The 576,716-nt window shown below is 37.5% G+C and overlaps 9 protein-coding genes and 2 long non-coding RNA genes across 16 annotated transcripts; 4 read left to right on the top strand and 7 right to left on the bottom strand.

Annotated features, from left to right (window-relative positions):
- The first annotated feature begins 200,128 nt into the window (after window positions 1–200,128).
- Window positions 200,129–431,534, top strand: CngA (Cyclic nucleotide-gated ion channel subunit A). 4 transcript variants are annotated; one of them, XM_067776120.1, is made up of 8 exons: window positions 200,129–201,004; window positions 203,550–204,384; window positions 405,529–405,849; window positions 405,912–406,074; window positions 406,146–406,685; window positions 422,579–423,244; window positions 423,371–423,521; window positions 427,470–431,534. In XM_067776120.1, exons 1-8 carry the CDS (start codon window positions 200,901–200,903, stop codon window positions 427,633–427,635), a joined length of 2,946 nt encoding a protein of 981 aa, XP_067632221.1. In that variant the 5' UTR covers window positions 200,129–200,900; the 3' UTR covers window positions 427,636–431,534. The 4 variants fall into 4 exon arrangements, with proteins under 4 accessions (XP_067632221.1, XP_067632224.1, XP_067632223.1 ...); XM_067776123.1 differs by lacking the exons at window positions 200,129–201,004; window positions 203,550–204,384 and adding exons at window positions 385,464–385,702; window positions 390,296–390,554; XM_067776122.1 differs by lacking the exons at window positions 200,129–201,004; window positions 203,550–204,384 and adding exons at window positions 387,417–388,439; window positions 390,251–390,554.
- LOC137245450 (probable salivary secreted peptide) lies at window positions 358,956–359,693 on the bottom strand. Its single transcript, XM_067776124.1, has 2 exons — window positions 359,410–359,693; window positions 358,956–359,352 (listed from the first exon to the last, which is right to left on the bottom strand). Exons 1-2 carry the CDS (start codon window positions 359,608–359,610, stop codon window positions 359,170–359,172), a joined length of 384 nt encoding a protein of 127 aa, XP_067632225.1. The 5' UTR covers window positions 359,611–359,693; the 3' UTR covers window positions 358,956–359,169.
- A 44,952-nt stretch (window positions 431,535–476,486) lies between the features above and the next one.
- LOC137245448 (uncharacterized) lies at window positions 476,487–483,770 on the top strand. The gene is made up of 6 exons (XR_010951328.1): window positions 476,487–476,530; window positions 478,617–478,856; window positions 478,944–478,985; window positions 481,109–481,348; window positions 481,436–481,477; window positions 483,604–483,770. It is a non-coding gene; the product is annotated as an uncharacterized lncRNA (long non-coding RNA).
- A 2,337-nt stretch (window positions 483,771–486,107) lies between these two features.
- On the top strand, window positions 486,108–493,955 carry LOC137247119 (uncharacterized). Its single transcript, XR_010951780.1, has 8 exons — window positions 486,108–486,337; window positions 486,425–486,466; window positions 488,583–488,822; window positions 488,910–488,951; window positions 491,075–491,314; window positions 491,402–491,443; window positions 493,567–493,806; window positions 493,894–493,955. It is a non-coding gene; the product is annotated as an uncharacterized lncRNA (long non-coding RNA).
- Window positions 493,956–507,154: 13,199 nt separating this feature from the next.
- LOC137247118 (uncharacterized) lies at window positions 507,155–508,652 on the top strand. Its single transcript, XM_067778192.1, has 2 exons — window positions 507,155–507,977; window positions 508,055–508,652. The coding sequence occupies exons 1-2, from the start codon at window positions 507,476–507,478 to the stop codon at window positions 508,558–508,560; spliced, it is 1,008 nt and encodes a 335-aa protein (XP_067634293.1). The 5' UTR covers window positions 507,155–507,475; the 3' UTR covers window positions 508,561–508,652.
- Window positions 508,653–521,061: 12,409 nt separating this feature from the next.
- On the bottom strand, window positions 521,062–521,978 carry LOC137247117 (uncharacterized). The gene is made up of 2 exons (XM_067778191.1): window positions 521,580–521,978; window positions 521,062–521,511 (listed from the first exon to the last, which is right to left on the bottom strand). The coding sequence occupies exons 1-2, from the start codon at window positions 521,780–521,782 to the stop codon at window positions 521,226–521,228; spliced, it is 489 nt and encodes a 162-aa protein (XP_067634292.1). The 5' UTR covers window positions 521,783–521,978; the 3' UTR covers window positions 521,062–521,225.
- Window positions 521,979–538,572: 16,594 nt separating this feature from the next.
- On the bottom strand, window positions 538,573–545,755 carry LOC137245447 (uncharacterized). Of its 3 annotated transcripts, none has more exons than XM_067776119.1 (2): window positions 545,616–545,755; window positions 538,573–539,084 (listed from the first exon to the last, which is right to left on the bottom strand). In XM_067776119.1, the coding sequence occupies exon 2, from the start codon at window positions 539,055–539,057 to the stop codon at window positions 538,851–538,853; it is 207 nt and encodes a 68-aa protein (XP_067632220.1). In that variant the 5' UTR covers window positions 539,058–539,084; window positions 545,616–545,755; the 3' UTR covers window positions 538,573–538,850. The 3 variants fall into 3 exon arrangements, with proteins under 3 accessions (XP_067632220.1, XP_067632219.1, XP_067632217.1); XM_067776118.1 differs by lacking the exon at window positions 545,616–545,755 and adding an exon at window positions 539,203–539,445; XM_067776116.1 differs by lacking the exon at window positions 545,616–545,755 and adding an exon at window positions 539,203–539,441 and having other exon boundaries at window positions 538,573–539,103.
- Window positions 540,852–546,064, bottom strand: LOC137245446 (uncharacterized). Its single transcript, XM_067776115.1, has 2 exons — window positions 545,616–546,064; window positions 540,852–541,592 (listed from the first exon to the last, which is right to left on the bottom strand). The coding sequence occupies exons 1-2, from the start codon at window positions 545,900–545,902 to the stop codon at window positions 541,448–541,450; spliced, it is 432 nt and encodes a 143-aa protein (XP_067632216.1). The 5' UTR covers window positions 545,903–546,064; the 3' UTR covers window positions 540,852–541,447.
- Window positions 546,065–546,376: 312 nt separating this feature from the next.
- On the bottom strand, window positions 546,377–550,760 carry LOC137245443 (uncharacterized). Its single transcript, XM_067776113.1, has 2 exons — window positions 550,045–550,760; window positions 546,377–546,647 (listed from the first exon to the last, which is right to left on the bottom strand). Exons 1-2 carry the CDS (start codon window positions 550,389–550,391, stop codon window positions 546,521–546,523), a joined length of 474 nt encoding a protein of 157 aa, XP_067632214.1. The 5' UTR covers window positions 550,392–550,760; the 3' UTR covers window positions 546,377–546,520.
- Window positions 550,761–550,888: 128 nt separating this feature from the next.
- LOC137245445 (uncharacterized) lies at window positions 550,889–555,636 on the bottom strand. Its single transcript, XM_067776114.1, has 2 exons — window positions 555,054–555,636; window positions 550,889–551,237 (listed from the first exon to the last, which is right to left on the bottom strand). The coding sequence occupies exons 1-2, from the start codon at window positions 555,272–555,274 to the stop codon at window positions 551,000–551,002; spliced, it is 459 nt and encodes a 152-aa protein (XP_067632215.1). The 5' UTR covers window positions 555,275–555,636; the 3' UTR covers window positions 550,889–550,999.
- A 14,817-nt stretch (window positions 555,637–570,453) lies between these two features.
- LOC137247116 (uncharacterized) lies at window positions 570,454–571,380 on the bottom strand. Its single transcript, XM_067778190.1, has 2 exons — window positions 570,860–571,380; window positions 570,454–570,660 (listed from the first exon to the last, which is right to left on the bottom strand). Exons 1-2 carry the CDS (start codon window positions 571,213–571,215, stop codon window positions 570,540–570,542), a joined length of 477 nt encoding a protein of 158 aa, XP_067634291.1. The 5' UTR covers window positions 571,216–571,380; the 3' UTR covers window positions 570,454–570,539.
- Between the last annotated feature and the right edge of the window lie 5,336 nt (window positions 571,381–576,716).

Raw genomic sequence — 576,716 nt, 5'->3', positions numbered from 1 at the left:
TTTTTCCTACATGGCAGTTTTGTTGAAAATCCTTTAACTGCACTACAGTTCCAAAGTTTTTCCGTTCGACAGGCGGATATTTTGACTATATATTAGGCTAGCACGCTAATGCATTACATTGTGACTTTCAGATTTCGCTGTGGCAAGTGAATTCCTTTTGAGTTCTCGTTTTTAAGTACCGTTGCCGCTTCGGCTGATGGATTTTGCCGTCTGTGATTACCCAGCTCTCGTCCACTTTGAATTAGAATGCGAGTTGAGTAACTATAGTATTTGATGGTAAGCAAAAAACCACCCTCTTAGATACAAACTTATATACATGCAATAAATTTACTTTGCTGTTGTTGTTGTAGCGATAAGGACACTCCCCTTGGGTAGTGTTATCGATGTTGATGGTCCTTTGCCGCATACAGATCCGGTACGTTCTAGTATCAAGCACCATTAAGTAAGTTACTAGCCCGACCATCTCGGGAACGACTTAGAATTATCATATAAAACTCTCTAGGCCATCCCGTTCTCCCAACCTTTAGATCCATGAGGAGCTTGGGGTCGCCAGAGCCTCGGCTGTTAAAGAAACAGGATTCGCCACGGGAGGTGAGGTTGCAAATTGGGTTGGAGAAGCTATAAGTTGCGCTGGCAGCCTCTTGAACGGGTTGCGCTACACAATCCCTTGAATCAATTTGGTATTTAACCCGCTGGAGGAACAATAAATTGACTCATTTTGTTTTGTTGATTTTCCAGCAGGGTGGATAATTGATGCTCATATATTGGAACGATTTTGGTTTCGTTCCTAGAGAACGCAATTTGACGGTGCTGATGGCACAACGCCGAAACCAGTTCATTTCTAAACCAAATTTGACAAGGAATCACCGAAAATCGTTCCAGTATACAACAATAAATTAAAATATAAATTTGTTTATATAGAGTGTCAACTTTTATAAAAGTTAGGGAGTGATTTGGGTAGATTAGCCTCTTTTTATATCGACCTGTTCAACCCTTGAAGGACTTCGGTATTCGGCATTCCTCGCCCCTCCGAAAGTAATACCTCGTCCCGAACAACCACCTCAGACTTTGTGGGTTCTGAAGGCCAAAGTGCAAAATGTGCTTTGTGAGCACGGTACCTTACTTTTGATGAGGTATTCATGGTCCTTAATGCTTAAATGTTTCCCTTTAGCTTTAGGTTAGTTTTAAATAGCCACTCCGTCAGGACTTCACTTAGACTGAATATGTACATAGTGTTAGCAAAATAATGGCTATTTTGGTATAAAAGCTGCTTCATTCGATATCCACTGGGGATTGAAAAGACTAAGCTCAACTGAAAAAGATTCAGTAAAGCCTCGAAGTATGGCATCGCTTAGATTTGGGCATTTGCAGACTAGATTGAGCTTACTTAATAAGTACGAAGTCCAAACTCAACGAACTGATTGGACCTTATCCTTTTAGCTTCAGACCTTTTATTTGTTTCGCGTACCACCCTCTTACAGTTTTCGACCGCTCTTGAGAACGTCTATGATGCATCTAATGCTTTGAGCGCTACTTAGCTGTTCGAGTATATGCTTACCTCACAGTCAACATGCAGATTACCTAGCAAAGCAGGGTGCTACATCAGCATTCTATGGTCCAGAGCCCTTTTGTGGACTCACACACCAGGGAAACTATAAGTAACTACGAAACTAAACAATTCAGACGTCACTGGATTGATTGCCCAGGGCAAAGGTAGGCCAAACTGTTTATACTCCCAGCAACGAAAGTATCAGCCAAACTCATTAACCTAAGCAGGGAGGACCTAAGAACTCTTACTGGGTACTACATGGGACACTGCGGTCTACGATATCACCTAAGTAAATGAAATCTATCTGATACCCAAATTTGTCGTTTCTGTTAGCTGGATGATGAAACGCCGGTTCACATTCTCTACGAATGCGTCGCTCTAGCTAGGCAGAGACTATCCCATCTAGGTGGTGGGACTCTTAATCCCTATGTGATATGGAGTAAAAAGTTGAAGAGGTACTTAGATACACAAGAGCCTCCAGATACAAAATTAGGCTGAAAAGTCTCGCACAATAGATCTGCACAAAGGTCGCAATGCTTCCAGACCAATTAATAATAATAATAATAATACCTCACAGTCGTTTACCTGATTCTTTAACACAAGACCATTTTAGACCCGTCAGTGTTTCGTGAGATTACGCCTTCTTTGAAAAATTTGTAGGCTGACCAATCCAATATTGAGAGCAACTTTACCTTGAAAGTTTTGTCGAAGTTAAATGTGGAATAAAGGTAATCTGTTGTCGCATCCACGTTGGGGGGTATTCTTAGGATATCGCTGTGCCTATACAGCTTCCCGTTCCAGCTAATAGCAGCAGATTAGGGCACAAAATTTGTGCTGCTTAGATCATACAATGTAAATGGATTAGGATGCTCTGGCCCATGAAGTACTCCTATCGACACCCCTTTTGGAAGCAGACCAAGAGGAAAATCTCAATTGAGCGGTAAGTGGCAGGGGGAGAAAGATTTGAACTCTTTTGGTGCCCCAATTGGAGTCAATAAGCAGGTGAGCTAGTTAAAGGGTGTAAACTAGTTTTAGGGGAAACATCTCACCTTCTACTGTTCCGAAAATGTTCCTAAATCAATATTCTTCTAGCTTTCCGATAATCTCAGTTTAGGTCCAATATTTCGTGGATTAGTCTATAATTGTGTTCTTTTAGCTAGCAGTGGTTCTTAGGAACATCAGACAATTAATTGTCCCCGAAATTGCCAAGGACCTGGAGACAAATATTTACATCCGCTTAGAATATATCCCGCCAATTATTAGAGGTCCGCTGGAGATCGAACTTGTAGATTATGTTACTCTATATTTTTAATCATATTTCATTAAACGAAGATCCAAAAAGATAAGGATTAAGACTGTAATCGCTGAACATTGCCGGCGTTTTACAAAAGCCGTACATCTACAAAAAAGTCTTCTGAACATGAAGGTGGAGATATAGTAAATAATATACATACATCCAAAATATCTTACAGCAAATATGGTCGGAAGAGGGCATATATCTCGGTAAGCGTTAAAAGTGATGTGATTAAGTCGCACGAATGAAGATTCCGCTGGTATCGTCCTTTCAAAGTTCAAGATAAAGCGGGGTTCCAGAGAAGGTGACTCCATATAGCAGTTTTTTTTAAACCTGAAGCCAAATAAATACAAGGCAACTGTGAAATATGTATGCTAGAAAGAAAGAAAGGGGGTTGTATAAGAGAGATAGGTAAGGGTGTGGGAATCGAATTAAGGGGTGGCGGGGGGAGATAGAGGAGCGGGGTAGGTAAGAAAAAGGAGGTAAAGAAGCTAGTGAGAAACGGGAATAGATTTTAGGATTTTAGGGAGAACCATTTTAAAAATATAGGCAAGCTATTTTCCCACCAGGAAGGAGGCTGCTGGGCATGCTGGTTGGAAATATATTTGAAATAGGTATGAACAAGTAAGAAAGTGTAAGTTCGGGTGAAACCGAACATTACATACCTAGCTGTACACTTGAAATGCTGTGTTGTTTTTTGTTTTTTTTTTTTTTCTCGGACGTTGTGGCAGCGCACTGCCCTCAAGTGGCCCGATGAAACCAGGCTAATCCGGTTTTTTTTTTTTTTTTTTTTTTTTTTTAATTCATACATATTTTTTTTTTTTTGTGTCCTAATTCTTATTTATGGGTTACTTATAATTTTTTTTGTTACCGAGTCTTTGAGAGGCAGTGGCTTCTTAAGCGCCGAGATCTAAAACCCCTCAGCTACAGAGAAACTCATCAGCTGAGAAATATAGATTCACAAAATACAATAGACTAAAAGTATAAATATAATTTTTTAATTATTAAGAGAAGATAGAACCGTCTTTTTTATGGCAAAGAGCGAGTCCGAAACATCAATTATCCTCGAGTGAGAGTTATAATCTTCACACAAACATAGAAAAGGTTCGTGTAGTTGGAAATTGCTTCTGCATTGTTTAAGAATTATAGGTTTATAATGCCTTGAAACTCGGCATGGAACATTCAAGTTTACTTCGTTCAATAGTAATGGGCTTGAAATCGATCCATTTAAAAGTCTAGCCATAAATGGTACACCTAGCATTTCTGTACGACTTGCAAGGGTAGGAGGATTTATTAGTTTTAATCGATTAGTTTAAGGAGGAAGATTATACGGAGAGTCCCATTGAAGATTTCTAAAGGCGAAAAGTAACTGTTTTTGAATTGATTCTAGTCTATCCACATGAACTTGATAACGCGGATTCAAAATTATCGATCCATATTCTAATATCGGCCTCACCAATGATGTAAAAAGGGTTTTTATAACGTAAGTATCACTAAACTCCTTTGCCCATCTTTTCACAAATGCTAAAACTCCTCTCGCTTTATTGACTGTGGCATTAATATGAGGGTTGAAACTAAGTTTGCAATTCATTGTAACTCCCAAGTCAAGAAAAACATCAACGCTTTCCAGAGTTTGGCCATTAATTTTGTAGGAAGCTGGCTGTATGTTCCCACGTGAAAAACACATGGATTTACATTTTTCTATGTTGAGAGGCATAAAATTCGCATTACACCAAGTAACTAAACGATTGAAATTCGCCTGGAGTACAGAACGTTCTTCAACCGACGCGTATGACTTAAAAAGTTTTACGTCGTCGGCATACATTAAAATTTTAGAATATTTTATAGTTGTGGAAACATCGTTTATAAAGATCAAAAACAGAATAGGACCGAGATGGCTGCCCTGAGGCACACCAGAGGGAACATCGATGACATTCGAACAAATTTTTTTAAAAATGACTCTTTGAGTTCTACCGCAAAGATAGGAGGAGATCCAGCGAGTTAGGCCAGGTTGAAAACCAAGCAATTCGAGTTTATAAACAAGTAATGAGTGGCGTACTTTGTCGAATGCTTTGCTGAAATCAGTGTATATAACGTCGGTATGATGATTGTTTCTAAACCCATTAAAGACGTGAGTTGTAAATTCAAGCAAATTGGTTGTGGTTGATTTGCTCTACAAAAGCCATGCTGAGAACTATCTATCAATGTAGAAATCGAAAATGTAAGGTGATTACTAACGATTGCTTCGAAAAGCTTAGGGATAGCGGAGAGCTTTGCTATTCCACGATAGTTTTCAATAGACGACTTGCTTCCTTTTTTATGGAGTGGAATAAGAAAAGAATCCTTCCAAGCCGTCGGGAAAATGCCATTTTTTAAAGAGAGGTTAAACAGATCAATCAGTAAGGGGCTGGTAAATGTATTCCGCACATTTTTTTAAGAAAACATGTTGGGATAATACATATACATATTAGGGCGGGTCGATTTAAAAATCGCTTATTGCTCTAAGAAAATCGTATTCTAGGGATCAAAATAGGAACATTTGCCGAAGGAACCATACCTCTAAAACGAATTTTGATGTCCCCCCTTTGGGTCGAACTTTTGGGTACGGGCAATTTCAATTCTACCTACTGTGTCTTGTGTGGCTTAAAAAAAAACACAAGCAATTTTACGATCTGCAATTGTGGCACAGTGATACCTTCATTTTTTAAAACGGTTGAATAAAAAACCCACACAACTACGTTTACGACATGCAAATGCATCACAGGGATGCCTTGGTTTTAAAAGGGGGTTGTAAAAACGCTAATTTCTAATAATTTTTTTTAATTTCTTTTCTATTACTAACTTAAATTCATTTTTTCATTTACATATGTTCTGACTAAAAAAATTTCTAAAGAGAAAACTAAGCTCCAAAAAGAAAAACATAGGCATTTCAAAGTGGGATTTTTCAAAATTTGCCCCTACGACCCAAAGGGGGAGACATCAGAATTCGTTTTAGAGGTATGTTTCCTTCGGCAAAGTTTCTTATTTTGATCCCTAGAATATGATTTTCATAGAGCAATGGGCGATTTTTTTGCCTCCCCACAAATCGACCCGGCCTAATACATATGGTTCTATTTTGAACTAAATTTTCTTCGAGTTATGGCTCCCGAAACATTGAAAATTGCTTAGTCATAAAAGGGGCGGTGCTATGCCCATTTTCTAAAATTTGAAGTTTTTCCTATTTATTGTTATAAATCCACTTGGGAAATGAAATACCATTGATATAAAGCTCTTTTTTTTGCACAGATATAGCTTATTTTATTCGTTCACGACCCCTTTTTTTCCTCATAGTAAAAGCAACTTCTCTGCCGAATTTTGTTACGATAGGTTTAACGACTTTTGATTTATGATTAATAATATTTGTAAAATTGATTTTATCAAGAGTGTCAATATCAGTCCACACGTCAAATTTCAACATTCTAGGTGTATTATTTACTAAATAATCAGGTTTTTTGTCTTTTCCAAATTGTTATATATATAAAAAGTGGGCGTGGTTATCATCCGATTTCACTCATTTTCAATACCAATTTATTCTGGGTCCAGATAAGCTCTTGCATTAAATTTGGTGAAGATATCGCAATATTTACTCAGATTATCGGACATGGCTGATTACATTTTTTTTGATACTGATGATTTTGATATATGGAAATCTATGTCTATCTCGATTCCTTTATACCTGTACAACCAACTGTTACCCAATCAAAGTTATAATACCCTGTGTACAAGTACAGCTGGGCACCTTATTGCTACTGATTTACATATCTTAATCACCACGCTGTACACGCACCTGACACATGGTGTTAAGTGGCAAATGATTTAGTAATGCAGTTTGTATAATGTCTGCATATTCAGATAACTTCTATTTATTAATACCACAATCGTTATCAGGCGTAAATATAACGAATAAACAAATCCATTGAAACATTTCACAATTAATATGTGAAGTTTGTGTCAGAGACCGTAACAGTTGTATATTCTATCATAAAAAACGATCAACAGTTTTGAAAAAATCGAAACAAACGCTCAAGCTCACACTGAAAGAAAAAGACTGGTAAAATCAACCGAAATATGGGTCAATTCAACCGAAATTTCTGTCAATTTTTATCCTTCGCAACAAGATATTGAATCAACTGTGCACAAATCGTTGATTCGTAATTGACCGTTTTAGTAGTCAAATGAACAAAAAAAGTTGTTGCGACAGCTTTGTTCGAAAGTACCTATGTTGCGGCATTTGCAAGGCAGATGAGTTTTCACTGAGATCTTTTCATGGCAGAAATACACTCGGAGTGCTTGCCGAACAGTGCCGATGGGCGACCCCGCTTAGGAAAATTTTCTTCTAATTGAAAAACCTTATTTCTAAAATTTTTATGTTGCTTTGCCCGGGGTGTGAACCCAGCGTCTTCGGTGTGGTAGGTGAAGCACACTACCATCACACCACTGCAGCCGCCATTTGCATACGTATATATGTGCATACATATAGTACACAGCATATATAAGTACAAAGTAGAGAGCGCAGTGAGCGTGAAATTCTCTTTGAAATTTGCTCATGTATTGACTGTTCATCGCTGTTGAAATGACCAGTGAGATCAGTTGTGTTAACAAAAAAATCAGTTCGATTGATTAGGAATCTGTCAATTTTATAGAATTTTGTTAACTTAAGAGCGACAATTTCTCTTCTGTTGAAATGACTAAACTAATTTGTTCGCTTGACAAAGAACTCGGTCGAATTAACATTAATTCGATCAATTTCACCGAATCTCCTTTAAGTCAAGAACAACAGAATCCATTTGTTGATTTTACTAGAACCATTTCTTTTAGTGCACGTGACTTTGTCAGTTCATATTTAAATTTGAAGTCCGATTACCGAAAAAATGTCTAATGATAAACTGTATGAGTTTTATCAGATAGTTATCGAATCAAACTCATCACACTCAAGCATGTATCCCCCTACAAACGATGTTTCAGAAAATATGTCTTTTTGTAATATCTTCATCGATTTATTATCTTTGCACTAATTTTGCCTGTTTTTTCATATATTTCTTAATGGATATTTGTGGTTAGATGCATTTTTGCTTTTTTCTCGATGGAAAATTTATGCCAACCCTTACGGTTTTCAATATATTCATTTGCATATTTACTTAACTTTTGATTTTAGTTGGTTTTATTACATTGACATTGTTGCTACTAATGGCAAAAATAGTTAATAAAGTTTTACATAGTTTGAATATATTGGAACTTTTGTTTTACTTTAGCGAACTCAATTTTATTATAACGTAAAATCTCTGCGATGAACGTACAACAGCGGACGGAAAAATTGCAGTAGCAATTTTTATCAAACGTTGTCAACTACACCAAAACTTTAGAGATATTAATTGATGTGTAGATTAAGACAAACATGAATATGGACATTCTGGACATCGTCGGCACTTTGAACAATGTTTCGAGGCGAGCAATCATGAACAGTCTCAACTCGATTGAAGTAAATCCGGTCTCAAAAAATTCAATTGGATTCATGTTAAGCTGCAGAATATCACATTGCAATGGGGCCTATGCGAGGTAATAAAATCTGTAAGCAGAGGACGCTGGAGGCTGGAGTGTCATCAACAATCAATGCTAAGCATAACGGAAGCAATAACTACCACAACAGCAGCATTGCATGCCGTTCTACCCATCTCGAATGCAGACCTAATAGCCAAAAATATAGTGTTAGCATCCGCAACGAGGCTAAAAAGCCTCAGGCCAGCTTGTGTGCAGACCTTACAGCCATAGCAGCATAGCGTCATCTAATATAGGGCGAACGGACTATATGGTCCCACACCTTGTGGACCTTGGTGTCACAATAGAGCCGAAAGCTTTGCGCAAGGGTGCGGAAATGGAGGAACACACCATGTACTAGCATACTGATGATTCCAAATTAAAGGAAGGTGTTGAACTTTGAGGAAACTGCAACTTTAACTTTCTTGGACAAGAATTGATTGGCCTACAAAAATGCATACTCCGAAAATTTAAGAGAACTCGAAAATAAAAATCATAAATTTTTATAAAATTTAATCGTCTTTTTTCGAAAACGTTTTATTGAAGCTTTTTCCACTTGTTATTTTTCTGTTCGCCGCTGTACATGGCAGAAAGTGGTATGAGCGCTATTATATAACGGATAAAAAAAAAACTGATAGAGCTGTTGAAAAGACCAGTGACATCAGGATAAAACTAAATGTATTAGATATGAAAATAGGGATATCAGATCATAAAATTAGGTTCAGAGCGAACAGTCTGTTCAGAATGCTAATGGCAGAATTTTCTTGTTTACCCCAAGAACCAGTTTTTCAACTCCTTATGCGTGCCAGATAACGCGAAAAGTACATCTTCCGAAGGGTTTAGTTCTGCTACCTTGACTATCTTCTTTACCATCAATTTAAATAGATCACTTTAAAGAACGACATATTGTCTGAAGCTTCGTTTAATTGCTTACCGTGAGTTCCTTCCAAAAGTTATTTGGCAGAAACCTATAATCTTCGCATTAATCTTAAATTTAGACATGGCTGCATACTGGAATATGCTTTCCGTGCCTTTCAAATCTGCAAAGAGATGGTGCTAGGACATGACAATCTGCCCGCTATTTGACTATCATGATCTGAAACCACACTGTTATGGTCTAATTAGACGGGCAACAATAACTTTGAGTGTTTTGCACAGTATACCCAGATACTGTTTTCACGTACACAGTGTTCTTCTGTACACAGTGTTTTTGGGAAGAGCCTTCCATTACTAATTTAGTTCCTCTAATTCGCAAAGACTGTTGGACTGCTGCAAGTGAAATGGCGCGATTGATACATGCCGGAAAGGAGCTCAGAGAAATGCGCATGCGAAGCAGTGACGACTAAACGCCTTTTCTGTGGCTACAGGAACAGGATTAGCCTGGTTAATTGAGCCACTTGAGGGCAGTGCGATGCTCAAGAAAAAAAGTTTTTTCAGATAGAAATGTATGTAATATTAAGCAAACAACCAAATAAAATATCTCAAACCATTATAAATCGATTATATGCCGAGAGCTCGTCTGTAAGAAACAAGTAAAACTCCGATAATAAATCAATACTTTTTTAAAGTCAAATCTATAGCTATTCGATACAAAACCCATAACTCATCAATAAAAAACCGATTACTCAACTATGGCATTTGTTATAGATAACAATTTTATAACACTTTGAAAGAAAATCGATAGCTCGTGCATACCTTGTCGATAGTTGTCGATTATAAACCGATAACTCGTCGAAAACAATACGACCAGAATCATCGTTAAGAATAAGTCATAAATAACAAACCGTTAACATTTCGATAACAAATCGATAACCCGCCTCAAGTTCCGTGGCTCATGATTACTTTCCTCTTCCTTTTTTCTTTTTCCTAGCTTTTACTTCTCTTTTATTTCCTTTCTTTCTGGTGATTACCACTCCACACATTATGCCTACACATTCCTTCATACAGCATACCATTTCAACACATTACGCCTGCACTTGCATTCCCTATACACCCACGCATTACGTATTCGATAACCAATACATAGCTTTTCACAGGCAGAGCGAAAACTTTTTGATAACATATCGAAGACTTTTCGATATATGATCGATAAATTTTCAATAATATATCAACAAATTTTCAATTATATGGCGATATATATTTGTTAAGAAATATATAACTTTTTGACAGCAAATGCATACATTTTCGATAACGAATCGATAACTTTTCTATAACAAATCGATACTTTTTCGAGACAAAACCTAGTTATTACTCGTCTATGAAAAATTGAGAAAAAAAATGTGTTATCGATAGCAGATCTATAACGCTTCAAAAACAAATCGATAATTCGTCTATATCTTGTCGATAACATATCTATTAACCTTTTCTTTCTTCTTCTTTTCTCGTCTGGCCATAATTTGCTGTCTGGTTTCGCTCATATCAACTCTATCACGTACATTGTTCCCGCTTTATGCTACACTGTAGTGACGACACTTACGCTCACATTGTGCATGGCCTCATACCGTAAGCAGAGATGTTCAGACATCAAAAAGCCGGGTTAGTTAGAATAAAAAAAAACTAAAAAATGAAAAAATATGACTTTAAATGAGAAGTTCCTAGAAAAATGCAAAAAAGATGTAAATCTCTGTAAATAATGCGTGCGAGAAAGTTTTCTTTCCATTTTTGTTATTGATTTGTCTGGGTATGCACGTCAAGTATGACGAAACTTTATAAAGCAGTGAAAACACAATCAAGCGGTTTTGTGGGAAAACAATTCAAACAAGCAAAATCTGCTAACAAAAGACATTCCAACTCAATCTGAACAAAGCGCTACAAGGAGGGGAAGAAGTGATTGAGTTATACTAAAAAAGTAAAAGTAAATAAATATAGAGAGTTTGCTCTAGAAGTAAGAGCAGCTGTTAAGGCAGCCACAGGCATCGAGTACCACCACGTATGCTTTCAACGTCATCGTCAAATGCAGATGCTTTGGAGCAGACTGACATGTACGTATATTCGTAGGTGTGTGAGTAAATGCACTTTTGGATGAAGGAGAAGTATAATAGAGGAGTGGAACATAGGTATTAGGCACGGGTTTTCAGTACAAGTTCAGCTCAGTATGTCAGTTAAATTACGCTTAAACTTATTCTGCAGTTGTTCAAACTATTTTAACTGAAATTTAAGCTGACCTTAAGCGGCCGATCTGGCAGGATTAAACTATAGTTAACCTATCAGTTATTTGCGTTCGTTGGCAATGGCGTCGTAGATACCCAACAAGCATTTGGGATTGAGTACCGTTAGTGCTCATGTAGATAACATGGCATACTTCTAAAATCACAAAAGTTGTTTCGAAACAGTGACTCAACTTGAAAATCATAACGTTTTCAGTAAAAAGGGAAATTTATTGTAAAGCAAATGCTGCTATTTAAGTTGAAAAAAGATAGATCCCATCTTGTACTTATGTGTGGTTCTCTAACTGAACTCAAATGTAAAATTCCAATGCTATAGTATTTTCACGAAAATAAAATAAAACACGCATAATAATCGCTATATTAATAGCCCTTCTTTACGGCTATCAACCAGGTGTTTATTTCTCACAATAAACAGGTGTTGGCTTTGGTGGTACCACCTCGAGGAAAATTTTTTTCAACCCACCTCAACTCGATATCCAATGTAGGATATACACTGGAGACATGTGTTGGATATGCATTTGAGGGCGGTACATTTCTCAAAATCACTCAGAGGTCGGAAAATCATTTGAGAATGACGTTAGAGACAAAATCGAGAACTATACATTTTACAAAATTCCTTAAAGGTTGGATGTTGATTGGGGAATGAAGTTTGATATCAACTTGATAACTATCTGGTTTAAGAATAACTAAAGCATGATATTGGATATCAGCTTCGAAACTAGATAGATATTTCTCTAAAGCTGGATAAATATTTTTTCCAGGTTTGTTGGTGCAGCTGTTGCCGTATCTACAAATTATATAGATAATAAATAAAATAATTAAAAAAAAATTTTCAAGTTAAACGGTTTTATTGAAAATAATATTTACATGAATTAATAATAAGACTAAAAGCTAGAAATAATTAGGTAGGTCCTAGGTACTAGTCACCACACTCCTCATTAATCCAGGGCGTTGATCAGACAATTAAATAAAAGCGTTGCGCACGTAAAATTTCTAAAAATGTGAGGCGTAGCATAACCTTATTAAGGTTCAGTTGGCCATACTTATGACTATCAATAGAAATTTGACGCGTACAATACTTTTATTTTATTGTCTGATCAACGCCCTAGATTGGTGAGGAGTGTAATGACTAGTACCTACTAGACCTACCTAATTATTTTCTAGCTTTTAGTATTATTATTACTTCATGTAAATGTTATTTTCAATAAAACCGTTTAACTTAAACAATGTTTTTAAACTATCATATTACTCATTTAATTTTACTCATTTAATTTAATTTAATTTAATTTAATTTATTTGGATTAAAGTCGACACAGACACAATGCGGTCGACTACTAAGATATATAAAACATAAAATTAATGTTATAATTAAAAATATTTAAATTCAACCATACATAGGAAAGAAAGTACAAAATATCAGGGCAGATGTGACAGTATTGAATTATGCAACTCGGAAAACGAACATTCAAAACTGATGCAGTTATACAAGTTGTTGTAGTGCGAACACCAACTTCGCAGTGGATTATTTTTGGCAAAATTTTGCCGGCAAAGTGGTAAATAAAAAGGCACAAAGTGCCTGGACGTTCTACCAGGAACAGCAAAATTTAGTCGACTAACAAGATCAGATGAGTCGATCTCGCCCATAATGAGCTTGTGAATGAACATTACCCCGAGTAAAGTTCTTCGATTTTCTAAAGTCGGCAGATTTATAAGGAGAAGCCTATTTCTATATGGTGGCAAATGCACACTAGAATCCCAGTTAAGACCACGTAGTGCAAATATAATGAATTGCTTCTGTACTGACTCAATACGCTTTATAAAGTTAGGATTCATAGGATTCTTTTGAATATCTCGATACCTGCGCCACCTAGCAACGATTTTTTCCTAAGTCGCTTTCCATTGATATATGTATTATGTGTTCCAAATAAGAATCAAATCCGACCGCAAATACGATTTTTTAAATATCTCGCTCCTTGCGCCACCTAGCGGCGACTTTTTTCATAAGTCGCTTTCTATTCATGTATGTATTATGTGTTCCAAATATGAATCAAATCGAGCCACAAATACGATTTTTTGAAGTATTTCGACCCATGTGCCACCTATTGCAGTTTGTTTTCTTATTATTGTATTGTAATTCGGTTCGGAACTATATTCCAAGTTTCAAGCATGTAGCTTACCGGGAAGTTACTTAAATTTCAATTACAAAATTCGTGCCAGCCAGCATGCCAAGTCGAGCTAAATAAAACAGTTTAAAAAACAATGTTGCCGTACAAAAAAGCCTAACCCAAAGGCAGCCTTAAACGGTGACTGAAAAACTACTCAGTGCTTTAACTAAAGTTTAAGCAAATCTAGTTTATGCTTACCTTAACCAACTACTGAAAAACCGGGCCTTAGTGTTTATTTTGACACGTGAAACTTCTGCAGTTCATATAAAATAGGAATATGAAACTTTTCTTGTTTGTGTTTTATTGGCTGCGCGCCTTTGAAATGAAAATATGTCAACTTATTGCTTGCACTTTTGTACGTGATGTAACTGTCATTTAATAAAATTCCGATAGGTGGCGCCGTAGTCGTACTATTGAAAAATTCTATACTTATAAGAATAGAGAAAATACAAATTTTAATCGATAAAAATTATATATTTTTCTTCCTTTTTTTAAAATAATATTCACACAGTAGAACAAGTCCCCTCGACAAAGATAGGTAAATAGCTTGCTTATATGAACTTCGTTTTTGTCCTTCCCTTCATATTTGATGTCTTCATAGGGGAAAATGTTTAGGAACGTTCATTTTTTATATAGGACTTAAATCGATAGTAGGATAATGCGTCCAGGGCCGCTCCCAAGGATCTATGTAGTATATCCTCTGCTGGCAAGACTAACGTAATGATCAACACCTTATTGTTTTTGTTATTCTAGCTATAAAGACCCTCCCCATAGCTTTTGGAGAGTGTTGTCGATGTTGATGGCCCTATGCCGGATATAGATCAGGTACGTTCCGGAAACAAACAGCATTAAGGTATCAGCCCGACCTCTCGGAAACGAATTGATGTGACCGCATTGAACCTTCTAGGCAACATAATGTGGTGTCTAAAACTCGGTGTAGGTAACATTGAGTATAAGAGTGCCTTGAGCGATTTCACATTTGGATGTGCTAGTATTCACGAGACAGTGATTTGAAGAACAAAAATCACCCCCTATGAGTCTCTAACCATACTTATTCAGAGTACTGGACTGGAATTGAGTAACAAGTTCTCCAGAAGATATATATGTAGTCCTTTCAGTGGGGATTTACTCCGATATAAACATAAAGCAAAGATAAAAAAAATGATGGATTCGCTGGCTTAATCCAGTTTCGGTACAGAAAATATGCCAATCGACAACTGTATTTGGCAGCAGAGGTAGAAAGACAAGCAGTTCTTGCTGTGCAGAATAGTAATCGTGTGCGTCGGCCTCAGGGGTCACACCAGTAACCCAAGGAAGTATGCCGTCGACTGCCGTAAAACGAATACCACTGGTTAGAAAGATTTAAAATTTTCGTTATAACTAAAGTCTGATTTCTCACCTATAAAGCTAAACAAGATTTTCACCCTAATCCACATGCATGAAGTACCGAAAAGCGGTAGTAAGAGCCAAACCAAGTAACTTGTTGATCGTAACAATCTCTCCAAGTCCACTTGTGCACATAGTAAACGCATGAATGATTTCGCTCGCTTCTGGTTTATAAAGCATTGAGTCGACAAGGGTGCATATTTCTGAGGGCTTCTAAGATAAACTTACATAACATATGAAAATATTCGACACACCTCATTTAATATTAGGATGCATCCAAATGGATTAATGCCTTAACCTTACAATTGTATGTCTGGATTGCTGCGAACATTGTAGTAGGAAAAATTTAAAATGGTGTGACTTTATACTTCACTAAAGCTTAAACTATTAAACGGATTTGGTTTTCCAATAAAGTGCGCCAAACCGATTCTGTATTTATCCATATGACGACAGTTGCAAATACATACCAATGCGACTTGTCGTTAATTAAGTCTTTTCAAGGGAGTAGTGGAGTCGCTCCATAGGTGAGTGATGCAGCCAACGCATAGGTCTGCGTAATCTTTTCTTTGCAATACACCCGGTACCATATAATCTGTATTGTGGAGTAAGACGTTCGATTGTCGAAAGAGGACTGTACTAGTCCATTGCTCAGACTAAGGGCTGAGTTAAAATTCGTATAATATTATCGCGTTCATTCAATTTGATGAGTGACAGTAAACCTGAATGCTTCCGTAAATAAATTGGTTGTTGTTGTTGTAGCGATAAGGACACTCCCCGAAGGCCTTGAAGAGTGCTATCGAGATTGATGGTCTTTAGCCGAATGCAGATCCGGTACATTCCGGTACCAAGCCCGACCATCTCGGGAACGATTTGTTATGACCACATGGGACCTTCTAGGTAATACCGCCCTCCCACCCCTTACATCCATGAGGAGTTCGGGATCACCAGAGCCTCGGCTGTTAATAAAACAGAATTCCCCACGAATAGGTGAGGTTGACAATTGTGTTGGAGAAGCTATATATTGCGCTGGCAACCTCTTGAAAGGGTTGCGCTCCACAACCCCTTGTACCTATTTGGTATTTAAGTCGCCTCTTACGGCAGGCATACCTACCGCGGGTATATTCTAACCCCCTAACTCGCTGGGGTAAAATCCTAAATAAATTGGTATTTTTTAATGGTGAAACTGCAATGCAGGTCATCAATGCATCATAAAATTTGGCGCTTAATTAGAATTTGTTGGCAAGAGTAATTTACTGCAAATATTTTGTTGCTTTATTATAAAAGCATAATATTTCAAACACATAGCTATGTCTTAATAGATTAAATTTCGCTAGAAGAGCTGGTGGTTTATTGAGTTTTCAATTTCCAAACCCTTTTAGTAATTATGACTTCAAATTTAGCGCCAAGATATATATTACATACACAAACAATGCATATCCATATGTGCGCTGATACTTTGTTGTATGTATGTATGTAACTACATGCTCTTGTGTGAAAACCTTATTGACTTACATAACACATTCCTACACTGTTTGTATTTGGTTATTTGATATTTTGACCACGATTGAGGTTAATTGGTATCTTCGTTCTTTACTTTTCTTCTCAAGTCATAATAAATTGATTGTTTTTGCTTTTTGTTGAAAGAGTTAAATAACATATTTCTATTTTTCATGTCCCTCCTTTATGTATTTACCATTTTAAGTCCATGTCGCTTGCTTAGTGATTTTACAAAACCAAACAACATATAATTTACATACAGTCTATGATGCCTTTGCAAAACCATCTATGGACCATGTGACAAATTTGAGATTTCTTAGCCCCGAACTCAGTGCATCCAGCTCCATCCAAAAAAATCATAACTTTCATATTTGAATATGAATTTAGTAAAATAGCGGTTGAATTTGGACTCCGAAATTGAATTTAAGCTCTTTCTATAAAGCTCTAACGGGAGAAAAACAGGAGACTTTTTGAATATAAACATACCTTCGTCCGTCTGCCCGTTAATACGATACCTCGAGTACATTTGGAGATATCTTAATGAAATTTGGTATTTGAGTTCCTCATCTCAGATCGCTCTTTAAAATGAACGAAATCGCAATATAACCACGCGCACTTTTCCGACATCGAAATTTTCGAAAAACCGAAAAAGTGCTATAATTCATTACCAAAGACGGATAAAGCGATGAAAATTGGTAGGTGGGTTGACCTTAAGACGAAGAACAGAAAACTAGTAAAATTATGGACAATGGGAGTGGCACCGCCCACTTTTAAAAGAAGGTAATTTAAAAGTTTTCTAAGCTGCAATTTGGCAGTCGTTGAAGATATCATGATGAAATTTGGCAGGAACACGTTACTCCCATTACAGTATGTGTTCTAAATAAAAATTAGCAAAATGCGATGACGAACACGCCGACTTAAAAAAAAATGTTTAAAATGGGCGTGGCTCCGCCCTTTTTCATTTAATTTGTCTAGAATACTTTTAATGCCATAAGTCGAACAAAAATTTACCAATCCTTTTGAAATTTGGTAAGGGCATAGACTCTATGACGATAACTGTTTTCTGTGAAAATGAGCGAAACTGGTTGAAGCCACTACCAGGTTTTATACACAGTCGACCATCTGTCCTTCCGCTCGGGCGTTAACACGGTAACTTGAGCAACAATCGATACATATTTACTAAACTTAGTTGACGTACTTATCTGAACTCACTTTATATTGGTATTAAAAATGGGCGAAATCTGACTATGGCCACGCCCACTTTTTCGATATCGAAAATTTCGAAAAAGGAAAAGAATGCCTGGTCGAGCTTTATGGCGATATCATGAAAGGGCGTCCACCTATAGAACTAAGGCCTACTCCCTTTTAAAATACTCATTAACACCTTTCATTTGATACCCATATCGTACAAACAAATTCTAGAGTCAACCCTGGTCCACCTTTATGGCGATATCCCTAAATGGCGTCCACCCATAGAACTATGGCCTACTCCCTCTTAAAATACACTTTAACACCTTCCATTTGATACAAATGTCATACAAACATATTCCAGGGTTACCCTAGGTTCATTTTCCTACATGGTAATTTTCCCTTATTGGACAAGGATGAAGGAAAATCGTTTCAAAAAACACAACCCTTGGTCCACAATTTGGTCGATATTTCCCAAACATACGTGATATGGAATTAAAAATCCCTTGTAAACCATCTACGAAACCCTACGAAACCACCGCAGCTATAATTATTTTGTATCCATGAAAAAGACAATTTTGTCTCCAAAGCTCTCAGCTGAGTATGTAATGTTCAGTTACACCCTTACTTGTTATTTTATTCATTTCATTACTGTTTGTTTTTCTCAATTGGATACATGAATTTCAACCTTACTGATGCCAAATATACCTAAAAGGGACTAGAGGGGATCAATTATATCCCAATGTGCACAAAAGAGATCAATCGTAGACCGCTCTCGTTAGGGATTAATCCCACGATTTTTTGCTGGGTAAGAGCAGACGTTATTACTCACACATATACATGCATATAACCAGAAGACAAAAGTGAATACCAGCTTCAAAAAGAGAAATAAATAAGCAAAATTCTAGACCTTAGGAGAAATGGGCGAGCAAGGCAACCTAAAATATATAAGCAACGCAAGCTGAGGAAAAAGGAAGCACACTTTTATTGAAGTACACGAATATTGTAATTGTGTAATACTACTACTACAGTAGAGTTGTAAATAAAGGAGATATTGCTATTCTAAATATATGTCTTATTTATTCGACAGTTCAGAGATAGCAGAAGGTGCAAAATATATAGAACTTCCCAAATTCGTTACAATATTTATAAATAAAGATGACTTTAATGTAGTATGCAAACAAATTTTAAAGAAGAAACTGTATAAAATAACTTTTGCTGCTCTCTTTTAAAATTCAAATGACGTCAAAAAGATGGTCAGATGTGCTTTTGCTTGCTCTGCGTTTTTTATTCTATCCGCTGTTATTTTTGACTGCTATTTAAAAATAGATGCAGAATGATAGCACTTCTCCAAAAAAGATAGTTTGATTGTGCCGTGCAGTCATTTCATCTCAACTGCTATGAAGGCATTGTATCGGAGTATGACGTGGGCTTTGAATCTATTTTGATTGCATTCGAGTTGAGATTCAAGAATTTGTCTGTTCAAAATAATGGTTTAAAAGCAGAAATAAGTAAAACCAATAATAATATTATATATGCTGAGATGGAGTTAATACACTGAATAATGTTGATAGCGCGTTTAATGTCGCAAATGCATTTAGCAAATATAAATATATGTAAATGAAACATTCCACTATTTTTCCCGACGTATCGCTAAAACTTTTTTAGCATCTTCAGGGGCATTTCCATTTTATTTTCTGGTGAAAAAAAGAAATTACAAATGTAAGTTTTAATTTAAGAGGCCATTGCAAACACATCTTCTTGGTAATCCAAAACTTTCGCGTAGATACATACATAGATACATATAACATAGTAAATAGACTCACAATATATAATTCACATTTAAAATTGCACAATTTTACATTAAAAAATTACACTTATTAAAACATGAAAAACATAAAAAAATAAAAATAAAAATATCGGTACCACCTCTTGTGGTAATGTTGTCAATACTAAAGTCTAAATTCTTTTTGTTTATCATGTAAACATAAAACATATGACGAAGCTATTTGATCCGTATCTTCCTTCTTATTTATTGTTTTCTCTCTTTTTTGCAGTATCCTAATACTGTTTTCACACAGACGGCTTATTGAATAATAAAGGCAGTTTTCTACATTAAGACGCTTATTGAGCTCAATCTTCGCTACAAAATTCGAATCTATTATTATTTCATTAGTAGCTAATCGAATGCCTAATGAAGTCAAAAGCACAATGCAACTCTGTTGGCAGCCTTCCGCTTCTTAGTTTTTGGTGTGTTCAATGCTTAAAAATGTCATTTGTCAAAGTAAATGTCATTGTCTGCATGCCGTAACGATACAAGGTGGCCGCATCGAACAGCTGATTATAACCTTTTTTATTTGATTTGTAACATCAACTACCGGCGCAGTACGATTTTGACATTTGTCCATCGAATTTACAAGTACATGGAATTTTTTTATGTTTGTAGATATGTCACCATGCTGTCATATAGCATTGTCATTTTATTCGCTTGACATTTCATCCTTCATACTAATCGAGCAGTTACTTCTGTGTGAAAGCAAAAAATTTACGATTTCATTAGAAGGTGAAATGAGATCATTAAGTATCTGTGTGAAAACAGTATAAGATTTTCCAGTGTGTATCTAGTTTTTTCCCTCTTTTCTTTGTCTAAAATTCTTGTGTTGGCAAAATCAGCTGTGTGTCCAGTGTCTGTTATATGTTGCGATAGGGCGGTGCTGTTTTTTTTTTTGTTTTTTGATGTCCGCTTTATGTTCTGCTAACCTGGTACCCAAGGCTCGCTTTGTCCTTCCGATGTACACTTTGTCGCAGCTTTCGTTTTCACGTACTCTACATACATACAAACATACAGGTGGAGCCAATATAAGGGTGTTCAAAAATAATAAAAGGCCCGCCACATAAGCAATTTGTTATATATATGCATTTAACTCAATCTTATGCATTATGAGTAGACTGCACGTATTTTTATGGAGAACGGAATTCGAGCGACACTAGCACGAAAAAATTACCAAATTCCAACCTTTGTTGCAAGCAAAGCATAAAAGGAAGAATTCGACATTTGCCTTGGCTAAGGGTGCTTTCACACTGTGAAATTATTTTTCAAAGTCGTTGGTGACTGAAATTTAACAAATGAATAAGACACAAAATATTACACTTTCTACTAACGTTCGTATCGCTAAACTATTGAATAAATAACTCTAATATTCAATAATGCAACATGGCCGTTATGAAAGTACTTCACAATAACACTGATACTTCACAACCAATAGCTTGCTTAAATCAAACTGATTACTGATTACTCAGCTTTAGCTCCTTTTTAACTCTGTGATGTCTCGTTCGCATACTTCTAGGCTTTCTATCTTCTAGAATTTACTACTTGTTTACCAGCTATAAACTCATCAGCTATAACTACAGATGCACAATTATAGCTTCTCGCATAGCCATATGCACGCGTATATGTGAGTGATACTTCCACCGATGATTGCCTACTTTTGGGAGTATCTCATATATCAGGTGTATGCATATGAAACCGGTATTGGCATCTAGCGATCGATAGGCAAAATTGTTGGAACAGTCAACACTTACCATTGGCGCTATTTGGCGTCTTATACTGTTTTCACACAGAAACTTAATGATCTCATTTCACCTGATAATGAAATCGTAAATTTTTTGCTTTCACACAGAAGTAACTGCTCGATTAGTATAAAGGTTGAGACAGACAATCATGGCGGAACGATACAAGGTGGGAGCATGGTGACATACCTACAAACAAAAAAAATTCCATGTACTTGTAAATTCGATGGACAAATGTCAAAATCGTACTGCGCCGGTAGTTGATGTATCAAATCAAATAGAAAAGGTTATCATCAGCTGTTCGATGCGGCCACCTTGTATCGTTCCGCCATGCAGTCAATGACATTTGCTTTGACAAATGACATTTTTAAGCACTGAACACACCTAAAACTACGAAACGGAAACGGAAGCGAACGCTGCCAACAGAGTTGCATTGTGCTTTTGACTTCATTAGGCATTCGATTAGCTACTAATGAAATAATTATAGATTCGAATTTTGTAGGGAAGATTGAGCTCAATAAGCGTATTAATGTAGAAAACTGCCTTTATTATTCAATAAGCCGTCTGTGTGAAAACAGTATTATGATCTGTCAACAATATCCAATACCAAACATTTCAAGTTTCATACAATATCGTGTTTTTTTCGCTCTTGAAAATATCGAAATACGTGCCTTCAAACAACGATTTGCGGAGAGCATTCATTTTCTGCTTCCATTTGAGTAAATCGGCAGAAGAATCTCATCGAATGCTTGTCGAAGCTTACGAAGAGCACGCTCTTGGTCTTACGCAGTATAACGAGTGGTTCAACAAGTTTAAAAGTGGTAATTTTGATGTGAGAAGCGCTGACAGCGGCAAACCAACGAAATTGTTCGAGGGCGTCGAATTGCAGGCTTTCCTGGATAAAGACGATAGTCAGACGCAAAGACAGCTCGCAGAACAACTAAATGTGTCCCAGACAACAATTTGCACACGTTTGAAATCCATGGGAAAGATCATGAAAGCGGAAGATGGGTGCCACATGAGCTGAGCGACAGACAGCAGGAAAATCGGAAAACAACATGTGAAATGCTGCTCGCCAGACAAAAAATAAAGTTGTTTTTGAATCAGATCGTTACTGGCTATGAAAAGTGGATTTATTTCGTGAATTCTAAACGCAAGAGATCGTATATGGACCCTGGCCAACCAGCACAATCGTCCCCAAGGACAAATCGCTTCGGAAAAAGACTATGCTCTGTGTTTTCTGGGATCAGCGAAACTGTTAATGGTCAACGCTACCAACAACAATTGGTCAATTTGAACCGTACTCTGCGCCAAAAACGCACAGAATATGAAATTAGGTATGACAAAGTGATTTTTCTCGATGACAATGCACCATCACACCAAACAAAACAGACTCGGGAATTGGTTGAGTCGTACAGCTGGCAACCGCTACACCACCCCGCTTACTCAACAGACTTGGTTCCATCCGACTTTCACTTATTTGCATTTCGGCGAGGTATCCATAAATTGCCGGAGAGGTGGTCAAAATGTGTACCTACCGAGGGCACTTACTTTGAATAAAATATTCGTTACCATTCTCTTGAAATAAATGTGTTTTTTTAATAAAAATACCGGTTTCATATTCATACACCTGATATATGCATAAGTTTGTGCTTTTCTCTCCGCTGCTTGTATGGACATATGTGAAGACATAATGATTAATTTGTTTACGTACATACAAGTGTGGCAGCTTGCTTTATTGTTGTTGTGGCTTTATTTACTTAGTATCAAAACACTACGGACTTAATCAGTCTATGTGAGGTCCTCATGGACCGGCCAGTTCAACCTACTTAGTATCAGATTATTGATGTGAGTATCACTTAGTGTCACTAATATTCGTCCCAATATGTTAGCAAGTATATTTCTTGTATAGTGAGAATATTTATAATAATGATTTGCAAAATTTTGTATGTGAATGGGCAAGGCGAAATAAATTTTAATTGCCAAGTCTGAAGTTCCTTCATATTTACAAACGCAATATCTTGCTGATTTTGGCGATGTTACTGGCATGCATAAGATTGCGCTGAACGCGTCTATATGAAAAACTCTATGTATCTCGGCCATAAATTACGGTCATTATTATTCCCAATTTTGTTAATTGTCAAAGTTTCGCATCGAGTAGTTCTGGTTACGGTGTCAGATCACGTTTTGGTTTCGTATTAGTTTTTGGTACCGCGTTCGAATAAGGCTTCGAAAATGGTATAACTCAGGGTTAAAGTATGCGAGCTGAATTCAGTCTTTGACGTAAGCAGCCATCTTAACAATTTGACTTTAGCTGGAATGATGACATTTCATGTTACCAGAGTGAATATTGTAACGAATTTACTGAAATTCCGCTTATTCCAAATCTTCTGCTAACGTTCGAGTCACTAAACTGTTGAATAAATAACTCCAATATTAAATATTGCAAAAATGGTCTTTATTAGACTACTTGAAAATAACACTTATACTTCGCAACTGATAGCTTACTTAAATCAAACTGATTGTCGTGCCTCAACTGTTGCTGCTTTTATACTGTTTCGTTTCCTCGTTGACATATTTCTAGGCGCTTCTATTTATAGAATTTACTAGTTAGTTATCAGCTATAAAATTACCAGCTATAACTACGTTTATAGCTTCTCATATGCGCGTTTATATGTGAGTGATACTTGCACAAATTATTTCCTACTTTTGGGAGTATCTCAGATATATGCATGTGTTTGTGCGTTGCTCTCCGCTGCTTGTATGGACATATGTATAGACATAATGATTGATTTATTGATGTGCCTACAACTGCTTAGTATTGGCTTAGAGATAATAGTATCCCTTAGTGTTGCTAATATTCGCCACAATATCAACACATTAAAATTGGTACGTAAATTGCCGTTGACAAAACAATAATTATTAAAACAAATTCATTCAAAAATATATTGTTAAAATGGTAGATTTGAGGCCCAGTGCATTTTCAAATAGAGGCACATCTGATTGGAAGCAAGCAAAGCAACAACAGAACTAAATATTTTCTTGAGTAACACGAAACATAATGAATGAGTTGACTTGAAATTCAGACTAATTGAACACCACGCTCAGCAGGAACGAAACAGTTATGCCAATAAAAACCATTATACACGCATTAAACAAGGCGCACGGAACGATACAAACAACAGTGGACGAAAGCAAACGACACGACAGATGACAAGCGATAACAACTTAGCCCAAAAAAAAAAACAAGTCAAACAAAAAGACTAACAACGAATCACAGCAAAGTGTCAAACAATTGCATACAATGCAATCTATATCCCATAGCTTGTGTGTGTTTGTGTGTCTCTTTGCAAATAGTGCCTAGTGGGTGTACAAGGCATATTAAGTACTTTCACATATTGGCAGCTGAATGAGTGAATATGAATAGTTTTGCTGTGAGCATACAAATTGTCGCACTTGTGACTTTGCCATTCAATGCTTAAATGCCACAACAGCAAAAAAAAAGCAGCCAACTCGAATGTACGACAATTAAAAGTGTCCTCTGGCTGTTTTGGTAGTGTGTGTGCATGTGTGCTAGGTCATAATAATTAAGCAATATGTACTCTGTGTGCGCCAACATTTCAAAATACATATGTACAACAACGTCATTCAAACGGTGCTACAAATTGCCCGCTTGAAATGCAATTAGTCAAAGCGTAGAAAAGAAAGCGTTTTGCTGGTGCTGCTCCATGGCGTATGAGTGACGGTCGTACTAATGCAGCATTTTATACGTGCTTACATTTATATTTGTGCATGCCTGTGTGCAGAGAGCGTAACGATTATGAATTTTATAATAGAAGTCAAAATTTAATAGTTTTTTATACTCAGTTGAGCAGAGCTCACAGAGTATATTAACTTTGATTGGATAACGGTTGGTTGTACAGGTATAAAGGAATCGAGATAGATATAGACTTCCATATATCAAAATCATCAGTATCGAAAAAAAATTCGATTGAGCCATGTCCGTCCGTCTGTCCGTTAACACCATAACTTGAGTAAATTTTGAGGTATCTTGATGAAATTTGGTATGTAGGTTCCTGGGCACTCATCTCAGATCGCTATTTAAAATGAATGATATCGGACAATAACCTCGCCCATCGATATCGAAAAATCGAAAAAGTGCGATAATTCATTACCAAATACGGATTAAGCGATGAAACTTGGTAGGTGAGTTGAACTTATGACGCAGAATAGAAAACTAGTAAAATTTTGGACAATGGGCGTGGCGCCGCTTACTTTTAAAAGAAGGTAATTTAGAAGTTTTGCAAGCTGTAATTTGGCAGTCGTTGAAGATATCATGACGAAATTTGGCAGGAACATTACCCTTATTACTACATGTCTGCATAATAAAAATTAGCAAAATCGGAGAACGACCACGCCCACTTTTTAAAAAAAAATTTTTTTAAATTCAAATTTTAAAAGAAAAGTTAATATCTTTACAGTATATAAGTAAATTATGTCAACATTCAACCCCAGTAATGATATGTTGCAACAAAATGCAATAATAAAAGAAAATTTCAAAATGGGGGTGGCTCCGCCCTTTTTCATTTAATTTGTCTAGAATACTTTTAATGCCATAAGTCGAACAAAAATTTACCAATCCTTGTGAAATTTGGTAGAGGCTTATATTCTAGAAGGATAACTGCTTTCTGTGAAAAAGGGCAAAATCGGTTGAAGCCACGCCCAGTTTTTATATACAGTCGACCGTCTGTCCTTCCGCTTGGCCGTTACCACAATAACTTGAGCAAAAATCGATATATCTTTACTAAACTCAGTTCACGTACTTATCTGAACTTACTTTGTATTGGTGTAAAAAATGGCCGAAATCCGATTATGACCACGCCCGCTTTTTCGATATCGAAAATTACGAAAAATGAAAAAAATGTCATAATTCTATACCAAATACGAAAAAAGGGATGAAACATGGTAATTGTATTGGTCTATTGACGCAAAATATAATTTTAGAAAAAAACTTGGTAAATGGGTGTGACACCTACCATATTAAGTAGAAGAAAATGAAAAAGTTTTGCAGGGCGAAATCAAAAGCCCTTGGAATCTTGGAAGGAATACTGTTCGTGGTATTACATATATAAATAAATTAGCCGTACCCGACAGAAGATGTTCTGGGTCACCCTGGCCCACATTTTGGTCCATATCTCGAAAACGCCTTCACATATACTACTAAGGGCCACTCCATTTTAAAACCCTCATTAATACTATTAACTTGATACCCATATCGTACAAACATATTCTAGAGTCACTCCAGGTCCACCCTTATTACGATATCTCGAAAAGGCGTCCATCTATAGAACTTAGGCCCACACCCTTTTAAAATACTCATTAATACCTTTCATTTGATACCCATATCGTACAAAATAAATTCTAGAGTCACCCCTGGTCCACCTTTATGGCGATATCCCGAAAAGGCATCCACCTATAGAACTAAGGCCCACTCCCTTTTAAAATACTCATTAAAACCTTTCATTTGATACCCATATCGTACAAACAAATTCTAAAGTCACCCCTGGTCCACCTTTATGGCGATATCTTGAAAAGGCGTCCACCTATAGAACTAAGGCCCACGTCCTTTTAAAATACTCATTAACACCTTTCATTTGATACCCATATCGTACAAACAAATTCTGGAGACACCCCTGGTCCACCTTTATGGCGATATCTCGAAAAGGCGTCCATCTATAGAACTAAGGTCCACACCCTTTTAAAATACTCATTAATACCTTTCATTTGATACCCATATCGTACAAAATAAATTCTAGAGTCACCCCTGGTCCACCTTTATGGCGATATCTTGAAAAGGCGTCCACCTATAGAACTAAGGCCCACGCCCTTTTAAAATACTCATTAACACCTTTCATTTGATACCCATATCGTACAAACAAATTCTAGAGTCAGCCCTGGTCCATCTTTATGGCGATATCTCGAATAGGCGTCCATCTATAGAACTTAGGCCCACACCATTTTAAAATACGCATTAATACCTTTCATTTGATACCCATATCGTACAAACAAATTCTAGAGTCAGGCCTGGTCCACCTTTATGGCGATATCGCTAAATGGCGTCCATCTATAGAACTATGGCCTACTTCCTGTTAAAATACTCTTTAATACCTTCCATTTGATACACATGTCATACAAACACATTCCAGGGTTACCCTAGGTTCTTTTTACAACATGGTGATTTTCCCTTACTTTGTCTCCACAGCTCTCAACTGAGTATGTAATGTTCGGTTACACCCGTACTTAGCTTTCCTTACTTTTTTTTTTTAACTTTTGTAGTAACAGTTGAAAATTAAAATGAAAATTTCACATTTCTTATAATCTCAGAAATAACATTTAAAATTTGGCTTCTATCATAAACTAGCAGACCCGGCAGACGTTGTTCTGCCCCCTCTCTGCATTTTTCTTAATCCTTTTATTCACCACACCCTCCGTCTTTTTCGATTCATCTATCTCTACCTTCGTCTCACTCTATCTCTTTCTCAGTATTCTTCTCCTTCATTTTTTTCTCTTCTCTCAAGTTCTTCTCATTCTTCTTCATCCCTTATTGCCAGTCCCAGAGGGTGGTATGTTATTTGTTCCAGTCCCATTCTGAGTGCCAGTCCCACTCCGAGTCTCAGCCCCAGTCCTAGTCCTAATACCAATCCCAGTCCGTCTCCGGTCGACTTCCCGGAAAATAGGATGGAAATACTAATATAGGTAAATTTATATACCAAATTTCAGGAAAATCGAATAGGACGTATGTAAATAGGTATGTAGGTAAAATAAAAATAATTCATGTTTTTATTTCGGCTTCGCATGCATAGTTATCAGTTTTGCCAGCTAGATGCGACTAAACCGAATATCACAATGAAAATTACTTTAAAGCTCTCAGTAACAGCTTTCATTTGAAATCCATATTACACACACATTCTAGGGGTATCCAGGTCCACGTTTTAGCATAAATCTTGAGAACCTAGTAACCCAGCGGTATAAAAAATACTCTGTACTAAAGCACACATCAGCAGCTCCAATTTGTTACCCATAATGTAAAAACACATCCTAGTGTTACCCTGATTCACCTTTTGGCCTATATTTCGAGACCTTAGTCACAAATAGGTATGAAAATTACCCTGTACTAAAGTACATATCAACAGCTTCAATTTAATACCCATAATGTGAAAACACATCTTACATTGAAAGAAAAAGACTGGTAAAATCAACCGAAATACGGGTCAATTCAACCGAAATTTCTGTAGATTGTTATCCATCGAAACAAGATGATGAATCAACTGCGCACAAATCGTTGATTCGTAATTGACCGTTTTAGTAGTCAAATGAAAAAAAAAAGGTTGTTGCGACAGCTTTGTACGAAAGTACCTATGCTGCGGCATTTGCAAGGCAGATGAGTTTTCACTGCGGTCTTCTCATGGCAGAAATACACTCGGAGTGCTTGCCGAACAGTGCCGAGGCGCGACCCCGCTTAGGAAAAATGTCTTTTAATTGTAAAACCTTTTTTCTAAAAATTTGTTGCCGCTTTGCCCGGGGCGTGGACCCAGGGTCTTCCGTGTGGTAGGCGGAGCACGCTACCATCACACCACGGCGGCCGCCATATACATACGTAAATATGTGCATACATATAGTACACAGCATACATAAGTACAAAGTAGAGAGCGCAGTGAGCGTAAAATTCTCTTTAAAATTTGCTCATGTATTGACTGTTGATCGCTGTTGAAATGACCAGTGAGATCAGTTGTGTTAACAAAAAAATCAGCTGGATTGATTAGGAATCTGTCAATTTAACAGAATTTTGTTAACTTAAGAGCGGCAATTTCTCTTCCGTTGAAATTACTAAATTAATTTGTTCGCTTGACAAAGAACTCGGTCGAATTAACAATAATTCCATCAATTTCACCGAATCTCCGTTAAGTCAAGAACAACGGAACCGAATTGTTGATTTTACTAGCACCATTTCTTTTAGCGTAGTGTTACCCTGATCGAGGTTTTGGCCTATATCTCGAGACCCTAGTCACAAAGAGGTATGGAAATTACCCTGTACTTAAGCACACATCAACAGCTTCAATTTGATACCCATAATGGAAAAGCACATCCTAGTGTTACCTTGATCGAGGTTTGACAAATACGTATGAAAGGTACCATGTACTAAAGCAGTTGTTGTTGTTGTTGTTGTAGCGATTAGGTTACTCCCCGAAGGCTTTGGGGAGTGTTATCGATGTGATGGTCCTTTGTCGGATACAGATCCGATACGCTCCGGTAGCACAGCAGTCATCAAGAACCTCATATAGAGCCTGTGTACAATACTTACTACATTATTTTGTTAAACCTCGTTGGGTTCAGCCTACGTTTGCAATGTAAGCGGAAAAAATGTAATTATTTACGACACCACATTAGAAACTTCAAAAATAACAGTATTACTCCACTATTTAATGGATACAGGAAACAGAATTTGACGTGTTTTATAAAAGTTAAAAATAACATTTAAAACTTCACTTTTATTTCAAAAGTCAAAAATGGTAGTTAAAATTTGATGTTCAACATAAGAATCAAAAATAAAATTTAATAATTCACTATTATTTTTTTTGGCGCTTATCATAAAAGTTAAAAAAAACTTACTATAGAAGTCAAAACTAACTATTGAAATTTGAAGTTTATCATAAAAGGTAAAAATAACAGTTAAAATTTCACTTAAAATTATTTGTCTCGTTATTGGCCCTTAGTAGTGTGAAAAATAAAGCTAAAATAAAATACACATCCAAATGTTTTATTTAAGGAAACCCGGCGTTGAGCTCAACCAAAAATTTTAATTATTTCACTCAAAAAAAAAGAAAAAAATTTATTAAAAATTAAAATTTTTTTACTTCGAAATTTTAATTTTCTTATAAATGTGAAAATTTTAAAATTTATTTATAGTCTGAAAAGTAAAAAATTTACTTTAAGTATAAAAGTACAAAATAAATGGTGAAATTTGACTGTTACCTTAAAAGTTTTAATTCAATTTTTTTTTTGTTTAATTTTTGAAAAGGTCAGACTGTTGTTATTGTAGTAAAAAAATAACTTAAAGTGGTTTTTACTAAAGTAGACAAAAATACTCTTTAATTACATTTTTTTGAAAATTCAAAAATATAAGTAACGAGAAATAATTCCATATGGGTATTTGTTAGCTCAGATCGTAACGTTTGTTATGTTTAAATACCAAATCGATAATTTCTTTGAATTTAACGTTTTGAAATTCGCTCATTGTTTGTGTATGTGTGCGTACACAATATAATCATATTCGCAGAAATATGTAAGTAAAAGTTAAAATATTATGTGTGTGTGATTAAAATATTAGTGACACTAAGTGATACTCACATCACTAGTCTGATGCTAAGTAAACGAAGCCATTACAATAATAAAGCAGGCAGTCACTTGTATCTACATAAACGAATTAATGATTATGTTTACACATATGTACGTACACGCAGCGGAGAGAGATGCACAAACACATGCATATATCTTATCTGGGATGCTCCCAAAAGTAGGCAATTATCTGTGGAAGTATCACTCACATATACACGCGCATATGAGAAGCTATAACGTGCATCTGTAGTTATGTTATAGCTGGTAGCAAATTCTAGAAACAGAAGCGCCTAAAAATATGTCAAAGAGCAAACCAAAAAAGTATAAAAGTAGCAGCAGCTGAGGCACGACGAATTCAGTGTGATTTAAGCACGCTATCTGTTGAGCATTAGAAGTGTTATTGTGAACTTTTTATTGTGAAGTACTTTAATAAAGGCCGTTTTGCATTACTGAATAGTGGAGTTATTTATTCAACACTTTAGTGATTCGACCGTTAGTAGAAGGTTGCAAATAAGCGGAATTTCCAAAAATTCGTTACAATATTACCAAGAGAGTTTAGTTTTTATGCATGATATGGATATGAAATTTCTAAATCTACCAAAGCGTTTACGAAGATTTCGGAAAAAGTTATTATTCTGAGGTTATATGATACATATTTGCATTTTTTCGGGTTAAATGCATAAATGTAAAACGAAAATATACACATAAACGTTGATTTTCGCCAGTGATATTGATTTAAATAAAGAGATGGTAAACAAATTTTAAGAACTTCCTTTATATAAATGGACCAAAAAATAGAAGGCAATTTTTCCTTTAATACAGACATAGTCTTGTTGAATTTTGACCAAAAAACTTTAACAATAGCTCTTGTAAAAAAATTTGGGGTTTAAAACTATAAAGGTGGAGCGCAGTCTTTCATTTTAAGGCAAACCATGTACTTGGAATTAACTAATTGATTATTTAAAATTTAAACACGCGCTCTTCCTTTATAATTTTAAATCCCAAAATTCTTTTACATGAGCTATTGTAAAATTCAACAAGACTATGTCTGTATTAAAGGAAAAATTGTCTTCTATTTTTTGTTACATTTATATAAAGGTAGTCCTTAAAATTTTTTTATCATCTTTTTATATTCAATTTTTCAGTACTGCCTACAAAAAGGCAATTGAAACTTTGATTAGTAATTTAAGTAATTCCTAAGTGAAAATTCTTTTCTTTATTTATTTGTTCAAAATAGCAAGATTTAATAGAATTAATGGCGAAAACAATATAATTCCACCTCGCACCATAACAAGAGAATTCCACCTCGTTTGTCAACTACTTAATTTACACAGCTGAAAATCGTGGTGAAGTTCGCATACGCCTGTAAGTCCAAAAGAATCGTGGTGAAAGTCGCGTACGCTTAAAAGTATGCAAGGACGTGCATTGAGCTGGGCCTTCAACGAGGTCGAATTCTACACACCTGCAATACTCAGGAGGCTAGCCATGAAGGTATGGCCTAATCTTCTAAATAGTTCGACTTGTGCGTTACGTAGCTCAAATTTTTTGATCAAACATTGCACTGTCGCCGAGTTTTAAATTATATTTCAGGTTTCAAGTCTCTAGATAGCAGGGAAGTTAGTTAAAAATCGATTGCAAGATTCCCAATTTAAAACTAGTTTTCTCAATATCTCGATCCATGCGCCACCTAGTGGAATTTTTTTGATAAAATATTGTATTGTCACCGGGTTTTGACTTACGGCCCAAGTTTCATGTCTCCATTTTTAAAGGATTTGCAGTTATCTTGACTAGCGCGCCACCTAGCGGAAGTTTGTTTTCTATAAGTTGTATTGTCACCAGGCCTCTAACTAAGTGCCAAGTTTCAAGTCTCTAGGTAACCGGGAAGTTAGTTAAAAATGGATTGAAAGATTCCCAAATTAAAATTTTTTTTCTTACTATATCGATCCGCGTGCCACCTAACGAATTTTTTTTGATCAAATGTTGCATTTTCACCGGGTTCTGTCCCACGGCCCAAGTTTCAAGTCTCTTGCTCACCGGCAAGTTACTCAAAAATCGATCGCAAGATTCCCCTCGTTTTTCAGGGATTTGTAGTTATCTCACTTAGTGCGGAATTTAGCTTTGTGTAAATTGTATTGTTTTCTGTGAATTGTATTGCCACCGGGTCTCGAACTACGTGCTAAGTTACAAGCATCTAGGTAACCGAGAAGTTAGTCAAAAATTGATTGAAATATTCCCAAATTAAAATTAATTTTCCTAATTTTTTTGATAAAATATGGCATTGTCACCGGGTGCTGACTTACGGCCCAAGTTTCAAGTCTCTAGCTCAGCGGCAAGTTACTCAAAAATTGATCGCAAGATTCCCCCCGTTTTTCAGGGATTTGTAGTTATCTCAATTAGCACGCCACCTAGCGGAATTTTGTTTTCTGTAAATTGTGTTTTCACCAAGCCTCGAACTGTGTGCCAAGTTTCAAGTCTCTAGGTCAGCGGGAAGTTAGGTAAAAATGCATTGAAATATTCCCAAATAAAAACTAATTTTCTTAATATCTCGATCCATGCGCCACCTAGCGAATTTTTTTGATCAAATATTGCATTGTCGCCAAGTTCTGACTCACGGCTCAAGTTTCAAGTCTCTGGCTCACCGGGAAGTTACTTAAAAATCGATCGCAAGGTTCCCTGCGTTTTTTCAGGGATTTTCGTTTATCTCAATTCGTCTGCCACCTGGCGGTATTTTGTTTTCCACGAATTGTAGTGCCATCGACTCGCAAACTATGTGCTAAGTTTCAAGTCTCTGGATCACCGAGAAGTTAGCTAAAAGTCGATCGCAAAATTTTCATTTTAATATTAGTTTTCTCTATATCTCGATCCGTGCGCCACCTAGCGAATTTTTTTCCCTTGAGTTGTAATGTCTCCCAGATCTGAACTATGTTCTAAGTATAAAGTGTCTAGCTCAGCGGGAAGTAACCAAAAAAGACTTTTCCGTGGGTCAAAAATTCGTATGGAAATGAGGGGACAAACATGAAAGCGACTTAATATAAAGGTAAAAAAAATACTGAAATTTTAATGCTATGTAATTTCCTTTCCATACTCGCACAAGTTCAAGGAGTACCTTGTATGAAGTACACTGCGTATTAGTAACAAAATATTTTCGAAGCGTTGAGAAATGAAAGAAGAAATGAAGCAGTACATTCTCTTTTATAGTACGACCAAACAGAAAACATGATTTCCGTGAGTTCCTTCGTTTAAAGTAATGAGAGATTAAATTGTCTAGAGAGGTTAAAGTAAAGCAATGCTAGACCCTTCTATTGTTCTTCACATGGTTCTCAACGCATTGCAAGAATGGAACTTTTAGTTTAACTGCTACCTTCCATCAACACTGTAACAGTGAGTATTGCATGTTTGTGTCGAACGTGCGTGATCCAATTTCAGCAAAATTAAGTTTGCTTATCCAAGTTGATATATATGTGTAAACCTTTCATAAGTTACAAATTTTATTTCATTGTTTTTTCACAAAAATCTTATTTTAAAGCAGTACAAATTTACCGCCGCAGCCGCCACGGTTTGGTGTTAGCGTGTTCTGCATAACTTACCGAAGATCCTGCTTTCACGCCCCGGGCAAAGTACTGTCAAAATTTAATAAAAAAATATTTTCAATTAGAAGACAATTTTTATAAGCGGTGTTGGCCCTCGGCAGTGATTGGGTACGCACTCCGAGTGTATTTTTGTCATGAAAAGCCTCTACGTGAAAAGTCATATCTCGCAAATGCCGTTCGGAGTCGGCATAAAATATTTAGGGTCCCGTCCCGCCAATTTGTAGGAAAAGCAAGTAAGGAAGTCTATGTATCATTACATACCCAGCTGTACACTTGAAATGCTGTCGTTGTTTGTTTTGTGTGCTTAACAGTGTTACAAGGCTGCGCAATAATACATATGCAAACATATGGTTCTATTCTGAACTAATTTTTGTTTTAAAGAAGCAAAAAGGATACAGAGGCTAACACCAATGACCTTGAGCGGGTAATAATGCAGTTTTCCTCCAGATATGGGGATTTATCTACTGTTTACAAGTAAGTATATACAAAAAAAAAGTAAAAAAAGGGCAGGGTTATCGAAAACGTGAGCGTGGTCATAGTCGGATTTCGGCCACTTTTATACCAATGCAAAGTGAGTTCAGATAAGTACGTGAACTGAGTTTAGTAAAGATATATCGATTTTTGCTCGAGCTATCGTATTAACGGCCGAGCGGAAGGACAGACGGCCGACTGTGTATAAAAACTGGGCGTGGCTTCAACCGATTTCTCCCTTTTTCACAGAAATAATTTATCGTCCTAGAATCTAAGCCCCTACCAAATTTCACAAGGATTGGTAAGTTTTTGTTCGACTTATGGCATTAAAAGTATCCTAGACAAATTAAATGAAAAATGGCGGAGCCACGCCCATTTTGAAATTTTCGTTTATTTTTGTATCATTACTAGAGTTGAATGTTGACATAATTTACTTATATACTGTAAAGGTATTGAATTTTTTGTTAAAGTTTGACTTTAAAAAAATATTTTTTTTTAAAGTGGGCGTGGTCGTTCTCCGATTTTGCTAATTTTTATTAAGCATACATATAGTAATAGGAGTAACGTTCCTGCCAAATTTCATTATGATATCTTCAACGACTGCCAAATTACAGCTTGCAAATATTTTAAATTACCTTCTTTTAAAAGTGGGCGGTGTTACGCCCACTATCCAAAATTTTACTAATTTTCTAATCTGCGTCATAAGTTCAACTCACCTACCAAGTTTCATCGCTTTATCCGTCTTTGGTAATGAATTATCGCACTTTTTCTGTTTTTCGAAATTTTCGATATCGAAAAAGTGGGCGTGGTTATAGTCCCATATCGTTCATTTTAAATAGCGATCTGAGATGAGTGCTCAGAATCCTACATACCAAATTCCATCAAGATAACCCAAAATTTACTCAAGTTATCGTGTTAACGGACGGACATTGCTCAATCAAATTTTTTTTGTGAACAGGAAAAGCACCGGTCTGTTCCACATATCAAATATTCAAACAAAAAAGAGAAATTTAACTTTGACTGATGAGTTCAAATAGATCTTAAGCCCGTTTTTTGCCCACAGAGCTTTTGGAGCGTCAAGCGAAACAAGCATTTGATATAGAAGTATTTAACACATCACGCCCTTGTTTATAAAAGTCGAAAAGTTCATTGTAAATTAGTTCTTAAACTTGTCAGTGGAAGCTGAAGTTGTCAGCAGTCGGCAACTTTTTATTTGGGTGTCCAGTCTGGCGTTGTCGTCAACCTGTGGAATATTATTAGGAAATAAAATATTAGGTAATAAAATAGTAATTACTTATTTATAATTATAACAACAACAACGCATTACAACGCAAATACTCACTAAACACGTGCTCTTCAAATTGTATTAGCTTTAATATGTATATAAAACAAGCAAGCATACACACATTTATCATTTCATCTATTAGGTAAATTGTTTATTAAGAATTTAAGTGCACACCAAATATAATTTAAGTTGATGGTATATAAATTAATAAAATTGCAAATATTAAAATTAATAGGATTTTGTTTGGGTATTTTAATTAAGCCACAATACAAATTAATTTACTACAAGTGTGTTTATTTAGTAACAGTGATGACGTCAGTGCAAGCAGGCGTGATGAGGCAGACATATATACATATTAGAGTGGTTCAAAAAATCTACTTCTTTGAAATTCGCAAACGCTACCCCCCTTTATCATTCCTTGTGAAAAAAGAAGGGACGCGTTTTTTTATTTTGTAAAAAAGTTATTTAAGAGATCGCGCTCGTTGTTTTTAGAAACAAATCGAGGTTTTTTTAATTTTTTTCTTTGTCTTCCAATGTCAATGCACAGGCAAACAATTTTTTTTGCATGTTGAAATTCGTGTTTCAGTGCAAAATATTTTAACTAACTCACCCACAGCTGTCTTGGATGCTTAGAATGACCGTAGCGCCTAAAAGTATGTTGCAAAGTTGAAATCGGTGAAACTATAACGTTATTTCTGATCATATAGCGTATTGGTTTGGACTCAAATTCATCATTAGGGGTCTTGATATCGCTGATTTCACTTCCGAAGCCAGATTCTTTTAAAATTCAAAATGACGCACCCAAGATGGCTGCAAATTTTTTTCAAAGTGTTTTGAGTTTTCCTTGAAATTCTGTATTCAGGTGTTTGTGAGGTTGCTGATTTCAAATCCAATGTCAGTTTCTTAACATTCAAAATGACGGACTTTATATGGCTGTCATTAAAAAAATTTTATTTTTTGGAAAGTAGTATGTTAAGGCTCTGTGTCCATTGCTTTTAATATGATAACGGCAGTTTTCTCAAGTGAACTTTAAAATTTATTTGTCCTATAAATAGATAAATCTTAAACTTTACTTGAGAAAACGTCCTTAAGATTTCTTAATTTGGTAGATTTAAGTATATGCAATCAATTACACATTGAAAGAGGTAATGATTGAAGTTTTTTTATTTCTAAAAGTCCGGACAAAAAATTTAGCAACAAGTTATACAATATGAAAAAAGTTTAAAAAGGAATATGAGTCAAATCAATACATATAAAATATTATAAACTAGTCATGTTTGTGGAAGCTATGTTGGTACAATTGGAGCGTAGATCAGTAGATATTAAAAAAATATATATATATATTGTTACTGAAATTTTTCTTTATTCCTATGCCCATGACTTGAAAATGTTATCAAAGAAAAAATTTGAATTTTGAAAAACTGATATCGAATTAAAAATCAGCAACTTCATAAACCTTCAAATACAGAGTTTCAAAATAACGCAATCGATTTTAAAAATAATGACGGCTCTACCAGGTTCACCGTTTTGTGTTTTGAAAAAATGTCATCGGATTCAAAATCAGCTACTTAATAAAACCCAGACTACAAAGTTTCAAAAGAATCCAATTTTGAAAAGATCACATTGAATTCGTCATCAGCGATATTATGTACACCGTAATGGTGATTTTGGGCCGCCCAAAACAATACGCAAAATATAATCAGAATTACTTTTTTAGTTTCACCGATTTCAAATTAGCAACATATTTGTAGGCGCAAAACATATTTTTAAATGCAAAAACAAAATTAGTTTATTTACGCACTGACATTTAAAGAAAATATGAAAACTAAGAGCATCTTGATTTTTTTTTTCAGAAAAATGACGAGCGCGACCTCTAAAATCACTTTTTTTTACAAAACGAAAATTGCATGACAAGTTTACCGCATGTAGGTGGTATCGATTTTTTCTACTTTATTAACTTTCCACAATTTTTTTAATATTCAAATGTTTTTAAATGTTTAAATGTTTTAGTGAAAATTGTGTTTTTCATTAATTTTCCATCATTTGTTACGCTCCTGAAGATGCCAAAGAAAATCGGCGAAACGTCGAGCTGAAAGGTGGAATAATCTTTGTTTTTATTTGCACCCAACAAAATAGAACTGCGTAGCTTAAAATATACATAAAGAAATTTTTTTTGAACCACCCTAATATATATATATATATAAATGCATGCAAAGTAAGTACGCATAATAAATATGAAATTCAAAAATTTGTTGAATTGCTTATAATGTATTCAACTTATTGCGCAATAAATCTGAGATGAAACGAAAATATTCAAGAGAAAGCTGTTAGCACACGATCTGTATGGTCTACTGGCTCAATGAATGCTTGAATGCATGAATCAAGAAAGTAAAGAGTTGTTGTTTATGCACTCAAAATGAAACACCAATTAAAGTTTGCTCATAAAGGAAACAAAAGGAAATAGTTTGCATGCAAATGCAAAACTCAGCTGATATGAGAAATAAATGCAAACACAAGAGAGACAGTTACAGTTTAGTTGTACTTGAAAAATATATACCATATAGCAGGATGTCCTATGCTACGAGGCATTAAAATTACGATTCGATATGATAAGTTATAACGGTATGACAGGCACTTAGTCAGGAAGTTGCTAAGAGGCATACAGACGGGGCATGAAATTTGTAAGATAGGTGGGAGAGAAATAAATAATTTAAGAAGAAAAAGTTAGAGCCCAAATGCCGCCGACGACCATCAGTTGTCGGATGAATTAGTGTAACGATCCTATAAGAAGAGAATTTTGAAGTCCACATGAATCTAGCGGCAGAAATGATTCTGCCTGTCACTTCCCTGCAGCGAATTCCACTAGGTCTGCAGAGCTATCGCATTAAGAGACAAAAGTAGTTCGAATTCTGCCTATTTGAAATGTTTTTAATTACCACTTTTACCATTATGTTGTCCTACGAAATGGAAAATGTCCACCTTTGTGTACCTTTTGAATGCGTTCTTAACAGGTTCAGTCGTAGGTGGTTCCAAGAAAATCGCAACCTTTTATTGATTATTTTAAATACATAAATGTCGTATCCGTAAATTGGTACGAAAATTTGGTTAGTCAACAATCCTTTCTCAAGAGGCAGAATGAGTTTGTTTGAATCAACTTGAATGATTGCTGAGTGATAGATTGACCACGCAGCATTCTTCTTTTCTACAGATCTCCACACTTATATAGATCTCTGAACATAAGAATGGCTGAGATCTATTAGCGTCAAAGTCATGTGCTGACTGCTTCGTTACTTCGTTCGTCATCTCGAATTAGGCAGAGTAGTAGCATTAGCTCTGTCTAGAATCTCTGGGTAAACTGGACTATCGTTGTTACCATATGTACAAGACCGTCATTTGACTAACGTATGTGGCTCTTGTCTGGAAAAAGCGCAAGACAAAGGGCAATCAATAGATTATTGGGAAGGAGCAAAACTTAGCATGCCTGCAAATATCATGCGCAGTTAGCAGTGCACCTTAGGTAGGGTTATATGTACATTTTCATTTGATGCCGCGAAAAGGGCTCTACTTACTTACTTACTTACTTAATTGGCGCTTAACCGTCTAAACGGTTATGGCCGTCCAACAAGGCGCGCCAGTCGCTCCTTCGCTCCGCCAACCGGCGCCAATTGGTCACACCAAGGGAGTTTAAATCGGTTTCCACCTGGTCCTTCCAACGGAGTGGGGGCCGCCCTCTACCTCTGCTTCCATAGGCGGGTTCCGATAGAAACACTTTCTTGGCCGGAGCATCATCTTTCAAAAGCTCTAAGGCTTAGATAATCCAGCAAGAGGAAATGTATCGAATACAGGCCTGCCAGTGTATAGATGACCTAAGAAGAGGACGAATAAACGGGATCACAATTGACGTACGTCCGTAACCAACCATATCTCGGTGGTTGTTGACTTCCAGAGGCAGAAAGTTTGATATCCTTCAGCCAAGAAATGTGAGGAAGGTCTACACAGTGACGGATATTACAATTTACATATGCCTGCAGGCAAAAAAGAGAATATTAGAAAATTAACTGGATGCGGACTGCACTCAAAGGCATTATAATCCAACGTGATAAAGCCTTATATAGGGCGGAGGTATTGAGCTTTGCTAGCTTTTATAAGTCCGTTAAATATCTCCTTTTATTGGAAAAGAGACAATCTGGGAAATTCTCATGCACGCCCATTTAACCTAACCTAACGTTTCTTCATGAACTCCCCTTAGCTTATAAACCATTTAATTTTTTTTTGCTATTTTATCACTATTTCTGTTTTCCAGATTTCGTGGCACTTGGTTTCTCGCTAATGTGGGTTCCTCCTTCGCTCTGCGAAGATTTAAAGATGTAGGTACTTTTTCGAGGTTAGCTTGTCTGACGTTTCTGTTATTACGGTGTTTCCTTTCCATCCTTCTACCTCTTTAAAACAGGTTTACCGCCTTCAGCAGATCACTCCATTTCTCAAGCCTGGGATACCTTCTTCTCAAATTCGATAGCGGAATCGAGACTTGCTAGCAGCCTAGAACTCGTTCTTCCATTGAGTGAGATAGACTCAGCTTCCTGGGATCTGGATAGTTTTTAACGCTGCCCTCAGGTGTGAGAGAGCTTTTTGTCACTCTCCGAGCTTATAATTCCAATATTACACGGCTCAACACAAAATTTGACTTTGATTTCAAAGCATTAAAATTCAATACTTTAGGTCGTAATATATGGCATGAAAAAGTTTGCTGTCCTAATTGGAAACCGCTTGAACGAAATTTTTCAAAATCTGTAGTTTTAATTTTTACTTGAAAATGCAACAATTCAAACAAATATTTCTATTAAGTTTTAATATAGAAATAACTTACAAAAAATGGAAAATTATTTAAAAGTGTACACTTTTATTTTTTCTTTTATGTTCATAGGTATTATCCCTCAATAAACCCCAAATAAAGTCTCCCATCATGTTTTCATTTTATTGGCCTTGATAACGTTGTTCGAAGTAGGCCCTAAATCTCTGCTTTACTTTTTGGTAAAAAGTCTCTAATCAAATCACTTAAATCTTCAGTAGTAATGTTTCGGCCAAGAAAGTGTTTCTATCGGAACCCGCCTATGGAAGCAGAGGTAGAGGGCGGGCCCCACTCCGTTGGAAGGACCAGGTGGAAAACCATTTAAACTCCCTTGGTGTGATCAATTGGCGCCGGTTGGCGGAGCGAAGGAGCGACTGGCGCGCCTTGTTGGACGGCCATAACCGTTTAGACGGTTAAGCGCCAATTAAGTAAGTAAGTAATGTTTTCGATGTTCTAGTGTCGGTAAAAACTCCTTTACGGCATTGCTTTTATAAGAACTAAGCTATGAGCAATTTTTCTTACGATACTTTTTTCGGTGGCCCTGGTACTTGTCGCGTCAGATCGTGCACGGCTGGTGCAGATAGCAGATTCAAGATCGGGATATTCGAAAGGTTTTGCAGTTTTACCTCTACGTCTTTTACACGGATTGTTGTTGTTGTTGTAGCGATAAGGTTGCTCCCCGAAGGCTTTGGGGAGTGTTATCGATGTGATGGTCCTTTGCCGGATACAGATCCGGTACGCTCCGGTACCACAGCACCATTAAGGTGCTGGCCCGACCATCTCGGGAACGATTTATGTGGCCACATTAAACCTTCAGGCCATCCCCTCCCTCCCCAACCCCAAGTTCCATAAGGAGCTTAGGGTCGCCAGAGCCTCGTCTGTTAGTGAAACAGGATTCGCCGCGGATAGGTGAGGTTGATAATTGGGTTTGGAGAAGCTATATGTTGCGCTGGCAACCTGCAGGGTTGCGCTACACAGCCCCTTGAATCTGGTATTTTAGTCGCCTCTTACGACAGGCATACCTACCGCGGGTATATTCTGACCCCCCCTAACCCGCTGGGGGATTTTACACGGATTCACAATGCAAAGTAGCAGTCTTTAACGTGGTTTTTGGTTCTCGCCAGATTTTTGGTCTTGCAAATTTCATAGATATTTTCTCACCTCGATATGAACCTAAAATGCAGAAAGAAAAATCAATATGTCTACTTGATTTAATTTACTATTTAAATAAAATTTGCTTACCTTCCAAACATATTGTCACGAATATTAGTGACACTAAGTGATACTCACATCACTAATCTGAAACTAAGTAAATAAAGCCACAACAACAATAAAGCAAGCTGCCACACTTGTGTATATGTGTATGTCTACACATATGTCCATACAAGCAGCGGAGAGAAACGCGCAAACACATGCATATATTTGAGATACACCCAAAAGTAGGCAATCATCGGTGGAAGTATCACTCACATATACACGCGCATATGGCTATGCGAGAAGCTATCATAGTGCATCTGTAGTTATAGCTGGTGAGTTTATAGCTGGTAAACAAATAGTAAATTATAGAAATGCCTAGAAATATGCAAACGAGGAAACCGAAGAGTATAAAAGCAACACCAGCTGAGGCATGGAATCAGTTTTGATTTAAGCAAGCTATTGGTTGTGAAGTATCAGTGTTATTGTGAAGTACTTTAATAAAGGCCATTTTGCATTATCGAATATTGGAGTTATTTATTCAACAGTTTAGTGATTCGAAGGTTAGTCGAAGGATGCAAATAAGCGGAATTTCCCGAAATTCGTTACAATATTTTACGGCGGCCACCGTGGTGTGATGGTAGCGTGCTCCGCCTACCACACCGTATGTCCTGGGTTCACAGCCCGGATAAAGCAACAACAAAATTTTAGAAATAAGGTTTCTCTATTAGAAGAAAATTTTTCTAAGCGGGGTCGCCCCTCGGCAGTGTTTGGCAAGCTTTCCGGGTGTATTTCTGCCATAAAATGCTCTGAGTGAAAACCCATCTGCCTTGCAGATGCCGTTCGGAGTCAGCATAAAACATGTAGGTACCGTCCGGCAAATCAAGAGGAGCACGACGCAAATTGGAAGACAAGCTCGGCCTTAGATCTCTTCGGAGGTTATCGCGACTTACATTTATTTTATTTAAAAGCAACATGTTGAGCCCATGTCTTGTCTTGATTCCAAACAGGACAGCGATCTGAGATGAACACAATTTTTTTTTGTAGAGTCATGTTATAAGAGCTGTGCTGGAAACAAGAGGCTTTAAGGCACTCGACAGTCCTCAGTGCTTATGATTAAGACTTCCGTTTATAAAACTATTTATAAATCCTCCTTTATCAGCTCAAGTATACGTTCACAGTCATCTCACTTATATATGTCATATTCACATTTTGGGGTATGAAAATCTTTTTTTGCGCCAAACTTCTGAACAATTTATGCTCTTCCATGCTATCACAAGTTTTCAAACAATTTGATTGCTGATTCTGTATAATAATTCAATGTCTTCAACAAAGTAACTAATTAAGCGTACTATAAATGATGGGAGCTGCTTGACGGAGGAGTAAAGTGTGAACCAACTCTGTGATCACGCTACATTTAGTCTTCCACCGAGTGACAGACTCTTTTGTGAAGTCAAAATGTAAACTTGTAATACCAAAATACAGCTTTGTATAATCATAAATTTTTGTTTGTATGTATTTGTGTAAATGTGGGTGCGTAAGAGCATCTTTTCGCCATAGAATTTTGTCGCAACTGAAAAAGGAAGGGCTCACTTTCATAATGCCATCACTTTAGAGGCTTTTGGTTTTGTGCCATCTTTTGTGTTTGTATTCGGTACAATTTGAAAGCGTATTAATTGGGTTGGAAACCATGCAACTTGCATACGTAATGAATGTGTGTTTATGTGCGGCTGAATACGTTGACATTAAAATATCCTTTTGTACAGCTATTTTGGTATGAGATGGTGTTTGAAAATGGCAAATGTGTTGACATTGGAGTGGTGGATCATTAGGGTATTTGTTTATTTTAAAATTATTCGCATATTCAAGCTGGTAGGATTTTAAACTTTATGTCAGCCTACAACCCTTTTTGGTATCTTTTATTAAAGGTTTAGATCAACTGTTATTACTTTGTATTTATTTTTAAATTATTGGTAATGATTCATGTCTTAGTATGACGAAGTTTAAAATAAATATCAATACACAACCCTCTTATGATATCCCTTAAAAGAGGCAAAATTCGACTGTCACCACTTAGTGAAATGTGGAAAATTCATAACTGCGAATATTCACGATTTTCAGTTAGTAGATGGTATAATGGCTGTGACCCAGATCGCTAATGAAGAGCCGTTTGGTGCCATACAACTCATTTGATCCTGCTGAGTGTTAAATTGCATATGTACTAGAAGTTGTAGTCTACAAGAATGTTTGAAAGGCCGCTTTCCGATAATCTACCCAGGTTTTCCAGAAAGGGACTACAGAAGGGTGCTCGTAGTACTCTCCCACTTTTTCTGAGCTTTGTACATACCGAAATTTCCCCACGTAAGTAAGGTAAGTTGCAGTAAGTTGAAAATTTTCATCTAAAACACCTTACAGAATGACAGCAGTTTGAATGTCGTAGATATATCTAGAGAATGCGAATAGATTCGAGCCTACACACCAGAGTTCATCTTGCAGTCCTCGGTGTAAATTTGCATACCATTATTAGCTGGAACCACATAGTATTATTTCTACTTGGAATAACAGTGAAATTTGCAAGGATTGTAATCCACTTCAGAAATGAATGCTGCGATAGGAAGTTAAGTAAGGATGTTGTTTTGCCTTGTCTCAGTATCCTTCCAGCACCCAGATTCCTTGAGTCTCAGTGCAGTTTATGCCGACGTACATGGTATGTGCATGTCTATTGGAGGTACGTTTACTACTAGGTCTAAAGCCGCCGTGAGGCAGATGTGACAGGCCCTGGTCGCAAAAACACACGCAATGCGCTTTACTTTCAGTAAGTTTGTGATATTGTAGTTTTTACTAAGAGCTTCCCACCAAACTATAAGGCCATACGTTAGCACTCAACTCAACACTACCTCATATAGCCATTACATTATTTTTAGTCTTAGATACCATTTTTTACCGAATGTCGATTTAAAGGCGTAGAAATCTGTGTTGGCTTTTCGTACCCTTTCCCTGATGCACGTTTTTCAAATGAGTTTACAATCGACTGCTAGTCCTAGATTTTTGTTAGTATTTGACAGGGCTGACTGTTGGCCGCTTAGCTTTAGTAGTTCAACCGTTGGCGGTTTCGGTTAGTTAATTGCTTTAAAATATTTTGGAAAATATTCAAATAATGCGACATCTACGCGGACAAGGCGATATTCATTTCGATAATACCTTGTTAGTCTCTACAAAGCTTTTTTAAAATATATGCCTCATAAGATAAATGGGAAGAAGTTGAACAAGATGGGACCAGGGTCGAAGTCTGTTTGTCCACAGTTCGATAATCACAGGAGTGCTGCTGCCCACTCCCAGTTGAAAAGGCTTTGAAGAGATTTACAAAGTATATCGAAACAGCTGTCGCCTTGTCCGTTCTGATGTCGCGTAGCTTCTTCGCGTAGAATCTCTTTCTTAAAACATCAAACAATAATATTCTTATCAAATGGTTATATGGCTTTTTTGGAGCCTAAATAGATTGATACTGAAAATAGATAAAATCGAACGACAACCATGCCCCCCTTTTTCGGTATTTACCAAAGGCCGATAAAAATATGCAATTTGATGTGTGAATTGATCTTAATACAAAAAATTGATATTTGGCCAAAATGGGCGTGCCACCGCCCACAGTAGGAAGAAGAAAATTTAAAAGCTTTGCAAGCCGAAAATTAGAAAGCATTAAGTATGTTATGTTTAAATTTGGTATGGAAGATCTGCTTGCTATTACATATAGTTATAAGAAATATGAAATATGAAATATACTGTAAAAATCAACAAAGTCAGTTGGCGACCACGCCCAATTATAAAAAATTTAACAAAAAACTCAACATCCTGAACTTAGAGGTGTTAATTGTTCAATTTTATATTTAGCTTTTAGCTACTTGAATAAGTGCAAAGCGTTAAATATGCAGTGAAATCAACTACAGCTGAGGAGCATTCGATTTACGACTCGCACAATCACACGTATTATCGCTATACTAATAAGTTTACATTCAATTTAAGTAATGCTGTGCGTAGTGTAAGCAGATTCAAAATATATGAATTTATTGATGAAATAATATATTTAATAACGGCGTAACCTTGAACTTGAATTTAGGCTTAACCTTTTGTTATTTAAAGCATTAGTCTTCAAAAACATATATATACAACAAACTTCAAGTGTGATTGGTAACCAGGGATTTTCTCCTTATAATAATAGTAAACGCAGATAAATCCAGCAATAAATCTCTGTAGACAACAAATGTTACTAATAAAGCAGAAAGAACAAAATTAATCGCCTTCCAATAATTATACCTTTCATGAACATGAAATGGTATATTAACTTTGGTCCGATGTTTGTAACGTTAAGACATATAGAAGATAGACTCACCATTAACTATACCGAATTGATCAGGGCAACGAACTGAGTTGATATAGTCATGTCCGTCTGTCCGACTGTCTGTTTGAACGCAAACTAGTCCCTCATATTTTGAGATATCTCAATGAAATTTGGCACAAGGATGTATTTTTGTATTATATAAGACACTTGTCGGATCTGGTAGGATCGGACCACTATAACATATATCTCCCATACAACCGATCGTTCAGATAAGACGATTTTTGTCATTTTTTATTTTGTATTTATCTTAAAAATCGTTTAGGTATGTACATTTGTTCACTATATATTTCTTATCTTATGCATCCGATTATTTGGAGATTGCGAACGGGATAAAATTATTGTTCAGCCCCATTCATGAAAGGTATGAAGTCTTCGGCACAGCCGAAGGCAGTCCCGTCCTTACTTGTTTAATTTGAATTTATTTGAGAACGTTGTAACTGGGCTCTTGAGGCCAATTTAGCTGGAAATCAAAGATGAACTTGATTTCGAAATTTTCTGCAAACATGGCTAATTTTCACGAAAAGCTTAAGTTTTTCCTTCGAAGCAAAATAAAGAAAGCAAAAAAAAAAAAACAAATTGCAAATCAAATAAAAATAAAATTAACAACATCAAATATGCCCTAAAGTATAGAAGAAATACATTCAGACGTGTATGTCTACAAGAAATGCCTGCTGGCATTCCTACACACATACTTAGTATGGCAAAACAAATCTGTCAGCATTTCATCATAGATATGTTCTCAAATTACCCAGTATTTCCATAGAGTTATATACTTACATATATACGTATATATTGTTGTTAATGATTATATGGAGCATGGAGGGATCGAGTGGAACGAATCAAATTCGAGCCAACGAGAAGGTAGACAAATACTAGGAAAATTCAGCTAAAATTCGTGTTTCGCATACTAAATGCCAACAAAATGGTGTTGTTATATCTGCTTTGTATCTTTTAAGTAAATTTGTATGGCTATGCATAAAAATGTTTGTATTAGTGTGAGCTATGTCCATGTGGGCGTTTGTATATTGCAGAGTATTGAGAAAGCAAATGTTTGCCGTATAAGGCACAAAATAAAGTGAAAAAGTTTTGTAAAAGGTAACTTCTAAATATTCGTAAAGTTTTCGCCATATTTTTGTAGTGCAATACTGAAAACAATTTGTTAGGTAGATGTAATCTAGGATTTTGGATCAAAAAGTTATCAATTTGCTATCGAAAGGTTTTTGATTTATTCTCACTGGGTAAATTAAATCAATCCGATACACAAGTCTGTCACTTTTAATGAGATGAGAAAAGACTTTCCCATCTTGGTGGTGTAGCTCATAATCCCTGCGTTATGTGGAGTATGCTGACGACATAGATATCATCGGCTTGAACACCCATGCCGTAATCTCTGCTTACTCCAAACTGAAAAAAAAAAGAAAAATATGGGTTTGATGTTAAATGAGAACAAAACAAAGTACCTACTGCCATCAAGCAGAGTCAGCGCATTTGTGTCTTGGCAGCCATGTCCCTGTTAGCCGTCATAACTTCGAAATAGTAAAAGACTTCGTTTATTTGGGAAAAAGCGTTAACACATATAACATCATCAGCTCTTAAATCCAGAGCTAGGTGAGCAATTGAAGAGTAAGTACTCCCTCGGAAAACGAAAATCATGCCTTGACAAGTCATGTAACCTTTGACGGAAATATATGCGAGAATGTGATTGATTTATTATTATTGGTAAACAGCATTAACAGCAAAAATAATGTGAGCTTAGAAATCCAATCAGGAGCGGATCTGCGAGGGGGGGGGGGAATAGGGGACATTTACATTTTTTAGTAGCCTCTTACGACAGGCATACCTACCGCGGGTATATTCTGACCCCCTAACCCGATGGGGTAGGTGAAGGCTTGATCTCCGTTGGTGCTCCGAATTGGCGTTAGTTATCGCGAACAAGTGATAGCTGGCTTGAGCAATTATGAAACGACCAAAATTGCTTAGGCCGTTCCATCAATGATGATGATGTGTAATTTAGTCGCCTCTAAACAAACGGAAACTCCAAGCCCTTCTCCAGCTTTTTTTTTCTAACTAAGTGGGTGCAACCTGATAACGTATTCGGAATAGGTTTGTATATCAAAAATATATACATACTGTGACGAATATTAGTAACGCTAAGCGATACTCACATCACTACTCTGATACTAAAGGCTTGGTTTCCCCGAAAGCGGTACCGCTATTTAGCGGCCGTTACATAGCAGCAGAGTATGTTGTAAAAATTGTTCCAGTATAAAAGTAATTATGTGTAAACCAAGAAGGCGGTGAAGTTCACCGTAACGTAATATAGCGGCAGGGCATAAAGTATTACGGCCGTCATGACGGTAGAAACTCGTTCATTACCGTGTTTTGCCACCGCTATTGTCAAAGCGGTGAACGTTTGCCAAATATTTATAAAATAAACAACATTTTTGAATTAAAATTTTTTTGAACATGTTTTATTTTTGTATGTGCAGTTGAAAAAATAAGAGGAAAATCTAAAAAAAAAAGGAAAAATGTAAAATAATATTTTGTGGATCGTCTGCCGTAAGTGTTCGCAGTTTCCACCAAAGCGGTGCCGCTGAAAACGGTGAGTATACCGGGCATTCTTTAGCGGTCGTAATAAAGCGGCACCGCTTTCCGAGGAAACCAGGCCTTAAGTAATTAAAGCCACAACAACAATAAAGCAAGCTGCCACACTTGTATGTATGTAAACAAATTATTCATCATGTACACATATACATACAATCAGCAGAGAGATACTCACAAACGCATGCCATCATCAGCTACAATTTCGCTCACATATACACACGCATATGGTTACAACCTACAAATACACGCGCGTATGGTTGATGACCAGCTAGAGGATTCAAGAAGAAGGAACGTCTAGACATTTGGGCAGAGAGTATAAAAGCAGCAGAAGCTGAGTAGTCCGTCAAAGTAGTCTAATAAAGACCAACGTAAGCAGAAGGTTGCAAATAAGCGGAATTTCCCTAAATTCATTACAATACTAAAGTCCTTCTGTGTACACCATGGCGTATGCGTTACATTTTTAGAAAACAAATTATCTGCATATCAAATAAATATATCTTAAGCCCGGTTGAGAGTTATACTTAACAGGAGCCTAAGAAAGGAACATTTTCTGTTCCAGAGCGCTTATCTACGACATAAAAAAGGCCTGAGAACGAAGCACTCATGAAGTTCGATGTAAAAAACATGAGGTAAACTTTTAGAAATTGATTGCTTTTAAACTAAATAACTAAAGCTCGCCCAAGGCCAAAGAGTTTTTATTCATAAGAGCCGTCACTCGATACTTTGGCAACAACAAGACAATCGAAATTTTTCGCTTAAAACCCGATAGCGAATCTATAAGTTTTCTATAAAAAATCGATAGCTTTAAACACTTTTTGATAATAAATCGATGGATTTTCGAAAACTGGTCGATATCTTTACTACAGCAAACCCATAAATGCTCGATCGTCAATCGATAACTCTTCGATACCATATCGATAAATTTTTGATAACAACTCGATATCTTTTCAATAAAAAATCCATAAGTCTTCTATAATAAATCGATGTTTTCTCAATAACTTCACCTTGCCACTTTGTTCGATAACATAAAATTTTGCTGCTCATATCAGCTTTTTTGTTTTTATTTTTTAATGAAAATTGAGTTTAAAGGTCGGTAGGTATTGAAATTTGAGTTAGCTTAATGTTGATCCAGGCGATGTGAAAAAACCTTTAAATAAAAGCAAAAGCTCCTGCAAGTTAACTCCCCCGAAGGGAAGCCAATAACTGATGATACAAGTTTCTGGTTCGTAACTAGACCTAAAGTAGCAATATGTACTAGTTCATTAGTAATTCGATTTTCTCCAGTTATAAAATCGATAGTAGAAATTTTTATATTTCAGAATTAACCTATATTTGAGAAATAGGCCAACAGCAAAAAAAAAATTGTTACGAGCTTAAAGAGCTTCGACTATGAGTATGCATTTTTCCCACACTTTCCTACCGGTTCGGAAGTATAGAAAAAGAGGATAAAATACTACCGGCTAGAAGCCAACGAAATATTACCAGATCTTAACTGCCAAATTTTTGCACTACTTAACAACTAATGAAAAAGTGCCAATGAAGCAACTAGTTCTAAAGTGGAAATTATTATCTACTTCGGAGGTAGACAAAAAGTAATGTAGTGGGGACAATTTCCACAGTCTAGGACAGCGCCATATTAAATGCGCCAGTTGAAAGCATGTGGAAGAGATAGATGGCAAAGTAGTAGTGGTTCCGAATGCACTCGAAGCGTTCCAGTATTGAACTAGAGATTTTTCCTAAGGGACCCTAACTAATGCTTATTTAAGTGTTAAGGTGCCCGAAATACCCAAAACAATTTATTTACACACGCAAACAATCACAATTGATATCAGCTTGATATTTTCCTAGAAATCCACAAGAAAATAAGGTAGCTCCCTACCACTTAGGGAATTTGCAAAATTTTCCAAGTAAAAGCAGACTTAAATAAACTCATTTGAACTGAATTTTAGATAAAGCTAAAAGTTTTAATTGTAAGTTATATACACGCGGTGATTTAGCAAATCCTTCATTGCTAATGCTGTTGAAGCTACGGAAACTGTTGAAGCTTAACGCCACAACATCAGCTGTTGAAGTTCATAGCGCGTGGTTGCTTGATGGTAGTCGAGTTTAGTTGCAGCAGACAATGCTCAGATTAAATGTCGAGGTCAACGAATTTCGGCGCATCTACGGATTTAAGAGATATAATTAATGAAACAAAGTAGATACTTAAAACCTAAAACACTTAACACAAAAAATATGCAAAAATTTATGCATATAAATTAAATTGAACAGCTAAATAAAATGTAAAAATTAATGGAGTGGAAAACGTACGAGGTAGTGATAAGCGTGTGAGTTTATACATTATTTATTTTAAAACTTTAGTATTATACCAAATCGCAATAGAATTTTCAATCTACCAATACAAAGGCATATTCTTGATGACTCTTATTTTAAGAGTTACCAGAAAATTATTTTACCATGGGTAATCAAAAGATAATTGTACCCCCAGCGGGTTAGGAGGCTTAGAATATATCCGCGGCAAGTATGCATGTCGTAAGAGGTGTCTTAAATACCCATTGTATTGAGGCGGTTGTGTAGCGCAACACTATTAAAGGGTTGCCAACGCAATTTATAGCCTCTCAAACTCAATTTTCAACTTCAACTACCCGCAACGAATCCTGTTTCTCGACAGCCGAGGCTCTGGCGACCCCAAGTCCTTCACGCAATTAGGGCATGGGCTGTGGGATGGCCTACAAGGTTGAATGTGGTCATATTTTAACGTTCCTGAAATGGTCCGGCTTGTACTTTAATTGTGCTTCTTACCGGAAGGTACATGATCTTTATCCGGAAAAGGACCATCAACATCGAATACAGTGTTCTTATCGCTACAACAACAACAACAAGAAAGGATAACTATATGTCCCAGTACAAACATATTTGGGCTCAAGTTTTGGTTGCAGGAAAATCATGGTTGATACAAGAAACTAGGAGACCTTCTTTTTGTATCTTTCTTGAAAATGAATTACTCACTTTGCTTCTTCTTTGAGTTAACTAGCGCCAACTAGTCACACCAAAGGAGTTTACATCGTTTTCCACCTGGTTCTTACAGCGGGGCTGGAGCCACCCTCTTTCTCTGCTTCCGTGTGTCGGTTCCGATAGAAGTACTTTCTAAGCCGCAGCATTATCTTTCATTTGTATAACATGGCCTAGCCAGCGTAGGCGCTGCGTTTTAGTTAGCTGGGCTATGTTGACGTCTGCGTATAGCTCGTACAGCTCATCGTTAGCAGATATTCAGCTACTAGGAAATTGTAAGTACAAGAAGAAGATCAAAAAGTATAAAGTACTTGGAAATGATCGAGATGACCAGCTATCCAATGTTACCTGACCGAACATCTGATTGTTTGCAAACAAGTATCTTAATTTGGGATTTATGCATAAATTAGGCAAGCGGATGAATCTTACTACCATCGAACTAAGCCAATTTCTTTTGTGCCCGCCTAAGCTAAAGCTTTGAAAATAAGAATGAAGGTAAGGCTAGGTTAGGTTCACCTAGCCTCACAAAGGCTGAATGTCATATTGTTACCAGTATTTGTTTGACGATGAAAAAGGAAGAACCCAAATCAGATACCACTACTGCAATAAGGCCATCAATACTTCCCGAGGTGAACCGGTATCAGGAAGGTTCCATTCGAAACAGCCGAATATATCCCTTGGCTGCAAATAAGAGGGTTGGCAGTTCTTGGTTCCCGACATCCCGCCGCTCTTCTATGAGGCGTAACGGCGTAGCTGCCAGCCCCAAACCGGTCGGCTCATAGTCGAGTTAGAGTTCGGCTAAGCCCTTATGCCAATGATCCCTAGTGAGGGGTTGTTATTAGTTACTGGAAATAAATTTGTAATACTTCCATATCAAATCGATAACTAATCATACTTTGAAGACAACATACGGATAAAAAACGGGTAACTCGTTGATGATAAATAGATAGCCAGTCAGTTAGAAAACTCATAACTCATCGATAATAAACGTTAACACTTAGAAAATGAACTGATCTTCCTCTTTTCTCCCTCTCCTCTCCTCTCCTCTCCTCCTCCTCTCCGCTCCTCTCCTCTCCTCTCCTCTCCTCTCCTCTCCTCTCTCCTCTCCTTCCTCTCCTCCTCCATCTCCTCTCCTCTCCTCTCCTCTCCTCTCCTCTCCTCTCCTCTCCTCTCCTCTCCTCTCCTCTCCTCTCTCCTCTCCTCTCCTCTCCTCTCCTCTCCTCTCCTCCTCCTCCTCTCCTCTCCTCTCCTCTCCTCTCCTCTCCTCTCCTCTCCTCTCCTCTCCTCTCCTCTCCTCTCCTCTCCTTCCTCTCCTCTCCTCTCCTCTCCTCTCCTCTCCTCTCCTCTCCTCTCCTCTCCTCTCCTCTCCTCTCCTCTCCCTCCTCTCCTCTCCTTCTCCTCTCCGTCCTTCCTCTCCTCTCCTCTCCTCTCTCTCCTCTCCTCTCCTCTCCTCTCCTCTCCTCTCCTCTCCCTCTCCTCTCCTCTCCTCTCCTCTCCTCTCCTCTCCTCTCCTCTCCTCTCCTCTCCTCTCCTCTCCTCTCCTCTCCCCTCCTCTCCTCTCCTCTCCTCTCCTCTCCTCTCCTCTCCACCCCTCTCCTCTCCTCTCCGTCAGGTTATTGTTATTATAATGTTCCCTTTCTTCCTCCTCTTATATTTCATCATCTTTACGTTTACTTATGTCCCTTTGTCATTTTACTTTTCCCCTTATATATGATCTATTTGTCATGGGAATTTTGTTTGAACTAAAAAAACTCAAATTAAAAGATGTTACATAAATGGTTGAAAAAAAGTTTTTTTAGTAGGTATGTTATGTATATGTACTTATGTATATAATTATAAGCTATGTTAATACGATTTAAGCTGATTCTTTTTTAAATGTCCATATAGACTGATCCCCTGTTGGCTTTGGGCATCTTTATACTATGAAATTGTAAAATAATTAGTGTTAGACTTGAACATAAAATCACTGTTAACTTAACAACTTAAAGTACTCTGCAACATAAATTTATTGCTAGATTACTTAGTAACTGTGTTTGACCCTCACCATCACGAAGATTAATTTCCTCAATCAAAAATCATGTTCATGCGTAAATTATTTGATAAACAAAATAAAAACGACTATAAAAGCTTAAAATTCTTAGCAGGAATATTAAGAAAGCTAAGCACCTAATTTAGGCAAGTTGAATACTTATACTAAGAAAAAAAAAATAAAAAAAAAAAAATTCAAGAAAGTTGAGAAAATCAAAGAATTGTTGGCAGTAAAGCAAATTTGCGTTTCAGCGCTCTCTATGTATTGTTACATTTTTAAGATTGGCTCATTGGTACTTACATAAAAATTACATTTTATAAAAAAAGTGTCTGGATATTTCACACAAAGAAAAAGAAAAGAAGAAATAAATTACTTTTAAGCTTGTGTGCGTTCACTGTGTGAACTTTTCTTCTTTTCTTACGCTCTTATGACTGTGAAATAAATAAATGAGCGCTCATAAATACAGTTGTGAACTTGAAACGACATTTTTCCATAATTCGCACAAATATACCAAGTATATAACAGATTATATAAGAAATATATTTATCCATATATAAATATTGTAGATATCCTCATTTATTTATAACGATACCAATTTTGAGCGGAAACCATTCAGTAGGTTAAGTAGTCTATGTCCTGACAGCATTTGATTAGTTGTTATTTATGTATGGCCATGAGGCCGCTGCTGAACGTGCAATGAGGCGTAAGACGCGTGCATGGGTGCTGAATAGAAATGCAAAGAAAAAATTAAAAACAAATTTTTTCACGTATAAGATCTTAGCCAATGTTATTTACATACGGCTTGTGTGCGTTATTTGGTTTTTGAAATTCTATAGGAGCAATTCTCTATTATGAAATATCCTGGAGGAAAAACGGTCAAAAGCGTGTGCAGAAAGCAACGGGGGCACTGTACAGCTCTTTTGAATGAGCTAAGAAACTGAATCAAACCTACAAGTATTCCAGAAGGTACAAATAAGTGTCTTGTCTGCGCGGGGGTGCTCTGCGTACCACCCATGCGGAAGTGCTGGACACTATTTTTAATGTCTTACCAATAGATCTGATGGGCCAAGGAATATTCGGCTTTTTCTTCTCTTCAGCTGCGAGATCTGTCCGGCTTGAGAGAGAATGTGGATTGCCATGCAGCGATTTTTAAGAATCTGTATTCGCCTTCGTCGGTGTATTGCACTCCGACTGTCTTTTTCATTGAGGATTCAAGAGGTTGATAAGCGCAATGCAAAGCTTTATAACTTCAAAACTTCCGCAACCCAATTGTCAACCTCATTTACGCGAGAGGAATGCTGTTGTAAATATGAATGTATCATACATATTAGACTGGGTCGATTTATAACCAATATCGCGCCATCGATAGGATTTGGGCTCAGAAAAAAAGTTCCACTACGCATACCCAAAATAATAATTTTCGAGCCTGCAAAAAAAAAAAAAACTGGCGAAAGAGTAAATTTTTCGACCAAAACACTTCCCAAAACTCAAAAAATTTTTTGTTTTTCAAAAAACTGTTATCGCCAACGTTTTTACAACATTTTTTGAAAAAAAAAAAATATTTTTTTGGGTTTTGGGGAGTGTTTTGGTCGAAAAATTTAACCTTTCGCAATTTTTTTTTTCGCGGGCTCAAAACTATTTTTTTGGGTATACGTAGTGGAACTTTTTTCCTGAGCCCAAATCCTATCGAAAAATCAATGACGCGATATCGTTTAACTTTCATCCATACAAATCGACCTAGGTTAATACATATGTTTAGCTGGCGAGGCTCTGACGACCACAAGTTCCTCATGGCACTAGGGGGTGGGGGAGCTCTATGGCCAGAAGGTTTAATGTGGTCATATTAATCGTTCCCCAGATGGTCGGGCTAGTACCTTTATGGTGCTTTGTTTCAGGAACGTACCGGATCTGTATCCGGCAAAGCACGACCAACATCAATAACACTCCACAATACCTTTGGGGAGTGTTTTTATCGTTAATACAACAACTACTGTCTCTTTCCATATGAAGTACGATGTTTTCATCCTATTTGTTGAAGGAGCCGCCGAACCTGGACGAAGGGCATCAGATAAATAATGACGTCTCCAAACTGCATAAAAGGATAGGAAGCGGTATATTTGCACCTTAAGTGGGTGGAATCTGTTCTTTAGCTTCCCGATCATTGCATTGGGAGGTTGAAATAACTTAAAAAAATGTTTCGCAGCTGAAATAGTCTTGCAATTGCAATTGTTGACTATTTATATAGTTCGTGCTTCACAACCAACGAGGTAGTTTAGCCAGATCTGATCAGTACACTTAACTACCTTATAATTCGGAAAAGGCTCTCGTGGGAGTGAAACCCTAGGAAAATACCTGTCGGGAGTCTTGAAAGTGCCGCGTGGCAAGCTTGAAGAAACTGAATCGGCTGTTTGCGTCTACAATGGTCACATTCAGGTGATCGCAGGTAATATTACTCGTTTTGGGGGTTGTATGCTCTGCGTCCGCCAGTTTGATTTTTTGCCTCAGTGTTGCTGTTATCTTCTTAACCCGATCTGGTATTCGTAAGAAAGACGTCAGAGAGTCTGCTGCTTTTGCTAGGCTTTTGTAGCGCGTGCAGGTACTTTCTTTATAATTATTAACTGTTGTATTGTATTCGTCGTGAATGAGGTCGCATCACTACCAATTGAAAAGTAGAAAATGCTTTTGTATTGATTCGAGTCTGTCTACATGAATTTGATGTTTTGGATTCCAGACTATTGATCCGTATTCTAGTATCGGTTTAACTAAAGTGATGAAAAGGACTCTAAAGGGTCACTAAATTCTATGGACTACCTTTTCACGAATGAAAGAACATCTTTAGCCTTATTGACAGTAGTATTAATAAGAAGGGTGAAACCGAGTTTAGCATCTATCGTGACTTCCAAGTCCACAAAAAACTGACAGAAGCCAAAATTATTAATTACGTAAGAGGCTGCTCGCAAAGATCTTCGAGAGAATCGCATGAATTTGCATTTATTGAGTTTCAGCGGCATTAAAAAATATAAAAAAATATACAGCCTCCCTGAGGAAGATGGAAAATAGCCATGGAAACGCGTAGGAGAAAAAAGGACTTGTGTTTTCTCTTGAAATTATCGGCCGAAAAGCTCCAATAACCACAAAATTGAATTTATGTTGCACCAAGTAACTAAGCAGTTTAAATCCGCTTAAACCAAGGGACGTTCTTCCGTAGACGCATAAGACCTAAAAAGTGTTACATCATCGTCATACAAAAAGATTTCGGAATATTTTATTGTGGTACAGATGTCACTAATAAATAACAACAACAGAATTGGACCAAGATGACTGCCCTCTGGGATGCCAGAAGGAACATCGATGACATTTGAAAGAGTATTTTAAAAAATAACTTTTTGCTTTCGACCGCAAAGATACGACGAGATCCACTAAAATCAGTATAAATAATATCAGTGTGAAAATTTTCTTTAAATCCATTAGAAATATGAATGGTGAATTCGAGTAGATTTGTGATGGTAGATTTGCCTTTGCAGAGTCCGTGTTATGTTAGCTGATTGGTAACGACAGCTTCAAACAGCTTTGAATGGCATTAAAAAATAAAAGTCCGAATTTTAAAATTTCTTTTAGACTACAAAAATTAAAAGTTCAAACTAATATTTTCTGAAGGATTTTTGTCATAAAATGAATATCATTTTGGGTCCCTGATTTATCTGCTTTAAAAAAATTGAAAATGTACAAAAGTTAAGTCGTTTTGACTGGCATAGCGCCATAAAAGCGCCTACTTAAATATCGATTGCTGTTAAAATTCAACTACTTAGACAAACTAAAACGTTTGTGGCAAGAAGTTTGCCAATGACAATCACACTTCAAGCAGTGCCTGAACGATTTTAGTTTTTTATTCTTCCTTCTCGCTCTCGTCTCAGTGTCAATACCAACTTTTGTACTACATTAATTTTAGTCAAAATTTAATTTTGTATGTGGTGGAACTTTTAAATATTTTTTTAAAACAGGCTGTGTGCATGTCTGGGTGTACTTAGGTTTATTAAAATATTAGTTTTGTGTTAAAAAATAAATTCTTTATGGTTTGATGGAGTGCCTGTTTGGCAGTTATATATATATTTTTATACTATGTACTCTTTGACGAATGTTCTATTTACTCAAAATTGAGGCAGGGCCAAATATGTTCGGGTGATGTAAAAGCGAAGACTTGGCTTTTAATCTTATTTTGTTTTACAAACTTGGCTAATATATACCAAGATAAAATTAAAGCAGCGATATGATTTGCATAAGAGGAAGAGATCTATGCATAATCGAGGAGTTACGCAGGACTATTAGCTCAATATTCTACAATACTATTCTTCAAGACTGTAGCAACTGGGTAAAAAAAGATTTGCAGAGACTTGGTTTACTTACAAACTTACTTTATATTCACTTAATCGTTTAAATGGTTACGGTCGTCAAACAAGGCGCGCCAGTTGCTTCTTCCTTGGGCTAACAGGCGCCAATTGCTAGCACGAAGGAAATTAAATAGTTTCAATCTGCTTCTTCCAGCGGATTGGATCCGCCCTCTTCCTATGCTTACATATTCAAGCTCCGATAAGAATACTTTTTTGGCAGGAGCACCGTCTTTCAATTGCATAACATAAACGTTCTAGCGTAACCGCTGTGTTTTAATTCGCTGACTATGTTGGTGTCTGCATAGAAGTCGAACAGATCATCACTTAATTCTTCGATACTTGCCGTCGCAGACGCGTAGAGACTCACTAATATTTTAAATAACTTTTCTCTCGAATGCTCCCAGTGCCAACTCATTTGATGTTGCCATGGTTCATGCTCCTGCATGTCGTCATTCATCAACAAACCCATCTCTTCCGCTTCATTTTCCAGTTTGGAGCAAGCAAAACTTATTGCGCGGGTATTCAGGCTGATGATGCCAATGTCGTCAGCATAGGCAAGTAATTTCATGCCCTCATATAACATTGTTCCAGAGCGTTTAAGTCTTGCAGCTTGTATAATTTTCTTCAGCACAAAATTATAGAAATCGCATGAAAGGGATTGACCCTGGCTAGATGCCTAACAGTTTCAGGTTCTTCTTCGTTGCCGCAGCTTCTACAATAATCATTAAATGGAGCGCCAATCCTTTCCGCATGCGGTCCAATACAAACATGACCCGTAAGAAGACCTAAAACTAAGGAAATATCCCTCTTACGGAGGGTTAGAAGCTCTCGCGATCTCTTCTCATTCCATTCCGGCCATGTGAGTTTTGCCGTGTGGCATCTATCATGATGCTTCCACCTTGCTCCCCATTCCATCAGTAGAGCCTCCTTTATCTTGAGCTTGCAAGTGGAGAGCGGCATGCCCAACCTCTTCCAGGATGGCGAAAGTGGAAGGGATGTACCCTTTCTTGCAAGCTCATCTGCCATCTCATTACCTGGTATGCCCCTATGTCCCGGAACCCATACCAGATGCAGAGTAAACTGTTCAGCCATCACGTTATGTGATCTGCGATAGCCTACTACAGTTTCAGAATTAGCTGTGACAGAGTCAAGGGCTTTCAGTGCTGCCTGACTGTCTGAGAAAATATAAATGTGTTTCTGAGAGACTGCATTCTCCCTAAGGCAGTCCACAGCGTCTTGTATGGCCGCAAGCTCGGCCTGAAATACGCTACAGTGATCCGGAAGGCGAAACGATCTTTGTATCCCCAATCGTTCCGAATAGACACCCCCTCCGACCCCGTTATCCAGTTTCGATCCATCTGTGTAGATTTGAATGCTGTTAGTGGGCCAATCAGAGTCATTCACCCACTGTTCCCTCTCAGGGATTAATATCTCGTATCCCTTGTTAAAGTTGGTATGTGGTTTGCAGAAATCTGTCCATTCTGGTATGCAGAATCTGCCGAGAATTTCAATATGTTTGTAGTGCGACCATGTGGTCAGTTTCCTCATCCTGATAGCTGCACATGCTGCATATTTAATGTCTACTATATCTATGGGTAGTAGGTTCAGTATTACATTCATAGCCTCCGTTGGCGTTGTGCGGATGGCTCCGCTTATGCATAGTAGTGCAGATCTTTGCACCTTTTGAAGAGCAAGAACCGTCGAGGATTTATTCAGGGCGGGCCACCATACCGCCACCCCGTAAAGCAATATTGGCCTAACTATGGCCGTGTATATCCAATGTACTATCATAGAGGACATACCCCATTTCCTTCCAATTGCTTCTTTATATGTATAGAGGGCAACCGTGGCCTTACGGACACGTTCCGTGGTGTTTTGTGTCCAGTTCAATCTCTTATCAAGTGTGAGCCCTAGATAGTTGGCGGACTCACTTAACTTAAGCACTGTGTTTGCCAGCACTGGAGTTGAAAGTCGCAGTATCTTATACCTCCTCGTAAAGAGCACCAGCTCCATTTTAATTGGGTTCACACCCAGGCCATTATCAACGGCCCATGCTTCGACCCTTCTTAATTCCACCTGCATCATATCGCAGAGTGTTTGTCGAAATTTCCCACTTATCACCAAAGCAAGGTCGTCAGCATATGCTATAGCTTTACAGCCCCTCCCCTCCTCCATGTCCCTTAGCAGCTGATTCACCGCCAAGACCCACAGCAGAGGGGATAGGACTCCACCTTGGGGAGTTCCCCTACCGACGAACCTGCTCACCGATACCCCTGCAAGTTCTGCCTGTACTACCCTGCATAGCAGCAATTGGTGCACAAGACCCACCAGCTGAGAATCGATGTCCAGATCAGTCAGTACCTTAATGATTGAGTCAGGTTTAATGTTATTGAACGCTCCTTCTATGTCTAGGAAGGCTGCCAGGCATTATTCCTTGAAGAAGACCGATCTCTCTATGCACGATGTAATTTCGTGCAATGCCGTTTCGGTTGATTTACCCTTCATATAGGCGTGTTGTGCTTCAGAGAGTTGGTCATTCACTGCCTCCCTGATATGTGTTTCCATCAGCCTCTCCATCACCTTTAGTTGAAACGAAGTTAGACTGATGGGTCTGAAGTCCTTAGGCTTCGTAGGCATGCCTTGCCTGCCTTGGGAATAAATACCACTTTAGATATTTTCCATATACTTGGGATGTGGTTTAGTGCCACGACACCTCCTATTATAGCATATAGCCAGCTAGTGCTGCATTCCAGTGACTGTTGCAGTTGTATAGGTGTAACTCCGTCTGGCCCTGGAGTTTTGAATGGTCCAAAATATTGGATGGCCCGAGATATCTTATCTCTTGTAATTAGGTTGTGCAGTATAGGTTGCACTGTTGCTTGTGTCAAGCTTTGTGTATCCCCTGGTTCGTTCCTAGCTGCACCTGGAAAGTGTATATCCAGCAGTAGATCCAGCGTTTCCTCCCCAGTTTCGGTCCACGAACCATCAGGCCTTTGCAAGCATCCTGGGGCCGTATTAGCCGATCTGGAAAGTACTTTCCTGAGTCTACTCCCTTCAGACACTGTTTCCATGTTGCTACAGAAATCTCGCCAGGAGGATGTAATGGTGTTACTCAATGTCATTTTGTACAGCCGTATACGTTTTTTAGGCAAACCAAATTCAGATATAGCAACATATAGGCAGCTCCATTTCATACTGTCTCAGGCGGTTTTAAAATCGACATATGGATGTGCAAATTCTTTTTTCGATGTTTTTTTTTTCAAGAACTTGCGCATACTGAAAATATTTTACATTGTAGATTTACCAGTTCTGCAGCCGCAATGATAAGGTACAATAAGCCGATTCACGATGGGCTTCAATCCTTCGCAGAATACGCTTGACAGAATCTTATATGTTATTCTAATAAGGCTGATTCCGCGATGGCGCAGTTTGCAGGAGCTCCCTTCTTGTGTACTGGACAAATAATACTTAGAACATATACATTCAGATAGGCTTGAGTCAATACAGAAGCAATTTTTACTTTTTTCTTTATGAAATTTCATTGGGATTCTGCGTATAATCTTCCACCTTATACTAGTCAGTTAAAGCTTATCAATCTTCTAATTCTCGCAAGTCGTAGAGAAATGCTAAGCGTATTATTTATGGCTAAAATACTGAATGTACTAATTTCTAGCCCCTTCCTGTTGAACGAAGTAAACTTCAATGTCCCATCAGGAGCGTCAAGACATTAGAAATCCCTTCCTTTGAGGCAGTGCAGAATTAATTTCGAATTAAATCAACCTTCTCGGTATTTGTGTTATGATCTTAACTCCCATTCGAATTAATTTGATATAACGGATTCACTTTTTACTATAAAGAAAACTGTCCTATCCTATCTTAACTCGTAACAAAATAAAAATAATAAATATGAAAAAATCTCTAAAAGCGTTAACTTATTTAACAATTTACTATATGTATAATTTTCAGCTGATGATCTTTATTATGTAGCTGAACAATTTTAGATCTCGACGCTTAACAAACCTCCGCCTATCAACAATTCGGCAAAGACAAAATCCGTGCGTCATGCGAATGCGCCCCTCGTGTCGGTTGGGCGGGATTTGGAGGGTATTAATCCGTTGGGTTTATTATTATTATTATTATTGTTATTATTATTATTATTATTATTATTATATCTGTGTGTAGTGTGATTCAAATGCTTTGAGTAGTACAAAAGCGAGTTCATTTGAACTCAACACTGAACCTACAAGTTTTCGCCATAGTTTAGGCTGACGGGAGAGTGCTCGATATAAGCTTTGCTAGACGAAAAACAATTTTTATTTTAAAATATTTTAATAGCTTGTAACGTTTCTAGTACTGCGAAACAATTTTCCCTAAAGCCATTTTCGTAGCGTTCAATTCTTATATTAGAACAACGCTTCAGCCTTACGTTTAAAAAATTTCACCATACATATTGTAACGAATTTAATGCAATTCCTCTTATTTGCAACCTTCTGCTAACGTTCTAATCACTAAACTTTTGAATAAATAACTCTAATATTCAATAATGCAAAATGGTCTTTATTAGACTACTTTCACAATAACACTTCTACTTCTCAACAGATAGTGTTCTTAAATAAACTGACTCGTCGTGCCTCAGCTGGTGCTGCTTTTATACTCTTCGGTTTCCTCCTCGGCATATTTCTAGGCGTTTCTATTTCTAGAATTTACTACCAGCTATAAACTTATCAGCTATAACACAGATGCATGATTATAGCTTCTCGCATAGCCATAGGCGCGTGTATATGTGAGTGATACTTCCACCGATGAATGCCTACTTTTGGGAGTATCTAAAATATATTCATGTGTTTGTGCTTTTCTCTCCGCTGCTTGTATGGACATATGTGAAGACATAATGATTGATTTGTTTATGTGCATACAAGTGTAGCAGCTTGCTTTATTGTTGTTGTGGATTTATTTACTTAATATCAGATTAGCGATGTGAGTATCACTTAGTGTCACTGATATTCGTCACAATATGTTATTGCCCCAATTCGCCCTTTCATTCATTTTGCTATTTAGCTTGAGCAGTGGTAAGCCGCTCAATGTTTGGTAAAATCAAAGGCTTACATGATTAAACAAATAAACTAAGGATATTTGATTTAGGACTCACACAACCACACCTCTTAGCGCTACAGTACTGTAGTTGCATTCGTTCGTAGCGATGATATATCATATTTCAGAAATGGATGGGCTAGTTTTGTTTTTAACAGCTGTCTTTGTAGACCTAATGTAAGATTTTTTTTTATTGTAGTTGTAGTCTAATATATTTAGGAGTGTGACAGATTATATTTTTTCAAAAATTTAAGACTCAGATTTATAATAGTTAATTTTTTTGTAGTAAGTCTGTAGAAACTCTTGCTTTGCAAAATATTTTTTTTTTAATTTTTCCTCAAATTTCTTTTATTTAGCCATTCCATTTATCTTCATTACTGTCATTTTTCATGTTAAAATTTGTATTGAACTAACCACAAAGTTAACCAATATACGAGCTACTTGTTTAGTTCTTTAGTTGTTTATAAAAAATATTTCCGACAACTTGATATTTGAAATAAATAAGTTTTTTGACACAATTAAACCTTGCAATATCAATCATGCCAGCTCGCAGAGTTAATATAAATCAATGCCAATATATCCGCCCATCATTGTCTATAAAAACAGAAGTTTTTCTATATTAATTGTATTCATATCAAATTTCGTTGTATTTGTTTTGGTCAAAAACATAGTTTGCGTAATTTTTTTTACAATAATAGTTCACCTTGAATGATGGCTTTGTGAGGGAAAACAACTGTATGGCCTGGTAACCTATAAAAGTGAAACAAAACAAGTAAGGATGGCTAAGTTCGGGTGTAACCGAAATTATATACTCAGCTGAGAGCTATGGAGACAAAATAAGGGAAAATCACCATTTAGCAAAATGAGTCTAGGGTAACCCTGGAATGTGTTTGTATGAAATGTGTATCAAATGGAAGGTATTAAAGATTATTTTAAGAGGGAATAGGCCATAGTTCTATGGGTGGAAGTCATTTAGGGATATCGCCATAAAGGTGGACCAGGGCTGACTCTAGAATTAGTTTGTAATGTTAATGAGCATTTTAAAAGGCGTGGGCCTTAGTTCTATAGGTGGACGACTTTTCCAGATATGGCCATAAAGGTGGACCAGGGGTGACTCTAGAATGTGTTTGCACGATATGAGTATCAAATTAAAGGTATTAATGAGGCTTTTAAAAGGGAGTGGGTGGTAGTTGTATATGTGAAGGCGTTTTCGAGATATCGACCAAAATGTGGACCAGGGTGACCCAGAACATCATCTGTCGGGTACCGGCTATTTTTTTATATATTTAATACCACGTACAGTATTTCTGCAAAGATTCCAAGGGCTTTTGATTTCACCCTGCAGAACTTTTTCATTTTCTTCTACTTAATACACACACCCATTTTACAAAGTTTTTTTCTAAAGTTATATTTTGCGTCAATAAACCAATTCAATTACCATGTTTCATCCCTTTTTTCGTATTTGGTATAGAATTATGGCATTTTTCGTAATTTTCGAAAACAAAAAAGTGGGCGTGGCCATACACGGATTTCGCTCATTTTTAACACAAAGATAAAGTGAGTGCAGAATAAGTACGTGAACTAAGTTTAGTAAAGATATATCGATTTTTGCTCAAGTTATCGTGTTGTTTTAACGGCCGAGTGGAAGGACAAACGGTCGACTGTGTATAAAAACTGGGCGTGGCTTCTACCGATTCCGCCCTTTTTCACAGAAAACAGTTATCGTCGTAGAATCTAAGGCCCTACCAAATTTCACAAGGATTGGTCCATTTTTGTTCGACTTATGGCATTAAAAGTATCCTAGACAAATGAAATGAAAAAGGGCGGACCAAAACCATTTTGAAATTTTATTTTTGTATTTTGCTGCACCGTATCATTACTGGAGTTAAATGTTGACATAATTTACTTATATACTTTAAAGATATTAAATTTTTTGTTAAAATTGACTTTAAAAAATTTTTTTTTAAATTGGGCGTGGTCGTTCTCCGATTTTGCTAATTTTTATTAAGCATATGTATAGTAATAAGAGTAACGTTCCTGCCAAATTTCATCACGATATCTTAAACAACTGCCAAATTAAAGCTTGCAAAACTTTTAAATTATCTTCTTTTAAAAGTGGGCGGTGCCACTTCCATTGTGTAAAATTTTACTAGTTCTCTATTCCGCGTCATAAGTTCAACTCACCTACCAAGTTTCATCGCTTTATCCGTCTTTGGTAATGAATTACCGCACTTTTTCTGTTTTTCGAAATTTTCGATATCGAAAAAGTGGGCGTGGTTATAGTCCGATATTATTTCGTTTTATATAGCGATCTGAGATGAGTACCCGGGAACCTACATAGAAAGTTTCATCAAGATACCTCAAAATGTACTCAAGTTATCGTGTTAACGGACGGACGGACATGGCTCAATCAAATTTTTTTCAACCCTGATGATTTTGATATATGGAAGTCTATATCTATCTCGATTCCTCTATACCTGTACAACCACCCGTTATCCAATCAACGTTAATATACCCTGTGAGCTCTGCTCAACTGAGTATAAAAACATACATATAAATATATCTATTTAAGCTTATTTATTTCATATGAATTTTTATCCTTTTTTTATACCCAGTTTTTTATACCCGGATGTACTCGTACACAGGGTATTATAACTTTGATTGGATAACGGTTGGTTGTACAGGTATAAAGGAATCGATATAGATATAGACTTCCATATATTAAAATCATCAGTATCGAAAAAAAATTTGATTAAGCCATATGCGTTCGTCGGTTCGGAAAAAATGAGATAATTCAAAAACGAATTCCGCTAAGCTAATGAATGAAATTTGGTAGGTGGATTAGTTTTATGACGAAAAACCTAAATTCCAAAATATTATGGAATATGGGCGTGGCAACACCCACATTTGAAAAAGATAAATAAATGTAAGGCGCGATAACCTCCGAAGAGATTTTTGTCCGAGCTTCTCTTACGATTTGCGTCGTGTTCCTGTTTTAATTTTTCTTACAAATTGGCGGAACTGGACCTACTTGTATTATGCCGATTCGGAATGGCATCTGCCTTGCACTGAGAAGCTTTTCATGGCAGATATACACTCGGAGTTCTTGCCGGACGCTGCCGACTAGCGATTCCGCTTAGACATATTTTCTTCCAATTGCAAAAAACTTGTCCATAAAATTTTGCTGTTGCTTTGACCGGGGCGTGAACTTAGGGTCTTAGGTGTGATATGCGGAGCACGTTACTATCAGAAACCACAGCGGCCGCCACCCACATTTAGAAGAAGGAAATTTGGAAGTTTAGCAAGCCGTGAATCAAAAGCCGTTAGAGATATTACTTTGAAATTTGGCAGAGACACTATCCTTTGCAAATTATATAGACTGATTGAAGATAATCAAAAAAGGTTAAAGACCATGCCCACTTTTCCTAAAGGTTTAATCTTAATAAAGTTTGCAATAACTCTATGATATTTAACTACATTTGACTGATATTCTTCCTCAGTAGTGGTATGGTTGAGGTAAGAAAAAAACTTAAACAACACACCCCTTTTTTAAACGGTTTTATTTAGCTTGAATCTGTGTAGCGAGTGTTGTTGACGAATTTTTTAATTGAAATTTAAGTAACTTCCTGACTAGCTACAAGCGTGAAACTTGGAATGTAGTTCAGAACCTGATGACAATGCAATAAAAAGAAGAAAAAACTCCGCTAGGTGGCGACTGGATCTATATATTTAAAAAAATCGCATTTTTGGTCCAATTCCTCATACATATTTGGAACACAAGCACAAATAAAACTCGCCTTATTAAAAAAAGTTCCCGATCGAGGTATTCAAAAAAATTCGTATTTCTGGTCCGATTTTGCTTGCACGTATTTGGAACAAATATTACTTACAGTCCAGTAGAACTCACATCAAAATACTTTGGAGTTTGAGAAGGGATAAGCATACGTGGCGCTGAGTCGAGTAAAATCTTTGGAAGTATTATGTATTGAGGAGTCAGATTGTAACAAATTGTCAGGAAAGAAAATAAAACAATTGAAAAATATTTTTAAGTTAAACGGTTTTATTGAAAAGAATAATTACATTAAGTAATAATAATACTAAAAGCTAGAAAATAATTAGGTAGGTTTCAAAATACCTTAAATGCTTAAGTCGAACAAAAATCTCCCAGTGCGAACGAAATTTGGTATAAACATCTTTTTTCATAGCTACAACTATTTGTTTTGAAAATGCACGACATCGCCTGAAAGCTTTATGCAGCCTTATGCAGCCTTATAACACTATTAACCACACAAAGCAAACAACAACAGCGTTTCGAGTACACAGCTGGGTATGCAATGCTCGGTCTCACCCGAACTAAGACTTTCTTACTTGTTTTCTTTTTTGATCGACTACAAGGATAATACAAATTGAAGTTTTTGTACGAGAATGCCATTCAAAGTCAATAGACTGGAACCATTTTGTTGTTGCAAAAAAGTTTTGTATGAAAGCGGATCTTGTGGGAACTTCTAAATCCAGTTCATAATTATTTTGTTACAAAAAAGAGATAATTTTTTTTTCCACACCGTAGCAAATACCGTTGTCAATCATTTTATATCACCCACTGAATTGTCGTTTTCATGGACACCATGATGCAATATTTTTAGTCCTAACATGTCAATCAACAAATTGTGGTTTCATATTTATTTTACTTATATACCTTTCATGAACATGAAATGGTATATTAACTTTGGTCCGATGTTAGTAACGTTAAGAAATATAGACGATAGACTCACCATTAAGTATACCGAATTGATCAGGGCGACGAACTGAGTTGATATAGCCATGTCCGTCTGTCCGTCCGTCTGACTGTTTGAACGCAAAATAGTTCCTCAAATTTTGAGATATCTCAATGAAATTTGGCACAAAGATGTATTTTTGTATTATATTAGACATTTGTCAGATCCGGTAGGATCGGACCACTATTACATATATCTCCCATACAACCGATCGTTCAGATAAGACGATGTTCGTCATTCCTGCCGCAATTAAAAAGTATAAACGTGGAACTCGGTGACGTATATTCTAATATATCATAGAAAATATCCTTTAAAAATCATTTCAATCGGAGCTATATATAATATATATCCCATACAACCGATATCAGATAAGGGGGCTTTTTGCCATTTTCTTCTATTTACCTTAAAATCGTTTAGGTATGTACATCTGTGCGATATATATTTCTTACCTTATACAGAGAATTATTTGTAGATCACGAATGGGATAAGATTATTGTTCAGCCCCATTCATGGAAGGTATGAAGTCTTCGGCACAGCCGAAGACAGTCCCGTCCTTAATTGTTATCTTTAATCGACTCAGTTAGTTTTCTGTGTTCACTTAAAGCATTTGCTAAAATAAAATAAAATGTGAAATACCGTTGATGATATTGTGTGCGATGGTCGTCAGTACTGCCCTGTACCTAAAAAAAATGAGGAGCAAAAAAAAAAAAAGCATGAAGCATGAAAAGAGCATCAGAGGCATAGACCAATGCAATGGATTGCTAGGGTAACCACGTTCTTAAAGACAAATATACTAAACTCACATTTAAGGAAAACAACCTCTTGATCGAGATACGGTAACAGGTTAAACTCTTACTTATCCAGTATCAACCCCGACATACCCAATACATGTCCCGCTTGTAACGTGTCCCCACATAATACCAACCATCTTTCCAATTGCAATGTAGAGCCAACGCCTCTAAAACCCTTAACGCTTTGGTCCAACTCCGTTGAAACTGGAAGTTTTCTTGATCTCCCGTTAGAGGATATTGATGGTAATATTGGATATGGTGAAACACTGCAAACACAAGAACAACAACAAGTCAGCCACATATTAGGCCTCCCAGTCATTTATCAAGTATACAAATTTTACATTGAACCCCACAGAAACATAATACAGTATACTTTTCACAATATCATACTTCTATGAGCTACCCAATTAGAAAGGTTATTTGGCGGTCATAGTGGTATAGGTGTAGTGTGCTGAACTAACCTACCATAGACCTCTGACTGCACTAACATAAAACTACTTAAAACAATTTTCGGTAGCCGGTGTCACCGCACGGCAGTGGTTAGGTAAGCCATCCAAGCAAAGCTGTCAGCAAAAACTTAGTCTGCCTTGGCGTATACCGTTCGGAGTCGGCATAAAATATGTAGGACAGAAAAATTGTAGGAAAAATTAAAAAGCAGCACATCAAAATAGGAAAGGAAACTCGAAATATGGCGTGTCAAGTTATTTTTAAAACTAAAGGAACCTTGCAACATTCTCCATGTCAAAAAAAATTTAATTAATCGTTAGCTTGTTAAACAATTAATTAAATTGCATATAGCCTGTTCCCAGGATTTCAATACGACATGCCCAATACTGCCATCGTCATGCTAAACCTTGCACATACTCCCACGGTTTGAGCCTAATTATGACACTCAGAATTTTTTCGTTCAGCCCATGAAAGCTAATAATTCCAGACCAATGAAAGAGAAAGTTAAAAATAAATTTTACGATTAACAAAAATAGAAGTAGAAATAGAACGAAAATTAATCTCACGCATATAAAATTATCTAAATGATTCTGGAACGCCTAAAAGCATGCTACGAATTCCCAGCGTGCAAATGAATAGTGATGTTAAATCATGTGAAATATGCCCAGGGTTTAGCTGAAAGTACAGAAAAAAACACGTAAATGGAAAAAGTGCTTACTAACCTTACTTTGTATACGAATACCCGAAAACACCACATGAAAAACAATAAACAAATGCAGGACGAATATTAAAGGATACTTTCGTTTATGATTGTTTTAATGTGAGCCTAAGCCATTTGCTACTCCCTTCAAGTTTGTATGTCTACATTGCTTGAGGGAAACCGCAACAAAACGAAATGGACAGTGGGCGTTCTCAGACAGCCATGTGCTTTTCAATAAGTGTATAGCCGACTGGCGCCTGTAAGTAGGCAACAATTTTCTCTCGACGTCATTCTGTGTTGCTATAGTTACACTGCAAAGCAATAATAATTTGTAAAGCATTGAATGCATAGGGTAAAAAAAATATATATGCGACCGACTTTTTTTGCAAATGAAATAGACGTTTGGACGAAAATTCATTTGCTTGTGTCGCCATAAAATTCCGGTTGTCATGTGCACTAGCACACTAACACATAGCTATTTGCTACAAAAAATGTCTGAGACTTATGTAAATGTGACGTTGGTCAGAAGCAACACGAAAAGGATGAAAATGATAAAATTAATGATTGAGTCGCATTTAATAGGGTTTAGTTATACCCAACTGCATCCTTATGTATAGATGTATGTATTTGAATTATACTGGGTCGATTTATTAACCGATATCGCGCCATCGATTTTTCGATAGGATTTGGGCTCAGGAAAAAGGTTCCACTACGCATACCCAAAAAAATGATTTGCGAGCCTGCGAATTTTATTTTTTTTTTACTTTTTTTCGACTTGCAATTCTTGTTTGTTTGTATAGCCGAACGATCTCGGGAACGGCTCAAACCGATTTAAATGAAATTTTGCACACAAGATGTATCACTTTCTAAGACTTTCTACCAAGGTGTTGCCACTCAGAATGTCTCACAAGGTTGCCACCTATTCGAAATTAAAAAAAATTGCATGAGATATGTCGATATGGGTATCAAAGGAAAGGTATTTGACCCCGCATTACAATAGTGACATTTTTGATAAGGGTTGCCATTTAGGGTTGCCACCTTTTCGAAATTAAAAAAAATTGAATGAGATATGCCGATATGGGTATCAAACGAAAGGTATTTCCCTCCGCATTGCAATAGGGACATTTTTGATCAGGGTTGCCATTTAGGGTTGCCACCTTTTCGAAAAAAAATTGCATGCGGTATGCCGATATGGGTATCAAACGAAAGGTATTTCATCCCGCATTACAATAGGGACATTTTTGAGTAGGGTTGCCATTTAGGGTTGGGGTAGTTAGACGAAATAGTACTCTACTTACTCATATTCTATTAAAGCTTTAAAGGAGAACATTAAAGTTAAAAATCTTCGTAAAAAATCTTATACATGATTCGAATGAATTTTAAATAATTTTCTTTCAAATGAATAATTACAATTTCTCACAGATTACTATTAGAACGGTTTCTCAGCACAACGAAACGTTGCCGAGCAAAGCTCGGTCGTCCAGGTACTATATATGTAAGAGAATGAGCATAATGAGAGTGTGTAGAAACGCATTCGAAGTTAGATCTCTTAAAGAGTGGCAAGAGAGTTTGAAACAAGTGATGCCATTGGTTCACATATTGACTGGCGTAAGAAAGCTTAAAATATTCTCGTGGTAAGATATGCCTGCCATAAAAAGCGACTAAAATCCACAGATCTGAAGGTGCGAATTTTCAAAAAATCGTTCACGCTCCAGGCGAGCTACTACCAAAAAAGCTAGTACTGGATACTAGGGCAATAATGGAAGGCAGGATCGGGATTGTAGAACTCCGTTGAGAAATGGCCACTTCAGATGCTCTTTGGGCAACTGAGGAGAAAAAAAAGTAAGGGCTACAGTACTGTGAAGAAAGTAATAGTCTGAGAACTACTTCTGTAAAATCAGTTGATATTTGATATCAAGTTAAGAAAAAATTTCTTTCTGAGACTCCATCGGAAGTTCAAGTGCGCACTTTGAATACACAGCTTAAAATAGGATGGTAAGAAACTCACTTGGTCTTTAAGGCTGCATCACATAACTTTCCCTGTTAGATCGATGAGAACCTATCAAAATAGAGAAATAGTAGAGGAATAGTAAAGCGGGACATCCAAGGAATAACTGGAAATACATGAGCAGTGTGAAAATAGGTTGATATTTGTTATAAGAGATGCCAAGCTTGAACATTTTCCAGCATCAGTACCACCAATGAATAAACTGAGAAAATCAGCGGTAGCAATTATATCAATACGAGCTCATCTGTGCAGATTAGTTGTAGTGAAAACTGCCCTAAGAAAACTTATGGCTGCGTGGGTTTGGCGCTTGAATTGCTAACACAAGGATAGGAAATCGATAACTTTTCGATATCAAGTCGATAACTTTTACGTTAAAAATCGATAATTTTTTTGGTTACAAATTTATAACTTTTTGATAACAAATAGAAAACTTGCTGGTAAAAGATTTATAATATGCCCATAGCAAGTTGGTTATACTCCGATAAATTTTCCATCAAGATCGATAACTTATCGATACCTTTTTGATATTAGACGATAGCTTCCTGATAACATATATTTAATTTTATTTAAGAAAATCCATAATTTTTTAAATAAGCTTATGAAAAAATTCGACAAGCCTTCGATATCATGTCGATAAGAAATTTTCAACACTCTGATAACGAATAAATAACTTTTGTGTAAGAAAACGATAATTTTTCGAGAACCTATAGCTTGTTTTGATAACAAAGTGAACATTTTTTTGATAACACAACGATAAATTTTCGATTAATAATTCATAACTTTGCGATAAATAGTCGATAACAAATCGATATCTTTTTGCTAACTATCGACATCTTTTCAATAAAAAATTGATTATTCGTCTATAATTGATAACTTATCCATAACTAACTAAGTAAACCGATAACTCATCCATATAAACCGTTAACATTTCGATACCAAGTTGACAACACTCCGTCCGGCTCCTGGTTTAACTTCGGTTTTAACTTGTTAACCCTTGTTGTTGTTGTTGTAGCAGTGCTTCGCCCCATCTAATAGGTGCGACCAATCACAAATTGGCAGCAATGTTCTCTAACGGGAGTCCAATGAAACTTGCTGTTTCAACAGGGGTGGACTAGAGTAAGAGGAGTTTTAGAGGCGTTGGTTACACAAAAACAGTTAAAAAGATGGTTGGTGTCATGTGCAGACACATTGCAAGCAAAACATATGTTTCGAATGTCGGGGTTGATTCTGGATAGGTAAGAGTTTAATCTGTTACAGTACCCAAATCGAAGTTGAGCTAGAGTGACGCATGTTTCCCTAGGTAAAGTGCGTTCCTCCTCTGCTAGTTTTAGGTATTGTTCTTTGAGTACAGGATTCACCGGGCAATTCCTGGCATAGAGGTCCGACGCCTGCTTGTGGATTTTACTGAGGACCTACTTGTGTTTATTAGCTTCATATGGCTGTGTTGTCAGGTGCCGTATTTCCTCATAATGTTTACGGATGTTAGACGGTTAAGCGCCAATTAAGTAAGTAAGTAAGTTTACGGATATCACTTCTAAAGCCCCTGAGCGGACCATATCGGGGACGCGTAGCATGCAATCGGCCGGCCAATTGCTTTGTAAGTGGTAATAAGCGTTTCTTTATCTTTACCCCAAGTACTGCCAACAAGAGATGTACAGATTTTATTGCAGCTCTGCTTGTTAACCCCTTAAGGAGGTTAACCCTGCTTCCCTCTCTTCTTTCTTCTTTTCGTTCCTTGACTTGGCTTTCCGTAATTCGCTATCGGATTTCACTCGCATTAAGTCTACATTGTTCCCATATTATAACTAAACTTCCTCTTGCATTCTCTATTCCCTTATACAGCGTACAAATAACACTCAACATGCGTGCACTTACATTACATAGTTCGCCGTATGGCATACCGCATTCAAAGTGTACTTTTACGCTTACATTCTGGATTGCCTTATACTTTGATCTTGTTATATAAAGGAAGTCTTATGCAATTGTTTTATCATATTTGTATAGTTTTTTGCTTGAACGCACAATCAAATGACCAAACTTGTTTACATTTGTAAAAAACGTACTCATGCTCGTTCGAATATACTCATACATCAATTTAATCAATTGTGAATATGTAACGGGCGGCCGCCGTGGTGTGATGGTAGCGTGCTCCGCCTACCACACCGTATGCCATGGGTTCGCACCCCTGACAAAGCAACATCAAAATTTTAGAAATAAGGTTTTTCAATTATAAGACATTTTTTCTAAGCGGGGTCGCCCCTCGGCAGTGTTGGCAAGCGCTCCGGGTATATTTCTGCCATGAAAAGCTCTCAGTGAAAACTCATCTGCCTTGCAGATGCCGTTCGGAATCGGCATAAAACATGTAGGTCCCGTCCGGCCAATTTGTAGGGAAAATCAAGAGGAGCACGACGCAAATTGGAAGAGAAGCTCGGCCTTAGATCTCTTCGGAGGTTATCGCGCCTTACATTTATTTATTTATTTATGAATATGTGAATGTGTATGCTGGTTGAATACTCAAAGGACTTTATTTGCAAATAGCTGTGATGTTTGGGAGTGTTGGTGTGATTGATCACGTGTCTTTATTTGCTTTTATATTCATGTATTTATCTAAATTGTTGAAGCGTGTCTTTGCGACAATACGTACGCGATTTTATCTTGTTGATAAACGGGAAAACAGCACATGACATAAATATGTATGTCACAATATTAGCATGGCTTACACTGATTCTATCATAACGATGGCAGCTTGATTGTCGGCTTTAGTCAGAGAAATTTGACATTATGAAATGAAGTATCACATAAGCATATAACAAGTGAGAAGAGCAGCTAAACTCTGTTTTTTTCGATTTGCAACTTAGTCCATTAAATAAGTCCAACAGATTTAAGAAAAATTTATATCACATGATGGAGTAAGTTCTTATGCCTAGATGTTACTTTTTATTTTGAAGTGTAATATATATAAAAACAAGTGGACTAATAATCATAAATATTCCTGGTGCTATCATAATGGCAAACACTGTATATTTGTGTTAAAAGTTATGTTGAGGTTTTTCCCAAAGATCAATAAGAAAAACACGAGTGTACTGTTCAACGTTTAATAAGAGACTCAAAGTGTCAAATACAATTAAAGAGTGAGATTATCTGACATACGCATTGTTACAAATTTAGGGTTGCTATTTTATGTATCATATTTCAACACCCCTCCTCAATGCGAATGTTATTCTTCTAAACTTAACAATTTCATTAAACCTGTACGTTTCTTCTTCGACAAATTTTTTGTTAAAATATCAGCTATCATGTTATTAGTTGATACATATTCTAACTTTATTTCACCTTTCTCAACAATCTCTCTAATAAAATGATATCTGATATCAATGTGCTTCGATCTAGCATGATGCACTGGATTCTTTGCCAAATGTTGAGCACTAATGTTATCCCCGTACAATATCGTTGGAGTTTGACCGTTACCACATCCAATCTCAATTATAATACGTCTTAAATGTAGTGCTTCTTTTGCTGCCGATGACATGGCCATGTATTCGGCCTCGGTACTGCTTAAGGCTACACAATCCTGTTTTTCTGAATTCCAGGAAATCGCCCCTCCTGCAAGGAAGAACACGTAGCCGATGTATGATCTTCTATCAATTCTGTTGGCGCCCCAGTCGGAATCTGCGTAACCCTTCAACCCTTGACCGCATGCCCTATATCGCAACTTCATAGTTTTGGTTGATGCTAGTTATCTTAAAATGTGCTTTATGCCCGCCAAATGTTCGCTATGTGGATCTTTGTTTCGCTGTGCCAACTTGGCTACCGAATGGAATATATCCGGTCTTGTCGAAAGCGCCAGCCACATCAGCGCCCCAATCGTAGATTGGTATGATGTCTGATCAACCCTAGTACAACGTTCATCATCACACGCTACTTGGTAACCAGCATCTAATGGTGTCGATGCTGACCTACATACTTCCACACCATGCTGCGTCAATAAATCTTTGATATATTGGGATTGAACAATGGTGATATCACCTAGTTTACCTTCACGCTCAATCTGCATACCCGAAAACATATGAAGGGGACCCTTGTCAATGCATTCAAATATATCACATATATTCGCCTTGACCCTAGTCATGATTTCCTTCGATTGGCATGCTAGAAGCAGATCATCAACATAAACAAGGATTAAGCAAAGGATACCTTCTATATCTTGTTTATACAAACAGCGTTCGCTCTCGCACTGACTGAAACCTAAACTTCTCAACCCTTCATCTAACTTGAAATTCCAAGCTCTTCCAAAATGCTTCAAACCGTATAAGGCCTTGTTCAACCTTAAGACTTTTGTTGGTTGACTTTCATAACGGTAACCTTGTGGTTGTTTCATGTATACGACATCATCTAGTTTGCTGTTTAAATATGCTGTGTATACATCCATCTGATGTACATGTAGTTTCATCTCTGCTGCTAATGCCAATACCAACCGTATGGTCTCAAGCCGACATACTGGAGAAAAAGTGTCCGAGTAATTCACTCCATACTTCTGTGAACACCCCTTTGCCACCAACCGTGCCTTATACCGCTCAATGTCACCATGTTCGTTGCGCTTTAGGGTATATACCCACTTGCACTCTACTATTGACTGGCCCTTTGGTAAGTCTACCAAAGACCATGTATTATTTCCAATCAACGAATCGTGTTCTTTTTTCATGGCGGCCTTCCATAAATCAACTTCATCGATACTAATTGCCTCCTCGTATGTTTGAAGAACAAGCACCTCCTTAGTGCTCATAGCATTTAAAACATTAAATACTTTTCGTGGACGACCTCGTTTACCATTACGCACGAGCTTAGGTCTACCACGCCTAATGTGCTCAACTTCTTCTTCAGCACTCGCATACATATCGCTTGCATTATCATCGATACAGATTTCTTCATTATCATCGCTACAGATTTCTTTATTATCATCGCTACAGATTTCTTTATCAGAATCTACATCACCAGCAGTACCAGTGTCAGCTTGAACCTGATTGTTATCAAAAAAATCGAATGTTATTTGTTCGTCGTTACACGCTTCCACGCTATGGCATTCATCAAATAATACGTCGCGTTTTTCAACCACCTGTCTAACATCAGGATCGTATAGTCTATACGCTTTTGAAACCATTGAGTAACCAACCATTTTGTATTGTTTACCCTTCACTTTAAATTTGCTACGCTGCGTTTTATCTAATGCCACTGCCGTAGAGCCAAATACTCGCAAATGTTTTATTGTAGGATTCTTACCACATCATGCTTCATATGGTGTCATATTATTTAATGCCTTAGTTGGCAATCGACTCCGCAAATACACGGCAGTTGCCACTGCCTCTGCCCATAGCGCCGCACACATACCCGAATGTGCCAATAAACACCTGGCCATTTCAACCAACGTGCGGTTTGCCCTCTCAGCCACCCCATTTTGCTGAGGAGTGTAGGGAACTGTTAATTGCCGCACTATGCCATGCTTATCAAAATATTCATTAAATGATTTGTTGACGTAATCACGTCCATTGTCACTACGAATTGCTTTCACTTTTCTGCCAGTTTGTCGCGCTACCATTGAGCAAAACGATACAAATTTATCAAAAACTTCATCTTTTGATTTTAAGAAGCAAACAGAAACTCGCCTTGACATGTCGTCAATAAATAGTAAAACCAAGTGAAGTTGTTTCAAATGGCCCACATACATCCGTGTGTATCAATTCTAACAAATTCTTTGATTTATTTTCTGCTGCACTTGGAAATGGTTGTGTGTTTTGCTAAGCATACATATGGACAAATCTATTATGCCACATTACTGCGTCACTTTGAATAGCACCAAAACAACCACTTTTCTCATTACTCAGCATAAACAAATGCTTTGTTCTTTTTACACGCAAAATATTGGCGCCGTTTTTCTTAATTGTTGCAAATTCGCTGCCAAAAACTACTGCGCAGCCTATCTCGACTGCACGACCGACTGATATAAAATTGCCTCTCATACCAGGCACGAACAAAACGTCTTTTAGTGTCACAACATACATGTCCGTTTGTATTTTGACATCGCCTTTACCTTCTGCAGAATGCTGTTGTCACCGGCCAATGCGATCCACTCTGTATGATTCACAAAGGTCGAGAACAATTTTCGGTCGCAACACATATGCGCTGTCGCGCCGCTATCTAAACACCACTTTCCTCTGTCGAATGTTTCGCAATCTGTTGCACCCAAAGCAGTGAAGGAGCTTTGTTGTTGCTGTTTAGCTGAATCGTTTTCTTTCGTAGATTTGTTTAATTTCGCCGAACAATTGCTTTTTATATGGCCCTTTTTTCACAATGATAGCAAGTAACATTGTTGTAATTACCTTTTTTCTTCTCTCTGTTGCCGCTAGACGTCGACTTCGCTGCAAACGCTTGCTGTCCGCTAAATTTGTTAGCTGTATGTTCATGCATGCTACCACGATGCTCGCCTTCTTCTAGAAGCTTCAATTTTAGCACGTCAACCGCTGGAAGATTGTCCCTCGTTTCCATCGCAATGACAAAATTCTTGAATTCTTTTGACAAACTAGATAATAATATAATGGCAACCAGCTCTTGATTTAGCTCTATGCCCACTTAAGCTAGTTTGTCCATAATTGTGGTGAACACATTCAAATACGCCGCAACGTTTTCACCCTCTGACATTTTTAGGCTCAATAACTTTTTATAAAGTGAAACTTTTCTTACCGGACCACTTGGCTGATAAATCTTTAAGTTTTTTCCACGCTTCTTCCGACGTTTTGCAATGCCGCAAATAATTCAGTTGCGTTAGCTTCACGCTTAATGTGACCATGGCCAAAGCCTTCTCGTCGCGAGCAATCCACTTTGCCACTTCGTCAGCATCACCTGTGTCGTCTCTTTTGCACTCCCCTGAAGTTATTTTCCATAGCTCAGAATGCACCAACACACTGCGCATCTGAACGGACCAAGAATCATAATTCTTATCGTCCAGCTTCTCGATCTGGTACATCGAACTCATTTTACGAAAAAATATACTTTTTAACTTTCAATTGAACATGCGCTTACTAGGCCCATAACCTGTTAAAAGTTATGTTGAGGTTTTTCCCAAAGATCAATAAGAAAAACACGAGTGTACTGTTCAACGTTTAATAAGAGACTCAAAGTGTCAAATACAATAAAAGAGTGAGATTATCTGACATACGCATTGTTACAAATTTAGGGCTGCTATTTTATGTATCATATTTCAACAATTTGCAAATTCTCTTTCCACCCTGACAGCAAAGTTTGAACTAAGGAAAAAGGGTTTGTTTTTTTTTGGGTTAGACTATCGGTTTTTTTCCAGGAACGCTCAGAAGCGTCATATTCCATTAAAGTAGAGTGTTTTTTGAAATTAAATTTATATAAGTTAATCATTTTGAGGCAAACTAGTCTCAGTGCTACTTAACTTAGGTGGCTTATGAGGAAAATAGTCAGTTATTTCCAGAAAGCATTACATTTTTGGAAATGAAAAAAAAGAAACATAAGAAAAGTAAAATCTTTTCCCAGTGGTCATCGTAAAAAGGTTGTTGACACAACGAAATAGGATGCATTCAAATTTGATTGCACTCAGGCGTTTTTGTTTGAATTTCCAGTAAACCTTACAAGAATATGTTTTAATAGAAATTCGGTTTTTGGATAGGTTATTGCCTAGAGAGTGAGAGAAGCGAGTTAGAGAGGCAGACAGTAGAGTAGTGAACGATACAGCAATTGGGTAAGTTGAGAGACAAACAAAGTCGTGAGTACCATGTACTCATGATATTTGATGTGTAAACACGCAAGTGCCCGTCTAGAAAACTAATGTTATTAATATCATAAGGGGTTTCTCAGGCGCTAAGGCTTATCCACAATATCGATAACTTTACAAAAAATACATAATTTCGAGTTATTTGAGAAGAGCTTTTTATCGATAACAACTCATACCGAGAAGTTATTATCATATTAGTATCGTAAGCGAACTTATCGCCGAGCTCTCGATTTGTAATCGGTTTTTTATTTCCGAGTCATCGGCTTTTTATTGGTTTCTTATCGGCTAGTTCTCGGCGGGTTACAGATGTTCAATCGATTTCATATTGACATTCTATCTGTATCTATAACATAATAACCGCTGAGTCGTCGATAACAAACCGATAATACGCCCATAAAAAACTGAAGACACTCCGAAATTGATCGAAAAAGCTTCGATAGCAAAACAATAAGTCTTCGCCGGCTTTACCACGCTCATAATCAACTGGTGATACTCCGATAAGAAACGGATAACATTTTTATAAGAAGGCGATGGCTTCTTAATAATATATCCGTAACTTCTAAACTAATTACTATTATTTTTTCGAAAATAAATTGATAAATTTTCAATAACAATTCAATAATTTTTGATAACAAATCAACATCTGTTCGATAGAATATCGAAAACTTTTTAACCGATAACTTTTGTATGAAAAAACGAATACATTTCGATAAAAAATTGATAGCAAACCGACACCACGTCAATAAAAATCGATAACGCATCCATAATATTTTTAATCGATAGCATATTCGATAAAAAATCGATAACTCGTCTATCATCGTCACCATTGATTGCCACCTAACCGCCTAAGTGATATTTGCCGTTTCGCAACAAGTCACGCCAGCTTCCCTGTTTTGTGATAACTAACGCCCCATTGGAGATCATCTCTTCCTCTGTTTCTAAACTGGGGTGACAATTGATATAGCTTGAAGCCTTCGAAATTTTTTTCGCTGCACTGTCCTCAAAAGAAGTAGTTTCAAATGGCTTATAGTGATCCTTTAAAATCCTTACGGAGCTGGCGGTGTTAGGTTAGGTTTGGTTGAACCGGCCGGTGCACGAGGACCTCAGATAGACTGAATAAGTCCGTAGTGTTACCAGAAGTTGGTTTTAATGACCAAACTGAAAAACCTATGTTATAAAATAACTCCGTCCTCTTATCAAATACTAGAAGCTTTCTAGGACTGAATCCACTTGCTGCTTCCATATCTGACAGCTGTATCACTCCTAATAGCTGGAGTCTTAGCCTGGTAAGAGCAGGGCACGAGCACAGAACGTGATCGGTCGTTTCCTCCTCCAGCGCGCATTTCGTACATCTGCTATCACAGACCAAACCGATTTTAAAGGCATGTGATGCCAGAAGGCAGTGTCCAGTCAGAATACCCGTCGAGTCTACAGTCCCCTCTGTTTAATTATAGAAACAACTTTGTTAGTCTAAGGTCGTATGACCTACACATAATTTTCGACACTTTACAGCCCCGCGCTTGAACTCACGCCTTTTCTACTTGGTCGATCATGTGCACCTCTCGCCTTCGCTTAATCTCGCGCAGTCTTATTGCTCCGTCTACGGAGCAAGCTTCAAGGAATGCACCATTTCTAGCTAATTCATCCGCTTTTTCATTCCCATCTATTTCCATATCCCCTGGGACCCAATATAGATGTATGCTTCTCCCTGTCCCGATTCTCTCCAGAGACTGCGTACACTCTAACACGTATTTAAATGCTGTGCTATACGAGATTTTTGCCTTAATTGCTGCTTGACTGCCAATATAAAAGCTAACACGATTGCAGCAGGTGGTGTTACTGAATGCCATTTTGCAGAGACATAGCAGCATACAAGCACTTTCAAAGGCGGAAAGAAGTTGGTGGGTGTCGATTGTCTTATCATGAATATCTGGCATATAGTAGTAGATTTATCAGGTCCGAAGCCGCACTGATAATCTGCAATCAAATCAGTTTGTTAACCTTGGGCTTCAGTCTTTGGCACAGGTTAGATAGAATCTTTTACGCGACATTAAGCAGGCTGATACCACGGTAATCAACGCCTTTTTTGGGATCGCCTTTCTTGTGGACTGTGTACAGCACACTTAAATTCCAGTTGAAAGGCATGCGGTCTTCCGGTCATATTTTGCATAAGAGTTGATAGATGCTGCTTAACATGTGTTTGCCTCCATGTATGAACAGCTCGTTACCCGGCACCGTGTGCCGGAATATACTTTCCGCCAACGGGGATTAGGGTATTGGGTTCGTTTTCTCCCTCGCTAGCCGCAATGAGGAGAACTGCGCCTTCCACAATTTAAGCACACTCTATACATAAGTCACTTGCACTATACATAAGCCAGAACTAAGCCATTTTTGGTTTATGGGACATTTTACAATAACACTACTCAGTTCTGCCAAAGAAGCTTGAATTGTGAATGAAGCTAGTCATGGCCAGTCTCATTTCCAATTTAACTAGGATTGTGAAAGTCTGACATTTTGGAATGTTTAAAGTTATTATCATTTTGCTATGAAATATGAGAAAGCCCCTTTAATAATTTCTATGGGCCTTAGATATGAAGAAAAGTATGTAAAGACTCACAAATACCGGATTATACACTTTGTAATAGAAAATCATCAAAATAGATTACTTTTTCGAAAGTGTAGCGCAAAACACGTATGTAGTGCTGACGTGATAAAAACAGCGCACCACACACATTTACAAGTTCAACATATAACTGTGAAACCACATGAACTTTATAAACACTATATGTATGTGAAAGTATGTGCAAATCCTAAGCAATTGAAACTTTGTCATGCACACAACACATACTTACATTACTATCACATATACATACGTATTAGAGCTTTTGATACTCAACAAATCGTATAGTCGAATTATGCAAATACTCGCTGATATTCGATTTCCAGAATTTGACTAGTTAAAATCGAATAATCGTATATCGTCGATTATTCGAATAACTGATCGTTGTCGATTATTCGTCGAATACTCACTGCTGAACCATTACTCGAATGTTGAAAAATACTAATTAAGGTAAACTTCAAGCATAAATAGTCAACACTTTTCATTTCAAACCAATGTTTGTCGTTGCTACTCTAGAGCAGCAGTAGCAACAAAAAATTATCTCTGCTACTGCTCCGGTAATGAATATGAATAAATACTAAAGTAAAAGCCATTGCATGAAAAGTAACAGTAATCTCTGGCGGTACTGTGAGTTACATTGTGTTTTAGAATGCACCACCGGCGTTACTCCGTGGTTATTTCGAGTTCAATGGTAATTGTTCTGATGATTTAGGGGACTAATGCAGTGGGTTTCGGGATGGTTTTGTAGACATTTTCGAGGTGAATTTGGGATCAGTTTAGTGGTGTTGTGTTTTCTTTTGAGGACTCTTTTCGAGTTATTTTGAGAAAACTTTGGGGTAATTGTGGGATGGTTTCGGATAAAACTGCCAGTTCCCGGCACATATTACTTATCTTGTCACTCGAATATATATTTGTAAAAATCGTCTGTATTTTTATACACAGTTGAGCAGAGCTCACAGAGTATAATAACTTTGATTGGATAACGGATGGTTGTACAGGTATAAAGGAATCGAGATAGATATAGACTTCCATATATCAAAATCATCAGAATCGAAAAAAAATTTGATTGACCCATGTCCGTCCATCCGTCCGTTAACACGATAACTTGAGGAAATTTTGAGGTATCTTGATGAAAGTTGGTATGTAGGTTCCTGGGCACTCATCTCAGATCGCTATTTAAAATGAACGATATCGGACTATTACCACGCCCACTTTATAGATATCGAAAATTTCGAAAAATCCAAAAAGTGTGATAATTCATTACCAAAGACGGATAAAGCGATAAAACTTGGTAGGTGAGTTCAACTTATGACGCAGAATAGAAAATTGGTAAAATTTTGGACAATGGGCGTGGCACCGCCCACTTGTAAAAGAAGGTAATTTAGAAGTTTTGCAAGCTGTAATTTGGCAGTCGTTGAAGATATCATGATGAAATTTGGTAGGAACGTTACTCTTATTACTATATGTATGCTTAATAAAAATTTGCAAAATCGGAGAGCGACCACGCTCAAATTTTAAAAGAAAAGTTAATATCTTTATAGTATATAAGCAGTTTATGTCAACATTCAACTCCAGAAATGATATGGTGCAACAAAATGCAAAAATAAAAGAAAATTTCAAAATGGGCGTGGCTCCGCCCTTTTTCATTTAATTTGTCTAGGATACTTTTAATGCCATAAGTCGAACAAAAATTTTCCTATCCTTGTGAAATTTGGTAGGGACATAGATTCTATGACGGTAACTGTTTTCCGTGAAAATGGGCGAAATCGGTTGAAGCCACGCCCAGTTTTTATACACAGTCGACCGTCTGTCCTTCCGCTCGGCCGATAACACGATAACTTGCGCAAAAAACGATATATCTTAACTAAACTTAGTTCACATACTTATCTGAAGTCACTTCATCTTGGTATAAAATATGGCCGAAATCCGACTAAGACCACGCCCACTTTTCCGATATCGAAAATTACGAAAAATGAAAAAATGCCATAATTCTGTACAAAATATGGGAAAAGAGATGAAACATGGTAATTGGATTGGTTTATTTTGTAAAATGGGTGTGACACCTACCATAGTAAGTAGAAGAAAATGAAAAAGTTTTGCAGGGCGAAATCAAAAGCCCTTGGAATCTTGGCAGGAATATTGTTCGTGGTATGACATATATAACTAAATTAGCGGTACCCGACAGAAGATGTTCTGGGTCACCCTGGTCCACCTTTTGGTCGATATCTCGAAAACGCCTTCACATATACAACTAAGGGCTACTCCCTTTTAAAACCCTCATGAATACTTTTAATTTGATACCCATATCGTACAAACATATTCTAAAGTCACCCCTGGTCCACCCTTATTGCGATATCTCGAAAAGGCGTCCACCTATAGATCTAAGGCCCACTACGTTTTAAATAATCATTAACACCTTTCATTTGATACCCATATCGTACAAACTCATTCTAGAGTCAACCCTGATCCACCTTTATGGCTATATCCCTAAATGGCGTCCACCTGTAGAACTATGGCCCACTCCCTCATAAAATACTCTTTAATGCCTTTCATTTGATACACATGTCATACAAACACATTCCAGGGATACCCTAGGTTCAGTTTCCTACATTGTGATTTTCCCTTAGCTCTCAACTGAGTATGTAATGTTCGGTTACACCCGAACTTAGACTTCCTTGCTGGTTCCGATTAATTACGTGGATTTAAATTTAATTAAATTTGCAGGATGACGACCGCCAGAAGTTTTTCCCTCTCATATACAGGGTATATTTCGCTCACGTGTTTCTGGAGCCAAGATGGACAAAAATATGAGACACATTTCTTTGAGTTTCATAGAATTCTTTAGAGAAATCAGTGTTTAAACCACTCATGTCAGCCGACAGAAATTTCAAAGACGACACATTGGAAAAGGACGGATTTCAACTTTATTTTTAAAGCTTAAAATATTTGAAAAGAAAACAAATAAGTTCCCACAAATTAAAAAAAAAATGTCGATTTTTTACTTTTTCACAAAAATATTGATTTTTTCCGAAAGTTTTGTATGCTAATGTATTTTTTCTCATCGTAATCGGAAAGTTGGTAAAATTGTTTTTGTTGACACAATTTTTAAGACAATCATTCGAAGATTTCGATAACTATTTACTAATCGATCTCCAAATAGTCTTTCCTTCGTACTCAAGACCCCAGAGAGGATAACTAGCAATTTTCTCACTACCACTATTGATAACAAGTTCACATCGGGCTATCAACATGCATGTAGAGGAGGTAAATCTGCAGAGACTGCGCTACACAGCCTGGTCTCTACCATCGAAACATCCCTACTGCAAATTTATTATTATGTTGTGGCCTTCATGTACATTGAAAGAGCATGGAACAATATTAGTCTAGATGCCGCTAACATTAGTTTGACGAATCTGGTTGTTAATAGGCCCCTAGTGGGCATGATTGATCAACTACTCAACGGAAGGAAAGTACTTTCTTCACTGGATAAGGTTGATATAAGAAGCAGTGCCGCAAGGGGCACATACTAGGGTGACATCCCTTCCCTTTCTTTATGGAAACTAATGATTAAACTTATTATTAATAGATACTAGTTGGGGGAGTGGGAAGATTGTAACCTAGCGATTGCTTACAGAGGCAAGTTATCTCACACTCAATGTGACTGATCTGTGAACTTTTCCAAAAAAGTTTAGATTTTACGCTTTGCTCAAGGCTGGCCACCATACGACTATCCCGTACAGTAGTATGGGTCGGATAAGTATACCAGCTTAGTATACTAAACAAATATAGTTTTCTTCCTTCTAGAAACAATCGCTGTGCGACTGCAACAGTTACGCAAAGCAACTTTAGTATGAACATTCCCAGTAGGGATGATCCGGTGGAGCCGGATAGCTACCATGCAATTGGCGGCAGCATTTTCATATACACAGACGGCACGTAGCTAAACGGTAGAGTTCGAGGTGGAGTCCACTCAAGGGACCTAGACCTCTTACTCTCCTTCCAACCACCCGATCACTGTAGGGTGAAGTTTCAGCCATAATGGAAGCCACAGTTAAAATATTGACACAGAATATTGACAAAGGAATCTTTATTTTCAGCGACAGCCAGGCTGCCATCAAATATCTTGGCTCCTACTCGTTCAATTCTGAACTGGCATTAAACTATTGCCATTCTCTTCAAGAGATGACCCACCAGAAGAGACATCTAGGCAAACTGCATTGCAGACCAACTCGCTAGGCAGAGTAGGTCCAGGTAGATTTTTCCCGACCAAAAACACTTAGGTACGCTCCTTGCCACATGCAAGCTAATGCTAAATGAGCACATCCACTGTAAAGCCGAAAAAAGATGGCAACGAACATCAGCGTGTCGGACATCAACGGAAACCTGGCCAAAATGGGACCCTTAAATGTTGTGTAAAAGCTAAGTAGGGATACGATTTCCAGACTTGTAGGGGCATAATGCCCACTGTGCCTTATAGGTAGGCATGCAGAAATGTTAGAAGCACCTTATGGTCGATTCTGCAGGAGCTGTAAAGAGGGTGAAGAGGAGAAAATGGTCGATCACCTCATCTGCAACTGCCCGGCGGAAAGTGGCGCAAGTCAGCGCTTTATGGGTACTCCATTTCTAGATAATTTTAGCCAGGCTGTGTAGCATGACGTCAAGGAATTGGTAGCCTTTATTAGGTAATCAAAGTGGTTCGAAGAGAAAGGGTGTCCTTTCATAACGGGCCTAATATCACTGGCCTATGTTCTACATGGCGTATACGCAATTTATTTGTATGGACACTTCATACAAAATCGAAGCTCGATTTTGAAATTCGAATAATCGTTGAATATGCAAAGTTAAAGTATGTACCAACTATTCTTGTGTGTACTAAAATTGGGTTTGGCAATTTTCTGTTTACAAGAGTTTGAAATAATATATGATACGAAAATGAATTGAAGTATTAAAACGGATTAAGGTGCGTCCAATTTGTGAGAAATATAAAAAGTTGATATATGTACAGTCATAATGTATATACACATGGAAATAAGTTTTTATGTATCTAATCATGTGGTAAGGTTTTGCCATAAAACTAATTGAAAGTCTTCTTCAACACATATTTGCCTTTAGGACACAATCACTCTTCCAACCTTAATTTGCGTTGTCAACAATTTCATCAAGGATAAAGAGAAATTTCCAATTACTCTGGGTAGCTTCATGAGCTAGCTAGATAAACAAGCTTGTGTAAATGTTTACATATTACCCATGTCGAGCCCACATAATCATTGTGGGTAAGTACATAGCTGTGACATGGTATTTGGCTACCCAAATTAGGTTCATATTAATATTTTTTAAAAACATAGGCCCTTTGAAGTATGGAAGACGTTTAAAATATACAAACTATATGCATACATAACTGCCTATGTCAATATGCTTAAGAGCCATCCAAAAATATTATTGTAGAGCGGAGTTTTTTACATAGGCTCAAAAATTTGAAAAAATTTAAAATGCGGAAATGAGCCCATACTTTTTATGCTCAGCTGAGCAGAGTTCACGGAGCATATTAATTTGGTTCGCATAACGGTACCCCATAAGGACATAAACTAATCGAGATAGATATATACTTCTATGTATCAAAATCATATGGGCGAAAAAAGAAATTCATTTAGCCATGTCCGTCCGTCCGTCTGTCCGTAAACACGATAAATTTTAAGGTATCTTAAGGAAATTTGGTATGTAAGTTCCTGGACACTCATCTCAGATTGCTATTTAAAATGAACGAAATCCGACTATAACCACGCCCACTTTTTCGATATTGAAAATTTCGAAAAACCGAAAAACTGCGATAATTCATTAACAAAGACGGACAAAGCGATGAAACTTGGTAGGTGGGTTGACCTTATGACAGAGAATAGAAAATTAGTAAAATTTTTGAAAATGTGCGTGGCAACGTCTACTTTTAAAAGAAGATAATTTAAAAGTTTTGCAAGCTGTAATTTGGCAGCTGAGTATGTACTGTTTGGTTACACCCGAACTTAGCCTTCCTTACTTGTTAATTCTGTTTTTTAAAGCATTTGAAAATAGAGTTCAGTAGTCTTTCAAATTTTTACTAGCTTTAGGGATATGCGTGCTTAAACGAAGGTAAAACACGCTTTTGATCTGCATTAATTGATTAGTTTCACCACGAAGACTCCTTTTCATTGAAAAACTCCATGAACCAACTAAAAGCCCGATCACTTATGAAGCGGGTTTTGGTGTATTTATTGCAGCAGTGCGACTACTCATAAATTGTCATCAATATCCTCTAATAGGAGTCCAAGGAGGATTACAGTTTCTACAGGGGTGGACCAGAGAGAAAGGGGCGATGGTTCCATCTTGCAATTGAAAAGATAGTTGGTATCATGTAGGGACACGTTACGAGTATGAAGAGCATTTTATATGTTGGGGTTGATTCTGGACAGGTAAGAGTTTAGCTTATTACATTTCCAGACCGACGTTTAGATAGAGTGACGCGTGTCTCCCTAGGGAGGTTGCTTTCCTCTACTACCAGTTAAGGGTATTTGACTCCAAGAGCTGGGTTCGCCGGACAATTCCTGGTATTGAGGTCCGGAGTGTTTTGGTGGATATCCTGTTTACGTTTTTGCTCTTTTTTACGACTATGTTCTCAGGTGCCGGATTTTATTACGGCTCTGGATTTTAGGTACCATTGCGGATACATGCTCGTCAAAATGTAGATCCTGACCGAAGGTCAAACACAGTTTTCTTTGGATGTAAGACAGTCCAAGTTGTAAATAAGTTCGCAAAATTTGGCCCGTGACAATGTCCGGTTTCGCGAGGCGAAAAAACGGGAGAGATTAGGAAGTTAGTCCTTTATTTTATTACGTAGATCATCAATGTTTCGCTCGGGACTTATAGCAATTCTTATACAGTTATTGGCGTAAAATGCAACGGTAACTCCTTCTGGTGGCGAACTGAGCTTCGATATATAGAAGTTTAACAAAAGCGGGGATATGGCACCACCCTGTGGCATCCCTTGTTCAATTCTTCGGGGTGTAGAAGTTAGGTTCCCGAATTCCACCGATGCCTGAAGATCAGAAAGATAATTTGCAGTCCACCTTTTCAAACTAGGGGGAAGGGGGGGGGGGGGGCTTTCCGAGTCTTATAGTAACGTGCAATGGTTTACTGTATTAAAAGCTTTGATAAGTGGAATTTGAAGAAGGTTGAAGTAACACTATGTCTATCCAAGGACAAACAGAATACCTACAAATCTCCAATAAATAAATTCCAGTAATAGGGCTTAGGTCTTAAGGTGTCCGAAAGGCAGCAGCTTTCCGTAGGTAGAGCGTTGTGAACGAGAGAGAGAAGTGAATTAGTTTATCAGTAAGTAACAGAAATACTTATTGGGGATTGACCGATATTAAAATGATGGTCATTATTAACTGGCAACGGTGTGGTCACCCAATCGCAGGATTGGCCAACAAAATGGAGAGACCAAAGACCGTAGTAAGAGGCGTGGATTATGGGAACGCATACAGCTGGGTGGCGATTCTGCAGTAGCAACCGTAGTTACCTCAGAGGTTGGTTATTTACAAAGAGAACTGTGAAGACTCAGGGTAATGTTAGCTCCCACTCTGGATAATATCGCCTCTATATGTGCACACTAGTTAGCCATGAAAGCAAAACAAGCCTCGGATAAAAAGAACACTTTCTATTGATGACGACCATGGCAAACGTTTGAAGGACTAGCAACAACATCAGCTCTGAAATAACGCGAAGGATCACTCTTGCCAATAAATGCTACTTTGGTTTAGGTATGCAATTGCCGAGTCCTCTCTCGGCAAACGAAAATCATATCCTACAAGTCATTTATCGTATCCGTCCTGCTATATGGGGCAGAAGCATGGATCATGACAACAGCAGATGAAGCTGCTCTGGGAGTGTTCGAGAGAAAACTTTTTCCAAAGATTTATGGACGTCTACGCGTTGGCGATGGCGAGTACCGAAGAAGATTTAACGATGAGATGTACGAGCTATATGCGACATCAACACAGTCCAGCGAATTAAACGCAGCGGCTGCGCTGGCTAGGCCATGTTATACCTCTTGGAGGAACTGTTTCTTTCTTGGCTTGAGTTATTTGTTTGTATCCAGGGAAAAGATCGGCATTCTGTTGCAATAATGACTCACGCAATATATTATATTTATCCTTCGATAACCCAATATCTATAAACAGCGCCAAAGACTCTTCAGTGGAGGTATCTCCTAGGTAGCGCATTTGGGGGTGTGAGAATGCTGTTTTTGATCCCTCTGAGTCGCACTGGACTTGCTAACGCAACTGCTCCTATTATATGAGACTTGATGTTTTCTTCGTCCTTTTTATATTTAATAGCCAATGCTTCTAAAGTATGAGTCGTGGCGATAGTTCTAGTATAATCTGACAGCTTCCTTTTCCTTGTGTAGGTCGAACATTCTTCTATGGGTTTTGTTCTTCCTCTAGTTTGATTGGTTGATGTGCTAGGCATTTCTTCGTCCAAAAACTGTTACCTGCTGGGCAGCTTTCATGCTTACTTTTAAACCTTGAAGTAGAACGACCGACTGCTTGCCATTTTCTTTGTATTGGAATATAGAGGAAGTCAATTTTTTCGTTCAACTCTTCGTCTTCTTTGTTGCATGCTTCATTTGCTAATTCTGTTATGATATCCATCGAGTATATCTTACTAAAAAAATATGTGAGCTTTATTTATGTTTATTTAAATAAACAGAATACTTTATTTTATAGACTCCAAAAATGACGGATTTTGGGCGTTGTATTAAACATTGATACAACAATATGACGCTCCGGCCAAGAAGGTGTTTCTATCGGAACCCGCCTATGGTAGCAGAGGTAGAGGGCGGCTCCCACTCCGTTGGAAGGACCAGGTGGAAAACAAACTCCCTTGGTGTGACCAATTGGCGCCGGTTGGCAGAGAGGAGGAGCGATTGACGCACCTTGTTGGACGGCCATAACCGTTTAGACGGTTAAGCGCCAATTAAGTAAGTAAGTAAGTTAGCCATGGAGGGGGTCACACGAGCTGGGACTACAAAATCGATTCGTGGGCTTAGAGGAAGTGCAACCTAAACACTCAACAACTTCCTCTGCTGCTCACGCATTGACCTACGGCTGAAGCCAAGACTCATAAAAAAGAGTCTTACAGTCATAAAAACAACGACATCTTACCGTCTACACGCAGGAGCGGGAGAATAAATATTTCAGGGGAATTCACCCGGCCGTCCAAGCAAGAGAAAGTGACTCGCGCGATGACGGCGGTATGAATATCATATGGCAATGTACATGCATAACTGATATAACAAGGGATATATGAGTCGTAGTGATATCAATCAATTACCCAGAGCGTTTGTATCCAACCACAAGGATACGCATGCCATAATCAATTTGAAGTCTTTATAGAAACATACTAGGAATTGTTAAATCTAGTTCGCAAGTACATATTCCATATAAACAGCAGTGCTAGCCATGTTCCAGCAGACAAGCATCGCACAGAAGTGTAGTGGCTTGATAATTGTTGCATGAAGTCGGTGTGTGACAATTGGCGATGACCCATGTTCTGACTTATTTTACGACGGTGGGACCTCATCATGTCATCTGCGCAAGAGAAAGTGACTCGTGCGATAGCGACCATTTGGATTTCATTGGATGACATATATACATAAATCCAATAACAAGAGATACATGTGCCCTAGTGATCACAACCAATTATGCAAAGCTTTGTATTTCAATGTCAGATTCGAGATGAGATGTTTACAGCAACAGACTCCGAGTTGCTAATAGTCTGTCAAGTCTAGTTCAGATACCCAGCCATTGCAAGTCGTGCTCCACTAGAAAAGCACCTCATAGAAGAGTATTGGCTTGACTATTGTCGCATAAAGTCATCGATAATGTGACCATGTTCTGACTGGTGGTACCTTTACATCTATATAAAAAGATCGAGATCTTTGGATTGCTAACTTTCTCATCAAATTATCAGTAGATATTCGTAGCGCTATCCTTCTGTTTAAATTTAAAATATATGTTATTTTCTGGAATAAATAAATAAATGTAAGGCGCGATAACCTCCGAAGAGATCTAAGGCCGAGCTTCTCTTCCAATTTGCATCGTGCTCCTCTTGATTTTTTCCTACAAATTGGCCGGATGGGACCTACATGTTTTATGCCGACTCCGAGCGGCATCTGCAAGGCAGATGAGTTTTCACTGAGAGCTTTTCATGGCAGAAATACACTCGGAGCGCTTGCCAGACACTGCCGAGGGGCGACCCCGCTTAGAAAAATTGTCTTCTAATTGAAAAATCTTATTTCTAAAATTTTGGTGTTGCTTTTTGCCCGGGAGTTGAACCCAGGGCTACGGTGTGATAGGCGGAGCACGCTACCATCACACCACGGTGGCCGCCGGAAAAGTCCCGTAATATTTAACTCTGTCGAAAGATCATTTGCATAGAAAAATACACTGTAGCCCTTAGCTTCGGTGTCGACCTCTCAAAAAGTATATAATATTCGCTTAAAAGTATGTAATATTCTGAAATATGTTTGCCTTTTTGCCATATTTACAAGACGCAGATACTGGAAGGAAAATGTGAACGTAGAATTACGCCAACTTAAAACTAAACAAGAATGTGACAGAATGAAAGAGGATACTGAATGTGGCACATAGCCAAAATTCGTTTGTTTTCAAACAAATACTAAGAAGAAATCACTAAAACCGTGCAAACCCTCACGCTGTTGAAAACAACAAAATGAAAATGGATGTAAGCCATCGAAATATAATAATTTCTTGCCCAAACTTGGAGAGATACTGTGCACGGTATAAAGAAATGTAAACGCACACACACATGTAAAGATTCGAACTGAAACGTTTAAGGACAAAAATCAACCGTAAAATGTGGTGTACGGAAACCATCGATTATATTTTAGCATACTTTTGGGTATTGAAGTGTTTGCAGTTATCAAATCAACTCTCAATGCTACCAAAGGTAATTTAAATGCTTACGAGAAAATTAGGCCATATATACAAACACATGTGGTAGGCATAAGCATATACATTAACCTGGGTCGATTTGTATGGACGCAAGTTAACCGATATCGCGCCATCGATTTTTCGATAGGATTTGGACTTAGGAAGAAAAAGTTCTACTACGCATACCCAAATAAATAATTTTCGAGCGCGCGAAATTCATTTTTTTTACTTTTTTCAACTTAGATTTTTAAGGTTTTTTTCATGACCTACTAAAAAATATTTTTTTTTTTTTCAAAAAACTGTTATCGACAACGTTTCTAGCGGATATTTTTTTGGGTCAGAGAGGGCATACATGAAAATTTTACAATCAAATAAACATTTTTTTAGTAGGTCATGAAAAAAACCTTAAAAATCAAGGTCGAAAAAAAAACTCAAAAAAAAAAAAAAAAATTAAATTTCGCAGGCTCGAAAATTATTTTTATGCGTAGTGGAACTTTTTTTCCTGAGCCCAAATCCTATTGAAAAATCGATGGCGCGATATCGGTTAATAAATCGACTCAGTCTAGTATATATACATACGTATGTTTATCCTGCAAATTTTACTGGCTTCATGCAAATTGCTTAAGCTTTCTTGCTGTGTGCGGAAGTCATCAACTGACACACTTTCTAGTACATGCTACTTTGGTGTGTTTGTATTTGACATGCGTGTAGGTGGTGACCAGATAATGTTGACTATAAAATGAAATTGAAATGTGAAAAGGTGTTATATCACTCCATTAGGGACCGCTGCCTGAAAGTTGTTTACATCGCCTAAAAGTAAACACACATAACATGTGTATGTGCGCGTATCTTAGTATGCGATGTTTTAATACAAATTGACTTTTTTACATCACACTTTTCGGCGTTTGAATTTATTTTATTTAATTATTAAATTTTCAGATTCATTTATTATTTTTTTGTGAAACTGCACTGTAGACGGGTCGAAAAAAAAAGTTGCTAATATCCGCCCCTAAATTTGAAGATTATGTTGAGAGGGTTTTGGAAACATTTTTTTAAATTTTTTTTTGATCCTTCGAAATACAGCCGAAAATGTTTTTTCGTTGTAACTTGGTTATTTGACGTCCGATTTTTACATTTTGATATGTCATTATTTTGGCCTTGAGAAGCTTCACATTTCCGTTTAATGTCCTTTTAAGCTATGAAGTCGTTTTCACATGATTAGGTCAGCTAACAAAATTTTAAGTTCGAAATTCTAGATTTCGAAATCTTATTTTTTTGTTAACGCGTTCAGCAAATTGAAAAAGTAAAGGTGAAAATTCAGAAGTTAGAGTCTGACTATATTCAGAAGTCAGAGTATGACTTTTCACCTCGTATAACAGCTGTTATACTAAATTTCTCAAAAAAATATTTCAGCCCTTCAAAAAAAGAGTGGACCACGCCCACAGTTTTAATCTTTCAATTTGCTGAACACGTTAACAAAAGAATAAAATTTCGAAATCTAGAATTTCGAACTTAAAATTTTGTTAGCTGACCTAATCATGTGAAAATGACTTCATAGCTTAAAAGGACATTAAACGGAAATGTGAAGCTTCTCAAGGCCAAAATAATGACATATCAAAATGTAAAAATCGGACGTCAAATAACCAAGTTACAACGAATGTATTTCGAAGCATCGAAAAAAATTAAAAAATTTTTTCCGAAACCCTCTCAACATAAGCTTCAAATTTAGAGGCGGACATTCGCAATTTTTTTTTGTATGGAGACCAACCCAGTCTACTTCACTGCATTCAAACTATCATTAATTACTAAGCGTTGTGGATGTAAAAATTTCAATTATCCAAAGCACTTTTGGGCGCTAAATGAAATTTAAGTAAATTATTGATGGATTTTGTAGAAAGAATTTAATTTTTCTGACGCTTCGTTAGGTCGAAATTTAAAAATCAATGAATGATATCATTTCACCAGGATGTAAATTATTTTTCCCTGAAATGTATAGGCGGTAAATTAAACATTACAAAAATTTCATTAACCGGCCGATTCAGCTCAGCTTCGAAATATGCAAGAAGCTCATTTACGATCAAAGTAACATTCATTAATGAAGACATCATGCCAACCAGTTATTTGCCCTTTTCCTTCCCGGTACTTTTTGTTTGCTTAATCTAAAAAAAACATTTAATATGTGTCTGTATTACAGAAATTGAGTTTTCTATGCTTTTAAAAAATTCTTTCAACTTGAACTTCCTACTGCAATGCCAGAAGGTAGGGGCATATGTTGGCCAATATTCGGTAGCAATGCTTGTCTGGAGAAATTTCTGCAAAAATTTAGGAACGTTTTACAAGAGTACTGAATTTCGTGACCAAATGGTTTGATTCGTCTGAATTAGCTGTTAACCCCAGAAAATCGCAGCTGGCCAACTAACCAAGCAACCTTCATATTATTGAAAGGGATGCCCTTTAAAATTGTTTCAAGAACTCACTGTCTACTGAGTATTTTTGATATCATCCTACTATGGAAGAATAACGGGAGGACGGTAAATGGAAGCTTGTTGTTACTGTAGTATCGATAAAGACACTCCCCAAAAGTTTTGTGAAGTGTTATCGATGTTGATTTTCCGATGCCACGTACACTCAGAGAAAAAAGCCGTTCTAAAATCCAGCACCACCGGACTTAATTCAAGGTTTTCATGTTCTTACTTTTTTGTTCTTGAAAAACGAACGACCTGTTCTTAAACAACAACCTTTTTCTTGAACTGACACCATTTTCTTGAAAAGAGAACGGCTGGTCTTAAAATATGAACAAATGTTCTATTAATGAGAACGATGCTCTTAAATTAAGCCCAAGAAAAAAAAAAACGGTACAATTCGTGTGCACTACAATGTTAAATACAACATTTGGCACCAGCTACCAAGCAGTTGTAGTGGCCCAGCGGTTATGATGTTGCGCTTGCGATCGTGTGGCGCGAGTTCGATCTCCGTCAAACTCTGAATTTTTTTAAAACAATTTTTTTACGTTCTATTTTTTTTTTAACTCTTATTTTTCATTCAGTTCCATTCACATGTGCACAGGTAATTCTCAAACTTGTTATGAAATGTTTTAAGTATATATGCAGATTACATCTTCAAATAAGAATAATTTCTCAATAAGAGAAATGTATGGGAAAATGCTTATTATGCATTTTTTCTTAAACTTTTGAATTTTAATAACAATTTTTTTGCTATAAATATTTTTTATTTATAACAAAAAAAATATTATAAAAAAAAAATAAATAAATATATTTAAAAAAATACTCTCCCCTCCCACCAAAGATCAAGCACGAACCGTTCTTAAAATGAGACCGAAAAATGTTAAATCGACCCCAAATCGTTCTCGAAGCGTGAGAACGAAAAATCCTAAATCAAGCCCAAGTAGTGCTTGAAATGAGCACAGACGTTTCACACATCAATACCAAACTGGTCATAAAATACGAACGGTGTGCTTGGAAAAACTGTTCTTAAAGCAACCCCATCGGTTAAGAGTTAAGAAAAAACGTACTTAACAGACTTTTGTCAACGAATGTTCTTAATTTTGAACTTGTTTCGTTCGTTTTAGAACGATTTTTTCTCTCAGTGTATACATTCGGCACATTCCGGTACAAGCCCGACCATCTTGGAAATGATTTATATGACCATATTTAAACTTATAGGTCATCCCGCCTCCTACCCCTTGTTCCATGAGGAACTTGGGGTCGCCAGAGTCTCGGCTGCTTAAGACACAGGATTCGCAAGGGGTAGATGAGGTTGTCAATTGGGTTGGAGAACGTAAAAGCTTGCGCTGGCAACCCCTTCCTTGCCCCCTGGCTTGCGCTATACAACTCCTTGAATCATTTGAGTATTTTAATCACTTCTTACAACAGGCTCGGCTGCTAAAGAAACAGGTTTCGCCGAAACAAGAAACAGGTTTTCGCCCCTCGACAATTGTGTTGGAGAAGCTTTAAATTGCGCTGGCCTTTAATCATTTGGGTATTGTGGTCGCCTCCCTAATACACTGGGGTGGCAATCGAAGACTTTGGCTGCTCTGTACTTATATCAACGGGTAAATGGTAAATGCTAGCGGCTCGCACGAATGGTGGTACATTGAATTTCTTGAGGTTTTGGTGTAGTGGACAGCAGTAAGAGCTGCCTCCTTTGTGAAAAGGTTGGAAGCAGTGCAACCATTAGTGCTCGCTGCGGGAGGTAAGTGGGGTTCTACAAATAAAGCTAAGACTAATGTGCCCTGTTGATATAGTGATAAAATTGGCTGCAGATTGGATATCGCAATATACGTTTGTAGATTTTATATACACTCCAGCATCATGACCATCTTTGAACTGGCAGGAAATACTATTGTGCGCCAATTTTCGAACTTGTTACTAAGAGGAATGAGATGAACAGTCGAGATCGATTAGAATACTCGTAAAATTGCTTACGGGTGGCTCCAGACTGGACGACCTATGGCGAGTTTTTTTCTAGTTGCTCCATGCCAGATATAACTTTAGGCTGTCCCAGCACTAAAGACGAAGGTCTTTAGTATTTACAATGCGGTGGATGGGATCTTACCAGGAACTAAAAATTTGCTAATGGAGTCAAGCGGCCATTTAACCGTGTTGCATTCGTGAACTTGAGAACTGTTAGGGACTGCTGGACCTCACTCGCAGTGACATCGAACTAATTTTTGATATCTTTCGCAACTGACACTACAATCTTTTGACAGCGCTTGCTGATGTTTTGTATTTCTGACCACCTCTGAGCGCTGACTATAACTTTAAGTGCTTATGAGATGGGCCTCAATATTTATGACAGCCATAACTATAAAGGAGTGCGACTACTTGAAATCATCCAGCTTTAATAATGTAGCTCTATTTTTAAGAAAGTTCCCTTTGCAATTTCAAATAATGTTCTTGAAACTGTATTAGTTTTGCAATATTCATCTTTATTTTCTTTGTACTTGTATACACATCTGTTTTTACGACTAAAAAAATGGTCGCCGACAATTTTACAGTGTAGTAGCGTATGACGAAATAGTGGAGATACAAACCTGTTCGGTCATACAAAAATCGGAAGTGGACAGTAGAGGTGATACACACTTTTTAGTACTGTAGTACAAAACATTTAAATGTGAAGAAAACTATCAGGGACGCTTTCTGCTGCACAACTCCGAAATCAGTAAAAGAACACCTGCATGAATGTGTGCTACATGCAGTGAGTGCAGTCTAACTGCAGATGAATTACGTGACTCTATGTAAGAATATTTGGAACACTAGAGCCAAATTTAAAAATCTGACTCGTTATTCAGATTAAAGAAAACAAGTAAGGAAGGCTAAGTTCGGGTGTAACCGAACATTGCATACTCAGCTGAGAGCTTTGGGGACACAATAAGGGAAAAATCATCATTTAGCAAAACTAACCTAGGGTAACCCTGGAATGTGTTTGTATGATATGGGTTTCAAATGAAAGGTATTAAAGAGTATTGTAAAAGGCCCACTCTATAGTTTTATAGGTGGACGCCATTTCAGGATATCGCCATAAAGGTGGATCAGAGGTGACACTAGAATGTGTTCGTACGATATGGATATCAAATTAAAGGTATTAATAAGGGTTTTCAAAGGGAGTGGCCCTTAGTTGTATATGTGGAGGCGTTTACGAGATATCGACCAAAATGTGGACCAGGGTGACCCAGAACATCATCTGTCGGGTACCGCTAATTTATTTATATATGTAATATCACGAACAGTATTCCTGCCAAGATTCCAAGGGCGTTTGATTTCGCCCTGCAGCACTTTTTCATTTTCTTCTACTTAATATACACCCATTTTACAAATTCTTTTCTAAGTTATATTTTGCGCCAATAACCCAATCCAATTACCATGTTTCATCTCTTTTTTCATATTTGGTATAGAATTATGGAATTTTTTTCATTTTTCGTAATTTTTGATATCGAAAAAGTGGGCGTGGTCACAGTCGGATTTCTGTCATTTTTAATACCAAGATAAAGGTTGTTCAGGTAAGTACGTGAACTAAGTTTAGTAAAGATATATCATTTTTGCTCAAGTTATCGTGTTAGCGGCCGAGCTGAAGGACAGACGGACGACTGCGTATAAAAACTGGGCGTGGCTTCAACCGATTTCGCCCATTTTCACAGAAAACAGTTACCGTCATAGAATCTATGTCCGTACCAAATTTCACAAGGATGGGTAAATTTTTGTTCGACTTATGGCATTAAAATTATCCTAGACGAATTAAATGAAAAAGGGCGGAGCCAAGACCATTTTGAAATTTTATTTTATTTTTGTATTCTGTTGCACCATATCATTACTGGATTTGAATGTTGACATAATTTACTTATATACTGTAAATATATTAAATTTTTTGTTAAAATTTGAATTTTAAAAAATTTTTTTTAAAAGTGGGCGTGTTCGTAATCCGATTTTGCTAATTTTTACTTAGCACACATACAGTAATAGGAGTAGCGTTTCTGCCAAATTTCATCATGACATCTTCAACGACTGCCATATTACAGCTTGCAAAACTTTAAAATTACCTTCTTTTAAAAGTGGGCGGTGCCATGTCAATTATCCAATACTTTACTAATTTTCTATTCTGCGTCATAAGTTCAACCCACCTACCAAGTTTCATCGCTTTAGGCGTCTTTGGTAATGAATTATCGCATATTTTCGGTTTTTCGAAATCGAAAAAGTGGGCGTGGTTATAGTCCGATTTCGTTCATTTTTAATAGCGATTTGTGCCCAGGAACCTACATACCCAATTTTATCAAGATACCTCAAAATTTACTCAAGTTATCGTGCTTACGGGCGGACGGACGGACGGACCTGGCTAAATGATTTTCTTTTTTCGCCCAGATCATTTTGATATATAGAAGTCTATATCTAGCTCGATTAGTTTATGCCGTTACGGATTACCGTTATGCGAACAAAATTAATATACTCTGTGAGCTCTGCTCAGCTGAGTATAAAACCTTTCAAAAAGTATTTGCTTCAACTAGCTGTTCTCAATATCGCATTTAAGGTCCTGTCAAATGTATTGTGCGAAAGATTGAAGCCCATCATATGTCGACTGATTGGGCCTTATCAGTCAGGCTTCAGACCTGGTAAATTAACCATCGAGCAGATTGTCACAATGCGCCAAATCTTGGAAGAAACCCGTGAAAAATTGACACACATCACCTCTTCGTCGATTTTGAAGCCGCCTTCTACAGCATGAAAAGGAGCGGCCTATATGCCGCTATGTCTGAATTTAGTTTCCTCTCAAAACTTATATATCTGTGCAAAACGACGTTGAGCACCACGGTCAGCTCAGCCAGAATGAAAAGACCTATCCCAGACGTTCGAAACTAAAAGAGGTTTCAAATAGGGAGAGTGTTTGCGTGCGACTTCTTAAATTTGATGCTGGAGAAAATTATACTAGCTGCAGAATTTAAACACTCTGGAACAATATTCTATAAGAGCTTGCAATTACTGGCGTATGCCTGTGGCGTTGATATCTTCGGCCTGAAAACCCGCGCCGTAAGTTGTGCTTACTCTGAACTGGAAAAAGAAGCGGAAAAAATGGGTCTGATGGTGAATGAGGACAAAACGAAGTACATGCTGTCATCGAGCAAAAGAGTCAGCGCTTTTGCGCCTTGCATTTGCGCTACTATTGGCAGCCATAATTTCGAACAAATATTAAAAGACTTCGTTTATTTGCAATAAAAACAACAAAATCAGCTCTGAAATCCAGCGAAGCACAGTAAACTCTTATATCGGCAAACGAAAATTATGCTCACTTATCTTACCCGTCCTACTTTATAGTTCAGAAGCATGAACCACGACAACATCAGACAAAGTGGCTCTGAGAGTGTTCGGGGGAAAAGTTCTTCGAAAGATTCATGGAACGCTTTGGCGACGGCGATCGCCGAAGAAGATTTAATGGGAAGTACGAGCTCTATGCACACATCAACATAGTCCAGAGAAACGCAGCGGATACGCTGGTTAGGCCAAATTTTGCGAATGAAAGATCTGGCTAAGAAAGCATTTTGATCGGTACCCGTCTATGGAAGCAGTGGAACATGTCGGCCTCCACTTCGGTGGAAGGTCCAGGTGAAAAACGATTTGAATTCCCTTGATGTGACCAATGGGCGCCAGTTAACCCAACAAAGAAGCGAAGGTGTGCCTTGTTGGAGCGTTAACACCATTTAAACGGTTAAGTAGGCTGTTCCGCCACCAATTCCATTATTATACTTCCGCCACATTACATTACAAAGTAGCACTTTACTTAAAGTTTCACAATCAATATTAATATATCCTGCCGCCTAAGAAGTTTAACTGCAAAAGTGTTCGTATGGCTGTACAAGTAGGTCGTTTAGGACAGTTCACGCACAAATGGTTTTATTGAAAAAAATACTTACATTAAGTAATAATAATACTAAAAGCTAGAAAATAATTAGGTAAGTCCTCGGTACTAGTCATCACACTCCTCCAGGACTTAGATTGTAACAAATTGTCAGGAAAGGGTCCTTGTAATAATGAGCCACTAAAAGAACTAAATAGGTTGAGAAATAATAGGCAATTAAATAAAGATTAAAAACTTGAAAATAAAATAATTAAGAAAAAAATATTAATTTAAACGGTTTTATTGAAAACAATAGTATTGTTTTCAAAAAAACTGTTTAAATTAATATTTTTTTTTTAATTATTTTATTTAAGTATTGTTTTCAATAAAACCGTTTAAATTACATTTTGTTTCAATTATTTTATTTTCTATTTTTAGTTTTTCTTTAATTGCCTATTATTTCTTATTTTATTTAGTTCATTTAGTGCCTCATTACTACAAGGTCTCTTTCCTAACAATTTGTTACAATCTAACTTCTCAATACATAAACCTTCCAAAGACTTTATTCGACTCAGTGCCACGTCTAGTTGTCCCTCCTCGAACTCCAAAGTATTTTGATGTTACTTTTACAGGACCATATTTTTGTATGTAATATATGTTCCAAATATGAGCCAAAGCGGACCAAAAATACGATTTTTCGAAACATATCGATCCATTCGCCATCCAGCGTGGTTTCTTCGTCTTTGTATTGCATTGTCATCCAGTTTTGCACTATATTCCAAGTTTCAAGCTTGTAGCTTATCGGGAAGTTACTTAAATTTCAATTACAAAATTCGTTAGCAATGCTCGCTACACAGAGTCAAGCTAAATAAAACCGTTTAAAAATACTCTCACTGTGCATATTTCCAAGGCATATGACAGTCTTAACTTTCTTTACTAATGTTTACAGCTCAACTTCCAACGGGAATGGGAGTTATCCAGCAACAAACAATTAATTTTAATTTCGTAAATATTTTTTAAACATGCTTTCTAAAGTTCCTTCTCAAAAAAAAAAAAAAAAAAAAAAAAACTAATAATAATAAAAGTCAAATTAATCCTCAAAATACTCAAAGCATCTGACCAGATTCACTCAACAGCTCACCACTTATTTGTTAGACTTCAATTCATAAAAAGTGTTGCCTTAAATTTAGGTCAGTGTTAAAAGATGAAAGAGAAAACATATTTAATATCGAACGTGGTTTTTGTTGCAATGTTCATATTTGCCCTACTGAGGATTCAACTAGATATTTGGACATCTTAAAATATATTGAATTTACGAAACTCGATGTTAACTGTAAATGAGTGCAAATGCCAAAAATAGAAAGAGCTGTCAAGTAAAGAATAAGAGAGAAAAATAAAACGCACAAAGTAAGGAAAATTCGTAGTATGAGAAGTGAAAATGTAGCTTTCGCTTTTCCATTTTATTCTTATTTGTGTTTTGTTATTATTATTTCGATTACATTTCTATTCCCATTTTTTTTATTTCTTTATTGCGGGTCTTTTGTAGGGCTGTAAGCTCGGCAAGCACAACTTTTGCTTCTTCGCTTCCACTGGACTGAAGTGATTGGCCAAAGTGGTGAAGAACAAAGTGAGCTCTGAAGAGAGAAGGGTTGAAAAGAGTTGGTGAGCAAAGAGTAAAAGAATAAATTGGATAAAATTTTCTACATAGATAAAAAGAAAAGGAACAATTTAAGGACGTATATAAGCAATTAAGTTAGCGCTTTTACTTTGTTTGAGTGTGTGTGTGGCAATAGAAGTTTATTTGAAATCTTTTGGTCAACTTAATTTAGATGCTTAAGTTGACTATTTTTGCACATAAAACTATTCTACAAAGTAGTTTGAACTTGGTGAACTACACATAGACATTATTATTATTATTATTTTTATACTCATTATTATTATTTATTTATTACGGGCAGAAGCCTAATTCGTAAATTTGAATATATTAAAGTTTTTTATCTTATAGCTAAGGTTTTACAATATTCATATAATTTTGTTTTAAATACTGTTATTTGGTTGCAACTTTTTATATCCATAGGCAGATCATTGTAACTTTTGAAACCCTTGTAGAAAATGTTATGTTGATAAATTTCAGTTCTAAAAAAACGGCAATTTGAAATTATGTTTGTTCCTCGTATTTATGTTGTGAGTTTGCTCAACTAATGCTACATTTTTATTTGAATACTCAGGCACATTTCCATGTTTGATATTAAATATGAATTTCATGGGATGGAAAAAAATCTTTTGTTTCACACTTAACCATTCTAAAGTCTTCAACATGTCAGCCGTTCGTGTATCTCTAGGTTTCTGAAGAATAAATCTCATGCATCTATTTTGAAGCTTTTGGAGCTTGTCTACTTCTTTATCCGATATTATGAATATAATGGACGGGCAGTACAAAAAGTGCGGTTCTATAATTGATTTATATAAAATTATTTTGTAATTTTTTTGAATGAATTTAGTTGTTTTCTGCATGACTGCTATTTTATTAGCACCTTTTTTAATTGTATAATTTATATGATCTTCAAATTTGAGTTTATTATCAAATATTATTCCTAAGTATTTTTTACTGTTAACTCTTTGTATGATTTCATAATTTATTTTTAGCTCGGCTATACCATCCTCATTGATATTCCTCCTTGTTATTTTCATATATTTAGTTTTATTAATATTTAATTTCAGTCTGTTACCACACAACCATTTATACAAGTTATTTATATATTATATATCAAAGTCTTTAATTTTGGAAAGTAGTAACAACTTTCTTTTAGAAGTTTGTATACTTAGCTCCACGAAAACAGCTACATAAAATAAAAACTAGTCTATACAGTTCTGAAATATTTAAGAATTAAGTTATACAATATTTTACCTGATGCTTAAAATTGCTACAAACGAACACTTTTCCAGTGCTGTATCGGCAAGTAGTGTAATTGTGTGAGTCGTAAATCAAATTTAAATTCATACAAAATTGCTATACACTAACGGTGTTTTAGTACTGTAGCGGCAAAAAGTGTGATTGTGTGTGAGTTGTAAGTCAACTGCCGCCTGTTTGTTCGGCTAACATTGAATCGGCATCGGTGAAGTGGTTTGTCGTGTAGGTTGCTTTTTTTCATCATACACTGAACGTCTTATAGCTAAATAGCCAAATGAAGAAGAAAGCGCCAAATGGTAGGCGGCGGTTAGATCCAGAAGCAGCAAGTGGCATACTAACTAGTAAGCTTATAGTATTTGTCAAGTATACGGTGTTATTTTATAACATAGGTGATGGTTTTTAGTAGGGTTTTTTAATTTCTTCGTAAAACAAATTTTTGGTAACACTACGAACTCTTTCAGTCTATGTAAGGTTCTCATAGATTGGCCATTACAAACTTAGTTTACCTACCAGTATTCAATTATTTTTTTATTCGGTGTCGCTCATTGGCAGTGGTTTAGCTAACATTTCCAATGCTTTTCTGCCACAAAATGCTTCTCAGTGCAAATCCGACAAACTTGTAGAAAAAATTAAAAAGAAGCACGATGAAAATTGGAAGAAAAGCTCGGCCTTAATCTCCACAGAGGTAAATGGCACCAAAAACTTATTTTCATCTGCAAGAAGTGAAGTGGCCTCTTTTCAAGGTAGCTTCAAGCTCTAATCTTATACCACTTCATATAGATATTGGTTTTGTGGAATTTAAAAACTCAAAATTACCCAAACATAATGCCTCACACTATTTATCATCTGAGCTCAGCAAAAAAGTACATTTACGTAAATCCGTAATCTGGTATATTTTTACATCTCCATTAAACTTTTACTTTACGTACTTACTGTATAATTTGCTGTCAAAACTATTTGCCTAATTCATAAATTTTTATATTTACACACACATACATATAGACGTATACGTTTCTACTCTTGTGTGTTTTATCATCCTTTGACGGTATTTCGTTTGTAACGTTGTCGGTTTTATTTTTTGGCTGGTCATTTTGGTTGGTTGTTGGCTTACTTAATATACAAAAACTTGGTCGAATTTTGTACAATATTCAAAATTAGTCATAAAATCAAATTTAGTTATAAATGGAATTCATATTCATCTGTTGCTTGATATTGGAAAATTGTTATTAAAGTTTTCTCTTGTTACTTTCTTTACAAAATTTAAAATGATTTAATTTAACTTTCGCAACTAAAATTATTTAAATTAAATATTTTGCTTGCAAATTTTACAGAGATCTTGATTTGACAACAAAGGTAATTTTTGTGGATAGGTAAAGTTAGCTTCAGCTAGCCGGCCAATGAAGACTGCACACTGCTTTATTGTGCCATTGTGTTGCCAAATTTCACTACCAAACAAAAAATCTCCCGTGCCTGAGCTTCAAAAGAGCATTTGGAGTCACAGTTAAATTGGATGGTTGGCGCTATAGTGTGGAAATGGCAGAACATACACGTGTACCGATGGTTCTAAACTAACGGAAGGGGTCGGGTCTGCTGTTTACTGTGTCGATCCAGAAATAAACAGATCCTACAGGCTGCCAGGTTACTGCAGCGTCTTTCAGGCAGAAATTATAGCCGTGAAGAAAGCAGAAGCTTAGGCGGGATTATTTTATTTATTGGGTTCCCGGTCATAAAGGGACAGAAGGTAACGCAAAGGCCGTTGAGTTGGCAAAAGAGGCTGCAACACTCGTCGAATCGACAGTAGAAGTCCCAAACGTTTTGGGAGAAATCAAAAGTAGTCAAGAGGTGCATAAGGTCCATTAAGCAGGAAAGGGGTGTACAAAATCGTCTGGCTCCAAAATTTCTACGAGCATGTGCAAATCCTACTCTATAAGATTCATAAAATGGAACATATCTCTGAACAGAGAAAACTTAAGTTCACGAAGGAAATACTAACTGAACACTGCCTTCTGACGTCACATGCTTATAAGTAAAGCTTAGTATGTAACAGCAGATATAGGGTGTGAGCTGCGGGAAGACAAGGGTGAGCACGTTCTGTGTTCGTGTCCTGCGTGCACCTGGGGAAGACTCCAGCTATAAGGGCAGGTCTCGACGCAGCAATAAATATAAAACTTCGAGTATTTTCCAAGAGGAGGTGTTATTCTATAACATAAGTCCTGGCAGCTGATTGTGGTTCTTGCGTTTAGTCATCAAACAAATTCTGGTAGCACTCTGGACACATTCAGTCTATGTGAGGTCTTTATTGGCAGGCCAATATATTATTACCTTAACCACAAATAGAATTAAATACCAAGGCTTTTTTTTTTAATTACTAGAGTACCCGGCAGCTTTTTTTGTCCAAAAACTAGTTTGCCAACATGTCAAAAGGAAGCAGCGCTTCCCTTCTTCACTGTCTATCCCATTTCTCGCTACCTTATCTTACCTTTTCCTTACAATTGTTGTCTTGTTGCTGTTATTGTTGTTTGATTAACGATAAAGACACTCCCGATTTTTTTGGGATATAGATCGGGTACGTTCCGGTAACAAGCACCATTGAGGTACTAGCCCAACCATTTCGTGAACGATTGATATGACCACATTAACAGCTTCTACAACCCAATTGTCAACCTCACCTACCCGATGCGAATCCTGTTTCTTTAACAGCCGAGACTCTGGCGACCGCAACTTCCTCATGGATCCAAGGGGTTGGAGGGCGGGATGGCCTAGGAAGTTTCATGTGTGTACCGGATCTATATCCGCCAAAGGACCATCAATATTGATAACACTCCCCACGGCCTTGGCTACAACAACAACAACAAAAGGGGGTCAAATCTTCCTCCAGCTGTCTTCCCCAACTAAGCGGGGCTCTCTTTCTTCCTCCGCTTTTAAGCTGAGAAGTCGACTGAAATATTTTCTTGACCGGATCATTTTCGTCCATCGGGTTGGGTTTTTATTCGCTGCACTGTCGCCATACCTGCGAAATGCTCATACAGCCCAACGGACAGGACCATAATTTTTCCGGAGTTCTTTCCCTTGAACACACCAAGAACTATCTCATCTTCTCTCGACACCGTCTATTATTCCGAGTCATACATCAACGATGAGCAATTTGTAGAGCGTAATTTTTGTTCGTCGTAATAGGACTTCACTTTTCAATTGCCTTCTTATTCCTTGTTGGCCAATGTTATTCACCGATTGATTGTAAGTTTACATTGTTTTTGCATTTAATGCTAGATCCCAAATAGACAAGTCCTTCACAGTCTTAAACTTACATCCCTCAACAGTGGCGTGGCTACCAAGGCGCCAATGCGCCCAATCTTTCTTGAATGACAGCAAGTACTTCGTCTTGTCCTCATTTACCGCAAGACTCACTCTTTTCTTCTTTACAAAGCGCATTCGTTAAGGCCAATAATATCAATATCGTCAGCATAGGCCAGTTTTAGTACGCCCATGTAAGAGATTGTGCTTTCACGTTTTAGTTCTGATGCTAGAATCGTCTGCTCCAGCATTATGTTAAAGAAATCGCATGAAAGGGAGTCGCCTTGTCTGAAGCCTGGTTAGTTTTAAAATGGCTTGGAGAGCGGAGCCTGATGAACTTTACATGTAACTTAATTTCATGCATAGAAGAATATAAGCAACTTCTTTTCCCGCTCTAAAAAAAAGATGGTGAGTGTCGATTTTCTTATCGTGAATCTTTTCCAGGTACTGACATATCATGAAGATTTGGTCGCTAGTAGATTTACCTGGTATTGTTGACTATGGGCTTCAGTCTTTCACACAGTACGCTAGATAGAACCTTGTTTCCGATATTAAGCAGGCTGATTTCGCTGTAATTTGTGCGATTTGCTGGATCGCCTCACTTATTTGGCATAGGAGTTGATGCATGCCAAGAGCCAACTGTTCGCCTCCGTTTATGAGCATCTCGGCAGTTATGAATGTCGTTACCTGACACCTTGTAATTCTTTTGCCGGGGTATTACTATTCTCACTTAGTTATATTCGGGTGCAGGAACAGGTTTTCCATCATCGGCGATGAGAAAAAGGTTTCCCCTTACAATTTAAGCACATTCTGTACGTCAGCTAACAGATGGCCATTATCATTCCTGCAAAAGTCTGCTCCGGTCGTGAAACCTTCCGTCATCCGCTGACTTTTTCAATAGAATTTTCGGGCATTATTTGTATCAGCTAGCATCTGAAGCTCCTCACTCTCGCTATGAGCTTCCTTAAAAGAACAATTAAACGGACCAAGTTACAAAAAAAAAACGTTCAAACGGAAGCACCCGAGTATAAAAATTATGACAGTCATAGTAATTTTAACGTCCACATGTTAAACATTCCAATTTTTACGACAATCTCACCATACGAGTTTGTAGAATGGGCTTACGTGCACGAGCATTTCATATTGGCGGGTATGACAGTTTTTGTACAGTGTATTTTTGTATTATGTAAATTAGCTATAAGTTTGAATACATCATAATGTATCCAATTAAATATTTTTATACACACATACATATATACATATACATGTATATACATAGTTGAAAAAACTTTACATATTTTAATTGCTTATGGCATAAATTTAATTTCGCTGCAAAAAATCGCGCCAGATATCTCTAAAGAGATTGGTCTCCGATTGATCTATTTCGTCTACGTTTGGTCATAATTGATCCCCTTTAGTCCCTTTCGGGTACAGTTGGGATTAGTCAGTTTGGAATCAATTTATTTCTATTTTAAGAAATATTCAAAAAAAAAAAAAAAACAAGTAAGGAAGGCTAAGTTCGGGTGTAACCGAACATAACATACTCAGTTGAGAGCTATGGAGACAAAATAAGGAAAATCAATCTGGGGTAACCCTGGAATGTGGTTGTATAACATGTGTATCAAATGAAAGGTATTAAAGAGTATTTTAAGAGAGAATAGGCCATAGTTCTATGGATGAACGCCATTTAGGGATATCGCCATAAAGGTAGACCAGGGCTGACTCTAGAATTTGTTTGTACGATATGGGTATCAAATGAAAGGTGTTACTGAGCATTTTAAGAGGGAGTGGGCCTTAGGTCTATCGGTGGACGCCTTTTCGAGATGTCCCCATTAAGGTGGACCAGGGGTGATTCTATAATGTGTTTGTACGATATGGGTATCAAATGAAAGCTGTTAATGAGTATTTTGAAAAGGAGTGATCCTTAGTTCCATAGGTGGACGCCGTTTCGAGATATCGCCATAAAGGTGGACCAGGGGTGTCTCTAGAATGTGTTTGTACGATATGGGAATCAAATGAAAGGTGTTACTGAGCATTTTAAGAGGGAGTGGGCAATAGGTCTATAGGTGGACGCCTTTTCGAGATATCGCCATTAGGGTGGGCCAGGGGTGACTCTAGAATGTTTGTACGGTATGGGTATCAAACGAAAGGTGTTACTGAGCATTTTAAGAGGGAGTGGGCATGAGGTCTATAGGTGGACGCCTTTTCGAGATATCGTCATTAGGGTGGGCCAGGGGTGACTCTAGAATGTGTTTGTACGATATGTGCATCAAACGAAAGGTGTTACTGAGCATTTTAAGAGGGAGTGGGCATTAGGTCTATAGGTGGACGCCCTTTCGAGATATCGCCATTAGGGTGGGCCAGGGGTGACTCTAGAATGTTTGTACGATATGGGTATCAAACGAAAGGTGTTACTGAGCATTTTAAGAGGGAGTGGGCATTAGGTCTATAGGTGGACGCCTTTTCGAGATATCGCCATTAGGGTGGGCCAGGGGTGACTCTAGAATGTGTTTGTACGATATGGGTATCAAATGAAAGGTGGTAAGGAGTATTTTAAAAGGGAGTAATCCTTAGTTCTATAGGTGGACGCCTTTTCGAGATATCGCCATAAAGGTGGACCAAGGGTGACTCTAGAATGTTTGTACGATATGGGTATCAAACGAAAGGTGTTACTGAGCATTTTAAGAGGGAGTGGGCATTAGGTCTATAGGTGGATGCCTTTTCGAGATATCGCCATTAGGGTGGGCCAGGGTGACTCTAGAATGTGTTTGTACGATATGGGTATCATATGAAAGGTGGTAATGAGTATTTTAAAAGGGAGTAATCCTTAGTTCTATAGGTGGACGCCTTTTCGAGATATCGCCATAAAGCTGGACCAAGGGTGACTCTAGAATGTTTGTACGGTATGGGTATCAAACGAAAGGTGTTACTGAGCATTTTAAGAGGGAGTGGGCATTAGGTCTATAGGTGGACGCCTTTTCGAGATATCGCCATTAGGGTGGGCCAGGGTGACTCTAGAATGTGTTTGTACGATATGGGTATCAAATGAAAGGTGGTAATGAGTATTTTAAAAGGGAGTAATCCTTAGTTCTATAGGTGGACGCCTTTTCGAGATATCGCCATTAGGGTGGGCCAGGTGTGACTCTAGAATGTTTGTACGATATGGGTATCAAACGAAAGGTGTTACTGAGCATTTTAAGAGGGAGTGGGCATTAGGTCTATAGGTGGACGCCTTTTCGAGATATCGCCATTAGGGTGGGACAGGGGTGACTCTAGAATGTTTGTATGATATGGGTATCAAACGAAAGGTGTTACTGAGCATTTTAAGAGGGAGTGTACGTTAGGTCTATAGGTGGACGCCTTTTCGAGATATCGCCATTAGGGTGGGCCAGGGGTGACTCTAGAATGTTTGTACGATATGGGTATCAAACGAAAGGTGTTACTGAGCATTTTAAGAGGGAGTGGACATTAGGTCTATAGGTGGACGCCTTTTCGAGATATCGCCATTAGGGTGGGCCAGGGTGACTCTAGAATGTGTTTGTACGATATGGGTATCAAATGAAAGGTGGTAATGAGTATTTTAAAAGGGAGTAATCCTTAGTTCTATAGGTGGACGCCTTTTCGAAATATCGCCATTAGGGTGGGCCAGGTGTGACTCTAGAATGTTTGTACGATATGGGTATCAAACGAAAGCTGTTACTGAGCATTTTAAGAGGGAGTGGGCATTAGGTCTATAGGTGGACGCCTTTTCGAGATATTGAAATTAGGGTGGGCCAGGGGTGACTCTAGAATGTTTGTACGATATGGGTATCAAACGAAAGGTGTTACTGAGCATTTTAAGAGGGAGTGGACACTAGGTCTATAGGTGGACGCCTTTTCGAGATATCGCCATTAGGGTGGGCCAGGGGTTACTCTAGAATGTTTGTACGATATGGGTATCAAACGAAAGGTGTTACTGAGCATTTTAAGAGAGAGGGGGCATTAGTTCTATAGGTGGACGCCTTTTCGAGATATCGCCATTAGGGTGGGACAGGGGTGACTCTGGTATGCTTTTGTACGATATGGATATCAAATTAAAGGTATTAATGAGGGTTTTAAAAGCGAGTGGCCCTTAGATGTATATGTGAAGGCGTTCTCGTGATATCCACCAAAATGTGGACCAGGTGATCCAGAACATCATCTGTCGGGTACTGCTAATTTATTTATAATGCAATACCACTAACAGTATTCCTGCCAAGATTCCAAGGGCTGTTGATTTCGCCTTGTAGAACTTTTTCATTTTCTTCTACTTAATATGGTAGGTGTCACACCCATTTTACAAAGATTTTTCCAAAGTTATATTTTGCGTCAACAAACCAATCCAGTTACCATGTTTCATCCCTTTTTTCGTATTTGGTATAGAATTATGGCATTTTTTTCATTTTTCGTAATTTTCGATATCGATAAAGTGGGCGTGGTTATGGTCAGATTTCGCCCATTTTTTATACCAAGAAAAAGTGAGCTCAGGTAAGTACGTGGGCTAAGTTTAGTAAAGATATATCGGATTTTGCTCAAGTTATTGTGTTAATGGCCGAGCGGAAGGACAGACGGTGGACTGTGTATAAAAACTGGGCGTGGCTTCCATCGATTTCGCCCATTTTCACAGAGAACAGTTACCGTCATAGAATCTATGCTCCTACCAAATTTGAGAAGGATTGGTAAATTTTTGTTCGACTTATGGCAATAAAAGTATTCTAGACAAACTAAATGAAAATGGGCGGAGCCACGCCCATTTTGAAATTTTCTTTTATTTTTGTATTTTGTTGCATCATATCATTACTGGAGTTGAATTTTGACTTAATTTACTTATATACAGTAAAGATATTAAATTTTTTGTTAAAATTTGAATTTAAAAAATTTTTTTTTTAAAAAGTGGGCGTGTTCTTAATCCAATTTTGCTAATTTTTATTTAGCACATATGGAGTAATAGTAGTAACGTTCCTGCCAAATTTCATCATGATATCTTCAACGACTGCCAAATTACAGCTTGCAAAACTTTTAAATTACCTTCTTGTAAAAGTGGGCGGGGCCACGCCCATTGTCCAAAATCTTACTAATTTTCTATTCTGCGTCATAACGTCAACCTATCTACCAAGTTTCGTCGCTTTATCTGTCTTTTATAATGAGTTATCGCACTTTTTCGGTTTTTCGAAATTTTCGATATCGAAAAAGTGGGCGTGGTTATAGTCCGATATCGTTCATTTTAAATAGCGATCTGAGATGAGTGCTCAGGAACCTACATACCAAATTTCATCAAGATAACTCAAAATTTACTCAAGTTATCGTGTTAACGGACGGACGGACGGACGGACGGACGGACGTACGGACGGACGGACGGACATGGCTCAATCAAATTTTTTTTCGATCCTGATTATTTTGATATATGGAAGTCTATATCTATCTCGATTCCTTTATATATGTACAACCAACCGTTATCCAATCAAACTTAATATACTCTGTGAGCTCTGCTCAACTGAGTATAACAAAAAAACCGCAGCGAAATGAGTAAAATAGAAAAGATGAGAGGAGATTGAATCGAGTGATTTAAGAATAAAACAATAAAAAAAAATGTTTAAGTTAAACGGTTTTATTGAAAACAATAATTACATGAAATAATAGTAATACTAAAAGCTAGAAAATAATTAGGTAGGTGCTAGGTACTAGTCATCACACTCCTCATCAATCTAGGGCGTTGATCAGACAATTAAATAAAATCGTTGGGCGCGTGAAATTTCTAAAACTGTGAGGCATAGCATAACCTGATTAAGGTTCAATTGGTCTTATATATGACTATCAATAAAAATTTCTGCGTCCAATGCGTTTATTTAATTGTCTGATCAACGCCCTAGATTGATGAGGAGAGTGATTACTAGTACCTAGGACCTTATTTTCTAGCTTTTAGTATTATTAATACTTCATGTAAGTATTGTTTTCAATAAAACCGTTTAACTTAACATTTTTTTTAATTATTTTATTTTCAAGTTTTTAGTCTTTATTTTATTGCCTATTATTTCTAATTCTATTTAGTTCATTTAAAGACTCATTATTACAAGGACTCTTTCCTGACAATTTGTTACAATCTAAGTCCTCAATACATAATCCTTGCAAAGGCTTTACTCGACTCTGCGTCACGTATGCTTGTCCCTCCTCCAACTCCAAAATATTATGATGTCACTTCTACCGGATTGTATGTAATATTTGTGTTGAGCCAAATCGGACCAAAAATACGAGTATTTTGAATACCTCAATCTTTGCGTCACCTAGCGGCGATTTTTTAAATAGATCGCTTTCTATTCTTGTATGTACTATGTGTTCCAAATATGAGCCAAATCCGACATCATAGGTCGCTTTCTATTCATGTATGTATTATGTGTTCCAAATAGGGACCAAATCGAACCACAAATACGATTTCTTTGAATATCTCGATCTTTGCGCCACCTAGCGGCGCTTTTTTAAATAGGTCGCTTTCCATTCTTGTATGTATTATGTGTTCCAAATATGAGCCAAATCGGGCCACACATACGATTTTTGTGAATATCTCGATCCTTGCGCCACCTAGTGGCGATTTTTTCTTATTATTGCATTGTCATCGGGTTCTGAACTATATATATTCCAAGTTTCAAGCTTGTAGCTTATCGGGGAGTTACTTAAATTTTAATTACAAAATTTGTTCACAACGGCCGCGCAGCCATGCAGCCTGTCAAGTCAACTTAAATAAAACCGTTTAAAAATGCGGAGCCTTATACCATGCGTGGTTCCAGGGGGGGGGGGGGGGGGGGGGGGGGCGACTTTTTTTTTGTATTGACTGTATTGAAGTATATAATACAAATCTACATAGTAGTTTCTTATCACACAACGGATTTTTACTCATTTTTAAGTTTTCTTGCTTTTTTACGTTATTATTATATATATTTAAAAAAAAAGTTCGGCCCCCTAGAACGTAAAAAAGAAAGAAAAATTAAAAATTAGTAAAAATCCGTTCTGTGATAAGAAACTACTATGTAGATTTGTATTATATACTTCATTACAGTCAATACAAAAAAAGTTCAACTCATACAAAATGATCAAAACTGGAATTGGTCACGTACTCCTTTGCGACTCATCCCGGATTCATCGTAGACTAATCACATTTTTTGCAGGGTTATTGTTGAATTCTGTTTATCTATGTGGTTGTGGATTCTCTTTCATACTCACTTCCTTTGGGCTTTGTGGTTTTCAATTCATTAAATTTATTGAAATAAAAATTAAAATTTAAAGCAATATTAAAGAAAAACATAAATAATATCTACGTATGCAAATTCGTATCCGTATGCGTGTGTGTGTGTATATATATATATATATGTACTTGAATGTTTTCTGATAATTTTTTTTTTGCAGCTTAAATGTGTCAATTGTTGCCACCGACAATAGGCGACGAATAAAAAATTGCGGTTATTCAATCTTCTACTGTTTTCACACAGATGGCTTATTGAATAATAAAGGCAGTTTCTACATTAAGACGCTTATTGAGCTCAATCTTCCCTACAAAATTCGAATCTATTATTATTTCATTAGTAGCTAATCGAATGCCTAATGAAGTCAAAAGCACAATGCAACTCTGTTGGCAGCGTTCCGCTTCCGTTTCCGCTTCTTAGTTTTTAGTGTGTTCAGTGCTTAAAAATGTAATTTGTCAAAGCAAATGTCATTGTCTGCATGGCGGAACGATACAAGGTGGCCGCATCGAACAGCTGATTATAACCTTTTTTATTTGATTTGATACATCAACTACCGGCGCAGTACGATTTTGACATTTGTCCATCGAATTTACAAGTACATGGCATTTTTTTTGTTTGTAGGTATGTCACCATGCTCCCACCTTGTATCGTTCCGCCATGATTGTCTGTCTCATCCTTCATACTAATCGATCAGTAACTTCTGTGTGAAAGCAAAAAATTTACGATTTCATTAGCAGGTGAAATGAGATCATTAAGTTTCTGTGTGAAAACAGTATTCTTTGGTTTGATAAAATAGTGTCATTTAAATTAATTTAATTCTGAAAGAAATTATGCATAAGCGTCAATCCTTGGCTTGCTTAAACACCGTATATAATAACAGATAATTAATGTGGCAAACTCTCAGCAGACTCTTCGGTTTCCATCATAATTACTCGCTCATGTAAACTTATCTCTTTACAGCCAACGCTATTTTGGTGAATGAATTAAAACCACGATAGACGAATTTTTGTTGCATCTACTCTGGCTTGATATGCTGGGAACTTTAACTTAGACACCCAGGCGTACAGGAGTGAAAATCCATTCCATGCATCGCATGTTGCTGTGCTTTTAAGAAACGTAGCATTAAAGGTAGCGGCTTGCTTTTCCATCGCCAGAGTGTTAACTCGAAAGCGCCCTCTATCTTTAATATATAATAGAACAAGGTACCATACGACTTGTCTACATATGCAGGCCTCATTACACTTCATATACACATTGTGGCAGCCACACATGCATATAAACAGCAAAGCTAAGAGCGAAAGAGAAAGAAAAACATTCATCAAAACACACATCATGTAATTATCAGCTAAAAGCAAAGATGATATTACTCACACCTATACACATGTATTAAGCCGAATAAGCAACTATGACATGCAACTCTTCGAGAAGGCTGTTCGTGAAAAGCCTAGGATAAATAGGCGTACGAAGCAGATGAGAGTAGAAAAGCAGCGCAAGCTGCGGAATAATCAATCAGTTTGCGTTAAGCATGCAATAAGTGAAGTTTGCGTGTAATTTAATTGTGAAGTACTACTGCTTTAGTAGCATTGTAAATAAAGAACATTTTGCTGTATAGAATACCTGAGTTATAAATACGACAGTTCAGCGATTTAAACTGTTACAGAATGTGGAAAACAATCAAGAATTCTCTAAATTTTGCTTCAATATTAAAGTATGTCACTCAGCGTGCAGCGCACGTGTAGGGCGTTCTATACAATAAGTGTCGATATCCAATTTCAGGCGCGAACTTTTTGTAAATTTATTCAACGAATTCAGTGATTACGTATTTGCTTTGCATTTTCTTGTATTTCCAAGTATTTTGTATCTTTTCTAGGAATCAGCACGGAAACCATTTTTGTCATTATCAGCAAACACTGAGCCTACCAGCACATTTCTCATTTCTTTTTTATTTATTTTATTTTTCTTATTTTTATGTATCTTATTAAGTTAACACCCACACCACACGAGTATTGATATTATGGTGTACGTTATTTCTGAAATTCGTTTTTTTTTCACAAGTCACTCGCTGAATATTCAGTTCACACGCAGAACTTATTATCAAATCAGTAAAAATAATAAACCAGATTTATTCAACAACTTTCTCTCATCCTCTAGAGGCTAAACAGTGTTGCTTGTACCTGTTTGATGAAGGCTTAGGTTTTCATGTTTTATGGCTTGCCTACTTGCCAGGTGACTTTAACGCTTTCTCCAGCAGAGACCATTTTTAATTCCGCAGTTTTTAATTTATGCATTTGCATACTTTGATGTCAAAGAGTTTTGTTTGATCTCATTGATATTATATGTTGTTCTGCTTTGATATCACACAGTCTTAGCATTCTCTGTTAGTGTCAAAGTTAACGCCGACGTACACGGTAGCCTGTGTCTTACGATTTCGTTTGATGCTATGAAATCAATTTTCATATCAGCGACTTTCGTTACACATTATCATTACCGTCTGGTGACACAGGGCTATCTGATTTGATACACCACGCTGTTTTTAATATCATATGGCATGTTGCCATATCAAAGGCTATTATTGTGTATCACACATTTCTTTGCTGTAAAATGATCTTGTTTAATATCGCGTTTTTTAATAAAAAAATGTTTTTTTAATATAAAATGTCCTCATTTGATGTCATATCATCATCTGCTTGTATCACTGGTTGACGTTTGATGTCACATAGTGATCTATTTCAACATCGTACGGACATTGTGATGCCATAAGTTCTGTTTTACATATCTAATTCCAACAGCTGAGTGAAATATAACCCTAACTCGGCTACCGTTTCGAAAAATTCCTACCTCAGAAAATCTTGTTTTTTTAGAAAACCTTAGACCGTTTCCTATTTCAGAATTTGATTCCTAAACCCCTATCGCAAACTTCGGTTGAAGAACGCATATATTGGAATTTGGTTTTAAAATGCCCTATCTGAGCTCAAGTGGCTTTGGCGTTGACGAAAAAATATTGGGATAGGGCGTTCTTCAGCCGAATTTTGAGATATGGTGTTTTTGAAACAAATTTTTTTCTGAGATAGCGAGTTTTCGAAATGGCAGCCTGGATGGGGGGATATTCCACTCAGCAGTCGATTTGATCTCTTTTGGTATCACGCAGTCTGTGCGAACAAAAGAAAAACTTCGCTTGATGTCATAGCCACATAGTTCCCTTCACTGTCAAATGAACTCGTTTGTTATCGCCGTTTCCTTATCACAGGTTCTCATTTGATATATGAGGATCTTATATATATCGGAACAATTTTCCGTCATCCATTGTCGAATTTGGTTTGGAGGCCAACCGGTTTCATCGTTGCGCCATCAGCAGTGCTGCTTTTCATCAAAAAAGAATGAAGGAAGATCGTTCCAATATACATTAACTACTCACCCTGTCGTAAAATCAACACAACAAAACGAATATGAAAATGTCTATGCCTATCATATGGTCTCCTACTTTTGATATCAAATGATCGCTTTTGATCTATCTGTCGAAAGCACAGGTTTCTAAATAATGCTACACGATGGTAGTCAGTGCTTTTTAATACCATAAGATCGACTATCATATCACAGACATTTAATCGCGATAACACATGGTCTCTTCTGTTATCGTATAATACTCTCTTGATGATGTCTGATGTCGTTTGGTAATTAATTAATTTTTGATATCGTACGATGCCTTTTGAACTCATTCAACTTTTTCATATCATATATTCTTATTTGATGTCGTGTGACCTGAATCAATAATCACATAGCTTCGTTTCAAGTCACACAACCGGTTTTCATATCACCGCTCCACAGGCAATACGACCATCCTCTTTTGATGTCACGGTTACCTCACAGCGTCCTATTTTACTTTCGCCTTTTTGGCTTCTAATGCCAAGAGGTCTATCGTCATATCACAGACTCTCATTTGATGACAAAAAGTTGCCTTGCCTTCAAAAGATTTCATTTGATATCGCATGTTTTTTTATCACAACATCTAATTTGATTTGAGAACGTTTTTTTACATGTCGCATGAATGCCTGTTTTAATATCACGTGATCTCTTTTTATGTCTTTTAATACTCTGCTGAGGTCACTGTTTACCGTGTGATGTCATTTATTGTTCTGTATTGATATCGCGCAGTGCCTTTTGTTGTCACAAGACTCTCAGTTAGTAACACAAAACTCCTTTAACTTTAAAAGGATCCCTTTGGATATAAGGTTTTTATATCCAGTACTCTTGACTTGACATCACAACAACTCTTTTTCTCTTGAATTATTTTTTTATCGCAAAGCCTCTATTAATAGCGAAATATATATTTTTTTAAGTCACAGCAATTGTTTTATTATCACGAAATATTTCACATAGAGTAGTACGGTGATTAAATAAAATAAAAAATAAATGTAAGGCGCGATAACCTCCGAAGAGATCTAAGGCCGAGCTTCTCTTCCAATTTGCGTCGTGCTCCTCTTGATTTTTCCCTACAAATTGGCCGGACGGGACCTACATGTTTTATGCCGACTCCGAACGGCATCTGCAAGGCAGATGAGTTTTCACTGAGAGCTTTTCATGGCAGAAATACAATCGGAGCGCTTGCCAAACACTGCCGAGGGGCGACCCCGCTTAGAAAAATTTTCTTCTAATTGAAAAATCTTATTTCTAAAATTTTGATGTTGCTTTGCCCGGGAGTTGAACCCAGGGCATACGGTGTGATAGGCGGAGCACGCTACCATCACACCACGGTGGCCGCCGTACGGTGATTATGCTTGTTAAATAACTATCCCTTAATAGCACTTGGCTTTCTTAGAATGAAATGAAAGAAGACGATATGCATATCCTTGCTATAAGATAACACAGTACTTAATTGCTATCACATTATGCAACATATCGGTGATATTCTACGCCAAGGGACTTTGTGGCAATGTTTCAATTGAATAAATATTACCTCTATTGGATTGACAATTCATATTGAGCCTTAAGTTCGTAGCTCAGAAATAACGGCCACCCTAACAAACATAATGATTTTAACACTTTCGCCATCTTCAAACCATATTCATAGTAGTGGAAAACATATTTAAAAAACCAAATATAGCAAGGATGAACAAATACATTCATGTAACTTACTAACTATATAAATACATATGTAGGTATTAGTTTATATCTTTCCGCCTTCATTTGGCTCGTTGATTTCTGGTGAGTTATTATAGTGATTCCACACAAGAGTCAGCAATGACAATGACAATAACTACAAAGTTGGAAATCACGGTAGCGCAGTCGGGAGACTGTGCCGTGCATAAAAGTCAAAAGTTACTAACAACCAAACAGCTAAGAGCCAGCAGCTATGAGTCAGTAGCCAACAGTTAACCGGCAATTGTAGCATTGAGACCAACCAACCGCAAATGTGCGATAACAATAAGACCAGCAGCTATTCTTGCTTGGTTGCCACCTTTTTTGCTTCTAGGAATAATTTCAACTACAATTACCGGTCGTTGGCTCTTGGTTGACACAGCTGCCTTCAATAGGCTTCATTTTGTAAATGTATATGTAAATATATGCTTGAGTGTGAGCGATTATATTTATTTGTCTGTATAACCTGTGATTATGGTATATAATGTTGTAATAGAAAATAATATTGTGAATATTTTTGGTTGTCGCTGTGCCAGCTTGTTTTTAAGATTTTCTTTGAATATAATTTTTTGTTGTTAGGTTTTTAATGATACTTGTTAAATATAACTGAGCAATTCACAAAAGTGTCGTGTGCATGTAAAAATTTAATGTTTGAGTAATTTCCATGGCTTCCAATAAAAGTTTTTATTCGAGATACCATTAACGGCGAATCTGAGACCTTGTGAATCGCCCATATCAATAGGGCGGCTATGATTTGCATAAACATATATTCTGCATGTAAATCTGCTAGTTTGCATAGTTCAACATACATACATTTACCTTTACATTGAAATTTCCTACTGTGCCACACACAAACATACACTTTAACTGTACGGAACGTAACACAGTTTGATATTTCAGTTTGATTTTACCTCAGAATCAACCCCCGTTTAAGTTTGAGTTCCAATTACATACGCTTAAAGTTATGCAGGAAGTGCAGGTTGCAGGAGAAAACGTTTTAACAAATTCTGTGTTCAGCTGTCAAATGTAGAAGCAGCACGAAGGATAGCTCCTAAAAAGCTTTTGCCGCAGAGCTTTTGTGTTGAAAGACGATCATCATTTGCTCTTAACCGCCTAAGCAATTTTGGCTGTTTTGTAACAAATCACACCAGCTATCCCTGTTTCGCGATAACTGACGCCAATTTAGAGCTCTAAGGTAGGTCAGGTCTTCCTCCATCTGCCTCTCTCAATTCAGTGAAGGTATACCTCTTCACTTGTTGCCAAACTGTGGTGTCGACGGAAGTTCTTTCTTGTCTGGAGAGTCTTCGTCAATTCGTATTACATGGGCTAGCCAGCGATACCGTTGGTTTTATGTTTGTTGCACTATTGTCTTACCTGTGCAAAGGTCGTGGAGCTCATCACTATACCTCGCTCGATACTCGCCATCGGCATCACAGACAGGACCATAAATATTCCGGAGAACTTTTCTCTCAAACACACCACCTCGTCTTTTCTCGACACCGTCCATGATTCCGAGCTATACATCAGCACAGGTATGGTGGACTCTCAGAGCATGATTTCTGTTGTTCGAGAGAGGACTTTACTTTTTAATTGCCTACTCAGTTCAAAGTAGCACTTGCTGGCAAGATTGAAATTCGATACTAGTTCTATATTTCTCCCGTCGCAATGCTTCCAACTGACACTATTAACATTGCGATGTCGTGCGATATGTCATTGCCTCCCTTCATAGATCCTTCGAAAGCGTTTTTAACCAGTTAAATCGTAGGCGGTTCTAAAATAGTCGCAGTCTTTGATTTACTAATTGAAATATGTACATATAGCCCGAACTTCAGCGCCGTTGGTGCAAGTGTGTCTAAATTTGTTGCGCTCTGCATCCGATTGGCACTAGTTCGGTAGTAGTCATTATACCTTTAGTGTAGGTTATGAACACATTCGATATGGGGTTCAATCCGATCAGCCGGTTCAACAAAATCTAACCTTTTGTTCGCTTCGCCGATTTTGTGGCCCTCAGTAGGTCTGTTTTTGGTTAATCATACCGGTTTCAGTTTTGACTTTATTGCCGTTAGCAATATCAGTGATAGGGTTGATTTCAGTTTTGACAAAGAAATCTACAACTTTTGCTTACAAGTATCAGCAGCCGGGTACTGGTTCTACTTTCAGATGAAGTCATGAGATTTGGTTTAAGTTCCGGTTTTGTTTTCGGCTCCCATTTCAGTTGAGGTCAGAGCACTAGTTATTTTTTCTGTTACGATTGAGGTCTTAAATACTAATTGCAAGTTCGGTTTCCCATTTTCAATTCGAATTTGCGTGCAATTTTCGATACTGGTTTCAGCTCCGAGGTTTAGATACTAAATCCGGTTTAAGTTGCGGTTTGGAGTCGGATTTCTATACCAAATTCGCCTTCGTTTCATTTACAATTTTGGTTCCGACTCCAATTACTAATTCTGTTTCGATTGATCTTCGGCTTCGGCTTGGATTTCCACACCAATTTCGATATTAGTTCTGATTCCCGGTTCGCTATCGGTTTCCATTCGAATTTCTGTCCCAAGTTCGATACCGGTTCCAGTTCCATTCCAGGGGCTACTAAACTAAATTCGCATCAGTGTTTACCTTTTTGCGGAAAGAACTTTGAGCCGCATGATGTGCATATAAATTAACAAATATCAATTTTTTATTACCTAAAATTTAATTTTCACACCACACATACTATACACTGAGTTGAATATCTTCCGTAGCGTGAAATAAAAAAGAGCATTGAAGAGCGCAATAAAATTTTGAATGCCTTACGCTGTGTTTGATAAAGAGTAGGTAGTAACTCGTCGAATTAGTATGCTACTCTGCTACCACAATCAAGGTTAGGTTACGGCATAAAAAGTTACAAAGATTTAAATATTTTATGAGCAGATAAGTATGTATGTGGCATATAATCTGTCATATAAGCTGTCAAATGTGTTAACATGGTTAGCAAAATGCGAATGTTCCTCATACGCCATGGACGACTGCGCGCGATTGCGAGTGTTGGATTGGCTTTGTAATGCAAGTTAAATCTGATTATGCATATTTGAAAGCAGTGATAATAAAAAGGTAATAGTTGCAATGGAGATGTCTGGTGTCATTGATGTGTGCGAGTTTGTTAACATGAAACTGGTAAGGAAGATGCAAGCATTAAGGCACTGTGAGTGTAAGCAATCTCTGGAGAGAATCGGGATAGGGAGAAGCATACATCTATATTGGGTCCCAGGGCATATGGGAATAGATGGGAGTGAACAAGCGGACGAACTAGCTAAAAAGGGCGCATCCCTTGAAGCTTGCTCCGTAGATGTCCCAATTAGATTGGACGAGATTAAGCGAAGGCGAGAGGTGCACATGATCGACCAAGCGGGAAAGGCGTGGGTTCAAGCGCGAAGATTATGTGTAGGTCTTACAACCTTAGACTAACACAGTTGCTCCTATCATTAAAAAGAGAGGACTGTAGACTCATGACGGGTATTCTGACTGGACACTGCCTTCTGGCGTTACATGCCTTTAAACTAGGCTTGGTCAGTGATAGCAGATGTAGGAAGTGCGGTTTGGAGGAGGAAACGATCGAGCACGTTCTGTGCTCGTGCCCTGCACTTGCCAGGCTAAGACTCCAGCTATTAGGAGTGATACAGCTGTCAGATCTAGAAGCAGCAAGTGGCTTAAGTCCTAGGAAGCTTCTAGTATTTGCCAAGAGGACGGAGTTATTGTATAACATAGGTCCTGGTTTTTGATAAGTTTTTTCAGTTTGGTTGTTAAAACAAACTTCTGGTAACACTACGGACTCAATCAGTCTATGTGAGGTCCTCATGGACCGGCCAGTTCAACCTACCTACCTAAGGCACTGTGAAACTGCATGATTGAGCGGATTTAAAGTAACAAATCGATGTAAGATTGGATTTAGTTGTGAAAAAGGGGGATATTGGATTTTTGAAATTGGGTTTAAATGTGGCTACGGTGACATTTATTCTTTTATTTTTTTTTATATTTGAAGTTCGTTTGCACCAAAGGCCCTCATTTCTTCTGAAACTCAGCAACATATATCGTACGACTGGTGCCTTCTTGGTCGCCTTCTATTAGAACCTTGTACCTGCCATGTGCAAAAACCGTGCCTACTTTACACGGGCCTAGAAAACTTGGCTTCAATTTTAGCCAAGCACCAGATTGCGTTCGCTTAATGGCAACTATATGGTTTATGCGGTGCGTGGTTTCCTCTTTCTTGTGTTTCTTAAACATTTTCCGATTCCTTTCTTGCATCTTGAAAACATTAACTCCGCTTCTTAACGTATCTTCTCATGGTCTTTGTCTCACTCCAGTTGAACTCCTTTTTCCAACAATTCATTCAGTGGAGATACAGTATTTACTCCCATGATCGACATGGTAGGTACCCAGAGATCAGGCATGCTTATCTATGGGTGTTAGGTGTCCTTCTGTCACCCTACTTCCTTTCTTTTGCCAGACATTCTAGAGAACTTCTTACCACACTGGTGATTATAGCGACCACCTGAGGAATAAAGTATTGTGGCGGTTTACTAACTAGCCTTTTTACAATAGTCAATGAGAGTCATTTTACTTCGCGACACGATTCACATGTCATTCAATGATAAATGTCAAAATGAGTTTTATACTCTTTCTTACTTTGTTCTTTGTTCGAGCGGCCGTGACAAGCGCACGCATTCATCATAAATTTGTAAAAACTAAATCGCAAACACTGTGGTTCATCCGCGAATAAAATCAAGAAATATTTATATAAAGTTATACAGTGTGTTTCCTTGATTCGGCAGCGATGAAGCGTTTCATTAGAAACCATCATTTGTTGGAATAATTCTGCCGACAAAGAAGCCCACATTGGTGACCCCGACATATAACAAATACAATACAGTGAACAAGGTGCAAATACATATTCGCATTGCCCTCATCGTTTATCGACTCGGGAATGGAATAAACTTACCAAAAACATTAAAGCATCGATATTTTCACAAAACCAAAAGTGAATTTAATCAGAAAAGTGCAATCAAAATCGTCTTTTTTGCAAAAGTCAAAAAATTAAAAACGCACAAATTTCACCACCTGATTCACACATTACGTCACTTGTGCGCAACAAAATTAAATTGTTTGCAACACAAAAACATTATTATCCAAAAAATTGATTTGGGAAACGTGCCCAACAGAAGCCGAAGTGGAAGATAACCAGTATCTTGACGATTTCAACCAGAGCTTTCGGATGATATTCAAGATGGACGAATCGAACAATTCAAATGGACAATCAGCATCAAACGTAAGTACCGCTAGCAATTTTCCTTTACCTGAAATTAGTAGAATTACAATAAGGGCACCGACGTTCGTAAAAAATGAACCGGATTTATTTTTTATTCAAATGGAAGCTCAATTTACCAACGGTGGAATCACTAGAGATAACGCTAAATATAATCATGTCATTGCTGCACTCGATCCTCAATATTTGTCAATGGTTTCTGATTTGATTCGTAATCCGCCGGACGACGGCACAAAATATGAAACATTAAAAGCGCATTTAATTAATGAATATACAGCATCTGATCAAAGGAAATTAAAAGTTTTGTTAACAGAAATCGAACTCGGTGATGACAAACCATCGCATTTATTGCGTAAAATGCGTGATTTAGCACGAAGTTCTATGAGTGATGAAGCATTAAAATCACTTTGGATCGATCGTCTGCGCGAAAATGTGAGAGCGGTTGTAGCCATTTCTAACGATAATTTGAACACATGCGCCACTCTGGCCGATAAAGTAGTGGAATTAACTTCTTCGAAACAAATCTCCGAAATCAAAACGGAAATAAACCCTTCTTTGTCACAATTAAAAGCACAAATTGATGAACTCACAAAATCGTTTAATGACTTTAGGGCAAGTCGAAGTAAAAGTCCCAACCGAAACAACAACAGTAACAGACGTTCTCGATCTAAATCAAATAGAAAACATCCATATTGCCGTTATCATTACAAATTCGGGGCACTTGCTCCCAAATGTGAACAACCTTGCCGGTTCAAAAAACCTGAAGGCAGTTCAAACGATAATTCGGAAAACTAAAAACCACTTCGCCACCGACGGTACACGAAGTGGAATCAAATCTCACTCGCCGTCTCTTCGTCACTGATCAATCAAATCATCGTAAATTTTTAGTCGACACTGGCGCAGACTTATCAATTTTGTCAAAAAATTTATTCAATAAATTAAATAAACCAAATTCCTATAAACTTTTCGCCGCAAACGGCACACCCATAGAAACTTTCGGTAGCATTACGTGCAATGTCAATTTAGGACTAAGACGTGATTTCATTTGGACATTTTTGATAGCAAATGTGTCCAAACCCATTCTTGGCGCTGATTTTCTTGATGAATACGGATTGCTGGTTGATATAAAAAACAAACAATTGATCGATGTTCATACAAATTTACGAACTAAATGCAATTCTCATCTTACACATTATCAAAGAGTCTCTTCGGTTCATTGCAAATCTGATTTCAGCGAAATAATAAATGAATTTGTAGATCTCACTCTGCCTCCAACCTTCAATAAACGTGATAATTTGAAACCTAGTACGGTAAAACATCAAATTATTACAACGGGTCGTCCCACTTTTTCACGAGCACGTCGTTTAAACCCTGAAAAACTTAAACTAGCTAAAGTTGAGTTCGAAGCAATGCTAAAAGCGGGAATTTGTCAACCAAGTAAAAGTCCTTGGGCAAGCCCATTGCACATAGTACCCAAAAAAGGCGGCACATGGCGTTTTTGCGGTGATTATCGTGCTTTAAATGCCGGTACAATTCCTGATCGATATCCCTTACCTCACATCCAAGATGTAACACACATATTTGCAAACAAACAAATTTTTTCAAAAATCGATCTCGTTAGCGCATACAATCAAATCCCAATAGCAGAAGAAGACAAAGAGAAAACTGCAATCATTACACCCTTCGGCTTATTTGAATTCAATGTGATGACTTTTGGTCTCAGAAACGCATCTCAAACTTTTCAACGTTTCATGAACAGTATTTTTCACGATCTTGATTTCGTCGTTGTCTACATCGATGACATTTGCATAGCTTCAAATGACATGAGCGAACATCGAAAACATTTGAAAATTGTCTTACAACGTCTTAAAGAAAAAAACATTAAAATCAACCTTGCCAAATGCGAATTTGGACAACAAAAAATCACTTTTCTCAGTCACATCGTCACAAAAGATGGCATTTTACCAAAAACTGAAAAAGTTGATGTCATTAAAAATTTCAAAAAACCTGAAAAAGCACACGAACTCCGTAGTTTTTTGGCAATCCTTAACTCATATCGTCGCTTTCTACCGAATGCTGCTCAAATCCAAGGCAAACTTCAGCTGCTAATAAAAGGCAACAAAAAAAAAGATAATTCGCAAATTGCTTGGAACGACGATGCATTTTTAGCATTTGAAAAATGTAAAGCTGATATCGCCAACGCTGTTCTGTTAGCTCACCCAATTCCCAATACAACTTTGGCATTACACGTGGATGCTAGTAATCACGCAATAGGGGCAGCCCTTCACCAAATCAACAATGGTCAACTTCAACCATTAAGTTTCTATTCCAAACGATTAACCGATACCCAAAAGCGTTATAGCACCTATGATCGTGAACTTTTGGCAATCTTTCAGGCAATCAAACACAACAAATTTATGATCGACGGACGCAATTGCATTGTGTATACTGACCATAAACCATTAACATTTGCCTTTCGACAAAATCCCGACAAAGCTTCACCCAGACAAGCACGTCAACTTGATTTCATTGGTCAATTCACAACGGACATTCGTCACATTTCCGGCAAAGATAACGTTGTGGCAGACTTATTGTCGCGCATTGAAGAAATCAAAGTTAACGATATCAGCTTAGAACTTCTAGCAAATTCTCAAATAAACGACAACGAACTAAATGACATTCTGGAAGGAAAAATCCCATGTTCTTTAAATTTGAACAAAATTTATCTTCCTGGTTCTAATCTGCACGTTTATTGCGACACATCTTCTAAGCAAATCAGACCCTTTATCGTCGGTAACATGCGAAAGAGAATTTTCAATCTGGTGCACAACATCTCGCATCCTGGTAAAAGGGCTTCTGTCAATTTATTAACCGAACGTTATGTATGGCCAAACATCAAATCGGATGTCTCTAAATGGTCAAGTGAATGTGTTAATTGCCAAAAAAGCAAAGTTCACAAACATAACAAAACTGCTTTAGCTAATTTCAATGCACCTGACGGTCGTTTCAAACACATAAATATTGATATCATTGGACCTTTGCCGTTATCCAAGGGATTCCGTTATTGCTTAACATGCATTGATCGTTTCTCACGCTGGCCAGTTACAATCCCCATCGAAAACATGACAGCTGAAACGGTAGCCAATGCACTCATTCGTGGATGGATTTCACACTATGGCGTACCATTATATGTCACAACCGATCAAGGTCGACAATTCGAATCGAATGTATTCAAAGAATTGAATCGTCTTCTTGGTTGTAAACACATCCGTACCACTCCCTATCATCCACAAGCCAACGGCTTGATTGAACGTTTCCATAGAACTCTGAAGGCATCAATCATGTGTCATCAAAACGAAACTTGGTATGACGTGTTACCTTTAATCATGCTCGCATTAAGAACGACAATTAAAAATGATTTACAAGCTTGCCCAGCTGAATTGTTATACGGCACAACTTTAAGATTGCCGGGCGATTTTCTCGATGACAAAACTACTGATCTCTCGACAGATTTTGTTAAAAATCTAAAAAACGTCATGAACCAAATCAAAACCATTGTCACTTCGAATCACTCTGTGAACCATTGTTTCATTCAAAAAGAACTTTCGAATTGCACACATGTATTCCTACGTGATGATTCCGTTAGAGCACCATTTAAACAGCCATATGATGGCCCACTTGAAGTTGTTAAACGAAAGGAAAAAAATTTCGACATTCGGGTAAATGGAAGATTGGTAACGGTATCATGTGACCGTTTAAAAGCAGCTGTATCATATAAGGATAATAATGAAACGAATACCAAAAATTTTATTGTAAAAAATAATGTTAAAGAAAACAATGAACCTCTTAGTCAAAAATTTGAACATGCCAAAAAATCCAATAACGTTAACTGTGTACCCACAGAAGTTAGAACACGATCAGGAAGACTGATTAGAAAACCCAATCGTTTTGTAACTTTTTCAACGTGATCGGTGGATCACTGGTGGGGGAGTATGTGGCGGTTTACTAACTAGCCTTTTTACAATAGTCAATGAGAGTCATTTTACTTCGCGACACGATTCACATGTCATTCAATGATAAATGTCAAAATGAGTTTTATACTCTTTCTTACTTTGTTCTTTGTTCGAGCGGCCGTGACAAGCGCACGCATTCATCATAAATTTGTAAAAACTAAATCGCAAACACTGTGGTTCATCCGCGAATAAAATCAAGAAATATTTAAATAAAGTTATACAGTGTGTTTCCTTGATTCGGCAGCGATAAAGCGTTTCATTAGAAACCATCATTTGTTGGAATAATTCTGCCGACAAAGAAGCCCACAGTATGTTTTCGCTAGTACGCCTCTTGTTTTATTGCTATATATATGATCCTGCTTATGTTCATCTAAATTAGTTTATCGGCCACAGTCGACAACATGACTATCACTTCTTTGACGGGATCTCTGTAGAGAATGCCATGCTTTTGATAAAAATCTTCATAACTATCCTTACCTTCAAGCAGCAAACACGAAAGTTTACTTAGTGCATCGACATGTTTCATTATCGATTTTCATTCTCATACGAGAGGTATCTATGAATAATTGTTTTGGGGTTAAAGAACTTTATAACGGGGCTTTCAGCAGCCTTCAGCTACTGAAAAGATGCTACCTTCCCATCCCTCCAGTTAGCTTTTGAATCTTTCCTAAGAAGGCCCGTAAGTGGTTTCGCTAACACCGCATAACTTTTTATGCACCTCCGAAAATACGACTGTTAACCGAGAAAACTGTGCAGGGAATTTTATCGTGAAGTATAGGATAATTCGTGTCGGCCGCCGTAGTGAGGGGACAGAATGCTGTGCCTTTTATACCAAAGATCCTGGATTCAAGCCCCTTACAAAGCAAAGTCGCAATTTTTCAATTAGAAAAAAGGGTTTCTGTGCGAAGTCACCCCTCGGTAATAATTTGGCAAACACTCCGAGTGTATTTCTGCCATGAAGCGAAGCCCGGCCTAAAATCTCCTCGGGAGGGTATCGCGCTTTGCATTTTTTTATACGAAAATTCGCAGTATAATAAAGGAAAACGAAACAGAGCACTTTGGAAATGTGTCACTATTAAGGATGTCTTTTTTTTCTGGACCAGTTTCGGACAGTACTCTATATATCTCGGCAGGACAGGAGCTATGTTATATATATACTATATGTGGTTTATTACGGCCGTAGAACGCAATATCTTTAGTGTAGTAGACGAGCACATTACCGCCATCATGTACTTGCATATGTTGATTGAATTTGCCTGCGGGTATCAGGGAGTGTCACATTAAAAAATCATATGAATATGATCCAAACGGGCAAGGACAGTGAAAGAGAAGAGGTATAGAGAAATTCTGGAAAGGTAATAAGAGCACAAGTGGAAGATGAAAGTAGCCTTTCAAATTATTTTGTACAAATAAGAAAATGCAAGTATATCTTAATATATAAAAAACACGTGTCACAACATTGTTGGCCGCGATGGACTCCTAAACTACTGAAGCGATTTTGAATTTGTTTTGCACCTCGTATGTATTTTGATCTAACTTGAAAGATAGGATAGGCTATGTCCCAGTTTATAGTCGCAATATTATTTTATTGCAATTTTTTTTATTTGTTTATACGTAATAATAAAATGTTACGTATACGAAGTGACACTCATATTTTCAGGTGGTGCGGATGTACTTCCGTGTAGACAGAACGTGCTTACGGGAGTCTCTGTCGTGAAGACTTACCTCCGGTGTAAAACACAGATCAATGTCCGTTGATCTTCGGCCCAACAAGTTGGTACCAAATCGGTGAGCTGGGGTATTCAAGTCAACCAGCCTTGGTTTGACCGAGGAGGACTATCCATCCTCCTCTTCCATTTTCGGGTAATGGCACCCGGTTGCACGGCAACTCCACCGCGAGTTCCGTGCTTGCCTCAGAATCCCTCTTTCATTGATTTTGATATCTCGATATCTGATTAACAAGTTAACCAGATTGAGATATTGTGTTTTTGTCGCAATTTAGGAATGTGACCAACCTTTTCTGTCCTGCAGTGTTACAACAATGTATAAATACATTGTTAACGACGGAGCTTGGTTTTGCTTAGATATTGCTTAAAGGGCCGCACTACGTTGACAAACAGAGTGAGCTTGGCATCCAATTATGCTCCGTCTTAAAACTCCATCACAATTAAAATCAAGGGATGTGACCAACCTTTTCCGCACACAGACCTGTGAGTGCCGAGTGCCCGCCTCAACAATGCCCCTCGACATCGCTTGAGGCCACACTACGTTGACAAACATTGTGTGCCATATTGTCTACTATTGGCTTCCATTTTTGCTACTAATTTCGCTCCAATTTCCACTCAATTACGCAACAATTATGCTCCGATATGCCTCCAAATAAACTCCTACCACAATTAAGGGATGTGTCCAACCTTTTCCGCTCACAGACCTGTAAGTGACCGAGTACCTGCCCCAGCAACATCCTTGCATTGCCGTCCGCCACACTGCAGTGATTTGACAACGTCAAATCTTGCCACATATAGGATGTGGCCGTCCACACAGCGAACGCCTCCTATTCGCTTACGCAGTCTAAAGCAGCCTCAAACATCTCAAAAGACGAGATGAGCACCGGCCCACTCGCACAATTATTGATTGTTTTTCGGCTGACGATAGACATGCGTTCCTTCGCCATCTTTCGTCAACTTTTTTGCAGCTTATTTAACCGGCATCTCCGGTTGTCGCAAATTAAGGGACGTGACCAACCTATCATCTGCCCTTCAGGGTCAGTTTCTCAATGAAATTGGGATTGCCGTGGCAAGCATGAGACCGAATTCCCTTGGGTCTTAGGTCCCCAAGGGAAAACAAGTCTACTCAGAGCGTGTGTCATAAGTGAACTCTATTTGAAACCACAGCCACCGCGATGCTCCCACAAGGGGGCCATCCCAGGACAGGAGGTGAGACCTGAGTACAAAGCATCGTTCGATGCAGTGCACCAGATCACACTGGCTTCTCCTGCTCCCGCGGTAGCAGTTTTTATAAAGACCTTGCCTAGGGTCCCACAGGGTGATACACCGCGTCCACCCTGCTACCTTTCGAGTAAAACACCTTACTCATGGATTGGGTACCCATGGTATTACGGTCGCCTTTTACGACCGGTATACCTACCGTGGGCATATTCTAACCCCTAACCCACAGGGGGAGTACTTCCGTGTAATTACTTGGTGTTTAATTAAACAACCTGCTTATCAATAAAAAATATTATAGCGAATGATATCAAGTATAGTACATCACCAGGCCCGCCGAGAGGGTGGGTCGGAGGTTTCTGAGGGGGGCCCGCGATTTAGAGGTACTATGACATTTTTTTTAATTCAGTAGAGTCTTTAGTTGTGTAGAGGGTAATTTTCACCTGGGTGACTACCACCCTCTGTGACAGGCAATAAGGAATGCAGAAAAATGAGAAGAAATTAAGAGAAGAGAAAAGAGAGAAGGAGATTGAGAAAGTGATAGAATGAGACGAAGATGGAGATAAGGAAGCGAAAAAGACGGAGGGAGGAGTGAGTAAAAGGATTAGGAAAAAGTGAAGAGGGGGGAGGGCAGAGTCAGACGGAAAAAGCTTATTAAAATGTATGCAGATAGGCCAAATTTAGGGCAGGACAAGGTCTGCCGGGTCTTCTAGTAAAATATAAAATCACTGATGGTATAATGTTTGCGTAGGTAACAATAAGGTTCGTGAGCTGGCATGACAAGGTGAAGCACTCGATGAATCGACGATAGATGCTCCACTCAATTCGAAACAAAACAAAAAAAACAGGTGTCGTACATGATGTATTAGACAAGAAAGACGTGGACAGAAGGGCGTAACTGCATAAGATCATGTGCAACTGCTACGCCGTTACGTTAGGTTAGGTAATAGCTGCCCAGATAGGGCAAGCTCACTTGGACAAGATGAAGTTAGACTGACAAATTTGTCTATATCTCTAAAAAGAGAAAACTTAATGCTCACGATGGGCATACAATCTGGACACTGCCTTCTGGCGTCACATGCTTAAAAGTTAGGCCCCGTCAGTAACAGTAGATGTGGGAACTGCGAGCTGCAGGAAGAAACGGTTGAGCGTGTCCTGCGCTCCCAAAGTCAAGGCTCCATTTACTAGGAGCGGCAGAGCTGCTAGATCTCTGGTCAACTTTTAAGCTAGGTCCTATAAAATATTTAGAGGACGAACTTTTTTTATAACATAAGTCCTGGTATATAGTTGAGGTTTTTAATGTTTGGCCGTCAAACAAATTTTGGAAGAACTATGGATACATACATTCAGTTCATGTGAGATCTTTATTAACCGGAAAATTCAACCTAAAATAACCATGGTCACATTCACTCCATATCAAGTCTTTATTGACCGGCCATGTTGAACTAAACTAACCTAAAATTGTCTCCGTGAATCGTCGTCCCTAATATGAACGAACTTCGTGTTATACATACAAAGTTGTTTAACAGTCATAGCTTGAACTTTGTTTTATTAGCCCTTCCTTTGTGGTCGTAAATGAAAGTTGAGAACAATATGTAAGAATTGAAAAAAAGTTGTTTGATTTTCAAAATAACTCTATTACAAATTCTCTATATTATTTTCATATAAGAGCCAATTAAGTGCTATGTAAATTGAAACCTTTTCGAAAAATTTTGCTGTCACAAAAGCCACATTTAAATTAAAAGCTGCAAACTATGTAATATCATTAAAAGTAATTAAACTAAAAGGTATGACATCGTACAAAAAACGGGTGGAAAAATAACAAAAAACAATTTCAGAACAACTAATTTTTATTCAAAGCACAGTCTACGCACCCACTTCTCCCCTCTAACAGGCGCAAGCGCAAACACAACAATTAAAACTTTCGCAAAAAGTGCTCAAAATCCATTGAAATGTATAATAAAATGGACTTAGTATCCTTAGTGAAAGTAAAACTAACGAAAGCTTAAGGACACACACATACATACATATAAGCATATGAAAGCAAAAACTATGCATGTGTGTATGTGTGGGTGAAGAGCTCGGTGACCAGGATTGTTTGCACATACATATATTTTGCAAAAATTTGTTGGGCGTTGAAAAACGTCTGTAATCATTTTTTTTTGCTGAAATATTCAACTTGGCAAAGCAACAACAAAATTCAGGAAATTTGGAAGCTGGCAAAGTTATTTGGACATAAAGCGACAAAATGTCGACAATTTACTACATAAGAGTTTTACGTACGTTCTCTAAGTACACTTAAGCTCATGTGTTTGGAGTATGCACGTGCATTTGTATGTGCGTTTGTATCTGAACATATGTATATAAGTGAAATGGAAGTGATTAGTAAAAGAGTCGGTTCCAATGGGAAACGGATATCTTAGTCGGTTGCGGTGTAAAGGAAATGTTAAAAAAGTCTTAGCATTATGATTTGTATAAATAATTAAAAAAAAATTTGCTATTATTATTTATTTGCTCACAGTATTGAGTGAATTTGAAAAACAAGTAAGGATATCTAAGTTCGGGTGTAACCGAACAGTATATACTCAGCGTGAGCTTCAATTGTACAGTTCATTTCAGATTAATTACCTCTCGCCTCTTAAAATTAGACTAGGTAAGTGAAATAACATTGATACAATACTATTTTCGCTAAGATATAGCTTATTATTCTAGTTTACGCCCCTATTAAACCTCTTTTATATAACGGTAGGCGTGGTCTTTAACCGATAACGTCCATTTTTTCTAGAAATATCTCCTGCTTTAAATAAAATATGTGCACCCAATATTGGTACGATCCGTTAATTTTCTTCGAGTTATGACTCCCGAAAATTGCTTGGTCATAACCACGCCCGTTTTCAAAACTTTGAAATTTTTTCTTTTTTGTTATAACTCCGCATGGGAAATGAAACACCATTGAGATAAAACTTTTTTTTGCAAAGATATAGCTTATTTTAATGATCAACGGCCCTTTAAAAAATCTTTGATATAAAAGCGGGCGTGGTCCTTAACCGATTTCATTAATTTTTCTTCAAAGCATTCTTTATAGCAACATCTCAGTCGAATTTAGTTATGATAGGTTTAACGATTTTTATAATTAATAATATTTATAAAATTGCTTTTATCACAAATGGGCGGTGATACGCGCATTTGCAACAAATTTTTCAAATTTTCATCAAGAGTCTCAATAGCAGTCCACACATCAAATTTCAACATTCAAGGTGCATTAATTATGCCCCTATTACGGTTAAGAACTCAACTTAGTTGGGTTGTAATTAAAACAACTCAACTTTTAGACAACTCAACTCCTGTTCGGTATTACGAATTACAACTTATTTCAGTTGAAGTTGAATTGGTGTTGCCAACCTAGGAAAGTGATGATTTGACAGATAAATGAACAGCTGAACAATTTGTGGCGGAAATTTAAGCATTTGCAAAAGTGATTTTGTCATTAAAAGCAAAAGGTATATTAGATGAAATCTATTTTATAATGGCGAAAATGTTGGTGATTGATATGTCTTGAATACGAGAAACATTCGCGTGATCATTCCAATCCCTTGGAACTACCAAGCACCAAGTAAGAAAATGTGCAAATGACAAATGCTGAGCTTCAAATGAAGTTATTTTGCAGATTTGAAAGGAAGCATTTGCTGATTACTAAAGACAATTAAGGACTATTTCCGCAAACGCGTTCGAGTGAAGGCTGTTTCTCTATTTTAAAAATAAGCGCCACGCTCAAATTCCTTGGTGATATGGCAGCTATCAAAAATGCTGTGGAAATGATTTTGGTGTTGGACTGGTTTTAGATATTATTAAGGAGCATATTTGTGCGAAGTGGATTAAAACCCAAACAGCAACAATTGTATTTTACTCTAAAACAGGATCCCCAGGAGTAGTGATTAGTATCAATGGGACTCACGTTCGCATAATTTGACCTATACTGGCTGCATCCGAACTGCGGCCAGCCTCGTCCAACTTCGGAATGTCGCTCCATAAAGTCAAAAACTTGTGTAATGTAATCCTTCGTTTAAACGTTGTTTTTTCTATAAATGTGTACAAAATTGTTGATTATTGTTTGATTAAAAATGGTTTACCTACCGGCTTTAAATTTTTAGTTTTTTTTTTTTTTTTTTTTTTTGGTAACGTTTTATGAGCCCGTGCACCATCTAACTCTTATCAAAGGTGATATCAAAACAAGCTTTCGATCTCCGTTTTTAGGATCCGATCTCCGTTTTTAGGATCCGAAAGCGGAAATTAAAATTTTTTTCTGTCGAAAAATATTTACAAAATCCCACAAAATGGCCCGAGAGGGTCCGAAATATGAGGTCTGGTCCACAGATTTTTTTTCACAGAGCATCTTTCTGCGTTGGCGGCCTTTGCTTGCAATTTGTAAAAATAGCCCTGGGTGGATCCAACGCATTTCTGCTTTAGTGTGTACAAAAAATCTGGCAAAATACAACAATATGAAAATTTTAGCCGAAATGATATAACCAAAATTAAATTTTTTTTTTAATTTTTAATTTTTGTTTTCGGATTCTTAAATTGGAAGTCGAAACGTGTCTTTTGATGCCAACTTTGAAATTTTTTGTTAAAAATTACGTGGTGAACCGTCTTCTAAAACGTAAAATTTTTTCAAAACAACTACAAATTGTATGAGACAACCGCTAGTAATCAGTTGTAAGATTTTGACGTCTTTTACAACTACACCAATACAAAGTTGTAACCGTTAATGCCACTAAAAATTGTTAGACTAGACAACTCAACCGACATTTTTTTTTGACAGGTTGAGTTGTAATCTGTAATAGCAAATTGCCAGAGTTGAGTTGTAAACGGTAATAGGGGCATTATTAAATGTTAAATATGTAAAATGTGGGCGTGGTTATCATCCCATTACGCTCAGTTTAAATAGCGATGGGGGACGAGTACCAGGGAGCCCATATACCAAATTTCAATAAGATATCTCAAATTTACTCAAGTTGTCGTGTGCTTAGACGGACGGATGGACGGACGGATATGGCTAAATAAATTATTTTTTTCATCCTAAGCATTTTGATATATGGAAGTCTATATTTATATCTATTCGTTTATGCCGATCTACCAAATTAACCAAAGCTAATATACTCCAAACGAGAAACGGGAAAATCAAACGGAGAATAATTTTTGCCTACAAGGCTCCTTTGGTCTGAGTAGGCAATTGAAAAGTGAAGACCTGTCTGACGAAAATCACGCTCTACAAGTCCCTCATCTTAACTGTGCTGATGTATGGTTCGAAATCATGGACGGTGTCGAGAGAAGATGAGATGGCTCCTAGATTGTTGGAGGAAAAGTTCTCGGGACGATTTATGGTTCTGTCCGCGGTGCCGACAGCGACTATCGAAGATTGTATTTTGATGAGCTGTATGAGCTTTACGCAGATATCAATATAGCGCACCTAGAGCGAATAAAAACCCAAAGTCTTCTCTAGATAGATCATTTTATGCGAATGAACAAAGCCGCTTCGGCAGAGAAATGTTTTCGATCGACACCGCAGTTTGGTAGCAGAAGGGGGAAATCACCACTGAGTTGGTAGAGGCAGGTGGAAGAATACTTGACTTTGGAGCTACCAATTGGCGCCAGTTAGCGCGAAACAGGGATAGCTGGCGTGACTTGTTACGAGAGGCCAAAACCTCTTAGGAGGTTATTTAGTGATAATGATGATGAATTAGTAAAACAGATTACCATTGATGTAACTTGAAAACAGCTAGAAACTTGTAGTTCTATCTACAAGTACCGTTTTTCCAAAATTTTCACGTAATGAAATCGTCCAGAACTGTAATCAACGTAGTCGCAGTAATAATGTAATAAGTGTAAAGGTAGGGAGCGATTGCCCAAGTCTGTTTGGCTGCTATTTAGGTTGAATAGTAGATATTTAGTATATCTAAGAGTTAAAAAAAAGAATGTATGCATGTGTTAGTGTGTATGGGAGCATTAGCATTTAAAAGCAGCAGACAACTAAATCTAAGCTAGCAATAATATATTTGCCTGAAGGAAAAACTAATCCGAAAGCATTTGTCAAGTGTACTTTGTAAGAGCTTTTAACATATATATATATATACTAGTGTGGGTCAAATTGTATGGGGAAAAAACACTTCAGGTGCAAGTCTAGTTTCTGAATCTATGGGTCATACTGAGTAAAATTGTCCATGGGACCATAGGTCGAAAATGAATTTTGAGCCTCCCTAATTTTGTTAGAAAATATTTTTTTTTTGAAATTTTGATTATTATTTTTGTTAAAAGATATTTAAGGCTATTTAAAAATTGAATTTGCAATATGAAAAAGTAAAATATTCGTTGATTTTTGCAAGAAATTCATCGATTTTTCCCAAAGAGAAGCGATAAAATGCGAAAAATTGTAGGATAGCGCCCAAAGCGACGAATATTTTACTTTTCCATTTTGCAAATTCAATTTTTAAATAGCCCAAAATATTTTCTAACAAAATAATAATAAAAATTTCCAAAAAAAATATTTTCTAAAAGAATTAGGGAGGCTCGAAATTCATTTCAGACGTATGGTCCCATGAGCAATATTACTCTGTTTGACCCAGAAACTGGATGTTGCTTTTCAACAATAAATTTGACCCACCCTAATATACATATATGGATATATATATACATATATATAAATGAATCTTTTGGTTATATTATTTCCTTTGTTTTGTTGAGTGGTTAAAATATTTTGAGTGAAAATGTTAATGTATCATATAGTTTGCAACTTTTTATGATGCTAGTAAAGTATCATAAGACCAGAAGAAAACTAGTTACAATTTTCAAAAAAAAAAAAAAAGAAATATATATATATTTAGTGCAACCGAATTAGTATCGTAATTTAACAATGCTTTACAAGGACGTATTTCTGTGAAATCTAAACATACAAACTTAATAGGCGCTTAATCGTTTAAACTGTTATGGCCGTCCAAATTGACGCACCATCTGCTAATTTGTGGGCTAACTGGCGCCAATTGTTAATACCAAGGGAACTAAAATCGTTTTCCAACTGGCTCCTATAGCGGATTGGGGGCCACCATCTTCCTCTACTTCCATAGACGGGTTCCGATAAAAAAAACCCTCTTAGACGGAGCATCATCTTTCATTCTCATAACATGACCTAGCCAGTGTAGCCGTTGCGTTTTAACTCGCTGGACTGTGTTATTGTATGCATAGAGCAAGTGGAGCTCATCATTGATTATTATTTGTTACTTGCCGCCAGTCCTTTCTCCAATTCCTAATCCTATCTCTTACTCTTATTTTTGGCAAGGCTGCCTAAATAGTACGTTACGTAAGAAGTGTTCTTCAAATAGTAAGCCTATAGTGGAAGAACCCTGCGGTATACTGTGCTGATCTAGAAATTAACAAATCCTACAAGCTGCCAGATTACTGTAGCGTTTTCCAGGCAGAAGTAGCAGCCGTAACCAAAGTTGTAGAAACACTGGAAGAAAATAGCTTCAACTGCAGACGCGTCAACTTTTATATTGACAGCCAAGCAGCAATTATGAGAATAATCTCGCATAGCACAGTATCTAAAAGCATGTTAGGTTAGGCTAGGTTGAACTGGCCGGTCCATGAGGACCTCACATAGAATGAATAAGTCCGTAGTGTTACCAGAAGTTTGCTTTAAACACCAAACTGAAAAACCCTATCAAAAACCAGGACCTATGTTATAAAATAACTCCGTCCTCTTGGCAAATACTGGAAGCTTCCTAGGATTCGAGCGACTTGTTGCTTCTAGATCTGACAGATGTATCACGCCTAATAGCTGGAGTCCCAGCCTGGCAAGCGCAGGGCAAGAGCACAGAACGTGCTCGATCATTTCCTCTTCCAGCCCGCACTTCCTACATCTGCTATCACTGACCAAGCCTAATTTAAAGGCATGTGACGCCATAAAGCAGTGTCGAGTCAGAATACCCGTCATGAGTCTACAGTCCTCTTTTTTTAATGATAGAAGCAACTTTGTTAGTCTAAGGTTGTAAGACCTGCACATAATCTTCGACAATTTACAGCCCCGAGCTTGCACCCAAGCCCTTCCTGCTTGGTCGATCATGTACACCTTCGCTTAATTTGGCCCAGTCTAATTGGGATGTCTACGGAGCAAGCTTCAAGGGATGCACCCTTTTTAGCTAGTTCATCCGCTTTTTCATACTCATCTATTCCCATATGCCCTGGAACTCAATACAGATGTATGCTTATCCCTGTCCCGATTCTCTCCAGGGTCTGCTTACACTCTAACACGCATTTAGATGCTGCGCTATGTGAGATTATTGCCTTAATTTCTGCTTGACTGTCAACATAAAAGTTAACACGATTGCAGCTTGGGCTATTTTCTTCCAGGGTTTTTACTGCTTTGGTTACGGCTACTATTTCCGCTTGGAAAACGTTACAGTAATCCGACAGCCTGCAGGATCTATTTATTTCCGGATCAGCACAGTATACCGCGGACCCTACTCCTTCCACTAATTTGGAACAATCTGTGTACACATGTATCGCCTTGTCCGCCATTTGAGTACCCTTGCGTCAACCATCCACCTCTATAGTGGCCTTAAAATCGCCCTCGAAGCGCCGGTAGGGAATTAGGTAGGCTGTTCGTCTTGTGAATGATGACGCTATACTACTAAGGCCGTATGGTCGGGGCTCAAGCTGCCCCGAGGTACCGAGCCTGGTCGCAGTTGTTAAAGCTATGTTCTTTGCTACCAGGTCTACATGTGGAATGTGCACAATGGCATACAGTGCAGCTACCGGGGTTGTTTTCAGGGCTCCCGTAATGCTAAGCATTGATAGTCTGGATAACCCCTTTAATTTTTTGAGGTAGGTTGCTTTTTGTGTGGCTTTCCACCAAACAAGAACTCCATAGTATAAGATAGGGCTTACAATCGCTGTAAAAACTCAATGACAAAGAGAGGACGATAAACCCCACGTACACCCCATCATTCTTTTACATGCACAAAGTGCCGTTGAAGCCTTCTTCACCCTCTCCTCCACGTTGAGCTCCCATGACAGCTTACTGTCTAGAATGATTCCTAGATACTTTGTGCAAGGTTTCTCCTGCAGGGTCACCCCTCCTAACTTAGGCCTGATCCAGTTTGGGACCTAGTACCACTTTGTAAACAAGACCGTATCCGTCTTCTCCGCATTGACTTTCAACCCGACATTAGATGCCCAGGTATGAGTATCCCGAAGCGCCCGATCCATCAAAGAACTAACCGTTGGAAGGCACTTTCCACTTATGACAATTGCAACGTCATCTGCGTAAGCCGTAAGTTTTACGGGTCCCTCATCGAATTGCCTGAGCAGTTGGTTGATGACCAGCGTCCACATCAGAGGTGATAGAACCCCTCCCTGCGGCGTGCTCCTGTCCACTGATTTCGTGGCCTCGTACAATCCTCATTGTGACGTAATCTTTCTGCAATTTAACATGCAGCCAATCCATCTGATTAAGGCAGGATGTACTTTAATGTAATTAAGACCATCCATAATCGGCCATTTTGCAACATTATTGAAAGCCCTTGCAATGTCCAAGAAGTCTCCTAGAGCATACTCCTTATATTCTCTATGCTTATTACGACCCTATGCAATGCGGTGTCTACGGACTTGCCTTTGGTGTACGCATGTTGTGTTGTCGAGAGCAGTTTTTCATCCACGTTGGACTTTATATACACACCTATCAGTCTCTCAAAGGATTTGAGCAGAAATGATGTTCAGATAATGGGTCTATAATCTTTGGGATACATGTGACCGAGCATGTTAGAGTATAAGCAATTCTTGGAAAGAGTTGGGATAGGGGGAAGCATACATTTATATTGGGTCCCAGTGAATAGGGAAATATATACAAATGAAATTGCGGATGAACTAGTTGAAAAAGGCGCATCTTTTGAAGCTTCCTCCTTAGACGTCAAGTTAGATTGGGCAAGATTAAGAGAAGACAAGAGGTGCAAATAATCGACCAAACGGAAAGGCGGAGACCCAAGCGCGTTACTGTAAAGTGTCGAAATCATGTGTAGGTCTTACAACCTTGGGCTAACAAAGTTACTCCTATAATAAAAGAGCGAGCACTGCAGACTTATGAAAAGTATTCTGGTGGACACTGCTTTCTGGCGGCACATTCATATAAATTAAGCTTGGTCGGAGATGGCAGATTTGGGAAGTGCGGGTTGGATGAGATCTAGAAGCAGCAAGTGGCATAGGTCCTAGAAAGCTTCTAGTATTTGTCAAGTGGACGGAGTTATTTTATAACATGGATCCTGGTTTTTCATAGGGTTTCTCAGTCTGGTTGTTAAGTAAACTTCGGGTCTCACTACGGACTCATTCAGTCTATGTGAGGTCCGACCAGTTAAATTTCAAGCAATTGCACCATAAATAGGATTTTTTGGAATAGGTTGGCCCGTGGTTCACTTGCCAAGAAGAAATGGTTCCAAACATTTAGCTTTTCGAAGAATAACCACTGTACTAAATTTCAACAAACCCCTCTGGTCCACTTCCTGGAAAGAAAAATTTCTCAAATATTTACTTGGTCAAAGAGGTACCTAGTTTCAAACAGTTCGAAATATAAATTAAATTTTTTGGAAGAAGTGGGATCCTAGTCAAAGAAGAATTGGTCACTTCCCGGAAAGATAAGGAGCAAAGCGCACCAAGCTGTGAATCTTAAGTATCCTCAAATCCCCCGGAATATACACACTTAATTTAATCAAAATCTGTGAAGGCGTTTAGGAGGAGCTAAGTCACAAATTCATACACGGAGGCAAACCAACTGCCCCCCTCCCCACCAAAAAAAAACTCGATTAGATTCTATTTTACTTACTTTTACTTAAATGTCTAACATTAATAAAAATAACTCGAAAATTTTTTAAAATTGTATGTAAAAGAGTGTATACATATGTATGTATGTTTGTGTAGCAACTTTGTACTTACATATATGTGAATATTTAAGCTTGAGGTGAAAATGTTGATGTCGAAAAATCACTAACTTCCCTAACACCTGCGCGAACGACAAATCGAAAAACTTTTCACATTCAATATGAATGGAAACCTGATGAAATAGGTAATATGAATTTTGCAGCTGCACTTACACCATTACATTTCTGCACATACCCATAATGGATTTTAGTTGTTGAATCCAAGTACGTTGTTGTGTGTAAAAGTTGTCGAGAGCAGCAGGTGAGATTGTGGTTTTATTTGATTCTGTACGATCAGAAATATTTTGTGACATTGACAAATGCAGACATCAACAAAAGTATTTCTAAGCGTTGTAAGAGTTAGATGAAACACATAGAGGAAGCGAACTAGAAGGAAGTTCAAATTATTGTGCATGTCCATTACGTGGTGGCGTTGTAAGTATATTTGCAATAGAATTGTTGGCATTTTTACAAATAGTTAATCAATGTAAATGAGCAAATATATATGCACATATTTCAAGTATTGAAGAAGGCGCACACAAACCTACATATATATATATATATAATGATGATAAATGCATTTGGTCTTATATGAAGCGGTCAACTGAATATTTTATTAAATAAATAAATAAAGTAGGGTGACAATAAAGAAAGATATAACTTTATCATTAGCATGCTCAATACAAATATGTATTGCTAATATACGAGTATGAAGCTTCAAAGTGAGAGATTTCTGTGAAATAGCACGTGTTTGGTGTTGACATCATGTTCATGATTGATGAGTTGCTGCTGACCACAGTATATCAATCCACGTCTTACGATAAGTATTTGGAACTCATTATACCGTTTATGAATATGAAATGGTATACTAACTTCGTCTCGCAACTCAAGATTGTAAGTACTTAAAGGAAAATAGATAGGCCCACCAATAAATATACCGAAATGATTAGGAAGAAGAGCTGAGTTGATTTAGCCATGTCCGTCTGTCTGTTTGTATGCAAACTAGTACCTTAATTTTTGAGATATCTTGATAAAATATGTTGAGGGGCAATATTTAAGTGTCCGATTAGACATTTGTCGGAACCGGCCGCATCAGAACACTATAGCATATATCCCCCATACAACCAGTTTTTCAAAAAAGAGTATTTTTCTCATATCTTCCTCAATTTATCAGATTCAAGCTTAAAACTTCAACACATATATTGCACAAATTGTTGTCTCAAAAAATGGTCGTACATATAACATGGGGCATATATCCCAAATCCGATTGCTCAGATCAGAAACTTTTCGTAATTTCTGCCCCATTTAACAGCTAGAAGCCTCAAATTTCAACGAATGCTTAAGTATATAGCGTATATTGTTGTCTGAGAAAATCGTAGAGATCGGTGGTATATAAATTATATTGTTGAGATAAGTGATTCAAAGTCATAACTATTTCATACAAACCACGAAAAAACGAGAAACTTAGCTTCCTCATACAAAGTACCTACCTATTTTTATACCCAGCTGTACTTGTAAACAGGGTATTATAACTATGATTGGATAACGGTTGCTTGTACAGATATAATGAAATCGAGTTAGATATACAGGCCTGTTATGAATTCCGACTCGTTTTGAAAAGTAAAACCAGGCTGATTCCGAGTCGATTTCTTTTTGGTGTTCTCAATTCCGATTGAAACAAATCGATTCGAAGCCGATTTCGAATCGTTTTGATTTCGAGTCGATAATCAAGCGAAACAGCTGCTTTTATTTATTTTGGTTTTGGTTAAATAAAAATTGTGCAAAAATTTGAACAAAATGCCAGAACCAAAGTTTTCGGAAATGCAGAGGCAATAAGACGTGCAATTGCGCATAAAAATCGCAAAAATCGATCGAGCGAAATTGAGAACACGTCGGTTTCCTTTCGATCAGAATCGCTTTGTTTAGCTGGGAAAATTTTTGATAGGAATTTTCAAATTAAAATTTGTCATGCTAAGTAAACAAATAGTCCAGCAAAAAGTTGTTATAAATCTTCTAAATAAAATTAATAATTTAACAAAACTTATTTGTGGGAAAAATAATGTAATGATCTGTGCTTAATAGACTAATTACTTTCGATTCCGACTGCTCAGAGGCAAAACTTTTCAAATCGACCAAGTCTGGTCGGAATCGATATTCAGAACACCAATCCATTTCGATTCCGAATAAATTGGTTGGAATCGAAATCCAGAACAGGTCCGATAGACTTCCATATACGAAAATCATCAGTATCGAAAAAAATTTGATTGAGCCATGTCCGTCCGTCCGTCCGTCTGCCCGTTAACACGATAACTTGAGTAAATATTAAGATATCTTCACCAAATTTGGTACACGAGCTTATCTGGACCCAGAATTAGTTGGTATTGAAAATGAGCGAAATCGGATATAACCACGCCCACTTTTTATATATATAACATTTTGAAAAACACAAAAAACCTGATTTTTTAGTAAATAATACGCCTAAAATATTAAAATTTGACGTGTGGACTGTTATTGAGACTCTTGACAAAAATTTGAAAAAATTTTTAAAAGGGGCGTGGCACCGCCTACTTGTGATAAAATCAATTTTACAAATATTATTAATCATAAATCAAAAATCGTTAAACCTATTGTAACAAAATTCGGCAGAGAGGTTGCCTTTATTATAAGGAATACTTTGAAGAAAAATTAACAAAATCGGTTAAGGACCACGCCCACTTTTATATATAAAAGATTTTTAAAAGGGTCGTGGACGAATAAAATAAGCTATATCTTTTTTTAAGTTTTTGGTAGGAGCTTTCATTTGGTATCCATACTGTACAAACACATTCTAGGGTTTATTGGGGCCTACACCCTAGTGACCTACCAGGTTATAATGTACCCTTAACTTTAAGTTAGAGCACTAGTTTTTCAAGGACAAAAGTCGCATCAAATTCTATGTAGTGGTTTTTTAGTGATGCCGGGTCAAACATACAGACAAACAGACAGACAGACAAATATTTGAAGAACTGTTGGGCGGCTTAGAATATACCCGCGACAGGTATGCTTGTCGTAAGAGGCGACCAAAATACCAAATTGATGCAAGGAGTGGTATAGCGCAACTCTTTCAAGCGGTTGCCAACGCAATATATATGTAGCTTCTCCAACCCAATTGTCAACCTCACCTCCCGTAGCAAATCCTGTTTCTTTAACAGTCGACGCTCTGGATACCCTAAGCTCCTTACGGATCAAGGGGTGAGAGGGCGGTATGGCCTAGAATGTTTCATGTGGTTATATCAAATCGTTCGCGAGATGGTGGGGCTAGTACATTAATGGTGCTTGTTACCGGAACGTATCGCATCTATATCCGGCAAAGGACCATCAACATCGATAAGACTCCCCAAGGCCTTCAGGTCATATCAGAAGTAAATTATAAGCGTAATAGTAGCCTGATTGGACTTTTACTTAATAGCCATCATCCTATCGCAAGTATCCTGAGCCAGATAAATACTTTTGCATGTAAATGCAACAACAAAGATTTCAGCCAGATAAATCCAGATAGAAGTCTGGTTCAATTTGAGAGACAGATAATTGGTTTTTATATTATCTTTAGTGTGGAAACGCTGGTTGGCCTTAAGCTATATGTGTTAAATGCAACACAACGGCGACATCTGCCTATCACAACTCATGTGAACAAAAATATTACGATCTCAGCTTCTCAAGTCTCTCAATAATCTAGACCATTCCTGTGAGAATTAAGCGTGATACGGAGCTAGAAAACTAACTGGACGACAGCTAATGCCCCAAATAAGGCTCATATAAGTACGACCATTTTATGAATGGACATGCACTTATATCGGACTCATAAATGATCTCATAATGAATGCAAGTGCTCCGATGTCTTTTATGACAATTTTTTTACTTCGAATATTTACTGTTGTACACACATATCAACGTTTTAACGTTACTAATGTCATTGATGATATGAATGTCAACATTGATTACTCAAAAATTCAAACATTACAAGATGTTTTGTCAGCAGTGTCAAATGGGAACAGCTGCACGAAAACACCGGCATGTAAAAATTACAAACATACGCACTTATGAAGACAGTACGAACCTAAACATGCATTGTCAACCTCAAAATCTTTTCTCCTGCACACACACACATATACATATACACTTGTAAGCAGTTTATTATCACAATTTTGCCGGGAATGTGCGCCACATTGCGATATTGAAATGCTGAACGACTCCCAATGGCAAAAGTTTTATTGAAATTATTAGTGCAAATTCACCAGCGAGCAAAAAGAAACTTCTAAAAGAATTAATAAGTGAATATAAATAAATATTTTCATAGTACAAACATACATAAAAACATGGTTAAGTGGGCAAATACATTTGCCCAAGTTGGAAGTAATGGAAGTGGAAACAGCAAACACGGCAAAAAGGATAAGAGTTCCTTTTCGATGTTGGTTGAGTATATGAAAGGACGATAAAATATGCTGTCAGTTGAGTAAATGTCGTCAACTTTCATTTGGAAGTAATTCACATAACTTAAAAGTTGTTACAGAAATCAAAGTTCAGTAAAATGTTCGTCCCTTTGGAAAACCGCTTAATTTTAAAATGTTTTGAAAACATTTACGCATACGTTTCACTTTGCAGGGAAAAGTTCAAATGAGGAAATTGTACTATGTAGCAAATATTAAGGTTGGTCGAGGTTAATAAATAATATAAACCATAATTAGATTTGAATTAGTCAAAGTTCAATAATAAAAGTGAACAGCGCTGCTGTAAATAAAAGTGAAGGTTTCGTGTATCTTGTGGGCATACATAGTACTAGTTATAGTGGTTACTAGTATATGAGTATCATCACAGATCATTGGTGCGATAGCGAATAGCGGTAGCGAATACCAACAAGCTCCCTCTATAGTAGCTGTCAGGATGAGGAGGAAGAGGAGTCGATCTACCACTTTCTCTGCCGATGTTTGGCGCTTCAAAGAAGAAGGCTCAGATTTCTGTGCTCACGGTTCTTCGACAGCATGGCAGAGGTTGGGACGGTGGACGTCTCGCTTCTTTTTGGGTTCATCAGGGAAAGCAAGTGGTTCGTTGAGGACCGTTAGGAGGTAATGGGGTTACACGAATGTTCCGCCACCCTGCACTTACTGAGGGCACTCACAATGTACAAAAATGTTTCCGAGTGGAAGCGTGGGTAATACCCACGCACATCCTCTTAACCTAACCTAACCTAGTATATGGGTATACATTTTCTTTTAAAAACCGAGTCTGAAATAGGCATTCAATAATTGGTAAAGAGATTTTATATATGAGGAAAATGTGGGAGTAGGAGTGGGAGTGAGAGTGCGGATGGGAGTGGAAGTAGATGGCGATATGAGATGGAAAACTATAGTGAGATAAAGAGGAAATAAGAGGTTGACGGGAAATAAAGGAGACAAAATGGAATTGGATAAGATAGTGTGTAATATTGATGGGAGGAAGAGCCACTTTTCAGACAAACCAACATCTGCCGGGTAAACTGGTGATTTACTAAATTAAAATAAAAAAGTTATATTAGATCTTAAACGGGCGTTCCGGCCTTGTATAAGGAAAAAGGCCCTGATATGGTATTTAGGTGCCCCCTTCATATTTAATGCATATGTCGAATCTTAGAAAAATCTTGAAAGGAAGAATTTTTTGTTACAATCTGTGTATTAAGTTGGTTGGTTTAGGTGGTAGGGGATGCTCACTTGAACAGCATAAAGATCCCTTCTAATAACATGTAAGATAATGAGACATAAGTTTTAGCTACTTAGGAAAACATTGCGTCGCAAAAGTTTAGTTTCAACTAAGACCGATTGGAAAATAGTGCACGGGAGCTGATACCAATATACGCTCGTCTTGTTTAAGCAATAGCTGGATAATCAAGTGATTCAAGATTACTTTTCATTATTCTCAATGCAACTGCAGCTATCCAGACAAAGGATTAACAGATTCCACATGCACTGACAGATAGTGATCTATTAGAGCCCAAAGACATTTGATAAATAGGCTTCGGCGAGCTGTATAATATCAGCATATCACCTTATATTCATTCCCGGCAAAAATGATCTCACCAACTTGCAAGTGGTAGTGCCTGCTCTAACTGTAGATCCAATCTTATACTGTTTTCACACAGAAACTTAATGATCTCTTTTTAACTTCTAATGAAATCGTGAATTTTTTGCTTTCACACGGAAGTAACTGCTCGATTAGTATGAAGGATGAAATGTCAAGCGAATAAAATGACAATGCTATGCGACAGACCATGACATTTACTTTGACAAATAACATTTTTAAGCACTGAGCACACCAAAAAATAAGAAACAGAACGCTCCCAATAGAGTTGCATTGTGCTTTTGACTTCATTAGGCATTCGATTAGTCACTAATGAAATAATTATAGATTCGAATTTTGTAGGGAAGATTGAGGCCAATAAGCCTCTTAATGTAGAAAAGTGCCTATATTATTCAATAAGCCGTCTGTGTGAAAACAGTATTAAAATAGTTCGATACAATCGCGGCCACACTCGATCACACGACAGTTGAGCTCCGGGCTTTAGAAGCTATTCGGCTATACGAGTGGATGCTCAAATCTTTACAAGTGGTTGCTCTTTCCTTTCCACCGCATCCTCAAACACTGTTACACTCGATTGAAGGACAGTGTCGTGATTGAGTTGCTTGAACTTGATGATTACTTTAAGCTCGCGAAAGACATTTCCTAACCAGTAATATTCGTCCACTACCCCAGATTAGAGACCAGCACAACATAGTGCAGCTCCTACCGATGATCCACCCGCAGCAGTGTAAGGCAACGGATGCATTGCTAGCCCTATCCTCCAGATAGCGCGTCGAGGAAAAGTTCTTGTGAGAAAAAAAACGCTAGCTATTTAGTTCTATCAGACAGTATCAGCATAATTCCCCCAATCATTCGGCAATCACAATGCAGTCGTTGTTTGCTAGCCCTAGGATTACTTCTGCACACCTTTGGTTCGATTTTGGTTAATTTATACCAAGGATTCAGCGAGTGCTTTTAAATTCAGGATTTTCGCTCTCCCCTGGTAACATACAAAACATCACTGGATACACACAATACCGCTTACAGGGCCGTTATCATTTCTGATAGACACACTATCCATAGAAAGCTTTTGTCTGTGACCATAGCATTAAGTGTGGTTGGTCAGTGTTAAAAGTGGGTCATGACTCTATCTAATAGAGTTTTTGTATGTGGATTCAAAGGCAAAGTAGCATACATAAAACGAGATAGGTGAGGGGAAAAGATCACTTGTATCAGCTCTTTGAATCGCAAGAGCGAAGGAGGTCCATTTCCCTGGCAATTAGGTGGCTGATGAAGCCATGCGGAAGCGTAAAAATGGTGGAAATGGGTGACCACATACTGACTAGCCAAACACTGAAATAGAATTAAGGTTTTTGAAAAACCCGTTGTTGATGTAATCCTAAAACTCAAGTATTGTGACAGGCTTTGCTTAGGAAAAATGCCGAGTCACTGCGGTACATAGAACCGGCTGCCTTTGGAAGCGGAACCTGCAGCTTGGAAAGCGGGGTTTACGCCTCGCGAAACCTCACATTGCCGCCGAAGAAATCAACGGCAAATGTCGACCATATTGCACATCTTCGTCGATGGCATTACGCTATCGACTGTCTTATACCCAAAAATACTGGGTGTGACCCAATTGTATCTTAAATCCAGAGCTGTAATAAAATCCTCAAATCTCTTGCTCGCCGCACTTGGGTAAAGACAGAGAAATGCTCATTATCACTTACAAAGCAATTGGCCGGTCGATTGCATGCTACGCGTCACCTTCATGGTTGCACATCATAAGAGTTACTCACTGGAAAAAATCCAGTCCTACAAAAACACTGCTCTCAGAACCGCTAAGCGTTGTCTTCTTCCCCAGAACATCACCTACACAATGAGGCGAGAGTACTCGAAATTATGGAGAGAAATGAAATGTGAAAAAACAGTTTCTGTTGAATATCCAGAAACCTGGGCATCCCAACAGACATCTAATTAAAAAGGCCACACCTCCCAGGGTCTTAAGTAGTCATCTCTAATAAGCATTATGTGGAAATACGACACCCGAGAACACTGCCGTATGAAGAAAAAAACACAAACATATTACTAGTGATATCCACAAGCAGGCGTCGGACCTCTATACCAGGAATTGCCCGGCGAATACAGTTCTTAAAGAAAAATACCCAGTACTCACAGCAGAAGAACACACACTCCCTAGGGAGACGCCCTTCACTCTAGCTCAACTTCCATTTGGATACTGTAACAGGTTCAACTCTTACCTATCCAGAATCAAGCCCGACAGTCGAAACATATGTCCTGCTTGCAATGTGTCCGCACATGACACCAACCATCTCTTTAATTGCAATGTGAAACCAAAGCCTCTAACACACCTCTCACTCTGGAGCACTCCTGTTGAAACTGCAAGTTTCCTTGGACTACCGTTAGAGGACATTGATGAGAATTTGTGATCGGACACGCCTATTGGATGGGAAGAAGAACTACTGCAACAACAACATCAAAACGGAACATTAGCCTTAATTGAACCCAATAAAAATTCCCCACCCTTACAAATTCACAAAGCAGCACTGCCAAGGCAACGAGTTGGATTTGTTAACACTGTGATGATATCGAGACAGTGCGACTAATGTGCATGTCCTAATGTAAGAATGCAGAAGTTGTTTATATCGTTTGAATGTAGAGCCGACTCATGGCGATCTCCAAAACTGCATACACTACTGTTTATATTTCTGGTATGTTTACTTACTAGTTTATCTGTGGTAAATGAGCTTGATCCCTAGTCCCCTTGGTATACATTATAAATTCTTAGGCCTCACCGAGGGAATTCGAATCGATATGAGGGCTCCAAGTAGATGTAAGGTTATTCCGCGCGCTCTCATCGTTTTCAACTCACCTTACTTATTTACTTAATTGGCGCTTAACCGTCTAAACGGTTATGGCCGTCCAACGAGGCGCGCCAGTCGCTCCTTCGCTCCGCCAACCGGCGCCAATTGGTCACACCAAGGGAGCTTAAATCGTTTTCCAACTGGTCCTTCCAACGGAGTGGTGGCCGCCCTCTACCGCTGCTTCCATAGGCGGGTTCCGATAGAAACAATTTCTTGGCCGGAGCATCATCTTTCATTCGCATAACATGGCCTAGCCAGCGCAGCCGCTGCGTTCTAATTCGCTGCACTATGTTGATGTCTGCGTATAGCTCGTACAGCTCATCATTAAATCTTCTTCGGTACTCGCCATCGCCAACGCCTAGAGGTCCATAAATCTTTCGAAGAACTTGTCTCTCGAACACTCCCAAAGCCGCTTCAACTGCTGTTGTCATGGTCCATGCTTCTGCCCCATATAGCAGGACGGGTACTATAAGTGACTCGTAGAGTATGATTTTCGTTCGCCGAGAGAGGACTTTACTTTTCAATTGCCTACCTAGTCCAAAGTAGCATTTATTGGCAAGATTGATTGATTCTTCGCTGGATTTCAGTGCTGATGTTGTTGCTAGTGTTGATGCTGGTTCCCAAATAAACGAAGTCTTTTACTATTTCGAAATTATGGCTGCAACAGTAGCGTGGTTGCCAAGGCGCATATGCGCTGACTCTTTGCTCGATGACAGCAGGTATTTCGTTTTGTCCTCATTCACCACCAAACTTATCTTTACCGCTTCTTTTTCCAGTTTGTAAGTAAGCAGAACTAACAGCGCGGGTGTTTAGGCCGATGATATCAATGTCATCAGCATATGCCAGTAATTGCACGCTTTTATAGTATATTGTTCCAGTGCGGTTAAGTTCTGCAGCTAGTATAATTTTCTCCAGTATCAAATTAAAGAAATCGCATGATAGGGGGTCACCCTGTCTGAAACCTCTTTTAGTTTCGAACGGCTCAGAGAGATCCTTCCCAATTCTGACTGAGCTGATGGTGTTGCTCAACGTCATTTTGCACAGCCGTATAAGTTTTGCGGGGAAACCAAATTCAGACATAGCGGCATATAGGCAGCTCCTTTTCGTGCTGCCGAAGGCGGCTTTAAAGTCGGCGAAGAGTTGATATGTGTCGATTCTTTTTCCACGGGTTTTTTCCAAGATTTGGCACAATACACTTGAAAGGACCTTATATGCGATATTAAGAAGGCTGATTCCACGATAGTTGGTGCATTTTGCAGTATCCCCCTTCTTGTGGACTGGGCAAAGAACACTTAGATTCCAACCGTCGGGCATGCACTCTTTCGCCCATATTTTGCTAAGAAGCTGCTGCATGCGCCTTACCAACTCCTCGCCGCCGTACATGAATAGCTCCGCAAGCAATCCATCAGCGCCTACGGCCTTGTTGTTTCTCAATCTGGTTATTGCTATTCTAACTTCGTCATAATCGGGCGGTGTGACATATATTCCATCATCATCGATTGTCGGATCGGGTTCTTCATCTCTGCGCGGTGAATTGCTGCCTCCATTTAGGAGAACAGAGAAGTGTTCCCTCCATAATCTAAGCACTCTCTGGACATCTGTTACAAGGTCGCCGTTTTCGTTCCTACAGGAGTTTGCCCCGGTTTAAAAACTTTCCGTCTGTCGCTGTATTTTTTGGTAAAATTTTCGGGCGTTATTCCTGGTGGCTAGCAGCTCAAGCTCCTTGCACTCACGCCTTTCTGCTTCTACTTTTTTCTTCCTGAAAAGGCGTCTCGCTTCTTTTTTCAACTCACGATAGCGTTCACACACTCTTCTTGTCGCGCTCGCTTTTAACGTAGCCCTGTAGGCAGCGTCTTTTCTTTCAGTTGCAACGCGACATTCTTCATCGTACCAGTTGTTCTCTCGTGGTCGCCGGTAAACAATTTTTTCCTCGGGGGCAATGCGAAGTGCTTTGGAAATATGCTCCCACTGCTCCTGTATTCCTTCAGGATGAGTTGTGCTCTCAGAGCACAGGTGTGAGAGTCGAGTTGCGAAATCATTGGCAGTCTGTAGTGATTGAAGCTTTTCGACGTCTAGCTTTCCTTGTGTTTTTTGTTCCTTGGTTTTAGCCGCGTTGAGAGGGGTGCGTATTTTGGCTGTAACGATATAATGGTGCGAGTCGATGTTAGGTCCTCGGATCGTGCTCACATCTAAAACACTGGAGGCATGCCGTCCGTCTATCACAACGATATCGATCTGATTGCGAGTATTTCGATCAGGAGACAGCCATGTAGCTTGATGTATCTTTTTATGCATAAACCTCGTGCTGGATATGACCATGTTTCGAGCACCGGAAAAGTCAATCAGCCTCAGTCCGTTAGGAGAAGTTTCATTGTGTAGGCTGAACTTTCGGACTGGAGGGCCAAAAACACCTACTTTGCCCACCCTGGCGTTAAAGTCACCAAGCACGACTTTTATATCGTGACGGGGGCAGCGCTCGTATGTGCGTTCTAATTACTCATAAAAAGTGTTTTTCACCTCATCGTCTTTTTCCTCTGTCGGCGCATGGGCGCAGATGAATGATATATTAAAAAATTTTGCTTTTATTCGGATAGCGGCGAAACGTTCATCCACAGGTGTGAACGCCAGCACTTGGCGACAAAGTCTCTCTCCCACCACGAATCCGACGCCGAAACTGCGCTTATTCGTATGGCCACTCCAATAGATGTCACAATTTTTGATCTTCTTTCTTCATTGCTTCGTCCAACGCATTTCTTGGATGGCGGTAATGTCAGATTTTGCTTTGACGAGGACATCAACCAGCCGGGCATCTGCACCAATGCCATTCAGGAAGCGGACGTTCCAGGTGCATGCCCTCAATTCATTGTCGTTCAAACGTTTGCAATGGTCGTCATCAATAGATAGTGTATTTATCCGAGGCTTGTTGTTATATTTCAACTCACCTACCCTATGCAAAAAAAAGCAGCTTTTTGGTCATAAAGAGTTTGTATTCATGAAAATTTAGAGGACGTGCCGAAAGAGCTTCTTTCGGATCGCCAGCCCGATGAATTCAAAAGTAAATTTATTGAGGGTACTTTTCAACTAGAGAAACTTATATTCAGGCTTCAGGAAAAACAAATTTAAACAACAAATTCTCTACACTTAAGCCATCTTAATGGGCAAAACACGCCTTTGCAAGTTTTCTCTTTGTTTGTTTTCAAGATTGTTGTCACTCCTGTGGCAGTGCAGTGTTTGGCTTCATTTTCCTTTCAATGTTGTTTCTATATCCGAAACAAAAACAAATGTTTTGCCAGAGCAATTACTTAACATTTTAAGATTGCTTTGCTTCTATTTTTTCTGCTCTTCTATGTGTTATTTAAGTACCATAAAATTGTGGAGAAGTTTTATCGTCGTCCTCGTAAGCTGTAAATGGGTAAGCGTAATATTTTATGCATTTTGTTTATGACTTATCTTTAATTATTTGCATTGCGCATACCAACCAAATGTGAACTTAATTAAAATTTAACAAGCTTTTAATTTGTAAGAAAGTTAAGGGGGGGGGGGGGGGGTGAGAAGGAATATATCTCTGCTGGATGTAGGAAATGAATTTTATTATTTTCCCTTTTACGCTTGTACTAAATTATGAAGCCGAAGGTTTTGAACTGTGCCATTGGGGTGATATAACTTAATTGATAGGTATACGGGTCATATCCGTTCTCAGGATTTATGAGTCATATTATTTGTATTTCAAATGTATCATCCTCTCTTGATATAGAAAAACGAGGAGATGCATGTCTTCCACAACACAAGTAAACCATAAAGGTCATTTAAAAGATCCGTTCTAATTTTGCAGAATGAAAGTAACTTAATTTAGTCCTTGAAATAATTTATTTTCTTTACCTTTATGTTAAGTCGCTTTCATGTTTGTTCCCTCATTTCCATACGAATTTTCGACCACGGAAAAGTCTTTTTCGGTAACTTCGGGTTGAGATAGACACTTGATACTTAGAACATAGTTGATATCTGAGAGACATTACAATGCAAGTGAAAAAAAATCCGTTAGGTGGTGCACGGATCGAGATATACAGAAAATTAATTTTAAAATGGAAATTTTGCGATCGACTTTTAACTAACTTCTCGGTGATCCAGAGACTTGAAATTTTAGCGCGTAGTTTGCGAGTTGATTGCAGTACTATTCGTGGAAAACAAAATGCCGCCAGGTGGCAGACGAATCGAGATAAACGAAAATCCCTGAAAAAACGCAGGGAATTTTGCAATAGATTTTTGAGTAACTTCCCGGTGAGCTATAGATATGAAACTTGAGCCGTAAGTCAGAACCCGTTGACAATGCAACATTTTATCAAAAAATTCTGCTAGGTGGCGCATGGATCGATATATTGAGAAAACTAGTTTTAAATTGGGAATCTTGCAATCGATTTTTAAACTAACTTCCTGGATACCTAGAGACTTGAAACCCGAAATATAGTTTAAAACTCGGTGACAGTGCAATATTTGATCAAAAAATTTGAGCTACGTAACGCACAAGTCGAACTATTTAGAAGCCATACCTTCACGGCTAGCCTCCTGTGTGTTGCAGGCGTTGTAGAATTCCACCTCGTTGAAGGCCCAACTCAATGCGCGTCCTTGAAAATTTTTGGGCGTACGCGAATTTCACCACGATTCTTTTAAACTTTCAGGCGTATGCGAATTTCACCACGATTTTCAGCTGTGCAAATTAAGTAGCTGACAAACGAGGTGGAATTATCTTGTTATGATGCGAGGTGGAATTTTGTTGTTTTCGCCAGTGTTGTCAGCGAAAATTGCACTAATTCTCTTAAAACTTGCTATTTTGAACAAATAAATAAAGATAAGAATTTTCACTTAGGAATTACTGAAATTACTAATCAAATTTGCAATTGCCTTTTTGTAGGCAGTACTAAAAAATTGAAAATAAAGAGATGATAATAAAATTTTAAGGACTACCTTTATATAAATGGACCAAAATATAGAAGACAATTTTCCTGTAATACAGACATAGGTTTGTTGAATTTTTTCTAAACACCTTTAACAATAGCTCTTGTAAAATAATTTTGCGATTTAAAGTTATAAAGGTTGAGTGCGTGTTTGAATTGTAAATAATCTATTAGTTAATCCCAAGTACATGGTTTGCCCTAAATTGAAAGATTTCGCTCCACCCTTATATGTTTAAATCCTAAAATTCTTTTACAAGAGCTATTGTTAAAGTTTTTTAGTCAAAATTCATCAAGACTATGTCTGTATTAAATGAAAAATTGTCTTCTATTTTTTGGTCCATTTATATAAAGGTAGCCCTTAAAATTTTTTTTTCTCATCTTTTTATTAAAGATATATTTCTTATATTCTTTTAGCCAGAACTTTAAGTTTTACCTTAACACGGCATTCGATATATCTTTGTCAGAGCTGTTGTGAAAATTACCGGATCTTGTCGTTGTGCCATCTTCAGGCATATTTCGTTATATGACACCAAAGATGGCACAACGCAAAACTGGTTTGCCTGCATATAATATAAGATACTGAATGTCAGGAAGTCGTTCTCATATGCATGAACTTCGCATCCCTTCTGAAAATCAGCCAAACTTTCTGCAAGGCCGTTGAAAAATATAGAGTACATGAACCTTGTTAAGTAGTGTCGCCCCATTGTTAAATACTTTCAGTTTTCTAGAGTCCGTCACCCTCAACTGCGTTCTTAGAATACCTTGGTATATACTTCAACAGCGCGGAAACTCTTTTTAATTAAAAATTACGCACTGGTATTTGCTACTTTTTTGCTAAAACCTTAAGAATTCTCAAATTTTTCTACAGTAGCATCTTCGTCAAGTTTCCCAAGTAGGCTCTCTATAAATTTATGAAAGTTTTGTTCAGTCCGTTAACTAAAGGGTTTTTATGAGCTTTCAGTATTCTCTGTGCTGAAACTAGAATCTTTCTTCAGTCAAGCAGCAATTAACGGAATAATCTCGCATAGCACAGCATCTAAATGCGTGTTAGAGTGTAAGCAGTCCCTGGAGAGAATCGGAACAGGAAGAAGCATACATCTATATTGGGTTCCAGGGCATATGGTAATAGATGGGAATGAAAAAGCGGTTGAACTAGCTAAAAAGGGCACATCCCTTGAAGCTTGCTCCATAGAGGTCCCAGTTGGACTGGGCGAGATTAGGTGAATGCGAGAAGTGCACATGATCGACCAAGCAGGAAAGGCGTGGGTTCAAGCGGTCTGTGCAGGTCTTACAACCTTAGACTAACAAAGTTGCTTCTATCATTAAAAAGAGAGGACTGCAGACTCATGGCGGGTATTCTGACTGGACACTGCCTTCTGGCGTCACATGCCTTTAAATTAGGCTTGGCCATTGATAGCAGATGTAGGAAGTGCGGGCTGAAGGAGGAAACGGTCGAGCACGTTCTGTGCCCTTGCCCTGCAACTGCCAGGCTAAGACTCCAGCTATTAGGAGTGATACAGCTGTCAGATCTAGAAGCAGCAAATGGCTTAAGTCCTAGGAAGCTTCTACTATTTGCCAAGAGGACGCAGTTATTTTATAACATAGGTACTCGTTTTTGATAGGGTTTTTCAGTTTGGTCGTTAAAACAAACTTCTGGTAACACTATGGACTTATTCAGTCTATGTGAGGTCCTCTTGGACCAGCCAGTTCAACCTAACCTCACCTAATAAGAGTATTATTGGGTTTTATTGATTTGCATTTGTTCCCATTATATTATAGATTTGTTACCTGAATGTTATCAATTTTTTATCGGGGTGTTATCGATTTGTTACACAAAATTTATTGATATGTTTTTGAGAAAGTATCGACTTATATCAAAAAGTTATTGATCACTAATCGAAAAGTTTTCTCAACGTTATCGAATTGTTACGGGGATGTTACCAATTTGTTGGCGGCGAGTTATCAAGTTGCTATCGGAAAGCTATCGATTTCTTTAGTATACTCAACAAATTTTTATGCTCATCGATAGCATGATTTTTTATCAACGAATTAACGGTATGTTATAAAACAAATACCAACAAAACTCCAACCTAAAATTGATGACAAATATGCAACCCGTCGCCAACACCAATAAGAAGTCGATGGCTCTGTGGTAACAAGCCGATAATAAGCCGATAACAAGCCGGTAGCATGAAATACTCGCTAGTGATTATTCAATAACATGTCGTTGTCGGTTGTTACCGATAACAAGCCAACTATGCTTTTCCCAAAAAGCCAAAAATTATTTGTTTCTGGTAAAGTTACCACCTTTTTGGTTTATTTCAACCCCTGTGTGAGCTCTAGTTAGTTAAAAAACTTTAGTTTCTAGACTTTGAATTGTTACTCACACTTTTTGTTTCATTTAAGAAGTACCTTCACGTGTCGAAATACTTTGCTACTGGGACTAAAATACACTCGGACCTTACCCCATCTACTGATGTGTTTGCAGAATAAGTTATCAAGGCTCCACTGAATTGCTCTTTCCTCTTGCAATAATCTGGTATGTTCATTATGAAATCTTGGGTAAGAGGCGCTCAAGATGTCCAAATTCACGAACAAAGACGTGAAAGTCAATGTTGAATATGGTCGCGCAACCAATACGATACCCTTAAACAAGTTATCTACTGCTATGAATAATTTAAAAATGTTTTGATATCTTCACACACAGACGTTTCGTTGAATTGGTACACTTGCTTGCATTCTAATAAATTTTTTATTTCAAGCAAAAGTTTCTGAATACGAATTATCTGCCCTAGAGGTTGCTGTTGCTGTGGTCATTTAAAATCCATTTGATTAACATCTGTTTATTTGGCTTTTAAGTTTAACAAACTTTTACCATGGGAGACATTAGGTAAGCGGGGAAAATGTCTTGCCATAAACAAAAATATATGAAAAGCAGCTTATTGGGGGAAAGACCCAAGGCACCGAATTGAAAAGAAGTAAACGATTATAGCAACAATACATACGCAAAAATATATAATACAACTAGCAGACCCGGCAGACGTTGTTCTGCCCTAAATTTGGCCTATCTGCATACATTTTAATAAGCTGTTTCCATCTAACTCTGCCCTCCCCCCTCTTCGCTTTTTCCTAATCCTTTTATTCACTCCTTCCTCCATCTTTTTCGTTTCATCACCTCCACCTTCGTCTCATTCTATCACTTTCTCAGTCTCCTTCTCTCTTTTCTCTTCTCCCAAGTTCTTCTCATTCTTCTTCATCCCTTACTGCCTTTCCCAAAGGGCGGTATGTATTTTATTCCAGTCCAAGTCTCAGTCCCACTCCGAGTTTCAGTCCCAAACCTAGTCCTAATCTCAGTCCCAGTCCGTGTCTGGTCCATTTCCCGGAAAAAAGGATCGCAAATACTAATATAGACAAATTTATATACCAAATTTCAGGCAAATCGGACGTATGTAAATAGCTGTGTGGGTGTTATTAACTCATGTCTTTATTTCGGCTTCGCATGCATATTTATAAGTTTTCCAGGTTGATGCGGCGAAATCGAATATCACAATGAAAATTACTTTAGAGCTCTCAGCAACAGATTTCATTTGATATCCATATTACACACACATTCTAGGGTATCCGGGTACACGTTTTGGCTTATATCTCGAAACCCTAGCCACCCAGCCGTATAATATATTTCTCTCTACTAAAGCACTCATCAACAAATTTAATTTGATAAACATATTGTATAAACACTGTCTAGGCATTCACGGGCTCACGTTTTGACCTATATATCGAGATTCTAGTCACCCAGGGGTATGCAAATTATACTCTACTAAAGCACTTATCAACAGCTTTCATTTGCATTCCATATTCTATAAACACATTCTAGGGGTAGCCGGGTCCACGTTTCGGCCCATATCTCGAGACCCTGTACGTCGATCGCAACCAAACATATGTAATAACCACCTAGTGAGGTGCTCGCAACTTTTGTGAAAGTTTGAACAAAATCGACCGACGCATTTCTTCAAACACCGGCGACCAACTAACACATTTTATCCTTTCTTTTTATATATATAGATTTTTATTTTTCACACCACTATAATATTAAAACGAAATGCAGATATTCGTTGCTTTTGAAATTCGGCTTAAAAATTGCACATGGAACAACTAAAGAATCTCTATTAATTAACAAAAAAAAAGGTTAGTACCTCCAAATCGCGGGCCCCCTCAGAAATCCCGGGCCCGGAGGTAATACCCTATCCCCCCCCCCCCCCCCCCCCCCCCTTCTCGTCGGTCCTGGTGACGCGCTATACTTGATATTGTTCGCTAAAATATTTTTAAGCTATTGCATAGAATTTATCGCGGGCTTGGCGACTAAATAAAAAAAACCGTAACGGATATTTGCCAAAAAAGGTTCGAAAAGATTCGAAAAAGGTTCGGTGTTAGCAACAGGCCAAATACATAAAATTGGATCTCTATTATAAAGTTAAAGTTAAAGTTAAAAATAAAGTTAAAGTTAAAGTTTTTTAATTAAACACCAACCAATTAGACGGAAGTATATCCCACCTGAAAATATGAGTGCCGGTACGTATATGTAACATTTTATTATTACGTATAAACATATAAAAAATTGCAATAAAATAATATTCGTATCCTATATTTCAAGTTAGATCAAACTACACACGTGGCGCGAAACAAATTCAAAATCTGTTCAGTAGTTTAGGAGTCCATCGCAGACAAACAGTGTGACGCGTGATTTGTATATATAAAGATATATGAAATTAAAGATCGTTTTTTCTTTGATGAAGTATTTACTTTGCAAACTGGTTTGGTGAATTTAATGACAAACAATAAATTTAAAAAAATTTGCATTATAATGTGCATTTTGTTTAAACAAATGTAAATAAATTTATATCCATGTTGTTTTATAAGGAACTCACAAAAGGATGTTAGCAAAATTTTGAAAATTTATATTATATAAATAAAAATATACATACAGCAGCGAGTAGAAATATAGCAGTGACAATTTATCAAATTTTATGAATCAAATTCTTATATTTTTCGATATTTCAAGAAAAAATTTTTTTTGTAGTTTGTACTCAAAACGATGCAAACCATTCATAAAAAAGTTTTCAAAAAGTTTTTCAAAGATTTATAGAAAATTTAACGATAATTTCGAACTTTTTATTCGGAGTTCTTTGGATTTTTTGGTTATGTAGGTCTACCAAAGTGCAAGTTATAGGTTTTATAAAATTCGCAGTTGTTTTTGATAATTTTTTCGCAGGAAAATCGAAAATACTTTTTTAGAAAAAAATTTTGAAAAATAAATGCGAAGTTTAATGCACGTATTACATGTACTTTGTTAGACTAGAATTTGTTGGGCCACAAAACTGCACCCTCAAAAAAAGGTAGAGCTTTAGAAAAAAGTTTTTGTAAGAATTTCTCGAAATTTCTTTTTTGTAATGGTTTGATATTGGTTTTGGTTACAAAAATAAGAAGAGTTTTCTTTGACGAATTTGATAAAAATTACCACTGCGTTTTTTCTGTTCGCTGCTGTACACACATGCAAACTTTATACAACTCACATTTACTTTTGTGGATACAGCATGGCTGTATTTATTGCTTTAAATAGGAAAATAAATACTGAAGCTGATAATGTGTTAAGTGTTTCTTAAGAATTGAAAAGGGTTCAATAAATATGACAGATTTGCAAAATTTTACTGAAGAAAAAATAAAAAGTTAAAAGGAACAAAAAACTCCTAGTCATAAATCTATTTGCTTTCAGAAGTTCTGAGAATGATTGAAAGTGTGTGAGCAAGCAAAATTTTTTTAAGAAAAAGAACAAAATAAAATAAGAAAATAACCCTACTCAAATTCTCATACATCCAGTGTATCAATTTGGTGAAGATAAGCCTTTGGTGCATTAAATTTGATTGACCCACAAAAAGTATTAAATATTTTTTGTTTTATGAAAGCTAGTGGATTTGTGGTTTATGAAGATAATTTTTTATGATTTATTTATATTTGTAAGTAAACATGAAACGTTTGTTTTCAAAATCGGCCATCTCCACTCAAGTAATTTTTGAGAAAAATGCAAAAAAAAACTGCTCTTAAGAAAGCAATTACTAAAACTATTTGTGTTTATTATTTTTATGTTTGTGATGATAACATAATTACATATTACTAATATAAAACGATCGGTTTCGTATATTATAACTAAAAGTTTAAGATTATTTAAGAATCAATGAGCTTAACACCGGTAAATAATAATTGTTATTCAATTATTATTTTGGTTTTATTGGTAAAAACTGAAAATAATTTTTACTGGCATATTGCTATGGTACCAATTCGAAAAGCGCCACATTATCATCGTCAGGCAATTTCGTAATGTTTTTATTTATTTCAACAGGTTTCACCGAAGATCGAACAACGTTCAAACTGCTGATATCACAGTCGCCTAACCACCTGGGCCATTGTGTTGTATTTGCTTTCTTTGCTTATTTCAATTTTATCCCATTTTCACGCTCTCGCACAATTTGTGACCTTCTGTCTTTAACATAATATTATTAAAATAAATCGGAGATGGCTAGTTTTAAAACCAAGCAATGGAGTTAGCCGGATTTGAAACCAAACTATATGGATATGGCCGGTTTTGAAATTGCCTGACGATGTCTTTGGCCTATATTAGAAATAAATAAATGTTAGACGCCATAAACTCCGAAGAGATTTTAGGCCGAGCTTCTCTTCCAATTTGCATCGTGCTCCTTTTCAGTTTTTCCCACAAATTGGTGGGACGGGATCTAGTTATTTTTATGCCGACTCCGAACAGAATATGCAAGGCTAATGGGTTTTCACTGAGAAGCTTTCATGCCAGAAATATACTCGGAGTGCTTGCCAATCACAGCCGAGGGGCGACGCCGTTAAGAAAAATGTTGGTGATAGTTTTTAATTCGGGCTTTTTTTGGCTGCAAATCAAATTCTGGACGCAATAAATATAGCTGAAATCGTTATTGACTGCGTAGTCTTGGGTCTCATCTGGAGCCCGATTCGAAGTTAAATAAAAAATTTAAGAAAAGTTGCTCGCTCGGTATTCCAGGGCTTTATTTGCCTTACTTTATAAGTGCTCTAATTTCTTTCCTATTAAGTATTTTGGATACAAATTACTGATGTCACTAGTTTAAAAGAAAAAAAATTTACTTTAAAACAATTTTTTCTAGGTATAAATAATATTGGTTACGCAATATCAATACAAATTATTTCTTTGTAAATGTGCGTTGTTGATGAGCGCTCATGTGAGTGAAATATTGAGGACACCAGCAACGCATCTGTAAGTACTTGGAAAATGAAGAAAAATTGCAAAATATGTTGCCGAAAAGTGGGTCAAACACATACACATACACATCGAAGGCAACGTTAATATTTTGCGAAATATTTATTATATACAAGTATGAATATATCAAAGTTTTTGGCGTGACTGAAATTGGCTTTGCTCCTTGTACATATATACCAATAAAATACATTTTAAAAACATACATATGTACATTTGGGTTTTCTGCTATTTATTTAAGAGGAAGCATCATCATTTATCTTGCTCGTCCATTTTTTTTTTGTATATCGTTAATGTGTCGTGAATATATTTTTTGCGTAATTTATTATATACTTATAATATTTGCAGTTACATAATTTAAATTGTTTGCAAATACAAATAACATTGTGTGTGAGAAAAAGAAGCATATGAGCGACAAATGGATAAAATGTATATGAAAATATATATATATGGATATATCTAGTTATAGTTAGAAGTTACATATATAGATAAGTACTTACTAGGGTGATCGAATCAGCTTTTCTAAACTTTGTTCGCGCCATATTTTCATAAATTTCGAAATTTGCTCTTTTATAAATACTAGTTTTTGAAGCTGTAGTGCTTTGAGCGCGTTATGAAAAAATTACGAAAGTGAAATTTTAAAAAAATTCGACAAAAAAGTAGCTTTGTAAACTCGGGCGCAGTTGTACATATTTATGTATGTTTGTTTAATGGTGTGTTCAGTTTATACTTATATTTAAGAATTCATGAGCTTAGCACCGGCTTATAATAATTGAATTTCAATTATTATGTTTTCTAAGATAAACTGAAAAGAAAGAAACATTTACTAGCATATTGCGATGGACCCATTTCGAAAACCGCCAACGTAATATCATCAGGCAATTTTGTAATGTTATCAAAGGTTTCACCGGGATTCGAACCGTGAATCACATGGTGAAACTGCAGTAGCCTTTAACCACTAGGCCATCCTGCTGGTATTTGTTTTCATGCTTAATTCAGTTTTTCTCATTTCTACACTAACAACACAATTGAGACATTTTGTCTCTATATTAATTTGTGTGCCATGTAGATTTGTAGTAGCAGGTTGAAAATGCAGTTCGTGTGTATGTTTTCTGTAAACTATAGCAGCAAACTTGCTTTGAGTGGGACTTTCACTACATCACATTATGCGTCACATATAAAACTTACTTGTTGAATTGAATCAGATGGAATGGTGAAAAAAACCAGCTAACGTTGTTTGACTTCAGTAGTGCATTCATATCTGTGTATGTATGTATTCACATCATATCAGTTTGACATACATACACATGTATGCGTGTTATTGTTGTTAATAGTTAAGAATGCATACATCTCTTGAAAATACACTTTCGTTAAAAATTTTATCTAAAATTCTTGAACAAAAGTTCTATTTTGGTTTTTATGTATGTAGAAATAAGCTAATTTTTATGTACTAATAGACTTTATCTATCTGTATATATACATATGTTTGTAGGAATCTTATGTACTCCGAAGCTACAAAACAAGTAGGTCATGTCCCGCCAATTTGTAGGCAAACCGAAAAGGAACACGACAGAGGTTATCGCGTCTTACATTTATAATAAATTTTTTCTATGTTTGTAAATTTCTGCCTCACAGATATAAATGAAATATATCTTTCACTACGAAGAAGTAAAAGGATTTAAGGAATCACCTGTTTTTAGCAATAAAAACAAGTTTTTCTGAACTTTTCTTCTTTTTGTTCACTGTTATTATACTCAGCTGAGCAGAGCTCACAGAGTATACTAACTTTGTTCGCACAACGGTAATCCGTAACGGCATAAACTAATCGAGATAGATATAGACTTCTATATATCAAAATGATCTGGGTGAAAAAAGAAATTCATTTAGCCATGTCCGTCCGTCCGTCTGTCTGTAAACACGATAACTTGAGTAATTTTTGAGGTATCTTGATGAAATTTGGTGCGTAGGTTCACGGGCGCTCATCTCAGATCGCTATTTAAAATGAACGAAATCGGACTACAACAACGCCCACTTTTTCGATATCGAAAATTTCGAAAAACCGAAAAAGTGCGATAATTAATTACCAAAGACGGGTAAAGCGATGAAACTTAGTAGGTGCATTGACCTTATGACGCAAAAACAGAAAATTAGTAAATTTTTGGACAATGGGCGTGGTACCGCCCACTTTTAAAATAAGGTAATTTAAAAGTTTTGCAAGCTGTAATTTCGCAGTCGTTGAAGATATCATGATGAAATTTGGCCGCCACGTTACTCCTATTACTATATATGCGCTAAATAAAAATAAGCAATATCGGATGACGAACACGCCCACTTTTAAAATTTTTTTTTTTTTAAGTCAAATTTTAACAAAAATTTAATATCTTTAAAGTATATAAGTAAATTATGCCAACATTCAACTCCAGTAATGATATGGTGCAACCAAATACAAAAATAAAACAAAATTTCAAAATAGGCGTGGCTCCGCGCTTTTTCATTTAATTCGTCTAGAATACTTTTAAGGCCATAAGTCGAACTAAATTTTACCAATCCTTGTGAAATTTGGTGTGTGCATAGATCCTATGACGATAACTGTTCTCTGTGAAAATGGGCGAAATCGGTTGAAGCCACGCCCAGTTTTTATACACAGTCGATCGTCTGTCCTTCCGCTCGGCCGTTAACGCGATAACTTGAGTAAAAATCGATATATCTTAACTAAACTTAGTTCGCGGACTTATCGGAACTCACTTTATCAAATATGGGCGAAATCCGACTATGACCACGCCCACTTTTGCGATATCGAAAATTACGAAAAATGAAAAAAATACTATAATTTGTACCAAATATGAAAAAAAGATGAAACATGGTAATTGGATCGGTTTATTGACGCAAAATGTAACTTTAGAAAAAACTTTGTAAAATGGGTGTGACACCTACCATATCAAGTAGAATAAAATGAAAAAGTTCTGCAGGGCGAAATCAAAAGTCCTTGGAATCTTGGCAGGAATACTGTTCGTGGTATGACGTATATAAATAAATTAACGGTACCCGACAAAAGATGTTCTGGGTTACCCTGGTCCACATTTTGGTCGATATCTCGAAAACGCCTTCACATATACAACTAAGGGCTACTCCCTTTTAAAACCCTCACTAATACCTTTAATTTGGCACCCATATCGTACAAACACTTTATAGAGTCACCCCTGGTCCACCTTTATGGCGTTATCTCGAAAAGTCTTCCACCTATAGAACTAAGGCCCACTGCCTTTTAAATAATCATTAGCGCCTTTCATTTGACACCCATATCGTCCAAACACATTCTGGAGTCACCCCTGTTCCACCCTTATTGCGATATCTCGCAAAGGTGTCCATCTATAGAACTATGGCGCACTCCCTTTTAAAATACTCTTTAATACCTTCCGATTGAAACCAATGTCATACAAACACATTCCAGGGTTACCCTAGGTTCATTTTGCTAAATGGTTATTTTCACTTATTTTGTCTCCAAAGCTCTCAGCTGAGTATGTAATGTTCGGTTACACCCGAACTTAGTCTTCCTTACTTGGCGAAAATAATCGAACACCCTGTTATTATGTACTTATTTTTGGAGGTATTGGAATTTGCTAATGTTACGTATACGCCGTGTTTATTTATATTATCCCTGTAAGGCTGGGTATTATAGTCCCATAGTAAGAGCTTTACACCAAATTCACAAGTAAACAAGTCTAAGTTTGGGCGAAGCTGAACAATATAAACACAGCTGTCTGCTCTCACATATATATATATATATCGAAAATTTAAAAACAAGTTTGAAATTTCATCGCCTTGCAGATGCCGTTCAGAGTCGGCATAAAACATGAAGGTGCCGTCCTGCCAATTTTTAGGAAAAATAATAAGTAATACGATGCAAATCGGAAGGGAAGCTGGCTTAAATCTCTTCGGAGGTATATCGCGAAATTATATTATATTTTTTTTTGTGCATAATTAAAGTTGGGGTTTTAGTATTATCTGTTGAACATGGGTGCCATTAGTATGTAACCAAGCCCTTAAGTATCAGACATTTTCTATGAACATAATTCATCATTATTTCAAGACAATGAAAATTTCAAGAAAAAATAATAATAAAATGAGTATGGTATTTAAAACGTGATATTCCGTGCCTTATAAAGCATGTACTGTATTATGTCTTCACACCGCAGGCTTCGGCGAACATGGCCAAGGAGGGCATCACGGGGCAGCTTTGTAGCCTTCCAATCTACTGATTCAGTTGAGGTGAAGAGAACAAGTTCCAGAAAAGTTTTATTGGGTTGTACAAACAACAAAAGGAGCGAAATTGACTTGAACTCATCACACCTCGTAGGAACTTACTGAGAAACCAATAATTTCGGACATTTTGAGCTTCGTAGAATTTTTTCGCTAGCTACCGATACGGAGAAAGATGTTATTTTATTATCGGCTTAATATACTTAGATAGTGAATTACTTAAGGTTTCTTACCTTTATAATTTTAAATCCCAAAATTCTTTTACAAGAGCTATTGTTAAAATTTTTTAGTCAAAATTCAACAACATTATGTCTGTATTAAAGGAAAAATTGCCTTCTATTTTTTGGTCCATTTATATAAAGGTAGTCCTTAAAATTTTTTTATCATCTTTTTATTTTAACTTTTTTAGTGCTGCCTACAAAAAGGCATTTGGAATTTTGGGTTCTGACTCACGGCCCAAGTTTAAAGTCTCTAGCCCACCGGGAAGTTACTTAAGAATCTCGCTTTTCAAGTATTTGCAGTTATCTTGGCTATCGCGCCACCTAGCGGAAAATTGTTTCCTATAAGTTGTATTGTCACTAGGCCTCTAAGTGCCAAGTTTCAAGTTTCTAGTTAACCGGGAAGTTAGTTAAAAATGGATTGAAAGATTTCCAAATCAAAACTAATTCTCTTAATATCTCGATCCATGCGCCACCTAGCAAATTTTTTACCAAATATTGTATTGCCACCTGGTTCTGACTCACGGCAAAAGTTTCAGGTCCCTAGATGACCGGGAAGTTACTTAAAAATCGATCGCAAGATTCTCTGCGTTTTTTAAGGGATTTTCAGGGATTTTCAGGGATTTCCGTTTATCTCGATTCGTCATCCACTTGGCGGCACTTTGTTTTCCACGGATTGTAGGGCCATCGACTCGCAAACTATGTGCTAAGTTTTAATTCTCTCGATCACCGAGAAGTTAGCTAAAAGTCGATCGCAAAAATTTCCATTTTAAAATCAATTTTCTGTATATCTCGATCCCTACACCACCTAGCGGATTTTTTTCACTTGCATTGTACTGTCTCCCAGATTTGAACTATGCTCTAAGTATCAAGTGTCTAGCTCAACGGGAAGTTACCGAAAAAAATTTTCCGTGGGTCAAAAATTAGTATGGAAATGAGGGGACAAACATGAAAGCGACTTAATATAAAGGTATAAAAATACGCTCGGAGTGTTTGCTAAATCGCTGTCGCGGGGCGACACCGCTTAGAAAAACTTTGGGTGGAGTGATAAAATAGTTCCTCTTCGTTGCATCTTTTCTTTTTCTTATTTCAAATTGCATTCGCTACGCAATTGTCTACTACATAAGTGTGGGTTACACACTCAGCAAAACAAACAAATTGAAGTCCTTCGTATTTGCTCCAAACTTTATGTGGCATTTGTCTTTTAGAGTCAACTAAATTGCACTATCAATATCGCCTTTCTGAACACACGCACGTACACTGGAAGAAATGGTGCTAGTAAAATCAACAAATCGGTTCTGTTGTTATTGACTTAACGGAGATTCGGTGAGATTGATCGAATTATGGTTAATTCGACCGAGTTCTTTGTCAAGCGAATAAATTAGTTTAGTCATTTCAACAAAAGAGAAATTGCCGCTCCTAAGTTAACAAAATTTTGTAAAATTGACAGATTCCTAATCAATCTAATTTATTTTTTTGTTAACACAACTGATCTCACTGGTCATTTCAACAGAGATCAACAGTCAATACATGAGCAAATTCCAAAGAGAATTTTACGCTAACTGGGCTATCTACTTTGTACTTATGTATGGTGTGTACTATATGTATGCACATATTTAGGTATGTATATGGCGGCTGCCGCGGTGTGATGGTAGCGTGCTCCGCGTACCACACCGAAGACCCTGGGTTCACACCCCGGGCAAAGCAACATAAAAATTTTAGAAATAAGGTTTTTCAATTATAAGAAGATTTTCCTAAGCGGGGTCTTACCTCGGCACTATTCGGCAAGCACTCCGAGTGTATTTATGCCATGAAAAGATCTCAGTAAAAACTCATCTGCCTTGCAAATGCCGCAACATAGGTACTTTCGTACAAAGCGGCCGTAACTACTTTTTTTGTTCATTTGATTACATAAACGGTCAATTACGAATCAACGATTTGTGCCCAGTTGATTCAGCATCTTGTTGCGATGCATAAAAATTGACAGAAATTTTGGTTGAATTGACCCGTATTTCGGTTGATTTTACCAGTCTTTTACTTTCAGTGTAAGTATTTCTTATCAATAAATGTATATGTTTAAACAGAAGTACATGCATATGTATATACAATATGTATTCCTATCTACAACTTCATCTATAACTGTCTCCTTATTTGATTGTCTTTCCCACCTTCTCCTTTTAACAGAGAACATCTAAACCTTATATTTTTCAAAATGTCTGATTTTCCCATTCTCCCATTTATCTCAATCACAATAAATTCTTTCATTTCTCATTTATGTTCTGTAACAATTTGAGCTGGAACTTTTAGCTGTTAGATACTTGTATGTATAGAATAAATAACAAAGTGGTTGGGTACAAAGAGCAAATGATTATTGCTGATAAAATAAGTTGCAGCAAGCGATTTAGCGACAAAGTAAGAGAGGTGAAAAGTACATTAGTGTGACGCTGATTGAGTGCAGGGTCAGACATTTTAAGAGAAACGCTTTTAATTGTAAGTTGTACGGAAAAAAAACCAATGAAAAACAAGTAAGGCTGGGACTGTCTTCGGCTGTGCCGAAGACTTCATACCTTTCATGAATGGGGCTGAACAATAATCTTATCCCGTTCGTTATCTCCAAATAATCGGATGTATAAGATAAGAAATATATAGTGAACAGATGTACATTCCTAAATGATTTTTAAGATAAATATAAAATAAAAAATGGCAAAAAACCCCCTTATCTGAAAGATCGGTTGTATGGGATATATACTATATATAGCTCCGATCGAAATAAGTTTTACAGGAAATCTTCTATGATATTGTTACGAATATTAGCAAAACTAAGGGGTGCTGCTATCTCTAAGCCGATGCTAAGCAGTGACGTGAATTCACACCAATAATTCAATCATTATGTATCTACATAAACGAAACAATAATTGCGTCTACACATAGGTACCATGTACGTTTACGAGCAGCGGAGAGTCAATGCACAAACACATGCATATATCTGAGATACTCCTATAAGTATGCAATGAGAAAAACTATAAAATTGTGCAATTGTAGTTACAGCTGAGAAGTTTGAGAGCTGCTGGACTAGTAGATTCTGGAAGCGCCTAGAAGATGCGAAGGTTGAAATCAAAGAGTATAAAAGGCAACAAGTGTGAGGCGCTGGAATTCAGTTTGATTTGAGTTGTCAAGCAGTTTCGACTAAGACGCTATCTAGCGAGCATGAGCAGTATTATTTTGAATAGTAGTGTTTCATTTGAGCTATCAATCAGTTTGGTTATTAAGCAAGCTATTCGTTGCACAGTTGAGTGTTATTGTGAAGTTCTTTAATAAAGGCCATTTTGCATTATTACAAATTGGAGTTATTTATTCAACAGTTTAGTCATTCGAACTTAGCAGAGGATTGCAAATAAGAGGATTTGCAAGTAAATTCGTTACAATATTTTAGAATATATATCACTAAGTTTCACGGTTTTATATTGGAAACTAAGGGAGAAATGGCCAAAAATCTTTCTATCTGAACGATCGGTCCTATGGGATAGGTATTTACTATATACATATAGCTCCGATCAAAGTGATTTTTTCAGGAAATCTTCTATGATATATGAAAATACATATCACTGAGTTTCACGTTTATACTTTCTAAATTAAGGGAGAAGTGGCCAAAAACCTTTTTATCTGAACGATCGGTTGTATTGGATATAGCTATATATAGCTCCGATCAAAGTGATTTTTTCAGAATATCTTCTATGATATATTAGAATATATATCACCGAGTTTCACGTTTATACTTTTTAGATTGCATCAGGAATGACCAAAATCGTCTTATCTGAACCATCGGTTGTATGGGAGATATATGTTATAGTGGTCCGATCCTACCGGATCCAACAAATGTCTAATATAATACAAAAATGCATCCTTGTGCCAGATTTCATTGGGATATCTCAAAATTTGAGGGACTAGTTTGCGTTAAAACAGACAGACGGACGGACGGACAGACGGACATAGCTATATCAACTCAGTTCGTCGCCCTGATAAATTCGGTATACTTAATGGTGAGTCACCTTCTATATTTCTCAACGCTACAAACATCGGACGAAAGTTAATATTCCATTTCATGTTCTTGAAAGGTATAATTAGATTAAACCTTTCTGTGAATGTAGTTGTGCTGTTCATTTGTGGTTGCAAGGAAAAGAAAAAGGCAACGCATTTACCAGAGTTTGAGGTACAGTTCAAGAACTGGAACAGAGATGCCAATAAGAGCTTCGGGAAACTTTTCGGAGTTCACCTGCATTTCGTGTGAGGGTAGCGATGGATAGAAAGTAGACGATCTGTTTTCGCTTTTACTACAAGCAATAAGTATGCCATGCAAGAATTTTCGCTCAATCATTCTCTTTTGAAGTCCTGTCAGCGTGATCAAAATTTGTAAAAAGCCGATAATACATTTCTATCGATAACTTTCTAAATCGATAACTTTAAGGTAAATATCCATACTTTTTCGAAAAATTATCTATAATCGCGGGTTTTAATCGAGCTCAAGTACTAACAATAAACAACAACAACAAAAATTGTTAATACATGCCAGAGAACGGGGAAAAAGTGTCAAAAAATATGACACTATGGCATCATTGCCATGAAAGAAGTCCAATTTTCACATCGTTTATGCTACTTGCATGAAAATGGATAGAAATAGAAATAATGAAGACAAACAAACAAAATAAATATTTGTTGTTGGGCCTTGAGCTCGATTCAAACCCGCTGAATTATGTTGATGTTGGCGTAAAGCTAGCAGTACGAGCTTTATCATTAAATCCTCTTCTGTACTCGCTATTGGTTTAATTTCATGGTCACTTCACACACTTCCTCAATATTACTTTAAAGCGCCAGTATATTTATGGATTTCTATATATCTTTGTTTTTAATTTCTTTTATATTTGCAATTAAAATAACTCAATACAAAGCCATTAAACACATTTAATCCTACAGAACACACAAACGCAGCTAACACGTACACACGCACACAAGCAAACAAAGAAAATTAAATTTTATTTAATTATAAAAGTGTCGACAAGTGACGGAAAACGCGGCTTAGTCTATAAACGTGTATTACTATATAAGTGCTTTTATGTATGTATGTGTGCATGCCTTTAATACCATATCAGGTACCAGGTGCACAAATCTGTGAAATTCTAAAACTATACACACCATGGCGTATACGTAATTTATATATGGGGTAAAGCAAAACCACTCAGTCGTAACAAAATCTGCATGTTGTTGTTGCCCTTTTATTGTTGTATTTTAAAAAACTTTAATGTTTGTCGAAGTGCAAAACTATGCGAAGCAATGATACGCTTGGATTACGTGACACAACATGGGGTATAGCACTTAAAGCAACAACAAATAAACTCATGTACTACATTCATACAACTGAAAACATATGCAAGTAGTGCTTTAACCATTGGCAAGCTTTTCATGCGGTTGAGAATGCCATACAAGCGAGCACTTACCTATACATATATAGGTACTTGCAAATACTAACGATACAATTGCACTTTGTTCTCGCTACTCTGTGATTGTTTGCGAGCGTCAATGTGGTGCAGCTGCATTTGTGTAAGTTCAATTCATGTTTTGAACCAAAAACAAATTTTTATGATAGCTTTTTTGTTGCAATATTCATAGAATACAAATTTAGCTATGAAAACATGTAAATCAGAAAATTGTATTGATAGCATTTGAATGTTGGGACATTGTTGAGACTTTATAAATTGGAGATTGTAACTGCTTTGGTCTGTATCCTTGAAGCAACTTGAATGTCTGCTAAAGCCTTCGAAAGAATAAGTTGGTATCAGAATCTTACTGCTCGGTTTGAGCAAGTTGAACTTGGTAAAGTTCCCTATATTTGTGTATTTATGTGGCTATACATCATTGAATATTTATCTATAGTTTTAGTTAAGAATGATCAGCCATCCCAAAGGCAAGATCAAATTTACTTTCACTCAGAATCTGTTTCTAGTATATAAATATAGTGTACCAAAAAAAAAACTTTTTTTGGTATAGTGAAAATATTGTTGCATACATCGAAAAAGCTTGAACAATTGCAGCTCTTTAATTTAATATTGTACTATACCTGCAAAGATGTTAAGGCCTCTGAAAAATTAAACCGTAAATTTTGCTAGTTTAATTTTGGGCATAGATACCCACAATTGAAATTCATATACATTTTTTATGGCACAATTATTTAGGGTTGAATAAATTTTTAGAATTATCGTACATAAAGTTAAGGAAAAGACCGTGTAGATTTAAATATAAAAATCAATAAATCTCAACAGCTAAAGCTTGAAAAGTGCGACAAAATTTGAGAGGGGCCTCATCGCAATTTTCGGTTTCCCATTAAATTTTTATAGGGGCTTTCTTATTTTTTTAATAGAAACGCAACCGAGCTTAACGATATTGACGAGATACCAGTTTGCTTTCTGCTTGTTATCGTTATATTATCTATTTTTTATCGATATTTTTTATCGGAAACAATCGGTATCTGTTTGCTATCGACGTGTTATCGGTTCATCATAGGCGTAGTGCCTATTTTAAACGAAAGCACATCGCTAAGAAAAAAGACGATAGCTCGTTGCCAACGGTTAATCCAGACTTAACACCGTTAGCACCTTAAAATTTGCAACATTCCAGAGATTCGTCGAAAACGGTTGATTTCGATATCAATCCGATAACGCTTCGATAAAAGGCTGTTAAAAATCCCAAACGTTGCTAACATGTAGTTGAATCTCTCCTCTAACAATTCCGAAATAGCACTAAATACACTCGAAACTAACCTGAAATCTTGTAAGTAACAAGAGTTTCTTCGCGTGCACACGACAATAGACAAAACATGGGGACTGTCACTCAAATTGGCATATGAACTTTTAATACTATTGTGAAGCTAAAAGCACATACGTTTCTTTGGTTTCATGGCCGAAGACCACACAAAAAACACCAGTAATAAAACTGAGTAAACTGCCTCGACTCGTTTGTATTGGAATAATAAGTGCAATAAGAATATCCCTTACTAATGCACTTAATGCCTCAAAGGGGAATACCTCCCTACCTATCCCAACAGAGAACCAGGCAACACCTGCTGCAGTAAGATTTCAAAATATCTCTGGGTCAATTGTGGACAGAACTCTGTGGGAAACAAGAAATCCCTATACTGACCCTGACTCAGAGGCCTGGTTCACGGATAGATCAAAATTCGAGCTGGCATATATGTGCCGAACTTCAAGAAATCGATACCACTGTGATGCTACCACACTATAAATATTTCAAGTAGAAATCTATACAATAGAAGTTTGCGGGGGAGAGTGTATACTGAGAGGCTTTCGTTCTTAGGGTATCCTCATTATGTCAGATATCCAGCAGCCTTGTGAGCCTTGCAGTCTTACACAACTAGTTATAACAGATGAATGCATTGTAGACCTAAATGATATTGTTGCTTAAAATATGCACCAACAGGTAAGGAACAGGCAGATTATCTAGCTAAGCAGCGTGCTTTAGCAGCATTTTATGGTCCAGAGCTCTTCTTTGAACTAATAAGGGCACATACTAAGGAAACCATAAGTAACTGGGGACCATAACAGTTCAGACCACACTGGATTAAATGTCTTGGGCAAAAACATGGTAACTTGTTTATACCCTAGCAACCTACGGACTTTGAGTGGAAACTATATAGGACACTGTAGTCCAAGATATTACTTAAATATGTTAAATTTATATAATACACAGATCTGTCCTTTTGTGAGCTGGACAATGAAACGGCAGTTTACATTCTCGGCAAAAGCATCGCTCTGACAAGGTGCAGACCTCCCATCAAGCTGGGGTGACTCCCCCTTGGTGATATGGAGTAAAAAGCCTAAGGAGATACTAAACTACATTCAGAGTTTTTACATGAAATAATACGCTGAAAGGTGCAGCACAAAATATTTAAATAAATGCAGTACATGGAGGCTTTGTAAAGTATCGTGAAACAGCCCTAAAGTTATCAAAAAATTGTTCCAAACTAGTCCTGAAATCATCCCGAAATTATTCGCGAAATAGTTCTTTAATAGTCCCAAAGTCACATCAAATTATTTCGAGACAAAACAGTCCTGGAATAATTTTAAAATGATCCATATAATATTTTCGAAATTATTTCGAGACAGTAACTAAAGTATTTCCGAAAAATTCTAAAATTATCCTGAATTAGTACCAAATATAATCCCAAAACTATGTGAATATGAATGATCAGAAAATTATTCCGAAGTAGTCTCGAAAGCCCCGCGAAACGATTTTGAGGTCACCAAACTTGTTCCTAAAGTTATACTGTAAAAGCTGCTAAATAGTCCTGCAAATACGGCCAAAAGCAGCCCTTTAATATTCATAAAGCTTTATAGAGAAATAGCAAAAAAATGTTCCAAAGTAGTCGCGAAATAATCACGAAATAATAGCGTTAATAGTCCTTAAACTATAGCAAAAAAGCTGCGGAATAATTAGAGCCTGATTTTAATATCGGCCAGAAATAGTAGCCAAATAATCTTGCAAATAATTTCAAAATCGCTAGTGTAACATTTTAAAATTATCACGAGGAACTAACTATAACAATTTCGAAATATGTATTAAGAAACTAATCCTTAAATTGTACCGAACATAATTGCGAAGATATCTCTAAATAGTCTTAATTGGTATCAAAGTAGTCCCGAAATTATTCCCAAAGAGCCCAAAAATGATCTCACAAATAGTCCCTGCATAGACCTATAAATAAACGATCGTGATGGAGATTAATGTTTTTGTTTAAAATTTTGAGCAATAATAATTATGTGTATACCTTCATAAAAGCGTCATATGAAGAGCTCCATATCAAATGTCCTAATGTTATCTATTGTCCTAATACAAATATTTTTAAGATACATTTTTAGCAAGTTATAACAATTATCTTTTAAATTTCGCTTGCTACCTTGAAGAGACTGGAAGGATGAATGTGACAATATCAAAATCCAAAAAAAAAAAAAAAAATGGAATTCCTCATATGAAGTTAATTTTATGCTTAGTTCAACAAAACAAACGAGAGATAAGTTATTTTCGAAACCAGTTTGCTTCGCAAAATACCAATTGATAATATGTCTTTGACAATAAACCACACTCAACAATATCAGTGAGCGTGAAAAAATTTCAACATAACAAGTAAGGAAGGTTAAGTTCGGGTGTAACCGAACATTACATACTCAGTTGAGAGCTACGGTGACAACATAAGGGAAAATAACCATGTAGGAAAATGAACCGAGGGAAACCCTGGAATGTGTTTGTATGACATGTGTATCAAATGAAAGGCATTAAAGAGTATTTTATGAGGGAGTGGGCCATAGTTCTACAGGTGGACGCCATTTAGGGATATAGCCATAAAGGTGGATCAGGGTTGACTCTAGAATGAGTTTGTACGATATGGGTATCAAATGAAAGGTGTTAATGATTATTTTAAAAGGGCGTGGGGCTTAGTTCTATAGGTGGACCCCTTTTCGAGATATCGCCATAAAGGTGGACCAGGGGTGACTCTAGAATTCGTTTGTGCAATATGGGTATCAAACGAAAGGAGTTAGTGAGTATTTTAAGAGGGAGTGGGGCTTAGTTCCATAGGTGGACGCCGTTTCGAGATATAGCCATAAAGGTGGGCCAGGGGTGACTCTAGAATTCGTTTGTGCAATATGGGTATCAAACGAAAGGAGTTAATGAGTATTTTAAGAGGGAGTGGGCCTTTCTGGACCAGGGGTGACTCTAGACTTTGTTTGTACGATATGGGTATCAAATGAAAGGTGTTAATGAGTATTTTTAAAAGGGAGTGGGCCTTCGTTCTATAGGTGTTCGCCTTTTCGAAATATCGCCATAAAGATGGACCAGGGGTGACTCTAGAATGAGTTTATACGATATGGGTATCAAATTAAAGGTATTAATGAGAGTTTTAAAAGGGAGTGGTGGTAGTTGTATATGTGAAGGCGTTTTCCAGATATCGACCAAAATGTGGACCAGGGTGACCCAGAACATCATCTGTTGGATACCGCTAATTTATTTATATATGTAATACCTGCCAAGATTTTAAGGGTTTTTTATTTCGCCCTGCAGAACTTTTTCATTTTCTTCTACTTAATATGGTAGGTGTCACAACCATTTTATAAAGTTTTTTCTAAAGTTATATTTCGCGTCAATAAAGCAATCCAATTTCCTTACCATATTTCATCCCTTTTTTTGTATTTGGTATATAATTATGGCATTTTTTTCATTTTTCGTAATTTTCGATATCGAAAAAGTGGGCGTGCTCATAGTCGGATTTCGTCCATTTTTCATGCCAAGATAAAGTGAGTTCAGATAAGTACGTGAACTGAGTTTAGTAAAGATATATCGATTTTTGCTCAAGTTATCGTGTTAACGGCCATGCGGAAGGACAGACGGACGACTGTGTATAAAAACTGGGCGTGGCATCAACCGATTTCGCCCATTTTCACAGAAAACAGTTAGCGCCATAAAATCTATGCCCCTACCAAATTTCAAAAGGATTGGTTAATTTTTGTTCGACTTATGGCGTTAAAAGTATCCTAGACAAATTAAATGAAAAAGGGCGGAGCCACGCCCATTTTTAACTTTTCTTTTATTTTTGTATTTTGTTGCATCATATCATTACTGGAGTTGAATCTTGACATAATTTACTTATATAATGTAAAGATATTAAATTTTTTGTTAAAATTTTACATTAAAAAAAATTTTTTTTAAAAGTGGGCGTGGTCCTTCTCCGATTTTGCTAGTTTTTATTAAGCGTACATATAGTAATAAGAGTAACGTTTCTGCCAAATTTCATCATGATATCTTCAACGACTGCCAAATTACAGCTTGCAAAAGTTTTAAATTACCTTCTTTTAAAAGTGGGCGGTGACACGGCCATTGTCCAAGATTTTCCTAATTTTCTATTTTGCGTCATAAGTTCAACTCATCTACCAAGTTTCGCCGCTTTATCGGTCTTTTGTAATGAATTATCGCACTTTTTCGGTTTTTCGAAATTTTCGATATCGAAAAAGTGGGCGTGGTTATAGTCCGATATCGTTCATTTTAAATAGCGATCTGAGATGAGTGCTCAGGAACCTACATACCAAATTTCATCAAGATACCTCAAAATTTACTCAAGTTATCGTGTTAACGGACGGACGGACGGACGGACGGACATGGCTTAATCAAATTTTTTTTCGATCCTGATTATTTTGATATATGGAAGTATATATCTATCTCGATTCCTTTATATATGTACAACCAACCGTTATCCAATCAAACTTAATATACTCTGTGAGCTCTGCTCAACTGAGTATAAAAATAAATCATGAATTAGTAACAAGCGGTTTGCTCTATTGTGGATAAAACAAGTGTGATATCTTATCCGTCAACAGCCTGACAGGATGTTGAGTGGTCAATATGGCTGCGCATAGGGCCTTTTTGATAGAATAAGCGAAATCAATAAAGAGATAAATGTAAGGCACGATAACCTCCGAAGATTTTAGGCCGAGGTTCTCTTCCAATTTGCATCCTGCTCCTTTTAATTTCCTCTACAAATTGGCGGAACGGGACCTACATGTTTTATGTAGACCCCGAACGGCAACTGCAAAGCAGATGACTTTTCACTGGAAAGCTTCTCATGGCAGAAATACACTCGGTGCGCTTGCCAAACACTGCCGAGGGTCGACTTCGCTTAGACAAATTTTCTTCTAATTGAAAAAAATTGTTTCTAATATTTTGATGTTGCTTTGCTCGGGGCATGAACCCAGGATCTTCGGTATAGTAGGCGGAGCACGCTACCATCGCACCTCGGCGGCCGCCAGTGAGAGCGAAATCAGTGATGCAAAATTCCTTAGTAGGCTTCAGGGGCTTAAATATTCCTTTGAAATGATTCTCAGCTCACACTTAAGTTGAAGATATAAGAACATATGAGAAGGGTTTGAAAAATCACTTTATTTGCTTAATTATAATAAGCGTCTGAAATGTTAATTTTGATTTTCACATTTCATCATTCAACACCCAAATCTCCCAGTTTCACATTTCCTAAAGTTAGCGGTCCTATCCAAATTTAGTTCCTTAGAGTGAATCACATTGGATATAGCCTATTAACCGTGTTTGAATATCAGCTACACGATACGGCTCCTGTTACAAATGTGAATACGTAGGCATATATTTTAAACAGGTTATTCTTTGTCCATCGCAAGAACACTCCAAGTGGTGAAGAGAAAGCTTTCACAAGACAGTCGAACGAATGACTGGGTTGTTGTTGCTGTTGTTGTAGCGATATGCTTTCTCCCCGAAGGCTTTGAGGAGTGTTATCGATGTGATGGTCCTTTGCCGGATACAGATCCGGTACGCTCCGGTAACACAGCATCATTTAGGTGCTAGCCCGACCATCTCGGGAACGATTTATATGGCCACATTAAACCTTCAGGTCATCCCTCCCTCCCCACACCCTAGTTCCATGAGGAGCTTGGAGTCACCAGAGCCTCGTCTGTTAGTGAAAGAGGATTCGCCACGGATAGGTGAGGTTGACAATTGGGTTTGGAGAAGCTATATATGAAAGGGTTGCGCTAAACAGCTCCTTGAATCTGGTATTTTAGTCGCCTATTACGACAGGCATACCTACCGTGGGTATATTTTGACCCCCTAACGCGCTGGGGGAAAATTATCGGGTGTTCTACTATCCTAAGGTAGGGGATAGTGTAACTAGTCTGAAAACTGAGGGCAGTCATCCTTAATGAGCTCTTATATCATAAGGCCGGAATCAAAGGCTATTGAAAACAATGTCTCGAACATAAACGTCCGCAAATTTTGGCCTACTGATTGGCGTAAACCTCTAATATGAGATGATAGACAAAAATTGTGGAGCTCAAATATTTTGATTAAGTTATGAGATTTTGGTATGAATTGTAAGTGACAAAATAATATTTGAAAAATAAAGCAAGGAATAATAAATTAGAGGGTGTAAAAAAAGAAGAGGGAGAAAGGGTAAGAATGAGAAAAATTGGGAGATACATTTTGAAGAAGATTAATAAAATCTTATATTCTGATTGCTTGATGGGAAGGAATGCGTTAAAATAAACCTTCTTTATTAGATTAGCATCTGCCCAACCCGAGCAACGCCGGGTACCCTGCTAGTTATTTATAAATTGCAAAAGCTTCTGACACTCAAATAGCATAACTTTAAATTTAATACGTTATATTTTATCATATTTAAAGTTTACTCCTTTTCAACCCACATATGCTTTATAATGAAAATAGAGCAAAAATCCACACTTGAAATATGAATTTTATTACTGCCAAAATGCGCTTCAATTCCATGAGAATATTAAAGGATTTAACGTTCTTCCACTAACAGTAAGACAAAAACAACAAAACCCACTAGCCGCTGATGCTAAAAGTCAAAGTAAAGCCTCTGACCTTTGGAAATGCGTGGGTGCCTTTGGCTTACTTACACATACACACACAATGACAACTACAATTGCAACAATAACATGGACCATGCATTATATTATTTTTCTGCATTAGGTATGTACTATATATGGATGCCTTACTCGCTTTACTTGCCCTTAAAACAACATGCATCTCAGTTGGTGGCATGCTTCTTCTTTACGCATCAACGAATTCCGCACAGCGGGGGTGGTAATATGGTTGATGTAGCCTTGACTGCGATTGTACGTAGCATCATTAAATGTGACGTATCGAGTGCACTTAAATTACGAAAATAACGCGCAGCATTTTCAAGTGATTGTCTCGGCATATTCGCGAATATATAGCATGTACAATAGACTTGGTCGATTTTTTAACCGATATCGCGGCATCGATTTTTCGATAGGATTTGGACTCAGGAAAAAAAAGTTCCACTACGCATACGCAATAAAATAATTTTGGGGCCTGCAAAAAAAAAAAAAAAAAAAATGGTGAAAGGGTAAATTTTTCGACCAAAACACTCCCCAAAACCCAAAAAATATTTTTTTTTTTCAAAAAATTGTTATCGCCAACATTTATATAAATATTTTTTTGATTTTGGGTAGAGCTTACGATTTCTTCTCGTACATAAGCGAGATTTTCATATATCTCGCGAGTTTCTCGACATAAACTTAATGACTGTATTTATGCACATGGTTTTTTTTAATTCTGAATTTTTTTTGATTGTATTGCTTTTCAATGTCATTTAACTTAAAACATATTTATTATACATATAATTTTGTTCAAAATATTGTGACGAATATTAGCAACACTAAGGTATACTACCATCTCTAAGCCAATACTAAGCAGTGACATGTATGCACATCAACAAATGAATCATAATGTCGTTACATATGTCCATACAAGCAGCGGAGAGCGACGCACAAACACATGCATATATCTGAGATACTCCCAAAAGTAGGATATCATCTGTGGAAGTATCGCTCACATATACACGCGCATGGGCTATGCGAGAAACTATAAAATCGTGCATCTGTAGTTATAGCTCAGAAATTTATAGCTGGAAAATGAGTAGTAAATTCTAGAAATAGAAACGCCTAGAAGTATGCGAACGAGAAAGCACAGAGTATAAAAGGAGGTAAAGCTGAGAATCAGTAATCAGTTTGATTTAAGCACGCTATCTGTCCAGCAGTAGAAGTGTTATTGCGAAGTACCTTAATAAAGGCCATTTTGCATTATTGAATAGTGGAGTTATTTATTCCCCAGTTTAGTGATTCGAACGTTAGTAGAAGGTTACAAATAAGAGGAGTTGCACTAAATTCGTTACAATATTTTATTTTTGCAACGAGACATCGAGAATACGGTTTCTCGCGAGATTCTCGAATCTCGAAATACTGGTAATAGCGTGTTTGCACACAGAGTATATTAACTTTGATTGAATAACGGTTGGTTGTACAGGTATAAAGGAATCGAGATAGATAAAAAGTTCCATATATTAAAATTATCAGTGTCGAAAAAAAATTTGATTGGGACATGTCCGTCCGTCCGTCTTTACGTTAACACGATAACTTGAGTAAATATGGAGATATCTTCACCAAATTTGGCACACGAGCTTACCTGGACTTGGAATAGATTGTTATTGAAAATGAGCGAAATCGGATGATAACCACGCCCACTTTTTATATATAAGGAAAACACAAAAAACTTGATTATTTAGTAAATAATACACTTAGAATGTTGAATATTGACGTGTGGACTGATATTGAGACTCTTGATAAAAATTTGAAAACATTTTTTAAAATGGGCGTGGCACCGCCCACTCTTGATAAAAGCAATTTTACAAATATTATTAATCATAAATAAAAAAATCGTTAAACCTATCATAACAAAATTCGGCAGAGAGGTTGCCTTTACTATAGGGAATGCTTTGAAGAAAAATTAACGAAATATAAGTAATATAATAAATATAACGTATAAGGACAACGCCGAATTTTATATAAAAGATTTTTAAAAGGGTCGTGTACGAACAAAATAAGCTATACACTGAAAAAAAGACTGGTAAAATCAAACGAAATACGGTTCAATTCAACCGAAATTTCTGTCAAATTTTATCCATCGCAACAAGATGTTGAATCAACTGCGCATAAATCGGTGATTCGTAATTAACCGTTTTAGTAGTCAAATGAACAAAAAAAAGTTGTTGCGACAGCTTTGTACGAAAGTACCTATGTTGCGGCATTTGCAAGGTAGATGAGTTTTTACTGAAATCTTTTCAGGGCAGAAATACACTCGGAGTGCTTGCCGAACAGTGCCGAGGGGCGACCCCGCTTAGGAAAATTTTCTTCTAATTGAAAAACCATATTTCTAAAATGTTTATGTTGCTTTGCCCGGGGTGTGAACCCAGGGTCTTCGGGGTGGTAGGCAGAGCACGCTACCATCACACCACGGTGGCCGCCATATGCATACATAAATATGTGCATACATATAGTATTCAGCATACATACGTACAAAGTAGAAAGCGCAGTGAGCGTAAAATTCTCTTTGAAATTTGTTCATGTATTGACTGTTGATCGCTGTTGAAATGAGCAGTGAGATCAGTTGTGTTAACAAAAAGATCAGTTAGGTTGCTTAGGAATCTGTCAATTTTACAGAAATTTGTTAACTTGAGAGCGACAATTTCTCTTCTGCTGAAATGACTAAACTAATTTGTTCGCTTGACAAGGAACTCGGTCGAAATTAACCATAATTTGATCAGTTTCACCGAATCTCCGTTAAGTCAAGAACAACTGAACGGATTTTTTGATTTTACTAGCACCATTTATTTCAGTGTATCTTTGCAAAAACGAGCTTTAATAACAAAAGGGCTAACAATAAATAAGAAAAACTTCAAATTTTAAAATATGGGCGTGGCTTTGCCCCTTTCATGATTAAGCAATCGGAAGCCATAACTCGAAGAAAAATTAACATATCGCAATGAAATTGTGTACACATTATTTTCCATATAGCAGAAAATATTTCTAGTAAAAATGGACGGGATTGGTTAAAGACCACGGCAACTTAAAACAAGCTTTAAAGGATCGTAGACTAGAATAATAAGCTATAACTTAACAAAAAATAGTTTTGAATCAATGACATTTCACTTATCAAGTTTTATTGTAAGAGGAAATGGGGAGACATTTTTTTAAACGGGCGGTGCCACGTGTTATGTAGTAATTTATCTGAAATGAGACGTGCAATTGAAGCTCACGCTGAGTATATAATGTACGGTTACACCCGAATTTAGACATCTTTGCTTGTTTAGTTGTGGTTTTGTGGAAATTTTCGCTTGTGCTCCAAAAGAAATCGTAAGCTCTATATAAAACAGCCAATGAATCGTTTAAACTGAATGTCGAGAAGCTCGCGAGCCTTACGAGTAATTCGAGATGCGAGAATCTCGCGAGAAGGCGAGACTAGTTTTGGGGAGTGTTTTGGTCGAAAAATTTAACCTTTCACCATTTTTTTTTCACATACTCGAAAATTATTTTTTTGGGTATGCGTAGTGGAAAATTTTTCCTGAGCCCAAATTCTATCGAAAAATCGATGGCACGTTATCGGTTAACTTTCATCCATACAGATCGACCCAGGTTAATTTACAAATATGCAAAGAAATAAATAATGTTTTGGTGGTGGTGTGTGTGTTTATGTATTTAGTAGGAATGAGAGCGGAAATTAAATTTAAAATTAAATGTACATGATAACACTCATGGGTATGAGGAGGCTAAGAATATGTATACCCACGGCAGGTATGCCGCTCGTGATAGGCGACGAAAATGCCCTATAACTCAGGGGGTTATACAGCGCCATCATTTCAAGGGGTTGCTAGCGCAACTTACAGCTTCTTGAACCCAATTGTCAACTCGCGGTAAGTCCTGTTTCATTAGCAGGCGAGGCTCTGGCAATAGCGAGTTCCTTATGAAAAGGTGGTGCTTGGGGGAGGGATGGCCAGAAGGTTTAATGTGTTCATATTAAATCGTTCCCAATATGAGCGAAAATGTATCCTAATGATGCTTGTTACCATTGGTGTGTGTCTTTATTGCTACAATAACAACAGTATTTCATGAAAGATGATGGAAGTCACTTCAAAAGAGAATTTTTAGAATCCTTACAGAATCCTACACATAATCAGAGTGTGCAATCAAACAAAACAAAACAATTCAGTCACTTTTCACGACAGCCAGTTCTGCGTACCAGAGCGAATCGAGATTTTTTTTGCCGACCAAGGCTATCATTTCAGTTTTACCCCTTTGGTTGGTCCAGACGGTTTAGCCCGAAGAACGTTTTCAACACGCCGTAAACACCCATATAATTTACGGACTAAACCATAAGATACGCCATCATAGGTGCTCGTGGCACTTGACCTGTCGAAAACAGCAGATTGCTCCTACACATAGAAGTTTCACCACCCCACCCCTGACCTCCCCACCCACCCCTTGTCCAAAAAGATGTCCCCTGTATTACTCTGAAAAGTTGGTTAAATTCGGGAACGAAACCACGACACCGAGGAAAATTAAACACGGGAGGGGGTGGAAGGGGGTATCAGGGGTAGTTTATCATCCATACTGCTGTTTAATTTTTACAAACCAGTGCTGCTTTCCTCACCAGAATGAGTTACTATTCTTTTCTATGCCTACGAATGTATGATATTGGCAACAAGACCTGGCTTTTCAGTAGACGAATAAGTTTCTAAAATAAAAAGTTATATTCCCAGTCTTTCTGGTTTCTTCGCCTCTCATGATCTGGTACTATCACAGTCAAAATCCATGCTCATTTTGTTTATGACGTGGAAAGAACAGATGACGTAAATATTGAACATTTACGTCGTTTGATTTACAATACCGTGTTAGTCATCCAAAGATCTTAGGCGTAACGTTCGATAAAACTCTCAAATTTAAGGCGCATGGCTCCGAAAATGTATCTAAAGTACAAAGCTGCAATAAAATCTGCTTGCCGGCAGCACTTAAGGAACAGATAAACTAACGCTGCTAACAACTTACTAAGCAATTGTCCGTTCGCTCATGTCCCACACTTTGCCGCCCGGTATAAAAACACATACTTGAAAAGGCTCCAGGCTGCCAAAATGCTGTACTCAGCACTTCCTCGGATTGTCTTCTTGTGGTCATTGAAAATCATCAACAAAGTGAGGCAAAACATCTCAACATAAAAGGGCATAACTTAATGCTGAACAGACAATTTTTACCAAATTGTCACAAGCCTGAACACCCCAGAAAACAACTTCTTGATCTCACCCCCTTTCCCCAAAGGGGATAAGGAATTATCTGCATAAGCACTTTGCGAAAATCCGGAGCTTCTTTACGCAATCGTTTCATCCAGATAAACATAAGGAGGCCCTAAGCGTAATGAACACAGGACGGGAAACAATTTTGCAAGCCTTGCCCGGTGAACCTCATTACCAATGTTTTATCTAACTCTTGCAGAGGAAGAAACAAGACTACTAAGGAAGACACGAGTCAATACTCTAGCGGGTTAGGGGGCTTAGAATATACCAGCGGCAGGTATGCCTGTCGTAAGAGGTGACTAAAATACCAAATTGATGCAAGGGCTTGCGTAGGGGTGGGAGGTCGGTATGGCCAGAAGGTGTCATGTGGTCATACCAAATCGTTTCCTAGATGGCCGGGCTAGTACCTTAATGGCGCTTGTTACCAGAAACTACCGGATCTGCATCCGGCAAAGGACCATCTACATCGATAACACTCCCCAAGGCCTTCGGAGAGTGTCCTTATCGCTACGGAGCCGTTTACTTAATTTGGCTTCAGCGAGAGAAAGCTCAAAGTTGCACTTTGACTTCGTATAGTGCTCCGATCCAGAAAACTGTTGACCTTGATTTCATTCATTAGACGACAAACCAGTGGCTCGGAGTATGTGTTTATACTGGAACTAAGTACTATTAATAGCCATGTTATGAGCTTTTCTGTGGTCGGTTACCCTTCAGCCAACCGTAAATGATTTGACATCCAAGTCTCGTTCTATCGCAATTCCAATACAATATCTGTTTCTTTGGAATTATTCCTGACATGTGGTGTATATCGCAATGCCCGTTCGCTCTCTCGCACATATTGTTTTCCGATTATGTCAGCCTTTATATTCACGGCAACATCAACCACTTGGTCTTCGGTAATTTATTTTACAAGTAACCGGATATTCTAGATACTCAGCCTCAAATCACAGTCCTATAAAAGCTTGTTATGGTCGTCATAAGCAAAAAGAGAGCCTTGGTAGTATTTTTATTGGACGAACGGAGAAACCAGTTCAATCCTTATTGGCCATGGTAGTTCGACTGGGAATACTTGAGCCAAAGAAAACCACGTTTGATTTCACTTCTGTCCTCCACTTGTATTTACACAAACTCTAAAATGCAACTCTTGAAAGCCACTAACGGTAAAAGCAAGATAAGAATGCATATTATCTGAGCTAACTGCAAAACGGAACAAATAATTCCTTTACAATTGAGTTGAAAATATTCGAAAATGAAACTAACAAAACTGAAATGAAGTATCTTCTTAAAAAAAAAATGCTGTAAAATATGTACTGGCAGCGCTACAAAGTCGCGACGTCTCACAGACACAGCCACACGCCGACAATGCACATTGAATCGATAAGCTGTAGCGCCAAAAGCTTTAATTTGAAGAGAAAAAGAAAATGAAGGAAAGAAAATTCAAAAAAACAAAAAATGAAAGGGCGGAAAGTGAAAAAGTTACCAACGTTAAGTCTGGAAAAAGCGACGGTGTGTGGCAATCGAGAAACCAGAAAAAGCAGCTGTTTTTTCTTTCATTTGATTCCTTCTTATATTGTTATACCTTTCATGAAGTGTGGTCGGAATCTTGGCATAGGTACTCCCAACAATAAGTATACCGAAATGATCATGATTTAGTCATGTGTATCTGTCTGTCTGTCTAATCCTAGCTAGTCCTTCATTGTTTGAGATGTCTTGATGAACTTTGGTGACCAGGTGTATGTTGATGCCCGCATTGAAAGAATCTGAACGAACCAATACCGATTTTATCACACTAACGATTTTTTAAATTTTTTCCTTCTCATTTTAATGGCCAGAAGCCACCCAGATGCTTAAGTTTAAATATGGCTCGCATTGTTGTCTGAAAGAATTGTCAAGATCGGGAATATATAATGTATATCCCATGCAACCGATTGTTTAGATAAGAGGTTCATCATCAAAGCTTTCTCCGTATAAATTTGTGTGAGAGTTATCAATCAACTATTTATTTTAGAGGAAAAGTTTAAGGATATTTTGGGAAGGAGACTTCACAAAGCATAAGCCAAAGAATAAATAGAGATACATCTATGAGACCTAAACCAGAAAAAAGGAAGAGCTAGTCCGGCTAGCAGCGTTTTTCCTTGATGTAAGTCCTACCGCATCAGACTTTCACTTGTCCAATCGCTTTTTTAGTGTATACAGTCAATGTGGAATCTTTTGAGAAGTGCAGATCTCCGGGTGTAGATGGCAATTATTCATCGCTAATACAGCAAGCGCATCTGCTCATCCCACACTTCGTCTTTGTTCTGCACGTTTCTTGACATCCAGGTTCGTTCGTTAATACGTCTCACAGCGTTAGTATAGCGCTGCAAAGGCGAAAAATTAAGAGGCTATCCAAAGATGGGTAGACATTTTCCTTTGAACGAGAATAGCAGAAATCCAGGGTAGCGAAAAGAGCAGTTCCGGTCAACACCACGAAAGGTTGTCCCCAACAAGGGATCCTCGCACACCTGTTGTGGAGGTGGAGCTCCGATATGGGGCTTAGCAGCAACCCCTTAAAGATGTCCATAGTCCCTTTCATTAACAGAATATTCCCTTTCACTAAGAGAAAAGTCATACCGGCCTTACAGCTATAACTTTAGATGGCGTGACACTGCATTTGGTACCGAAGTAAAGAACTTGGCCGTCATCTTTGGTGCCATACTTTTATGGAAGCAACACTTTGATTCCATGTCAAATACACAAGGACACAATGTTCACAATGGTGTGCAAATGTCTGACAGGCAAATCATGGGCTTCAGCCCACTTGTTCTGAGGTGGATGTATACCATAATAGTAATAGTCATTAAAACTTATGACCCGTTAACCTGGCCATCGAGAACAACTTGATTAACAACTTGACAGTCGCTAGCGAAACTATAACATTTAACGTGTGTATTATCAAACCCCTCTACATGCAGCCATAAAGCAGTTGGCGCAACGAACCCTACATAGTATGGTTGACCTAACCTAACTTAGTATGGCCAAGTAAATATCGTACAAAGAAAAGGTTATTTCATCCCGCGGAGGGTAATGAGCGGGAAGATAGTCGAGCGGGGGAAGCATTGACTGTGCAATCGATTGGGTTGGAGTGATATCTGCCAGTTGGCTGACTGGAAATTAAGGAGTATATTGTAACGAATTTACTGCAATTCCCCTTATTTGCAATCTTCTGCTAACGTTCGTATCGCTAAACTGTTGAATAAGTAACTCTAATATTGAATAATGGAAAAATGGCCTTTATTAAACAATAACACTTATACTTGGCAACTAGCTTGCTTAATAACCAAACTGACTGATAGCTTAAATGAAACTGATCTCTCGCCTCCACTGTTGTCGCCCTTTTATACTGTCCGACCTCCTCGTTTCATATTTCTAAGCTTTTCTAATTCCAGAACTTACTAGTTAGTTATAAATTTCTACAACTACATATGTATAATTTTTATAGCTTCTCTCATACCCCATGCGCTTGGATGCGTGAGCGACACTTCCACAATCACAATTGCATACCTTTAGGAGCATCTCAGATAAGATATCTGCATGTGTTTGTGCATCTCTTCTCCGCCGCGTGGACGTACATAGACAAAATGATTAAATTATTGATGTGCATTCACGTCACTGCTTAGCATCGGCATAGAGTTGGCAGTACCCCTTAGTGTTGCTAACATTCGTAACACTGCCCTCCACCTAAGTCTGATCGTCACGATCAGACAAATCTCTCAATCTAAACACTGCTAGCATCTCCAAATGAACCACCCTTCTATTTTGTGGTTTCCCAATTATTTTTATGCGGTAGATGACATCACTAATCCTCTTCACAACTCTGTACGGGCCTTCCCCACTGCACTGATATTTGGATGGAACACTTTTCCGCCGGTGAGGGTTTTATAGCAGTACCAAATCTGCCTCCCGGAAACCTTCCGAATTATTTTCCTTGTCGTACCTGTATTTCATCTTACTACTCATTATCCTGGTTCATTCCTTCACACTCTCTTGTTTGGCCAATGAACTACTTCGTAGAGCTTGCACTGGACGGATTTGCTTTGCATAATCAATATCGTTCCGACGCCTTGGCTTGAAATCACCCTTGCATTCTTTTTGCGAAATTCTTTTCTTCGTTTTAGTACGTCCGTTAGGGCTTTTCAATGCCACTGTTTCTCTCACAGGTACTTCGGTTTTGATTTCATTGACCCATTCGTTCCATCAACCCTTGCCCGATCTGCTACCTATGACCTTTGCGGTTTTTGTCGGATCTCTTTCACCAGCACTCGATTACTGCTGAACCCTTCTTCCAAACTGAAGTTAAGTGGCATATCCTTGTTCTCATAGCGCATAATATTTCTTGGCATATCGATCCTGATGTCATGGTCAACTAAGAAGTCCACTCCCAATATGACTTCATCAACGATCTCCGCCATAACGAATTTGTGTAGAACCATGACTTTCCCAATTAGGACTTCACATATCACTTCTCCCTGGACTTGGTTATACTCTCCTGTAACCGTACGCAACCTTGCTCCAGGTAACGGTTTTATTCTCCTGTTGACTAAATCAGATCGAATCAAGGAATGAGATGCGCCCGCATCTACAGTCAGTACATGCTCCTTGCCATCCACGTTCCCTTTGACGGTAAGACTGCTTGATTTCCTTCCAATTTGCGACACAGATATCACAGGACATTCAATAGCTGGAGCTAGCTCTCGATTTTTACATCTGGCACGCTCTTGCTCATCTCCTCCAGCTTTGCGTTTACGGCCACCCAAGTTGGAACTACCAGGACCAAGATCGCAATGACGTGCAATGTGACCGGGCTTCCGGCATTTGGAGCATTTGATAACTCTTTCACTCCACTTTTGCGATCCTTTCAGCGCCTCCAATATTGCGTCTACCCGCTCTGGCATTTCTACTTCCACACGGCGTGCTTTGAAAACTGGCTTACACAGAAGCGACTCTGTTTCCTGAATCAGAGCATGTGATACCGTTTCTGCGAATGTTAGTTTTGGATTCGCATATGTAGCCCGCTTCGTTTCCACATCTCGTATGCCATTTATGTAGCTCTGGATTTTTACCCTTTCAGTGTATTCCACGGGTGCGTCCGCATTTGCAAGATGAGCCAATCTTTCAATATCTGAAGCAAACTCCTGCAATGTCTCATTTGGTTTCTGGTAACGGTTTTGCAACTCAATTTGGAATATCTGTTTTCTCTGCTCGCTTCCATAACGTCGTTCTACAGCAGCCATCGATGCTTCATAATTGTTCCGCTCTCCTTCGGGAATCGTCTGTAGGTTTTCGGCTGCTGGCCCCTTCAATGCCACGAACAGTGCAGCAACTTTATCTTCCGAATTTCAGTTGTTCTCTGCTGCAGTCTTCTCAAATTGTAGCTTGAACACATGGAAAGGAACAGGACCGTCAAAAGATGGAGTTCTTACCTTTGGATTACTCGTTGAATCTGCTGGGCGATTTAGTTGCAACTGCTCGATACGTCCTCTCAAAGCATCCACCTCGGCTTCGATTTTTTTCTCAAACTGTAAAATTTTTGTATCCTGGGCCTCCAGCTTCGATGTTACCCTTATCTACTTTGCTTCCAGCTGCGATGATATGCGAGCCTCCTGTGCTTTCAACTGCTCAGCCAACTGAGATGCCATATATGTCTTTTGCTCTTCCAGTTGGGATGCCATATATGTTTTCTGTTCTTCCAGTTGAGATTCCATCTTGGATGTAATGCGTGTCTCTTGTGATTCCAGTTGAGATGACATTTATGACGACATTTCTGAACCGCGTGCCTCCTATGCCTCCAGTGGGGATCATATTGATGTTACTTTCGATGTTTGTGCAGATATTGCAGCCAATATCATGTTCAAGTCTGTGCTCGTAACTGTCTGCGGTGTTTCTTCCATTTTTGTTGTTTCCTCGCTATCAAGATGAAAGTCAAACTCTTCCACGTCATCAAAATCTTCTAACTCAATTGCCTGTCGTAATCGTTCTTGAAGTTCTAGTTTAATGCCAGTTGTATTCAATCTACGGCTTTCCAACTCCTTCTTCAGTTGCTGGATCTTCAATTCACTTAACTTTGGCATGTCCAAGTTGTATTCGAAGTCTTCGGAATTTATTCAACAATTCCTCTTCTGACACCAATTGTAACGAATTTACTGCAATTCCCCTTATTTGCAATCTTCTGCCAACGTTCGTATCGCTAACCCGTTGAATAAATAACTCCAATATTGAATAATGGAAAAATGGTCTTTATTAAAGTACATCACAATAACACTTATACTGTCCGACCTCCTCGTTGCATATTTCTAGGCTTTTCTAATTCCAGAACTTACTAGTTAGTTATAAATTTCTCAGCTACAACTACAGATGTATAATTTTTATAGCTTCTCCCATACCCCATGCGCTTGTATGTGTGAGCGACACTTCCACAATTACAATTGCATACCTTTAGGAGCATCTCAGATAACATATCTGCATGTGTGTGTGCATCCCTTCTCCGCTGCGTGTACGTACATAGGTGTAGACAAAATTATTAAATTATTGATGTGCATTCACGTCACTGCTTAGCATCGGCGTAGAGATGGCAGTACCCCTTAGTGTTGATAACATTCGTAACAATATGTTGCTGTAAGGGAGGAAAATGAGAGAAAAACACTGGTGCTTGGGAGCTGTTGGACAAATCGCTACGTAGCGAACAAAGGCCTCTCCATAAATAAACTAAGAATATTTACGGGTTTTCTTACAAAACTTTGCAGACTTAACAGCCAAAAGCGAAAATTGGGAATACAATGAGTGATGCTTGCCGTTTTAGTGATTGAGCAGCGGCCCGGCCGAACACATCCTCTTCAAATGCGAAGCAATTTGAAGACGTGGGGCTACGTTTTTGGGCTCGCCATGGCCAGAGTTTCTGCACATACAAAACCAAGGGAACAACTTGCATTCACTAAAGGAATCCGATCGGATTAGGTGCTGTGAAGAACATGACGTCACAATAGATCATTGGTCGCAGTGCAATCCCCAACAGTTATATATTGTAGCGAATATTAGCAGTTCTATACATGATTATGCTGCTACTAAATAAATGCACAACAACTATAAAGCAAGCAGCCACACATATGTACTTGTAAACATAAAATCTAACAGCAAAAATAACACAGCCCCACAGAAAAAAATTGTGATGTTCAACGAAGGAGACAGCTCAATTCTTATGGATTTTTGGTCGCTGGACACAAAGTCGTTGTCAGAATGCAAAAGTTGGCTCTTGTGTTTTTCTAACTTCAAAAAACTACCGTTTTTCGTCTCAAAAACACGAAAAACGGGAGTTTTCGAGGTTAGAAAAAAAAACAAGAGCTAACTTTTGAATTATTGCAACGGATTCATGTTCAGCGTCCAAAAATCCAATAGAATTGACCTGTCTCCTCCGTTGATCATTCCACTTTTTTCTATGGGGCTGTGTAATATTTTACATACACAAATGTAGGCAGCAGCTAAGACAGCAGAAGTTGTTACTCACGCATACACACGCATATAACTAGAAGAGAAACGTAAATATCAGACACATAAATGAGACATAAATAAGCACCTATTCGCGAAAATTCCAGACCTTAGGAGAAATAGGTTAACGAGGTGTTATGTGTTATGTGTTGAAGTTATCCGAGAGTATAAAATCAGCTTAAGCTGAGGAATAAGGAATCAGTTTGATATAAACACGTTATAAGTGAAGTATAATTGACATTTTGAAGTACTACTCCCAAAGTAGTCTACATAAAGATCATCAGTATTGCAAATATTGGAGTTATTTATTATTATGCATAATTATCAAGAAGTCCCCAAAATTTGTCACAACATATATCTATAAAGTTTGAGCAGATTATTGTTCTTCTTGATTCATGAATGGTATGAGGTCTATGGCACAGCTGCAAACAGTACTAACCTTAGTTGTTTTATCTTCTTTCATTGTACTGTTACTGCCAACAAACGTTGTGTGCCATACCTAAACTCGTGCCAGCAGCCACACAGATTCACACACAAATATAAATATTTTTATAATTCTACCAAATTTCCTGAATAAAACATTTTCTTTCTACATAATTTTGATTGTTGTTGTTGCTCTTAGTACACATTTAAGGTTTTTAGTTGATGCACATTTATACTGCATTTACACTGCTAATGTGCTGTCAACTAATGTTAAACCATGCGAAATGAAGACAAGAACCAACAAAGCGTTCTAAATTTTCAACATTCTTGGATTTTGTGTAGTCGCTCGCTTCAAAGGATGAAAAAACAAAAATGTAGTTGTTGTTGTAGTTTATGTTGTTGTTACAGCATCATACGACAGTAATATGCACTGCTTCTATTTAGATGTCGACTGCATTTATTATGATAAAAGTTAATATTTTCCAAAGGCCAGCTCAAGAACCTCAGAAGTCAAATTCAGCAGAGTGAGTTTTTGAGGCTCTAATAATATCACAGAAAGATAATTTCTGCTGTATTAATTTAGTTGACTGAACAAAGGTCTTGCTCTTCATTTCTTTTTTTTTATAGAAAACTGATGTACCAAAAAGAAATTTGAGTATATTAATTTTTTTAATATGAACTCTATACAAAATTTCGTTTGGTTAACACCTACTTGTTTTATTTTAGTGGAGGTCCCAGAATGTGTATAAGCTTGAGGGTGACCTCCCAAAATCAACTGATCACCAAATCAATCGATTTATACACATAAAAGTCGCACTCCTAGTGAAAGTTCTTCTCGGTCATCTTCGTTAGTTGACTAAAATTATCAAGAACGTAGACGTAAATGCTTTTCTTATCGTCTTCTATATTTTCGGAACACAGTCCATAAACAGGCTATCTCTATTGGGCTGAAAAGGCACTTACCGTGGCAGGAAGGGCAGCAGCTGTTATCATTCGAAACAAAAGCAATAGCGAAATTTATTGACTAAATAACATTGCTCTATCCCTGGTATGTAGCATAGTCAGAGCATATAGCCCAATTATGGCACCGCAATGGCTTTATTGTTTAACTCTTTTTCAAGCTACTACCATGCTTTCTCAATAAATGAACTTGGAAAGGTCGGTGCAAGATATTTATTAGTGATTGTGTCAGCGTGTGGTAAGAACTCTTTTTAGCGATTCAAACTGAAGCCGAAATTAGAACAAAACTAAAATCACAATACAACCTGAACTTGAAATCAAGACCAAACTCGGAACCCGTACCGAAACAAGAACTGAATAAACTGAAAACTGAACTAAAGACGTATTTCAAAGCATAAATAAAAATGAATTTGGAAGCGAATTTGAAACTGTAACCGTCACGGTAAATATATTTGAAACTAAAGCTAACAACGCATTTGCAAAGTGGAACCAAACCATGCAACAGAACTGTATAGTGAAACAAATCTGCAGCACAAATTGAATGCGGAACCGAAAATAGAACCAAAATGAGGTACAAGGAGAAACATGTTTCGAGTTTGGAGCTTAACCAGGAACCAGAATTGCATTTCTAAACGAAGTTGATTCCGACATAGAAATCCGACAATCAACTAAAACTATGTATATCTGGCGAAAGAAATGAAATTGGAACCGAAACTGGAACCAAAAATGTATATCAAAACAAAACGGAAAATGAGACTGAACCCGAAACTTGAACCGTGTCTTTTACCTAAACTGAAATCAAAGCTGTACCCAAAGCTAGATTCAAACTTGAGACGCAACTGGAATCTGACAGTCAACTGAAGATGAAAGGGTAACTGAAATTGATAATTGAACTGTGACGAAACTGGTATAGAAACTCTAAACCAAACTGGTACCGAAAATGAAATCAAGACTGTGACCGAAGCTGGATGTAAAATTGTAACGGGAACTAGAGTCTCAAATGCAACCGGAGCTAAAATGAAAAGTGGAACTAAAAGAAACTAGAACAGAAACACTAACCGTAACTTAAAACTTAAAAACCAGTACCGAAATCAAACCTGAACCGATAATGTAAACCAATCCGGGTTCGAATATGAAAACAATACTGAAATCTGAACTTGAGGCGAAATGTAGCCAGAACTTACTTTCTTTGTTTTGTACAGAACTGTAACTGTATCTCGAAGAGAAACTGAAAACAAAACTGGCACCAAAGCGAACACTGAATATGGTACCTAAATGAAAGTTTAACTGAAACTAGAAACGAAGTTGAAAACGATGCTCTATCTTAGAACCAATGCTGAAACCGAAATTAGATTAAAACCCGTAGCTGAAATTGGAAATGAAACAAGAACTGAAAGTGAAACCAAAAGTGGAACAAAAGCGGTACGAAAACTAGAAGTGAAACTAGAACTCTAATTGGAACTAAAATTCAAACGTGCCATAATAGGAACCGAAAGTTGAGCTAAAACTGGATAAGAAACTGGAGATGATACTGACTCGAACCGAATCTTTGAATCAAGCTGGAAATGAAACTGAAACAAAAATAGAACCGAACTGAACCGAAAATAAAAGCTGAAACCGAAACTTTATACGAAGCTGTAATCCGAAACATGACCGAAATAAAAACCAAAAGTTGTGCCAGAAGTTGTGATGAACCCTAATAAAAATCAAAAGTTGAATTTAAATTTGGAGACGCTTCCAAAATTTGAAATGAAAACCGATTTAAACGGAAACCAGATCTTACCTTAAAAAATTTTACTTTTTGACAGAGTGTTTCCTCCTTTAAATGTGCAAGAAAGTTAAGAGGGGTTAGGAGTTTCCTCTCTCCTCGTCGTCGCTGCAGCTGCTTAGGAGTCATAAATTGCGATTTCCAAGTATTCACCAAGTACTCAAATCAGACCGCATCTAATTCTTAGCCTAACTATTGCACAATGACCGAAATCGATTTGTTTTGGAAAATCCAACACTTGCGCCGATCGAGCTAGCCTAAACTTTGAATTAATGTAAAAAAAAACGCAATTTGCATTGGACTTGGAGTTGGGTTAGTAAGGGCAAAGCTGAACTGCCCGATCCGCTCAATGGACTGAATAGAAGACTGAATGAGTCCTAGTATAACCAAAATTTTCACAAACAAACCAACTGAAAACTCCTATCAAAAACCAGGACCTATGTTATAAAATATCTCTGTCCTTTTATAAAATTTTAGAAGTAATTCTTACATCTCCTATCACTGACGAAGCCTTATTTATAAACATGTGACCGTATAAGGCAATATTCAGTCGGAATACCTACATGAGCTTACATTCCTCTCTTGTTGGAACCTAGCGTACATTGATGAAAATAATTTGGAACTTGTTTCCACCTTCATTGGTGCCAGATTGAATATAGCTAGGGACTACGCATTCTGGTTTAAGCGTCCACCTCCAGTCAAAACCTACAGTCTGACCCAGAGTAAAACTTCCATGTGATAAGAGGCTGAGCCAATTTTCGCGGCTGGTTCATATCTATCTGACCGCTCATCCAGTAGTTTATTATCAAAATCAGAAGACTAAATAAGCAATTCGTCATACAGCTTACAAGAATCAAAAATTGTAACTGAGATTATTCAAACGAGTTTATCGTATCCTAAGATTTAAATAAGTGATTACACTACAACAACCTTGCGCATAATTAAGCGTTCAAAATACTACTAATTACACACATACTTGACTTGAGGCGCTAATCAACACATTTCCATTCAATTTATTTTCAGGGTTAATTACGGTAGTTGACATTCCATTGAACCACGGAAATGATTGATAAAAGCAGCAGTTTAGTGTCAGCGCCTATAAGTAGATAAGCGAAAATATTCCAGCCAGCAGCAACTACCTGAATATGGAAACGGAACTGCCGTATGTGTGGGAAATAAAGATAAGTATGCAAATAAAAATTAAAGTATGTAAATAAAAAGTTACCACACAAACGAAAACGTTAATCAAAAACAGTTTTAAATAAACCCTCAAACGAGCAAAGTTCAGAAGCGATAAACTTAAAAAACAAAATCAGCGAATAAAGTGAAGAAATATAAAATAAATTTAAAAGAAATTGCACACTAAAATAACAAAATTTTTTTAGCCAGATTTATGGTCAAACAAAGTAGGATGTGGATAACCAAAAGCGCAAAATAAAAAAATCGTTAGTCAAAATAAATGAGCATTTAGTTTGTGGTTTTTTAGGCTATCTTTGTTTGTAAATATTTGTGTTTGTGCAAGTCATCTACGCCCGCCCTGATGGCTAACAGCCATAGACGACAGTAGTTTGTGACCTTCGATAATCCATCAATTTGCTATTTCTAGCGGATTAGTTAGTGAGCGTTTATAAATTGAACAAGCTTGGGAGTCGTTGATGGGAACTAAAACAAAACTCTGATAAAACAGAAGCAACGAGCAGCAGCTGTAAATTTGTTTTTGGAAACAAACAAATATCCAAAAAAATAAGCGCATAAAAATATAAAAACAAGGAGTAGCAAATTCATTTCAGTCCCCCGCTTTCGAATGACATGATTCATCATCATGTGGACGTATATGATGGCAGCAAGCCGTGGAGAACGGTCGAATGCGATGATGTCCGCTTCGCGGCGTCGCAATGAGAGTGAATCACCAAAATATGGTTACAAGTAAGTGTTATTCATTTATGTATGTATATTAGGGTGGGCCTTATTTTCCAAAGTGTTCCGATTCTCGATATCACCGCCCTATAAACTTTGAAATAGCCTTAAAATTGGTATGTACAAAATTTTGGGCCATTCAAAAAAGATTAAAAGGATGCGCAGCTTGAAATCGTAAAAAAAAATTTATTTTATAATTTGGAAAAAATTTAAACAATGTGACATCAGGACGGGCAAGGCGACAGCTGTTTCGATTATACCTTCTAAATCTCTTCAAAGCCTTTTCTCCCGGGAGTGGGAGTTGAACCCGCAATCCTACGATAGTTGAAAATGGTTATAAACGCATTCAGCTACGTCATGCCTTAGTTGTTGTAAAGTTTTTCCCAATTGCCTTCTTATCGCATATATTATCTTCCACACATCACATAATTCGTATGTAGTTATGTGTTGAAGTTATGCATGTTTGTAAGGCGCTTTTCAGAATTTTTACATTTCTTTGGTCCACCCTAGCTCATTTACTGTGCGCGGAATTGTCTCTCGCTTGTTATCAATAATCTCTACAAAATTTGATTTCAAACGCATTGAAAATTACAAAAATTTAGCAAATAATAAAAAAGTTATAAAATAGAAGAAGTGATAAGATTTCAATTGCAAGGTCAAAACGTTACCGATATTTGTTTAATTTTGAGAATTTCTTTTCGTGAAGTCATTTAAAAAATGCAAGGAATTAAGGACATGAAAACTGCTTTGACAAGGAGTAAACATTTCTAGGATAAAATGTATGAATAAATAAAATGCTTGAAACTCGTCCTTTTTCAGGACTTCAAGTTTTTTGCGGAACCTCTTAATATTTATAGATTGGCACAAGACTTATATTTGTTTTTGCGCTATTCGGATTTTTCTAGGTGTGAGATCGAAATTAAAAACAATTTTGTTCTCTTCGAAGGGCCACCCTTATGTTCATGTGTAAATATGCTAGATGGCGCCATAAGTTTTGCTATAGTAAATGAAAATATTTGAAAAAAGCGATAAGTGCAATCCTAAAAAATTTCGCGGTATGTTGCACCTTTAGAGGGTTCAACCTGGCATTATTCCTTTTTGTAGAGGGTATCTTAAAATTATATATTTGCAAAGCCCATGGGCTCACTTCTTGATACGGGTTGATCTAGAATGGTATGTTGTTGGATTTATGAAACACCTTCTAGAAAATACGTCCACCAAGTAACGCCCGATTTAGCATAAATTACACTAAAATAGCCAGATTTAGGCATACTGAAATTTAGCCTTCGTGCATGCGGTTCTTTGTCCCATACAAGGTGAGGCTTAGTTATTCTACAAGTGGGCTCCTAGTAATCGTCCTAAACCAATGTTTACAAATAGTCAGAGGAAAGCATTGGACTTGCTTCGCTCGTACCATTCAAAATAAATTTTCTTCATTTCTGGCTAGTTTGTCTGTAGACAAGTTATCATAACCTCAATTTATTCAACAATTTCTATGCAATATATAATTAGGCTGTTCAAAACCTTTCTACTTAGACAAACCATCGTATGGGAGTTAAGTGTTCTCATCTCTTACCCTTCAGCGGGGCCTTGGCACCGAGGAGGCCATAGTTATTTTGGGACAAAGACTCTCACCTAGCTCGGCAGATGCTTTCAACATTTTAAGCTTTTTGAAATATATATTCATTTTCATTCAAAGGATTGTGCAGCGCAAACTTTTTAAAGGATTGCCGGTGCAATTTATAGCTTCCCCAACCTAATTGCCAACCTCACCTACCCGTAGCAAATCCTGTTTCTTTAACAGGTGAGTGTCTGGGGAATCGAAGTTATTTATGGACCTAGGGTTTCGGCCTAGAAAGTTCAAAGTGATCATATTAAAACATCACCACGATGGTCGGGCTTATATCTTAATGGTCCTTGTTACTAAAACGTTCCGGATGCATAACCGGCAAAGGGCCATCAACATCGATAACACTCTCCAAGACCGTGAAGATATCGCTATAACAACAATAAAAACGCCTTTCTGTCCTCTTAGTTAGTCCACAGCAAGTTCGTTGATCCAATAGGGATTTCTTTGACGTGTCTCAGGTCGAGTCAATATGCTCGAGTACAACCGAATATGTATTATCTTCACCAAATGTGTTACCTTCATACAGGGATTATCCCATGAATTGGTCTCTTGGAATATGCTGGCGGCAGAATTAAAAAAAAAAAAAAAATTTTAATTTTTTTATTTTCAAAATGCGGGCAAACCAGTTGAGTTTTAACAGTGTAAAATGAACATGAACTTTCATAAAGTGTAATTTCTTCCAAAAATAAAAAGCAAAAGGATGAGCTTTTAGGAGTATATATTGTAAACCATGGTAATAGCATAGTGTACCACCTTTAGATAATAATTCGGCATAACTAAAGCTTCCACTACTGGGTATATAATATTAGGTTGTACTCGAGCACAAAGTTATTTGTACTATATTAAGCTTATAAAAATATATTGTACCAGAATTTCTAATGCACCTTTCTCCTGCTCTATCTTACACTGACCATCTATTTACAGCGTCGGCCGCTCAATGCCATATCGCTCGACCGCCCGCCACAATGTGCTGCCATTGCACTCAACAACGAGTTCAACACATCCGCACTCGACATACGCCTACGCGTCCACTTCAACAACAGCACCCTACTATGAATCGCATCATCGTAGTAGCATCAATGCCAGCGAAATTTCAACTAACTTGCCAAGTGTCAGTACAAGCGCCGCATCAACAGCCAGTCCGCCACCATTTCACACACATGTTGCGACAGCTTCAGCTCTACATCGACTACCTTCATATAATAGCTACCACAACAACCAAACAAACCATCACAATCACCAAAATCATCATCATATAACACATGCAACCGCATCGATAGATGAAGATGGCACAAGCCTTTTTTCTCCACTCTCCCCATGCACACCTCTCACCGCTGGCGATGACAAGGACACACATATATTCGTTTATAAGGGCGCAAAAGCAAAAACGACACGTAAACGTCTAATTGCCAATCATGTAGGCGAAATAATGCGTGAAGAGGATGTTGGCGGTGGAGCAGAAGCGCATCGCATGTTCGTGGATGACAGTGGGGTGGACGATAATGATGAAACAGTTGGTTTAGCGAATGTGGCGGCAAAGCGTGGTCGACGTTATTTTCGTGGCACTAAGACACGTGATGTGGTCACAGAAGCGGAAATGGCGGCAAGCACGTGTGCAAGTGGTGGTGGTGCGGGTGGTGATGCGGGTGCGAGTGGAAGCAGAGAAAACGATGATCCAGGCGTGGGTAGTAGCGGCCCGGATGATGATAGCGTCGAAGAAGATTACCTGGAATTGGAAAGTGGGAAACGTATGTCACAGGTAGGATTTGTTTACATCATTCACTTGTTTGTATGCGCTTAAAAGATAAAGTAAAAATGTATGTTTATTTAAGTTGAAGCACTTTGAACAGACGTGAAAAGATAATTTCACTCTGAAAAACTTTAATTATGATAACTACGATTGTCGTACTTCTGTTCTTTAAAAAATCTGTTACGTAGAGAAAGGCTTGCCATATCGTTTTAAAATTAAAAATGTTTTCGTTTTTTATATTTTCGACCTCGTAAGATCTGCTATCCAAGCGAGTTAGTTACTTAATTCGAAGAAAAGTGAGATGTTTCTATATTCACTATTATTACGGTAAAATCTTAACCAAATCCGATGTAATTTTGGTACCTGAATGGTGTATTACGTGTATTACATTCCAAGAAGATCTGCTTATGAGTTGCCATTGAGGATGACTTTACAAAGTTGCAATCTTTTTGCAAAAAAAAAAAAAAAAAAAAAAAAAACAACAACAAAAGTGTAATAATAATAATACTATACTTAAATGGGTATCAAACGCGTGGGTTGACCACCTTACTTTCTTTATTGTATTTAGTTTTTTTTTCTAGATGTCTAGATGTTGATTGGGATGAAATCTTGCAAAACTCTTCTTTCTATGCTTTTTTACTTACGTGTTGTTTTATTATTTATTATTTATTTATTTATTGCAGCTTAATTAAGCCTACCTTATATCTAGTTAACTAGACGAACATATTCTAATGAAATTAGGGAAATCCTGGTTATTATTCACCTTCTACTAACGTTCTAATCGCTGAAACGTTGAATACATAACTCCAATATTCAGTATTTAAAAATGGTCTTTATTTAGACTACTTTGCGAGTAGTACAATTATACTTAACAACATAATTACTTGCGTGCTTCACTGAAAGCGTGTTAAAATCAAACTGATTACTGATTCCTCAACCTGCGCTGCCTTTATTCTCTCAGTTTTCTCGTTCACCCATTTTTTTCGAGGTCTAGTAATTTCGCGAACAGTTGTATCTAATGCTTGGTTACCAGCCATATATATGCATATTTGTAGTTTATGCTTTTCTACTAGCTATATGGGTTTGATGGTGAATGAGGACAAAACGAAGTACCTGCTGTCATCGAGCAAAGAGTCAACGCATATGCGCCTTGGCAACCACGCTAATGTTGGCAGCCATAATTTCGAAATAGTAAAAGACTTCGTTTATTTGGGAACCAGCATCAACACTAGCAACAACATCAGCACTGAAATCCAGCGAAGAATCAATCTTGCCAATAAATGCTACTTTGGACTAGGTAGGCAATTGAAAAGTAAAGTCCTCTCGCGGCGAACGAAAATCATACTCTACAAGTCACTTATCGTACCCGTCCTGCTATATGGGGCAGAAGCATGGACCATGACAACAGCAGATGAAGCGGCTTTGGGAGTGTTCGAGAGAAAAGTTCTTCGAAAGATTTATGGACCTCTACGCGTTGGCGATGGCGAGTACCGAATAAGATTTAATGATGAGCTGTACGAGCTATACGCAGACATCAACATAGTCCAGCGAATTAAAACGCAGCGGCTGCGCTGGCTAGGCCATGTTATGCGAATGAAAGATGATGCTCCGGCCAAGAAAGTGTTTCTATCGGAACCCGCCTATGGAAGCAGAGGTAGAGGGCGGCCCCCACTCCGTTGGAAGGACCAGGTGGAAAACGATTTAAACTCCCTTGGTGTGACCAATTGGCGCCGGTTGGCGGAGCGAAGGAGCGACTGGCGCGCCTTGTTGGACGGCCATAACCGTTTAGACGGTTAAGCGCCAATTAAGTAAGTAAGTAAGTAAGTAGTATATGCGAGTGTATGTGTGAGTAACTACTTCGGCTGATGACTACATGTGTGTGTGTGAGATATCTCTTCCTTGCCTTGTACATATTTAAGTGTCGCTGCTTGCTGTGTTTTATTGTTGCGATTATTTACTAACAGCATAGTGATGCCAACATTCGCCACAATATAATTCTAACCTAGTTATATCTACGACCTACCGTATAGTGCTGAACTGTGGAAGACCTCCGAATCATGCCAACATTATTTTGATGCCAGTTATCTCTGGTATGAAGGCCATTTACGAATAAGCACGAAGGCGACATCCTAACGGCGATGCACTGATATGATCAAGTGTTGCGTTGCAGTATGTGCTTCGGCGACTTTTATTGTATGCCAAGGAGAGCTTGAAAGAGAAAGAGCTTGGAAGGCGTTTTATATCAGAATACTTAGCAGGCATACATTTGTGTTGATGCTATTGAAACCTGCCTAAACAGTACTAAATTAGTAGTGTTTTACAATGAATATACAATTTTTTGTTTTAGTCTATTGGCATTACATGATTTGGTATAATTTGGTAGCTCGTTATAGCATTTTAATCCCTTATAATACAAGTTATATTTGTCTGCTTCAGTTATATAAGCAGGTAGGTTGAAGTTGATTGCCAGATAGTATGTTTTATCCAAGGTAAAAAGTGAAATTTTGAAACATCTATAAATTGTACTTTTTGGATTAAAATTGATTGGGGTACGAAACTACATACTCAAAAAAATTCTGAGAACTTAAAAAAAAAAGTTCGAAGTTTTCGTAAAATATTCTCAAACTTTCGACCTTTTTCGAAACCGTTTTTAACATTGGCTTACATAGCCCCAGTTACAATATTCAACACATGCTTGAGCATTTGTTTCACAGCGAACAAACACACACAAACTGTTTTGGTTTTAGAAAATGTCACTATTTTTTAACAAATTTCGTTATATTAGAGAGGTAGAAGATATTTTGAATGCAAAACGAAAGTAAATATTTTAGAGTTTAATTTCATGTAAGAAATATATCAATTGATTCATTCGTTGCTTATTTATAGCTATATTAACTACAATTTTATGATTTTTTACCACATTTTGGTAAACTTCTGCGCAACTTTTGTGGTCGTTACATTAAAAAGTCAAATTGAGGAGACTCTGACTTTTTTTTTAAATTTTCACGATACCTGTACCACCAAGCATAGTTTTTTTTCGCTCACGTTTAATTTGCAAGAGGTTCCGATTTGTTTTCCATGTTTAAAGACTCTATCTCTGCGGAAAGGTAATCAAAAATAAATTGTGGGAGTCTCCAATTTTGTATACAAGAGTCTCCAAAATGGGCGGAAAAAATCAAACGAAACTAGTATAAAGGAAGAAAAAAGGAATATTGATTCACCTTAGACGTCTTTACATTATATTTCAATGCATTGCTCATGTAATGTTTTGCGAAAAGACTTTTCGTTGAAAATTTCATATTTCCGTGCAAAAGCGAGGTAGATTTATTTAAGTACAGCGTTTCCAAGATATTTTTCGTCCTATTCTTAAAAGAATTCACTAAAACAATCATAGCATACAGCAATCTCCAACCACAGTTTTTTTGAAGAAAAATTCACCAACAACAAAAGAAGTAAAAAAAAAAATCACTTAACTCAGCGTTGAAAAGGACAAAGAAAAGTTGACGAACCAATGAACACATAAATACATACGTACCCTGCAGTTAAATTAACTCGTTGTATTCTAGAAGCATACTAGATTGACAAAAACATCAACTAGTTAGAGTTCTGTTTCTTCTTTCTTATTAGCAATTAGTATATTTAACACGGCGTTATCCTAAGAAATATCAAGTAAACTAGTGATTATATACACCAAAAACGTACCAGATGCCATACTAGTCAGTATATGCATCCGGGTCATACCAATTAACATGCTAGTCAGCCTCTGCACCAGCGTTTTACCAGATGGCATATTAGTTAGTTTATGCAATTGTATATTGATAACAGCGTTCGCCGGACAGGACCTGCCGATGGGATTTACCTTCTCAGTGTGTATTAGGCTTAGGGCCTTCTTATGTTTATATGTATAAACCGGCTGAGTTGGTAGGTGCCGTATCTCATCGTAGTGCTTGTGGAGATGTTTCCATATCCCTCTGAGAGGTAGGGATAGATCAAGCAGTTGTTTGCTGGGATTCCCCGCTCCCGCCATATGACAATTCAGCAAAGACTGTATGTACGGCATTTCATTATTATTAGTTAAGCTCATTTATCTCACTAATTAGATGGTGTTCAAGGTTTATAAGAAGAGGTCTGAGTGCAGTATTTGGCACGCCTGCAGCCTTTTCCATTGTATTATTCTTAAGTCAGGCCGACCACGCTTTGTGAAAGTTCAGCAAAAACTATCTGTATGGCATTTCTTTATGTTTCGTTAAGTTAAGCTCTTTTAACTTTGTTGGCATAACGGTACACCGTAATGGCATAAACTAATCGAGATAGATATAGACTTCTATATGTCAAAATGATCTGTGCGAAAAAAGAAATTCATTCAGCCATGTCCGTCCGTCCGCCTGCCCGTAAACACGATAACTTGAGTAAATTTTGAGGTATCTTAATGAAATTTGGTATGTAAGTTTCTGGGCACTCATCTCAGATCGCTATTTAAAATGAACGAAATATAGTCCGCCCACTTTTTCCATGTCGAAAATTTCGAAAAACCGAAAAAATGCGATTATTCATTGCCAAAGACGGATAAAGCGATGAAACTTGGTAGGTGGACAATGGGCGTGGCACCGCCCACTTTTAAAAGAAGGTAATTTAAAAGTTTTGCCAGCTTTAATTTGGCAGATGAGTATGTAATGTTCGGTTACACACGAACTTAGCCTTCCTTACTTGTTTTTAAGTCAGGCAGCCAAATCGATAATGCGTATCACATGAGCGATCGACCAATTGCTTTGTAAGTTGTGCTGCTGGCAAGTGACTTCAGGATTTTGTTGTATCTTAGATACGATTTCGGAGGCATGCGCCGTGAAAGTGGGAGTGTAATCGAACATCACCGCTAAGATCTTTGTTTGAATGCATGTCACCGTAACGCCATTGAGGTGAATTCCACGCCTTAAACAGAGTGACTGTGGACTTAAACGGCAATAGTTTCAGATCGCGGCAGGTGAAAAAACAGAAAGACTAGGTAGATAACTATTCATTTTTAAACTTATCCATCTATTGAGAGGCTAGAGACAGTTGCCATTATCGTGTAGACATCGCCATAAGATATGTTGGTAGCTCGTTCTGGTGGAGAAGGGAGATTTGATATCTACAAATTAAACATCAGCAGGGACTGGATGCTACTCTGCACCCCCTTATTTAATTCTTCTACGTTTTGAGGTTTCGCTCCTTTATTGAACCGATGCTTGCCAACTACTCAGGTAATTTGAGGTCCATCTTTTTAGACAAGAATGAAGTGGGAACCTTACGTGTGTTGGAGTAGTGTGCGATAGTTGACTGTTTAAAAAGCTTTTGTCAGTTCAAGTGCCACGAACAACGTTCTATAATGTAGTTTTGGGTGGTTTAGTTCGCCATTAGTCTGGTTGTTAATGACGTTAAGCGTGATCGTAGTGATATGCATTTTACCGAAGTCATGCTGATGGCTGGCTTAGCGGTGGCTTGCGTGTAAATCAGGGAAGGAAAACGGTTTCCAACGAGGTAGTAGGGTTATCCTTTCCATTCTCCGTTAATCTGGAATAACAAAAGCAAAGACGATGAGTAGAAAAGGGATTCAAGGGGTTGTGCAGCGCAATATATAGCTTCTCCTACCCAATTGTTAACCTTCGAGCGGCGAATCCCATTTCCCTAACAGATGAGCTCTGGCGACCCCAAGCTCCCCATGAAACTTGGGGGTGGGGAGGGAGGGATAGCCCGAAGGTTTAGTGTGGCCACATAAATCGTTCTCGAGTTGGTCGGGTGATGTGTTACCGGAGCGTACCGGATCTGTATCCGACAAAGGACCATCACATCGATAATACTCCCCAAAGCCTTCGGGGAGTAACGTTGTCGCTACAACAACAACAACAACGAGTATAAAACATGCGTTAGGTAGTTGATGCCCAAATTCTCAAGGTGTTTCAGCATCGCCATAGCTATTCCGTCTTGGCCTATTGATTTAGAAGGTTTCGCCATACATTCTGTAATCTGCAGAAGTAACGACGAGGTGTGAGGTGACATGCTTGTGTTTATGTGCCAGTTGGTTTGTATAACATCTAGATTTGTTAACTGAAGTATGCATTCAAAAACGCCGTCAGAAAGCGCTGCAGCATTTTCTCGATTCCGACAGACCAAATTCTTATCAACGAACCATTCAAATAGCTCAAACCATTCAATAGCCTCAAAAAATTCTAGTCAATTAATTATTCAAAAGCTGACTAGTTTGAATAGACCCACAAAGTTTTAGTCAATGAACTAGAATGTTTGCTGACTACTTTGGTTTTTGGCTGCAGGGTATATTCGTTAAGGAAGGAATTTCAGCACAAAGACAACATCAAACAATGCGGCATAGAAAAATAAAGAGCATAAAACAAAAAATAACAAAACATCAATGCGCATTTAAAAATTCTAAAAAAAAATAAGAAATCTGCCGTATTGTCTTGCACTTGGATATTATTCTTGAAATTTCTGCATTTCATTATTGTATTGCCATCTTCCACTTTATTTGGAATGCAATTTCCGGCACTTTCCTGTTTGTAATATTATTATAGCTGACTGACAGCCAAGTTCACTTCAAGAAGTTCGCTACCATTTCTAGACCAATTTAGGATTGTGTAAGCTGAACTCGGTATTAGCGTGTGTTTGTGTGTGTATGCATTTGTGGAATTTTGGCTTGCTGCCTTCTGCAGTTATTTCAATCAAATTGAAAATCGTAAAAGAAAGCAAGTAAGATATATTTTATGAAATGCTGCACTACTTGATGCAAGGCTTTGAGAATTCACTGTACAAAAAAATATAAAAGAATAAAAAGAAAATTAAAAAATGTTAAGCATTTCCTTTATATAAATGCACACTAATCAGCGAAAAATGTGTCCTTATATAAAGATATATTATTGCTGAACTTCGAGTTTTTAATTTTATCATAGGGATTGCAAAATATTATTATCTGTATTTAGTTAGCGAGACATGCGCAAATTGCTTAATACAATTGTTTTTATACCCAGCTGTACTTATACACAGGGTATTATAACATCGATTGGATAACGGTTGGTTGTACAGGTATAAAGGAATCGAGATAGCTATAGACTTCCATATTTGACTTTGAAATCATCAATATAGAAAAACAAGTAAGGAAGGCTAAGTTCGGGTGTAAACGAATATTACATACTCAGCTGAGAGTTTTGGAGACTTATGGCATCAAAAGTATTCTAGAACAATCAAATTAAAAAGGGCGGAGCCACGCCCATTTTGAAATTTTCTTTTATTTTTGTATTTTGTTGCACCATATAATTACTTGAGTTGAATGTTGGCATAATTTACTTATATACAAAGATTTAAAATTTTTTGTTAAAATTTGACTTAAAAAAAAAAAAATTAAAGTGGGCGTGTTTGTCATCCGATTTTGATAATTCTTATTTAGCACACATATAGTAATAGGAGTAACGTGCGTGCCAAATTTCATCATCATATCTTCAACGACTGGCAAATTACAGCTTGCAAAACTTTTAAATTACCTTCTTTAAAAAGTGGGCGGTGGCTCACCCATTGTCCAAATATTTACTAATTTTCTATTTTGCGTCATAAGGTCAACGCACCTACCAAGTTTCATCGCTTTATCCGTCTTTGGTAATGAATTATCGCACTTTTCGGTTTTTCGAAATTTTCGATATCGAAAAAGTGGGCGTGGTTGTAGTCCGATATCGTTAATTTTAAATAGCGATCTGAGATGAGCGCCCAGGAACATACATACTAAATTTCATCAAGATAACTCAAAATTTACTCATGTTATCGTGTTTACAGACGGACATGGCTAAATGAATTTCTTTTTTCACCCAGATCATTTTGATATATAGAAGTCTATATCTATCTCGATTAGTTTATGCCGTTACGGATTACTGTTATGCGAACAAAGTTAATATACTCTGTGAGCTCTGCTCAGCTGAGTATAAAAATTTGATTGAGCCATGCCCGTCCGTCGGTCTGCCCGTTAACACGATAACTTGAGTAAATATTGAGATATCTTGACCAAATTGGTACACGAGTTTATCGGAACGCGGAATAGATTTTTATTGAAAATTAGGGAAATCGGATGATAACCACGCTACTTTTTATATATATAACAATTTGGAAAACACAAAAAACCTGATTATTTCTAAATAATACTCCTAGAATGTGGCAATTTTACGTGTGGACTGATATGCAAAGACTCTTGACAAAAATTTGAAAAATTTCTTCAAAATGGGTGTGGCACCGCCTACATGTGATAAAATCAATTTTACAGATATTAAAAAAATAAATAAATGTAAGGCGCGATAACCTCCGAAGAGATCTAAGGCCGAGCTTCTCTTCCATGTTGCGTCGTGCTCCTCTTGATTTTCCCTACAAATTGGCCGGACGGGACCTACATGTTTTATGCCGACTCCGAACGGCATCTGCAAGACAGATGAGTTTTCACTGAAAGATTTTCATTGCAGAAATACACCCGGAGCGCTTGCCAGACACTGCGGAGGGGCGACACCGCTTAGAAAAATTTTCTTCTAATTGAAAAACCTTATTTCTAAAATTTTTATGTTACTTTGCCCGGGGTTTGAACCCAGGGCATAGGGTGTGGTAGGCGGAGCACGCTATCATCACACCACGATGGCCGCCTCCAAATTTACAAATATTATTAATCATAAATCAAAAATCGTTAAGGCTATCGTAACAAAATTCGGCAGAGTGTTTGCCTTTATTATAAGGAATGCTTCGAAGAAAAATTAACGAACTCGGTTAAGGACCACGCCCACTTTTGTATAAAAGATTTTTAAAAGAGTCATGGGCGTATAAAATAAACTACATCTTTGCAAAAAAGAGCTTTATATCAATGGTATTTCATTTCCCAAGTGGATTTGTAACAACAAATAGGAAAAAATTCAAATTTTGAAAAATGGGCGTGGTACCGCCCACTTTATGACTAACCAATTTTCTATGTTTAGGGAGCCATAACTCGAAGAAAAATTAGTTCAGAATAGAACCATATATATGTATTATTGCGCAGCCTTGTAACACTATTAAGCACACAAAACAAACAACAACATCATTACAAGTGTTACTAGGATGTGTTTCTGAATTTCACTTCTTCAGCAGTTGGTTTTTGGGAAGCTGAGTATTGATCTCGAAATCTCCAACATTCATACTTTGTACTAGTGTAAAGGCAAGTGCCTTTATCTACTCAGCCATAAGAATGCCCCGCTGTCTGCTCGCTTTGCTGTTTTTCAATTTACGGAAAAAAAAACTCCAAATTTCCAAATTCTTATCTAGTTATTTCTAACAAGTAAGGAAGGTTAAGTTCGGGTGTAACCGAACATTACATACTCAGTTGAGAGCTATGGTGACAACATAAGGGAAAATAACCATGTAGGAAAATGAACCGAGGGAAACCCTGGAATGTGTTTGTATGACATGTGTATCAAATGAAAGGCATTAAAGAGTATTTTATGAGGGAGTGGGCCAAAGTTCTATAGGTGGACGCCATTTAGGGATATCGCCATAAAGGTGGATCAGGGTTGACTCTAGAATTTATTTGTACAATATGGATATCAAATGAAAGGTCTTAAAAGTATTTTATGAGGGAGTGGGCCATAGTTCTATAGGTGGACGCTATTTAGGGATATAGCCATAAAGGTGGATCAGGGTTGACTCTAGAATGCGTTTGTACGATATGGGTATCAAATGAAAGATGTTAATGAGTATTTTAAAAGGGATATATCCTTAGTTCCATATGTGTTCGCCGTTTCGAGATACCGCCATAAAGGTGGACCAGGGGTGACCCTAGAATTTGTTTGTACAATATGGGTATCAAAAGAAAGGTGTTAATGAGTATTTTAAAAGGGAGTAATCCTTAGTTCCATAGGTGGACGCCGTTTCGAGATATCGCCATAAAGGTGGACCAGGGGCGACCCTAGAATTTGTTTGTACGATATGAGTATCAAATTAAAGGTATTAAGGAGGGTTTTAAAAGGGAGTGGTGGTAGTTGTATAGGTGGTCGCCTTTTCGGGATATCGCCATAAAGGTGGACCAGGGGTGACTCTAGAATGCGTTTGTACGAGTTGGGTATCAAATGAAAGGTGCTAATGAGTATTTTAAAACGGAGTAATCCTTAGTTCCATAGGTGGACGCCGTTTCGAGATATCGCCATAAAGGTGGACCAGAGGTGACCCTAGCATTTGTTTGTACAATATGGGTATCAAAAGAAAGGTGTTAATGATTATTTTAAAAGGGAGTAATCCTTAGTTCCACAGGTAGACGCCGTTTCGAGATATCGCCACAAAGGTGGACCATGTGTGACCGTAGAATTTGTTTGTACAATATTGGTATCAAAAGAAAGGTGTTAATGAGTATTTTAAAAGGGAGTGATGCTTAGTTCCACAGGAGGACGCCGTTTCGAGATATCGCCATAAAGGTGGACCAGGTGTGACCCTAGAATGCGTTTGTACAATATGGGTATCAAACGAAAGATGTTAATGAGTATTTTAAAAGGGAGTGATGCTTAGTTCCAGAGGTGGACACCGTTTCGAGATATCGCCATAAAGGTGTACCAGGTGTGACCCTAGAATTTGTTTGTACGATATGGGTATCAAATTAAAGGTATTAATGAGGGATTTAAAAGGGAGTGGTGGTTGTTGTATAGGTGGTCGCCTTTTCGAGATATCGCCATAAAGGTGGACCAGGGGTGACTCTAGAACGCGTTTGTACGATATGGGTATCAAATGAAAGGTGTTAATGAGTATTTTAAAGGGGAGTAATCCTTAGTTCCATAGGTGGACGCAGTTTCGAGATATCACCATAAAGGTGGACCAGGGGTGACCCTAGAATTTGTTTGTACAATATGGGCATCAAACAAATGGTGTTAATGAGTATTTTAAAAGGGAGTAATCCTTAGTTCCATAGGTGTCCGCCTTTTCGAAATATCGCCATAAAGGTGGACCAGGGGTGACTCTAGAATGTGTTTGTACGATATGGGTATCAAATTAAAGGTATTAATGAGGGTTTTAAAAGGGAGTGGTGGTTGTTGTATAGGTGGTCGCCTTTTCGAGATATCGCTATAAAGGTGGACCAGGGGTGACTCTAGAATGTGTTTGTACGATATGGGTATCAAGTTAAAGGTATTAATGAGGGTTTTAAACGGGAGTGGTGGTTGTTGTATAGGTGGTCGCCTTTTCGAGATATCGCTATAAATGTGGACCAGGGGTGACTCTAGAATGCGTTTGTAAGATATGGGTATTAAATGAAAGGTGTTAAAGTGTATTTTATGAGGGAGTGGGCCATAGTTCTATAGGTGGACGCCATTTAGGGATATAGCCATAAAGGTGGATCAGGGTTGACCCTAGAATTTGTTTGTACAATATGGGCATCAAACAAATGGTGTTAATGAGTATTTTAAAAGGGAGTAATCCTTAGTTCCATAGGTGGTCGCCTTTTCGAAATATCGCCATAAAGGTGGACCAGGGGCGACTCTAGAATGTGTTTGTACGATATGGGTATCAAATTAAAGGTATTAATGAGGGATTTAAAAGGGAGTGGTGGTAGTTGTATAGGTGGTCGCCTTTTCGAGATATCGCCATAAAGGTGGACCAGGGGTGACCCTAGAATTTTTTTGTACAATATGGGTATCAAAAGAAAGGTGTTAATGAGTATTTTAAAAGGGATTGGGCCTTAGTTCTATAGGTGGACGCCGTTTCGAAATACCGCCATAAAGGTGGATCAGGGGTGACTCTAGAATGCGTTTGTACGATATGGGTATCAAATTAAAGGTATTAATGAGAGTTTTAAAAGGGAGTGGTGGTAGTTGTATATGTGAAGGCTTTTTCCAGATCGCGACCAAAATGTGGACCAGGGTGACCCAGAACATCATCTGTTGGATACCGCTAATTTATTTATATATGTAATACCTGCCAAGATTTTAAGGGTTTTTTATTTCGCCCTGCGGAACTTTTTCATTTTCTTCTACTTAATATGGTAGGTGTCACAACCATTTTATAAAGTTTTTTCTAAAGTTATATTTCGTGTCAATAAACCAATCCAATTACCTCACCATGTTTCATCCCTTTTTTCGTATTTGGTATAGAATTATGGCATTTTTTTCATTTTTCGTAATTTTCGATATCGAAAAAGTGGGCGTGGTCATTGTCGGATTTCGTTCATTTTTCATACCAAAATAAAGTGAGTTCAAGTAAGTACGTGAACTAAGTTCATTAAAGATATGTCGATTTTTGCTGAAGTTATCGTGTTAACGGCCATGCGGAAGGACAGACGAACGACAGTGTATAAAAACTGGGCGTGGCATCAACCGATTTCGCCCGTTTTCACAGAAAACAGTAAGCATCATAAAATCTATGCCCTACCAAATTTCAAAAGGATTGGTTAATTTTTGTTCGACTTATGGCGTTAAAAGTATCCTAGACAAATTAAATGAAAAAGGGCGGAGCCACGCCAATTTTGAAATTTTCTTTTATTTTTGTATTTTGTTGCACCATGTCATTACTGGAGTTGAATGTTGACATAATTTACTTATATACTGTAAAGATATTAAATTTTTTGTTAAAATTTTACTTAAAAAAAATTTTTTTTTTAATGTGGGCGTGGTCCTTCTCCGATTTTGCTAATTTTTATTAGGCGTACATATAGTAATAGGAGTAACGTCCCTGCCAAATTTCATCACGATAACTTCAACGACTGACAAATTACAGCTTGCAAAAATTTTAAATTACCTTCTTTTAAAAGTGGACGGTGCCACGCCCATTGTCCAAAATTTTACTAATTTTCTACTCCTCGTCATAAATTCAACTCATCTACCAAGTTTCATCGCTTTATCTGTCTTTGGTAATGAATTATCGCACTTTTTCGGTTTTACGAAATTTTCGATATCGAAAAAGTGGGCGTGGTTATAGTCCGATATTATTCTTTTTAAACAGCGATCTGAGGTGAGTGCTCAGGAACCTACATACCAAATTTCATCAAGATACCTCAAAATTTACTCAAGTTATCGTGTTAACGGCCATGCGGAAGGACAGACGGACGACTGTGTATAAAAACTGGGCGTGGCATCAACCGATTTCGCCCGTTTTCACAGAAAACAGTTAACATCATAAAATCTATGCCCCTACCAAATTTCAAAAGGATTGGTTAATTTTTGTTCGACTTATGGCGTTAAAAGTATCCTAGACAAATTAAATGAAAAAGGGCGGAGCCACGCCCATTTTGAAATTTTCTTTTATTTTTGTATTTTGTTGTACCATGTCATTACTGGAGTTGAATGTTGACATAATTTACTTATATACTGTAAAGATATTAAATTTTTTGTTAAAATTTTACTTTAAAAAAATTTTTTTTTTTAAAGTGGGCATGGTCTTTCTCCGATTTTGCTAATTTTTATTAGGCGTACATATAGTAATAGGAGTAACGTCCCTGCCAAATTTTATCATGATATCTTCAATGACTGACAAATTACAGCTTGCAAAAATTTTAAATTACCTTCTTTTAAAAGTGGGCGGTGCCACGCCCATTGTCCAAACTTTTACTAATTTTCTATTCTGCGTCATAAGTTCAACTCATCTACCAAGTTTCGTCGCTTTATCTGTCTTTGGTAATGAATTATCGCACTTTTTCGGTTTTACGAAATTTTCGATATCGAAAAAGTGGGCGTGGTTATAGTCCGATATCGTTGATTTTAAACAGCGATCTGAGATGAGTGCTCAGGAACCTACATACCAAATTTCATCAAGTTACCTCAAAATTTACTCAAGTTATCGTGTTAACGGACGGACGGACATGGCTCAATCAAATTTTTTTCGATCCTGATTATTTTGATATATGGAAGTCTATATCTATCTCGATTCCTTTATATATGTACAACCAACCGTTATCCAATCAAACTTAATATACTCTGTGAGCTCTGCTCAACTGAGTATAAAAATGCACCACCTAACGGAATTTTTTTCTGCTTTTGTTGCATTGTTTTGATGTCAACCTATCTGTGAAGTTTCACGTTTTTTGCTCAAGAAGTTACTAAAAAATTTATATCAAAATTCAAAATTTTTCAAATTCTTATATCAAACGGAATTTTTTCTTCTTATGTTCTTTTGTCACGCTTTCTTAATAGATATGTGAAGTTTCACGTTTGTAGCTCAATGAAAAATACGATCGCAAGATTTCCTCCGTTCCGTACGATTTTTCTAAATAGCTCGATCCGTGCACCCCCTAGCGAAACTTTTTGTAATGCGTTTTATACTGTCATCGGCCTCTGAAATTTCAAGTCCCTAGCTCATCGAGAAGTTACGTAAAAGCCTGTTTAAGTTCTCATCTAATTATTTCGATCCGTGCGCCACCTAACGGATTTTCCCTTTTGTTGCATTGTCTCAGTGTCTAAACCTAAATGTGAAGTTTCACATTTGTAGCTCAATGAGAACTTACTTAAAATCGATTGCAAGATTTGTACTGAAAGTGCGGACAGACATTCAACCGACGTTATATAAAGGAAATAAAAAAAATAAATGAAGAAGTTGCCGAACTTAAATTTCAAGTGAAATGAGACAACCGCAACGTACTTAATAATTACAAACATAAAAGTGTTTTATGGAACTTTTATTCTTTTTATATTTTATCACGCGATTTCAAAAGTGATTTCGGCAATTTTGGATATTTTCTTTGTTCAAATTCGTCTACGCATTTTTATTTAATTTTCTTTCGGTATAAAGCTCACTTGAGTCCAATCAAATGCTGGTAATTTCGCACAAAGCGCATTTTTCGTTAAAGTGCTACATAAAAATACCGTGAGGCATAATTATCTATGGATGTTACCACTTCCTCGCACCATGCAACGACCGTACTCAGCTCAAAATCGCGTATACGCCAGAGTGCACTTTGCGTACAATGATTGCCATGGAGCCAAGGTCAGAAACATTTTCAAAATATTTTGCTGGTTTTGAGTTAGATTTTTGCAAATTGTACAAGAAATTAGAAATACTAATAGGAAGCGGAAAATAGATAGGCGGTACCGCGGATTTTGGGTAAATGAACAGGATCATCATGGTTTGATTGGGCCACTTGAAGGCAGTGCGCTGCCCAAAAAACAACAACAAACGGTTTTGATTAGAGTCATTGGGGCAGTTCGTACAATTTGGAAGTGGTATGCTATATGGGGGAATACAGAATGTCAGCGGGAGTGTAGCCTCTACACTGTAGCGAATGTGGGAACAGTGTAAGTTGTAGAGTTCATATGAGCAAAATCAGAGAGCAGTTCAGGGGCCTTATTATGTAACTCGTTTTGAAAGAAGTTTTTTTGAAAAAAAGTGTATGTAATTTGAAAGCTTTGGAATCGCATTAATACTCACGATTATTGCCAAGGTTGTGAGCCAAGGAAAGAAAAAAGAAAACAGGGAAAGAGGAGAGCAACGATAAAAAATCGAGCTGGATTCGATATTTGACGGCATGTTTCCAATTTGCTATCGATATGTTAAAGGTTTGTAATCGATGAGTTATTGTTGTGTTATCGACGGGATGAAGGCGCCTTATACGTTTCTTATCGAATTTTTGTTTTGTAATCTTTAACAAAGACTGTTTATTTTTATCCGCGGGTTATTTATTTAAAGTTTATCGATATTTTTGTAATTTTTTGAGCTTAAATTAAACATATTTGAAGAGCCAGAGTGCTTCTACTAAAACGAATCTTGCTCCGTTACGAGTTAATAATCGCTTTTAGGTAGTTTTTATTTTTATAATTTATTATAAAATCATTAATAACAAATTAGCTTAAAACTCGGTAGCATGTAGGCTGTTTTCTCTGTAAGTGCCGTTGCCCGACATTTCAATTTTGTTAGCCTTTCTGATAAAAAAAAGTAGTTTAAAGCGTGATGTTAGCGACCGAAGAAAGCTAAAAATCGAATTTTCAGCTCTCCGAAATGTTCAAAGAAAAAGCTTTCTATAAAGTAAGAGTTCGAACAAGCTCTTTATAGTTCTCCAGTTTTTTGAATTTTATCTGCTATAAAAGTGTGACCTCAAAACTTAATTGGCACTGTATGAGGAATAAAATTAAAACTTCGATTTTTGCATTAATTTACTGCAAAAAAAAAAAAAAAAAATTGCTGTCATCTAAAAAGTTGAAGCTTAAAGGAAAAAAAAAAATATTAACAGCTTTCACTTTACAATATTTCAGCATCAATATTCACACGTATGCATGTACATAAGGGTAGCCCTTATTTTCGAAAGTGTTCCGATTGTCGATCTCATCAGATACTTTTTACACCTTTCATGCAAATGGAGTAGTACATTAAGTTTGGTCCGAAACTCAAAAATGGAAGTCCTTAAAGGAGAAGAGATAGACCCACCGATAAAAATACGGAAATGATCAGGATGATGATCTGAATTGAATAAGACATACCCGTCTGTCTGTTTGAACGCAATATAGTTCCTCAACTTTGAGAAATCTTGACGAAATTCGTTGAATGGGTATAAGGATACTGGGTTCTGATTTCAACTGTGCCGGAATATAAGATGTTCCTTGGCGCACTTTCTGGCCTCGTCATAGCTGATCCTATAGCCAAGAGTATCCTTAGGCGCTCACGAACCGATTATGCTCCAAAACTTGGCTGGGATGATCAGGCCTAGGTAAAAATATGGAAAATTTTATTGGATCTGAGATACTGTGAAGTTATCGATTTTCAAAAGAGAAGAACACACCATTTTCGTACTAAGCAAAAAGTCTCCTGTATTTATGTGGAACTGTGAAAACGGGTTTCACTCCATTATATATCTTCTGTCACCCTAACACCACGCATTATAGTGTTTTTCAATAAGACATATATCTAAGGAGACATTCGTGCATTTATTCGAGAAATAGAGCTTAGTTAAGATTTACAAACTGCATCAACAAAGATCAATTATTTTGCCCAATTTTCTTAAAGCTTGATCAGTTTGAGATCACATTTCTTCAAAAAAATGATTTAAAACAAGTAAGAAAGGCTAAGTTCGGGTGTAAGCGAACATTACATACTCAGCTGAGAGCTATGGAGACATATCTTGGAGTTGAATGTTGACATAATTTACTTATATACTGTAAAGATATTCACTTTTTTGTTAAAATTTGACTTTTAAAATTTTTTTCGTCTTCCGATTTCGCTAATTTCTACTTAGAACACATATAGTAAATAGCAGTAACGTTCCTGCCAAATGTCACCATGATATCTTCAACGACTGCCTAATTAGAGCTTGCAAAACTTTTAAATTACCTTCTTTTAAAAGTGGGCGGTGCCACGGCCATTGTCCAAAATATTACTAATTTTCTATCGTGCGTCAAGAGCTCAACCAACCTACCAAGTTTCATCGCTTTATCCGTCTTTGGTAATGAATTATCGCACTTTTTCGGTTTTTCGAAATTTTTGATATCGAAAAAGTGGGCGTGGTTATAGTCCGATTTCGTTGATTTTAAATAGCGATATGAGATGAGTGCACAGGACTTTACATACCAAATTTCATTAAGATACCTCAAAATTTACTCAAGTTATCGTGTTCACGGACAGACGGACGGACGGACGTGGCAAAATGAATTTCCTTTTTCGCCCAGATCATTTTGATATATATACGTGGTACCGTTATGCATACAAAATTATATACTCTGTGAGCTCTGCTCAGCTGAGTATAAAAAAACTTCTTGCGCAATCTCTTAATATATATGGATTAACATAAGACTTCGTATATATTCGCTTTTGCGCTAGTCGCATTTTTCTAGGGGGTGGGATCGAAAATTCAAATATCCTTCCATACAATGAAGGGCTACCCTAATGTACATATGCACATAAATTGTGCTTTGTAATATTCCCTGAACTCTCAACACGTTTTACTATCGAATTCAATTATGAAGTTTTTTTAGCAAGACTCATCTTTTATTATATTTTGTTTTTAAGCTTGCAGCGATTTAACGGCTTCTGTAACACATCTCACCTATTAGCAATTTTTTGCTGTTCTTCGCTTGCATTTCTCGCCACTTTTCTGTATTCCTATCACCTTTGATTCATTTATAATACAAACGAGTTCAGCGTAGCATGCCCCTTGTGAGCACATAGCGCTAAATACAAAATGTTTTATACCTTTCATGAAAATGAAATGGTATATTAATTTCGTCACGAAACCGAAAATTGTAAGTCCTTAAAGGAAAATAGATAACCCACCATTAAGTATACCGAAATAATCAGGTTGAAGAGCTGAGTTGATTTAGCCATGTCCGTCTGTCTGTTTGTATGAAAACTAGTCCCTAAATTTTTGAGATAACTTGATAAAATTTGGTGAGCGGGTGTATTTGGGTGTCCGATTAGACATTTGTCGGAACCGACCGGATCGGACCACTACAGCATATACCCTCCATACAACCGATTTTTCAGAAAAAGAGGATTTTTGTAATATCTTACCCAATTTAACGGATTGAAGCTTCAAACTTCACCATATACTTTCGTATATTGCACATATTGTTGCCTGAAAAAATTGATGAGATCGGTCGTATATATAGTATATATTCCCCAAAACCGATTGTTCAGATAAGGAATTTTTCGTAATTACTGCCCTATTTTGAGAGATAGAGGCTTAAAACTTCAACGAATGCTTACGTATATAGCATATGTTGTTGTCTGAAAAAATCATAAAGATCGGTGGTATATATAGTATATATATGGTGGTATATATAGTATATATACATAGTATATATATATATATATATATATATTTTTGCAAATTTTAGCCCCATTTTAACAGCTAGAAGCTTCAAATTTCACCAAATGCTTACGTGTATAGCATATATTGATGTCTGAAAAAATCATTGAGATCGGTGGTATACATAGTATATATCTCATACAACCGATTGTTCAGATAAGAAACTTTGCGCAATTTCTACCCCGTTTTAACAGCTATAAGCTTCAAATTTCACAAAATGCTTACGTATATAGCACATATTGTTGTCTGAAAAAATCATAGAGATCGGTGGTATATATATTATATACCCCATATAAACTCTAATTTTTGCCCCCTTTTTACGGCTACAAGCTTCAAAATTCATCAAATTTCATCAATAGTTACGTTTACGTCATATATTGTTGAAATACGTGATTCGTAGTCATAGTTTTTACACGCAGACCACAAAAAACCTGAAACTTTGCATCCTCACACAAAGTACCTATCTGTTTTTATACTCAGTTGAGCAGAGCTCACAGAGTATATTAAGTTTGATTGGATAACGGTTGGTTGTACATATATAAAGGAATCGAGATAGATATAGACTTCCATATATCAAAATAATCAGGATCGAAAAAAAATTTGATTGAGCCATGTCCGTCCGTCCGTCCGTCCGTCCGTCCGTCCGTCCGTCCGTCCGTTAACACGATAACTTGAGTAAATTTTGAGGTAACTTGATGAAATTTGGTATGTAGGTTTCTGAGCACTCATCACAGATCGCTATTTAAAATGAACGATATCGGACTATAACCACGCCCATTTTTTCGATATCGAAAATTTCGAAAAACCGAAAAAATGCGATAATTCATTGCCAAAGGCGGATAAAGCGATGAAACTTGGTAGATGAGTTGACTTTATGACGCAGAATAGAAAATTAGTAAAATTTTGTACAATGGGCGTGGCACTTCCCACTTTTAAAAGAAGGTAATTTATAATTTTTGCAAGCTGTAATTTGTCAGTCGTTGAAGATATCAAGATGAAATTTGGCAGGGATGTTACTCCTATTACTATATGAACGCCTAATAAAAATCAGCAAAATCGGAGAAGGACCACGCCCACCTTTAAAAAAAATTTTTTTTTAAAGTAAAATTTTAACAAAAAATTTTATATCTTTACAGTATATAAGTAAATTATGTCAACATTCAACTCCAGTAATGACATGGTGCAACAAAATACAAAAATAAAAGAAAATTTCAAAATGGGCGTGGCTCCGCCCTTTTTCATTTAATTTGTCTAGGATACTTTTAACGCCATAAGTCGAACAAAAATTAACCAATCCTTTTGAAATTTGGTAGAGGCATAGATTTTATGATGTTAACTGTTTTCTGTGAAAACGGGCGAAATCGGTTGATGCCACGCCCAGTTTTTATACACAGTCGTCCGTCTGTCCTTCCGCATGGCCGTTAACACGATAACTTGAGTAAATTTTGAGGTAACTTGATGAAATTTGATATGTAGGTTCCTGAGTACTCATCTCAGATCACTGTTAAAAATGAACAATATCGGACTATAACCACGCCCACTTTTTCGATATCGAAAATTTCGTAAAACCGAAAAAGTGCGATAATTCATTACCAAAGACAGATAAAGCGACGAAACTTGGTAGATGAGTTGAATTTATAACGCAGAATAGAAAATTAGTAAAATTTTGGACAATGGGCGTGGCACCGCCCACTTTTAAAAGAAGGTAATTTAAAATTTTGCAAGCTGTAATTTGTCAGTCGTTGAAGATATCATGATGAAATTTGGCAGGGACGTTACTCCTATTACTATATGTACGCCTAATAAAAATCAGCAAAATCGGAGAAGGACCACGCCCACTTTAAAAAAAATTTTTTTTAAAGTAAAATTTTAACAAAAAATTTAATATCTTTATAGTATATAAGTAAATTATGTCAACATTCAACACCAGTAATGACATGGTGCAACAAAATACAAAAATAAAAGAAAATTTCAAAATGGGCGTGGCTCCACCCTTTTTCATTTAATTTGTCTAGGATACTTTTAACGTCATAAGTCGAACAAAAATTAACCAATCCTTTTGAAATTTGGTAGAGGCATAGATTTTATGATGCTAACTGTTTTCTGTGAAAACGGGCGAAATCGGTTTATGCGACGCCCAGTTTTTATACACAGTCGTTCGTCTGTCCTTCCGCATGGCCGTTAACACGATAACTTGAGCAAAAATCTACGTATCTTTAATGAACTTAGTTCACGTACTTACTTGAACTCACATTATTTTGGTATGAAAAATGAACGAAATCCGACAATGACCACGCCCACTTTTTCTATATCGAAAATTACGAAAAATGAAAAAAATGCCATAATTCTATACCAAATACGAAAAAAGAGATGAAACATGGTGAGGTAATTGGATTGGTTTATTGACACGAAATATAACTTTAGAAAAAACTTTATAAAATGGTTGTGACACCTACCATATTAAGTAGAAGAAAATGAAAAAGTTCCGCAGGGCGAAATAAAAAACCCTTAAAATCTTGGCAGGTATTACATATATAAATAAATTAGCGGTATCCAACAGATGATGTTCTGTGTCACCCTGGTCCACATTTTGGTCGCGATCTGGAAAACGCCTTCACGTATACAACTACCACCACTCCCTTTTAAAACTCTCATTAATACCTTTAATTTGATACCCATATCGTACAAACACATTCTAGAGTCACACTAGTCCACCTTTATGGCGATATTTCGAAACGGCGTCCACCTACAGAACTAAGGCCCACTCCCTTTTAAAATACTCATTAACACCATTCGTTTGATGCCCATATTGTACAAACAAATTCTAGGGTCACTCCTGGTCCACCTTTGTGGCGATATCTCGAAACGGCGTCCACCTATGGAACTAAGGGTTACTCCCTTTTAAAATACTCATTAACACCTTTTATTTGATACCCATATCGTACAAACGCATTCTAGAGTCAACCCTGATCCACCTTTATGGCTATATCCCTAAATGGCGTCCACCTATAGAACTATGGCCCACTCCCTCATAAGATACTCTTTAACACCTTTCATTTGGTACCCATATCGTACAAACGCATTCTAGAGTCATCCCTGGTCCACCTTTATGGCGATATCTCGAAAAGGCGACCACCTATACAACTCCCACCTCTCCCTTTTAAAACCCTCCTTAATACCTTTAATTTGATACCCATATCGTACAAACAAATTCTAGGGTCACACCTGGTCCACCTTTATGGCGATATCTCGAAACGGCGTCCACCCATAGAACTAAGTTCCACTCCCTTTTAAAATACTCATTAGCACCTTTTATTTGATACCCATATCGTACAAACGCATTCTAGAGTCACACCTGGTCCACCTTTATGGCGATATCTCGAAAAGGAGTCCACCTATAGAACTAAGGCCCACTTCCTTTAAAAAAATACTCATTAACACCTTTCATTTGATTCCCATATCGTACAAACGCATTCTAGAGTCAACCTGATCCACGTTTATGGCTATATCTCAAAAAGGCGACCACTTATACAACTACCATCACTCTCTTTTAAAACCCTCATTAATACCTTTAATTTGATACCCATATCGTACAAACAAATTCTAGGGTCACACCTGGTCCACCTTTATGGCGATATCTCGAAACGGCGTCCACCTGTGGAACTAAGCATCACTCCCTTTTAAAATACTCATTAACACCTTTCTTTTGATACCCATATTGTACAAACAAATTCTAGGGTCACCCCTGGTCCACCTTTATGGCGATATCTCGAAACGGCGTTCACCTATGGAACTAAGGGTTACTCCCTTTTAAAATACTCATTAACACCTTTCATTTGATACCCATATCGTGCAAACGCATTCTAGAGTCTACCTGATCCACCTTTATGGCTATATCCCTAAATGGCGTCCACCTATAGAACTATGGCCCACTCCCTCATAAAATACCCTTTAATGCCTTTCATTTGATACACATGTCATACAAACACATTCCAGGGTTTCCCTCGATTCATTTTCCTACATGGTTATTTTCCCTTATGTTGTCACCATAGCTCTCAACTGAGTATGTAATGTTCGGTTACACCCGAACTTAACCTTCCTTACTTGTTTATTTTATATTCATCTTAAAAATCGTTAAGGTATGTAGATCTGTTCACTATATATTTCTTATCTTATACATCCGATTATTCGGAGATTACGAACGGGATAAGATTATTGTTCAGCCCCATTCATGAAAGGTGTGAAGTCTTCGGCACAGCCGAAGAGAGTCCCATTCTCACTTGTTCTAGTTTAAATTCACTTTTTATACCTAGGTGGTGTTAGTCATATAACGGTTAAAAGGAAAAAAGTTAGATAGAGGAGGAACGAGTAAGAACATTGGACGTTAAACCTAACAGAGCTGAAGGAACATTATTACTGGAACTAAGAAGATCATTAAGCGAAACTGAAAACTGTGAACGAATTTCTTTGAAAGCCTTCCAAATAAAGTAGTGGTCCAAAAATTATGCGTTGTGGAACTGCTTATACTAACTGAACCCTTCATACTGTGTTTGTCTGGAAATATTCATTATAGAGCACTGAAATTTTGTGCAGTTAAATGAATTTAACCTCTTATATGTCCTGAAAACCGCGGTAAAAAATAATTTCTCGTAAAGAATTATATGTGGGATTGGGAATTTAAATCAAATGAAACTTTTCTCAAATCAAAGGAAATTTTTTTTAAATTAAATGAAACTTTTCTCAAATCAAATTAAACTTTTTTCAACTTAAAGGAAACTTTTTTCAAATCAAATTAAACTTTTCTCAAATCAAACGAAACATTTTTCAAATCGAATGAAACTTCTTACAACCCAAAGGAAACTTCTTCAAATCAAAAGAAGTATTTTTCAAATCAAATTAAACTTTTTTCAACTCAAAGGAAACTTTTTTCAACTCAAATGAAACATTTTCAAATCGAATGAAATTTTTCTCAAATCAAAAGGAGCATTTTTAAAATCGAATGAAACTTCTTTCAACTCACAGGAAACTTTTTCAAATCGAATGAAACTTTTCTCAAATCAAAGGAAATTTTTTTAAAATTAAATGAAACTTTTCTCAAATCAAATTATATTTTTTTCAAAGCAAATGAAACTTTTTACAAATTAATGAAACTTTTTCAACTCAAATGAAACATTTTACAAATCAAATAAAGCTTCTTTCAGCTCAAAGGAACTTTTTCAAATCAAACGAAGCATTTTTCAAAATCAAATGAAACTTTTTTCAACTCAAAGGAAACTTTTTCAAATCAAAAGAGGCATTTTTCAAATCAAATTAAACTTTTTTCAACTCAAAGGAAACCTTTTCACATCAAAAGAAGCATTTTTCAAATCAAATGAAACTTTTTTCAACTCAAAGGAAACTTTTTCAAATCAAAAGAAGCATTTTTCAAATCAAATGAAACTTTTCTCAAATCAAAAGAAGCATTTTTCAAATCAAATTAAACTTTTTTCAACTCAAAGGAAACTTTTTTCAACTCAAATGAAACATTTTCAAATCGAATGAAACTTTTCTCAAATCAAAAGGAGCATTTTTAAAATCGAATGAAACTTCTTTCAACTCACAGGAAACTTTTTCAAATCGAATGAAACTTTTCTCAAATCAAAGGAAATTTTTTTTTAATTAAATGAAACTTTTCTCAAATCAAATTATATTTTTTTCAAAGCAAATGAAACTTTTTACAAATTAATGAAACTTTTTCAACTCAAATGAAACATTTTACAAATCAAATAAAGCTTCTTTCAGCTCAAAGGAACTTTTTCAAATCAAACGAAGCATTTTTCAAATCAAATGAAACTTTTTTCAACTCAAAGGAAACTTTTTCAAATCAAAAGAGGCATTTTTCAAATCAAATTAAACTTTTTTCAACTCAAAGGAAACCTTTTCACATCAAAAGAAGCATTTTTCAAATCAAATGAAACTTTTTTCAACTCAAAGGAAACTTTTTCAAATCAAAAGAAGCATTTTTCAAATCAAATGAAACTTTTCTCAAATCAAAGGAAATTTTTTTTAAATTAAATGAAACTTTTCTCAAATCAAATTAAACTTTTTTCAACTCAAAGGAAACTTTTTTCAAATCAAATGAAACTTTTCTCAAATCAAACGAAACATTTTTCAAATCGAATGAAACTTCTTACAACCCAAAGGAAACTTCTTCAAATCAAAAGAAGCATTTTTCAAATAAAATGAAACTTTTTTCAACTCAAAGGAAACTTTTTTCAAATCAAATGAAACATTTTCGAATCGAATGAAACTTTTCTCAAATCAAAAGGAGCATTTTTAAAATCGAATGAAACTTCTTTCAACTCACAGGAAACTTTTACAAATCGAATGAAACTTTTCTCAAATTAAAGGAAATTTTTTCTAAATTAAATGAAACTTTTCTCAAATCAAATTATATTTTTTTCAAAGCAAATGAAACTTTTTACAAATTAATGAAACTTTTTCAACTCAAATGAAACATTTTACAAATCAAATAAAGCTTCTTTCAGCTCAAAGGAACTTTTTCAAATCAAACGAAGCATTTTTCAAATAAAATGAAACTTTTTTCAACTCAAAAGAAACTTTTTCAAATCAAAAGAGGCATTTTTTAAATCAATTTAAACTTTTTTCAACTCAAAGGAAACCTTTTCACATCAAAAGAAGCATTTTTCAAATCAAATGAAACTTTTTTCAACTCAAAGGAAACTTTTTCAAATCAAAAGAAGCATTTTTCAAATCAAATGAAACTTTTCTCAAATCAAAAGAAGCATTTTTCAAATCAAATTAAACTTTTTTCAACTCAAAGGAAACTTTTTTCAAATCAAATGAAACTTTTCTCAATTCAAACGAAACATTTTTCAAATCGAACGAAACTTCTTACAACCCAAAGGAAATTTTTTCAAATAAAAGAAGCATTCTTCAAATCAAATGAAATTTTTTTCAACTCAAAGGAAACTTTTTCAAACCAAAAGAAGCATTTTTCAAATCAAATGAAACTTTCGCGAATCAAAAGAAGCATTTTTAAAATCAAATGAAACTTTTTTCAACTTAAATAAACTTTTTTCAAATCAAACGAAGCATTTTTCAAATCAAATGAAACTTTTTTCAACTCAAAGGAAACTTTTTCAAATCAGAAGAAGCATTTTTCAAATCAAATTAAACTTTTTTCAACTCAAAGGAAACCTTTTCACATCAAAAGAAGCATTTTTCAAATCAAATGAAACTTTTTTCAATTCAAAGGAAACTTTTTCAAATCAAAAGAGGCATTTTTCAAATCAAATTAAACTTTTTTCAACTCAAAGGAAACCTTTTCACATCAAAAGAAGCATTTTTCAAATCAAATGAAACTTTTTTCAACTCAAAGGAAACTTTTTCAAATCAAAAGAAGCATTTTTCAAATCAAATGAAACTTTTCTCAAATCAAAGGAAATTTTTTTTTAAATTAAATGAAACTTTTCTCAAATCAAATTAAACTTTTTTCAACTCAAAGGAAACTTTTTTCAAATCAAATGAAACTTTTCTCAAATCAAACGAAACATTTTTCAAATCGAATGAAACTTCTTACAACCCAAAGGAAACTTCTTCAAATCAAAAGAAGCATTTTTCAAATAAAATGAAACTTTTTTCAACTCAAAGGAAACTTTTTTCAAATCAAATGAAACATTTTCGAATCGAATGAAACTTTTCTCAAATCAAAAGGAGCATTTTTAAAATCGAATGAAACTTCTTTCAACTCACAGGAAACTTTTTCAAATCGAATGAAACTTTTCTCAAATTAAAGGAAATTTTTTCTAAATTAAACGAAACTTTTCTCAAATCAAATTATATTTTTTTCAAAGCAAATGAAACTTTTCTCAATTCAAACGAAACATTTTTCAAATCGAACGAAACTTCTTACAACCCAAAGGAAACTTTTTCAAATCAAAAGAAGCATTCTTCAAATCAAATGAAATTTTTTTCAACTCAAAGGAAACTTTTTCAAACCAAAAGAAGCATTTTTCAAATCAAATGAAACTTTCTCAAATCAAAAGAAGCATTTTTCAAATCAAATGAAACTTTTTTCAAATCAAATGAAACTTTTCTCAAGTCAAGCGAAACATTTTTCAAATCAAATGAAACTTCTTTCAACTCAAAGGAAACATTTTCAAATCGAATGAAACTTTTCTCAAATCAAAAGAAGCATTTTTAAAATCAAATGAAACTTTTTTCAACTTAAATAAACTTTTTTCAAATCAAACGAAGCATTTTTCAAATCAAATGAAACTTTTTTCAACTCAAAGAAAACTTTTTCAAATCAGAAGAAGCATTTTTCAAATCAAATGAAACTTTTTTAAATTCAAAAGAAACCTTTTCACATCAAAAGAAGTATTTTTCAAATCAAAGGAAACTTTTTCAAATCAAACGAAGCATATTTCAAATTGAATGAAACTTTTCTCAAATCTAAAGAAGCATTTTTCAAATCAAATGAAACTGTTTTAAAGACAAAGGAAACTTTTTTCAAATAAAATGAAACTTTTCTCAAATCAAACGAAACATTTTTCAAATCAAATGAAACTTCTTTCAACTCACAGGAAACTTTTTCAAATCGAATGAAACTTTTCCCAAATCAAAAGAAGCATTTTTAAAATCAAATGAAACTTTTTTCAAATCAATTGAAAGTTTTTACAAATTAATGGAACTTTTTCAACTCAAATGAAACTTTTTTCAAATTAATGAAAATTTGGAAAATCAACTACTGGGGGTATAATATTCGGTTTTAGCCGTAACTCAGTACTTACTTATTTCTTTTTTTTTTTACACAGCTGAGCAGAGCTCGCAGAGTATATTAATTTTGTTCGCATAACGGTACCCCGTAACGGCATAAGCTAATTGAGATAGATATAGATTTCTATATATCAAAATGATTTTGGAGAAGAAAGAAATTTATTTAGCCATGTTCGCCCGTCCGTCCGCCCGTCCGTATGTCCGTGAACACGATAACCTGAGTATATTTTGAAGTATCTTAATGAAATTTTGTATGTAAGTTCCTGACAACTTTTCTGAGATCGCTATTTAAAATGAACAAAATCGGACTATAACCACGCCCACTTTTACGATATCGAAAATTTCGAAAACCCGAAAAAGTGAGATAATTTATTACCAAACACGGATAAAGCGATGAAGCTTGGTAGGTGGGTTGACCTTATGATGCAGAATAGAAAATTAGTAAAGTTTTGGACAACGGGCGTGGTACCGCCCACTTTTAAAAGAAGGTAATTTAAAAGTTTTGCAAGCTGTAATTTGGCAGTCGTTGAAGATATCATGATGAAATTTGGCAGAAACGTTACTCTTATTACTATATGTACGCTTAATAAAAACTAGCAAAATCGGAGAAGGACCACGCCCACTTTTAAAAAAAATTTTAAAATAAATTTTAACAAAAACTTGAATATCTTTATAGTATGTACGTAAATTCTGTCAACATTCAACTCCAGTAATGATATGGGGCAACAAAATACAAAAATAAAAGAAAATTTAAAAATGGGCGTGGCTCCGCCCTTTTTCATTTAAATTGTCTAGAATACTTTTATAGCTTAAGTCGAACAAAAATTTACTAATCCTTGTGAAATTTGGAAAGTGTATCGCTTCTATGAGGATAACTGTTTTCTGTGAAGATGGGTGAAATCGGTTGAAGCCACGCCCAGTTTTTATACACAGTCGGCATTCTGTCCTTCCGCTAGGTCGTTAACACGATAACTTGAGCAAAAATCGATATATCTTTACTAAACTTAGTTCACGTACTTATTCTGCACTCACTTTATCTTTGTGTTAAAAATGAGCCAAATCCGTATGTGACCACGCCAACTTTTTCGATATCGAAAATTTCGAAAAATTTAAAAAATGCCATGATTCTATACCAAATACGAAAAAAGGGATGAACCATTGCGATTGGATTGAATATAACCTTATAAAAAACTTTGTAAAAATCGTCACCCTTGGTCCACAATTTGGTCGATATTTCCCAAACTTATGTGATATTTTTTTATTTTATGTGATATGGAATTAAAAACCACTTATAAACCATCTACGAAACCAACGCAGCAAAGCTCTCAGCTGAGTATGTAATGTTCGGTTACACCCGAACTTAGCCTTCCTTACATGTTTTATTCTTATTTTAAATAGAAGTATATTTTTTTAATCGGAGCGAATAAAATAAATTTAATTGTCTCATTAAAATTCTAAATAATTGCTATGAAACAAAGTACACCCCAACTAAACTTGAACTCATCTAAAATTAGTAAAAGCCGTACAATTAGCAAACTTTTTATTGTAAATAATAAATGAATTTTTAGTGACTGCTGAAAGCATGACCCAACATTAATGAACAAACATTTTAACAAAAAGTTGTTTAACAAAATAGATAGAATCAAACGAATAATGCTGAGCTTAAGAAAAAAAATTAAATCTACTAAAAACATCCAAGGAAAATCCCTTAAATAAACAAATTTTTTACAGCCATCAAATCAATGACCTTGCAAATTTTTCAACATAAATCACATGTTAAAGCTCGTTTTTTTTTTCATTTACCTCACACTTTTTTGTGCAAAATGATAAATAAATTTCTTACATTCATTTCATTCATTGTTCGGTTTTTTGTTTTTTTTTTTGTTTTTATCGTTTATCAGGTTTTTCATTATATTACAAATCAATTTTCGATAATTGCTCAATGATGCATAACTTTAGGCGTCTGCTGGTTTTGTTTGTGTTCTTTTATACGTATCATTTGTGAAAGAAATTTTTCAAAAATATTTGTGCATTGCGCCGTATCGAAAGCGCAAAAAAGAAACATTAGTAAATACAGGACGCGATAACCTCCGAAGAGATCCTAGGCCGTGCTTCTCTTTTAATTTGCGTTGTGCCCCATTTAATTTTTCCAAGGAATTGACGGGACGGGACATATATGTTTCATGCCGACTCGGAACGGCATCTGCAAGGCATATGGCTTTTCACTGAGAAGCCCTTCATGACAGAAATAAACTCCAGTGTTTGCAAAATTACTGCCGAGAGGCGAGCCCCGCTCGGCAACAGTTTTTTGTAATTGAAAAAAACTTGTTTCTAAATTTTGGTTGTTACTGTAGCCAGCAATCGAACCCAGGATCCATAAGAGGGTACCAAACAGTTAGGTACTGTTCCGCAAACACTGTTGTTGCCAAATCTCTATAAAATTATTAAGATGTTTGTTCAACTTATGGCATTAAAAGTGTGGGCTGCGAATTTTTTGCTAATTTTTCCTTTGCTCCATAAATTTAATCCACTCGCCAGGTTTTATCATATTATTGGTATTTTTTAATGTGTTGTTTCAGTTTTGCCATTTGTTAAAGATATCGAAAAAGAGGGGGAAGTTATAACCGGTTATAACCTTATTCTACCATTGTCAAAACCAGTTTACTTTGAGTACAGACCCTGCAAAAAAACTTTGCGACTAGTCCCTAAAGAGAGTGGTCTACGATTGAACTCGTTCATCTACAATGGGGTTTAATTGATATCTTTCTAGTCCCTTTGGGTTACAGTTGGGTTAAATCAATATTGTAACGAATTTACTTGCAAATCCTCTTATTTGCAATCCTCTGCTAAGTTCGAATCACTAAACTGTTGAATAAATAACTCCAATTTGTAGTAATGCAAAATGGCCTTTATTAAAGTACTTCACAATAACACTCCAACTGTACAACGAATAGCTTAATAACCAAACTGATAGCTTAAAGGAAACTGACTTTCAAAATAATAGTGCTATTGCTCGCTAGATATCGTCTTACTCGTAACTGCTTGACAATTCAAATCAAACTGAATTACTTCTTACTCGCTGGCGCCGCTTTTATAGTTTACGCTGCATACTTCTAGGCTCTTCGATTTCCAGAAGTTACTAATTGTTTCGGCTACAAAATCGCCAGCCACAACTACGTGCACAAATTATTGCTCTCTCTTGTGACAACTCAGATAAGGTATATGCATGTGTTTGTAGTTTACAGTCTCCCGCACACACATAAGCGTATAAGTAAATTCATCGGTGTGTGACATCTCATCTCTTGCTGCCTTGTATGTAAATGTTGCTCGTCGGAATGTGTACATATGTGTAGACGCAATTATTTATTCGTTTATGTAGATACATAATGATTGAATTATTGATGTGCATTCACGTCACTGCTTAGATCGGCTTAGAGCTGGCAGCACTCCTTAGTTTTGCTAATATTCGTAACACTGCCCTCCACCTAAGTCTGATCGTCCCGATCAGACAAATCTCTCGATCTAAACGCTGCTAGCATCGCCAAATGTACCACTCTTCTACTCCGTGGTTTCTCAATGCTTTGTATGCGGTATATGGTATCACTGAGCTTCTTCACAATCTTGTACGGGCCTTCCCAACTGCACCGAAATTGGGCTGGGACACCTTTCCGCCGGTGAGGGTTGTTTAACAGTACCAAATCTCCATTCCGGAAACCTTCCGAATTATTTTCCCTGTCGTACCTGTGTTCCATCTTACTACTCATTATTCTGGATCGTTCTCTCGCACTCTGTTGCAATGAAGAACTACTTTGTAGAGCTTGTTCTTGACGGATTGGCTTCACATACTCAGTATCGTTCCGACGTTTCCCAACAAAAGTGCGCGCTGGCTTGAAATCATCCTTGCATTCTTTCTGAAAAATTCTTTCAGTGAATTTAGTGCGTCCATTAGGGTTTGTTGATGCCGGTCTTTTCCTCGCAGGTACTTTTAATTTCGCTTTATTTGGCACATTCGATCCATCAACCTTTGCTCGATCTACTTTCCTTGACTTTCGTGGTCTCTTTCGAATCTCCTCGACCAGCACTCGCTTACTGCTGAACCCTTTTTCCAAACTGAAGTTAAGTGGCACATCTTGGTTCTCATAATGCATCACCCTTCTCTGCATATCGATCTTGATGTCATGGTCAACCAAGAAATCCACTCCCAATATAACTTCACCAACGATCTCCGCCACAACGAATTTGTGTAGAACCATGACCTTCCCAATTAGGATTTCACATATTACTTCTCCCTGAACTTGGTTATATTCGCCTGTGACCGTACGCAACCTCGCTCCAGGTAATGACTTTATTCCCCTGTAGACCAAATCAGATCGAATCAAGGAATGAGATGCCCCCGTATCTACAGTCAGTACACGCTCTTTACCATCCACATTCCCTCTGATGGTAAGACTGCTTGATTTCCTTCCAATTTGCGACACAGATATCACAGGGCATTCAATAGCTGGATCTAGCTCTCTACCTCTTACTCGCTCTTGCTCATCTCCTCCAGCTTTGCGTTTACGGCCACCCACATTGTTGGAACTATTAAGACCAAGATCGCAATGACGTGCTATGTGACCGGACTTCCCGCATTTGAAGCATTTGATAACTTTTTCACTTCGCTTTTGCGATCCTTTCAGTGCCTCCAATATTGCGTCTACCCACTCTGGCCTTTCCACTTCCACACGGCGTGCTTTGAAAACTGGCTTACACAGAAGCGACGCTGTTTCTTGAATCAGAGCTTGTGATACCGTTTCAGCAAATGTCAGCTTTGGGTTTGCGTATGTAGCTCGCTTCGTTTCCACGTCCCGTATGCCATTTATGAAACTCTGGATTTTTACCCTTTCAGTGTATTCCACGGGTGCGTCCCCATTTGCAAGATGAGCCAATCTTTCAATATCTGAAGCAAACTCCTGCAATGTCTCATTTGCTTTTTGGTAGCGGTTTTGCAACTCAATTTGGAATATCTGTTTCCTATGCTCGCTTCCGTAACGTCTCTCTAAAGCGCTTATCAATGTTTCGTAATGGTTCCGCTCGTACTCTGGGATGGTCTGTAAGATTTCCGAGGCAGGCCCTTTCAGTGCCACGAACAGAGCTGCAACTTTATCTTCAGCATTCCATTGGTTCACTGCTGCGGTCTTCTCAAACTGTAGCTTAAAGACCTGAAAAGGAACAGAACCGTCAAAGGATGGTGTCTTTACCTTTGGATTACTCGCTGAAACAGCTGGGCGGTTTAGTTGTAACTGCTCCATACGACCTTTTAACGCTTCTATTTCGGCATCAATTTTGTCCTCGAGTTGTAAAATTTTTGCATCCTGTTCTTCCAGTTTCACAAAGAGCTGCGATGATACCTGTTCCGAAATTTGTGCCGACATTGCAGATATACGTGCCTCTTGCGCTTCCAGTTGAGACGCCAAATGTGTCTTCTGTTCTTCCAATTGTGATGTTATACGGGTTTCCTGCGATTCCAGTTGGGATACCATATACGTCTTCTGTTCGTCAAGTTGTGAAGAAATTTGTGTTTCCTGTGCTTCAATCTTCGATGTTATTCGTGTCTCTTGGGATTCCATCTGTGATGACATATACGTTTTCTGTTCTTCCATCTTGGATGTTAAACGTGTCTCCTGCGATTCCAGCTGAGATGCCACTGTCGATGTTTGAGCAGTTATTGCAGCCAATATCATGTTCAAGTCTGTGCTCGTAACTGTCTGCGATGTTTCGTTTTTCTCTTCAATTTTTGTTGTTGTTTCGTCCCCATCAGGATAAAAGACAAACTCGTCCACATCAATTCCTTGCGATTCCATTACATCTCGTAGCCGTGCTTGAAGTTCGATCTTATTCCCAGTTGTATTTAATCCCCGGTTTTCCAACTCCTTTTTCAGTTGCTGGATCTTCAATTCACTGAACTTTGCCATGTCCAAGTTGTATTCCCAATCTTTGGAATTTATTCAACAATTCCTCTTCTGACACCAATTGTAACGAATTTACTTGCAAATCCTCTTATTTGCAATCCTCTGCTAAGTTCGAATCACTAAACTGTTGAATAAATAACTCCAATTTGTAGTAATGCAAAATGGCCTTTATTAAAGTACTTCACAATAACACTCCAACTGTACAACGAATAGCTTAATAACCAAACTGATAGCTTAAAGGAAACTGACTTTCAAAATAATAGTGCTATTGCTCGCTAGATATCGTCTTACTCGTAACTGCTTGACAATTCAAATCAAACTGAATTACTTCTTACTCGCTGGCGCCGCTTTTATAGTTTACGCTGCATACTTCTAGGCTCTTCGATTTCCAGAAGTTACTAGTTGTTTCGGCTACAAAATCGCCAGCCACAACTACGTGCACAAATTATTGCTCTCTCTTGTGACAACTCAGATAAGGTATATGCATGTGTTTGTAGTTTACAGTCTCCCGCACACACATAAGCGTATAAGTAAATTCATCGGTGTGTGACATCTCATCTCTTGCTGCCTTGTATGTAAATGTTGCTCGTCGGAATGTGTACATATGTGTAGACGCAATTATTTATTCGTTTATGTAGATACATAATGATTGAATTATTGATGTGCATTCACGTCACTGCTTAGATCGGCTTAGAGCTGGCAGCACTCCTTAGTTTTGCTAATATTCGTAACAATATAATAGGTTTTTTGTGGGAGCTTGAGCCGGTTGCACCTGGAATAAAACAAATAAAATAAAATAAAAAAGAAATGTTTCGTAAAGTTCGGCGACAGACCAAAGGTTTTGAGCCAGGGCGAAATCCAGTGAGAATGAAAACGGTAACGGATGTACCACCTAGGGAGATGATGTGCCCGAACCCGCAATAAATAATAAATATAGTTAAAAAAAATTATAAAAAACAATCAAATATGTTGCCGTTTTAATGTCTATAATCCACTTAGATATTTGATGTAGATAGCACAGTAGCACAGAGGTTCGTGTCTCCCATAAATAAGCACAAGTGAAGCTAATATAAGCGTGTTAATAATGAAACGACTATGACAGTCAGAATACCGTTAACTCAAAATAAACAAGTAAGGAAGGCTAAGTTCGGGTGTAGCCGAGCATTACATACTCAGCTGAGAGCTTTGGAGACAAAATAAGGGAAAATCACCATGTAGGAAAATGAACCTAGAGTAACCCTGGAATGTGTTTGTATGACATGTGTATCAAATGGCAGGTATTAAAGAGTATTTTAAGAGGGAGTGGGCCATAATTCTATAGGTGGACGCCATTTCGGGATATCGCCATAAAGGTTGCCCGGGTGGCTCTAGAATGTGTTTGTACGATATGGGTATCAAATTAAAGATATTAATGAAGGTTTAAAAAGGGAGTGTCCGCTAGTTGTATATGTGAAGACGTTTTCGAGATATCGACCAAAATGTGGACCAGCGTGACCCAGGACGTCATCTGTCGGGTACCGCTAATTTATTTATATATGTAATACCACGAAAAGTATTCCTTCCAAGATTCCAAGGGATTTTGATTTCGCCCTGCAGAACTTTTTCATTTTAGTCTACTTAATATGGAAGGTGTCACACCCATTTTACAAAGTTTTTTCTAAAGTTATATTTTGCGTCAAAAAACCAATCCAATTACAATGTTTCATCCCTTTTTTAATATTTGGTGTAGAATTATGGCTGTGTATAAAAACTGGGCGTGGCTTCAACCGATTTCGCCCATTTTAACAGAAAACAGTTATGTCACAGAATCTATTTTTATCTATATATTTTTGTTCGACTTATGGAATTAAAAGTATTCTAGATAAATTAAATGACAAAGGGCGTAGCCATGCCCATTTTGAAATTTTCTTTTATTTTTGTATTTTGTTGCACCATATCTTTACTGGAGTTGAATGTTGACATAATTTACTTATATACTGTAAAACTATTCAATTTTTTGTTATAATTTGACTTTAGAAAGTGGGCGAGTTCGTCATCCGATTATTTTTATTTAGCACATATATAGGAATAGGAGTAACGCTCTTGCCAAATTTCATCATGATATCTTCAACGACTGTCAAATTACGTCTTGCAAAACTTTTAAATTAACTTCTATTAAAAGTGGGCGGTGCCACGCCCATTGTCCAAAATTTTACTAATTTTCTATTCGGCGTTATAAGGTCAACCCAGCTACCAAGTTTAATCGCTTTATCTGTCTTTTGTAATGAATTATCGCACTTTTTGTGTTTTTCGAAATTTTGGATATCGAGAAAGTGGGCGTCGTTATAGTCCGCTTTCGATCATTTTAAATAGCGATCTGAGATGAGTGCCCAGGAACCTATACACCAAATTTCATCAAGATACCTCAAAATTTACTCAAGTTATCGTGTTTACGGACGGACGGACGGACATGGCTTAATGAATTTCTTTTTTCGCCCAGATCATTTTGATATATAGAAGTCTATATCTATCTCGATTAGTTTATGTCGTTACGGATTACCGTTATGCAAATAAAGTTAATATACTCTGTGAGCTCTGCTCAGCTGAGTATAAAAAGAATGAGCACCAATTACTCGCGAAGTTCGATGTAATTTTACTAGAAAGAAATACTTAATTTCGAAAACTTTGAGATACCGACAAATTGTTGTTTTACTGTCTGCTAGTTAATATTTTTTTTATAAGCAATCAATACCTTTTCGATTACGAATTGGTAACTTTTCGAAAACAATTGGTTTTTTTTTTAATAAATCTGCAATATATCGGCAACGATCGATAATTTTCCGATGACAAATCGATAACTTTTTTAAAATAACCGATATTTTTTTATAACGATTTTCGACAACTTCTTGATAAAAAATCGATAAATTTTGCATAAAAAGTGGACAACTTTTTGAAAAGTAGTTAATAACGTTAAGATAGCAATTTTTTTCCATAACTTTGCGTTACATAATCAATAACTTATAGATATAAAACCTCTAACTCCCGTATACAAAATAGATAGTTCATCGATAGACTTTGTTTTCGAAAGCAAATTTATAAAACTTAGATAAAAAATCGATAACTCGTCTATACCTCATCGGTAACATAAATAAAACAAAGCTTTCCTCTCCTTTGTCTGTTAATGATGTGGTTTTCATAATTTTCGCAAAAACGTGTAATCAACATTGCCGTTGCGACTTTGTAGTTTACCACAAAAATCGTAATCTTTTTAGCAGATTAAGACATTTGACTTCCTCTTTCGACGACGCGGCAACGAATACCAAATTCGACGATTCTCAGAAACGACATTATCACGTCAAAATTTTCTAAAAAGCTGCTTAGCTTCATACAACTAAACGATTACTTAGAATTACTCATGCACATAGGTATGATGAATATTATAATAATTTATCTGTCATAGGCACACATGTGAACTTCTTAAGTAGGCGGCAACAATAAATCATGCTGCATATAATTGTATAAAAAGAAAAAAAACAATGGAAATACATATTAATGTGCACTTACTAATACTACATAAGTCTATTAAAGCTAACCTTGTTACATAGAATAATTTTACATACTTATACAATAGAGTGGGTAAAAAGGAAAGGAAAGGAAAGGACAGGAAAGGAGAGAAAAGGAAAGGAAAGGAAAGGAAAGGAAAGGAAAGGAAAGGAAAGGAAAGAAAAGGAAAGGAAAGGAAAGGAAAGGAAAAGAAAGGAATGGAAAAACTAAAAGGGGTTGATATGAATAGAAAGAAAGAACCGAAATCGGAATATAAACCCGACAGGGTGCAATCATTTTTTTATCGACGGGTTAACGGTTTGATATCGACGGGCTATGGGCATGTTATCAATTGCTTATAGACGAGCTGTCTGTTTTTATAGACGTGTTATTAAATTTTTATCGAAGTGATATAAATTAGCGATCGATAACAAATCGATTTTTTTCGAAAAAGTTATTAATATGTTATCAAAAAGCTATTGGAAAGTTACCGATTTGTTATAGGAATATTACCAATTTTTTTACGGCGTGTAACCAATTCGTTATCAAAAATATATGCATTTGTTATCGAAATGTTATCAATTTGTTACCAAAAAGATATTAATTTTCTATCGAAAATTTTTCGATTTTATATCCAAAGGTTATCGATTTTTTATCGGAAGGTTATAGTTGTGTTATTGAAAAGTTGTCGATATTTTATCAAAAATGTATCGATTTGTTATAGATTTGCTATAGTTGTGTAATCGAAAAGCTGTCAATTTTTTATCAAAAATATATCGATTTATTTTAGGAAAGTTATCGATTTGCTACCGATTTATTATTTGTTTTTGTATTTGTTAAATGCGGGCTATCGATCTTTAATCTACGACACATCGGTTTGTTATGAAACAGATACCGGAAAATTTCAGAATAAAATCGGTGAAATGTCTGTAACCCTACTACAACAAGGCGATAGAAACCAACAAGAATTACCCCGGCGATAACAAACACATAACTCCATGATAATAATTCTCTATCGTTACCGACAATGATAACAATCATTTTCGGTAACGGTTGTTCTCAAAAAGACCGCAAATATTTGTTTCTGGCTAAGCTACCTCTGTTGTGGTTTAACTGCGAACCCTGGACAAGCTCTAGACTATATGCTGCTCACGCCACCTTTTTTTTTAATTTTTTTTAACCTGAAAATAATACATTAATACTTTACAGAGGTAGCATATGTTGTAATTTAGGAGGCGGTACTTAGCGTCTTTATGTGAACCCAGCCTATCTAATATACATACGTCGGTGATGTAAATTTTTATTGATAATTCTTATTTTTTTTCATAAAGAGAAGAATTTATTTTCTCCAGTCAAAATAGGCTCTTGCAAGCAAGATAAAATAAACAAAAGTAAATGTATACTTCGAGGAGATTTTTAGGCCGAGCTTTTTTTCCAATTTGCGTCGTTTTGCTTTTTTCCTACAAATTGGCGGGATGTGACCTATTTGTTTAATGCCGACTCCGAACGGCATCTGCAAGGCAGATGATGTTTCAGTGAAAAGCTTTCCATGGCAAGAATACACTCAGAGTACCAAACACTGCCGAGGGCGACCCCGTTATAAAAACTTTCTCTTAATTCAAAAAAGTTGTTTCTAAATTTTTGATGTTGCTTTGTCCAGGATCTTCACTGGGGTAAGCGGAGCACGCTACCATCACACCACGGCGGTCGCTAGCAAGATAGGATGACATAATTTTTACTGTTAATGCTGGTCCCCAGATAGACGAGCATGAAACGTTAACACACTGATTCTTTCTTTGACGAGAGAAAGTACTTGGTCTTGCCCTCATCCACCGCGCAGTGTATTTTATTCGCCGATGAGTTCAGGCTAAAAAAACCGAATGATCCTCTCTTTTTTTGACTGAGAAAGTACACTTAAGTTACAATCCGGGGGGATGCGCTTCTTCGATAATTTATTTTCAGTTAAGTTTATGTAGGCATTTTACGAAATTTTTTTCTTCGCTTGGTTTTTTGGGAAGGGGTATCGTGTTTCTGTGAAGCCGGGATTGGAGTTTCGTGTTTGTGTGAAGTTATAAGCACATTTTCTACGTCGGTTGCCAGGTTGTCTTTATATTTTCTGCAAGTATTTGCTCTTGCCTCGCAACCACTGAATTTTTTTGTAAAATCATTTTCATTTCCTCGTAGCAGTGGCCTTCGTTCTGATGATTTTTTTGTCTCTTCCCTTTTAAAGTCGCGATAATGTTTAGATGCATCGTGATGTTGTGCCTGTGCCATGCAGAACCCTGTAGACAGTGTTCCTCTTTGTCGAGATTTTAGTCTTCATAGCAGCAGTTACTTCCAGTGATCCCTGGAGCCTTAAGATGTCTGCAATGGTGGCACGAAGTTAGTACGAAATATCCTCCCAAATCAGTCAGAAATGAACTCGTGCGACAATAACTTGCAAAAAAAAAAAAAATAATGCAAGCGCCATACCAACTCCTCGCCGCGCTCCGCTCCGCAAGCAATCAATCAACGCCCGCGCTTTTGCTGTTTTTTAATCTATTATCGAAAACACGCCGATAAAAAATTGATACTGCTTCGAGACATCAAGAGTTTTTCGATATCAAACCGATAACTCAATAACTACGTACCGTTAAGAAACTAGCATCTTTCCGATATTAAATCGATAACTTTTTGATAACAAATCCATAACCTTTCGATAACTTTTTGATAACTCTCAGAAAACAAATCGATAATTTTTCGATAACAAATCGATCACACGCCAACAACATATTAGTAACACTCTGATAACAAATCGATAGCTTTTCGATAACAAATAACGCTAATAAGTAATAGTTTACCACTCCCAAAAACAACGCTTACGCTTACGCTTACATATTTACCATACCCATACATTCAGGGCTACCTCTATAACAATTCGATAACATATTGATAACGCTTAGAAAACAAGTCTATAAATTTTCGATAACGTACCGATAGCACACCAGCAATCGACAACATATTGATTATGCTCTGATAACAAATCTATAAATTTTCTTTTACCTTACCTTTCTTTACGTTTGTTGGTTCCCTAATACCCTAAGTAAAGATGTTTTCACATCAGAAAGCAAATATCTACTTGACCACGCAGAGCTTGCATATGCAGCATGCCCCGTGACTTCTGATTTGAAACCCATCGCCCGTCAATTCTTCTATACCAACTTCCAGGTGGGCGATAACAAGTGTCCCTTCGATCCACAGATAGTACGCGTACCTTGGAAAAGTAAAAAAAAAAAACTGAGCGCTTAATTAATTGGTTGTAAATTACACCGTTTACGGGTTTCGCTATCTGTTTCATTTTATAATCAGTCATCCTTCATTTTTTTCTTTTGTCCTCGTTCAACTCGCTTCCTAATACCATCATTTATGAACTATTCGCTCACCTTGACATATCACGCGATGACATTCTTTTGACGAGAAGGTTAGGTGATCACAATGAAGCTTACTAATGAAATCAAAAATACATATGGAAGAACACAATCACTTAAACAAATATTCACACATTTACATGAGTACACATGCATGTTAATGCTATTATCATATTTAAAACAAACATATCAACCATCCGCAACCATAACAATAACAACAAGTAAGGAAGGCTAAGTTCGGATGTAACCGAACATTTCATACTCAGCTGAGAGCTTAGCTCCGATGGTTTCGTAGGGTTTCGTAGATGGTTTATAAGTGATTTTTAATTCCATATCACATACGTTTGGGAAATATCTACCAAATTGTAGACCAAGGGTTCTGTTTTTGGAACGATTTTCCTTCATCCTTTGTGAAATAAAGGAAAATCACCATGTAGGAAAATGGACCTTTAGGGAAACCCTGGAATGTGTTTGTAGTAGTGGTAGTATATATTTATTTTTTTCAAAAAATCAGATACAGAGTATTATTTATGCTTTTGCGTACATCAAAACACATAAATAAATTAAAGTAGATACTAATGACAATACCAGGGTATGTTGTGTGTCACACCACGTGTTAAATAAAATACTAAAGAGTTACAAAAATTCACTTAATAATAAGTCTCAAGTTTTAATGCTTTTCCTCGAAGTTAAATCCATTTAAACTGGTAACCACCTTGGCGATATCTAAAGTTCTTTCACCAAAGTAAAGGGAACGAATGTTGTTATATATCGGACATGTGACAATAAAGTCAAAAACGTCTTCTGGCTCCTGCGAGATACATACTGTGCAAAGAGGAGACGATATGTTTTTATAGATTCTTGCGTTTAGATTCAACAAACCTCCACGTGCCCGGAGAATCAGACTGGCTGCATATGCACTGTAATCATCAGTGAAATCCATACTCTCCAACGGCATAAGGGCCGGGTAATGGTCGTGTGTAGTAGACTTCCGAGCCATTTCGAGGAACCTATTTGTATTATACTCAGCTAAACGTTCTAAGAGCGAGGAAGTGAAGGACTGTATATTAGCTGATCGCAATTGCGTAATGAAAGGTAGATTGACGGTGTTAGCAAGTTCTTTCCAAGTGTTTATCCAAGAAATCTCCAGGTTGCAAGTGTCTTCTACTAGAATACGCGGGAGTCTGTCATTTGATAGGCTAAAGCAGCGGGCGATATAGAGCATGTGCAGGCCAAGCGTATGTAAATACAGGGGGTGCAAGGATGCAATATGTAGTCTGGCCTATTAGAGGGAAGGAAGATCAGTTTCTTTAGGAAAAATCTAAGAAGTTTCTCAACTTGGCCGAATTCGCTAACCCCCCATACTTGCGCGCTGTAAAACATAATGGACCTGTAAGCAGCCTCGAAGATTTTTATTTTCTGCGACAAAGAGATCCGAGGTTTATTAATATAGCTCAGCCACGTTGCGTTAATAGCGTTTTTAGCATCCACTAGCTTTGAGTCCAAATGTTTATTAAAAGATAGTTGACAAGTGAGAAGTGCACCTAGGTATTTGTATTCGTTAACTACTTCAAAAACTTCGCTACCGTAGATCAATTTCCTTGAGCCGGGGGCTCTACCACCTTTCCGAAATACCATAATTTTTGAATTGTTCAAGTTGAAAGTTAGTGCCCATTGACTAAAATAGTTTTAAAGGTAGTTTATCATTTCCTGTAGCTGTTCCGGTGATTCCGCAAGCAAGACCAGATCATCTGCGTACATAAGCACCTTCACATTAATGTTCTTAACCCTGACACCCCCGCACAAATAGTCATTTACGTCATTTAAGTACAAAGAGAGAAAGCCGGGCTTAAGAGGCAAACTTGGCGGATACCGTTATTAACAGGGAAAGGCTCTGACAGATTGCCATCAAACAGAACTTTGCAAGACGTATTAGCGTAGACTAATCGTAAAAGTTCAATCATATGAGTTGAAAGACCATAGAAAGCTAGTTTATAAAAGAGCATGTTGCGGGGAATCGTATCAAAAGCACACAAGAAATCTATAAAAAAGGCAAAAGTTCTTTTATTACATGAAAAATTGAGTTGGGCAATGTTTGAAAGCACAAAAATATTATCTATCGTCGAATAGCCTCTGCGAAAACCAGACTGAGACTCACTTAAAATATTGTTACAATCAACTCAAGCATTTATGCGACCAACTAAAAGCCCAGAAAAGATTTTATAACTAGTGCCTAGCAAAGACAGACCTCTGTAAAGTGTAGTAGCGTTAGGGTCACCTTTCTTAAAGAGGGCATTCAAGATGCAGGAACTGAATGAGGAAGGAATCTGGTTTCTAAAATAAATAAAGTTTAAAAGCGCCAGCAGTTTATCGAGGAAATATTCGGGAGCAAACGTCTAAAATTCATAACATACGCCATCTTGCCCAGGGGCTTTTTTGCATTTGCTACCATCAATAACCAATTGGAGTTCCCTGCAATCAAAAGAAGCATCAAGAAAGGGGTCAGAAAGGTGGAGGATTGCCAAGTGTACGCACGAATCAATATTATTGCGGTATAGGATATCTATAGAAGTCACGGATCTTAAGGTTACAACTTACTTTACAACGGACCTTTTTAAGTGAGTTTGCTAGCCGCCACCAGTAACTTGAATTCCTAGCGATATTAAGCTGTTCAATTTCCTTACATCGCCACTCGAATTTCTTCCTATTACAGAGCTTAATAAATTTTTTACGAAGAGTGAGGTACTTAATCCTATCGCAATCTGTATTCCTCCTTCTCAGCATATTTAAAGCGTTCATTAACTTCTTTCGCAAGTTTGCGCACTGGCTATCAAACCACGCATTTTTCGGAGAGAAATGACACTTTCCTTTTCAGTGGTGTGCCACCGTTTTAATCTTATCAGTAATTATAGACACTTTTACATCAATAGGGGCATCAGAGTATATATATTCGCTATTAGAAGATCTAGTAATGAGCTCCATAAATTTATTCGCGTTATGTGGTTTCCATGAGAGTCTGGGAGAAAGTACATGTTGCTCGGAGTCGGCACTACATGGACGGCCGTTTAAATTAATAACAACCGGCATATGGTCGGGGAAGCATTTTGATTTTACATAAAATCCATCAATTAGACCAAGCAAATCGAAAGAACAGATAGCATAATCGAACACTGTGCGGCCAACTCAACAGCAAAAAGTAAATTCACCATTCAGATCACCATCAACCCTTCCGTTTAAAATAACCTCACCCAAGTCTTCAGCCAAACTAAGTATTCGTCTGCCTTTATTATCTTCTACCGAATCTTTTGATGTGCGTGTGTCACGCACACTCGCAAAAGTAGATATCGTATCTTTTGGCACTACTTGAGATGACCCCATACGGGTATTGAGATCGCCAACAATGCAAAATGAGATCGGTCTAAAATTGTCAAGGAAATGCTGGAGAGCTTCAAAATCAGCATTCCAGCGCGTACAGTTCAAATATTGCGGTAAAAAATAGAAGACGATGTCACTTAAACATACAGCTCAAATATGTGCAACCATGTTTTGTAATAAATTTTAGACTATATCGCGATTCGATGCATTTTTTAAAGCCAAACAAGCAACCACCGTTAGCACGACCAGCCTTATGTGCTTTCGTTGCATCTATCCAGTGGAAATGGGACTCTTTAAATACGTGAAAGAACTTCGATCTATCCTCAGCCAAACATGCGTTTCAAATAAAAAGAATATATCAAAACTTTGGATGTAAGTAAATGCATTACCAAATTTAAATTTGCTATTCAAATTAGCTATATTGTATGATAGAACGGTGAGATTTTTTTGGGCTTCTCTAGAGCTCGATATAGTGTCATCATTTTAAACACATGTCGGCAAGAGCTGATTTAAACTTATAGAGCTACTACATAAAAATCTTAGTTTTTCGTGGTAATCTTACTCAAGATGCTATCATACGTAATACCTACTTTGCTAAGGTTTCCGCCATATTGGCTTCGAAGCAAAACCTCAGCTGGAATATGTTTGTATGACATGGGTACCAAATGAAAGGTATTAAAGAGTATTTTAAAAGGCCTTAGTTCTATAGGTGGACGCCTTTTCGAGATATCGCCATAAAGGTGGACCAAGGGTGACTTTAGAATGTGTTTGTATGATATGAGTATCAAATGAAAGGTATTAATGAGGGCTTTAAAAGGGAGTGAACCTTAGTTGTATATGTGAAGGCATTTTCGAGATATCGAACAAGATGTGGACCAGGCTGACCCAGAACATCATCTGTCGGGTACCGCTAATTTATTTATATATGTAATACCACTAACAGTATTCCTTATTTTTTATTTTATTATTCCAGTATTTTTTATTTTTGTATTTTGTTGCACCATATCATTATTGGGGTTGAATGTTGACATAATTTACTTATATACTGTAAAGATATTAAATTTTTTGTTAAAATTTGACTTTTAAAATCATTTTTTTTAAGTTTTTATTTGGCGGCTTGAGGTCTGATGTTTAGGAACGTAAAACACAGATGTTTTATATTTTTACCAATAAATTTCGGTTATGCACGATAACCGTACTCAGGGTACAGTTCACCCAACAAACAGAACACAAAATAACATATAACTTACATCAAACAACAATTAACAATTATTAACAAAACTTCTTAAACATTGAAAACATACATTTTTGACACGTCTTTCCCTTTCTACGTGGAGCTGTTAACAATTTTTGTTTGCTACATCTGTTTTGTAGTTAATTCTTGTGTTAGTTGGTGTGTTTAGAATATGTAGCATTTCCAGTGTGAATCTCTTTCCATATTGTTGTTCTTATTGAAGTACTATTCTTTTTCGAAATTCGGGCAGTGATTTCTCGTTGCACAATGGGTCATAAGTGCGGTTTTTTGGTTATTTATATTTATATCATTACAATATTTAAAATCTGATATATGTTGTGCTAATCGAGTCTTTAATTTAGATTTAGTCGTTCCAACATATACTTTGTTGCATAATTCTTTGTCGTTTCCGTTATATATTATTTTTTTTTTTAAAGTGGGCGTGTTCGTCATCCGATTTTACAAATTTTTATTTAGCACACATATGGTAATAGGGGTAACGTCCCTGCCCAATTTCATCATAATGTCTTCAACTACTGTCAAATTACAGCTTGCAAAACTTTTAAATTACCTTCTTTTAAAAGTGGGCTGTGCCACGCCCATTGTCCAAAATTTTACTAATTTTATATTCTGCGTCATAAGGTCAACCCACCTACCAAGTTTAATCGCTTTATCGAAATATTCGATATCGAAAAAGTGGGCGTGGTTATGTTCCAATTTCGTTCATTTTAAATAGCGATCTGAGATGAGTGCCCAGGAACTCACATACCAAGTTTCACTAAGATACCTAAAAATTTACTCACGTTATCGTGTTAACGGACAGACAGACGGGCGGACATGACTAAATGAATTTCTTTCTTCGCCCAGATCATTTTGATATATAGCAGTCTATATATACCTCCATTAGTTTTCGCCATTACGGAGTACCGCACAAAATTAATATGCTCTGAGAGCTCTGCTCAGCTGAGTATAAAAACAAAACATCTGGTAGTTGCTACAGCTATGGGTGTTATAGAGTTACCAGCGTGGGTGATCATGTTGTTTTGTATTCTTTTTCCACCTTTTTGCCACAAATTAAAACGCCTTCTTCCGCGAATATAATTCAATTGTGGGAATTGTTTGTTGTTGTGTATTCTTAATGTTCTTATTGCTATTGTTACAGTTCACGGTATTGTTGACTTACAAAAAATGTGTGTGTCCTTACGGCTTTAATATCATTTGCATAAATGTTGGTTTATCACGAATCATGAACTTAAGCAAATATTATTACATACACACAAATACACAAACATAAACAGGCAAGTTTGCACATTCATAACTAATTAATTAACTTGTTATGGATATTATTCGCACTTTCATGGAAGTCATGTTAGACACAATGTGTAAGTACCATGTTTTATTTGTGACTAAAGACTGCTCCAAATAACAAATTAAGTAAGGCTAAGTATATGCCACACGTTTGGCTAAATATCATTGGCGTTCGGGAGCTAGATGATACATGGATGAACATCATAGACTTGTTGCCATGCTCCGTTACAATTCTATTAGTAAGAGTGATTGTGCAGCAGTTGCATCTTCAAGGGTATCATATAGTTGAGCAGGGAGGACTTTCCTTTTATGAGTTGAGATTTTTGAGGTCATCATCGTCATTAGTTGGTACTTAATAGAATTGTTGATGATACAAGTCATCCTTTTTAAGTGAAGACTGGCGCTAATTGGAAAAACGAAGTAATGGAATCGCTGTTCACTTTATTTGTAATAAATCAGTGAACGCATCGCCCTAAACAAATGTGAGTGTCTATAGAAATGCTTTTTGACGAGAGCGAATTTTTATATAAATTTACTACTATCTTATCTGCGTGAAGTTAATAGTTGCGTTCCATAAAAGCGTGCTCCAGATACGCATAGAAATTTAACATGCAAATGCAACAACAACGCTTTGATCCTGATATCTCTGGATCAGTTTCGGATCAACAGGCCAGGCTGGCTCTGTTTATTTGGTTTTTTATGGAAAATTTTTGACAGCATACCCTCTGTACTTGGTACACTCAGATAAAAACGCCGTTCTAAGCCCAGCACCATCGGATTCAATTCAAGCTTTTCATATTCTTACTTTTTGGTTCTTGAAAAACGAACGACCAGTTCTTAAAACAACAACCTTGTGCTTGAACTGACACAATTTTCTTAAAATGTGAATAAATGTTCTATTAATTAGAGCAATGTTCTTAAATTAATTACAACGTCTTAAATTAAGTTAAAGAAAAAAGAAACGGTACAATTTATTTTCGCTACAATGTTAAATACAATACTTGGCACAATCTATCAAGTAGTCGTAGTGGTCCATCGGTTATGGTATTGCAGTTGCGATCGCGTGGCGCGAGATCGATCACCATCAAAGTCTTAAATTTTTTAAAATATTTATTTTAAATTTTATTTTTCGTTCAACTAGACTTTTTCATTTTTCATTTTTATTGAGCATTTTTCTTATACCTATCTATTTACAGCAAAGTTACAATAGCAAAATAAAAATAACAAGTAAGGAAGGCTAAGTTCGGGTGTAACCGAACATTACATACTCAGTTGAGAGCTATGGAGGCAAAATAAGGGAAAATCACCATTTAGGAAAATGAACCTAGGGTAACCCTGGAATGTGTTCGCACGATATGTGTATCAAATGGAAAGTATTAAAGAGTATTTAAAGAGGGAGTGGGCCATAGTTCTATAGGTGGTCGCCATTTAGGGATATCGCCATAAAGGTGGACCAGGGGTGACTCTAGAATGCGTTTGTACGATATGGCTATCAAATGAAAGGTGTTACTGAATATTTTAAAAGGGCGTGGGCCTTAGTTCTATAGGTGGACGCCTTTTCGAGATATCGCCATAAAGGTGGACCAAGGGTGACGCTAGAATTTGTTTGTACGATTTGGGCATCAAATGAAAGGTGTTAATTAGTATTTTAAAACGGCGTGGGTCTTAGTTCTATAGGTGGACGCCATTTCGAGATATCTCCATAAAGGTGGACCAGGGGTGACTCTAGATATGGGTATCAAATGAAAGGTGTTAATTAGTATTTTAAAACCCTCACTAAGGTAGGCACCTTGTCGTTGGTGTGAGGGCTTAGCCGAACTCCATAGCGCCCGACTATGAGGCGGAGCTGTTTAGGACTGACATCTACGCCGTTTCGCCTCATACGAGGGCGGCGGGATGTCGGTGACCAAGAACTGTCAACCCCCTAATCCAGGGTGTTATGCGGACCGTGCCTATTGGACGATTTGCAGCCAGGGGATAAATTCGGCTGTATTCGAACGGAGCCTTCCCGATACCGGGCCACCTCGGGAAGTATTAATGGCCTTACCAAAGTAAGGGGTGCTGCTGTGGCGTACGGTTCTTTCCCCGTATATAATACTGGACCGCTGAGCCCGCCTTGTCGGGCAGGTGGTCGTACGACCGAGATGAACGACTCATTGCCTGGCTGTAATAAGGACGATGTAAAGAGGAGGACTGAGTTGCAATCCAAGGACGACAAATGCGAATTAAGCGATGCATCGGACTCGGGAGCGAGAGTAGTGCTGATTCAATGAACTCCGTGTTGGAGAAGCACACAAATGAAAACGGAGTAGAAGAGTGGAGAAGGGTACGGAGCAGAGGAAGTAAAAGAGCTCTCTCGCAGTACCGTGCAGCACTAAGAATTGTACAACGCTTGGGAGCAGTGGTCGACCCAACAGAAGTGGAGATCGAGCACTTGGAATGGGCCCATGAAGCGGCAGAAGTAGGTCGAAGGCAGTCCAAAAGGTTTGCTGCGAGAAACCCTCGGTTCTGCAACCGGTACGAGGAGGAAGAAGCGTCGAATGGCAAAATGAAGAGGCAGCGTTCGGCGGAAGGCGACAAGCCTGCTTTCAAGAGGCAGAAAGGACCCCGTCCTAGAGCCGCGAGGCAGGGCAATCGCATAGACAAGACAAGTAGGCCCAGAGCTATAAGACAGATGGGCTCCAATAGCGAGGTAGCAACTACCTCGAAAGCTGCGAGTCAGAGGGAAGTTCCAATTAACGAAGTAGGAGATAAGCCAGAGGGAGATAACGCTAAGACTCCGGCTTTCTCGGAGGCGCTAAAGGGAGTTAACGCTAAGGCTCCGGCTTTCTCGGAGGTGCCAAAGGGAGATAACACTAAGACTCCTGCTTTTCCCGAGAAGATGAGTGATGTGGCAAAGCAGTCACTGATTGTGGCGCTGGTTGATCTTAGCAGTCCTTTCGGACAAATGACTACTGAAAGGTGGAGATCTGTGGAAAGGGAGCTTATTATCTTAATGCTTAAGATGATGCGGGAACAACCAAGTAAGCCCCTTCCAACCTTTGATTCGGGGGGATGGTATAATGGTGTGAAGATGATAGCGTGCGACAACATCGCGAGCTTGCGGTGCCTGGAGGAAGTGGTTCCAAACCTCCAAAAGCAAGGCACGAACGCGCGGTTTGAGGTGATGCATAAAGCGCAAATCCCCACGGTACCAAAAGTTAAGATATGGATATCATGCGTTAAGAAGTCGGAGGATACACTGCGACTTCTGCAGAATCAGAATTCGAACATACCGACACAGGATTGGAAGGTACTTACTGTATCTCGGCCTACCGAGGATGGTCAGTTCTACATCTTCCAAATAAACAAGCAGGCGGAGGATATTTTCTACACGCAGCTTGGTAAAATGTCCTTTGGCACTGGCAAAATTTACATGCGACTCAGGAAAAGAAGTCCCGAGGATAAAAACCCTAACACGCTAGAGGTGGGCGAAGTCGAAAAATACCTCAATAGCCTAAGGCAAAAAGACCAAAAGGGCAAGGGGAGGACAACGACGTCAAGACGAAGGTGCTGGAGGGAGACAAACAGCCCAATGGTGCTGGGAGTCCTACAGATAAACCTCCAACACAGTAAAGTGGCGTCGAGCGAACTCCTCCTAACCCTTGAGGAGGGTTCGTTTGACGTGGCCCTGATCCAGGAGCCGTGGCTCTCATCGGGAGGACTCTGGACTTAGCGCGCGCGGGTTTGGCGTTTACTACGCGCAAACAAAAGGACGGGCGCGAGCTGTAGTAATGGTAAGGAAACAGCTGCATTCATATGTGCTGCCTAATTACACCACTGAGGATCTCGTAGCGGTGGCCGTTGAGCAAAAGAAAAAGCAGGCATTTATCCTGGCATCCTGCTACATGGCCCATGCTGCGGAGGTCCCACCGATGGAGTGCAAAAGGCTAGTACAGGAGGAAGGACGCAAAGGGCGGTTGGTCATAAGCGCAGATGCAAATGCGCACCACAATGCGTGGGGAAGAGCAGATACGAACGAGAGAGGCGAATCTCTGTTTTGTTACATCCTGCAAACCAATTTGCAGATAGCCAACAGGGGAAATGTCCCTACATACATTGGTCCAACATCCAGCAATGTTCTGGACATTACATAGAGCTCCGAGCGTGATATATCAAGGTATGATTGGATGGTTCTTGATAGACCATCCTTCTCCGACCATGCGTATATCAGCTTCAACATCCCCCTAAAGAGGGTAGAGAAGGGAGGAATCTTTAGAAACCCTAGGTCAACGAACTGGACTAAATTCCAGAAACATGTAGAAACAAAACTGGGACAACCCAAAGAGGTTGCTAATGTAGAGGAACTGGAGGAGTCGAATGAATTCCTAACAAGAACGCTTATGACTGCGTATAACAAAGCTTGTCATCTAAGAAGATTCAGAGGAAAAGCAAAGCCGCCATGGTGGAGCGATGAGCTGAGTCTTCTAAGAAGACAGGTAAAAGAAATGTTTAAGCTCGCAAAGACCGCGGAAAGCGAAGCGTGTCTGGACGAGTACAGGGATCTACTGAGGATCTACAAGCGCGAAATTACCAGGGCGAAGGGAAACTCATGGAAAAGTTTCTGTACGGACATAGAGTGCTCCAGTGAAACAGCACGGTTGAAAAAAGTCCTAGCAAAGGGAAACAGAGTCCAGGGACTAATAAAGAAAGAGAACGGGGAATGGTCACGTAATAGTAAGGAATCCCTTGAGGTGCTTCTCGGTACACATTTCCCATCGAGAGACGGTTTAGAGGAGCCAGCAGGCATCACTCACACTTCGATCACGGAGCTAGTAGTGCCGGGCTTGGTGACCGATACCAAGATCGAGTGGGCAGTGAAGACGTTTTCGAAGTTTAAATCGCCGGGCCGAGATGGTATATTCCCGGCCATGCTACAAGTCTCAAGTAGGGCGGTCGTGGAATGGCTTAAAATAATATTCGATGGGTGCATACGACTGAATAATGTACCGCACTCGTGGAGAACTGCTCGTGTAGCTTTTCTGCCAAAGGCGGGGAAGATCGGTCACATGTATTCCAAAGACTATAGACCGATTAGCTTAACATCATTTCTGCTCAAAACCTTTGAGAGGCTGATAAATGTGTACATAAAGTTCAACGTGGATGAAAAGCTGCCCTCCACAACACAGCATGCGTACACCAAAGGCAAATCGGTAGACACCGCATTGCATAGGGTGGTAATAAGCATAGAGAAATCCCTGGAATATAAGGAGTATGCTCTATGAGTCTTCTTGGACATTGCCGGGGCTTTAAATAATGTTGCAAAATGGGCGATTATGGATGGTCTTAATTACATTAAAGTACATCCTGCCTTAATCAGATGGATCGGCTGCATGTTAAATTTCAGAAAGATTACATCAAAATGGGGATTGTACGAGGCCACGAAATCAGTGGACAGGGGCACGCCGCAGGGAGGGGTGCTATCACCTCTGCTGTGGCAGCTGGTCATCAACCAACTGCTCAGGCAATTCGATGAGGGACCCGTAAAACTTACGGCTTACGCAGATGACGTTGCAATTGTCATAAGTGGAAAGTGCCTTCCAACGATTAGTTCTTTGATGGATCGGGCGCTTCGCGATATTCGTACCTGGGCATCTAATGTCGGGTTGAAAGTCAATGCGGAGAAGATGGATATGGTCTTGTTTACAAAGAGGTTCAAGGTCCCAAATTGGACCAGGCCTAAGTTAGGAGGGGTGACCTTACAGGAAAAACCTTGCACAAAATATTTAGGAATCATCCTAGACAGTAAGCTGTCATGGAAGCTCCACGTGGAGGAGTGGGTCAAGAAGGCCTCAACGGCACTCTATGCATGTAAAAGAATGCTGAGGTGTACGTGGGGCCTATCGCCCACTCTTTCTCATTGGGTTTTAACAGCGATTGTAAGCCCTTTTCTATACTATGGAGTTCTTGTTTGGTGGAAAGCCACACAAAAAACAACATACCTCAAAAAATTAGAGGGGGTATGCAGACTATCGATGCTTAGCATTACGGGAGCCCTGAAAACAACCCCGACGGCTGCACTGTATGCCATTTTGCACATCCCACCTGTAGACCTGGTAGCAAAGAACAAAGCGTTAACGACCGCAACCAGGCTCGGTGCTTCGGGGCAGCTTGAGCGCCGATCATATGGCCATAGTAGTATAGCGTCATCAATCACAAGACGAACAGACTACATGATTCCCTATCTGCGCTTCGAGGGAGATCTTAAGGCCACAATAGAGGTGGACGGTTGGCGCAAGGGTGCGCAAATAGCGGACGAGGCGATACATGTGTACACCGATGGTTCCAAATTAGTGGAAGGAGTAGGGTCTGCGGTATACTGCGCTGATCCGGAAATAAGCAGGTCCTACAGGCCGCCGGATTACTGTAGCGTTTTCCAAGCGGAAATATTAGCCGTAACCAAAGCAGTAGAAACCCTGGAAGAGAATAGCTTAATCTGCAACCGTGTTAACTTTTATATTGACAGTCAAGCAGCAATTAAGGCAATAATCTCGCATAGCACAGCATCTAAATGCGTGTTAGAGTGTAAGCAGTCTCTGGAGAGAATCGGGACAGGGAGAAGCATACATCTATATTGGGTCCCAGGGCATATGGGAATAGATGGGAATGAACAAGCGGACGAACTAGCTAAAATGGGCGCATCCCTTGAAGCTTGCTCCGTAGATGTCCCAATTAGATTGGGCGAGATTAAGCGAAGGCGAGAGGTGCACATGATCGACCAAGCGGGAAAGGCGTGGGTTCAAGCGCGGGGCTGTAAAGTGTCGAAGATTATGTGTAGGTCTTACAACCTTAGACTAACACAGTTGGTCCTCTCATTAAAAAGAGAGGACTGTAGACTCATGACGGGATTCTGACTGGACACTGCCTTCTGGCGTCACATGCCTTTAAACTAGGCTAGGTCAGTGATAGCAGATGTAGGAAGTGCGGGTTGGAGGAGGAAACGATTGAGTACGTTCTGTGCTCGTGCCCTGCACTTGCCAGGCTAAGACTCCAGCTATTAGAAGTGATACAGCTGTCAGATCTAGAAGCAGCAAGTGGCTTAAGTCCTAGGAAGCTTCTAGTATTTGCCAAGAGGACGGAGTTATTTTATAACATAGGTCTTGGTTTTTGATAGGGTTTTTCAGTTTGGTCGTTAAAACAAACTTTTGGTAACACTACGGACTCAATCAGTCTATGTGAGGTCCTCACGGACCGGCCAGTTCTACCTAGTATTTTAAAACGGCGTGGGCCATAGTTCTATAGGTGGACGCCTTTTCGAGATATCTCCATAAAGGTTGACCAGGGGTGTCTCTAGAATTTGTACGCACGATATGGGTAACAAATGAAAGGTGTTAATAAGAATTTTAAAAGGGAGTGGGCCTTAGTTCTATAGGTGGACCACTTTTCGAGATATCGCCACAAACGTGGACCAGGGGTGACTTTAGAATGTGTTTGTATGATATGGGTATCAAATTAAAGGTATTAATGAGGGTTTTAAAAGGGAGTGGTGATAGTTGTATATGTGAAGGCGTTTTCGAGATGTCGACCAAAATGTGGACCAGGGTGACCCAGAACATCATCTGTCGAGTACCGCTAATTTATTTATATATGTAATACCACGAACAGTATTCCTGCCAAGATTCCAAGGGCTTTTGATTTCGCCCTGCAGAACTTTTTCATTTTCTTCTACTTAATATGGTAGGTGTCACACCCATTTTACAAAGTTTTTTTCTAAAGTTATATTTTGCGTCAATAAACCAATCCATTTACCATGTTTCATCCCTCATCATTCGTATTTGGTATAGAATTATGGTATTTTTTTCATTTTTCGTAATATTCGATATCGAAAAAGTGGGAGTGGTCATAGTCGGATTTTGACCATTTTTTATACCAATACAAAGTGAGTTCAGATAAGTACGCAAACTGAGTTTAGTAAAGATATATCGATTTTTGTTCAAGTTATCGTGATAACGCCCGAACGTAAGGATAGACGGTCGACTGTGTATAAAAATTGGGCATAGCTTCAACCGATTTCGCCCTGTTTCACAGAAAACGGTTCCCATCGTAGAATCATAGCCCATACCAAATTTCGCCAGGATTGGTACATTTTTGTTCGACTTATGGCATTAAAAGTATTCTAGACAAATGAAATGAAATAGGGCGGAGCCATTTTTGTATTTTGTTGCACCATATCATTACTGGAGATGAATGTTGACATAATTTACTTATATACTGTAAAGATGTTACATTTTTGTTAAAATTTGACTTAAAAAAAAAATTTTTTTTTAAAAGTGGGCGTAGTCGTTCTCCGATTTTGCTAATTTTTGTCAAGCATACATACAGTAACAGTAGTAACGTTCTTGCCAAATTTCATTATGATATCTTCAACGACTGCCAAATTACAGCTTGCAAAATTTTAAAATTACCTTATTTTAAAAGTGGGCAGTGCCACGCTCATTGTCCTAAATTTTACTAATTCTCTATTTTGCGTCATAAGGTGAACCCACCTGTCAAGTTTCATCGCTTTATCCGTCTTTAGTAACGAATTATCACACTTTTTCGGTTTTTCGAAATTTTCGATTTCGAAAAAGTGGCGTAGTTGTAGTCCGATTTCGTTCATTTTAAATAGGTATCTGAGATGAGTGCCCAGGAACTTACATGCTAAATTTTGTCAAGATACATCAATTTCTCAAGTTATCGTTTTAACGGACGGACGGACGGACATGGCTCATGCGGCAGTTACTCAGGAACGTACGTACCAAAAACGTGTCAGCTGACATGACCTGTCTTATGAGTGTGCAATGTAAACGAAAACTCACCGACGTGCAACGCCCGTACGTACGTAGCCCGGAATGTAGAAATCAAAACAATTTTGATTTTTTCCGTAAGAACGTGTCAGCTGATCGCTCTCTCACTAGACAGAGTTGCCTAGTAAACTTTTGTGCGCTAATTTTTGACCGTTTGCAATTTTATGCAAAAACACCGAATTAAAGTTTGAAAAATTGTGAAAATAATTCGAAATAATTATGTAAAAGTGCTGATTATTAATATGTAATCTATTTATACTTATCTAATATGTATTCTATTTATACTTATCTAATATGTATCTAATATGTATTACAATATCAAAAATTAAATTGGAAAAAGTTGAAGTTTCCATAAGCATACATGCAAAATGGTCAATGGCAACAGTGCTTATCTGTAAACAATACACACACAAATATGTTATGTACATGTACACAGACGCACACATTGATTCCTACGGGCTTGAGAGTTCGGTCAAACGTGCTTCGTACGACAAACGTCCTTACGTACGGCACACGTCGGTGGGTAACTGCCGCATCAGTCAATTTTTTTTTTCGATACTGAAGATTTTGATATATGGAAGTCTATATCTATCTAGATTCCTTTATACCTGTACAACCAACCGTTATCCAATCAAAGTTAATATACTCTGTGAGCTCTGCTCAACTAAGTATAAAAAAGTTTAACATTATGAAGTATAAACTAACGAATGCATAATATGTGAATGAGACCGTGTAGATATAAGAAAAAGGTAAGACATTTTTTATGTTAAGCTTAATATAGTGACAAATGTCATATCTATCAAAAATATTGAAACATTATTGCAGTGGGGTGACTGAATTTTATTTGTATAAATTTACGCGCACATTTCATGGTATAAATGCGGTAAACTCAAAGGAATGCAACCTTGCGGACATTACTGCAGGCATTTTCATCAGAAATCTCCAACATCAGCAGTAAGTAATTTAAAAGAATATATTAGTAAAGACGTTTTAGTTTTGATTTTTCACTTAATCTTGGCATTTATATAATTTGTGTAACAATCAAATATTTTTTAGGCCATAATACAGCTGATCGACAATTAAGTTTATCAATAATATTACCAGGTGCGTTCATATAACAGCGTGTGTAAATGGATATAATTTTACACATTATAAGTTTATATGCTTTAATGAGTGAGTGCCGGTGCGTATACGTAACATTTTATTATTACGTATAAACATATAAAAAAATTTAAATAAAATAATATTGCGACTATAAACTGATATATAACCTATCCTATCTTTCAAGCTAGATCAAGCTACAGACGGGGTGAAATAAATACAAAATCGGTTCAGTAGTTTAGGAGTCCATTTGCGGCAAACATAGTGACACGTGATTTTTATATATTAGGATAACTGTGTACTTATTGAAAACAATACTTTCTCCTCCCTTCAATGATCGACCAAAAATCGTTCTCGAAGCGTGAGAACGAAAACTCTTAAATCAAGCCCAAATAGTGCTTGAAATGAGCACAGAAGATTCACACATCAATACCAAACTGGTCATAAAATACGAACGGTATGCTTGGAAAAACTATTCTTAAAACAAACCAATCGGTCACGAGTTAAGAAAAAATGTACTTAACATAATTTTGTCATGTTCTTCATTTGGAACTTTTTTCGTTCGTTTTAGAACGATTTTCTCTCTGCGTTTAGCACTTACAGTCATATGCACTAGGACATCCGATACTTAACATATATTTTCCACTTCGAAAACCAATAAATTTCAATAAAATAATTACATTACATTCATTTCAAATAATGATAGAAAAATTCAGGGATGCACCTTAACGTTAAGCTAATCGTTTATCAAAAAATTTCCACCGTTTCCGTTGAAACACTTCGAAATATTATCGATAAAGAAATTATCAAGATAAATTGTATCTCGTTTTTAACCGAAACGAAAAGCTTTCGTTTACGTTAAAAACGTTAACAAAAACGTGATATTTTATTTTTGAATTGTGCTGGCAATGCTATAGCCATGGTGAAGCCGTAAGGTGGTAACAACGAGGGCACATACACACACAAACTCCATGTAATTTGTTTGTGTAATTCGTTGGTGGTAATGTCAAAAATACTCTGAGAAATGTTCGTACTGTCAAAATTCATGAGAAAAGTTGCAATCAGCTTGGCGAATGCTTTCACCTTTAATGACTCCGCCATCAGTCAGCTTTGCCAGCATAGTTTTAAATTAATAATCAACATAAACGATTTGATTTCGTTTTGATATGGCAGAAAACGAAACGAAATCATTTCGCTAATTTGACGTTTTTAACGTTAATAAACGAAACGAAATGACTTTGTTTCGTTTATTAACGTTAATTATCGTAACGAAATGATATCGGTTCGTTGGTTAAGCATGCCTGGAAAAATTATACATGGTTTTTATGAAAAATACAAGAACCACAACATAATGTGCAAATGTTTTTTGCTCAAAGCTCCTGACAGAAATAAAATTTTTAATATTACCTTGGATCTTCGAAGGACTTATCTGAGGGCCGAGTTTGGCTATAGCTTTCGTCACCAATATCTTAAGTGATATCACAACGGATGCCAAATTAAAACGATATTTCTAATTAAAAAAAAAGAACAGTAGTATGTTAGTACATAAAGTCTAATATTGATTAAAATTGATATGCCAAATATCTAGCCATAAAATCGATAACTCATTGAATTATAATTCTATAGATTTATTGCAATTTGTTAAGCATGAAATATAATTGGTGAGTTCAATAAATATTTTTTACAAAGCTAATTAAGCGCACAACGCTTTTTAATTAGTTTCAAATACAAAAATTTCTGAAATAGTTCAACTCATATTCAATGCCATACAATTAGGTAACTGTACAATTTATCGAGTGATTAACTGCGGCCGCATTTATAATTAAAATGAGCAGATTCCAAATGAAAACACTCATAATTTATATGCAGTCACTTTGTGAGATAACACTGCATATGAGAAACAGGTACGAGTGTCTGCATAATGGATGCATTAGCGTTGTTGTTATTTGAAATATGAATGACTACCGGAAACATTTCGACTTGCAATCAACGAAACATAAATGAACAATGAAATATTTGTATTTGCATATGAAGTACATAAAATGTTCTGGAGTAGGGATGTTACAGAATCAGGGTTATAGAATATTTTGGACAGTCGTTGTTGTAAGGCTATTAACCTGGATATACCATAGCGTTGGCATATGCTTCGTACATGTCGTAAATACCGAGGACTTGGTCAGTTATATGATGCCCAGTTAGGCTGGGCGAGAAAACTGGTAAGGCTAAGAAGCTAGTAGTTATTTTAAAGCATAGCTAATTTTGGTAAGGGTCAGGTCTTGTTGCCACTAGCAACAATGGTGATTGGTATAGAACACCATCCTGAGGTAACCTTTTTGAATTTTTCTTCGTGCGTATCTAAACTAAACTAATACTTTCCAATCACTCAAATTGTGTGTTCACCTTTTGCACCTTTCAAAAAATCCTTCCAAATCTTACAGTAACGTACCGTGATTGAGAGCGTCAAAAGCTTTTAACTGGACCAGCACAATAGCAGTGTTCTCTGTTGACATTCTTGTCTTTCAAAGCTATTTAGCGGTTGCGGTACTATGCAGTTTTCGAAAATAATTCCGGTGGTTTTTGGCAAGCCGTAGGTTTGCGGTGAAATAAGGAAATATTACGGCTTCAGGTATCTTAGCTACTGGTGACAACATAGATATCGCCCCAGCGGGTCAGGGGCTTAGAATATAACCGCGACAAGTATTCCTGTCATAAGAGACGACTAAAATACCAAATTGATTCAAGGGGTTGTGTAGCGCAATCTTTTCAAGCTGTTGCTAGCGCAAAATATAGTTTCTCCAACCCAATTGTCAATCTCACCTACCCGTGGCGAATCTTATCACATCAATAGTCGAGACTCTGGCGAACCCAAGTTCCTCACGGATATAGGGAGTGGGGGGACGGTATGGATTTGAAGATTTTATGTGGTCATACTAAGTCGTGTGCTTAATGGTGCTTGTTACCGGAACGAACCGGATCTGCTTCCGGCAAATGACCATCAACTTCGGTAACACTCTCCAAGGTCTTCGGGGAGTGTCCTTATCGCCACAAAAACAACGACAACAACAACAGGGGTATCGTACAAAATCAGTCTCCTTGGTAAGCTCACTCTCACTTTTATTTCCACTTCCACTGACACAGCTGCTGTCACTTCCACTGTAACTCACACCACTCCTACTCCTACTCTCAATGCAACTCCTACTCCCACTTCCACCCGGTCGCCCACTCCAACTTACAATCTCACTCCACCTCCCACTTCCACCCGCACTTCCAACCTTACTTCCATTCGGACGGTCAATCCTACTCCCTCCCTTACCCCCACTCTTACTCCAAATCTTAATGTAACTCCCACAGCCAATCTCAATTTCACTCGAACGCCCACTCCAAGTCCAACTCCAACTCGCAATCTCACTCACACTCCTACTCTCACCCCCAATCTCATTTCCATGCGGACGCCCATTTCCACTCAAATTCTCCTCTCCACTCCGTTGATATTATAAGAAGGCTTATTCCAGCTGCACAACCTTCATTCATTTGCACAACTAGGCAACTAAAAGTGGTTTTTAAGACAATTTATGACCCTGAATCCAATAATTCATTCCGTTTTTTAGATTGATTATAGTTTTTAATACAATCAATAAATTCATTTTTAAAGATTTTTGTCAAATAATATTTATTTTGTTAACTTAAAAGTAACAAATCAGGAATGAAGATTGGTGGAAATTTACCTTTTGTATTGTTTAGCATCTGTTTCGTGTATTAGAGTCCAACAGTAGTCGCTCATCATGCCTTCATCCCAAAATCCTTGGTATCGTCTTTCAATGTTGGCTAGATTTTGGTTTAGCCGCTCTCCTTGCTCGTCGCTCGTATCTCCCAAGTTTTCGGGGAAAAAAAAATCGAGATGGGAATGCAGAAAATGCATCTTTAGAGATATTCTAGGTCCAATCTTTCGATAATTTTCCAACATATCGCCAATAATTTGCTTAAAATTAGGGGATTTGTGATTACCAAGAAAGTGGTGAACGATATTTCGAAAAGATGCCCATGCGGCTGCTTCATCGGGTGTTTTGTAAATTTTTTATCAGCCATTAATTATGTAATATCAGGTCCGACAAATATTCCTTCTTTGATTTTTGCATATGAAACTTTAGGAAACAACTTGACTAAGTACTGAAAAGCCGGTCCTTCATGGTTTAATGCTTCATTTTAAGGCCTAGTTTAATGTGAAGAGGTGGCAGGAAAATGTCTTGTGCATTTACATATTGGTTCAGCGGATACGTTTTGCGGTCCAGGCTTGTATTGAGTACGACTTTGCCATTCTTTTCTCACATAATGATATTCCCACAAGCATAAAAAACAACTAAATTTGGTGAATCCAGATTGCATCCCAATTAAGATACCAATTACCTGCATTTTTATTTGCTCTAATCACTTATATTACTTTACAGTTACAGTTGAAATGATTTATCAAGCAGTGCCACTATTTAAAAGCTGCTATAACAGCACAATGGTGCTATCATGCGAGAACTCGGAAACTAGAATCAATCTTAAAAAACTGAATGCAGATTCGAATTCAGCATATCAAATATAGGTAAGAATCGTTCTTTTCTGCTCAGATCCAAAAGTTGACCTGAATTTGTAAACTTGTGTAATTTGATTACTGGAATAATCAATAATTCGATTTTAGATTGTTGTACGTTTTTAATCGAATTTCACTATTCGTATAGTTGATTTATTTCGATTATTAGAAAAATCGGAACTTCACGATTATTCGATTTTCAAAATCGAAATTAGATTTTATTGAAGCGTTCATAAAAAACAAGTAAGGAAGGTTAAGTTCGGGTATAACCGAACATTACATACTCAGTTGAGAGCTATGGTGACAACATAAGGGAAAATAACCATGTAAGAAAATGAACCGAGGGAAACCCTGGAATGTGTTTATATGATATGTGTATCAAATGAAAGGCATTAAAGAGTATTTTATGAGTGTTTTATGGGCCATAGTTCTATAGGTGGACGCCTTTTCGAGGTATCGCAATAAAGGTGGACCAGGGGTGACTCTAGACTTTGTTTGTATGATATGGATATCAAACGAAAGGTGTTACTGAGCATTTAAGAGGGAGTGGGCCTTAGTTCTATAGATGGACGCCTTTTCGAGGTATCGCAATAAAGGTGGACCAGAGGTGACCCTAGAATTTGTTTGTACAATATGGGTATCAAAAGAAAGGTGTTAATGAGTATTTTAAAAGGGAGTAATCCTTAGTTCCATAGGTGGACGCCGTTTCGAGATATCGCCATATAGGTGGACCAGGGGTGACCCTAGAATTTGTTTGCACAATATGGGCATCAAACGAAAGGTGTTAATGAGTATTTTAAAAGGGAGTGAGCCTTAGTTCTATAGGTGGACGCCGTTTCGAGATATCGCCATAAAGGTGGGCCAGGGGTGACTCTAGAATTCGTTTGTACGATATGAGTATCAAATTAAAGGTATTAATGGGGGCTTTATAAGGGAGTGGCCCTTAGTTGTATATGTGAAGGCGTTTTCGGGATATCGACCAAAATGTGGACCATGGTGACCCAGAACATTATCTGTCCGGTACCGCTAATTAATTTATATATGCAATACCACGAACAGTATTTCTGCCAAGATTCCAAGGGTTTTTGATTTCGCGCTGCAGAACTTTTTCATTTTCTTGTACTTAATATGGTAGGTGGCCCACCCATTTTACAAAGTTTTTTCTAAAGTTATATTTTACGTCAACAAACCAATGCAATTACCATGTTTCATCCCTTTATTTCGTATTTGGTATAGAACTATGACATTTTTTTTCATTTTTCGTAATTTTCGATATCGAAAAAGTGGGCGTGCTCATAGTCGGATTTCGGCAATTTTTTTTACCAAGATAAAGTGAGTCCAGATAAGTACGTGAACTAAGTTTAGTAAAGATATATCTATTTTTGCCCAAGTTTTCGTGTTAACGACCGAGCGGAGGGACAGACGGTCGACTGTGTATAAAAACTGGGCGCTGCTTCACCCGATTCCGCCCATTTTCACAGAAAACAGTTATCTATGCCCCTACCAAATTTCACAAGGATTGGTCAATTTTTGTTCGACTTATAGCATTAAAAGTATTCTGGACGAAAGAAATGAAAAAGGGCGGTGCCACGCCCATTTTGAATTTATTTTTTATTTTTGTATTTTGTTGCACCATATTATTACTGTAGTTGAATGTTGACATAATTTACTCATATAATGTAAAAATATTAAATTTTTTGTTAAAATTTGACTTAAAAAAAAATTTTTTTTTAAAAAGTGGGCGTGCTCGTCATCCGATTTAGCTAGTTTTTATTTAGCACATATATAGTAATAGGAGTAACGTTCCTGCCAAATTTCATTATGATATCTTCAAAGACTGCCAAATTACAGCTTGCAAACTTTTAAATTACCTTCTTTTAAAAGTGGGCCCATTGTACAAAATTTTACTAATTTTCTATTTTGCGTCATAAGGTCAACGCACCTACCACATTTCATCGCTTTATCCGTCTTTGGTAACGAATTATCGCACTTTTTCGGTTTTTCGAAATTTTCGATATCGAAAAAGTGGGCGTGGTTGTACTCCGATTTCGTTAATTTTAAATAGCGATCTGAGATGAGCGCCCAGGAACCTACATACCAAATTTCATCATCAGGACACTTCAAAATTTACTCAAGTTATTGTGTTTAAGGACGGACGGACGGGCATTGCTAAATGAATTTCTTTTTTCGCACAGATCATTTTGATATATAGAACTCTATATCTATCTCGATTAGTTCATGCCGTTACGGATTACCGTTATGCGAACAAAGTTAATATACTCTGTGAGCTCTGCTCAGCTGAGTATAAAAAGTGAGAACAGCAGGCTCATGATGAGTATTCTGTCTATCTTTTGACGTTGCATGCTTCTAAATTAGCCCTACTTAGTGTAACAGGTGCAGGAAGTGCGGATGAGAGGAAGAAACAATCCCTAGGCTCAGCAGGCACAGCTATTAGATCCGAAAGCACATTTCATAGCATAGGTCTTGCTTTTTCACAGGGGTTTTCGGTAGTCGAGCAAACTCCTGGTAGTACTATAAACTCGTTCAGTCTATATATGGCCAACATGGACCAGTCAGTTCGATCCCATCTAAACTAACATTGATTGTGGATACTATGCCCATTTTTATGAATTTTTTTTTAGTGGCAATAAGTATGTTGAAAATTAGAACAACTTTGAATTGAGTATCTTATTTGAATTTATAAACGTTTAAATATTTGAAGCAATATTTGTAATAGAGATACAGGCTTTGAAGTCGCGACCCCAAAATGGTTTCCAAAAAATCTGGCGATCCAACATGACTGGTGATAATGCTATACTACAAATCACCAAGGCTGGGATCATTTCACTCGTCGTGAAGTCCCCGGTTCATAGTCTAGGCAAATTGTTGGACAAAATGTTTTCGTAAAGTATTGGCATTAGAAATAACGAAGGTAATGAAGAAATTTAAATATCTTAGTATATAAAAATTAGGTGTCACTATGTTTGTTCCCGATTGACTCCTAAGCTACTGAACAGATTTTGAATTTGTTTGGCATTTCGTGTGTAGTTCGATCTAACTTGAAATATAGCATAGGTTATATCTCAATATTATTTTATTGCAAATTTTTTTATTTGTTTATACGTAATAATAAAATGTTACGTATACGCCCTGGCACTCAAATTCTCAGATGGTGCGGATATACTTGGTTGGTGTTTAATTAAACAACGTACTTATCAATAAAAAATATTATAACGAATGATATCAAGTATAGCACATCAACAGGCCCGCCAAGAAGGTGGGGATTAGCCCGGGCCCGGGGTTTCTCAGGGGCCCGCGGTTTAGAGGTACTATGACATTTTTTTAAATGCAGGAGTCTTTAGTTGTTCCATGTGCAATTTTTAAGCAGAATTTCAAAAGCAACGAAAATCTGTTTTTCGATTTAATATTATAGTGAAGTGTGAAAAATAAAAATCTATATATATAGAAAGAAAGGCTAAAATGTGTTTTGGTTGGTCGCCGGTGTTTGAAGAGATGCGTCGGTCGATTTTGTTGCGTAAACCTCACGCGGTGGTTACTACAAAGGTTTGGTTCCGATCGACGTAAAGGGTCTCGAGATATAGGCCAAAACGTGGGCGAGTGAATGCGTAGACAGTGTTTTACAATATGTATATCAAATGAAAGCTGTTGATGAGTGCTTTAGTACAGAGTAATATATTATCCAGAGACGGACTGGGACTGAGACTCGGAGTGGGACTGGGACTGGGACTGGAATAAAATACATACCACCCTATGGGACAGCTAATAAGGGATGCAGAAGAATGAGAAGAAATTGTGAGAAGAGAAAAAGAGAAGGAGAAGGAGATTGAGAAAGAGAAAGAATGAGACAAAAATGGAGATAGATGAAGCGAAAAAGACGGAGAGAGGAGTGAATAAGAGGATAAGGAAAAAGTGAAGTGGGGGAGAGGGCATAGTCAGACGGAAAAAGCTTATTAAAATGTATGCAGATAGGCCAATTTTAGGGCAGAACAATGTCTGCCGGGTCTTCTAGTATACATATAAAATTTAATTAAATAATAGCTCTTTCAAAAATATCTCTTTTTCCTTTGCCCCATCGTATAATAATTACTTGGCGCGATATATCTTGGGAGACATAACGTGCTGCTTTTTTTGTGGCCTACATATGTATTTAATCCTAACCCAGACGTCATTTGCAAGACAGTATAATTTTTGCTCCAAAGCTCTTCCAGGCGTTTTCGAAACCCACCTCGCTGTTGTTGTTGTAGCGATAAAGACACTCCCCGAAGGTTTTTTGGAGTATTATCCTTGTTGATAGTGCTTTGCCGGATATAGATCTGGTACGTTCCGGTACCCTTAAGTTACAAGCCCGACCATCGCGGTAACGTTTTAATATGACCACATTCAAATAAACATAAATATAAATGCATGTATTTTTTCACTTTCTAGGAGATTTAAGCCGAGCTTCTCTTCCAATTTGTGTCGTGCACCTTTTAATTTACCCTACAAAGTGGCGGAGCGGGACCTACGTGTTTTTGCCGACCCCGAACGTATATGCATGGCAGATGTGTTTTTATTGAGAAGCTTTTCATGGCAGAAATACACTCAGAGTGTTTGCCAAATCAGTTCCGGGGGCAACCCCGATTGGACATTTTTTTTTTTTCAAATTAAAAAAAAACTTATTTCCAAATAGATGTAACTTTGCCCAAGAGTTGAACCCAGGATCTTCCGTGTGGTAGGCAGTGCATGCTACCAGCACACCACTCCGGGCGCCAAATGTTCCCCAGCACATAATTCGCTTAAAAACTTTGGGTCACCAGAGTCTCGCCAGCTAAATATTGTAACGACTACTGGGAACTTCTGATATTTTGCACCTTCTGCTAACGTTCGTATCACTGACCTATCGAATAAATAACTCCAATATTCAGTATTGCAATATGGTCTTTATTTAGTCTACTTTGGGAGTAGGACAATTATACTTCAATATCACGTACTTCACAAAAGCGTGTTTAAATAAAACTGATTCGTCATTCCTCAGCTTGCGCTGTTTTTATACTTTTTGTTGCCTCGTCCGCGTATTTCTCCTAAGGTCTAGACGTTTCACCTTCCAGAACTCCTGTATTTCCTGTTTGGTAATTGTGCTATATGCGTGTATATGTATGCGTAACAACTTCGGCTGATGACTGCATGTGTGCGTGTGAGATATCTCTTCACTTCGAGCTGCTGGTTATGTGCGTGCATGTACATAACTTTGGCTGCTTTCTGTATTTGTTGTGGTGACTATCCATGCAAAAATCGCGAGTACTCCATGCATGCATGTATGGAGTACTTGCTATGGACCAAGCGAGTGCTCCAAAATTAACCACAATTCATACAAAAAATATGATCCAATTAGCATTGCGATGTCCTAGGACTGGACCATATACACACAGTCCAATAAACATCGTGTAGAGATTACAATCGTTAAAAACGAGCAATGATCGTCTTACAATATGTTCGTGTAGAAACATGAGTTGGTCCTTTGCTGTATTGCAGTGGAGTATAATGGTAAGTACTCCAGTGGACCACATGATCCAACGATTTTTGCAGGGTATTTACTAAAAGCACAGTCATTCTATTATTCGTCACAATATGTATATGATACATACATTTTTATGACAGAATTCACCGCGCGTAGGTGAGGTTGACAATTAAGTTGCGGAAGCTGTGAATAGCGCCTACCAACCTCTTTGAATCTACTTACATATAACCGCAGTCCCATACAAATCTTCGAATATAAAGAACTCTCATTTGCAACAATGCAAGCGTATAGTATGCCAAAACAAACTACATAGATACTTAGAAAACTCAAATAGCCCTCGCAGAAGAAAAAAATGCTTCATAGAAATCAAAAGGCGTTGACAACGATAAAGAAACAGTGACCAAAGAGTTGTCTTGGAAACTACTCGAGCGAAAAAGAAATATTAAATTAAGAACGAACTTCGTTTGAAACACCAAACATTTCAATCATTTGAAGAATTTCGAGTGCAACCGGATGTACAAGCAAAAGATACGAACGCGTAGAAGCAAATAAAAATTTTCAGCATAAATGAAACGAAATGGGGAAAGGAGTATTGGGTTGAGTAAATTGAAACCAAATTGTGATGCAGATAGAAGGTTTTTGTAACCAATTCTGACATAGGGTATTCTTGAGATAAGATAGAGCGTTATTTAATGAATTCTGAGACAAGCAAAATTCGGGATTTTTCCACACAAAGTTTAATAATCAAGCCAAGTATCAAACTTTAAACAAATCAAATTCCTGGTCTATTTCAAAAAAAAAAAAAAAAAAAAATCATAGCTACCCTTCGTTTGTTCGCACGAAGCCATCCTACAAACTCTCACACGTTATCCTAGTGGTTTCAGAGTCCATGAATGGGATAGAGAAATGCCTATAGAGGGTAAATGAAAGTGGACACACACACCCCTAACTGTATAACTATCGGTAAAAGTTTTAAACGCAGAGTATTCGTAAACTTATGTATGCGTTTTTAATTGGTTTTGTTGCATAACCTTCACGATATGCGTGTATTGAATGAAACAGAAAATGCATACGTATATACATACAGTGTTTAAGTGACTTAAACTATGAACGTTTTTCGTTCGTTTGTTTCTTTAGCCATTAAGTGTGCTTGTAAATCTCAACTGGTTAGTGAAATATTCTAAAGACATTGTTTAAATTTTTTATCACAAAGTGGGGTTTTTCAAAGCAAAACAAGGTGGCTCAACCCGCAGCCAATACCTTGCGCCCCCAGTGCTCGCCCCCAATGAATACATACAAGGTGTAACAGGCGCATAGCGACCTCTCTCTAAATAAAATAATATACAACCCACTTAAATAACAAATAATATAATACCAAAAAAATCTATTCGCCCGTCGAATCACCAAAGCTTAGACATGGTCCTTCGTATGGAAGTTTCACTAGACGACTAGGCCGTCTAGGCCATATGTGGGTATATAAAATGTGAGCGGATGTGTATTGTGTTATTGGTATGCTATATTGGGTAAAAGGGAATGTTAACGTAAATGTAGTTAGGTACGTGACAATTTTTATATGGTTAAGTTGATATAAGAAAAGGGTTTGATACCAATTTAAAACCGATGAATAATCGCTTTGCTAGCGACTTATTATGCGCCTTTTATCCATTTCTTATCGGCGAGTTATCGGCTTGTTTTAGGTTCGTTATCGACGAGTTATTGATTTATTATCGAAGTTTTATAAATTTGCTTTCAATAATACAGATTATATATGAGATATCGAAACGTTGTCTGTACTCTTTTTTAATTTATTTGTTATCGAAAATTTATCAATTTGTTATTACAGTATTACTAAATTTTTATCGGCCTTTTATCGACGTATTATCGAAATTTTATCGATTTTTTTTATAGAATAGTTATCGCTTTGTTCAGAACAAGTTTTCGAAAAACATTGATTTACAATCGCAAAGCTATTGCTTGTTTATCAAAAGTATCGTCATGTTACAAAAATTGTATAGATATTTTATCGAAAAATTATCAATTTGCTACCGGAGTGTTATTTGTCATCGTTGTCGTACAGATTTTGGTATCGATAAATTATGAAAATACTAGGGACTTGATATCGTAAAGTTATCTGTTTCTTATCGATAACAATTTCTGTTCGCAAGTTTTAATTTTATGAGTTTTACCACATTTTGCAAAATTGCGAATACTCAATTATATATTCCATCACATCATATTAGAAATCTTACATAGCTAATCATATTCGAGCTCAATATCCACTTCTCCAACCCAATTGTACACCCCACCTATCCGTGGCGAATCCTGTTTCATTAACAGCCGAGGCTCTGGCAACACCAACTTCCTTATGGATCTAGGCGGTAGGAGGGGCTTATGGCCTAGAAGGTTTCATATGGTCATACCAAATCGTTACCGAGTTGGTGGGCTAGTACCTTAATGGTGCTTGTTACCGGAACGTACAGGATCTGCATCCGGCAAAGGACCACCAACATCGATGATACTCCGCAAGGCCTTCGGGGAGTATCCTTATCGTTGCAACAACAACAGACACGGATTCCGTCTTTATGAAAACCAGCATTAACAGCAAAAACAATGTCAGCCTAAAAATCAAATTGAGAAGAGCTCTTGTCAACAAGTGCTACTTTGGACTGAATAGGCAATTAAAAAGTAAAGTTCTCTTCGACGAACAAAAATCACGACATACAAGTCGTTCTTCATACCTATTCTGATGAATGGCTGGGAATGATAGACGGTATCGACAGAAGATGAGATGGCACCTGGAGTGTTCGAGAGAAGCGCTCTTCGGAAGATTCATGGCTCTGTCCGTGATACCGACGGCGATTATCGAAAGAGGTATAAAGATGAGCTATATGAGCTTTATGGAGATATGACGATATTGTAGCGAAAAAACCCAAAGGCTCTGCTGGTGAGGTCATGTTATGCAAATGGACCAAGACGCTCTAGCCAATAAAGTATTTCAGTCGACAACACAGTGACAAACCAACCACTCTTATACTATACGAGAACGCGACCATCGTCTATTACCAGATACCAATACATTTTAAAAGCAATGTAAAACAACAGCAACCTATCTTACCGTACATCTGGGTATACCAAGCATAAATTGGGTACATGCCATTCAACAAATTGTAAATATGAATAAAAGAACAAAACGCAAAGACTTTCTGTAATTTGAGGTCAAGTGCTAACAAAGCTCGAAAAGACAAGATGCTCCAGCAGTCACTACTTAGCGGCGCGCAGTTGAGCAGTCATAAGGCGGGTAAAAGCCAACATTGTATAACTTAGACGCAGTGACGCGTTCAGTTGAATGCGCACGCAGTTGGAAATAGAGCACTGAGTCCCAAAGTGCATCTTCCTGCAATTTGTATAAACGCTTTCATCCTTTCACACATTTTTATATTTCTTACGCTATCAACAACTACAAATACTTACTTAAATTGGCCTTAGTGGCATGCCAGCTAAGTATAACTTCACATATGGTTATGGTCTACAGTTGCACTTGTCTGTATGCTTAAGGGGCTTTACAGCTGTATGTGCACATGTGAACCCTTACATTTGAATATACATTTAGAAGCATTTCATACATTTGCTACCGCAAGTCTAATTTCTTAGTTTTGTGACCTCTTATTCTGATATACAGTTTCCAATGCACATGCATATAAGCACATACATAAGCGTATATATAGATATGCAACCATGACAAAATTTCAAAATATACAAAGTGAATTTCATTAGAATCCAATGAAATTTATTATAGCCTACTGCAGGTATTGTGCTGAAAGTCTATTAGAATGAAATTTAGTTATTGTTTCAAATTCCAGATAAACTTAATCTCTTTAATTAAAATTTTTTTGAGTATGTATTATCTGCAAACTCTTCTGAAATCATGCTCAACAGAGCACAGACATAACATTGCCTTAAGGGCCCATTACTGATACTTAGCATAGACTTGACTTGGAGTAAACATGGCAACTTAGCCACGATTATACTCCACTTAGCGCATACAATCTGGCATCATAATCAGCTTTGAAATTTATTTTTAAATAAATGTCAATTTGTATGACAAAATGCCAAAATGAAATGGAAACAAACAAATGGCATCTCAAAATGTAAACGTCACTTAGAACTTACATAGAAAATCAAAATTCAAAAGACTTCTAAGTCAAGTTAAGTGTTGCCAAGTTTTGAGTAATTAGTAACATGCAATGTTCATTTAACAGAACTGTAAGTGACAGTTCTCAAGTAAAGTTAAGTCTATGCTAAGTATGAGTAATGGGCCCTTTAGTTCGAGATAGATCGACTGTCCACTCTGCTATTGCAACTAAGCATACGAACATCGGTAGATTTTGCCAATTTGCTACTTTTTTTTGTGTGACTAAAATCGAATAAAAGGCTGATGCTATTTAGACCATCTCATTGGAATTCAAAAGCCAATCTCATCTCAGCGCTAACTGATGCCAATTGATAACAATAAGGAATTCTAAGCCATTAGCCTTTATTACTTACTGTCTTACTTAATCGGCTCATAATCATTTCAACGGTTTTGGCCGGACAACAAGTCGCGTTAGCGCTTCTTCGTTGGAAACTTAAATCGTTTTCCACATGGTCCTTCCAGCGAACTGTTCTCCCGCTTCCATAGTTGGGTTCCCCCTGGCCGGAGCATCATCCATTTGATTCGCATAACATGACCTAGCCAGGATAGCTGCTGTGTTTTATTCTCTGGACTACGTTGGTGTCTGCATAAAGCTCGTATAGCTCATCATTAGATGTGTAGAGACTAAAATATTTGGCAGAACTTTTCTGTCGAGCACTGTCACGGCCGCTCCTCTGAATCTATGCTTGGTGCATGCATGGTCCATTCTTGTGCAGCATATAGCAGGACGGGTACGATAAGTGAATTGTGCAGCATGATTTTCGTTCACCAAGAGAGGACTTTGCTACTCGTTTGCATCTGGCAAGACTGATGATATCAGGTACTTTGTTTCTTCCTCATATACCATAAAACCCATATTTTCCGCTTAAATTTCGATTCTTATGGTGCGGTTAAGCTCTGCAGATAGTATAATTTTCTCTAGCATCTTAGTTTCGAACAGCTCGGGAGATCTTCCCAATTCTGAGATGGTGGTGTTTCTCAACATCATTTTGCAGGGCTGCATCAATTTTGCGAGGACACCAAATTTAAAGGCAGTTCGTTTTTATATTGCCTAAGGTGATTTTAAAAGCGACGAAGAGATGACGTGTGTCAATCCTTTCTTCTCTATGCTTATCAGGACCTTATCTTATATATTATTTATAATTGCTCTTTTTATGTGCAGATCTCTTATTTGCTCTTATTTGGAATCCAAACCTATAAATAAAGTGTTGGTTGTTGGCACTATTGTGAGCATTTGATTAGAACTAACACTGCATTACCGGCAGTTGCTAACTTTCGCCAGATGGCAGCGCAAGCGCATGTAAATTCATCGATGTTTGATAGAACAGCTGATTTCTGTTGATATTTGATATTATACTTTTATATTTGTTGCGCAAGATGCGCACGGATCCGGCTAGTATGCTATATTGAATAGGCTAATCTCTCGATAGTAGGCGCAGTTTGCAACATCACTCTCCTTGTGGAGGAACACGTAGATTGCAATAATCAGGCATGCACTCTTCCCACCATATGTTGCAAAAAAGTTGTTGCACGTGCTTCAGCAACTCCTTGCCGATGTATTTGAATAGGTCCGCAGGCAATATATTAGTACCTGCGACCTTATTCTTTTTTTATATGGGTACTGCTATTATGACTTCGTCACAATCAGGTGGGGGGATATTTAAATATTATTATCGCGGAATCGCCGGATCATTATCCCTTGGACGTACACCGCTGTCTCTATTCAGGAGGCCAGCTAAGTGTTAAGAGCGGATTTATTCTTACAGGAGTTTGGCCGGACTTTAAGTTATCTGTCTGTAGCCAAATCATTTGATAAAATTGGCGGGCGTTATTCCTGGTGCCTAGCACCGTACGAATATTGTTCTGGTATAAAAACCTAATCTGAAAGTGCATACAAATTGTATAGGAATATTTACAGAAGTGTATGGCATGACTAAAATCCAGATCCCGTACCCGGGTTGTGTGCTGGCTCGGGGTGGGGAAAGAACCGATTTTGCTCCTGAATTAAGAAAATTCAGTATCCATAATATAACATACGCTAGCGATTGGAGGTTGGTTGACTACGCCGCGGCTTGAAATATAAAAAGTTGCGGTATTAGGTGTCAGCATAAAAATATACACCAAACTATTTGATTTAATCCTTATCGAAGGACACGAAATGAAATCGATAACGTCGTGGTAGGCGGTAAGTGTAGCTCTAGCGCCATGAATGTGGGTACGATACGAGCTCCAAGTATCGACTTGGAGCATTTATGGGAGCCAACATACGGCTCCGTTCGACGGAGAATGTACACGTATTGACCCTAGGAAATTTTGCCGAAGAGAAGTTCCGCACGGAATGGGGAGCTGATGAATACTCCATTCGGCTCCCACACCTGCTCATTGAGTTCAATCTTCGACCTGACAGTGTACCGCCGTTGTGAACATAACTGAATGAAATAAGGAATGTAGAATCACGCTGCCTATGGGCGCTGCAACGCGCGATTATTCGTCATTATCATAAATGGGGCGTCAACTTTGAAGAAAGAAACGGGAGGCAGAGCTGCTTGAGTGCGAAGAGCTTTTGATGCTGGCTAATAGGAATTAAGTACGAAAGTTCTACTAGAATATCTGGAGTATAACGGAAGATTTCAACCCTGGGGTAGATGCCTACACGAAAGATAATGGTGCGGTACGGAGTATACTTGAGTATTGCAACGAAAACTTACGTCTCTTCATTGCTAGGTAGCGAACTCAGTACTTCTCTAACTCTGTCGACGAAATATACAATATGGGGAGAAAATAAAATTGCCCTTGGAGTGTTTCAGAGAAAATTTATCCGAAAGGTGTATGATTCTGTCCGTCATATTAATGGCTTGTATAGAAAAAGGTTAAACTACGAGCTTTATCATGAAATCAATACTTGGTGCAACACTTCTGCGAGGAGATTAAAATCGACCTTCTCTTCCATTTTGATGAATCATATGCAACTTCTGTGTTCTTCTGATTTCCACCAAATGGATTGAGACATCTACCGTTGATTCAACGACTGCTGCACCTTTGCCAACTCATCGGCCTTTTCGTTACCTTATATTCTTTTATCACCGGGAACTCAGTATATGTATACAGGCTGGCCTGAATGAAGTCTCTATAATGCTTCTTTGCATTCCAACAAATTTCTTAATGAAATACAATGTGAGGTTATGTCCTTAATCGCCGCATAGGGCTTGCAGGCAGGATGTGCTGAATGTCATGCAATGCTGCTATCGCGGTAGTTTTTAGGGCGCCCGTTATTCTAAGCTTTGGTAATTCGCATACCCCTTAAATTTTTTTGATAAACGTACTTTTTTGTGTGTATATCCACTGGGAATCTTTGAAAACTATTCAGGTCTTTTCTGAATTCCGACTCGTTTGGAAAAGTAAAACGAGGCTGATTCCAAGTCGATTTCTTTTTGGTGTTCTCTATTCCGATTGAAACAAATGATTCGAAGTCGATTTCGAATCGTTTTCATTTCGAGTCGGTAATCAAGCGAAACTGCTATTTTTATTTATTTTAAATTAAAATTGTGCAAAAATTTGAACAAAATGCCAGCACCAATGGTTTTCGGAAATGCAGAGGCAAGAAGACGTGCAATTGCACATAAAAATCACAAAAATCGATCGATCGAAATTGAGAACACGTCGGTTTCCTTTATACTAGAATCGCTTTGTTTAGCTTGGAAAATATTTGATAAGAATTTTCTAATTAAGATTTTTTATACTAAATAAACAAATAGTCTAGCAAAAAGTTATTATAAATCTTCAAATAAAATGAATAATTTAATAAAACTTATTTGTGGGAAAAATAATGTAATAATGTAATCTGTGCTTAATAGGCTAATTACTTTCGATTCCGACTGCTCAAAGGCGACAATTTTCAAATCGACCAAGTCTGGTCGGAATCGATATTCAGAACACCAATCGATTCCGAATAAATTGGTCGGAATCGAAATCCATAACAGGCCCGATTATCTCATTTAAGGTTCTGAAATGTTTGCGATTATTTAGGTAAAAAGCCCTCGCTAATCGATTGCTCATCGAATACTCGATTATTAAGAGATTCTACTCCGATGAAGTGTACTATGGAGGCGAATAAAGGTAGCTATTTGAATAAGGTGAAACGAAACGTTTATAATAAATCCAGAAATATTTTTTTTGTATTGACTGTAATGAAGTATACAATACTAATCTACATAGTAATTTCTTATCACAAAACGGATTTTTACTAATTTTTAATTTTTCTTGTTTTTCACGTTCTAGGGGGAAGAACTTTTTTTTTAAATATATGTATTAATAACGTAAAAAAGCAAGAAAAATTAAAAATTAGTAAAAATCCGTTGTGTGATAAGAAATTACTATGTAGATTAGTATTATATACTGCATTACAGTCAATCAGTCAATACAAAGAAAGAAAAGAAAAGTTACCCCCCCCCCCCCCCCCCTGGAACCGCGCATGTTAATGACGACTCGAGCAGGCCTTTGTTACTCCCTTGGGCTTTTCCAAATGCACCAAAAGTAGGAGTACGTAACATTTTGCGCAAATACCCCATGACAACACCACACAATCTGTGCAACAAAAAAAATATAAATAAAAACTTTCAATATTTATTTACTTATTTACCACAAAACCGTTAAATTTTCATTTAAAATATAATTGCGATTCGTCATTGGTCTTTCCTGTAATACCAACACGCCCTTCACGCAATCGGGGACTAACAATTTCATTGAAATTAATGTCGACAAATATTAACATACAAACATACGACCATTTGTAAACAGATATACACAGTGTGTATTACACACATACATACACACAAATGTACAGTACAGTCAGAAAGTGTTAGAACAAGATGAAACAAGTAAGGAAGGCTAAGTTCGGGTGTAACCGAACATTACATACTCAGCTGAGAGCTTTGGGGACAAAATAAGAGAAAATCACCATGTAGGAAAATGAACCTAGGGTAACCCTGGAAGGGGTTTTAATGACATGGATATGAAATGAAAGGTGTTAATGAGTATTTTAAAAGGGAGTGGGCCTTAGTTCTATAGGTGGACGCCTTTTTGAGATATCGCCATAACGGTGGACCAGGGGTGACTCTAGAATGCGTTTGTACGATATCGGTATCAAATGAAAGGTGCTAATGAGTACTTTAAAAGGGAGTGGCCATTAGTTATATATGCGAAGGCATTTTCGAAGTATTGACCAAAATGTGGATCAGGGTGGCCCAGAACATCATCTGTCGGGTACCGCTAATTTATTTATATATATAATACCACGATAATGTTCCTGCCAAGATACTAAGTGCTTTTGATTTCGTCCTGCAGAACTTTTTCATTTTCTTCTACTTAATATGGTAGGTGTGACACCCCTTTTACAACGTTTTTTCCAAAGTTATGTTTTGCGTCAATAAACAAATCCAATTACCATGTTTCATAACTTTTTTCGTATTTGGTATAGAATTATGGCATTTTTTTCATTTTTGATATCAAAAAAGTTGGCGTGGTCTTAGTGGAATTTCGGCCATTTTTTACACCAATACAAAGTGAGTTCAGATAAGTACGTGAACTAAGTTTAATAAAGATATATCGATTTTTGCTCAAGTTATCATGATAACGGCCGAGCGGAAGGACAGACGGTCGACTGTGTATAAAAAATGGGCGTGGCTTCAACCGATTTCGCCCATTTTCACAGAAAACAGTTACCGTAATAGTGTCTATGACCCCACCAAATTTCAGAAGGATTGGCCAATTTTTGTTCGACTTATGGCATTAAAAGTATTTTATACAAATTAAATGAAAAAGGGCGGAGCGACGCCCATTTTGAAATTTTCTTTTATTTTTGTATTTTGTGGCAGCACATCATTACTGGAGTTGAATGTTGACATAATTTACTTATATACTGTAAAGATATTAAATTTTTTGTTAAAATTTGACTTTTAAACAAATTTTTTTTAAAAAGTAGGCGTGTTCGAAATCCGATTTTGCCAATTTTTATTTGGCACACATACAGTAGTAGGAGTAACGTTCCTCCAAATTTTATCATGATAGCTTCAACGACTGCCAAATTACAGCTTGTAAAACTTTGAAATTACCTTCTTTGAAAAGTGGGCGGTGCCACGCCCATTGTCCAAAATTTTACTAGTTTTCTATTCTGCGTCATAATGTCAACCCATCCTCCAGTCACAAAGTTTAATCGCTTCAGCCGTCTTTCGTGATGAATTATCGCACTTTTTCGATTTCGGTGGTTATGGTCCGATTTCGTTCATTTTAAATAGCGATCTGAGATGAGTGCCAAGGAACCTACGTACCAAATTTCATCAACATACCTCAAAATTTACTAAAGTTATCGTGTTTACTGACGGACGGACGGACATGGCTAAATGAATTTCTTTTTTCGCCCAGATCATTTTGATATATAGAAGTCTATATCTATCTCGATTAGTTTATGTCGTTACGAATAACCGTTATGCGAACAAAATTAATATACTCTGTGAGCTCTGCTCATCTGAATATAAAAATTTTTTTTGTCAGTTTATCGTAGAACTTACGATTTCTCGAACAGGTTCGAGAAGAGATTTCTCGCGAGTCTCGCCTTCTCGCGAGGTTCTCGAATCTCTAATTACTCGTAAGGCTCACGAAATTCTCGAATCTCGAATTACTCGTAATGCTCGTGAGATTTTCGAAACTCGAATTATTCGTAAGGCTCGCGGGCTTTTCGACATTCAACTTAATCGATTCGAGAATCTCGCGTGAAAACGAGTTCTCGATCTCTCGTGTCTCGAAAATCTCGCTTCTGTTCGAGAAGAAATCGTAAGCTCTAGTTTATCCTATCATTTATTAAGATATTATTCACTTATTCGTAGTAGTTTTGTACATTCAACGTAGTTCTATGATCCGAAGACTTTTTTAATGAATTTTACTGAAAGTTCCATCAAAAGTTAAAAGAAAACAGTGAGTATGTTACTTTAAGCGATTTTCTTTTAAATAGCCGATGGCCACCTTTTGTTTTGATGACTGCAGCGCTCAATTTCGGCATTCTTTCGATGAGTTTTTGAAGTGTTTGATGTGGGATATTATTCCACGCTTCGTTCAAACAATCCCAGAGATCAGGAAGGCTTGTAGTTCGATGGGATTTAAATCGGAATCCAAATGAACCCTTCGGCTCCTCCACTGATTGCGCTACCAAAAAGCCACAAGCCGGACACGCCAATGAGGCCCATCATTAATTTAAATAGGCACCATATTAAAAACTGTCAAAATATTTAAAAACTATATTAAGAGATAATCTGGAGCGAAGGAACGAATATGAAATAGCTAAAAACAACAGAACTAAAAGAGAAACTTGAGACCGTAGAGCTAACAAAGAACAGCAAATTGGTTTCTTTTGACATAAGAGATTGATACCCATTAATACCACTATCGGAGACTTTGGACATAGTTAGCTCAAAAATAGTTCATAATATAAAAAGCAAAGTGAAGAGTATGCAAATCACAAATACGCTATGAACCACTGTACGTCAAAACTATTTTCAATTCAACAATATAATATATAGACAAACAAACATATATATATATAGAAAGCCTCAAATCACCCCCAACAGCATAAAAATGCAGCATTAAGGCATTCGGTACATAGACTTGAAAGAACACCTCTTACACAAGTGGCATATAAGAGAGAACTTGAGGTCATATATAACATCGCTGTAAACAACGGATATAAAAAGCACTAGTATATACGCTCAGAAGCACAAATGGGGAACCAAAAAGAAATAATGAAAAGGAAAATAATAGCTGGACGACTATGACATATACTGGAAAATCAACATATAAATTGGCAAACTTTTTTAAAAAATACAACATTAACACAGCATTCAAAATATCGAACAATCTAGGGCGAAAACTAAGAACTAGCACTAACTCAGAGGATCCGTTTAGCAGCCACGGCTTATACAAGCTTACCTGCGGATGCCAACATAGTCACATAGGACAAACAAGACGGCAAATAAGAACGAGGGTCAGAGAACATATTAGAGATTACAACAAAAAAAGTCGGAATCCAAACATTATACCAGAGTCTAACTTCTCAAATCACTTGGTCGAGAATGAATGTTCCCCATCAAACATCAATAAAACAGTTAGGGTTCTTCACATACAAGCAAAAGGCCGACGTCTCAAAGTACTCGAAAACATGGAAATCTACAAACAGAAAACATTCGACGGTAGAATAATAAGCGAACAGATAAACACAATTTCTGACACAATATTCGAGCTTTTAAAACTTGTTTACAAGAAACAAAATAATCACACAGGTACAACAGACAAACACACAACACCAAATAAACACAAAAAACGCACCAAATCAACAAACCCAGAAAGAAGTTCAAATGACTAAAATTATGGATTTTTACCTGCCTCAGTCAGCCACACAAATAGATCAGTGAAAACCACACACGGTTCTGAATGCACACACAGCACGTACACATAACTGAATATACACAAGCATCAATTTTTGACAATACCTTCTCATCTACCTACGAACTATAAATACAGGACAAACGACAATAACAGATCAGAACGGAAATCGACACTGATGATGGCACAACGCCGAAACCGGTTTGTCTCAAAACCAAATTTGACAAGGGATGACGGAAAATCGGTCCAATATACATCATTCTTGAGCGAACTTCAGTATTTTCTGTTTATTTACTGGCCGTTGAAGTGGCTTTCTGACAGCAACACGTTCAATCGTACCTATTCATTCAAGCCGGCCTGTGACTGTTGTGAGCGATATTGGTGAATCCAAGTCTTGATTAATTTCAGCACGAATTTATGCTGCAGATTTCCGCCGATTAGCCCTACTAATTGCATATATTTTGTTGTCGATTCTTTGATTTGTCTTTCTTGGTCGACCAGATCGTTTTCTGTTAGTATTTTTTTCAGTTTCCCGATACCTTATAATGGCCGTATGAACTGAACACAGCGATATTTTCAAAAGTTTGGCTATTTCTAGATAGTTTTTCCTTTTTTTTTTTGCAAAATAATGATTTGGGCTCGTATTTCGACGGACATTTCCTTTCGCTTGACGATTTTCACATTGGAAAAATACAATTCTGAGGCTATTTCAACATGAACATCTTTTTGTGTCCTGCTCTAATACTTTCCGACTGTACTGTATGTGTAACGCAAATATTATGACATCAAATTTATAAATAATCACTAGCGCTGTACATAAATTAACTAATATCATGAGCATTTGGGTTGGTCACGGGACTAAAGTTGTTTGCGAATGCTGATATGACACAGGAACTTACTAATTGTCCCCACTATGATATATGTATTTATGAATGTAGTGGTAAGCCAGCACTCTATACTTGACAATTTGCTTAAGGCCAATTACACCACTAATCGTATTTCAATCCAATGTCAAACAACATCATAATAAATTTGTATTAACAAGGCCAATAACCAATGAATGAAGGAGAACATTGATGACAAAATATTGTACAAGAACAAATATTAACTACCAATATTTACCAATACGTATAAATAAAAACATAAGCACATTCGACTGTGAAGACTTTGAAGTGAGTCATTTCAGTTGGAAAGTGAGAATGCGATTGGAAATGCTAAGAATTCTTAGCCGCAACAACTACACCAATAACGCATTAAAATCCACTTAAACACCACTAATTAACATTGACTTACGTGATGGAGAGGAATTCAGTATTTAATGCAATGTTGATTACCAAGCTGAAACGAAAATGAATATTTGGCATACGAAAAGGAATGCACGCAAGTGGTGATTAACGAAAGTTCGATAGGTAGGTAGGTTGAACTGGCCGGTCCATGAGGACGTCACATAGACTGATTGAGTCTGTAGTGTTACCAGAAGTTTGTTTTAACGACCAAACTGAAAAACCCTATCAAAAACCAGGACCTATGTTATAAAATAACTCCGTCCTCTTGGCAAATACTAGAAGCTTCCTAGGACTTAAGCCACTTGCTGCTTCTAGATCTGACAGCTGTATCACTTCTAATAGCTGGAGTCTTAGCCTGGCAAGTGCAGGGCACGAGCACAGAACGTGCTCGATCGTTTCCTCCTCCAACCCGCACTTCCTACACCTGCTATCACTGACCAAGCCTAATTTAAAGGCATGTGACGCCAGAAGGCAGTGTCCAGTCAGAATACCCGTCATGAGTCTACAGTCCTCTCTTTTTAATGATAGAAGCAACTGTGTTAGTCTAAGGTTGTAAGACCTACACATAATCTTCGAAACTTTACAGCCCCGCGCTTGAACCCACGCCTTTTCTGCTTGGTCGATCATGTGCACCTCTCGCCTTCGCTTAATCTCGTCCAATCTAATTGGGACGTCTACGGAGCAAGCTTCAAGGGATGCGCCCTTTTTAGCTAATTCGTCCGCTTTTTCATTCCCATCTATTCCCATATGCCCTGGGACCCAATATAGATGTATGCTTCTCCCTGTCCCGATTCTCTCCAGAGACTGCTTACACTCTAACACGCATTTAGATGCTGTGCTATGCGAGATTATTGCCTTAATTGCTGCTTGACTGTCAATATAAAAGTTAACACGGTTGCAGCTTAAGCTATTCTCTTCCAGGGTTTCTACTGCTTTGGTTACGGCTAATATTTCCGCTTGGAAAACGCTACAGTAATTCGGCAGCCTATAGGATCTGCTTAATTCCGGATCAGCGCAGTATACCGCAGACCCTACTCCTTCCACTATTTTGGAACCATCGGTGTACACATGTATCGCCTCGTCCGCCATTTGCGCACCCTTGCGCCAACCGTCCACCTCTGTTGTGGCCTTAAGATCTCCCTCAAAGTGCAGGTAGGGAATCATGTAGTCTGTTCGTCTTGTGACTGAGGACGCTATACTACTATGGCCATATGGTCGGCGCTCAAGCTGCCCCGAAGCATCGAGCCTGGTTGCGGTCGTTAACGCTTTGTTCTTTGCTACCAGGTCTACAGGAGGAATGTGCAGAATGGCATACAGTGCAGCCGTCGGGGTTGTTTTCAGGGCTCCCGTAATGCAAAGCATCGATAGTCTGCATACCCCCTCTAATTTTTTGAGGTATGTTGTTTTTTGTGTGGCTTTCCACCAAACAAGAACTCCATAGTATAGAATAGGGCTTACAATCGCTGTAAAAACCCAATGAGAAAGAGAGGGCGATAGGCCCCACGTACACCCCAGCATTCTTTTACATGCATAGAGTGCCGTTGAGGCCTTCTTGACCCTCTCCTCCACGTTGAGCTTCCATGACAGCTTACTGTCTAGGATGATTCCTAGATATTTTGTGCAAGGTTTCTCCTGTAAGGTCACCGCTCCTAACTTAGGCCTGGTCCAATTTGGGACCTTGTACCTCTTTGTAAACAAGACCATATCCGTCTTCTCCGCATTGACTTTCAGCCCGAAATTAGATGCCCAGGTATGAATATCCCGAAGCGCCCGATCCATCAAAGAACTAATCGTTGGAAGGCATTTTCCACTTATGACAATTGCAACGTCATCTGCGTAAGCCGTAAGTTTTACGGGTCCCTCATCGAATTGCCTGAGCAGTTGGTTGATGACCAGTGTCCACAGCAGAGGTGATAGCACCCCTCCCTGCGGCGTGTCCCTGTCCACTGATTTCGTGGCCTCGTACAATCCCCATTGTGATGTAATCTTCCTGCAATTTAACATGCAGCCGATCCATCTGATTAAGGCAGGATGTACTTTAATGTAATTAAGACCATCCATAATCGCCCATTTTGCAACATTATTGAAAGCCCCGGCAATGTCCAAGAAGACTCCTAGAGCATACTCCTTATATTCCAGGGATTTCTCTATGCTTATTACCACCCTATGCAATGCGGTGTCTACCGACTTGCCTTTGGTGTACGAATGCTGTGTTGTGGAGAGCAGCTTTTCATCCACGTTGGACTTTATGTACACATCTATCAGCCTCTCAAAGGTTTTGAGCAGAAATGATGTTAAGCTAATGGGTTTATAGTCTTTGGGATACACGTGACCGATCTTCCCCGCCTTTGGTAGAAAAGCTACACGAGCAGTTCTCTAAGAGTGCGGTACATGATTCAGTCTTATGCACCCATCGAATATTATTTGAAGCCATTCCACGACCGCCCTACTTGAGACTTGTAGCATGGCCGGGAATATACCATCTCGGCCCGGCGATTTAAACTTCGAAAACGTCTTCACTGCCCACTCGATCTTGGTATCGGTCACCAAGCCCGGCACTACTAGCTCCGTGATCGAAGTGTGAGTGATGCCTGCTGGCTCCTCTAAACCGTCTCTCGATGGGAAATGTGTACCGAGAAGCACCTCAAGGGATTCCTCACTATCACGTGACCATTCCCCGTTCTCTTTCTTTATTAGTCCCTGGACTATGTTTCCCTTTGCTAGGACTTTTTTCAACCGTGCTGTTTCACTGGAGCACTCTATGTCCGTACAGAAACTTTTCCATGAGTTTCTCTTCGCCCTGGTAATTTCACGCTTGTAGATCCTCAGTAGATCCATGTACTCGTCCCGACACGCTTCGCTTTCCACGGTCTTTGCGAGTTTAAACATTTCTTTTACCTGTCTTCTTAGAATACTCAGCTCATTGCTCCACCATGGCGGCTTTGCTTTTCTTCTGAATCTTCTTAGAGGGCAAGCTTTGTTATACGCAGTCATAAGCGTCCTTGTTAGGAATTCATTCGACTCCTCCAGTTCCTCTACATTAGCAACCTCTTTGGGTTGTCCCAGTTTCGTTTCTACATGTTTTTGGAATTTAGTCCAATTCGTTGCCCTAGGGTTTCTAAAGTTCGATAAATGTTGTGTAAAATGGTTCACTCAAATTTTGTGTGTTAACATTTTTGCTCACAGTATGAAGGACTCTACAATGGGAGGTACGCATAAGCGTAAGCGTGCGCATATCGAAGAATAAAGAATGTGAGTGTATTGTGGAGTTAATATGAGCGAAGTCAGAAATCAAAACCGTTAATGAAAATTTACGAAGGTGAAATAGAAGAAGAAGGGAAGAAAAAGAACAGTACAATGACAATGTCGATATTGATGTAGATGATGGCATCGATGCTTATGGTTCAGAAAAGTCAAAGAAAGGAGAGAGAGGAAAGGAAAAATTCAAAGCTAGGAAAGGAAAGTTGAGAAGATAAAAATTATCGAAGTATTAACGATTAGTTATCAATGAGATACCGCTTTGTTTTCAATAGGATATTGGCGTTTTATGCATTTCCTAACGACAAGGTTTCGTTTTCTTATCGCAGTCCTATAGAGTGTGCAGACGAATTTTCACTGAGAACCTTTTCATGGCTGAAATACAATGCAGATAAATTTTCACCACACCGCGGCGGTCGCGGGATTAGGAGACACTTGATGACTTTACGGCATATTTTGCAACTTAAGTCTGCTGTTATTGAGTTTGTTGTAATAAAAACAGAAACTCTTGCGGATGGACAAGAGGAAGGCTATCGATATAAAAAGTCATCTGCCGTACGTACATCCGCTACTATCAACTTTTCATACTACCCAATTGATCCGTTGACGATTTGTACAACTTTAGCGAGCCTTCGATTGACTCAACTTGCTTGTATGCTATCCAAAAGCTGTTTGTATCCAACAAATCCAAACCAATATTCAGAGGTGACAGGCTTTGTATATGTAGATAAACCAACATATAAAGTGACATTACACTTTCCAAAACGAAAGCACATATGCGCTCCCTAAGACAGCCGGTAAGCCCATTGGCATTTCGAAAAACTGTAGAGCCCCCTGAAAAAAAAAATCATAAGTGCAGAACAATAGCTACGCAAAGTTATCTTATATGTAACGTCTTGCTTTGTTCCGCTTAAGGGGATGATGGATCCCTACTTGACCGACACAATTACCTAGAGAATCAAAAACGCAAAAGAGTACTCTCTGGAGAAGAATTTTTGTATAGAAATAAGAATACTGGAAGAGCATCATATGCCGTCATAGAACATTTGCTCAATAATACGAAAATGACTTTTGACTATTGTGTGGCGTTGGACTCGAATGACTGGGCAAGCTTATTCAGATTATTAATTTTGCATCATTCACTGCGCAGCATTATGCATCATTTAAGCTAAAGCAGATGCCTATGGAAGAAACAAATCATATACCTCTTGCTTGCATGAGTACTACAAAAGTTAAATCTAAACAAGTAAAGACGGGACTGTCTTCGGATGTGCCGAAGACTTCATACCTTTCATGAATGAGGCTGAACAATAATCTTATCCCGTTCGTAATCTCCGAATAATCGGATGTATAAGATAAGAAATATATAGTGAACAGATCTACATACCTAAACGATTTTTAAGATAAATATAAAATAAGAAAAATAGGTAGTTACTTTGTGTGAGGATGCAAATTTTCAGGTTTTTTGTGGTCTGAGTGTAAAAACTATGACTAGGAATCACGTATTTCAACAATATATGACGTAAACGTAACTATTTGATGAAATTTGGTAAATTTTGAAGCTTCTAGCCGTAAAAAAGTGGCAAAAATGAGAGTTTATATGGGGTATATAATATATATACCACCGATCTCTATGATTTTTTCAGACAACAATATATGCTATATACGCAAGCATTTGGTGAAATTTGAAGCTTCTAGCTGTTAAAACGGGGCAAAAATATATATATATATACCATCATATATATATTATATATACCACCGATCTCTATGATTTTTTGACGCAACAATGTGTACTATATACTTAAGCAATCGGTGAAATTTGAAGCTTATAGCTGTTAAAATGGGGTAGAAACTGCGAAAAGTTTCTTATCTTAACAATCGGTTGCATGAGATATATACTATATATACAATCGATCTCTATGATTTTTTCGGACAACAATATATGCTATATACGTAAGTATTCGGTGAAATTTGAAGGTTATAGCTGTTAAAATGGAGCTAAAATTACGAAAATATATATATATATATATATATAATATATATACCACCATATATATACTATATATACCACCGATCTTTATGATTTTTGAGACAACAATATATGCTATATACGTAAGCATACGTTGAAATTTGAAGCCTATAGCTCTTAAAATAGGGCAGTAATTACGAAAAGTTTCTTATCTGAACAATCGGTTGTGGGCGATATATAATATATATACGACAGATCTCATCAATTTTTTCAGACAACAATATGTGCAATATACGAAAGTATATGGTGAAGTTTGAAGATTCATTCTGTTAAATTGAGGAAGATATGACAAAATTGCTCTCTTTCTGAAAAATCGGTTGTATGGAGGATATATGCTATAGTTGTCCGATCCGGCCGATTCCGACAAATGTCTAATCGGACACCCAATTATACCTGCTCACCAAATTTTATCAATATATCTCAAAAATTGAGGGACTAGTTTGCATACAAGCAGACAGACGGACAGACGGACATGACTAAATCAACTCAGCTCTTCATCCTGATTATTTCGGTATACTTAATGGTGGGTCTATCTATTTTCCTTTAAGGACTTTCAATTTTGGGTTTCGTGACGAAATTAATATACCATTTCATTTTCATGAAAGGTATAAAAAGTACCCTGAAGACGGAACAAAGCTCGACCCTGACTGCTACGCTTATGAAAATTAAAAGAAGGACGGATAGTTGTCCCAAAATACATATGTTTTAGTTAATGGACACAAAACATGTAGCTGAAATGGCTCTTTCGCAGCGCCTTCGACAGAAACAAACATATTAATGAAATATCCCTATTTCATCCAACTTTTGTTAATCCCACATACCTATACCCATGCACATAGATACATTTATATATGGTTGCGTGATATTCGCCTTATAACTTAGTTGCTCTAAATGTAACGCCATGAGAATTTAGTTAAAGAGTCATAGAAAGTTAATTGACTGGCTTTTGTCTAAACGAAATAGAGTAAAAAACCAAATTGTTTGCACAACGCCTGAGCTGCAGCAGCATGAGCAGCTAAATACTTAGTAGTTGAATAGAATAAGCTAATAAATTTTACAATCAAAAGAGATATAGTGAAGGCTTCACTTTTGTATAAATTGATGAAGATGTTGAAATGCGCACAAGCGGAAGGACATTGAAAGTGTACTCATAACGCACAATGCACAACAAAATGGAAAAGCGCATAATAAAACCGCTTAAATGAAGGTGAAAAAGTAATGCCTTACACTTTAGAGGTTAAGTGTGAGAGAAGACTATCAACGTAACGAATTGTGTCGTTTTTGAAGTAGGTGGCAACCCAAATGCTAACCGCAAAAGGATATAGCAGAATGTGATTGGAGAAGACATATAAAATAGAGACTTTGTAATTAGTGACTAGAAACAAGTAAGGAAAGCTAAGTTCGGGTGTAACCGAAATTACATACTCAGCTGAGAGATATGGAGACAAAATAAGGGAAAATCACCATGTAGGAATTTTAACCTAGGATAACCCTGGAATGTGTTTGTATGAACTGGGTATCAAATGAAAGGTGTTAAAGCGTATTTCAAAAGGGAGTGGGCTTTAGTTCTATATGTGGACGCCTTTTCGATATACCGCCATAAAGGTGGATCAGGGTAACTCTTTGAGTATCAAATTAAAGTTACTAATGAGAGCTTTAAAAGGGAGTGGTGGTAGTTGTATATGTGAAGGCGTTTTCGAGATATCGACCAAAATGTGGACCAGTGTGACCCAGAACATCATCTCTCGGGTACAGCTAATTTATTTATATATATAATACCACGAACAGTATTCCTTCCAAGATTCCAAGGGCTTTTGATTTCGCCCTGCAGAACTTTTTCATTTTCTTCTACTTAATATGGTAGGTGTCACACCCATTTTACAAAGTTTTTTCTAAAGTTATATTTTGCGTCAATTAACCAATCCAATTACCATATTTCATCACTTTTTGTATTTGGTATAGAATTATGGCATTTTTTTAATTTTTGGTAATGTTCGATATCAAAAAAGTGGGCGTGGTCATAGTCGGATTTCCACCATTTTTTTATATAACAAGATAAAGTGAGTTTAGATAAGTACAAGAACCAAGCTTAGTAAAGAGGTATCGATTTATGCTCAAGTTATCATATAAACGGCCGAGCGGAAGGACAGACGGTCGACTGTGTATAAAAACTGGGCGTAACTTCAACCGATTTCGCCCTTTTTCACAGCAAATATTTATCGTCCTGGAATGTAACCCCCTACCAAATTTCACAAGGATCGTTCGACTTATGGCATTAAAAGTATCGTAGACCAATTAAATGAAAAAGGGCGGAGCCACGGCCATTTTGAAATTTTCTTTTATTTTTGTATTTTGTTGCACCATATCATTACTGGAGTTGAATGTTGACATAATTTACTTATATACTGTAAGTAAAGATATTAAATTTTTTGTTAAAATTCGACTTAAAAAAAAAAATTTTTTTTAAGTGGGCTTGGTCGTTCTTCGATTTGGCTAATTTTTATTAAGCATACATATATATTACTTATAGTAATAGGAGTAACGTTCTGCCAAATTTCATCATGATATCTTCAACGACTGCCAAATTAGAGCTGGTAAAACTTTTAAATTACCTTCTTTTAAAATTAGGCGGTGCCACGCCCATTGTCCAAAATTTTACTAATTTTATATTCTGCGTCATAAGTTCAACTCACCTATCAAGTTTCATCGCTTTATCCTTAGTAATGAATTATCGCACTTTTTCTGTTTTTCGAAATTTTCGATATCGAAAAAGTGGGCGTGGTTATAGTCCGATATCGTTCATTTTAAATAGCGATCTGAGATGAGTCCCCAGGAACCCACATACCAAATTTCATCAAGATACCTCAAAATTTACTCAAGTTATCGTGTTGACGAACAGGCGGACGGACATGGCTCAATCAAATTTTTTTCGATACTGATGATTTTGATATATGGAAGTCTATATCTATCTCGATTCCTTTATACCTGTACAACCAACCGTTATCCAATCAAAGTAAATATACTCCGTGAGCTCTGCTCAACTGAATATAAAAAGATAAATATATTTAACTTATTTCTCCAATTTTTCATGAATAGCAGAATCACATCAATAGATAAAGGACTTTCGTTGAGCCACAGATCTATAATGTGCGATTGCATGTGCAGTGCGAAAATTGCCTACAAATATTCCGTTAGCATACCCCACATAAAGCTATGTATGATCCTTACAATGTGCTTTAGTTTCCCAAAACTCTTAGCTTAATTGATGGAATTGATGTCATACTTTACATCTAAATCCTATCTAGCTATTCTCCTAGCGAGAATGAAGGGCTCTTTTTTCTAAAGCCCAATTGGGGTGCGTAAGCTTGTATGCTGCTATGTCTATATCCAAGTTCCCTGCATACTTAATAAAGCTCCGCGAGATGAAATTGAGTAACACCATCAGCTCCGTGATTGTAAAGGACGTCTCCGACCCATTCGAAATCAAACGAACTTCAGACAAGGCGACTCCCTTTCGTGCGATTTCTTTACCATAATGCTAGAGAAAATAATTCTAATAGCATAACTAAATCTTAGTTGCTGGCGTATGCTGATGGCGTTCATATTATTTTCCTGAGCAAACAGTTCTGCCTTCTCCCGATTAGATAAAGAGGCAAAAAAGTGAGTATTAGAGTAAATGAATACAAAATTAATTACTTGCGGTCATCCGAGAAAAAATCAGCGTATTAGCTCCTTGGATGTCACGTCACTGTTGACGGATATAAACTCGAAACTGTAAAGGATTTCGTCTATTTAGGAACCAGAATTAAAAGCAAAAACAATGCCAGCTTCAAAATCAAACGGAGAGTACTTCTTGCCAATAAGTGTTGTATTGAACTGAGTAGGCAATTGAAAAGTAAAGCCCTCTCTCGACGAACAAAAATCAAGCGCTACAAATCGCTCATCCATATCTGTCCTGATGAATGGCTTGGAGTCGTGGACGGTGTCAGGAGAAGATGAGACGGCTCTTGGAGTGTTCGAGGGCAAAGTTCTCTAGAATATTTATGGTGCTGTCCGTGATGCCGACGGCAAGTATCGAAGAAGCTATAATTATGAATATATGAGCATGAAGTGTATATGACGAAACAAAACCCAAAGGCTTTGCTGGCTAGATCATGTCAGGCAAGGTGACCAATACGCCAAGAAAGTATTTCTGTTGACACCGCAGTTTGAATGCAGAAGAATGGGGAGACCTCCATTGAATTGGGAGACGCAGATCGAGGAAGACTTGATCTCGCTTGGTGCTCCCAATGGGTGTCAGTTATTACGAAACAGGCATAGTTGGCGTGACTTTTTACTAAACGGGCGAGATTACTTAAGCGGTAAAATGCAAATAAATGATGATGATAAAATAGCCAAGCTGGGTCAGAAAAAAGGGCTTAGTCAGAGATAAATATGGTAAGGGCCGGCAATTCTTCGCTTGATTAAAAGATGAGTCTGGAAACGCAACTATGATTTGAACATAGCTGAAATGCTCTCAATGGTTCTGCACGTGCAGGTGATTTGTTTTTATTCAACTCTTTCCTCAATGGCGAGTACGTTCCATATCAAAGCCCGCAAAACTCTTTTAAAAGCCTAATCGGCCATCTCTAAGTTGTTCATCGCAGAAACGTTTCAAGATCTTCAGACAAAGTGGCTTTGAATGCAACTAAAGTATAGCTTGAATGACATAAAGGCGATTTAAATTGATAGAACCTCAGGTTATAGGCATCCAAAAATCTTTCTCAGATTCATATTTGCCAAGAACTGCCCATAGCCGTAAAGCTCCGATAAACTTTCGGTATTTTCCTCATTTTAAGAGCAACAAAAGTATGAGTTAAGGGACGCCTTCTCTTATGCCCCGTTGGCGGGTTTCGATAAGCATAACTTTATCTGTTCCCATTCGCATAAAATGGCGACAGCCGTGAGGTGGAGGGAGCGTGCTCTGCGGACCACGCAAGGGAATGCTTCGGGGTAGTGTTTCCAAATGTTTTATTTGGCTATGCCCCATTGTCGATGAGCATTTTTTTAGGCGCAAATGAAGATGTATTAGGTTAGGTTGAACTGGCCGGTCCATGAGGACGTCACATAGACTTATTGATTCCGCAGTGTTACCAGAAGTTTGTTTTAACGACCAAACTGAAAAACCCTATCAAAAACCAGGACTTATTTTATAAAATAACGCCGTCTTCTTGGCAAATACTAGAAGCTTCCTAGGACTTAAGCCCTTTACTGCTTCTAGATCTGACAGCTGTATCACTTCTAATAGCTGGAGTCTTAGCCTGGCGAGAGCAGGACGCGGACAGAGAGTGTGCTCGATATGTTCCTCCTCCAACCAGCACTTCCTACATCTGCTTTCACTGATCAAGCCTAGTTTAAAGGCATGTGATGCCAGAAGGCAGTGCCCAGTCAGAATACCCGTCATGAGTCTACAGTCCTCTCTTTTTAATGATAGAAGCAACTGTGTTAGTCTAAGGTTGTAAGACCTACACATAATCTTCGACACTTTACAGCCCCGCGCTTGAACCCACGCCTTTTCTGCTTGGTCGATCATGTGCACCTCTCGCCTTCGCTTAATCTCGTCCAATCTAATTGGGACGTCTACGGAGCAAGCTTCAAGGGATGCGCCCTTTTTAGCTAATTCGTCCGCTTTTTCATTCCCATCTATTCCCATATGCCCTGGGACCCAATATAGATGTATGCTTCTCCCTGTCCCGATTCTCTCCAGAGACTGCTTACACTCTAACACGCATTTAGATGCTGTGCTATGCGAGATTATTGCCTTAATTGCTGCTTGACTGTTAATATAAAAGATAACACGGTTGCAGCTTAAGCTATTCTCTTCCAGGGTTTCCACTCCTTTAGTTACGGCTACTATTTCCGCTTGGAAAATGCTACAGTAATCTGGCAGCCTGTAGGATCTGCTTATTTCCGGATCAGAACAGTATACCGCAGACCCTATTCCTTCCACTACTTTGGAACCATCTGTGTACACATATATCACCTCGTCCGGCATTTACGCACCCTTGCGCCAACCGTCCATCTCTATTTTGGCCTTACGATCTCCCTCAAAGCGCAGATAGGGAATCAGGTAGTCTGTTCGTCTTGTGATTGATGACGCTATACTACTATGGCCGTATGGTCGGCGCTCAAGCTGCCCCGAGCACCGAGGCTTGTTGCAGTTCTTAAAGCTATGTTCTTTGCTACCAGGTGTAGAGATAGAATGTGCAGAATGGCATACAGTGCAGCCGTCGGGGCTGTTTTCAGGGCTCCCGTAATGCTAAGCATCGATAGTCTGCATGCCCCCTCTAATTTTTGAGGTATGTTGTTTTTTGTGTGGCTTTCCACCAAACAAGAACTTCATAGTATAGCATAGGGCTTACAATCGCTGTAAAAACCCAATGAGAAAGAGAGGGCTATAGGCCCCACGTACACCTCAGCATTCTTTTACATGCATAAAGTGCCGTTGAGGTCTTCTTCACCCTTTCCTCCACGTTGAGCTTTTATGACAGCTTACTGTCTAGGATGAAGCCTAGATATTTTGTGCAAGGTTTCTTCTGTAAGGTCACCCCTCCTAACTTGGGCCTGGTCCAATTTGGGACTTTGTACCTCTTTGTAAACAAGACCATATCCATCTTCTCCGCATTGACTTTCAACCCGACATTAAATGCGCAGGTATGGATATCCCGAGGCGCGCAATCTATCAAAGAACTAATCGTTGGAAGACACCTTCCACTTATGACAATTGGAACGTCATCTGCGTAAGCCGTAAGTTTTACGTATCCTTATCGAATCGCCTGAGCAGTTGGTTGATGGCCAGCGTCCACGCAGAGGTGATAGCACCCCTCCCTGCGGCGTTCCCCTGTCCACTGATTTCGTGGCCTCGTACAATCCCCATTGTGATGTAATCTTCCTGCAATTTAACATGCAACGATCCATCCTGTTAAGGCTGAATACATCCATCCAATATAATTAAGACCATCCATATTCGCCCATTTAGAAACATTATTTTGTACACATCTATCAACCTCTCAAAAGTCGTGAGCAGAAATGATGTTAAGATAATGGGCCTATAGTCTTTGCGATACACGTGACCGATCTTCCCCGCCTTTGGTAGGAAAGCTACTCGAGCAGTTCTCCAAGAGTGCGGTACATGATTCAGTCTTATGCATCCATCAAATATTATTTTAAGCCATTCCACGACCGCCATACTTGAAACTTGTAGCATGGCCGGGAATATACCATCTGGGCCCGGCGATTTAAACTTAGAAAACGTCTTCACTGCCCACTTGATCTTGGTACCGGTCACCAAGCCCGGTACTACCCGCTCCGTGATTGAAGTGTGAGTGATGTCCGCTGGCTCTTCTAAACCGTCCCCCGATGAGAAACGTGTGGCGGAAAGACTTCGAGGTATTCCTCACTATTACGTGACCATTCACCGTTATCTTTCTTTATTAGTCCCTGGACTATGTTTCCCCTTGCAAGGACTCTTTTTTTAACCGTGCTGTTTCGCTGGAGCACTCTATGTCCTTACAGAAACTTTTCCAAGATATTCTCTTCCCATGGAAATTCCACGCTTGTAGATCCTCAGTAGATCTCTGTACTCGTCCCGACACGCTTCGCTTTCCGCAGCCTTTGAGAGCTTAAACATTTCTTTTACCTGTCTTCTTAGAAGACTCAGCTCACTGCTCCACCATGGCGGCTTTGATTTTCCTCTAAATCTTCTTATAGCGAGAGCTTTTTTATTCGCAATCATAAGCGTGTTTGTTACGAATTCATTCGACTCCTGTAGATGTATACATGTGTGGAAAAAAATGGCTATTATAAAACTTTTAATGGGTAATACCCGGATAACTGGATAGATGATTTTTGTTGTTGTTGTTGTAGCGATAGGGACACCCCTGAATATTTTGCGGATTGTTATCGATATTGATAGTCCTTTGCCGGATGCAGATCCGGTACATTCTGGTAACAAGCACCATTAAGCTACTAGACTAATCATCTCGGGAGCGTTTAGTGTGACAACATGAAACTCTTTAGGCCATCCCGCTCACCCATCCCTTAGATCCATGAGGTTATTGGTGTCGCCAGAGCTTCAGCTACTGAAGAAACAGGATTCGCTACGGGTAGGTGAGGTTGACAATTGGGTTGGAGAAGCTATGTATTGCGCTGGTAAGGCCTTGAAAATTTTGCGTTACACAACCCCTTGAATAAGTTTGGTATTTTAGTCGCCCCTTACGACAGGCATACCTGCCGTGGGTATATTCTAAGAACCCTAACCGCTGGGTGGGGGGTTGTGTAGTCGGGCATCATCAGCTCTATAGGATACGAGTGTTCGCGCCGAGATGTATACCGTCACCTCTGATTATATACATATCTGCAGCAAACCTTACCCTTATTCTTTAGCTCCATTTATCGGTTGCTAAGCAAATCGAAAAATTTGTTCTGGTGCTCCCATTCTATACCTATCTCCCAGGGGGCCATTTGGCAACATTCCATTACAAAAAATACCTTAAGTCATTTACTTGCAATAAAACAAAGTTTTGTTTTCTTAGAAGCGCACAAATTAAAACAAACAATTAAATTGCTATGGAAGCCTTTGAAAGCGACGGTGTCAGTTAATTGCCTATCCAATTCAATGAGATACCTTAATTTATTTTATTTCTCTAATAGAGAAGTAAATAAAATCGTGCACAAATGAAGGTTATTTTTTTGTTTGTGGTGATATTGAAATGCCGCACGATTGAGGGTTCAAAGACAATATTCAACAAAATTACTAAGGCTTGCTCTATGTTTTGTCTAATCTATTTACGTCTGCAAGGACTTATGTAGGTCTTAATTGCTGCACGACCGCCTGCATGCAGATACGCAACACGCAAGCAAATACTTCGATTTATAAATAAACTTCAATTACTTTAAGAAATTTAAGAAGAAGAAGAAAATGTATTATCAGCAACAGCAGCGGCACAAATTTGACCTTCAAATTGCCTGCACGCACTTAAGTAGTAAAGCGGAAATGCTTGCAGCAACTTAATGTCTTAACGTCACAAGCGTTCAATATGTCAAAGAAAAAGAAATGGGGTTTAAATAAATTGGTAGCGATTTATAAGCTTCCATTAATGCGAATATCATTTAACAATCTAATGCCTCGTTTTGTTCAAACCGACAAACCGAGCGTATAAGTCACTCTACTGCTGTTGTTGTTGTTCCTGTTGCCGGCCGCTAATCTATCCCCTTTTGTTTGCAATACTCAATTTTCTTAGCGAAAAGAGACAGTAGAGGCGATGAGGGGTAGATCCGTTGCTGGCACGCTTATCTATTGTTTCAATTGCGTTTTACTCTTCTTTTTGTTTATGTTTAACTCCTGTCAGCTGTCAAAAAGCGCGGCTTCATACTTAAGACTTTGTGAAATTTAATTCGCGTTGTTTTTCTTTGTTCCTATAAGCAACTGATTTTGATTCCGCGGTATGCATAGCTAAGTTTGTAAAATGTGAAAATATCAACATACACTCCTCTTTTCCCTCCTTTGCATTTTGTTGTTTTTTAATCTGAATTAATGACAAAGCACCCTCCGCAGGCTTTGTTGTCCACGAGGCACATTTATGAAGCTTGAATTAGTACGTATGTGGAGAATTCCTTTGTCCACACGGCACTTTCGTAACTTAGTTGCAGATGCTTAGTTTAGTAATATAATTGCTGAGAATGCTACGTATTCTTTTGCGAAGAATTTTGAACAATTTGAAAAAACATTTCTGTAGCCCTTCGTGGGGTTAAATTGCGCTAATTGGTCACAACAAGGGAACTGAAATTGTTTTCCACGTAGTCCTCGCAGCGGAGTGAAGACCGCCCTCTTCCTCTACTTCCATAGGTTTCCAATAACAATACTTTCTTACTCGGAACATCATCTTTCATTCGCATAACATGGCCTAGCCAGCGATGGACCACTGGACCATGTTGATGTCTGCGTAGAGCTCGTACATCATCAATAAATCTTATTTGGTACAGTTGTTGTTTTTGTTGCAGCTATAAGGATACTCCCCGAAGGCCATGGGGAGTGTTATAGATGTTGATGGTCCTTTGCGGGATGCAGATCCGGTACGTTCCGATACCAAGCCCGACCATCTCGGGAACGATTTCTTATGATCACATGCGACCTTCTTGGCCATACCACCCTCCCACCCCCTAGATCCGTGAGGAGTACGGGGCCGCCAGAGCCTCGGCTGAAGCAGGAGGTTGGAGGTGAGGTTGACAATTGAAGTTGGAGAAGCTATATATTGCGCTGGCAACCTGAAAGGATTGCGCAACACAACCCCTTGAATCTGGTATTTTAGTTGCCTCTTACGGCAGGCATACCTACCGCGGGTATATTCTGACCCCTTAACCCGCTGAGGACTTCTTTGGTACTCGTTGCAGCCAATGCGTAGAGGTCCACGAATCTTTCGAATTTTTTCTCTTGAACACTCCCAGAGCAGCTTTGTTGTTGTCATGGTCCATGCTTCTGCACCATATAGCATAACGGGTACGATAAACGATTTGTTGAGCATGATTTTCGTTTGCCGAGAAAGAATGGGCGACTCTCTGGTTGATTTTAAAGCTAATGTTATTGTTTGTATTAATGCTGGTTACCAAATAAACGAAGTATTTTAATATTTCGAAATTATGGCTGCTAACAATGACTTGGTTGCCAAGGCGAAAATGTGCTGACTGTTTGCTTGATGTCAGCAGGTACTTCGTTTTGTCCTCGTTCTTCGTCAAACCTATATTTTCCGCTTCTTTTTTCAGTTTGGAGTAAGCTCAGCTTACGGCGCTGCTGTAAGATCTACTCATTCAATTAACGTCGGGCTTCAATCCTTCGCACAACACGCTTGACAGGACCTTACATGCGATATCAAGAGGCTGACCCCACGATAGTTTGCAGAATCCGCCTGTTACTTAAAATGTGCACTTTGTATGATACATTTAAATGTGCTATAAAAACATATAGAAAAGTTTCTGTGCAATGCTTTGACACTTTTGAGTAACATTGAGGACATCTTGATCGCATGTCAAACAACTAAAAGACCTGATGAAGAGAAATCAAAATTTGGTAAAGCTGAAGACAGTCCCGTCCTAAACTTTTTTATAGTTTAGGTTTTCTTTTATTATAAAATTTAATTTTTAAACATTGGAGTATACATAATATCAATCAGAAAAAGCAAAAACTACTTAAGTTTTCTGAAAGACACTCCTTTCCATGAAACGTCACTTTTACCAATTCTTATATAAAATGAAGCTGTACAAAAGATGTTATTAAGTCATCAATTATATATATATAAAAGTACATGTAAACTGTATTCCATTAAACACTTTGCAAAATTATTAGAACATCAATAATGAATAGAGTTAATAGTTAACTTTTTTGTTTTGCTATAGTCCTTTTTGTCCACACGCCTGTCATTTGTGCTTGCTATTTTTTTTATACCTTTCATGAACATGAAATGGTGTATTAACTTTGGCCCGATGTTTGTAACGTTGAGAAATATAGAAGATAGATTCACCATTAAGTATACCGAATTGATCAGGGCGACGAACTGAGTTGATATAGCCATATCCGTCTGTCCGCCTGTCTGTTTGAACGCAAACTAGTCCCTCAAATTGTGAGATAACTTAATGAAATTTGACACAAGGATGTTTTTTTGTATTATATTAGACATTTATCGGATCCGGAAGGATCAGATCACTATAACATATATCTCCCATACAACCGATCGTTCAGATAGAAAGATTTTTGGCCATTTATCCCTTTATTTCCAATATAAAAACGTTAAACTTGGTGATATTTATTCTAATATATCATAGTAGATTTCATGAGAAAATCATTTCGATCAGAGCTATATATAATATATATCCCATATAACTGATTTTTCAGATAGAACGATTTTTAGCCATTTCTCCCTTAATTTCCAATACAAAAACGTTAAACTTGGTGATATTTATTCTAATATATCATAGAAGATTTCTTGAAAAAATCACTTTGATAGGAGCTATATGCATATAGTATATACCTATCCCATCCAACCGATCGTTCAGATAGAAAGCTTTTTTACCATTTCTCCCTTAATTTCCAATATAAAAACGTTAAACTTGGTGATATTTATTCTAATATATCACAGTAGATTTCATGAGAAAATAATTTCGATCAGAGCTATTTATAATATATATCCCATACAACCGATTGTTCAGATAGAACGATTTTTAGCCATTTCTCCCTTAATTTCCAATATAAAAACGTTAAACTTGGTGATATTTATTCTAATATATCATAGAAGATTTCCTGTAAAAATAATTTAGATCGGAGCTATATATAATATATATCCCATACAACCGATCCTTCAGATAAGGGGGTTTTTGCCATTTTTTATTTTATATTTATCTTAAAAATCGTTTAGGTATCTACATCTGTTCACTATATAATTCTTATCTTATACATCGGATTATTTGGAGATTACGAACGGGATAAGATTATTGTTCAGACCCACTCATGAAAGGTATGAAGTCTTCGCCGAAGACAGCCGAAGATAGTCCCGTACTTACTTGTTTTTTTTTAATTTTTCCCACACTCTTTGCATAATGACAGTCTTATCATTTGTTTCTCTTTCATTTTTTGTTTCACAATTCTCCAACAACACACTTTTTGTTAATAATATTAGTTTGCATTCAGTCCTTTGCACTTTATTAGTTTGCTGACCTGCCATTATGGCTGAGACATACAGACGCATAAACAATCAAGCAAACTACTGAATATCCTTACTTACACACACACACACAACACATTTACATATATAGCGTAGTCTAGCAAGCAAGACTCAGCTGTTTTGACTTACAAAGCTCTTTAGCATTATATACCGCAAATCCACCCATCCAAGTAGAACAAAAACAAAAAATAATTAAACATTATAAAATATACTGACAGGCATAACAAAGTCACAGGATGGACGGACTAGCCATTATAGTGAGCTAGTGAGTAGTGCTAACTTTTTATTGAGCATTTTTCTATGGCAAGTGGTGAAGCTGTCATTAAATGTATATTCTTGCGTGCGTATTGTTGTGCGTTTGGTTCTTATACTCAGAGTTCTTTGCACATATAGTATATTAACTTTGATTGGATAACGGTTAGTTGTACAGGTATAAAGGAATCGAGATAGATATAGACTTCCATATATCAAAATCATCAGTATCGAAAAAAAATTTAATTGAGCCATGTCCGTCCGTCTGACCGTTAACACGATAACTTGAGTAAATATAAAGATATCTTCACCAAATTTGGTACACGAGCTTATTTGAATAGATTTGTATTGAAAATGAGTGACATCGGGTGATAACCACGGAAACTTTTTATATATATAACATTTTGAAAAACACAAAAAAACCTGATTATTTAATAAATAATACACCTAGAATGTTGAAATTTGACATGTGGACTTATATTTAGACTATTGATAACAATTTGAAAAAGGTTTTTAAAATGGGCATGGCACCGCCCACTTGTGATAAAATCAAATTTATAAATATTATTAATCATAAATCAAAAATCGTTAAACCTATCGTAACAAAATTCGGCAGAGAGGTTGCCTTTACTATATGGAATGCTTTGAAGAAAAATTAATGAAATCGGTTAAGGACTACGCCCACTTTTAAATAAAAAATTTTTAAAAGGGTCGTGGATGAATAAAATAAGCTATATCTTTGCAAAAAAGAGCTTTATATCAATGGTATTACATTTCCCAAGTGAATTTATAACAATAAATAGGAAAAACTTCAAATTTTAAAAAATGAGCGTGGCACCGCCCCTTTTATGACTAAGCAATTTTCTATGTTTCGGGAGCCATAACTCGAAGAAAAATTAAAGGATCGTAATAACACTGGGAACATAAATTTTCCCTATAGCAGGAAATATTTCTAGAAAAAATGGATGAGATCGATTAAAGACCACGCCCACTTTTATATAAAAGATTTTTAAAAGGGTCGTGGATGAATAAAATAAGCTATATCTTTGCAAAAAAGAGCTTTATATCAATGGTATTACATTACCCAAGTGAATTTATACCAATAAATAGGAAAAACTTCAAATTTAAAAAAATGGTCGTGGGACCTCCCCTTTTATGACTAAGCAATTTTCTATGTTTCGGGAGCCATAAGTCGAAGAAAAATTAACGGATCGTAATAAAGTTGGGAACACAAATTATCCCTATAGCAGGAAATATTTCTTGAAAAAATGGGCGAGATCGGTTACAGACCACGCCCTCTTTAATATAAAAGATTTTTAAAAGGGTCGTGGGTGAATAAAATAAGCTATATCTTTGCAAAAAAGAGCTTTATATCAATGGTATTACATTACCCAAGTGAATTTATACCAATAAATAGGAAAAACTTCAAATTTAAAAAAATGGTCGTGGGACCTCCCCTTTTATGACTAAGCAATTTTCTATGTTTCGGGAGCCATAACTCGAAGAAAAATTAAAGGATCGTAATAACACTGGGAACATAAATTTTCCCTATAGCAGGAAATATTTCTAGAAAAAATGGATGAGATCGATTAAAGACCACGCCCACTTTTATATAAAAGATTTTTAAAAGGGTTGTGTACGAATAAAATAAGTTATATCTTTACAAAAAAGGCCTTTATACCAATGGTATTTCATTTCCCAAGTGAATTTATAACAATAAATAGGAAAAACTTCAAGTTTAAAAAATGGGCGTGGCACCGCCCCTTTTATGACTAAGCAATTTTCTATGTTTTGGGAGCCATAACTCGAAGAAAAATTAAAAAATCGTAATAACACTGGAAACACAAATTTTCCCTATAGCAGGAAATATTTCTAGAAAAAATGGATGAGATCGGTTAAAGACCACGCCCACTTCTATATAAAAGATTTTTAAAAGGGTTGTGAATGAATAAAATAAGTTATATCTTTGCAAAAAAGGCCTTTATATCAATGGTATTTCATTTCCCAAGTGAATTTATAACAATAAATAGGAAAAACTTCAAGTTTAAAAAATGGGCGTGGCACCGCCCCTTTTATGACTAAGCAATTTTCTATATTTCGGGAGCCATAACTCGAAGAAAAATTAAAGGATCGTAATAACACTGGGAACACAAATTTTCCCAACAGCAGGAAATATTTCTAGAAAAAATGTAAGAGATGGGGTAAAGACCACGCCCACTTTTATATAAAAGATTTTTAAAAGGGTCGTGGATGAATAAAATAAGCTATGTCTTTGCAAAAAAGAGCTTTATATCAATGGTATTTCATTTCCCAAGTGAATTTATAACAATAAATAGGAAAAACTTCAAATTTAAAAAAATGGGCGGGGCACCGCCCCTTTTTGACTAAGCAATTTTCTAATTTTCGGGAGCCATAACTCGAAGAAAAATTAAAGGATCGTAATAAAACTGGGAACACAAATTTTCCCTATAGCAGGAAATATTTCTAGAAAAAATGGATGAGATCGGTTAAAGATCACGCCCACTTTTATATAAAAGATTTTTAAAAGGGTTGTGTACGAATAAAATAAGTTATATCTTTACAAAAAAGGCCTTTATACCAATGGTATTTCATTTCCCAAGTGAATTTATAACAATAAATAGGAAAAACTTCAAGTTTAAAAAATGGGCGTGGCACCGCCCCTTTTATGACTAAGCAATTTTCTATGTTTTGGGAGCCATAACTCGAAGAAAAATTAAAAAATCGTAATAACACTGGAAACACAAATTTTCCCTATAGCAGGAAATATTTCTAGAAAAAATGGATGAGATCGGTTAAAGACCACGCCCACTTCTATATAAAAGATTTTTAAAAGGGTTGTGAATGAATAAAATAAGTTATATCTTTGCAAAAAAGGCCTTTATATCAATGGTATTTCATTTCCCAAGTGAATTTATAACAATAAATAGGAAAAACTTCAAATTAAAAAAAATTGGCGTGGCACCGCCCTTTTATGACTAAGCAATTTTCTATGTTTCGGGAGCCATAACTCGAAGAAAAATTAAAGGATCGTAATAACACTGGGAACACAAATTTTCCCTATAGCAGGAAATATTTCTAGAAAAAATGGATGAGATCGGTTAAAGATCACGCCCACTTTTATATAAAAGATTTTTAAAAGGGTCGTGGATGAATAAAATAAGCTATGTCTTTGCAAAAAAGAACTTTATATCAATGGTATTTCATTTCCCAAGTGAATTTATAACAATAAATAGGAAAAACTTCAAATGTAAAAAAATGGGCGGGGCACCGCCCCTTTTTGACTAAGCAATTTTCTAATTTTCGGGAGCCATAACTCGAAGAAAAATTAAAGGATCGTAATAAAACTGGGAACACAAATTTTCCCTATAGCAGGAAATATTTCTAGAAAAAATGGATGAGATCGGTTAAAGATCACGCCCTCTTTTATATAAAAGATTTTTAAAAGGGTTGTGTACGAATAAAATAAGTTATATCTTTGCAAAAAAGGCCTTTATATCAATGGTATTTCATTTCCCAAGTGAATTTATAACAATAAATAGGAAAAACTTCAAGTTTAAAAAATGGGCGTGGCACCGCCCCTTTTATGACTAAGCAATTTTCTATATTTCGGGAGCCATAACTCGAAGAAAAATTAAAGGATCGTAATAACACTGGGAACACAAATTTTCCCAACAGCAGGAAATATTTCTAGAAAAAATGTAAGAGATGGGTTAAAGACCACGCCCACTTTTATATAAAAGATTTTTAAAAGGGTCGTGGATGAATAAAATAAGCTATGTCTTTGCAAAAAAGAGCTTTATATCAATGGTATTTCATTTCCCAAGTGAATTTATAACAATAAATAGGAAAAACTTCAAATTTAAAAAAATGTGCGGGGCACCGCCCCTTTTTGACTAAGCAATTTTCTAATTTTCGGGAGCCATAACTCGAAGAAAAATTAAAGGATCGTAATAGAACTGGGAACACAAATTTTCCCTATAGCAGGAAATATTTCTAGAAAAAATGGATGAGATCGGTTAAAGATCACGCCCACTTTTATATAAAAGATTTTTAAAAGAGTTGTGTACGAATAAAATAAGTTATATCTTTACAAAAAAGGCCTTTATACCAATGGTATTTCATTTCCCAAGTGAATTTATAACAATAAATAGGAAAAACTTCAAGTTTAAAAAATGGGCGTGGCACCGCCCCTTTTATGACTAAGCAATTTTCTATGTTTTGGGAGCCATAACTCGAAGAAAAATTAAAAAATCGTAATAACACTGGAAAGACAAATTTTCCCTATAGCAGGAAATATTTCTAGAAAAAATGGATGAGATCGGTTAAAGACCACGCCCACTTCTATATAAAAGATTTTTAAAAGGGTTGTGAATGAATAAAATAAGTTATATCTTTGCAAAAAAGGACTTTATATCAATGGTATTTCATTTCCCAAGTGAATTTATAAAAATAAATAGGAAAAACTTCAAATTAAAAAAAATGGGCGTGGCACCGCCCCTTTTTAAAGGATCGTAATAAAACTGGGAACACAAATTTTCCCTATAGCAGGAAATATTTCTAGAAAAAATGGATGAGATCGGTTAAAGATAACGCCCACTTTTATATAAAAGATTTTTAAAAGGGTTGTGTACGAATAAAATAAGTTATATCTTTACAAAAAAGGCCTTTATACCAATGGTATTTCATTTCCCAAGTGAATTTATAACAATAAATAGGAAAAACTTCAAGTTTAAAAAATGGGCGTGGCACCGCCCCTTTTATGACTAAGCAATTTTCTATGTTTTGGGAGCCATAACTCGAAGAAAAATTAAAAAATCGTAATAACACTGGAAACACAAATTTTCCCTATAGCAGGAAATATTTCTAGAAAAAATGGATGAGATCGGTTAAAGACCACGCCCACTTTTATATAAAAGATTTCTAAAAGGGTCGTGAATGAATAAAAAAAGTTATACCTTTGTGGTATTTCATTTTCCAAGTGAATTTATAACAATAAATAGGAAAAACTTCAAGTTTAAAAAATGGGCGTGGGACCTCCCCTTTTATGACTAAGCAATTTTCTATGTTTCGGGAGCCATAATTCGAGGAAAAATTAAAGGATCGTAATAACACGGGGAACACAAATTTTCCCTATAGCAGGAAATATTTCTAGAAAAAATAGATGAGATCGGTTAAAGACCACGCCCACTTTTATATAAAAGATTTTTAAAAGGGTCGTGAATGAATAAAATAAGTTATATCTTTGCAAAAAAGGCCTTTACATCAATGGCATTTCAATGGTATTTCATTTCCCAAGTGAATTTATAACAATAAATAGGAAAAACTTCAAGTTTAAAAAATGGGCGTGGCACCGCCCCTTTTATGACTAAGCAATTTTCTATGTTTCGGGAGCCATAACTCGAAGAAAAATTAAAAAATCGTAATAACACTGGGAACACAAATTTTCCCTATAGCAGGAAATATTTCTAGAAAAAATGGATGAGATCGGTTAAAGACCACGCCCACTTTTATATAAAAGATTTTTAAAAGGGTCGTGAATGAATAAAATAAGCTATATCTTTGCAAACAAGAGCTTTATATCAATGTTATTTCATTTCCCAAGTGAATTTATAACAATAAATAGGAAAAACTTCAAATTTAAAAAAATGGGCGTGGCACCGCCCCTTTTATGACTAAGCAATTTTCTATGCTTCGGGAGCCATAACTCGAAGAAAAATTAAAAAATCGTAATAACACTGGGAACACAAATTTTCCCTATAGCAGGAAATATTTCTAGAAAAAATGAATGAGATCGGTTAAAGACCACGCCCACTTTTATATAAAAGATTTTTAAAAGGGTCGTGAATGAATAAAATAAGTTATATCTTTGCAAAAAATGACTTTATATCAATGGTATTTCCTTTCCCAAGTGAATTTATAATAATAAGTAGGAAAAACTTCAAGTTTAAAAAATGGGCGTGGGACCTCCGCTTTTATGACTAAGCAATTTTCTATGTTTCGGGAGCGATAAGTCGAAGAAAAATTAACGGATCGTAATAAAACTGGGAACACAAATTTTCCCTATAGCAGGAAATATTTCTTGAAAAAATGGGCGAGATCGGTTAAAGACCACGCCCTCTTTAATATAAAAGATTTTTAAAAGGGTCTTAGACGAAAATAATAAGCTATAACTTAGCAAAAAATAGTTTTGAATCAATGATATTTCACTTATCAAGTTTTATTGTAAAAGGAAATGGGGAGACATTTTTCTTTTAAACGGCCGGTGCCACGTGTTATGTAGAAAAGTAATTTATCTGAAATGAAATGTACAATTGAAACTCACGCTGGGTATATAATGTTCGGTTACATCGGAACTTAGCCACCTTTACTTGTTGTTTTATTTGTTAACCCATTGTTTTGTTTTTGTGTAATTGACTGTTGTTTTGTTGCTTCTAAGTTTACTTTTTACAGTAATTTTGCTACTGCTTCTCCTGACTTCCACTAAGCGATTAATACAACAAAAATGTCAACTTGGGACTAAAACGCGTGCTTGTCATTATTTTATTTTCTTTTTTTGCGAAAAAAAGAAGGAAAAAATTAATTGAAGGTGAGCATAAAAGTGTGCGCTTTATTGAAATGAAAGTATCGTAATTGCGTTTCCTATTCATACTATTTTTTTTCATTTGTTTATTATTCTTCGCAGCCAACTTTCAGTCTTATCATGTCCTTTGTTGAAGCCAATGCATCGGTTTTAAATTGAATTTGACAGTCACACCAACGGTTAATATTTTGTTAAGCGGAAATGGTAGGCGGAATTGTTGGTTACCGGTTGCTCGCAGGATCCTTAAATGCTATTCATTGCTCGTGTTGCATAAGTTCACGTATAACTTTGGTTTGATGATGAAAAGTTACATAACAAACATTTTTTCTACAATATGGAAAAAGTAATAATTGAATCAAAAAATAATAAAAAAACTAACTAAATTAAAATAATAAAGCATACACTAAAAGAGTAATCCATAAAAAATAATAAAAAATTATACAAAAAATAAAATATTTGCCAAAACTATGTTTCCGTAATTAATAGGAAAAAGTGTGCTGAATTTGCGTGCAGTTTGTTGTGTAAAAATTTGTAAACACCATACCAAAAATTATATATACAACTTGAGCAAGTTTACGAGCTTGTTGACTTAGGGGTTGCGTTGGATGGAAAGCTTAATTTCAACCTTAATATTAATGCAACTGTTAATAAGGCTAGAGGTGTGTTAGTATACATAAAGCTTCGGTCAAAAGAATTTAGCGATCCCTCTGTTACGAAAACCCTTTTTACAACATTAGTTAGAGCAATAAAGAATAATAAGACTTTTTCGGGAATTTTTCGGGATTGTATTACTGATCATGTCTATACTAGTTACGATATAATTTTGCAACTTTTAAGAGATTCTTTTGGGAATAAGTTTCGGGCCGTCTCGCTATAATTTACTAACCATTTGGTACAATTTCGGAGCCATTTTTATATAATTTCAAACCATTGAGGGATTGGGGCCGGAATGATATTCAAAGCATTCAATAATCATTTAAGAACGACTTCGAGACAACTTCTAACCCGTTTGGGATCAATGTATTCTTTTAGCTGTGGATAGGATCAATTCGAGATTGTTTCCATGCTAACCAGGCGGCCACCGCGGTGTGGTAGCGCGGTCCGCCTATCATACTCAATTTTTTGGGTTCAATCACCGGACAAAGCAACAACTGAAATTTAGAAACCAGTTTTTTCAAGTCCGTTCGCCCCTCGGCATTGATTTGGGAGAGAGCTCAGGGTGCATTTTTGCCATGAAAAGTTTTGTATGGAATCCGCGGTATCAAGTTCATGCAGATTGGTTAGAATCAATTCAAAAACAGTTTTTACTTTTTGCCTTAAGGGTTACTTCAATGGTATAATCGAACCACTTATACCAATCGGTTAAACCTTATTTATCTTCCTAGCTTTGCAACTTCCATGTAGTAATTTTATGACGCAATTTGTGATAGGCTTGGTTTCCTTTTTTACTGAGCGCAGTTAACTTCAATGTTTCTTCTCGGCCAACTTAACATTTTCATCCACTTTTCCTGAAACAATGTAAAACCAATTTTGAATTAACAACCTTCACTAACTGAGTATATCATTAGCAGCTAATTTTCGTCAAAATATTTTAGTTATAAAGAAAAATCGACTCAACGCACTTCCCAAAAATTTACACGCTTTTTGTTAAATTTTTATTTTTACTAAAAACCAGGGACCCACACTGTAACCCTTTTTTTAATAAAAGTCCTTCAGAAAAAATTATTTCCAGACTTTGAATTTTTTAGTCCGAAAGAAATAATTGAATCCGGACTTTTATTTTTTAAGAACCAATAAAAGTCCGGTCCTACAACTATGAGCGGCTCATCCCAATAAAATTTTTTTCTTAGCAGAATCCTTTCTGTCTCACCAGAAAGTTGTGCATAAAACTTTAACGTAATATTTCAATTGGATCAAACTTTATGGCCAAAAAAACAGGCGCAAGGTTACTATGAAGAAATATTTGTATAGAACTATGAGAGTTGGTAATGGTTTCTCTATGACAAAATTTTACTATGAGTAACACAAATTTTGGCGGCGGATGTGGTGTGATGGTAGCGTGTTCCGCCTACCACACCGAAAATCCTGGGTTCACACCCCGGGCAAAGTAACATACAAATTTTAGAAACAAGTTTTTTCAATTAGAAGAAAATGTTTCTAAGCTGGGTCGCCTCTCGGCAGTGTTTGGCAAGCACTCCGAGTGTATTTCTGCCATGAAAAGCTTCTCAGTGAAAATTCATCTGCCTTGCAGGTGCCGTTTAGAGTAGGTATAAAAACATGTTGGCCCCATCCCGCCAATTTTTAGGGAAAATTAAAAAAGCAGCACGACGCAAATTGGAAGAGAAGCGCAGCCTGAAATCTCTTCGCAGGTTATCGCGCCTTACATTTATTTTTATTTTAACAAAAACTTTGAAATTGATAAGTTGCCAAGTTCAGATAGTAAGGAGAATTGTTTGGTAAAAAAATCGTTTCATTTGGTTGACCCGTTCCATAGCTACAGGGCCGGACTTTTATTCGTCCGTAAAAAGTAAAAGTCCGGATATATTCCTTTATTTTAGGATTTGTAAAATAAAAGTCCAGATTTTACTTTTACTTGTAGTGTTTTAAAAAAAAAATAGAACCCGCTCCCCCAGATCCCGTAAACTTTCTCCTAGGAAGAGTTTTTGAGTTGCACTTTTTCGAGTCAAAAAAATGATAGCAAAACATAACATCACCCCTATTTAATTAAATTAATGAAATTTTATTAACACCAAATTTTTGCCTTAAGCGTTTTTTCCAAATCCGCAAGCAAAAGTAAAGGTTCAGTCACACCACCCAAAACTAATTTAACGGCTAATTGCTAAGATCTAAACGAATTTGAGTAGCTAACACCGGCCAGCTTACTAACACAAGTAGACAACCAAAAAAAGGTCAACAACATATAATATTCAACTGATATTCTTGTGAAGAAATTTTAATAAAACAAGAAAAAAAAGAAAGGTCTTTCCGCTGCACGTGGATATAAAATAAAGCCAATTATGCTTTATTTCAATATTGAAGAATTGAATACGAAAAAATTAAATCAATATACAGACGCGCTATTTGTATGTAAATATGTAGCAACAATGTTGCAGAACATCTGTCAAAATATCTTTGTGACAAATCCAAAAGAAAGCCCGAATTATGACGACTTACTGTTTTGGTGTTTTGTTTAAGTGAAAGGAAAAGCTTAAAAAATCGTTGCAAAATTTTCATCAAATTTTAAAATTACTTGATGTATGTATGTAATTCAGCATAACAGTTTAGATGTATAGAGCAGCGAAGGGCAAAACGGCTCGTATGAGCCTGAGTGATGCCGAAAAAAGCCACGAATACTTCTGAAGAGATCGGGAAATTATTTCTAACTGGTTGTGTAAATAATTTCGCAAACGATCGAAAGTGATCTCGACGTGGACCCGAAAACTCCAACGCTTTTCGTGTATTCATCCTTAAAAGAAATTATAAATTTTAAAAAGAAAACTCACCAGGTGGTACTTACAAGGTCCTAAATGACTCCAGGTGGTCCTGCAATCTCTCTGTTAATCAAGCAAAGTTCCCATGCTAATGAAGACAGAACTTTTAAAATATTCATGGTTTATCACTGAGGACTCTCAGTAGCAGTGATTTTTATCCGCGGCTGTGACTTATAAGTGAAAGCGTTAACCAATAACCGCAATGACACCTCCATAAATTAATGAACTGTGATTTGTACTGCGACTAAGTGCTAGTAGTTACTAACACTATGCACACATTCAGTTTATATGAGGTCTTATTGATCAGCCAGTTGAACGTAACCTAAATACCAGTAGATGGCACAGTAAGCTGCAAGCGTCTTCTACGACTAGTAAATACACTACGACTGCTTCATTTACTGTTGTTTAGTTACATCTCCAATTGCAAGTTAATTAGCTCATGTTACTGTTGTTGTGGCGATAATGACACTCCCCGAGGACCCTGGGGGGTACGTTCCGATAACATGAGCCATTAAGGTACTAGCCCGATAATCTCGAGAACGATTTGGTATGACCACATGAAACCTTATAGGTTATGATGCCCTCCTACCACCTAAATCCATGAGGAACTTGGGTCGCCAGAGGCTCGGCTGTTAAAGAAAAGATTCGCCACGGGTAGTTGAGGTTCACGATTGGGTTGAAGAAGCTACGCAAGCCCTTATATGAGTTTGGTCTTTTAGTCACCTCTTACGACACGCATACCTACCGCAGATATATTCTAAGCGCCCTAACCCACTCATGTTGTCGCAGCTGATTGTTTTTTGAAACAAAGCTGTGATTTGATATTCGATGACGATAATTGTTAAGCATGACTAGGAGCGAGTTATAGTGAGTCAGTAATGGCAATTTCTTTGAAGTTTCCGCTGCAATTAACTGTTATGGTGCCAACTCTATCGCCAACTGATCTTGCCACCTTAAGTAGCAGTGGAAAAATGCTCCGATGCCAGTATGCTTTGTAACATATACACACTCGACGCATCAGCATGGTCCGTTAGTAACATTTTACCTTTTCAATTACTCGTTCCATTAATAAAACATAACTGTAAGTGTATACAGCTCGTTGTCCACGTTTTGACTATGTAAAAGCAATTGCGGTTATTAATGTGACTTTTGTGTCAGGATTATGGTAAAGTTGGTTTGCTTTTTTTTTCGCATTGCGTTATGGTCAAAGTTCGTGTCTTTGTATCTTAACTTGTTATAGATAATGTCCTCTTTTGTTGCAAATCGTTAGTACAATGGTCAATTAAACTGGATTTTGGGTTCATTGTTTTCTTGGTTTCTATACTTAACTGACTGTTTTGAGATCAAATAACCTAATTGCGGTTGTGTATTCTTATATTACAAACTAAGTTAAATTATGGTTCAAATAAAGTCGCGGGAGTTTCTACTTTGTGTTTTTGACCCACCACATATTGCCCCAACATTGGACAGTTATTGCTTCATTACGTGCAAAGTTACGCTACGCGTAGCTATAAAGACTCGCTATAGTGCTCGCACTAGTTACTTTACCGAGAGAGCAGCGTAGGCACCTCCCTTCTATGTTTCCGTGGAAACAATTATTTAATCTCGTTCGATACTCAAAGTGCACAGATATTTGGGCCCCGTTTCGAAGGAAAGAAAACACATACTCAGTAATATTGATGTTGGAAGTAAAGAGATACTAAAAACACGAAAAACTGGTACGAAGAGTTTGTTTATCTCAAGAGTTCTTTCAGTATACTGGCACACTAAAATCAGAAAGGCGGAGGTAGGTGACAAGACTTATGAAAAAACAAACAACAACAATTACCACAGTGTACTGAGATCCCTCTTGAGGGCTGTATGAAAGAGTTTCAACTCCTCTGATGTCTCCATTGTCGTCGCTCGAGTAATCAACTACATTGTCTAGTGCTGCTTTCGAACGCTCCGTTTATTCAAGTACTAGCCTTTACCGCGGCCCCGTCCGCAAGGAGAAAATAAAATATATGGGCTATTTACGTTAGCCTGCTTATCAAGTTATCTGTTTAAAAATTATTTTTGTCAATGTATTTTATTTTTGTAATAGAGTAAAAAAGAATAACTAAATGAGCTGATAACCTGAAAGGCACGCTTACGTGAATAGTACAATAGAGTTTTTTCGAATTAAAAAAATACATTTTGTTTTTAAGTTAAATTAATTGATATGACAGAGGTGCAGGAATTGCTATTCATAGAACAAAGGAGTGGAACTACAATTAGCTACAACCAAAGAGAATTTTTTAGATGAAAATAATGTTGCTTTTTGGGTATTTAGTTGGTTAAAATATTACAAAAAGTGTAATTATAGTTATTACAGTTCGTTACAGGATTCATTTAAAAAAATCAAAAATACATAGAATGAAGAAGCTGTGTTAAATGATCCCTGCGGGGTCCCCAAATGATCCCGGAATAGTCCCGAAAATACAATGACTGTGTCCCGGACGGATCCCAAAAACTATCCAGAAATGATGCGGGAAGGGTCCCAAAATGATCTTGAAGTAGCCCCGAGAAAGTCCCGAAATGACCCTGACGGAATCCAGGACGGATCCGGAAAACCATCCAGAAATGATGCCAGAATGGTCCCCAAATAACCCCGAAAAAGTCCCCAATGTCCCCGAAGTCCCGAAAACCATACAGTAATGATCCCGGAAGGCTCCCGAAAATATCCCGAAATAGTTTTGAAAAAGTCCCGAAATGACCCTGACGGGATCCGGAACTGATCTCGAAAACCACCCAGAAATGATGCCAGAAGGGTCGCCAAATGAGCCCGAAATAGTCTCAAAAAATTCTCGAAATGACTAACGGGATCCCGTATGGATCCGGAAAATCATCCAGAAATGATACCGGAATCGTCCCCAAATGACCGCGAAAAAGTCCCGAAATTACCCTGACGGGGTCCCGAAAACCGTACAATAATGATCCCGAAATATTTCTGAAAAAGTCCCGAAATAACCCTGACGGGATCCTGAAAGCAATCCAGAAATGATACAAGAATAATCCCCAAATGATGCCGCAATAGTGCCAAAAATGTTCTGAAATGATCCTGACGGGATCCCGAACGGATCCTGCAATGATCTCAGAAGGGTCCCCAGATGATTTTGAAATTGTCCAGAAAAAGTCAAGAAATGGCCCCGACGGGATTCCGAAAAAGTCCCGAAATGATCCCGACGGGATCCCGAACGGATACCGAAAACCATCCAGAAATGATGGCGGAAAGGTCCCCAAAAGATCCCGTATTAGTCGTGAAAAAGTCCAGAAATGACCACGACGGGATCCCGGACGGATCCCGAAAACCATCTAGAAATGATGACGGAAGGGACCCCAAATGATCTCGAAAAAGTCCGGGAATGACCCCGACGGGATCCCGGATGGATACCGAAAACCATCCAGAAATGATGCCGGAAGCGACCCCAAATATTCCGGAAAAAGTCCCGAAATTACCCCAACGGGATCCCGAACGGATACCGAAAAACATCCAGAAATGGTGCCGGAAGGGACCCCAAATCACCTAATAGTCCCGAAATGGCCCTGACGGGATTCCGGAAGGATCCCGAAAACCATCAAGAAATGGTGCCCAAAGGGTCTCCAAATGAGCCCGTATTAGTCAAGAAAAAGTCCCGAAATGACCCCGACGGGATCCCGGACGGAACCCGAAAACCATCTAGAAATGATGCCGGAAGGGACCCCAAATGATTCCGAAAAAGGCCCCAAAATGACGCCAACGGGATTCTATATGGATCGAGAAATGATGCCGGAAGGGACCCTAAATGATCCCGAAAAAGTCCCTAAATGACACTGACGGGATCCCGGACAGATCTCGAAATCCATCCAGAAATGATCTTGGAAGAGTCCCAAAATGATCCCGAAATAGCCTCGGAAAACTCCAGAAATTACCCGCATGAATCCCGAAAACCAACCAGAAATGATGCCAAAAGGCTCCCCAAATGATCCCGTATTAGCCCGAAACAACTCCGAAATGACCCCGACGGGATTCCTGACGGATCCCGAAATCCATCCAGAAATTATGCCGTAAGGGACCCCAAATGACCCCGAAAAGTCCAGAAATTGCCCTGACGGGGTCCCGAAAACCATGCAGTAATGATCCCGGAAGGGTCCCGAAAAGATCCCGAAATAGTTCTGAAAAAGTGCCGCAATAACCATGACGGGATCCCGAAAGCCATCCAGAAATGGTACAGGAAGGATCCCCAAATAACCCCGGAATACTACCGAAAAAGTCCCGATATTACCCCCCTGGGATTCCGAACGGATACCGAAAACCATCCAGAAATGATGCCGGGAAGGTCCTTTACTGATTACCTAATAGTCCCGAAATGACCCTGACGGGATCCCGGACGGAAAACCATCCAGAAATGAGCCCGTATTAGTCAATAAAAAGTCCCGAAATGATCCCGAGGGGATCCCGAAAACCATCTAGAAATGATGCCGGAAGGTACCCCAAAAGATCCCGAAATAACCCCGACGGGACCAGGACGGATCCCAAAAACCATCCAGAAATGGTGCCGAAAGGATCTCCAAATGATCCCGTATTAGTTGAGAAATAGTACCAAAATTACCAAGACGGGATCCCGGACGTATCCCGAAAACCGTCTAGAAATGATGCCGGAAGGGACCCCAAATTATCCCGAAAAAGTCCCGAAATGACCCCGACGGATCCCGAAAACCATCCAGAAATGATGGCGAAAGGGTCCCCAAATGGTCCCGTGTTAGTCGCGAAAAAGTTCAGAAATTACCCCGACGGGATCATGAAAACCATCTAGAAATGATCCCGAAAAAGTCCTAAAATGAGCCGACGGGATCCAGGACGAATCCCGAAAACCATCCAGAAATGATGCCGGAAGGGTCGCCAAATGATCGCGAAATAGTCCCGAAATGATCCCGAAATAGTCCCGAAAATGTCCTAAAATAATTCGACGGGATCCCGGACGGATCCCGAAAACTACACAGAAATGATCCCGGAAGGGTCCCAAAATTATCCCGAAATAGTTCCGAAAAAGTCCCGAAATTACCCCGGCGGGCTCCCGGACGGATCCTGAAAACCTTCCAGAAATGATCCCGGAAGGGTCTCGATATGACCCTAACGGGATTACAAATAAGGTGAAGCTAATTATAAAACCATTTTAATAAGGCAGCAAGCGCGTTAGAGCGAATGAAGAGTTACATAGAAACATACAGGTAAAGCTAATAAAAGCATGCTAATAAAAAGAATTGATGGAGGGCGGATGGCGGGAGGGGAAGGAGAGGACCTCTGATAGTTTTTCGAAAATTGTTTAGATCTCGTTCTGTGTGTGCCAGATACCAAAAACTATTGATTTAGGAGAAAATTTATATTGAGTTATAACCTGAAAACCTTCCAGAAATGATCCCGGAAGGGTCTCGATATGACCCTAATGGGATTACAAATAAGGTGAAGCTAATTATAAAACCATTTTAATAAGGCAGCAAGCGCGTTGGAGCGAATGAAGAGTTACATAGAAACATACAGGTAAAGCTAATAAAAGCGTGCTAATAAAAAGAATTGATGGTGGGCGGATGGCGGGAGGGGAAGGAGAGGACCTCTTATAGTTTTTCGAAAATTGTTTAGATCTCGTTCTGTGTGTGCCAGATACCAAAAACTATTGATTTAGGAGAAAATTTATATTGAGTTATAACAATTTATAGTTTTTACACCAGAGGGGTAGAAAAGGGGGAAGGGGGAGGGGGCGGAGGGTGTCACTGCTTACTTTGTAAGCCCTCGACTTATTTGACTCATTGAGTCTATAATATTGGTGAAGGCCAATGTGTAAAAATTATTAAAAAGTAATTGTTCGAAGGGGTCGTGGGACCCCCACCCCCCTTTTTATGTTCGAAAAAAATTTCGGTGGTAGACTATTGTCTGTGTCCCAAATTTCATCAAAATCCCTGTAGCCGTTCTGGCGTGATTCAGTCACAAAGACGAAAAAATATAATAATTAAATTATAACTGTTCCTAGGTGGCGGGAACCTCCCGCCTTTTGAAAAATATATAGCTAGTAGATCCTTCTAGACTATTGGCTATATATGTGCCAAACTTCATCCAAATCCGTCAAGGCGTTCTTGTATGATTGAGGCACAAAGGCAAACGTCTGTACATCCAAACATCCAATCATCCAAACATCGAAACATACAAACATCCAAACTTTCCCATTTATAATGCATATTAGAATTAGATTATAACACAAATTCAGAATAAAAAATCAAGAAGTAGATCACCACTTATTGATCAAGTGGGAAGAAACCCTCTGGGACTGTAGCTTTTCTGCCGAAATAAGACAACAACATATTCGCTGCCGTCGAGAGTGTAGAGTCGAACTCGAAGCCATATTTTATGCCAACACTACGGTCGCCGTGACGTGGTGTTGGCGTGCTCCATACACCATACCGAAGATCCTGGGTTCACGCCCCTGGCAAGGCAACACCCAAAATTTAGATAAAAGTTGTGTTAATCAGAAAGATGTGTTTGTAAGTGGGTCGCCCTTCGGCAGTGATTTGGCAAACACTCCTGGTATATTTCTGCTATGAAAAGCTCCGCAGTAAAAACTACCTTTCAGATGCCTATCAGAGTTAGTGTAAAACATGTAGGTCCCATCACGCCGATTTATGAAAAAATTAAAAGGAGCGCGACGCAAATTGGAAGTGAAGCTCGCTCTTCGGAGGTTATCGCGCCTTGCATTGATTTACATTTTTTTATTATTCTGCATTTTTCGACAAGGTATAGCATGACAGGGAGCAGCAGAGACTAAGAAATAATAGCGCATGCCTTCGCCAGACGGCTCTAAAAAGCCCGAAGCCCAAAATTTTATGGTTCCATACGTAATTTTCAAGGGGTTATTGAAACATTTTGCAAGTTGCAGAGTTCGCTATCTCACAAAGTCTTTATCTTCTCTGTCCAGAATTATTCCGCAGAGTTGTTACTTACTGAAACATGGAAAACCAGCTAATCAGGAGAGTCCTACGATCCAAAAACACTCCTTTCTCTAAAAGTTAAGACACTCAAGTCGTGCTACTTCATTACTGCAACTCGAACCTGTGGATAGGATCCACAATATGCAAAGCACCTTCACTAAGACTCTCCTCAGTTACAGACTGACACCGAGTACTTGGAATGAATGATGAATGGTTCACGTTTCGCTCATTTTGTCAAAAGTTTTCGACAATCAAGTAAATTCTCGAAACTCGAAAGATCTCACAATAAACGAATTATCAAATCTGCACAACGAGACATTCCACTTGCCAAATGCCACTTGCTTAAAGAGAATGACCATCCGCTCCGACGTTGTACATGAAGTCCACAAACAACATCCACATACTTCGCAGCCTAATTAACAGCTCTTGTGGACGGAGAAAGACAATTGCGCAGTGAGACACTCTGGCAAAATTTCGATCATTCATTCCGACTTACCCCCGATATAAGATATAAGTAACGTGTACTCCTCGCACTATTTTAACCGGTTAAAAAGATTCCACATGAAGGCCTTGACTCAACACTCCCAGAAAGTTTGGAGGGGTAATTGTGATGTTGATGGTCATTTGCCGGTCTTAAGTGTCGAGATATTTAGATTTTTGGACGCTAGCATTCCGAACAGGATTACGCTTTTTTGATCAATCATTGCCTGAAAGTTCATGTCATTTCATGCTGTCCGCTCTAAGACGAAATGTTTGCTTAGTAAAACACTTAGCCCTAAGTAACATGAGAGCAGTGCACCAATCTATTCTTAGGGCGAGGGACCTACGTGTTGTATGCCACTCCAAGTGGCACCTGCAAGCAGATCTATTTTCAACGAGAAGATTTTCGTGGCAGAAATACACTAGGAATGTTTGCCAAACCACTCGATAACTTTCAACAACGTCCTCTTAATTTTCTTCTATGTATGCACTTCTACGCAGATCTGCGAAAATCAAATGTTTATGTATTTATCTACTTATAAATGAATGTCCTTTGTTCACAAAACAGTAGATACAAAATGAGCGTACGGTTGAATGACCTATAAGAGTACAGAAAAATAAATATTTTAACATACTTTTGTGAAATATGCATGAAATGAAAATATAACACATCGTAAAAGTCTATCAAAATGCTGAAGACTAAATACACTAATGTATGTCGGCATTGCGCTTCAGAGCATAGAAATCTGCTGACGTACAACAAAATTTAACGATGTTGCCAGCTGGGTGAAAGAACATCAAGTAAGCGGTGAACCAGCCAAAAGACCGCATAAATTTGATCAAATGACCGCATATGAATTGAGTGTGAGGCTGATGTTTTCTCACAAGGTGTCTAGAAAAGCTGGATGTTAGCGAATAATTCCTAATAAAAGAGCTTAAGAAAATAAAAACAATAAAATGAAGGAAGAAGTTGGTAATAATAAACCTTTAGAACAAATATTGTTATTGGTAAATATTTACTGGGCTCCATAAAAAATACTTGTACTGTATAGTATTTTTGGTCAAATATTAAGGGGGACACATTTAGCTTTCAGCTTGTTGCGATTTTAACTCAAACCATAAAATAATAAATCAAAAGAATAAGAAAGAAATGGATTAACTTTCTTAAGAAAATATTATTAATAAAATATAATTGTGGAACTGTCATGGCTGTGACTTTTGTGCCGAAGATCTCAATTTCACAGTTCAGCGCTCTACCCACTGAGCTAAAACGCACATGTAAACGAACGGTCGGGAGTAAAAACGGGATTTAATTTGTAACGAATTATGGGAAACTCCTGGTTATTTTGCAGCTTTATAATCATTTGGGTCTCTGAACTATCGAATAAATAACTCAAATATTCAGTAAATCTAAAGATTCTTTATTTACACTACTTTGGTAGTAGTACTTCACAATTGATTACTCGCGTACTTCACTTATAGCGTGTTAATATCAAATTGATTGATTATTCCTCAGCTTGCGCTGCTTTTATACTCTAAATTGCCTCACTCGCCTATTTCTCCTAGGGCCAAGACTTTTCACGAACATCATTCGCGAACAGTTGTATTTCATAGTTGGTTAATTAGCTAAATCAACATGTAGGTATATGTGGGAGTAATATATATATATATAATATAAATATTTTTTTTTTTTTTTTCAAAAACCTGTTGTAAAAAACGTTGGCGATTTGGCGATAACAGTTTTTTGAAAAAAAAAAAATTGTTTTATTGGGTTTTGGGGAGTGTTTGGTCAAAAAATTTACCTTTTCGCCATTTTTTTTCAGGCTCGAAAATTATTTTTTTGGGAATGCGTAGTGAAACTCTTTTTCCTGAGCCCAAATCCTATCGAAAAATCGATGGCGCGATATTGGTTAATAAATCGACCCAGTCTAATGGACACAGTATGCTATCCAGTAAAAGAGGGAATAAGCATGCATACCAACTAATACGGAGCTAAGTGCCACTTTTGTTCAAGCGTAACGCTTTCTGAGCTGACTCGAGGCCCATCTATGCAGGAGTGGACAACAGGTGCCCAGCCTACAGCTTCCTTTATCTGCTCAGTTGTACCGATGTGGGCTAAGTGATTTGCTTGAAAGTTGCCAGGGATATCACCAAGTCATTAAGTCCTTATTGTGCAAACTGCGGTGGTCCAACTAGCTTTCAATATATTGATTTTCTACTGCGAAATATAGTGAAGTGCATACTATAAACCCGATTGTCAACCTAACCTACACTAGAGGAATTCTGTTACAACTATGAAGGTATCGTACAAATATTAAGCAGCCCATGCTCCAGCGAACCAAAGTTCCTCACGGAACTAGGGGTGGAAGATGAGATGACCTAGAAAGTTTTTAATAGCAAATCGTTCGCGCGAAGATCGGGTTGGTTCCTTAATGGTGCTAGTGAACGGAACTTACCGGATCTATAAGCACCTATAACGCCACGTAAAAGCTACCAGAAATGTTTATATCGCTAAAACAACAACCTTAGTGGGTGTTGGAGCATTAGTTTAGGACCTACATATGTATGTAGGAATGATTTGGTCCTGCTGCCAAATTACTGCTGTGTTTACCACGCTGAGGTGTTTGCTGTCATGAAAGCTGTAAAGGAAAATGTGCTTTGATAGCGAAACTATGCGAAGACATATTTTTATCTTTACCGAAAGTAGGGCAATGTTGGAGTTAAAAATAGTGGCCTTGTGGTTATGGGAGTACTCGGAAAAAATGGTTGAAACGGGGTTCTAAGAAATGAAGTGAGACTAGAGGAATATATCTTACATAGCGATAGAACGACACAAGTACTGAGTGAGTAGTATCGATACTTTTCCAACAAATACTCGAGTATTTCGTAATCGAAATACTGAGAAAAATATCTATACTTTACCTCGATACTTCTCCTTTTCACCGATATTTTACCAAGTGCCTATGGTCTACATGTTTATGATCAACAAATTTGAGTCCATTAAAACCATAACTTGAGCATAAACTGAGATAGTGGACGATGCGGTGAAAGCACCGCATTTAACTTAAACCAACTTTAATTGATAACGGTGGAATGGGAGGCGCTTTCTGCATATGGTGGTAACAGAAAAGTATGTCTTTATTGTGCAGAATCACTAACTCCAATGAAAATATGAAAAGCTGCTAACTCCATAAAATTTCTACACATTTTAACTTGTCATGCAATAGAGATTTTTCGTTTTACTGTGAAATTTTGATGTAAGCATTTAGCAGCTTTTACAGCATCGTCGACGATATATTGTTATTGAAAAGGTCAACGCCAGACTATGTCCACGTCTACTTTCAAAAATGTGAAAAAGGAACAATGTTTTAACAAATACTGATGAATTGGTGAAACTTGACGAGTGAGAAAAAGTTACGATGTACAATATAAACTTATTAAAAAAAAATAAATGCAAGTAGCGATAACCTCCGAGATTCTCTTCCAATTTTTATCAGGCTCCTTTTAATTTTTTCTACAAACTGGCGGGACGGGACCTACATGTTTTACGTCGACTTCGAACGGCATCTACAGGGCAGATGAATTTTCACTGGGAAGCTTTTCATGGGAGAAATACACTCGGAGTGCTTGCCAACCACTGCCGTTAAGGAAAACTTTTTTCTAACTGAAATTTTTTATTTTTTTTTTAAGACCATAAGTCTATCAAAATTCTTTTTACACAGTTTAATGTTCGTGACGTTTACCTTTAAATGAGTCCTTGAAATATATGTAAGAGCACACAAATGGGTATATAATGTTCGGTTTCGTTCAAACTTAAACTTCTTTACTGGCTTTCTATTAAATTCAAACGTATACTCGATACCTTTTACTGAGTATGAGTACTAGCATCGATATTTTGATCCGAGTATTTTATATGAGTACCGGTATCGATACTTTTTCGAAAAGTTCTATCACTAATCTTACATTGTTCCCGTAATCCAGAGTATTCTCTTTTAAATCGACATACAGAAGAATATGGCATTTAATATCAGCGACGTTATAGAATGATCGAAAATGATGAGATAAAGTCACAAAAAAAGAACTTCTTTTTGAATGTCCGGTCTTTAGCATGATAGGGCAAACCCTAATATTCAAACGATACATGAAAGTGCCACACTGAATATGGTAAGTATATCAACAAGGACATACGAGTCGGGGTTTGTGTCACCACCCAGCAAGAAGCAAAACCATACTTAGTTGCACTACCTAAACATATATATGGTGGGCTTAAACGTATACGTTTAGAATATGCTACCAATATAAATATGTTTGTATGACAAAAATGCCAACAGCACTCAAAGTTATCCCTGTGAACTCATTCCGCTATAATGGTAATAATACAGTTAGCAACAGCAGAGGTTGTGTCAGCAAAATTTCAAAAATAAAGCTGTTTACTGCAATCTGTCCACGACTGGATAACATATTGTAATGACATCTTTGTGGTACTTACTCCTACATATGTACAAAAACTATGCATCAGCATCACAACCTCCTACTGGATTATGGATTTGATTTCTTTTTGTGCCAACATTGATGATTTTCTTGCAACAGCAAAAATTCACCAGTAAGATATATCGAAAGGTCAGCATGGTGAAAGAAAATCGAATCATTTAAATAACCAGCGCTTGAACTAAACGCTAACTGACAATTTCAGAAAAAAACAAGTAAGGAAGGTTAAGTTCGGGTGTAACCGAAAATTACATACTCAGTTGAGAGATATGGTGACAACATAAGGGAAAATAACCATGTAGGAAAATGAACCGAGGGAAACCCTGGAATGTGTTTGTATGACATGTGTATCAAATGAAAGGCAATAAAGAGTATTTTATGAGGGAGTGGGCCATAGTTCTATAGGTGGACGCCATTTAGGAATATAGCCATAAAGGTGGATCAGGGTTGACTCTAGAATGCGTTTGTACGTTATGGGTATCAAATGAAAGGTGTTAATGAGTATTTTAAAAGGGAGTAATCCTTAGTTCCATAGGTGGACGCCGTTTCGAGATATCGCCATAAAGGTGGGCCAGGAGTGACTCTAGAATTCGTTTGTGCAATATGGGTATCAAACGAAAGGAGTTAATGAGTATTTTAAGAGGGAGTGGGCCTTTCTGGACCAGGGGTGACTCTAGACTTTGTTTGTACGATATGGGTATCAAATTAAAGGCATTAATGAGAGTTTTAAAAGGGAGTGGTGGTAGTTGTATATGTGAAGGCGTTTTCCAGATATCGACCAAAATGGGGACCAGGGTGGCCCAGAACATCATCTGTTGGATACCGCTAATTTATTTATATATGTAATACCTGCCAAGATTTTAAGGGTTTTTTATTTCGCCCTGCAGAACTTTTTCATTTTCTTCTACTTAATATGGTAGGTGTCACAACCATTTTATAAAGTTTTTTCTAAAGTTATATTTCGCGTCAATAAACCAATCCAATTACCTTACTATGTTTCATCCCTTTTTTCGTATTTGGTATAGAATTATGGAATTTTTTCATTTTTCGTAATTTTCGATATCGAAAAAGTGGGCGTGGTCATAGTCGGATTTCGTTCATTTTTTATACCAATATAAAGTAAGTTCAGATAAGTGCGTGAACTAAGTTCAGTAAAGATATGTCGATTTTTGCTCAAATTATCGTGTTAACGGCCATGCGGAAGGACTGACGGACGACTGTGTATAAAAACTGGGCGTGACATCAACCGATTTCGCCCATTTTCACAGAAAACAGTTAGCGCCATAAAATCTATGCCCCTACCAAATTTCAAAAGGATTGGTTAATTTTTGTTCGACTTATGGCGTTAAAAGTATCTTAGACAAATTAAATGAAAAAGGGCGGAGCCACGCCCATTTTTAAATTTTCTTTTATTTTTGTATTTTGTTGCACCATATCATTACTGGAGTTGAATCTTGACATAATTTACTTATATACTGTAAAGATATAAAATTTTTTGTTAAAATTTTACTTTAAAAAAATTTTTTTTCGGTTTTTCGAAATTTTCGATATCGAAAAAGTGGGCGTGGTTATAGTCCGATATCGTTCATTTTAAATAGCGATTTGAGATGATTGCTCATGAACCTACATACCAAATTTCATCAAGATGCCTCAAAATTTACTCAAGTTATCGTGTTAACGGACGGACGGACGGACATGGCTCAATCAAATTTTTTTTCGATCCTGATTATTTTGATATATGGAAGTCTATATCTATCTCGATTCCTTTATATATGTACAACCAACCGTTATCCAATCAAACTTAATATACTCTGTGAGCTCTGCTCAACTGAGTATAACAAACAAAATGAAAATCGAAATACGAAAACCCCAATTTCCGCGAATGCTTTATTAGAATTAGGTGCTTAGATAATGCTAGTCAAGCAGTTGTTGAGTTGATGCTTTTTAGGTCACATTCGAAATCAATTAAGTTTAATTAAGCTTTAGGAACTCTTACTGGCTCTTCAACTCTTTAGTTTTCGACAAAAGACGAATGTTTAGTTCAATGAGACGTTGTGTTGTAAGGATATTAGCTTCATTTGTATAACGGTAGCCCGTAATTATGATGACATCCTGTTATTGGCGTGGTACAAACGTATGTACCTTATCAGGTATAAGAACTTTTCTTTGATTGATATAGGAAGATAATTACAAATCAAGCAGGTTTATGACTAATCGTCACAATGATAAGCGTAGTTGTAGGGATCCATAGAATGGTTGGTTGAAAAAGTTAATAAAGTTCAGCTTCCACAGATAGTTGGATAGAGATATAGCGAAATAGTGTAAGTTAATCATAAGAGTGCGTTCTCTTTAATATAGTTGACAGCTGCGTGGGCTTTAATTGTTATGTCCGTGTGTGCGGCAGTCGATAAGTGTTTAACGTGAGTACCTGTATTCGAAGACCTACCCCACAGTGTCAAACACAGATCAATGTCCGTTGATCTTCAGCCCAACAAGTTGGTAACAATCGGTGAGCTGGGTGTTCAAATCGACCAGCCTTGGTTTGGCCGGGGAGGACTATCCACCCTCCCCTTCCATTTCGGGTTAATAGCACCCGGTTGCACGGCAACTCCACCGCGAGTTCCGTGCTTGTCTCAGTGTCTCTCTTTCATTAATTTGATATCCCGACATCTGATTAACAAATTAATCAGATTGAGATATTGTGTTTTGTCGCAATTTAGGAATGTGACCAACCTTTTCTGTCCTGCAGCGTTGCAACAATGTACATACATTGTTGACGACGGAGCTGGTTTTGCTCAGACATTGCTTGAAGGCGGCACCTCTCTTCAAGGCTATGCACAATCTTGTTATGATCAAAAACGCCCGTTCGCTGTGAACCAACTACCAATGTAACCTATCAGCGCAAGTGTTTTTCCTTAAGCATGAATAGCTACTTAAATATTCCATAGAGTGAGAGCGTCATATAATTCCTTGTGAATAAAACTATCTGTTAATCCAGTAGAGACAGTGTTGCTCGCAACTACTTACGACACAAACACTCGCAAGATACATCTTCACTAATCATGGTACTAAACCACTTGCGCATCAAGATACATCTCGTTAGTCACAGGTACTTGTGCGTTTAAGATCATGTTGCAACTGAAACCCAGCTAAACGTTCTATTCAGTTTTATTTGCAACTTTGATCTGCATTATTTGCTACTTATACATGCCCACATATTCTTCATTATTTGCTACTGTGGTATACAACTTCTAATAACTGGCCAACCTTTTCAACCATAGACCTGTGTTGGGGTGCTTTCCCGCCTCAGCAATATCTTTGCAATAGCAGTTCGCCAAACTGCAGTGATCTGACAACGTCAAATCTGCCACATTTTTGGATGTGTCCATCCATTCTGCGAACGCCTCCTATTCGCAACGCAGTCTAAAGCAGATTGAAACATCTCAAAAGACAAGATGAGCACCGGCCCACTCGTACGATTATCGATTGTTTTCGGCTTACAATAGACATACGTTTCACCATCTCTCAACGGTTTAAACTCCGGTTGCCACAATTATGGGATGTGACCAACACTTTCGTCTGCCCCTCAGGGTCAGTTTTTCAATGAAATTGGGTTTACTGTGACAAGGATGAGATCGAATTCCCATGGGTTTGCACACCCCAAGGGAAAACAAGTCTACTCAGAGCGTGTCATATAGTGAACTCTTATTTGAAACTACAGCCACCGCGATGCTCCCACAAGGGGGCCATCCCAGGACAGGAGATGAGACCTGAATACAAGCATCGTACGATGCAGTGCATCAGGCCACAACTAGCTTTTCACGCTCCCGCGGTAGCAGTTTTTATAAAGACCATGCCTAGGGTCCCACAGGGTGATACCAGCGTTCACCCTGCTTCCTTTCAAGTAAAATCACCTTACTCATGGATTGGTTAGCCATGGTATTATTGTCGCCGTTTACGACCGGTATACCTACCGTGGGCATATTCTAGCCCCTAACCCACAGGGGGACCGTGTGTGAGGCAGTATTCACAGATCACAATCGAATCAAAGTTTTTAAAGCTACAGTCGGCTTGTTATGGAGTATAATGCCAAATATAAATATGTTCGCCATTTTAAGCAAGGCAGCTGTGACCGGGGCTTTGATTGCGCTTACCTTAGAGAACGCCGAGGAGCATTTTGTCAGAAGCTTGAGGTAAAACCAATTTATAATTGCACAACCAATGTCGCCACGCGGGGTGGGGTCAAGAATATACCCGCGGTAGGTATACCGATCGTAAAAGGCGATCATAATACCACAGATCCCGTACGGTGGGTTAAATTAGTTCATGTGGATTATTTAGATTTTCATACTCCAAACTAAAAGCGCACCCTAACCGTAACAAATTGACGTTATCGTATTAGTGACGAAATAAAAGGATAACCAATCATGGAGTGATGTTTACTCGAAGAGGAGCAGAGTGGACGCTGTTGTCCGCCTCCGAGACCCTATCACAGTCTATAAAAACTGTACCGCGGGGTGTAGGACAAGCCCATTGTAATCTAATGCAATGTATCGCATGATGTTTGTCTTCAGGTTTGAACTCTTATCTTGAGGATTCCTATGAATCGCGGGGGTTGTAGTTTCATAACGTATTTTGGATTCCTTTGGTTTGTCCTAATACAAAGATTAATTTTCGTGGAAGTTGACAATAAAGCATACTTAATAAAGGTATGCAGTCACTTCTTCGTTGGAGTCGGCAATACAATTAAGTATTCCCTTCGGAGTAATGCGGTCGCTTCAGCCTTCGAATCAGGCAATAAAGCATTCTCCTCGGAGTAGTCTTTTTCGAGGGAAGGTTGGCATATAGTTTACTCGTGGTCTTTCCACAAGGGTAAACTGCCTCACTACTCATTCTCTTCTGTGCACAAACATTTCAAAGACTCTTCTGCGGAAGGTCAAAGAAAATTGTGAATGGAGTTTAAAAATGCTGTTGTAAATTAGGTGTTTTACAAAGAAGTAAAAGTAAAACTCCGTTAAGCTGTGCTGAACGTTGGCATTTGATCTTAAGTAAATTTACTAGTACCTGTGATTAATGAGATATATCTTAAGAGTAAATGTGTTAGTAACTGTGATTAATGAAGATGTATCTTAAGTGTATGTGTGTTATACACAGCGAACGGAAATTTTGCTTTATAGATTACGTCGAAGTAGTTATTCACGGCGAATGGACATTTTGATCTTATAGATGATGTTGTAGTTATTCACAACTAACGGACATGTTGGATCATGATCAGAACATGTTACAGAGAAATACTTGTGCATGGAAGGGAATAGTAATGTAATCAAAGGTGGAGTTACCTTACAACCGGATGCCATTGTCCATAAAATGGCGTGAGCTTGATAGACTCCATACCATACCCAGGTAAGATTTTGCGATTGAAGCATCCAATTACCAAGCCAATGATTCGACTAAGAAGAGTTGAGTTAAGCAACATAGAGCCGATACCTGGGCCACTGATCATGCAATTAGATCCGTGTCTGACACCGTGGAGTTGAGTCTTCCCTTGACAGGTACTCACGTTAAGCACCTTTCATAATTGCACAACCAATGGTCTTTTTAAACGGTTTTATTTAGCTTGAGTTGACAGGCCGCATGGCCGCATGCACGGCTGCACGGCCGTTGTGAACGAATCTTGTAATTGAAATTTAAGTAACTTCCCGATAAGCTACAAGCATGAAACTTGGAATATAGTTCAGAACCCGATGACAATGCAATAATAAGAAAAAAATCGCCGCTAGGTGGCGCATGGATCGAGATATTCGCAAAAATCGTATTTGCGGACCGATTTGGCTCATATTTGGAACACTTAATACATACAAGAATAGAAATCGACCTGTGAAAGAAAATCGCCGCTAGGTGGCGCATGGATCGAGATATTCGCAAAAATCGTATTTGTGGCCCGATTTGGCTCATATTTGGAACACTTAATACATACAAGAATTGAAAGCGACCTATCAAAAAAAAAATCGCCGCTAGGTGGCGGAAGGATCGAGATATTCACAAAAATCATATTTGTGGTCCGATTTTGCCCATATTTGGAACACATAATACATAGATACATGAATAGAAAGCGACCTATGATGCCCGATTTGGCTCATATTTGGAACAAATATTACATACATACAGTCCGGTAGAAGTGACATCAAAATATTTTGGAGTTGGAGGAGGGACAAGCATACGTGGCGCAGAGTCGAGTAAAGTCTTTGGAATGATTATGTATTGAGGACTTAGGTTGTAACAAATTGTCAGGAAAGAGTCCTTGTAATAATGAGTCACTAAATGAACTAAATAGAATGAGAAATAATAGGCAATTAAATAAAGACTAAAAACTTGAAAATAAAATAATTAAAAAAATTTTTTTAAGTCAAACGGTTTTATTGAAAACAATACTTACATGAAGTAGTAATAATACGAAAAGCTAGAAAATAATTAGGTAGGTCCTAGGTACTAGTCATCACACTCCTTATCAATCTATGGCGTTGATCAGACAATTAAATAAAAGCGTTGGACGCGTCATATTTCTACTGATAATCATAAGTAAAACTAACTGAACCTTAATCAGTCACATTTTTACAAATTTCACGCGCCCAACGCTTTTATTTAATTGTCTGATCAACGCCATAGATTGATAAGGAGTGTGATGACTAGTATCTAGGACCTACCTAATTATTTTCTAGCTTTTCGTATTATTATTAATTCATGTACATAAGTATTGTTTTCAATAAAACCGTTTAACTTAAAAATATATCTAAAGCCAAAAAGTCAGTGTAGGACTTGAACCTGCACTAAAACTTCTACTGTCTAAGTAGCATTACCCCGCGGTATTAACATGAAGCATTGCCGATAAATTTGATATAACCTTAAAATGCGCATTTCGTTGAAGAGGTTCTGTAATGCCTAGTATTTTTTTTTTTTTTTGTTTTTTTTGTTTTTTTTTGCTACCAAAAAAGTAAAAACTGCATAAAGGAAATACATATTCTCCCAATATTATCGAAATGATTATATTAAAAAAAAATGGTGAGTTTCTATTTCGAAACAACCTTGGATAAAACAAACCATTATAAACATACTGTGGGTATATGTGTTCAGCCAATTATTATGTCAATGGTATCAACCACCAGTTTAAAATATTATAGGTATCTTATATCTGCTGCGTGTATTAGAACGTCTTCATGACAATAAGAGCGAGTATTTATACCTTGCAATAATTGGTCTGTCAAGCGGTTATTACTAGTATTTAGTTTTGTATGCTTCTGATGTTAAAGTTCTCATGGTACAAATTGTGTGACGGACTTTTCCTTGACTTTGCCGGGGTTGGTCTCAGTCCGTCCAGGGTTCCTGGAAGTAGAAATTCCTAACGGTCCTTCTGAAAGAATAACTCTGTTTTGTTCGATACAAAACGTTATAAAAAAATTATTTATTTGATAAAATTCTACTTTTCTACTCCTAGGCTGATTTCCTTGCTCTATAAGAGGTGACGGAGGTGATAAAGCCCTCGGCCAACCTCTGCGGTCGAATTGAGTGATAAAGCCTCCAGACGAGTATACTCTAAGTACAAATGAAGTGAAAAAGCCTTCAGGTGTACTCTTGGTCGGTAGTGATAAAGCCTACCGACTCGTATGCCTGTCTCCTAATCTCTGAATTTCAATGCGAACTCGTCGCCCTTATATACTAATTTTTGCACGCAGGCAAACGGTTATTTTATAATAACAACTTTCAACTAATAGTATTAACAATATAAAACAACTGTTGTTCCGGTAAATATTTCCTTCCCATGAATTTCCATGCACCATAATGCTCCTTATTGAATACAATGCCTTTGTACTTGCTCATACTGTGCTTTCCAGGCTTTGGTTTATATATTGTGTGTTTGTATATTTGTTTGTGGTCACCTGATTCTAATGTTGTGTTTTGCTTTGCCCAATGCTTCTGCCTTCTGTTGTATGGCGTGCGTTGGTGTGTTGTATGCTAGTGCGTAAATATGTATAACGAAATTTCAATTAGTAGTGGTGCTTATTTTGACGACTTGCTGCTGATCTCCGTTCACTTAAGTTAGTATGTTGTATTTGTAACTGGGTACATTGGATTTTGAGTGTGCAAAGGGTTGATCGACCGCTGCATTTTTATGTTTTGTGCGTATCTACTTTCCAAATATTTAATGCATGTTAGGGTGATCCTATATTCAAAGTTTATGTTTGCGAAAATGTAAATATTTGACTTGCGTGCAAAAGTGCGCAAGTGTAATTTGCTCTTCAAGTTAATAATTATAAATTCAATGTACAACAGAATATATGTATTTAGGGCATAATTCATAAAGGTATACATATGTATATTTCTGGTGCTTCATGCAAAAAATATATAAGTGATAAAAATTCAAGTATAAATTCCAAGTTATTTCCAAAGTGATAAAAATTCAAGTATAAATTCCAAGTTATTTCCAAATGTATGTTATTTGCAAAAATATATAGATATGTGTATGTTGTGAGGATACAAAGTCCTCGGCTTTGGGGTCCTCACACTCCCCCCTCACCTTCCGCAATGAGACTCACCGTCACCAGGTCGGTGCGCGTGATCCGTACGCGGAAGTGGTGTTTGCCCATGCTGTTCGTCGTCGCTGCAGTCGCTGGCCATCAGGCTCAATATGTCGCTGTTTTTGTCGTTGAAGCTGCCGTTGACCCCGCTGGCCTTACGGCTTAATATTTCGCTGTCGTCGTTGGTTGTTGGCGTTTCGCTGCCCTTCCCGTCGGCGGTATGTGTGATGCCAGTCTATAAAATAAATGAAAAACTGGTGGATTTTCCTTAGGGTGTTCCCGCCATGTATAGTAGATTTTAAAAAAACGTGGTATATCATACGCATAGTTAAAGAGTATATTTGTGGGATATTTATGTAATTGTGGTTAGAGTTTACCGAGTTTTTATTCGTTGATCCGACTTCCGGGTAATTCTTGATATGAAATTTCTTCGTGTATAATTTGACACTGTCTCGGTTGGGCATGTCCGTTACTACCGATTTCATCCGGATTGAAGTAGAATCTTACAAAATAGTCTGTAATTACGCAGTTGTCTCGGGGTGTGTGTTCGTTTAAGGCTGCCATAGCGAACTGCCTTCCCAGGTGTAATCTTGTTCCATGCGCCGGTTCTCTGGCGATCTGTAATTTGTTTTCTGGAAATATTCGTACCTGATTCTCCGCAATGTTTTGTACTTGACCGTCTCTGTATGCTATCAGCTGTTGACTTGTACCTTGGTTCTCTCCTTGTTGTCTCTCGGTCTCTTCGCTGACTCGTGTGAGCGTACCGCAAATGGCTACCTCGCTGTTATTTTTCTGTTGTTGTACCTCGGGCTTGTTGTTTGCTGTTCGATTGGACGATGTTGACGCCGTTTGATCTTCACTAGCGTCCTTTTTGTATCTCTCTTTATGACTTTGCTTCCTGGATTCGTTGTTGTCGGCGGCGTCGGTTGCGTGGTATGCTTTCAGCTCACTTAGGTGGGCTGTCCTCCTCCTTCCTCTGAAGACTTTGTCTAGTTCTACGATCACTGGTGACACAAAGTTCATTACCCGGTGAGGTCCACTGTACCTTGGCGCTAGTTTGGCTGCAAAGTTATCCGCCGCTTTTGACAGCTGATGTTCCTTTACCAGCACTAGGTCGCCTATCGCCGGTCGCCATTGCCTTCGTCTTAAGTTATAATACTTCGCTTGCTCCATAGATGCTGTCTCTTGCTTCCGTCGTACCATCGCGAATATTTCTTTCATCCTCGTTGACTTCTCTCCTGGGTTCGCTAATTTCTCACCTGTACCAAATGTCTGCTCATCGTAAAGGCTGTTGGGGATTCTCGGTTCCCTCCCTTGTACTATGTATGCTGGACTGTAACCTGTCGATTCACATACACTTGTATTCAATGCCAGCGTTATCTCTGGTAACAACTCATCCCATGTCTTCTGCTCTTTTCCCGTAAATTGTGCTATCATCCTCTTCATGTTCCTGTTTGCCCTCTCTGTCGGGTTCTCCTGCGGTGTGTACGGTGCCGTTAATTGGTGTTTCACGCCAAGTTCCTCTAAAAATCTCTTAAAACGTCTGCTGATAAACTGTGCTCCGTTGTCCGTAATAAATACTTTTGGGACGCCGAACCGTGCCAAGATCCTCTCTCGAAATCCTCTTATTAAACATTCTGTCGTTGCCTTTCTGATTGGTATTACTTCTACCCATTTTGAAAATTTGTCTAAGAATACTAGTGCCATTGTGTTTCCACGCTTCGATCGTGGCATTGGACCAACAAAGTCTGCACAGACTGTTGCCCAAGGCTCTTCTGCAATCTTCGTTAGCATCTTACCTGCGGCTGGCTGTTGACTCGGTTTGTAAATTTGACATGTGTGACACTGCTGTACGTACTTTCTTACATCGCTGAACATTCCTGGCCAATAGTAACGTGTTGTTGCTCTTACTATCGATTTTCGGATGCCCATATGCCCTGCGCTCGGTGTGTCGTGGATCTCCTCTAGCACTCTGCGTCGCTGTGAAGTCGGGACACACAGCTTCCATGGCACTGCATCTTCGCCATCCACCTGACTTCCTATGCGTCTGTACAACTTTCCTTCCTCGATAACGTACTCTGGGAATTTCTCCGGAGTCTTTCTTACATCTTCCATCATAGCTTTAAGCCACTTACACTCGTCTTTTCCGTCGTCCATCGTCAACGTACCCAACTGCTCGTCCATCGGTTGTCTTGATAATGCATCTGCCACAACGTTCAACTTTCCTTTTCGGTACTGTACGTCAAATGAGTATTGCTGTAGTTCCAGCGCCCATCTCGCAATCCGACCAGTCGGGCTCTCTATCGCATTCAACCATTTCAACGCTAGGTGATCTGTTATTACTGTAAACGTGTATCCTTCTACGTACGGCCTCATTTTTCGTATTGCCCACACTATTGCCAAACACTCCTTTTCTGTTGGTGATTAGTTCATCTCTGCCTTGTTTAACCTGCGGCTTGCGTATGCTATTACTCGCTCTTCGTCGCCTGAACCTTGCGTAAGTACTGCACCAAGACCAAAATCACTTGCATCCGTCTGTAAACTAAACTTCCTCGAAAAATCTGGACAAGCGAGTACCGGTGCCTGCGTCAGTGCTGCCTTGAGTGCTTCGAATGCTGATTGTTGCTCTTCAGACCACCTCCACTTACTACCTTTCTTAAGCATAGATGTTAACGGGTGTGATACTTGTGAAAAATCCGGCACGAATCTTCTATATCATGACACGACTCCTAGAAAACGTCGTAACTCTCGTATATTCTTCGGTGGTTGCAGTTCTTTGATGGCTGCTATCTTGTCTGGGTCGGTATGGATGCCTTCCTCGCTAACGACATGACCTAGATATTTTAACCTTTTCTTAAAAAACTCACATTTTTCCGGGTTTATCCTCAGGTTCGCTCTATGCAGCCTTCGAAATACTTCTGTTAGATGTGCAATGTGCTCTTCCAATGTTTTGCTTGTAATGATAATATCGTCAAGATATGCAAATGCGTATGGTTCCAATTCTGGTCCTATGACACGATCAAGTGCTCTCTGGAAAGTTGCTGGGGCTGAGTGCAAGCCAAATGGCATTACCCTCCATTGGTATAGTCCACGCCCAGGTACTGTGAATGCGGTGTATTGCTTGCTGCTTGCTTCCATAGGGATTTGCCCAAGATATGTTGTATACGTAGTAAAGGGTATGCGTCTGGTACTGATCTTGCGTTTAGTTGGCGGTAATCTACGCAGAGTCTCCATTTTCCATTCTTCTTCTTTGCCAAAACTATGGGTGCGCTGTGCGGGCTATTCGATGGTTCGATGCAACCTTTTTCGATCAGCTCGTCGACTTCCTTGTTGATAATTTCTTGCATTTTCGGATTCTTCGGATAGTACCTTTGCTTAATTGGACGGTCGTCCCTCATAACTATTTTGTGTGTGGCCACGTTGGATACTCCTGGCATCTTTGCAAATACCTGTAATTCTTGGCTCAGAAATTTACTCACCGCATCTTCTGTCTTGCTAGTTGCTATCGCCGCCATTGGGTTGTGTTCCTTGAAATCTTCGCTATTTGTTTCGACCATAGTTGTACATGTCACTACCTCTTGCTTCCGTTCGTCTACTCTCAACGTTATTTCTTGACCACCACATCTCATCTCAAAGTTTACCTTCGCCAGATAGTCCGTGCCAATTACCACATCATCGCCCAGTCCCGGTAAGATTAGCATCTCGTTCCTCTGTACTTTATCACCCATTCTTAATTCTGCATCTACCGCTTCTTTGACTATTATTGCTCTGCCATCGCCCATTCTTACTCGCGTCTTTACTTTTTTGAATTTGCCAGTTTTTAATCTTCTCGCCATTGCATCACTTATAAAGCTCCTCGTCGCTCCCGTGTCAATCGCTGCTACTGCTTCTTCTCCGTTCACATACGCTGTTACCAATATGCGGCCGTTTGTGTATTTGAACATGCTTAATTTCTCCGAGGTTGCACTTCCGAAGACCCCATCCCCCGGTTCCAATGTGGTCTCTGGCCGTTTCCCTGTGGCTTACTACAACAATCACGAGTGAGCACGCCTATCTTACCACAAATCCAGCAAAATTCTCTTCTTATGCCTCGGCACCCGTATGAGAAGTGACCACCTCTTCCGCATCGTCTGCAGGCCGTTTTGTATCTACATATTCTTGTTGTGGCTCTGACCTCTGCTGTTGTTGGATTTCTACTCGCTCTTCCTGTCTTTGTTCTGCCTGGAGACACTGGTGCTGACCTTCTTGCCGCCGTGGTATGAATGGCCTTGTGGTTGGTCGCATTGGTTCCCTGTCAGGAGTAATATTTTCATAGTCTTGAGCTAAACTTACCAGCTCCTCAAGATTTCTGACCTCGCTTCGCTTTATATATAGTTGGTACTCTCTGCGCGAGTTTCTGTAGATGCGGGTTAATTTCTGCTCCTCGGTGTAGCCCGCGTGACGCATGATTCCTTGTAGTGCCAAGACATAATCTTTAAATAGCTCACCTTGTCGTTGTACGCGCATACGAATTTCATCTTCCAATTGCTCTAAGTATCGGGAGCTTAGGAAGAACTTCAGGAAGTCCTTCTTGAAGGCGTCCCACTCTTGCCAGTGCCGGTTGTTATTCCTATACCATACCAACGCTTTGTCCTTCAACAACTCCGGCAGCGCTTTCGGAATTGTGTTGCGGTTGATTTCATACCCATCTGCTAGCTCCTCCACTCTTTCGATGAATCCTAGGGGATCTTTGCCTCCGTCGTACTTTAATCCCCACTTCCTTATACTGTCCATGGTCGTTGCATATGTGCCAGGCTGTTGAATATAATTTGTCGTTGCGTACATACCAGGCTGCTGAATAAAATGTACCGGCGGTTGTCCGACCTCCAATTGATTGGGTGCACCACTTGCCTGTTTATCATTACTTGGTGAATTTAGTTCGTTGCTTGTCTTTGACGCTTGTGGATTTGTTAGCCGCGCGTGCCGAATCGCCAACTCTGTGAATCGATCCCGTAAATTCTCGTTATCCTTCTCCTCTTGGATGAATGCCGCCAATCGTTTTCTTAGCTCGTCAACCGTTCCGCCATCCTCTAGCCCAAATTCCGTGCTGTAGGCTACCAGATCCTCTCGAGTGAGATAGTATACCCACGATACCTTTACCATTGTTTTGCTTTATATCCTCGTCGTATTAACCCAGAAGTGTGTGGATCTTGTTTCCCTCTTCGTTTCTGATGCTCTGAAAGTATATCTTAAAATTTGATTTGTTTAACCTGCTCGGGCGCCAAAATGTGACCGACTTTTCCTTGACTTTGCCGGGGTTGGTCTCAGTCCGTCCAGGGTTCCTGGAAGTAGAAATTCCTAACGGTCCTTCTGAAAGAATAACTCTGTTTTGTTCGATACAAAACGTTATAAAAAAATTATTTATTTGATAAAATTCTACTTTTCTACTCCTAGGCTGATTTCCTTGCTCTATAAGAGGTGACGGAGGTGATAAAGCCCTCGGCCAACCTCTGCGGTCGAATTGAGTGATAAAGCCTCCAGACGAGTATACTCTAAGTACAAATGAAGTGAAAAAGCCTTCAGGTGTACTCTTGGTCGGTAGTGATAAAGCCTACCGACTCGTATGCCTGTCTCCTAATCTCTGAATTTCAATGCGAACTCGTCGCCCTTATATACTAATTTTTGCACGCAGGCAAACGGTTATTTTATAATAACAACTTTCAACTAATAGTATTAACAATATAAAACAACTGTTGTTCCGGTAAATATTTCCTTCCCATGAATTTCCATGCACCATAATGCTCCTTATTGAATACAATGCCTTTGTACTTGCTCATACTGTGCTTTCCAGGCTTTGGTTTATATATTGTGTGTTTGTATATTTGTTTGTGGTCACCTGATTCTAATGTTGTGTTTTGCTTTGCCCAATGCTTCTGCCTTCTGTTGTATGGCGTGCGTTGGTGTGTTGTATGCTAGTGCGTAAATATGTATAACGAAATTTCAATTAGTAGTGGTGCTTATTTTGACGACTTGCTGCTGATCTCCGTTCACTTAAGTTAGTATGTTGTATTTGTAACTGGGTACATTGGATTTTGAGTGTGCAAAGGGTTGATCGACCGCTGCATTTTTATGTTTTGTGCGTATCTACTTTCCAAATATTTAATGCATGTTAGGGTGATCCTATATTCAAAGTTTATGTTTGCGAAAATGTAAATATTTGACTTGCGTGCAAAAGTGCGCAAGTGTAATTTGCTCTTCAAGTTAATAATTATAAATTCAATGTACAACAGAATATATGTATTTAGGGCATAATTCATAAAGGTATACATATGTATATTTCTGGTGCTTCATGCAAAAAATATATAAGTGATAAAAATTCAAGTATAAATTCCAAGTTATTTCCAAAGTGATAAAAATTCAAGTATAAATTCCAAGTTATTTCCAAATGTATGTTATTTGCAAAAATATATAGATATGTGTATGTTGTGAGGATACAAAGTCCTCGGCTTTGGGGTCCTCACACTCCCCCCTCACCTTCCGCAATGAGACTCACCGTCACCAGGTCGGTGCGCGTGATCCGTACGCGGAAGTGGTGTTTGCCCATGCTGTTCGTCGTCGCTGCAGTCGCTGGCCATCAGGCTCAATATGTCGCTGTTTTTGTCGTTGAAGCTGCCGTTGACCCCGCTGGCCTTACGGCTTAATATTTCGCTGTCGTCGTTGGTTGTTGGCGTTTCGCTGCCCTTCCCGTCGGCGGTATGTGTGATGCCAGTCTATAAAATAAATGAAAAACTGGTGGATTTTCCTTAGGGTGTTCCCGCCATGTATAGTAGATTTTAAAAAAACGTGGTATATCATACGCATAGTTAAAGAGTATATTTGTGGGATATTTATGTAATTGTGGTTAGAGTTTACCGAGTTTTTATTCGTTGATCCGACTTCCGGGTAATTCTTGATATGAAATTTCTTCGTGTATAATTTGACACTGTCTCGGTTGGGCATGTCCGTTACTACCGATTTCATCCGGATTGAAGTAGAATCTTACAAAATAGTCTGTAATTACGCAGTTGTCTCGGGGTGTGTGTTCGTTTAAGGCTGCCATAGCGAACTGCCTTCCCAGGTGTAATCTTGTTCCATGTGCCGGTTCTCTGGCGATCTGTAATTTGTTTTCTGGAAATATTCGTACCTGATTCTCCGCAATGTTTTGTACTTGACCGTCTCTGTATGCTATCAGCTGTTGACTTGTACCTTGGTTCTCTCCTTGTTGTCTCTCGGTCTCTTCGCTGACTCGTGTGAGCGTACCGCAAATGGCTACCTCGCTGTTATTTTTCTGTTGTTGTACCTCGGGCTTGTTGTTTGCTGTTCGATTGGACGATGTTGACGCCGTTTGATCTTCACTAGCGTCCTTTTTGTATCTCTCTTTATGACTTTGCTTCCTGGATTCGTTGTTGTCGGCGGCGTCGGTTGCGTGGTATGCTTTCAGCTCACTTAGGTGGGCTGTCCTCCTCCTTCCTCTGAAGACTTTGTCTAGTTCTACGATCACTGGTGACACAAAGTTCATTACCCGGTGAGGTCCACTGTACCTTGGCGCTAGTTTGGCTGCAAAGTTATCCGCCGCTTTTGACAGCTGATGTTCCTTTACCAGCACTAGGTCGCCTATCGCCGGTCGCCATTGCCTTCGTCTTAAGTTATAATTCTTCGCTTGCTCCATAGATGCTGTCTCTTGCTTCCGTCGTACCATCGCGAATATTTCTTTCATCCTCGTTGACTTCTCTCCTGGGTTCGCTAATTTCTCACCTGTACCAAATGTCTGCTCATCGTAAAGGCTGTTGGGGATTCTCGGTTCCCTCCCTTGTACTATGTATGCTGGACTGTAACCTGTCGATTCACATACACTTGTATTCAATGCCAGCGTTATCTCTGGTAACAACTCATCCCATGTCTTCTGCTCTTTTCCCGTAAATTGTGCTATCATCCTCTTCATGTTCCTGTTTGCCCTCTCTGTCGGGTTCTCCTGCGGTGTGTACGGTGCCGTTAATTGGTGTTTCACGCCAAGTTCCTCTAAAAATCTCTTAAAACGTCTGCTGATAAACTGTGCTCCGTTGTCCGTAATAAATACTTTTGGGACGCCGAACCGTGCCAAGATCCTCTCTCGAAATCCTCTTATTAAACATTCTGTCGTTGCCTTTCTGATTGGTATTACTTCTACCCATTTTGAAAATTTGTCTAAGAATACTAGTGCCATTGTGTTTCCACGCTTCGATCGTGGCATTGGACCAACAAAGTCTGCACAGACTGTTGCCCAAGGCTCTTCTGCAATCTTCGTTAGCATCTTACCTGCGGCTGGCTGTTGACTCGGTTTGTAAATTTGACATGTGTGACACTGCTGTACGTACTTTCTTACATCGCTGAACATTCCTGGCCAATAGTAACGTGTTGTTGCTCTTACTATCGATTTTCGGATGCCCATATGCCCTGCGCTCGGTGTGTCGTGGATCTCCTCTAGCACTCTGCGTCGCTGTGAAGTCGGGACACACAGCTTCCATGGCACTGCATCTTCGCCATCCACCTGACTTCCTATGCGTCTGTACAACTTTCCTTCCTCGATAACGTGCTCTGGGAATTTCTCCGGGGTCTTTCTTACATCTTCCATCATAGCTTTAAGCCACTTACACTCGTCTTTTCCGTCGTCCATCTTCAACGTACCCAACTGCTCGTCCATCGGTTGTCTTGATAATGCATCTGCCACAACGTTCAACTTTCCTTTTCGGTACTGTACGTCAAATGAGTATTGCTGTAGTTCCAGCGCCCATCTCGCAATCCGACCAGTCGGGCTCTCTATCGCATTCAACCATTTCAACGCTAGGTGATCTGTTATTACTGTAAACGTGTATCCTTCTACGTACGGCCTCATTTTTCGTATTGCCCACACTATTGCCAAACACTCCTTTTCTGTTGGTGATTAGTTCATCTCTGCCTTGTTTAACCTGCGGCTTGCGTATGCTATTACTCGCTCTTCGTCGCCTGAACCTTGCGTAAGTACTGCACCAAGACCAAAATCACTTGCATCCGTCTGTAAACTAAACTTCCTCGAAAAATCTGGACAAGCGAGTACCGGTGCCTGCGTCAGTGCTGCCTTGAGTGCTTCGAATGCTGATTGTTGCTCTTCAGACCACCTCCACTTACTACCTTTCTTAAGCATAGATGTTAACGGGTGTGATACTTGTGAAAAATCCGGCACGAATCTTCTATATCATGACACGACTCCTAGAAAACGTCGTAACTCTCGTATATTCTTCGGTGGTTGCAGTTCTTTGATGGCTGCTATCTTGTCTGGGTCGGTATGGATGCCTTCCTCGCTAACGACATGACCTAGATATTTTAACCTTTTCTTAAAAAACTCACATTTTTCCGGGTTTATCCTCAGGTTCGCTCTATGCAGCCTTCGAAATACTTCTGTTAGATGTGCAATGTGCTCTTCCAATGTTTTGCTTGTAATGATAATATCGTCAAGATATGCAAATGCGTATGGTTCCAATTCTGGTCCTATGACACGATCAAGTGCTCTCTGGAAAGTTGCTGGGGCTGAGTGCAAGCCAAATGGCATTACCCTCCATTGGTATAGTCCACGCCCAGGTACTGTGAATGCGGTGTATTGCTTGCTGCTTGCTTCCATAGGGATTTGCCAATATCCATTTTTCAAGTCGAGGCTACTAATAAATCTCGCGCTTCTTAATTTGTCCAAGATATGTTGTATACGTAGTAAAGGGTATGCGTCTGGTACTGATCTTGCGTTTAGTTGGCGGTAATCTACGCAGAGTCTCCATTTTCCATTCTTCTTCTTTGCCAAAACTATGGGTGCGCTGTGCGGGCTATTCGATGGTTCGATGCAACCTTTTTCGATCAGCTCGTCGACTTCCTTGTTGATAATTTCTTGCATTTTCGGATTCTTCGGATAGTACCTTTGCTTAATTGGACGGTCGTCCCTCATAACTATTTTGTGTGTGGCCACGTTGGATACTCCTGGCATCTTTGCAAATACCTGTAATTCTTGGCTCAGAAATTTACTCACCGCATCTTCTGTCTTGCTAGTTGCTATCGCCGCCATTGGGTTGTGTTCCTTGAAATCTTCGCTATTTGTTTCGACCATAGTTGTACATGTCACTACCTCTTGCTTCCGTTCGTCTACTCTCAACGTTATTTCTTGACCACCACATCTCATCTCAAAGTTTACCTTCGCCAGATAGTCCGTGCCAATTACCACATCATCGCCCAGTCCCGGTAAGATTAGCATCTCGTTCCTCTGTACTTTATCACCCATTCTTAATTCTGCATCTACCGCTTCTTTGACTATTATTGCTCTGCCATCGCCCATTCTTACTCGCGTCTTTACTTTTTTGAATTTGCCAGTTTTTAATCTTCTCGCCATTGCATCACTTATAAAGCTCCTCGTCGCTCCCGTGTCAATCGCTGCTACTGCTTCTTCTCCGTTCACATACGCTGTTACCAATATGCGGCCGTTTGTGTATTTGAACATGCTTAATTTCTCCGAGGTTGCACTTCCGAAGACCCCATCCCCCGGTTCCAATGTGGTCTCTGGCCGTTTCCCTGTGGCTTACTACAACAATCACGAGTGAGCACGCCTATCTTACCACAAATCCAGCAAAATTCTCTTCTTATGCCTCGGCACCCGTATGAGAAGTGACCACCTCTTCCGCATCGTCTGCAGGCCGTTTTGTATCTACATATTCTTGTTGTGGCTCTGACCTCTGCTGTTGTTGGATTTCTACTCGCTCTTCCTGTCTTTGTTCTGCCTGGAGACACTGGTGCTGACCTTCTTGCCGCCGTGGTATGAATGGCCTTGTGGTTGGTCGCATTGGTTCCCTGTCAGGAGTAATATTTTCATAGTCTTGAGCTAAACTTACCAGCTCCTCAAGATTTCTGACCTCGCTTCGCTTTATATATAGTTGGTACTCTCTGCGCGAGTTTCTGTAGATGCGGGTTAATTTCTGCTCCTCGGTGTAGCCCGCGTGACGCATGATTCCTTGTAGTGCCAAGACATAATCTTTAAATAGCTCACCTTGTCGTTGTACGCGCATACGAATTTCATCTTCCAATTGCTCTAAGTATCGGGAGCTTAGGAAGAACTTCAGGAAGTCCTTCTTGAAGGCGTCCCACTCTTGCCAGTGCCGGTTGTTATTCCTATACCATACCAACGCTTTGTCCTTCAACAACTCCGGCAGCGCTTTCGGAATTGTGTTGCGGTTGATTTCATACCCATCTGCTAGCTCCTCCACTCTTTCGATGAATCCTAGGGGATCTTTGCCTCCGTCGTACTTTAATCCCCACTTCCTTACACTGTCCATGGTCGTTGCATATGTGCCAGGCTGTTGAATATAATTTGTCGTTGCGTACATACCAGGCTGCTGAATAAAATATACCGGCGGTTGTCCGACCTCCAATTGATTGGGTGCACCACTTGCCTGTTTATCATTACTTGGTGAATTTAGTTCGTTGCTTGTCTTTGACGCTTGTGGATTTGTTAGCCGCGCGTGCCGAATCGCCAACTCTGTGAATCGATCCCGTAAATTCTCGTTATCCTTCTCCTCTTGGATGAATGCCGCCAATCGTTTTCTTAGCTCGTCAACCGTTCCGCCATCCTCTAGCCCAAATTCCGTGCTGTAGGCTACCAGATCCTCTCGAGTGAGATAGTATACCCACGATACCTTTACCATTGTTTTGCTTTATATCCTCGTCGTATTAACCCAGAAGTGTGTGGATCTTGTTTCCCTCTTCGTTTCTGATGCTCTGAAAGTATATCTTAAAATTTGATTTGTTTAACCTGCTCGGGCGCCAAAATGTGACCGACTTTTCCTTGACTTTGCCGGGGTTGGTCTCAGTCCGTCCAGGGTTCCTGGAAGTAGAAATTCCTAACGGTCCTTCTGAAAGAATAACTCTGTTTTGTTCGATACAAAACGTTATAAAAAAATTATTTATTTGATAAAATTCTACTTTTCTACTCCTAGGCTGATTTCCTTGCTCTATAAGAGGTGACGGAGGTGATAAAGCCCTCGGCCAACCTCTGCGGTCGAATTGAGTGATAAAGCCTCCAGACGAGTATACTCTAAGTACAAATGAAGTGAAAAAGCCTTCAGGTGTACTCTTGGTCGGTAGTGATAAAGCCTACCGACTCGTATGCCTGTCTCCTAATCTCTGAATTTCAATGCGAACTCGTCGCCCTTATATACTAATTTTTGCACGCAGGCAAACGGTTATTTTATAATAACAACTTTCAACTAATAGTATTAACAATATAAAACAACTGTTGTTCCGGTAAATATTTCCTTCCCATGAATTTCCATGCACCATAATGCTCCTTATTGAATACAATGCCTTTGTACTTGCTCATACTGTGCTTTCCAGGCTTTGGTTTATATATTGTGTGTTTGTATATTTGTTTGTGGTCACCTGATTCTAATGTTGTGTTTTGCTTTGCCCAATGCTTCTGCCTTCTGTTGTATGGCGTGCGTTGGTGTGTTGTATGCTAGTGCGTAAATATGTATAACGAAATTTCAATTAGTAGTGGTGCTTATTTTGACGACTTGCTGCTGATCTCCGTTCACTTAAGTTAGTATGTTGTATTTGTAACTGGGTACATTGGATTTTGAGTGTGCAAAGGGTTGATCGACCGCTGCATTTTTATGTTTTGTGCGTATCTACTTTCCAAATATTTAATGCATGTTAGGGTGATCCTATATTCAAAGTTTATGTTTGCGAAAATGTAAATATTTGACTTGCGTGCAAAAGTGCGCAAGTGAAATTTGCTCTTCAATTTAATAATTATAAATTCAATGTACAACAGAATATATGTATTTAGGGCATAATTCATAAAGGTATACATATGTATATTTCTGGTGCTTCATGCAAAAAATATATAAGTGATAAAAATTCAAGTATAAATTCCAAGTTATTTCCAAATTGATAAAAATTCAAGTATAAATTCCAAGTTATTTCCAAATGTATGTTATTTGCAAAAATATATAGATATGTGTATGTTGTGAGGATACAAAGTCCTCGGCTTTGGGGTCCTCACAATTGTACCTAGCATTGATGCATCAAACTATTCCTAAACTAAACTAGTTTACGATTAGTAGAAATCTAAGGCGTGAAGAGTATTATAAGGCCTACAATCTGATCGAGATCAAAAGTTGACTTACCTATAGTTGATGAGGGGCGATTGGTTTATTTCAGACGTCTTTTTGGGTCCATTGAGTTTGTAATACACAAGGTCGTACTTATTCCAATAACTTTCTGAGCAATGCTGAATAGCGAACACATAAATGAGAGAAATATCATTAGTAAAATTAACAAATCGGATTTGCTGTTTTAGATTTAACAGACATTCAGGAACAATTATCCCATTATCGTTAATTCAACCGTATTTTTTGTCAATTTTTTAGTAATTTCAATAGAAGGGAAAGGGTCGGTCTCCAGCTAATAATATGCTGTAAAAATTACAGAATATTAATCAATCTAACTGATTTTTCTGTAAAAGAACTGATTTCCTTGCGCATTTCAACCGCGAACAACTGTTAATATTACGCAACCACTTCAGCTAATTTAAAAAAAAAAATTACGCTCATGGCCTCACTATTTTGCGTTGCTGGATTCACTGTTATTCCAAATAACAAAAATCTGTTTTTTAACAGTCTTCGTTAGTATTATGAGGGTTACAGTAATAATTCTTAACACAGCCATGGCTTACGTATGATAATTAAAATTTTTTTTTATTTGAATAATAAGACAGTCAATTCAGAACCAAAAATTTGTGCGTAGTTAATTCAACAGTTGTTGGTGATGGATAAAAATTTACAGCGATTTTGGTTGAATTTACGCGTAGTTCCGTTGATTTCATCAGCTTTTTTCTTTCACTGCATTAAAGCACCGATCGGGTAAGACAGAATGGTTTACCAAATTCGAATTTTTGCGTCAAACTTTACCTAAACATAATCAGATCTACATAGAAAGACTCAAAGATGCTTAGCCCAAATTCATTACGCATCATTAAGGGATGAATTACTTCTTTTTATTACCGAACTAGTATACAGCTGGAATCGCCATGGTGTGGTGGTAGCGTGTTCCGTCTACCACACTGAAGATCCTTCAATTCCTAGGAAAAGCAACATCAACAATTTTGTTTTTTTAAGCGGGGTCCCACTCGGCTCTGATTTGGCAAATACTTCGAGTGTATTTCTGCTATGAAAATCTTTTCAGTGGAAACTTATCTGGCTTGCATATGCCGTTCAAAGTCCGGGTAAAACATGTAGGTCCCGCCAATTTGAAGAAAACATTTATAGGAGCACGACGCATTTTGGAAGAGAAGCTCAGGCTAAAATTACTTCGGAGGCAAACGCGCCTAGTATTTATCTTTTTTATGCAGCTGGAACATTTAAACAAATTTGTTTGAAATCTCGCAATTGATCTGTCCCGTCTTTTAATTAATTATCAAAATGTTCGTGGTTTACGATCAAAACTTGTTCCATTCTTCCTTAATTCTTTCAACTTTTCTGCACAAGTTGTAGCTTTTACGGAGACCTGGCTAAAGCCTGATAATTACAATTCTGAGGTTTTTTCAAATAAATATGCTGTTTATCGGCGTGATCGCATCTCTAGAGCGGGAGGTGTCCTTATTGCTGTTGAATCTAACCTATCGTCTGAGTTGATTTCGTTGGACAATATCTCTCATATCGAATTCGCAGCAGTTAGACTTTCAATCGGTAGCTATAGCGTAATTGTTTGCTTTTCGTATATACCACCTCGTTCGGATGTGGATGTTTATGCTAGTCATAGCTCGGCCATCTCCGATTTGCATTCGCCGGTGGGTACTGCCCTTACGCGAATACCACCTTTATCTCTTCCAGAAGACCCTCTTCACCCTACGCTAGAGATATCACTTGATATCAGCCTACCCCGTAGGATTCAAGTACAGTCTCGTCCCCGATCTAGATGCTTCTACAAAGCGAATTTCATTATGCTCAATGATCTGTTGGCTTCCCATGATTGGTAGGATCTCTATGCTTGCACTGATGTCGATTCGGCTATCTCTATATTTTACAGTACGCTTGATGGCTTCTTTGATACCTGCATTCCTACTCGCTATACCCTATGTTCGAATAAGCCCCCTTGGTTTTCAAGGCAACTTATCAGACTTAGTAACATTAAATCTAGGCTTTATAAGAGGTTCAAGAAATCTGGAGCATCTGGCGACCTCTCTAAATATCTAATAGCTCGCTCTAAATTTCACCGTCTTAATCAGCTTTGTTATAAAAATTACTTGAGTTGTTGTAAAGCCCAATTTTTAAGAAGTCCAAAAAAATTTTACAGTTTCGTAAATTCAAAGCGGAAAACTTCTGGGTATCCTTCCTCATTAACCTTTGGAGGTAAAAAAGCTTGCACTGATGACGACGTTGCTGAACTATTTTCTGAGTTCTTTAAGTCCACGTATTCATCCAGTGGTTTTCATTCCGGTCAATATCCCTATCACTTAGATAGCTCAAATTACATTAGGAATCCTGCTATTGATGGTAATATTGTTCTTCAGAGTCTTAATCTTTGAAGCCGACCTTTTCTCCGGGACCGGACGGTGTTCCTAGTTGCGTGCTTAGGTACTGCGCCGAAAACATGTATGAGCCTATTTTAAAATTATTTGAGCTATCTCTGGGATCTGCGTCATTCCCGGCACTTTGGAAACAGTCTTTTATTATACCCCTGCATAAAAAAGGTAGTAGGTCAAAAATTGAAAACTACAGGGGTATTGCTAAACTTTCAGTCATTCCTAAAGTCTTTGAACAGATTGTTACCAGTCAACTCCAATATTAGTGTTCTAGTCTTTTATCTGCATGCCAACACGGTTTTATTCGTCAAAGGTCAACCACTACAAATTTGCTTGTATTCACCTCTATAGTTATGGAAGGATTTTTAGCGAACAAGCAAACGGATGTCATCTACACGGACTTCAGCAAAGCATTTGATACCGTCAACCATGAGTTGCTTATTCATAAGCTTGATTTACTGGGCTTTCCGTTTCACCTATTAATGTGGCTGAAAAGCTATCTTTCTAACCGGACCCAAAAAGTCCTGTTCAAGTGCAATCTGTCGGAATCGTTCGGAGTTTCCTCCGGCGTACCCCAGGGAAGTCATCTAGGCCCTTTGCTCTTTGCCCTTTTCATTAATGACTTGCCACAGACAATATTATATTCCCATACTATAATGTATGCGGATGATGTAAAACTTTGCTACACTTACTGTCCTAACGATTTGAGTTCCTTGGATCTTCTTCAGGCCGACTTGGACTCGTTCCAATGTTGGTGCACAACAAATTGACTAGCTTTAAATTGCTCTAAATGTAAGCATATGACATTTCACCGAGTGAAGCCAGCATTGAAATCTTATGTAATAGATGGTACGCCTTTGGAGCGTATATCTATTGCAAATGATCTAGGTGTCCTTTTTGATCCGAAATTGAATTTTTACATGCATATTTCATCTATAGCCAACAAAGCTTTGGGTTTACTTGGATTTGTTAAAAGATGGGCTAAAAAGTTCGATGATCCGTACCTCACTAAGGTTCTTTACACATCGCTGGTTCGTCCAATACTCGAGTATTGCTCATGCGTTTGGTCGCCTGTTTCTCAAAAGCATATAAAGCGCCTTGAGTCAGTTCAAAAGCAATTTTTGATATTTGCATTGCGCGGCCTTAATTGGGACTCAAGTCTCCACCTTCCTCCATACAGAAGTAGACTTCTTCTTATTAACTTACCCACTCTGGAAAATCGGAGAATATTACTGGGGGTATTGTTCATCCATAAGCTCATTATTGGAGAAATTGATTCCGCGGACCTCCTCAGCCGCTTATTTTTTGCGGTTCCCCCTAGAGTATCCAGACACTACGTTCCTTTCTATTTACCCCTTTGTCGACGAAACTTTGCTAAAAATAATCCTCTTCTTATCTGGTGCGCGCACTACAATGACTTGTATAGCTGCATCAGTTTTGAATGTACTTTTGCCACTATACGTAATGCAATACTTGCCTATCTAATTTAAGAGATACAAGCTAATTTAATTTGCCGGCATTTTATTCCTTCGATAAAAAACGGGAACTATTTCGCTTAAGGATGGAGGAACATTTATCAACATGTATCATTAAGAAGGAACAAGACAGTACTGTGTTGATTGGAATCTGGTGCATTCCAACAACGTAAAAAACATGCTTTTTCATGAGTCACTGACCGGAATCGTATGCATTCCGGCAGTATAATCTTATGGGTCAGGCATCGAGCTGATTGGAATCCGGTGCATTCCAACAACACAGGTCATGTTACTTTTTTATGCCTTGTGATGGCGTATCCTCATTACACTACTCTTAGCACTGCCGGATTCCCATGACATGCTGATTGGAATCTTGTTGCATTCCAACAGGGAGATTGGAATCCACTGCATTCCGATATCATGCTGAGCGGAATCTGATGCATTCCGCCAGTATAAGATTTCGGCATAAGATCTTATTTCTACTCATATTTCTTATTATTATTATATTTTGAAATTAAATAGTAATGTTCATTAATATTTCTTTGTTTGTAATATAACATTGTTGAAATCTCGATATATCTTAAATTTTATCTTTTGAGTTGTATATTTATATATCTTTTATATTATGCAGTCGACCATAGTTTGTCGTCGACTTTAAATAATAAATAAATAAATAAATAAATATCTCATGGGACACCACCAGTCAAAAAAATTGTGACGGCTGATACTGAATATATATACGCCGCATAAAAAAATGTGTTTAACTGCTGGGTGTATGTATGTAAATAATTAGGTACGCAAATAATTGTGTGTATGAATCCATAGTACTTCTTCGAACGTATGATAATGATAAGCAATATTCATGAGCCAGTTTTATTAAGCCCGCTTATTACGTGTAATTTTCGTGGAACTCAAACTTTATTAACTTTCATTTATTCATAAGACAATCTACACATAATTATGTGCATACAAATTATATAATTAATTATTAAAATTGCGTACATATTAATATTTATGAAAATATAATTGTTTGGCCTTGCATAAGATTACATTATTATAAATATGAAATTAAAAATTATGGAATTAGAAGAGCCAACACAGGCAATCATGTTTAATTCGTTTTCTTTTTACTTAATTACTAGAGTACCCCGCAGACTTCATTCTGCCCGAAAACTGTTAAGTTGCATTTTTTTAAAATTGAGCTTCTCCCTATCTTTCCAATCTTTTCTACCCTATCTTGTATGTTTCTTATAATTCTTATTCATTCCTTTGCCTCCACCTTCACTCCCAATCCCATTTCTACTCCTATACCCACTCCTACTTCAGCTAATTTTCACATTCTCATTGCCACATCCAGGCCTACTCCCACTTCCACTATATCTCGTTCTCCCACTCCCATTATTTCTCCCTCTCCTACCATAATTCCTTATATATAGAATCTTTATAGCAAAATATGGAATACCTGCTTCATCTGGCGGACCGATTTCAGTATCTTCTTTTGTACCTATACGAAACTATGTAAATCTGATGCAATTTTTAAAATAGCTTTCAGTTGCATAAAAAAGTTATAGATAGATAAGTGACTTGTTCTCCTGCCCGGTAACATTCCTCCCTGCGATGTTATCACCCTACCAGTAAGCAGAGGTATTTGCCATATTGTAGCTTCTACAAAAAGGAAAAAAATTAACTACTTGCCTCTCCCTCCTCCCCACCGTATTTGATACCTGCCTCTACTTCGTATCTTCTCTCTTTTACATTCTCGATTTTTCTCTCTTCCAACTTTTTTTCCTCTCCCTTCCGATATTCTTCCTCATATCCTTCCTTGCACGTGCAGAAATTTTTCCAAGTATATGGCTTATTGAAGAGAAACTCCTGTACTAAATTTTATGCAAATCGCACCATAAATAAAACTTTTTCATATAAGTTGGGCACTGGACCACTTTCCGGAAATAAAAATTTTTCAAATAATAAGCTAGTCACGTAAGTCTCCCTATACCAAATCTTAAGCAAATCACAACATGAATACGAATTATTGGAATAGGTCGAGCCCTAGTCCACTTTGCAACAAGAAAAGCTTATACTACACTTCCGACAAATTGCACAATATATTGTAACGAATTTTGGGAAATTCCAGATAATTATTTTGCAGCTCCTGTTAACGTTCGAATCTCTGAACTGTCGAATAAATTACCCATATATTCAGCATAACGAAGCGTTCTTTATTTAGACTACTTTTGGAGTAGTATTTTACAATTACAGTTATCGCATATTTCACTATAGCGTGTTAAAATAAAAACTTATTCCTGATTCCTCAGCTTGCGCTGCTTGTATACTCTCGGTTACCTCGTTCGCCCATTACTCCTAAGGTCTAGACGTTTCACGAACATGCTTTCTAGAACAGTTGTATCTCATGCTTAGTTGTTTTGCTATATATATGTATATCTGTGGTTTATGTTAGGCTATAAGCATTATTTCCGTCTATGTGCGTGAAATATTCTCCCCTCTATTAGCTGCTGGTTAAGTGTGTGAAATGTTCTTCGTTGCCTACTATGTATGTGTGTATATGGCTTACTGTTGTGGTATAGCATTTATTTACTAAATGACGCATCGAAATTGCTATTAAAATAGATCAGGCCCTGGTCCCCTTTCTGGAGAAAAGTTTCTCAAATAATAAGCTAAACACGGAAGAAATGTTTCAAAACACACTAGTCCCCTAGTACACTTCCCAAAATAAAAAGATTCTAGAATACTATTAAAGAGGTTCCATTGTACCGAATATCAAGCGAACAGCACCATATATGAGATTATTTGGAATGGGTCGGCTCCTGGTCTACTTCCCAAACCAAATCATCCTTAAGCCCCATTAAACACATACACAAAATTTCATAATCGGTCCAGTCGTTTGGGAGGAGTTCAGTAACAAGCAATGAAATATTTATATACGATTTTTAACATATATGGAAAGTTTCTTGCCAATTCATCCAGTAACTCACTGGTGCTGTTTTACAGCGAGACATAAGTTAGATTGTAATACATTTGTATAGCTCCTTTTGATGTTTTATGACGAACTATCCATAGCATGAATATAACATTTAATACTACGGAAACATTTAAGCACAATAGATCTAAATTAAGATCGCAATCGATCGCGGCCTAATTATAATGGATACATTCAGTCTATGTGAATTATTGAGCTTTCAGTTCAACCTATATTACATTTGCGTTTATCCTAGCCTGCACGTCTATTAATTGATAAAACAAAATTGAAGGATGAAAAAACATCGTTCAATACATAAATTGCTCAATTCGTATTCGTAAGTACGTCTTCAAATTCGATTACCCCCTAGAAAAGGAAATAGAAATATAAAAAAGCGGGCTATAACAATATTTGTTTAAAGAACGTATCGACACGTTATCGATATTATATTGAAAGGCTATAAGCATCGAAGTAACAAGAAATTGATTAATTGTCGAAAAGGATAAAAGAGTCATAACCGATAACGCGTCGAGAATGTTTTCTATATCGTAAAAATGTATCGATAACTGTTCCATATCTCGTCGATGACACGCCGATCAGAAATGCATAACAACCCAATATGCCTTTCATTTCCGTTCCAGGGATCCTATTATTTAGGAAAGTCGTCTGAATTTGGACGACTAAAGGCTAGAGGCCAGAAACTTTGAACATAGTTTACTTTCCTTCATTAGGCAGTGATCGATATATTAAGAAAATCTATTCAGAGCATGTCGAATCTGGAGAGCGAATTCTAAATAACTTCTTATTAAGCTACAAACTTTTACCTCACACATACTTCAGAGGATCAGACAACGTAACAAAAGAAAAAATCCACTATGTAGCCCAAAGGTGTAGATAACTTGGAAACTTATGCGTGATGTGAAATCCTCCGATCGATTTTTGTGTAACAGTAACAGTATAACTTAGAAATTAACAAGCAGACACGGCAGACGTTGTTCTGTCCTAAATTTGGCCAATCTGCATACATTTTAATAAGCTTTTTCCGTCTAACTCTGCCCTCCCCCCACCCCTCTTCACTTTTTCCTGATCCTTTTATTCACTCCACCCTCCGTCTTTTTCGCTTCATCTATCTCCATATTCGTCTCATTCTATTTCTTTCTCAGTCTCTTTCCCCTTTTCTCTTTTCTCTTCTCTCACGTTTTTCTCATTCTTCTCCATCCCGTATTGCCTGTCCCAGAGGGTGGTATGTATTTTGTTCCAGTCCCAATCCCAGTCCCACTCCGAGTCTGAGTCCCAGTCCTAGTCCTAATCCCAGTCCCAGTCCGTCTCTGGTCTACTTCCCGGAAAAAAGGATCGTAAATACTAATATAAGCAAATTTGTATACCAAATTTCAGGCAAATCGAATAGGACGTATGTAAATAGGTATATGGGTATTATTAATTCATGTCTCTATTTCGGTTTCGCATGCATATTTATTAGTTTTGCCAGGTTAATGCGACTACATCGAATATCACAATGAAAATTACTTTAGAGCTCCGAGCAACAGCTTTCATTTCATATCCATATTACCTACACATTCTAGGGGTATCCGAGTCTACGTTTTGGCCTATATCTTGAGATCCTAATCACCAAGCGGTATAATATATTACTCTGTACTAAAGCACTCGTCAACAGCTTTCATTTGATATCTACATTATAGAAACACATTCCAGGGTACCCCGCTCCACGTTTGAACTAAATCGACCGACGCATCTCTTGAAACACCGGCGACCAACTAACACACATTTTAGCCTTTCCTTTTATATTGTAATGATTTTACTGCAAATCCTCGTACTTGCAATCTTCTGCTAAGTTTGAATCACTAAACTGTTGAATAAATAACTCCAATATTTAATAATGCCAAATGGCCTTTATTCAAGTACTTTCAAAATAACACTTCTATTGCTCGACAGATAGCGTGCTTAATCGAAACTGATTCTAGCGCCTCTACTGTTGCTGCCTTTTATACTCTTTGATTTCCTCGTTGCATCTTCTAGGCGCCTCCGTTCTAGAATCGACTAGTTGGTTATCTGTTATAATTATAACTACAGATGTACGTGTATAGCTCTCATATGCGCGTGTGTTTGTGAGCGACACTTTGACAATTATAATTGCATATCTCAAATAAGATATCTGCATGCGTTTGTGCGTTGCTTCTCCGCTACGGGTACGTACATATATGTAGGCATAATGATTGAATTATTGATGTGCATTCTCGTCACTGCTTAGCATCGGCTTAGAGATGACAGTACCCCTTAGTGTTTCTAATATTCGTTACACTGCCCTCCACCTAAGTCTGATCGTCCCGATCAGACAAATCTCTCGATCTAAACGCTGCCATCCTTTCCAAATGAACCACTTTCATTTTTGTTCGTGGTTTGCCAATGGTTTGTATGCGGTACACTACATCGTTGATCCGTTTTACAACTTTGTATGGGCCTTCCCAATTACACTGCAATTTCGGGGACAAACCTTTTTTTCGTTGTGGATTGTATAACAGCACCAAATCTCTTTCCTAAAACCCTTCCGAATTAATTGCTTTATCGTACCTCGCTTTCGTCTTGTCACTCATAATCTTTGATTGTTGCCTTACAAGATCGTGTATCTCTCTCAGCTCTTCTTCCGGTACTTGTGAAGAAGAAGGATGGGAAAATGAGGTTTTGCGTGGACTACCGCAAGTTGAACGACGTCACGAAAAAGGATAGCTACCCATTGCTAAGAATTGACGACACTCTGGACTCGCTCTCTGGTACGAAATGGTTTTCCACACTGGACTTGAAAAATGGCTACTGGCAAGTGCAGGTGAAGGAGGAAGACAAAGAAAAAACAGCCTTTAGCGTCGGAGGTGGTCTTTAGCAATTTACAGTAATGTCTTTTGGACTTTGTAATGCACCAGCTACTTTTGAGAGACTCATGGATGAGGTATTGAAAGGACTGCATTGGGAAACATGCTTGGCGTACCTGGACGACATCATCGTATCGGGCAAGAACTTTGATGAACATCTTAAGAACTTGGAGGAAGTTTTCCAGAGAATAGCTGGCGCTGGTTTAAAACTAAGTTCCAAAAAGTGTGCGCTGTTTAAAAAGGAAGTAAATTATTTGGGTTACAAGGTAATGACAGAAGGTATCCGTACAGCGAATGAAAAGATAGAAGCAGTAGCCAAGACTACAGAGCTTGCATGAATTAAGAAGTTTCCTTGGGCTGTGCACATATTACCGGCCATTTGTACCAAACTTTTCCAGCATAGCCCATAGCCTCCATGATCTTACAATAAAAAATAAAGCTTTTGAATGGAAGAAGGAGCAAGAAGTGGCTTTCCAAACATTGAAAGAGCGTTTGTGCACTGCCCCAATGTTAGCATATCCCATTCCAGGAGCAACCTTTATTCTAGATACAAATGCGAGTGGATATGCTATGGGAGGCGTTTTATCACAACTGGTCGATGGACAGGAGAAAGTAGTTGCATACTACAGCCGTTCGATTGGAAACCCAGAGAGGAACTATTGCGTTACACGGAGAGAGCTGTTGGCATTGCTAGAATGCATTAAACATTTTCACAAATACCTCTACGGCCAGCGATTCCGCTTCAGGACAGATCACGCAGCGTTGAAATGGCTTCTGCAGTTCCGTAATCCAGAAGGACAATTGGCTACATCGAGCGGCTACAAAGCTATGACTAGTACCCATGGGAATGCCGATGCAATGTCACGAAGACCATCTAGTTTGGAATGCAAGCACTGTTCAAAGGGCGAGGCTAAAGAAGACATTATAGATGTCCGGCTAACGGCTATAACGTGTATGGATGAATGGGACAAGGAACAACTAAGAGAGCGTCAGCTAGAAGATACAAATCTGTCACGTGTTATGCAAGGGCTCGAACGAAATGAAAGACCAAACAGAGAAGAGATGTCAGCAGAGAGTCCCATTGCGAAGTCATATTGGGCACAGTGGAACAGTTTATAATTGATATCCGGTTGCTTGCATCGAGTATGGGAGAGTGAGGATGGTCAATGCAAGAAGAAGCTGATAGTTGTTCCCAGAAAGAGGATTCCTGACGTGTTCAGCGAGCTGCATAATGGTCCAAGCGGAGGTCATCTTGGAATCACAAAGATGCTCGAGAAGATTAAACAGAGATTCTATTGGGTTGGTTGCCGTCAGTCGGTCACTGAGTGGATTGCAAACTGCGAGGTTTGCAGCAGAGCGAAAAGACCCAAAACCCGAAGTCATGCCCAGATGAAGCAATATAACACAGGTGCGCCATTTGATAGGATCGCTATGGATGTCGCAGCTCCATTTCCTACGAGCAACTGCGGAAACAAATATGTACTGGTGGCTATGGATTATTTCAGCAAATAGCCAGAGGTATACCCAATCCCAAATCAAGAAGCGGAAACAGTAGCAGAAGTGTTTATAAACAGTTGTGTTGCAAGGTATGGTGTACCAATGGAGTTACATTCTGACCAAGGCAGGAATTTCGAATCAGCTGTGTTCTGGGAAATGTGTAAATCATTGGGAATTCGAAAAACACGGACAATTGCATTGCATCCTCAGTACGCTAGTATGGTGGAACGATTCAATAGAACATTGGAGGAGCATTTAAGGAAAGTAGTAGACAAGTACCATAAGGAGTGGGATACACATATATCATTATTCTTGATGGCTTACCGATCTGCAGTGCATGAGACAACGGGCCAAACTCGCGCAAAGGTAATTTTTGGCAATGACCTTCGACTGCCAGCTAATTTAAAGTTTGGGATAGATGCCGATGCAGAGAGAATTTCGGCTTAAAATTTGCACATGGAACAACTAAAGACTCTCCCGAATTAAAAAAATTTCATAGTACTTCTAAATCGCGGGCCCCCTCAGAAACTCGGGTCCGGGGGTAATCCTCCCCCCCCCCCCTCTCACCGGTCCTGGTGATGTGCTATACTTAATATCATTCGCTATAATATTTTTTATTGATAAACACGTTGTTTAATTAAACACCAACCAATTACACGGAAGTATATCCGCACCACCTGAAAATATTATTGCCGGTGCGTATACTTAACATTTTATTATTACGTATAAACATATAAAAAATTGCAATAAAATAATATTGCGACTATAAACTGAGATATAACCTATCCTATATTTCAAGTTCGATCAAACTACACACGGGGTGCAATACAAATTCAAAATTGGTTCAGTAGTTTAGGAGTCCATCGCGGACAAACAATGTGACACATGTTTTTTATATATAAAGATTAAGATGTTGAAGTTTAGTTTCACATTAGACCTAAAAAAATGTTACTATTTCTATTTTGCATCATAAAAACGACCAATATTTCCATTAATTATTTCATATTTATTCCATTTTTCGAATTATTCGATACCGAAAAAGTGAGTGGGGTGTTATCGTTAGATTTTTCACATTTTCAACACCAATCTGTTCTGGGTCCAGATAAGGCAATATAAGAATATATCTCACTTAAGTTATTGTGTTAACGGAAGTATGGACATGATATATCTAAATCTTTTTCAATGCTAATTTTATTAAAACTTTTTTTTTTACTGTCCATAAATATCAATAGTAAAATGATAGCCATGACCACGCTGGCTTTTTAAATGTATCACAGCAAAATCCATACCCGGACCTCCACTCTTCAAAGTTGCATATCCACCGTCGCCATCGCTATATTGATCAGTTACTACAATTTGCGTTATAGTACGAGGGTAAGCGGTACGTTCAGACTAAAATCAACATCAAAATTAGTTAACTACGAATCGATAATGACAAATCTTATTTACCGTTTGTCTAAATTCATAATCAGCCGCAACAATACGCAAAGGCTTGAATAACTTCTTAACAACCTCACGCTTGATTAGTACGTCACTTGAGGTTCGTGCACCCCAAATGGCATTATGAATATCCGTTTTTTGGGATGCCTTCACAAGTAGATTGCCATTTATACCAAGTGTGACAAAAAGTAGCAACACAAATTTTAACATATTTGTAATGCAAAATATTTCGTAAAATTTATATTGGTGCGAATTAATTTAAAATAAAAAATCGGCCACTCCAACGAACAGCGAAACGGGACTAAATTAAGCTTGATTTGTAGCGCTGACTTCAAGTTGACTGAAAGCTTAGAATAGCTTATCAAAACGAATTTTTGCATATATTTTAGGGTGGGTCAATTTGTATGGACGAAAGTTAACCGATATCGCGCCATCGATTTTTCTATAGGATTTGGGCTTAGGAAAAAAAAAGTTCCACTACGCATACCCAAAAAAATAATTTTCGAGCCTGTAAAATTTCATTTTTTTGACTTTTTTCGACTTTGATTTTTAAGGCTTTTTTCGTGACCTACTAAAAAATTTTCATATGTATACCTTGTCCGACCCAAAAATGTTCGCTAAAAACGTTGGCGATATATTTTTTTTTCAAAAAACTGTTATCGACAACATTTTTAGCGGACATTTTTGGATAGGACAGGGTATACATGAAATTTTTACAATGAAGTCAAAATTTATTTAGTAGGTCATGAAAAAAGCTTTAAAAATCAAAGTCGAAAAAAAGTCAAAAAAACGAAATTTTGCAGGGTCGAAAATTATTTTTTTGGGCGTGCGTAGTGGAACTTTTTTTTCCTAAGCCCAAATCCTATAGAAAAATCGATGGCGCGATATCGGTTAATAAATCGACCCAGTCTAATATACATACATAAATATCTCTGCAAATTTGAGCTACCTTTGAGAGAATGAGCGTACGATATATTGAACTTATATTTATTTGGCTTGAAAAGCGATAAGAAATTAGTAATTCTAATAAGCTTGCATTTATTCGTCAGACGAAACTCAGCTTCAATGAGTGCAATATTTGCTGCTAATATTCGAAAATTTAGGGGCGTATTATGTATAACCCAAAAAGTCACAAATTTTCGAGCGAACCAGAATTTGTATGATATTACAGTCTTCATTCACTTCAGTGATTATAGTATTGCGAATGTTAGTGACTGCAATTCAAAGTGTACGGCGTCATACATAATCTAGCCCTTAAAATGCAATGCAACGCAAGTTTAGTCGAACATTATATACCCATTAGTGTGATATGATCTTATATATTATTTCTAATTGCTGTTTTAATGTACAGGCCCTTTCTTCGCTCTTATTTGGAATTCAAATCTCTAAATAAAGTTTTGGTTGTAAAGATGGGGATTCGTGCTATTAGCGAGCTTTGGACATTATTAGTTATAGTACTTTTGTTTAGCTTTATTTTATTAAAATAATTTGTTAAAAATAGACGATTGTGAGCACACAAAGAAATCTATTTTTACTATGGCACTATTGTCAATATTTGATTACAACTAACACTGCATTACCGGCAGTTGCTAACATTCACCAGATGGCAGCGCAAGCACATGTAAGTTTATAGATATTTGATTGATAGAACAGCTGATTTCTGTTGATATTTGATATGAGAGGCACGGGTCCGGCTCATATACATATATTAAGGATGAATTTAAAGAGAAGTCACAAGAAATAAATGATATTCCGTAAGAGGCTATAAAACTGTCAGTATCCCTAAAACAATTGTGCAACAAGGCTTAAGGTCTCGGGGCAGATTGAGTGTAGGCCTTATGGCCAAAGCAGCATACTGCCGTACTTGAGCTTCGGAGGACATCTTGGGACCAAAATAGAGCCGGAGGCGGAACATATACTGCAGTGTCTTTTAGGCGGAAATTGTAGCTTTGAAAAAAGCAGCAGAAATTCAATATATATATTGATAGTCGAACGGCGATCAGGGTAATAATCTCACAAAGTACTTCATCAAGAAATGTCCTGGAATGCAAAGAAGTATTAGAAAAACTTTGTACAGGCTGCTCCATACATCTATGCTGAATTTTCGGCCATAAAGGTATAGAAGGTTACAAAAAGGCTGATAAGTTTGCAAAAGGGGGTGCAGTACTCGATGAGTCGACGGTAGAAGTCCCAATCGTTTTGAGGTAGTAGATAGGAGTCGCTAATGATTCATCAAGCAGGAAAAGCTTGGACAGAAGCTCGAAGTTTCTGAGTTCATGTGCAAATCCGTATACATCAGACTGACAAAGTTGCTTTTGTCTCTAAACAGCTAAGACTTAAGATGCATGATGGGCATATTAAGTGGACACTGATGTAGGAAGCGCAACCTGTAGGCAGAAAGGGTTGATCATATTCTGTTTTCGTGTCCTGCGCTCACCAGCTTAAGGCTAAAGCTACTAGGAGCAGCAGAGTTGCCAAATCTCGAGTCAGCTATTTAGTTAGGTCCTAGAAACTTTTAGTATTCGCTAAGAGAACGGAGTTATTTTATAACATAAGGCCTGGTACTTAATGTTTGGCCATCAAACAAATTATGGTAATACTATGGACACATTCAGTCTATGTGAGGTCTTTATTGACCAGCCAGTTCAACCTTACCTACAAAATTTCTATTTAGCGCCATAAGTTGCATTACTTTATCGGCCTTTGATAATGAATGATGGCATTCATTCAAATTGTCTAAATTTTCGATATCGAAAAAGTAGGCGTGGCTAATTTCAATATCGTTGATTTTCAACACTGATCCAGTCAAAGTGCAAATAAGACAGTTTACAAAGTTTTGAAAGGATATATAAATTTTATGGATGCTGAAAGTTTTGATAAAAGAAAGTATGTATCTATCTCTATTCTTCTATGCTATTACATACAACCGTTACCACATCAATATTATATAATTCTCGTGTACAAGTACACGCTGGGTATAAAAACCTAACATCACTATCAGCATTCAAGAATGCGGCAGCATCATTCACTACCCTCTAATGTCACCACAGCCGTGACCTTAACGCGAATGTTCATGGTTGGTGTAAATGTAGAATGTCAAAAACATTCCGCACATTTTGTTTTTAGCTTTTATTTTTGTTGTGCACACCCACCACAAGTGTCGACTAACTACCCATTTGGCGGTTATTTTTCAACTCACTCATACTCATGATTTATTGTAGAATCATACGATGTGTATGGGTGCATTAAAGTGTAGACAGGTAACATTGCTAATCATCATCGTCCATGCACTTAATTCTATTCAAGTTGAATTCCGGAAGGCAGCCGCATAATAAACTTTGTCTCTAGATCGCGGTTGTGTTTCAATGCTGATGCTTTATACTGGAAATGGCGAGAAGAATACCTAAGAACACCTTACTACTCAATTGCGGTTGGTAAACTTAAGTTTATTTTGAAAGCTTCAGAAAATATTCAGGAATTCAGTTCAATTGGAAGCATTTCAGTAAAGTAGGAATAAAGTTACCATCAAAAAGCAAATCACGTTACACACAGATGAAAAATCCCGCGTCTTGTCTATAATACCATTTGCGACACAGCTAAAATAATTGAAGTATGGAAAAACACGTATCGTTATCTAAACGCCAATTGTTATTCGTTGGACTGATGTTAAAAAACGTCCCCCTGCGGGTAAGGAGTCAAGAATATGCCCGCCGTAGGTATACCAATCGTAACAGTTGATTATAATACTATGGTAAACCAATTCTGAGAGGTGATAGCTCGAAAGGGAGCTATGCATAGCATACGTGACCTAGCACGATGGATAAAAACTGTACCGCGGGGAACATAACAAGCCAGTTGTGACCTGAAACAATGTATCGCGTGATGTTTGTATTCAAGTTGTGTCTCCGGACTTGAAGATTTGGATGAATGGCCGGGACTGTGGTTTCATATCACATGTTGGCATAAATATTTCAAAGATTTTTCTGCGGAAGGTCAAAGAAAATGTTGAACACATTCCTGAATTGTGACTCCGGCGTATACCTTTTGATTAAATGGTAGAGTAATATGCTTGACTAAATGTTGGCTACGCACACGCTTATCGTTTGTGGATAACAGTTGATAATTGTATAAGTGGGTTTTTGCTCACTCTTTTTTTTTTTTTGAAACGTTTGAAACTGCGTTAGGCTATGTCGAATGGAATATCTGTTGTTGTTGTTGTTGTAGCAGTGCCATCCAAAGTCCTCTAGCGGGAGTCCAAGCAAAATTGTGGTTTCAACAGCGGAGGATAATTGTGAGAGGGGTGTTAGAGGCGTTGGTTCCTTTTTACAATTGAAGAGATGGTTGGTGTCATTTGACACATGACACATTGCATGCAAGACATACATATTTTATGTCGGGATTGATTCTGGATATGTAAGAGTTTAATCTGTTACTGTACTCAGATCGAAGTTGAGCTAGAGTTAGGCGCATTTCCCTAGGAAGAGTGTATTCCTCTTCTGTGAGTTCTGGGTATTTATATAAGAACTGGATTCCCCGGACAATTCCCCACATAGAGGTCCGCCGCCTGTTTGTGGATATCACTGAGGACCTGCATGTGCACTTTTTCTTCATAAGGCTGTGTTCTCGGGTACCATATTTCCTCGTAATGCTTACGGAGATGACCCATAAGCCCCTGTGGGGTGTGGCCTTATTAATCAGATATCCGTTGGGATTCCCAGGCTTCTGGATATTCAACAGAAACTGTTTGTTCAGCATTTCATTTCTCTCCCTAATGGGGTGTATAAAAACCTAACATCACTATCAGCATTCAAGAATGCGGCAGCATCATTCACTACCCTCTAATGTCACCACAGCCGTGACCTTAACGCGAATCTCATGGTTGGTGTAAATGGAGAATGTCAAAAACATTCCGCACATTTTGTTTTTAGCTTTTGTTTTTGTTGTGCAGCTGCCTTTAACATTAGTTTAGTACTACAACCCACCACAAGTGTCGACTAACTACCCATTTGGCGGTTATTTTTCAACACACTCATACTCATGATTTATTGTAGAATCATACGATGTGTATGGGTGCCTTAAAGTGTAGACAGGTAACATTGCTAATCATCATCGTCCATACACTTAATTCTATTCAAGTTGAATTCCGGAAGGCAGTCGCATAAATAATAAACTTTGTCTATAGATCGCGGTTGTGTTTCAATGCTGATGCTTTATACTGGAAATGACGAGAAGAATACCTAAGTTTATTTAAGTTTATTTTGAAAGCTTCAGAAAATATTCAAGAATTCAGTTCAATTGGAAGCATTTCAGTAAAGTTTTTTTCATCATCTAACGGTGCAGTAATATTCGAGACCCAATAATTGATAGCAAAAAGGTTTCGTTTGGGAATAAAGTTAACATCAAAACGCAAACAACGTTACACACAGATGAAAATACCAGCCCTGTCCCGCGTCTTTTCTATAATACCTATTTGCGACAGAGCTAAAATAATTGAAGTATGCAAAAACACATATCGCTATCTAAAAGCCAATTGTTATTCGTTGGACTGATGCTAAAAAACGTCCCCCTGCGGGTAAGGGGTCAAGAATATGCCCGCCGTAGGTATACCAGTTGATTATAATACTATGGTAAACCAATCCTGAGAGGTGATAGCTCGAAAGGGAGCTATGCATAGCATGCATGACCTAGAACGATGGGGTGTCTCCGGACTTGAGGATTTGGATGAATGGCCGGGACTGTGGTTTCATATCATATGTTGGCATAAATATTTCAAAGATTTTTCTGCGGAAGTTCAAAGAAAATGTTGAACACATTCCTGAATTGTGACTCCGGCGTATACCTTTTGATTAAATGGTAGAGTAATATGCCTGACGAAATGTTGGCTACGCACACGCTTATCGTTTGTGGATAACAGTTGATAATTGTATAAGTGGGTTTTTGCTCACTATTTTTTTTTTTTTTTGAAATGTTTGAAACTGTGTTAGGCTATGTCGAATGGAATATCTGTTGTTGTTTTTGTTGTAGCAGTGCCATCCAAAGTCCTCTAGCGGGAGTCCAAGCAAAATTGTGGTTTCAACAGCGGAGGATAATTGTGAGAGGGGTGTTAGAAGCGTTGGTTCCTTTTTACAATTGAAGAGATGGTTGGTGTCATTTGACACATGACACATTGCATGCAAGACATACATATTGTATGTAGGGGTTGATTCTGGATATGTAAGAGTTTAACCTGTTACAGTACCCAGATCGAAGTTGAGCTAGAGGTACGCGTATTTCCCTAGGGAGGGTGCATTCCTCTTCTGTGAGTTCTGAGTATTTTTTTAAGAACTGGATTCCCCGGACAATTCCCCACATAGAGGTCCGACGCCTGTTTGTGGATATCACTGAGGACCTGCATGTGCTTTTTTGCTTCATATGGCTGTATTCTCGGGTACCATATTTCCTCGTAGTGCTTACGGAGATGACCCCATAAGCCCCTGTGGGGTGTCGCCTTATTAATCAGAAATCCGTTGGGATGCCCAGGCTTCTGGATATTCAACATAAACTGTTTGTTCAGCATTTCATTTCTCTCCGTAATGGGGAGCACTCTCGCCTTAGTGTGTAGGTGGTGTTCGGGGGACATAAGAAGAAAGTCCGAGGCGGTTCTGAGGGCAGTGTTTTGGCAGGCCTGTCTTTTCTTCCAGAAGTGACCTTTAGGCTTGGCGATCATATCGGGTACACGTAGCATGCAATCGGCCAGCCAATTGCCTTGTAAGTGGTAATGAGCGTTTCTTTGCCGCTACCCCAAGTGCTGCCGGCAATAAATTTGAGGGTTTTATTACGGCTCTAGATTTTAGGTGCAATTGCATTTACATGCTCTCCAAAATGTAGATCCTGATCGTACGTCGCACCCAAGATTTTGGGATATCTGTGTATGTAGTGAGTAGATGAGGTTTATTGCTGTAGACTTAAACGAACATTCATCTAGGTGAATGTGATTAGTGGAAGAGGCTCGTAGACTCGAAGAGACATTGTATCACGTATATGGCGGTGTCCCAAGCGTCAAAACTGATGCAGCGAATTATTTATGCTTTGAATAGAATGGTAGTGGAACTCAAGGTGGAGTCGCCTTGCAACAGGATGCCAATATCTTTAAAATAGTAAGGAGCTTTGATATACTCCATATCACAAGGCCGCATCTGATGATACAGCCGATTACAAGTTAATTTGGTACCAATGATTCGGCTCCAGGAGTGTTTCGATCAAGGAACATGGAGCCGATAGTTGGACCACAGATCATGCAGTTAGATCTGCATGTTTTTACACTGTATGTTGAGCCTATGAGGCATGTACTCGCGTTCAAAGCATATTATTGATTGTCAAGAAACGTTCTCTTTCGAAAGTTGAAGCGTCACATCATATCAAAAAGTACCAAAAAGCTGATTTGCGCACGCCACGTGTATGGCTCCGTCATGATTTTACTACGACACCTTGTGCTTCGAAAAACAATCATCAGGCAAATATAAAGAATTGATTACAATTGTTGCGGTGTTTGCTCAAAATAAGTCACAGTCCCGGATGAAAACTGCAGTAACTGAGAGGTCACAATAACAGATCACATTGCTTCAGGCAAATCACGAGATGTCCAACATTATCATCTACCTGTTTGCCTCTTTTTCTTCAAGTTGTCTCAGATAACCATAAAAAACTTGGTTTGCTTAGTATGTTTTGAGTGCCTTTTATTTGACTGATTTCGTAAAACTTTTTCGTGTTGAATTTGTTTCGCGATGTTCTCTACTTATGATTGCGATTAATACTGTACAAATAAGTCAGTAGTGCTTTAGTGAGTAATTCAGTGCGATTATCAGAAAAGCAAATATCAAATCATGCAGCATTGACTCAAACCTGATTCAAATTTTTTTTTTAAAGCGAAGGCAGCCAATAAGTAAATTTGGGAAAAGTTATGGTTATTCCACCTGCTTAGGTCACAATTAAACAAATATTGTTACTGAAAAATCGTAGGATATCCTAAGTAAAATGTTTCTAAATCTTCTACGGTCAAGATGAACACTAATGAGGAATACTGCTCTGCCTCGAAATGATGGTTTCGATGACTACGCTGAATTACCTTGTTAATCCGGATCAACGCGAGCTGTGACACGGCTTTTATATTTTGGTACACATGTATATAAATATATGCTTATTATATACTTAGTACATTAGTTTATAGAAGGAAAGGGTAAAATTTAAATTTAAATATGAACAAAGTACTTACTTACATATTCAAGTGTTCGTGTATACAAAATTTACATACTACTTACTTAACTTGCATTTATGTACTATTTATGTACTATATAAATAACAAGTAAGGAAGGTTAAGTTCGGGTGTAACCGAACATTACATACTCAGTTGAGAGCTATGGTGACAACATAAGGGAAAATAACCATGTAGGAAAATGAACCGAGGGAGACCCTGGAATGTGTTTGAATGACATGTGTATCAAATGAAAGGCATTAAAGAGTATTTTATGAGGGAGTGAGCCAAAGTTCTATAGGTGGACGCCATTTAGGGATATCGCCATAAAGGTGGATCAGGGTTGACTCTAGAATTTGTTTGTACGATATGGGTATCAAATGAAAGGTGTTAAAGAATATTTTATGAGGGAGTAATCCTTAGTTCCATAGGTGGACGCCGTTTCGAGATATCGCCATAAAGGTGGATCAGGGATGACTCTAGAATTTATTTGTACGATATGGGTATCAAATTAAAGGTATTAATGAGGGTTTTAAAAGGGAGTGGTGGTAGTTGTATAGGTGGTCGCGTTTTCGAGATATCGCCATAAAGGTGGACCAGGGGTGACTCTAGAATGCGTTTGTACGATATGGGTATCAAATGAAAGGTGTTAATAAGAGTTTTAAAAGGGAGTGGTGGTAGTTGTATATGTGAAGGCGTTTTCCAGACATCGAACAAAATGTGGACCAGGGTGACCCAGCACATCATCTGTTGGATACCGCTAATTTATTTATATATATAATACCTGCCAAGATTTTAAGGGTTTTTTATTTCGCCCTGCAGAACTTTTTCATTTACTTCTACTTAATGTGGTAGGTGTCACAACCATTTTATAAAATTTTCTAAAGTTATATTTCGCGTCAATAAACCAATCCAATTACCTCACCATGTTTCATCCCTTTCTTCGTATTTGGTATAGAATTATGGCATTTTTTTCATTTTTCGTTCATTTTTCATACCAAGATAAAGTGAGTTCAAGTGAGTACGTGAACTAAGTTCATTAAAGATATGTCGATTTTTGCTCAAGTTATCGTATTAACGGCCATGCGGAAGGACAGACGAACGACTGTGTATAAAAACTGGGCGTGGCATCAACCAATTTCGCCCGTTTTCACAGAAAACCGTTAACATCATAAAATCTATGCCCCTACCAAATTTCAAAAGGATTGGTTAATTTTTGTTCGACTTATGGCGTTAAAAGTATCCTAGACAAATTAAATGAAAAAGGGCGGAGCCACGCCCATTTTGAAATTTTCTTTTATTTTTGTATTTTGTTGCACCATATCATTACTGGAGTTGAATGTTGACATAATTTACCTATATACTGTAAAGATATTAAATTTTTTGTTAAAATTTTTCTTAAAAAAATTTTTTTTTAAAGTGGGCGTGGTCATTCTCCGATTTTGCTAATTTTTATTAGGCGTACATATAGTAATAGGAGTAACGTCCCTGCCAAATTTCATCATGATATCTTCAACGACTGACAAATTTCAGCTTGCAAAATTTTTAAATTACCTTCTTTTAAAAGTGGGCGGTGCCACGCCCATTGTCCAAAATTTTACTAGTTTTCTATTCTGCGTCATAAATTCAACTCATCTACCAAGTTTCGTCGCTTTATCTGTCTTTGGTAATGAATTATCGCACTTTTTCTGTTTTTCGAAATTTTCGATATCGAAAAAGTGGCCATGGTTATAGTCCGATATCGTTCATTTTGAACAGCGATCTGAGATGAGTGCTCAGGAACCTACACACCAAATTTCATCAAGATACCTCAAAATTTACTCAAGTTATAGTGTTAACGGACGGACGGACGGACATGGCTCAATCAAATTTTTTTTCGATCCTGATTATTTTGATATATGGAAGTCTATATCTATCTCGATTCCTTTATATATGTACAACAAACCGTTGTCCTATCAAACTTAATATACTCTGTGAGCTCTGCTCAACTGAGTATAAAAACAAAATTATAGCGCATAAAAGAATTTCTAAAAGTGTTCTTGTGTGCGTTTGTGTAGTACATATGTATATACGTATAAACGTAAGGAGAAAATGTGAATATTCTTCAATGAAATTTGCTGATAAAAGACATGCTGCCTGTAATTAATGACAGAATTAGATGTGAGTTAGGCACTTTTAAATTTTGATAATAAATAAATACGAGGTGTTCATTTGAGTGTTAATTAAGTAACTTAATTTGTTTTTTAATTATAATATATGAGCGAAAAAATATATACGTATTTTACAAGAGTTTTGATAAAATAAAAAAATAAAAAATTTTTCTCAACTATGAAACATAACGCGCCATAAATTCTAATTAAGGAAGAGCACAGCGCTATTTTGTAGATTTTGATTCCAAATTAAATTTCCTGACGTTTGCATGACTCATTACCTAGATAAAAGCACACTTTACACTTAAAAAAAAACGTTGGAAAAGTTTTTTCGCCTATAAACTTTTATTGCACACTTTTTGCTTTCTTTCTTTTGCCGAAGACATTTATGCGGCCATCATAGTAGTCTCTTATCTACTAAGGCCTGTTTTTTTCTTTTCAGTAGTTAGTTAAGCTAAGCTTAAATTAAGTTTGCTTAAACTCTAGTCAAATTTAAGCTCCAGTTAAACTACCAAGTAGTTGTTCAGTCACAGTTAAAGGCCGCCTTTTAGGGTAGGCTTTTTTGTACGGCAACATTGGTATTTTATTACCTAGATAATTTGTAGATACGACAAATGGATTTTGCTTACCCAACAAACATTTAAAAGATATTTATCCAGCGCAATATAAATCTAGTCCCGGAGGTGATATCCAACATCATCAACTAGACAATAATAATAATACTTAACCCATATAGTTCTCAAGTTGATATCCAATTTCATTCTCCAATCACTATCCAAGCTTTGAAAAAATTTTTAAAATTTTTAGTTCTCAAGTTGATCTCCAACATCATTAGCATTTTCAAATTATTATCCAACCTTTGAGAGATTTTGATAAATGTACAGTTCTCAAATGAATATTCAACATGTTTCTCTAGTTGATATCCTACATTGAATATCGAATGAAAAAAAATTTCCAAGGTGGTACCACGAAAGCCAACATCTATTTATTGTGAGAAATAAAAACCTGATTGATAGCAGTAGTGAAGCGTAATTTATCAAAAATAATTTATATATATTTTATTTTCGTGAAAATACTGTAGTACATATCGGAACTCTTACACTTGAGTCCAGTCAAATAACCAGAAGTTGGGAACGATAATTTTTTTAACTTAAGTAATAGCATTTTTCGCTTTATAAAAAAATCCCTCTTTTGCTGAGCACACTATGATTCTCAAGTTGAGCCGCTGGTTCGTAACAACTCTTGTGACTTCAGAGGTATGCTAGTTATCAACATGAGTTCTAATGGTACTCAATCCCAAATGCTTGTTGGGTATATTCGGCGCCATTTCGAACGAACGCAAATCACCGAGAGGATAACTAGAGTTTAACCCTGCCAGATCGACCGCTTAAGCTCAGCTTAAACTTCAGTCAAAGTAGACTGAAAAAGTGCAGAATAAGTTTAAGCGTAGTTTAACTGACAAACTGAGTTGAACTTGTACTGAAAAACCGGGCCTAAGTGAAAGTATCATCAATAGATAGAACACAAGCGGCTGGCCAATTCCTTAAGGGTAGCTACGAGCATTGCTTTGCGTTTGTCCTAATCGTTGTCAGGAAGCTCGTCTTAACTCACAATAGACTGGCGGAATCGAATGGTAACCAGGCGCCTTTTATTCATATAGAAATTTGCGAAAAATGGAAAAAATGTAAAAATTTATTATCAAAGGCCAATAAATAAACAAAACTTGATAAGTGGGTTGAACTTATGACGTGATATAGAAATATTGGGAAATGGGCTGGGCACCGCCCACATTTAGAAGAAGAACATTTTGGTGACATTTCTTAGCCTTTTTTATTTGATACGTCGTTACGGCGGCCGCCGTGGTGTGGTGGTAGCTAGCTCCGCCTACCACACCGACGGTCACACGGGGGTCACGCCCCGGACAAAGCAGCATCAAAATTTTAGATTTATCAAATAAATGAAATTTTTTCTAAGCAGGCTCGCTCCTCGGCAGTGTTTGGCAAGCACTCCGAGTGAATTTCTGCCATGAAAAGCTTCTCAGTGGAAACTCGTGTGCCTTGCATATGCCCTTCGTAGTCGACATAAAAAACAAGTAGGTCCCGTGCCGTCAATTTGTAGAAGAAATTAAAAAAGAAGCACTACGCAAATTAGAAATGAAGCTCGGCGTAAAATATCTTCGTAGATTATTGCGCCTTATATTTATTTATTTTTGTGTTAGTTTTCTTGAGCTCAAGGCCACAACTACGATGCGTTAAATAACCTGTAATTATTTTTTTTTTTGGTCGAAACTTCGACTTCACTCCAAAGTCATTATCAGGATCAAGAAAATATGTTCAAATCTTCCCTCAACCCGTTGACATGATAACTTGAGCAAAAATTTAAATATATTCACGGGGTTCGATCTAAGAGCTTATCTGAACTCAAAGGATGTTGTTACTAAATACGGTCGAAATCAAAGTATAACCGAGCCCCCTTTTTTGATATCGAAAATTTCGAAAACTTGAAAGAGCAATGGGGCAATGCACAAAGAAATAGAAATTTGGGAAAATTGAGGAAAATGAGCGGTGCAGTGTTCACATTAAGTAGAAGAAAAATTACAAGTTTTGAAAACCGTAAATGAAATCAACTTAACAAAGAAAGTAAAAAATTTGATATGTTAGCTGATATCAATTAAACTTTTTTGCAACGTATGTTTGTAATGTTTGTCCAATTAAAATTTACACTACGCCTCTTATTGCATTTACGAATAGAAATATGTTCAATGCGCCCTTTTTCCAACTAATAGACAATAACTATACGAAAAAGAAAAACTGAACGAATGTCATTGATTGACACTGAAATAGTGCAACACAGAAAATATTTGTTATTTCCTCACAAATGCAATGACAGGCATAATTGCCTGCAGAAACGCAAATCAACCACGTTCAGAGGTGATCACGTGCTTAGCAATTATTTAGTTATATGCTTCCTTATTACATGATTACATGTAGGTATTTAAATTCAACACATATTTTGAAGTTCTACTTTAATCGGATTATCGCAGACCAAATAGTTCAATATTACATATGTGCCAATAAACCTATTAACAGCGAACAGCAACAACAACACAAATTATATACGAGACCACTTTAATAAGTAAAATACACTCACAATATTTTTTTCACATGTGGCTCTTCTGCAGCCGTTTATTTACAAATCCGGGCACGTGCCGCCCAAATGTGTCCACCAAGTGCTCAATTGAGATCATTGTGATGGCAATGAATAACAACAAAACCTGGTCAATACTCATTCAGGTATTTGATTTTGTTTGACCACCAGCTAGAGAGGTAGCTGGTGGAAGCTTAAACCAATTTGGTTGCACGTACATATGTACATACACATCAGCGAACACGAAAATAGCAGTGACAATTTTTTATCAAATCAAAATTTTTATCGTTAACTTATCTTATTTTATTTTTGGTTACTCAAGAAAGAACTTTCATGAATTTTGAACTGAAACTTAGAAAACCAAAACTTTGTGAAAAAAAAGTTTATTCGTGACTAGCAGACCCGCCAGACGTTGTTCTGCCCTAAATTTGGTGTATCTGCATACATTTTAATAAGCTTTTTCCGTCTAACTCTGCCCTCGCCCCTCTACACTTGTTCCTAATCTTTATATTCACGCCTCCCTAGGTATTTTTTGCTTCATCTATCTCCACCTTCGTCTCATTCTATCTCTTTCTCAATCTCAGTCTCCTTCTCTCTTTTCTCTTCTCTCAAGTTTTCTCATGCTTCTTCATATCTTATTGCCAGTCCCAGAAGGTGGTATGTATGCACAGTTTTTCTTAATCTTTGTGTTCACTCCTCCCTCCGTATTTTTCGCTTCATCTATCTCCATCTTCGTCTCATTCTATCTCTTTCTCAGTCTCCTTTTCCCTTTTCTCTTCTCTCAAGTTTTTCTCATGCTTCTTCATATCTTATTGCCAGTCCCAGAGGGTGGTATGTATGCACAGTTTTTCTTAATCTTTGTATTCACTCCTCCCTCCGTATTTTTCGCTTCATCTATCTCCACCTTCGTCTCATTCTATCTCTTTCTCAGTCTCAGTCTCCTTCTCCCTTTTCTCTTCTCTCAAGTTTTCTCATGCTTCTTCATACTTATTGCCAGTCCCAGAGGGTGGTATGTATTTTGTTGCAGTCCCATTCCGAGTTTCCGTCCCAATCCCACTCCGAGTCTCAGTCTCAGTCTCAGTCCCAGTCCTAGTCCTAATCTCTGTCCCAGTCAGTCTCTGGTCTACTTCCAGGAAAAAAGTATCGTAAATACTAATATAGGCAAATTTATATACTAAATTTCAGGCAAATCGAATAGGACGTATGTAAGTTGGTATGTGTGTATTATTAATTCATGTCTTTATTTCGGCTTCGAATGCATATTTATCAGTTTTGCCAGGTAGATGGGACTAAACCGAAGATCACAATGAAAATTACTTTAAAGCTCTCACACATTCTTCTTGTATACCGCTCCATGTTTTGGCCTATATCTGGAGACCCTAGTCACACAGCGCACAGTGTTTCGTGTAGAACAAGCTAGCTGGACAAAATTATTTTATGAGATTTTCCGTTTCATATGCAGTCATTTATTACAACTACGTCATTTTTGTTAGCCATATGTTCTTTTTTTTTATTTTTTTCCAAAATTTTACTTCATATGCATACATTTGCTTATTTCATATACAGTAACTCATGTGAATAAGTGACATAGATCCAAAAAAATTTAAAGGAGTCAAGAATATTACTTTATTGTACTTAAATTGAATGGACTACAAATCTCAATACTCTAAAAAATTCTAAAAATTCGGAAAAAAATTGAAATTTTTATGAAAATTCGTCGAATTCTTCAAATATTTTTTAAATATAATTTAGTTTTTGTTATAGATCGTGACAAATTTTCTTATGGGAAATTAGTTAAAATAAATTTGCGAAAGCGAAAATTGTAAGAATTGTCCACAAAGGGGTGTCTACTTATTTATGCGAGTGACTGTACATATGTCCATACATGTTTTGTATTTATTTGAGTATTTATCCTGGCACTACAATTTTTACAAAATTATTTTACAGTACCAGTCAGGAATGTAAAAGTGAATTTACTTATTACAAAAACTTAAGAGTAAAGTATCATACAAAGTAGAAAAGACAATATATTTAAATTAAATAAAACCTCATCCAACAAAAAGTTATAGGGTAGGTTATCTTTTGTTTGTTTAGAAAAAATAAATTTAATTGGACGACGATACATGGTAGAAGAAGGTCGAGGATTATGCCAAACGATGTTACCTTTTTCATCCTGTAATTGAAGAGGAACGAAAGAAAATATAAACAAAAACTCATCAGTGTCAGAACTGCATGTAAACTTTTGCTTATATGTACTATGGTCAGAGCTTCCATCGCAACCCCACTTGCTGATTAAAGTATACGTCAAGTTTGTTAGTAGTAAACTAACAAAAACTTCTTGATTTGCTAAAACTAAACGCTCAACAGTGTTATCTAATACGGACTGGACTTTAATTTCCGCACGTGTTTCACCCACATCAATTTCATTTGGATAGCATTCTGCCTTACCTTTTCTTAGATTATAAAATGATGGATAAACTTTATGGCCTGCCTTGATGCTCCACTTCCGAGTCGTTTTGTACCTATGAGTCGTCGACTTGTTATCTACGTAGTATGCTGAAGCTTCTACATTGCTCAAGCATATTGCATCTGGCTCACATGTCATCTTTTCTCCGGATATTTGAGTGGTTTCCTGTGATTTTTTTATAATGTTAGCAACATTTCTGTTGCCGGACATACGCGTTGATACTTCTTCCGCATAAAGTAATTCACCAGGACTTCTAGATTGCAAGAGGTCATCCACTCGACTCCGTTTGGTTTTTTCACTGCAGCTAACAAAGTCCTTCTTTCGTCTTCCAGGGCCGAGGTTACCTAAAGAAGTGGTTGGCTGGTCTGATAGCAACTTTGAATCCACCGTTATTGTAAATATGAAGTCTGGACCCGAAAGTGGCTCCGAGTTTTTATTCAAAAATCGCTCCTTATGTCTTCCAGAAGTGTTCCACTTTTGATCCAGCTTCCACGAATATGCCGATATTTGTAAGCTTAAACTTTTTATCGAATACTCGGCTGATTCGCTTAAATCGTACGTAAGTACAACAAAACTCAACAATTCTTTATATCTGGTTTCCTTCGAATGTTGAACCCAAATGTCAAAAAACTCCGTTCTTGGTACGGGTATAACTTAACTGCTTTTTGTTGTTGATTTTCAGACAGGGTGAATAGTTGATGATTGTTGTGCTGCCATCTTAAGTGTCGTTGATCGTTCTGATTTGTTATGAGTTGTGCAGTATTTATATTACATTCAGGTATTGGCGTAGATGCTAACAAATGGGGTTGTTTTGTGTAGCGTACCAGTGTGGTTACACCTGCATTAGGATTGCTTTGTATGTACCTGTTTTTATGCCTTGGTGGCTGGTGCAGTAGGTTGTGGCAGGTTGAAGTTAGTGATCTTCGCCTTTTTGCTTTTGGTGTGCTCTTGTTGACCTTACGCGTTTATTTTTGTGTGTTTTATGGCTACGTGTTTGTGTTTGTTCCCTGTACCTGGGAATTGGTTTTGCCGTTTGTAGATCAGCTTTAAAGGTTCAAATATCTCGTCGGAGCTGGTACGTACATACATCCTATTTTATATGTAGAGATAACTAAATCTACAAAAAAAATTTAAAATAGATGTGCAAAGAATTCGCAATGGTTTTTTCTTTCGACTATTAGAGAATGCTTGCGGCTATATCATATGTAAAATTTAGCCCGGATTTCCGCGGATGTATGTAACTTTTTTGTCCCTAAATTTAAAAATATAGAGAAAAAATACCTTTTCTTCTTAATAACGGAATTTTAAATATATTGAAAATACCGTAATTGTGAAAGAATTACTATTAAAAAATTTTACTTACCTTCGAGCTCAGAATCCGTCAAAAAAATTATATAAAAGTGTTCACTTAAAAGAAATATGAAGCTTAATATTCAACAAGAATTTTGCAAATTAATCAATGCATTTTACGGCCACTCCTGCCTTCTTACTTCAATTACTCAATATATATGAGCAGAAATATAAAAAAAAAGCAAAAATCCCGTTATTTTGTTTGTTTTCTTTTATTTCTCATTACACTTTTCTTGGAATAAGAACTTTGTTTTTGTCCAGCTAGCTTGTTCTACACGAAACACTGTGCAGCGGTGTAAAACTTACTCTGTACTAAAGCACACATCAGCAGCTTTAATTTGATACCCAAAATCTAAAAACACATTCTAGGTGTATCCGGTTCCATGTTTTGGCCTATATCTCCAGACCCTAGTCGCCCGGGGGTATGAAAATTATTCTCTACTAAAGCTCTCATCAACAGCTTTCATTTGATATCCATATTCTATAAACACATTGCAGGGGTACCCGGGTCCACGTTTTGGCCTATATCTCGAGACCCAGTGCGTCGATCCTGAATTTGCTATGAACCTCACGGAGCCCGAGACCTTTCCAACGAATGCAAAACCGTGGAAATCGGTTCGTGTGTTCTGGAGTTATAATGTCAGGAAGGAAAACCCGACTTATTTTTATATTATAGATAAAAATACGAAAATTTCGATTTTTTTATTTAGATTTTTCTGAATTTTTTTCTAGTATACAATTTTGTAGCCCCATCAAGTTAGGTCCAGCAAACTATGAGTTATAGGTCTCGCAAAATTCGTACAAATTTTGGTAATTTTTTTCCGAAAGATATTTTATATTTTCTTTCATATGAAGGGCACATTGTACCTTTATTTTTGATGTAAGAAAATCTGAAACAACCTTCGACCAAATAATTGTCAAAAATCAATGCGAACATTTAGAGACGTTCAACTTGTACTTTTCCTGTAGGGAATCTGTAACTAGTGATACAAATTTCTGAACAAGGCCTAAGGTAACAAATAAGTACTAGTTCGATAGTAACTAGATTTTCACTAGCTCAAAAGTCGACAGTTTGGGTTTTTATACTTCTTATTTGATATATAATCGATAAATATGCTATCCATAAAAAAAAACTATAACTAGGTTTGAGGAGCTTCTACTTTAAGTATGCCTCCTACCCCTATACTTTAAAGCTTTCCGCGAGACAAAGAGCGCCACCAAGGAATCATTTCGCCATATGAAAGGCCGGCAGTAAAAAGTGTACTTATTTTAAGAGTGAATAAAAGCGAAGTTTATAAAAATATCCGTAAAAGTACGGTAAAAAATAAAAATGACTGTAAAAGCTGGACTTATCATTTTTTCCCTTAAAACATGGATTATCGTTTTTTCCATAAGAAGAAGACATATCAGATCATTCAATTAAAAGTGGGCACACGGTGCTATTCAGTTAACAAGTGTCATCTTTGTCTATGCGTATAGGATTGAAAATCTACCGTGGTCCCCAAAGTGTTTCGATGTGATTGCAACAAAGGTCCGAATTGTACCCGGAGGGATGCTTTAACTGTCACAAAATTTTCCCAAAACAATCTCGAAATTCATCTGCAGTTTTTCCGAAACGACACCTGAAGTAGTACAGCAGTGATCCTTAAACTGTCCTGAAATGCAGTTGTTCTATAAGTGTGCCGGAATGGTTTCAAAGTAGTCTTGAAATAAAGTCTTCCCCAAATGACACCTAAAGTAATCCGGAAGCGATCCTGAAAATTGTTCCAGGTTGGTTCCGATGTATCCTCTAGGTGTTCAGAAAACGGTGCTAAAGTAGTCCCAAAATGGTTCAAGAATATATGACACAGTTCCATCCATCTCAAAATGTAATCGAAGTCCGCCCATCTCTTACGCCAAGGTGACTCTTAGCTCATATTAGTTGATATGCACGCGCATTTCCTCCACCCTCGCCTTCTGAATAGCACGTTGTGTCCACTTTTAATTGAATTATCTGGTATATCTTTTACTTATGACAAAAAAAATTGTATGTCCATTAGACTGGTCGATTTATTCACCGATATCGCGCCATCGATTTTTCGATAGGATTTGGGCTCAGGAAAAAAAGTTCCACTATGCATACACAAAAAAATAATTTTCGAGCCTGCGAAAAAAAAAATGCGAAAGGGTAAATTTTTTGACCAAAATAACAAAAACTGTTGTAAAAACGTTGGCGATAAGAGTTTTTTGAAAAAATGAAAAAATAATAATAATTTTTTTTGGGTTTTGGAGAGTGTTTTGGTCGAAAAATTTACCCTCTAGCCATTTTTTTTCACAGTCTCGAAAAATATTTTTTTGGTTAAGTACGCGTAGCGGAACTTTTTTTTCCAGAGCTCAAATCCTATCGAAAAATCGATGGCGCGATATCGATTAACTTTCGTCCATACAAATCGACCAGACCCAATACCCATGTTTTAAGGGAAAAAATGAAAAGTCCAGCTTCTACTGCTGTTTTTTTTTACCGCTTTTTTTAGTATATACTTGTAGTTTTCTTTTTCTCACTCTTAAAATTCACTTTTTATACTCAGCGTGCTTTGCACACAGAGTATATTAACTATGATTGTATAACGGTTGGCTGTACAGGTATAAAGGAATCGAGATAGTTATAGACTTCCATATATCAAAATCATCAGTATCGAAAAAAAATTTGATTGAGCCATGTCCGTCCGTGCGTCTGTCCGTCTGTCCGTAAACACGATAACTTGAGTAAATATTGGGATATCTTCACCAAATTTGGTGCACGAGCTTATCTGGGCCCAGAATAGATTGGTGTTGAAAATGAAAACGAAATCGTATGATAACCACTACCATAGTTAACATTTTGGAAAGCACAAAAAACCTAATTATTGAGTAAATAATACACCTAGAATGTTGAAATTTCACGTGATATTGAGAATCTTGATAAAAGTTTGGAAACATTTTTTAAAATGGGCACGGCACAGCCCACTTGTGATAAAATCTATTTTACAAGTATTATTAATCATAAATCAAAAATGGTTAAACCTATCGTAACAACATTCGGCAGAGAGATTGCCTTTACTATAAGAAATGCTTTGAAGAAAACCTAACGAAATCGGTTATGGACCACACCCACTTTAATATAAAAGATTTTTAATAAAATAGGAAAAACTTCAAATTTTAAAAAATGGGCGTGGCACCGACCCTTTTATAACTAAGCCATTTTCTATATTTCGGGAGTCATAACTCGAAGAAAAATGTACATATCGTAACAAAATTGTGTACACATATTTTCCTTATAGCAGAAAATATTTCTAATAAAAATAGCCGGGATTGGTTAAAGACCACGGCAACTTAGATATAAAACAAGTTTAAAAGGGTCGTAGACTAGAATAATAAGCTATAACTTAGCAAAAAGTAGTTTTGAATCAATGATATTTCACTTATCAAGTTTTATTGTAAGATGAAATGGGGAGACATTTTTTTAACGCGCGGTGCCACGTGTTATGTAGAAAAGTAATTTATCTGAAATGAAATGTACAATTGAAGCTCACGCTGAGTATATAATGTTCGGTTACACCCGAACTTAGGCACCTTTACTTGTTATTGCTGCCCTTTCATATATCAAATATTGTACATTTAACTAAAATAGATTGCGCTACCACTGCATACTCAGTCCAAATTTTCAAAAGTGTTTTTCGAAAACGTTTTTTTTATACACCCGTATACGTTTACTTTTGCCTATCCTCCCTTAGATATTGCTTAGGAGACCCTTCCAGGGGCAGGCAGTGGTTAAATAACTAGCTACAGCCACAGGGTGTACCGAAAAGCGGAGACACAACCCTCTGATGGCCGTAGGGTATAACATATAACTAAATCAGTTGCGATGAATTGTGGACACACATAGAATACATAGAATTAGTGTAGAGGGTGAAACAAAGACACATATTTCAGTTACATCTGAGTATAATGCGTATTGAAATTTAATAGTACACATTTTACGCACAGCAATTTCAGAGGTGTATTTAAAGTTTGACGCTTAGCAGTCCATATAAAGTATTATTATGTATCATAAGAAAAAACAAGTTAAGTTGCAATTAAGCCACCCGCCAGATGTACAACAGCATTACGTATTTGTAATTGATCAGTTGATAAGTTTGATAATTTGTCGGTTGCACTTCATAAATTTATGTTAATTAATTTATCTAATCATTTTTTATGCAAATACCGAACAACAACAATAATAACTTAATAAAAACTAAATATTATGGAATGAATTGAGAAAGCATAAATAAAGCAACACAGCATAAACATCAAAACAACTTACAGTTAAAATATGCAAAATTAAAAAATTAACAAAACATGCCCGATCGATTGCATTGGGCATTGACAACGAGTTGTTGTAAATAACATTATTGACAGTAGCAACTAAAAATTGCAAAAGTTGAAAAACTATAGCAATAAGTAAGAACGGGGCTGTCTTCGGATGTGCCGAAGACTTCATACCGCTCATGAATGGGGCTGAACAATAATCTAATCCCATTCGTAATATCCAAATAATCGGCTCTTTAAGATATGTATAACAAGTATATAGTGATCAAATGTACATACCTAAGCAATTTTTAAGATAAATATTAAATAAATAAAAATGTTAAGGTAAAATGTTGCATTGACAATACTTACATTAAATAGTAATAATACTTAGCTATGCTGAAATACTGAAAATACTGTAGTATTGGAATCTTATATTTGAGTCCAGTCAAAGGAAAACAACTATCATTTTTTCATCTTAAGTAATAGCATTTTTCACTTTATAAAAGCATCCCTCTTTTGCTGAGTACACTATGATTCTCAAGTTGAGCCACTGTTTCGTAACAACTCTTGAGATTTTAGAGTTATGTTAGTTATCATTTCGAATGAAAGCAAATCACAGATAGGTTAACTAGAGTTTAACCCTGCCAGTTTGGCCGCTTAAGCTCAGCTAAAACTTCAGTTAAAGTATACCGAAAAACTACAGAATAAATTTAGGCGTAGTTTAACTGATAAACTGATTTGAAGCGGTACTAAAAAACAGGGACTTAAAGCTAGAAAATAATTAGGTAGGTCCTAGCTTCTCGTCATCCCACTCTTCATCAATCAAGAGCGTTGATCGTACAAATAAATTAAAGCGTGGGCCGTGTCAAATTTCTCTTGATAGTCAATCGATTATATCTTTACAAATGATATTGTTACGAATATTAGCAACACTAATGGGTACTGCCATCTCTAAGCCGATGCTAAGCAGCGCCTTGTATGCATATCCATATATCAATCATTATGTATATACATAAACGAATCAATCATTATGTCTACACATATGTACGTATACACAGCTGAGAAGCAGCGCACAACCACATGCATATATCTGAGATACTCCCGAAAGTATGCAATGAGAGAAGCTATAAAATCGTGCAATTGTAGTTACAGCTGAGAAAGTTGATAGCTGATGGCCAACTAGTAGATTCTGGAAATGGAAGCGCCTAGAAGATGCGAACGAGGAAACCAACGAGTATAAAAGGCAGCGACAGATAGAGGCGCTAAATTCAGTTTCGATTAAGACGCTATCTGGCGAGCAATAGCAGTATTATTTATAAGTACTTTAATAAAGGCCATTTTTCCATTATTCAATATTGGAGTTATTTATTCAACAGTTTAATGATACGAACTTAGTAGAATATTGCAAATAAGGGGAATTGCATGTAAATTCGTTAAACATTTTCGTATATGTATGTATAAGTAAGACCAACCGAACCTTAATCAGGTTATGCTACTACTGACGTTTTTAGAAACGATCAACGCCCTAGATTGATGAGGAGTATGATGACGAGTAGCTAGGACCTACCTAATTATTTTCTATCTTTTAGTATTATTATTAGCTAATGTAAGTGTTGTTTTCAATAAACCCGTATAACTAAAATTTTTTTTTATTATTTTATTGTCAAGTTTTTGGTTTTTATTTTATTACCTATTATTTCTCATTCTATTTAGTTCATTAAGTGCCTCACTATTACAAGGACTCCATCCTGCTAATTTGTTACAACCTTACTCCTCAATACATAATCCTTCCAATGACTTTACTCGACCCAGCACCACCCAAATCGGAGCACAAATACGATTTTTTTGAATATCTCGATCCTTGCGCCACCTTGCCGCCTTTTTTCTTTTTATTGCATTGTCATCCGCTTCTGAACTATAGTCAAGCTAAATAAAACCGTTTTAAAATAGGTAGATATTTTGTGTGAGTATACAAAGTTTCACGTTTTTTGTGGTCGTCATGAGATAGCTACGACCATGATTCACTTATCTCAACAATATATGGGGAAATCCGCCAAACTTTGGTTTTTTTGGAGAAAACAATTTTTTTCGAAACAGGGTATCACGCAAATATCTTTTTGTTAGGAACATATAGTACATCGCCTTTACTCGTCTTGCATAATGCCTCAAAAAGATATAGTCAAAAGATCGAGCAAAATATATATAAATTGAGGTCGCAATGTTAAATATACATTTATTTCAACACTTCTGTACCGATTATATCGAAATTTTAACAAAATATGGAGATATATGCAGCTGTTAGCTATGTGAAATTTTTTTGATACACAATGCCCGGTTTTGAGAATATCGGTAAAAATATAAAACCGAATAACCGCCAAATATTTTTTACCGCAAAGTTTGCAAGACATTTATCTTAACACCTTTCTGCCGATTCTTTTGAAACTTTAAAAACATATAGATATAGAACGAAGTATGTTTATGTAAAAAAGTGTTAATACCCGAGATCCGGTTTTGGAGATATTGATAAAAATATAAACCCGGAAAACCTTAAATTTTTTACTTATTTAAACACTTCTTAACCGATTGTGTTGAAATTTTATCAAGATATACATACCTATATGGGGTATATTTAGGTAAACTTTTGTTGATACCCGAAACCCGGTTTTAGAGATATCGGCAAAAATATGAAATCGGGTAACCGTCATATATTTCATACCCGTTTGTTAATTTTTTCTCTACACCACAGTAGTATACCATGAATTGCCTCATCTTGGAATATTCGATCAAGGAAAGTTATTGATGTCTGTACATGGACGAAATTTTCGCCAAAAATTTGCAATCGTAAAACAAATTTCAATACTCAGTTGCCTCAAAAAGCTATAAGCAAAAAACTGTCAATATTGCAAATGACAAAAAAAAGTATCGCTACTTTGAATGATGATATTTTTGAGTATTGAAGGGGCACATTAATTTTGCTCATACTTTTGGAATCTCCGTTTCAAAAAAAAATATTCAGTTTAAGTTCCATAGCTTTTCAGCGATGCCTCAAAATTTTATCGAAAAAATTCAAAAAAAAAAAAAATCAAGGGTATCGCTTGAAAAAGTGTAAAAATCTACGTTTCTTACGTTTCGAAGATCTGCAAAAACTTACTATCAACTTTCTTGATTTTTAAAATCATCAAATCGGATAGTCAAAAGGTCAAACTTAATGTTCTTGTACTTTTTTCTGGCCCTAAGTTTTTTGCCCGTGTGTAAAACCCGAGTATCCAAAAAAGTAAAAATTTTTGGGATTTGCCCATATGAAGTATACTAGTAAGTACTTGATGAAATTTGAAGCTTCTAGCCGTCAAAAAGGGGCAGAAACGACATTTTATATGGGGTATACACTATATATACCACCGCTCTGTACAATTTGTTCAGACAACAATATATGCTATATACGTAAGCACTTGGTGAAGTTTGAAGCATCAGTCTGATAAATTGAGGAAGATATGACAAAAATCGGCGGCCATCGTGGTGTGATGGTAGCGTGCTCCGCCTACCACACCGTATGCCCTGGGTTCACACCCCGGGCAAAGCAACATCAAAATTTTAGAAATAAGGTTTTTCAATTAGAAGAAAATTTTTCTAAGCGGGGTCACCCCTCGGCAGTGTTGGCAAGCGCTCCGGGTGTATTTCTGCCATGAAAAGCTCTCAGTGAAAACTCATCTGCCTTGCAGATGCCGTTCGGAGTCGGCATAAAACATGTAGTCCCGTCCGGCCGATTTGTAGGGAAAATCAATAGGAGCACGACGCAAATTGGAAGAGAAGCTCGGCCTTAGGAGGTTATCGCGCCTTACATTTATTTTTTTTATTTTATGACAAAAATCCTCTTTTCGGAAAAATCGGTTGTATGGGGAATATATGCTACAGTGGCCCGATCCGGCCGATTTCGACAAATGTTTAATACGACACTTAAATATACCCGCCCACCAAATTTTATCAGGATATCTCAAAAATTGAGTTAGCGTTCAAACAGATAAACGGTTAGACGGATAAACAGACAGACGGACATTCGTGACAAACTTAATATACCATTTCATTTTCATGAAAGGTATAAAAACACAAAATTTCAAAGTTGACATCAAAATAACGAGAAACGCATAAATTACAAAAATTTCATTCAATTTAATTGGCAACCGTGTTAACAATAAATTTTTAATTTAAGCCTAGCAGATCATGAATTTACTGGAAATACATTCCAGGGAGAGTGATTAGTCAACTGTTATATAATATTCAACTGATAACAATTTGTTGTGTATTTACATTTACAGCTGCCATTGCTATGGAGAGGTAACGTCGACATCAATTAACTGTATGTTCTAAATGATTCTCAAGTATTCTCAGTCAGTCAACGTAAGTCGACGCGCATGCGTGTGCGCATTAAGACGCAAAACGCAGTGTTCGAATGAATTTTTATAAATTTCGTGCACTTACAAAGAAGATAATACCAAATAAATTAAAAAAAATACAGTGTTGTGCAGTTTTTAAAAGAGCAATATCTGGAAAATCAAAAAATATTTCGAAAGTTTAAAAAAAAAAATTATTAAACAAACCAATGCACAAATTCATCTAAAAAACTAGTTAGTGTTAGAATTATTAGCAAAAGTAAACGACCTTGAAACTAAATATTCATAAAAAGTGAGGGCAGTGGTATTTTCGATTATTTTAACTACCTGCCCTGTTTTGGAGTTGCAAAGTTATGCGTCAATTGTGGTGGGCGGAAATATTACTTGTGGCTATAACAATTACAAACTTTGGAGTGGTATTCAGTAATTGGCCCTTAACCGTCTTAGAGGTTTTGAAACTACAACGGACTCGTTACTTGCTGCTTGGTTTTGCCATCTGATGCAAATTTAAAACAATGAGCGTAATCAAATAGTTTATCGCTTAATACTTCCAACAGAGTAAACCCCCATAATAAGAATAATTACTCCATAGTTTGCAAAAAGAAAAGTAGTGTTTCGTTTCAAGAAAAATCGCAGTATGGAAAAAATTTTAATAGATATTGAATTTTGTTCCACTACAATTCTTCTATCTTTCAAAAATTTTATATCTCGAATCAGTTTTTTTCAAAATTCCGAAGAAACCTAAAAATTGTTATATTGCTTTTGACAAGTCTACAGCTGCGAATATTGTTATGTGGCAATATTTTAGTGTTGATGGAGTTTAGCGCTGTGGCGGTGCTATGTAATTAACTGAAGCCATGCGGGCAGTTGGTAAGTGGCAGATGTGCGGCCAAAAATGAAGTAGGGAAGCCAAAAGTGTTCCGGCTTTTGACCACAAAAGAGATAACGGTCGATATAAGTCTACCTCGTTTATTGGTTTCCCATACTTAAGTAGCGGTACCACCCTTGTCATATTCCATTTCCAGAGGTAACGAAAGTGTACGGAGACAGGCGCCAGTTATTTAAATCCCTGATTGTAAATTGTTTAGAAAGTTTTGTTGCTTATTTGCTTGATTGGACGTGCTATGTTTATGCTTTTGTACGTGTCTGTTGGCCTGCCTGCTTGACAAACCTTCGAATTTTCCGGCAGACAGCGCTCGCCCATTTCTCAATCAAATCATAAGTATCATATATATTATTTTCAATTTCTGTTTTTATGTATAAATAAAGTTTTGGTTGTAAAGATGGAGATTCGAGTTTTTAGCAAACTTTGGGAAATTTTGGTCGTAGTGCTTTTGTTTAGCTATATTTTATTAAAATAATTTGCTAAAAATAAACGATTGTGAGCACACAAAAAATCTATTTGTATTATGGCACTCTTGGGAATATTTGCACTGCATTACCGGCAGTTGCTCTCATACGCCAGATGGCACCTGCAAGTTTTAATTGATTGATAGAGCAGCTGATTTCTGTTAATATTTGACAAGAGACTTTTAGATTGGTTGCGCGAGATGCGCACGGGTACAGCTCGTTTCTTTCTAAATATGCAAGATGGTAGAAACTGAAGACCTCAATGTCGCAAACTTCTATCTTGCTTACCCTGCACAATTTTATTGTATCGATCACATCACACACCTAGATCAAGCTAGAGTGAGCTAGAGGGAGCTAAGTCAAAAATCTGAAATTTTGAAGTTATGAATACTATCGGATTCCCCAATTCAATACTTACACATCTGTTTATTTAATTAGATTTTAGTTTCGCTTATCACCAAGAGAAAGGTTGTCAAAAACTTAAATCAAGCAATGTTTTTTTTCTTGAAATTTGATACTCAGGTGGCCTTCTTCTTAGGTTATATTTGGGATACAATTTTTCCGAGAAAAGAATAGAGAACCGACCTTTTCGATTGATTCATTAAGATGCTCATTTCATCTTTGCCTAAATTTATATCGGAAATATTTTGATTAAGTATCGACTATTGAAATATAAAACGTATGGCTAGTGAAGGAGAGAGAAAGAGGAAGTGGTGGGTGGTTGACGAATAAAAAATTTAGAGTAAAGGCGATTGAAAGGAATTGGAATGTTGTAGGAGCGTGGAGGGGCTCAGAAAAAAAGCAGAGGTACAATCCGTTCGAGGGGAAAAGGAAGAGTGAAGGGGTGAGAGAAAGAAAGTGAGAGGAAAACAGAGAGTAAAAGAGACGATAGAAAGCTTAAGGATATATTCTGGAAACAAAGGAGGAAAGGAGAGAGGAACAGGATAGTAGAAATGAGAAATGTTTGTAAGTAGTAACTAAACAAAAAAGCGTTTCCAAAAAAATCTAAGTCCCTGAAAGGGCTTAGTATACTTGGAGTAAAATTATAACCATAATGTGGAAAATATAAAAAATTAAGAAATTTCCACCTTTGTAAACAATCTGCAGTCCTAACTTCATAAGATACAGCTAACGAGTTAGGAATTCGAAATATAAAATAGCTTTAAACATATTTTTAGGAAGAAATTAATGAATAACAAAGTAATGTAAAATTTGTCAAACTGCACCAAGAATGGATTTATTATCACGTCATATGGGTTGTCTTGCCATAGATATTTGACAAGTACTCATGTATGCACATATAAGTAGTAATAGAGTTGTTTTGAGCAAAGCGCGAAATTGAATATCACAAAACTATATTCACTTACGCATGCGCCACCCAAACTGACAAACGTCAACACAACCGAAATGCAATACAACAGCAATAAATGATATACCAAAATTGATGAACGCTACATTTCGCTAAAACAACGCTACATCGCGTGTGCGTCTAAACGTGTAACCGGCAGATCGATAGTTAAAATTTATTGTTACAAAAACAAAAAACAAAAACTTTTATTTATTTAGCAATAAATAAAATAGCAATATATTGGAAAATTATTTCGAAGTACAAATCGTGCAATTTATACGCAGATGTGTAGCTCAATGTAAGCAAATACACACATGAAAAAAAAATACAAAAACATGTAAGGAAGGCTAAGTTCGGGTGTAACCGAACATTACATACTCAGCTGAGAGCTTTGGACACAAAATAATGGAAAATCACCATTTAGCAAAATGAACCTAGGGTAACCCTGGAATGCGTTTGTATGACATGGTTTCAAATCTAAATTATAAAAGAGTATTTTAAAAGGGAGTGGGTCATAGTTCTATAGGTGGATGCCTTTTCGAGATATCGCCATAATGGTGGACCAGGGTGACCCAGAACATCATCTGTCGGATACCGCTAATTTATTTATATATGTAATACCACGAACAGTATTCCTGCCAAGATTCCAAGGATCTTTGATTTCGCCCTGCAGAACTTTTTCATTTTCTTCTACTTAATATGGTAGGTGTCACACCCATTTTACAAAGTTTTTTCTAAAGTTATATTTTGCGTCAATAAACCAATCCAATTACAATGTTTCATCTCTTTTTTCATATTTGGTATAGAGTATGACATTTTTTTCATTTTTCGTAATTTTCGATATTGAAAAAGTGGGCATGGTCATAGTCGGATTTCGGCCATTTTTTATACCAAGATAAAGTGAGTTCAGATAAGTACGTGAACTAAGTTTAATAAAGATATATCGCTCAAGTTATCGTATTAACGGCCGAGCGTAAGGACAGACGGTCGATTGTGTATAAAAACTGGGCGTGGCTTCAACCGATTTCGCCCATTTTCACAGAAAACAGTTATCGCCATAAAATCTTGCGTCACAAGGATTGGTAAATTTTTGATCGAATTATGGCATTAAAAGTATTCTAGACGAATTAAATGAAAAAGGGCGGAGCCACGCCCGTTTTGAAATTTTCTTTTATTTTTGTATTTGGTTGCACCATATCATTACTGGAGTTGAATGTTGACATAATTTACTTATATACTGTAAAGATATTAAATTTTTTGTTAAAATTTGAAAAAAAAAAATTTTTTAAGGGGGAGTGTTCGTTCTCCGATTTTGCTAATTTTTATTTGGCACACATATAGTATTAGGAGTAAAGTGCCTGCCAAATTTCATCATGATATATTCAACAACTGCTAAATTACAGCTTGCCAAATTTTTAAATTACCTTCTTTTAAAAGTGGGCGGTGCCACGCCCATTGTCCAAAATTTTACTAGTTTTCTATTTTGCGTCATAAGTTCAACACACCTACCAAATTCCATCGCTTTATCCGTCTTTGGTAATGAATTATCGCACTCTTTCCGTTTTTCGAAATTTTCGATATCGAAAAAGTGGGCGTGGTTGTAGTCGGATTTAGTTCATTTTTAATAGCGATCTGAGATGAGCGTCCAGGAACCTACATACCAAATTTGATCAATATACCTCAAAATTTACTCAAGTTATCGTGTTTACGGACGGACGGACGGACATGGCTAACAGAATTTCTTCTTTCGCCGAGATTTGATATATAGAAGTCTATATCTTTCTCGATTAGTTTATGCCGTTACGGATTTCCGTTATGCGAACAAAGCTAATATACTCTGTGAGCTCTGCTCAGCTGAGTATAACAAAACACAATAGCAAATGAAATAACAATGACAAAAAATATGTTGCTCATACGCCTCGTCACATTCAAACGCCGCATTTTTGTTTATTGCTAACGCACAACGGAATTTTAATTTAACTTTTCTTTTTTATTTCCTCCTCAAACTAATCAATATTGTTTTCATGCGCTTTCAAGTGTTTTAGACAATAAATAATAATGAATATGATAATGATGATGACAAATGTTAATATATGAAAATTTCATTAGAAGTTTCTAGCTAAATCTAAAGTGAATATATGCAAATTTGTTAAGGTGATGAAGTGATGATAACCATAATGGCATTTATTGGGCAAAATAAAATGCTAAAAATGTTATGAAAACAAAATTACGCTATACTAATATGATGAAATGTGAAATTTAATAAAAATTAATCAAGAAAAATTAAAAAAAAAAATTATGAGAAATTCGAGCTTGTTTCTAAAATCAAATGCGGTCTAAATCAAGCTAAGCTGCTGTCAACAAAATGGTGCACTCCGTAGATGTTTCAACTATAACTGGAGCAAGTGAAATGGTATTTAGAATATTTGAATATAAATAATTTTCTTTTGCTATAGATTAAATTAGGTGAAAATGGCTGAGTAATATTAATGGCAGCCCGACATCAAACCAGATCACGTTGCCATATATGAAATCAGACCGTTACAACACTGCAAATCAAATTTTATTTAAAATTTTATCTTCGCGGCAGTTTGCTGTTACTTTTATGTGCATGGAAATGGATAAAACTACAATGCTTCACTAAAAGAACCGTAGTATTGAATAAAGATGCTATTTAATTGCAGCTTTTTCGTAAATTCCAAGAAAATGAGGCTTATTCAAAGTGTGTATAGAATTACGAGAAAGAAAATTTTAGTAATTCCTAAGTATTTATGGTCTCTTTCTCTAAAATATCATCGAAACAGCATTTTTTTATCTTTATTGTGGTCTAAGTTTTATGTCTTAAACCATATGTAATGTAACATGATTATATGACATATGATTTTTACAATTGGTTGAACTGGCCAGTCCATGAGGACCTCACATAGAACGAATGGGTCCGTAGTGTTACCGAAAGTTTGTTTAACGATCAAAATTTAAAAATCCTATCAAAAACCAGAACCTATGTTATAAAATGGTGGCGTGTAATAGTGTCAATGAAAGTGGCGTCAATTGATATTAATACGCTTTTGAAAAAGAATGAATATCAATGACAATGACATTAATTAATTCTAAATCCAAAAGAGAATTAACGTCGGAATCATGCTGGAATTACCTTCATTCATATAAGTTCTCTTTTCAAAAGTGAAGTAATGTCAGAAAAACTTTTTCTCCGATTTGATATTAATTCTTTTTGCAAACGCTAATTAACATTAAAACTTCTTATGTACACCAATACCGATTTTTACAAAAAAGTCCCACACATTTTAATTCCAAATATTTGTTGTCTATTACAATAAGATTTAAAATTTTTTTAACATTAATTATTAAAAAAAAAAAATAAAGGCGAAAATTTGGAAAATTTTCTATTCATACTTCGATAAGATTATTGTAATTCATTCGAAAAATATCTTAATATCGTATCGTTTGCGACAATTTTTCTTTAACTTTTGAAATTTTTTCGAAAAATATCTTAAAATCATATCATAATATCAATAGAAAATTTGAAATTAAAAATCGTATTTCAATACGATGCTAGGATCGCGCAATTTTTATTCCACATTTTCGCCTGCGGCGATTTCTTTTTAATTTTTAGAATTCATTCAGAAAAAATCTTAATATAGTATCGTCCACGGCACATTTTTTTTTAAATTTTTGGAATTTTTTGAAAAATATCTTAAAATTGTATCATAATATGAATAGAAAATTTGAAATTAAAAATCGAGCGATTGTTTATTCCAAATTTTCTATTCATATTTCTATACGATATTAAGATCGCGCAATTTTTCTTTCTACATTCCTCTCTTTTTATGATAGGAGCAACTTTGTTTAGTCTAAGGTTGTAAGACCAACAAATAATCCTCGACACTTTACAACCACGCGCTTGGACCCACGGCTTTCCTGCTTGGTCGATCATGTGCTCCTCTGGCCTTCTTTCCAAAACTAATTGTACTTACTGAGAAAGCTTCAAGGGATGCGCCTTTTTTAGCTAGTTCATACGCTTTTTATACTCAGCTGAGCAGAGCTCACAGAGTATATTAACTTTGTTCGCATAACGGTAATCCGTAACGGCATAAACTAATCGAAATAGATATAGACTTCTATATATCAAAATGATCTGGGCGAAAGAAGAAATTCTGTTAGCCAAGTCCGTCCGTCCGTCTGTAAACACGATAACTTGAGTAAATTTTGAGATATCTTGATGAAATGTGGTACGTAGGCTCCTGGGCGCTCATCTCAGATCGCTGTTTAAAATGAGCGAAATCGGACTACAACCACGCCCACTTTTTCGATATCGAAAATTTTGAAAAACAGGAAAAGTGCAATAATTCATTACCAACGACGGGTAAAGCGATGAAACTTGGTAGGTGCGTTGAACTTATGACGCACAACAGAAAATTTGTAAATTTTTGGACAACGGGCGTTGCACCACCCACTTTTAAAAGAGGGTAATTTAAAATTTTGCAAGCTGTAATTTGGCAGTCGTTGAAGATATCATGATGAAATTCGGCGGGAACGTTACTCCTATTATTATATGCATACTTAATAAAAATTGGCAAAATCGGATGACGAACAAACCCCCTTTTAAAAAAAATTTTTTTTTAGTCAAAATTTTAACAAAAATTTAAAATCTTTACAGTATATAAGTAAATTATGCCAACATCCAACTCCAGTAATGATATGGTGCAACCAAATACAAAAATAAAACAAAATTTCAAAATGGGCGTTGCCGCCCCCCCCCCCCCCCCCCCCTTTTCATTTAATTCGTCTAGAATACTTTATAGGCCATAAGTCGAACTAAATTTACCAATCCTTGTGAAATTTGGTGTGTGCATAGACTCTATGCAGATAACTGTTTTCTGTGAAAATGGGCGAAATCGGTTTAAGCCACGCCCAGTTTTTATACACAGTCCGTTAATACGATAACTAGAGCAAAAATTGATATATCTTAACTAAACTTAGTTCACGAACTTATCTGAACTCACTTTATCTTGGTATAAAATATGGCCGAAATCCGACTATGACCACGCCCACTTTTGCGGTATCGAAAATTACGAAAAATGAAAAAAATGCCATAATTCTGTACCAAATATGAAAAAAGAGATGAAACAGGGTAATTAGATTGGTTTATTGACGCAAAATGTAACTTTAGAAAAAACTTCGTAAAATCGGTGTGACACCTACCAAGTAGAAGAAAATGAAAAAGTTCTGTAGGGCGAAATCAAAAGCCCTTGGAATCTTGGCAGGAATACTGTTCGTGGTATTACATATATAAATAAATTACAGATACCCGGCAGATGATGTTCGGGGTCACCCTGATCCACATTTCGGTCGATATCTCGAAAACACCTTCACATATACAACTAAGGGACACTCCCTTTTAAGACCCTCGTTGAGACGTCTAATTTGGTACCCATATCGTACAAACACATTATAAAGTCACCCCTGGTCCACCTTTATGGTGTTATCTCGAAAAGTCGTCCACCTATAGTACTAAGGCTCACTGCCTTTTAAATAAGCATTAGATCCTTTCATTTTATACCCATATCGTCCAAACAAATTCTAGAGTCACGCCTGGTCCACCTTTATGGCGATATCCCGAAATGGCGGCCACCTATAGAACTATGGCCCGCTACTTTTTAAAATACTCTTTAATACCTTCCATTTGAAACCAATGTCATACAATCACATTCCAGGGATACCCTAGGTTCATTTTGCTAAATGGTTCTTTTCCCTTATTTTGTCTCCAAAGCTCTCAGCTGAGTATATAATGTTCGGTTACACCCGAACTTGGTCTTCCTTACTTTTTCATTCCCATATGCCCTGTGACCCAATATATGCTTCTCCATGTCCTGATTCTTTCCAAGGATTGCTTACACTCTAATACACTTTTAGGTGCTGTGCTATGCGAGATTATTGTCTTAATTGCTGCTTGGCTGCCAATATAAAAGTTGACAGGGCTGCAGTTTAAGCTATTTTCTTCCAGTGTTTCTATTGCTTTGGTTCCGGTTACTTCTTCCACCTGAAAAACGCTACAGTGGTAAAAAAGTATGGGTGCACGTATCGAGGTATTTAGTAAATTGCACGAAAGGAGAGAATGTAAAAAAGGGGGAAAGAAAAATTAATATACAAACTTTTGAGCACGTTTTTTATATAAATAAATCAAATCGTAGCAGACGTTCACAATCTTCTGTACTTCAAATTTTTTAATCCAGATGAAATTTTATCAAAATTCATCGACATAAGATATAAATCTGTATTCAGAGACAAATTTCCTGCGCTGCGTTTTGATCGAGCTTTATAAAGCAAGTGTTCAAGTTTATTATACTCAGTTGAGCAGAGCTCACAGAGTATATTAACTTTGATTGCATAACGGTTGGTTGTACAGGTATAAAGGAATCGAGATAGATATAGACTTCCATATATCAAAATCATCAGTATCGAAAAAAAATTCGATTGAGCCATGTCCGTCCGTCCGTCCGTCCGTCTGTCCGTTAACACGATAACTTGAGTAGATTTTGAGGTATCTTGATGAAATTTGGTATGTAGGTTCCTGGGCACTCATCTCAAATCGCTATTTAAAATGAACGATATCGGACAATAACCACGCCCACTTTTTCGATATCGAAAATTTCGAAAAATGGAAAAAGTGCGATAATTCATTACCAAGTACGCATTAAGCGATGAAATTCGGTAGGTGAATTCAGCTTATGACGCAAAATAGAAAACTAGTAAAATTTTGGACAATGGGCGTGGCAATGCCCACTTTTAAATGAAGGTAATTTAGAAGTTTTGCAAGCTGTAATTTGGCATTCGTTGAAGATATCATGATGAAATTTGGCAGGAACGTTACTCTTATTACTTTATGTCTGCTAAATCAAAATTAGCAAAATCGGAGAACGACCACACCCACTTTTTAAAAAAATTTTTTTTTAAATTCAAATTTTAAAAGAAAAGTTAATATCTTTACAGCATATAAGTAAATTATGCCAACATTCAACTCCAGTAATGATATGGTGCAACAAAATACAAAAATAAAAGAAAATTTCGAAATGGGCGTAGCTCCGCCCTTTTTCATTGAATTTGTCTAAGATGCTTTTAATGCCATAAGTCGAACAAAAATTAACCAATCCTTGTGAAATTTGGTAGAGGCTTAGCTCCTAGGACGATAACTGTTTTCTGTGAAAAAAGGCGAAATCGGTTGGGGCCACGCCCAGTTTTTATACACTGTCGACCGTCTGTCCTTCCGCTCGGCCGTTAACACGATAACTTGAGCAAAAATCGATATATCTTTACTAAACTCAGTTCACGTACTTATCTGAACTCACTTTGTATTGGTGTAAAAAATGGCCGAAATCCGACTATGACCACGCCCACTTTTTCGATATCGAAAATTACGAAAAATGAAAAAAATGCCATAATTATATACCAAATACGAAAAAAGGAATGAAACATGGTAATTGTATTGGTCTATTGACGCAAAATATAACTTTAGAAAAAAACTTGGTAAAATGGGTGTGACACCTACTATATTAAGTAGAAGAAAATGAAAAAGTTTTGCAGGGCGAAATTAAAAGCCTTTGGAATCTTGGAAGGAATACTGTACGTGGTATTACATATATAAAAAATTAGCTGTACCCGACAGATGATGTTCTGGATCACCCTGGTCCACATTTTGGTAGATATCTCAAAAACGCCTTCACATATACAACTAAGGGCCACTCCCTTTTAAAACCCTCATTAATACCTTTAATTTGATACCGATATCGTACAAACACATTCAAGAGTCACCCCTGGTCCACGTTTATGGAGATATCTCGAAAAGGCGTCCACCTATAGAACTAAGGCCAACGCCTTTTTAAAATACTCATTAACACCTTTCATTTGATACCCATATCGTACAAACAAATTCTAGAGTCACCCCTGGCCCACCTTTATGGCGATATCTCAAAAAGGTATCCACCTATAGAACTAAGGCCCACGCCCTTTTAAAATACTCATTAACACCTTTCATTTGATACCCATATCGTATAAACAAATTCTAGAGTCACCCCTGGTCCACCTTTATGTCGATATCTCGAAAACGCGTCCACCCATAGAACACAGGCCCACTCCCTTTTAAAATTATCATTAACACATTTTATTTGATACCCATATCGTAAAAAAAAATTCTAGAGTCACCCCTGGCCCACCTTTATGGAGATATCTCGAAAAGGCGTCCACCTATAGAACTAAGACCCACGCCCTTTTAAAATAATCATTAACACCTTTCATTTGATACCCATATTGTACAAACGCATTCTAGAGTCACCCCTGGTCCACGTTTATGGCGATATCCCGAAAAGGCGTCCACCCATAGAACAAAGGCCCACTCCCTTTTAAAATACTTATTACACTTTTCGTTTGACGCCCATATTGTACAAACGCATTCTAGAGTCAACCCAGGTCCACTTTTATAACGATATTCCGAAATGCGTCCACCTATAGAACTTAGGCCCACTCCGTTTTAAAATACTCATTAACACCTTTCATTTGATACCCATATCGTACAAACAAATTCTCGAGTCAGGCCTGGTCCACCTTTATGGCGATATCCCTAAATGGCGTCCATCTATAGATCTATGGCCCACTTCCTCTTAAAATACTCTTTAATACCTTCCATTTGATACACTTGTCATACAAACACATTCCAGGGTTACCCTAGGTTCCTTTTACAACATGGTGATTTCCCTTACTTTGTCTCCACAGCTCTCAACTGAGTATGTAATGTTCGGTTACACCCGAACTTAGCCTTCATTACTTGTTTTTGTTATAATTCGTTTTTAAAGTCAAGTGACAACAACCAACAAAGTGTTATGCTCAGCTTATAAGTACAATTCGGTCAGAAGTATGTGCGCTATAAGTTTTGCCCATTACATGAACCCTAAAGTCAATCCCACTACAACACTTCTGTTTTATCTTAAATTTGACAACACAATTTTTAATTTTCAATGCAACCAGTAAGCACAGTTTAACATTAAGTCAGGTATTATAATGATTTCATGCTTAAAACAGTTATTTGAATACAATAGATGCTGAATGCGGATTATGAAAAGGGGAGTTCTTAACAATTTCCTACACACATTAGTGGATTAAATACTGTCATAAGCAGCATTATGTTGTCACCAGCATTTATGCATACATGCGAATAAAGCTCCTGTGAATAGAACTTTGCTATTGTTAAGCAAAACGGCGCCAATGAGATAGGCCGTGCCAAGGACAACAAACAATTTATACACATAAATAAATACTTAAGCGCCTTTGAGTAATTTTCGAGCAGACAGGAAATAGCGCTTGCTTACAGTTTTACAAAAGTTTTTCACACATTCATACATATTACGGTGCCCATTATTTATCAAGTTGTGTTTTCTGTTCGAGACACCGCTTATTATACCCAGCTGTTCTTGTACACAGGGTATTATAACTTTGACTGGATAACGGTTGGTTGTACAGGTATAAAGGAATCGAGATAGATATAGACCCAAAATAGGTTGGCGTTGAAAATGAGCGAAATCGGATGATAACCACGCTCACTTTTCATATATGTATATAACATTTTGGCGGCCACCGTGGTGTGATGGTAGCGTGCTCCGCCTACCACACCGTATGCCCTGGGTTCACACCCCGTGCAAAGCAAAATCAAAATTTTAGAAATAAGGGTTTTCAATTAGAAGAAAATTTTTCTAAGCGGGGTCGCCCCTCGGCAGTGTTTGGCAAGCGCTCCGGGTGTATTTCTGCCATGAAAAGCTCTCAGTGAAAAGTCATCTGCCTTGCAGATGCCGTTCGGAGTGGGAATAAAACTTGTAGGTCTCGTCCGGCCAATTTGTAGGGAAAATCAAGAGGAGCACGACGCAAATTGGAAGAGAAGCTCGGCCCTAAATCTCTTCGGAGGTTATCGCACCTTACATTTTTTTTTTTATATAACATTTTAGAAAACACAAAAAACATGATTATTTAATAAATAATACACCTAGAATGTTGAAATTTGACGTGTGGACTGATACTGAGACTCTTGATAAAAATCTGAAAAAACTGCTTAAAATGGGCGTGGCACCGCCCACTTGTTATAAAATGAATTTTACAAATATTATTAATCATAAATCGAAAATCGCTAACCCTATCGTAACAAAATTCGGCAGAGATGTTGCCTTTCCTATAAGGAATGCTTTGAAGAAAAATTAACAAAATCAGTTAAGGACCACGCCCACATTTATATAAAAGATTTTTAAAAGAGTCCTGGACGAATAAAATAAGCTATATCTTTGCAATGATATTTCATTTACCAAGTGGATTTATAACAATAAATAGGAGAAACTTAAAATTAAAAAAATGGGCGTGGCACCGCCCTTTTTATGACTAAGCAATTTTGTATGTTTCGAGAGCCATAACTCGAAGAAAAATTAAGTCAGAATAGAACATATGTATATGTATTATTGCGCAGCCTTGTAACACTATTAAGCACACAAAACAAACAACAACAGCATTTCAATTGTACATCTGGGTATGTACTGTTCGGTTTCACCCGAACCTAGACTTCTTTACTTGTTTTTTGTTCAAAAATAAAAACTCATTTATAGCGTGTTAAAATCAAAAAGATTAATTGTTCCTCAGCTTGCGCTGCTTTTATAATCTCAATTGCCTTGTTCGCCTACTTCTCCTAGATTCCAAACATTTCGCGAACAGCCGTCTCGACCACTTGCTTGTTTTTTTCTTGTTTCTGTATCACATAGTTGGTTATTTAACTATAGATATTGTAACTAATTTACTTGCAATTCCACTTATTTGCAATCTTCTGCTGAGTTCGAATCACTAAACTGTTGAATAAATAACTCCAATATTTAATAATGCAAAATGGCCTTTATTAAAGTACTGCACAATAACACTCAAACTTTGCAACGAATATCTTGCTTAATAACCAAACTGATTGATAGCTCAAATGAAAAACCCCTATCAAAATAATACTGCTATTGCTCGCTAGATAGCGTCTGAATCGAAACTTGCCCATAGCGTCTCTACCGCTGATGCTTTTATACTCTGTGATTTCTTCGAGGCATCTGCTAGGCGCTTCCAGAATTTTACTTAGTTATAAATTTCTCAGCTACAACTACAGATGTATAATTTCTCATTTGAGTAATACTTGCACAAATTATATTCCTCTCTTGTGACAACTCGGATAAGATATATGCATGGCTTTGTGCATTGACTCTCCGCTGCTCGTATACATACATGGTACATATGTGCAGACGTAATTATTGTTTCGTTTATGTATATACATAATGATTGAATTATTGATGTGAATTCACGTCACTGCTTATCATCGGCTTAGCGATAGCAGCACCCCTTAGTTTTGCTAATATTCGTAACACTGCCCTCCACCTAAGTCTGATCGTCTCGACCAGACAAATTTCCCGATCTAAACGCCGCTAGCATATCCAGATGTACCACTCTTCTACTCCGTGGTTTCCCAGTGGTTTGTATGCGCTATATGGTATCACTAATCTTCTTCACAACTTTGTACGGGCCTTCCCAACTGCACCGAATCTTGGATGGAACATCTTTCCGCCGGTGAGGGTTGTTTAACAGTACCAAATCTCCCTCCAAGAAACCTTCCGAATTTTTATTCACATTGTACCTGCGTTTCATCTTCCTACTCATTATTCTTGTTCGTTCTCTCGCACTCTGTTGTTTGGCCAATGAAATTCTTCGCAGAGCTTGCACTTGACGGATTGACTTTGCATCATCATTATTGTCTGGAAGTTTCACAACAGTAGTGCGCGCTGGCTTGAAACCACCCTTGCATTCTTTCTGGAAAATTCTTTCAGTCGTTTTAGTGCGTCCATTAGGGTTTGTCGATGCGGGTCTTTTTCTCGCAGGTACTTTTGATTTCGCTTTATTTGGCCCATTCGATCCATCAACCTTTTCCCGATCTACTTTCCTTGACTTTCGTGGTCTCTGTCGGGTCTTTTCAACCAGTACTCGGTTACTACTGAACCCTTTCTGCAAACTGAAGTTAGGTGGTATATCCTGGTTCTTATAACGCATCACCCTTCTCTGCATATCGATCTTGATGTCATGGTCAACCAAGAAGTCCACTCCCAATATGACTTCATCAACGATCTCCGCCACAACGAATTTGTGTAAAAACATGACCTTCCCAATCAGGACTTTACATATCACTTCTCCCTGAACTTGGTTATACTCGCCAGTGCACCGTACGCAACCTTGGTCCAGGTAACGGTTTTATTCTCCTGTTGACCAAGTCAGATCGGATCAAGGAATGAGATGTGCCCGTATCTACAGTCAGTACACGTTCTTTACAATCCACGTTCCCTCTGACGGTAAGACTGCTCAATTTTCTACCAATTTGCATCACAGATATCACAGGGCATTCAATAGCTGGATCTAGCTCTCGATCTCTACCTCTTACTCGCTCTTGCTCATCTCCTCCAGCTTTGCGTTTACGGCCACCCACATTGTTGGAACTATTAGGACCAAGATCGCAATGACGTGCAGTGTGACCGGACTTCCCGCATTTGAAGCATTTGATAACTTTTTCACTCCGCTTTTGCGATCCTTTCAGCACCTCCAATATTGCGTCTACCCACTCTGGCCTTTCTACCTCCACACGGTGTGCTTTGAAAACTGGCTTACACAGAAGCGACGCTGTTTCCTGAATCAGAGCTTGTGACACCGTTTCTGCGAATGTTGGCTTCAGGTTTGCGTATGGAGCTCGCTTTGTTTCGACGTCCCGTATGCCATTTATAAAGCTCTGAATCTTTACCCTTTCAGTGTATTCCACGGATGCGTCCGCATGCGCTAAATGTGCTAGCCTTTCAATATCCGACGCAAACTCTTGCAATGTTTCACCAGGCCTCTGGAAGCGGTTCAGCAACTCCATTTGGTATATCTGTCTCCTATGCTCAGTTCAGTATCGTCTCTCCAGAGCGCCCATCAATGCTTCATAACAGTTCCGTTCGCCCTCTGGAATGGTTTGTAAAATCTCAGCTGCAGGCCCTTTCAACGCCATGAATAGTGCAGCAACTTTATCTTCAGCACTCCAGTTGTTCACTGCTCCGGTCTTCTCAAACTGAATCTTAAACACCTGGAAAGGAACAGACCCGTCAAAGGATGGTGTTTTTACCTTTGGATTACTCGCTGAAACAGCTGGGCGATTCATTTGCAACTCCTGTATACGACCTCTCAACGCATCCACCTCGGCTTCGATTTTTTCCTCAAACAGCGTTATTTTCTCGTCCATACGCGCTTCAAGTTTTGATGATATACGCGCCTCCTGCGCTTCGAGTGGTACTGTTATGCGTGCCTCTTGTTCTTTCAGTTGTGTTTCCATCTTTGATGTAATTCGTGTCTTTTGGGATTCCAGTTGGGATGCTATATTTGTCTTTGGTTCTTCCAGTTGAGATGTTATATCTGTCTTTTGCGATTCCAGTTGAAACGCCACTGTCGATGTTTGAGCAGATATTGCAGCCAAAATCATGTTCAAGTCTGTGTTCGCCATTGTCTGCGGTGTTTCATTTTTCTCCTCCAATTTTGTTGACTCATCGCCATCAAGATGAAAGACAGACTCGTCCACATCAATTCCTTCTGCTTCCATTGCCTCTCGTAGCCGTGCCTGAAGTTCAAGTTTAACGCCGCTTGCATTCAATCCACGGCTCTCCAACTCTTTCTTCAGTTGCTGGATCTTTAATTCACTGAACTTTGCCATGTCCTTGTTGTCGTCTGGAATTTATTCAACAATCCCACTTCTGACACCAATTGTAACGAATTTACTTGCAATTCCCCTTATTTGCAATATTCTGCTGAGTTCGAATCACTAAACTGTTGAATAAATAACTCGAATATTTAATAATGCAAAATGGCCTTTATTAAAGTACTGCACACTAACACACAAACATTGCAACGAATATCTTGCTTAATAACCAAACTGATTGATAGCTCAAATGAAAAACCACTATCAAAATAATACTGCTATTGCTCGCTATATAGCGTCTGAATCGAAACTTGCCCATAGCGCCTCTACCGCTGATGCTTTTATACTCTGTGATTTCTTCGTGGCATCTTCTAGGCGCTTTACTTAGTTATAAATTTCTCAGCTACAACTACAGATGTATAATTTCTCATTTGAGTAATACTTGCACAAATTATTTCCCTCTCTTGTGACAACTCAGATAAGATATATGCATGTGTTTGTGCATTGACTCTCCGCTGCTCGTATACATACATGGTACATATGTGCAGACGTAATTATTGTTTCGTTTATGTAGATACATAATGATTGAAATATTGATGTGAATTCACGCCACTGCTTAGCATCGGCTTAGCGATAGCAGCACCCCTTAGTTTTGCTAATATTCGTAACAATATGTATATAAGCAACGTCATCTTCGCTTAGCTGATTACATAAATGTGTGACTATTTTCCATACTTCTTCGATCTCAGCTACTAATTACGTGTATATGAAATATTCTCCTCGCTCTTAAATTTGCTGTTGTTGTGCATTCATTTACTGGTGGCACAGTCACGTTTCGAACTGCTAATGTTCGCCACAATATAGATCTTTTGAGTGAAAATGGTTTTCGATACGTGATCGCGTAACTCGCGTAACATGATATGGGCCCTAGGTTTGTTTCAAGAAAGTCCTGTTTAAAAGTTCTAGTCTGCCGTTCATAGCAAAAACGCAGTAAAATGCGCTTTATGCTTTTAGGAATTTTAATGCCAATAAATTTCTGCGATTACAATTTACTCATTAACTAAATAAATATTAATTTAAAACTCACAATGAAATATAAAACAAGGTCTTAAAAGTGGAAATTTACTTGAAAATGCTTTATACTCAGATATAGCGTCTTTGAAGGAAATTCTCAAATAGTGCGTTTTTGAAAAAAATTCTAAAATAAAGATTTTTTCAAACAATTGTTTTGTTTTTACCGGCCTATTGATAAATGATTCAATGTTCGATTCGAGCTCAAGGCCAGAACAATAATTTTTTTCTAATAATAATTATTGTTATTTTTTAATTTTTCTAAATTTGAAAAATTGTATATTGTTTTTGGAATATTAGTAGAAAATTTTTCAGACAACCTGCCATAGCTGCGCATATAGATCCATTTCGAAGGGTGCTAAGCCTTAATTAAAAAATAACAATAATTATCATTAGAAAAAAATTATTGTTCTGGCCTTGAGCTCGAATCGAACATTGAATCATTTATCAATAGGCCGATAAAAACAAAAACAATTGTTAATAAACCATGAGCACTTAGGAATGTCAAACAAAGTAATTGACAATAAACAAAAATCCAGCAATATCAGTGATTTGCACCAGATGGCGCAACACTGAATAAATATAGTTGGTAAAAAGGAATAGAAGTAGCAAATTTGCCAGTCAAACAAACCACCGCTGTATAGCTAAATGGTTAGCGCAACATGCCTAAAGCGTACTGATGATGAAGGCTTAGCACCCTTCGAAATGGATCTATCTGCGCAGTTATGGCAGGTTGTCTGAACAATTTTCTGCTACTATTCCAAAAACAAAATACAATTTTTCAAATTTAGAAAAATTAAAAAATAACAATAATTATCATTAGAAAAAAATTATTGTTCTGGCCTTGAGCTCGAATCGAACATTGAATCATTTATCAATAGGCCGATAAAAACAAAAACAATTGTTAATAAACCATGAGCACTTGGGAATGTCAAACAAAGTAATTGACAATAAACAAAAATCCAGCATTATCAGTGATTTGCACCAGATGGCGCAACACTGAATAAATATAGTTGGTAAAAAGGAATAGAAGTAGCAAATTTGCCAGTCAAACAAACCACCGCTATATAGCTAAATGGTTAGCGCAACATGCCTAAAGCGTACTGATGATGAAGGCTTACCGCCCTTCGAAATGGATCTATCTGCGCAGCTATGGCAGGTTGTCTGGAAAATTTTCTACTACTATTCCAAAAACAAAATACAATTTTTCAAATTTAGAAAAATTAAAAAATAACAATAATTATCATTAGAAAAAAATTATTGTTCTGGCCTTGAGCTCGAATCGAACATTGGATTTTTTCAAACAAATTCTGAACTAGAGCTTTTTGAAAAATTTTCTGAGCTAGGCGGTGTATTATACGTGTCTAAGGCTGCTCTGGGAGTGTTCTAGAGAAAAGTGCTTTGAAAGATTTATGGCCTCTACTCGTCGGCGACGGCAGGTACGAATGAAGCTTTATGATGAGCTGCACGAGCTTAATCTAGACACCAACATAGTCCAGCGGATTAAAGCACACAAATAAATGTTCTTATCGGAACTCGCCTATAGAAGCAGAGGAAGTAAACGATTTAAATTCCATTGGTGTTACCAATTAGCGCAAATTAGTTGAAAGAAGAAGCGATGGTGAGACTTGTTGTATGGCAACAACCGTTTGAACAGTTAAGCGCCAATTAGGTAACAAATAAATCTTAATATATATAAATTTCTTGTCACTTTGTTTGTCCGCGATGGACTCCTAAGCTACTTAACCGATTTCAATCATAATTGCACACCGTGTGCAGTTTTATCCAATTTGAAGGATAGGATAGCGGTCCTATGAAGTTTTTGTCCGGGAAGTGGACCAGGGAGCGATCTATTCGAACAAATTCTGTTCTTGGTTCGATTTACCTGAAATGGAACATATAGGTAGCTCTTTGTCTATATGGGGGGAGGGATGGCCTAGAAGGTTCAACATTGTCATATTAAATCTTTCCCGAGTTGGTCGGGCTTATACCTTAACGTCGCTTGTTACCGGAACGTGCTAGATCTATATACGGCAAAGGACCATGAACACCGATAAACTTCGGGGAGTGTCTATCGCTACAACAACAAGCACAGTTTCGAGAAATTTAAAAGTATGAGTACTTTAGTTGTATTCGCATTTGTTTATAGTAACGATTACATCAATCCTGGCTTAACAAATCGAAAAATTTCGTATAAAAAATCTTTATAGTTTATTCAATCAACAGCTCATAGAACGTTTATGAGCAAAATTTATATAAAATTTCGAGTATAAATGTCGTTACTCTTAAGGATTAATTGTTATTATTCCCAAGATATAACACAATAAGTGAAAATGTTAAGTTTTGCAAAATTTCCCAATACACATTGAGCCACGGTATAAGCCATGGAATATTCTACTGTAATCCCATTTAATTATCTTTGTACATAATTAATTGTCTTAAATCGCATACAAATCAAATTTACGTAATTAAATAATTGCGCTCACCTTCTCTTTCTCTTTCTTTTTATTGTCATTTTTCTTTGCCACAGGATCAAACCAAACGCGCAAAGCCTTCCACATTACGCCGTACACTGAACGCACTGCGGCAGCGATTAACACGACGTAGTCGCTCCAAACCGCCCGATTGGTTTCTTGAGAAATTTTCTAATACGAATAATGTCGATAAAATTGGTAAAATTACAACGGCCGCAACAACAGCAGCAGCGGCGGCGGCTAGCGAAGAAGGTGCTAGCGGCCCAAATGCGCCATATACAGCGGCAGCCGATGAAGGTCTTTCCAGCGAAATACGAGGCACAAGTCGATTGTGCAATCGGTTGTCGGTGAATCCAACGCTGCAGTCACATTATAGGGTGAGTACGCAAAATGGGTGTACACGTAACTAATTTAAATTTGTCTCCTTTGACTTTTTCAGTGGCTTGGCATTGTTTCGTTAGCTGTTTTATATAATATCATTTTCGTTGTGGGACGTTCCGTCTTTTGGGAGATAAATCATCGCGCGCCAACATTTTGGTATTTTCTAGATTATTTATGTGATTTTATATATTTGGCTGATACATTGGTGCATATGCATGAGGGTATGAAGGCAACTATTGCGTATTCAAGATTTGAATATTGGTTACTATCCCGTTCTATTTTTCTCTCCTAGGCTACTTGGATCAGGGTTTACTTGTGCGTGATGCGTATAAGTTGCGTCGTCATTATTTTCATGCTAAAGGTTGGTCCATTGATGTACTCTCGATGCTGCCCACTGATCTCGCTTACATTTGGTGGTCGCCGAATTCTTGTAGTTCCTCAATGTTACCCTGCCCCGTGATTGTACGCCTTAATCGTTTGTTGCGCGCACCACGCCTATGGGAGTGGTTCGATCGTACCGAGACTGCAACTGGTTATCCGAACGCCTTTCGCATTTGTAAAGTCGTCCTCGCTATATTGGTTTTAATTCATTGGAATGCTTGCATGTATTTTGCGATAAGTTATGCTTTAGGTTTCGGTACGGATAATTGGGTTTATAACTTGAACGGTGCAAGGAATAGCACGCTGCAGCGGCAATACATTTACAGCTTTTATTGGTCGACTTTAACTTTGACGACGATCGGTGAGACACCAACGCCGGAGAATGATGCTGAATATTTGTTCGTGGTAGCGGACTTTTTGGCTGGTGTACTAATCTTCGCTACTATTGTGGGTGAGTATTTATGCGAGCAGGGACCGACTGATTCGGAATAACATAGCATTTGATATAGATTAAGATATTGGATACCGTTTTCAGTTCAATGGAACAGGGTATTATCTTTTCGAAATATATCGCACTTTTGGTTTGAGAGGGGAACAAAGGGGCGAGAGAGATATTGAGAGGGAGAATAAGAATGATCAGGAGAATTAGAGAGAGAAGGAAATATCTATATGTATACAGGAAGAAGGGCGGTTGAGGAACAAAGCCAGAGAGGGAATGCGGAAGAGTTCCCCCCAAAAGTCATCGAAACTATGTAAATCTGTGACACAAGTATCAATTATACACTCAAATAATTCTTTTTTCCAAAATGGGAATGATTTTTCGCCTAAGGAAATTCTACTCAAAGCAATACCATTTTTCTGAAAACAAAAGAAACCCCAATTCAATATGTATGGCAATTTTCTTCATTATTATAAAAATTCATATAATAATAATTAACGAACAAATTTCTATGATTATTGCTAAAAATCCCTGCAATGTTTATCTTCTGAGGCCTGTCATATATATATATATATATATATATATATATATATATATATATAGCCACTACCGCTAGTGATAAAACGTACTTTGCTTACGTGTGGCGAATAAAAATCTGGCTTAGAAGTACAACGACACAGTCTATAGTACGACTCCAATGGGCAGAAGCTTTCCATGTCAGAAATACATTCCGATTGCTTTCTAAATCACTGCCGCGTGGCGACCACGCCTAGAAAACCTTTCTTCTAATTGAAAAAAACTTGTCCCTAAAATTTTTAACTTTTTTTAATTAATTTGGCTCATATTTGGAACACATAATAGATATAAGAATAGAAAGCGACCTATGAAAAAAAAATCTCCGCTAGGTGGCGGAGGATCCAGATATTCTCAAAAATCGTATTTGTGGTCCGATTTGGCTCATATTTGGAACACATAATACGTACAAGAATAGAAAGCGACCCACGAAAAAAATCGCACAAAGATCGAGATATTCAAAAAAAACGTATTTGTGGTCCGATTTGGCCCATATTTGGAACACATAATACATACATGAATGGAAAGCGACCTATGATGTCCGATTTGGCTCATATTTCGAACAAATATTACATACAGTCCGGTAGAAGTGATATCAAAATATTTTGGAGTTGGAGGGGGGACAAGCATACGTGGCGCAGAGTCGAGTAAAGTCTTTGGAAGGATTATGTATTGAGGACTTAGATTGTAACAAATTGTCAGGAAAGAGCCCTTGTAATATTGAGTAACTAAATGAACTAAATAGAATGAGAAATAATAGGCAATTAAATAAAGACTAAAAACTTGAAAATAAAATAATTAAAAACTAAATTTTTAAGTTACTTAAACGGTTTTATTGAAAACAATACTTACATGAAATAATAATAATAATACTAAAAGCTAGAAAATAATTAGTTATGTTCTAGGTGCTAGTCATCACACTCCTCATCAATCTAGGGCGTTGATCAGACAATTAAATAAGCGCGTTGGACGCATCAAACTTCTATTGATAGTCATATATATGTAAGACCAACTGAAGCGTAATCAGGTTATGCTACGCCTTAAATTTTTAGAAATTTCACGGGCCCAACGCTTTTATTTAAGTGTCTGATCAACACCCTAGATTGAAGAGGAGTGTGATGACTAGTACCTAGGACCTACCTAATTATTTTCTAGCTTTTAGTATTATTAATAATTTCATGTAAGTATTGTTTTCAATAAAACCGTTTAACTTAAAATTTTTTTTTTTAATTATTTTATTTTTAATATTAATAGTTTCGCTGAAGTTTCACCTGACTGACTGATGTCCCGTATAAACGGAAATTTTTTTTGCGATTTTTCACACACATATACAACTATTTAAAGAGCAGGTTTCTGTTTCGATGTACACATGTAACATTCAATCCTATTGCACCACAAACTTTGTCTGAAAAAGCTATAGTTTTTGTTTAGTTAAGGTCTAATATTGTGTACGATTTGTCTTGTACCAGCCGTGGTATACTCCAGTAGCAATTATTGTGAGGAGCTTGTGGAACATTATCACTTTCGCTGGGTGCTTCACCACTGCCTCCGTTTGGAAAAGCGGAAATTGATACAGATCTCGAATTTGTATATGCGTTCTATAGCTGTATTTTTAATTTTTATATAGAAAGTGGGCGTGGTAACAACCGATTTCGTTATTCTTGTAAAGGCCAATTCTATTTTGAAAATAAAAGATTGTTATAAATAATATCACAACAACTTCTACCGTTTTGAAGTCGATGCAAGGATTTACAATAGATTCGAGGGGCCTTAGTAGGGGCTACAGTTTTTAAGTCAACATCAACGAAGTTGATCATATGAAATTTTAACAGTGTGGTGTGATGGTAGCGTGCTCCACATACCACACCGTAGATCCTGGGTTCACGCATTGGGCAAAGCTACATCAGAACTTTAGAAAAAACGTTTTTTCAGTTAGAAGAAATTTTTCTGAGCGGAGTCGCGCCTCGGCAGTGTTTGACAAGCACTGCGAGTGTACTTGTGCAATGAAACGCTCTCAGTGAAAATACATTTGCGATACCGTTCGAAGTCGGCATAAAGCAAGTGGGTCGCGGGCCGCCAATTTGTAGGCAAAATTAAAAAGGAGCACGACGCAAATTGGAAGAGAAGGTCGGTGTAAAATATCTACGGAGGTTATCGCGCCTTACATTTTTTTTTTTCATTAATCAGAAGAAGTAGTGTGTTGAGCTTCATTACAATACATTTCTTTAAAAACGTGTGATGATAACCCCTCGCACAAATAGGCTGACGGATGAATGGATGAGCAACGCATTGTTTTTTTTTTTCTCGGACGTTGTGGCACGCACTGTCCTCAAGTGGCTCGATGAAACCAGGCTAACCCTCTTCATTTTTTTTAATATATAATTTTTTATTTTTATTTTAATTTTTATTTATTTTCATGTTTGTAATTTATAATTTTTAATTTTTATTGTTACCGAGGCTTTGAGAGCCAAAACTCATCAGCTGAGAAATATAGATACACAAATACAATATATTAAAAGTATACATATGATTTTTTAATTATTAAGAAAAGTTAGAACCGTTTTTTCATGGCAAAGTGCGACCCCGAAATATCAATTATTCTCGAGTGAATGTTATAATCAGGGAACGGATTCTATGGAAATTGCATTTTTTCTGTGGAATCAGGTATTGGGGTTTTGATTAAAAATCACAACGAATTAGCTTTACCTGATCCCGGATATACTCATTTCGATTTGCCTTTCTTTGCCTTTTTGGAAATAAATGCCTTTTTTTGCCTTTTTTCTATTTTCAAATTTTCAAGAGCTCATATTTTAAATTGCATTGTATTCACATGAAATACTTCAGCAAATAATAATTTTATACTCCTTATGTCACCCTGTTGCGTACCAAACTTATTGCCAAATCCACGAAGTGATTTTTACAACAGTTCGTCGAAGTAGCAGGATCGTTCTTTTTAAAATGTCGGTATATACTTACATTATCGTTTAAATGTAGTACAGTACAAAGTGTTTTGTAAAAATATGTTTCGTGAAGCTTAAAAATTATGATTTTAGATCAATTAAAATAAATTTGTTGTCTAATTAATGTAAAAATATGCAAATTGTGCAAAAAGATTATATTGCTATCGGGCAAAAATCTTAAAAAACATTAAAATAAAAATATGCATTTTGTACAACGAATACATATAATTGCTTTCGGGCATAATCAAATTAACATTAAAATATTAAGTAATGCATTCATAATAGAAATTTTATTCAAAAATTACAAGAAATTAAAGCATATAAGTAAAACTTTTGTTTTAAATATATACATTACTGAATGCAATTAACGGAACATGTAACGGGGTAGAGATTACCTCATAAATGAATTACAAAAATACATATAATTCCACCGAGGACAAACAACGGGATAGATAATATCTTCATATTTTAATGTACAGTCATGCACACATGACTAGAGTGAATATAAATTCTTTAAAATATAACACTATATACGAAGACAAATTGAATATAAGGAGCTTCAAAGCGGGCAATTATTTGAAATAATTATGTTAAATAACATTATTACAACGTTACAAATATAAATTTAAAACAATTATTGGAATAGACACACACATGCAATATATATTTTCTTCTGTTTTAGATGAGGAAACCACAGCGAATTTAGTCATATTAGGAGATATCAATATTGATTTATTAAGCGCTAATGCTACAGTAGATAACCATCTTGAATTGTTGGCCAGTCATTTAACATCTTTTATTAATAGTATTACCCGTCCAGTTTCTGGAACAAATATAGACCATTTTTATGGACGCTTTGATAATAGTACACTTATCCCATCTGCTGTTTTAAACTTTGATCTTGGAGTTTCTGACCATTGTATGACTGGACTGAAAATCAGTTGTCTAAATAATGTGCGTAATGTTAAGAATAAGAGTCCGGCAGTCGTTCAAAAAATAAATTTTAGCGCTCTTTATAATTCACTTCGTTACGAAAAATGGGAAACTGTTTATGCTGAAATGGATGTGAGTAAAGCTTACAATTTATTTTTGACTACGCTCCAATCGCACATAACAAATTCTAGCTTTGTTACTTCACCTAAACGTTCTGAGACTATTCTAAAACCCTGGATGAATCGCGATCTACTTAAGAAAATTAAACTTAAAAATAAATTACGCGTCAAATGTCGCAAGCATCCTACAAACACTCGCCTCCGGAAGCGTGTAAAACACCTCACATGCAGTAGAAAGAATGGAATGTCGTCAACGATATTCTTAATCGGAATAAGGAAGACCAAACTAATTCGTTTGTTCTAGATATCGACGTTAAACTTGTTTCTCACCCGTTAGAAATTTCCACTCACCTGAATGATTTTTTCATTACAATTGGTAAAGCGTCCGCTCCAAATAATAATAATATACGCTGCACTTGCAACAACCGCTTAATTTACTCTGTAGATACTTCTCAAGGTTGTAGTTTCTTCTGTGAACCAATTTCTGGGTCAGAGATTTTAAGTTTAATAAATTCTTTGAAAAATACTGATTCTTCTGGGTATGATGGTATCTCAAATCGTACTTTAAAGAACATTGCTTTCTATGTTGTTGACATTTTAAAGCATTTATTCAACTTAAGTATAGTCACAGGTGTGTTTCCAGCCGATCTAAAATGTGCTATTGTCATACCATTACAAAAGAAAGGTAATAAGAAAGATAAAAATAACTACAGACCTATTTCTCTCTTGCCATCAATCTCTAATGTTTTTGAGAAGAGTGTTAAATGCAGAGTCTTGCAATATTTGGATAAAATCAAGTTTTTTATTCCATTGCAATATGGATTTCGGTCAGGAATATCTACTGAAGACGCTCTTCTTAACTTATGTTCATTTATTTATAAAACAATGGATGTAAAAGGGACTTGTTGATATTACAAAAGCTTTTGACATGGTTGACCATAATATTCTTTTAAGTAAGTTGCACTCAGCAGGTTTCCGTAGAAACGTTCTAGATTGGTTTAAATCATATCTAAATTTAAGAAGTCAAAAAGTGAAAGTAAACAATAATCTAAGCCCACCTAGACTAATTGATTTGGGTGTCCCGCAGGGCTCAGTCCTAGGACCAATTTTATATAAACTCGCTTTTTTCAATGTCTTTTGTAGGAAAAGTTACAGCATTTGCCGATGACTTGGCAATCGCATATAGATCAAACAATACTTTTAATTTTTATGTGAATATAAATCACGATGTGAGCCTCCTAAGAGAATGGTTCGCTTCTCATAAGCTTATTGTAAGCAATAAAACTAAACTAATGTATTTTGGTCTTGGTAGAAAGGAAGCAACTAGTGGTGATATTATTTTTCACTCTGCAAGTTGTTTGCGGCACAAACTTTGTACTAGTGCTTGTATTGAAAACGAGTCTCGAGTTAATTATTTTCCTTATTTAAACTGTAACGCAATGTGCTTCAACGTCGAAGTTGTCAATAATTTTAGATATCTGGGTGTTATAGTCGATCATAACCTAAGCTGGTCTTCGCATATCTCAGCTATGAAAGTTTACTTGCTAGCAACTGTTCGCTCTTTTTATCGCCTGCAAAAACTATGTGCAAATAGTGTATTGAAAATGATGTATTATGGACTTGTACAGTCAAAACTTCAATATGGCATAAGTTGCTCGGGCAGTACATATTCTAGTAGAATTTGACCACTCTTAATGTTGCAAAAGTGTCTTATACGAAGAATTTGTAATGCTAACCGTTTAACGCACTCGATGATTCTCTTTAGACGATTAAATATTCTTCCTGTAAGACACTTGTACTACTTTAAAGTATTAAAATTTTTTTTTATGAGAAGTGGTCATCTACATAGTCCAATATACACGTCACGTATGTTAAGGAGCAATTCTAATGCAACTGTTACTGTGCCTGCCTCACGTACAACTCTTTATCGAAACTTCTATACCATAGTATCGTGTATGATTTTCAATAAGCTTCCCGAAGATATAAAAACAATTCGAAGAATAAGCGTTTTCTTAAAGCAGGTAAAACTATGGCTTCTGGGGTTGGGCCATGAAGATATTGAAGTTCTGTTACGGCCTATCACATAATTGGCTTCCAATTCAAAAATATTGCAACATATTTCATTACTACTTTTTTATTTTTATTTAATTAGTTCACTTGTAAGTTCCTTGCTATATAATGAACCGATGTACTTTATTTCTATTGAATTTAAATACGTTATTTCATTTTATTTTAAAAACTTTTATTTTGATACATTTTGTATCATAAATTTGTAACCTTTATAACATTGCAACATGTTTTCTTGCTACTTTCATATTTCACACAATGTGCTCACTTCTAAGTTGCTTGCTACGTAATGAACCGATGTGCTTATTTCTAGTTATTTTGATATTTTATTCATCATCATTATTAAACCTTTCTAACTCTGTTTACATGTTATTTGATTGCACCCCGCATTCTAACTTCCATTGTAATCATTAGAAGAAATGGCGTTATCACTGTTCTCATTTTGATCACTCAACGCCATTAGCTATTATCTTATTGTATCTACTTATTGTATGTTCACTAATGTACTAATGTTAAAATCTGTTAAATTTCATTCATAAGATAATACTGAATAATAAAAAAAAAAAAAAAAAACACAATATCAAATAGATTAAAAGGGAGAACAAGACACCACATGGCAATATCGGGAGGCCTTTAAGGCTTCAATTATTAAAAATCTACATAAATAAACATGTCACCACAAATTGCACTAGCTGGATGATTTAGCACAACAATTTGTCAAATTAATATTTCTATAACAATTGGAGGATGTCTACTGCTAATGGCTTGGGCATGTTGGGGGTACCACGTGGCATGTTTGTTATTGTAGGAAATGAACATAAGAAATTTACATAAATAAAACAAAACATCAAATTTGGAACTAATTTGATTAATTAACACATATGGTGGCATGACATAACAGAGCTACAAACTTGACTATTATTAAATCTATTTCAAAGTTAATTTTTGGACACATGAGTATGAGTAAGAGATGCTATAGACATTGAAATCGTGGAGACATACACCGGGATTATTCACATGGTGAAATCATAAAGCAAACACAGTAATACTGACACAAAAATATAATTCACGAGGAACTACAAATCTTGAAAAAGCACATGGCAATACGCCATATATTATAACCTAACATTTACAAGAAAACATCTTTGTATCTTTGTGCTACGGGTTTTTTTACTTTGTGACATGTGTTAGTTGCTTAGGCACGTCTAAATGTCGCAAGTATACTACCTTATACGTTTGTTAGCCTGGCGATTTAAGAGGCAAATTAACGTTCCTCTTGCCATCTTTTGGAATTGAAAGATTCAATTCCTAAAACCAAAAAAAAAAAAAATCCACGAAGTTTGCTAAAACTCTAACTTGACAGCTGTTTTATTCAAAACGAACGTGAAACTGTACGTGAAAAATTTAAAACATAGCAATATTAAAACAAATGGCAAAATTAAAAGCTGCAACCAAATTAAAAATCAACGGGCTCATTAAAGAGTTTGGTTCGGATACCTTTTATACTGATGGATCCATTTTATTCTGCAGCATCTGTTCAACAAAGGTTAATCATGAAAAAAATTATTATATTCAGCAGAACATCAAACGTGAAAAACATGTAAAAGGGACACAATTAATGAAAAGCAAGACCCAAATGATAGTGCCTTTTGTGCAGAAGAATGAGTTTTACGAAGATCTCACTAAAATGACGATTGCAACCGACATTCCTTTCTATAAGTTAAAGAGTGGAGTATTTAAATAATTTTTTGAAAAATACCTTCGCAAAACTTTCCCTGATGAATCCACTATAAGAAAAAGTTATCTTAAGGATTGTTTCGACTCCGATTTGCAGAAGATTCGTTTAGAAACAGGGGAAAGCCGTATCTTTGTGTCCATCGACGAAATTACGGACAAAGCTGGTCGCAATGTAACCAATGTTATTGTTGGGCCATTGCATGAAAGCGGACGAGGTTATCTATTGGCCGTGGTGGTGTTGGAAAAGGTGAACTCGTCAACAATTGCAACACTTTTTGACGATTCTATGCACATCCTATGTCCAGAAGGACTCCAACGCGAAAAGGTTTTGGTATTTGTTACTGATGCGGACATAAAGAAGAGTGCGTCGTTGTTAAAACTACTTTACCCCAATATGATTTACACAACTTGCGTCGCGCATGGTGTACACCGGGTCTGCGAATCAATATGCACAAGGTACTCTGATGTTGACACGTTAGTTTCAAACTTAAAGAAAGTGTTTCTAAAAAGCCCAACAAGGGTGGCCATTTTCAAAGGAATGGAACCAGCTCTACCTCTTCCCCCTCGGCCGGTACATCAAAAAAAAAATTATTATTTTTTATTGCTTGTAACTATTATTGTATTATTTTATGCAGGTGATTACTCAATGGGGTATTCTTTGATTCTATAAAGATAATAGTTGACCACTTAGTAGATGACGCGGCATGTGTCACTTTCGCAAAACAATTGTTCAATAAAGCATCTATTCTGGAAAATATAATATACATAAAACATAATTTTGGATTTATTTTGAAAGAAAAGGTTTTCGAAAGACTTCAGAGAACAGGTTGTTTAAGCATTGTGTGCTAAAAAAATTATTTACTTACATGTAAATTCTAAGGAGCCCCCATTGGCGAAGTATTAAATAGTTTAGATAATATTCAGAGGCGGCTTTCAGAAGCGCGCGGAACCACTTCCAAAGTGGTTTTGGAAAAATTCCATGCCGTTTTTACAGCCAACGTAGGTTTGGAGACAATTAGGACGGTTGATAAAATATTAAAAGGCGAGGAGAACGCCCTAGTCCCTAATAATTTGGAAGCTTGCACGGTTCCATATTTAAATTGGGCACCACTTTTATCAGCTCAGGTCGAGCATACTTTTAGTACTTTCAAGGCATTTCTTCGCGATAATCGAATGAAAATGCTACCCGAAAACTTTAAGATGCATCTTGTGGTGCAATGTTACTACAACTTTAAAGAGTAAAGTTTTTATGTTTAAAAACTCGATTCAAACCAAATTCAAATCAAAGTACAAAACTTCATGTAATGAAACTAAATATTTTTGTTTTTTCGTTTTCGTTATAAATTCTAAGTAAAGTGATTTTTTTCTTTTTAAAAATAAATGAATATTTTGCTTATTTATAAATTGTTTGCCTTTTAATTGCCCTTTGTTTGTTTTTTAGTGCCTTTTTCTGCCTTTTTCGCTACTTTTTTTTGCCTTTTTTAGAAATTTTTAGGTCCTTAAAATCCGTTCCCTGGTTATAATCTTCACACAAACATAGAAAAGGTTCGTTTAGTTGGAAATTGCTTCTGCATTGTTTAAGAATTATAGGTTTATAATGCCTTGAAACTCGCCATTGAACATTCAAGTTTACTTCATTCAAAATAAATGGGCTTGAAATCGATCCATTTAATAGTTTAGCCATAAATATTACACCTAGCATTTCTCTACAACTTGCAAGAGTAGGAACATTTGTAGATTATACGAAGAGTCCCATTGTTGATTTCTCAAGACGAAAAGTAAAAAATGTTTTTGAATTGATTCTAGCCTATCCACACGAACTTGATTCCAAATATTGGTCTCACCAATAATGTAAAAAGGGTTTTTGTAACGTAAAGACCACTAAACTCTTTTGACCATCTTTTCACAAATGCTACATACATATTTTGTTTCGGTTGAGACTACCGATGTTTCCGGTTGACTTAAGTAGGATATAAAACAAAAAGCTAGGCTCTACGACCGATTAAGTCGATAGTAGCTACTGAAAAAATAGAGTTTTTTCGAGAAGTTCTTGTTCATATTCTGATTGAAGAAATCTTACGATAGGCTTTCGAAGGGCTCGGCAAGTGCTTTGTCAATCGTTAGCTGTTGGTGTATAAGCTTTTAACGCAATTTAAATTAAGACATAGCAACATAGATGCAACTTATCTCTGCACAACTCTGTTTTGCTTAAAAACCACCAGCGGCAATAGTATTCAACTTAGGTTATTGTGTATGTTAGTACTCGCCTCATTCAAGGTCGAGTTCGTTTGCCAACATCTGCATCTATATGTTATGTACTAAGTTAGATATGTTAACATGTATACATTTTTTTGTAAATATTTCTTTGTTTGTTTTTTTTTTTTTTTTGTATAAACAACAAGCCGGCCTTAGAAATATATTCAAGGTGTGGGTTTCTTTCAATTTCCAAAGGAACATTTTTCCAACTCGTCTCGCTTTTATTTCTTGTAGCGAAAAAGTAAACTCTTCACTCACTGCGTCGTACCAGCTTTTCGTGTTTTTCGTAGTAATTTAATTAGTCCCATTATGTCATTTAAGAAAATTAATGGTTCGCTTTTGTTGTCGTTTAAATGTCAACAGAATCTGCTACAATCGTCGCGACGCGTCGTCTATCACTTAGGGCGTTGTTACACCGGCGCCTAAATAATCACTAGCCGCTGCAACTTTTCTCATGTTTTTCATTTTTCCTGCATAATTTCGGCCAAGTGAGCAAAGAAATGAAATAAAAAAAGGTTTCTAGCACAAATTTCATTTTACTCAGAATGTTTACCCATCTGCAGTAAAAGTGTATTCAATTTTGACGCAGACTTAACGAAACTCCGTAGTATAATAAATGCTCAAACCAAGGGTTGAAACTTTAAAGTTTAAACCAATTGCTCTTGCTTAACAGTTTTTTCGCTCACTTTCAATTTTATTGTCCTGAGTTGAATGCAATAAAAGGGGCTGATCAATTAAGCTGTGGTTATTGTTGTAGTGGTTTACCCCTCGACAAAAGAGTGTAACTCTGTCATGTAAGGCTTCTCAGCAAAAATTATCTGTCTTCGCAAGTGCAGTTAGGAGTGGGCACAAACATATAAGTAATGCGGCAGTTACTCACGAACGTACGTACCAAAAACGTGTCAGCTGACACGACCTATCTTATGAGTGTGCAATGTAAGCAAAAACTCACCGACGTGCAACGCCCGTACGTACGTAGCCCGGAACGTAGAAACCAAAACAATTTTGATTTTTTCCGTAAGAACGTGTCAGCTGGTCGCTCTCTCACTAGACAGAGTTGCCTAGTAAACTTTTGTGCGCTAATTTTTGACCGTTTGCAGTTTTATGCAAAAACACCTAATTAAAGTTTGAAAAATTGTGAAAATAATTCGAAATAATTATGTAAAAGTGCAGATTATAAATATATAATCTATTTGTATTTATCTAATATTAATTCCAGCCTTTTACAACATCAAAAATTAAATTGGAAAAAGTTGATGTTTCCATAAGCATGCATGCAAAATGGTAAATGGCAACAGTGCTTATCTGTAAACAATACACACACAAATATGTTATGTACATGTACACAGACGCACACATTGATTTCTACGGGCTTGAGAGTTCGGTCAAACGTGTTTCGTACGACAAACGTCCGTACGTACGGCACACGTCGGTGGGTAACTGCCGCATAAGTCATTTTGAAGAAAAGAGGAGAGTGAGTGAGTCGCGCTTCACACACGAAACCTAATAACTACGTCTTTTCTCCTCAAAATCCTGGAATAACTGCTGAATGTCCACATTATGCATACCAAGCACATAGGAAACTTCCGTCGAGACAGCACTCCACGCTTTCTTTACTGAGGAAGAGAATGGGATTGCCTTGAAGAACTTCATTCTAGGTATCTTTTTCGACACAGTTGGAGCTTTTAGCAACATATATCCGCAAGCCGCAAACGATTTTATTGTGATATTCATGGGGCAACTTCTAACGAGAAGAACGATCATGTCCGGGAGACTCCCAAATCACAAAATATATATTTTATAATTGCCATCGCCAAAATTTAGGGTTCGAATTATTACGGTTAGGTGGATAGAACCACATCTGTTCTCACAGATGACTCCAAGCTTAACCACGATGTGGGCAGTATTATCTGCTTAAAATATCTCTGGCTATCTCTAAGTGCTGAGCTGCCGAGCCATTGCAGCGTGATCCCAGCAGAGCTAAGAGCCATAAGGGAGGATGCTCCTTGGCTACTATATAAGAATTGCAAGGCGCAGCAGCGATCAAAATTCTTCCGGGATGAAACACTTCCGCATATATAGAAAAGGATAGCAGAGAGGCACTAAAAACCAACTAGTCTCTCGGTGCACCACAAAGAAGATGTAGGCCCTGGTCACAGTACTTTACCAGGGCCCCTTTTGCTGTCGAACTAGCGAGGAAAGCGGACCGATTTATTTAAGTCCGAAGTCTGAATTTATCGAGATAGCCTATGCGAGATGGATACTGTAATCCACTTGTGAGTTGTCTTAACAAATTTGGTCTGATATAAATGAGAATCGAGCTAGATTCCTTATTAATCTCAATGGTATCTCCTTATTCCCATTGATTTTGTTATTAATGCGACACTATCTGATGAGGGTATACGGCGCATCCATGGCAATCACAACGAATGACTTCTCTCGAAGCTGTCGGGTTGAGCAGTATAAATAAAGTGTTGATTTTTTCCTCTGCAGACGCCCGACTCTAGCCAGGACAGGCATAGAAATACTGAACCGGCTGATAATCGGAACTTGGCTCTGCTGAAATTTAAGGTATCCTTTGCCACATTAGACGAACAAGTTCGTCAATTTATGCATGTAAAGAGAGAATTTGCTAATTCAGTTATATTACAGCCCGGGTAGGTGCAGTCACAATAACCTAGCCTACCAAGGAGCGCAGTTCTTTGTCAGCTAATGATATGATAGATTCTGGTATTAGCACCAAGATCAAGATCTTTTGCTACACTACCTTCAGATCTAGGTATGCCATATGATAGTCCATGTAACATCGGCCTAATATCGTCCTTACTTTTTCACGCTCAAATAAATATACTTTCACTTGTGTCTAATGCCCTTATTGCGAAGATGGTCGCTCATCAGTTTTAGACATCGTGTTATGACGTTTTATTGTCTTTTGGTAGTCGTCGTTTGTTCCTTCACTTTTTGCGTGTCACTTACATAGTTCGTTGTTGTCTTATGCTTACGGACTAATGTACGTCAAATTATGCGTCGTAGCTCTTCTTTTATTCTACGAGTATATATTCCTCTTCTATATATTTGTGGGTGGGCCATGTTGACAAGATGTATTGCAATGAATTTTAGTGTATGCAACGGGATGGTGAACCCATGAACTTGTTTAAGGACACAGTGCTACTAAGTAATTGGGGTTTTTGTTAAATAAACTGGATGATAAAAATAGTAACATATATACACACATAATGATTGCACATTAAAGTGGGCCGTTCCATGTTAGCAGTTTGCTTGTTTCTACCCTCATTTTACAATCATTGCCCTTAAACAAAGTGTCCAATCAAAAGCTTGATAAACATACATTTCATGTTATGTTGTTGCTTTGCGTTGTTTGATCATTAGAAGTGGTTCTAACAATATTTAAGCATTTTCGCAAAGACTTCGGAAGAATACAAATAATAAGAATATTGAAATAATCTGGCATAGCAAAACCTCTAGAGTGAAGTTCTATTAGAGGGATAGAAATTCCTGTAAATAATCGAGATAGGGTGAAGCATACATAGGGGAATAGATGGTAATGAAACAGCGGATCAGCTAGCTAAAAAGGATGTATCGAAAATAATCTCTTCCTTATCCAAACGTAGTTGGTAAATTAGTTTACTGAGTCACGCTCGTAACCTCGCGTATTAAATTCTAATACCCAATTCTTACAAAAGAAGGGAGCACACTTTCCCAGGTGCCGAGGGTCACTCTGAGTCAAGTTCGATATAGACACCGCAATTGGTTAAAATATTCCTTATTCAAAGTTACACCCTGCATATATACCATGTACCATCAACGATCTCTTTAAATGTAACGTAGAACCAACGCCCTATGGTCCAACCTTTTTGGAACTGCCATCTGCTTTTAGAGAACTTTTCGAGGACTGCTGATAGTTCGTTAGCAGCCTTACCCATCGGATGGGCAACCAACCAACCACATTGTGCTCATAAAGGTACCAATTTTTGTTCCCAGAAGACAGATCGGCTTACAGCAGCTACCTTTTAAAATGTCAAGCCGACTATAAAGTTCTTATTAAGCTTATTATTGTGCTCTTTATCTCTAGTTGTTGTGGGATTGTCTGTCTTCTTTCCTTGAGGATTCATCAAAATGATATTGGTGCTAAATGAGTTTGTTTCGTCTGACGTTCGTTTCGTTAGCGAACAATATGTGCATGGATCTCTTTTCTGAGCAACGGGGATCTCTAGGAGTAAGTTAAGTCACTTCGTGGTGATTGTGCTCTAATATAGGCATTTATTGCAGAAGCCTTAATGAAGGTACTTATCAGTTTCTAAGAAATTTCAAGGATCTTTTGTCCGTACACCGTCAAATCCTATACCAAAATTTGTATCTGTGGTCATAAGCAATAACCGGATAGTGATCATTTCAGGGTGTATGGCTTGGGCAGATATTGTCAGACATCGGCGTTCCTCTCTCTCCTTGCCAAGGAGGTAGTTTTAAGTTAGTTAATGGTCTTTTGGAAAGTCCCATAAACTGATATTCCAGCAGAAACAGCCCCTTAAACATTTGTTTGGGTTGTTATTTTGAGTGCATCCTTCATTTAGAAGATGAATGCCTCTTTTACTACTAAGAAGGAGATGAAATTATGAAAGGTAACTCCAAATATTTTATTGTGGCTTGCAGTCGATAAGACCTTCAAATGGTAGTATATTCTCCAACGCCGGGAATAGATAGTTCATAAAAAGGTCAGGATTTGAGAAGTGAAAGAGGTTTTCTGGCCATGTCTTTTAGTATCGAGGTTCAGCATGCTCAAAAGCGAGGCGAATATATTGGGACAGTCACGTCAAATTATCATGGCACAGAAGATACCCCAGCTGTTAGGGACTGTGCTCTCGTAGGTCATACTTTGCGAGATACGACAAACAATAGCATACGGGTTTTACTATAAAGCAGCAGACCAATATAAGGGTTCGTATGCCCTTATGACACTCACTCAGCCTGTCCACCTCTACACTCATTTAATCCATCCAGAAGGCAAGGAGACACGATTGAGATATAAAAGGATGCTAGTTCGGTTCTCATCTGACATTGGTTTTCGCAGTAAATGCAGACATGAGGAATTGTTTGCACATTACCTGAGAAGAACCCATATACCCTAAGTACTCGAAAATGCTGGAAAATTTAATTGTTAAACCCTTCTCATTACTTTGAGCTTAAGATAGTATCTCTACTTTTATGAATATTATGCAAAACTTTAATATTCCATCCTCAGGTAACATCGGTTCGATGATTTCCAATATGAATGTGGCGCGTGTCGAATTCCAAAATCGCATGGATGGCGTCAAACAGTATATGGCATTCCGCAAAGTGGGTCATGAGCTAGAAGCGCGTGTGATACGTTGGTTTGCCTACACTTGGTCACAGAGTGGAGCGCTCGATGAAGAGCGCGTACTGGCTGCACTGCCAGACAAACTAAAAGCGGAAATCGCGATACAAGTGCATATGGATACATTGAAACAAGTGCGCATATTCCACGACTGCGAACCGGGACTATTGGAAGCGCTGGTGCTAAAACTCAAACTACAAGTATTCAGCCCAGGCGACTACATTTGCCGTAAAGGCGATGTTGGCAAAGAAATGTACATAGTGAAACGTGGAAAATTATCAGTGGTGGCAGATGATGGTGTAACGGTTTTTGCAACACTTGGCGCTGGTTCAGTATTCGGTGAGGTATCTGTGCTAGAGATTGCTGGAAATCGTACCGGAAATCGACGTACGGCCAATGTGCGTTCTTTGGGCTATTCCGATCTTTTTTGTTTGGCGAAAAGGGATTTGTGGGAAACACTTTCCGACTACCCTGAAGCGCGCGCCACGCTTACAGAACGCGGTTGTCAATTATTGCGCAAGGATGGACTGTTGGACGAAAATGTGTTTGCGGGTGAGTACGTGCTGCATTTTTTTTTTGTAGTTATAATAAGAGCGAACAAATAAGATAAACTTTAGTTTGTTTTTTTTTTTTTTTGTTTGCTACATAAATACAAATTTTGTATCCATTTATTTACAGATTCACAACGCGCACACGATAGCATCGAAAGTGGCATCGAAAAGCTCGAGATGTCTGTGGAGAATTTAAATGTGCGTTTGGCACGCTTACTGGCCGAATACACAGCGAGTCAAGCGAAATTAAAACAACGTCTTGCGAAACTGGAAGCGAAGTAAGTATGCAGGGTATGAATAAAGTGGGTAAGGTGATAACTTTGTTAGAGGAAAATGGGTTAGGCAAATGGGGTGTATACTTGAAGTGAGCAGGAATTTTTTTTGAAAATTTGAAGGAAAATTTTAAAACAGAAAACTAGAGTTCAGTGAATTCTGACCGAAACCAAAATGTCCTTCAAGTTACTTTCACACTTTGTATTCTGTACTTAGATACACAGGATGTACAAGTGCCAGCTCAAACAGGTTAATGAAAATTAAGAGATATTCGGACGCAGACAGATATGCTTAACACATTGATTACTTTATCGCTGCCCACATAACGGCATTCGACTAAGTTTTCCTGTGTTTATTGAGATTTATGTTTGTAACGAATGTATTGTGCGTTACTGAAAATGAAGGTTACTGAAATGATGCAAAACAACAGCGAACCAGGCAAGACAAATAGCTCATGAAATCTAAAGAGCGATGAATGTGATGTTGGTATAATCATCAAGAACTGTTTTCCAAATCAATAATAGGTTAGGTTAGGTTAGGTTAGGTGGTAGGTTAGGTTAGGTTAGGTGGTAGGTGCCCTGATAAGTATAGCTCACTTGGACAACACGAAGGTCCGTTGTGATACCACATACACCAAAAATAACGGTAACTTAGATCTAGCTACTTAGAGAATCGTTGGGTAGCAACAATAAAGCTCCGAATGATACCGATCTCAACTTTGGATAAATCCCCGGGAGATCGAAGTGAGTCGCGACCGAAGTACTTTTGCCTAGTTCTGGCAAAATATGGGCAATCAAGCATAAAGTGATTTGGTGATTCTACCTCATCATCCTCCATACAACTGCAGCAGGATGGAGTTTCCAGTATACTGAGAAGTACCGCATGGATACCCATGGGAAAGTGCCCTGTCAAAACACCAATGACCATTGATAGGTGAGCCTTAGTGAAGGCAATTATTTCAGCAAACCTCCTGCCATCCACTTTCGGCAATAAAGATATTACTACCCAGCAAGACGTGGTGTCCGCCCAACGTTTGCTGAGCTGACTCGAGGCCTAGCTATGGAGGAGCAATCCACAGGTGGCCAGCGGAATCCCGAAATCCCTACAGCAATCTTCATCCGGTTCAGTTGTACCGATGCGGACTAAGAGATCCGCTTGACAGTTACCCAGGATAGCACTATGGCCCGGGACCCAGATAATCTTAATTGTAAAATAATTCGATGCAATCGTAAGCGAGGTCAGGCACCCCCAGACCACCCTCGATCGCACTGTAATAATACTTTGAATATATATTTCAGAGAATAATGGGATATGGTTGCACAGAAGGGACATATAGTCAGTGACTAGAACGTCAAATGGCCACAGGGTCAAGTGAAATAATCACCACTTCAAATCGTCACAACGCTAAATTTCAAATTCGGACATTGCACAGAAGAGACATATGGCCAGTGACCATAATGTAAAAAAGCCACAAGGTCAAATGAAGTTACCACCTTTTCAAATGGTCAAAACGCCAAATTTCAAATCTTGACATTGAACATTTGTCATCGCCAAGTATTATAATGTTAACAAATGGTATTTTTACTGTTATGCTAGCGCGTTTTTCTTTTCCTATGTTCTCGGTTCATTCCAGTGAAAATACGAACTAAACCAGAATCCACGAGGATTTCCTAGAAATAAGAAAAACAATTTTAACTAAGAAATAAAGTGTTTCTGTTCAATCTAACGCGGTGGCCAGTAAAAAAGGCGACAGACGTAGAGAAGGATGTTGGGTTTGAGGTATATAATACTCAGTTTCTTCCAAGTATTGTGTTATTCACGCGTATGAGCCAGCAGACCGCCCCGAACTTCATGCATAACTGGAAAGATTCCTCAACACAATGTTGCTGTTGTTACAATAAGCAAAAAAGAGCTCTGCCAACAGCAGTTTAACATATTCCACATACCGCAGTCCTTTGCCAGATATGAATCCGGTACTCTCCGTAGAAGCTAGTGCCTTCTGTTACTAGCCTAACTGCCTTGGGAACGATTTTTTCGGCCTCTTGAAACTTTGTGTCAGTACATTGTAGTCGCCTATCGAAAGAGGAGTATTTTAGGCACCTTAGCACGTTGCGTAGGGTCATGTTTGGCAACTTTAACCACATTATGGACAGCGAAGGAGCTTTTATTCCTAGAATTGAAACATTTAATTTCTACGAAGAAAAATAATCCACACAAGTGTATACCAAACTACTTGACTGCATTTGATCATAAAATAAAAAACCAACTTGTTGACGTCGACTGACGGTAAGAATCGTCCTGAATTTGCGCTGTAACTAAGTTGACCATGTAGGGTCCTTTTCCTATTGGTGCGTAGTGAGTGAGAAATTTGCCCCCACTGATACATTACATCGTTAAATCGAAGGTTGGTCTCAGTGAGCAGGTATAAGAGCAAAGTTGAGGAATCATCAACTGTCAATTTCCTGAGCAGCTTCTCAATGGCAAATTTTCCTAGTAACACAATAAGAGCCTTAATATGCATCGTAATAGAGGAGTGGGACACAGTTCATAACAGGATAAATCTGAACTACTCTGTCGATAAACTAGCAAATAATACTATAACAGCTTCAAAGAATGCTGTACTTCTTGCTAGGCAAGAGCATGAGATTGGGTCTGCGGGGAATGTAAATCAGCGGCAGCTGAATCAAAGAGCATTGGACTGATGAATTTTGTCATATTCTTTGTTATCTAAAAGAGAGAGGGCGTAGAAGCATGCCAGTCGTGCCACAGTTTACCAACTTGTCGGTATGATATAAGGCACTGCTTGATCCAGGACAATATTGAGTTGTTACAAAGCCCCAAAGAAACGGCTCTGAATGCTAATAGCCCTAGCTTGTTGAGTGCTTAGGCAAAGAGGCTCAGAAGTTATTGCGTTACATTTGAGGAACGATGGCTCTTAGAGACTTTTGTCACGGATACCTGGAACATATCAAAATTGTTTTTCTGTAGGTGAGATGATGTGCAATGTTATTAGGCTGATCTGAAAACTTCTGAGACAAATAATTTTTAAATTCTATTTCGAGACTGAATTAGAAATTATTTAATGGTTTATTATTTATGGTTTTTATCATATAAATATGTTGCCATTTCCGCATAATTTCTGCCATATTTGAAGCTGTTATAATATCATTTGGGAATGGAAACGGAAAATGTTTAAAATTAATTTGAGAATGTTTCAGGGATCGCTTGTGGACTTATCTCCTTTCGGCAACAGATTTTAAAATAGCAGATAAACAGATCCCAAAATCTTGAAATAATTTCAAATATAATGCCAAAAATATGGCCGAAGTTCAGAACCTATCCATAAAAATTATTATTATCATAAGATCCCGAATATATATGGTAGATATTATATAACGATCCCCAATAGGAAAATTGTCGAGTAAACAATAACAAACAATCACAGAAATCACATGAAAATGTTCTGAACAGCCCCGAATTCCAGCAATCGCTAACGCTTAAACCCCATCGCCAAAAATGTCTATACCATTATCAGTTGCACAGAAAAGCATGCAATTTTTAGTACCATGTGGGCAAAAGGAATAACCGCCTAAGTGCTACTTAAAGGTGTAGGCGTTAGGCTGTTATTCCCTGCGACCATATGAACGTACATGTTGCACACTTTTCTGCGCACTTGATACTCTTTTAGATATTTTTGGCGATGTAGTTTTAGCGTTAACGAATGTTGGAATTTGGGGGCTGTTCTTGAATTTTCGAGGTGGCCCTGAAATAAACCAGCGATGATATTTAGGCCAAGATTTGGGAGATCTACATGCCAATACTGCGACTTGTCAAGAAATATTTTTACCAAATTTAAATTGTTCTATTTTGTGAAGTCCTAGGTATAAGTTTTGTAGCTGAATCTGCATATCCTTAAATTATTTATGTATCATTTCTCTTTTTACTTTATCCAGCTCTCAATTAACCGATAACTCGAATACGGGCCCTGGAGCTGCGGAACCTCAAACGCGTCCACGCAGCGGGCGACTATATTCGCTGCAACCAAACAAGCGTGTACGTCCAAAATGTTTATTGACGGCGACCAAAGCTGATAAAATAAACAAACAAAATACACTGTAAAAGTTTAGAGCATAAGATGCAAATTAAGATGCCAAAAACCTAAGTCAGCCAATCAGCGAAACAGCCGCAGAGTAATCGAAAGCCAACGTTAATGCGAACTTAAATAAAAAAACAAGCAAAAATCTTCGACTCAATTAACCAAAAAAGTTACTAGAATAAATGCGCGAAAAATACTTGCAACAAAAGTACATGAAAAAGTTTTTAAAGCGATGTTGAAAGCGAAAGCGTTGAAGGCCAATATGGAAATGAAGAATCGCTTCGTTCGCCTTCGTGCATTGATTGTCTTACATGTTTCCAAGCGGAAATATAATTTGCTACTCGTATGACATTTCCATCGATTTATTCTGGTAAAGCTTCTTGTTGTTTTTGTCGCTGTGATAGCTGAAAATGAAATACGTCCTTACATTAGTTGGGTTTGGCTAACTAAAGCGGCGTTTTGTAGTTCCCTCCCATTTCTACAGTCAACTTGTACGTGCCGATGCTCTGAGATGCGATACTAAATGGTGATAAATGAATTCAAATTCACAAATTTAAGTACTTAAATTGTAAGTCTAAAATAAATTTAAATTAGAAGGTTCCAAATATGTTAAGATACGCATACATATGCATAAATATAGTACGTAAAATGGTATGGAATATGTATACATTAGGGATAATTTATACACATACTTACATTCACAGGAAATAAGTACTTATTATAAGGGAATCTAGCAAAATACATAACTAAATTATAAACATATTTCCATACACATGTACGAATATATTTTATATGTTCAGCCAATCTTTAATTTCACATTTGACAAAAATTATACCCCAGGGGGGGAATTTTTGTTTTGTGAAACGAAGAAGTGTTTTACATTTGAATACATTTTTTTTTTTATTTTTTTTTTTTTATATCATGGAACAAGGATTGCCCCCTGGACCCTAAAACCATAGTTCGATAACTTATATTTTTGTGTGACACTGCGATGTTCAATCACGCTCGTCGTGTCTCGTCCTGAATAGTAAAATCCCCCTTCTCACTGGTCTCTACTTCTAATTTTTTGCGTGATAATTTTTTCATATAGATTGAGGATATTGTAATTTTAAGAATTCTCGAAAAATATTAAACTCAAAAATTTCGTATATGAAAATTCCCTTTATTCATTACAAAAATGTTAGTAGAAGCTCACAATTTAAAGTATTCGCTTACTTCATTTTCAACGCGTTTAATCAAACTCATTACACAGCCCTTATATTTCACCGCTTATATACCAGTTAGTTGCCTCGTAATTTTTTCTCCAAGTATCTAGATTTTTCAAGAGCACCCTTCACGAATAGTTGCTTACTTACATCTGTATCTCAAATTTTCTGTGGTTGTTGTAGCGATAAAGACACTCCTCGAAGGCTTTGGGGAACGCTATCGATATTCCTCTGCCGGATGTGGCTCCGAAACGTTTCAATAACAAGCACCATTAAGGTACCGGGCACATAAACAAAAACATGAGGTGTCATCCATTACCATCACCCCTTCAGAGGTTTAAGAAGCCATCAAAGAGTCCACGGCCTCAAAATCAATTAACCCAGATGTTATAGTCATGCCAATACTAAAACACCTTTCCGCTGAGGGAATAATCTATCAATTGCACGTTTTCAACCTGTCGTTGAAGTCCTTTGATATTCCCGAACAAAGTCGGCGAAACCAGGTAACGAAGGCGAGTCATATCGACCGATATCAGTCCTTCCCCCAGAAGCGAATACATTGAAACATTCATGCTCCCTCATTTCACTGCGTATATGAGAAGTTTTCTAGTTAATTGATGCTTCGAGATCTGACAACTTTGCCGCCCTTCTTTGTTATGGTAAGTGTAATGAAGAGAACAAGGAAGCATTTTTGTAGGACGCATAATTTTCTGGAAATATTGGTGAAGAAATACATTGATAAACCTTATAGTAGTTCTGTAGAAAAAACCTCTAGTTCAAAACTGGCGCGTTTCTAGTGCATTCGGATCCACTACTAGTTCGCCATCTATCTCTTTTACATGCTTCCAACTGGCGTATTTAACATAGCGATGTCATAGGAGGTGGAAAGTGTCCCAGATGCACTACCTTTTCCCTAGTTCTGAACAGATACAAATTCATACTTTAATACTGGTTATTTTTTGACATTTTTGCAATAGTTTCGAACTAGTGTAAAAGTTTACAACTTAAACTTAGTTCTTTTCTTCGTGCTATTTCGTTGGCGCCGAACCGGACCGAAATTCTACATAGTTCCGAACCAGTATGGGACAAAAGGCATACTCAGAGTCAAATCTCCTTGAAACTGGTAGCAGTTTTTTGGTTGGTGACCTGTTTCTCAAATATATACATATATATTTAATGTGAAACATAAAAATCCAAACTGTCCAATTTATAGCGGTAGAAAATGTAGTTACTAACGAACTTCTACTTATTTGGTACTTTAGATCTAGTTCCGAACCAGAACTGTGTATAACTAGTTAGTTACTTCCCTTCAGGGTAAGTAGTGAACATTTCTATTATTATTGAGGGCTCATACTTCGTAAGTTCATTCGCATAGGTCCTAGAAACTAGTTTCTGAGAAAAACAAAAATCGTTCCTTTTTGTGGTCCACCCTAATACGTCTGTATATGTACGAATAGGAGACCTAGTGAATTACCAAATATTTTATATCTAAGAAGATTGTACAAACATAAATGTGTAAATACATGCAAATATATTGATTTTCAGGCAAATAAAAAATCTGTAGATTAAGCAAAATTATACCGATAGCTTAAGCGACAAGAGAAACTAAATGTGCCTCAAACGAATACTTAAGGTATTTAAATAAAAAATAAATTGAAATTAATAATAAAAAAGTATTGGAAAACGAATTAGATAACTTACAATATTGGTTATGTTTATATAGGAAAATAAAAGGGAAGCTTTTGCATTCTTACAGAGAAAGTTTTCAAAATTTTAACTCTTGAATTCAGGGCATTATCCTATCCTACAATTGAGTAAAGTTAACTACAAGTTTCTACCAATTTTCCAACCGAATTCAGGAGCAGTTCTTACAAATTTACGCATTTTTTGCTCACTGTATGCAAATTTTTCAAACTGAAGAAAAAAATGAAGTTTCTTTTGCACAATTATACACTTTTTTCTAAAGACATGGCGGAATCACGAACAAAGAGAAAAATTGTTCCAACTTAAGGGTCATTCTCTCATGTGAACTTTTAAATTCATCTATCTTAAAAAACAATTTTTTTCACCAAAAGTATTTTATCCGTGAGATAAATCTTACTTAAAGCTGGCATAAAAAATGGACCTTCGTTTTTTAAATTTTCTCCTCTTGACTATTCTCATATGAAGAAAGTTTGATAACAAAAATTGCATGTTTATACATCTAAATATATATTATTTAAATATAAATTTGTATACTACTTAATAGCATATCGATTAGAAACCAAACTATCATAAAGGCGATGAATTTTTCAATTTTTAGAACATAAGTCCACTATATATACTTAGAAATAAATTTACTATACGAATTTTGAAAAATAACATTATAACTAAATATTTTAATTCAAAAATATTTATCAAGACATTAACTCCAACTAACATGGCATGTATTTGGGATAGTGTAAGTATTTATAACACACGCTGAAAACATTATCCAAGTTTAAACTAATTTTAAACAACAATTTGATCAATTATAAAAGTAATGAATTATGTGCTGATTTCTTGACCAGTTATTAATGTTAACCGAGGAGTTTTAGGGTATTAGCGCTTATTATATTTTTTCGATCTCTCTGTCATGCGATCTTACTAGGAATCAATCGACACAATACTTTCGGAGGACATGAGCTGGATAAAGATACATGCACAGAACGGTTCAATTCCTATAGACTTATAACACTTGTTTTGCCCTGAATAATAGGCATAGATACAAATTTACACAAATTTACATATATAAACCAAATTAAAAGCACTCCCGTATACCCTAACATTTAAATAAAATTTATATGGAAGACTTTGATTTTCATATGTGAGTGCAAAGCAAAAGCACTTTCATATGTTGAACGAGCACTTCGGTATAAACAACAAATTTACACTAACAAATTGACAACTAAAAACTATTCAAAAATATTATGGCACTGAAACAAATGTGTATTCAAAATTGATTTATTAGGAAAACTAAAATTACTCCAGCCATTTAAGGGTTTGACCCCGGAATTTGTGATGAGACTTGAAAACTTGCGTGCGCCTTTATTTTGACATCATTTTAATGGTATTTAAAGTCATGATAAGTTACATGTGCGCGTTTTGAGATGTTGTAGACCTGAGGTTGCAAGATTTAGTACTCCACAAATATCACGCTTTCAATGTCTTGCTTGAGTTTCGCGCTTGTTTAGAAATTGAACATCATGAAATTCTCCAGAAGTGCAGCCTGAAGTATTTTTTTGTGGTCTCAATCATTTCTGAGTTGCTGAAACTTTGCATCAACCTAGATTAGATTTTTATGAAGCGAACTTGTTTAAATTCGGACTTATGTATATTTGAATCACCAGCAACATCGATTCAAATTTTTTAAAAATGGGCGTGGCTTCACCCTTTTGGACTAAGTTTTTCATCACAATTTCGAAGCTGTAGCTTTGGTAAAAAAAAATCCCATATTTAATAAAAAATGTATGGAGATGATCTGAATGCCATATTAATGACAATAACAATTTAAATAAATATCAATCAATGCTTAGTGAAGTTGTTGTGCAAGAATTTGAGAATTAAGTTTAACTGCTCTTGCGTATTGTGATGATATAGCGATTTACAAAATATTTTAGGAAATCCATATATAACAACATTTGCACATTTTGAACATTTAAAAATTAAAACTTTATTTTTTAAACACAAAAAAAAAATCAGTGTATATACAATTTGCACTTCAATATAAAAAATTTTGAGCAGCACTGCTCATCTTAAGTACACATGAATTTAGTTATTACCAAACATCTACTTTTCTTTGCTTTGGCTAAACCTGGAACGGTTTTCTCACTTTTCCTTCCCATTTCCTCTGTTTTCTCTTCTCTTTTATTTAATGTCCCTTTTTCCAATGTGAAGATATATCGAGTTTGGCTTTTTCCCCCACATTACATAGCCGAGGTAGTAAAAAAGTAGCAAAATAGTACCAAAAATTGTCCCTCCCTACTACTTTAAAATTCATGACCAGAGTATGAGGGCCGCCAAATTTGTGTTCTTGTACTACTAACTTTACCTGTCTGGTTTTATTGCGTCATGACTCCGGTTAGGTTAGGTTGAACTGGCCGGTCCATAAGGACCTCACTGAACGAACAAACTGGAAAACCCTAGCAAAAGGCAGGATCTATTTTATAAAATAACTCCGTCCTCTTGGCAGGTACTAGAAGCTTCTAGATCTGACAGCTGTATCACTCATAATAGCTGGAGTCTTAACCTGGTAAGGTCACAAGCGCAAAACGTGGTCGATCATTTTCTCCCTCAACCCGCACTTCTGCTATCACTGACAAAGCCTAATTTAAAGGCATGTGACACCAGAAGGCAGTGTCCTGTCATAATACCCGTCATGAGTCTACAGTCCTCTCTTTTAAACGGCAGTAGCAGCTTGGTTAGTCTAAGGTTGTAAGGCCTACACAAAATCTTCGATAGTAGATACCAGGTCTACAGGTGGAATGTGAAGAATGGCATACAGTGCAGCCGTCAGGGTTGTTTCATTTGTAGCCTGCATACACCCTATAAGTTTTTGAGGAAGGTTATTATTTTTTTTTTTTGTGTTGTTGCCCACGAAATAAAAACCCCATAGTATAGGATAGGGTTCACAATCGCTGTAAATAACTACCCAATTAGAAATCGAGGGCGGTATGCCCCACGTACACCCTAGCATTATTTTGCATGCAGAAAGTGCCGTCGAGGCCTTCTTCGCTCTTTACTCCACGTTGAGCTTCCACGACAACTTACTGTCTGTGTCATGACTCAGTCCAACAAAATTTGAATTATTTCTTGCAGCAGTGTATCTTTAAGAGAAGACATTTCGCTCAGAATATTTAAAGTTCAGCACGTCTTAGTTATTTTATATTTGCACTTAAAAATTAAAGGGTCAGAAACTTTAAGATTAATTGGCAAAAAACAACACAATAATGAAAACATTTACTTCAAAAAAAAAAAACTAAAAATTATATTAACTACAAGGGATACAAATAAAAAAACTTTATTTTGTTAAATGCACAAAGAAAATTATATCGTAAGTACCGTAGTTAAGATAAACATAGTTTAGTGCTAAATATTCACGAAAATGAAAATGGAACCAAAGTAAAACAACAACAAAAAAAAAACAACAAATTAATATAATAAAAAAAAAAAAAAGATTTTTATACAGAACGTAGGAGAAACAATTTGAATAACGCCTATAAATAGAATATTTACATTTAAGTCCCTACGATTGTATGTGTGTACCTCACACATACTATAAGAGTAAAGCGTTAACATCTAAGTTCAATTGTATTTCGAAATAAAAAAAATTGATATAACAACGAAATACAAATGAGCACTTTATTAGTAGATCACAATTTTAACTAAAATATTAAGACATAATTTTTTTATTATAAAAACACCAGCGCCTGGAAATAATAATTGAATCGGAAAGTAAGAGAAATTAAAAATTGCAAATATAAATGTAGAAGATTTGAGAAAATAAATAAATAAATATTGTATTTTTGTAATAAGCTAATATTGTGCATTTAGTTATAATTAATATTAATAACATTGAAAAGATGATTGAAGATAACAAATATGTTGACTTGTTGATAGGGAAGTCGTTGATGATATTTGTTTGGATGCTTGCATTTGTATGAGTTGAAGTGGAGGAATAGGATTTGAAATTAAAAAGTTTATTGGAATAATATACTAAATATAGATAAACAAATAAAATTTAAAAAACATTTTTTGTATTTTGATCTATTTTGGCATTTTGGTAAGTAAATTCTTAAAGCTGACAAAAACTGTTCCAAGGGAGCAAGAAGCGTACCCTAAAGTATGCAATGTTTTGTTAATTTGAGCTCTCCAACAGTAATCGTCTTTATCAAGCCGCAATAAAACCAGGCAGTTGATCTCAGTAGTACAAGAACAAAAATTTGATGGCCCTCATAATCCGGTCATGAATTTTAAAGTAGTAGAACGGGAAAATTATTGGTACTATTTTGCTACTTTTTTAGTACTTTAGCAATACAATGTGAGTCAAACTCGATATATCTCACACATTAAAGCCTTCCGCGATTTACAACCAGATTGACTGAATATTGTGTGTTTAGTGCAGTCGGGTGGCTTCGTGACACACGTATTTGTTGTCGGCTACACGTTGATGAAAATCAAAAATTTTTGATTTTTTCATTTGACGCTAGCTTATTTGATAGTCGCGGGGTGTGATTGACAAAACGCAGTGTTGTATTTAGTTTGAGTCGACATTCAAAATGAACAAGTGCGCGGAAAACAGCAATTCTATTAAAATTTATTGAAAATTATCAATGTTTAACAGCTTTATGGAATGTAAAGCTTTTATTATTATTTAATAAAATTTTTATTAATTTTTTTATTATTTAATAAAACTGCTGTAGTTGCAAGTAAAAAAAAGTCATCATCCGATGATGACATATTCACGTCCGAACGCTACGGTTTCTCAATGCAAATGTTGATTGATGGCTTTTTATTTGATAGTCGCGGGGCAAGCGTCAAATACCCGACACGCACACATACAAAAATTCAGTCAATCTGGTTGTAAATCGCGGAAGGCTTTTACATCTTTTTTATCGCCGCTGTCAATTGCAAGTTTTGTCGTTGCTATCAATGTTTAGGAGGTTTTTTGGATAAAGGGCTTCGGCGATTAACAACGAGATTGGCTGAATTTTTGTATGTGTGCGTGTCGGGTATTTTCATAAATAAATATATCGACAGCGTAAAAGCTGAAAACTATCGCTGTAAAATTAAATACACAATTTCGTTAAATAGTCTTCGAAAACGAGTTTTCTTTGCGCTTACGATTATGTAGGGTGTTACCAATTTTCTAGGATAGATATTTATTTTATCGGTGTTCCGCAAGTTCAATGCAAAACTGCAGTCTCTATAATGACAACCAAAAACTTCGGTCAGAAAAAATCAGGGTAATCGGAAGGAAACCGTATTATTCATAAAGTAGTATGAAAATAAGGAAAAGTGGGCTGATCTTTCAAATGTTCTTCAAAACCTCAAACTCAACATTTTAAGTAACTAGATATGGCGTACTTCGTATAGTGATCCTGTATAAGTATAAGACGACTGGAAGGGAAACAAATATGAAGGAGTTGAATGGGCTAGAACAAACGTGGTATGAGGAATGGAAGATGGGAAATAAAATAGCAAAAAGTGGAGCAGAAAGGACAGGGAACAAGAAGAAGGGAGAAGCGTGGGAAAGCGAGCATATGAGAGTGAAGAGGAAGGCGAGAGAGATTGGCATCGAGCTGGGCTGCGTAGTGTTATCTTGCTTTGATAAGATAACAAACTGGCAACAGATCAGATTTGCTCTTTCTGCCAGAAAAACTTATATTTTCAAAGGTAAAACTCTTACCAGTGTGACATGCTCAAGCGGTGGTTATACCTTTTGTTTTGGGCTGGTCCCGCCATTTGTTAACTGCGAATATTTTTTAAGACCCTTGGGGTTCCTAGTTGTTCGTAATAAAAGATGTCCTGCCGTTCACGCCTCAAAGTTCTTCCGCCATATTTAAAAAAAAAAGCTTCTCTGTCAAAACTCATTTGCTTTGCAGATGCCATTTCAGTGAAAACTCATCTGCTTGCAGATGCCGTTCCGAATCCTGTCGTTCCGGAGCGGTATTGGAGTGCGAGTGGAAGTGACGTTGGGATTGTGATTGGGAATAAGAGTGAGGTTGGAGTCGAACTCGTAATGTAAGTACGTATAGGATTGGGAGGGTGAGTTGGAGTAGGGGTAGGAGTGGTATTAGGAGCGTAAACGGGAACGGGTTTTGGAGTGGAAGGTAGAAAAACGGAGGAAGGTATGGACAAGAATAAAAAGAAAATTGGAAGATAAAGTAGAAAAGAATGGGAAAGGGAGTGAAGAGGATAAGAGATGCCCACTTTTTAAATGTAAGACAACCAATTTTGGGGCAGAAAAAACTCTGCCGGGCACTCTAGTTGGTCCTTAACCATTTAAATCGCCTTGGCCGGCTACCAAGTCGCGCGGCCGCTTCTTCGTTGGGCCAACTTGCGCCAATTGGTAATACCAAGGGTACTCAAATCATTTTTTACCTGGTCCAGAAGAGTTGGGCCGCAATTTTACTATGCTTCTGTAGGCGGGTTCCGATAAGAACACCTTCTTGTCCGGAGCATCAGCTTTCATTCGCACAACATGAGTCAGCGTAGTCGCTGTATTTTAATTCACAGGACTATGTTAACGAGAGAGGACTTTACTTTTCAAATGCCTACTTATTACAAATTAGCATTTATTAGCAAAAGGCATTATTCGCTAGATTTCAGAGCTGATGTTGTGGTTAGCGTTAATGATAGACAATTGAACGTAGTCTTTTGCTATTTCAAAATTATTGCTGCCAACAGTAGTAGTAGTAGGTTGCCAAGACGCAAATGCGCCGACTCTTTCACCATCAAAGTTATCTTTTCCGCTTGTTTTTCCAGTTTACAGAGGCCGATGGTGTTAATGCTATCAACATACGCCAGTAATTGCGCGCTTTTATAGAATGTTTTGCCAGAGTGGTTAAATTCTCCTTCCCAATGGTACATAATACTGGTTAATAAATCTGGAATAAAAACCAAACATAAAATCATATCCACTGCCAATTCCACAGCTATCACTTTTATCTGGGCAATGAATGTAGAAATCTCTTTGATGCACTAGTATTATTTACAGAACGGAATCGGTTAAGGACCACGCCCACTTTTATATAAAAGATTTTTAAGAGGGTCGTAGACGAATAAAATAAGCTATATCCTTGCAAAAAAGAGCTTTATATCAATGGTATTTCATTTCCCAAGTGGATTTATAACAATAAATAGGAAAAACTTCAAATTTAAAAAATGGGCGTGGCACCTCCCCTTTTATGACTAAGCAATTTTCTATATTTCGGGAGCCATAGCTCGAAGAAAACACCCGCGCTGTTAGCTCTGCTTACTCCAAACTGGAAACAGAAGCGGTAAAGATGGGTTTGATGGTGAATGAGGACAAAACGAAGTACCTGCTGTAATCGAGCAAAGTGTCAGCGCATATGCGCCTTGGCAACCACTCTACTGTTGGCAGCCATAATTTCGAAATAGTAAAAGACTTCGTTTATTTGGGAACCAGCATCAACACTAGCATCAACATCAGCACTGAAATCCAGCGAAGAATCAATCTTGCCAATAAATGCTACTTTAGACTAGGTAGGCAATTGAAAAGTAAAGTCCTCTCTCGGCGAACGAAAATCATACTCTACAAGTCACTTATCGTACCCGTCATGCTATATGGGGCAGAAGCATGGACCATGACAACAGCAGATGAAGCGGCTTTGGGAGTATCCGAGAGAAAAGTTCTTCAAAAGATTTATGGACATCTACGCGTTGGCGATGGCAAGTACCGAAGAAGAATTAATGATGAGCTGTACGAGCTATACGCAGACATCAACATAGTCCAGCGAATTAAAACGCAGCGGCTACGCTGGCTAGGCCATGTTATGCGAATGAGAGATGATGCTCCAGCCAAGAAAGTGTTTCTATCGGAACCCGCCTATAGAAGCAGAGGTAGAGGGCGGCCCCGACTCCGTAGGAAGGACCAGGTGGACAACGATTTAAACTCCCTTGGTGTGACCAATTGGCGCCGGTTGGCGGAGCGAAGGAGCGACTGACGCGCCTTGTTGGACGGCCATAACCGTTTAGACGGTTAAGCGCCAATTAAGTAAGTAAGTAAGCTCGAAGAAAAGTTAACGGATCGTAATAAAATTGCGTAACCACATTTTCCTATAGCAGGAAATATTTCTAGGAAAAATGGACGACATCGGTTAAAGACCACGCCCACTTTTATATAAAATATTTTTAAAAGGCGAAAATTTTTCTAGTAAAAATGGACGGGATCGGTTAAAGACCATGTCAAATTAGATATAAAACAAGTTTAAAAGGGTCGTAGACTAGAATAATAAGCTATAACTTAGCCAAAAATAGTTTTGAATCAATGATATTTCACTTAACAAGGTTTACTGTAAGAGGAAATGGGGAGACATTTTCTTTTTTAAACGGACGGTGCCACATGTTATGTAGAAAAGTAATTTATCTGAAATGAAATGTACAATTGAAGCGCACGCTGAGTATATAATGTACGGTTACACACGAACTTGGACACCTTGTTGTATCTTTTTTTGGGTATTTAAAAATCATTTGAATCGAGGCTGCTTGGAATTACAATTCAGTTAAATTAAATTTATACGTCATATAAAATTAAAAAATTTTCGTTTTGATTTTAAACAAACAACCCAGCAACCACTTGGAGTCAACAATTAGTCTGAAAGGAGTCCAAGCTTTGGATCATTTGCAATCGTTATGAACTCATTTAGGAGCCTGAAGCGAATGCTAAATGCTCATATTTTGCCTCTAACACAAGTCTTATACAGGCCTCCTTCCGATATCATATATGAGCTTTATTGGCGTCACCCACTGCTCATTTTGAGTCTTTTAATGACACTACTTCAGGGCTTTTACGAATAAATTTTGACATATATCCAAAGCGGAAACCATAGGGGAGAAAATTGTTGTGATAAAACTCCCATGAGGATAAAATAGAAATGAAATAAATATTAGTTCAATTACTTATTTATTTAGAATAAATTGTCGCAGAAAAATTTCTGGATTTTATTCCGGAGCTGCTTAGTTTACTGATTTTAATATTTTTCGTTTGTTCATAATTTCATCAAATTGGAGTCATACTCGTAAAATACTCTAAGTTGATAACATTTTTGAGCTGATATTTTTCGGACCCATATTGAACTCCAGAGCTGTAAGAGAATTTTTATAGCGTACACATATTGACGCAAACAAAGCTACCCCTCAAACATGCTCACGGCGCTCATAATTTAAGAATCCGAAACGAGTCCAAAATAAGTGGGCAATGTAGGAATCAGAAAAGCATCGAAACGCGTAGGGGGGTAAAAGAAAATTTAATTTTTGCCTTTTATTTAACGGCCTAAAAGCTCCTAACCTAGCATGCAAAAATTATCATTTATCAACTATTTATATTTGTCACAGCGAGTTTGGAACAAATTTTGAAACATTGTTACAACAATTTTTCATTTTAATACAAAATGAATTACATTTGTACATTATTGCCACCCTTTGAAAACTTGAGCTGGCGGATTCCAGACTAGTTTCTCTCGATGGAGGTTAGGAAAGAGAGGCAGTGATTAATATTAAAATTTCAATAGACTTTATTTCACAAAATATGCAGTGGAAAATAACAGAAAGAGAGTTTAAAGGTGCAAGCATGCAATTGCTACAATATTACCTTTAATAGATCCAGGGACTCTGCGTTCTGGCGGTGTGACGTTTGATGTGGTTTTAACTTGCGGCTTCAAGACGTTCGAGCGTGCGTAAACTGCTGTGGTTTTAATCCAAGTGAAAGAGTTTCCTTTCCACGCATTCCGTTTACCCCCAAAGCTAACAGGCCTTTGGCGGGGTAACTTAACGAAACGTCACTTTTTCTTTTAGTATAAGTGCTAACGGCCGTAACAAATAAGCGGTTTTGTATTAAATTGCATTAGGGTGGCCGGCCCTTAATTTTCCTTTAGGGTTAGCCTGCTGGCCTAAACATGCCGGCCCCCTTGCGGTACGCAACGTCGCCTTGCCCTGCTGCTAGAGTAGACAACATCTAGAGGGAGAAAGATGAGAAATTTGTGGATGGACATACTGTACGCATGAGTTCAAAGTATAACATATTCTTTATTACAAAATTTATAATTTAAAGGCAAATTCACAATTCATTTTTTTGTTATATTTATCTGCGACCCTTTAGGCTCTGGATACTCCAGAGAGCACGAAGCCGAATATCGTGCTTTGCGCCAAGAGCGGGCCGAATGACGCTGGCAGAACTTGATTCAGCATAATGTCGGCATATACGTCTGCCCCGAGAACTAGGCGTACTGGCGACGCGACGTAGAATTTGGGATCGGCGAGACAGATGTGTGTATACATAGCCGCGATGGCTGGATCCAGGCTGTGACTAGGCGCCACTCGGTGGAAATGTGGTGTGACGATGGCATGGGTCGCAATGCGTTTGTTATCGCCGTGCTTCCCCCGCAGACACACCACACAGCCTGTCTGGCTACCCACTCGAGTTTCGTCCAGCCGCAGATCCCGGACCAAGTCGGCCGATATGACGGTTGACGGCGAACAAATATCGATCAATGCTCGAACCAGATGGAGTCGTCCTCCAGCTTCTATTTTGACGATAGCGGTCGGCGAAAGCGAGATCATGGGCCGCAGTACCGGTCCAGCGACGGGGTCCAGCCCTGTACGTCCACTGCGGAACGTTAGCGGCGTCCTTAGCTGGCGAGTGGCAATGACTCCTCGAGAATCGGCGGCGGTCGACGTAGAGCGAGGCAGGCTAGTCGTGATGGCTTCGTGACGGCGATTTGTGTTGTTGCTGGCCAGCTGGGGGCGTTGTCGTTGTCGGCGACGACGGTGAGGGGTTCTGTTCGACTGTTGGCGCTCATGTTGTAGCAGGGGTCGGAAGAGCCGTGGTTCCGATCCCCCTGATAGTCGGAAGGGCAGTGGTTCCGATCTCTCTTGGACCATGCTGGCCGGTTGAGAATAGATGTCGCTCTCCGTGGTTTCTCGTTCGATCTCCTCCGCCTCAATATCGGAGGCGTATAGTGATAACGCCCCTTCGAGGTTCTCGCGTTCTTCCTCCTCTACCTGTACGCTCCACGGCTTATACGGCTCACGCGAGGCGTTGGCTTGCTCATCCACGTGAAGGGTGGTGTGGTGTTTCTCGCCACATCGCTGACATCTCCCGTTGCTTGTGCAACCAGCCGTGCGATGCGCCATGGAGAGGCAATTGCCACAATAATTGCCCAGAAGAGCTTCGCGCATCCGTTCCTCAGGCGTCTTTGAATGGTAGACTGGGCATAAACGGATCGGATGCCTAGCCGAACACAAATGGCATGGGACCTCGAAATAGCTGGCCTTTTTTTCATATGCCTTGCGCAGTTGACCGTAGCGGGTCATGATGCCTGCAATAAGACTCATTAAGTCATATTATATACGTGTCGATTATTTTTCAAAAAAAAATATCTGGTTGTGGCTGAGTGACGAGATTACCTCAAAATTGTGACTTATAAAATTTTTCGGAATCCGGTATACAAATTTCGCTATACAAAATGAGGTATACAAAATTTAGAAACAGGTATACAAATTTAGGGCTACAAAATTAGGTATACAAAATTTAGAAACAAAGTTCAAGATTTGGGGTTATCTTTGTGCCCCCTATTGTATTTTAAATTGCAGTAACTTGCCATAAATTGTGGTGATGTTTACTATAAACCACCCTGGGCTCCCACCAACAAGGTGCAAAACTTTGCTGGATTATTGTGTGGACAATCCCTACAACAGATTTGGTCACAAAACTTACCCACGCCCATGCACATGTGACTATGAATATAACCTATGACCGTAAAATGACTAGTCAACTGACGTGGAGTGACGAGAGCGTTTTTGCATGGTGATAGCTGGTGAATGAGATTGTTCCTTAAGCGACGTCGTGCAGATAAAATGTGCGACAGATGCAAAGGGGCCTTTATTCGCTGTCTGGGAACACTCTTTGTGTTGATTTGGGCCATGTTGTGTGAGAAGCACAAATTGTGGTGTGTTTATTGATTTACTACACTATCGAGTGTGGTAATTTGTAGAGCTGTCAGCTGCTACCTCTTCCAATCATTGGAGTGAGACAGCTGTGCGGTGCTGCCAATTTGGCAGCATCACGATACTTAATGGTCATGTCGCGAAAGTGTTTGAGGACATTCACGTTTGAGTCCTGACACGATATGAACTTGGATCACCTTATAGAAAAACTCTAATTTTGCCTTATTTGTAGTCTCTAAAGCATATGACATTACTTTATTCTTGCTTGCATTCCAAACTAAAAATACTGACGAATCCCTATCGGAACTTCAAAACACAAAACCAATCTCTATGATGAAAGCGAGACCACTGTTCCCCCAAAAATAAAGGGTTAACATGTTTAGTTTATGTCCTTTTTCATGGTTTCCCTTTTTTTGATAAAAGGAACCCCATGATAACGAACCAGAGCGCGCCTTTTTCTTTTATTTTGAAAAATATTTTCAACAGAATGAAAATTTTGACATTAAAAACAGCCAAAATAGTGAAAAAGGCAATAAGGGAAAAGGGCTAAACTGGTTTTAGCACCCATGCATTCAGTGGAACTGATGCTTTAGTAGTTTATTTTGTTTTAAATGAGTCGACTTTGTCGGTCGGTGTCGCTGAATCTGGTGCTATATAATTTGTGGTGTATTTTAGTCTTGCCACAAGAAACTGCCACCGCACGGAACGGAACGGTTCGCAACTTGGCTGAAATGGTATAGCTGCTGCAGTTGCATTCCACCATTCAACATTATTTTCGACGTGTGTTGTCGATAATGTTGAGATTGGTGGAATTAAGTATTTTAAATCTCGACCAAATGAATGATTGATCGCTATATATGTAATACGCGACATGTGTAGCGTGTTGTGCTCGATATGTCGTGCGGCATGTAGTGCTTGAGGTGTAGTGCGCGAGATGATTGCGCATGAGGCCTAACGTTTGTATTGCAATAATCGTTGGGAATTCACAATGATTGCAATGCCTTGCCTGTGAGACGTGGGTGTAGAGATTCTGACGTTTTCTACAATTTTTCACTTCCTGAATGAAAAAGTAATTGATTCAAACACGCGGTGGACGGTGACAGCACGCAGAGCGGTAAATATAGTAAATTTATTTGTAATTTCTCCTCACTATAATTTTCCTTATACATTTCAGGGCAAAATATCGTTTCATTGTATGGACTCTGCCGTCCATATATTTAAAATCGGATAAACCATATTGCCGGCAGTATTCATCTGATTCATTTGCAATGCGGAAGGCCTCATTCAAATTAATACAAAATTGTGAACCAACAAATGCTATGTTTCATGTCATTTTTACGTATTAAAATACAACATTGATATATATATGCCAGCTAATGGCGAAAATTGCATTGCGGAAAAATGGATGATCCTAGCCCCGTATGCGTACAGGTGAAACATTATATGCTTTACTACAGGATAAATTGGTTGGTTGCGCAGTTAGTAAGCAGGAAAGTTGTACGATTTGTGTTGAGGTTAAAGTTGGAGACGATGAAAGGGATCCAAAGCATAAATCACTACTATTACTTGGAGAAATCAAGGTGAAGATATAGGCGCATATATTGAGTTTGTTGCAGATCATGTGCTGATTAATTTCCGTTGTGCAAACATTTGTAATAAAGTTATTTAAGAGCGCCTATCACTATTACTACTACAGCGACTACAACCACTTGAAGGGTATCAATGGTAAGTGGCCACAATTTGTCATCGTTTTTTTTTTTTTTTAAACGTGTTAAATGTAATAGGATCGTGCAATGCAGATGATGTTCATGCAACTTTAATAGCTTCTTCAAATATAGGATTCGGGCCAGATTTCCCTGCTTTCAATTTCTTTAGTTGTAGGGTTACATCAAATTGTATCGCGTTGATATCGATGTGTGGTTTAGTTGGCACATTAACAGACTGTCGACTTTGGTAAAGCTTGGTGCACTACTTACAACAACTGGTGTTGCAGTAATGGTAGCCGGCGATCCCATTTGTTTTGAGTTAATGGCGCCATTTGTTTGTGTTGGCACCAAGTTGGCGTAAAGCTGGCGGCGCGTAACGTAGTCGTATGTAGCTGTTGCAATTTTTGCGGAAATTGATGGTAGGCATTAGCCGCAATAATTGGCCGCACTTGATTCGGAACAAACAGATTACTTGTAGGCTGTGTCGCTGGCTTAGATATTTCTGCTCCGAAGCGCGACAATTCACCCTCGATTTGCTTATGTTTGGTACCCACTTTTCTTGTACAAACCGCGTCGAATCCAAATACAGTCTCTTAATTCCTAAATTAAAATAGTTACGAATATGTCCGTATGCACCAAAACATAAATGATTGGGAAACTGTAAAAAAAAAAATTTATAATATAGGTTTTGACAACCTAAAAAACGTATGTTAATCAAATGATCCCAAATGAAATCAAAAGTTTTACAAAAAATAAAGGAAAATCGGCTTTTGCTGAGCAAGTCATAGATTGTACAAAATATGGCCTCGTTAATTCAAAAATATAGTGTACTCGTTTGGGTGGGCACCTGATATAGATGGCAATGATATGGCAGACCATAATCAGCACCAGCTGGAATCATCAGTAGTTCCGACCCCAACACCTGCATCTACCCGAGGATGTTCATTCACGATATGATAGGATTAGTCGGAAAACCCCCATTCAATCCAACACTTTGGTCGAGGAGCATTTCGGTGAAAAAGGTTTAATTTGCTTAGAAGATATTATACATTAAATTTATACCGTGGTCCAAACTTTGCTGCCGTGAGAGAATTTTGTTCCTTTTTGCTTAAAGCTCCGAGAGATGGTTTTAAAAATAAAGGGTTGTGTGCACTGTTTGAAATAGTTTATTTGTGGTTGCGTCGAAAATCTTTTGCCTGCGTGCCCCATAACCAATAGTAGCTTTTTATAAGTTTTGCCTAGCATCTTTTATGTCTTCAAACTTTGTGCGCAGAATAGTTTGTTTGATGCGTTTCGCTGTCCGCTCAGCTTTCCAATAGCCCATTACGAATGATTCGGGCCGTCGGAATTTATGGTGCTTCTTGGCAGCTGCAACTCCTTTTGGTGTTTAAAGCGTTCCGTTGTTCAAGTGTAGCTTTGTCAGCAAGTATACGGCGCTTGCGATCCGCTAGGATCGACACAGTTTTGCCAGGTAACTTATTAGGTACCGCGTATCTGTCAGACATTTTGACGAATCATCTTCAAATAACAGAGAAATATACAACTGGCAAAATTGTAAACACGAGCAGTTGTTGAGTGGCGATGTAGTTCTGTCAAGAAGTGCAACCCAGCAACATGTAGGTTACTGCGAATCGGCGTTACCTGCGAGTTAGAACTACTTCAGGGTTCTTTGCCTGACTTTAACCTAAACTCTACCAAACTTTGGGATTGCCAGCAAGGTACAGTTTCGATCATGTATTGATGGGTTTGTGCAGAAATGTATCAATGACTACGAGCATGCTGCAAACAAGCGGCGGTGTACTTTGCCAAAATGATACGCAACAACCTTTTTTTGGGAACAAGCACACTCTCATTGTAAGTTTTTATCAAAGCTATAGTTTTAAGTGCATTATTGGATAGCAGATGTGTTGAGCTGTACAATCAAATGCCACCAATGCGCAAAAAAAATTTCTTTTGGCTGTAAGAAGCGCACATCATGTTGAAGCGCAATTTGATTTGTCAGAAGAAATTTAGCGATCACAAGATAATCAACCGCTTGAAATACCTAAACGGGAATCAAAACCATTCTTGCTTTTCAATCAGCCACTGTCAACGCTTTCAAGTAATAAACCAAGGGGTATTTACATTCTTAGCCGTTTGCTGACACGTACCTATGAATGATTTTTACGTTGTTAAATGTGAGTAGTGATCAGTTACGATAAAAGTGAAGAATATGAATGATACGAGTTAAACATCGGTATTTTGCCATATTACGGCGAGGGCACCTCCCTGCGATTAGGTTAGATAGTTAATTTTGAAACCAGAGCCTTAAAAGTGTGAAATCATTTGAAATTTTGAATCATCGATTTAAGAATGCTGTTTCTTCATTCAATCACTCCTTAGTCAGGAATGTGGCTTACTTTTAATTAAAGTCAATTCAAGATATCACCACAAATATTTAGTATTGTCTGTGATTACCCGCCTTTTCGTTATTTAAATAGTAATAATCCCCAAGGAAGTTAACTGGAAAAGGATTTTATTGAAATTTGCCTAAGAATTGGATTATAAAGAAGCAGATGAAAATATGTCAATATTCCTATTCCGAAAATTGTCATCGTCCTAAACAGGTGTTGCCAATGTACCATATAAAGGGTACTGCATGAGAAAGTACTAACCTCCATTCGATCGTCCTTAATTGGTGATTAAACAATTAGATAAAGGGCAATTCATTATAAAGCCCTTTATACAAGTTTGTGGGTAGGCAACTTGCAAGAGTAATATACTACTTTTCTATATTTTCTAAGAAAAAATATTCTTTTAAACACCATATTTGTGATTACAGTCAATTAACGTAGGCTCTCTGGGTAGTTTTAGCTTTCATGATAGCAAGAAAATTGAGTACAAATCTGGAACTAGACATAATTTTTCGGAATTATGAAGCTCCAACGAAATCGCCGATAGACCTATGTACTTTGATGTATTTAAATTCGAATAGCTTAAACTCTAGTATCTGTTTTCGTTCTGTAATCGACCAAAATATCCACAATTTACTCTATTTGGTCAATGCGCAATGTGTTCATTCGCAAAGTCCATTTTAAATAATAGCTCAATAAGTAGGACATATAGTAGTGCCATTTTGAGATATAGAGGAAAGCAATAGATTGTCTTATGTTTGGACACCATGAAGATGATTTAAGGCTTTCTCGTTTTATAACAAACTACTTAAATAATTGGAAGGCTATTATTTCAGTTGACCAGTTTCAAATCTTTTTTCCAATTTGAATCTAAACTTAGCCTTCGAAGTAGTAAGGCAATTGGATATTGCAATTTTTTTATTATTTTTTTTTTATTTGAACATGCATTCAAGGCAACTTGATGCTATCGAAAAGTGTTTCTACTCCGTCTGTTTTCGATAAGGTTGTCAGTTCACTGGTTGAAATTCCACTAGATTTATAAGTTGGACGGCTCACGACGTAGACTCATTAGTTTGGTCTTTCGTGAAGTGGAAGACAATAGAAAGGATTTTTAATTGGGTGCCGCAGATTCTTCTGCCTCATCGCGATTGTAGGGCAAGATGATGAGTTTTACCAAGGGTCGGGTAATCTGGCCTTTCATCGTCATGATATCGACCACTCTGACGCAATTGTGGATTGTCCTGGGTGTAATTTGACCACCCGTCCGAGTCTCCATTCATTTGGAGACAGATTATCCTCCTTTATTACGACCAAGTCCCCGATTTTTAGGTTCGTTTTGGGAAATCTCCATTTGTTTCTTTTCTGCAGTTCAGAGAGATATTCCGATTTCCACCTCTTGCAGAAGGAGTGATGTAGGGATTTTAACTTTTGCCATCGATTTATGATTGAGGCAGAGTTTTCGCTGGCGTCAGGTTCTGGTGGAGATAAGAGATGTCCTCCTACCAGAAAGTGACCTGGGGTTAGTGGCTCCAGGTCTGATGCATTGTTTGACGCAGGGCTCAATGGTGGGGAGTTGAGGCGGCTTCGATCCTGCATAGCAAAGTCGCAAACTCCTCAAAGGTAAATTTGCAACTTGAAGCAATTTTTGTGAAGTGGCTTTTAAAACTTTTCACTCCCGCCTCCCACAGTCCCCCCATGTGAGGAGCTGATGCGGGAATGAAGTGCCACGATAAGGATTGATGGGAATACTTGGATAGGGTGTTATAGCGGGCATTTTGTAGGAATTCCCTCATTTCCGCTTTAATTGCTCTAGAAGCCCCGACCAAATTCGTGCCATTGTCGGAAAACATCTTACTAGGGCAGCCTCTTCGCGAGACGAACCTCGCAAATGCTGCTAAAAATGACTGGGTGCTGAGGTCGGAGGTGGGTTCCAAGTGAATCGCTTTCGTTGCAAAGCAAACGAACAAGCACACGTACCCCTTCGACACTCTACAACCCCGCCCTCGAAAGTTCTTTATATCGAAGGGTCCCGCAAAATCAACTCCTGTGTTTGCGAATGCCCGTGATTACGTAGTCCTCTCCTTGGGTAAAATTCCCATTAGCTGGGTTTGAACACGTTTTCGGTAAATCGTGCATTCCTTGCAATTGTGGATTGTCGATTTTATCATGTTCTTGACCCGTGGTATCCAATACTGCGTACGGATGAGTCGTAGCATAAGTTGGTTTTCCCCATGGAGTGAGATCCTATGGGTAAACTTTACAATAAGACGCGACAACTGGCAATTATACGGCAAAATGACTGGATGTCGCTCGTTGTACGGGATATCTTCGGAAGCTTCGAGGCGGCCGCCTGCCCTCATAACCCCCCTTTCATCTAAGAATGGGTTTGCTCCTATAAGTTTTTTAGATTTTAAAGCTGAATACTCCTCCCCATAATGCCTCTTTTGATAGATAATAGTCAGACGTTGGGTCGTTGCTTTTATTTCGCTCGACGAAATTGAGCAAGACTTCGACTGAAATGAGGCTCTTGTTTTTGGGTTAGTTCTTTGAAAGAATCTCCAGACGTAGGATAGTACTTTCAAAGCTCTCGAGAGGTCAGAAAATCTTGTGAGATCAGAGTCTGTATCTACTATTGATGAGTGTACCTGGACCCGCTTTTCTTCTGACGTGGTGGTATATTCTGTTTCTTGGGTAGGCCAATTTGAACTATCTTCATCAAGCCAAGAAGGGCCCTCCCACCACAGGGCTTTGTTGATAAGATCTTCAGCGGGTATACCTCTACTTGCGAGATCTGCCGGGTTTGTTGCCGAGTCGACATGAAGCCAGTTTTCTTTCCCTACTTTGTCGATTATTTTTGTCACCCTATGGGCAACGAAAGTGGACCACGAGCATGGGGGCTTGCGAATCCATGCAAGGACGATTGTCGAATCCGTCCATAGATAGGTGGTAGGGTTGTTAAAATTAAGATTTTTCGCGACTGACTGTACTATTTCTGCTAGCAGGACCGCACCACATAGTTCAAGGCGGGGCAGAGATATAGTCTTCACCGGGGCTACCCGGGTTTTTGCGTAGAGCAGATTTACGAACACATGATTATCAACTTGTACCCTCAGGTATATTGCGGCTGCGTATGCTTTCTCGGAAGCATCGCAGAAGCCATGTAGTTCGCTGCTCGCTACCGGGGAAAACTGTACCCAACGTGGTATACGAATGCTTTCAATATGTCTGTAGCTTTCTAAAAAATCATGCCATCTGTCTAATATTGCGGGAGACACGGCTTCGTCCCAGCCCGTGCCTTCCAGCCAAATACCTTGCATAATGATTTTCGAGGTAATAATAAATGGCCCTAGCCAACCTAGTGGATTAAATAATTTTGCTATAGCAGATAATATTGTTCTCTTTGTTAACACGACTTGGTTATCGATGGGTTTTGCAGAAAAATAGAAATAGTCAGAGTGGGCATTCCACCTGATCCCTAACGCTTTAACCATGCTAGCATCTTCAAAATTTAAAAAATTTTCGTTTAATAAATGCGATCTTGGAATACCTTCCAGTAGTTGGTCGCAATTGGAAGTCCACTTCCTGAGGGAGAAGCCGGCTGATTGTAATGCCGCTTGAATTTCGTCCCTTGCCTTCGTGGCGGTGGCAATGGTGTGTCCGCCCGCTAAAACGTCGTCGACATACATAAACTGTCGTAGGATGTCCGATGCGATGGGATAGGTTTCCTCTACGTCCTCTGCTAGTTGAATAAGGGTCCTTATGGCCAGGTAGGGCGCGCAGTTTACTCCGAAGGTCACCGTCTTCAATTCGTATATGCTGATGGGTTCGCTGGTGGATGACCTGAAGACGATGCGTTGATACCTGGTGTCCCTGGGCTCTAGCAATATCTGCCGGTACATCTTTTCGATGTCACTGTTGAATACGTATCGGAACAATCTCCAACGGAGTATGAGAATTGTTAGATCACTCTGAAGGACTGGGCCTGAATGAAGGACATCATTTAAACTGATTCCATTAACAGTGGGACAGGAGGCGTTAAAAACAACTCTCACTTTAGTGGTGGCGCTTTCTTCCTTAATTACTGCGTGATGGGGTAAAAAATAGGTGTCGCATGTATCTGCCGGAACATGCTCTTCTATTCGTGCCATATGAGCTAATGTTTCATATTCTGATACGACTCGGTTATATTCCGTCTGCAATTCGGAATTTTTGACTAACCGGGTTTCATTTCTGAAAAATTGTGAGCACGCGCTCTTTAGCGACGGTCCTAATGAGATACCCTTTTTAAAATCCTGCTTAAAAGGCAAAGACACGATATATTTGCCATCCTCATTTCTTTTGGTGGTTTTTTGATACAACTCCTCGCAGTAATTTTCGTCTTTGGTATAAATATGGTTTCTGGGAATGTCTTCCAGCTCCCAAAATGACGCTATTTGTTTATCCAGCGATACCTCATTAAAAAACGACACACACCTGTCGGCTGGGCTGGCCGTTTCCGTTTGGCCAGTTAATATCCAGCCAAATACTGTTTCCTGCGCAAGGAGGGTGCCTAAAACATTTTTTCGTATACCGCCTAGCATTATCTGTGCGTAAATATCCCCACCCAGAATAAGATCTACTTGTTCATTTACAAAGAACCTCCGATCTGCTAGCACCAAGTCCGGGAAAACTTGGTGTGTCATGGGGTCAATTTGACAGGTTGGCAGATTGCCAGTGAGCTGGGCTAAAACCAATGCCGTAGTGTGTATGCGTACATTCGAGTTTATTGATGACCGCAACTGAATGAAGCATGCCTCTTTCACTTGGGCTGACACCGTGTTGTTTATCCCTGACACTTGTGCATTTAGCTTTCGACTGGGCAAATTTATCCTTCTCTTAAGTCGCTCCGAAATGAACGAGCACTCTGATCCGGAGTCTATTAGGGCGCGGGCCGAAAAGTGTTCATTGTTATAAAAAATACTGACTTGCGCAGTACCTAATAGAACCCCTTTACTTGTATTCGCGAAACAGGAATTGAAGTTGGTTGGTAAATTATTTGCCGTGGCAAACTGACGTTGGGCCTGAGCCTGTGCCGAAGTAGATGGTCTTTGATCTAACTGTGCTTGTTGGGTTGTGGTTGGTCTTGCACTCGTGCCCGCATTTTGTTGAATATGCAGGAGTGTATGATGCCTGAGATGGCAAATGCTACAATTAAAGGAGCACGTACATTTGGATACTGTGTGTTTCGCTGAGAGGCAATTCAGACACCCCCTACTGTCTTTTATAAACGCCACTCTGTCTACGACAGAGAGCCGTTGGAAGCTTTGGCATTGTGACAGCTTGTGGTTATTTTTCTTACAGCATCTGCAAGTGTTTCTAGCTACATTTGCTTGGTAGGCGCCTACTTTCTTTTGAGACGAATCATTATTATGTTTGGGTGGTGGTTGTTTGGGAGCTTTGGTATTTTTGCTACCTGTTAATCCCGAGACTGTTTCCAAGGTCTGGAACCTATTCGATAAAAATTTATCCATATCTTCCCATTTCGATATTTCAGTTTTATTCTCTATGGTCTGTTCCCATAAAGCTAGCGTACTTTCGGGTAGTTTGGTGGAGCATAGATATGTGAATATCGCATCCCAATTGCCTATCTCAATTTGATGAGCTTTTAGAGCTGAGATGCAGTTATTTATTTCCCGCTGAAGTGTTTTAATCGCGGTGCCACACTCACTTTCTACGCTTTCAAGATTGAATAATATTTTTAATTGGGTATTGACGAGAATTCGTTTATTCTCATATCTTTCCCCTAAATTCTTCCACGCTGTGTCAAACCCATCGTTTGTAAGGGGGCATTTTTTAACTATATCCCTTGCCTCACCCTGCGTTTTTTGGTTGAGGTGAAATAACTTCTCAACTGGAGTGAGGCGCTTATTCCGTATGTATATTGCCGTGAACATGTCACGGAACGTTGGCCAGGAGAGGTAGTCACCTTTGAATACATCCGTATCGCACGGAGGTAGTCGCATGCTGTGTTCTGGATCAGGTGTCCCTTCTCCCTCCTTATCGCGTTCGTTTAGTTAGCTTTGCTATTAATTCAGCCATGGTTGAACTGCCGCGTACATATGCGGCATACGTCGCCTGGTATTTCGTCTTGGCCTGCGCTAACACCTTTTTCTCTGCCGTTTCAGAGTACAAGAGATCCTCATAAGCTAACTTTGCCTTTCTCCAATTATTCTTTAACTCTTCTTGGTGAATGGCTAGAGTATATTTTGTGTGTTCAGCTTGAGGTCTGTCGTTGAATTCAGCCTCAAACTGTGCCACCTCATCAGCTGCTTTAATGAATTTTTCCATATCGTTTGATATTCAACAGAGAATAGCTATTATGCAGGGCCTAATTAGAAAATTTAAGTTTGATGCTCAGAATCAAAGGGAAGGGTTTCAATAACCTAACACCACCCCTCAAAAACAAATTTTCACGCAAAAGAAAAAATTTTGGAATCACCTCTTTATGTTCTTTTAAAATTTATTATAACCAAATATATATGTATATATATGCAATAAAGTGTTATTTTCAGCTCTTCGCCACTGAATCTCAGATTTTATGAAAAATAATTATATACGTGTGTGATATAATATAATAAATATGTGATATAAAGATACAGTGAAAAAAATCGAATATAAATGTGAGGATTGAACGACTCAAACCCAATTTATATTGTTTTTTAAAAAAAGAAGATATTATAATTAAATTGACAAAACAGTGAGCCTGTATGTGTGACCGGTGTGCAATATGAGGAGTGAGGTTATGTCTCTTCTAATAAGATGTATTGCTGGTGCTAAGTGTCCAAGGAAAATTTGCTTGCCACAAAATTAACGCTTGTAGCTAGAGCCAATAAATGGTCTTTTGCAATAAAACGTGTGTGTGTGCACGTTTAAATTTTTAAACGAGCAGAAAGCACTGTGATAGCGATTTTTTCTAAATATTCAGATAACGACGAAAGTGGTGTTATAGAAATTTGGACAAGCACCTTTTTGTCACGAATAAGCTCAAAATTTGTATAATAATTTATAGCCGCGATGGTTGCAAGAACCGAAATTGCAGTGCAGTGCAACGTTTCAAGGGAAGTTTAAAGCCACTGACTGCTAGCCTTAGGCTGTGTCCAATACCTCTTACCACGGGTGGGGGAGAGTGTTGGATAGACAAAAGGCTTTGCAATACCACTGTTTGTTCAGTATTTTTTTTTTAATCACCGCATGTGATTAATATGAACAAACAATTTTTTACACTTTTCTCTTGTGTCACTTTTTTTTTTTTTTAGCAAATTTTTTATCACGGCGTGTGATTTATATGAAAAAAAACTTAACCACTTTTTTCTTTGTGTCACTTTTAATTTGAGCACATACCTTTTTTAACCAACGCTTTTATTAGTGTATTGACGCTGACCAAATTCCGTTGTTTTGTCCGGAATGGCTTTGTAGTCAACGCTTGATGTGATGATTTGATAAATTTAATTGTTTTATTAGTGGACTGTATCTCGATATAGTTCTGACTCCTTTACTGGCGCTGATGCACCATGAAAACTTGAGCTGGCGGATTCCAGACTAGTTTCTCTCGATGGAGGTTAGGAAAGGGAGGCAGTGATTAATATTAAAATTTCAATAGACTTTATTTCACAAAATATGCAGTGGAAAATAACAGAAAGAGAGTTTAAAGGTGCAAGCATGCAATTGCTACAATATTACCTTTAATAGATCCAGGGACTCTGCGTTCTGGCGGTGTGACGTTTGATGTGGTTTTAACTTGCGGCTTCAAGACGTTCGAGCGTGCGTAAACTGCTGTGGTTTTAATCCAAGTGAAAGAGTTTCCTTTCCACGCATTCCGTTTACCCCCAAAGCTAACAGACCTTTGGCGGGGTAACTTAACGAAACATCACTTTTTCTTTTAGTATAAGTGCTAACGGCCGTAACAAATAAGCGGTTTTGTATTAAATTGCATTAGGGTGGCCGGCCCTTAATTTTCCTTTGGGGTTAGCCTGCTGGCCTAAACACCCTTGTTATTCTATTTTTGTATAAGCATCGACGTTTTTCCGCTCATGGACGCTTCTCGACATTTTTAATATGATCGCAAAGCTGCCACGCTCTGTACAGGTGTTTTTTTTTTTTTTTTTTTTTTTTACGAGGAGGAAGCATTGAAAGCCTCATAGTCAGTGTGGGACTTTAACCGCACTAAACCTCCTACCGTCTGAGTACCATTTACCCCCCGGTACTACTGTCAAGTATTCCGTCGGGAGGTAGGTTGAGCACTAAGCTCTACGTCTGTCGGGGTCACTTTGCTGTACTTAGATTGTGCCGCGGTATGGTTAACACTGGGACTGACACGCCCTGCTTACTACCTGAATGTGCTTGACGCATACCACTTCTACGAATATTTCCAAGCCTACCTTAAACACTGTGCATATAAAGCTTGTGGCATGCTTGTGCGTTCGACTACTTGTATTGTAAGTTTTTGTTTTTTATATATGTATATATGTGTAAATAAATTATATATGTATAAATAGAATTTTTTTTTTTTTCAATAGGGTTTTCCGTTTTTCATGTAATTTTTTTTTCCCACAATACGTAACGGGGCTTTCCTCGTACTTCCACCGGTTGGAGAGGCCTTCTCTCCAATCCGAGTATAAACTCTGATTACATGTGAAACGTTTACCCTCATACTCGTTGTTTCTACAGTTGGAGAGGCCTTGTCTCCAATCCGTAGGTTTGTCGTTGCGTGTATGTTGACTGCTTTTGGTCGCACGGTTGAAGAGGCCGTGTCTCCAATCCGTGCTTTATTCCTTCACCTGGGGCAGTATTCGAACGGTTGAAGAGGCCTTGTCTCCAACCTGTCGCCTGGTTTACTATTACATTACCTACATATATTACGGTATTTTCTTATTTTATCATTCTCACGCCGCTAATTGTACGGAGGCCTTGCATCCAATACGTGCTCAGCTCGATCCCCTCCACCTTAGCAATTTGTTATCCACCCACACAACTCGACTGTTCAATGTTCGCTGCTGCGCCGTAGCCTTTCAAGACTTCGTAGACACTTCATTATTTCCGCTATTACATCGCACGCCGCTGACCATTTTACCTTGCTTTGTAGCATGCATCCAACAATTGTTTCGGGAGTATAATTCTCTCCAAATATTCTGCACAGTTTGCATCTCGAGCTATAGAACCTAGGACACTCGAAAAATACATGGTAAACATCTTCTACTGTATCGCCGCCGCAGTGATCGCATATGTTGTTAGGCTCGTGATTGAATCGGTGCAAATATTCCTTAAAGCATCCGTGACCACTCAGAAACTGTGTGAGGTAGAAATCTACCTCGCCGTGCTTTCTAGATATCCATATATTAATATCTGGGATACACATGTGTGTCCAGCGACCATTTGTTGAGGCATTCCACCTGAGCTGCCAGTTCTGCACGCTTCGCTCTCGTGCTCCATTACGTGAGCTTTGATCCCGATAAATCGTCGCTGCTTCTTTTGCTAATATGTCTATAGGACACATACCTGCGATGATTAGTGATGCGTCGTCAGAGACAGTTTTAAAGGCGCTACAGACGCGTAGTAGTCGTCATGGTTTTCCTGAAGCCAAAACAACAATGGCTAAGTTCAGAAAACTTGAGTTGGGATACAAAAACAGCGTTGAAAGGATGAAGCGGATGCAACAGATACTAAATAATCAAGGGCGAAGTCAACAATATACAAATAATACTTTTACAACGTTGTCTTGACGCAAACCAAAACTCCAAAAGTTCGACCGGTCAAGTTTCAATGGAACGAAAATAAATAAAAAGGTTGGTATTAATGTTAAGTATAAAGGTGCTTTTAATAATTATAAATTATTGTTTTATATGTATATATGTAACAATATTCAATTACAGGTTACCTTGTACAATCTGGAAGAGGACGGCTGCGTGCGATCGGTAAGCAATCAAAATCCAAGTGGCGGAAAACTTATAAAAATGTTAGCACCGGTTGTTGTCGAACGGTTTATTCATCTGTGCGATGTTTTAACATAGATAGCTTAAACCGTCCGATCACCTCTGTTAACCTTATTGAACAAAAAGAAATACTAGGGCTACCTCAAAAGTATGAGGTTTTGGACCGCTGGTCTTAACATGCCGGCCCCCTTGAGTTACGCAACCCTGAACTAGAACCGAACGCTTGCACCGCCGTGTTCCATTGACTACTGAAGGCTATTTCTTATTATCTAAGTATTTCTATCGCCTAGTCCTGGGACCTTGTACCTAGGCTAGAGAGAGAAAAGAAAAAAATAGGAACAAAAGTGGTTTCAAATTTCAATGGCACATTTATTCTTTAAAAAAAACAAGTAAGAACGGGACTGTCTTCGGCTGTGCCGAAGACTTCATACCTTTCATGAATGGGGCTGAACAATAATCTTATCCCGTTCGTAATCTCCGAATAATCGGATGTATAAGATAAGAAATATATAGTGAACAGATCTACATACCTTAACGATTTTTAAGATAAATATAAAACAAACAAGTAAGGAAGGTTAAGTTCGGGTGTAACCGAACATTACATACTCAGTTGAGAGCTATGGTGACAACACAAGGGAAAATAACCAGAAAAAAAAAAATGAAACGAGAGAAACCCTGGAATGTGTATCAAATGAAAGGCATTAAAGAGTATTTTATGAGGGAGTGGGCCATAGTTCTATAGGTGGACGCCATTTAGGGATATAGCCATAAAGGTGGACCAGGGGTGACTCTAGAATGTGTTTGTACGATATGGGTATCAAATTAAAGGTATTAATGAGGGTTTTAAAAGGGAGTGGTGGTTGTTGTATAGGTGGTCGCATTTTCGAGATATTGCCATAAAGGTGGGCCAGGGGTGACCCTAGAATTTGTTTGTACAATATGGGTATCAAAAGAAACGTGTTAATGAGTATTTTAAAAGGGAGTAATCCTTAGTTCCATAGGTGGATGCCGTTTCGAGATATCGCCATAAAGGTGGAGCAGGGGTGACCCTAGAATTTGTTTGTTCAATATGGGTATCAAAAGAAACGTGTTAATGAGTATTTTAAAAGGGAGTAATCCTTAGTTCCATAGGTGGACGCCGTTTCGAGATATCGCCATAAAGGTGGGTATGTAATATGGGTATCAAACAAAAGGAGTTAATGAGTATTTTAAAAGTGAGTGGACCTTAGTTCTATAGGTGGACGCCTTTTCGAGGTATCGTAATAAAGGTGGACCAGGGGTGACTCTAGACTTTGTTTGTACGATATGGGTATCAAATGAAAGGTGTTAATGAGTATTTTTAAAAGGGAGTGGGTCTTCGTTCTATAGGTGTTCGTTTTTCGAGATATCGCCATAAAGGTGGACCAGAGGTGACTCTAGAATGAGTTTGTACGATATGGGTATCAAATTAAAGGTATTAATGAGAGTTTTAAAAGGGAGTGGTGTGAAGGCGTTTTCCAGATATCGACCAAAATGTGGGCCAGGGTGACCCAGAACATCATATGTTGGATACCGCTACTTTATTTATATATGTAATACCTGCCCAGATTTTAAGGGTTTTTTATTTCGCCCTGCAGAACTTTTTTATTTTCTTCTACTTAATATGATAGGTGTCACAACCATTTTATAAAGTTTTTTCTAAAGTTATATTTCGCGTCAATAAAACAATCCAATTACCTTACCATGTTTCATCCTTTCTTTCGTATTTGGTAGAGAATTATGGCATTTTTTTATTTTTCGTAATTTTCGATATCGAAAAAGTGGGCGTGGTCATAGTCGGATTTCGTTCATTTTTCATACCAAGATAAAGTGAGTTCAAGTAAGCATGCGAACTAAGTTCAGTAAAAATATGTCGATTTTTGCTCAAGTTATCGTGTTAAAGGCCATGCGGAAGGACAGACGGACGACTGTGTATAAAAACTGGGCGTGGCATTAACCGATTTCGCCCATTTTCACAGAAAACAGTTAACGTCATAAAATCTATGCCCCTACCAAATTTCAAAAGGATTGGTTAATTTTTGTTCGACTTATGGCGTTAAAAGTATCCTAGACAAATTAAATGAAAAAGGGCGGAGCCACGCCCATTTTGAAATTTTCTGTTATTTTTGTATTTTGTTGCACCATATCATTACTGGAGTTGAATGTTGACATAATTTACTTATATACTGTAAAGATATTAAATTTTTTGTTAAAATTTTACTTTAAAAAAAATTTTTTTTAAAGTGGGCGTGGTCCTTCTCCGATTTTGCTAATTTTTACTAAGCGTACATATAGTAATAGGAGTAACGTTTCTGCCAAATTTCATCATGATATCTTCAACGATTGCCAAATTACAGCTTGCAAAAGTTTTAAATTACCTTCTTTTAAAAGTGGGCGGTGCCACGCCCATTGTCCAAAATTTTACTAATTTTCTATTTTGCGTCATAAGTTCAACTCACCTACCAAGTTTCGTCGCTTTAGCTGTCTTTTGTAATGAATTATCGCACTTTTTCGGTTTTTCGAAATTTTCGATATCGAAAAAGTGGGCGTGGTTATAGTCCGATATCGTTCATTTTAAATAGCGATCTGAGATGAGTGCTCAGGAACCTACATACCAAATTTCATCAAGATACCTCAAAATTTACTCAAGTTATCGTGTTAACGGTCAGACGGACGGACGGACGGACATGGCTCAATCAAATTTTTTTTTCGATCCTGATTATTTTGATATATGGAAGTCTATATCTATATCGATTCCTTTATATATGTACAACCAACCGTTATCCAATCAAACTTAATATACTCTGTGAGTTCTGCTCAACTGAGTATAAAAACAGGTAGGTAATTTGTGTGAGGATGCAAAGTTTCAGGTTTTTTGTGGTCTGCGTGTAAAAACTATGACTACGAATCACGTATTTCAACAATATATGACGTAAACGTAACTATTTGACGAAATTTGATGAATTTTGAAGCTTCTAGCCGTAAAAAGGGGGCAAAAATTAGAGTTTATATGGGGTATATAATATATATACCACCGATCTCTATGATTTTTTCAGACAACAATATATGCTATATACGTAAGCTTATGGTGAAATTTGAAGCGTCTAGCTGTTAAAAAGGGGCAGAAATTGCGCAAAGTTTCTTAACTGAACAATCGGTTGTATGAGATATATATTATATATACCACCGATCTCAAAGATTTTTTCAGACAACAATATATGCTATACACGTAAGCGTTTGGTGAAATTTGAAGCTTCTAGCTGTTAAAATGGGGAATAAATTGCGCAAAGTTTCTTATCTGAAAAATCGGTTGTATGGTATATATACTATATATACCACCGGTATCTATGATTTTCTCAGACAACAATATATACTATACACGTAAGCATTTGGTGAAATTTGAACATATCTAAACGATTTTTAAGATAAGTATAAAATAAAAAATAGGTAGGTAATTTGTGTGAGGATGCAAAGTTTCAGGTTTTTTGTGGTCTGCATGTAAAAACTATGACTACGAATCATGTATTTCAAAAATATATGACGTAAACCTAACTATTTGATGAAATTTGATGAATTTTGAAGCTTCTAGCAGTAAAAAGGGACAAAAATGACAGTTTATATGAAGTATATAATATATATAACACCGATCTCTATAATTTTTTCAGACAAAAATATATGCTATATCCGTAAGCATTTTGTGAAATTTGAAGCTTCTAGCTGTTAAAACGGGGCAGAAATTGCGCAAAGTTTCTTATCTGAACAATCGGTTGTATGAGATATATACTATATATACCACCGATCTCTATGATTTTTTCAGACAACAATATATGCTATATACGTAAGCATTTGGTGAAATTTGAAGCTTCTAGCTGTTAAAATGGGGTAGAAATTGCGAAAAGTTTCTTATCTGAACAATCGGTTGTATGAGATATATACTATATATACAACCGATCTCTATGATTTCTCAGACAACAATATATGCTATATACGTAAGCAATCGGTGAAATTTGAAGCTTATAGCTGTTAAAATGGGGTAGAAATTGCGAAAAGTTTCTTATCTGAACAATCGGTTGTATGAGATATATACTATATATACAACCGATCTCTATGATTTTTTCAGACAACAATATATGCTATATACGTAAGCAATCGGTGAAATTGGAAGCTTATAGCTGTTAAAATGGGGTAGAAATTGCGAAAAGTTTCCTATCTGAACAATCGGTTGTATGAGATATATACTATATATACAACCGATCTCTATGATTTTTTCAGACAACAATATATGCTATATACGTAAGTATTCGGTGAAATTTGAAGCTTCTAGCTGTTAAAATGGGGCTAAAATTTGCCAAAAATATATATATATACTATATATATATACTATATATACCACCATATATATACTATATATACCACCGATCTTTATGATTTTTTCAGACAACAATATATGCTATATACTTAAGCATTCGTCGAAATTTGAAGCCTCTAGCTCTTAAAATGGGGCAGTAATTACGAAAAGTTCCTTATCTGAACAATCGGTTGTGGGGGATATATACTATATATACGACCGATCTCATCAATTTTTTCAGGCAACAATATGTGCAATATACGAAAGTATATGGTGAAGTTTGAAGCTTCAATCTGTTAAATTGGGTAAGATATTACAAAAATCCTCTTTTTCTGAAAAATCGGTTGTATGGAGGATATATGCTATAGTGGTCCGATCCGGTCGGTTCCGACAAATGTCTAATCGGACACCCAAATACACCCGCTCACCAAATTTTATCAAGATATCTCAAAAATTGAGGGACTAGTTTGCATACAAACAGACAGACGGACAGACGGGCAGACGGACAGACGGACATGGCTAAATCAACTCAGCTCTTCAACCTGATTATTTCGGTATATTTAATGGTGGGTCTATCTATTTTCCTTTAAGGACTTACAATTTTCGGTTTCGTGACGAAATTAATATACCATTTCATTTTCATGAAAGGTATAAAAATAGGTAGGTAATCTGTGTGGGGATGAAAAGCTTCACGTTTTTTGTGGTCTGCATGTAAAAACTATGACTACGAATCACGTCTTTCAAAAATATATGACGTAAACGTAACTATTTGTTGAAATTTGATGAATTTTGAAGCTTCTAGCCGTAAAAAAGGGGCAAAAATGACAGTTTATATGAAGTATATAATATATATACCACCGATCTCTATGATTTTTTCAGACAACAATATATGCTATATACGTAAGCATTTTGTGAAATTTGAAGCTTCTAGCTGTTAAAACGGGGCAGAAATTGCGCAAAGTTTCTTATCTGAACAATCGGTTGTATGAGATATATACTATATATACAACCGATCTCTATGATTTTTCAGACAACAATGTATGCTATATACGTAAGCAATCGGTGAAATTTGAAGTTTATAGCTGTTAAAATGGGGAAGAAATTGCGAAAAGTTTCTTATCTGAACAATCGGTTGTATGAGATATATACTACATATACAACCGATCTCTATGATTTTTTCAGACAACAATATATGCTATATACGTAAGCATTTTGTGAAATTTGAAGCTTCTAGCTGTTAAAACGGAGCAGAAATTGCGCAAAGTTTCTTATCTGAACAATCGGTTGTATGAGATATATACTATATATACAACCGATCTCTATGATTTTTTCAGACAACAATATATGCTATCTACGTAAGCAATCGGTGAAATTTGAAGCTTATAGCTGTTAAAATGGGGTAGAAATTGCGAAAAGTTTCATATCTGAACAATCGGTTGTATGAGATATATACTATATATACAACCGATCTCAATGATTTTGTCAGACATCAATATACGCTATACACGTAAGCATTTGGTGAAATTTGAAGCTTATAGCTGATAAAATGAGGCAGAAATCGCAAAAAAAAAATATATATACTATATATATATATACTATATATACCATCATATATATATTATATATATCACCGATCTCTATAATTTTTTCAGACAACAATATATGCTATATCCGTAAGCATTTTGTGAAATTTGAAGCTTCTAGCTGTTAAAACGGGGCAGAAATTGCGCAAAGTTTCTTATCTGAACAATCGGTTGTATGAGATATATACTATATATACCACCGATCTCTATGATTTTTTCAGACAACAATATATGCTATATACGTAAGCATTTTGTGAAATTTGAAGCTTCTAGCTGTTAAAACGGGGCAGAAATTGCGCAAAGTTTCTTATCTGTACAATCGGTTGTATGAGATATATACTATATATACAACCGATCTCTATGATTTTTTCAGACAACAATACATACTATATACGTAAGCAATCGGTGAAATTTGAAGCTTATAGCTGTTAAAATGGGGTAGAAATTGCGAAAAGTTTCTTATCTGAACAATCGGTTGTATGAGATATATACTATATATACAACCGATCTCTAAGATTTTTTCAGACAACAATGTATGCTATATACGTAAGCATTTTGTGAAATTTGAAGCTTCTAGCTGTTAAAACGGGGCAGAAATTGCGCAAAGTTTCTTATCTGTACAATCGGTTGTATGAGATATATACTATATATACAACCGATCTCTATGATTTTTTCAGACAACAATACATACTATATACGTAAGCAATCGGTGAAATTTGAAGCTTATAGCTGTTAAAATGGGGTAGAAATTGCGAAAAGTTTCTTATCTGAACAATCGGTTGTATGAGATATATACTATATATACAACCGATCTCTATGATTTTTTCAGACAACAATGTATGCTATATACGTAATCAATCGGTGAAATTTGAAGCTTATAGCTGTTAAAATGGGGTAGAAATTGCGAAAAGCTTCATATCTGAACAATCGGTTGTATGAGATATATACTATATATACAACCGATCTCAATGATTTTGTCAGACATCAATATATGCTATACACGTAAGCATTTGGTGAAATTTGAAGCTTATAGCTGATAAAATGAGGCAGAAATCGCAAAAAAAAAATATATATATACTATATATATATATACTATATATACCATCATATATATATTATATATATCACCGATCTCTATAATTTTTTCAGACAACAATATATGCTATATCCGTAAGCATTTTGTGAAATTTGAAGCTTCTAGCTGTTAAAACGGGGCAGAAATTGCGCAAAGTTTCTTATCTGAACAATCGGTTGTATGAGATATATACTATATATACCACCGATCTCTATGATTTTTTCAGACAACAATATATGCTATATACGTAAGCATTTTGTGAAATTTGAAGCTTCTAGCTGTTAAAACGGGGCAGAAATTGCGCAAAGTTTCTTATCTGTACAATCGGTTGTATGAGATATATACTATATATACAACCGATCTCTATGATTTTTTCAGACAACAATACATACTATATACGTAAGCAATCGGTGAAATTTGAAGTTTGTAGCTGTTAAAATGGGGAAGAAATTGCGAAAAGTTTCTTATCTGAACAATCGGTTGTATGAGATATATACTACATATACAACCGATCTCTATGATTTTTTCAGACAACAATATATGCTATATACGTAAGCATTTTGTGAAATTTGAAGCTTCTAGCTGTTAAAACGGAGCAGAAATTGCGCAAAGTTTCTTATCTGAACAATCGGTTGTATGAGATATATACTATATATACAACCGATCTCTATGATTTTTTTATACAACAATACATACTATATACGTAAGCAATCGGTGAAATTTGAAGCTTATAGCTGTTAAAATGGGGTAGAAATTGCGAAAAGTTTCTTATCTGAACAATCGGTTGTATGAGATATATACTACATATACAACCGATCTCTATGATTTTTTCAGACAACAATATATGCTATATACGTAAGTATTCTGTGAAATTTGAAGCTTCTAGCTGTTAAAATGGGGCTAAAATTTGGAAAAATATATATATATATATATATACTATATATATATACTATATATACCACCATATATAAACTATATATACCACCGATCTTTATGATTTTTTCAGACAACAATATATGCTATATACGTAGGCATTCGTTGAAATTTGAAGCCTCTAGCTCTTAAAATAGGGCAGTAATTACGAAAAGTTCCTTATCTGAACAATCGGTTGTATGGGATATATACTATATATACGACCGATCTTATCAATTTTTTCAGCCAACAATACGTGCAATATACGAAAGTATATGGTGAAGTTTGAAGCTTCAATCTGTTAAATTGGGTAAGATATTACAAAAATCCTCTTTTTCTGAAAAATCGGTTGTATGGAGGATATATGCTATAGTGGTCCGATCCGGTCGGTTCCGACAAATGTCTAATCGGACACCCAAATACACCCGCTCACCAAATTTTATCAAGATATCTCAAAAATTGAGGGACTAGTTTGCATACAAACAGACAGACGGACAGACGGACAGACGGATATGGCTAAATCAACTCAGCTCTTCAACCTGATTATTTCGGTATACTTAATGGTGGGTCTATCTATTTTCCTTTAAGGACTTACAATTTTCGATTTCGTGACGAAATTAATATACCATTTCATTTTCATGAAAGGTATAAAAATCAGATACGTATGCATATTCAAAATTTACTGTGAATTCATTTTTAGGTTCATCTGAATATAAATGCGAAAAGAAAGAAAAAATTATAAAATAAATAAAAATAAGTATATAGTTAGCACGCGCCCGACAGGACCCATCCAAATATAGTATTTTGGGCCAGTAATGGACCCGGTATTCCAGCTGGAATGACCCCTAGAAAGATTTTAGGAAAAATGTCTGCCCCCAGCACGAGACGAACTGGAGCAGCGACTTGGAAGCGCGGGTTCCCCAACCGTAGATTTGAATATTTTCCCGCTATTGTGTCATCTAGTGTGGTTAGTGGCGTGCGTCGATTGAACTTCCAGAGGCATACTGCGTGCGTGGTGATGGTCGTGGATTGACCATGCTTCCCGCGCAACTTGATGAAGCAGCCAATCTGGCGATTTACGTAGGTCATACCTAGCTGCAGCTCTCGCGCGAAATCTTCGCTGATTATTGAGGTGGAGGCACAGGGATCGATCAATGCCCTCACGACATGCAGACGCCCTCGGGCTTCAATTTTCACCACCGCGGTTGGAGCCACTGATGTGAGGGACTGAACTGGTTGTGGTGGCGCTCTTACTGGGGCCACTCTTCCGGACCGGAAATTCCTCGAAGGCATGAGGTGAAATGCTGAAGATTCCACTCTCTCGTGTTGACGGTGTTTACGGGATCTCTGTCGGGCTTTTGCGCTCTTTCTATTAGACGGTTGGAAAGTTTTCATTTCCAATCCGCTGGTTCTTTTTATTTCGTGCTGAAGTTGCGGTCGGAAACGCTGAGGTTCCGATCCGCCGACTATAGCTGGGTGGAATGCATGTGATTCCACTCCAGCCAGGTTTTCTAGGCGGAAAGCGAACGTTTCCGCTCCAGAATGAGTATCGTTTCCTACTTCAGAGGCGTACAACGAGATTGCATCGCTCTCATCGGCGTCGTTTCCCTTGGGTCGTGGTGGTCGTCGTTGGCGTTTTGATGCTTCCCCAATGTGGTCTATATGTGTGATGGTGCTCGCTGCATCGACGGCATAATCCCTCATTGGTGCATTGAGATGCGAGGTGAGCCTCTGATAAGCAATTAGTGCAATAATTATATATGTGAGTATCGCGTAAACGTGCGGCTGGTTCTTTCGCCCGGAAAACTGGGCATACTCTAAGCGGGTGCCGGTTACCGCATACACGACATATAATGCGTAATGGTTTGCTTCAGCCCGTTTGCGAATGGTGGTGAAACGCGTCATTTCTGTAAATAATAATTTTCCCATTGCAGCGATTTGCTTTTTTTTTTGCTTTTGGTGGCGAGCAATATTTGCATGTTTGACTCTCTTATTGGTGGTTGGTGGAAACAGGGTTAACTAATTTACTAGCAAAATAGCCATTGAGCTATTGTCGAAAAATTTCATTTGGCCAACAAATGATATCCTGGCGCCCTCAACACAAACCCAACGAAGAAAGAAAAACGCTTCGAAAAATGCCCTAGAAAATCACCCACACATGCCATTCATTCAGTTCTATACATTTATTTTGATGTGCACCCAATTCTTGGTCAAACTTAATCGTAATGGTCAGTGACCATAACGTTTGACCGAAAAATTGATGGTATCCAGTGCCTATACTATCATGCAAATGTATCGAATTTAGTACATATTCGATAGCATATGCATATCCCTATAATGATGAAGCCGGAAGTTTTTGATTAAAAGTGAAACGTGTCGGTTTAATGTTTTTACGTGCGGGAGTGGTTTTCGCGTTTGCGACTTTGGATTTCCACGGGAATAACCAAGAAATAAGTCTCGTGAGTGATAGTGAAAATATAAAAACTGAAATAATATGAGGAAAGTGAAAAAAATGTGCGGCTTTAATTAAGGCAAAATTAGTTCCTCAATCAAGTAAAAGAGCCTGTAAGGCCATTGTTTTCGTTAAACATACAATAAGTGGCGGTGGTGTGATTTAGTTTTGTTGTTGTGCATAGTGAAAATGAAATAATGAAATGGCATGTTCCTACGGCACTTGTGTGTTAGGGTGTTTCCAAAAAAGTTTTGCGGGGCGGTACCGTGTGAATTCCCCTTTTTTTTTTTTTTGTTTTAATAAAAGTTATGACTGGAACGACCAGTGAAACTAAAATAGGTAATTCTAGAATTCAGCTTGCGACTGCGTCAGGGGTGTCCCAAATGTTGTGAAAAAAAATTTTTTTTTTTTTATGTGTGCGGTTTATAAATGACGGAAAAGGGTGAATTCAATGGAATTGGTAGCGGATAAATATTTCTTGAGTGACGCTGCCTTTACCATTGTGTTATCCTTTTCCTATCCTCCTATACACTTCGCGAAAGAAAAGCGACAGAAAAATTTACATTTTGAGGGCACCCTTATAGTGCAGTTTTAGCAACATAAAACGGCTTAAGCTAGGTGAATACGTTTGTATGTGCGGTAGAGTGTGTGGCCCCCTAAGAAAAATAAATATTTTTGCACTTGCAAAAAAAATAAATTGTTTTCTGCACACGGTATGTATCTTTGTACATATGATAGTGGTGACTACCCAGCAGGCAGTCTGTTCGACCATGAGCCGAAAAAAAGCCCCGAAAGAAGTGAAGTTAAAGGGTGAAAAAACATTATTAGCTGAAGTTGCTAAAAATGTTCGGCACCCTTTTTTTCACTTTTAAAAGGACAAGACAAACCTTTGACGTGCATGCATTAGGCTGAACCATACAATTTTGATATTAAATATTATGTGGTATTCTGTTTGTACCTTCTTTGCTTTGTGCTTATTGTGTCTGTAAATTTGGGGTTGTCGTATCTTCGGTTTCCGCGCTATTCGACGGTAGCAATACCAATTTGACGAGCGGTCTTGTCACTTCTCCTCTCTCAGTTAGGACATCTACCACGCGTACCCGGTTGTCGGAACCAAGGTGTAATTTGACAACTCGCCCTAATCTCCATTCATTGGGTGGCAGGCTGTCCTCCCGTATGACCACCATGTCTCCCACTTTTATGTTGGACTTAGGATGTTTCCACTTGGTCCGCTTTTGAAGTTCTGAAAGATATTCTGTTTTCCACCTTCTGCAAAAGTTCTGATGCAAAGCCTTGAGTTTTTGCCACCTGTTCACAATTGAGGCCGGGTTTTCATCGACGTTGATTTCCGCTGGGGCTAGTAGGTGCCCTCCGACTAGAAAATACCCTGGCGTGAGAGGCTCAAGGTCTGATGGCTCATTTGAGGCCGGACTGAGGAGTCGTGAGTTAAGACACGCCTCAATTCTGCATAATAGTGTATTAAATTCTTCGAAGGTGAACTTTTGGCTGAAAGCTACCTTTTTGAAATGGGCTTTGAAACTTTTCACCCCAGCTTCCCACAGCACCCCCCCCCCATGTGCGGAGCCCCCGGTGGTATAAAATGCCAAGTCAATGTCTGATGGGAATGTTTGGAAAGCGTTTGGGTGCGGGCGTCAGCCAGAAAGGCTTTAAATTCCGCCTTAAATGCGCGTGACGCTCCGACGAAATTGGTCCCGTTGTCTGAGTAGACATTTCTGGGGCATCCACGTCTGGCTATGAATCGAGCAAAAGCTGCTGCAAAGGATGAGGTGCTCAAGTCGCTAGTGCCCTCTGAGTAGATGGCCTTAGTCGAAAAGCACACGAACAGACAAGCGTAACCTTTGGAAATGCGACACCCGCGCCCACTATAATTTTTAATATCGAAAGGGCCTGTGAAGTCCACCCCGGTATAAGTAAATGCGCGCGAGAAAGTCGTTCGCTCCTGGGGAAGAATGCCCATAAGCTGACTTTGGGCGCGTCTCTTATGGATTGTACATATTTTGCAATTGTGAATGACTGACCTAATCAGGGTTTTCAGTTTTATAATCCAGTACTGCGTTCGAATAATACGCAGCATGAGTTGGTTTTCACCGTGGAGAGAATCCTCATGAACAAACTGGACAAATAGACGTGTAAACCTACAATTGTATGGTAGTATTATTGGATGGCACTCAGGATAAGGCGTATCTTTGGATGCGCCGAGTCGCCCGCCAACCCTTAATACTTCGTTTTCATCAAGGAAAGGGTTAAGAGAGAGGATTTCGCTTTTAGACTCAAGTGATACTTTGGCTTTCAATTTCGTGATCTCTGATCCATAATGTTGCTTCTGAGCGAGTTTTATCAGACGGTTCGTCGTTGTTTTAATTTCATCGGATGAAATTAGACAAGAGTCCGGCTGGCTAGAAGCTCTTGTTTTCAGATGGGTTCTTTGAAGGAATCTCAAAATATGCGATATTACCCTCAAAGCTCGCGAAAGACTGGAAAACCTGTCAAGAATATCACTAATGTTGTCATTAATTGTTGCTGCATGAGCCTGCACTCGTTTTTCCTCAACGTTTGTTGTGAAGTCCGTTTCCTGGGTTGGCCACTTTTCCTTATCTTCTTGTAGCCAAGAAGGTCCCTGCCACCACAGAGTGTTGTTGATCAATTCTTGAGCTAAAACGCCTCTGCTCGCTAAGTCTGCTGGATTTGTAGCTGAATCCACGTGATACCAAGTCGAATTTCCTACTTTGTCTAATATTTTTGTGACTCGATGAGATACAAAAGTAGACCATGAACATGGGGGTTTGCGTATCCACGCCAGTACGATCGTCGAATCAGTCCAAAGATGTATCGTAAGGTGGTCGAAGTCCACATTGTTGGATATCGATTCGATGATTTCGGCTAGTAATACCGCCCCGCAAAGTTCCAATCTTGGGAGCGAAATGGTTTTGACTGGAGCCACTCTCGTCTTTGCTAAAAGCAGGTTAACAGGTATGCCGTCATCCTTTTCCACGCGCAAGTAGACTGCTGCGGCATATGCCTTTTCAGATGCATCACAGAAACCGTGAATCTCGACGTTTTCAGTTGGCGAATAAAATACCCATCGAGGAATCCGCATCTGGTCGATTTCCTTGTATGTTCTGTCAAAATTGTGCCATTTGTCTAATGTGGAAGGAGATAACGTTTTATCCCAATCAGTACCCTCTAGCCATATATTTTGCATAATCATTTTTGCGACAATAATTGTAGGAGCTAGCCACCCTAATGGATCGAAAAGTTTCGCTATAGTTGACAAGACTGTCCTTTTGGTGAAAGTGGAATCTTCTTCTATTGACTTTGCTATAAAGTAGAATTGGTCAGAATGTGCATTCCACCTAATGCCAGATCTTTCACGCTACTGGAATCCTCGAATTCTAAAAAATCTTCGCTCAGTAGATGAGCTTTTGGAATGCCTTTCAATACTTCGTTACTATTCTAGGTACATTTACGTAAAGGAAACCCGGCTGATTTCAATATCCCTCAAACTTCATTTCTTGCCTTTACCGCGGAGGCAATAGTATGACCACCGGAAAGCACGTCATCTACGTACATATTTTTTCTCAAAATGTTAGAGGCAATTGGATGAGAACTTTCTGAGTCATCAGCCAGTTGGAGTAAAGTCCTTATTGCTAAATAAGGAGCACAATTTATACCAAAAGTAACCGTTTTAAGCTCGTAGAGACTGATTGGTTCATCTGGGCTTGGGCGGAAGACTATTCGTTGGTACTTTGTATGGTTAGGCTCTACTAGGATTTGCCTATACATTTTTCAATATCGCTGTTGAAAACATATTTGAAAAGTCTCCAGCGAATAATTAAGGTCGGTAAATCCGACTGAAGCACTGGGCCTGGGATAAGAATTTCGTTCAGACTGACGCCATTCGAAGTTGAAGACGAGGCATTAAAAACCACCCTAACTTTTGTTGAAATACTCTCTTCTTTAATAACAGCATGATGAGGCAGATAATAATTGTCCACAGCGTCAGCTGACTGTATTGACGTTATTTTCGACATATGACCCATTTTCTCGAACTCCATAAAGTACTCTATTATATTCCACTTGCAACTCTGGGTTTTTTCTAAGTCGCGTCTCAATTTTGTAAAATTGAGAGCACGCGATTTTCAATGAGGGCCCCAGGCAAATAAAAAAAAAAAATGCTGCATCGGCACGACCAGTCAATATCCAACCGAAAACTGTTTCTTGGGCTAAAAGTGTACTGAGAATGTTTTTCTCAATCCCGCCTAAGATTATTTGCGGGTAGATGTCTCCGCCCAGAACAAGATCGACTTGTTCATTGACAAAGAATCGTTTGTCCGGCAGTACAAGGTCAGGGAATGCCTGTTGTGTTAGTGAACTGACGTCGTGTGTGGGTAAATTGCCTGTCAATTGTGGTAAAACTAACACAATAACATCAATTGATATAAGTGGGTCAACCGGTGACCGCAGTTCTATGGCACATGCCTCTTTTACCTGCGCAGAGATTGAACTATTGATGCCCGAAACTTGAGCATGCATTTTCCTAGTTGGCAGGTTGATTCTGCGTCAGAGTCTTTCTGTAATGAAAGAGCATTCAGAGCCAGAATCTATGAGGGCTCTTGCCGAAAAATCTGTACCATTATAGCGAATGGTTACACGAGCCGTTCCAAGTAATACACCTATACTAGTATTCGCGAAATTTGATTTCATATTAATTGTTTCTCCTGAACCTTTTGTTTTTTCCGAACTGTGGCGTAATCGCGCTTGTTTCGACGTAGACGCCGAAACATCCAATGATTCTACAGCCGCTTTCGCCGGAGAAGGCTTCGTTTGAGCTGTCTGCAAATGCAGAAGGGAATGGTGTCGTGTATGGCACGTGCTGCAGTTGTGTGAGCTTGTACACTTTGACACGGAATGCCTCGAAGAGAGACAGTTCAAATAGCAGTTGTTACGTTTGATAAAGGAAACCCTTTCAGATGGTGTCAAATTTCTGAATTTCAGGCATGTGTGGTTTTTGTGGTCGCTGGTTTTGCACATTTTACATGCGTATTTGGCGACGGTGGTTTGGAATGACCCTAACTTTTTAGGCGGTGGTTCAGAGGAATGCTTGTTGCTTTGACCCTTGGGTGGTTTCGAAGGCTTGATTCTTTTAAACCTGAAACCGATTCTAAGGTTTGGAACCTATTTGTGAGGAATCGATCCATATCCGCCCACTTGGACGTTTCAGTTTTATTTTCTACTGATTGTTCCCATAAGGACAGGGTAAAATCAGGTAGCTTTGTTGAACAGAGGTATGTGATTATCGGATCCCAGTTAGAAATGTCAATACGATGACCCTCTAATGAGGATATACAATTATTAATATCCCTCTGTAAACGTTTAATGGACGCGCCGCATTCAGTTTCAACAGCATGGAGATTGAAAAGAATTTTTAGTTGGGTGTTGACTAAGATTCTTTTGTTCTCGTACCTGTCACACAAATTTTTCCAGGCTACGTTAAAACCATCATTTGTCAATTCGCACTTCTTGACAATTTCGCGAGCTTCACCTTGTGTCTTTTGGATGAGGTAATAGAGCTTTTGAATTGGGGACAGGTGCTTATTTAGCATATAAACGGAATAGCATGATTTATTTTTCTTTTTAATTGCGGTAATGTCTTTAGCGCTAGTGTCCTCGGCCACTAGCAGAGCTTCGAAAGCAGCTTTAGCTTTCTCCCACATGGACTCCTGCTGCTGAATTTTCAGCGAATTTTTGGAGTGTTCGCTTGTGGGTTTGCTTAAGAATTCGATGTCGAATTCAATTACCGTGTCTGCTAGGCGGTTGAATGCTTCCATTTTTTACTTTATGCTTGGAAAATTTGAAATAATTTGAAATGCACCAAGCTTTTTGTTGTTGCAAATCTTGCTAATTTTGACAGACAGAATCTGTATCGAGGTAACCCGCTTTATACTATATTTATTAAATAGCAATAACCACCAATAAATCGTAAATTTGTTAAAATGATTTAATTTTTATAAATTTATTGAAAAAAAATCAACGAAAATAAACGTTTTTTAGGGGTGTGAAAAATGGACTGTAATGTTACATTTTACATGTGTATATGTATGTGTTATTATGTTAAAAAAAAATATTGCTCGCCAACCAAACTTGAATTATGTACTTGTGTATTACTGCAAGCACTAAAGTTATGGGAATAATTTTTTCAAAGCTATTTTCCCAAAATTAATTTTGTTTCTTTGGAAAGTATTTAATTTAATAACGTGAAGTGATTTTGTGAACAAGCTTTTGTAATTTCAAATGCTAAGATTCAAATGGAAAATAAGTGAGGTTATGCCCACAGTGTAGTGTTGTTGTTTGTGGAATGTTAAAGCGTAAGTGCAAGTAACGAGAAGAAAAAAAATAAATGGGATTTAAGTGATCTCCGCAAGAAACTGCTTGCAACTTGTATTGTGCTTATTCCAACAACAATAATTGTACAATGTGTGAGTGTGTGTAACTCTGAAAAAACCTTAAGCTATGTCAGGTACTCCTTACCTCTGGTGGGGGGTAATACCTGATATTCAAAAGGGGCTATTTGTATAAAAACACTGCAATTTACTTGTGGTGAAAAAAATTTTTGCTATGTTCACTAAATCACTTGCATGTATTTTATTTTGCAAAATACTCCAAGGTTTTGTAAAACTGAATTATCGAAAAAATTAAAATGGAAACGGTGAAGTGATTTAAAAAAAATTCTGCCGTGCAAATTTAATTAAAGTGGGGTTATGACCACCGCGCAGTGTTGTTGTTGTGGGAAGTGAAGAGGATATGAAGAGCAAGTCACGTCTAAACTCTAAAGTAACTTGGATTACTTAATCCTCAACAGAAAATTACGTGCACTTCTCTATCACTCTCAAACACTGATTTGTACAAGTACGTGTGTGCGTGTGACACTGAAGACCCTTAAGCCGTGTCAAGTATTCCTTACCACTGGTGGGGGGAAATACCTGATGATCAAAAGGGTTACTTGTACAAATTTTCCTTTAAATCACATAACACTCGTTTCACCTTTTAACTTTCACAAAAAAATATTTTTTTCTCACTTTATTACTTACGACGTAGAGTTAGATGATATAATGAACATTTCTAAATCTTTTAGAAACAAATATGGTGGAAAAAAGCTTTTGTCGGAGGGGGTATTTAAAGATGCCATGATTTACATTGCTCACTTCTACAAAGATATAATAAATGAATCAATAAACAGTAGCATTGTTCCAAATTGCTGGAAAGTATCAACTATAGTACCTGCGGAAAAAGTCAAAAATACAGTAAGGCCAGAGGAACTGCGCCCAATTAATACGCTACCCGCAGATGAAAAAATTATGGAAACGGTGGTTAAAAATCAATTAGTGGCATATCTAGATAAATACCAAATTATTATACCTGAACAATCTGGGTTTAGGAAAAGCCATTCTTGCGAAACCGCACTGAATATGGTTATTGCGGAATGGAAAGAGGATATAACTGATAAGAAAGTTGTGATCTCAGTCTTTTTAGACTTAAAACGTGCTTTTGAAACTGTGGATAGAGAGGAACTGCTGAATGTTATGTTTAATAATGGGATAAGAGGAAAATCCTTGGAATGGTTCAGAAGCTATTTGAGTAATAGAAAACAGAAGACGATAATTGGAAGTGCAGTTTCACCGGTTGCTGATGTACATATTGGGCTACCGCAAGGTTCAGTATTGGCACCGCTATTGTTTACAATATATATTAACGATATTAAAGAATGCTTGAAATATTGCAATATTCGACTATTTGCGCATGATGCATTGATAACCATTAGTGAAAGAAGTGAGGGCTTTGCGGTATCGAAAATGCAAGAAGACTTAGACTCCCTTTACAAATGGCTATGCCATAGAAAGTTGAAAGTGAACGTGGATAAAACCAAAAGTATGATATTTTGCAAAAATCAAAGCATTATGGGTGCCAATACCCTTAGCAATATTACTCTGAAGATAAGAAATGTTGAAATTCAGCAAGTAGACAAGATCAAATACCTAGGAGTCTGGATCGACAAAAACCTTAGATTTGGAGAACACATAAATTATTTAGAAAACAAAATTGCAAAAAAAATTGGTTTTATGTACAGAACTTGTAAATATATTAGTCAACGACACAAATTATTAGTGTATCGATCAATTATTGAACCGCACTTTATCTATTGTCCAACAATCCTGCTATTAGCAAATGACACACAAATAAAAAAACTGCAGATACAACAAAACAAGGCAATGCGATTAATTTTAAAATGTTCGCTTAGAACACCAAAAACTACAATGCTAAATATGTTAAACTGGCTCAGTGTAAAACAGTCGATATATTATTTCACATTGAAATTTATACATCATATGAAATTAGGAATAACACCGAATTATCTGAACGGGAGAATACATTTTAATCATGAAATACATAACTATGGAACTAGAAGCAGCGGAAATATAAGACTGCCTAGAGTAAGAACGGAGTTCGCGAAGAAGACTTTAGAATATATAGGTTATAAAATGTACAATGAATTACCAAATGCGATAAAAGACTGTGAAAATATTAATAAGTTTAAAGCAAAATTATTTTTATACTGTAAGTCATTAAGCATGTAATGTATACAATATGTATGCAATTTATTTATATATATATATATATATATATATATTTTTTTTTTTTTTACCTTGAACTAGGTCTTAAAGACCGTAAATAAATAAATTATTATTATTATAATTATTTATATAAAACTATTTATGTGCGCACTGATAATTTAAAACCACTTACTTTTAATTTTATTGTAGTTGTCGTGGATTGTGTACATCGATGAAAAATTGTTGTTATGCCCTGATTTTAAATTCAGCCGCTGGTAATTTGTTTTATCAGAACTGGACTCCAAATTCTCGGTTGGCTAGCAAGGATTTCCACTGGCGCTGGAATTGCAATTTATAAGGCGTTGTAAGGACCAAATGTCTTGACGCGAACCAAAGGGGGTGTAGCGCAACCCTTCAGGTTGCCAGCGCAATATATAGCTTCTCCAAATCCAATTGTCAACCTCACCTATCCGCGGCGAATCCTGTTTCACTAACAGACGAGGCTCTGGCGACCCCAAGCTCCTCATGGATCTTGGAGGTGGGGAGGGAGGGGATGGCCTGAAGGTTTAATGTGGCCACATAAATCGTTCCCGATATGGTCGGGCTAGCACCTTATTGGTGCTGTGGTACCGGAGCGTACCGGATCTGCATCCGGCAAAGGACCATCACATCGATAACACTCCCCAAAGCCTTCGGGGAGCAACCTTATCGCTACAACAACAACAACAACGCGAACCAAAACTCCAAAAGTTCAACCGGTCAAGTTTCAATGGAACGAAAATAAATAAAAAGGTTGGTATTAATGTTAAGTATAAAGGTGCTTTTAATAATTATAAATCATTGTTTAATATGTATATATGTAACAATATTCAATTACAGGTTACCTTGTACAATCTGGAACAGGACGGCTGCGTGCGATCGGTAAGCAATCAAAATCCAAGTGGTGGAAAACTTATAAAAATGTTAGCACCGGTTGTTGTCGGACGGTTTATTCATCTGTGCGATGTTTTAACATAGATAGCTTAAACCGTTCGATCACCTCTGTTAACCTTATTGAACAAAAAGAAATACTAGGGCTACCTCAAAAGTATGAGGTTTTGGACCGCTGGTCTAAACAACGTTGAAAACTGAAATAACTGAACTTAAAAAACAATTAGAAGATTTGAATGCAAAGAATCGTGAAATATCAGCTAATAATTTTTCTCAGACCACTGCAACAATACAGCCAATACCACCACCGCCCGATTTTGCACCTACAAGGCCAACATCCAACTTACATATATCAAAAAGTGGTGATCCATTACCAGTGCCATCGCCAACATCAGCTGGTAAAAATTCTTCAAAACTATTCGAAAAACTAATAATGCCTGCATCTCGTGCACGTCCACGAAAGAGAAAAGCTTCCGAACGCACTGAAGTATCAACTCGTCAAGTTGAAAGTAGTAACACAGAATCCGCAGTTGGTGATGAAGGTGTGCGCCGATCAAAGCGACGGCTAGTACCAAGGAAAAAGCCTTGAAGCCTTGAGAAAAGATTTATTTAATTCATTGATGGCAGCTGCCGAGCAGCGTTCAGCTAAAGCTAGACTAAAATGCTTACAGAAAGCAAGAATATCCGCAAGCTTAAACAATATTTCAGTTCCAATTGCTTCAAGCACTGTAAAAAAAGTAGCAAAAAAGAAAATATGTAGGCCTTCAAAGAAAAGTACAGTTAGTGAGGAACATGGTCACTCTTTAAGCTCATTAGGTGATACGAATACAGCATCAGGAACCGTATGCAGTGCAATTACGAATTATAACGCAGTCATCACGAAGATGCATCCAATCGAAAAAAATTCCAAGGAATCTGAAGACATAGCGCTTATGACAGAGAAGGCAGGTGTAGTAAATGTGGCACAACCGCCAAGAGGGAGCGAAGCACCCGCGGCGATCAATCCACAAAATATGGCAGTAAACAATAATGAAAGGGACACTCAGATAGCGAAGAAAAACAAAAAACAAAAGCGTAAATTAAGTAAGGCAACTGCAGAAGGTAAATGCAAAGACGTGACACATAAAGAACTCAACGAAATGTTTGATCAACTGAAAAATGTTGATAGTGACGCTCCTGAGGGTAGCACACAAAAGAGAACTAAGGAAGCAAAAAACGATGAAGCAACTTGTTCGGGGTCAAAAGCTAAAGTAGGTCGGAAAAATTAAACACGCGTACGTAACGCAAAATCAACAAAAGATATCACATATATTTCATCAGCACATGGCACAGTTTCAAAGAATCCAAATGAAATGGCACTCATTACCAATCAATCTGGGGTGACGACCCAAGCTGAAGCAATAATTGAAGCAGCTCGTGCTAAACTGAATGAAATGTTTGATCAACTAAAAAATGCTGCCAACTATAAGCCACCTAGTGATGAATCATCATCATCAACTTCAAGCACACCTCAAACACGAAATTTATGTACGTGTGCGTCTCTCACTTGCATGTGTTTTATTTTGCAAAATACTCCAAGGTTTTGTAAAACTGAATTATCGAAAAAATTAAAATGGAAACGGTGAAGTGATTTTGTGTTAAAAAAACTTCTGCCGTGCAAATTTAATTAAAGTGGGGTTATGACCACCGCGCAGTGTTGTTGTTGTGGGAAGTGAAGAGGATATGAAGAGCAAGTCACGTCTAAACTCCAAAGTAACTTGGATTACTTAATCCTCAACAGAAAATTACGTGCACTTCTCTATCACTCTCAAACACTGATTTGTACAAGTACGTGTGTGCGTGTGACACTGAAGACCCTTAAGCCGTGTCAAGTATTCCTTACCACTGGTGGGGGGAAATACCTGATAATAAAAAGGGTTACTTGTACAAATTTTCCTTTAAATCACAGAACACTCGTTTCACCTTTTAACATTCACAAAAAAATATTTTTTTCTCACTTTATTACTTAATTATTTATATAAAACTATTTATGTGCGCACTGATAATTTAAAACCACTTACTTTTAATTTTATTGTAGTTGTCGTGGATTGTGTACATCGATGAAAAATTGCTGTTGTTATGCCCTGATTTTAAATTCAGCCGCTGGTAATTTGTTTTATCAGAACTGGACTCCAAATTCTCGGTTGGATAGCAAGGATTTCCACTGGTGCTGGAATTGCAATTTATAAGGCGTTGTAAGGACCAAATGTCTTGACGGGAACCAAAACTCCAAAAGTTCGACCGGTCAAGTTTCAATGGAACGAAAATAAATAAAAAGGTTGGTATTAATGTTAAGTATAAAGGTGCTTTTAATAATTATAAATTATTGTTTAATATGTATATATGTAACAATATTCAATTACAGGTTACCTTGTACAATCTGGAACAGGACGGCTGCGTGCGATCGGTAAGAAATCAAAATCCAAGTGGCGGAAAACTTATAAAAATGTTAGCACCGGTTGTTGTCGAACGGTTTATTCATCTGTGCGATGTTTTAACATAGATAGCTTAAACCGTTCGATCACTTCTGTTAACCTTATTGAACAAAAATAAATACTATGACTACCTCAAAAGTATGAGGTTTTGGACCGCTGGTCTAAACAACGTTGAAAACTGAAATAACTGAACTTAAAAAACAATTAGAAGATTTGAATGCAAAGAATCGTGAAATATCAGCTAATAATTTTTCTCAGACCACTGCAACAATACAGCTAATACCACCACCGCCCGATTTTGCACCTACAAGGCCAATATCCAACTTACATATATCATCACCACCACCACCGCCATTGATTACAACGTTGGCGCATAAAAGTGGTGATCCATTACCAGTGCCATCGCCAACATCAGCTGGTAAAAATTCTTCAAAACTATTCGAAAAACCAATAATGCCTGCATCTCGTGCACGTCCACGAAAGAGAAAAGCTTCCGAACGCACTGAAGTATCAACTCGTCAAGTTGAAAGTAGTAACACAGAATCCGCAGTTGGTGATGAAGGTGTGCGCCGATCAAAGCGACGGCTAGTACCAAGGAAAGAAAGCCATGAAGCCTTGAGAAAAGATTTATTTAATTCATTGATGGCAGCTGCCGAGCAGCGTTCAGCTAAAGCTAGACTAAAACGCTTACAGAAAGCAAGAATATCAGCAAGCTTAAACAATATTTCAGTTCCAATTGCTTCAAGCACTGTAAAAAAAGTAGCAAAAAAGAAAATATGTAGGCCTTCAAAGAAAAGTACATTTAGTGAGGAACATGGTCACTCTTTAAGCTCGTTAGGTGATACGAATACAGCATCAGGAATCGTATGCAGTGCAATTACGAATTATAACGCAGTCATCACGAAGCTGCATCCAATCGAAAAAAATTCCAAGGAATCTGAAGACATAGCGCTTATGACAGAGAAGGCAGGTGTAGTAAATGTGGCACAACCGCCAAGAGGGAGCGAAGCACCCGCGGCGATCAATCCACAAAATATGGCAGTAAACAATAATGAAAGGGACACTCAGATAGCGAAGAAAAACAAAAAACAAAAGCGTAAATTAAGTAAGGCAACTGCAGAAGGTAAATGCAAAGACGTGACACATAAAGAACTCAACGAAATGTTTGATCAACTGAAAAATGTTGATAGTGACGCTCCTGAGGGTAGCACACAAAAGAGAACTAAGGAAGCAAAAAACGATGAAGCAACTTGTTCGGGGTCAAAAGCTAAAGTAGGTCGGAAAAATTAAACACGCGTACGTAACGCAAAATCAACAAAAGATATCACATATATTTCATCAGCACATGGCACAGTTTCAAAGAATCCAAATGAAATGGCACTCATTACCAATCAATCTGGGGTGACGACCCAAGCTGAAGCAATAATTGAAGCAGCTCGTGCTAAACTGAATGAAATGTTTGATCAACTAAAAAATGCTGCCAACTATAAGCCACCTAGTGATGAATCATCATCATCAACTTCAAGCATACCTCAAACACGAAATTTACGTGTGCGTCTCTCACTTGCATGTATTTTATTTTGCAAAATACTCCAAGGTTTTGTAAAACTGAATTATCGAAAAAATGAAAATGGAAACGGTGAAGTGATTTTGTGTTAAAAAACTTCTGCCGTGCAAATTTAATTAAAGTGGGGTTATGACCACCGCGCAGTGTTGTTGTTGTGGGAAGTGAAGAGGATATGAAGAGCAAGTCACGTCTAAACTCCAAAGTAACTTGGATTACTTAATCCTCAACAGAAAATTACGTGCACTTCTCTATCACTCTCAAACACTGATTTGTACAAGTACGTGTGTGCGTGTGACACTGAAGACCCTTAAGCCGTGTCAAGTATTCCTTACCACTGGTGGGGGGGAAATACCTGATGAGCAAAAGGGTTACTTGTACAAATTTTCCTTTAAATCACAGAACACTCGTTTCACCTTTTAACATTCACAAAAAAATATTTTTTTCTCACTTTATTACTTAATTATTTATATAAAACTATTTATGTGCGCACTGATAATTTAAAACCACTTACTTTTAATTTTATTGTAGTTGTCGTGGATTGTGTACATCGATGAAAAATTGTTGTTGTTATGCCCTGATTTTAAATTCAGCCGCTGGTAATTTGTTTTATCAGAACTGGACTCCAAATTCTCGGTTGGCTAGCAAGGATTTCCACTGGTGCTGGAATTGCAATTTATAAGGCGTTGTAAGGACCAAATGTCTTGACGGGAACCAAAACTCCAAAAGTTCGACCGGTCAAGTTTCAATGGAACGAAAATAAATAAAAAGGTTGGTATTAATGTTAAGTATAAAGGTGCTTTTAATAATTATAAATTATTGTTTAATATGTATATATGTAACAATATTCAATTACAGGTTACCTTGTACAATCTGGAACAGGACGGCTGCGTGCGATCGGTAAGAAATCAAAATCCAAGTGGCGGAAAACTTATAAAAATGTTAGCACCGGTTGTTGTCGAACGGTTTATTCATCTGTGCGATGTTTTAACATAGATAGCTTAAACCGTTCGATCACTTCTGTTAACCTTATTGAACAAAAATAAATACTATGGCTACCTCAAAAGTATGAGGTTTTGGACCGCTGGTCTAAACAACGTTGAAAACTGAAATAACTGAACTTAAAAAACAATTAGAAGATTTGAATGCAAAGAATCGTGAAATATCAGCTAATAATTTTTCTCATACCACTGCAACAATACAGCTAATACCACCACCGCCCGATTTTGCACCTACAAGGCCAATATCCAACTTACATATATCATCACCACCACCACCGCCATTGATTGCAACGTTGGCGCATAAAAGTGGTGATCCATTACCAGTGCCATCGCCAACATCAGCTGGTAAAAATTCTTCAAAACTATTCGAAAAACCAATAATGCCTGCATCTCGTGCACGTCCACGAAAGAGAAAAGCTTCCGAACGCACTGAAGTATCAACTCGTCAAGTTGAAAGTAGTAACACAGAATCCGCAGTTGGTGATGAAGGTGTGCGCCGATCAAAGCGACGGCTAGTACCAAGGAAAGAAAGCCTTGAAGCCTTGAGAAAAGATTTATTTAATTCATTGATGGCAGCTGCCGAGCAGCGTTCAGCTAAAGCTAGACTAAAACTCTTACAGAAAGCAAGAATATCAGCAAGCTTAAACAATATTTCAGTTCCAATTGCTTCAAGCACTGTAAAAAAAGTAGCAAAAAAGAAAATATGTAGGCCTTCAAAGAAAAATACATTTAGTGAGGAACATGGTCACTCTTTAAGCTCGTTAGGTGATACGAATACAGCATCAGGAACCGTATGCAGTGCAATTACGAATGATAACGCAGTCATCACGAAGCTGCATCCAATCGAAAAAAATTCCAAGGAATCTGAAGACATAGCGCTTATGACAGAGAAGGCAGGTGTAGTAAATGTGGCACAACCGCCAAGAGAGAGCGAAGCACCCGCGGCGATCAATCCACAAAATATGGCAGTAAACAATAATGAAAGGGACACTCAGATAGCGAAGAAAAACAAAAAACAAAAGCGTAAATTAAGTAAGGCAACTGCAGAAGGTAAATGCAAAGACGTGACACATAAAGAACTCAACGAAATGTTTGATCAACTGAAAAATGTTGATAGTGACGCTCCTGAGGGTAGCACACAAAAGAGAACTAAGGAAGCAAAAAACGATGAAGCAACTTGTTCGGGGTCAAAAGCTAAAGTAGGTCGGAAAAATAAAACACGCGTACGTAACGCAAAATCAAAAAAAAGATATCACATATATTTCATCAGCACATGGCACAGTTTCAAAGAATCCAAATGAAATGGCACTCATTACCAATCAATCTGGGGTGACGACCCAAGCTGAAGCAATAATTGAAGCAGCTCGTGCTAAACTGAATGAAATGTTTGATCAACTAAAAAATGCTGCCAACTATAAGCCACCTAGTGATGAATCATCATCATCAACTTCAAGCACACCTCAAACACGAAATTTATGTACGTGTGCGTCTCTCACTTGCATGTATTTTATTTTGCAAAATACCAAGGTTTTGTAAAACTGAATTATCGAAAAAATTAAAATGGAAACGGTGAAGTGATTTTGTGTTAAAAAAAAGTCTGCCGTGCAAATTTAATTAAAGTGGGGTTATGACCACCGCGCAGTGTTGTTGTTGTGGGAAGTGAAGAGGATATGAAGAGCAAGTCACGTCTAAACTCCAAAGTAACTTGGATTACTTAATCCTCAACAGAAAATTACGTGCACTTCTCTATCACTCTCAAACACTGATTTGTACAAGTACGTGTGTGCGTGTGACACTGAAGACCCTTAAGCCGTGTCAAGTATTCCTTACCACTGGTGGGGGGAAATACCTGATGAGCAAAAGTGTTGCTTGTACAAATTTTCCTTTAAATCACAGAACACTCGTTTCACCTTTTAACATTCACAAAAAAATATTTTTTTCTCACTTTATTACTTAATTATTTATATAAAACTATTTATGTGCGCACTGATAATTTAAAACCACTTACTTTTAATTTTATTGTAGTTGTCGTGAATTGTGTACATCGATGAAAAATTGCTGTTGTTATGCCCTGATTTTAAATTCAGCCGCTGGTAATTTGTTTTATCAGAACTGGACTCCAAATTCTCGGTTGGCCAGCAAGGATTTCCACTGGTGCTGGAATTGCAATTTATAAGGCGTTGTAAGGACCAAATGTCTTGACGCGAACCAAAACTCCAAAAGTTCGACCGGCCAAGTTTCAATGGAACGAAAATAAATAATTAAAGTTGGTATTAATGTTAAGTATAAAGGTGCTTTTAATAATTATAAATTATTGTTTAATATGTATATATGTTACAATATTCAATTACAGGTTACCTTGTACAATCTGGAACAGGACGGCTGCGTGCGATCGGTAAGCAATCAAAATCCAAGTGGCGGAAAACTTATAAAAATGTTAGCACCGGTTGTTGTCGAACGGTTTATTCATCTGTGCGATGTTTTAACATAGATAACTTAAACCGTTCGATCACCTCTGTTAACCTTATTGAACAAAAAGAAATACTAGGGCTACCTCAAAAGTATGAGGTTTTGGACCGCTGGTCTAAACAACCTTGAAAACTGAAATAGCTGAACTTAAAAAACAATTAGAAGATTTGAATGCAAAGAATCGTGAAATATCAGCTAATAATTTTTCTCAGACCACTGCAGCAATACAGCTAATACCACCACCGCCCGATTTTGCACCTACAAGGCCAATATCCAACTAACATATATCATCACCACCACCACCTCCATTGATTGCAACGTCGTCGCATAAAAGTGGTGATCCATTACCAGTGCCATCGCCAATATCAGCTGGTAAAAATTCTTCAAAACTATTCGAAAAACCAATAATGCCTGCATCTCGTGCACGTCCACGAAAGAGAAAAGCTTCCGAACGCACTGAAGTATCAACTCGTCAAGTTGAAAGTAGTAACACAGAATCCGCAGTTGGTGATGAAGGTGTGCGCCGATCAAAGCGACGGCTAGTACCAAGGAAAGAAAGCCTTGAAGCCTTGAGAAAAGATTTATTTAATTCATTGATGGCAGCTGCCGAGCAGCGTTCAGCTAAAGCTAGACTAAAACGCTTACAGAAAGCAAGAATATCAGAAAGCTTAAACAATATTTCAGTTCCAATTGCTTCAAGCACTGTAAAAAACGTAGCAAAAAAGAAAATATGTAGGCCTTCAAAGAAAAGTACATTTAGTGAGGAACATGGTCACTCTTTAAGCTCGTTAGGTGATACGAATACAGCATCAGGAACCGTATGCAGTGCAATTACGAATTATAACGCAGTCATCACGAAGCTGCATCCAATCGAAAAAAATTCCAAGGAATCTGAAGACATAGCGCTTATGACAGAGAAGGCAGGTGTAGTAAATGTGGCACAACCGCCAAGAGGGAGCGAAGCACCCGCGGCGATCAATCCACAAAATATGGCAGTAAACAATAATGAAAGGGACACTCAGATAGCGAAGAAAAACAAAAAACAAAAGCGTAAATTAAGTAAGGCAACTGCAGAAGGTAAATGCAAAGACGTGACACATAAAGAACTCAACGAAATGTTTGATCAACTGAAAAATGTTGATAGTGACGCTCCTCAGGGTAGCACACAAAAGAGAACTAAGGAAGCAAAAAACGATGAAGCAACTTGTTCGGGGTCAAAAGCTAAAGTAGGTCGGAAAAATAAAACACGCGTACGTAACGCAAAATCAAAAAAAAGATATCACATATATTTCATCAGCACATGGCACAGTTTCAAAGAATCCAAATGAAATGGCACTCATTGCCAATCAATCTGGGGTGGCGACCCAAGCTGAAGCAATAATTGAAGCAGCTCGTGCTAAACTGAATGAAATGTTTGATCAACTAAAAAATGCTGCCAACTATAAGCCACCTAGTGATGAATCATCATAATCAACTTCAAGCACACCTCAAACACGAAATTTACGTGTGCGTCTCTCACTTGCATGTATTTTATTTTGCAAAATACTCCAAGGTTTTGTAAAACTGAATAATCGAAAAAATGAAAATGGAAACGGTGAAGTGATTTTGTGTTAAAAAAAATTCTGCCGTGCAAATTTAATTAAAGTGGGGTTATGACCACCGCGCAGTGTTGTTGTTGTGGGAAGTGAAGAGGATATGAATAGCAAGTCACGTCTAAACTCCAAAGTAACTTGGATTACTTAATCCTCAACAGAAAATTACGTGCACTTCTCTATCACTCTCAAACACTGATTTGTACAAGTACGTGTGTGCGTGTGACACTGAAGACCCTTAAGCCGTGTCAAGTATTCCTTACCACTGGTGGGGGGAAATACCTGATGAGCAAAAGGGTTACTTGTACAAATTTTCCTTTAAATCACAGAACACTCGTTTCACCTTTTAACATTCACAAAAAAATATTTTTTTCTCACTTTATTACTTAATTATTTATATAAAACTATTTATGTGCGCACTGATAATTTAAAACCACTTACTTTTAATTTTATTGTAGTTGTCGTGAATTGTGTACATCGATGAAAAATTGCTGTTGTTATGCCCTGATTTTAAATTCAGCCGCTGGTAATTTGTTTTATCAGAACTGGACTCCAAATTCTCGGTTGGCCAGCAAGGATTTCCACTGGTGCTGGAATTGCAATTTATAAGGCGTTGTAAGGACCAAATGTCTTGACGAGAACCAAAACTCCAAAAGTTCGACCGGTCAAGTTTCAATGGAACGAAAATAAATAAAAAGGTTGGTATTAATGTTAAGTATAAAGGTGCTTTTAATAATTATAAATTATTGTTTAATATGTATATATGTAACAATATTCAATTACAGGTTACCTTGTACAATCTGGAACAGGACGGCTGCGTGCGATCGGTAAGCAATCAAAATCCAAGTGGCGGAAAACTTATAAAAATGTTAGCACCGGTTGTTGTCGAACGGTTTATTCATCTGTGCGATGTTTTAACATAGATAACTTAAACCGTTCGATCACCTCTGTTAACCTTATTGAACAAAAAGAAATACTAGGGCTACCTCAAAAGTATGAGGTTTTGGACCGCTGGTCTAAACAACGTTGAAAACTGAAATAACTGAACTTAAAAAACAATTAGAAGATTTGAATGCAAAGAATCGTGAAATATCAGCTAATAATTTTTCTCAGACCACTGCAGCAATACAGCTAATACCACCACCGCCCGATTTTGCACCTACAAGGCCAATATCCAACTTACATATATCATCACCACCACCACCTCCATTGATTGCAACGTCGTCGCATAAAAGTGGTGATCCATTACCAGTGCCATCGCCAACATCAGCTGGTAAAAATTCTTCAAAACTATTCGAAAAACCAATAATGCCTGCATCTCGTGCACGTCCACGAAAGAGAAAAGCTTCCGAACGCACTGAAGTATCAACTCGTCAAGTTGAAAGTACTAACACAGAATCCGCAGTTGGTGATGAAGGTGTGCGCCGATCAAAGCGACGGCTAGTACCAAGGAAAGAAAGCCTTGAAGCCTTGAGAAAATATTTATTTAATTCATTGATGGCAGCTGCCGAGCAGCGTTCAGCTAAAGCTAGACTAAAACGCTTACAGAAAGCAAGAATATCAGCAAGCTTAAACAATATTTCAGTTCCAATTGCTTCAAGCACTGTAAAAAAAGTAGCAAAAAAGAAAATATGTAGGCCTTCAAAGAAAAGTACATTTAGTGAGGAACATGGTCACTCTTTAAGCTCGTTAGGTGATACGAATACAGCATCAGGAACCGTATGCAGTGCAATTACGAATTATAACGCAGTCATCACGAAGCTGCATCCAATCGAAAAAAATTCCAAGGAATCTGAAGACATAGCGCTTATGACAGAGAAGGCAGGTGTAGTAAATGTGGCACAACCGCCAAGAGGGAGCGAAGCACCCGCGGCGATCAATCCACAAAATATGGCAGTAAATAATAATGAAAGGGACAATCAGATAGCGAAGAAAAACAAAAAACAAAAGCGTAAAATAAGTAAGGCAACTGCAGAAGGTAAATGCAAAGACGTGACACATAAAGAACTCAACGAAATGTTTGATCAACTGAAAAATGTTGATAGTGACGCTCCTGAGGGTAGCACACAAAAGAGAACTAAGGAAGCAAAAAACGATGAAGCAACTTGTTCGGGGTCAAAAGCTAAAGTAGGTCGGAAAAATAAAACACGCGTACGTAACGCAAAATCAAAAAAAGATATCACAGATATTTCATCAGCACATGGCACAGTTTCAAAGAATCCAAATGAAATGGCACCAATCAATCTGGGGTGACGACCCAAGCTGAAGCAATAATTGAAGCAGCTCGTGCTAAACTGAATGAAATGTTTGATCAACTAAAAAATGCTGCCAACTATAAGCCACCTAGTGATGCATCATCATCATCAACTTCAAGCACATCTCAAACACGAAATTTACGTGTGCGTCTCTCACTTGCATGTATTTTATTTTGCAAAATACTCCAAGGTGTTGTAAAACTGAATTATCGAAAAAATGGAAACGGAAACGGTGAAGTGATTTTGTGATAAAAAAAATTCTGCCGTGCAAATTTAATTAAAGTGGGGTTATGACCACCGCGCAGTGTTGTTGTTTTGGGAAGTGAAGAGGATATGAAGAGCAAGTCACGTCTAAACTCCAAACTAACTTGGATTACTTAATCCTCAACAGAAAATTACGTGCACTTCTCTATCACTCTCAAACACTGATTTGTACAAGTACGTGTGTGCGTGTGACACTGAAGACCCTTAAGCCGTGTCAAGTATTCCTTACCACTGGTGGGGGGAAATACCTGATGATCAATAGGGTTACTTGTACAAATTTTCCTTTAAATCACAGAACACTCATTTCACCTTTTAACTTTCACAAAAAAATATTTTTTTCTCACTTTATTACTTAATTATTTATATAAAACTATTTATGTGCGCACTGATAATTTAAAACCACTTACTTTTAATTTTATTGTAGTTGTCGTGGATTGTGTACATCGATGAAAAATTGCTGTTGTTATGCCCTGATTTTAAATTCAGCCGCTGGTAATTTGTTTTATCAGAACTGGACTCCAAATTCTCGGTTGGCTAGCAAGGATTTCCACTGGTGCTGGAATTGCAATTTATAAGGCGTTGTAAGGACCAAATGTCTTGACGCGAACCAAAACTCCAAAAGTTCGACCGGTCAAGTTTCAATGGAACGAAAATAAATAAAAAGGTTGGTATTAATGTTAAGTATAAAGGTGCTTTTAATAATTATAAATTATTATTTAATATGTATATATGTAACAATATTCAATTACAGGTTACCTTGTACAATCTGGAACAGGACGGCTGCGTGCGATCGGTAAGCAATCAAAATCCAAGTGGCGGAAAACTTATAAAAATGTTGGCACCGGTTGTTGTCGAACGGTTTATTTATCTGTGCGATGTTTTAACATAGATAGCTTAAACCGTTCGATCACCTCTGTTAACCTTATTGAACAAAAATAAATACTAGGGCTACCTGAAATGTATGAGGTTTTGGACCGCTGGTCTAAACAACGTTGAAAACTGAAATAACTGAACTTAAGAAACAATTAGAAGATTTGAATGCAAAGAATCGTGAAATATCAGCTAATAATTTTTCTCAGACCACTGCAACAATACAGCTAATACCACCACCGCCCGATTTTGCACCTACAAGGCCAATATCCAACTTACATATATCATCACCACCACCACCGCCATTGATTGCGACGTCGTCGCATAAAAGTGGTGATCCATTACCAGTGCCATCGCCAACATCAGCTGGTAAAAATTCTTCAAAACTATTCGAAAAACCAATAATGCATGCATCTCGTGCACGTCCACGAAAGAGAAAAGCTCCCGAACGCACTGAAGTATCAACTCGTCAAGTTGAAAGTAGTAACACAGAATCCGCAGTTGGTGATGAAGGTGTGCGCCGATCAAAGCGACGGCTAGTACCATGGAAAGAAAGCCTTGAAGCCTTGAGAAAAGATTTATTTAATTCATTGATGGCAGCTGCCGAGCAGCGTTCAGCTAAAGCTAGACTAAAACGCTTACAGAAAGCAAGAATATCAGCAAGCTTAAACAATATTTCAGTTCCAATTGCTTCAAGCACTGTAAAAAAAGTAGCAAAAAAGAAAATATGTAGGCCTTCAAAGAAAAGTACATTTAGTGAGGAACATGGTCACTCTTTAAGCTCATTAGGTGATACGAATACAGCATCAGGAACCGTATGCAGTGCAATTACGAATTATAACGCAGTCATCACGAAGCTGCATCCAATCGAAAAAAATTCCAAGGAATCTGAAGACATAGCGCTTATGACAGAGAAGGCAGGTGTAGTAAATGTGGCACAACCGCCAAGAGAGAGCGAAGCACCCGCGGCGATCAATCCACAAAATATGGCAGTAAATAATAATGAAAGGGACACTCAGATAGCGAAGAAAAACAAAAAACAAAAGCGTAAATTAAGTAAGGCAACTGCATAAGGTAAATGCAAAGACGTGACACATAAAGAACTCAACGAAATGTTTGATCAACTGAAAAATGTTGATAGTGACGCTCCTGAGGGTAGCACACAAAAGAGAACTAAGGAAGCAAAAAATGATGAAGCAACTTGTTCGGGGTCAAAAGCTAAAGTAGGTCGGAAAAATAAAACACGCGTACGTAACGCAAAATCAAAAAAAGATATCACAGATATTTCATCAGCACATGGCACAATTTCAAAGAATCCAAATGAAATGGCACTCATTACCAATCAATCTGGGGTGAAGACCCCAGCTGAAGCAATAATTGAAGCAGCTCGTGCTAAACTGAATGAAATGTTTGATCAACTAAAAAATGCTGCCAACTATAAGCCACCTAGTGATGCACCATCATCATCAACTTCAAGCTCATCTCAAACACGAAATTTACGTGTGCGTCTCTCACTTGCATATATTTTATTTTGCAAAATACTCCAAGGCGTTGTAAAACTGAATTATCGAAAAAATGAAAATGGAAACGGTGAAGTGATTTTGTGTTAAAAAAAATTCTGCCGTGCAAATTTAATTAAAGTGGGGTTATGACCACCGCGCAGTGTTGTTGTTTTGGGAAGTGAAGAGGATATGAAGAGCAAGTCACGTCTAAACTCCAAACTAACTTGGATTACTTAATCCTCAACAGAAAATTACGTGCACTTCTCTATCACTCTCAAACACTGATTTGTACAAGTACGTGTGTGCGTGTGACACTGAAGACCCTTAAGCCGTGTCAAGTATTCCTTACCACTGGTGGGGGGAAATACCTGATGATCAAAAGGGTTACTTGTACAAATTTTCCTTTAAATCACAGAACACTCATTTCACCTTTTAACTTTCACAAAAAAATATTTTTTTCTCACTTTATTACTTAATTATTTATATAAAACTATTTATGTGCGCACTGATAATTTAAAACCACTAACTTTTAATTTTATTGTAGTTGTCGTGGATTGTGTACATCGATGAAAAATTGCTGTTGTTATGCCCTGATTTTAAATTCAGCCGCTGGTAATTTGTTTTATCAGAACTGGACTCCAAATTCTCGGTTGGCTAGCAAGGATTTCCACTGGTGCTGGAATTGCAATTTATAAGGCGTTGTAAGGACCAAATGTCTTGACGCGAACCAAAACTCCAAAAGTTCGACCGGTCAAGTTTCAATGGAACGAAAATAAATAAAAAGGTTGGTATTAATGTTAAGTATAAAGGTGCTCTTAATAATTATAAATTATTGTTTAATATGTATATATGTAACAATATTCAATTACAGGTTACCTTGTACAATCTGGAACAGGACGGCTGCGTGCGATCGGTAAGCAATCAAAATCCAAGTGGCGGAAAACTTATAAAAATGTTAGCACCGGTTGTTGTCGAACGGTTTATTCATCTGTGCGATGTTTTAACATAGATAGCTTAAACCGTTCGATCACCTCTGTTAACCTTATTGAACAAAAAGAAATACTAGGGCTACCTCAAAAGTATGAGGTTTTGGACCGCTGGTCTAAACAACGTTGAAAACTGAAATAACTGAACTTAAAAAACAATTAGAAGATTTGAATGCAAAGAATCGTGAAATATCAGCTAATAATTTTTCTCAGACCACTGCAGCAATACAGCCAATACCACCACCGCTCGATTTTGCACCTACAAGGCCAATATCCATCTTACATATATCATCACCACCACCACCGCCATTGATTGCAACGCCGTCGCGTAAAAGTGGTGATCCATTGCCAGTGCCATCGCCAACATCAGCTGGTAAAAATTCTTCAAAACTATTCGAAAAACCAATAATGCCTGCATCTCGTGCACGTCCACGAAAGAGAAAAGCTTCCGAACGCACTGAAGTATCAACTCGTCAAGTTGAAATTAGTAACACAGAATCCGCAGTTGGTGATGAAGGTGTGCGCCGATCAAAGCGACGGCTAGTACCAAGGAAAGAAAGCCTTGAAGCCTTGAGAAAAGATTTATTTAATTCATTGATGGCAGCTGCCGAGCAGCGTTCAGCTAAAGCGAGACTAAAACGCTTACAGAAAGCAAGAATATCAGCAAGCTTAAACAATATTTCAGTTCCAATTGCTTCAAGCACTGTAAAAAAAGTAGCAAAAAAGAAAATATGTAGGCCTTCAAAGAAAAGTACAGTTAGTGAGGAACATGGTCACTCTTTAAGCTCATTAGGTGATACGAATACAGCATCAGGAACCGTATGCAGTGCAATTACGAATTATAACGCAGTCATCACGAAGCTGCATCCAATCGAAGAAAATTCCAAGGAATCTGAAGACATAGCGCTTATGACAGAGAAGGCAGGTGTAGTAAATGTGGCACAACCGCCAAGAGAGAGCGAAGCACCCGCGGCGATCAATCCACAAAATATGACAGTAAACAATAATGAAAGGGACACTCAGATAGCGAAGAAAAACAAAAACCAAAAGCGCAAATTAAGTAAGGCAACTGCAGAAGGTAAATGCAAAGACGTGACACATAAAGAACTCAACGAAATGTTTGATCAACTGAAAAATGTTGATAGTGACGCTCCTGAGGGTAGCACACAAAAGAGAAATAAGGAAGCAAAAAACGATGAAGCAACTTGTTCGGGGTCAAAAGCTAAAGTAGGTCGGAAAAATAAAACACGCATACGTAACGCAAAATCAAAAAAAGATATCACAGATATTTCATCAGCACATGGCACAGTTTCAAAGAATCCAAATGAAATGGCACTCATTACCAATCAATCTGGGGTGACGACCCAAGCTGAAGCAATAATTGAAGCAGCTCGTGCTAAACTGAATGAAATGTTTGATCAACTAAAAAATGCTGCCAACTATAAGCCACCTAGTGATGAATCATCATCATCAACTTCAAGCACACCTCAAACACGAAATTTACGTGTGCGTCTCTCACTTGCATGTATTTTATTTTGCAAAATACTCCAAGGTTTTGTAAAACTGAATTATCGAAAAAATGAAAATGGAAACGGTGAAGTGATTTTGTGTTAAAAAAAATTCTGCCGTGCAAATTTTATTAAAGTGGGGTTATGACCACCGCGCAGTGTTGTTGTTGTGGGAAGTGAAGAGGATACGAAGAGCAAGTCACGTCTAAACTCCAAAGTAACTTGGATTACTTAATCCTCAACAGAAAATTACGTGCACTTCTCTATCACTCTCAAACACTGATTTGTACAAGCACGTGTGTGCGTGTGACACTGAAGACCCTTAAGCCGTGTCAAGTATGCCTTACCACTGGTGGGGGGAAATACCTGATAATCAAAAGGGTTACTTGTACAAATTTTCCTTTAAATCACAGAACACTCGTTTCACCTTTTAACTTTCATAAAAAAATATTTTTTTCTCACTTTATTACTTAATTATTTATATAAAACTATTTATGTGCGCACTGATAATTTTAAACCACTTACTTTTAATTTTATTGTAGTTGTCGTGGATTGTGTACATCGATGAAAAATTGCTGTTGTTATGCCCTGATTTTAAATTCAGCCGCTGGTAATTTGTTTTATCAGAACTGGACTCCAAATTCTCGGTTGGCTAGCAAGGATTTCCACTGGTGCTGGAATTGCAATTTATAAGGCGTTGTAAGGACCAAATGTCTTGACGCGAACCAAAACTCCAAAAGTTCGACCGGTCAAGTTTCAATGGAACGAAAATAAATAAAAAGGTTGGTATTAATGTTAAGTATAAAGGTGCTTTTAATAATTATAAATTATTGTTTAATATGTATATATGTAACAATATTCAATTACAGGTTACCTTGTACAATCTGGAACAGGACGGCTGCGTGCGATCGGTAAGCAATCAAAATCCAAGTGGCGGAAAACTTATAAAAATGTTAGCACCGGCTGTTGTCGAACGGTTTATTCATCTGTGCGATGTTTTAACATAGATAGCTTAAACCGTTCGATCACCTCTGTTAACCTTATTGAACAAAAAGAAATACTAGGGCTACCTCAAAAGTATGAGGTTTTGGACCGCTGGTCTAAACAACGTTGAAAAGTGAAATAACTGAAGTTAAAAAACAATTAGAAGATTTGAATGCAAAGAATCGTGAAATATCAGCTAATAATTTTTCTCAGACCACTGCAACAATACAGCTAATACCACCACCGCCCGATTTTGCACCTACAAGGCCAATATCCAACTTACATATATCATCACCACCACCACCGCCATTGATTGCAACGTCGTCGCGTAAAAGTGGTGATCCATTACCAGTGCCATCGCCAACATCAGCTGGTAAAAATTCTTCAAAACTATTCGAAAAACCAATAATGCCTGCATCTCGTGCACGTCCACGAAAGAGAAAAGCTTCCGAACGCACTGAAGTATCAACTCGTCAAGTTGAAAGTAGTAACCCAGAATCCGCAGTTGGTGATGAAGGTGTGCGCCGATCAAAGCGACGGCTAGTACCAAGGAAAGAAAGCCTTGAAGCCTTGAGAAAAGATTTATTTAATTCATTGATGGCAGCTGTCGAGCAGCGTTCAGCTAAAGCTAGACTAAAACGCTTACAGAAAGCAAGAATATCAGCAAGCTTAAACAATATTTCAGTTCCAATTGCTTCAAACACTGTAAAAAAAGTAGCAAAAAAGAAAATATGTAGGCCTTCAAAGGAAAGTACATTTAGTGAGGAACATGGTCACTCTTTAAGCTCATTAGGTGATACGAATACAGCATCAGGAACCGTATGCAGTGCAATTACGAATTATAACGCAGTCATCACGAAGCTGCATCCAATCGAAAAAAATTCCAAGGAATCTGAAGACATAGCGCTTATGACAGAGAAGGCAGGTGTAGTAAATGGGGCACAACCGCCAAGAGAGAGCGAAGCACCCGCAGCGAACAATCCACAAAATATGGCAGTAAACAATAATGAAAGGGACACTCAGATAGCGAAGAAAAACAAAAAACAAAAGCGTACATTAAGTAAGGCAACTGCAGAAGGTAAATGCAAAGACGTGACACATAAAGAACTCAACGAAATATTTGATCAACTGAAAAATGTTGATAGTGACGCTCCTGAGGGTATCACACAAAAGAGAACTAAGGAAGCAAAAAATGATGAAGCAACTTGTTCGGGGTCAAAAGCTAAAGTAGGTCGGAAAAATAAAACACGCGTACGTAACGCAAAATCAAAAAAAGATATCACAGATATTTCATCAGCACATGGCACAGTTTCAAAGAATCCAAATGAAATGGCACTCATTACCAATCAATCTGGGGTGACGACCCAAGCTGAAGCAATAATTGAAGCAGCTCGTGCTAAACTGAATGAAATGTTTGATCAACTAAAAAATGCTGCCAACTATAAGCCACCTAGTGATGAATCATCATCATCAACTTCAAGCACACCTCAAACACGAGATTTACGTGTGCGTCTCCGCCGTACAACTTTACGCAATGTAGAAACAAGCAGGCCAGCAGAATTATATCCTTGACATCATCGACTTCTTCAACCCGCACACAAAATAGCGCCTAACAAGAATTATATAAATGGCTTAGGAATGTATCATATTCAGTGGAAACCACCAACACTGCAGATATGTGCATCTTTAGGGAAAGGCGTACTTCGCCTGCTGGTAATCTGTTCTTTACTGATTTGCAAGGTGTTGAATTTGTTTTTACGATACAGATGATACGTCTTCCTTGGGTTATTTGCGTTTCCAACCGTTGCAACATAAATCAAAGCGGGCAAAACATAATAATTTGCACTTCGTTGTACTTGCGGGTACATTCCGATGTGGCACTGATAATGAAAATGGAATATTCGGTATCGGCGATACGGTAGCCATCAAAATCGGCCAGCGATACAACATAACGAATATGGAAAATGACATCGGTATACTAATGGTGATTAAGAAGTAATTGTTATATATAAAGAATAGATATTAAAAAAATTAAATATTTTCTAATGAACATACAATTTTTTCGTAGTTAGTATGTATGGTTTCTACAAACCACAAAGTTTCTATTATCGTTTATCGTCAGTAAATACTCATATATTTTGATTACAAAATAAAAAACAAACACCTTAATGCTGTAAAGGCTATCAACGGATCCCAACTATGGCATAATTCAGAATATTAATTAATTTATTCCACCTTTCGCAATTTTCGATTGTTGATTTAAGTGACTGTATACTCTGTAGAGCCGTTTGTAAGGGATGATTGTAAACGAAATTATATGATTGCGTGTCAATCCGATAGAGATCGGACAATCGAGTTAAGGGCGGAAATATACTATATTTCATAAATAAAAAAAAAAAATAAAACAAAATGTCTTGACACGACAGTCAAAATCTCCAGGATTTTAACGCTCAAGTTTAGCAGGAAAAACGAGAAATAAAAAGACTTGTGTTAATATTCAAATATTTAATATACGTGAGTATTATAACATACAAGTCAGTCTTAATCCTATATTAATATGTACATATACATATTTAATTTCAGGTTACCTTTAAACTCTCAGGAACAGGACGGCGGCTGGATGCGTGTTAACTCGTTCGGTAAGAAATCCAAGTGATCGAATTAACATTAAAAAATTGTTAACGCCGGTTGCTGTCGAACGGTTAATTTATTCGTGCGATGTTTTAACATGGACAACTAGCACCGTTCGACCACCTCTGTTAACAATTTAAGTATAGAAAAATACGTATAGGAAAGTACGTGGGCTACCTCACAAGTTTTAGGTTTTGGGCAGTTGGCCTAAACATGCCGGCCCCCGTTGCGTGACGCAACCTTGAAAACATAACCGCTTAGTTGAGCCGTCGTGTTCCATCAAGGTTAACTTATAACTATTTACAGCTTCCCCGTCTTCATTATGGGCTTACTCTAGACAAAAAAACTGTAAAAAATAGACGTGGTTTTAAATTTCAGTGGCACGTTTTATTAACTTATAGAATTCAAAATATATAGATCGATTTGATGCTAAAATAGAATAGTGTTCTTAAGCTAAAATAAAGTTGTTATGCAAAAGGCAAGGAGAGCCTAACAAGCGCCCGACATAACCCATCCAAAAATTTTATCTTGGGCCAACAGTGGGCCTAATGTGCCGACCGGAATTGCGCCCAATAGGATCTTGGAGTAGATTTCTGCCCCGAGTACAAGGCGGACTGGAGCTGCGATATTAAAGCGTGGATCCGCCAGCTTCAAATTGGCATATTTTCCCACGATCGTGTCATCTAATGAAATTAGCGGTGTGCGTCGATGCAAATTGCAGACACATACTGCGTGCGTGGTATTAGTCACAGGCTGACCATGCTTCCCACGCAGCTTAAGAAAGCAACCCATCTGGCGGATGATGTATGTTACACCAAGCTGCAAATCTCGGGCGCGATATTCGTCGATTACGGTGGTGGCCGCACAGGGATCAATCAAAGCTCGCACCAGATGTAGTCGCCCTTGTGCCTCTATTTTAACAACGGCGGTTGGTGCCACTGCTGTAAGATACTGTATGGGTTGTGGCGGTGCTCCAATTGGGGCTATTCTTCCGGACCGGAAGTTCGAGATAGGCGTGAGGTGGAATGCTGACGATTCCACTCTCTCTTGGTGCCTACGGGTTCGTCGTCGGGCTCTTGTGCTCTTTTTATTGCGCGGTTGGAAAGTTTTCATTTCCAATCCGCGGTGCTGTCGTCGTTCGTGTTGGAGCTGTGGTCGAAAACGCTGTGGTTTCAATCCGCTTGCTTCCCCTGGGTGGAATGCATGAGATTCCACTCCAGTACGCTGAAAACAGACGTTTCCGCTCCAGAATTTGTGGCTTCAATGACCGTCTCTACATCTGACGCAAATAGGGACATACTGTCACTGTCATCAGCTTCCCCGAGTATAGGCCTCGTAGGTCGTTGAGTTGATTTTGGCGCATCTTGTAGATGTAACATCGTGTGGTGATCGTCTCCACACTTTTGGCACCTTCCGTTGTGTGTGCAATGACCTGCGCGATGCAATGGCGACAAACAATTGACACAGTGACGTGTCCTAATGACCTTGACCCAACGTTCTGGCGTAGAAAGGCTGCGAAATACTGGACAAACCCGTAGTGGACGCTTTTTCTAGCAGATGCGACAGATTAGTGGGAACTCGGTTGCCTCGGCCCTTTTACGTATTTCAGTGAAACGCGTCATATCTAGAAAAATAAACAATTCCCTAGTTTCAAACATTTTTCACCGTATTTAAAAAACCACCCTAATGGATGGCGAGCAATATGAGGTGGGTTTGTAGGTTACAAGCAATCCTGAGAGTTCCCGTGTGCAAGAGGCTTGAGATGCCGTTATTTTTAGAGATATTTCATTGAGACATGAAAGTTCCTCGGGAATACGGACCGAGAGAATGCCAAAAAAATTTTTCATGGTGGTATTTTGTTTTGGCTTTTACTATATAAAATATTGCCTAGTGTGGACCCTCTATTATGCCTACTTAAGATTTACCTACCTACGACGATATCGAATATCGATAACTTTTTCGTCGCACTAAGTTAATTAATGGCTGACGGCCATTAATAAGTTAAGTTAAAAAACGTGCGAGTGAACGAGCGTAGATTCGCGGTGCTTGTTGTGCGGGCGAAAAATGTTACTTCGAGAGTGTCGGAAGTGTGGTGTTAGTGTATAAGAAAAAAAAGAGGAAATGAATTTAAAGTGAAGAATAATATACATAAATAATTATTCATAATATTTCCTCTAAAAAGTTAAATGATACATGAGGTGGTGTTGAATTGTTCGTGTTTGTGTGTAATTGTTTTTCAGGTTGATGGATAATCCATCATGAAAAAAACGATCGGAGTAGCGCGTGTATTGTACATTCGGGTGTACCAAGGAAACAAATTTTCTTTTCGCTTTCTTTTTTAGATTTCTGATACATTTTTGTTAAATCACTGTTTTGTTTAGAAAGGGTTAATGCAATGGAATTGGTAGCGGATGAATTTTCTTCTACGTAACGCTACCTTTGCCATTGTAATATCCTTCTTTTCCATTCTTCAAAAAAAAATGTGTGAAAAATATTTGCAAAGAAATGAACACTTTTCTGGTCAATGTAATAATTGGCTATAAATTTTTGTGTGCAAAAAACGTGTGGTGAGACTACATATTAGTGTGGGAAAAAAAAATTTTTTTTTTGATGCCGATTTTTCCCATGTGATACATAAAAAATATTATCGAGTGGTTGTTTGGCTTAAGCTCGCGTTAGGTTACGGTATTGCGTAAAAACAGTGTGAGAAAAATAACGAAATTGCAAACTTTTTCCCAACACCAAAAAAAAATTTTTTTTTTTTTGAAATGACGCATTATCAACCAAACAATCCGCTCTTAATCTTAATGTAATATTTCGAAAACTTATACTTAACACAAACCCATGTGGAAAAATTCCGGTGACCGGAACCAAAAAAAGTGTGCATTGTGGTTTGGCCTAATACCCATAACCGTATTGTGCCTATTTGTACAAATTAAACCGGCGTGTGCCTACCCAGCAGTATAATCGTTCTGCATGGGGGCATGTAAAAAGCCTCTTAAAGGTGAAAACGTGGATTTGTAACCAAGAAACACGAAATGTGAATATGCAATAGAATATCACGCCGTGATTTGTGCAAACATACACATGTACTTTAGGGCGGGTCGAAAAAAAAAAAAGTCTCCAAGGGAATTTAGTAAAACTTCCGAAAAAACTCCTACACTCGTTGAATTGTTGTTCACATTAGGCTGTGTCGACTAAAGTAAGACAAAATTTTTTAAAGGGAATGATGTATTTTCTTTTTGGTTTTCTTCTAATTGTGAGATTGTTGGTTTTGAGTAGTGGTTAGATTTGTGTCATGGTTACTTTTGCCAGATTTGTTTCTTCTGATTGTGAGACAAATGGTGGTAATAATACCAGTTTGACAAGTGGTCTTGTCACTTGGCCCCTCTCTGTCCGAATGTCTACGACGCGTACCCGGTTGTCGGAACCAGGATAAACATTGACCACTCGTCCCAGTCTCCACTCATTTGGCGGTAAATTGCCCTCTTTGATGACCACCATATCTCCTACCTTGATGTTTGATTTTGGATGTTTCCACTTCGTCCTCTTTTGTAGCTCCGATAGGTATTCGGTTTTCCATCTTTTACAAAAGTTTTGATGCAATGCCTTGAGTTTTTGCCATCGATTCACGATTGAGGCCGGGTTTTCGTTGATTTCTAGCTCTGGTGGAGCTAATAAATGTCCGCCGACTAAAAAGTGACCTGGAGTCAGGGTTTCTAGATCCGAAGGTTCGTTGGAGGCAGGGCTTAGAGGACGCGAATTAAGACAGGATTCAATTCTGCAAAGTAGCGTGTTGAACTCCTTGAAAGTAAATTTCGAGCTCAACGCGATTTTTTTAAAATGTGTTTTAAAGCTTTTCACACCGGGTTCTCATAGCCCGCCTATATGCGGAGCGCCGGCTGGTATGAAATGCCAGGTTAATGCCTGATATGCAAATTTCGAGAGAATTTGTATTCGGTAATCGGCGAGAAAAGCCTTAAATTCTGCCTTTAGTGCGCGTGAAGCTCCGACGAAGTTGGTCCCATTATCTGAGTAGATATTCCTTGGACATCCTCGTCTGGCTACGAATCGCGAAAACGCTGCTAAAAAAGATGAGGTGCTCAAATCGCTAGTGGCCTCTAAATGTATGGCCTTAGTAGAAAAACAAACGAAGATACAGGCGTAACCTTTTGAAGTACGACAGCCGCGCCCCGTATAACTCTTTATGTCGAACGGCCTTGCAAAATCCACCCCTGTGTTAGTAAATGCGCGCGAAAAAGTTGTACGCTTTTGTGGTAAGATTCCCATGAGTTGACTTTGAACGTGCTTTTTGTAGATCGTACAGAAAAAGCAGGTTGACAATTACTTTGTCATCCTTTTCGACCCGCAAATAGACCGTTGCAGCGTATGCTTTTTCGGAAGCATCGCAAAACCCGTGAATTTCTACTTTTTCTGTCGGGGAATAGGAGACCCCTCGGGGAATTCGTAATTTCTGGAGTTCATTGTAAGTTCCGGTTAAATTTTTCCACCTCTCCAATGTTAAGGGAGATACGGATTCGTCCCACCCAGTACCCTCTAGCCATATATTTTGCATAATTATTTTCGCGACTATAATTGTGGGTGCCAGCCAACCTAACGGGTCAAAAAGTTTTGCGATCGTCGACAATATCGCTCTTTTGGTGAGACTTGTATCTTTTTCTATTGGTTTGATAGTGAAATAGAATTTATCGGAATGTGCATTCCACCTAATTCCAAGTGCTTTCACGCTACTTGAATCCTCAAATTCTAGAAGATCTTCACTCAAAAGATGAGGTTTTGGAATTGCTTTTAATATTTCGTTGTTATTCGAGGTCCATTTGCGCAATGGGAAACCAGCTGATTGTAAAACAGTAGATATGTCATCCCTAGCTTCTATCGTGGACTCAATGGAATGCCCCCCTGAGAGGACGTCGTCGACATACATATTTTTCCGTAAAATATTCGAAGCTATTGGATGAGAAGCTTCTGAATCATCAGCTAGTTGGAATAAAGTCCTTATTGCCAGATAAGGAGCACAATTAATCCCGAAAGTTACCGTTTTGAGTTCATAAAGATTGATTGGATCGTTTGAGCTTGAGCGGAAAACTATTCATTGGTACTTGGTTTGCTTGGAATTTACTAAGATTTGTCTGTACATCTTCTCAATATCGCTATTGAAGACGTATCTGAAAAGTCTCCAGCGAAGAATTAATATGGATAAATCAGACTGGAGTACCGGCCCAGGGAAAAGAACGTCGTTCAGACTGGTACCATTTGAAGAACGTGAAGATGCGTTGAAAACTACTCTAACTTTCGTTGAGGTACTTTCTGCTTTGATGACCGCATGATGCGGTAAATAATAACAGTCGACTGCATCGGCCGACTGAAGCCCGGTTATTTTTGACATGTGCCCCATTGCTTCATATTCCATAATAACCCTATTATACTCGCCCTCCAATTCAGGGTTTTTCTTGAGTCGTGTCTCGGTTTTGTAGAATTGAGAGCACGCTATTCTTAAAGACGGTCCTAGGCAAATGTTGGCAGGGAAATCCGTCCTAAAAGGAAGGGACACGATGTACCTACCATCAAGGTTACGCTGCTTTGTGGATTAGTATAACTCCTCACATTGTTTTTCTTCGACTGTGAGGGCTTTTGCTTTAGGGATTTCTTCAATTTCCCAGAAGGAGCTTAGCTGTTTGTCTAACGCTACTTCATTGAAGAAGGATACCCGATTATGGTTAGTTGGGCTGGCTGCGTCGGCACGACCAGTCAGTATCCAACCGAACACCGTTTCTTGTGATAGAAGAGTATTAAGAATATTCTTCTTAATACCGCTTAAGATAATTTGCGGGTAAATGTCTCCGCTAAACCAAGATCGACTTGATCATTGACGAAGAATCGTTTGTCCGCGAGTACAAGGTCTGGGAACGCCTGTTGTGTTAGAGCACTAACATCACAAGTGGGCAAGTTTCCAGTTACCTGGGGTAAGACTAATACCAAAACGTCAATTGAAATTAGTGGGTCAACGGGTGACCGCAATTGTATGGCACGTGCCTCTTTGACTTGCGCAGAAACAGTGTTATTGATGCCCGAAACTTGGGCATGCATCTTTTTAGTTGGCAAGTTGATTCTTCGTCTGAGTCTTTCCGTGATGAAGCAGCACTCAGATCCAGAATCAATGAGGCTCTGGCCGAATAATTCGTGCCATTGTAATGAATGGCTATACGAGCGGTTCCTAATAATACGCCTTTACTTGTGTTGGCGAAATTGGACTTTAAGTTAACTGTTTTATTTGATTTCTTTTGTTTCGCAGACTCGTTTCAAACTTGAGCCTGTTTGGACGTGCATGGATGTTATTGGCATCCGTTGGCGCAGTCGCAGGGGTATTTGTCGCCTTAGCTGGCTGCAGATGCAAAAGGGTATTGTGCCTTAAGTGACAAATGCTGCAATTGTGTGAGCTGTGACATCTTGACACAGATACAGGTGTGTCGAACTATATATGACCCCAAAAAGCGCTCGCGATGCCTAATAAATAAGCCATATAGATGTCAGATAATCAGAGTTTATTAGAGTTAAAAATGACGCAGGAGAGTTCCGGTAGAGTATAATATGAGCTATTTAAACGCCTTTTAAGACTTATGTCGGACTCAGGCTCAAATGATATACGTTAATAGGCTCATATAGGACGACTATTACAAGAAGGGAAATACATTGGTTTCGGCCTCCCAAATGAGCACATACCGACTGTAAACGCTCCAATTTAGATATTATTCCGACTCTTTTTAGACTTAAAATGTTTACTGGATAAACTTTAATTTTAGCAACGTCATGCATTATTATGGGCTAAATATTTTTGAAAAACGCTGGATTACAGATTAAAACTTATTCAACCGATAGCGTAATGGATAACTACCCACCAATATAGGACAAATTGGGTATATTTTGGATTGAATTTGTGTGTTTGTATCCAATATTTTCCAAAAGCTTATTTTTACCCTTTTTGGATAAATATTTGGGTCTTTACCCATTTTTACCATATACAGTGAAATTCCTTATAACCGGACACTCACCGTCGCAGTGTTTTTGTCCGGCTATGGGAGATGTCCGCTTATAAGGTATGAAGTCACAAAATATATACCACACATATAAATTGTATTGTACATAGTTTATTTAAGACATTTTTGGAAGTAAAGAATATTTGCATTCTTTAGTATTACATATAAATACATATACATATATCGATTAAATACATTTTACAAGTCTTTACATTTCAATACTAGTTTGAGTGAAAAAATTGGATAACGCTAGATTGCCTAAACATTGATTGCTTTAATTTAAAATGTTCATTTTCAAAGTGACTCCCGATATTTTTAATGTGCTGAAAAGCTACATAGTCATTTTTTGCAAATTGTTTCAAGCGCGCAACAAGTTTTAAAGCCTCATCATAGGATGTTATAGGCTCACTTATTTCTTCTGAAAATTCATCTTCTGAATCACTTATGTCCACAGTATCATCTTGTTGGTCTAACGTGAATTTCTATATTGTTGTCCTCAGTGAAAACATTTTGATCCATTTGAAGAAAGCCTTCCAAATAATTTGCCAAATCTAGTCCTTCCTGAAGCATAGCATAAATTGCCAGTGGAATTTCATCTTCGGGATCAAAATCTGGAATATCTTTATAAGTTTCCAAAAATCCTGCTTTACGGAAGCAATTTCGGACGGTTGTGGCTTCCACTTTATCCCAAGATGCTTTGATGAAATACACAGCTTCTAGTACATTAATCGATTTTGAGAGCTCTGAGGTTGAACTTGTATTGTCAATTTTAGATAGCAAGTGTTTTAAAACTAAGCGTCTATACAAACTTTTAAAATTTTGGATTATACCTTGATCAAGGGGTTGGGTAACTGCCGTTGTAAATGCCGACAAGAAAATAATTTTCATGTTGGATAAGTTTAATTCCTTTGGATGAGAAGCTGCGTTATCTAAAAACAAGATAATTTTTCGATTCTGGGCTTTCATTCTTCGATTGAACTGCTGCAGCCATTCACTCATTACTTCTCGAGTCATCCATGCTTTTTTATTAGACTACCAATCCACTGGCAGTTTTGCGATTGGAACATGTTTAAAAGATCGAGGACGGGCTGTTTTACCTATAACCTAATAAGCAGCTCCTTATCTCCAGCCGTGTTAGCACAGAACACAATTTTGAGTCTTTCCTTTGATAGTTTTTTTCGGATTTAAGAGCGAGGGTTGTCAGGAAATGCACGACTTCTAGCCTTAGCGAACCAATTAAAATACATCTCGTCTCTTTCAGAGCCGCCTTCTTTAAGAAAACTTCGCTTTTGATGAACATTAACTCCAGACTCCCATTTAGAATGATTTTTTCTTTATTTTTATTGATTTCGGCAGCTTTTGTTTTGCCAATATTAAACCTTTCAAAGCAAAAGTAATGATTACCTACACCATTAAATTTTTGGGCTCACTATACTTTACCTTTTTGCATTTTCACGTACTGATAATTTATCTCTTTCGAAAACATTAATAATTTCCCTTTTTCTTTTAATAGAAAGTACCTTCTTTTTCGGCCCCATATTATTACGAACTTTGAACCCAACCACTCGCATGCAACTGACTTAACAAACTGAATGGAAAACTACCCTTAATTTGAAGCACACGGCTTGAATGTGTGCATACATGTTAAAAGGGGAACCACCTATTTCATTTTTTATAATGAAGCTTGCTTGTGATATTTTTCGGTTTATGAGAAATTTTTTTACGAAAATGGTTTGAAATACTTTGCCCGCGTCCGGTAATTAGAGTATCCATTTAAAAAAAAAAAATAAATGTAAGGCGCGATAACCTCAGAAGAGATCTAAGGCCGAGCTTCTCTTCCAATTTGCGTCGTGCTCCTCTTAATTTTTCCCTACAAATTGGCCGGACGGGACCTACATGTTTTTATGCCGACTCCGAACGGCATCTGCAAGGCAGATGAGTTTTCACTGAGAGCTTTTCATGGCAGAAATACAATCGGAGCGCTTGCCAGACACTGCCGAGGGGTGACCCCGCTTAGAAAAATTTTCTTCTAATTGAAAAATCTTATTTCTAAAATTTTGATGTTGCTTTGCCCGGGAGTTGAACCCAGGGAATACGGTGTGATAGGCGGAGCACGCTACCATCACACCACGGTGGCCACCAGAGTATCCATTTATTAGGATGATATTTGTATGAAAAAATGAATGAATAAAATAATTAAAAGAAATTTTTAAGTTAAACGGTTTTATTGAAAACAATACTTACATGAAGTAATAATAATACGAAAAGCTAGAAAATAATTAGGTAGGTCCTAGGTACTAGTCACCACACTCCTCATCAATCTAGGGTGCTGATCAGACAATTAAATAAAAGCGTTGGGCGCGTGAAATTTCTAAAATTGTGAGGCGCAGCATAACCTGATTAAGGTTCAGTTGGTTTTACTTATGACTATCAATAGAAATATGACGCGTCCAACGCTTTTATATAATTGTATGATCAACGCCCTAGATTGATAAAGAGTGTGATGACTAGTACCTAGGACCTACCTAATTATTTCCTAGCTTTTCGTATTATTACTACTTCATGTAAGTATTGTTTTCAATAAAACCGTTTAACTTAAAATTTTTTTTTAATTATTTTATTTTCAAGTTTTTAGTCTTTATTTAATTGCCTATTATTTCTCATTCTATTTAGTTCATTTAGTGACTCATTATTACAAGGACTCTTTCCTGACAATTTGTTGCAACCTACGTCCTCAATACATAATCCTTCCAAAGACTTTACTCGACTCTGCGCCACGTATGCTTGTCCCTCCTTCAACTCCAAAATATTTTGATGTCACTTCTACCGGACTGTATGCAATATTTGTTCCAAATATGAGTCAAATCGGGCATCATTGGTCGCTTTCTATTCATGTATGTAATATGTGTTCCAAATATGAGCCAAATCGGACCACAAATGCGAATTTTGCGAATATCTCGATCCTTGCACCACCTAGCGGCGATTTTTTGTCTTATTATTGCATTGTCATCGGGTTCTGAACTATATTCCAAGTTTCAAGCTTGTAGCTTATCGGGAAGTTACTTAAATTTTAATTACAAAATTCGTTCACAACGGCCGTGCATGCAGCCTGCCTGTCAACTCAAGCTAAATAAAACCGTTTAAAAACATGTGTGCCTAAAATTTGTTCGGTTATTGGAGCTGAAGGACTGTCCGTAATGGGGAATTTCACTGTATAACCAATTTACCGGGTATTTACCATTTGAGTATTTACCCCTTTCCCAACTCTAGGCATTTCCAGAATAAAAGGAATAGAAAAAATATTGAATCGAGAGAAATGTTTACATTATGAATTGTAAGTTCACATTATAAACGCTAGATTACATTTTGGAGACTTTCTTTTATTCCATTAAATGTCAAAATAGCAAATAGAAATAGTTTAATTAAGAAATTTATGCCGAAAAATATTTTCAAATACGATTTTCAGATTTTTTTCTATCGTTGAAAATCGTTGGAATAAAAAAATATATCCTTATTCACCTAATTCTAACAAAAATTAACAAATTTCCTTTAAAAACTATTTATTTTTGCGCCAAACTTCAAACAGGATAAAACGCGTGTGAAAGATTCGGCAAAATTTTGAAGAGAAAAAAATTTATTTGATGTAAATATTTATTTAGAGAAAAACTGCGAAGCTAACGTTAATGAAATTGCACAAAAAATTTAAAGGAGTTTATAAAAATCAATGCAAATTTTGAATTTAAATTATGGCCAAAACAATTTAAATAATTGAAAATGTACGATGGACTCACCCAAAACAGTTAAGACGCATTATGTGCGCTGTTTAAAATGCAGTAAAATTTTGGAGTGTTCACGCTACGATACAAACGCATTACTCGATCACATACGAACAGATCATCGGGATATTGAAATTGTTGATATTGACGAGGACGATTTTAATTCCTATAAAAGTAACAAAGGAAACACTGGCTATAGAGGCACTAACGGCTATAAAAGCAGTGACGATTCTAAAAGCACAATTCAAACTAACGGCTATACTGGCATTAACGGTTATAAAAGCGCTAACACAATGCAATATAAAAAATTTCCAACTATGCGCGAAGCGGCAGGAAATATTGTTTTGCCGCGAACTAAACTCAACGATTACGCAGAGCCAAAGTACAAGGAAACACGAGAAAAATTCATCGATCCCACCGCCATTCGCAGTAAATTAGAGGATTGCGAAGAATCCAAACAGAATTCAGCTTCATCGCGCGAACGTTTATTTATTCGTTCACCTCACAGTAAGTTCACAAATAACTAATTAATCGTTGGTCTATCCAAATCAAATAATTGCATGATCTCTTTTGTTTTCAAACAGTTGTCGAACATAGAAACCACGACGATGATGCTAAATGTGATTGTGTTTTACATCCCGAACGCAGCAACGATAAGCCGAGTGTTACACGCCGCTGTAATGTGAATACGTCACCCTCACAAACGCCACGTGCCAATCAGCCAAATCGCAGTTTGTTTCGCAACTCCATCGAGAAGTGGCGTCCTGCTAATGGCACTCTTTATTGTCCCAAATGTGGTGCCAATTGTCGTCCTCTAATACGCACCCAGGCGGAACGTTCTGCTAACAATTCTTGCTGTGCCGCTTGTATACTCAGTTGTTGGCCTTTCTGTTTCCTACCATTTCTGGTGCCCAGCACCAACAATAGGGAATATTTGCATTGCTCGAATTGTAAAACATTTCTAGGTTTATATGATCGTTCAAATAATTGTGTGAGACCGAATCGTGAATTCGTGCAACCCGAGGATATGCATATAAATGAGACGCCCGAAGATGATTGCAAAGAACCTAAAAAATGTCGTTGTGCTTGAGGAGTATATGCGTATATGTGGGGATGTGTACAGGATAAGTCTTGTAGCTTTTTTCTTTTAGCATATATGTCGTTGTTATAAAATATATTGTAGTAGATGCTTTCTTAACGTATTTTTTAAAAGAGAACTTTTGTGCTTAATTAAAACTTTTTTCCAACTACAAAGAGCTTTTATCTTTATATCAATAGTTTGTACAACTTTTGTTTAAGGTAGCTTTCCCATACATGCTAACGAATGTGAAAGCTTTCGCAGAGTTAAAGCTTTCCTACTGTGCAAAACATATCCAGATATGTATCCGGAAATACGCTTACAGAAAGAAAGCATTCATTAATTTGTGGGGCTTCTTAAGATTTAAGTAAACTCGCTCCAACAGACACCGGAATCCAGAGTTCGGCAATTTGCTTCCTTTCGACGTACTTACTTAATTGGCGTTTAGCCGTTTAAATAATTATGACCGTCAGTGTTTTCTATGTTGGGTTAACTGGCGTCAATTAATTAGTCACACAAGCGGAATTGGAACGTAGTCCTTCCAACGGAGTGCAGGCCGCCCTTTTCCTCTGCTTCCATAAGCAGGTTCCGATAAAAATACTTTCATAGCCGAGCATCATCTTTCATTCGCATAGCATGACTTAGCCAGGTAGCCGCTGTGTTTTAAATCGCTGGATTATGTTGGTGTGCGCATAAAGCTGATATAGCTCATTGTTAAATATTCTTCGGTAATCGCCGGCGCCAACACATAGAGGTCCGTAAATCTTTCGAAGAACTTTTCTCTCGAACGCTCCCACAGCCGTTTGATCTGATGTTGTCATGGTCCATGTTTCTGCAGCATATAGAAGGACGGGTACGATAAGTGACTTTTAGAGCATGATTTTCGTTTTACGAGAGAGGACTTTACTTTTCAATTGTCTACGTTTTGCAAAGTATCATTTATTTTCAATCACTGGATTTCAGAGCTGATGTTGTCAAACCCATCTTTTGCGCTTCTTTTTAAAGTAAGCGGCGTGGGTGTTCTGGCCGATGATATCAATGTCGTCAACATACGCCAGTGATCGCAAGCTTTTAAAGAATATTGTTCTAGCATAATCGAATGAGCCAAGATCCCGCATTCCGGAATTGTTGTATTTGTAATCGAATTGAAAAAAAAGTTTGATAACGTAACGTTTTTGAAGTTTTTCGATTTATTACATTTCTCCATATTTCGCTACCAGTGTTCGGAGTATTTAAAACTGTTACCTGAGCAAACGACTACGCCGGAGTAAAAATTAAATTTTCGGAGTATATTTTTTCTTCCTTTCTGAAAGCGGGCGAACAACTAACATCAAATTTATTTGGTGTCTTGGCAAAACTTTCGATTGTGTTTTTGCCATAAAATGTTTCTTAGCAAAAAAAGTTATCTGCCTTATCAGATGCACATGCAGTCGGCCTAAAACGTGTAGGATGCCCAATTAATGCTCCTATTAACACACCACCTTCTATATCCCCGGATATTTATCGCGGGGCAAATTCCTGTAGGAACGATAATGGCGACCTGTTAACTGACGTACAGAGTGTGAGGAAGACGAACCCGATACCCCGATCGCCGATGATGAAAAACACTCCCCGGCATCCAACATCACGGCTAAAAAATCACAAGGTGCTGAGTAATGACGGGATACCCGCCGGGCTGTTCAAACACGGAGGCGAAGATAAAGAAGCAAAAAAAAGTGGATCTTGCCGTAAATTTGGACAAGACGAAGTACTTGCTGTCATCGTGGCCTTTGTAGCTACGTCACTGTTGACGGATATAAATTCGAGACTGTGAAGGATTTCGTTCATTTGGGAAGCAGCATTAAAAGCAAAAACAATGTTGGCCTAGAAATCAAACGGAGAATAACTTGCCAAATAGTGTTTCTTTAGGCAATTGAAAAGTAAAGTCCTCTCTCGACGAACAAAATTCTCGCTCTGTAAGTCACTCATAATACCTGTCCTGATTTATGGCTCGGAATCATGGAAGGTGTCGAGAGAAAATAAAAGGCTCTTGGAGTATTCGAGAGAAAAGTTCTCCGGAAGGTTTATAGTTCTATCCGTGATGCCGACGGCGAGTGTCGAAGGAGGTATAATGATGAGTTATATGAGCTTTACGCAGACAGGACGATAGTGCAGCGATTGAAAATCCAAAGGCTTCGTTAGCTAAGGCATGTTATGCGGATGAACGAATACGCTCCGGCAGCTTGTGAACAGAGGAAAGAGAAAACCTGCACTGAGTTGGGAGAGACAGTTGGAGGAAGATTTTACCTCGGTTTGTCCCCCAATTGGCGACTGTTATCGCAAAACAGGGTTAGCTGACCTCACTGACTCAACGTACTTCAAGAAGTGCTGTATGTTAAATTTTGCCAGGATTTACAGATCACACCCGAACATATTTTTGGCTTACATTTTATTTCTTCTTTTTCGCTCCGTACGAAAAAAGTACAAAAACTGTGAGTAAAATGTGAACCAACATGTCTGAAGACATAAACATAGAATTCACGTAATTTCGTCCAATCGTCACTTGTAAACTATCAGCTTTTCATACGTATACAATAAAAGCTTCAACAAAAAGATATTAGGTAGTAATACTATTTAGTTTTCAACTCGACCAAAATAAACCTTTGAGATAAAAAAATGTAGTAGGAGGTAAGAGCGGAGCAAAATACTCCGATTGGAATAAAGTCTGAACACTGCGTCAGTAATGAAATATGTTGTCAAAAGCGTGACGTCACGCCGAGAAAATTTATTTCACGGCTAACTATGATTTTTTTGCTCTCTAATTTTTTAATGCGGGATCTGTTTATTGGTTCATGGTGTTCTAGGGTGGTTGAGTTCTGCAGCTTATTTTATTTTCTCTGAAACCTTGTTTGGTTTCGAACGACTAGGAGAGGTCCTACTCAATTCTGACTGAGCAGATGTTCATTTTGCATGGCCGTACAAATTTTGCGAGAAAACCAAATTCAGATCTAGCGGCATATAGACAGCATCTTTTTCGTGCCGTCGAAGGTGGCTTTAAAATCGACGAAGAAGTGATGTGTGTAAATTTTTTCACGGTGGGCTTCTTTGGCCCAATATTAAGAATTCGGCGATAGTTGGCGTAGTTTTCAGGATCTCGTTTCTTGTGGACTGGGCAAAGAACACTTAGACTCTAATTCTCAGACAAGAACTTGTCCGACCATATTTTCCAAAAAAGCTGATGCATGCGTGCAAACCATCAGCGCTCGCGGGCCTGTTGTTTTTTAATCTGCTTATTGCTATTCTGACTTCGTCATAATCGTCATCGATTCCGAGATCGGGTTCATCATCCCTGTGCGTTACATCGCTGTCAATATTTATGAGAGCAGAGAAACGCTTCTTCCCTCCATAATCTTAGTACTCTCTGGACATCGGTTACATCGCTCTTTCGTTCTTACAGGAGTTTTCTCCGGGCTTAAGACCCTCCGTCTGTCGCCGATTTTTTTGGTAAAATTTACAACCATTACACCCAGTGGTTAACAGCTCAAGCTCCTTGCACTTCAAGCTTTATACCGACTACGAACGGCATATGTGAGACAAAATAGTTTTTGCTGAAAAGATATTAATGGCAGAAACTCACTCCTACTATTTGCGAAAGAAATGCAGGGAGACGACCCTACTATCAACATATCATATAAAAAAAAAACAATAAATCACTTCAGTTTTCTATGCAGATAAATAGCTTTATAAAATAAAGAACGGGAACAGGCCGGGCCTCTTCATAGCTGAGCTACATACACTCCAGTATAAAAATGCGAACCGCAAAAATATCCTCAATTCGCTTGATAGCAGTACTTAGAGAAAATATAAATAAAGGTCTGTTTCTAACTCTGCCCCCTCACAGTGCTTCCAACTAACACTTTTAGTTTTGTGATGGCCTACGAAATGACTATTGACCCACTTTGCAGACACATATAACTAATACTTCAGAATCCGATTAGCACAAGCTCGGAGGCAGTCATTAAGCTTCTAGTGGGAAAGTTTCACTTTGCGCGGCTGTGTCTAATTCTTTCTGCAGGGTTTATATACGAATCTTGATCTGCACGCAGATTACGTGGCGGTTGTGAGTGTGTAAGTGTAAAATGCCTTCCAACAGCTAGCTCTTTGATGGATTGGGCACTTCATAAGTAACTGGGCACCTAATATCGGGTCGACCGCCAATGAGAAGAATATGGGCATAGTCTTGGTCACTAAGAGGTCCCAAATTCGACTAGGACTTAGCTAGTAGGGGTGAGCCTGCAGGAGAAACCTTGCACAAAATATATAGGAATTCTTCTGGAGAATTAGTTGTCGTGAAAGCACAACGTGGAAGAAAGGGTGAACAAAGATTCGCCACCATTTGTGCCTGTAATAATAATAGTGCTGGGAGTACGAGGTTATATCGCCTTTTTTCTCTATACTATGGAGTCGTTGTTTGGTGAATAGTCCCACAAAAAAGAACCTACGTCAGTAAATTATAGGGGAATTGTTCAGGCTATCAATGCTTAGCATTACAGAAGCTCTGAAAATAATGCCTGCCTACACTGCAGTGTACAATATTATGCAAATTACACAGCCCATACGGCCATAGTAGTACAGCGTCATCAATTACTGGACGAAAATACTACCTCATTACGTGCCCGCGCTTCGAATGGTGAATGGTTTCAAAGTAATGAAATGAGTAGGGTCTGCGACAGACTGTGCTGATCTCGAAATAAACAGATCCTACAAGCTATCAGATCACTGTAATGTAGGAAATAGCTCAAACTACAGCCGCGCCAACTTTTAAACTGACAGCCAAGTAGCAAACTAAGGCAATAATCGCGCACAGCACATATCTAAAAGTGCGTTGGATGTAAGCCATCCCAGTAAAGAAGCTTAGTATGGAGAAGCATACTGTAACGAATTTGCTGCAAATCCTCTTATTTGCAATCCTCTGCTAAGTTCGAATCACTAAACTGTTGAATAAATAACTCCAATATTGAATGATAGAAAAATGGCCTTTATTAAAGTACTTCACAATAACACTTATACTTTGCTACTCGCTGGCTTAATAACCAAACTGATTAATAACTCAAATGAAACTCTACTATTGGCCGCCAGATCGCGTGCTTAAGCAAACTGATTGATAGCTCAACTCAAACTGAATTACTTCTTACTCGCTTGCCCCGCTTTTATAGTTTACGCTGCATACTTCTAGGCTCTTCGATTTCCAGAACTTACTAGTTGTTTCGGCTACAAAATCGCCAGCCACAACTACGTGCACAAATTATTGCCCTCTCTTGTGACCACTGCCATAAGATATATGCATGTGTTTGTGCATTGCCGCTCCGCTGCTCGTATACGTACATATGTGTACACGCAATTATTTATTCGTTTATGTAGATACATAAAGATTGAATTATTGATGTGAATGTTTGTAGTTTACAGTCTCCCGCGCGCACATAGGCGTATAAGTAAATGCATCTGTGTGTGACATCTCTCTGGGCTGCCTTATATATGTGTATACTTGATTTGATTATTAACGTAAATACTGCTTGGCATGGCCTTAGCATCGCCTTAGTGATGGGATAACTTAGTGATGGTAATATCCGTGACACTGCCCTCCACCTAAGTCTGATCGTCCCGATCAGACAAATCTCTCGATCTAAACGTTGCCAGCCTTTCCAAATGGACCACTTTCATTTTGGTTCGCGGTTTACCGATGGTTTGTATGCGGTACACTACATCGTTGATCCGTTTTACAACTTTGTATGGGCCTTCCCAATTACACTGCAATTTCGGGGACAAACCTTTTTTACGTTGTGGGTTGTATAACAGCACCAAATCTCCTTCCTGAAAACCTTCTGAATTAATTGCTTTATCGTATCTGGCTTTCATCTTGTCACTCATAATCTTTGTTCTTTGCCTTATCAGATCATGTATTTCTCTTAGCTCTTCTTCCAAATCACTAGTGGATTTCCTGACATTTCTCTCCGCATTGGCATCTATCCCAAACTTCAAATCAGCTGGCAGTCTAAGGTCATTGCCAAAAATTACTTTTGCAGGGGTTTGGCCCGTTGTCTCATGCACTGCTGATCGGTAAGCCATCAAGAATAATGGTATGCGGGTATCCCATTCTTTATGGTACTTGTCTAATACTTTCCTTAAGTGCTCCTCCAATGTTCTATTGAATCGTTCTACCATACCATCGGATTGAGGATGCAATGCAGTTGTCCGTGTTTTTCGAATGCCCAATGACTTACACATTTCCTGGAACACAGCTGCTTCGAAATTCCTGCCTTGGTCAGAATGTAACTCCATTGGTACACCATACCTTGCAACCCATTCGTTTTTAACCACTTCTGCTACTGTTTCTGCTTCTTGGTTTGGGATTGGGTATACCTCTGGCCATTTACTGAAATAATCCATAACCACCAGTACGTATTTGTTTCCGCGGTTACTAGTAGGAAATGGACCTGCGACATCCATGGCGGTCCTTTCAAATGGCGCACCTGAGTTATATTGCTTCATCTGGCCATGACTTCGTGTTCTGGGCCCTTTCGCTCTGCTGCAAACCTCGCAGTTCGCAATCCACTCAGTGACCGACTGACGGCAACCAACCCAATAGAATCTATGTTTAATCTTCTCGAGCGTCTTCGTGATTCCAAGATGACCTCCGCTTGGACCATTATGCAGCTCGCTGAGCACGTCAGGAATCCTCTTTCTGGGAACAACTATCAGTTTATTCTTGTATTTACCATCCTCACTCTCCCATAGTCGATGAAGGCAACCGGTTATCAATTCTAAACTGTTCCACTGTGCCCAATATGACTTCGCAATGGGACTCTCTGCTGACATCTCTTCTCTGTTTGGTCTTTCATTTCGTTCGAGCCCTTGCATAACACGTGACACATCTGCATCTTCTAGCTGGCACTTTCTTAGCTGTTCCTTGTCCCATTCATCTGTACATGTTATATTCGTTAGCCGGACATCTATAATGTCTTCTTTAGCCTCGGCTTTTGAACAGTGCTTGCATTCCAAACTACATGGTCTTCGTGACATTGCATCAGCATTTCCATGGGTACTACCTTTTCGATGCTCAATGGAAAAGTCGTAGCTTTGTAGTCGCTCGATCCACCGTGCCAATTGTCCTTCCGGATTACGGAACTGCAGAAGCCATTTCAACGCTGCGTGATCTGTCCTGACACGGAATCGCTGGCCGTAGAGGTATTTGTGAAAATGTTTAATGCAGTCTACCAATGCCAACAGCTCTCTCCGCGTAACACAGTAGTTCCTCTCTGGTTTTCCAATCGAACGGCTGTAATATGCAACTACCTTCTCCTGTCCATCGACCAGTTGTGATAAAACGCCTCCTATAGCATATCCACTCGCATCTGTATCCAGAATAAATGTTGCTCCTGGAATAGGATATGCTAACATTGGGGCAGTGCACAAACGCTCCTTCAATGTTTGGAAAGCCACTTCTTGCTCCTTCTTCCATTCAAAAGCTTTGTTTTTTCTTGTAAGCTCATGGAGGCTGTGGGCTACGCTGGAAAAATTTGGTACAAATCGGCGGTAATATGTGCATAGCCCAAGAAAACTTCTCAATTCATGTAGGTTCTGTGGTCTTGGCCAATCCTTTACAGCCTCTATATTTTCGTTCGCAGTGCAGATGCCCTCTGTCGTTACCTTGTGACCCAAATAATTGACTTCCTTTTTAAACAGCGCACACTTTTTGGGACTTAACTTCAGACCAGCGCCAGCTATTCTCTGGAAAACTTCCCCCAAGTTCTTATGATGTTCATCAAAGTTCTTGCCCAATACGATGATGTCGTCCAGGTACACCAAGCATGTTTTCCAATGTAGTCCTTTCAGTACCTGGTCCATGAGTCTCTCAAAAGTAGCTGGTGCATTACAAAGTCCAAAAGGCATCACTGTAAATTGCCAAAGACCATCATCGACACTGAAGGCTGTTTTCTCTTTATCTTCCTCCTTCACCTCCACTTGCCAGTAGCCGCTTTTCAAGTCCAGCGTGGAAAACCATTTCGTACCAGATAGCGAGTCCAGAGTGTCGTCAATTCTTGGCAATGGGTAGCTATCCTTTTTCGTTACGTCATTCAACTTCCGGTAGTCCACGCAAAACCTCATTTTTCCATCCTTCTTTTTTACAAGTACTACCGGTGAGCTCCATGGACTAGCTGATGGTTCGATGACGCCGCTGTCGCTCATTTCTTGAATGATTTGACTCACAACTTCCCGCTTCGCCAGTGGAACACTACGTGGAGCTTGACGGATCGGCCTCGCATATCCAGTGTCAATTTGGTGTTTCACAACGTTGGTGCGGCCTGGTTTAGAATCATCCTGGTCAAATATGTTCGCATACTTTAGGAGCAGTTGTTTTGCCTTACTCTGATAGGGGTCCTCTAGCCCATGCGTCCATGCCGTGATATCATTTGAAAGATCAGTATTACTAGATGAAACGTATTCCTGGAGCTGTTCACAGTTAATAACTACTTCGGCCTCTTGGCATCTTCCCAAAATAGCTCCTTTGGTCAAATTGAATGGTGACTTGAACTCATTGAGTACTCTTACCGGAATACGTCCATCTTGTTTTGTCATAGCCAGGGTTTTTCCTACAAGTGTATGTTCAGTGCTGATTTATTTGCTGCTTCGACAACCCACAATTTGTTTGTCCCACAATCTCCATCTACCTTTGCCCAGATGACTGCTTCTGATTTTGGTGGTATTTGCTGACTCTCTTCCACCAGCACTCGTTTACTGCTGTAGCCTCTCTCGTAGCCGAAATTAAGTGGCACATCCATGTTCTTATATCGCATCGTCTTGCTTTGCATATCGATCTTGATGCCTTGGTTGATTAAGAAGTCCACTCCAATTATGATTTCATCAACAATACCTGCCACTATAAAATTGTGAAGTACCGTGACGTTCCCAATTGCTACTTCACATTCTACTTCTCCAATTACCTGGGTGTCCTCTCCCGTGGCTGTACGTAATCTTGCTCCAAGCAATGGTCTTATCTTCTTGTTGACTAAATCCGCTCGAATGATGGAATGAGATGCACCCGTATCTACAGTCAGTAACCGTTCCTTTCCGTCCACATGTCCTCCAACAGTAAGATTGCTTGACCTTCTTCCAATTTGCGAGATAGAGGTTATGGGGCATTCAATTGAGGGAGCCAGCTGTCGCCCCTTGCGGCTGACTCGCTTTAGTTTAACGATTGAGTGGATTTGGAGATTTGCTCGTCTCCTTCAGCTCTGCGTTTACGGCCACCCACATTGTTGGAACTATTGGAATTGCTACTGCAATGACGTGCAATGTGACCTGGGTTACCGCACTTGAAACATTTCATAACTCCGGCATTTTTCTGTTGTGATCCCTTCAGAGCTTCCAAAATTGTATCTACCCACTCCGGCCTTTCTACTTCCACACGATGAGCTTTGTATGCTGGTTTACTCAATAATGACGCCGTTTCCTGGGTCAATGCATGGGATACCGTTTCAGCAAACGTTAGTTTTGGATTCGCATATGTAGCCCGCTTCGTTTCCACATCTCGTATGCCATTTATGAAGCTCTGGATTTTTACCCTTTCAGTGTATTCCACGGGTGCGTCCGCATTTGCAAGATGAGCCAATCTTTCAATATCTGAAGCAAACTCCTGCAATGTCTCATTTGCTTTTTGGTAGCGGTTTTGCAACTCAATTTGGAATATCTGTTTCCTATGCTCGCTTCCACAACGTCGTTCTACAGCAGCCATCAATGTTTCATAACTGTTCCGTTCGTACTCTGGAATCGTCTGTAAGATTTCCGCTGCAGGCCCTTTCAATGCCACGAACAGTGCAGCAACTTTATCTTCCGCATTCCAGTTGTTCACTGCTGCGGTCTTCTCAAACTGTAGCTTAAAGACCTGGAAAGGAACAGAACCGTCAAAGGATAGTGTTTTTACCTTTGGATTACTCGCTGAAACTGCTGGACGATTTAATTGTAACTGCTCCATACGACCCTTCAAATCATCGACTTCTGCCTGAAATTGAGCGATTTTTGCATCCTGCGCTTCCAGCTTTTATGTTACCCTTGCTTCCTGTGCTTCTAACTGTGAAGACATTTGTGCCACCTGCAATGATAAGCGCTCCTCTTGTTCTTCCATATTTGATGTTATACGGGTTTCCTGCGATTCCAGTTGTGAAGAAATTTGTGTCGACATTTCTGAAATACGTGTTTCTTGTGCTTCAATCTTCGATGTTATTCGTGTCTCTTGGGATTCCATCTGTAATGACATATACGTTTTCTGTTCTTCTAGTTGAGATGCCAGTTGAGATGTTATATCTGTCTTTTGCGATTCCAGTTGAGAAGCCACTGTCGATGTTTGAGCAGATATTGCAGCCAAAATCATGTTCAAGTCTGTGCTGGTAACCGTCTGCGATGTTTCGTTTTTCTCTTCAATTTTTGTTGTCTCCTCGCCATCAAGGTGAAAGACATACTCTTCCACATCAATTCCTTCTGCTTCCATTGCCTCTCGTAGCCGTGCCTGAAGTTCGAGTTTAACGCCGCTTGTATTCAATCCACGGCTCTCCAACTCCTTCTTCAGTTGCTGGATCTTTAATTCACTGAACTTTGCCATATCCTTGTTGTCTTCTGGAATTTATTCAACAATTCTTCTTCTGACACCAATTGTAACGAATTTGCTGCAAATCCTCTTATTTGCAATCCTCTGCTAAGTTCGAATCACTAAACTGTTGAATAAATAACTCCAATATTGAATGATAGAAAAATGGCCTTTATTAAAGTACTGCACAATAACACTTATACTTTGCTACTCGCTGGCTTAATAACCAAACTGATTAATAACTCAAATGAAACTCTACTATTGGCCGCCAGATCGCGTGCTTAAGCAAACTGATTGATAGCTCAACTCAAACTGAATTACTTCTTACTCGCTTGCCCCGCTTTTATAGTTTACGCTGCATACTTCTAGGCTCTTCGATTTCCAGAACTTACTATTTGTTTCGGATACAAAATCGCCAGCCACAACTACGTGCACAAATTATTGCCCTCTCTTGTGACCACTGACATAAGATATATGCATGTGTTTGTGCATTGCCGCTCCGCTGCTCGTATACGTACATATGTGTAGACGCAATTATTTATTCGTTTATGTAGATACATAAAGATTGAATTATTGATGTGAATGTTTGTAGTTTACAGTCTCTCGCGCGCACATAGGCGTATAAGTAAATGCATCTGTGTGTGACATCTCTCTGGGCTGCCTTATATATGTGTATACTTGATTTGATTATTAACGTAAATACTGCTTGGCATGGCCTTAGCATCGCCTTAGTGATGGGATAACTTAGTGATGGTAATATCCGTGACAATACATATATATGTTGGCTCATTGGACGTAAGGGAATAAATGGGAACGAAAAATGAGATAAGCTAGCTAAAAAGAGCGCTTCCCTCGAAACTTTCTCCATAGACGTTAAGACCAGATTGGGTGAGATAATCAAAAAGGCGTGGACCCGAGCGCAGGGCTGTAAAGTGCCGAATGTGTATTTATTACAACTTAAGGCTAACAAAGTTACTCCTATCATTAAAAATTGAAGACTGTAGGCACAGTGGGGGTATTCTGACTGGACACTGCCTTCAGGCGTCACATGCTTTTAAATCTTCAGACGTCACATGCTTTTAAATAAGACCTTGTTGATGATAGCGGATGTAGGAAGTGCAGTTTGGCGGAGGAAACGTTAGAGTGCGTATTGTGCTCCTGCCCGCCGCTCGCAAGGCCAAGAATATTATGAGTGGCACATCTATTAGATCTAAAAGCAACAATTGGCATTGGGCCTAGAAAGCTTCTGGTATTTGCCAAGAAGATGTAGTTATTTTATAACAAAGGACCTGGTTTCTGATAGGTTTTTTAGCTTAGTCGTTGAGCAAACTTTTGGTAACATTTTTAAGGACCTTCTGACCCATTTATCTATATATCTAAAAAGAAGTGTACATTTTGATTGTCACTCCATAACTCGAGAACGGATAGAAAGATTGCCATGAAATTTTTAGGAAAGATACAGGAAGGAGAGATGATGGTTAGTTGATTTTGAAATCCCGAATCGGTTTAGCCATTCTTGAGTTATTTTTTTTTAGAAAAAATTCAAAATTTGAAAATTTGGTATACAAATTTGCCTATATTAGTATTTACGATCCTTTTTTCCGGGAAGTTAACCAGAGACGGACTGGGACAGGGATTAGAACTAAGACCGGGACTGAGACTCGGAGTGGGACTGGGACTGGGACTGGAACAAAATACATACCACCCTCTGGGACAGGCAATAAGGGATGAAGAAGAAGGTGAGAGAAGAGAGAAGTAGAAGGTCAGTATAGAAGAAATAGAATGAGACGAATATGGAGATAGTGGAGAGAAAAAGACGGAAGGAGGAGTGAATAAAAGGATCAGGAAAAAGTGAAGAGGGGTGGGGGAGGGCAGAGTTAGACGGAAAAAACTTATTAAAAAATGCAGATAGGCCAAATTTAGGGCAGAACAACGTCTGCCAGGTCTGCTAGTTTAATATAAAAATACAATTCAATATATAAAACAAATTTCTTCAACTATAGCGCTGCTAACTTATTCCATATTTTCGCTACCTCCTCGTCTCGAATTAATGAGTTCAATTTATCTCTTCTTGTACCACTTCTTTAATCACTGTTGCTTCAATAGCCTCTTTGTCTGCCTTCGCTGCCGCCCGTTTTGCTTTCACTTTTTCGCGCAATTTTTGTACATTAACAGCGCAATCTTTTGGTGGTGTCTTCAATGATATACTGCCACTTGCAGCCATTTTGCGAGCGTTTTGCGATATGCAACGTTCACTGCAATCGATTGGTACATAACGGCCAATATAACAGCCACACTTACTGCAATAATGGTTGAGGTCATGTCGATGCGGCCAATTTTTGCTGTATAATTAAAAGAATATTGTCAAAAAGAAAGGAGTATTAAACTCAAACATCTCTCTATTTCTCACCACAATTTTGTTGCATTTAAAAACCGTTGCAAACATGTAACCACTTCCAGACGCACAATGCTTAGCGCTTCAACTTCACAAGCTGGACAATTAACGATCACCGGTTGTTGTTCGAGAAATCCGATATTTTTCAATTCAATAGGTTTTAGTATGGGTTCACCTTCGATTATCACTTCCACACATTCATTTTCGTCAACGGTCATCTTGAAATCAATTTTCAACTTGATAAATGGTTGAGTTTAGAATGTAAGTATAGACTAATCCTGCACGTTCATTTTGTTCAGTTTATATCTCAAAAGCGTTTGTAGTATACTAAATTTGAAATTTTCTACAATGTTTGCTATTGATCATTGCAAGCTATGATGTTCAACGGAACGTATTGGTAACCAATAACCACCAGCGGGAAACTGTGAGTAAATACTTTATTTACTCTCAAAATTTTAATTTTCATTTGAGCGCTAAAATTAATTGAATGAGTGCTAAAAGACTGAAGCAAACTAAATAGTTTGCGATTTCTATGCATGAGTCAATTGTTATTGTGATGAGAGAGGCATCTCATTAGCCTATATAGATGTTAACATAGTAAGGCAATGTAAGTTCGGGTGAAATCCAACATGATATAGTCATTTGCGAGGTATGACATAAAGTTTGGTTTTTGTTTATCACATCATACAAATCTGATCGCCATTGCCCCCTATTGACATAAGATGCGTTTTAACATTCCCTTTTGAAACAGCGCTATCATATCTGTAAAAAATAAATATTCCAAAAGGCTACCTTTTTTAACCGTCCTGTGTATAGATGGGTACCCGGGTACCTTTTGCATATTCAAAAGCCATTTTTAAATAATCTACAAATAGAAACGAGTTAAAAATTTGTGGCATCGTATGGGAATACGTTTTCTACAAAAAGAAGAGACCATTTTTTCAAATATAATTTCATAAAGATGGTTTTTTAATAAATTAGTTTTTTATTACTAATATTAGTTTTTTTTTACTAGTTCTCATGGCTGGGATACCCAGGTACCACTAGTAGTTCTCACGTATGAACTGTCTTGTGGTACCCGGGTACCTAGCCATGCGAACTAAGAAGAAAAATTATTCATGAAGAGGACGGTTACACGGTTTTATTTAGCTTTTTTGTAATTGAAATTTAAGTAACTTCCCGATTAGCTAAAAGCTTGAAACTTGGAATATAGTTCAGAACCCGATGACAATGCAATAATAAGGAAAAGATAGCCGCTAGGTGGCGCAAGCGTCGATATATTCACAAAAATCGTATTTGTAGTGCAATTTGGCTCATATTTGGAACACATCATACATACATGAATAGAAAGCGATCTATGATGTCCGATTTGGCTCATATTTGGATCAAATATTACATACAGTCCGGTAGAAGTGACATCAAAATATTTCGGAGGTGGAGGAGGGACAAGCATACGTGGCGCAGAGTCGAGTAAAGTCTTTGGAAGGATTATGTATTGAGGACTTAGATTGTAACAAATTATCAGGAAAGAGTCCCTGTAATAATGAGTCACACAATGAACTAAATAGAATGAGAAATAATAGGCAATTAAATAAAGACTAAGAACTTGAAAAAAAAAATAATTAAAAAATATAATATAAATATAAATCATCAGCCCTATTCTGCATTTCGACTTGGATTGGAATTTTTTCGATTTGGCAATTTTGGTATTCTGTGTTCCAATATCTTTCGATCCAACTTCGAATCGTTCGATTTTGTGTATTCTGCATTTCGATCGTAGTTCCGTTTTGCTAAGTTGCAAATTTGTTGGCGGAAAAATATTTTCTTTTTATTTTTTTTATTAATTTATAACAGAATTTTAACAAAAATGTAAGTAAAACTTATTAAGAAACGTAAAAGGCTTCATGATGATTGTTTTTTATATGTATTCGGGTCAAAACCAAATATAGAATTAAGTTTATTAAAATATTCAAACCTTCAAATTGAGTGATTCATTTTGTAAACTTCCAAAGGCAGGCCATGAAGTCCATTTGTGGTGAAGTCTTAGGACGCGTCGCACCTGTTGCATAATCAAAAACGTATTATACGGACACTATATTCAAAGTTAATCCGCATATATCCGTCCTCCTTATAAGCAAATACCGAGAAGAAAATGTAGTCGCAATACCCGATATGTTGGAGAGAAAAATAAACTGCATAGTAATGATGTGCAGAGGGTAGCTATCCCACTTTAGAGGTCGGAGTTTAAGAAGCGCGAATTTTTTTAAGGAGTATACAGATTTTGCTTTACTTTATGCGAAGTTTTAGTTGTATTTCAAGCAGTTCGTACTTTTTAGCAACTCTGAAAATATTTATCATTTAAATATTGATAGTCGAATAAAAATTAAAAATTTCCAAAACATAATTTTGTTGAGATGGCTATGCTTTCTCAGCATTTGACATATTATAGCTCTAGTCGTCAGCGCGCACTTTATGTCAAATACGTCAAATACGGAATTACCTTGATTTCCTGTATCATGGTCTCTAGGTAAGGGCATCCAGACATTAACATTGTAAATTTTGTGAACGTAACGCTGTAGCCAATTGCACTAGCACAGAACTATCACAATAAGAGACGGTACTAGTTATAATGCTATCTCCTCTCACTGCTTTCAACTGTCACTAGTAACATTCCATAAAAAAATTTAAAATTTCCAAAACATAATTTTGTTGAGATGGCAATGCTTTTTCAACATATTGTGACGAATATTAGCAACACTAAGGAATACCATCATCTCTAAGCCGATAATGAGCAGTGACTTGTATGCACATAACCAAAATAATCATTATGTCCATACAAGCAGCGGAAAGCAACGCACAACCACTTGCATATATCTGAGATACTCCCAAAAGTAGGCAATAATTTGTGCAAGTATCACTCACATATACACGCGCGTATGAGAACCTATACACGTAGTTATAGCTGATAATTTTATAGCTGATAACTAACTATTAAATTCTAGAAATAGAAGCGCCTAGAAATATGTCAACGAGGAAACCAAAAAGTATAAAAAACAGCAACAGTTGAGGCACGACAATCAGTTTGGTTTAAGCAAGCTATCAGTTGCGAAGTATAAGTGTTATCGCGAAGTACTTTAATAAAGGCCATTTTGCATTATTGAATAGTGGAGTTATTTATTCAACAGTTTAGTGATTCGACCGTTAGTAGAAGGTTGCAAATAAGCGGAGTTGTAGTAAATACGTTACAATATTATAGCTCTGACAACCAATACACTTTAAAGTGGAATTACCTTGATTTCCTGTATCATGGTCTCTAGATAAGGGAATCCAGACATTCACATTGTAAATTTTTAACCCTATAGCGAATGGCACTAGCGCAGAACTATCCCAATAAGAGACGGTACTTTGGCCCCTTGAATGTGTCCTTAACTGTTTCAGTTGTAGGTGCTTCTGAAATAGTCATCGACTTTGATTTATTTAAACACATATAGCTCAGACCTTAATCCTCTTGGTACAAATGCGGCTACCGAATTTCCCACTTTGAATTAGTTTTTGTTGCCTAGGTAGCCATTAAACCATCAGTGGGAAACTGTCGCTTTGCAAGACTATCTCCTATTTTTTCTGCAGCAAAGAACTGCGTCAAATCTGTAAGTCAGACACTAACATTCATATTATGGCTCGCACTGACAGACAATTTTTATAGTTAAATTACACACAACGATCCAGAGCACTTCTGCTTAAAATCTGGCACAGGTCAAGTGTAGACTTCGCTGCTTTAAAATAGAAGAATGCCACCGGGCTACCCAATTTAATAGCTGCTGAACTGTATACTCGATTTATTAACACCTCCAAAAATTGCATTGACGCATATAGGGAGGCAGTCAGTTTTTCAAGTTTTCTGAAGAATGTGACTTGATTTGATTGTAGCTCAGGTTTAGGTTCCTAGCTCTTAAGATGCATTGAAGAATGAACCGTTCGGGTTAGCCTTTGGTGAGTGTCGACTGGTAGCCTAAACGATCTAGCTACATATGTATAACATTAAGATTATTTATATTTATAATTATCTATTACCCGGCAATTCGTATGCGTCAAACTTTGTAATAACGAAACTTTGTTTTTTTATTTGCGTTGAATTATCTTAAACCATTTATGTATATATTGAACACTACAAATGACAGAGAAATTTTCGAAGCCAGTTACCTTTGGGCAAGTAACATGCATTTGTCCATGCATACGGTCAAGTAAAAAACTTCACGTGTACGTCAAATAGGACAACTTCTTTGAAGTATGCTAAAGTTTGGTATACAAATTCCATTACTTATAAGACATTTTTCTTATATGGCAATATTTCGAAACTATGTCAATTTGATAAGTATTCCATTTCGTAAACTTACTCCTCTCTAATACCGTTTGGTACTTACGGACGCAACCAAAATTTGTTATTATGCTTACCATAAAAGAAGGAATTAATCTTCTGCACTGAGGTAATAAGCTTACACAGACTATATGGTAAGCTACTAACCAGTTCCAATTGGGATCTTAACCCTCTCCGATTTTAGGCAGAACTTCCTAAAACTGTCACACCCAATGCAGATCTAAAAATTGTGCCCTGCTTATAGTATATGTATGACGGTAACCCATTGTATAAAAGGTTCGAGTTATGTATCTTCTTGAACTAAATTTTTATCATCCAAAAGTGTGATGCTACCAGGATTTATGAAATATTCTCTTAAGTTTTTAAGATGAAGTTACACTCCCGCTCGTTTTTTTAAGGTATCCCTTAGTTTGCATTAACGAAGAATTTTGTTGGTGGATACGAAAGCCAAGTTATCTTGAAATCGCTTCCGTGGTACTTATATAGCGACCTTATTTATAATTTTTTTTATAATAAAACTCTTGCACCACATTTGCCCTATATCCCGGCAACTCGTAGAGACATCTCAAAAAATTAACATTTTTGTTAAAGTCCTCAACATTTCATTTAATATGCATACTGTAAAAATATATTTGGAAAACAGTCGAGTCCATGTTTTGGGTATAAAAGCCCTAGGGGTCGAAGGGTTTGAAATGTATCCTAATATGTTAAGTAGATCTCGGCTGATGTAATGCTGAAAGCTGCACTCAGTTAAGTACAGTGGTTCTTAAGTGATGCGAGTACAAACATTCAGACAGACAGAGAAAAATTTTAAAAATTGCTGACTTGGGTTCAGGACCTCTCCTATCAATTGTTTTTTTTTTTTAATATCTTGAATGTAAAGACATCGACTTATTAGAATTTCATTATATGTAGAGGTTAACAGCTCACTAAGCAATGAGCACTAAGCTCATAAAGCAATTACTTTCATTATTAGTAATCTACGCAGAATATAAATCGAAAATTCGTTCATTTTCTATTGTTGGTAATATAGACGTAATTTAATTGTATTTGACAGGCGTTGCAATTTATTGTTAATTTCCAAACATTCCACACATTTTTCAGCAATTAGTCGGCGGCTGGTCAATAGGCCGGCTAATGGTTCAATTGATTTGTATGTGGCTAATTTAATTGAGTTATTTCAATTTCTCTATTCTGTTTTCATGAGTATTGTTCATATACAGCTGTTAACAGCTAACTAGAAAGGGCTCGTATTTAAAAGAAAATTCTATTTTTTCATTTGTACACGCAATTTCATAATCTTTACCTCATTTTATTTAAATATAAGCGAAACCTTAAAACAAATATATTTATATATTTAAATAAAATAATTAAAAAAAAATTTTTAAGTTAAACGGTTTTATTGAAAACAATTATTTTCTAGCTTTTAGTATTATCATTATTATTTCATGTAAGTATTGTTTTAAATAAAACCGTTTAACTTAAAATTTTTTTGTTATTATTTTTTTTCAAGTTTTTAGTCTTTATTTAATTGCCTATTATTTGTCATTCTATTTAGTTCATTTAGTGACTCATTATTACAAGGACTCTTTCCTGACAATTTGTTACAATCTAAGGCCTCAATACATAATCCTTCCAAAGACTTTACTCGACTTTGCGCAACGTATGCTTGTACCTCCACCAACTCCAAAATATTTTGATGTCACTTCTACCGAACTGTATGTTATATTTGTTCTAAATATGAGCCAAATCGGACATCATAGGTCGCTTTCCATTCATGTATGTATTATGTGTTCCAAATATGGATCAAATCGGACCACAAATACGATTTTTTTGAATATCTCGATCTTTGCGCCACCTAGCGGCGGTATTTTTTCTTATTATTGCATTGTTATCGGGTTCTGAACTATATTCCAAGTTGCAAGCTTGTAGCTTATCGGGAAGTTACTTAAATTTTTATTACAAAATTCGTTCACAACGGCCGTGCAGCCTGTCCAGTCAACCTAAATAAAACCGTTTAAAAAGTAGGAATGCAAAAGCTGTTAAGAGACAAAGTAACAATAAATTTAGCATTTTAATAATATACTCCTCAAGCGTTTACCAAAAGTGATCGTTTTTGGTTGACAAAGGCTGTATATATATTTAGCTGTTGTGCTTAACTACAGCAGTTCTCCACTAATTCCCGTAGCGTAGTGAGGTTTACTTGCGCCCGGAGCAAAATATTTTCTTGAGAAAACAGCTTCCCAATAAGAGATTATAAAAGTAATTCTAACGGAGTTTTAAGTTAAATTTCTTTTCTACTGCGAAGTAATATTTGCAGTCACATTTTTCGATAAAAAGTTCGGCTCCATTGAAATCTGTATTGCAAAATTCACCCAAGTTCTTACAGTTTCTTTCGTTAGTCGTTATTAGCCTTGTTTAACAAATATCCAACGTCTAAGAGAAATCCAAATTTAAAATTAAGCTCACTTAGTCGTGTAAATCTTGTACGTATTTCTTGTTGGAGACGATCAAGAACACTTTTCGTAACGCGAGAAACTTCTCATTCTGCGGAAAGACCAACATCTCTAGCCGATTCTCCGGGCACCTTCATACACCTTTTACTTTTTTCAATATCCCTATTTTCACAAAGAGACTACGCTTTTTCTATTGCTTCTTCATAGAGAAGAGTTCTCGAATTTCGGATAGTTTAGTCGCTAATGATTTAAGATCATGATACGCTTCTCTAAAATTAATTCCCGGATCTTGTAATCGATCAATCCTCTTAAAATTTCATACCAGAAATGAATTATATTTTGCAACAGAATTTTAGATTCGCTTTTGGTATCACTTGTGGTGTTAGTGTCCTCTGCTAATTGTTCTAAATGTTATATTACATACTCTAGCCCATCGACGATAACGCTATCCGATTGTATTCTGGCGCTCCATCGTGTTTCAGATTCACGTTTCAGATTCAGTTTTTGTTAAAGCATTTTTTAATGATTCCCGTCGTAACGTTGAACGTGAGAAAAAAAGATATATGCGTACAATTATTCCACAACCTGTCGCAAATGTTCCGTATATATGCATGCATTTTTTAGTATAGGCATTTTTTGCAGAAATCAGTTATAATAAAAATACAAATTATCCAAGAAGTTCTAATTTGCGGACCAATTGGGGCCCCCTCTGTGAGTAGCGCCCGGGGCAAGTGCCCCGTTAACTATCCTCCCCCCCTTTACGACGCCACTAACTAATTAATTATTTTTTAAAGATAGAAATGAATTGATGAATTTAATAATTGGGCGACAGTAATTGTAACATTATTTCCATAATTTCATTAAAAGATGACATCACACTAAATGTATTTATTCATTTTGATGCAACTGTAGTTAAAAATGTTGAAATTATAACTAGTACTAGAATATTTATATGTACAGTTGAAATGAATTTGCGTTGCAAAGTACTTGAGACAAGCTTAAACCTAATAACTGTCGGTTGTTGTACTGGTTGACAACGAGCTTAAACCTAAGAACTGTCGTTTGTTGTACTGGTTGACAACGAGTTGCGAAGTAATGCAGTGCTGAAAATTGTCATCGCCAATGACATCACCATGTAAAAGTGAATAGTTAAACACATAAATTGAGCATTACGCGAGAATTAGTATTGTTTTCAAATGGCACCGTACAGCGATGGTTGTGAGCTTATACAATTTTGTACAGGCTAACAACTAAATATTATTTTTTTCTCACACCTTACTTAAATGCAAGTATCTAAACAAAATTTTACATTTTTGATTAACCACTATCAATTAAATCTACTCAAACAATATTCGGTTTTGATTAGTAATGTTACGAATGTTAGCAACATTAAGGGCTACTGCCATCTCTATGCGATGCTAAGCAGTGACGTGAATGCACATCAATAATTTGATCATTTTGTCTACACCTATGTACGTACACGCAGCGGAGAAGAGATGCACAAACACATGCAGATATCTTTTCTGAGATGCTCCTAAAGGTATGCAATTGTGATTGTGGAAGTGTCGCTCACATATACAAGCAGTGGCGGCGCAAGACAAAAAATTTATGTGGGCGAGGTACATTTTGCGAGGCCCTATATGGTGCAACAAAAAGGGAATTCAAAATAAAAAATCACTTGAAATGAGACGGTTTTTATTCGTTCAGAAACAAACATACATTTTTACATACATATAACTTTTTGAAACAATAAAAAAATTAAAAAAAAATTTTTTTAAAATTAGTATGGTGAAAAAATTAAAGAAACAAACATTTTCTACTTTTGGTCTTACTGAACTCCTCAATGATTGGTTTGTAAATTAGATGCTATATCTACTTCAATAGATAAAACTGCCAAAGCCGAGAGTCTTTCTTGATCCATAGTATTTCTTAAATAATTTTAATTAGTTTCAATTTTGGAAAGCTCCTTTCAGCGGAAGCAGTATTTACAGGTATTGTTAACAATATCCTAATGACAATGTAAACATTTGGTTAAATTGTTCTCTATAATATATTGTAGCAAATAGAGAGAGTAATAGAGTTGGGTAAATTTTGAATCATATTTCGTAACTCCTCATACAACTCATAAGGCTGGAAGTCACTGCTCTCACCTACTTGCAGAACACTGTGTAAATCCTGACAGTTTTTCAGTAGTTGCTCCTTTGGAATTCGTTTTAACTGGTTTAAGTCATATATAAAACCGAAATCTTCAAAATGTTGTCTTAAAGACATAAATCTCGATTCCATGCTACTGATCACAGAATCAATCATGGTATTAAAAAAATTGGTTTCATACCGGCTTTCTGCAGACTTTATAGGTTGATCGCTGCCTTCATAATCAAACATCCTTTTCTTTTTGGCTACTCTTTTATTTTTAAAATCTTTGGGCAAATCGTAACTGCTTTTCTCAATAAACTGACGAGCGTCAGACAAGCATTTTTCGAATCCAGTTTGTCGATATTCTTTTATCCATTCACAAGATGTACGCAAATGTTCAAGAGTAACGCTTAAATGGACTTGTACAGATTGCCATAATTTGCTAATGGTATTGACACGAGTTAATAGCTCATACCAGATATGTAATGATACGATAAATTCCAAACTGAACATTTCGTTCAAAATGGAATCGCAATCAGTGAGTGTGTCCGATTTTTCCTTTTGGCATTTTAAGTATTCTATACATTCAACAACATCATCAAATTGCAATAATACAGCCTTCACCACCTGGATTCTGCTTTCCCACCTTGTGTCTGATAAAGGCTTCATCGTAAGCTTTAATTTATCTTTGATTATTTTCCAGCGTTTGCTGGAACTTGAAAAAAGCAAAGGAATCTTCTGAAGAAAACCAAAAAATGTTTTTGCTGCCACCGAAGAATTGGCGAACAACAAGAGATTCCAGCTATGACAACCTCAAGGTGTGAAAAGTGCCCTGGGATTTATATTTAGAATTCGAGTTTTAACTCCATTATATATGCCTACCATATTAGCAGCATTGTCGTATCCTTGGCCATGACAGTTTTGAATATCTAAGCCATTTTTTTCAGTATTGCATTAGCCAAATATTCTCCAGTCGTTTCGGTGACAGCAAGAAATCCGATAAATTTTTCTTCTATGGTTCCAGTTAATGTATTACAATATCTTAAAATAACCGGCATTTGTTCAACTCTACTAGAGTCTCTAGTGCAGTCGAGTAAAAAAGAATAATATTTTGCCTCTTTTATCCTACCAATCACTTCACAGGTATTATTGGTGTACAGGTGTATTTGACATTAATGTAATCAATTCATTTTGAGTATCATGGATTAGATAGTGGTGTGTAAGTTGTTTATTATTAATGCGGTTTAAGTGTTCTTGTAACGTAGGATCATAAATAGCTATCAATTTAAATAAGTCTACAAAGTTACCAAAATTCTTAGTGTTTTCGTCAGTTTTGAGAGATTCTATGTGACCTCTAAATGCAAATTATGAGAGGCTAAGAAGTTTATGATATCAATTAATCTTAATTTCTTGAGAAATGAAAATTGGAAAAGTGTCTATGATCATCATCTTGAGGATAATGTTCATCAAGATGACTTAACTTCATGACGCTTAGCAGCCGCCATGGGAAACGTCCACAATCCCACGTCAAAACTGGCAAATGTTTGCTCCACTACATCACTGGCTCTACTAGCAGATGGCGAACTTATTTCAATCATGCTCTCTTGATTTCTTTTTCAGAATCTCGTCGTTCGGTATCAATATTTGGTGCATCTGGAGTAATTTCCGAATTGTCGGATACAGACACATGTTGTTGAGAAGTGGAAGCAAGCGATTCAATTGATTCAGTACTACTAGATTCAGCTCGACTGAGAAACTTCATCATACCTGAACTTAAAACATGGTTTGATACAGCTCTTTCAGATTTTTTTTCTTTTTGCTGAACCAGATTCCCATTTTCTCCCTTTATCTCTATCTCTCTTAGTACTTAAGAGTGACATGATTGATAAATTATGAAGAAAGTGCCAATATTGTACCCGTAAAATTAGGCGGACTCTAGCGCAACAAATAAAAGATATAAAACAAATAATAACCTCAATTTTCAATCACATAACGGTTTCTTACCTATCTCCACTTTTTAAACACTTGTTATAGTTTTAAAAATATGTGACGCTATTATTTATTTAAAGGAACGAACAAGACTCCGTCTGAACGCGATTTGTACTTTCATTGGAAATGGCTATGAGTCAAATTTGACAGGTAACATATCATATGCATTTGTTTTGATACACAATGCTTTTTAATAAGAGAAAGTCCCGAGCAATGCTCTTTCTCTTAAAGGGGACTCCCCGCTACAGCAGCTTAACGCCAACTAATGTTGCAAGACTAAATATAAACAAATTGTCAGAAACGGAAGAGATGAGATTTCGAAATAATTGATTTTAACAGAAATATTGATTATTACATAAACATAAATTTGTGGCGCCGAAGATTGGAATATCTTTAAGTTAAAAATTTATTTTAAGTGAGGCGTTCAGTGCAACAACGGACACAATATTAACAATTCTCAACTAATGACGTTAATTTAAATTCTAAAGTTTTATACAAAGATGGTGGGAGATTTGACATTCTATAAAGTGAAAAGCAGAAAAAGTCCACACATCTCAAGTTTCTTTTCGATAATTGCCATAAAATCATCTTCGGACTAAGCAAAATTAAGATCGGTCTCTTTAAAAAATTACCAGAGGTCCTTCTTTTAGTTAAAAGTTTTAAAGGTACAATTACGCAGAAAAACGCCTGAGGGGTCAGCTAGCTTATTATAAGAACAGCCTTGTGCCGTGTTCTTAGGTATTTTTCATACTTTTTCAATTATATGTTCGTTGTGGGCCGCGAGGCCCTTATCACCGCGAGGCCTTACGCCACCTCTGTATACAAGCGCATGGGGTATGGAGAAGCTATACAAATTATACATCTGTAGTTGTAGCTGAGAAATTTATAACTAACTAGTAAGTTCGGGAATTAGAAAAGCCTAGAAATATGCAACGAAGAGGTCGGACAGTATAAAAGGGCGACAACAGTGAAGGCAAGAGATCAGTTTCATTTAAGCTATCAGTCAGTTTGGTTGTTAAGCAAGCTAGTTGCAAAGTATAAGTGTTATTGTGAAGTACTTTAATAAAGGCAATTTTTCCATTATTTAATATTGAAGGTATTTATTCAACAGTTTACTGATTCGAACTTTGCAGAAGGTTGCAAATAAGAGGATTTGCAGAAAATTCGTTACAGTAAAAACTATAATTAGTCGAGTAATCGATTAGCCGATTAGACTGATTATTCAACTTACTTGATTAGTCAAATCAAGGCAAAGCTGCTCTAGCTACGTTGTAAGCGAAGGTTTCCACGAGAACTGGTACAGGAGCGGAATGAACCGCATTTACCAACCGAAGCGCGATGATTTCCGTTTGAAGCGCGTTATCCACATCATTAGAAAGCGAGAATTTTTTTTATTTTAACAATGTAAGCCAATGTTAAAGTTGTTTTATTTGAAAATGGGAGAGTTCAGGATTTTTTTCAAATGGTCTAGCATCATTGTTTTTGCACACTGGTGTACTGTTTTTACACAAAGTACCAACAAATTATATGGTTATGCATTTGCTAGGTCATGGCCATGGCTCATCTTATCAGCTGATTTTATTTTTTCATTTCAGTGGTATAGCATGCGCGGTTCAAGGGGGGAGGGACTTTTTTGTATTAACTGTTTTGAAGTATATAATACTAATCACATAGTAATTTCTTATCACAAAACGGATGTTTACTAATTTTTTATTTATCTTGCTTTTTTTAAGATATTATTACATATATTTAAAAAAAAATTTCCTCCCGCCCACCCCCCCCCCCCCCCCCCCTAGAACGTAAAAAATCAAGAAATATTAAAAATTAGTAAAAATCCGTTTTGTGATAAGAAACTGCTATGTAGATTGGTATTATATACTTCAATACAGTTAATACAAAAAAAGTCCCCCTCCCCCTCCTGGAACCGCGCATGGGTATAGAGATTGTCAAAATAAAAGGGAAAGCAAAATGGAACCAACACATTGACAATTATTTATTGCCGTGGTGGTAATTTTTTTATAATTTAGCGTATTTATGTTTTCTCTCCATTCCATTCGCCTAAATTTTGACAATCTGAACAAAGGGATGTTGTTGATGTAGAGATGAGCTAACCATATAGTTAAACTATGGTCATGGCAGATGCGCAACATTAAATGCCATTGTTTATTTTTCAACATTGAATAGCAATTGTCAATACAAAACAAAATGTGAAAAGAAAAATTTAACAATAAAAAAAAAAAATTCACAATCGCTAGCTATTGCGCTATTGCAGCGTTCCCAATATCAAACGCAAAAAACTCTGAACTGCCTTAATATGTACATATGTATATTTCTATATTATTATTCATATTTTTTACAATATTTCATTCAGGATGCGGTCCGCATACATCAATTGAAGCGTACAAGAATTTCTTGAGCATTTCTTTGACTCTTGACTAAATTTATAGTTGCAGCACCCATCTCGGAAGCTTAGGTAAGGTTAGGTTGAACTGCTCGGTCCGTGAGGAGATTACATAGAGTGAATGAGTCTGTAATGTTACCAGAAGTTTGTTTTAACGACCAACCTGGAACCTCTATCAAGAACCAGGACCTATGTTATAAAATCACTCCGTCCTCTTGGCAAATACCACTTGCTGCTTCTAGAAGTGACAGCTGTATCACTTCTAATAGCTGGAGTCTTAGCCTGACAAGCACAGGGTAAGAGCACAAAACGTGCTCAATCGTTTCCTCTTCCAACCCGCACTTCCTACGTGTGCTACCACGAAACAAGCCTAATTTGATGGCATGTGACGTCAGAATGCAGTGCCCACTCAGAATACCCATAATGAGTCTTGTTAGTCTAAGGTTGTACGACCTACACATGATCTTCGACACTTTATAGTCCCGTGCTTCGGTCGATCCTATGCACCTCTCGCCTTATCTTAATCTCACCCAATCTAGATAGTTCATCCGCTTTTTTATACCCTGGTACGCAATATTGCTGTATGCTTCCCACTGTCCCGATTCTTTCAAGGGAATTTTTACACCATAACCTATTTTAAGATGATGTGCTATGGGAGATTATTGCCATAATTGCTGCTTGGCTGTTAATATAAAAATTTCAGTTTAAGCTATTTTCTTCCAGTGTTTCTACTGCTTTGGTTACGGCTAATACTTCCGCTTGGAAAACGGTATAGTGATCTGGCAGATTGGATGATATGTTTGTTTCCGGATTGGCACAGTCTACCGCAGGTCCTACTCCTTCCACTACTTTTGAACCATCGGTGCACACATGTATCGCCTCGTCCAGCATTTGGGTACACTTGCGCCAACCATCCACCCCTGTTGTGACTCTAAGAACCCCTTCGAAGCGCAGATGCGGAATCAGGTAGTCTTTGCATCTTTTAACTGATGACGCTATACTACTTTGGCCGTATGGTCTGCACTGAACCTCGTTGCAATTACTCAAATATACACGGTTTTGGATCTAGGCAACTAAAAGTGGTTTTAAGACAATTTATGACGCTAAATCCGATTCTTCATTCCGTTTTTTGAGATTGATTCAACATCCCGTACCATATCGTATTTTAAGATGTTGACGATCATAGCTGATGCTGGATGTTGTAGTCGCAGGTGTATATTGGTCTAGTTTGTTTGCGAATTACCTTTTGTTCAATAGCTCACTTCCGCATGCGTTCTTCCCCTGATGAAATAAGATTACTATGTACCCAGCCAGCATTTTTTGAAAATTTTGATCAAAAAATATTCAAATATCATACCCCAATATGATTAAAAACGTTCAAATTTAAAAGCACTTTCTGTTCGAAAATTAACGTACCGTCGGGAGAAAAATGTACCATAAATGTGATTATTCTTGAATAATCATTTATGATTCATATTTCGAAACGCTTTTTGTTCATATTTGATATCATTGTAAAATTGGTCTTTAATTTTGTTATAGTAATATTTGAATGTTTTTCACAGTCATTTTCTGATCATATTCGTGAACCTATTTCAATCGTTTTGATTGGGATTTTTGAATAATTTTTGAATGCGTTTATCATACATTTATTGTTCATATCTCATACAAAATAATATACTACATAGTAATCTTATTTCATCAGGGGAAGAACGCATGCGGAAGTGAGTTATTGAACAAAAGGTAATTCGCAAAGAAACTAGACCAATATACACCTGCGACTACAACATCCAGCATCAGCTATGATCGTCAACATCTTAAAAAACGATATGGTACGGGATGTTGAAGCCATATCCAGTATATGTATACATTATTTCTTGTCTTGAAGAATAAAATTTCAATATATTTTTTCTGAACTTCATGAATGATGTGTGTATGTGAAAAAAATAAGATCTTCAATGAAAAGTAAGAGTTTTACAAGTATAAAATGCATTCTTCAGTCAACAAAGATTGTCAGAAAAGATTCAGAAAGCTGAATCAAAAATGATTAAAATTTTTGATCACCTAAAGTTAACACAATTGATTCAAATATGATTCCAAAATGTGATTGAAAAACTATATTCAATTGTTGATCATCAAAAGTATTCAAATTTGATAATTTCTTTTGTTCAATTGTATGATAGCTCATTATTTAGTCAGAAAGAGTAATCGAATTGTATTGATATGTAGGGAAATTCAAAACTTAATCACCTAAATGATGAGTGAGTAGTATATTATTTTGTATGAGATATGAACAATAAATGTATGATAAACGCATTCAAAAATTATTCAAAAATCCCAATCAAAACGATTGAAATATGTTCACGAATATGATCAGAAAATGACTGTGAAAAACATTCAAATATTACTATAACAAAATTAAAGACCAATTTTACAATGATATCAAATATGAACAAAAAGCGTTTCGAAATATGAATCATAAATGATTATTCAAGAATAATCACATTTATGGTACATTTTTCTCCCGACGATACCTTAATTTTCGAACAGAAAGTGCTTTTAAATTTGAAGGTTTTTAATCATATTGGGGTATGATATTTGAATACTTTTTGATCAAAATTTTCAAAAAATGCTGGCTGGGATAGTTTTTAATACAGTCAATAAATTAATTTTTAAAGATTTTTGTCAAATAATATTCATTTTTTTAACTTTAAAGAAACAAATCAGAAATGAAGATTGGTGGAACTTTGCCTTTTGTATTGTTTAGTATCTGTTTCGCGTATTAGAGTCCTTTTTTCAATGTTGGCTAAATCTTAGTGTAGCCGCTCTTCTTGTTCGTCGCTCGTATCAACCAAGTTTTCGGGAAAAAAAATCGAGATGGGAATGCAGAAAATGCATCTTTAGATACATTCTAGCTCCAATCTTTCGATAATTTTTCAACATATCAGCAATAATTTGCTAAATTAGGGGATTTGTAATTACCAAGAAAGTGGTGAGCGATATTTTTAAAAGATGCCCATGCGGCTGCTTCATCGGGCGTTAAACATTTTGTAAATTTTTATCAGCCATTAATTTTCTAATATCAAGTCCGACAAATATTTGTTCTTTGATTTTTGCATATGAACAAAGAGCGGGGTTAATTTCAGGGCTTTGTGCTAAGCATTGATAGCCTGCATACCCGCTATAATTATTTGAGGTATGATATTTTTTGTATAGCTGTCCAATAAAGAAGGGCTACATAGAATATTATAGGTTTTACAGTTGCTGTAAATACCCAATGAGAGAGAGAGAGTGCGATAAACCCCGCGTACACCCCAGCATTCTTTTACATGCATGAAGTGCCGTCGAGGCCTTTTTCACTCCTTCTTCCAGGTTGAGCTTCGACGACAACGTACTGTCTAAAATTATTCCTAGACATCTTGTGCAAGGTTTCTCCTACAGGGTCACGCCTCCAAACTTAGGCCTGTTCCCATTTGGGACTTTGTACCGCTTAGTAAACAAGACCATATCCGTATTCTCTGCATTCGCTGCCAAACTTTGGCTTATAAGAGGAAAATTAAAAAAATTCTTGAGCGTTTTCTTATAATCTGGGTACCGCACTAAAAATATTTTAATCAAAACTGCAAAAAACAAAAACAAAGAAATAAAACATAATTTTTCTAAGCAACACGCTAATGTCATTGTAAAAATATTCAAAAGAGCTACAATGCAAAATTTAATATTCACAATAAAAATGCTAAACAACAAATAATAGAAATATACATACATTCAAATGAAGTATGTGTGGGCATTGTTTATATTTACATAGATATAAAACAATTTAGAATTCATCATCACACTGTAAAATGAAACGAAAAATTTTAAAATAGTAGACACTTTTACACAAACAAATTTGCTTTTATAAAATAATCAAGACATATAAACACATTATTTCAAAGCTGCGGTCTCCTATAAGTGCCTAAATATTCGCCACACTCAGCACAGTAATGACGTCGACTGAAGCAGCGCAATATTGGTCGTAGCATCACGGTTTTAGCTGTCGTCTGACAATAGGGACAAGTGACCTCATGCGGCTGGGGACCGACAGCAAAGTATGTTGGCTGGGGAACAATGGGTAGCTTTTGTTGTGGTTGAACCATATTTGTTGTAGCAATATAAAAATGAGGCTGAAATGAAAGTGAGCAGCTATAAAATGTGTAGAATATTTTAAATAAAGAGAATAAAGAAAAAATAAAAGAAATAAATGTAGCATTTGATTAAAGTTTTTAATTTATGCATAATTACCGGCTTTTGAGCGTCAAACTTTTTTGTATATGAGCGAATTTGGTTGTTTTTCTCAACAACAAAAAAAATTTATTAATGATGTACGTGCTTTTATGAGAACACTTCGTTGTATACTGATCGTCTGGTCACTGATCGGCTGTAGACAGCTCAACATCAGCAAATAAATCGATTGACTACTGCTGCTCAGTTTGGTGGCCCACTGTTTTCGACTAATGTTCGCACTTTGCGCTCAAGAGTTCAGATATTACACAAACGGTAGACCAACAAACCGCTAACACTCATAGGTACGTCAGCGGAAGATAAACATCTATATTATATCTATGGGATCACCGACCATTTGTCAACGAACACGAAAGCAAGAATTAGATTATATTCATTTCAACCAAATGCAAATTAGCAAAGGCCTATAGAGAATGAAAACCATTAAGACCAGGGGATCGAGGTCCACAGTACAATTGTGTCATAATTGAGTAGGGAAAAGTGCAATCACTTTCATTTTTTGCCGACCCATGATTAAGACAGTAATGTCTCGTGAGACTCCACTAAATTACGTATTGAATAAATTCCAACTAGGTCTTATTGAAATCACTTAATAGAATATGTATACTATCTAGTACATATGAACAAACAGCTAACGGCTTTAAGTACGTCACGTCTTAATAGAGATTCCTTTTATGGGATGAGAGAAAGATCGCCAAGGCCTTACTGTATAAAATTTTGAAGAACAACTTACTTAAAATTTATTTACAGAATTCGTGATGAGAAACGCAACGACTGTGATATAGGGAGATTTTTCACTTTGCTGTTTATAAAGAAGGTTCAATGTAGTCATATTAAATCGTTCTCGAGATGCAGGAAGGAATGGCGTGCACCATAATGGTGCTTGTTACCAGAAAGTACCAGAATTATCTATATTACTCCCCGAAACCTTCGTGACTTTATCGCTACAACAACAGCAACAAAAACCACTTCCTCGTGAAAGTTTGTGAGTAAATTGATTAGGCCTGAGAATCGGATCTGATCTGATCTTATTTTTTTCTATACACAATTTTTTATACGCACAACCTTTCAAGACTGGGACTGGATCTCGGACTGGGACTGCGACTGGGACTGGGACTTGGACTGAGACTGTGGCTGGGACTGGAACTGGGACTAGGACTGGACTGGGACTAGGAATAAGGGATGGAAAAGAATAAAAAGAAATAGAGAGAAGACAAACAAGGAAAGGAGGAGACTTAGAAAGAGATGGATAAAAACGAAGATAGAGAGATAGGGCTATATGGGAGCGAGTGAAGGAGTAGGAGAGGGAGCTAGAGAGAATTAAAATTACGGAGAGGGGGAGAGAAACGCAGATAGAGGAATGAACAGAAAGATAAAGAAAAGGGGAGGAAGAGTAGGAGGTAAAAAGTTAGGACCGAACAACGTCTGTCGGATCTGCTAGTATATTATATATATGTATTATGTACTATACATACATATTATATATTATGTACTACATATTTTATTTAGTTTTTTACTATATATATATACAATTCAGTTTGTTCAAACTATAGTTCCAGAATAAAATTATAATCCAAAATTGCTTTAAAAGTTGTTTCCATTCCGGTAAGAAAACCACGGCCAGCACTCCAAAGATTAAAATCACAAACTATGTCTTTTGGTTGCAAGTTGAACCCTTTATTCAAAATACTAGCGCTAAGAGTGTAGTGGTAATACAAAAATTTGTTTTAAAGAAAGATATTACAATACAAAAGAACAACACTCATTAATAAAAAAAAAGCGTTTGCAAGCTTTCCATAACAAACATAATAAGCGAGTTCATAATTTTGTTAATTGGAAAACGTTGCTATAGCAAATGATGGCTATAGATCACGAGCCACTTTTTTCATATAATTTTTTTTTTTTTTTTTTTTGAGATGATTTGCTATTCAATATTGAAAATACAGCACACGGTTTTTGATGTTGCGTTTTTGCACTGACGTAGCAAATGCAAAGCCGTGTATTTTTCTTATTGTACTGTAAAAAATATGCTACGAAAGTTTGCAATGCAATGGTCATTTGCACAAAATCCTGAACTTGCTAAATCATCTTATATATTATTATTGGAGTAATCTTGCTTTTTTGTGAAAATAGAAAAATGTATCAAATGTATGCATAGTAAGTAATGCATTTAAGTAATTAACATTATTGGCAGTTAAAATTTCTTTACAAATATCCTTAATATCTTCGTAGACTTTTCGACGTCTCATGATTTGTCCATCTTCTTGGGTTTTATTGCTGAATGTTTCATTGCACGTCCAAAATAGCAACCACAATTTTTACAGTAATGATTGCGGTCCGTTTGTTTACAAGGTATGTAATAGTCCACGCAGAAACAACAACAAAATGTTCTGGAAATTAAAGTGAATATATGAAAATGATGTAATGCATATTCTTACTAATCTTATGTGTACATATATATTAATCCGAAGAAATTTGAAGAATTGGGTCCATAACTTATATCTCTAAAAACAAGTAATATACACTGAGAGAAAAAGACGGGTAAAATCAACCCAAATACGGGTCAATTCAACCGAAATTTCTGTAAATTCTTATCCATTGCAACAAGATGTTGAATCAACTGCGCACAAATCATTGATTCGTAATTGACCGTTTTAATAGTCAAATGAACAAAAAAAGTTGTTGCGGCAGCTTTACGAAAGTACCTATGTTGCCACATATATTAGACTGGGTCGATTTATTAACCTATATCGCACCATCGATAGGATTTGGGCTCAGGAAAAACTTCCACTACGCATACCAAAAAAAATAATTTTCGAGCCTTCAAAATTTGAGTTTTTTGACTTCTTTTGTTTGATTTTTAAGGTTTTTTTCACGACCTACTTAAAAAATGTTCATTTGATTTTAAAATTTTCATGTCCATACAAATCGACCCAGGTTAATATACATACATACGTAAAAATGTGAGTACATAAATACGCATGCTTGCTACATATAGATACATATGTACGCACTTCCAACCGAACTTCAATTGGACGTACATCAAATATGTGGGCCCCCAATAAACATCATACACTTTATTATTTTGTTTTATTAAACGCACTTTCACAAAATATTATATTCTATAATTTATTTTATAATTCTGAACTTCGCTTTGCAAATAGTAGTCACAAAACTGATTCTCAATTCTTTCAGTTGCAGCTCAGCTCATTCTCAATTTCTTCTCTCGCATGTAGTTGCCATACTTGCTTGTTTTGAACAAATCTTGTAGTATAAATGTTTGACATAACATTTTAAATAGACAACTTGTAAGTTATAGAAAAGTAAAGAATGAAATCGCAGGAAGGTAATTGACCACTGGAGTAACTTCACATGTAATTCACAACAACAACTAAAAGTTTTATGTTGTCGGAAACAGCAACGTTAAAAAGGATGTTTCTTATTATCTTATTAGATTCGTTCGCGTGAGCGAAAATTCGTAAAAACTTGAGCAAAATGTTACTAACACTGGAAAAATCCTGTTCGTTCAAACAAAACTTTTGCAATTTTGCATTCCGCTTGGTGGAGAAGTTGCAAAAAAAGGGATGAAACATTGTAATTGGATTGGTTTATTGACGCGAAATATAACTTTAGAAAAAACTTTGTAAAATGTTGTGACACCTACCATATTAAGTAGAAGAAAATGAAAAAGTTCTGCAGGGCGAAATAAAAAACCCTTAAAATCTTGGCAGGTATTACTTATATAAATAAATTAGCGGTGTCCAACAGATGATGTTCTGGGTCACCCTGGTCCACATTTTGGTCGATTTCTGGAAAACGCCTTCACACCACTCCCTTTTAAAACTCTCATTAATACCTTTAATTTGATACCCATATCGTACAAACTCATTCTAGAGTCACCCCTGGTCCACCTTTATGGCGATATCTCGAAAAGGCGTCCACCTATAGAACTAAGCCCCACGCCCTTTTAAAATACTCATTAACACCTTTCATTTGATACCCATATCGTACAAACAAATTCTAGAGTCAGCCCTGGTCTACCTTTATGGCGATATCTCGAAAAGGCGTCCACCTATACAACTAAGCCCCATGCCCTTTTAAAATACTCATTAACACCTTTCATTTGATGCCCATATCGTACAAACATATTCTAGAGTCACCCCTGGTCCACCTTTATGGTGATATCTCGAAAAGGCGACCACCTATACAACTACCACCACTCCCTTTTAAAACCCTCATTAATACCTTTTTTTTGTAGAGCATTACGTTTCTTTCACGGCTAACTCAAATGAATTCTCATATTTTCCTAAACCAAGTTAAAGAATTGTTCACTAGTGTGAACAATATTTTATTATGGTTTAAGAAGTGCTGTTCCTGCACTAGGTTAGATAAGGTAAGGTTTAACTGGCCGATCAATAAAGACCTCACATAGACCGTATGTGTTCATAGTGTTACCAGAATTTGTTTGGCGGCCAAAAGGAAGAACCGCAATCAGGTACCAGGACTTATCTTATAGAATAACTCCGTCCTCTTGCCAAATACTAGAAGTCTTCTGGGATATACCTTAATTGCTACGGCAATATCTGGCTACTCTGCTGCCCCTAGTAGCTGGGGCTTTGATCCCGCGATCGCAGGGCACAAATATAGAACGTGCTCAACCGTTTTTTGCTTCAGCGCGCACTTCATACATCCGCCGTTACTGACGAGGCCTAACTTATAAATATGTGACGCCAGAAGGTAGTGGCTAGTTAGTATGTCCATTGTGGGCCTTAGAGATATATTTCTCTCTATAGAGATATCTTAGAAATTTTACAGCCTCTCGTTTCTGTCCACACCTTTCCAGCTTGATAGATCATATGCGTATATCTTTTCGTTTCTTTCAAAAGGATTGCGACGTCTACCAACGAGTCATCGAGTGCTGCACCCTCCTTTGCCAACTCATCGGCCTTTCCGTTATCTTCTGTCTCTTTACGACCGGGATACAGTTGTATGGGCTGGCCGGAGCGAAGTCTCTACAATGCTTCTGTTCATTCCAGGACCCTAATTGATGAAGGTTTGTGTGATTATTGCCTTGATCGCCGCCTGACTATCAATATATGTATATACATATATACATGTATGTATTGAAGCGACTGCTGCTTAAGCACGATTTCTTTCAACTGCTTCCTTCAAGCCTACAATTTCTGCCTGAAGATACTGCAGTAACCTTTCAGCCTGTAGGATCTTATTATTTCTGGAACGACAGAGTAAACAACTGCCTGGGTCTCTTCCGTTAGTTTGAAACCATCAGTTTAGACGTGTATAGTATATCCTGCCATTTTCGCACCCTTGCGTCAACCCTCCGTCTCCATTGTGGCCAAGTCACCAGTTGCAGGTAGCCTTGCAAACATCGCGCTGAACTGCAGCTTCTGTGATAACTATCAGACTAAAAATCGTCGGCTGAAATTTACATCAAAGATGGCACAACGCCGAAACTGTTTTGACTTAGCTTCTTTGCCTAACTGAAATCCATTTGACAATACATGAGGGTTCGCAATATGATGCCCTGCCAGTTTTTGCTTAACCTTCTAGGCAGATCGAGCCCAGCAAATCGACTCAATTCTTCTTTTTTTTCACAATAACTGACGTCTAAGACTGAGGAAAGCCAATTATTCCACCTAATATTTTTTGATCGCAGTGAGTGATATCAGACGTCGTCGATGGAAATACTTTCTAAGTCATTATATCGTCGAGCATATGCTTGGTATACCAAAACAGAATTTCACTTGCCTATAGACTTAAAAGAAATGCATGTGGCTTAGAGTAATTATTCGCGAAATTTCTCCGAAGATGTTATTTGTACCATCTACGTTTTAGTTATTAGAAGTTGCTTTCAGCTGCAAACATTCCTAACAGTAAGTAAGTTTGTAAGTTTCCTGACCCTGTAAGTTTCCTGACCCTATATTTAAGAAAATCAAGTAATTTAAAGTGAACTTTGTTGTTGCTATACCGTGACCAACCTAGATCCTTGCCGTATTAAACCTCGATCCTACATTGCACGATCTGTGATGCGTGAGCAACTCATACATGTTCTCGCTCGCGAGTCTCTTCAAGAAGAAATTGTAAGCTCTAGAAAACCCGCATTGGTTAAACTGACGATGACCCGTTATGCACTACAAAATTATTTTCTTATGAAATGAGTGCATCCAGATATAAACGAGCAGCTAACGCAAGTTCTTTTTGATTTCCTACTTCTTATTTAATGCACAATGCAGGTTCTTTGAGAATATTCCTACAGCCGTCTTATATCCAAAAATGCGGTGTGTGGCAGCGGTGTTATTTATTTATTGATCTTAGAAGTGATCTTCGTATTTATTTTTTATTTTCTTTCTTTTCTACTATATATTATTAAATCGATTTTTGTTTCTACTTACACCCACAAACAGCCGACGAAGCGATTAATCTCTGTCGCCCACCATTTCAAATCATTCTCAACTTGTGTTAACTCATCGATGCCGCAAGCAGAGCATTTCAGAATTACCGGTTCTTGTGGCAAATTAAGATAGGTACCAATTAGTGGTGTAGCAAAATTATTATAAATTTGTTGATCTCTAAACTCCTGCTCCGAAAGCTGTTTTGTGATATTTTTCTCCACTGCAGGCGATTTATTGTTATCTGCGGATGCGGGTGTGGTTGGTATTGAAGTCGATTCGGTCATCATAATGAACACGTTAACTTTTTATTTTATTTATTTTGTACAAAATACCTTGAATATTGCACTCACTCTAAATTATATATTTTTTTTTTTATTTAAATAATTTGGCAAAAACAAATTCTAAATTTCGTTGCGATCGTTACAGTTTCACGTTTAGGAATCAACCGCATAAGATAAACACTGATCGCAGTGGGGTTACTGTGTGTAGCGATTGAGGATACATAATGAGTGATTTCGAAAGAAAGAGCGAATAGAATAAGTGAGAATATAAAAGCGAAATGATGCGCTGTATTTTTTTAGCAAAGCGTTAAATTGAAAACCGAAAGTGCTCTCTGCCATTGCCCATACAATCAACCCACACCCAAAGTACAACCTGAGTTTGGTAGAATAGAAATCTAGCAAGTGGTATACAATAACAAATATTTTATTTTATATATAATTGTGTGCAATAATTATAAGCAACTAGATTTATGAATGAGAGAGTAGTTTGTAAACAGTATTATCCGCATGTTTTTATTTTATAGGTGTTTTAGTTAAGCCAATATTCTAAAAATTCTTGTTTTTCATATATTGGTTTATTCGATTTGTATGCAGTAAATTTTTTAATTAAATTTTTCATCACATTTATTTTGGTCGCTGTTGAATACCCAATTTTCCACCACATTTGCTGCAATAAATGCCTTTCGTTGTCCACTCACGATTACACCCACACCATGTGCATATGCAACAAAGCCAAAGTATCGGAAAGAAGCTGAAAATTATAAAACTTTTATAAAATATTTTTATTTGATGAATTTTATTTTCTTCAGTTTTATTTATTTTCATAACTTTTCGTTATGTTAACAATAATGAGCTTAAAGGCCGTGGTTAAATAAAACACAATGTTTAAAATTTCATTGGTTTTTTTAATTTGTCAATATTTCGGCTTCAGTGTGAAGCCATCTTCAGGACTGTAAGTAAACACAAATGTATAAAAAGGGGGGGGGGGGGGGGGGGGGGGGGCATTCATTTCAGATACATGGTCATTAAAATTTACGTTATGCAACTAGGTATACATATAAACGAGACACAACTTACACTTACTTGTGGTTAAGTTGTGGTAAGTTGTGTCTCGTTTATATGTATACCTAGTTGCATAACGTAAATTTTAATGACCATGTATCTGAAATGAATACCCCCCCCCCCCCCCCCCCCCCCCCCCCTTTTTATACATTTATGTTTACTTACAGTCCTGAAGATGGCTTCAGACTGAAGCCGAAATATTGACAAATTAAAAAAACAAATGAAATTTTAAACATTGTGTTTTATTTAATTTTTTTGATTTCATGTAATATCTTATAATTTCTTTTGACATCACGTCCTTTGATTTCATGTCATATCATATAATTTTCTATGATATTACATCATTTGATTTTGTATCGTATGCCAATTGTATATCTGTCACAACCTAACTATTAATTTTTCGTGATGTATTTCATTCATTTTAATTGTATTTCTTTCTATTTGATTTTGTTGCAATACATTTTACTAGATTTCATTTAAGTGATCTGCATTATCACATCATATAAATTGTAATGACATTTTACATGACATTTTATATCTTATCATGTCAATTCACAAACCCTAGCTCTAGTTAAGAAAAGGATATATTTTGGCTTATTTATAGCGTGCAGTTTGAGGTTTACTAATAAATTTTTTTTGATAATTTTAGAACTAGATATATGTGGTAACAAGTTGTAAAAGTTCAAGTCTAAAATCACATCATCGAAAAGGTTGGATGAAACGCTTCAAATCTCCAATATAAAAATCAAACATACACAAATATTATTCAAAATCAATAGTTCAAATATTGACCGTTATACGTTTTTAGAATCTATAATCGTTAGTGTTTAATTACTAGGCATAAAATGCTATCAAAAACTAATTTTGCGAACCATCTTAGTTCGGCTTAGGCTATTATGACTTGGACTACAGATATATGGCTTCGAAAAATAGTTGCAATTATGAGCCGCTGATAGGTTTTTAGTAACGCTTTATTTTTTTACTTTCATTATGACTCGAGTTCGGTTGTTTAACGAATTGCAACAGATATTATTTGATTTTCTAATTAATCTTGTGTCATATTATTTGCACTCTGTTCATCTTAACTCATCTCATTTCACATCGTTTTCATCGTCATCGTTTTCACCGACTACATTAAAATATTAAGCAATTGAGATTTAACTATAGCAACTGGCATTCAGCATACGGGTGTTAATTTAAACTTCTTAATTAATTTTACTTGACTTCATATCAGACATCTTTATTTCATATCATGTCATATATATCATATGATATCATATCATGTCAATCGCGTATTGCAGTATCAATTGAACTTATTTAATCTTAACTCTTTTTATTTCAGTACACACCATTTCGTCGCGTTTACCTAGGGCACATCTTCTTTCAACGTCTACAAGCACCGTGTGTTGGATGCTAGTATTTTAGCGCAACTTCAAAAATCAGACCATATAATTTCTCGTGATGAGATGGATTTATCTGTACATAGGGACAGGTTTTCTCGGAGGCATCACAGCGGAGATTCACGAAAGCCAAAGTGAAAAAAATGGTGCAAGTAAAATCAACAAATTGGTTCTGTTGTTCTTGACTTAACGGAGATTCGGTGAAATTGATCGAATTATGGTCAATTGGACCGAGTTCTTTGTCAAGCGAAAAAATTAATTTAGTAATTTCAACAGAAGAGAAATTATCGCTCTTAAGTTAACAAAATTCTGTAAAATTTACAGATTCCTAATCAATCTAACTGATTTTTTTGTTAACACAACTGATCTCACTGGTCATTTCAACAGCGATCAACAGCCAATACATGAGCAAATTTCAAAGAGAATTTTACGCTCACTGCGCTCTCTACTTTGTACTTATGGATGCTGTGTACTATATGTATGCACATATTACATATGTATATGAAGGCCGCCGTGGTGTATGGTAGCGTGCTCCGCCTACCACACCGAAGACCTCGGGTTCACACCCCGGACAAAGCAACATACAAATTTTAGAAATAAGGTTTTACAATTAAAATAAAATTTTCTTAAGCGGGGTCACGCCTCGGCACTGTTCGGCATGCACTCCGAGTGTATTTCTACCATGAAAAGATCTCAGTGAAAACTCATCTGCCTTGCAAATGCCGCAACATAGGTACTTTCGTACAAAGCTGTCGCAACAACTTTTTTTGTTCATTTGACTACTAAAACGGTCAATTACGAATCAACGGATTGTGCGCAGTTGATTCAACATCTTGTTGCGATGGATAAAAATTTACAGAAATTTCGGTTGAATTGACCCGTATTTCGGTTGATTTTACCGGTCTTTTTCTTTCAGTGCATTTATTTTGGGTGCGCTTACATACGTTGGAGGTGAATTTAACAATGTCCTTACCTGATTTACTAAAAAGTCGAGGCAGCTAATAATAAAAAAAAAACAATAATACTGCCAAGTTGGGATATAATTTTTGAGCTCAGGAGTGGTGGAACTGAGTTTTAACTTAGAATCCCTGGATCCCTTGAGCTTAGTAGATAGTTTTGATCTGAAAAGAATTTAAAGTTTTTTTGGATCCGGGCCCGTATTACGTGTTACGATCATCGACAATAAACCATTTTCACTCAAGCGACAACTAAGCGACTGTTCTTCATCCGGAACAGCCATTACTCAACCTAACCTAAATCAAACTCATAATTTGGCTTCATTTCATCCAATCCAATGCATTCATATCATATGTTTTTATATCACATGATTGTATCAAATACCACATCACATATATTTTCGAATCATATTATATCATCGAATCATATGCATAATATTATATCATAACATATTTGATTATACGTCACAGCTATCAATTTTATTTTATTACTAATTTCGTTCTTTCATATCATTTCAACTACCATCACATGATCCCATAATCATCTCAAAAATATCATATAATTTCATTAATTTAAATTTAATTTCATCCACCTCCTTTTTATCAAATTGATTGAATTTTATTTCCTTTGTTTTATTTATTGTTATGCTTTTCATTTAAAATAATTTCATTTCATTTGCTTCTTCTTTATGCTGTGTTCTATTTCAATTAACACCAATTATACACTCACCACGATAGTGTCGACAAGCAACAGGTGGCATCCTTTAGTCCTGCTGCTCGCATCACAGCCGCATCACCATACTCCAAGCATAGTGGACATTTGGTGCGATAAGTACGTGGACCGACAGAATAGAAACGTAAACGCTTTTGTACCCCTTTTGCAGGCAATGTTGCTCCAAGCTTTTCCACTTTTGCCTTTTTAGTTCCACTGTTATCATCATCTATATATGGCACCATTGAGGTGTGACCTTCCAACACAACATTCGCCACAATATTTCGCTTACGCTCCTCCACAGATTTTGCAGGTATCAATTTGACTGTAAAGAGTTGTGGCGCTTCCTCGTCGATAGCTTCCATATCGCTTATATGTCGTAATTTTGGCGCGAACTAAAAATATAGTTTCAATAAATATCTGCGCTTGTTGCGCTTGAGAGCAATGGCAGCGGACTAGTAGCAATTAGATTGTAAAGCAGCGTTTGCCTGTGGGTGGCAGGCGTAACTGACACATCGTTAATTAGTGATGACTGATCATCGTCGTGTGAGTGAAAGAGTAATTGCAAGATCGCATGAATTTGGTAGAGAGATTGAGAGGAGTTTTTTAGTGCGTTAGAGTTAAAGCTAAATTATTATTATTACTCATTACTGCAGCAGTAGTTACAATCTCAAATCTGAGAGATCTTACGGTCCGGTTGTATCAGCGCAATTCTAGATATTATGTAGTCATTAGGCTGCTTACTGTAAGTTGTTAATATGGCACCGCCAGGCTGGGCATTTCTCCCACTACGCGTGCCTGTCAAACTAACTCGTTTGAAAGAGATCACACTTTGTTGTGCACTGAATAAATAAAAAATATATAATTTTAATAAATATTTAATAAACTTTATTGTACTTCTAGGTGTAACATTTGTTTTTTTTTTAAGTTCTAGTTATTTTCTCATAAAACCTCAAGCGTTTGCCTCATTCTTCTACTTCCTTGATTTCATTTGCTGCGTAGCTTGATGTTTTTCCAAAATTTGATTGTCAAGTGCTTCTTTTTCAACTTTACGAAAACGTTGCCACTTATTTTCAATTACAACATCCGATCGTTGCATTTTGAACAATTGTCTCTTATACCAACTCAGCGTTATATAACGGCCAATGTAACAACCACATTCGCTGCAGTAGTGATTGACGTCATATCGGCCGTTCCAGCGTATAGGATGGCTGAAAATAATACAAACAAAAACATAAAGAGTAATGTAAATAAGTCAATTTTTGTAATAATTGGAGCAGAAAATAAAACAATGAGATTCCCTTTAGATATTGTAAGCATGAGTACATCTATGGAATAACAAAAGTTCCAGAATAACTCTCAACCAACGACTTATATAAAGCATGTATAGTTACATGGAGAGATAAAAGACTGCTTGCAGTAAACGAAATTGGGGCTCTTGGTCGTTAGGAGATCGAGTAGTTAAAGGCTGAAAACGTAGAAGTAAATATGTGATGGAATCCTTCTTTTATTTATCTAAAGTTCAAGGTCTGAACTAATTTGCGAGCTGAAAATTATTAGATCAATGCAATTAATATTGCCCTTTGATAAAAACGCTGTTAGTGCTGCACTTTGCTAAACTCACAGGTAGCTAAGGCTGAAATATCAAACCCTCCATTGATCCAGTCTTGTTAAGGGGGCTAGTTTACTAGGCCTTCCGTTAGAAAATATTTATGACAATCCTTCAAGTTGACGTATCGATGAAATAGCTCGAAGTACTGACTTATTTACTTAATTGATGTTTAGCCGTTTAAACGGTTATTGCCGTCAAACCAAGTGCGCCAGTTGCCTCTTTTCTGGGTTAACTGGTGCTCATTGATCACACTAATGGAAGTTAAATCTGGTCCTTCCAGCGGTGTGAGGGCTGCCCTCTTTCTCTGCTTCCATAGGCGGCTTCCAATCAAGTACTTTCTTAGCTGGAGCGTCATCTCTCATTCGCATAACATGGCCTAGCCATCGCAGCCGCTGCGTTTTAATTCGCTCGACTATGTTTATGTCTGCGTATAGTTCATCCTTAAGTCGTCTTCGGTACTTGCCAACGCCAACGCGTAGATATCCGTGAATCTCGAAGATGTGATATGTGGCAATTCTTTTTTCTCGGGCTTTTTCTAAGATTTGGCGCGTTGTGGAAATCTGGTGGATAGAAGGTTTACCAGATCTTAACCTGCACTGAAGGTTCCAATCAGCCAATTCACGGTAGGCATCAATCTTTCGCACAAAACACTTGACAGGACCTTATATGCGATATTAAAAAGGCTGATTCCGCACATTTTTCAGGATCACCTTTCTTGTGTACTGGGGAACTTTGATTCTCACTGTCGCACATGCACTCTTCCAACCTTATTTTGCAAAGAAGCTGATGTATGCGCCTTACCAACTCCTCGCCCCCGTATTTGAATAGCTCCGCAGGCGGCGGAGAGATATGCTCCTACTGCTCCTGCATTCCGGCGGGTTGGCTTGTGCTCCCAGAGAACATGTTTGAGAGTCAGGTTGGGAATCATTTGCAGTTTGTTTCGATTGCAGCCTTTTGACGTCTTGCTTTTCTTGTATTTTTTGTTCCTTGGTTTTTGCCGCTCAGAGGCGGCCTCGCATTTTTAATTAAGTTAGGATCTCGGATCGTGCGATAGCCACAGGTTCATTGTGTCCCATCAGATTGTGTGCGAACTTCCAGATCATATAGGTTTACTGGTCATTAGCTGAATTAAATCTCTGCGAAAGTTATCCCCAATCATCATTTGACAAATTAAGGAACCGGTGTCGATTCCGAGAAGAGGCAATGAAAAAATGTAACAAACTTATGGAGCTACGTCTAAAACGATCCCTTTTATCCTACCTCAAAGACGAGTAGGTCATCATAGTTCTAGAAAACGCAATTTTTCAACAGGATCGGACCACAATTCCAATGTATTTGGAGGAGCTGGTTTCATGTGTCACGTGAATATGTGGTTCAGATCCTGCGACACTCTTCATATTCGGCAGAAGAATGGAAGGTTGCGGTTGAGGCTATGGTATTGTATGGATTTTGAGGCTTTGGTTGCTGTTGTGGTTGTTGTTTCAACGATAACGCCATTACTCGAATGTTTTGAGGACAGGACGGTCCCAGACAATAATGTAACGATCATTCTCGACAGCCAGGCCGCCCTCTGCGCAATTTCACATGATAAAGTCGGATATCGTGCTGAGGGTCGAGGCTAGCTGGCGTCCAATGCATTCCAATGTCTACATTTGCGGAGTCCTTGTGAACAGCGACATTGAAGAGAATGAATTTGCATTTAAGATGGCAAAGAAAGGTTCCAAAATGGACATAAGTTAAGCAAAAAGCTCTCTACAACCAATCAACTCAACGGACTTGTTTTATACCAACCAGTATGATTTCGAGGTCACAGGGCCCTTATGACCATGCTTGGATAGGAAAGAGCATGCTTTCGAATATTATCACATGTCAGAGCGTACCTAAGAACAACCCTACAGCTACTGTAACAGCTTTCAAACTCTGCTCTTATTTGACCATTTTGTTATTCGATACTTATATGCTTGACTCTGCATTGAGGTTCCCAACTTCATTCTAAGGCTACCGGAACCTTAGTTGACGGCATGAGGCGCGCGAAAGAGTTTAAAGAAAATTTCAATAAACTTCGCAGTCTGACTTATTGCAACGGCCATGAACCCATCGTTCTTTGCTGATTACATCAGGTGGGCACTCGAATGAGAGGAGTAAGGTAGGCAGGGAGACCCGGCATTAGATTGCTTCATTGATGGACATCCCTTCGAGCGTATTCTACGTTAAAAATCAGTTTACGCTAGGTGAACCTGTTGACTGGAGTTGTCGAGAACAGATTACCAAGGTGAGACGAATACGACTAGTGGCAAACGGATTCTCCCCGCGGCAGGTACACCTGTCGCAAGAGGCAACTAACATACCCAAATGATGCAAGGGGTTGTGTAGCGCAATCCTTTCAAGGGGTGGCCAGCGCAATTTATAGTTTCTCCAAAACAATTGTCAACCTCATCTACCAGCGGCGAATTGTGTCCTTTTAGCTGCCGAGGCTCTGGCGACCCCATGTTCCTTATGGAAGTAGGGGGTGGAGACGAGATGATCTAGAAGGTTCAACCCCTTTTGGGGGGTGTTTTTATCGCTACACCAATAACTAAACGAGTTTCCGGCAATGTATTGACTACACTGGTCACGCCCCCATAAATCCTCTGGGATGGTCCTTCCCGTTTGTACAATAATAACAAGCGCACCTGGCGTGGCCTTACAAAGATTTTCCAATAAAGTTTGTTACGTTAAGCGTCGAAATACTCCTCGGGTTGCATGAATAAAAAGTTACATGTATCGAATGCACATTCTAGGAAGTGCCTGCCCTTGCATTTTGCCGTAGTAAAATGATTAAGTAGATACTAGTCTTTCAACCAACTACATTTCATATCAAGCAATCTGCTGGAAAATCTGTGCTATGGTTCATTTATATGGTTGGTTCATCTTATCAGCTGATTTTATTTATTTCATTGCATGGCCGATGGGATTGTCAAAAGGAGATGGCAAACTCAAAATGAAACCAACACATTGGCAACATTTTCTTACACATGCAAAAACTGCTAAGTTTTATGTTTCCATTCCATACCCTTCGCACCAACACCAATACACAGATTTTGACAATTTGAACAGACTTGTTGCTTTACAGATGAGCCAACCATATAGTTGAACCCATGGCGGAACGATACAAGGTGGCAGCATGGGACAGCTGATTATAAACTTTTTTTATTTGATTTGATATATCAACTTCCGGCGCAGTACTATTTGACATTTGTCCATCGAATTTACAAAAACAAAGTACATGGAATTTTTATTTGTTTGTAGGTATGTCGCCATGCTGCCACCTTGTATCGTTCCGCCATGGTTGAACCATGATCTGTGCCACTTAATACTAACAAAAACAAAACCCGAAAAAGTTTATTTTTTTTCCTTCTCACTTCCACTCACTTACCAGCACAAACAGTAATTTATCACACCAATCAATTTCTGCAAAAACGTCACCGCTTGATGCTCCAGACGAGTCGTACATTTCTTGTCGCAAGCCGGACATTGTATATCAACCGGCACCTCCAGCAAATGACCAACATTCCAGGCCAACATTGGCTGTACATCTTCTAAGGCGGCATCATTGCTGTCAATTGTAACAACAACAGTTGATGGTGTATTGGTCATCTTCAAGAATTATATTTGGTGGATACAAAGCAAAAAAAAAATATATAACACGCGTAGACAAGAACGCGTGCGAGTGGGCTGCTGCAAAAAAAATTGTTTGGCACTTTCACAAATTTGAATTTAAAAATTTTTTAAGAACTTGTTTTTTTTTTATTTAATTTATCATTTTTGTTTTGTTTTTCCTTTTTCTGAACAATCACATCGCGAATAATAGATGTAGCATTAAGACAAAACCTAAAACTCGAATATTCGCTTTGTATATCGTCAAAGTAAAGAGATCAACTGAGGAAAAAATTGAAAGTGGGAGCTCTTTCTTGTTGGCACTGCTGTGAGTTGCCGTTGATGCTCACGTTGACGCTGCCTTTGCGTTATGTCGATACTTTAGTACCTTGGATTGCCTTTTCTGTTGTAGCTATAAACAATTTTGATATACAAACATTTATATTTATATTTAACACTAGAACAATAATTTGGCTAGCATTTTACTATGATGAGGTTGAGGCCTCGGTTTCCTTTTAATTATGAGCAAATCTTCACGGCGATCGCCGTGGTGTGAAGATCCTGGGTTCACTCCCCGGCCAAAGCAACATCAAAATTTTAGAAACAAGTTTTTTCTATTAGAAGAAAATTTTTCTAAGCGGGGTCGCCCTTCGGCAGTGTTTGGCAATCACTCCAAGTATATTCTCAGCCTTACAGATGCCGTTCTGAGTCGGCATAAAACAAGTAGGTCCCGTCCCGCCAATTTGTAGGAAAAATTAAACAGGAGCACGACGCAAATTGGAAGAAAAATTTGGCCTAAAATCGCTTCGGAGGTTAACGCACCTACATTTTTTTAAATTTTCTTTTCTTAAGCTTTTAAATTTTGTTGCCACCTTTCCTAGTAATCAAACCTAGAATATTTGGTGTTCGAGGCAAGCTCATTACCCAATACAACATTGCTACGGGACGAGATATTTTACTTAGCAAAATCTATGTATTATATGAGCTGTTTGCACTTAACTATGGTCATTTTTATACTCAGTTGAGCAGAGCTCACAGAGTATATTAACTTTGATTGGATAACGGTTGGTTGTGTAGGTATAAAGGAATCGAGATAGATATAGACTTCCATATATCAAAATCAGTGTCGAAAAAAAATTCGATTGAGCCATGTCCGTCCGTCCGACCGTTAACATGATAACTTGAGTAAATTTTGAGGTATCTTGATGAAATTTGGTGTGTAGGTTCCTGGGCACTCATCTCCGATCGCTATTTAAAATGAACGATATCGGACTACAACCACGCCCACTTTTTCGATATCGAAAATTTCGAAAAATCGAAAGTGCGATAATTCATTACCAAATAAGGATAAAGCGATGAAACTTGGTAGGTGAGTTGAACTTATAAAGCAGAATAGAAAACCAGTAAAATTTTGGACAATGGGCGTGGCACCGCCCACTTTTAAAGAAGGTAAATTAGAAGTTTTACAAGCTGTAATTTGGCAGTTGTAGAAGATATCATGATGAAATTTGGCAGGAACGTTACTCTTATTACTATATGTATCAAAGAGGATAAATACAATAAGAGCCGTCACTCGTTATTTTTTAGGCATTTACTCGATGTAAACTATAAGGTAGTCGCTACTTTTTTTTTGGGCGAGATGTTTATAAATGTCTTCTATACATTATCATGGGGTATTTGTGTTTATTTTTCCGACCGTATTTAATTAATTATTTAATTCTCTTTCCAAAAAACACGCTTGCATAAAGTGACAACACCGCATGGATAAATGGAAGGCAATTCAAAAATGTCCCTCATTAAACAAAAGTAGCGACTACCTCACAGTTTACATCGAGTAAATGCCTAAAAAATAAGGAGTGACGGCTCTTATTATATTTATCCTTTTTGTATGTATGCTTAATAAAAATTAGCAAAATCGGAAAACGACCACGCCCACTTTTAAAAAAAATTTTTTTTTTTAAGTCAAATTTTAAAAGAAAAGTTAATATTTTTACAGTATATAAGTAAATTATGTCAACATTCAACCAGTAATGATATGGTGCAATAAAATATAGGATACTTTTAATGCCATATGTCCAACAAAACATTACCAATCCTTGTGAAATTTGGTAGAGGTTTAGATTCTAGCACGATAACTGTTTTCTGTGAAAAAGGGCGAAATCGGTTGAAGCCACGCTAAGTTTTTATACACAGTCGACCGTCTGTCCTTTCGCTCTGCCGTTAACACGATAACTTGAGCAAAAATCGATGTATCTTTACTAAACTCAGTTCACGTACTTATCTGAACTTACTTTATATTGGTGCAAAAAATGGCAGAAATCCGACTATGACCACGCCCACTTTTCTGATATCGAAAATTACTAAAAATGAAAAAAATGCCATAATGATTCAAGGTTCGATTCGAGCTCAAGGCCAGAACAATAATTTTTTTCTAATGATAATATTTGTTATTTTTTAATTTTTCTAAATTTGAAAAATTGTATTTTGTTTTTGGAATAGTAAGTAGAAAATTGTTCAGACAACCTGCCATAGCTGCGCAGATAGATCCATTTCGAAGGGTGCTAAGCCTTCATCATCAGTACGCTTTAGGCATGCTGCGCTAACCATTTAGCTACACAGCGGTGGTTTGTTTGACTGGCAAATTTGCTACTTCTATTCCTTTTTACCAACTATATTTATTCAGTGTTGCGCCATCTGGTGCAAATAACTGATAATGCTGGATTTTTGTTTATTGTCAATTACTTTTTTTGACATTCCCAAGTGCTCATGGTTTATTAACAATTATTTTTGTTTTTATCGGGCTATTGATAAATGATTCAAGGTTCCATTCGAGCTCAATGCCAGAACAATAACAACAAAAACAATTGAAAATGCCATAATAATATACCAAATACGAAAAAAGGGATGAAACATGGTAATTGAGGCAAAATATAACTTTGTAAAAAAACTTTGTAAAATGGGTGTGACACCATATTAAGTAGAAGAAAACGAAAAAGTTTTGCAGGGCGAAATCAAAAGCCCTTGGAATCTTGGAAGGAATACTGTTCGTGGTATTACATATATAAATGAATTAGCGGTATCCGACACATGATGTTCTGGGTCACCCGGGTCCACCCTTATGGCGATATCTCGAAAAGGCGTCCACCTATAGAACTAAGACGCACTCCCTTTTAAAATACTCATTAAGACCTTTCATTTGATACCCATATCGTACAAACAAATTCTAGAGTCACCCCTGGTCCACCTTTATGGCGATATCTCGAAAAGGTGTCCACCTATAGAACTAAGGCCCACTCCCTTTTAAAATACTCATTATCACTTTTTATTTGATACCCATATCGTACAAACAAATTCTAGAGTCACCCCTGGTCCACGTTTATGTTGATATCCCGAAAAGGCGTCCACAAATAGAACTAAGGCGCATTCGCTTTTAAAATACTCATTAACACCTTTCGTTTGATACCCATATTGTACAAACGCATTCTAAAGTCACCCCTGGTCCACGTTTATGGCGATATCTCGAAAAGGCGTCCACCCATAGAACTAAGGCCCACTTCCTTTTAAAATACTCATTAACACCTTTCATTTGATACCCATATCATACAAAAAAATTCTAGAGTCACCCCTGGTCCACCTTTATGGCGATATCTAGAAAAGGCGTCCACCTATAGAACTAAGGCCCACTCCCTTGTAAAATACCCATTAACACTTTTCATTTGATACCCATATCGTACAAACAAATTCTATAGTCACCCCTGGTCCACCTTTATGGCGATATCTAGAAAAGGCGTCCACCTATATAACTAAGGCCCACTCCCTTTTAAAATACCCATTAAGACTTTTCATTTGATACCCATATCGTACAAACAAATTCTAGAGTCACCCCTGGTCCACCTTTATGGCGATATCTCGAAAAGGCGTCCACCTATAGAACTTAGGCCCACTCCCTTTTAAAATACTCATTAACACCTTTCATTTGATACCCATATCGTACAAACAAATTCTAGAGTCACCCCTGATCCATCTTTATGTTGATATCTCGAAAAGACGTCGTCCTATAGAACTTAGGCCACTCTCTTTTCAAATACTCATTAACGCCTTTCATTTTATACCCATATCGTACAAACGCATTCTAGAGTCACCCCTGGTCCACCTTTATGGCGATATCTCGAAAAGGTGTCCACCCATATAACTAAGGTCCACTCCCTTTTAAAATACTCATTAACACCTTTCGTTTGATACCCATATTGTACAAACGCATTCTAAAGTCACCCCTGGTCCACGTTTATGGCGATATCTCGAAAAGGCGTCCACTCATAGAACTAAGGCCCACTCCCTTTTAAAATACTCATTAACACCTTTCATTTGATACTCATATCGTACAAACAAATTCTAGAGTCACCCCTTGTCCACCTTTATGGCGATATCTCGAAAAGGCGTCGTCCTATAGAACTTAGGCCACTCTCTTTTAAAATACTCATTAACGCCTTTCATTTGATACCCATATCGTACAAGCGCATTCTAGAGTCACCCCTGGTCCACGTTTATGGTGATATCTCGAAAAGGCGTCCACCCATAGAACTAAGGCCCACTCCCTTTTAAAATACTCATTAACTAAGGCCCACTCCCTTTTAAAATACTCATTAACGCCTTTCATTTGGTACCCATATCGTACAAACAAATTCTAGAGTCACCCTTGTCCACCTTTATGGCGATATCTCGAAAAGGCGTACACCTATAGAACTTAGGCCCACTCCCTTTTAAAATACTCATTAACACCTTTCATTTGATACCCATATCGTACAAACAAATTCTAGAGTCACCCCTGGTCCACCTTTATGGTGATATCTCGAAAAGACGTCGTCCTATAGAACTTAGGCCACTCTCTTTTAAAATACTCATTAACGCCTTTCATTTGATACCCATATCGTACAAACGCATTCTAGAGTCACCCCATGTCCACGTTTATGGCGATATCTCGAAAAGGCGTCCACCCATAGAACTAAGGCCCACTCCCTTTTAAAATACTCATTAACTCCTTTCATTTGATACCCATATCGTACAAACAAATTCTAGAGTCACCCCTGGTCCACCTTTATGGCGATATCTCGAAAAGGCGTTCACCTATAGAACTTAGGCCCACTCCCTTTTAAAATACTCATTAACACCTTTCATTTGATACCCATATCGTACAAACAAATTCTAGAGTCACCTCTGGTCCACGTTTATGGTGAAATCTCGAGAAGGCGTCCACCTATAGAACTTAGGCCCACTCCCTTTTAAAATACTCATCAACACCTTTCATTTGATACCCATATCGTACAAACAAATTCTAGAGTCACCCCTGGTCCACCTTTATGGTGATATCTCGAAAAGGCGTCCTCCTATAGAACCTAGGCCCACTCCCTTTTAAAATACTCATTAACGCCTTTCATTTGATATCCATATCGTACAAACTAATTCTAGAGTACCCCTGGTCCACCTTTATGGCGATATCTCGAAAAGGCGTTCACCTATAGAACTCAGGCCCACTCCCTTTTAAAATACTCATTAACACCTTTCATTTGATACCCATATCGTACAAACAAATTCTAGAGTCACCCCGGTCCACCTTTATGGTGATATATCGAAAAGGCGTCTTCCTATAGAACTTAGGCCCACTCCCTTTTAAAATACTCATTAACGCCTTTCATTTGATACCTATATCGTACAAACTAATTCTAGAGTCACCCCTGGTCCACCTTTATGGCGATATCTCGAAAAGGCGTCCACCTATAGAACTCAGGCCCACTCCCTTTTAAAATACTCATTGACGCCTTTCATTTGATACCCATATCGTACAAACTAATTCTAGAGTCACCCCTGGTCCACCTTTATGGCGATATCTCGAAAAGGCGTCCACCTATAGAACTCAGGCCCACTCCCTTTTAAAATACTCATTAACACCTTTCATTTGTAACCATATCGTACAAACAAATTCTAGAGTCACCCCTGGTCCACCTTTATGGTGATATCTCGAAAAGGCGTCCTCCTATAGAACTTAGGCCCACTCCCTTTTAAAATACTCATTAACGCCTTTCATTTGATACCCATATCGTACAAACTAATTCTAGAGTCACCCCTGGTCCACCTTTATGGCGATATCTCGAAAAGGCGTCCACCTATAGAACTCAGGCCCACTCCCTTTTAAAATACTCATTAACACCTTTCATTTGATACCCATATCGTACAAACAAATTCTAGAGTCACCCCTGGTCCACCTTTATGGTGATATCTCGAAAAGGCGTCTTCCTATAGAACTTAGGCCCACTCCCTTTTAAAATACTCATTAACGCCTTTCATTTGATACCTATATCGTACAAACTAATTCTAGAGTCACCCCTGGTCCACCTTTATGGCGATATCTCGAAAAGGCGTCCACCTATAGAACTCAGGCCCAATCCCTTTTAAAATACTCATTAACGCCTTTCATTTGATACCCATATCGTACAAACAAATTCTAGAGTCACCCCTGGTCCACCTTTATGGTGATATCTCGAAAAGGCGTCTTCCTATAGAATTTAGGCCCACTCCCTTTTAAAATACTCATTAACGCCTTTCAATTGATACCCATATCGTACAAACTAATTCTAGAGTCACCCTTGGTCCACCTTTATGGCGATATCTCGAAAAGGCGTCCACCTATAGAACTCAGGCCCACTCCCTTTTAAAATACTCATTAACACCTTTCATTTGATACCCATATCGTGCAAACAAATTGTAGAGTCACCCCTGGTCCACCTTTATGACGATATCTCGAAAAGGCGTCCACCTATAGAACTCAGGCCCACTCCCTTTTAAAATACTCATTAACACCTTTCATTTGATACCCATATCGTACAAACAAATTCTAGAGTCACCCCTGGTCCACCTTTATGGCGATATCTCGAAAAGGCGTCCACCTATAGAACTCAGGCCCACTCCCTTTTAAAATAATCATTAACACCTTTCATTTGATACCCATATCGTACAAACAAATCCTAGAGTCACCCCTGGTTCACCTTTATGGTGATATCTCGAAAAGGCGTCTTCCTATAGAACTTAGGCCCACTCCCTTTTAAAATACTCATTAACGCCTTTCATTTGATACCTATATCGTACAAACTAATTCTAGAGTCACCCCTGGTCCACCTTTATGGCGATATCTCGAAAAGGCGTCCTCCTATAGAACTTAGGCCCACTCCCTTTTAAAATACTCATTAACGCCTTTCATTTGATACCCATATCGTACATACTAATTCTAGAGTCACCCCTGGTCCACCTTTAAGGCGATATCTCGAAAAGGCGTCCACCTATAGAACTCAGGCCCACTCCCTTTTAAAATACTCATTAACACCTTTCATTTGATACCCATATCGTACAAACAAATTGTAGAGTCACCCCTGGTCCACCTTTATGGCGATATCTCGAAAAGGCGTCCACCTATAGAACTCAGGCCCACTCCCTTTTAAAATACTCATTAACACCTTTCATTTGATACCCATTTCGTACAAACAAATTCTAGAGTCACCCCTGGTCCACCTTTATGGTGATATCTCGAAAAGGCGTCTTGCTATAGAACTTAGGCCCACTCCCTTTTAAAATACTCATTAACGCCTTTCATTTGATACCCATATCGTGCAAACAAATTGTAGAGTCACCCCTGGTCCACCTTTATGGCGATATCTCGAAAAGGCGTCCACCTATAGATCTCAGGCCCACTCCCTTTTAAAATACTCATTAACACCTTTCATTTGATACCCATATCGTACAAACAAATTCTAGAGTCACCCCTGGTCCACCTTTAAGGCGATATCTCGAAAAGGCGTCCACCTATAGAACTCAGGCCCACTCCCTTTTAAAATACTCATTAACACCTTTCATTTGATACCCATATCGTACAAACAATTCTAGAGTCACCCCTGGTCCACGTTTATGGCGAAATCTCGAGAAGGCGTCCATCTATAGAACTTAGGCCCACTCCCTTTTAAAATACTCATCAACACCTTTCATTTGATACCCATATCGTACAAACAAATTCTAGAGTCACCCCTGGTCCACCTTTATGGTGATATCTCGAAAAAGCGTCCTCCTATAGAACTTAGGCCCACTCCCTTTTAAAATACTCATTAACGCCTTTCATTTGATACCCATATCGTACAAACTAATTCTAGAGTCACCCCTGGTCCACCTTTATGGCGATATCTCGAAAAGGCGTCCACCTATAGAACTCAGGCCCACTCCCTTTTAAAATACTCATTAACACCTTTCATTTGATACCCATTTCGTACAAACAAATTCTAGAGTCACCCCTGGTCCACCTTTATGGTGATATCTCGAAAAGGCGTCTTGCTATAGAACTTAGGCCCACTCCCTTTTAAAATACTCATTAACGCCTTTCATTTGATACCTATATCGTATAAACAAATTCTAGAGTCACCCCTGGTCCACCTTCATGGCGATATCTCGAAAAGGCGTCCACCTATAGAACTTAGGCCCACTCCCTTTTAAAATACTCATTAACACCTTTCATTTGATACCCATATCGTACAAACAAATTCTAGTGTCAGCCCTGGTCCACCGTTATGGCGATATCCCTAAATGGTGTCCATCTATAGAACTATGGCACACTCCCTCTTAAAATACTCTTTAATACCTTCCATTTGATACACATGTCATACAAACACATTCCAGGGTTACCCTAGGTTCATTTTACTACGAGGTGATTTTCCCTTATTTTGTCTCCATAGCTCTCAACTGAGTATGTAATGTTCGGTTACACCCGAACTTAGCCTTCCTTACTTGTTTAAATTGTGACGCTTTCTTTCTGGCAGCTGGGCACAGTAGGTATGCCTCGCAAAATACAATGATTCGGCAACGAATGCAGGTAGAGTGGTGAAAAATTAAATCCTGAAAAATAGCTACTTCCTTCCCAAGCTTAAATTTTTGGAAAACAGAGAAAAAGGGTTCTCCGAAAGAAAGAGGAGCAGCAAGTTTCAATGGTAGGTACTACTGTTTTCAATCAGAGTTAACCTGTGGCGTTTTTGTAATGGAACCGTCGCAATAGCCTGTAAGTATATAACTTTTTTGCTTCGTACTCACTACGTAAAAAAATGATACGACGAATGACAATTGTTTTTACCAGTATTTAAGCTTAATAAATGCTTACAAATAAGAAAAGAACAAAAGACTTTGTCCTGCCCGAATTGGTTTTCCTACATTTGAAAAGTGGCTCCTGCTTCCCCCTTTTACTCTCTATTTCATCCATTCCTCCACTTATTCTTGTTATTCCTGTCTATTAGTTCTTTGATCTCGATTACGTTTTCATTTTTCTTCTTTCTTCCACTTCCAAACACATTCCCCAACCAATTTTTACTTCCTATTCTCAGTACCACTCCCACTGCCACTTCATCCCATCTTACTCTCAGACCCATTCTAACTCCCACTCAAACTCTTACTCTCAGGCTCAGTATCACTTTCACCCCCACTCGCACTCCATTCCTCACACTCACTCCCACTCTCGAGGTAGTAATATATCGAACTATCAATAATTATACACAATTTTGTAACCCAAAATATTGCTGCCAAAAATTTAAGTCTAGTAAGGCCACGCCCACTTTTATAAAGCGAATTTGATAGGTTTATCTCTGAGAAAAATACTTTTATATCAATGCTTTCTTACTTCTGAGAGTACTTAGTGTGAAAAAGCTTAAGTTAAATAAACTATACGATAAAAGCTCTTTGTCGGTTACATCCGATCTTAGACACCCTTTTTTAATTATCGAATTTCGCGTCGAAAAATTTTTTTCCATTTTCCAAATGAACGTGCTAAAAAATTTAAAATGTATAGGATTTTCTAATTGAAACAATTTGAATATTCATGTTATATTTGCAGCAAAATTTACAAAAACAAAGTATGCTGGAGACAAGTGATTTTTAAGAGGTTAAATTAATACCCTAAATGTTTAATTTTTTAGGAATTCTCCTTCAAAACACTTCACTGTTTGTCGTTGGCATTGTCTGGGAGAGAACATCTTTGCACTAAAGCAACAGCTGTGTTAAAATGTATTTTTACAGATGGTTCTGCAGACATAATTGGTTCTTAAAAGAGAACGTGCAGTCAATAGCCATATGAGTTCAGTAGGGTGGACCAGTTTATTACCATTTTTTTGAAAAGTTAAAAAAGCTCTTACCGACTTATTTGGGTAAAATTATATAATATAATTAATTCTCATGTTACCTTTTCAAAAACTGCTTATTCTCTTATGATAATTTTTAATAAATCACTTCATTAGGGTGTTTTTATTGATGCCTGGAAATTTACCTCTATCACGCCTGTTTTCAAAAAAGGTAATAAAAATGATATTGCCAACTACAGGCCAATTTCAAAATTGTCAACCGTATCTAAATTGTTTGAATATATTGTCAAGCAAAATATGTTTTTTTCCATCAAGAGATACATATATTTCTATCAACCAACATGGCTTCATGTCTGGTCGATCCACGATTACCAACCTTGCCGTGTTTTCTGAATTCTGTACATCTGCTTTTAATGATCACCTGCAAATTGACACTATTTGTACTGACTTTTCCAAAGCCTTTGACAAAGTCAGTCACACACTTTTAGTTGAAAAGTTGGAGAATCTGGGCTTTCACTCTACTTTTCTATCTTGGATAAAATCGTACCTTTCTTCTCGGCACTGCATTGTAGTTGTTGACAATTTATCATCTTATAACTTTATTGCCTCCTCTGGTGTGCCTCAAGGTAGCATTCTGGGACCCTTACTCTTTATCATTTTTATTAATGATATTTGTGAGTGTTTTACCTTCTCCAATTTTCTGCTATACGCTGACAATCTTAAAATTTATTCCTCTGTTCGTTCTCTGTCTGATTCATCTAGGATTCAGAACGATTTAAACAACGTTGTTTTGTGGTGTGAAAAAAATCGACTTCTTCTTAATGTTAGTAAATGTTTCCATGTGTCGTTTGCGAAGTCTCGTTCCTCTATTCCCACCTCCTATTCCATTGGCAACTCTAATCTATCCACCCTGAATGAAATATCCGACCTTGGTGTTATTTTCGATGCTAAGTTTTCATTCTTGAGCCATATGAATAGCACTATAGGTAAATCGTATGCTATGCTTGCTTTCATTCGTCGGTTTAGTTCGGAAGTTAGTGATCCGTATACACTCAGAAAAAACTCGAATGAAATGGCACTTAAGAAATTTTTTCCTCTTCGCATGGCCAAAATTTCTTCAAAATGAGGAAAAATTCCTCAATTTGAAGAATTTTTCCTCATTTTGAAGAAATTTGGCAATACGAATGAGGAAAAAATTTCTTAAGTGCCATTTCATTCCCATTTTTCTTCAATCGGGAGAAATTGTTTTCTGAGTGTACGCTGAAGCTCTTATACACGTCACTTGTTCGCTCCAAACTTGAATATGGGGTCTTCATTTGGAGACCATATTCTGATTGTCATATCAAACGACTTGAACGTGTTCAAAAGGTGTTTTTGCACTATGCTCTACGCTCATTAAATTTAATAGACCCACTTCCACCATATATTGCCAGATGCAAATTAATCAACCTGAAATCGTTAAACTCCAGAAGAACTATTCTCTCCCTCTCTACAGTGTTCGACATTATAAATGGTATAATAGATTGCCGTCTTTTACTTGAACGTATATTTTTCCATGTCCCGCAGCGTTGTCTTAGGAATAACGATCTTTTTTCCTTAAAACAAGTCAGAAGTACTTATGGTAGCAATGCACCTATCTATAGAGCTTTAAGGGAACTTAATCCTCCATCGGGTTCTTTTTCCTCTGATTTATTTAGCTCTAAAGCCAAATTTGTAGCTTCACTACTTGTAAGTTTTGATTAATGTTGTAATTGTATAATCGTGCAATATTTATATTGATAACTTAACATTTATTATTTATACTAAGCACGAAAAAAAAATCCAAAGTTTTGTCATTAGTCTGTAAGTAAACTCTCGTAACGTATGACTACAAATAAATAAATAAATAAATAAAAAAATAAATAAATAATCTGTCGAGAGAGTAGAAGCCATGCACCTGTCAATTTATTTAACGAAATTTTGTTAAAAAATTTCGAATATTTAATTGGGGAAAAATTTTAAAACTTTTATAGTGAAAGCACATCTGTTAATTTATTGATAAACTGTAAATAATTAAAATAGCACACATAAAAACAAGTAAGCACGGGATCTCATACCTTTCATGAATATAGTTAAACAATAATGTGATGATATTTTTAAAAATTCATAGAATCTCATCAATCTATTGTATGGGATATACTTATATTATGTATACGATCGATCTTAAGGATTTTTTCAGATCAGACAAAAATCGACACTGAAGATAGCGCAGACTAAAACCGGTTTGCCACCAAATCAAATTTGACAAGGGGTGACCGAAAATCGTTCCAATGTATGTACATCAACAATGTATGCCTCATATGTGAATATTCTGTGAAATTTTAAGCTTCTAGATGTTTAAATGAGGAAGGAATTACATTAAACATTTTATCTGAAAAATTGGTTGTGTCGGTTATATAGTAGTTATAAAACCGACCTTGAACGATATTGACAATTTTTTCAGACAAAAATATGCGTCTTATATAATCATCCTGTGAAATCTCAACCTTCTAGCTTTTAAAATGAGGAATAAATAACACAAACCCTCTTGTAACTTGCACTTTAAACCAAATTGGTCAAAAAGCCTAATTTTAATTTAACAATAAACGTAAATTGATCGGAAAACATGAAGTTAACACAAACCCTTTTTTTCGCAAAAACTGTTGTATTGGGGGATATATGCTTTAGTGGTCCGATCAAGTCGGTTACGAAAAATGATCAATCGGCCACCCATGCTACATGGCTGAATCAACTCAGCTCTTCTTCCATATTATTTGGGTATACTTATGGGTGTGTCTATTTCTTCTCCTTGAAGGACTTACAATTTCGAGATTTGTGACAAGGCTATGCATATATTAACAGACATTAACAGATTTCCGTAATTCGAATTTTCGGTCTCTGCAGCTGCAAATGTTTCAAAATTTTTGGTAGACTCATTATTTAAAAACATATGCATAGGTAGATACATGGGTATAGTGAAGTATTTATATCGGCTTTTAGCAACTTACTCAATGTTTTATGGGTATTCGAGTTAGCCGATACTCAAATTTAGAGTAACTACGAGGAAACACTTTTAAACATCTGGTTATGGTCGAATTAAGAGACCAAGTTTATAATTTTGGGACTTGGGGCTATATTCTTTTAATATGAGTTTTGAATGTATACACTTTTTTCATACGCACTTTTCCATAGATCCTTCTATATCATAAATTGCAGGCCTACCCTAATATGATTGTGTTTTTGGTGTTGGAATACTTGTTGATCGACATATCATAAAATTTTTGTTAAAACGTGTTCTAAATTAATACGAATGCTAACACGAATTTGAATACATACGAGTATGTAAAAACGAATGAAATGCGAACTCGTAGAGGAATACAACTTATGGGAATATGAATAATAAAAATATAAATAAAAACAAGTAAAGGTGTCTAAGTTCGGGTGTAACCGAACATCATATACTCAGAGTGAACTTTAATTGTACATTTCATTTCAGATAAATTACTTTTCTACATAACACGTGGCACCGCCCGTTTAAAAAAAAATGTCTCCCCATTTCCTCTTACAATAAATCTTGATAAGTGAAATATCATTGATTCAAAACTATTATTTGCTAAGTTATATATAGCTTACTATTCTAGTCTACAACCCTTTTAAACTTATTTTATATCTCAGTTGTCGTGGTCTTTAACCGATCCCGTCCATTTTTACTAGAAATATTTTCTGCTATAAGGAAAATATATGTACACAATTTCATTACGACACTCATTTTCAAAAATTTTAGTGTTTTCCAATTTAATGTCATAATTTAATTTCGAAAGTAGATTTCTATTGATACAAAACTCTTTTTCGCTAAGATATAGCTTATTATTTTCGTATACGACCGTTTTAAAAATCTTTTATATAAAAGTGGGCGTGGTCTTTAACCGCTCTCGTCCATTTTTTCTACACATATTTCCGGCTATAGGGAAAATTTGTGTACCCAATTTTATTACGATCCGTTATTTTTCTTCGAGTTATGGCTTCCGAAAAATAGAAAATTGCTTAGTCATAAAACGGACAGTTTTTCTTATTTATTGTTATAATCCACTTGGGAAATGAAATACCATTGATATAAAGCTCTTTTTTGCAAAGATATAGCTTATTTTGTTCGCCACGACCCTTTTAAAAATCTTTTATATAAAAGTGGGCGTGGTCCTTAACCGATTTCGTAAATTTTTTCTTCAAAGCATTCCTTATAGTAAAGGCCACGCCCATTTAAAAAAATTTTTTTCAGATTTTTATCAAGAGTCTCAGTATCAGTCCACACGTCAAATTTCGACATTCTAAGTGTATTATTTACTAAATAATCAGGTTTTTTGTGTTTCCAAAATGCTATATATATAAAAAGTGGGCGTTGCTATCATCCGATTTCGCTCATTTTTAACACCAATCTATTCTGGGATAAGCTTGTGTACCAAATTTGGTGAAGATATCACAATATTTACTCAAGTTATCATGTTAACGGGCAGACGGACGGACGGATATGGGCAAAGGGTCAATTTTTCGACCAAAACACTCCCCAAAACCCAAAAAAAAATTTTTTTTTTTTCAAAAAACTGTTGTAAAAACGTCCGTCTGCCGTAAACACGATGACTTGAGTACATTTTGAGATATCTTAATGAATTTTGGTATGTAAGTTCCTGGGCACTCATCTCAGATCGGTATTTAAAATGAGCGAAATCGGACTATAACCACGCCCACTTTTTCGATATCGAAAAACCGAAAAAGTGCGATAATTCATTACCAAAGACGGATAAAGCGATGAAACTTGGTAGGTGGCTTATGACGCAGAATAGAAATTAGTAAAATTTTGGACAATGGGCGTGGCACCTCCCACTTTTAAAGGAAGGTAATTTAGAAGTTTTGCAAGCCGTAATTTGGCAGCTGAGTATGTAATTATCGGTTACACCCGAACTTAGCCTTCCTTACTTGTTTTATAATATAAAGAAGCATGTACATATGTACATATATCAAAAAATACCATTTTATTCATCAGTATACTATAACAATATATAAATAAAAAAAACAAAATTTAAATACTTATTTATTTAAGTTGGCCGCCAAAAAAAGCCCAAGTGGCCTCCACACTTATTGCAAAACATTCGTTTACTTTTCAACCGACTCTGCAAGCACACATACACGAATGACAGCGTGAAAATGGGGAAACAGCTGTGAAAAAAATAAACAAAAATGCATAAACTAATAAATAAATTAATATAACTTGAGGCTGCTCGACGTGTAAATTTCTTTATTTGTCGTTAAACCAGCAATTAACTTGGTTGAGCGTTAACCAAACGTCACGTGTAAAAGATGGCTTAGGTTCGCGCAACACACTTTAATTAAAACAAAAGAAATAACTCATACGCACCAGGATAACGCTGAAAGCAAACAACTTAGCTGTCCCAGAATGCCGCTTATTTGCACAGTCTCTGTATCGGCGCGTTGCTTGCATAGCGGACACCGTATCTGATAGGTGCTTGGACCCACAGCAAAGTAACGTAAATGAGGTTTGCTATCATCTTCAGTAGGATGGGCGCGTTTATGTCGCATTAAGACCTCCTCCAACACTTTGCCCCGATCACCTCGTTCGCGCGCATTAACAACAGGTGAATTTTTTTGAATAGCGCCTGTTGCCTGATCAAAATGTTTATCCATTGTGCTTGGTGTGGTCGGTGTATTTGGAGAATTCAAATTAACCTCAATCATTTCTATATATGAGTCCATTTTTGAGGGATTCACTTTTTTGGCGAAACAACAATCAATTCTTCATAATTTTTTAAAAATCTGCATTTATTTTTATAACGAGAAACTTGAAATAATCCGCAAAAGATGTATCGTATCTGTTACTCTTTGTTGATCAAAAGATACTGGCGGTGAGGAGATCAGCTGAAGCAAAGCGTTTATTTGAGAGCAGAAATATTATTTGAAATGAAATGTAGAAATGGAGACTGTGTGGGATTGTGAAGAGCACTGCATGAGTAAAATATTTTGCTTAAATATGTTGCGAGTATATATTAAGGTGAGGTATAATTTTTAAACTGTGAAATATATCGGCTATACATACCCAGGAGAAGAATGTCATACTCCTTCCCTAATTTTCCACCAGGTTTGGGTAATTTTGCGACTATTTCGGCATGATTTACCTGATAACTTTGTGACTATTTAGGCCCATTTCGACACTGTACTAATTTCACAAAGATTATTTCAGGACGAAGTTTACCGTTTCTAAATTGCTTCAGTGATTTGTTCAAGTCGAATTCAAAAATATTTTAACTCGATTTCGGTACCCTTTCGGGATTGTGTTCGGGATTTTCTCGAGGATAGTATCGGATCAGTTTTCGTCGTTGCTTATGAATAATATCGCAATCATTTTGAGACTACCTCGTGACAGTTTCAGTTTTATATCCGGATAATTTGGGTTTGCTTTCGAGATTATTTCGGGACTATTTTGTGACTATTTTTGGGTTACCTACGGATAACTTCGGGATTGCATTTAAACATTTTTCGGTACTATTCTGGACCATTTCGTTATTATCTTAGTATCCATTTCAAGGCTGTTCAGGACCAAGTTTACATATAACGAGATCTTCTGAATTTTCGAACCTAACTCCTAATCAGTAATTAAGTAACAGGATTTCCCATATAAATGTTTCTCCCATAACCGGTAATTATCACCAAGTTTTAAAAATGCCGATTTTTATCCTAGATCTAGAACCATCTCTAAGGAGCCATTTCTAAATGGAAGCACGAAGTGAAAGAGAAACGTGAAATTTTGACAGCTATTCATCTAGTTGTAGATTAGTGTTTGTAAACGTGGTTCAAGAATCAGATCGAAATATCAAAAAAATTAAAAAAAATGGTTGAAATTATGGCATTTAGTTGTAGATTAGTGTATGTGTAAACGTGGTTCAAGAATCAGATCGAAATCTCAAAAAAAAATGTAAGCAGTTCTTTTTAAATAGATATATATATTGGGTCAGTTGTACCCATGCGTACTAGGTGATCCGCGTGATAATTGCCAGGGATATTTGCTATGACCCACGACCCAGATGGTCTTAATCTTAAAATTTCTCAACACAATCGCAAGCGAGGTCGGGCGGTCCCATACCACCTTTGATCGCACCCAAACACAAAGCTTTAATAGCAGCTTGGCTATCAGAGTAGATATTGAATTCCCTGTGAAGCACCAGGCAGCTCAAACTTTCGGCTTATGTCGAAACCAGACAGGTTGGATCCATTTAAATGCAACCCATCAGTCAACCATTTTCCACTTCTCTCTTGAGAGGATGTCTTGAGAGGATGACTGTTCTGATGCTTGCACAAGGGACATTGTTGCCACACAATAATCTCTCTTGTCTGCCATAGAATTAAAGTTGGTCGAAATCGTGGAATAAACGAGGTAGAAACCCCCGAGGTAAAACCCCACTAACATTTTGGAAATACTGATCATATTAAATGCTTCCACCAGACCATTAAGCCATAGAGCAAAATCGACTGACAACCATATCCTCCAAATACTTAACCCTATCAGAAACAACCGACAGTATTGCCACAATGAAATGTGTTGTGAGCCAGCTCTGTTCCCAGGGTTGAATGTCAGTGTACACGACTTAACTCACCTAGTCACTGAGTCCAGATAACCCTAAACAATTGTACTTTACAATCGAATGGAAAGCCGTTTCCATTGACTTGCGTTTACAATAGGCATGCTGCGACGCCGCCTGTTACCCTGTCATGTATGTAAAAATGAATAAGCTGCTCCAACAGTTTTAGGAGAAACGAAAAGATACTGATTGGTCTGAAGTCCTTACCGCCCTTCGGAATAAAAGTACCTTTGACCATAGTCAAGCGAACTAAAACGCAGCGACTACTCTGGCTAAACCATGTTATGCGAATGAAAGATGACGCTCCGGCTAAGAAAGTTTTTTTTTATCGGAACCTGCTTGTGAAACCAGAGGAAGAGGGAGACTTGTGTGGCATGAAATATTTGACAGCCTTTACAAATTGAATTCCTCGCAGAAGTAAGCAAAACGTGCCACCTTTTGATTTCTCCCAAAAGATTCGCGTACTGCACCTTACTTTGCCAACTCATCGACCTTTTCTACACCTTCTATCCCTTTATGACTGGAAACCCAGTATAGATGTATGAGTCGGACTGAACGAAGTCACATCTATGTTTCTATGCATTTCAAAACACTTACTGATGAAAGTCTATTTGACATTATTGCTTTTATCGCCGCCTGACTATCAATATATATATCTATATAAATATTGACGCGACTGCAGCTTAAGCACGCTTCCTCGAGCATTCCTAATGCTTTCTTCACGACTATAATTTTCGCCTGAAAGATGAGTAATCTTGTAGCCTATATAATCTACTTATTTCTGTATTGGCACAGTTAACAGCAGACCGGAACCCTTCCATTAATTTGGAACCATCGGTATATATTGTAACGATTTTACTGCAAATTTTCTTATTTGCCCTTTTGCTAAGTTCGTATCGCTAAACTGTTGAATAAATAACTCCAATATTGAATAATGGAAAAATGGCCTTTATTAAAGTACTTCACAATAACACTTATACTTTGCAACTAGCTTGCTTAACAACCAAACTGATTGATAGTTCAAATGAAACTCTACTATTGCCCGCCAGATTGCGTGCTTAATCAATAACTGCTTGATAGCTCAACTCAAACTGAATTCCAGCGCCTCTACATTTGCTGCCTTTTATACTCTCTGATTTCAACGTTCACATGTTCTAGGCGCTTCCAGAATCTACTAGTTGCCATCAGCTCTCAAACTTCTCAGCTGTAACTACAATTGCACGATTTTATAGCTTCTCTTATTGCATACTTTCGGGAGTATCTCAGATATATGCATGTGTTTGTGTATTGACTCTCCGCTGCTCGTATACGTACATGGTACATATGTGTAGACGCAATTATTGTTTCGTTTATGTAGATACATAATGATTGAATTATTGATGTGAATTCACGTCACTGCTTAGCATCGGCTTAGAGATATCAGCACCCCTTAGTTTTGCTAATATTCGTAACAGTATAATATTGTAACGAATTTAGTGTAATTCCTCTTATTTGCAACCTTCTACTAACGTTCGTATCACTTAATTGTTGAATAAATAACTCCACTATTCAATAATGCAAAATGGCCTTTATTAAAGTACTTCATAATAACACTACTACTTCTCGACAGACAGCGTGCTTAAATCAAATACATTCTGATTGCTCACATTGCGCTATTTTATACTCTTCGATTTCCCTGTTCCATACTTCTAGGCGTTTCCAGAATTTACTTAGTTAACAGCTATAAAATTATAACTACAGATGTACGTGTACAGCTTCTCATATGCGCGTGTATACGTGAGTGATACTTGCTCAAATTATTGCCTACTTTTAGGAGTATCTCAGATAAACGCATGTGTTTGTGAGTTGCTCTCCGCTGCTTGTATGAACATATGTGTAGATATAATGATTAATTTGGTTATGTGCATACAAGTCACTGCTCAATATCGGCTTAGAGATGATAGTATCCCTTAGTGTTGTTAATATTCGTCACAATATGTTCTGCCATTTGCGCATCCTTATGCCAAGCCTCCTGCTCTAGTGCGGCCTTTCAGCCTTAGTGGGATGAATAGGAAATTGAAATAAATTTCTTTTGTTTTTTTTTTTTTTCTTACCACCTTGTAATTATTTGCTTGCTTTGACTTTTTGTTTTCAAAATTTCAAAAGTCAATGAAATTGAACTAGTACTTTTATTTGTGTACGAATTTTTAAAGTTTAGAAATGTTTCGCGGTGAGCTTTTAACTTTGGCAAACGAAAAAACGCTATAAAGTGTGAAAAATAAAACAAACAAAAAAAACGTTGTGAAAGCATAAATATTGTTGTGAAATTGAAAGTTATTTTTAACAAACCAAATCAATGTCAGGTCTAGGACCAGATCCTATACGAATGAGATGTCCACATTGTGGTGCCATTATTGTGACTGAAGTGGTTCCAATTCCCTCAACAATGACTCATATTCTAGCACTGCTGCTGTGCTTTTTTTGGTTAGTGAAGACGTCGCATAATTTTTTTTGTTAAATTGCTTTTTTTCTTGAATGAATACGAGGTGCTAAAGAAAGTAGCAGAACTCGTCAGTACGTGATTTGAATGAAGCAAACGGGCAAAGGTTACCCAAGATGTGTTGCTTGGCATTAGGGCTCTTTAACACGTGATGATTTTCTAGCCTTCAGCTCACAACTACAACAAAATTACTATACAATTTCGCTTTTATCAAAATATATTCATAATAAATACTGACGTTCTAACGCTCTAAAAACCATAGTAATTGTGCGCTTACGTGGCCTTCGCCGGCCTTAACTTTGGGTGTATATTTAAAGGATTTATGTATGTATTTTTATTTCATATCAGCCTGAAATACATATGTATATATGTACGCGTGTTAAGGTAGGTAATGGTTAAGAATGCATACATCTCTTGAAAAATATTATTTCGTTAAAAATTGTAAATGTTTCCTTATATTTCTTAAATTAAAGTTCAATTTTTCGGTATGTATGTATATGTATGTACATATATGCTTATGTTAGTGCACTAACAAGATTTAATCTATCTACATATACATATAAAGAAGGATCTACACTGCGCTGATTTTATTTAAATTTGCTGGATAGCTTCACAGCGACCCGGAGAGTGCTCCTGTGAAGTTTTTTTCCGGTAAGTGGACCAGGGACCGATATTTTCTAACGAATTTCATTCGCAGTCCGGTTTGCCTGAAATTTAGTATAAAGGTAGCTATTTGACCAGTTTAATGATGCTAAGGTTAAGTTAGGCTAGGTTGAACTGACCAGTTTATGAGAACCTCACATAGACTGAATGAGTCCGTAGTGTTACCAGACGTTTGTTTAACGACCAAACTGAAAAACCAGGACCTTTGCTGTAAAATAACTCCGTCATCTTCGCAAATACTAGAAGCTTTATAGGACATATGCCACTTGATGCTTCTAGTTCTGACAACTGTATCATTGCTAATAGCTGGAGTCTCAGCCTGGAAAACGCAGGGCACGTGCGCAAAATGTACTCCATCTTTTCCTCCTCCAACCCGCACTTCCTTCATCTGCTATAACTGACGAAACATTACTTAAAGGCCAGGGGATACCAGAGTTAGTGTCCAGTCAGAAAACCCGTCATGAGTTCAAAGTCCTCTC

Source organism: Eurosta solidaginis, chromosome 3, assembly GCF_040869045.1.
Source record: "Eurosta solidaginis isolate ZX-2024a chromosome 3, ASM4086904v1, whole genome shotgun sequence".
Lineage (NCBI taxonomy): Eukaryota > Metazoa > Arthropoda > Insecta > Diptera > Tephritidae > Eurosta > Eurosta solidaginis.
This window is presented reverse-complemented; position numbering and strand designations above follow the sequence as displayed.

Bases quoted from the DNA above. Each gene is read 5' to 3' on its own strand.
- LOC137247118 (XM_067778192.1), top strand. From the start codon at position 507,476: ATGGACTCACCCAAAACAGTTAAGACGCATTATGTGCGCTGTTTAAAA. The intron at 507,978-508,054 runs GTAAGTTCACAA...GTTTTCAAACAG, and splicing joins ATTTATTCGTTCACCTCACA to TTGTCGAACATAGAAACCAC.
- LOC137245447 (XM_067776119.1), bottom strand. From the start codon at position 539,057: ATGGTTCAACCACAACAAAAGCTACCCATTGTTCCCCAGCCAACATAC.
- LOC137245446 (XM_067776115.1), bottom strand. From the start codon at position 545,902: ATGATGACCGAATCGACTTCAATACCAACCACACCCGCATCCGCAGAT. The intron at 541,593-545,615 runs GTAAGTAGAAAC...TTTAATTTCCAG, and splicing joins TTCGTCGGCTGTTTGTGGGT to AACATTTTGTTGTTGTTTCT.
- LOC137245445 (XM_067776114.1), bottom strand. From the start codon at position 555,274: ATGACCAATACACCATCAACTGTTGTTGTTACAATTGACAGCAATGAT. The intron at 551,238-555,053 runs GTAAGTGAGTGG...TATTATTTTCAG, and splicing joins ATAAATTACTGTTTGTGCTG to CCATCCTATACGCTGGAACG.
- LOC137247116 (XM_067778190.1), bottom strand. From the start codon at position 571,215: ATGGACTCATATATAGAAATGATTGAGGTTAATTTGAATTCTCCAAAT. The intron at 570,661-570,859 runs GTGCGTATGAGT...TTTTTTTCACAG, and splicing joins TTGCTTTCAGCGTTATCCTG to CTGTTTCCCCATTTTCACGC.
- LOC137245443 (XM_067776113.1), bottom strand. From the start codon at position 550,391: ATGGAAGCTATCGACGAGGAAGCGCCACAACTCTTTACAGTCAAATTG. The intron at 546,648-550,044 runs GTGAGTGTATAA...TATAATTTTCAG, and splicing joins TGCTTGTCGACACTATCGTG to CTTCTTTCCGATACTTTGGC.
- LOC137247117 (XM_067778191.1), bottom strand. From the start codon at position 521,782: ATGACCGTTGACGAAAATGAATGTGTGGAAGTGATAATCGAAGGTGAA. The intron at 521,512-521,579 runs GTGAGAAATAGA...TTAATTATACAG, and splicing joins TTAAATGCAACAAAATTGTG to CAAAAATTGGCCGCATCGAC.
- LOC137245450 (XM_067776124.1), bottom strand. From the start codon at position 359,610: ATGTTAAAATTTGTGTTGCTACTTTTTGTCACACTTGGTATAAATGGC. The intron at 359,353-359,409 runs GTAAATAAGATT...TGTTGATTTTAG, and splicing joins ATTATGAATTTAGACAAACG to TCTGAACGTACCGCTTACCC.
- CngA (XM_067776120.1), top strand. From the start codon at position 200,901: ATGTGGACGTATATGATGGCAGCAAGCCGTGGAGAACGGTCGAATGCG. The intron at 204,385-405,528 runs GTAGGATTTGTT...TCTTTGCCACAG, and splicing joins GTGGGAAACGTATGTCACAG to GATCAAACCAAACGCGCAAA. The intron at 423,245-423,370 runs GTGAGTACGTGC...ATTTATTTACAG, and splicing joins GGACGAAAATGTGTTTGCGG to ATTCACAACGCGCACACGAT.